We start from the raw sequence: 565,953 nt of genomic DNA, 5'->3' as shown, positions 1-565,953 counted from the left end.
TTTCAGCGCCCCCCAACCTGGATACGGCCCCCCCAGGAGGGAAGAGCCTGAACTCGCGTGTCCCGCTGGGCGCCCCTCTCACGCGGTTAGCCCGGCCCTCTGTCCTAATCCAAAACGCAATTTCATGACCTCACAGTTCCCTGGGCTTATTGGCCAATTTAAATAGCAAAGAGTCAGACGTAATGAGGGTGGGTTGGAGAGGGTCCTGGTGCTGTAGAAGAGAGCACAGGAATTCTTGAAACGCCGACTCCTGGAAGCATCACTCTGGCCTAGGGTCCCTGGACTTACCCGCCGGGCCTGAAGGAAACAGAATTGTGTTTAGGAGTGATCAGAGCAGAAATTCGAGGAGCCAGAAGGCCTCTCGGGGCTCTCCATACACAGAGCTTAAGCAATTACTGTCCCCATCCTCTTGGAACCCAGCCAAGTAGGGTGGGCTCCATGGGTGTGGGACCCCTGCAGATCCACGTTTGGTTTAATGGGCCACTGTGACAGTCTTGAAATTCTTCATAGTTTTTGAACCAGAGACACTGCATTTTTATTCTGCACTGAGCCTTGCCAATTAGGGAGTCAGATCTGTGTCCAGAGGGGTTCTCTGTTCTCCTGCTGCCGGAGTTCCTTCTGCTGAGGGCAGGGAGCGCCTCCCATCACAGCCACCCAACCCCTGGCAGGGAGGGGGAAATCCGGGAACCCTGGAGGTGCAGCTACTTCTTGGGGATGAAACTGAGCTGCCCATTTAGGAGCCAGGGATGTTTGAGCCACAGGAGAGAAGTCCAGGGCTGACAGTTGGGGTGATAGGTGGACGGGGCAGGTAGAGGCGGCCCCATTGCGGGTGGCAGACTTTGAAAACCATGTGAAACAAAGGGGCCTAAAGGAGAACTGCAAGGTCAGGGGCTGCGTTTTCCATTCGGGATCAGGACTATGGAGGCACAGCCTGGAGGCCCAGTCCCTTGCTTGCCCAATGTCCCAAGGCCACTAAGACCCCAGCCCTTTTCAGGTGGCATCCTGGGGGAATCTTCTAAGCCCATGAAGAAGTGGGAGAACTCGGTCTAGGTGCATGAAAATCTGACTACAGTCCTAGGTGTGCCCCAGGGCATTGGGTGACCTTGGACCAATCGCTTCACCCTGGGGCCTGTGTTTCTTCCATCTGGACAATGAGGAATGGAGAATGGATCATCTCCATGACTCCCTGCAACCTAACCCAGTACCACGCCAAGTATAAGAAGGTCATCAGACCAGAAGAAAAAAAATGCCCCAGAAGAGGCTTCACTTTATTTTCCCTTAAAAAAAAAAAGTCTAATTATCGGTAACAGCTACAGTTTCTGTGGACAGTGCCACCTCCTTATCAAGGCCGGAGGTTAGAACTGTTTTCGAGCCCGCTCCTTGTAACATTTGTGTGCTGCAGCTCCCCCAGCATCCGGAACAGGAGGCATACATCTAGTCATATTTTTAACAATTGGACTTTGGAGGTCAGTGACATCTGCCTCAGTCAGCTGAATTAGGGGAAGGGAGGAGAGGAAGAACGGAACTGGGAGAAAGGAGGCTGATTCACAGCCATCACTGTGATGCCCTGGGAATAATTACCTGATTACCCCCACTACTAAACAAACAAGGTGCCGAAGATCGAACTTCGAGAAAAAAAAATGTGAATTTTGAAAGTGTCATAAATGCATCACCGATCATAAGTAGATCTAAGTAGATCATAGAGGTCGATTGGTTCAGGCCTTGCACACTACTTGATTCCTACCCCACCCCCAATGTCTGCGCCAGGTGGTCATCCTGCCCGTGTTTGAATGCCCCCAGTAACAGGGAGCTCACTGCCTTCCATGTGATCCCGTAAAGCCGTTGATAAAGTTAGGGGTCTATTTGGTTGATTCACAGTCTGGATCCTGTATGGGCCAATCCTGAGCCCAGCTCTGCTCTCTGGAGCCACACGGGGAAAATCCAGCCTGTCTCTCCCGTAGTGCCCCTTCTGATATTTGAGGGCACCTTAATCTGCTTTTCCCAGTGACCTGCAAGCTGTAGCTCCTTTCCTTGCCATGGTTTGCAGACTTTTCCCAGGCCTCTGACATTCTGGACTTCATCTCTCTTGAAACTCTTGGCCCAGCCCTGAGCCAGCCAATGCCAGTGGGGAGTCCTGGGCCAGCCAATGCCAGAGGGGCCTGAGCAAACAAAGCAGAGCAGGACCACCCCTTCCCTTGCCCTAAACACTCCGAACAAGCTTTATCAGATGCTGAGTCACCGCACTGATTCATACAGAATGCATCATCTTGGCAGGTGCTGCCGTTTGATCCTGTCGCCCATCAGGACTTACACAGCTGGGTCTGGGGCTTTAGCTTGATTTCTTTTCTTGGAGAGTCGGGGCCATGGGGAGGGGCAGGGAGGGGGTGAGTAAAGATCCTTGTGTGTATCTATTTATCTCTTTCTGCATGATGCACCATCTCTGTCTGCCCAGATGTCTTTGGGGCTGCTTCGCTATGCAGTGTCCTTATTACAGAACCCCAACCAACTTTTGGCTCAGCACCACCAGCAGAGCAGCTCAGCCACCAGTTTGATACAGCAGGAACAAACTAGGAATGGGCAAGAGCATTATCCTGTGGCCTGGGATTAAGAGCCACTCTCGGTTGGGCATGGTGGCTCACATCTGTAATCCCAGCACTTTGGGAGGCTGCAGTGGGAGGATCGCTTGAGCCCAGGAGTTCAAGACCGGCCAGGGCAATGTAGTGAGACCCTGCTTCTACAAAAAAAAAAAAAAAAAAAAAACAAAAAAAACAACCTACTCAAGCATTGTGGTGCATGCCTGCAATCTCAGCTACTCAGGAAGCTGAGATGGAGGATTGCTTGAGCCCAGGAGGTCAAGGCTGCAGTGAGCTATGATCACACCACTGCACTCCAGCCTGGGCAACAAAGAGATCCTGTCTCTCAAAAATAAGAGAATCACTCTCCAAAGAGAGCGGAGAGGGAGAGTGGTGGTGAGAGGTTGGCCAAATGGCACACAGTTAAAGTCAGAAAGGAGGGATAAATTCCGGTGTTGTATTGCACCGTAGAGTTGATGACAGCTAACAATAATGTATTGTGTATTTCTTTTTATTTAGCTTTTATTTTAGGTTCAGGGGTACACGTGCAGGTTGTTATAGAGGTAAACTTGTGTCACGAGGGTGTGTTGTATAGATTATTTCCTCACCCAGCTACTAAGCCTAGTACCCAATAGGTATTTCTTCTGATTCTCCTCCTCCTCCCACTCTCCACCCTTATCTAGACCCAAGTATCTATTGCTCCCCTCCATATGTCCATGTGTTCTCATCATTCGGCTCCCACTTAAAGTGTGAACATACAGAATTTTGTTTTCTGTTCCCATGTTACTTCACTTAGAATAATATCCTCCAGCTCCATCCATGTTCCTGCCAAAGACATTATCTCGTTCTTTTTTATGGCTGCATGGTATTCCCTGGTGTATATGTACCACATTTTCCTTATCCAATCTACCATTGATGGGCATTTAGGTTGATTCCATGTCTTTGCTATTGAGAAGAGCACTGCAATGAACATAAGCGTGCATGTGTCTTTATGGCAGAATGATTTATATTCCCATATATACCCAGTAATGAGGTTGCTGGATCAAATGGTAATTCTGTTTTTAGCTCTTTGAGGAATTACCACACGACTTTCCAAAATGGTTGAACTAATTTACACTCACACCCACAGTGTATAAGCATTCACTTTTATCCACAACCTCACCAGACCTGTTATTTTTTGAATGTATTGTGTATTTCAACATAGGTAAAAGAGAGAACTTACAATGTTTTCACCACAAAGAAATGAGAAATGTTTGATGTGGATTTGCTAATTACCCTAATTTGATTATTACACAATGTGTACATGTATCAAAACATCACATTGTACCCTACAAATATGTACTGTTATCATGTGTCTATTTTAATTTTTTAAAAACTTAGTAAAAAAGAATCACTTTCAGGCAGTAATTATTTAATGAGTATATACCTTTATTTAGTCAATTACAGGCCCATGATAAAATGGTGGCTAATAAAATCATAATAAAAGCAGCCCACAGATGATACAGGGGTATTCTGAGTGATTTTTTCTGGACCTCCATAAAGTTCAGAAGCATTCACTCCATCAGTGGGTGTCACTCATCTTCCCTTTCAGGATCTTCTTGGGGAAAGGCCTGAGGCCAGCCAACCCGGAACTGCTTAGCGCGCGCCTACAAGTAGACAAATGTTGCTTACCATCTTCACTGTCCTTCATGTTACTGACTGGCTATGTGGTCTGTGTTTCGCTCCAGAGTTGCCTCACTGCGACCTTTACCTCCAATTATTAGGTGAATGAGCCCTTTAAAAACGGTGCCAGATCCACCTCAACTCAAACCTAATTTTTCCACAACCACCCAGACAGCAACTAAGAATTATTTTAGGTCAATGGTTCTCAGTGGAACTACACAATGGCTATACGGTGGGATCACCTGGGAGCTTCAAAAATGATCAGTGCTTGAGTCTCACCTCCAGAGGTTATGACTGAATTAATTGGGGGTGCAGCCGGAGCATCAGGATTTTAAAACTCTCCAAGTCATTTTAATGAGGACCTAAAGTCGAGGACCACTTCTGAACATACTCCATCTGCTCCTCACTGCACTTCTGTCATTATTAGAGCATATGTTATTGTTCTCATTTTATACAAAATGGAAGGGGTGCAAAGGAATCTTAGCAGGGTTTGATTTACACTGACCTACAGTCTGCCTCCTTATAATTTCTTTTTTTTTGTTTTGTTTTAATGACATAGCTTTTTAAAAAATATTATTTATTTATTTTTGAGACAGGGTCTCACTCTGTCACCCAGGCTGGAGTGCAGTGGCGTAATCATGGCTCACTGCAGCCTCAACCTCCCTAGCTCAAGCAATCCTTGTATCTCAGCCTTCCAAGTAGCTGAGTCTATAGGTGCATGCCATCATGCCCCATTCATTTAAAAAAATATTTTTATAGCTGGACATGGCGGCGCATGCCTGTCGGCCCAGCTGCTCGGGAGGCTGAGGCAGGAGAATTGCCTGAACCCAGGAGGCGGAGGTTGCGGTGAGCCGAGATCGCGCCATTGCACTCCAGCCTGGGTAACAAGAGCGAAACTCCGTCTCAAAAAAAAAAAAAAAAAGAAACAGGGTGTCAGCGTACCAAGCTGGTCTTGAACTCCTGGCTCAACTGATCCTCCCTCCTCAGTCTCCCAAAGTGCTGGGATTACAGGTGTGAGCCACCACTCCCAGCTGTAATTACATAGCTTAAAAACAATATTTAATATTTAGAAGGTAATCTTCACTCTCCTTTTTCAAATTTTCTTGATTTTTCTTGAACATTAATTCTTCTATATAGACTTTAAATTAATTTTGCCTCATTGAAAACACATGGCATAGGCTTGGTGCATTGGCTCCTGCCTGTAATCATAGCACTTTGGGAGGCTGAGGCAGGAGGATCCCTTGAGGCCAGCAGTTTAAGACCAGCCTGGGCAATGTAGCTATAACCCCATCTCTACAAAAATAAATTAAACAATTAGGCAGGCATGGTGGTGTGTGCCTGTGGTCCTAGCTGCTTATGAAGCTGAGGCAGGAGGATTGCTTGAGACTGAGAATTCGAGCTTGCAGTAAGCTGTGACCGCACCACTGCACTCCAGCACTCCAGCCTGGAAAACAGAGGGCGACTCTGTCCCTAAAACGAAAAAAATAATTAAAAGAGAAAAAAAACCCATGGCATTGTAATTATAATTGCATTAAATTTACATATTAGTTTTGGAGGAATTCATGTTTCTATTCTTTCTTCTTGCATAGGACGATAACGTATGTCTAGAGTTCATTCAAACTATTTTTATTTGTAAATACATTTTAATATAATTTTAAAATATCAGCTTCTACCCTTAATTCAGTAAAACCATTATTATTAAATATTAAAAACATAGATTTTTTTTCATTATGGCATGGCATGCAACTTTTATATAGGTTTTTAAAATAAAATGAAAGTCATCAAAGATATTTTTGCTACTTCTTTTCCATCATTATGGCAATGGAAAAATTGAAGAAATCCTGACTAAGCATATTATACTCAAATTTCTCAAATGATTGTTCACATCTTTTTGTCATTCAGCATTCAGCTCCTGTCTCTGTTTTTTGTTGCTTATAACAGAATATCAAAAACTGGCTAATATATAAAGAACAAGGATTTATTTCTTAGAATTATGGAGGTTGAGAAGTCCAGGGTTGAGGGGCTGCATCTGATGAGGACCTTCTTGCTGGTGGGGACTCTCTGCAGAGTCCCAAGGCAGTGCAGGTCATCACATGGTGAAGGGGCTGAGACGGCCAGCTCAGTTCTCTCTTCCTCTTCTTATAAAGCCATCAGCCCGACTCCCATGATAACTCATTCATCCATTACCCCACTAATCCATGAATGGATTAAGCTGCTTATGAGGGCAGAGACCTCATGACCCAATCACCTGGTAAAAGTCCCACCTCTCAGTACTGCACATGGAGGATTAAGTTTCAATGTGAGTTCTGGAGGGGACAAACTGTAGCAGCTCCCCTTCTTTAAGACACAGTTAGGCATGCAGTCAATGCTTAATACATGCTTATTAAGTTACCTGAATTAACTTTTCCATTAGTGCAATCTAAGATCCTATTTATTTTTGATTCATTTCAAAGCTATAATATCCATGAGGATGGGAAACATATCCCTGGTCCATAGCACCTGGCTGTACAATCAAAATATATTCATTTAATACATGGACAGAAGCCATGCATGGCCAAATATCAACTAGATCTTTCTTCTCTGAAGGACTAAGCTTCATCTTTTACTAGTGAAAATGATGTGACACTAAATGTGGCATTTTAATTTATCTTTCTTGAATTTTATCTTATCAGTGTACTATAGCCCTCTGTCAAGATCGTTCTGAATTTTCTTCTTCCAGTTTTGAATGAGAATCGAACCATCCAGGACATGGGTAGAAATGTCCACCAGCACCCTTCTTATCATGTTAAAAGCCCAACCTGTTGCAGGTCTCCCATAAGGAAATCGCTGTATACTAAATGCCTTGGAAAATACCTTCCCCAAAACAGTCCCATCCCTCCAGCTCCGATCCTTCTATTTTAATATGTCTGATTCCTCAACACCTGATGACAGGGATGTTTCCAGTCCTATTTGCAGTAACCTAAGATCATAGGACTTCCTGCAGGGATCCCTTTTCATTGCCCAGTGGATCATTCAACTAACAGAAGCTTCCCCTTCCCACAGATCCTCAAGCCTCTTTCTTTTTTCATCTACATCCAGCCCCAAATGAAGTCAGCCACTTTCTTGCTGAATTTATAATTGATTCAGATGAAGAACCTTTCTTTGCTAAGACGTTATTGTATTAATCTGGAAGATTTGTATAAGCTCTGAAACATCCTTTGTAATTAAACTACTTTTCTCAGAACTATATCTTTACAGAGTTCATGAAATAAGGTTCACGAACCTAATTAATGAACCGGATTAATACCTAAGGTTCGTAAGTATTAATTTGACCCTATTAAGCCCCCTTTGAAGATTCATCAGGCTAGAAGAGGCCATGTTATATAGCATCACCCAGTGGTTTAAGAGTGGTATTGCCATACACCTCTTGGCTGTGATCATACTCAAACATTCCAGTATTGGTAAATGTACAGTGACGCAAGAATCCATAGACATGAGAGATATCATAGGGGAAGTTCTGGGAGGAAGCAACAAAAGAAAGGAGACCTTGGCTGTTGGATGAAATGAGTATTCAGACACAGGTATGCAGTGTAAGAGCAGCTGGGTGACGGCCTGGCTCTAGTGGCCAGAGAGCACCCCGAGGAGCTGGAGCCGCTTGCTTTTATTCAGTGCAGGCACAATGCTGAAAACTTGGAGCCAGCATGACCTGCAGGTAATTAACATTTATCATTCCCCTTTCAGGGAACGTCAGGCACACAGATGATCAATGGTCAGTTCCTGGTCAACATAAGTAAACGAGCCTGTTGAAGATAAATTCCCCCACACTCCCTTGTACCTACTCCTTGCCCACTGCCTGAGGGTTATAGAACAGCTGCCTTCAGCTATTCTCCCCTGGGGCTCTGCAGAACCTTCCGACCTTTCAGGAGGTTTGCCTCCTTTCCCTATGGTCTTTCCACCACTCTGACTGATCCCCAACACTTAGGGGCCATATGTTATAGATAATGGTATTACAAGATGGAAGAACCCTGGGTCCCTGAGTCACTGTTTGGAAGAGAACTGCCCAGCCCATATGTTATAGATAATGGTATTACAAGATGGAAGAACCCTGGGTCCCTGAGTCACTGTTTGGAAGAGAACTGCCCAGCCCATATTGGATTGCAATATGAGTGAGGAATAAGCTTTCATTGTATTAAGATAATGGGGTATGGGGATGGTTGCTATAGCAGAGATTGTTACTTGCACTGACTAACATAAGGATACGGAATGCCTGTATTTAGAAAATATACCAATAGGAGAAGCTAATAGCAGAACGGAAGTCAAAATTTAGAAGGAGGACCAGAAGTATGTAGGATCAGATAAGCCAGAGAAGGCAGTCAAGAAGGAGCTGTCAATGGAGTTTGTGATGGGTAATTTTATGTGTCAACTTAGGCCACCGTCCTCAGATATTTGGTCAAACACTCTTCTAGATGTTTCTAAGATGAAGGAATTTTTTTAGGTGAGATTAACATTTACATTAGCAAACTGAGTAAAGTGAATTACCTTCCATAATGTGGCGTCTCATCCAATCAGTTGAGGGTCTTAAGAGAAAAAAGATGTGGTCCCCTGAGAAAGAGAGAATCCTGCTTCCAGACTGCCATTAAACTTGAATGGAAGCATCACCTTTCCTGGGTCTCCAGCCTGCCCTGCAAATTTTGGACTTGGTAGCCTCCATAATTGCATGAGCCAATTTCTGAAAGTATTTATTTCTATCCTTATCTACATAATTTTTCTCTGTGCACCTATGTCTATGGATACAGATATATAGAGAGATACATACATATCTATATACATATGTCCTATTGGTTCTGTTACTTCGGAGAACCCTAATAGTGTTAAATGCTGCAAAACAGTGGAAGAAGTTGCAGATTTTTAAAAAGGCTATTATATTTGCCAACTATGAGGAAGAGATCAATTTCCCTGAGCATTTTAAGGATAGTTAATTAGAGCAAGGAATGAGGTGGAAAGAAAAGTGGAAATCCTGCTTAACTCATTTACTGGAGAGGAGTCAAGGATCAGAGGCACAGATGGAGGAAGTGAGCTTTAGGAGAAAGAGGGGTGGCTTTTGCCTAAATTAGAAAAAAGAAAGGGAAACCCACTGCAGCTTTCAGGCAGGGGGCTGGGGTGAGCCAGTTACTCTGAGCAAATGAGACACTGCTCGAGAACGCTGACATGGACTTTCCACCGTCATGAACACAGGGAATGTTGTGCCATCAGTCACTCTATTCTTCCTTCTCTAATGGCTTCTCCTCTTTAGCTATTTCCTTTCACTTTCAACATTGATAGGGCTTCTGTGCAGCCATCAGCCACCCCCACTCATCTCAAGTTAAAAACAAGATTAAGCAGTTTTCCCCTTCCCCAACCCACCCCAGCTGGTGCCAACTGGCCCAGCTTACACCACATCCCAATGGCCATAATCCAGTCTCTCAGGGAGTCACTCCAGATGACCCTGGTCCAGCCCTCTAGTTGTTGATGGAAATTGCCTGAATTGCAGCTGAAATCTTCTCCATAAGCCTAAGGTCACTTCTAGGAAGTCCTCTCTCTTCTTTTCTTATCTGAGATGAGGACTGACTCCTTCTTTAGTCTTCTCTTTCTGCTTTCTTGGTTCTGAGCTATAACCTCTGCTGCCCACCAACTCTTCTGCTCTTTTCTGCCACTCATAAGACGGGGCTTCTTTCCCCAGAGCCCTTTTGGAACGGGAATTCATCCTCAGTACCTCTTCAGGGCTGGGTACACCTCTGCTCACTCAGGGCCCATCTGCAACCATCTCTTTGCTGATGCATTTGTGTTATAGCAACAGCCCAGGATGCCTGCATCCTTTAACACCACAGGGGCAAGGGCTAGGCCATTTTTTCCCACCAACTAAAGAAAGCTGGGGAAAAACGAGGGTCATTTTTTGCTATTTCTTTTTTTTTAATGATGTAAGCTCTAATTTTATTTCTTTTTTTCTTTTGGATGTGTCATACTTGTACATATTTTGGGGATACATGTGATATTTTGATGCATGTATGCAATGTGTAATGGCCGAACCAGGGTAACCGGGACATCCATCACCCCAAACATTTACCTTTTCTTTATGTTGGGAACACTCCGATTTTTCTCTTTCAGCTATTTTTGGAAATTCACAATTAATTGTTGTTAACTCTAATTTCCTACTGTAGTATCGAATACTCGTTCCTTCCATTTAGCCGTATTTCTGTATTCATTAACCAACTTCTCTTCCTCTGCCCACTGCCTTCCTTCCCAGCCTCTGGTAATCATCAGGTCCATCAGGTCCCTTTTCGTAGCTTCCTCGTGTGAATGAAATCATGTAGTATTTGTCTTTCTGTACCTGGCTAATTTCACTTCACATAATAACCTCCAGTTCCATCCATGTTGTTGGAGATGACAGGGTTTCCTTCTTTATATTATGGCTGAATAGTGTTCCACTGTGTATATGTGCCACGTTTTCTTTTTGCATTTATCTGCTGATCTTAGGTGGATTCTATATCTTGGCTGTTCTGAATAGTGCCACAATAAACATGGCCGTGCAGACATCTCCCGGATTTCCGTTCTTCCGTTTGGATATATACCCAGCAGCGGTTGCTGGATCATCCAGTAGTTCTATTTTCAGTTTTTTGAGGAACCTCTGTACTGTTTTCCATAATGGCTGTACTACTTTACATTCCCGTACTTTTTGTACTTTCTGTCAACAAATATTTAAGCATCCTCTATGAGAAGCAGTGTGGTGGACCGTGTCTTAGCACAGCATTGGATTTAGCCTGCCTAGGTTCATAGCCCAAGATCTCCACTTCCTAGCTCCGTGGTGCTAAGCACATTATTTACCCTCTCCATATCTCAGTTTCCTCATCTGAAAAATGAGGACAATAATGCTGCTTCCCTCGTAAAGCAGACATGAGGATTAAATAAGTTAGCGTGCAGGTAACCTCCGAGGTAAACTAGTTAGCATGCAGGTAACCTCCAAGGTGGTTATTTCCCTTGTGTTTACAAAACAGCTCTCCTGATCCCCGCCCTAGTCCTGGGAGACTCAGCTCATACAGGAAGCTCGGAATCCAGATACAGGTGACAGGAGCCCATGACTGTCACCAGGCAGGCAATGTCCTCTCTAAACGTCAGTCACCTCATCTGTAAAATGGGCAGCACAGTCCCTTGGTTCCCGCCCTCAAGGTGGTTGTGAGGTTCTGCTGAGATCATGGAGAGAAGGGACTTTGCAAACTGTAAACTTGCCATGGCAAAGTGGAGATTAGACAGAACACAGCATCACGCATTCTGATTTGCTGGGATCTGCAGACAGGGGTGGCTGTCCTTGTCCCCTTCTTTGCTCCAAGTTTGGGAGAAATTTTCTCTTCCCCTAGGGTCTCACCTATGTCACTCCAGCATTAAATGGGGTAGGCATGTAGGCTTGGGCATGGGGAGATGGTGCCGACTGTGGCATCAGAAAACCAGGCTGGCCTGTGTCACTTTGTGGTCCCGTTTCTTCCTGCACTTTCTTCTCATAACCTTCATCCCACCTCTGCACTGCCGCTTGGTTAATTGCTGGCTTTCTTCACCACTGGCTGTGCAACATGCTCCTCACACTCTCGGAGCCTGGGGCGGGGCCTGGTTCCTCATAGTGAGACCGATTTGGTGCGGTCTGGCTCTGCCGTTTGCTTTTGGTCGCTTCCTTTTTGTTTTTTGGTTGTTTTTGTTGTGTTTCCCTTTTCCCTGAAGCTGAAGGCTACGCTACTGAACACTGAAACTTAACCTGCACTGGCTACTTTATAGGTAGCATTCATAGGTCACCATTCATAGGTGTCTTCGGTTGTTTTTTAGGAATTTGGACCAGCTCCTGTCCGTCTCAAACCAGTGAGACCACTGACCCTTCAACTGGGCAAGTGCCCCAGGAGGTGGCCTTTTGACATTGGAGAACCAAAAGACTTCACCCTTGGATCATGCTAACTCTGCCATTTTCTGTATATATGTCCTATGAAATACCATGAGCTCAGACTACACTGGCGCGGAATGAACCTGTTTCTTTGTTTGTCCCCACTGCCAGTCGCCTCTCCCTAGGGCTTAGACCACTCCACTTGCCTGACCCATAAATATCCTTAAGCTTATCTTCTGGGAAGTGGATTTAAGAGCTGTTCTCCCACCTCCTCCTTAGTGCCCTTGCCAATAAGTTTTTTCTCTTTTCTAAAATCAATTTCACCTGATTGATTTCCTGCAGGTGTGGGTTGGGGCTGGGCAGAGCAGACCTAGACCTGGGCAGCAACTAGGAGCCCAGTCAGTTTTGCTCAATGAAATAAATGAATCAATAAAAAATGACAGGTGAGTATCTGGAGGGGTGCTCTGACCAGAGTCTCAACTACCTGCAATCACTTCCCTTGGGAGTCACTGTTTACCCCAGAGGCCTCTCCACCAACAAAATAGCAGAATATGATGGCTGGGTGCAGTGGCTCAGGCCTGTAATCCCAGCACTTTGGTAGGCTGAGTTGGGTGGACCACCTGAGGTCAGGAGTTCCAGACCAACCTGGCCAAAGTTTTTAGTCTGTACTAAAAATACAAAAAATATTAACTGGGTGCAGTGGTGCGTTTCTGTAATCCCAGCTACTCGGGAGACTGAGGCAGGAGAATCGCTTGAACCCGGGAGGCGGAGGTTGCAGTGAGCCAAGATCACCCCACTGCATTCCATCCTGGGTGGCTAGAGCCTCAAAAAAATAAAAATAAAAAATAAATCGGCGAATCGCTTGAACCGAGGAGGCACAGGTTGCCGAGATCGTGCACTCCTGCCTGGCGGCAGAGCAAGACTCTGTCTCAAATCAATCAATCAATCAATCAATCACAGAATGTGGTGCACTCCAGACCCAGTTCTCCCATGTAGAAAGCAGAAGCTTGGAGATGTGAACTGGATCCCCGAAGTCGCTCAGCTCGGCAGGGGCAGAGCCAGGGTACTAACAGGGTGGCCAGCCTTTCACATCTGCCCGGGATACGGGACTTTCAGCACTAAAATGTGGGGTCCCGGGCGTCCTTCTCCCAGGCCCGCGACCCCATAGATGGGTGAGAAAAACATGCAGGGCTGAAATCTGGGGTCCCCGCCCCTGCCCCAGCCACGTGGCGTCCCGATGGTGAAATCGACTAAGATCAAAGAGCTCTCCAGGTGTGTCCCTCGTTGTAGCCGCAGTGCGGACATGGAGGACGCGGCAGGTCCCGGGTTCGAGGCCCGGCTCTGGGGCTGCGGGAAGGCGTGGGCGGGGCGGGCGGGGCTCGGGGACTCGGCCGCGGCACAAAGAGGCCGGCCGCGGCAGTTTTGAAAATACCAAGGAAGTTGATCTGGGCCGGGGCCCAAGAAGTGACGAGGAGGAAGGGAGGCTTGCAAGCGAGGGAGAGAAGGAGGGAGAGGGAGAGGAGCGGGTGGGAGGGAGGAAGGGAGGGCGCGCGGGGTGAGGGGCGGCGGCAGACCTCGCGGGACCCCAGCGGGACGCGCGGGCGGCGGCGGGATGCGCGCTCTGGGCGGTGGGGCGCGGCGCTAGGCGCCCGGCGGGGCGTCCCCAGGCTGCGACCCCGCGGGACCCTCCCCTCCTCCCGCCGCCTCCGCAGTCCGCGCGCCGGAGCATGAGTCCGGGCAGGAGCCCCACGGCCGCGGGCGGCGCGTAGGACGGCGATACGCGCCCTGGAGGAGCCGCCTGCCGCCCGGCTCCACCGCAGCTCCAGCCGCGGGCAGCGGGGCGCTCCCGAGGCCCCGGAGGAAGGAACCATGAAAGGTAAGCGGGGCCGGTGGGGGGTAGCTCCCAGGGGGCCCGCCCGCACCTCCGCTCCACCCAGGGCCTGGGGGGCGCCCTTCCTGCAGGCGGGGCTGGGAAGAGGGCAGGACGCCTCTGGTTTTGCCCCTGCCTTTTGGGGCATCCTTCGAGACTGGACGGAGCCCTGAAGACCCGGGGAAGCAAAGAGGAGGAGAGGGAGGATGGGGATATTCACACACGCCCCTTGCAGTCCTGTTCTCATCGGCAGTTGCTTTAACCTCACAGATAAAAGTCCAGAGAAGTTTCTGATTCCTTTAACCAGTAGGCGCAGAAAGGTGTCACCAGACAACTTTTCAGCAGTGTAAATTTTGACCCTGGGGACCCATCAGAGAGACCCCTGCAGCCCCCACCGAGCCTTTCAACCGAGGCCGTGCCTAGGATTCTACCCCAGGACCTCCAGCCCTTCCCCAAAAGAGACCTGAGGTGTCAGAGCCCCTCAGCCCAGGCCCTGCCCTTCCAACCGCTGAACCCTGCCTGACCCACCCTCTGACCTCCTTGGGAGGAAGCCGCTGGGGAAGCCCCGTGGGCCAGGCCTGAGCTGTCCCAGGAGTGAGCCAGCACCAGGGCAGCCCTTGCAGCCCGTTCTTGGGATGGCATAACACCCGCAGCAGATGCTTGTGTTCTAGCAGGGAGAGCCTCACCACCTCATCCACTATGGAAAGCAGAAACTGAAAAGGGCCTTTGGGATCATCTACAGGGCTCTCACTCACACTCTCAGGTGCCACAGACAGGTATAGAGGTGGAAGAGGTGGGGCCAGAGCTCTCAGCTTGCTTCAACCAGAGCAGCTCTGTTTGTCTCTTACATATAGAGCGATTTGAGGGTTCACTGGAAGAAAGGGCTCCACCAACAAACTCCTGACCAGATGCAGCCTCCACATTGCATACTTAGGGAAACTGAGGCCCAAGCAGGTAGGGCTGGATTCATGGGTCTGCAACCAGTAACCTCCTACAAGGTCCCACACTTGGTTTAATGCTCTGCTGGTGCTATCTTGAATTTTTTAAAAAATGTATTTTATTTTATTTTATATTATTTTAGAGACAAGGACTCACTCGGTTGCCCAGGCTGGAGTGTAGTGGTATGAGCATAGCTCACTGCAGCCTCGAACTTCTGGGCTCAAGCGACATTCCCACCTTAGCCTCTCATGTAGCTGGGACTACAGGTGTGCGCCACCACTCCTGGATTTTTTTTTTTTTTTTGTAGAGATGGGGTCTTATGATGTTGCCCAGGTTGGCCTCAAACGATCCTCCCACCTCAGCCTCCTAAAGTGCTGGGATTGCAGCTGTGAGCTGCCATACGGCCTGAAATTCTTATTTTTTAACAAGTCACCCCCTCCCACCAACTCACAAACACATACACTTTCATTTTACACTGGGTGCCACAAATTATGTAGCTGGTCCTGTAGACGGGGAAGTGAGTTGTCACGAATCCCATCTAGACGCCTCTCCAAGTCCTGGACTGTCCAGGATGAGCCAAGAAAGTTATAATCAGCCCTAGGGAGCCCCTGGCAGGCAGTGAGGGGAGCCTCGCCCCGAGTCCTACACCTCACCACAGCACCTTTGCAGCTGAATCCTCCACAGTCAGCAGGCCCAGGGCAGGCCATTACCAGAAACCTCCAAAAGGTCTTGGACCACATCTTACACGGGGCCACGCCACCCTGGACCTTGCTGATGGTGGTAAGATGTTGCACATTCTCAGAGTGTCTCCACCCCAATTCTAGACTAGCACTGTAAGAGAAGCAGCCAGGTGTGGTAGGATATCTGTAATCTCAGCTACTCCAGAGCCTGAGGAGGGAGGATCTCTGGAGCCTGGGAGTTTGAAGTGTAATGAGACATGACTGCACTACTGCATTCCAGCCTGGGCAACAGAGTGAGTCCCTGTCTCTAAAAAAGTAAAATTTATTTAAAAAAAGAGGCTGGGTGTGGTGGCTTACACCTGTAATCCCAGTACTTTGGGAGGCCAAGGCAGGTGAATCACAAGGTCAGGAGTTCGAGACCAGCCTGGCCAACATGGTAAAACCCCATCTCTACTAAAAATACAAAAAAGTTAGCAGGGCGTGGTGGTGGGTGCCTGTAATCCCAGCTACTTGGGAGGCTGAGACAGGAGAATCACTTAAACCCGGGAGGTGGAGGTTGCAGTGAGCCAAGATTGCACCACAGCACTCCAGCTTGAGCCACGGTGCAAGACTCCGTCTCAAAAAAAAAGAAAGAAAGAAAAGACGGGGCCAAATCAAGAGCAGGTGTGAGTTAATATTTAGAATGAAATCCCTGAGGAGGACCCGCTGACACCATGTTGCAGGGTTCCAGGCTCTCCTTGTCCAGGGGGCTCCTATGCGGAACCCAAGTCCTGCCTCTCCTCCTTTCCTTCACATCCCACAGCCTCTTCGTGTACGCGGCAGAGGTCCCTCGGGCAGCGGTGGTGTGTTTCTCCTCCAGCCTCCGGAACCCCCTCAGGGATCTCCCATAACATCGCAGGGGCTGCTCGGCTGCAGGGCTGGGGGCTGACTTCCAGCACTTTCCTCCCTGGCAGCCAGGAAGAGCCGCCGCCTCTACCTGAGATGGAAACGGCAGGGCAGACAGCAAATATTTGGCTTTTGGGATCTGTGGGGTATAAAGAACCTGGATTTCTTTCACTCGAATGGAAAAAGTAAAGTGCCCAGCAGAGCAGGGCAGGCGGCCCCTTCCAGTGATCCCTTCCCAGGCTCCTCCAAAGGCTACACCAATCTTCAAATTACAGCTGTTGGCAAAGGATTGTGCCCTGCTCAAAGCAAACACAGTGATGGATGGGATGGGATGGGATGGGATGGGATGGGATGGGATGGGATGGGATGGGATGGGATGGGATGGGATTGATGTGATGTGATGTGATGTGATGTGATGTGATGTGATGTGATGTGATGTGATGTGATGTGATTGATGGGATGGGATGGGATGGGATGGGATTGATGGGATGGGATGGGATGGGATGGGATGGGATGGGATGGGATGGGATGGGATGGGATTGATGTGATGTGATGTGATGTGATGTGATGTGATGTGATGTGATTGATTTGATTGATGGGATGGGATGGGATGGGATGGGATGTTGTGATGTGATGTGGTGATGTGATGTGATGTGTTGTGATGTGATGTGATGATGTGATGTGATGTGATGTGATGTTGTGATGGGATGGGATGGGATGGGATGGGATGGGATGGGATGTGGTGATGTGATGTGATGTGATGTGATGTGATGATGTGATGTGATGTGATTGATGGGATGGGATGGGATGGGATGTGATGTGGTGATGTGATGTGATGTGATGTGATGTGATGTGATGTGATGGGATGTGGTGATGTGATGTGATGTGATGTGATGATGTGATGTGATGTGATTGATGGGATGGGATGGGATGTGATGTGGTGATGTGATGTGATGTGATGTGATGATGTGATGTTATGTGATGTAATGTGATGTTGTGATGGGATGGGATGGGATGGGATGTGATGTTGTGATGTGATGTGGTGATGTGATGTGATGTGATGTGATGTGATGTGATGTGATGATGTGATGTGATGTGATGTGATGTGATGTGATGTGATGTGATGTGATGTGATGTGATGTGGTGATGTGATGGGATGGGATGGGATGGGATGGGATGGGATGGGATGGGATGTGATGTGGTGATGTGATGTGATGTGATGTGATGTGGTGATGTGATGTGATGTGATGTGATGATGTGATGTTATGTGATGTAATGTGATGTTGTGATGGGATGGGATGAGATGGGATGTGATGTCGTATGGGGAACGGGGGATGGTGGGGATGGTGATTAAGAAAACACACCAGTTGGGCTGCCCAGCCCACCCGCGGCCAAGTGCCAGGGCCCACTCTGCCAGTCAAACCATTTCCGCCTGAGGCCCCTCCTGCCCTGTGGCCAGCTGACTGGGCCTCCCAGGCTGCCGCCTCTTTTGATGCAAGCTGGCACCTGGCCCCCTCTCCCACTCCCTAAGGGGACACTCAGGTGCCACCAGCCCTTTGATGACAGGCCCACCTTGGAGCTTCCCACTGGCCTGTCCAAGCCATTTACAGCCACCTGTGGGGTTGTTTCTACACCTCCAGTGAGAGGGACCCACCTCAAGGCACCTGTGACACAGCCTGGCGCACTGCACAGACTGATTTGAGAGCGGAAGACATGGCTCTAGTCCTGGCACGTTGTCTGCCCTCTCCAGCCTGGTTGTCCTCCTGGGTGGTCCCTGAGGCCCAAGAGCTCTGGGCCTGAGTACCACGTGGGGAGCGGAAGTGACTCAGTGCTGAGATGGCTGGAAGTGAGCCCACCGCATGGCCTCTTCTTTGCCCTGAGAGACTTTTGCTTGGCTGTGGTGGCTGTGGGCAGTCCTCTGTTCCTCAGGCGTGGGAGGAACAGCCCCTCCCTGCAGAATCAGAGAGCAGTGCCCACTTCATGCGGGCAAAGGGTGGAAGTAGGAGGAGGAAGGGCTGGGAAAATATAGCGATGTCATCCCAGGAGAGGAGAGGCTCCCCATGCAGGATCAGCCAGACCGGGAGTCCAAGCAAGCCTGATCTCCTTCCCCAGGGGCCCCGGAAGGAGCCGGGGCTTGAAGAAAAGGAGCTGAGTGGCAAAGGTGAAAAGAGCCACCAGATGGCCTGACTAAGGGGTCCAGGGAGCTCAGTGGCTCAAGTTTGGCTCCAAACCCTCAGACATCCCCCAACCCCAGCCCCGGCCAAAACAGTCACCTTGCCCTCTAGCTGGGGTGAACTTACTAACTGAAGACTCATGTTCCAAGACTCGTTTGAGAGCGAGGAAAAAGCCTTCTGCTTCTCCGTAGGCTAGGCTGGTGGAGAGCTTGGCGGTTTCCATGACGGACGGGCGGCTGCTCTGGGCGTTGGAATTGGTGCACAGTGGGGTGTAGCTGGGTGTGCTTCTCATTGATGCACTGCCCCTGTTCAATTATGTTTAATTTAGTGGTGTGTGTGTGTGTGTGTGTGTGTGTGTGTGTAGCGCTGAGTCTCAAGGTCAGGCCCAGCCCTGTCATAGGCCAGCTTTATCACTGGGATGAAGTCCCTGGTCCTCCTGGGCTCAGTTCCCTCATCCAGGTAGACCAGATGATCCCACAGGATGGCATCAGATTGTGAGGTTCACAACAGTGGGGTCTGTGCCTGACATTTAAAAGGTGTCCACTACATCTGTTCAGTGTGCACGTCTGAAGCATGGTATCCTCAGCACCTCACACAGGCATTCCGTACAGATGCAGAAGACGCCTGTATTCAATAGACACCGATAGGGAGATTGCCAGTGCCTGGGTCTGTACGTCTATGTAGGTCTAACAACCAGGGAAACTATGAAGATCTCAGGTGCTGTCCCTTCTCTCAAGGAGCTTACTCTTTACTAGGACACATAGGATTTGTGCCCAAGTCACTCAAAAAAAGACTAACAGTGATAAGCGTCTTAAGGGAGGTCCCAACGAGGGAGTTTTCGGAAGGGCTCCTTTCCTGACTTTTCTCTCTGCTGCTGTTCTTCGAGATACACCCTGGGTTTTAGTCACAGACAGGCTCCTGGTTCTTGCTGGCACCCATTCCCTGAACTGTCTCTCACAGCCTGGAAGATGTGACACCTGAGAGTTGGAAAATCTGACTGCATCAGATTTGCCTCTCTGAGCGTCACGGCCGTATCTCAATCGGTGTCCTCACCATCTCCAGGTGGAGACCTGCAGGCGCCTTCTTCAGGGTTCAGATGAGATGCCTTCCCCTCCACCTGAACCCAGGCTAAAAAATGGGTTATTCTGGGATGTTGCCCCAGCCCACAATTTTCAGTCAGGCAACGTGTATGGAGTTCCTGCTTTCGGGGAGGAAGCACACTAGCTAGAAGGCAAGCCAGGGTGCTTCCTGCCCTCCAGCAGAAACAAGACGTGCACACCTGAGGCAGGAACCGCGTCGTCCAGGCAGATGACACAAAAGAACAAATGCACAGCATATACGGAGATTCGAGGGAATCCCGGGAGAGAAAGGGAGCATTTCAACTTGGACAGTTCAGAAAGGCTTCAGGGAGAAGCTGAAGGGTGGGGAAGATTGGATGGGGTCAGGAAGGCAGGAAGGCCCACTGGGGAAAGCTGGGCATCAGGTCCTGGGGGAAGAGTGTTTGGGGTGGTGGGGAGAGACGGCCCGCAGTAGAGGGAGGAAGGACTCGAGTGCTCCATGAAGGACTTGGATTTGTGTGCGGTTGACATTGGAGATCCCTGAGGGTTTGTCGGGAGAAGGCCTGTTTGCCACTTCCCCCTGGAGATGTTGTCTCATGGTCTTAGCCCGTGTTGGGAAACCTCTACCCTTAGTGGGAGGAGGAAAATGAGCTTGTAAAGGATCCATGAGGAGCGGTCAAGGACACAGGCAGAGAACCATGATGGTGGTAATGTCTTGGAAATTGAGAGGAGAAAGTTCCTAGGGAGAGGAAATGACCCCCCCACTTTGACTGCTGATCAGCAGAGTTAGCTCAGGATTTGTGGATCAGAGAAAGCCAGGTTGCAAGGGCCAGAGGGGCCAGGTAGATTGCTCAGGAGGAGCTGTGTCCCCAGAGTGGACATAGCAGGGCCTGGCTCCAAGGGTTTTCAAGGCAGGAATGGCCTGTGCTCATTGGAAGGTGGAGGGACAGAAGAGGAGGCATGGGGGGACCTGGAGTGGTGGCATTGGGGGAGACTCACTTTGAGAAGAAAGAATCTCTTTATCGGGAGGCAAGGGAAGGAGAAAAGATGGATACAGATGTACACTCCACATTACTATCAGCTGCATTTAATCTTTAAGACACATATTTATAATTTTTTTTAAAAATTCAGAAAAGGAAAAACATTCCCTCCTGTGAACTTCTACCCTTTAGAGATAATAAATGACAAGCTGTAGATGAACATTATTCAGAAATCATTCTGTGTATGTTTTCACAGATTTTTTTTATGTAGATAAGATTATACTATCCATGTTATTTTTGTTTTATTTTATTTTGAGACATAGTCTTACTCTGTGCCAACCTGGAGTGTAGCGGTACCATCGTAGCTCACTGCAGCCGTGACCTCCTGGGCTCAAGGATCCTCCCACCTCAGCCTCCCAAGTAGCTGGGACTACAGTCAGGTGCCACCATGACCAGCTAATTTTTGTAGAGATGAGGTCTCCCTGTGTTGCCCAGGCTGGTCTCAAGCTCCTGACCTCAAGCAGTTCTCCCTCCTCAGCCTCCTGATTACTTAGTGTTTTTGTTGTTGGTGGTGTTTTTTTTGTAGTTGCTTTTGGTTTTGTGTTTGCATGCTTGCTTGCTTGAGATGGGGTCTTGCACTGTTGCCCAGGCTGGAGGGTGGTGGCATTATCATGGCTCACTGAAGCCTCTACCTCTTGGGCTCAAGCAATCGCCCCTCCTAAACCTCCTATGTACCTGGGACTACAGGTGCATGCCACCATGCCCAGCTGACTTTTGTATTTTTTGTAGAGATGAGGTTTCACCCTGTGGCCCAGGCTGATCTCAAACTCTTGGGCTCAAGTGACCCTCCTGCCTCAGCCTCCCAAAATATTGGGATTACAGGCATGAGCCACTATACCTGGCTTGCAGTATTTTTAAAAAATGGTTTCCTAACATCCCATAGTAAGACGCTATGAGAATCAATGTAACCGACCCCCTAGAGATGGGCATTTAGCTATTTGCATTTTCCACCAGGTTGATCATAGCATGCAGTGATCACCTTTACATGTACATCTTGGCCTGGTTGTATAATTATTCTCTTAACATGAAGATCCTAGAAGGAGGATTACTGAGTCAAAGGGCACTCTCCCATGCAGTATTAACAGAGGGTGCCAGGCTACTCAGAATGCATGAGAGGTCCTGTTTCCCCATCCCTTCCCCAGGCTGGGTTTGGGGTGTAGGCATCTGGGTAGAGTCAGTGAATGATAAAGAAAGAAGTTGGAAGTGTGTGGTCTTGATCCTTTCAGAAAAGGAGAAGGTGAGCTCACCTTTGGAGGATGAGATGGGCTGACCCGAGGAGGAACCCAGGAATGGGAAGTGCGAATCCAGATGGCAGGACTTGATTGGAGCCAAACCTGCAGCTCCGGGCTTCCCTGGTGCAGTGTGAAGAAAGCAGGCTGAGGACCGCAGGGACCGTGGCAGCAGAGAGAACTACAGGCTCCAGAGGGCAGAAGGCAACTCTGGGGACTGGGCTGGTCTTGGAGCTCAGGGTGAATAAGAACCTGGAGGAAGGAGAGTGAGGAAAGGCTTAGCGGACTGGAGATGGAGAAGGGAAGGAGCTCGAGATCAAGCAATTGGAACAGCCATAAGCCTTAAGCTCCAGAGGGCAGGCAGGATGCTTAGAGATGAGATGGTAAATCCCATGTCCAGGAGCCCTGAGTTTCAACAAAAAAGCTGCCTCCATTCAAGTTGATGGCAGGAGACAGAATGAAGAAATAATCCGATCCAGGTGATGTCATTATCCAGAACAGTGTGGCCTAAAATAAGAGTCCCTCTGCCTCTGAACAGAGGTCCCGGAATTCATCGATACATTTATTTTTCGAGGTCAGCAGGAAGTTCCGAGGTCAAATGAGTCTGAGAACATGGGATTAAACACAGGTTGAATGGGCTTACTGTTTCTTTTGCAGCACTTCTCACAATGTTTTCTATATGAATGTGACTCTCTAAGACGGCGATGGAGTATGCCACATTTTCCACACTTACTTGATCAAAGAACCCTTTTACACAAAGAATAATTTGGGACTAGTGTCCCATAGGATATGTTTTCAAAAACTGGTTTCTTGAAAGTTGGAAATTGGTCCTGGGAATGATGGGGGTTGGGAGGTGACTATCAAGCATTTACTGTACGTCAGGTACTTTCCATACACATCTTGTTGGATTTTCACAGGAGCTAGGTGGAGCAGATGATCTCACCACCATTTATGCATAAGGAACATGAAGCTGAGAGGAGGGACGTGGGTGCCCATGTGAGAGAGGGTAGGGCTTGGGGGATCACAGGTGACAGCAGGGATCAAGAGAACGGGTGATTCCTGGCCAGGCGTGGTAGCTCACACCTGTAATCCCAACACTTTGGGAGACCCAGAGAGGAGGATCACTCGAGGCCAGGAATTTGAGACCAGCCTGGGCAACATAGTGAGACCTTGTCTCTACAAAAAAATTAACAAGATTAGCTGGGTGTGATGGTGCACACCTGTAGCCCCAGCTACTTGGGAGGCTGAGGTGGGAGGATCGCCTGAACCCGGGAAGTCCAGGCGGCACTGAGCTGTGATCGCACCACTGCACTCCAGCCTGGCCTGTCTAGAAAGACCCTGTTTAGAAAAGAAAAGAAAAGAATGCTGGTGATTCCCACCCCTCCCATCCCTCTGAATTCATGGGATTCAGGGGAGTGGGGGTGTGTTGTGTACACAGAGGAGCCAGTGTGTAAGTAATGGGGGAAGCGCATCTGTTGCATTGAGTGAGTAGCCTGCCTCTTATCTCAACTAGAGGCAGCACCAGCCTGCCAGCAGGTATTTAGAAATGGGTGGGCATTCAGGATTGTCACAATGACCAGGGATTGCCACTGGGCTTTAGCAGACAAGGCCAGGATGCTGAATGTCTGTGCAGAGTGGGTCACGCCTGTCTAATGAAGAATCGCGCCACCTGGAATAGGGTCTCGGTTAGAAAAGTCGAGGGCAGGAAAGGAGAGGAAAGTTGTTTAGGATAAAGAGGGTTTAGAATAAAGCAGGGATTTACCCACAACCTCTGTGGGTAACAGAGTGGGAGGCAACTGAAGGGATTCAGGTGCAGGTGGCAGGAACCGGGAGAGAAGCCTGTCCCAGAGAAGCAGATGTGGCTTTAGGGATGCAGGAGCTTGAGGATGGGGACCAAAAAATGAGGCGAGCGCTGGAGGAGAGAAACTGGCAGAGCGACGGAAGCAGAAAAGGACAGCTCATTAGGCAGAAGGATCTGAAGGAAAAGGACCCACATCTTGAGACCTGAGCCGGCAGGCAGATTCCACCCGGTTACGGACAAACCCACAAAGGAAGCCTGTGGAGAGAGGGTGGTGCAGGAGGGCTGTAATGAAAACAATTTTGCAACCTTAGTTATAGCATTCGTCAACCTTAAACTATAGCTATTCTGCATTTAAATATAGCATTGGCTCTGGAGAAGACTCCAAAGTCTTTATTTTTACTGATCCAATTGACTGTTTTGAAAACCCGCTCTGTGAACCCTGCAGAAGATAATCATCAAAATATGTTCCTGGAAGTGCCCAGAGAAAGACCTTTTATTTAATTCCTCGAATCTCTCCCCCTTGCTGACTCAGATGGAAGAATGCAGTCCCAGAAAGGCGAAAGAGCGAACCAAGGACACATTTTTGGTCAACCAAAAGAAAGCCGGCATCGGCGACCACAGTTGAGTTAGCAGTTGGTTGACAGGTCCGGGCTATTTTTTTTTCTACCCTCAAAGGGAAAGCTGAACAAGCTCAACCCCAGTGGGGTCAGTGGCCGTGCTTAGCAATGCACCAAGGCATGCACCTTCCGTTAAACTTGCTACACGGCTCTGTGGGAGCAGAGGCTTAAAAAAAACACAGGAATTTCTCCTCTTGTGTCTATCCTTCTTTCTGGAGTTTGAGATGGATATTATGACATAGCGGATGGCAGGAAGAGAAGCCTTTTCAAATCTCTGCCGGTAGCCACTATTTTCTGGGTTTGCGCTTGCAACCATGGCCTTGAGCTTCACAGGCTATTTAACTTTTTTCTAAGCACAACGCTTCTTCATTCATACATTCTCTGACCAGAACAATCTTGGTATAATGTCATGAGCTTCTGCTTGCAAAGGGCTCGGCTTCTAAGAGCCTCACAAATGCTTTGGACCATGTTCTCAGTAAGTGAACGAGGCTAAAGTAGCAATTTGCTACAGAATTCCAGACATAGGTGGGTCAGGGGTCCCCATGGTCCAGGGCTTAGTGTTGGAAAACAGGAAATCCAAGGGATTAGACGGAGAAGATTGTTTTGGGGATTGGGGAGGGCTGTGAGTTATGGAGCTGAGATGTCAGTGGAGGGAAAGTGGCCAAACACTGATGGTCCCCTGGTCAGGAGCGATCTGAGATCCTCACTGGCAGCTGCTACTTCCCTTCCCATGGGCCACTACCGGAAAGCTGTCGTTAGGAATTTCCACTGGCTAACAATTGCGAATTGGGGGGATTGTCCACTGGGAGAGTTGGTAATAACAAAGCTCTGTGTTTTTGAGAGGGTGTCTGCTGAAGGCTGGTGTCAGCCTTCCTTGATTTAAATCATCCCAGATTCCCTGCAAAGGCTATAAACAGTGAAGTGATGAAATTGGCCACAGAGCCAGAACAGGGAGGAGGCCCAGTCATAGGGGAGGGCAGAGGAGCTCATCACGGATGGAGAGGAATGAGGATCAGGTTCGAGGAGGCAGCTCTGCTCTAAGGGATGGAAGGAATACCTCCCCATGGGGGCCCGGGGCGGTGGAGAATACAGCCCACAGCATGGTTCTGGCTGGGATCATCTGGGGGTGAGAGGCCGTGGCTAGGAGGGTGAGGTTTTGGTCAGACAGGAACAGAAGGCACCAAGAATTCCCCTGCCTTGCCCCAGGCATTAGTTTATGGGAAGGAGACTGTAATCCTGGTGACCGCCCAGGCCAGGCTTCCTTGTAAACTGTTGGCAGACTGATGATGGGACAGCTGTCCAAGGAGAGCTGAAAGTGATGCTTCTTAGGATACTCATGAAAAGGAACTTCTCATGCTTTCTTCTTCTGCCGCTTTACCGTCCAGAGCGCTTGCCCGCACACTCCCAGCACACACCCACTAGCGCCCCAGAAAGCAGAACCTACCTGGACTCTCCTGTTGCGGAAAGGAAAATCTGGATTTAGGAAGCTCTGCTACCACCTGACTCTATGACTTTAGGCAGGCATTAAAAACCTCACACCATGTATACACAGGCACACACACACACACTCATGGGCAAACATGCATGTGCACACATGTGCAAGCACACACAGGCATGCACACATATACATGTGTACATGCACAGGCACACATACAGGTATGCATACATACTCACGTGTGTACATGCACAAGCACACACAGGCATGCGCACATACGTGTATATGCACAGGCACACAGGTATGCATGCATACTCACACGTGTACATGCACAGGCATGCGCACATACTCACATGCATACATGCAAAGGCACACACCACAGGCATGCACACATACACATGCATACATGCACAGGCACACAGCATAGGCATGCATGCATACTCACACATACACAGTACACACCCTCATGCACACATGCACACACATACCATTCAGTTTCCTCATCTGTCAAATCAGGAGAAAATGTTCTCACTGTCTCTCAGGCTAACTATAGGGATCAAATGGGATAACAGATGTGAGAGCACTTTCAAAATCCTAAACCCCAGGTCTCCTTTGTCCCCCCAGATTTATTCAGTCTCTGGGGTGGAGCTCTGACTGATGTTCTTCCCTTCAAAGTGCCCCAAAGAGCTTCACAGGCAGGCATAGAACTGCTACTGGAAAGCATAATACCAGATCCTTTGTTGTTTCGTTTGAAATTGTGTTTGTTGGGCCTTTCTCTGTGCCAGCCATCATGCTAGGGTCATTGGATAAAGCAGAGAACAAGACAGATGTAGTCCCTGCCCTCAGAACTGAAGCGCTGGGGAAGAGAGCTGCTGCATGAACAGGAGAGGCACATGGCATTCTTCCACAGGAGAGCCCAGAGCCTAAGGCCCTGGTCAACAGGGTCTTACGCTAGTCTGGGAGCTCAAGAAAGACTGCTGGGGAAGTGACGTTTAAGCCATGCATGAAGGCCAAGCAGAGGGCATTCATGGCCATGATGGTGGCATCTATAATTTGGTGTCACCCTCGGTCCCCTCCCTACTGAGTCCACTTGGAGCTGCTTTTGCTTACCCGCGGTGCTTGCTGACTGCATCTCAGCTCCCGTGTTGATCACAATGGCTGTGGTATGGTATTCGGGCCTCAGGTGCTCATGGGTCTAGGATGCAACTTAAGATGCCCATCAGTCATGGTCAGGAGCCCCTGAGACTCCACAGCTCATTCATGCACCACTGTCTTCTTGTCTTCCCACTGACCTTGTAATTGCAGAAGCAAGATTTCTCAGCACTTGGTGGAACCTTTGCTCTTTACCTCAAGTTGGTTGTAGGTATGGTAGAAAAGATTTCTGAGTTCACATCTTGGCTTCACCAGTCCTATTCTGTGTGCTGCTAAGCAAATTCTTCACTTCCCTGAACCTCAGTCTTACCGTCCATAAATGTGATACTTTGGACTGTAAAGTTTATAAGGTGTTGTGAAGATTGCCTTGAGGCAAAACCCAGCACTTTATTGCATTAAAAACAAGAAAGGAGAAGAGCAAAATTTGAAGCTTCTACTTCTAGGATTATCAACTTAAAATATTCTCTGGTTATAAAATGTAGGCATTAAATAAACTACAGACATACAGCTAAGTGCATAGCTAAAGGTGAAAGAAAACAGGGAATCCTTAAGGACCCAAAAAACAAGCAAAGAACGGGGGGAGAGAGAGAGAAAGAAAGAAAGGAGGGAGGGATAGAAAGAAAAAGAAAAGGAGAGGGAGGGGAGAGGAAGGGAGGGAGAGAGAGGGAGAGGGAGGAGAGAAAGAGAGGAAGAGAGAGAAAGGAGGGAAGGAGGGAGAGAAAGGAAGGAAGAAAGGAAAGAAGGAAGGGAGGGAGGGAGGAAGGGAAAAGCCAAGTGTTACAAGGCGTGGGAGTTGAAGGGTGTCTGAGGAACGAGAGCAATCTTCTGAGTGAGGGGTACATCATTTAGGTTTTAGTTACAGACCATATAGTCCCGGGAAATAAGCACTGAGTCAGCCTCTGGCAGGAGACCTTCTTCTCCTAAGGTCCCTTGACATGCTAGCAGGTCCTGGGTGAGACGGTGTGAGGCAGGGATCTGCACCCATCCTGTCTCCTCCCCTCTCTGGCCTTCTCCTCTTCACAGCCTCCCAGCTATGCTGGAGGCAAAGTCTTGATGGGGACTGTGCTGGGGTCAGATTCAGCCTTGTCCCTGGAGAAGAGGAATTCTGCTTGGGTGACCAAGTGTTGGGGAGTAGAAGGATGCTAAGCCAGAGTAAGCAGCCAGCTATTATTTCTCCTTACTCCACTTCCAGGGGGTTGAGTGAGCTGCAGATATAGCAGGACTAGAGCAGGCACTGAGCTGACCCATGTGTCTTTCCCAGCGTGTGGGAAATGGGGATCTCTCCTTATCCAGAGGGTTGAGATATCCCAGCTCCTCAGCCACCTAATGCCTATGTCCACTCCCTTTTCATAGCTTACATCAGGCCACCTGGAGCGCAGTGAAGTGGCTCTGGGATAGAGGTGGGCACAGGATGTGGGGACTGGTAAACAAAAGGAGATGACTGGGATGGCTTTGGGTCTGACGGCACTGGTTTCGTTATAGTGAGGTCGGCCGGCGGTGATGGAGATGCCCTGTGCGTTACAGAAGAGGACCTGGCGGGTGATGACGAGGACATGCCGACCTTCCCATGCGCCCAGGAGGGTAAGGACTCTGGGGCTGTCCCTCATCTCCACTCTGGGCTGAGAGATCCCTGTCTCCATCCCCAGGCCAGTAAGAGACTTGTCTCTTCAGGTGGTTTCAAAAGCCTGGCTGTCCTTTCCCCACTGCTTCCTGGATGTGAAAGGGCAGAGTTCATGGCTCTGGGTGTGCAGTACCAATGAAGTCAAAGGAGTTTTAAAAAACTTTTTAGACAACATGGTTTTGCTGTGTCGCCCAGGCTGATATGAGTGGTGCAACCATAGATCACTGCAGCCTCAAATTCCTGGGCTCAAGTGATCCTCCCACCTCAGCCTCTTAAGCAGCTGTGACCATAGGCACACACCATGCCTGGATACATTTTTTAAAACTTTTTGTAGATACAAGGGTCTTACTATGTTGCCCAGGCTGGTCTCAAACTCCTGGCCTCAAGTGATCTGCCTGCCTCTGCCTCCAAAATTGCTGGCTTTGTAGATGTGAGCCACTGTGCTTGGCCTGAAATCAAAGCTTGGCACAAGTGCTACCTGTCTCCTGGGCTCCTACCAAGATCCATCAAGGACTTCTGCCATCTCCCAGAGCCACATACCCTATCCCTGGGCCTGTCTTCTAGCTGGCTGGGACCGTCCGCTTCATTGTATCCCAGGCCACCCACAGTGCTGTTTGGAATGTGGTCTCTCGGTGGCTTTGGTGTGGATTAGAGCAGTTGTTCTCAACCCTGGCTCTGCATTGCAATCACCCATGGATGCATGAGACCAACCCCTGGAAATTCCGATTTATTTGGCCTGGAGTGTGAACTGGGCATCAGGATTTTTAAACATCCCAGTACTCAGAAAGTGCAGCTAAAGTTGAGTTCACCATAGGAATTCGCAACTGGGCCATCGCTGCATTCCCGTTGCCTGCTGGCCACCTGCCCACGTATCCAGGAACATCTGGCTCCCTCCTTCCTTTTTACCAGCAACTCAACTGGTGGACCGCGATATTTGTTTGGTTTCCAGGAGAATGTCTGGTTCCCTGAAAAGTCTGGGGACTGGACACCGACATTCTGGTTTTCCAGGGACTAAGGGGATCCCCAGGGTGTGGGACTTCCCATTTTCTTTTTTATTTTTTTAAACAGTGATGGGATCTTGCTATGTTGCCCAGGCTGGCCTCAAACTCCTGGACTCAAGTGATCCTCCTGCCTCAGCCTCCTAAAGTGCTGGGATTACAGGCATGAGCCACTGCACCCAATGGACCTTCAGTTTTAAAACCTAGATAATCTTAGCAAACCAGGATGATCTGCGCCATGCTGAGGCGTTCCTATGACAGACTTTCATTGCTAAAACCCAGAAAGTCTTGGGCAAGCCGGGGCAAGTTGGTCACTCAGTGGGGCCTCAGGCTGGCTGCCTATGCTGTGGGTCATCAGTAGGATCAATAGAGAGGGAAGAGGTATTTCCCCTCCCATGGACAGACATAGAAGACACCATAGAGAGAGTATGATGATGGGGGCTGTTCTTTGAAGTCCGGACTCAACTGAGCCTCCTGCATTCCAGAAAGCATCAGCACCTAGAGAAAGGCTGTAGGACAGATAGCGAATGAGGGTCGAGAACAGCTCCCCTTCTGAGCCTGGTTAGAATGTGATGAGACAGGCCAGAGCAGGAACATGGAAGCCTGGTCCACTGGCCTAAGCTATTGTCCTTCTTATGTCCCCCACAGGCCAGCCGGGGCTCCGCTGCAGCCGCTGCCAGAAGAACCTGTCTTTGCACACATCGGTGCGGATTCTTTACCTCTTCCTGGCACTGCTCCTGGTGGCCGTGGCTGTGCTGGCCTCTCTGGGTGAGTCCAGGGCTCGCCCGTCTCAGGCTGCAGAGGGGTTTCTGGTCAGGGATCTGGCACCAAAGCTTCCTTGCAAAGACAAACACTTTGTCTTTCCCCAGCATCTTCCTGGCTAGGGAATCTCTATGCCTAATCCAGACTGCAGAGACTGACAATTGACGAGGTCTGTGCCCTTCAGGAAGGCACCCGCCTCTGGGGACCGCTGCTTTCCCGCTGGTGTAATGAGATGATAAGACTAGGTCAGTGTTTCTCCGTTTCAGCTCCATGTTGGAGCCACCTCCGAGCTTTAAAGAATGTTGATATCTGGGCCCCACCCCAATCATGGAATTAATTCAGTATCTTTTAGCTCTCCTGACGATTCTGTTGTTCACACAGGCTTGAGATCACTGAATTGAGTGACTTCTAAGCCCCCTTTCATGGTCTATGTGAGTGTTTCTCATAGTGAGGCTGGATGCCTACTGCAGCAATTTCACCTTCAGTGTTTGTTAAAATGCAAATTCCTGGGTCTCACCCAGCCAGACCTGCTGAGACCAAGGAATCTGGGGGGTTCTGCAGGTGAGATCCAGGGATCTGAGGTTTGGTTCTTCTCATACACATTAGAGTTTGTAGTGGCTGACCCGAGTCACCGCACATAGCCAGAGACAGGTCACTTCCACCTTCCAGATGCAGACAGACTGTGGTAAACTGGTTACAGCAAATTTGGTGGCATCTCACTGTAATCCCATTCCAATCTTAGCTTCAAACTTTGAAAATCCAGGCTCCAGTAGGTTTGTTTGTTTCAATCTATTGGATTTTAGAAACAAGGCTGGGAGTAGGGAGAGGGAGTCAAGGCTCTGAGGGGGGCTTCCCAGCTCTCATGTGGACCCTGAGCCTGCACATTCCTAAGGGGAGGTGCCTCATCCTGGTCCTGGCTGGAGATATTCAGCAACCAGCCTGCTTAGCTTGAAGGCAAGAGGCCAGCATACTAATGATCTGAATAGACATAAGTTGTCTTCCAGTAATCCAAAGGCATTAATTAATCCAACACAAGCCGAGCGCCTGCACTGTGCCAGGCTCTGGGAATGCTGGGTTGTGTCAATTACATTTCACCATCAAGGGGCGTGGTTCTTAACCCTCATGGGGGGATACTGGAATCCCTTGGAAAACATTTAAAAATACGTGCCAGAGTAACCCCCCCCACTCACTCCAGATGAATTAAATCATAATCTCTGGGTGGGACCCAGGCCTTAGTCATTTATAAATCGCCTCAGGGGATTCCAATGTGCAGCGAGATTTAAGGACCTAGAGTTTCAGACGTTCCCAAGCCCCTCACCACCTGTCTCTGCTAAATCAATTCACAGGGTCTGGCCTTTCAGAAAGTGGCCAAAGTCCTGGGCCAGAGGAGGGAAGGAGCCACGGTCTTCCTATCAGAGGCCACAAACTGGCTGTCGGAGAACTTGTCAAGATTTCTGGCCACTCCTTTTAGGGTTTCAGCTCAGAGCACCCAAGGGACCCGGGGCCATTATCAAAGCTCCAAGAGCCACAGGCTCAGGCCCAGAGAAGAGCATAGGCACCATAGAGTTTCAGAGAGGACGACAGGATGCGAGACACTGTCACATACGTAACGTTCATGAGTCAGCCTGGCAGGCTGGAGTGGGAGGCTGGCCCCACTCCTCAAGGGAGGGAACAGTCCTGGGGAGGAGACATCATTTGTCCTGAGATCCAGCATGAATGCACAGAGGATCAGAAGAACCGGGGTGAGGAGTACATGTTTGTGAACCGTGGGAGACCTTTGGGTGTCCTTTTTTTGTTTTTGCCTCCAGCTTGGGTATCCCAGGTCCCTAGAACAGTGTTGGCACCATCCTGGCCTAAATGGCAGGTGCCCAATAATATCTCTTGAAAGAATGTCTATAGATTTGTAAAGCATGTGTGTGTGTGTGTGTATATGCGTGTGTGTATGTGTGTATGTGTGAGTGTGTGAACAGACCTGCTCAATGTTTTACACCAGGATGGTGACCAAGGTCTGGAGGGTTGGAAAAATCAGTCAGCAGACATTACAAACCAACTCGTTCATTGAACCAAGTACTTTTTTTGTAGTCAAGTGCACACTGGGGTCCAAGAACTATATTCTATACTGGGCAGCATACTGCTTGGGAAAACACAGACCCTGCCTTCATGGAGTTTGTAATCTAGAGCGGAGCTCAGCCATTCATTTCTGTAAAGGGCTACATAGTAAATATTTTAGGCTCTTCAGGTTACATCTGGTCTTTGTCACAACCAAACTCTCATCACAGAGCAAAAACAGCAACAGGTAGTCTGTAAATGAACAGGGGTGGCAGCTCCCATAAAACAGACATCAGGCTGGATTTCACCTGCAGGCCATTGTTTTCCACCCCCCGGTCTAGAGCAGTGATCTCTAAACATTTTTGACTGTGCACACCATCAGTAAAAAATTTGTTTAAAATGCATCCAAAGACCAGGCACAGTGACTCACACCTGTAATCCCAGCACTTTGGGCAGCCGAGGTGGGCAGCTCACTAGGTCGGGAGATCAAGATCACCCTGACCAACGTGGTAAAACCCCATCTCTACTAAAAATACAAAAATTAGTCAGGTGTGGTGGTGCATGCCTGTAATCCCAGCTACTAGGGAGGCTGAGGCAGGAGAATTGCTTGAACCAGGGAGTCAGAGGTTGCAGTGAGCTGAGATTGCACCACCGCACTCCAGCCTGGCAACAGAGTGAGACTTCATCTCAAAAAAAAAAAAAAATTCAAAACTTGACACAGATTGATGAATGGGTGAGAGAGATGGATGAATATAAAATAAATACAGAAAAATGCTACTTGTGGATTCTAGGTGATAGGCATATAGGTCTTCACTATACAAGTCCTTCTATTCTTTTGTTTGAAAAATTTTATAATTAAATGTTAGAAAAGAAAAAGTTGATAGGCTCACACCTCCAAAACATACCTATTTATTTATAAGTGATGTATATGTATTATTTGCCATATTGTCTACATTATAAAACATAGTTTTAAAGGGATGAAAAAACATCTATAATGTTAGGAAAATGGCATAAAAAGCAAATATGTAATTATTAATCCTGAAATACACAATGAAGAAATAAGCAAGGCCAGGTGCAGTGGCTCATGTCTATAACCCCAGCATCTTGGGAGGCCAAGGTGGGAGGATCACTTGAGCCCAGGAATTTGAGGCCAGCCTGGGCAACATAGTGAGACCTCATCTTATTTCAATTAAAAAAAAATGGAAAATTAACCGAGGATGGTAACATGTGCCAGTAGCCCCAGCTACCTAGGGGGCTGAGGTGGGATGATCACTTGAGCCCAGGAGATTGAGGCTGCAGTGAGCCATGATCACACCATTGTACTCCAGCCTGGGTGACAGAGTGTGACTCTATCTCAAAAAAAAAAAATAAAAGAAAGAAAGTGAATGGATGAATGAATTATATGGAATGGAGTGAGCCTTGGCTATTGACTTGGAAGTAGACTTAATGAAGAATAGGAATCAAAGTCACTCAATCTCTCTGTATCTCTTTTCATCTATGCATGGGATCTTAATTATAGGGAGGCTCAAATGGAATAATAACTATTGTAAACTACAAAGTGCTTATCTCCTGTAACAGCATGTGATTATTTCCAAACTCTCTCAACATGTCACTGTCACTAATTAAGTAAATCTCCTGACAGCTCTGAGATGTACAATACTAACTGGAGCCTGGAGATTCCAAATAATTCAAAAGCAGAGTTTTGGAGTCGATGAGAGCCTTCGAGTCATCGAAGTCCACATTTTCATTTTATGTATGATTGCCTTGAGCTCAGGAAAGGGAACTGACTTGCCTAAAGTCACCCAACAGGTGTGAAGTAAACTAGGACCAGAAGCTGTGTTACTCAGTGCTCTTGCTGGGGCTGATTCTTCCCTTTTGTACTTGACCTTAAGAGGATATGTGGGAAACATCTTGCTGAACCTTAGAACAGCCCATGCCTTCCCTCACTAGCAGGCCTATCCGGGTACCTGCTGGAGAAAGCTGGGCATCCTGCTGCTGCCAAGACGTGTTCCAACCACTGACCACACGACCCCCTTATTAGAGTGCGAGGCTGCCCATGGGGTAGAAACTGGTGTAACCTTTTCTGGGCAGCAGTTTGGCAGGTTTTATCAAGGACTTCAACAATGTTAATACCCTTGGCACCCGTAAGTCTACTTTGAGCAATTTATCCCAAGAGAATTATCACAGACACAGCACCATCATATGTAAGGATTATTTCTAGAATTAAGCATTACTTACATATATATACATTTTTTGAGAGGGAGTTTCACTCTTGTTACCCAGGCTAGAGTGCAATAGCATGATCTCGGCTCATGGTAACCTCCGCCTCCCAGGTTCAAGCAATTCTCCTGCCTCAGCCTCCCAAGTAGCTGGAACTACAGGCATGTGCCACCATGCCCAGCTAATTTTTGTATTTTTAGTAGAGACGGGGTTTCACCATGTTGACCAGGATGGTCTCGATCTCTTGACCTCGTGATCCATCTGCCTCGGCCTCCCAAAGTGCTGGGATACATTACTTACATTTATAGAACAAGTTTTATTTATGAGCTCAGAAGAGAAGGGACTTTAAGTGTCCCCAACAATAGGGGATTCTTATATAATTGTTGTATTATTTATATAGAGTGCCATGCCAATACCAAAAGTAATTATTTTAAAGTGATTTAAGCCTGGATGGGAAAGTGTCCATGATATGATACCAACAAAGCAACATAAAAGAAAACAGATGAGTTGTTTGGAGCATCCCAGGTTTGCTTTTCTTTTCTAAGAAAGTACAGTCATCCCCACCTAGCCACAGTTTCAGTTCCCTGAGGTCAATCAGCGACATCATGGCTTGATGATCCCCCTTCTGACATAAGGTAAGGGTCAGTAGTAGCCCAACGCTAAGTCACGATGCCTGTGTCACTCACCTCCCTGTATCCCATCACGTAGGCTTGGCATCATCTCATATCAGCACAAGAAGAAGGGTGAGTACAGTACAATAAGGTATTCTCAGACAGAGACCATACTTACATAACTTTTATTACAGCATATTGTTATAATAGTTCTGTTTTATTATTAGCTGTTGTTACTCTCTTACTAGGCCTAATTTATAAATGAGACTTTATCTTAAGTATGTTCGTACAGGAAAACACATAGTCTATATAGGGGTTCGTACTTTCAGGTTTCAAGCATCCACTGGGGGTCTTGGAATGTATCCCCTGCAGGTAAGGGCGAAACTGCATATATCTGTGTGGCTGAAGAATGGTTATCAATGTAAACAAGACCAGAACAAACACATGAAAACACTGATGGCAGCAATCTTTGGGTGGTAGGAATAAGAATAATTTAAAAAATTTTTTTTTCCTGAATTTTCCCTATTTCATTCTATGATCAGGTCCTATTTCTAAAATGTGGGGTGCGGGGTGAGTAATTATGTTTTCAAGGGGCCTTGTTGCAAACTCTGGCCATGAGAAGTATGTTCTCTGACCACCATGAAGAAGCCTGAGAGGAGGAGGGGGAAAGGTTTTGGTTGCAGAGGAGCTAATAAAGTTGCCGTCTCAAGGAATGACTACTGTTTCTCTGAGCTTAGACCCTGCCCCAGCTCCTCATCTGTTTTCCCTACAGTTTTCAGAAGAGTGGACTCTCTCTCCGAAGACATCTCCTTGACCCAGTCTATTTATGACAAGAAGCTTGTGCTAATGCAGAAAAATCTCCAGGGCCTGGGTAAGTGGTGTGTTGATGATAACTGTGATACAAGGCCAGTGATCATCAGGGTGGGCAAAGTTGCCCTCCTCATGCCACAGTGCCCCAGTGCCAGGTAACCTTTGCCAGCCTTCTAGGCACAGAGGTCATCCCCAGCTCCCTGCTCCCTCCTCAGCCGGATCTCCATCCACTGGAGGAGGGCTGCTACCCTGGGATACTCCTAGGACTGGAGCAGGGAATTCTGGGTGGAGCACAGCTCTAGTCAGAGTCTGCAGGCAGAAAAGGAAGCCAAAGATGGTCTATTCCCAAAATAGCTTCATGCATCTGAAATGATGAGAGTTTCAAGATCTTGCAAAACTCCTGCCAGGTCAACCCTTTCCTCATTATTGCCTTGAGCCATGCCACAATTCTTTTTTTTCTTGTCTTTTTTAAAATATATACGATCTCATCTATAATTTCAATTTTTGTTATAGATTAAGGGATTCATGTGCAGGTTTTTTACATGGGTAACACTGAGGTTTAGGGTAGGAATGATCCCATCACCCAGGTAGTGAGCCTAGGTACTCAATAGGTGGTTTTCAGCCAAGAACCCCCTTCCCCCTCCCTCATAGTGGGCCTTGATGTCTGTTTCTCCCATCTCTATGTCTTCATGTATGCAACCTTGCTCCCACTTACACGTGAGAGCATGTGGTCTTTGGTTTTCTACTCTTCCGTTAATTTGCTTGGGTCATGCCACAATTCTTGATGTTCTTTATCTCCTGCTTTAACCTGGAAAAATCTAAGAGAGAATGAGACAGAAGGAGCAATGATAGAAGGTTTAGTGGGGTCTTCTCTGATGCAAATAAAAGGTACTGGTCTGCTACCGATATGTGTGGCTGTATGCCAAGCCACTTCTCTGCGCCTCATTCCTCATGAGTCAGAAGTCAAAAATCCCTATGCCACCTTCTCTGCAAATTTATTGTTGTAAGATAATTGAATAAGATAACAGATATTAAAATATTGGCATAAATTTTTAAACGAAGTTTAAATGGGAAGTTCCTGGCCACTTAAGACAAATTATGAAGATATATTCTTGAGAATTTGGTGGTGAGAAGAAAAAAACATCCTAAATGCTACATTTCAGATCAGAGTCAAGACAGTTGGTAAAAATGAGATTTCATAGATGTGGCAAGGCTTTTCCAAGAAGAATTTTATACCAGGACTTAGGGAAGAAAGCAGATTTGGGAAGCTACTTACCAGTTCCTTATGCTCTGAAATATTTAGTTTAAAGAGAAAGCATTGTACCATGGCCCTTCAGCAACTCAGACTATTGTCTCTTTCTCCTAAAGATCCAAAAGCCCTGAACAACTGCTCTTTCTGCCATGAAGCTGGGCAGCTGGGGCCCGCGATCCAAAAACTGCAGGAGGAGCTGGAGGGAATTCAGAAGCTGCTTCTGGCCCAGGAGGTGCAGCTAGACCAGACCTTGCAGGCCCAGGAGGTGCTCTCCACCACCAGCAGGCAGATATCGCAGGAGATGGGCAGTTGCTCCTTCTCCATCCACCAGGTTAACCAGTCTCTGGGGCTCTTCCTGGCCCAGGTGAGAGGCTGGCAGGCCACCACAGCTGGCCTGGACCTCTCTCTGAAGGACCTCACCCAGGAATGCTACGATGTCAAGGCTGCAGTGCACCAGATCAATTTCACCGTGGGGCAGACTTCCGAATGGATCCACGGGATCCAGCGGAAGACAGACGAGGAGACCCTGACCCTCCAGAAGATTGTCACCGACTGGCAGAACTACACCCGGCTCTTCAGTGGCCTGCGTACCACCTCCACCAAGACTGGAGAGGCAGTCAAGAACATCCAGGCCACCCTGGGGGCCTCCTCACAGCGCATCAGCCAGAACTCTGAGAGCATGCATGGCCTGGTACTGCAGGTCATGGGCTTGCAGCTGCAGCTGGACAACATCTCTTCCCTCCTGGACGACCATGAGGAGAACATGCATGATCTCCAGTACCACACCCGCTACGCCCAGAACCGCACTGTGGAGAGGTTTGAGTCTCTGGAAGGACGCATGGCTTCTCACGAGATTGAAATTGGTACCATCTTCACCAACATCAATGCCACCGACAACCACGTGCACAGCATGCTCAAGTACCTGGATGACGTGCGGCTCTCCTGCACGCTGGGCTTCCACACCCATGCTGAGGAGCTCTACTACCTGAACAAGTCCGTCTCCCTCATGCTGGGCACCACAGACCTGCTCCGAGAGCGCTTCAGCCTACTCAGCGCCCGGCTGGACCTCAACGTCCGGAACCTCTCCATGATCATGGAGGAGATGAAGGCAGTGGACACACAGCATGGAGAAATCCTTCGCAATGTCACCATCCTACGAGGTAAGAGCTGTGTCCAGGCAGGGCTGCTCCAAAGCGTCCACTGAGCCTTGGTGATCTTGCTGGACACAGAAGTACCTGGTTTTAGGCAAAGTACTAGTGGGCTAACACAATCCTATAGCAAATGCCTAGAGCAATAGGCAGCTTTAAGAAATGTTCTTGCATTATCCAGGCATGGTGGTGTGTACCTGTACTCCCAGCTGCTTGGGCAGAAGGATCACTGGAGCCCAGGAGGTTGAGGCTGCAGTGAGCTATGATTGCATCACTGCACTGCAGCCTGGGAGACAGAGTGAGTCCTTGTCTCAAAAAAAAAAGAGAGAGAGAGAAAAGAAAAAGAACATCTTTGTAAACCTCTTTTGCAAAGGTATTGTGGCTTCTAACTTCACCTGTTATACAAATCTGGACTTTTATATTTAGATTTGTTTAACCATGTCTTTTGAAAACTATCTCCTCTTCTTTTTTCCCTTCCCACACCCCCCATTAATGCTCCCAACCACCCAACCCTCTGCCCCTGGAGGCTGTCGCTCTGACACATTCTTCTCCTCCCACCTCCTTCATGTCCTCCATATCTATCAGGGTTCTACAGAGAAACAGAATCAACAGTGTATGAGATAGATAGATGATAGATAGATAGATAGATAGATAGATAGATAGATAGATAGATGATAGATAGATAATAGATAGATAGATAGATCCAGAGAAACAGAATCAATAGTGTATAGAGATAGGTAGGTATGTAGGTAGGTAAGTAGGTAGACAGATAGATATCAATCCAGAGAAACAGAATCAATAGTGTATAAAGACAGATGATTGATAGATGATAGATAGATAGATCCAGAGAAACAGAATCAATAATGTATAGAGATAGGTAGGTAGGTAGGTAGGTAGGTAGGTAGATAGATAGATAGATAGATTGATTGATCCAGAGAAATAGAATCAATAGTGTATAGAGATACATAGACGATCGATAGATAGAGACGATATAGATAGATATGATAAAGATGAGAGATATAGATGACAGATAGAGATAGATAGATAGATAGATAGATAGATAGATAGATAGATAGATGAATATTATAAGGAATTGGCTCATGTAATTAGAAAGACTGGCAAGTCCAAAATCCACAGAGCTTATGTTCCAGTTTGAAGACAATCAGGCAGGAAGAATTCCTTCTTACTTGGAAGAGGCTCAGGTTTTTGTTCTACTCAGGCCTTCAACTGATTAGATGAGTCCACTCATGCTAGGGAGGGCAACCTGCTTGACGCAGACTACATGTTTAAATGTTAATCTTACCCTAAAATATCCTCACAGAAGGCCCCAGAATTATATTTGACCAAATACCTGACCTAGTCGAGGTGACACATAAAATAACAATCACAAGCCCACACTTTGTCAACTTGGCCCCCGTCCACATCTCCTTAAACCATACTTAATCTCCAAATAAAGACAACAAGCAAGGTCATAATTCCACCTAATGTGATACAACTCTCCTTTGTACAATCGAAGAAAGATGAACACTTTCTCCTGAAGAGGAGTTAAAGTCCTTGAGTGAATTTTATTTTTTTGCTTATACCCTGTAACTTAAATACTAGTAAAGTTAACAATATTTAACTATGCTATAAAGTAGGTACATGTTGTGTTACACAATCAGGAAATAAGAGAAGAAAGAAAACAAAATTGTTGGCTATACACATACACACACACACACACACACACACACAGAGAGAGAGAGAGAGATTCACTAAAAAATAAGGAGGACTGATTACATTCAGAATGTCTGAATGTAGAAATAAAATACGAATAAGGAGGACATACCATAACAATGACAGTCCTTGTTGCAGTCATTAGTCACGTGGTCATAGCTGGTATTCATCACCACCTTCTTCCATTCCCCATTCTGTATTCCGTTTGTCTTCAGCAAGCCCCTCATCTGGTCCTAGCTCTTTACCTGCTGGGGTGATCCAAGCCTTCCCACTGAAGGGTCTGGGCTACCAGTATTTCTGCCTGGGTGGAGTTGATGAACTTTCCATTGACCTTAATCACAGGCATGGTAAAACTATGGGACACCTCGTGGGATCTCCTATATTCCAGACATCCTCTTCCTTATTTCCCTCGTGGAGTAGCAGTCCAGTTTCCCCTTGTCAGTGAGGATCAGTCGCCCGCACCAGCACAGGAACTCTTTTCTTTGCTTGTTGATTCAGAGGCATGAGGAGCACAAAGTGGTCAGGTGGCAGTCTTCACTTCCCGTTCAGTGCAATCCTGGTTGTGTCCTGGTGGAAGCATCCCTCCCTTTGGAACCAGTCCTCTATCCCAGCAGAACACAAGGTCATAGGAACAGGAAGCAAAAATGTTCCAGTGGGTCACCGGTATAAGAATAAGAGTACCACTGTCATTATCTCCCCTTGATTTCTGGACCTGTGAATCTGACTTTGGGAGAACACCAGTATGTATTGGATGCTGATTCAGAGCAAATACTGCCTCCTGGAGAGCCTTTCCAAGCCCCTCAAGGTACTGCCACCTAGCTGGTGCTATAACTCAGTCTTTAAAAGGTCATTCCCTTTGGGAGGCCGAGGCGGGTGGATCACAAGGTCAAGAGATCAAGACCATCCTGGTCGAAATGGTGAAACCCTGTCTCTACTAAAGATACAAAAAATTAGCTGGGCATGGTGGCGCGTGCCTGTAATCCCAGCTACTCAGGAGGCTGAGGTAGGAGAATTGCCTGAACCCAGGAGGCTGAGGTTGAGGTGAGCCGAGATCGCACCATTGCACTGCAGCCTGGGTAACAAGAGTGAAACTCCATCTCAAAAAAAAAAAAAAGGTCATTTCACTGTTTTATCAAGCCAGCTGCCTCAGGATGATGGGAACATAGTAAGACCAGTGAATTCCATGAACACGGCCCCATTGCCACACTTTGTCTGCTGTGACATGAATTTCCCAGTCAGGAGCAATGCCGTGTAAACACCATGACTGTGGATAAGGCATTCTGTGAGTCCGCAGATGGTAGTTTTGACAGAAACATTTTGTGCAGAGAATGCAAATTTATGTTCAGGGCAGGCATCTATTCTGGTAAAAATACTGCCCTTTCCATGATGGAAATGGTCCAGTGTAATCAACCTGCCACCAGGTAGCTGGCAGATTACCCTGGGGAATGGTGCCATGTCAGGGATTCAGTGGCGGGCTCTGCCACAGGCAGAGCCTTCCCCTGTTCTGGGTCCCACTCAAAACAAGAAGCTTTTCAGGTCACTTGGCAAGTAAGTAGGAGTACATACTCTAATGAGGAATATGTTGCCTCTAAAGTTCAAATCAGCCCACTAGGCATTGTGCTTTCTTTTTGGTTTCAGGAAGGTCCTCATACAACTAATTTTTCACCTTAGAAGGGATATCTGTCTCCACATACCCATACCACCCAACCTCTGGAAATTTCACTGAGGTGGAAGGCTCTTGAATTTTCACCAAATTTATTTCCCATCCCCTGACATGGTAACAGAAATCTTCCCACAGTATTTCACCTAAAATATGTATGTGCAAGACCTCTAGGGCACAATGTTCCAGGGAAGGGCATGAGTAAATGGTTCTTATGGTTCAACCCCTGGCAGATGTGTGGTTTTATTGAGTTCCACCTGAGAACAAAGGCAGTTTAAAGCTTTCCTGATCACAACGCCCATGTATCTACTTTGCTTAATTTCAGCCTCACGACAGCCCTTACATGGTAAACAAGGCACATGTTGGCGACTGCATTTATAGAAAAGTAATCTGAGCATGGCGGAGGGAGTTTAAAGGAACAAATAGAGGTCACTCTGATTTAAAATCCTGATCCCTTCCCCATGCTCTGACATGTGCACATCCAGTGCCCACCCAGGAAAGGAGATGCCAAGAGCACGAGTTTGTAGAGACCAACAAGACATTTCTGCTCAGGTCCTTCTAAGGTACACGGTGTGAGGCAGGGAGTGGGGAAGAGGGAGATGGCACCGAAAGTGTTGATAGGAGAACTGTTTTAAGTATAACACAATAGTACTCTTGGGAATTTACATATGCTGCTGTCCTAGTCATGCAGAGAGCAAGACAGGGCATCTGTTTGAGCTACATCTGAGTCTTGGTTCAACGTCTGCACCTTTGTTTAAATTGTGTCTACTGGCCAGCCTCTCTCCTGGCTGTTAAATTCACCACCTGTAACATCTCTCACATTGGAAAGCAAATTTCAAGGACACAATGCACATCCCTTCCTCTGGGGACCTGGTCACTTACTTACTCATCCAGAGACAGGCACTGATAGGCTCTGACACAGGAGCTGGCAATGAGGTCTCCACCTGGCCAGAGCTGAGCGGCTATCTGGAATAAAGGGAGAGGGACTGCAGTGGCCAGAGCTGCATGGAAGGTGCCAAGTCCTGATGGATGGGTTGGAACTCTGAGACTGCACAGGCAAGAAGCCTGGCTTCTGATGTGCTCTGGATCTTTTGGCAGAATCACTTCATCCCTCCAGGGCTTGGCTTCATTCATCTGTAAATGAAGGGGTAAGACTGGCTGATCTCTGAGACCTATTCCAGCTTTAATTAATTCTAAGCCTCTATTTACGCAACAGAAAGCCTGTGGTACTTTCATAATGTTTGTGCCTCTCATAAAACATTTATCTCTTCCTACTCTGTAGGGTAATTTCGGTGTCTGTGCCAGACAGTGTCCGTGCTAGGACTATCATTTGGGAATTGTAGACTAAAACCATCATAATTTATTAGCTAAATGGCCTGGGGAAGGACTCTTGGCTACTTTCTTTTTTTTTTTGCAGAGACAGGGTCTCACTTGGTTGCCCAGATTGGTAACTCTTGGACTCAAGCAGTCTTCCCACATTGCTCCTCCCACAGTGCTGGGATTGCAGGCATGCACCACCACACCCAGCCATACTTTGAACTCAGTTTCTTCATCTGCAAATGGAAATATTAATGCCTTTCCTGCCTATATCCCATGGGGTAATTGTGAGGACCAGTGTTCACGATGGGTGTGAACAAGTTCTTGTAAAGTATAAACGGGTGCCCCACATGAGGGATTATCATGATGCTGAGCTGCTCGGAGACCTGGGCTCCTAGTGTTACTCCTTGAGGACCCAGCAGAGTGCTTGGCTCTTAGAAAGTACAAGAAATGTTTGCTCGGTGAATGAATAAATGAACATGTGAAGAAAAGGTAGAAGCCCAAGACGGGCAAGAGACAAAGAGATTCAGTCTGCAAATGTGTTCTGTAAGCACCACCGCACATCCTGCTTCCACGATGACCTGTTCAGGAGTTTACATGTGAGGGAGGAAAAAGCAGAGACTGTCCTATCATTCTGTTGTTCACAGCCAAGGAGCTACCTGGGAGGTGGCAGTGGAGAGGGTTGGGTGGCCCTGAGCCGGTTTTTGTTCTCTCAGCCCTGAGAGCTGCTGAAAACTCCACTCAGCTTCTCAGCCTAAGAGCTGCAGCCGTGCGTTGGTTTCTAAGCCTCTCTGCCCAAACCAGTTAGGAATCCACAAATGCCTGGAGAGGAAAAGATGTCAGGCCGACTTCAACGAGTCCTCTCTTCTCCGGGATCTTGGCCTTGGTATCCCTCCAACGCCTCCAGAAAGATGTTTTGGTCTTTCTCTAGCAGCTCTGTCTGTTCTCTGTGGGAGGAGGAGTCAGTCATAGACTCATCCACCCTGAGCAGAAGTAGAAGCCCACAGGCATGTTTTTAACGGCCCTCAGTTGGCAGTGAGCAGGGTTGAGAGTCCCTGAGCCAGGCCAGTATTCTCATGGAGCAGAGGGGAGCCTGAGCCCCAGCCACCTGCTTTGCTAATATGAGAGCTGGCACTCAAACACTGGGTGCCCGATGTCCACGCCAGTGTGCCTCCCAGGGTCCCAGGCCTGACCCCCAAGAGGTAACCCTTTGTTTAGTTTTCTTCTGTCCTTGTAAGCCGGCCAGTTGCCTCTGACCATGAGATGCACAGTGGGCTTTTCCTGAGACAGGCACTGGCCCCTCCCATGGGTAGGCAGGGCTGATGCCTGAGACACTGGGCACTCTGCTCACCCCACCCTCCTCCCTATCCCAAGCACAGAGCACAGAGCTGGCCACCCCAGGGTCCCAGACATGAGGTCAGCTGTGGCTGGACCCTAATGGGCCCGGAGAGCCTGATTACAGCCTGTGGCTTCCTGAGTAATCATGACCGCCCTCCACCTCCGCGGGACTCCAAGGCTCCTCTCCCAGCCCCACACCTCAGCCGCTGCTGCCCGTGCCTCCCTCTGGCTGAGGTGCCTTCCTTCAGCTCAGAGCAGCCACTAGCCCTCCTCTCTGCCCCTCACCCCTGCCTTGGTACTGGCAGGGTCAGTGGCACCCTGGCCTGGAGGTGCCCTGGTCAGTCTCTGCCCACATTCCTTGCCCCCACATTAACCACTAAACTATGGCTGTTGACTTCCTGCCTAGCCAGACCAGGTCACGCCTGCTACAGTCCTTTGCCGGCATGACTCATGGCTGGCCCAGAGCTCAGGCGGGCCCTGCTCACCTGAAGAAGGCAGCCTTCTGAGTCCCCTTCTCGCTAAGTGGGGACCCTGAAGCACTCTTTAGAAAAGGGCTCTGGGGTCCTCCACCTCAGAAGGAGTCACAGAGCTGCAGGGCCCTTGGAAGCTGAGTGAGCTTGCAGTCTTGGGATGAAATCTGAGTTTTGGAACGGGGCAGTGTTGCCAGCACTGCCGACAGCCTCGGGGGCCTCTGCCTCTGCATGGCTCTCTGCTTTTCCCAACCTCAGCTGGCCCAGGCGCCAGGAGCAGAGGTAGGGTGAAGACAGACGCTGTGGCGGTGCTGGCTCCCTGCCGGTTCTGCCAGGCTGGGGAGGCGGCTCCTGCACAGGCATCAGCCTGGGCCCGTGGCACTCTAGCTGCCAAGCTGCCAGGGGCTCCTGCAGACCAAGGGCACCTCCTGCCTCCTGGCTTCTCTGCTGCCACTGCTGCTTGCCACCCCTCATGCCTGGCTCACTTGACAATGGAATCTCAGCCTTGCTGCTGGCAGGCCACGTGAGCCATGCAGGGCCACATCCCCATGGCAGGGGTGGGCAAGGGCAGGCGGTGGCAGGGAACTGACTGGAAGGTTTTTATTGGCTCTGGTGGGGCTGGCTCTGTCTGGGCTCTGGTTTCCAGTTTAGGTCATAATAGAGGATGTATTCACTGACGCGGCCCCACTTAGAAACACTCTGGGAAGAAAACAGAGGGGGACAGCAGAGGCCTCAGGTCGCGTCAGCCAGGATGAAGGGGCATGGGCCACAGAAACGGATATGGCAGTGGAGGCTTTCCAGCTCCCAGGATGCAGGAGCCCTTCCCCACAGAGGCCCACTTTCTGCCTTGTGTCCTCAGGGTTGGCACAGCTGTGAGGGGTAGAAACTCTCAGACCCACACAGCCAGATGGACGTGAGCTCATCAGACCCTTGTCCTGGGTGCTAGACTGGGCTCCTTAAGGAAGGGCTGTATCTTCATCCTGGCATCTCCTGCAGGCCCTTATGCAGAGCCCAGCTGGTAGGAGGGTCCACAGCTGCTTGGTGAATCACCCTCCTCAAGCACATGCTGAGTTTTCCTGACCGCATGCCAGGCTCTGCATCCAGGGCTGGGCTGTGAGCCGCGGCTCCTGCCATCTTCCTGGGCTGCACAGTCTAGCAGGCCCACCAGACAGGTACTCAATGTTTGCTTTCACTGTGCTCTGACTTCTCTTTCTGTGCATCAGTGAAAGACCCACAACTTAGTAGCCTTAAGAGCTCAGCAAAGAGGCTGGAGTGATGAGGGTGGGCTTCCGGAGGAACTGACCTTTCTCTGGGCTGTCACTGTGCCCGCTTACTCACACTGGGACACACCTGTTTCTCATGCCCCACTTTCTTGGCTTTCTCCTCAATGTCACCTAACTCCAACGCTGTTCCCAACTGTCTGAGAAGTCACAGTTGGGAACAGAAGTGGGGGTGAATACAGCAGTCAAAGACCACGCGTGAGAAGGTACAGGAGGTCAGACTGGCCTCAGAGCAGGACAGGCAATCCTGGACAACCTTGGCCCCTTCTTGAAGCTGGCCAGCCCCTCGGTCCCTAACCTGAGTGTGTGCAGGGAGAAATGAGTGTCCGCTGGGCTTGTCCAACCATTGGGCTGTCACTGTGGGCGAGCCTCAGGTAGGGAGCCTCTCACAGACTGACCTCTTCCATCTTCTCTCCAACCCCAGGTGCCCCTGGCCCTCCAGGACCAAGAGGACTCAAAGGAGACATGGGCGTGAAAGGGCCTGTTGGTGGCAGAGGCCCGAAGGGAGACCCCGGCGGCTTGGGACCCCCGGGACCCCAGGGTCCTCAGGGGCAAACTGGAGAGACCGGACCTGTGGGAGAAAGGGGCCCCATTGGCCCTCGAGGGTTCCCAGGCCTCAAAGGCTCAAAGGGTAGCTTTGGAACTGGAGGACCGAGAGGACAGCCAGGCCTGAAAGGGGACTTGGGGCCCCCAGGACCAGAAGGGCCCCCGGGGTCTCCAGGGCCCTCAGGGCCTCAGGGAAAACCGGGGATTGCAGGGAAGACAGGGTCACCAGGCCAGCGGGGAGCCATGGGGCCTAAGGGTGAACCGGGGATCCAGGGTCCCCCAGGCCTCCCTGGGCCTCCAGGCCCACCAGGAAGCCAGAGCTTCTACTGAGGAGGGCTCTGGAGCAGACACTGCCTCAAAGAATGCTGGAGGGGCACAGAGCAGATCCAGGCCGCAGAAAGCCACACCTACAGACAGCTGTGGTCCTCTGATTCCAGTGAGGGGGTTCCCCAGGGCTGGCCCTGCAGCTTTGGGCTCCCCCATAGTGACTGTATCATAGGAAAGCAGTCCCTACTCACACACACATGCACACATGCACATACACACTTGTGCACACATGCACACATACACGTGCAGGCACACAGGTGCACACATGCAGATACACATGTGCACACAGACACACACGAAGGCACACACACTCACACATGCACACATACACATGCGGGCAAACATGCATGCATGCACATACATGCAGGCACACATACACAGGCACACACACCTGCACACCTACACACACAAACACACATGCACACATACGTGCAAGCTTACACATGCTGGTACACACATGCATATACACGCATGCGCACACATACACACACATGCACACATATATGCATACAAATATATAGAGACATGCGCACACACAGATTGTTCTGCTGGCCAGGGGGGCCAACTGGGTTTCCCTGGCTGGGCAGGAGGAGAGGGAAGAGGAAGAGCCCCCTTTCCTGTGACTGAGCCTGCCAGGGAGGCGGCTACCTCGGGAGGAAGGTCTCACATCTGTCTCTGGGCACCCATGCTGGCCAGCAATTTCCCAGGGCTCCCTGTGGCTGAAAAGCCCTGAGGAAACCTTTGCGGGTGGGACATTACAGCCAGAACTCCAGAGGCAAAGTGGATCTGGCAACCACAAGACCCTCCCTATCATCAGGGGAACAGGGTATCCAGGAGCTGTCCCAGCCTGTCACAGCACAGTGGAGCCATGAGACCCACCTTCTCTGGCCTTGCACACAGCGGCCCTGGAGACATTCAACAGTCATTTCTTCACATGTCCAGAAAATCCTTGCTTCATCCTTGCCTCTGCCCCTGAGGAGCAGCGCAGAAGGAATCCAAGCAGAAGTTTCATCTGCACGGGGCACTCTGCAGGCCCTGGAGCACTGGGCCTGAGTGGGGTTGGCAGACAGGCAGGCCAGAAGATTCTCTCTGCACAGCTGCCTTCCTTGCTCTCCCTGACGCTGGCCTGTCCCATTCCCCATTCCCTCTGGGGTGATGGGGAGGAACAGGCTGCAGGAGGGCCAACCCTTGTAACCGGGCAGCTCTTGCCTCCTGCACCAGGCTCTCCTGATCACAGCTGCATGCTGACCAGGACCCACCATGGCCTGAGCCCTCTCTGCATGGGAAGCCAGCTGGAGTAGAAGCGGGAAGGGCCTGGGCACGCACAGAGGCCATTCTGTCGTCACTCCTTGGCCCCCACCAACTTCCTGTACACACTGGCAGAGAGGGGCGCTGGGAAGTCACCCTGCAGGGTGGCGGTCTCCTGTTGGCTACACTCGCTCTCAAGCTGCTTTGCCTTTATGTTCAAACAGATTCAGACCCCCCGGGTTGAGGGCACAGAGTTGTCTCATCCCCAGCACGGACCCAGAGACCAGACCCTCCCCCACAAAGCCTTTCCGCACCTTCCCGAGTGTCCCGGCTGTGCAACTGGTTTGCACTGCACACCCCACGGCCATGTAACGCTCCTGTGCACGTATGATGATACCATGCTGCCTAGTATTACCGCATCAGTAAAGAGCTGTTTCCAGGAGTGAGGCGGCTTTGAGTCCTTCCTGCCTGACTTGGGGGGCATGACGCCTTCAGGGCTGCACTCCAGGTCGGCCTCTGAAGGGGAACCAGTGACGAGGGTCCCCTAGAAATTCAGGGCCTAGCCCCATTTTAGAAACACTGAGCTCGGCCCAGAACCAAAAGCGTCTGAGGGAATTTCTCGGAGAGAGCAGAAAATGGGACGCGCAGTGCGTCTTGCAGCCTGGAGCTGGAGCTCTTTGGCTAAAACAAGATTGGAAAACAGGGCAGGCCCAGACATGTGAGTGACACCTCCTGATTCTGGCTTTTGTCTCCAAGACAAGGAGATAGAACAGGAAAGGAGGTAAAGACCAGGCCAGACCTGCCCCGAGGGGCCTGGGCAGGTTACAGTGCAGATTACGGAGGAGGACAGCCAGGTCCCCTGTGAGTTGGCACAGCAACCTCTCTGGCTGGCAAAATGTGACCTAGTGCAAGATTGGGGCCCTGTTTTTTGGTTTTTGGTTTTGAGATGGAGTTTCCCTCTTGTTGCCCAGGATGGAGTGCAGTGGTGCAATCTTAGCTCACCACAACCTCCGCCTCCCAGGTTCAACCGATTCTCCTGCCTCAGCCTCCCGAGTAGCTGGGATTATAGGTGCCTGCCACCACACCCAGCTAATTTTGTATTTTTAGTAGAGACAGGGTTTCTCCATGTTGGTCAGGCTGGTTGTGAACTCCCAACCTCAGGTGATCTGTCGACCTTGGCCTCTCAAAGTGCTGGGATTACAGGCGTGAACCACCACGCCCAGCCCTGTTTTTTTGTTTTTGGGTGTTTTTTAGTGGGTTGGTGCTCATTTGAAATGAGCAAAAGGGCAGGGGAGTGAGGATGGGGCCAAGCACAGCTGCCACACATTGACCTCACCGCTTCCTCTGTGGTGCGTGGCATGAGGTTCCTCCTCCGCACTAACACCTGAGATGTCTACAGCACCTGAGAATGTTCAACACACCATAAACATCAGCCATTGTCACAACGGTCCTCGTGACATGGGTGAAGAGCTTTCTGGGCCACAGTGGGTGTGGCTCCTCTGCAGGTGAGTGGCCAGTTCCCTGCGTGTCTCATTTCACGCTCCCTGACCTGTGAGAGCTGGGAGGGACCTGGGGGATCTGAGGCTCAACTCCTTTATTTCCCAAGGAGCAAACCGAGGACTGAGAGCAGTTGAGAAGTTTGCTGCACATCTGGGACTGGGACTCCTGCCTGGTGTCTCTGGCTAGCGGGAGATCCAGTTCTCAGGCTACTTTTCCTATTGGTGAGGCTCCTCAGGAAGCCTCCTACCACATATTCCTTGGGAGGTGTTCCTGCTCCAATCTCATTCCCTGCCCTGCATCATCAAACTGCTGCTCGTATTAAATGTGGCCCTTCCGAGTATCTGGACAGCCCTAGGTACTGCTTAAACCCCTGGGGCTTAAGGGGACAGACAGAACTGTAAAGCTTGAAGCAAATGCTGGGAATCCCTGTATTCATACATTTTGTGAATGGACGAAACCCACCTCCAAGTGGGCGAGTGGGTGGGATCCGTAATGGAGGACCTCGGTGGCCATGGGAACTGGGCAGCTTGTGCTTCTGCCCTGCTGGCCCTTCATCGCTGTGGGACCTTAGGCCTAGCACTGGCCCTCTCTGACCTTCAGTTTCTTCATCAGAAAGCAGAGGGAGTGGACTGGCCTTGCCACCATTGAGCCTGGCATGTGTTCCTCTGTCTTGCCCTTCTAACCAAGTGCTTCTTCTCCTGCCCTGCTCGATTGCTTTTCTGGAACGTGCCAGGGCCAAGGTGACAAAGTCTGAACCCACATTGAGTGGTAACAAACAGCCGGTGGCATTTCAGTCCCCAGATTGGAAGCCCAGCCTTCAGCATTACGGTGATTTTAATCCCTGCCAGACTTGCAAAGCCCTGAAGTCACTCCTGGGCCTCCTTCTAAGGAGAGCAGGGCTTGCTGGGAGCCACAGACCTGGGACATGTCCTTTGAGTGCTTCTAAAATCCCCAGGCTGGGCCACTCATTTTACCCCGGTGACCTCTCCAACTCGGGGCGGCATGAGGGGCTGGGCAAGCCTCCTGCCCTCCCTCCAACTCGTCCCTAGCCAGGGCTGAGCTGGCAACTTCTGCTGGGTACACCTGTCAAAACAGAGCCACAGGAAAGGAGAGCAGGGAGCTGAAAAACATGGTCTAACCACAGCGAACTTTCCGGCAGGGCTGGGCTAGGCAGGGCTGGCAAGCCATGACCCGTGGGTGGTGCGCTGAGCAGCCTGCTTAGGGATTGCTTGGCCTGCCAGAGCACAGGCCCTTTGCTTTGCTTGTCTTCTCCTGTCTAGCCCTTTTATTTTCTTTTGAACACTTCCAAGGGCAAGACTCTGTGCTTGGTGTGACAGGCAGTGTACACAGGCTGGTGCAGTGCAACCAGGCAGGAGTCCCTCACAATGCAGATTGTGGGGCCGGGTGCCATGGCTCGTGCCTGTAATTCTAGGACTTTGGAAGGCCAAGGTGGGTGGATCACTTAAGGTGAGGAGTTCAAGACCAACCTGGCCAACATGGTGAAAGCCCGTCTCCACTAAAAATACAAGAATTAGCTGGGCAGGGTGGTGCGTACCTGTAATCTCAGCTACTCGGGAGGCTGAGGCAGGAGAATAGCTTGAGCCTGGGAAGCAGAAATTGCAGTGAGCCGAGATTGTACCATGCACTCCATCCTGGGTGACACAGTGAGACTCCATCACTAATACATACATACATACATACATACATACATACATACATACATACATAAATGCAGATTGTGGGCTCTACCCCAGAAGCTCTGATTCAGAATCAGGGATGCGGTGGGATGGGAGGAATGGGGCAGGTCTGGGCCTGGTGGTGGTGGTGGGGGGTGCAGAACATGTACTTTACCCAGTTTCGCAGGGGTTCTGATGCCGTGTATAAAACTTGAGAGCCACAGAGCCACAGGTATAGGAGACAGGAGATAAATGAAAATATTGTTTTTTTATTTATGTACATAATCACAAGTAATCTTCACAGGCAAAGTGTGTTTGAATTTTATAGGTCAGAAAAAAGGCTCAGAAAAGCTAATTCATTCATTCAAGGCCACATAGATGTTAAGTGGTTTTGAACCCAGGATTTTAGAAGCCACTACACTGAGCTACTTCTTACAGAAAGGTAGGATCGGAAATTAGATCAGACCTGTGTTTGCATCTGAGATAGCTGAGATCCACAGAATCAACTTGCTCAAGGTCCCAGAGCCAGCTAGTGACAAAGCTGTGATAAGGCTTCACACGGAGGGCTGCTGGGTTTCCCCGTTCCAGCTACCTGGTCACTAACGCCACTGGTGAGGCAGCACGGGAGGTAGCAGCAGGAGTGTGCTTCTGGCTGGAGAGTTGGCGGCTTCTCAAGGAAGCCAGGTGCCAACCTCAGCCAGACCCCCTGACTTCCCTTTTCCCTAAGCCCAAGTTCTCCAACATAGGTGTCAAACAAAATCTCCTGGCATGAGGCACAAACTATTAAATATTAGAACATCTCAATGTGTTTCATCTATTCTAGGTCACACTTTGTTTTCACATAGTCGGATGTGCTATGAAGCCAGCCATAAAGCTCAGGATGACCAAGAATATAATTTGAAAATGAATTTGTTTACTGTCCTTAATGGTAAGTAAACATCACTCTAAGTGCATATTATTCCTTGAGACACTAGCCAATTATGGTACATGAAAATAATTTATAAATAAATAAATTTACATATATTAGGAAGATGATTTAAATGTTTATTTTACTAATGGGAGATGTGATGAAAACATTTGGACCCCACTGCTCAAACCCAACTCTATTGCTTCCAACACTCTGCCTTCTGATAACACAGCTCCCCGTAGGGAAAGGAGAAAGGGAATCTCCACATGATTTTACCCAGGTTTGTGATGATAGTCCCTTCTCCTTCTGAACTCCTGGATGAAACCGTTCTCCAGGTTACAGCTCGGGACTGGCTTGTTCCTCATCATCCACCATTGTCATCATCTCAGCTCCACAGGCGGCCCTTCTTCCAGCTCTCACGGGTTTTAAAAGCAAGACCTAATGATTCATTGTTTGAAAGAGAATGTGTTTTAAATAAAAACAAAAATTAGGTAAATATTAAAAATAGAATCAATACGCCATATAAATGTTAATCATAAGAAAACTGGAATGGGCATGTAAATATAAGAGAAAGCAGACTCCAAGACGAGGCAGACTATCATGTTTAAAAGAGTCAATTTATTAAGATGATATAAAAGTCTTAAATGTATAAATAGGTAAGAAAGTTTCAAAATACCTGACGTAAGAACTGACAAAACTAAAGGGAGAAAGAGACAGATATTCAGCTGGAGATTTAATAGTACTCTCTTGGCCAGATGCAGTGACTCACACCTGTAATCCCTTCACTCTGGGAGGCCTAGGCAGGAGGATCACTGGAGCCAAGGAGTTCAAGACCAGCCTGGGCATCATGGCAAGACCTCATTGCTACAAAGAATTTTAAAATTAGCTGGGCATGCTGGCATGCACCTGTAGTCCCAACTAATCAGGAGGCTGAGGTGAGAGGATCACCTGAGCCCAAGAGTTCAAGGGTGAGGTGAGCCATGTTTGTACCACTGTACTCTAGCCTGAGCAAGAGAATGAGACCCTGCCTCAACAACAACAACAACAAAAACTCTCTCAGGAAGTGACAGGTCAAGTAGACCAAAAAAATCTGTTAGATTTGAAAAGATATGAATTAGGTCAACTAACTTAACTTTATTGATGTTTGCAGAACACAATGACCAACAACTCCAGAACATATGTTATTTTCAAAGGCACATCAGATATTAACCAAAACAGACCATATGCTGAGCCATAAGGTAAGTCCCAATACATTTCAAAAAGACTTAAATTTCACAGACAATATTCTCTCTACATGGAAGTAAATTAGAAATCAGTAAATGAGAGATACATGTAAAATCCACAAGTACTTTCTACAACAGCACAGAGACTAATATTGAAATAATGCAGAGATTAGCCTGACCCTTGTACAAGGATGACATGCAAATTCGTGAAATCTCCCATTTTCTTAATCCACAGTTCTTAGAAATTAAAAATAAAAACCTCTAAATAACCATAGATCAGAAAGAAAAACAATCACAGAGAAAATTAAAAAATATTTTGAACCGAATAGTATTGCAAACATAACATACCAAAATATGTTGGATGCAGATAAAGAAATGCGTAGGAAATTTAGAGCTTTAAATGAATATATAAGAAAAGAAAGATTTAAAAATTAACTGATATATATTCCCACATTAATGAGATAGAAAAAGAAAAGAAATTTAAACTTCAAATAAATTGAAGGTAGAAAACAAGATTAAAGCCAGAATCAATAAAACAGAAAAAAGAAAATAAGGAAAACCAACATTACCAAGAGTCAGTTCTTCAAAAAGATAAATAAAATTAAGAAACCCCTAGATAAACTGATCAAGACAAACAAGGGAAGAAATAACAGTAATGAAAAAGGAACATTCAACAGACAGTGAAGGATAAAAAAGAAACATTTTGGGGCTGGGCACCGTGGCTCACGCCTATAATCCCAGCACTTTGGGAGGCTGAAGCGGGTGGATCACGAGGTCAAGAGATCGAGACCATCCTGGTCAACAAGGTGAAACCCCGTCTCTACTAAAAATATAAAAATTAGCTGGGCGTGGTGGTGCGCACCTGTAGTCCCAGCTACTTGGGAAGCTGAGGTAGGAGAATTGCCTGAACCCAGGAGGCAGAGGTTGCGGTGAGCCGAGATCGTGCCATTGCACTCCAGCCTGGGTAACAAGAGTGAAACTCCATCTCAAAAAAAAAAAAGAAACATTTTGAACAAGGTTATACCACCAAACTCAATAACGTAGATGAGATGGGCAAATTCTTTGAAAGATAAAAATTACAGAAACTAATACAAAAAGAAAAATCTTCATTAATGTTTTAAAAATTGAATTCATAGTTTAAAACTTTTTCCTAAAGAAAACTCTAAGTCCAGATGGTTTTATTACTGACTTATCTCAAACATTTAAGAAATAATGCCAATATTAAACAAACTCTTTCAAAAGAGTAGGGAACCAGTAAGGTACAAGAAAATAAAATCATGGACAAATAATTCTCATGAATATAAATGCAAAAATTCTTAACAAATTTAATTAGCAGCCAGAGAATGAAATCTAGCCATCATAAAGAAGATAACGTATCATGGCTAAATGGGACATACCACAAGAATGCTAGGTTAGTTTCACATTTTGAAAATCAATCAATATAGCTTATCGTATGTACAGAGTTAAGGAGAAAAATAATTTGATCATCTCCATAACTCAGAAAAAAATAATTGTTAAAATTTAGCACTTTATAATTAAAACTCTCAGCAGACTACAAATGAAAGGAAACTTTAAACTTTGACAAAACCATCTTAAGAAAAACCTTTAATTAACATCACACTTAAAGGTGAAAGACCAAATGCTTCTCTCCAAAATCAAGGACTCTCACCACTTGCAGCCAAGATTGTATTGGAAGTCTGATCCTGTGAAATACAGCAAAGATAATTTATAAAAACTGGAAAAGAAGAAGTAAAATGGTCACTTCTTACAAATGAATATATTCCTAAGGAACTTACAAAAAAAACTCACTTTTAATAAAATATAAACTTTGATCAAAGTCTACAAGGTCAATATATAAAAGTAAATTGTATCTCTATATACTAGCTACAAAAAACCTAAAAATGGAATTCAAGAACTCTCACTTACACGATCAGCAAAGAACATAAAATATTTGGTAAGACATTTGACAACATTTGTTTAAAATCTCTACATGTAGGCTGGGTACAGTGGCTCACTCCCATAATCCCAACATTTTGGAAAGCTGAGGCAGGAGGATCACTTGAGGTCCAGAGTTTAAGACCTGCCAGGGCAACATAGTGAGACTTCATCTCTTAAAAAAAAAAAAAAAAAAATAGCCAGGTGTGGTGGCATGCACCTGTAGCCCCAGCTACTCTGGAGGTTGCTTGAGCTCAGGAGGTCAAGGCTTCAGTAAGCCAAGATCACGCCGCTTCACTCCAGCCTGGGCAATAGGCTGCAATCCTGTCTCAGAAGATAAAACGAACAAAGCTCTACATATAAAGTTTGAAAGCATTGCTGAAAGAAATTTTTGAAAGCCAGACTAAATGGAGCAATATACCATCGTCATGGATGATCTATCTCTATACCCAAATTGATCTATAGTAATGTAATCTCAAACAACATTCCAGCATGTGATGTTTTGATTTTTCGTTTTTTGGTAGAAATTGAGAAGCTGATGATAAAATGTACATGAAAATGCAAAGGACATAAAATAATAATAGAAAAATCAAAAATATCTTGAAAAAAAGAACCAATTTGGAGGACTTACATTGCTGGTTACTATAAAGATATTATAATCAAGACAATGTGGTATTGATGTAAAGATAGCCAGAGAGTCAAATAAAACAGTACAGAGTCAGAAGTGAATTTAATAATAAATAGTCAATTGCATTTTTACAAAGGCACTAGAGAAATGAATAGGAAAAAAATCTAAAAAAAAAATGGCACTGGAACAATTGGATATCTGTATGGGAAAAAAGTGTATCTTGATGCTCACCTCATAATATACACGAAAATTAATTTGAGACAGATCAAGACCTAAATACAAAAGTTAAAACTACAGAGCCTCTAGATGAAGGAAAATACCATCATGAATTTGGAATGGCAAAGATTTCTTAGCTAAAACAAGAAAAACATTAACCATAAAAAATTTATAAGCTGGATTTTATTAGAAGTAAAATCTGCTTATTAATAATAGGTCTATTTAAGTAAATAACATGGTATGTTACACATTAGGAGAAAATATTTGACAAATAATTTATGAAAAGAATATGTAAATATCTCTTACATCTCAGTAATAAGAAGATAGTCCACAAAAACTGGTGAAATGCTTAAACAGATACTTCAGAGAAGAATATGTAGCATGTGAAAAGATGGTCAATATTAGCAACTATCAAGTGATCAAGGAAACACAAATTAAACCATTACCCTCAGCATCATCCAAGTGTCGGCAAGGATGTAAAGCCACTGAAACTCTCATACGCTGTTTTTGGGAAAATAAAATTATGTAACCATTTCGTTTTATTTTTTTTTCTTTGGTTTTCCTCTTTCCTTCTTTTCACAGGTATTGATAGATAACTACTTTGAAAAACAATTTGGTAGTTTCTTAAAAAGTTAAACAAACACCTCTCATATAGTCTGGCTGTTCTACTCCTAGAAATTTACTCAAGAGAAATAAAAACATAGAGCCAAGAAATTATTGTACAAGAATATTCATAGGTTTGCTTATAATTGTCCAGAAACTAAAAAAAAAAAAGTCAATCATCAGAAGAATGAATAAAGAAGTTGTGGCATACCCACAGTCAAAAAGAATAAACTACATTAGACACAAAAATATGGATGAATCTCCAAAAAATTGTGCTGAGAGAAGCCATACAGAAAAAGGATACATCATCTGTAATTCCATTTATGGAAAATTCTGGAACAGGCAAAGCCAATCTAGAGTGGTAGAAATGAGATTGTTACCTAAGGCAGAAGTGGGTGTAATTGACTGTAAAGATGCGTAAGGAAATCTTCTGAGGCGAGAGAAATGCTCTATTATCTTGATTGGGGTGGTGGTTATACACACAGGTGTGTGCATTTGTCGAGACTTGCCAAATTATGTGCAATAATATGTGTGCCTTTTTTCTATGTAAATTGTACATTATAAAATCATAAAACTGATTTAAAAACATCAATATTTTACTCACTAGAATAATTAAAATTAAAAAGGCATAAAGTGTCAAATATTAGGATTTTCCCGCTAGAAGTATAAAATGGTAGAACCTCTTTGGAAAACGGTTTGGCTTCTTATGAAGGCAAAGACCCATTTACCAGATGACTCAGCATTTCCACTCCCAGGTATTTGCCCAAGAGAAAGAAAAACACAGTCTACAGAGACACTCATACAAAAACACTCGCATCAACTTTATTCATATTTGCCCCAAACTGGAAACAGCCCAGATATCCATCAACAGGAGAATGGGTAAGTAAATTGCGGTATTTTCATGAAATGTGACACTGTGAAGAAAGAGGAGGAGGAGAACAAGGAAGAAGAGGAAGAAGAAGAAATAGAGGAAGGAGGAGAGCAACAATAAAATATAAGCAATGACATGAAAAACACTCAAAAACAAAGTAATGAAGAAAAGAAGCTACACACAAAGACAATCGTATAGTATGATTCCATTTACATTAAATTTTATAAAAGACAAAGCTACTCTGTGATGCTAAAAATCAAGAGTCCTTGCCTCAGGTCATGCAGGGAAGGGCAAGAACTGATAGAAAAAAATGTTTTGGCTGTCATGAAAATGGTCTCTATATTAACAGATGTGTGATTTAAACAGGTATCAGCATTTGGCAAAATTTATCAAACAATACCTAAGATCTGTGCATTTCACTGAATATAAAGTAAAATTTAATTTTTTTAAAAGTCAGAAAAAATAGAAATTCAGTTTCAAATGCTTGTGAGCCAAAAAAAGAAGCAATAAAAATTAGTTTAAATAAATATAGAAAACATTTTCAAACTACTTTATAATGAAAATAAGAGGAATGTAGCTGAGGCAGCAGTTGGAGAGAAAATTAATAGTCTTGAACATCTATATTAGAAAAAGAAGTCTAGGCGTGGTGGCCCATGCCTGTAATCCCAGCACTCTGGAAGGCTCAGGCAAGAGGATCACTTGAGGCCAGAGTTCTAGACTAGCCTGGGTAACATAGGGAGATCCTGTCTCTACAAAAAATAATTAATAATAAGAATTAGCTAGGCATGGCAGTACAGACCTATAGTGCCAGCTGCTTGGGAGGCTGAGGGAGGAGGATCTCTTCAGCTCAGGAGTTCAAGGTTACAGTGAACTGTGATTGTGCTACTGCTCTCCAGCCTGGGCAACAAAGCAAGGCTGTGTCTCAAAAAAAAAAAGAAAGAAAGAAAAAGAAGAAAAGCTAAAATAAATGAACTAAGTGTTCAACTTAAGAAGTTTGGCCAGATACAATGTCACCTATAGCCCCAACTACTCAAGAAGCTGAAGCAGGAGTATCTGCTTGAGCCCAGGAATTTGAGGCTGCAGTGAGCTCCGATGGCGTCTGTGAATAGTCACTATACTCCGGCGTGGGCAACATAGTGAGATCCTTTACCTTAAAAATGTTTTTAAATCAGTGTTTAAAAAAAAGTTTGCAGAAGTGTACCAGAACACACACAAAGAAAGAAGAAAGGAAATAATAAAGGGTAGAAATCGGTGAAATGGAAAAAGGGGTTTAGAATAGGGAGGGCCATTAAAGCCGAAAGTTCCTCACCGTCTTCTTCAGGTAACAGCAACAAACACTAAGCAATATCGATGAAGAAAATGATAAAAGGCACAAATACTGAATATTAGCAAGGACATTAAAAGGAAATATTTTGAAAATTTGATCCCAATAATTTTGAAAACTTAGATGGAACAAATTCATAGGAAAACATAAGTCACCAAAACTGACCTAAGAACTAGAAAACCTGAATAGTCTGAAACCATTAAAGAAACTGAATCAGTGGTTTTAAACATTCCCACAAGGAAAACGCGAGGCCCGCATAGAAAGACCTACAGGCAAATTCTACCGAAACACTCAAAAAAGTCAAAATTCCAATCCAACACACACTCTTCCTAAGAACTGAAAAAATAGGGCTCGTCCCCTAACTTAATTTATGAGGACAGAAAGTCCTGTTATCCAAAGCAGAAAAGAAAATACCTAAATGGAAGCAGGGCATTTAGTATATTAAGCATCCATTTACCATTTGTGAAAAGTCTTATGAAACTAGGAACCTTTAGATCTAATAAATAGTGTGTACCCCAAATGCCCACATCTTTCAGAAAGCTGAGTAAGTGAAAGTATTTCATTTAAGAGAACCAGACACGACGTGTCCCCGTTATGGTGCAATGGAAAGGATACAACACCACCTATGAAGTTGACTTGCCAAAAAAAGAAAGAAAACAAAAGAAAATTGACCCTAAGTGTAATCGAGCCTCTAGACCAACCTTCAGTTTACAGGCAAGAGCTCCAAAGAAAGAAACGTTAAATAGCACGATTTTTATGACTGGGGGAGGTGATGGCCAGTCAAACCCAGTTTCTCCAGCAAATAAACACATGGAGCGAGGGGGAGACAAGTGCAGAGAATATTAGAGATTAAAAGAGACTTAAAATTAATCTTGAGATAAAAGTTTATTGCCAAAAGAGGACTTACGAGATACATCAACCAAAGGCAATGTGAGGACAGTGTTTGAATCTTAAACAAACCAACTTATTGATAAAAGCTTTTTTTGAGAAAATGCTAGAATGTGAATGTAGATTTTATTATTAGATCTTAAGAAATTATTGTTTCAGCATGAGAAACACGAGCGTCATGAAGAAAGGGGACACATTCTCTGCAGAATTTCCGAAGGGTTTTCGTCCGTCTCTGCTGCTCTCATTTGCTGGCCATTGCATTGGGGATCTGTAATGGAAGGCATCTGACAACCTCCACCAGCGCCTTTTAGTGAAGAACTGGACTCTGGCTTTGCTCGTTAGTGGGATTACTTCTGAGCTTGCAGCGTGGCTCATTGAAGAGCTGTTAAATCCTTGGGCGGCTGCTGCACTTGTGTTTATTTGTTCTGTAAATGCAAAAAAAAACCTAAGTAAAATATTTTTAAAATTAAAAAATAATTGTTGTTGCTGGGTGCAGTGGCTCATGCCTATAATTCCAGCACTTTGAGAGGCTGAAGTGGGAGGATTCCTTGACTCCAGGAGTTTGATACTAGCCTGGGCAACATAGGGAGACCCCCCCTTCTCAACAAAAGAGGAAAAAAATTAGCCAGGTGTAGCGGCGCACACCTGTAGTAGTCCTAGCTACTTAGGAGACGGAAATGGGAAGACTGCTGGAGCCTGGGAGGTTGAGGCTGTAGTGAGCTATGATTGTGCCACTGCACTCCAGCCTGGGCGACACAGTGAGACTCTGTCTCTTAAAAAAAATACATACATACATATATATGTGTATGTATGTAAACTTCGAAGACAAAAAATTATAATACTATGAACAAATGTTTTAGCAAGAAACAAGGAGGACACAGGCTTCTCTGTTCACCATCATGGGGCCTCCTGGGGGTCCAGGCTGCTGGTTCAACCGTCTACACCACAGCTCCCTGGCTTCTGCAGGTACCATTTATTTCTCCTTTGTTCTTTAGTGCTCCCGGCTTAAATCCTGTCTATCCTGCAAACCCAGCTCAGATGCTGCCAATAGCCAGTAGCGGTTGTGTTAGTTTTCGAGTATCCACACCCTCTTCTTCAGGTAACAACATCCCTATTTTCTGTTTTTCTTCAACTTTTAAGTTCGGGGTACACGTGCAGATGTGCAGGTTTGACACATAGGTAAATGTGTGCCACGGTGGTTTGCTGCACAGATCCACCCGTCGCTAGGGATTAAGCCCGGTATCCATTAGCTGTTCCTCCTGAGGCTCTCCCTCTCCTTGCCCATCTCTCTTCAGGCCTCAGTGTGAACAACAACGCTATTTTCTTTGGAATAAATACCTTTAATAACTTCATATGGTTCAAATGAGGCTGACCTCACCAACCACTTTCCCCGGGGCATAGGTAGGCAGGTGACTCAGGTCTGACCAACGATAATATCACCTTGATTGCAGGGACAGGCTTTTTACCCAGGCTGAACTAATTAGCCAAAGAGTGTCCACTCCCAGACTTTCACTGGCAGTATTAGAAAAGAGGCACTTTCTCTTCTCTGGGTTGCTAATTTAGAAGAATGAAAGCCTGGAGCTGTCGTGGTCATTTGTCTGCATAGGAGAGAAGACCCTACCTCAGAAAGACGCGCCATAAGAAATAGAGACACAGCGCCTGATGCCAACTTTAGAGTCCCTGAATGTGGCCATACTTCCCCGCCTCTAATCAGACTCCTTCCTCAATCTTGCAGGATATTAATTAATGAAAGACCCTGGGTGGAGGGAGAGATGAAAAGAGAGAATAAGAAAGAGAGGGAAGAGAGCAAGAGAAAATGAAAATGGGAAGGGCAGAGAGAAAGAGGGAGGAAGGAAGGCAGGGAGAGAATGCATTGTCTCTAGAATCAAGAACAAGACAGAAGTCTGCCTGCTTTCACCACTTACTCAACATTGGACTGGAGGTCTTGTAAATTTCAGTAAAGAAAAATAAATGGTAAAATGTACAGAGGGACTGACTCTCTGGTGTCTGGCCCAAGAGGGCCAGAGGATGCTTATCTTAGAGAAAGAAAAGCAGGCCAGGTGTGGTGGCCAGTGCCTGTAATCCCAGCACTTTGGGTGGCCGTGGCAGTTGGACCACCTGAGGTCAGGAGTTCAAGACCAGCCTGGCCAACCTGGTGAAACCCCATCTCTACTAAAAATACAAAAATTAGCTGGGTGTGGTGGCGGGTGCTTGTCATCTCAGCTACTCAGGAGGTTGAGGTGAAAGAGTTGGTTGAACCTGGGAGGCAGAGGTTGTAGTGAGCCAGGATCGAGCCACTGCACTCTAGCCTGGGCAACAAGAGTGAAACTCCATCTCAAAAAAAAAAAGAAAAGAAAAGCAAGGAAGGACTAGGAACCTGATGGCTTCTTTAGCCAAGAGGAAGAACATTTTGGACAGGAATAGTAGGAGCTGTTCCAAGAAACTTTCAACTATTCAAAAATATTTCTTAAATGTCTCCTGTATTTTGAGTATTCTAATGAAAAATGATAAACAGAACTGGTTTCTGGAACAAGTCTTTGTCCCTGTAATTAGTAGCCTGTATACAGTTTATACTCTACAATTATTTCCATCTTCAGAAGGGGATGATTTGTTGTATTAATGATAGGTGGTCAGTGGTGACTTATGATGGGGAAGCGGGGGGAAAAGTGGATAGAAAGCAATACATAAAGGAAAAAAACTGCAAGTCCTTGATTAAAACGCTGCCAGGTGCAGTGATTCACACTTGTAATCCCAGCACTTTGGGAAGCTTAGGGTAGAAGGATCACTTGAGCCTAGAAGTTCAAGACCAGCATGGGCAACAGTGAGATTCTGAATGTACAAAAAAATAAAAAAGTTAGCTCCCAAGGAAGAGGAACGAGGAAGGGAAACAGGAGCAGCTGATGAAAAGCGTGATTATCCTGAGCTAGTTCCAAGCTAAGCCAGTGACCCAACGCAACGCCGGGAATGCACTGAGCTGTGACCCACTCGTATCTCATAATCTTCCCACAGCACAGAGGGCAGATCCAGGTGGGAGGACAGGATTACCAACGCCCTGTCTTTGAAAACACAGTGCTCTTCTGTGTGGATGTGGGTAGGCAAGCACGGAGAAAACACCTAATTGCTCTGGAATCTGGGAACTGTGTGTTTGGAGATGGCCCAGCTGGGTCCTCGCAGGGCCCCAGGTCCTCACAGAATTTGGTGGGATGGGAGGTCTGGGTGTTCTCTCAGCTATGCTTCAGCTGGGCCGGAACCAGCAGAAGATCCTGGATCCATCCCAAAGACCAGTGTGGACCAGAAAGGTGGTTATGTATTTATCATGAGCACAACTTACTTCTAGGCTGGGCGCAGTGGCTCAAGCCAATAATCTCAGCACTTTGGAAAGCTGAGCCAGGAGGATTGCTTGAGGCCCGGAGTTCAAGACCAGCTTGGACAACATAGCAAGACCCCATCTCTAACAAAATAAATAAATACAATGAAGATTTAAAAAAAAAAAAAAAAACAGCTTACTTCTATAGACCAAATATCTGTATATGTTATCCAGAGAGGCTACCTTTTCCAGGATTAGAGTACCCAAGAGACTGATGAGAAGTAACAGTGTTACTTTGGAATTTCTAGCCCCTTCTGGTCTTGACTCTCTGGGATAAAATACAGGAATTACTCACCCCCATGCTTCATCATATTGTCGCAAGAACTGAAACAAACAAGCATGTATCTTGGTATCTCTGATGGTTTCTTCCCATCAGTCAAAGTTCACAGGCCAGCCCCACCTAGTCAGCACAAGAGCAGCCTCTATGCATTTTAAGAAGGGGGGCAAACATTCTCCATGTCTCAAAACGCTCGTGCCCCTGACTCTGCATCTTGACGTCTTCTCCCTCTCAGTCTCTGGTTCTGTCTCTCTCTGCCTCTCTGTCTTCCTCTTTCTCTCACACACATGACAAGATGTATGTTCAAGGATGTTTATTGAAGCAGTCTGTAATAGCAAAAGATTGTAAATTAGCCTGAATTTCCATTAAAATGAGGCTGCTTACATTACGGTGCATCTGTAACATAGGAAATTACGTGGCTATTAAAAAGTAGTAAGTTAAGGCAGCTCTCTGTACTGAGAAGATTTGCAACATTTCAAAAATGCATTTAAAAAGTTAGAAGATTTCAAAGACCAGTGTGCAGAAGAGCTATCATTTGTGTAAAAAGTATAAATATATACAGTTAAAAAAAATTTTTTTTTACAAGAGAGTGTCTTGTTCTGTCACCCAGGCTGTAGTGCAATGGCAAAATCATAACTCACTGTGACCTCAAACTCCTGGGCTCAAGGGATCCTTCCACCTCAGCCTGGCTGTAGGCATTACACACCGTGCCTGGCTAGTTTTTTAATTTACTTTGGAGATGAGGTCTCTCTATGTTACCTAGGCTAGTCTCGACCTCCCAGCGTCAAGTGATCCTCCCATTTTAGACTCCCAATGTGCTGAGATTACAGGCATAAGCCACCACGCCAGGCCATATACATAGATGTTTTTAAATGCTGAGACCACCTTTGAAAAGATCCATAAAACCTGGTAATAGCAGCTGCCTTTGAAAAAAGGAACTGAAGATCAGAAGTAGAAAGGAGACTAACTTTTCCCTGTATACTCTTCTGCCCCTCTGGAATTTTGTGCAAGTGTTAAGCAATCATTTATATTTTAAAATATAAAATATATTTTTTTATATTTTATATTTTATATATTTTTTAAATATAAAAAAGTAAACAAGGCAGGCTGCCTTTCCAAAGCAAGGAGTATTTACATTTCATCCAATTTGGGGAAAGCCTAAGAACTCCTCAGTCTTCATTAGAAAGTATGGCTTTCTAGGGCCCACACATCTGGGTCCCACCCCAACCCCCATCTTACTTCCTTGGCCAGAGTGGCAGAATCTTAGAGAGAGTCTTACTTCCTTTTACTTTCTTCTCTTTTTCAAACTGATTCCTTTCTTTTTGTGCTTGTCATGACATCATGTTCGTTTCAATATACTTTCCTAACATACCAATGTTTCCAGCCTGACCACTTGTTTCATCCTGATTATAATTCACGATGGCAGCCCCTGAGGAGCCAGAGGCAGGCTGATTGCACTCACTGAATCGCTGTCTCTTCTGGGAAGTCCCTCCCTCCTCCGCGTTAATCCTACCCCTGGGGATTCCTGTAAATTTCAGCGCACAAATAGCCCTTTTGTCACCTGAGAGTTCTGTTCTTCCTCCTGACTTCATCCTCGATCCCTTTTTCTCCTAGACTTTGGGCCCATTTCCTTGTGGGTCCTATGATTCCCTTTCTGCACTTTTTAATCACTCAAATCTCCAATCCTCTCAACTCCGATCTCCCACCTTTATCATTCACCAGTGCCAGATCACAAAGCCTCCCAGATCACTCAGGTTTCTGGTAGGAGGTTATAAAGGACCTCTAAGATCCAGCACTTCCCACAAGACAATGCCAGACCATGAGTCTACTTCTCTGTATCTCCTCTCCTTCATTCTGTAAAACAAACATAAAATTCCAAACAAAGGGATGGACCCCTCCTCTCAGCCAACGGCATTCCAAAATTCACCTGAAAAACCAGTTTAGCCATGATGGGAAGGGGGAGTTGGACATACCTCATTATACCCTCCTCCCTTTGGAATTCAAGCACAACCACCAGCATTAACATTAAAACAGATCTTAAAACTTATAGAACAGACTGTTCGTAGCAATAAGATACATCATGTGATAGCAGGTCCTGAAATAAATAAACGTATTTTACCCCAAAATATATTTCTGTTATGTATTTTGAAATGGTCCTGAAAGCTGTCTCTTATGGGGAAAAATCTACATTCTATAGAGACTCCTCTTCCCTTTCCAGATATTTCCCTGATCCAGGAGAGAATTAACTAAAAGTCGAATATCTTTTTTAGTCTGGTAAGAAACATTTACAATCTATTCTCTCTGAAGCCTAGTGCCTGGAAGTCTCATCTACATACTAAGGACCTTGGCCTGCACAACCCCTTATCTTAACCCAGATGCTCCTTTGTATTGAATCCAAGTCTTTAGATAATAACTTAAGTCTTTCAATCAGAAAATCTTCATCTAGGCCAGGCATGGTGGCTCATGCCACTGATCCCAACACTTGGAGAGGCCGAGGCCTCTCAGAAATTTCGCATTCACAGTTTGAATCCTTGCTCTGTTGCTTATCAGCTGTGTGGTCTTGAACATGTTTCCTTTGCCTCATTGAGCCTCAGTTTTCTTTCTGAAAAATGAAAGTAAGAATCCTTGCTTCAAAGGGAATAGTGGAGATTGAATCAGATTTCTATGTAAAGAGCATATTTTATGCCTGGACTCAGAGTCAATGCTTACTTAGCAAAGGTAGTTCTCTCCCACTGAGTATCTTCCAGCCTTATTCTTCCAGCTTTATTCTACAGAAAATATGCCACATACACTTACCAGCACATGCGGGAACACCCATACATATTCATATGGCCCAAGAAACAAGAAATTTAAAATTTAAAAAAATTTTTAAAATATAGTAATTACTGTACTTTATTCTATTTTAATCTCCTAGGAAAGAAAGTAAGGCGAGGAAAAGCATGTGTTGAAGAAGAAAAGAATGAGCAGGGAGTTGAGGAAATAGACAGTTGAGAAGCAGAATTGGGGGAGTGTATGGGAGTAAGAAGTACACAGAACTCTGATCAGCAAGGAGCTTACCTCCATGATAGTTTGGTATGTACAGCTGGTTTATGTTCTAATTTGTGAACTTGGCCCATCCAGGATAACAGAGGATATGGAGGAGAAATGGAAGTTGGCCACAGAAAGAGAAAGACTTGTGCCTGTAGATGGCCTACTAGGAGATGACCCTTTGCTGAGCTGGGGAGTCAGAGTGCAGAGTTTGGGGTAGCTGAAGCAACTGGAATCTGAAGGGCAAGGTATTGTGAAGAAGAGAGAGATGTACAGGGAAGGGGTCTACAGTTGTAGGTTTGAATCACCCACGGGGTCTTAGATCAGGGTTTGACTGAATGTGCACAGTAAGACTGTAGGATTACCAGAGAGGTCGATATGGGGTTAGGAATTGAGCACAATATGAGATAAAGAAGCCCTGGGGATATTGGAGATCCAGACCAGCCAGAATGAAGAGATGTCATTAACACCTTGTTGATATCTCAGGCATCAGACTGAGACATCACAGAAGCTATAGTCAGGACTACACCCTAGAGTATAGCCTCATATAGATCCGCCCTAAAAACAAACTAACTAACTAACTAACTAAAGCCAAGCCCTGAAATAAATCTGAGTTTGAAGGTTGAGTGCCATGAAGTTAGAGGGCCTGGGCTTTTCACAGATTTGCCATAACAAATCACAAAATACAGTCAATACAAGTTCAAGAGGATCAGCTGGTGACTGACCGAACTGTATGCTAGACCAAAAATTAATGTTCTTCAGGTGTAAATAATGGATTCCATAATTTCTGTCGCATGTCATTGACACACTTAGAGAATTGACACACAATAGAAAATCAAAAATTAACTAACTATAGGTAAAAAAAAAAAAAAAGAAAAATGTGACCCATTGTCATGAAAAAAATTAGGCAATAGAAATTAATCCAGAGGTGACCTAAATATTAGCAGACAAACACTAAAATATGATATAAAAATATGTTCAAAGAATTTAAAAAAATATGGTCATAATGAGTGACAAAAGAGGGAATCTCAGCAGAGAATTGGGAGTTATAAAAAAAGAACAAATGGAAATTCTAAAATTGAAAATTACAATAGATGGAATAAAATATTTACTAAATAAATTTAATGGCACATTGGAAATGAAAAAATAAGTCAGTAAACTTGAAGACAAATCAAAAGAGTCTATCCAAACTAAAGAATAAAGAAAAAAAAAACAGTAGAAAAATAAATGGAACTTCATGGGCATATTGGAAAATATCAAATGTTCTAACACACGTGAAACTGGTCACTCAAAAAAAACTTTGAGGATAAATACAAACAAAAGTCACACATGTGCACCTCCTACTCAAACTGCTGAAAACCAGGAATAAAGAGAAATTTTTAATTTTTTTTTTCAAGATAGGGTTTTGCTCCGTCGCCCAGGCCAGAGTGCAGTGGCATGCTCATAGCTCACTGCAGACTTGGCTTTCTGGGTTCAAGCAATCCTCCTGCCTCAGCCTCCCAAGTAGCTGGGACTAAAGGGACATGCCACCATGCTTGGCTAATTTTTAATTTTTTTCTAGAGACAAGGTTTTGCTATGTTGCTCAGGCTGGTGTCAAGCTCCTAGCCTCAAGCAATTCTCCCACCTTGGCCTCCCAAAATGCTGGGATTACAAGCATGAGCCATCATGCCTGGCCAAGAGAAAATATTTAAAACAGCCAGAGAATAAAAGCACATACAGAGGAACAGTGTTATTAAAAACTGCTGACTCTTGGCCGGGCACAGTGGCTTATGCCTGTCCCAGCACTTTGGGAGGCCAAGATGGGCAGATCACCTGAGGTCAGGAGTTTGAGACCAGACCGACCAACATGGAGAAACCCCATTTCTACTAAAAATACAAAATTAGCTGGACATGGTGGTTCATGCCTGTGCTCCCAGCTACTCGGGAGGCTGAGGCAGGAGAATCGCTTGAACCCAGGAGGCTGAGATCATGCCATTGCACTCCAGCCTGGGCAACAAAAGTGAAACTCTGTCTCAAAAAAAAAAACAAAACAAAACGCTGAGTCTTATCAGAAAAGGTAGAGATCAGGAACAGTGGAATTAAATCTTTGAATCAATATTTTTTTTTAATTAAAATTTTTTGGAGATACCGGTCTCACTCTTTCATTTAAAAAAAATCGCTTTTTCTTTTTTTCTCTTTCTCTCTTTCTTTTATTTATTTCTTTCCTTTCTTTATCTCTCTTTCTTTCTCTTTCTTTTTTTCTTTCTTCTTTCTGGTGGTAAGGTCTTGCTCTGTTACTCAGGCTGGAGTACACTGTTGCAATCATAGCCGATAGAGGGTGCACAGGCATGGGAGCTCAGGGGAGGCAGAGCTCCCATGCCTGTGCACCCTATTAGACCCCATGTCTGCCGTTGTTTGCAGATCATGAGCTGCTTGAAGAGTGGTGCTAGGTGACCGACCGACCAGCCAAGTATGCCCCAAACCAAGGGGTTTCCTGGGCCTCCTGAGCTAAGGGATGTTCAGTGCTAAGACCAGGAGGCCCAGGCAAACGGGGACAATGGGTCACCTTATCTGAAACCTTGTGCTCCTCATCTCTGAAATCGTTCCTAGACTTAGGCCCCTATTCGGTGGGTGATATATGCTCAGTGAATGTTTCCTGAAAGCCTGGAATATGTGTGAGTAGGAAACTTGAAATTCTCCTTTGGTTTCCCCATGCAAACTGAGGCCTAGAGGGAGAAAGCCAAGGGTAGTGGCAGATGCTGCCCCAGACACGAGGCTCACTTGGGTCCTGCCTAGGGCGCCAGCCTCTCTCCCATGCCTCTGGGTGTTCTGGAAGGCAGATAAACAGCTGACCTCAAGTCCTATTTAAGTTTTATGGGTGGCCAAGGCCTTTCAGGGCTCCATCTCCAGGAAGCCCCCTCCTGCTGCCTGGCACACTCTTCTTCTGGTGAAGTCACCCAACCCCAAGCGGCCCGCAGTTTCCTTTCTCTCCACACCTCCCAAACCTGCTGCCCAGTCTTGGTGCCGCCCGGGATTACTGTTGACCTTTCAGGGGCTGTTTGCTCAGAAAGTGCCTTTATGTCAACACAACCAGCCTTCAGGTTTGCCAGCGCCTGGCTTGTTTTCTCCCTGGGGTCCAGGGTAGAAAAATAAAAACCAGTGGGAAAGAGGGCGAGCCACAGGGGAGTGACCCTGCCTCCCTGGACCTTGGGTCTCTGTCCTCTTAGGCCTGTCCCTCAGGGCCTACTTTGTCAGAACTCAGTTTTGCGGGGAGAGGCCATGGGGGAAGCGGTGGCTTTAAACAATGCCGCAGTGTCTGGCAGGGAGCTGCGTGCTTGACCTGATTAGGCAGGGAGTGAAGGCAGGCTTGGGAAAGTGCTTTCCATCCCCACCCAACAGACTTTGCTTCCTTGTGTCTGTGCCAAGACCTCCTTTTGGGTAGGAAAGGCCGAATCGCCTCATTTCTACAGGGGCCCAGTGGCCTCCCTCCTCTCGGCCTGGGTAAGCGCTTTGACCTGCCTGTCCCCCTCCCTCTTGTCTTTCCTTTCCACCAACCAGCTCCCAAACAGAGAGTGTTTTTCACACTCACAGTTCTCCCTCCTCAGGCCCTGCCAGGCCCGAAGCTGGGCCCAGAGGCCAGCTGGCACCCACATGAAAGGCCTTCCTGTCGAGAACCGGCGTGGAACCCAGAACCTCAAGGCTGCCCACACCGCAGCCCTGGCCCAGGGTCCAGAGCACAGGGCAACAGAAACTTGGCCACGAGGCTCTGGGGGAAAAAAGAGCCTGAGCCGCACAGGAGAGGAACCTCCCATCCTCGCAGCCTCGCTGGGCACATCAAGGGGGAAAGAATCCTTTAAATGCCCAGAATCCTTTAAACATGATGCCGCAGCACCTGCACCTGGCAGAGGACCCGGGACCAGGGAATCGTGCTGGGGGCAGCACTTGGGTTTGTTAGTGCAGGTGGAGAGAAAACAGGAGAGCAGCAATTTCTAACCCATCAGCAGAAAAAGTGAAAGCTGAGAAGTCAGGGTGAGGCCAGAGGGGACAGGAGGGGGTGGCTGGGTGGGCCCAGAATCGAGGTCTGATTTGCAAAATGGTGGCAAAAAGCAACAGGGTGGGGCTTCCTTGAGAGAAAAACCTGGTCTCCCAACCTGTGATGGGTGTGGTTATGGAATGCACAGCCAGGTCTGTTCCCGAAGCACCCACATCCTGGGGAAACCCTGAGACCGGGGTTGGGGGTCATCTGTACAGGGTCACACAGCACACAAGACGGGGCTTGAACTTGAACTAACTGCAAACCCAGTACTCATGACCTAGAAAGAATCTCCTAGTAGGTTCTGAAGGGTTCATTCTTGGACAGAAATCAGGGAGAACCTATAGCAAAATAGCAACAACATGATCGTGGGTAACTTAAAGTTTATGGTTGTGTGTGTGTGTGTGTGTACCTGTGCTTTCTACTTGTTTTTTCAGTGAGAAAAAAATATAATGTAAAGGAAAATAAGAGTTTCGATGAAATGATACACTACACTTAAGGTGTTTAGCAGGATGAGGGGCTGGCATTTAATAATGGATAAATACAGGTTAAAAGTAATTAGCTTAAGGGGAGAGAGGGCAAGGAAGAGGGACAGAAGGATGGTAGAAAGGGGAAAAGGAACATCCAAAGTGAGGAAGGAGTCGAAGCTAAAGGAAACGAGGGAAAGGAGAAAGAATATCTACAGGAAGAGTGAGTACTCTTGGCTAGGAGCACTAGTAACTGAGGCCTGTAATCCCAGTGCTTTGGGAGGCAGAGGCCGGAGGATCAGTTGAGCCCAGGAGTTTGAGACCAGCTTGGGAAACATAAGGAGACTGTTTCTCTACAAAAAAGTGAAAAAATTAACCAGGCTTAGTGGCATGCATCTGTAGTCTCAGCTACTCAGGAGGCTTAGGAGGAAGGATTGCTTGAGCCCAGGAGGTCGAGGCTGCAGTGAGCTATGATCATGCAGCTGCACTCCAGTCTGGGTGACAGAGCAATACCCCACCTCAAAATGTATGATAATAATTTTAAAGAATAAATGTAATTTTTTAAGAAGGGAGTATTTTCACTGATTCTTGGGTCTCAGTGCTGCCTCACAAAGACAAAATAAATATTAGTCAGCAAGTTAGCACTCCCCTCACCTTCCTTCAAGTCCTTGTGAAAGACCCTGGGTTGGGCTGGACTAGAGGGAAGGCTCCTGAGCTAGCTGTGGTTCCAGCTGTTAGACAGATTTTTACTAACAGCATTCACAGAGTGTCTGCAATGGGGGTTGTTTCATATGACTGGTTTCTAGGGTGCCATCACACACACACACACACACACACACACACACACACACACACACACACACAGCTAGAAGACACTGGGCACCTCGTTTCAGAAGTGTCATGGCTGCTGTTTGGAAATGAGTGTTCTACATGTCCTCTCTGGAGGGAGTCTTGGCTGCCAGCACCCTGCAGGGTAATCCAACCATCCTTGGTGACATCATGTTTTCTGAGTGGATGTTGCTTCAGAAGCTGAAAAGTAATCTCAACTTTCAGCCCCAACTTCTTCCCAGGAGGGCAGCATCCTGTGAATTTGGCTAAAATGGAATTCACACCCCAGCTCATTAAGGGGGTGATCAGTGAGAGCCCCAAAACGCTGCCTTCCTCACACTTTCCACCCTGCATCCCCCATCAAAACCCTCAGCCTTTGTCTCTGCAGGAGCCAGAGGTAGAGAAAATGCATGTTCCAGTGGGATACTGAGAAAGGAAGAGGAGAAAGATGGGCAGGTTAAAGGAGCCTGGTGGAGAAAGGGGCTGACCTTACCTGACTCCTTTCAGGGCTGGGGTATTTTGTGATAGGCACCGGGCTGATGGAAACCAGCTGTGGGACCTTGGCAGACCCAGATGGGGTCACCTGGAGATAAAACCTGCCCCTGAGCGCCCTAGGAATTTAATGCCCACTGAGCCAGGGGAGCAAATAACAACAGCTCTGAGCCAGAGGCCAGGAACTAGCAAAGCAAATGCAGCTCCAAGGATGAGGTGCCCCATCACTCTACAGGGGATCATTGGCTGTGAAGCCAGAGGGACCTCAGTTCAGATCCTGCCTGAGTGACCTCGACTAATTTACTTGGCCCTTCCAAACCTCACCTTCGGCACCTGACATGGGGCTCCAGCCATTTCTTCATGTATTAATTTGTTCAACAAGTATTTACTTTGTGCCTACCCTGTGCCACCCACCGTGCACGTGACAGTAATCAAACCATTGTTCCTGTTGTCCCTGCTCGAAAGGAAGTTGCGGCTTAGTGAAGACAAGTGAAAAAAGGTCATTCTAAAACAGAATGAGAATTGCTACCCTAGTGATATACACTGAGCAGGATAGGAGTATAAACTAGTCTTGGGACCAAGAAAATCTTTCCGTAAGAAGGAAAATCTAAGTTGAGACTTGCAGGGTAAGTAGGAGTTCTTGAGAAAAGAGAGAAAAAGCAATGTGTGCGCAGAGCCGATGGTGAGAGAGAGCATGGCTTCGTGGAAGAACGGGAATCGTTCGGCATAACTGGAGCTGGAACAGTCTGGTGAAAAGGAGCCCACGGAGGGTGAGGCTGAAGAGGGAAGTGGAGGCCTGACTGTGGAGGCCTTGTATGCCAGGCTTGAGTTTGTTTGTTTTTGTTTTTGTTGAGATAGAGTCTCGCTTTGCCACCCAAGGGAGATCTTTAGGAAAAACATAGGTTGGTAACATACATGATATGATCGATTATACAATGGATCCTTTGAAGAGAAGTATAGAACATTACTCAGGTAAAAATATGGGCAATTAATAACTCAAGGAAAAACAAAAAGCTACAAAGGAAAGAGAATGTAGTCATAGAATACTACTTGACTGCCACAAACAATTTTTGAGAAGTCTTGATGATGTAAACCCTGATTATTAACTTAAAATAAAAGTGATTCAACTATATTGAGAGGATGGGGTGGGGGAGATAATAAGAGTTACACCGTCTCATAACTCAATCATCACAAGAAGTTTGTCTGAATATGTCTATAAATATCTAAAATGACATATCAAAAAAGGATAAGCATAATTTTTTATTATACTCTAAGTTCTGGGGTACATGTGCAGTTCTTGAAGGATTGTTACATAGGTATACACCAACCATAATATTTTAATATTATAGAGATAACTACCAAAAGAAAGAGTGAAAATAATTGTCTTGATGGCAGGTTGGGGTACAGTTTTGGAATGTGGAGAGATATAAGACAGATAATAACTTTAAAAATAATTTTAATTTTAATTTTACATTCAGGGGTACATATGGAGGTTTGTTACATGGGTATATTGTGTGATGCTGAGGTTTGGGGATAATTTGTTCATTATAGTTGAACTTTTTATGTTAAAAAAATTAAATGTAAATAAAATAGCAAAAAAGAAATGTGGGTTCCTATTCCCACTTTCCCTCCCTTAGAGTGTGTGGAAATCTCAAGAAGAATAGCTTTTTTGTTTCAAAGTCAGAAAAAGGGAGAAAGGCAAGTTGCTGAAACATATCTACAGAATAGTCTGTGACTGTCTGCTGGGTAGGAAGCGCAGAGACGAAGTTGGTAAAGTACCCAGCACAGAATATGTTCTTAAGAAACATTGACTTTCCTTTTCTCTCCACTTGAAGGAGCACTTCTCGTATTTACTTATCTAATTAAATGAACACAGTCTTCAGAGAAAGACAAGGAATCAGGCAGGAACATTCTCCAGAAGCCCAAGTTAAAAGAAGATTTAGTGACCATCTGGTTGGGTGCAGGTTTCTAACCTGTGTGATCATCAGAATCACCACAGGGATTTTTACAAGAAAATATTTCGGGGCCTTACCCAAGTTCTGGGGTAACTTAGGCCCAGGGAGGAGGAGTCCATGACCAGACCAGGAAGAGGCAGGACCAGAACAAAGGCCCTGTCCTCCTGCCCACAGCACTGAAGCCTCCACACACTTACCTGGGCTTCTATACCACCCTGGTTTTCTCTTTAACAGATACCATTGGGCTCTGGATGCTCCAACTATGTACCTCTTTGGATAGTGGTGTTGAGACTCAACACTGAGGCAGGGGTAAGGTTTTGGGAGCTGTCTGTGTGCAAGTCCCAAAGAAAGCCAACTCAGATTCAACTGCTCACCCTCAAATTCCCTAAATCTGAAGGGGCAGTGGTGTTCCTTTGTCCTGCAGGCAGCTGCTGGCTTCCCAAGATACCCAGAAACATAGGATGCTGGTCTGCTGGCTGGGGCTGGAGCCAGGAAATCCAGCTGTGTCTTTTGCCAGACACCACCCAGTGCTGATGCCTGGCTCCAGCCAACTGTGATTCACCTACTTCATCACTTGGCCAGCTGCCACCCACTATCCCCACTTCCTTTCCCTCCCTCCAGATCACCCACTCTGCAGGTGGTTGAAGGCCTGGCTCAGGCAGTTCTGCCTTAAGACTCAAGTGTCAGGATTCCGAGGTCAGCAGATTCAGTGGTATTTGGTTACAGAAAATCAAAGAGAGACTTCTCTTATGCTTGAATAATTCCCCCATGCTCCTTTTCCCAATATCTTTATAGCTTGGGGCCAAGAAAAATCCTATTCCAGAGGAGGAATTGAAAATAAAAACAATATTGCCTTACATTCTCATATTATTTTATACATACAGGCTCTTTTGTATACATTACCTCAGATATGTGACCCTCACAACCACTCCTTAAGTTCGTTATTGAAAAAATTTAAAGCATAACAGGAGTAAAGATCCATGAACCATTAAGTACCAATTAAGCACCTAGATAAAAGAAAACCATCAACGCATGGCCGCACTTCTTTCAACTCACTGCCCACTCCACTTTCTAAAGCAAATGGATTGTTTTGAAGCAAATCCATAATATCAAATGTCCAGTGAGTGTTCAAATTTCCCAAATCTACATATCACCTTTACTTGATGTCTCTCACGTCTCTTTACATTTTTTCTTTTTCCTTGTGAACATTATTGGTTGAAGAAACCAGACCATTTTTTCCTGTAGAGTTTTTCACATTCTGGGTTGTACAAATGGTATGTTTAGAACACCTTCTGCTGTTCCAGATCTTTCCTGTAAACTGAGAGTTAGATCTATAGATGTGAGATATAATTTTCAGCAAGAATCCCTCATAGGTGATGTTGTACCATTAGGAGGAACATACTGTCTACTGGGCTCTCTTTTTATGACGTTAGTAGACATTGATGATCATTGTCTAGCAATCCATTAGCTCGTAAGGGGGTTGCAAAATGGTGACTCTGGTATTGTGTCTTCACTTTCTAGCTGGAGCTCTTTAAGAGAGAAGCATTTCAATCCATTGCACTTATTTTTCTTTTCTTCTTTTTCTTTATTGCATTTTAGGTTTTGGGGTACATGTGCAGAACATGCAAGATAGTTGCATAGGTACACACATGGCAGTGTGATTTGCTGCCTTCCTCCCCTTCACCCACATCTGGCATTTCTCCCCATGCTATCCCTCCCCAGCCCCCGCCACTGTCCCTCCCCTATTCCCCCCAATAGACCCCAGTGTGTAGCGCTCCCCTTCCTGTGTCCATGGGTTCTCATTGTTCATCACCCTCCTATGAGTGAGAACATGCGGTATTTCATTTTCTGTTCTTGTGTCAGTTTGCTGAGAATGATGTTCTCCAGATTCATCCATGTCCCTACAAAGAACACGAACTCATCGTTTTTGATTGCTGCATAATATTCCATGGTGTATATGTACCACATTTTTCCAGTCCAGTCTATCATCGATGGGCATTTGGGTTGGTTCCAGGTCTTTGCTATTGTAAACAGTGCTGCAATGAACATTCGTGTGCTTGTGTCCTTATAGTAGAACGATTTATAGTCCTTTGGATATATACCCAGTAATGGGATCATTGCAATTATTTTTCTTATTGTGCTCAAATAGTCCCATCTTTGGCCTCCTCAAGTTAGTTCCTGAATTCCTCTGAATGAGCCTCAGTAGTCTTCCATAGTTTCCTGGCTTTCAGGAATGATACAATCTTCTTGGCTTATCTTGTATATCTTCTGTCTTAATCTGGAATCCAAAATTCTTTAAAGAATTCGTTTTGGTGGAGAATGGTATTAGAATGTACAATCTAGGAATAGGAAGTACTCACTGCTACTTGTTGATCATTGTTCCTAAGCCTCTTTGATGGACAGAGCTAGGAAAGATGCATTTTTATGTTTATTTATTTAAAATAACAATAAAAACATATCATAATTTAAATTGTCATATATATTTAAAGTAGACTATTTTTTTAGAGCAGTTTTAGATTCAAAGCAAAATGTAGAGGAAAGTACAGAGAGCTGTCATATAGTCCCTACCCCCACCTATGCACAGCTTCCCCTATTATTAACCTCCCCCACCACAGTGGTGTGTTTGCTATAATTGATAAGCCAACACTGACACATCATTATTATCCAAAGTCCGTAGTTCACATTAGGGTTCACCCTTGGTGTTGCGTAGTATGAGTTTGCACAAATGTATAACGATGGGTATCCACCATTATCGTCTTATACAGAGTAGTTTCACTTTCTTTAAAATCCTGTGTTCCACCTCTTCAGCCCTCCCTCCATCCTAACCCCTGGCAACCAGTGACTTTTTTTTTTTTTTTTTTTTTTTGAGATGGAGTCTTGCTCTGTCGCCTAGGCTGGAGTGCAATGGTGCGATCTCAGCTCACTGCAACCTCTGCCTCCTGGGTTCAAGCAATTGTCCTGCCTCAGGCTCTGGAGTTTCTGGGATTACAGGTGCCCACCAGTGTGCCCAGCTAATTTTTGTATATTTAGTAGAGATGGGATTTTGCCATGTTGGCCAGGCTGGTTTCAAACTCTTGACCTCCAGTTTTCCTCCCATCTTGGCCTCCCAAAGTGCTGGGATGAAATGCATGAGCCACTGCGCCCGGCCAGTGATCTTTTAACTATCTTCATAGTTTTGCATTTTTCAGAATGTCATGTGGCTGGAATCATACAGTGTGTATGCTTTTCAGACTGGCTTCTTTCTGTTAGTAATGTGCGTTTAAGATTCTTCCATGTCTTTTCGTGGCTTGACAGGCCTTTCTTTTTAGCACTGAATGGTATCCCATTGTCTGGACGTACCACAGTTTGTCTTTCCATTCACCTCTGAAGAACATCTTGGTGGCTTCCGAGTTTTGGCAATGATTAGTAAAGCTGCTATAAACATCCATGTGTAGGTTTCTGTGTAGACGTAAGTTTTTAATTCCTTTGAGTAAATACCAAGGAGCATGATTGTTGAATCTGATGGTAAAATTATACAAATATAGCATTTGGCTGACTCTCTGGGAGTCAAACAGGCCCCATGAGATGTCAGAAGCTGTCCTCTGTCCGCAGATGCCTGCTTTTCCTGCTGTGTCTCGTTGGATCACAGAGAATGGGATGTTTACGGGCAGTCACAGGTGGCAGCTGACAGCTGTCTTGAAACCTTTTTAAACTGTCACATGAAAGAGGAATTCAACTTGCAGAAAACAGAACAGCAGGTAGAAGCCACTGTAAGTCATGAGCTCCTGCCTCTGGAGGCATTCATGGCCAGGCTTGGGTCTTCTGTTTAGGGATGTCGCAGGAATGACAGAAGAGTCAGGTCAGCTAAGATGACTCTGAAAGTCCCTTCGAACCTCCACAGGCTATGACTCTATGAAAACTGTGCATTATATGCATGAACGAAAGATAGAAGCTGACTACTGGTCAGGCATGGTAGCTCACGCCTGTAATCCCAGCACTTTGGGAACCCATGGCAGGAGGATTACTTGAGCCCAGGAGTTCAAGACCAGTTTGGGTAACACAGCAAGACCCTACATCTATAAAAAAATTTTTTTAATTAGCTGGTGGGGGGGTGGGTGTGCTTCTGCAGTCCCAGCTACTCAAGAGGCTGAGGTGGGAGGATTGTTTGAGCCTGGGAGTTCAAGGCTGCAGTGAGCTGTGATTGGGCCACTGCACTCCAGCCTGGGCAACAGAGCAAGACATTGTCTGTTAAAAACAACAACAATAAAGTGAAAATAGTTTATTCTGAATCGAGAGAGATTTGATTTTAAATATAAGCATTACACTTTGACAGCATTTATTTATTTATTTTTTGAGATGTAGTCTTGCTCTGTCACCCGGGCTGGAGTGCAGTGGCTCAATCTCAGCTCACTTCAACCTCTGCCTCCCAGGTTCAAACAATTCTCCTGCCTCAGCCTTCCGAGTATGTGGGATTACGGGTGTGTGCCACCACACCTGGCTAATTTTTGTGTTAGTAGAAATGGGGTAGCTCCTGACCTCCAGTGATCTGCCCCTCTTGGCCTCCCAAAGTGCTGAGATTACAGGCCTGAGCCACCATATCCAGCTGACAGCATTTATTTTAAAATGAGATGAGCTCTCCCTGTGTTTTCCAGGCTGGTCTCAAACTCCTGGGCTCAAATGATCCTCCTACCTCAGCCTCCTAAGTAGCTGGAATTACAGGTGCGAGCCACAGCAGCTGGCTCAGTTTGCCTTAGATCAACACATAGTATTGGTTTTAGATGATTCAGGCACCTTCCACCCACATTTCTAAGATTCCAAAGGCAAAGAGCTTTCAGACCCCGCTGGAAGCACAGCTTTGTGAAGTGCAGCACATCCTGTGTCCAGCCTCCTCAAGGACCACTGAACCTCCACGGGATGGGTGCTGAGGCCAGGGTTTACTCTCTCCTGCCACCTGCTGGTCCTTCGCTGTCTCTCTTCTTTCTCTAGCACACTGATGATATCCACACAGGATAATACTCTGTCACCCAGAGTTCCTTCCAGTGGCTCATACTAAATCCAGGAAAATGAGAAATTCACAGATGACAAGGACTGAAGGAGACACAGGGCTCTTTCTAAACTGGGCTCAGAGCAAGGGCTCTCCAGAGCCCTTAAAAACTGATAGTTCCTGGGCAATGGACAGCCCACAGGCAAACCTTGTTTGGCTCCTGAAATGTTGAATAATTTTGAGCCAATATATAAAAATTTGGAAAGTTTACCTAAAAAACATAGATTTATAATGTGATGTTACTGGGTATTCATGAAGTTTCAAAGCAGAGAACAAGAAGGGATTCTGGCTGGGTGCTGTGGCACGTGCCTGTAGTCCCAGCTACTCAGGAGGCTGAGGCTGGAGGATTGCTTGAATCCAGGAGTTCTGGGCTGTTGTGCGCTATGCTGACCGGGTATCCACACTAATTTTGGCATTAATACGGTGACCCCCCCGGGAGCGGGGAACCACCAGATTGCCTAAGGAGGGGTGAAACGGTCCAGGTCAGAAATGGAGCAGGTCAAAACTCCCGTGCTGATCAATAGTGGGATTGCACCTGTGAATAGCCACTGTGAATAGCTACTGCATCCAGCCTGGGCAACATAGCGAGACTATTCTCTCAAAAAAAGAAGAAGAAGAAGAAGAAGGAGGAGGGCAGGGGGATTCTGGTTGTAAGACACACACTGCATGATATACGGAAGGAGGGCAAAACCAATCACCCCAACAGCTCCACAAGAAATGACAATTCAAAGGACTGCACCAAAGGGTTAGGGGGCCCAGGAAGGGAGAGCTCCGACTCGTCCAATTCTACTACCCCAATACCCCAAGCCCAATGAGGAGCCTTCCGGAACTTGTAGATGGGTGCGGTGGGGGTGGGTGGGGGGTGATGGACAGATCCTGCTTCTCACCTGGAGAATTCTTTTTTGTTTTTTTTTGAGTCAGAGTCTTGCTCTGTCACCCAGGCTGGAGTGCTGTGGCATCATCTCGGGTCGCTGCAACCTCCACCTTCTGGGTTCAAGCGATTCTCCTGCCTCAGCCTCCCAAGTAGCTGGGACTACAGGTGCATGCCACCACGCCACCTAGCTAATTTTGTGTGTGTGTGTGTTTTTTAGTAGAGATGGGTTTTCACCGTGTTAGCCAGGATGGTCTTGATCTCCTGACCTAATGACCCGCCCACCTTGGCCTCCCAAAGTGCTGGGATTACAGGTGTGAGCTACGGCTGGGTGTGGTAACACATGACTTTAGTCCCTGGTATGTGAGAGCTTGAAGCATGAGGATTTTGAGTCTAGAAGGTTGAGGCTACAGTGAGCTGTGATTGCACCATTGCACTCCAGCCAAGGCAACAGAGCAAGACCCTGCCTTAAAGATATATATAATAACTCCTGTATTGGAAAGTGATCAGGAAATCATGGAATCTGATCTGTTCCTCCAAGATGGCATCTAAGGGCAGAGAAGAGAATTCAGAGCATTGTTGAAGAAAGTGGGAGGCACAAGTGACTTTTGTTTTTCAGTCCTACCAAGTTCCCCTCTTTCAGTACACTTCACTCACTGACTTCCCTTATAAAACCCCATTTCCCCACAACTGAAGCGGCTGCCCTAAAGGAAGGTGTCCTCTGGCTCATCGCAGCCCCCACAGCTCACAGGATGTGAGCCACTTGCCTCGCCTTCCCACAGGTGTTACCTGCCCCTGCAGCAATGAAATGTACAGTCCCTGCTCTAGCTCTATTCCTCATCTTCCAGTGGGCAAATGGAGGCCCAGGGAGGACAGGTCATACATCTAAAGTCACATAGAAAAGGAGCAGAGTCTGGGCATGGTGACAAGCCTGTAATCCCAGCACTTTGGGAGGCCAAGGTGGGCAGATCGCCAGAGCTCAGGAGTTTGAGACCAGCCTGGCCAACATGGTGAAACCCTGTCTGTACTAAAAATACAAAAATTGGCCGGGCATGATGGCAGGCGCCTGTAGTCCCAGCTACTCAGGAGCCTGAGGCAGGAGGATCGCTTGAACTCAGGAGGTGGAGGCTGCAGTGAGCTAAGATCATGACACTGCTCTCCAGCCTGGGCAACAGAGCAAAACTCCATCTCAAAAAAAATTTTTTAATTAAAAATATAAATAAATTAAAGGAGCAGAACTATATCTTAAATCCACACCTCAGAAGATAAAGTCTAGGAATGGAAATGGTCCCTTTCCTTCAATAGACAGTTCATTACATAGCCTCACCCACACAAGAGCATTTCCCCCATCCTTTCTGATGGCGTAAGAAGAGGCTCTAGGGCCCTGGGAAGCTCTGGCAGCAGGCTGGGCGTGGGGAGAGGCTCAAAGGCCCACCCCCTCACACCTGCAGACCCTCCCACTTCTGCCCCACCCTCAAGCACAGGAATGAAAGCAAACGGCTTTTTTCTTTTGTTCATTCTACACAGAGCTCAGCTTTAATTGGAACAGAGGAGCTTGTCAAGAGACGATTCATCCTACCTACAGCAGAGGCCTGCTCAAGGGTTGGGACACCAAGGGGCTCCTAATCCTCGATCTCTTGACCTCGTGATCTGCAAACCTCAGCCTCCCAAAGTACTGGGATTAGGGCGTGAGCCACCATACCTGGCCAAAAGGGCAACATTTATTTCTTATTTATTTATTTAGAGATATAGTCTCTCTCTGTCACCAGGCTGGCGTGCAGTGGCACAATCTCGACTCACTGAAACCTCCACCTTCCAGGTTCAAGTGATTCTCCTGCCTCAGCCTCCCTAGTAGCTGGGATTACGGGTGGCCGCCACCACGACCAGCTAATTTCTTTTCTTTTCTTTTTTGAGACTGATTCTCGCACTGTCATCCGGGGAAGATATCGACTCGAGACAACCTCCACCTCCCGAGTTGAAGTGATTCTGCTGCCTCAGCCTCTGGAGTAGCTGGTATTACAAGCACCTGCCACCAAACCTGACTAATTTTTTTGTATTTTTAGTAGAGATGAGGTTTTAGTATGTTAGCCAGGCTGGTCACAAACTCCTGACCTAGTGATCTGCCCGCCTCAGCCTCCTAAAGTTCTGAGATTACAGGCGTGAGCCACCGTGCCCAGCTAATTTTTGTATTTTTAATAGAGACAGGGTTTCACCATGTTGGCCAGGATGGTCTTGATCTCTTGACCTTGTGAGATGCCCACCTCGGCCTCCCAAAGTGCTAGAACACCAGTGTGAGTCACCTAGACCGGCCTAAAAGGGCAACTTTTAAAGGCTACTGATTGGGCTGGGCACGGTGGCTCATGCCTGTGATTCTAGCCCTTTAGAAGGCTGAGGAGGGAGTACAGCTTGAGCCCAGGAGTTGAAGACCAGCCTGAGCAACAGTGAGACCAAGTCTCTATTAAAATAAATATAATTAAATAAGTAGATACAACAAATAGCCTGGGCATGGTGGCTCATGCCTGTAATCCTAGCACTTTGGGAGGCCGAGGCTAGGTGGGTAGATTGCCTGAGCTCAGGAATTGGAAACTGGCCTGGGCAACACGGTGAAACCCTGTCTCTACTAAAACAGAAAAAATTAATCAGGCATGATGGTAGGCGCCTGTAATCCCGGTTACTCAGGAGGCTGAGGCAGGAGAATTGGTAGAACTGGGAGGTGGAGGTTGCAGTGAGCTGAGATCTTGTGACTGCACTCCAGTCTGGGTGAGAGTGAGACTCTGTGTCTAAAAAATAATAAATAAATAAATACAACAAACAAGCACAAATCCTGTCTGTCCCACAACTGAGAGGGTTTCCAGTTTCAACATTGCCCCTGTTGTCCCTGCTGTCCTAATCACAGACTCCCATCACCGGGGAACCCCAGAATGATCCCAAGTGTTGCCGAGGGTGACGTGCTGGGGGCCTGAGGCAAAGTGTCTTAGTCACACTTTTTATTATCATTATTATGTTGTGATTATTTTTTTAGAGATAGGATCTCGCCATCTTGCCCAGGCTGGTCTGGTAACTCCTGAGTTCACCCGAGCCTCCCGCCTCGGCCTCCCGAGTAGCTGGGACCTACTGAGTTACACTTGTGGCCACATCCTTTTCCTTCCTCCTCCTCCAACCCACAGTTTAATCATGAAAGGCTCTTCCGATTGGCCGCCTCCAGGAACTAGTGCCTCTGCTCTGCTGGCCCTCTAGGAGTCGACAGCAAATAAATAATTCCCGCTGGGAAGCTGGTCTCAGACAGGAGCATGGACTCCCCTGCCACGCCTGCCGCCCGGAGCTAAGCACGCGGGTCTCCAGGAACCGACGGTGCCACGTGGCTCCCCTTCCCTTCTTGCCAGTGCCTCTTGACCAGTTTCAGGGGATACCGTGGGGTAGGCAAGCCAGGGAGAGTGCAGCGAAGGGCAGATTGGGCTGCAGGTGGGAATGTGCGGTCCTTCTGTGCTCTCATCAGAGCTTCCTTCTCCTTTGCCAAGGTCCCCGTGCCGCCTTCAGTGCACCTCCCTATGCACCTCTGCCTCCACCGCAGCGCACGCCTCCCGCAGCCCCAGCGGCCTCCCCGAGGCAGTAGCGGCCTCGGCTGTTTCGCCCCTGCCCGGCACGACCTCCTGATCCCCAGCTACCCAAGAAGCAAGTTGTATTTGCAGACGCAATGGGGCTCTCGCTGGCATCCGTACACTGGTTTGAAGCCGCTGCGGGCAGAGCCTTAAGAGGGCCGGTGTCCAGCTTGCTGCCTCCCCGGCCCGGCCTCCTCCTGCTGCAGAGCCGCCCCCACGCCCCAGGCTGCTGCGCCCCAGGGGAGCTAGCGGGTATCCAGTGATGCCTGCACTCTCCGGGGGGGAGGGGGCCTGCAGCCGTGCGCCCTGCAGGGGCTTCCTGCTGGGCACCCTGCGCGCAGACGGGGTCAGGGGGCGGTGCAGATGCGTACCCCTGGGTGCCTGGGGCTCCCCCTTGGAAGGAGGAGACCAGTGTTGGAATACTGGTCTCCGCGGAGGTGAGAGGGTCAGCTTCGCCTTCCGGGTGTTGCCGCAGAGTCCCCTGGCCACGCGGGCCACCATCCAGTCTACTTCTCTTTAGAGCGTGCTCAATAGCCATCCTTTTCGGGACAGTAATCAAAGGCAAAACTGCAACTGGGTGCTGGGTTCGCGGTCCTACTCATCAGAATAAAGCCGGGCTATGTGAGGGCGCACAGAAAGGCTGAGTGAGCCTGCCTTTTCTGCCTGGGCAAAGCGTGATTTCTTGTCCAGCATGTGCGTGTTTTCTGTGTTGGGGAACTTTGCTCAGTCTGTTTTCTTGCACCTGAATTCATAACGGGGAAACCGGACTGATTCAACCCTTAGCCTCTGCAGAAGGCCTCAAATTCCTTGCATTCTTCTCTCATTTCCTGACTACAAGGGAGGAGGTTTCCTTTAGGAAGATTCCGGGAATGGAGTGGGGAAACGGAAGAAATGTAAATAAAGTACTTATATGTAATTATTGAAAGGTTAGCAGAGAGGGTCTAAGGACTGGGGGTGATGTGTGTGCGCATGCGTGTGTTCGTGTGTTTGTGTGTGTGTATTGCAGAGGTTGGGGAGGGGTTCTTTACATTAAAGACGGGAGAGATGCAGCACAGAACTTTGCCCTTCTACTTTCCTCTCCATCTGGGAAGGGCCGGTTTCCTGGTAACTTGAAATAGTGCGGCTTCTTCAACTTTTGCCAAAAGGAATGTTCATTAAAGCATCTTCAACAGCTGATATAAAAAACACTTTTTCTCCCTCTTCATCATATCAGAGTGTGGGGAGACTCTATCTGTGCATTTCAAAATGTGGAGTACTTATAAAAACACTTATTTTCAGTAGTTTAGTACACTTTAATTTTTTGATTTAAAATTTTTTTTTTTTTTTCTAGACAGAATGTCGCCATGTTGTCCAAGCTGGTCTTGAACTCCTGGACTCAAATCGTCCTCCTGCCTGAGGATCACCCAGAGTGTTGAGATTATAGGCGCAGCCACCGTGCCTGGCTACTACTTTTTTGAGTGCAATTTACCATAACCCAGAAGCCTGACCTTTGCTCCCACGGCCCCCAAAGATACCCATTGTGTATTGATGGCTGGTATTTAAAGTGGCCACTGAAGTGTTTGCTTCCCCCAGGATGGGAGAGAACTAGGACAAGTCAGCCTTGGACACAGCTGGCCCCAGGCTGGCCACTCCCATGGAGCTCAGAGCATATGGGTTAGAATAATACACGAGGATGTGTGCCAAGTGTGCCTCTAGTTTCAGTTTACAGTGTTCTGAGGGCTTTGGATGTTGGGAGGCTTTAACCTCTTTTCGGGGACTTCATTCTTGGATTATTATTCAGAGATGACAAATTTTAAATAAAAGATTTCTTTTGATACATTTTTATCTCCTCTGATGCTCGATTTCTTGGACTACGTGTTTTTGTACCAGTGTCAGGTATTGTGCTTGAGCAAGCAACATTCACCTTATTTTTTTCTTTCTCTCTCTCTTTTTTCTTTTTTTGGAGACAGAGTCTTTCTCTGTTGCCCAGGCTGGAGTGCAGTGGCACTATCTTGGCTCACTGCAACCTCCGCCTCATGGGTTCAAGTGATTCTCCTGCCCCAGCCTCACGTAACTGTGATCACAGGTGCCCGTCACCAAGCCCAGCTAATTTTCATATTTTTAGTAGAGACAGAGTTTCACCGTGTTGAACAAGCTGGTCGTGTGACTCCTGACCTCAAGTGATCCACCTGCCTTGGCCTCCCAAATTGCTGGGATTACAGGCGTGAGCCACTATACCTGGCTGGAGTGCCATGGCGCCATCTTGGCTCACAGCACACCTCCAGGGTTCCAGCAATTCCCCTGCCTCAGCCTCCCGAGTAGCTAGAATTACAGGCGCCCACCGCTACACCTGGCTAATTTTTATATTTTTAGTCTACAAGGTTTCACCATGTTGGCCAGGCTGGTCTTAAACTCTTGACTTCAGGTGATCTGCCCATCTCGGCCTCCCAAAATGCTGGGATTACAGGCATGAGCCACCGCACCTGGCCGAGTGTGTTTATTTCAAACGAAGGCTATGGTATAGATCTGGACTAAAACATCCTGTCTTCTTCATGTTGCTTTTAACTGCAAAGTCTCCATACATCTGACTTTCTTGTATTCATCTGATCTAAAATTTGTACCATTCATATTCTGATAACTCAAATTTGTTTATTTTTAACCTTTTTTTTTTTTTTTGAGACGTGGTTTCACTCCAGTAGCCCAGGCTAGAGTGCAGTGGAGTAATCTCAGCTCACTGCAGCCTTGACCCCTTGGACTCAACTGATCCTCCCACCCCAGACTCCTGAGTAGTTGGGACTATAGGCTTATGCCAGCGAGGCTGGCTTTTTTTTTTTTTTTTTTGAGAGACGGGGTTTCACCATATTACCCAGGCTGGGCTCCAGTGATCCACTGCCTCGGCCTTCCATTTGTTAAAATTACAGGCATAAACCACAGCGCCCAGCCTAATTCTCAAATGTACATCTCTAGCTGGAGCTCTCCTCCCAACTCCGGACTTTAAAAAATTGAAAGTAGCCAGGCTTGCTGGCTCACGCCTGTAATCCCAGCACTTTGGGAGGCTGAGGCAGGTGGATCACTGGACATCAGGAGTTTGAAACTAGCCTGGTCAACATGGTGAAACTCCGTCTCTACTAAAAATACAAAAATTAGCTGGGCCTGGGGGTGGGCACCTGTAATCCCAGCTACACGGGAGGGTGAGGCAGGAGAATCACTTGAACCTTGGAGGCGGAGGTTGCAGTGAGCTGAGAGCGAGCCACTGCACTTCAGCCTGGGCAACAGTGAGACTCTGTCTCAAAAAAAAAAATTAAGGCCGGGCGTGGTGGCTCAAACCTGTAATCCCAGCACTTTGGGAGGCCGAGGCAGGCAGATCATGAAGTCAAGAAATCGAGACCATCCTGGCCAACATGGTGAAACCCGTCTCTACTAAAAATAGAAAAATTAGCTAGGCATGGTGGCGTGCACCTGTAGTCTCAGCTACTCAGGAGGCTGAGGCAGGAGAATTGCTTGAACCCAGGAGGCGGAGGTTGCAGTAAACCGAGATTATGCCACTGCACTCCAGCCTGGCGCCTGGTGACAGAGTGAGACTCTGTCTCAAAAAAAAAAAAAAAAAATTGAAAGTAGAATTGCCATACAATTGAGCAATTCTACTTCAGGGGTAGATACACAAATTGTCTATCAACAGACAAACAGATAAAGAAAATATGGCATATAAATATAATGGGGGCCATTTCGGTGGCCTACTCCTGTAATCCCAGCACTTTGGGAGGCAGAGGAGGGTGGATCATGAGGTCAGGTGTTCAAGACCAGCCTGACCAACACAGTGAAACCCCATTTCTACTAAAAATCCAAAAAATTAGCCAGGCATGGTGGCGGGCTCCTGTAATCCCAGCTACTCAGGAGGCTGGGGCAGAAAAATCACTTGAACCCTGGAAGACAGAGGTTGCAGTGAGCCTAGATCATGCCACGGCACTCCAGCCCAGGCGTCAGTGCAAGACTCCATCTCAAAAAAAAAAATAATAAATAAATAAATACAACAGAGCCGGCCACAGTGGCTCATGCCTGTAATCCCAGCACTTTGGGAGGCTGAAGTGAGTGGATCACTTGAGGTGAGGAGTTCGACACCAGCCTGACCAACATGGTGACTACTCCACCTCTACTAAAAAAATATATATATATATATAAAATTATCTGGCCACAGTGGCTCATGCTTGTAATCCCAGCTATTTGGGAGGCTGAGGCAGGAGGTTTGCTTGAACCTGGGAGGCAGAGGTTGCAGTGAGCCAAGATCATGCCGTTGCACTCAAGCCTGGGCAACAAGAGCAAAAACTTTTTCTCAAAATACATACATACATATATACAATGGAATATTAGCCCTAAAAAAAGAAAATTTTGATGCATGCTACAACATGGATGACTCTGGAGGACGCTGTGTTAAGTGAAAGCCTCAGTCTCCCAAGGATTACAGGCATTAGACATCACCCCCAGCCTTGATGAAAAATTTCTGAAGATTCACAATAATGAGAATATATTTAATACCATTGAACTGTACACTTAGAAATGATTAAGATGGGCCAGGCTCAGTGGCTCGTGTCTGTAATCCCAGCATTTTGGGAGGCCAAGGTGGGTGGATCACCTAAAGTCAGGAATTTGAGAGCAGCCTGGCCAATATGGTGAAATCCCATCTCTATTAAAACTAAAAAAATTAGCCGGGCATGATGGTGCATGCGTATAGTCCCAGCTACTTGGGAGGCTGAGACAGAAGAATTGCTTGAACCCGGGAGACAGAGGTTATAGTGAGCCAAGATGGTGACATTGCACTCCAGCCTGGGTGACAGAGTGAGAATAGGTCTCAAAAAAAAAAAAACTGATTAAGATGGTATAAGACATTTTAGATTGGGCTGAGTGTGGTGGCTCACACCTTTAATCCCAGCACTTTGGGAGGCTGAAGGGGGTGGATCACAAGGTCAGGAGATCCAGACCATCCTGGCCAACATGGTAAAAACCCCGTCTCTACTAAATATACAAAAATTAGCTGCACACAGTGGTGAGCACCTGGAGTTCCAGCTACTTGGGTGGATGAGGCAGTTGAGATCCTGGTGGCCACTTTAAATCCCTATCCCTAGCACTGTGGAGAACACAAAAATGTATAACGTCTGTTTTCTTCTCTCTCTCTCTCTCTTTTTTTTGAGACCAAATCTCGCTCTGTTGCCAGGCACCAGGCTGGAGTGCAGTGGCGTGCTCTCAGCTCACTGCCACCTCTGTCTCCCGGGTTCAAGCAATTCTCCTGCCTCAGCCTCCCGAGTAGCTGGGATTACAGGCATGTGCCACCACACCCAGCTAATTTTTGTATTTTTAGCAGAGATGGGGTTTCACCATGTTGGTCAGGCTGGTCTCGAACTGAACTCATGATCCACCTGCCTTGGCCTCCCAATGTGCTGGGATTACAGGTGTGAGCCACAGTGTCTGGTGGTTTCTTCTTTTATGGAATTTAATAAAGCTGAAGATTAGACGTGGCCATGCATTGCTCAATCTTGAATTGGGATCCCCCAAAAAAGCTGGACAAGTAACAAGGGCTCAATGAATGGATGAGTGATTGAGTTAATGAATATGTGATCAGTTCCAAATGGGTAACATTTAATTATATTTGGTGGAGATAACTAGTCCAGTGTTTTGGAGCAAAGTGGTTATTCTTTTTTTTTTTTTTTTTTTTGCGGTAGGGTCTTGCTCTGTCACCCAGGTTGGAGTACAGTGTTGCAATCTCAGCTCACTGCAACATCTGCCTCCTAGGTTCACAGGATTCTCCTGCCTCAGCCTCTCCGGTAGCTGGGATTACAGGTGCATGCCATCACGCCTGGCTAAGTTTTGTATTTTTAGCAGAAATGGGGTTTTACCATGTTGGCCAGGCTGGTCTCAAACTCCTGGCCTTAAGTGATCCTCCTGCCTCTGCCTCCCAAAGTGCTGTGATTACAGGCATGAGCCACCTGCACCTGGCTCTCCCCCCCCCCCACCTTTTTTTTTTAATAAAATGGGATTATACCATGTTGACCAGGCTGGTCTTGAACTCCCGACCTCAAGTGATCCACCCGCCTTGGCCTCCAAAGTGCTTGGATTACAGGTGTGAGCCATCGCACCTGGCCTTCTTTTTTAATTTTTAAAATTTTTTGTAGAAGTTGGGGTCTCACTGTGTGAGCCCGGGCTAGTCTCAAACTCCTGGCCTCAAGTGATCCTCCTGCCTTGGCCTCCCAAAATGCTGGGATTACCTGCATGAACTACCATGTCCTGCCCATTACTCTTACAGAGGTTTTGAAGTCTAAGAATGTGGACTTTACCCTAACAATTTCATTATCAGATTATGCATTTAACATGGAATGACGCGTGGTGGCTCACGCCTGTAATCCCAGCACTTTGGGAAGCTGAGGCGGGTGGATCACGAGGTCAAGATATCGAGACCATCCTGGTCAATGTGGTGAAACCCTGTCTCTACTAAAAATACAAAAAATTAGCTGGGCTTGGTGGCGCGTGCCTGTAGTCCCAGCTACTCAGGAGGCTGAGGCAGGAGAATTGCCTGAACCCAGGAGGCGGAGGTTGCGATGAGCCGAGATCGCGCCATTGCACTCCAGCCTGGGTAACAAGAGCAAAACTCCGTCTCAAAAAAACAAAAAACAAAAAACATGGAATGGCAATCTGACAGCAGCACAGAGTTAACCAGCCAGCAGGGCTTGGCACTAAAGGCAAACTGTTTTTTTGGTTTTTTTTTTGAGACGGAGTTTCGCTCTTGTTACCCAGGCTGGAGTGCAATGGCGTGATCTCGGCTCACCGCAACCTCCGCCTCCTGGGTTCAGGCAATTCTCCTGCCTCAGCCTCCTGAGTAGCTGGGACTACAGGGTTGATACTGATTTTCATATGACAATGTTAGGCAAAGGCCTCCCTGCATTTGAAGAGCAGGTTTTCATTTATATGTATTTTGGGGATAAAAAGTAAAATTTGTAAATATAAAGAAAACACACACACTATGAAATGTACCTCAAGGCCTCTACTGAGGCAGACAGCCATTGACTGTGATAAGACTGTGCAGTTGAGGTGCATGAATTTCATGTGTATGCAACACGAGAGATATTCCCAGGAAGTTAAGCTTCACATTAGGAAATGTCTGTGTAGGTGTATTTGTTTGTTTTAGATGCTTAGGAGTGATCAGAGACTATGGTGGGGAGGGGAAGCTGTTCTTCCAAAGAGAAATTCGCTCTCATTTTCTAATGAATTCTTCCTCCTTCCTCCGCTTCCCTGCAGTGGAAATGTCGGGGAGACCAAAGCTGCGATTCCAGTCCACATCAGAGACCAGAAAGATTCCCAGGACCCTGGAGATGCCTCCTGAGAGCACCAGGAGCCTGTGGAATGCAGGAAGGATGGTCCTACATGAACCAGGAGGAATAGCAATTGTCTGTAGTAAAAGATGAATGACAAACGCAAGAAGGCAAAAGAAGGCTCCCAGTCAGCCCAGGTGAGATGAGAGGCCCAGTTCTTCTGAAGTTTGTGTGGTGTCCCACAAAAGCCCCCAGGGGTCTGTTGTGGGCGCCACTGTGTCTGAAGTGTGTGTGGTGGTGGGGGGGGTGTCAAGGAAGGGCCTTGAGGCTCACTTCCCTCGAAGCAGCAGGAACATGCGGCTGCTCTGGGAAGCCTCGTCCTCTTTGCAGCAGGCAGGTGGATGGGTGATTGGATGAACAACAGTTGAGAGCTGAGCCCACAGAGTGGAGGAGGAAAGAGAGGTGCATAGATGGAGATGCGGACGCAGTCCACCAGAGCCTGGGAACCCCCACACCTATTCGCTCCTCTTGTTTATCCGGAAAGGAGAGCATCAGGTTTGAGGAGGAATGATATCTAAAACAAACCTCTTCCCTAAATGTGGAATTAATGAGACCTCTTGCCTCTGCTCTCCAGTCCCTGTTCCTCACACAGAGTGCACCTACTGAGCTGGCAGTGGCCCCGATGGCGGGTGATTCCTTATATGCCCAAGCCCAATCATGTAGTCAAGGTGAGACCCACTTCTCAGGCTTAGGGTCCCTGCAAATGAAGTAGAACTTAGGACCCCCATGTTTCTCAGTGATCCTAGCAGGCATCCCTGGGGTCTCTACTCTTGCCAGTTAACCCGATTGACCATATTAGGGAGTGTCAGGGACTGTCACGCCTCCGCAGTGACAATATCATAAAGGAAGAGACTGTAGGCAGAAGATATGCTCTTGAAGTGCACATTCATGAGAACAGACCCAAATAAACTCAGATGGTCTCACTCCCATTGAGGCTATATAGAACGCATGACCAAGATACACATTATTTTCAAGGCCACTTTTCAAGTATTACAGAAATTTATCACATGGTGATTAAACAGTGCAATCTCTAATCCTGAGTTTCTGCTGCCCAAAAGATGTCTAATAGTATAATGAGAACAGTTCCTCCAGGGCTCAAAGCATCTTTCCTATCAGGTACAGGCCAGATATCAGGCCCCAGGGGTCTGGAGTGGTCAGGAGGCGAAGGACAGGACACGGTGTGAAGCAAACGGTATATATAGAGGACATGAGTGAGACCAGAAGAGGCTGCTGAATGCTGGACTTGAGCCAAGCATGTGGTGCTCTCCACTCACAGGAGCTGGACCTCGGATCTTCTCAAGCCACTCCTTGCTTATGGTGGGAGCGCACATGTTCCAAAACCCAGGACAGTGAGGACTGTATTTGGGGCAGAGTAAGAGAAATGGATCAGGGCAACATACTAAAGACAATAAGTAAAGGCTTAATTCTTATTTTGAACATAATTTGTCAAAGTGTTTGTGTTTTTGTGGTTTTGTTACAGCAATCTCCATAATTGGGTAACTCAAAATTGTGTTCCTAATTAAAAAAATGTCATTTGTATTTTCATTTTACTTTTTAGTTTTGTGAATTTCAAAGCTCTATCCCGGGTTGATGAAAGTAGAAAACGTAGGGCGTGGGGAAATTACGAGAACAGAGGAGATTCTGTAATAATCCTTAGGAAACCACCTGAATTCCTGGGAGAATTTTGGACTTTCAAAGGCTATGAAATGGGTGGGCTCAGCCCTAGATCTCTAAGGGGACAAGGGGAACAAGGTGACACTGGTGTCCCAGGGGACAGAATAGAAAATGGACCCAGGCCTGTCTCTGATAGGGTGAGCTGCTGGAGTAGGATCTGGTAGACCCAGTGGGGTGGAGGGACCCGGGGCTGGAGCTAAAGGAGGGGCTGTGCTTCAGCCTCCTCCTCCCACTGCCCCTCCCCTGCACTCAGGAGCCCTTTGTGAGGAGGAGGCCCCAGCTATGTGATGCAGGCCTGGGCCCCAGTCCCTAGTCCCAAAGTGGATGCCCAAGGCTCAGTTGCTTGACGAGACATTGCACTTCAGATGGAAAAAATGCTCTTTCTTCTGAAGAGCCCTAGTGTCACGTGGCTGAGCCCCAGCTCCACTCCCCGGGTGATGGATCTTATCCTCACTGGGGTGCGTGCCTATTACTCCCCGACCACCGCAGTGACCCACCCTCACCCCTATCCTACAGAGAAAGATTCTCTCTTGTTTTCCTCCCCTGGTTTCCACTTTTCCTAAGCAACGAGAGACGCTCCTGTGATGGGAAATCTCATGGTCCCTCAGGGCAGGGCAGGTGGGGTGAGAGTGCACAGAGGATTCCATGCCCAGCTCCCAGACCATCTGTGGGGAGGGCAGGAAGCTTCAGGGCACAAACCAACACCGGGCTTAGGGGCGAGGACAGGCTCAGGAGAGGGCCAGGGTTCTGTGGGAGATAGGCCCCGGCTCTGGCTCATCAGCCCTTCCAGGGGCAGGTGCTGGGGCCCAGTTTCCTCTGTGTGGGGTGATATGGAGCTGTGTGGAGACCCTGCCTGCCAGGAAGGGAAGTGGTAAGGAGCAGCAGCCAGTCAAACCAGGGCACGCATCCTCTCCTGAAATCTGCCTGGAGAGGCCAGGACCACAACGGAGAAGGCGGGCCTGGCTCTAGGCGGCAGAGAGGCACTGAGGCCCTAGGGGAGCCTGGCAGGATCTGGCTAGTCCTGAGCTCTGCTTCCAGCAGGGTCTGGCCCTGTAACCCAGGGGACAAGGCCGGCCAAGACATGGCCACTGGGTGCCAGCCAGCGCCTGGGCCAGGCACCAGGTGGGAAGGGCTCTGGCAGATCAGCCATGCATGCCCCACAGCCCCATGGTGGGGCCCATCCACGGCCACACACCTGCCCCCAGGAGCAGGACATCCGTGGGGCTAGAGTCCAGCTAGACGGGTGGGGAGCCTCGCCCTGTGCCCTTTGACTCAACTTGTAGGTGCTCTTGCTGGGCTCCTGTGCACTGCCCCACACCCTGCTCTGTCACCAGCCCTACTGTGATGTCATAAAAGCCCAGCTGCCCAGTGCCCACTGGCCACAGACTAGCAGGTGTACACTCAGGTCGTAGACTCACGAGTATACTCTCTGTTACTGACATTTACCTTTTGTCTGTGGGAATTTCCCACAATATGGGAAAACGCAGGAGCTTTTTTTTACCAGTTCCACCGCAGGCCCCAGCAGCAGTGGCAACCCCAGTGGTCTCCTCTTGTTCCTTCGAACTTTTCAGCTGGCCGGGTTCACCCTGCAGCTCCTGCGTGTGTGCCTCACCTGGGAACCCGACACCCTGCTCAATTTTTGAGTCATCACCGAGGTCTTCAGCCCCGTTTTGCATCCGGAAGGAATTTCACCCCAACCTCGAGAGCCCTACGGCAGGCCCTGCCTCCTCTGGTGTGGAGGGCCCCCTCAAGGAAGAAAGTCGTGCTGTCTGCAAGCCGCTTCATACACAGGAGCCCCGTGAGGCTGCCTTCGCTACAAGTGCCGGCCCCGATGGAGGTGACAGCAGAAGAACCGGAAAAACCAATGGAGGTGATAGCAGAAGGAGCACAGGAAGAACCAATGGAAGAACCAATGGACGATGAGGTAGAGACCCAGGGGCAGGAGGAGGAGAAAGGGGGCCCTGTAAGAATGAAGGACCAGCATCTAGCTCGAGGCCCCTGGAGACTCAGGGAAACCTCGCTTCCCTCGACTGCAGTCCCAGGGCCTTAAAGGGAAGTGTCCAATCCAAGGCCCATGGAGTGCCCAGAGCACACAGCCCTGCAGGAGGTGTCCTTCCCTTTGGGAAGCCTGACCCAGCTCCAGCAGTGCTTCCTGGCCCAGTTCCCGGCTGCTCCCATTGGCCAGAGAAGGCGGCCTCTCAGGTGCTGGAGAAAGAGCAGCTACCCAGCCTCAGGCTTGCAGATCCGGGGGAAGCAGACCCAGCGCAAGGATCCTGCGGCTCCAGTAGTAAGCAGCTCCCCTCCACCGAGAGCTGCCAGCCAAGCAAAACAGTCAGGGCAACCCCAGCAGCTGCCACTGGTCCCTCCCGAGCAATGGAGGTGGGGCAGAGACGAGGGGCCCTCACCCGCTAAACGTCCCCGCCTATCCTTGGAAGGATTCACAAACAACATGGGGGCGATAGGTAGCAATGCATGGCTGAGGAGACTGAAAAAGCAACGTGGGAGGATAAAGAACATATGGTAAACTGCAGTGCCAGCCAGCCCATCTCCCCACCTCCCCACCCCACCCACCTCCCTGCCCCAGGCCACCTACATGTCACAGGTCCCAGCTCCTCCTCCTACCTCTGACTTGGCCCACGCGGCTGCTGGGCCCCTCATCCTGCCCGTCCCCACCAGCTTCCCCGGCTCTGGCCTCCCAGCTGTCACCAGGCCCGACGACCTCCTCAGAGCCTTTTGGATCACACTCAACCCTGAGTGCCGCCAGGCCACCAGAGCCCTTGCCTCCCCTAAATCACCGTGCACCCCGGACACATGCGTTTGTTCCTCCTTCACCACAGCCCCATGGGCTCGCGGCCTCCTCTCCACCCCCACGTGCCTCCAGCCTGATTGGAATTCCGTGTGGCTCCACAACACGCCCTGGCCCCCACAGCTCCCCTCCACACCAGCAGCAGCCGCCGGCTCCAACCACGGTGATCTCTGGCCTTGGGCGCTCCGACGAGCCCACCGGGGACCTCTCCTGGTGGAAGGAGGCTGCCACCACGTGGGGCCTCTCCACCTGCTCACTCTCCAGAGCAGCCTCCAGGATGAGCCTCCCAGCCCACTAATGAGTGTGGGGTTGGCGTGTCAGGGGTGCCCAGGGCTGCTGCCTGCCCCTCTGGTGGGACTCTGTGGTCAGGAACCAGCAAAGGGGACCTTAGGCCCAGGGTGGGAGGTGGGAGAAGAATCAGGGAAGATGAACATAAGTTTGCAAGTGCAGGACCCACAAGCTGCCCACTTCTGTAACCAGGGTCCTCGCAGGCTGGTGACCGCTACAACCAAAAGTGGCCAGGGCCACTCCCAGGGGAGGGGGAACCTGAGGGCAAGGGCTGGCCTGGGTCACACAGCACATCTGTGGCTCCAGGCCCAGGTGCTGGCAGGGAACACATGGGGCCTCAAAGGATCTGGTCACATGGTTGGCAGGGACAGTCCCCACAGGGCAGGGTCCTGCACCCCCTCTGTCCTGGTGCTGGTCCCTCCTGGGCATCCCCAGGAAAGGCAGGAGCAAGGTCTTAGCAGGCAAGAGCCAGTTCCCAAGGGCTGTGCCCAGGGCCCTTCTGCCCAGGGAGCACTTTATATCTGCAGGGGTGATGGAGGCTGAGGACGAGGGGACAGGCCTGTCCCCAGGCCTGGTGGAACCCATGCAGGGGACCTGTTGGGAACAGGCTCTGGTGTCTCTTTGGGCATCCAGGCTACTGCTGGAGCCAAGTCCTGTCTGGGATGGTGACCTGGGCAGCTCTAGTGTGGGCCCAACATCTATGGGACACAGGGTCCTAAGACCTGCAGCAGAGGAACCCCACAGAGACCCCATGTAGAGCCCCACACTCGAAGATTCCCACAGAGAGCCCCAAAGGGACCCCCATATTCACAGAGACTTTCAGATTCCCCACAGTGACCCCCTGAGGCCCTAACAGAGATTCTGACTGAGACCCCCCATGAAGACCCCCCAGAGAAACTCCCCCTGGCAGAGAAACCCCTGACAGAGACTCACACAGAGACCCTGCAAAACCAACATGGAGATCTCCACAGAGACCACCCACCCCACAGTGACTCTAACAGAGACCTCCAAGAGAAAATATATCAAGGTCAGTTTATCACCCCCTAAAATACCAAGCACTGCACTCACTTGTTTAAAATGAGTGGCATCTAATCATTACCAGCAACGGCTTTCTCCTTGCAGTCCTCTGCCCTCTTCCGGGTAAGATTCCTTGAGACACTGAACAATTGACAAGCCTCCTCTATCAGACAGCATCGAACCTAGCGACAAGCCTCCTCCTTCAGGCAGCGTCTAACTTAGAGAAAAGCCTCCTTCATCAGACAACATCCAACTTAGAGCGACCCCTGACCCGATGACAGACCCTTCCCCAGATCACCCAGTCACAACCCCCCTGCGGATACAAAACTGTAAGCGTTGATGATAGAAACGATGAGGGTTCCTCTGATGCCGTCCTTCTGAGACTGCCCTCAGCTCCTCAGGCCATGCCCTTCCCTCACTGTCAAGGGAATCCCCCACGAAGGGTCTAGGTTGGCCTTGCTCACAGGGCTCCTGCGGGCCTTGCACTGGAGCACATGGAAGAGGAAGAATCTCAGCTTGGGCACAGCTTCCTCAGAAAACCTTCTCCCACTCCCCTTTGAGGCCAGTGGATTCCCCACCCCGGCCTCTGCACCCTGGGCATCTTTCTCCCAGAACCCTGAAAGCTTCTTGTGGGTCCAGTGAGGAGGGAGGCATGCCTGACCACACTCCTGGAACTTACTGTGGCCCTGTTATAAATTGTTTCATAAAATCTTAGTTCCAACGGATTGGGAGGCTGAGTTGGAAGGATCCCTTGAGCCTGGGAGGTGGAGGTTGCAGTGAGCCAAGATCATGCCACTGCACTCCAGCCTGGCAACAAGAGCAAAACTCTGTCTCAAAAAAAAAAAGAAAAAGGTGGTGTAACTGAAGTACAGATATGTGACTTGTTTAAAGTCACACCCCTATTAAGTAATGAAGCAGAAGCTGGACTCCAGCTCTCCAATCAATGATGAAGCGGGGGAGATTGGAAAAGGTGGTTGGTCCCAGAGAAGGGAAGTCTTTAAATCAATAAACTACATAATCGGCACTTGTGTAGAGAAGTTATCTGTGCTTGGACTCAAATCTGTAACACTTAAGGAGTATTAATAAACATCACCGAAAAGCTATTTGGTGCTGAGAATTATGGAAGAATGGGATTGTGCTCAAAGACCGCTGTTCCAGTCGTGTAATGCTACATAACAAACCACTCCAAAACATAGGGCTTAAAGGTACAACAATATTTATTTTGCTCACAAGTCTGCCATTTGGGCAGGGCTCAGCAGGGAAGCTCATCTCTGCTCCCTTCCATCTTAGCTGGGACAGTTTGAAGCCTCAGAGCTAGAATCACCTGAAGGCTCCTTCAACCCAGCATCTGGAGGATGGGACAGCTGGGGTGCTGGGGTTCCTCCAGTATAGCTCCCCATCTCTTCCTGGCATCTTCACATGAACTCTCTTGCACATCAACTGCAGACTAGCCAGACTTCTTCCATGTCAGCCCACAGCTCCCAAGGGACAGGGCTCCAGAAAAGAGAGCCAAGTGGGGGCCAAATTGCTTTTTATGACTTAGTCCGGGAAGCCAGGCCACATCACTTCTGCCAAATTCTCTTGGTCAGAGCAGTAAAAAAGGTCTTTCCTGATTTAAAAGGCAAGACAGGGCCAGGTGCAGTGGCTCACACCTGTAATCCCAGCACTTTGGGAGGCCAAGGTGGGTGGATCACTTGAACCTGAGTTCAAGACAAGCTGAGCAACATGATGAAACCTCATCTCTACCAAAAATACACAAAATTAGCGGGACATGATGGTGTATACCCATAGTCCCAGCTACTCATGAGGGCTGAGATGGGAGGATCACCTGAGCCCAGGGAGGTCAAGGCTGCAGAAAGCTGTGACCACACCACTGCACTGCAGCCTGGGCAACAGAGTGAGACCCTGTCTCTAAATAAATAAATAAAAAGGGGAGAACACAGACCCTACCTCTTGAGGGAGGAGTGTCAATATCACATGGTAAGAAGAATATGTGGGATGAGATCCATATCAGAGCAGCTGCGTTTGGGAAACATACTCTGCCACAACCAAAAACCACTGGATTACCAAACCACTGAAACACAGCGTTGAAACAGACCTCAAAATGACCACCTATTTGCCACTCATAAATTTCATTTTGTAAGACACAGCTCAAATGTCCCTTCCTTTTGGGAGTCCCACACTGATATGCCCCCAGCTTATACAGCCCTTTGTAAAGATGCCCACACTCTTACTCAGCTTATTCTATTCTCATTTTTGTAAGAGGACTGTAATCAGACATATGATCTTCCTATATTAGCCAACCATTTTACTAGTCAATCAATATGACATCATAGAGCAGCTTCACAAAGAGCCTTCAGATTGATAGAGAAGAGACACTTTGAGGGAAGTCAGAAGCAACGCTTCGCACAGAAAACACAGGACAGCAAAGAGAAAAGAATCAGCAACTCAGAGAAGAAAAACTGAATCACACAAAGATGGAAAAAATATATACATATACAAACATGGGGTTTTTTTTGCTTTTCCCCTCCAGAAGCTGAGTTGGAAGCATTGCCCCAAAGCAGTGATTCTCAAACCTCACCTGCGTCAGGGTCACCGGGAGGTGACCAGAAACACCCCCAGAGTTTCTGATTCAGTGGGTCTGGGCGGGGCCCGAGAATCTGCATTTTCGCAGAGTCCTCGGCGATGCTGCTGCTGGTCGTCCGATCCCAGGCTTCAAGAACCACTGGCCACTTTGTGAGGCCAAGGTGGGAGGACCGATTGAGTCCTGGAGTTCGAGACCAGCCTGGTCAACATAGGGAAAACCCTCCCCACTCTCCCCGCCCACGGCTCTATTTAAAAAAAAAAAAATTAAAACAGCTGGGCGTGGTGGTGCTGGCCTGTGGTCCCAGGTACTCGAGAGGTGGAGGTGGGAGGGTTGCTTAGAGCCCGGGAGGCGGACGTTGCAGTGAGCTGTGATGATACCACTGCACTCCAGCCTGGGCACCAGAGAGAGACCCTGTCTCGAGAAAGAAAAAAAGAGATTCTGAAGGCAATGACCATAGTGACCTCAGCTGAAACCCTGCAAAGACGAAGGAACCCAAAGAGCCACGGGAGCTGTGGGTGGAGACGACCCAGGAGGTTGCAGCGGCCTGCTTCCAACAGCGCACTTCTGGGTGGGACCCGCCAGCGCCCCAGGAATTCAGTACCCGGGCGCTGGCACCCTGCTGGCCCTGGGACGGACACCGCCGCTCCTCTCAGCCGCGGTGGCGGGGCGCCCCCTCCCGACGGTCATGGGTAGTGCAGCCAGAACCACACCCGAGCGGCCGGCCCAGTTGGGCGGGACCAGCCTCCCACCGCCTCTTCTACGGGGCTTTCTGGGACCGCGGGCCGCCGCGAAGACAGGCCCCGCCCCTCGAGTGGGCGGGGTCAATGAGACAGCCCCGTTCTTCCCGCTGCTCCGTGATTGGTCAGCGTCGCCCTTGAGCGGTGACGTTGCCTGGGCGGAGAGTTTCCGAGAGCAGCGCGGGAGCTGAGAAGTCGAGTTGGTCCCGGGCAGGCCTCAAGCAGTTTGCTCCTCTGTCTTCGCGATTCCAAGTGCCCCGACTGCGTCCCCACGAACTCCCAGTCCTTACCGCCTGCTGCTCTGGAGTGCCTCGCTGTTTCCCAGGTCCCCGCGTGAGCGTCGAGTGAGACCTCTATGTGGTGAGGCCGGGCCTTTGTGAGTGGCACAGAGAGGGAGGAGGGGAGGGGGATGCTCGCAGTTTCCCTGCGACCCCAGGGACTTTCCTCGTTCCCGCCACCCGCCTCCTTAGGCCTTTGGGGTCATCGACTGGTCTGTGTCGCCGGGCCCTGTGGCTCTGGGAAATTAGCATGAATGAATCCACCTAACAATTTTTATTTTTATAGAGACAGGAACTCCCTATGTTGCCCAAGCTGGTCTCGAACTCCTGGGTTCAAGGTAACTTCCCGCCTCGGCCTCCCAAAGTGTTGGGATTACAGGCGTGAACCGGCCAGCTCCCAACGATGTTAAGTGCTTGATAGGGGTCAAACACTGTGCTGAGCGCTGGGGCTCCCCCCAGGTCATTGCGTCCCCAGTGCTTAGTGCCAGGCACTAAAACGAACCCCGACCCTAAGAAACAAGACCTTTACCAGGAAGTCAAAGAAATGAATAGTGATTGTATGGTGTGATAGGTGCTCAGTTCCTGGCGGACAGTTACAAAGGGAAGGCCCCTTTGAGAAACCGATACCTGACCTAAGCCTTGGAGGAAGAGGCAGACACCGGAACACTACAGCCCCTGCGTTCCCTTGCCACTTGCTAATGGGGCCTCCACAACCCCAGGAAACCGCAATAAATCTTTCCCTTCTCCAGGTAGATGTCTATTCTTGCAAATAAATGGAAAACGCATTGCAGATTAGATGAAGATGATGACAGAAGAACCAGATTTCTTGGGACAGGACTCTGATGGGGTTAGTGAAGAGGTGGCCCTAACTCCTGCAGAGCTCATTGAAAGGCTGGAGCAGGTAAGCATCCCAGATCGAATCCCTTTGCTCCAGTCAGCCTTTTATTTAGTCCACCTGTGAGTATCAGGGATCATAAAATGAGGAAATGGAATTCGGGGCTTATTTCAGGAGAGCAAGGACTGGATCTTACCGTCTACACGGAAACAGGCAGGAAGGACATTCGCTGTTAGAAACTTCATCGTATCAAACACACCATCCCCAAATGGGGTCAGTAAGGGACAGCTTTGGGCACATTCAGTGAACCATTCGCAGAGCGAGGGTCTGCTTGATATTTTCAGGGACTGTAGAGGTATGATGGGACTTCTAACATCTGTACCTTAGTCCCTTCAACATCAGCTGTTTCCCTGGAGAATGCCTATTTAGCAATAAAATGCTGAAATGCCTTTAAGGGAAAACTGGTCATATTCTTCCTTTTTCTCCCATGTTTTTTTCTTCAGTCATCTGCCATATGTCCACTGCTTATCTAAAATCCTTTCTGAATTATTTCTCCTTTTAGTTACAATAGCTGTGACTTATTGCGTATTTCCCATGTGCCAGTAACTGTGTTCTTTACATGTATATCTCAGGAAGCTCTGGTAACAGGAGGTCAGACTATCTGGATTTAAATCTGTCTGTGTCACTCCTCTGTGACGTGTTCTTAAGCAGGTTAGGGAATTTGTCTCAAGCTGTTGCTTAACTTTAAAATGGAGACAATAAGCTTTGCGCAGTGGCAGTATTGTAGCCAGTGAGGTTTATCCAAGGCGCGATTATCGCTAACTGAAAACTTTTCCCAATACCCCGCCATGACAACTTGCAATATAGTCAGCATTGGCAATTTTTGACAGTCTCTATGGAGACTGAATAAAATTAAAATTAATTAATTAATTAATTAATATGGAGACAATAGGGCCCCGAGAAGTGGCTCACGCCTGTAATCCCAGCACTTTGGGAGGCCGAGGTGGGCAGACCACTTGAGGTCTAGGAGTTAAACACCAGCCTAACCAACGTGGCAAAATTCTGTCTCTACTAAAAATACAAAAATTAGCCAGGTGTGGTGGTGGGCCTCTATAATCCCAGCTAGTCGGGAAGCTGAGGCAGGAGAATTGCTTGAATCCGGGAGCTGGAGGTCGCAGTGAGCCAAGATCCCGTTATTGCACTCCTGCCTGGGTGATAAGAGTGAAGCTCCATCTCAAAAAAAATAATACGGTGGAGACAGTACAAGTGTTTACTTCCTGGAGTTTTTGGTTGATTAAATGAGGTAGTGTGTGTAAAGTGCTCAGCATGCTGTCTGATGTGATAAGTACTCACTGAATAGGAGCTGTTCATGGTAATTATCCTTACCCTCTTGCTCTAACTGCCCCTTTCCAGAACTCTCATGTTTGCCTCTTTACTATTCTTCATTCTTTCCTGCCGTGCATGGTATCATGAGTGACAAAACCAAACTAAAATGATTTTTAAATTATACCTTATATGATAATCCCTACTATTTTTTTTAATTGCATTTTAGGTTTTGGGGTACATGTGAAGAACATGCAAGATAGTTGCATAGGTACACACATGGCAGTGTGATGTGCTGCCTTCCTCCCTATTACCTATATCTGGCATTTCTCCCCATGCTATCTCTCCCCAACTCCCCACGGACCCCAGTGTGTGATGCTCCCCTCCCTGTGTCCCTGTGTTCTCATTGTTCAACACCCGCCTATGAGTGAGAATATGCAGTGTTTGATTTTCTGTTCTTGTGTCAGTTTGCGGAGAATGATGGTTTCCAGGTTCATCCGTGTCCCTATAAAGGACACGAACTCATCGTTTTTGATGGCTGTATAATATTCCGTGGTGTATATGTGCCACATTTTCCCTGGCCAGTCTATCATTGATGGGCATTTGGTTTGGTTCCAAGTCTTTGCTGTTGTAAACAGTGCTGCAATGGACATTCGTGTACATGTGTCCTTAGAGTAGAACGATTTATAATCCTTTGGATATATACCCAGTAATGGGATTGCTGGGTCAAATGGAATTTCTATTTTTAGGTCCTTGAGAAATCGCCACACTGTCTTCCACAATGGTTGAACTAATTTACACTCCCACCAACAGTGTAAAAGTGTTCCTATTTCTCCACATCCTCTCCCGTGTCTGTTGTCTCCAGATTTTTTAATGATTGCCATTCTAACTGGTGTGAGATGGTATCTCGATGTACTTTTGACTTGCATTTCTCTAATGACCAGTGATGATGAGCATTTTTTCATATGTTTGTTGGCTTTATATATGTCTTCTTTTGTAAAGTGTCTGTTCATATCCTTTGCCCACTTTTGAATGGGCTTGTTTTTTTCTTGTAAATCTGTTTTAGTTCTTGGTAGATTCTGGATATTAGCCCTTTGTCAGATGGGTAGATCGCAAAAATTTTTTCCCATTGTGTTGGTTGCCAACTCACTCTAATGACTGTTTCTTTTGCCATGCAGAAGCTGTGGAGTTTGATTAGGTCCCATTTGTCTATTTTGGCTTTTGTTGCCAATGCTTTTGGTGTTTTGGTCATGAGTTCTTGCCTATGCCAGTGTCCTGAATGGTTTTGCCTAGATTTTCTTCTAGGGTTTTTCTGGTGTTAGGTCTTATGTTTAAGTCTTTAATCCATCTGAAGTTAATTTTAGTGTAAGGTGTCAGGAAGGGGTCCAGTTTCTGCTTTCTGCACATGGCTAGCCAGTTTTCCCAACACCATTTATTAAACAGGGAATCCCTTCCCCATTGCTTGTTCTTGTCAGGTTTGTCAAAGATCAGATGGTTGTAGATATGTTGTGTTGCCTCCAAGGCCTCTGCTCTGTTCCATTGGTTTATATCTCTGTTTTGGTACCAGTACCATGCTGTTTTGATTACTGTAGCCTTATAGAATAGTTTGAAGTCAGGTAGTATGATGCCTCCAGCTTTGTTCTTTTTGCTTAGAATTGACTTTGCTATGTGGTCTCTTTTGGTTCCATATGAAGTTTAAGGTTAAGGTTTTTCCAGTTCTGTGAAGAAGGTCATTGGTAGCTTGATGGGATAGCATTGAATCTATAAATTACTTTGGGCAGTATGGCCGTTTTCATATTGATTCTTCCTAACCATGAGCATGGAATGTTTCTCCATGTTTGTGTCCCCTCTTATTTCGTTGAGCAGTGGTTTGTAGTTCTCCTTGAAGAGGTCCTTTACATTCTTTGTTAGTTGTATTCCTAGGTATTTTATTCTCTTTTTAGCAATTGTGAATGGCAGTTCGTTCTTGATTTGGCTCTCTTTAAGTCTGTTATTGGTGTATAGAAATGCTTGTGATTTTTGCACATTGATTTTGTATCCTGAGACTTTGCTGGATTTGCTTATCAGTTTCAGGAGATTTTGGGCTGAGACATGGGGTCTTCTAAATATACAATCATGTCATCTGCAAATAGAGACAATTTGACTTCTTCCTTTCCTAATTGAATACCCTTCATTTCTTTTTCTTGCCGGATTGCTGTGGCTAGAACTTCCAATACTAAATGGAATAGGAGTGGTAAGAGAGGGTATTCTTGTCTAGTGCCAGATTTCAAAGGGAATGCTTACAGTTTTTGCCCATTCAGTATGATATTGGCTGTGGGTTTGTCATAAATAGCTTTTATTATTTTGAGATACATTCCATCAATACCTAGTTTATTGTGGGTTTTTAGCATAAAGGGCTGTGGAATGTTGTCAAAGACTTTCCCTGCATCTATTGAGATAATCATGTGGTTTTTGTCTTTGGTTATGTTTATGTGGTGGATTATGTTTACAGACTTGCGTATGTTGAACCAGCCTTGCGTCCCTGGGATGAAGCCTTCTTGATCATGGTGAATAAGCTTTTTGATGTGCTGTTGCAATCAGCTTGCCAGTATTTTATTGAAGATTTTTGCATCTATGTTCATCATGGATATTGGCTTGAAGTTTTCTTTTCTTGTTGAGTCTGCCAGGTTTTGTTATCGGGATGATGTTGGTCTCATAAAATGATTTGGGAAGAAATCTCTCTTTTTGGAATGAGATGATTGTTTGGAATCATTTCAGAAGGAATGGTACGAGTTTGGAATCATTTCAGAAGGAACGGTACCAGTTCCTCTTTGTATGTCTGGGAGAATTCAGCTGTGAACCCATCTGGACCTGGGCTTTTTTTGGTTGGTAGGCTGTTGATTGCTGCCTCAACTTCAGCCCATTATTGGTCTATTCAGGGTTTCAGCTTCTTCCTTGTTTAGGCTTGGGAGGATGCAAGTGTCCAGGAATTTATCAATTTCTTCTAGGTTTACTAAGTTATGTGGATAGAGTTGTTTGTAATAATCTCTGATGATGGTTTGTATTTCTGTGGAATCTGTGATGATGTCCCCTTTATCGTTTTTTATTGCATCTATTTGATTCTTCTCTCTTTTCTTTTTTATTAATCTGGCTAGTGGTCTGCCTATTTTGTTGATCTTTTCAAAAAACCAGCTCCTGGATTTATTGAATTTTTGAAGGTTTTTTTGTGTCTCTATCTCCTTCAGTTCTGCTCTGATCTTAGTTATTTCTTGTCTTCTGCTAGGTTTTGAGTTTTTTATGTTGCTCCTCTAGCTCTTTCAATTTTGACAATAGGGTGTCAATTTTGAATCTTTCCTTGCTTCTCATGTGGGCATTTATTGCTATATATTTTCCTCTAGGCACTGCTTTAAATGTGTCCCAGAGATTCTGGTATGTTGTGTCTTTGTTCTCATTGGTTTCAAAGAACATCTTTATTTCTGCCTTCATTTCATTGTTTATCCAGTCAGCATCCAAGAGCCAGTTGTTCAGTTTCCATGAAACTGTGCAGTTCTGAGTTAGTTTCTGAATTCTGAGTTCTATCTTGATTGCACTGTGGTCTGAGAGACTGTTTGTTATGATTTCAGTTGTTTTGCATTTGCTGAGAGTGATTTACTTCCAATTATGTGGTCAATTTTGGAGTAGATGTGATGGGGTGCTGAGAATAATGTATATTCTGTGGATTTGGGGTGGAGAGTTCTGTAAATGTCCATTAGGTTTGCTTGGTCCAGGTCTGAGTTCAATTCCTGGATGTTTTTGTTAATTTTCTGTCTCATTGATCTAATATTGACAGTGGAGTGTTGAAGTCTCCCACTATTATTGTGTGGGAGTCTAAATATTGTTTTAGGTCATTAAGAGCTTGCTTTATGTATCTGGGTGCTCCTGTGTTGGGGGCATATATATTTAGGATAGTTAGCTCTTCCTGTTGGATTGATCCCTTTACCATTATGTAGTGTCCTTCTTTGTCTCTTTTGGTCTTTGTTGGTTTGAAGTCCATTTTATCAAAGACTAGGATTGCAACCCCTGATTCTTTTTGTTCTCCATTTGCTTGGTAAATCTTCTTCCTTCCCTTTATTTTGAGTCTCTGTGTGTCTTTGTATGTGAGATGGGTTTCCTGAATACAGCACACTGATGGGTTCTTACTTTTTATCCAGTTTGCAAGTCTGCGTCTTTTGATTGGGGTGTTTAGGCCACTTACGTTCAATGTTAATATTGTTATGTGTGGATTTGATTCTGCCATCTTGTTACTGGCTGGTTTTCTTTCCCATTGGTTGACTTATTTTCTTCATTGCATTTTTGGTCTTTGCCAACTGGTTTGCTTTTGCCGTGACTAGAACTTGTTCCTTTCCATGCTTAGTGTTTCTTTCAGGAGCTCTTGTAGGGCAGGTCTGGTGGTGACAAAAGCTCTCAATAATTGCTTGTCTGTAAAGGATTTTATTTCTCCTTCACTTTCAAAGCTTAGTTTGTCTGGATATGAGATTCTGGGCTGAAAGTTCTTTTAAGGATGTTGAATGTTGGCCCCCACCCTCTTCTGGCTTGTAGGGTTTCTGCTGTGAGTCTGATTGGCTTCCCTCTGTGGGTGACCTGGCCTTTCTCTCTGGCTGCCCTTAGCATTTTTTCCTTCATTTCAACCCTGGTGAATCTGATGATTATGTGCCTTGGGGTTGCTTCTTGAGGAAAGTCTTTGTGGAGTTCTCTGTATTTCTTGAATTTGAAATTTGGACTGCCTTGCTAGGCTTGGGAAGTTCTCCTGGATAATATCCTGGAGTGTGTTTTCCAGCTTGGATTCATTCTCCCCATCATATTCAAGTACACCGATCAAGCGTAGATTAGGTCTTTTCACATAATCCCATGTTTCTTGGAGGCTTTGTTCGTTTCTTTTCACTCTTTTTTCTCTTGTCTTGCCTTCTCTTTTTATTTCATTGAGTTGATCTTCAATCTCTGATATCCTTTCTTCTGCTTGATCGATCTGGCTATTAAAACTTGTGTTCGCTTCACGTAGTTCTTGTGCTGTGTTTTTCAACTTCATCAAGTGGTTTATGTTCTTCTCTAAGCTCGTTATTCTAGTTAACGTTTTGTCTAACCTTTTTTAAAGGTTTTTGGTTTCTTTGCATTGAGTTAGAACGTGTTCCTTTAGCTCTGAAAGTTTGTTATTATCCACCTTCTGAAGTCTGTTTCTGTCAATTCATAGCACTCCTCGGTCAAGTTGTGATCCTGTGTTGTTGAGTTGTGATCCGTTGAAGGAGAAGATGTGTTCTGGTTTTTGATGGTTTCATCTTTTTTGCACTGGTTTTTTCCCATCTTTGTGGATTTACTTGGCTGTGGTGTCAGGGAGTTGCTTGATGAGGTCACTTGTCTGCCTGTGGAGGTGCTACTGGGTTTCTAGGGACTCCTTCAGGTTACTAGGGAAGCTTCCTGTGCCTTTTGTTTATACTGGGAGATTAGGCCCTCCTCTTCCACTGATCTGTAGGCATTGCTGGGTTGTCAAGAATGCTGTCCCGTTGCTATGTAGGCTTCCTGTGTTTTTTGTTAAAACATGTGGCCCAGTCCCACCCCTCTAGTGGTGGGTTGTGCCCTTCCTCCACTGGGATGGATCATTCAGGGTTCATCTCAGACTGTGGCACTGGCTGTGCAACCCACTAGAGTCAGAGCTTCAGTCCAATGGCTGGTTTTAAACATGGCAGGTAACTCTCTACCTTGGCAGAAAAGGGCCCTGAGCCCCCTGCCCCCTTCTTGTTGAAAACACAAAACATTTTCTAATCATAGTCACCAGTAAAAGTCTTCTTGGGGCTGGGTGTGGTGGCTCACACCTGCAATCCCAGCACTTTGGGAGGCTGAGGCAGGTAGGTGGATTACCTGAGGTCATGAGTTTGAGACTAGCCTGGCCAACATGGTGAAACCCTGTCTCTACTAAAAACACAAGAATCAGCCAGGCATGTTGGCATGGGCCTGTAATCCCAGCTACTTGGGAGGCTGAGGCAGGAGAATGGCCTGGAAGGCAGAGGTTGCAGTGAGCCAAGATCTCACCATTGCATTCCAGCCTGGGCGACACAGCGAGACTCCGTCTCAAAAAAAAAAAAAAAAAAAAAAGGTTTTTTGGTAAGCTTTGTCTATTTCAGACCTTTCAACCATTTCCAAAGACTCTTCTAAAAGCAATTCTAGTTTTGCAATGTTATGTAAGCCTCACTGATGCAGAGTACATAAAATAAAATACAAACTTCAGAGTTTGGAAGGGATGTTACATGAAGATCAGGGCTTCACAGTGGAAGGCGATTCTGGTAAGGCTGGGCTGGTTCCCAGGCACTGTACGATGCCCCAGATATTTTCTCTTTTTAGACTGTGGTTTTCATCTGTTGACCCTGCACTGTGTCTTCATCAAGGGTCAAAACGCTTCAAGTCTGACACATCAGCCTTTACCACCCTAAAGATCCAAGTTCCCTTCTGAAATCATAAGCAAATATTAGCCTTCTCTATGGAAAGGAAACTGCTAATGCAGAAACCAGAACACCAGCAGGAGTCTAAGCAGCTAAGGCCTCATCCAGACAGGATGTGAAATGTCAGGCTGTTAGTCTTATGTTTTCACTGCAGTGGTTACAAGATGGGATTGATGGAACAAAACACAACATTGACTTTGCAGAATTCTTTTTCAGCTTTAAATATTGACACCCACTCACCAGGCTTGAGAACTAGAGAAGCTGCATGGATTTCTAGAGTGACCAATCATTTCCTCTGGCCACCATTCCTTGGCTATTAAGAAATGCAGAAAATGCCAGGTTGGTGCCACAGAGCACATGCCAAGGGCAGAGACCCGTTTCTTTTTTCATCTGGCTACAAAGTAGACCTATAGTCACACCACTAAGGTAGAAAGCTCACAGTCCCTCCAATAATTGACACAATAATGAAATCAGACAAAACTAAGCAATCAATATAAGACAGAAAAAGAAGTATGTGTAATCTAATGATAAACCCAGGTTAAAAGACAGCATCAGGGAGGTATTTGTATCTTCATTGTACTGCTAAGCCATCTAGTATATACACACATCTCTAAAATTTTCTGTATAAAAATTCTGGCTTCAAACGACATTCTCCATATAGACTAATTTACTTAAATAGTTAAACCCCAGAACTCTAGTAGCTAAGGGAGTTAAAATCAAAGGATGCAGGTATTGCGCTGACTAAAAATGTAACCCAACTGTGCTCTAATAAACCTTTAAGAATTCAATTATGCTTTTATAGCTGGAAGAAAAACTTACATGTTTGTGTGACTCCCTTGACCCTAAGACCTCCCCGCCAGCATTCTCACATTAGTGGAAGTTCTATGCTAAAAAAGATGAAAATCTATCAAAACACAACACAATCCACAGCCATGCATTCATCCATGAAACCATCAGGAAGTCTTCACATTTGCAGGCTTGCCTTGGCCAAAATTTCAGGCAGACTCCCAGGAATTCTGGGAGAGCAGAGGGTCAAGTTGTAAACTCCCAATGCTAGTGTTCAGGTATCGTGGACTTGCAGCTCTGGGTTCTTCAAGCCTCTCCCTGGAATTCTTGAGCAACCTTCCCTTTACTATGATTTGCTCCTGCTGTGTCTGTGTGAATGGCATCATCACATAGGGATGTAAGCTGTGCCCATCTTGCCTAAAATAAGCAGGCACATCCCATCAGTAGACTGGGACTTGCAGGAGAAAAGTAAAAAGTGAAATCTCTCTCACACACACAGAGTTCTACTCAAACTATAAGCTTTTATTATATTTTACAGATCATTCATTCAGGACATGCTGCGTCTGGGGTTGGCATTATTTCCCTTTCGAAATAACAGAGTGCACATGCAAGTCTTGCCCACGCGGAACTCACACGTGCCTGGCAGGAAAGAGCTCTCACGAAGTGCCAGCTGGATGTGAGCTTGCTCCCGCAGCAGCGGTGCCATCCTTGTTTCTGAGCTGCCACCTATTCACTGGAGTTAGGTGAGTCAAAGCTGAAATTTAGCTTGGAATTTAAGTTTCTAATTTTATATTTTTCACTGTAGGCTGGTCCGGTTTTAGTCTGCTTTAAAATCAAAGGTCATGCAGTCACTCTAATATGATCATTTTGAATATAGAAATTTGTTATTCACATGCTGTACTGCAAATGAAAGGCAAAGCGGGCCTCAATATCATGAGTCAGGAAAAACTAGAAAATTGTTCCTTTTCCATTTTGCTACCCTGCTCAGTTTTACCCATAAACAGTTCCAGCTTGGAAAACAAGAGCTTCCCCTCTCAGACAGATGCAATGGTGAGAGGAAGGGATTTGCTATTACACTAGAAGCTGCAGCTAAAACTCTCCCCGTCTCATCCTGCTGGGTATATGGCTCACACCGTCTTTCCTGAGTGGGGGAAAACTGCTGGCATTGAACAGCTCAAAGGCTTACTGAAATCTGTGCTTCAAGAACGAGTTAAAGACAGTACAACAAAACACGTGGACACTGAAGGGTTTCTTAATGTCTATCACCTATTCGGCTAATCTCAATGCCTTCTGATAAACTTCTCAACATTTGTTCCAGCCCAACCACTGTAACAAATCTCTCTTGCCCAAAGATCCCAAGTCTAGACAAAGGAGGATAAGAAATGTGAAGTCTAAAGCTATTAGAATATAATACAGCAGTTAGTGAAGTAAATTAAACGTGAGCCTCGCCTGCATGCTGATCAGTATTGAAACTGAAGACTGTGTTAGCAAAGTGACTCAGACCCACAGCAGAGATTTGATCAAGGACACAGCTCATAAAAATAGCAACAATATATAACTCTCCTATCCAACGTTTAGGAAATAATCCAATAGCAAGAAATGAGAGGAGTTCAATGCCAACAATTTGACCTGTGGGCAATGAACCTATTATGTCCTCCAAAGAAAATGTCCTTGCTTTCCTTGGGACCAACAGAGATGGGGAAAAAATAAAACACAGAGGCTGGGGGTTGGGGGCGTGGGAATCAGCACAGAGGAGGTTGGAGAGCTATGAATTCATCAAGAGAATTCAGCAGAGAGACCTGAACATTTTAAACCAGTGTAAGCTGAGTTAGGAAATGTTTAAAATGTGAGCCCCCAGACCTCTCATACTACAGTAAAAATGTATGTACTCTTCAAAAGTGCTGTCTACATGTATTGCAATGTGGGGCACTGAGGAGTTCTGTAGCAGCTGGACTCTTTGGAAGCACGGAAGGAGCACAGCTACAAATTCACAGTCAATCAAGAGTATGTGTGAGAAAGGGCAACCCTTTGACCCAGTCCGCATCTGGAAGAAAGAGGCATTTAGCAGAGGAGGATAAAGATGATAGCCCCCGACAGAACCCGTCACACTGTGCCTATGATGAATGAGGTTTACAGCAAGATCTCCTTCAAAACCAGCTTGTAGATGGGGGCTACTCTTTTCATAGCAAATTCTAAGAATTCATTTATCACTGTCCTTCCAGATTAAAAAAAAGATAATTTATTATAACTTTTAAAATTGCAGAACATCAAGCTGAATATCATTAGACACATACACAAAACCACTCATCTCTAAAGTAATCTATACCCTCTCAAAATTTGGCCAATGAATTACGCCTCAGGGAATTTTCCAGTTCAGCCCCATACACCAGCGTGGAACAAATAGGAACACTAGCCTTTTGGTTTTGCCCACAGTTCCAAAGTGCTACTACAGGTGGAATACCTGCTACAGGTAATTCTTGCTGCTGTGGGGTGAGTAAAATGTCCATGTGTATGCCTCTAGTCCTACAGGCTTTGTTCTCTCCCTCCTTGTTTTGTCTCATTCTACAGGGGTTGCCTTATATAGTGTCATCAAAAGATGTCTTCTGCTCAGAATCACACAGACAGTGAGTGATTCAAGTGAGAAGTAATGTTACATAGTAAGTTGCTGAATCTACAATAAGAAATTGAACTCTGGGGTTACAACTCAAATATGATTTCTGGGTAAAGAAAATTATTACTTGGTTGGCTAATGAAATGCTTAGTTCCTTCTAAAATCATAATTGCAATATGGATTTCTGCTTCATGCTGCATCCCAAGGCATACATCAGGTCACCTACATCTCCCAAAGGATCAGTAGAGCACTCCTTCCTATTTTACCCCAGTGTGGAGAAATTACTCCTGAGCCCAGAAGCTGTTGCATAGATGGTTTGGCTTACTTGGCGCTCAGGCAATAACTGCCACAGGCCCCACCTTGATGAACAGCATCAATTTCTTTAAATATGATGAGACTAAGATGGAGTTCCCTGCTCAGAGGAAACAAGGACGTAAAAGCCGGGACAGGCTGAGCTGAGAGGGTCACTAAGCTCACAGTCCCAGCTGACACAATGGAACGTGAATACTGAAGCCAACAATCTTCTGAAAATCTCTTTTTCAAAACCTAGACGCCCTTTTTTCTAATCAAGAAGTCAGGGACAGGGAGACATTCGCATAATTACCCACCAACATGTTCTTCTTAACAGAAGTGAAGATTATTTTAAGAATATGAAGTGTTTCAAGACATCTGTTTTCAGGGATGGACCACAGCAACAGAAGTACTTCTCAGAGTTGGTTCATTTTAAAGTCTATCTCAAGAATAAGGGCAGTAAGCTTTCACAAGGTACCAAGACATGTCCTGGCAAAAACATTTTCGCTTTAAGTTATATGCTGTCAAGTTCAACTATTTATACATATCTGATCCTTTTCTGTCAGCTAAAAAGGTACAGTTTTTTTTAAAAGTCCACAATCAATCGTTTCTGGGTAGGATGAAGGTGGAATTTTGGTAGTATTTTATGCTTCAGGACACAGATGAAAGCAAAAGGTCTGCCACTGTCTCTACATTCACTTCTTCAAAGGTCCTTTTCTCCTTTTACATGAATTCATCTGAATCATTGCCGTCCTGTAGGAACAATAAAACAAGACCATCAAAGTCCTGAAAATAACTCAATATTTAGCATTTACAATTATCTTAATTAGCGAGCCACCTTCTCATCTCAGTCGCTGAGTTCAGAAAGTAAAATAACTACATTCACTCATCACTTTTCCATCTTAAATAGTCAGTTTCCTGAGAGCTGAATTAGCAGCTGTATCTGTGAGGTGTCATTACATGGCCTGATTACACAGCAACAAATGACTACTGGTTTCTAAATAATGAAGTAAGTCCCACCTGACCAAGTATAGTGCAAAACAAATGTGACTATCAGAAAACATGACAGATCCTTCAACAAAGGTACCAAGCAAACGCTGCCTCAGTAGCCTCATGCCAACAATTCTGTCAATATGCAAAATATTTCCGGTCCAAGTTCCAGTCATTTAAGCCTCAACATTGTCACAGATGTGTGACTTCACAACATGGCTCTGATCTCTTTTTCTTTTTTAATAGGAAACATAGGCAAGTTTGCCAAGTTAGCTGGTTTGCCACATTTTTTAATTTTAAAAACCTGCGTGATGGTATACAGCACAAAGGGACTGATTTTATTGTGTCCTTCAGCAAGTCCTGAAGGCCACACACAAAGGTAGAGCCCTGACTCCTTTCTGGCCAACATTCACTAAGAATGTGCATTCTGATTTGCTTGCCAGTGTCACAACCTGAACACTGCATTTGTTTTATCTTCTTTCTCTTTCCCATTGCTTGACTCTGGGAGCATTGTTAGACAAGGGTCAGACTAAGGCTTATCTAAATAGCCCTTATTAAAGATGGTAGAGAAATGCGATACTGGTAGAAAACATTGGTTCCAGTGAAGTTTGGTTATAGCTCCAGCTTCACTTAGTGGTTTTCTCTGTGTGTCTCTTCCATTAGCACAATGAACTGAAGCCACAGTAAAAATGCCTTTGACAAGTACACAGAGAACAGACTAATGATTGTGGTATATCCAGGCGCCAAGACGATGATCGCCCTAGAGTCTTAATCTGAAATAAAAGCGGTAGCAATGTTTGGAAGAGTCATTTAGTATCTTCAAATGTCAGTTTTAGATCCCAAACACTGAAGAGGAACAACTCAGTAAGATAGTTTGGGTTGTTGTCAACGAAAGTATGTCATTCCCTATAAAGGCTGTGGGTTAGATTTGCAGAGTTCCCACTTGCCTGGGGCTATGTTTTGGAATTACAGTAATTATTCTTCTTGATGAACCTATATAAGCTAAATTAAAACTTAAGTCCTATATTATATAAACACTTGCCTTTGAAAAAGCAACTGATTGCATTCTAAATTGGATCATAAAACATCTGTATCCCTTATACTTCTACACTGCTGGTGGGAATGTAAACTAGTACAGTCACTATGGAAAACTGTGGAGATTCCTTAAAAAATTAACAGTAGAACTACTATTTGATCCAGCAATCCCACTCCTGGGTTTCTACCCAGAGGAGAAGTCATAATTCAAAAAAAATACTTGCACATACATGTTTATAGTGGCACGATTCACAGTAGCAAAATCATGGAATCAACCCAAATGTCCATCAATCTACAAGTGGACAAAGCAACTGTGGTATATATATATGATGGAATATGCAGCCATAAAAAGGAATGAATTAACAGCATTTGCAGTGACCTGGATGAGATTGGAGTCTATTATTCTAAGTGAAGTAACTCAGGAATGGAAAACTAAACACTGTATGGTCTCACTGATATGTGGGAGTTAAGCTATGAGGATGCAAAGGCATAATGATACGATGAACTCTGGGGACTTGGGGGGAAGAGTGGGCAGGGGGTGAGGGATAAAAGACTACAAATATGGTACAGCGTATACTGTTCAGTGATGGATGCACCAAAATCTCACAAATCACCACTAAAGAACTTATCCATGTAGCCATATATATATATATATATATATATATATATATCACCTTTACCCCAATAACTTATAGAAAACAAAAAAAACCCACAAACATCTGTACCCCTTAATAGAAGATGTTTATAAGGAGAATTAGTCTATTCTTTTAAAGTATGGAGAAAAACTATAAAAAACATTTTCATTGAAAGAGAGAATAAAAACACCCAGTGCAAAACTTCCTTGGAATCTTGAACCTTATTCATACTTGGAACTCAGGAACAGAGGTTGCAAGCAACAGAGGGAGAGGAAGGGTAGAAAGGTTAGCAATCTTTTGGGCTACAAATTCAGTTTCTTAGTCTTGGGACTTTTAACATCTGTCACTGGTCAGATGGTGTTTGAATATGTACGTATGTATGTATGTATGTATATATGTGTGTGTATTTGTTTATTTCTCAACTCTAGAATGATACACAAACTTTAAAAATCCATAATGATGAGAATGAAATAACTAAGGTCATAAAATAACATGCGGGCTAGATTTCTGGTGGACAGTAGCCTTTAAAATACAGAAAACTTCAGTAAGTGAGATAATCACAACAATGACATCTGAGTTGCGGTATATTAGAGACTTCTGTTTAGCTGTTAAATTGTTTCAATAGTTTCAAGAAATCTAAAACTAGCTTCCAGAAAGGATTAAACACATCTCATCTTTTTATACTGACACTCTGGAAAAACAGCAACAAAGACTATATGGATAAGGTATAAAAATATGACTATTTACAGAGTAAGTCAAGGAAGACTTTCACATAGATGTGTCTCTGCTTAAATTCTGAAGCAGTCCTGGGAAGTAATATGTCTCCATTTTACTCCCTCAGAGAGGTTAAATGACTTTTTTAAGGATCTAACCCAACCACTGTGACAAAGCTCCCTTGCCCAAGGGATTTTTAATCCTCCCTGATTAGCAGATAACAGTTAAGTCTCTAAACTTCAAATTCAAAGCTCTATTTCATTTAATAATGTTATTCTGGAATTTTTCAGGAATAAATTATAAAGAAACATCTCTGATTCATAAAGGAGCCTCATAAATTTAGAGATGGGAATAAGAATGTTGTTCTTACAAATTTTTAGAAAGTGATATAGATATAAACAAGACATAAAATCCTATTAATTCTAATTCATGCGCTAAATCTGGGGTTTGACTAGATGATTTATAAGGGATCTTAAATTCTGTTACAGTTGGTCCTTGATTTCCTTATCTGTGAATTCAACCCCTCAGCTCAAAAATACTTAGAGGAAAAAAACAATTTAAAAAATACAATAAAAATAATATAAATTTTAAAAAACAAAGTATGACAACTATTTACATAGTATTTACACTAAGTAGGTATTATAAGTAATCTGTAGAGAACTTGAAGTATATGGAAGGATATGCATAGGTTATATGCAAATACTACTCCATTTTACACAAGGGACTCAAGCATACTAGGATTTGGTAGCTTTAGTGAGTCCTGGAACCAGTCCCCCACAGATACTGAGGGATGACTATATTTTTAAACTATACTATGAAACATGCAAAATCCCAAATATCTCCACCCAGTTTCCATTTTCTGCAGACTATTCAATAGTGTGTAAATTGTGCTATCTTTAGACACCTCAAAATAAATTTTGGGAAAGACAGTCCTCAAGGGCAGTAATTCTCTGACGTGGTTCCAATGAAATAATTAGCTGTGATGTTAAGAAGATCCTTTCAGTACTATGTTACAGGTCACCATCTGTTTTTATCTCAGGTCCTAAGGAATATGAAAACAACCAATTTTGTCACTTACGCTTCACTTAGTCACGTACGATCTTAGGGTAAGTACTTTTATTTTAATTGAAGGTGATAATTATGTTGTCACTCGGTTATACTGACAAAGAAAACTAATAATTAAAGGCACTTTTGCAAGCCTTCCATCAGAAAAGACGGGAAATAAAGAATAAGGTCCTATAAATATAAAATCAATGGACCTGTACTCCACAGTACACAAGCTCTGACAATCTCTTTCCCTGAGATGGCCTAGTTAAACACACGTGAGAACATCCGCAGGGAAGGAGGCACAATGCCTGACAGAATCCAGCCTGAGTGGTGTCCTGTTACCAAATCATGGTCACCTATTTGCAACATGCAAAGCAATAATGGCCAGTAACACAATTATAAAAAACGCTTAGTGAGTTATTTCAGGGCAAACTTATATGCACACCACTTGAACATACCTGATTTGAAGACATATTTTCTACTTTCATTAGTGATGAATAGCTCCTAGAAGGGAAAAAAAACGCATTTAAACTATTGTGATCCAGCCAACAAAGATTTGATGAACATTTCCTGTGTATCCAGCACTGCTCATGGGCTTTAGAAGAAACACAAGAGCTACTAGATATAACCTCTGCACTCCAGGAGATTGTAACATTTAAAGGATAAATATTTATAAACAATCAAAAAGATGTGCACAGCACTTTACAGTTTACAGAGTGCTTTCTCTGCTTGTTTCATGTGACCACCTCCACAATAACTTGGCGAGAGAGCTGGCATTATTCCTACTTTTCACATGGGGAAATTCACCTACAACCAAGATCTGATATGATTTACAAGTGAGGTATACAGCTCAGACTGTAAATGCTACAGGAATTCAAAGGAGCAAACACATCAGTGTGGGCAGGAACTGTCAGGGCACCCTTCACAGACAAGACGGAACCAAACCAAGCCAGTCAAGTGGGCAGGATGAATGAGGGGGCATTTCACATCCAGAGAGTGGGATGAGCAAAGAGACACAGATGGTATCTATAAGGACTTGCTCAAGATCAGCTAATTCAGGTAGGTTCTCAAAGTAAAGTGAAGTCAGGCTGGATGTGGGGACCAATTATGTTGTCCTAATTGCGCAACTGAACACAATGTGTTCAGCAAGAAGCCAGAATACACAACTGAGTAAAGCCATAAGGTTCAATGGGTATTTATTAGATATCCATGATGCATAAGACCCTGTGCAAAGCCTGGGTGAAGGATCAGATTAGAAGAAAACAGAAAACGATGACTAACACAAAGCCTGGACCCACAGAATTTACTAGAAGGGGAAATAAGACGTATTCATCAATAACTACAGTGAAAAGTACTATTAAAAAATATACAAAGAGACGAAGAAAAGTGAGGCTACATAATACCAGTGTTTTGAAAAGAGTAATGTGTAGCAAACAGAGTAGAGAGAGGAGCAAGGCAGTCAAAGCAGAAGGTCCATTCACAGTAACAGTGTTTACCATTGCTAATAATGGTAGAAAGTGCTTTCTACATAAATAACTGCTAATCCCTACAACCACCTAATAGGTCAAGGAGCATTTTAAGACCATTGTACAGAATAAGAAAGCAGAGTCAGGGTGGTTAAGTAAATTGTCCAAGGTCTCAGAGATAAGAAGAGATGCCAGGTTTTGAAGGAGGTCTGACTCCTAAGTTCACACTCTTATCAGGCCACAGCTTACTGCAATACCCCAATCTGAGAGCATGAGTCCCTGGAGTTAACAGCTGTAATGGTAAGAAGGAATAAAACAGGAGAAACAACAATGACATCAACATTTATAGCTTCAGTGATTTGAAAAAAATAGGAGAAATGAAAAAATGTTGCAAAGAAGATGTGCCTGGTTTGAGACATGCTGCATTTGAAGTCATCGTGAGACACCCAAGTAAATATGAACTGTAGAAACTGAAGACCAGTGGGAAGGAGAAATGCCGCAGTCAAAGATAATGAGTTGGGAGACACCCAGAGGGAGAGACCAGCTGAAGCTTCTAAGAGTAAGCAGTGTCTACAAGGAATTAAAAAAACTAAAAAACAGACAAGATGAACAGGTTGCATGAGCAGGAGGAGAAAAACATGTTGTGGAACACAAGTGGTTAGAGCAGAGAATGCCAGTTCTCACTGCATCTGAAAATCACTTGTGAAGATTTAAATGGATCTATCTTCCCAGGCTGAAGAAACACTGGGTCAGAATTCCCATCTGTGTGACAGTGATGCACATATTTACCTTGTGCCGGGCACAGTGGCTCACATCTATAATCCCAGCATTTTGGAAGGCCAAGGCAGGTGGATCACTTGAGGTCAGGAGTTTGAAGCCAGTGAGGCCAACATGGTGAAACCCTGTCTCTACTAAAAATACAAAAATTAGCCAGGCTTGGTGGTGCATGCCTGTACTCTCAGCTACCTGGGAGGCTAAGGCAGGAGAATTGCTTGAACGTGGGAGGTGGAGGTTGCAGTGCACTGAGATCATGCCACCGCACTCCAGCCTGGGCGACAAAGCGAGACTCAGTCACAAAGAAAAAAACAAAGAAACCAAAAAACCCATTCCTCTGAGCCTCATTTCCATTAGTCCCACTAACTCCCTGACATCTTTTTGAGATCTCAAGGGTATTTTCGGGTTCTATGGCCATCTCCAGCTCATGGTCTCCCCTACTAAACCAGTTTAGTTCTTTTCCACTGTTCCCCAGCTCAAAGAATGGCATCACTGTCCATTCCATTTCCAACTGGAAACCTCAAAGCTATTCTTAGTTCCCTTTCCCCTGCCCTTCACCTCAATCCAAACTATCACCAAGTCCTAACATTTTACCTAAAATTCTCTCATGGATCCACTTCTTTCCACCCCATAGTCTAAGCTACCATCATCCATGATGTGGAATGCTCTTAATTGACCTAGCCACACGCACTCTGGTTCCCTTGTGAGGTCAGCAAAGTGACCTTCCCAAAACACAAGCTTCATTGTATTAACCCTTGATTAAAACCTTCTGATGGTTTCACCATGCTCTTAGGATGAGGGCAAACATGGCCAGCAAGGGCCCTCATAGACTGACCCCTTGATCCAAGTGCCCTCTCACCCCTGCTGCTCCAGACACTTACGACTTTAGTCCTGCATTTTGCCTTGCTGCTCCCATACAAGGTTTTTGCATACGTAGCTCCCTCTGCTTAGAGCACTGCTTCCAACTCTTTAGCTATTGGAGTTTTGATCTTGGCTTCAAGACTACCATATCAGGGGCCAAGTGTTGTGGCTCATGACTTTATCCCAGTACTTGGGGAGGTTGAGGCAGGAGGATCACTTGAGCTCAGGAGTTTGAGACCAGCTTGGGTAACATAGCAAGACCCCATCTCTAAAAAAAATAAAGATACTAGCTGGGCATGATGGTATAAGCCTGTAGTCTCAGCTACTCAGGAGGCTGAGGTGGGAGGATCGCTTGAGCCCAGGAATTGGAGGCTGCAGTGAGCTATGATGGCACCCCAGCACTCCAGCCAGGGATATGTTTGGCATGTGTTTAACAGAAACAGACATAGCAATTGTTTTCGGTTTTCTGAATCCATGGAGATTATTTAAAAACACAAGTGGTTAGTGACAGCTTAGAAAGTGGGACTAATTGGGCCGGGCGCGGTGGCTCACACCTATAATCCTAGCACTTTGGGAGGCCAAGGCGGGTGTATCACGAGGTCAAGAGATCGAAACCATCCTGGTCAACATGGCAAAACCCCGTCTCTACTAAAAATACACAAAGTTAGCTGGGTATGGTGGTACGTGCCTGTAATCCCAGCTATTCAGGAGGCTGAGGCAGGAGAATTGCCTGAACCCAGGAGGTGGAGGTTGCAGTGAGCCGAGATCGCGCCATTGCACTCCAGCCTGGGTAACAAGAGCGAAACTCCGTCTCAAAAAAAAAAAGAAAAGAAAGTGGGACTAATTAAACTTTTCAAGCAAAAATTTTATTCAATGAGATTGAGAATTATTTCCTCTCAGTTAATATGACTATTTTGTATGTTGCGGACACTATGGAAGAAAGCCTAGAAGATATAAAAACTATGTTTTGGTTTTTAAGTTTAGTTTGGATTCTTGCAATTTCTGAAACTCATAAAGTCACACTAATGCCCTACATTTTAGTAGCATACAGTTTAATATGAATTATGACATCTATAAGTTACTTGATTTAGATTGAATACAAATTACTTTAAAATTGAAACAAAAAAGGAATCACCATACCAGGGAAGCTAATCTCACTGGATTCATGATGTAGGACTAGTCATTCACTGCACAGACAAAGGGCTCTGTCCCCTCTAAGGGGAGGCAAGGATGCACGAGTACTTCCCAGACAGGAGCTCAGAGATAAGACAAGGAGGCACAGCACACAGAGTATTATTTACAGTATGTTTAAGATAAACAAAAAAAGGTACAAAGAAGTCAGTTCTTCATGAGACTGTCATCCATTTGATTGGTTAATGGTCTCACCATTTCCTCTTAACTGACCTAGACACACCCTCTCTGTTTCCCTTAATCAGATCAGCAAAGTGACTTCATTTGACCTGTAAGTCTACTTTTTCCCAATTTTCTACAAAACGTATAAAGGCTCTTTATCACTTACAACATGAATCCTGGACAAAAGGAAACCTTTTAAGTCACTCTACAATATACCTAATTTTTCATTCTTTCACTTGTGTATGAATGCCCTCAACTCCAGCCTTGCCAGTCTGTTCATTCCTTGCCTCAAAGGAAGCACACTATAGACTCTTGGCTTGAGAATTAGACTTCAGTTTGGATTGCTGCTTTGTCAGTTACGAGCTAAAATCTTTCCACATTATCCTCCACGCTGAGGTAATCTTTGCCTGAAAATCAAGTTCATGTCAATATTCAAACTGAAGATACATTTCCCCATGACTTACCATTTCACCTGGGTCTTATACTTCTCTCATTTCAGTTTCCTGAGCTTTGGGTTCTTATTCTGATCTCCCAGTCTCTATCATAACTTTTTATTTTTTGAGACAGGATCTAGCTCTGTAACTCAGGATGGCGTGCAGTGAGCTCACTGCAGCCTTGGCCAACTGGGCTCAAGCAATCCTCCCACCTCAGCCTCTAGAGTAGCTGGGGCTATAGGCTTGCACCACCATGCCTGGCTAATTATTTATTTATAGAAACAGAGTCTAATTTTGTTGCCCAGGCTGATCTCAAATTCCTGAGCTCACGCTCTCAAAGTACTGGAATTATAGGCATGAACCACTTTGTCCAGCCCCATCTCAACTTTTAAACAGCCCTCTCAGGTAGCCATAGTCCTTACCCTTTGTTTTGACTACCTCAACCTCTCATCTGTTACTCACCCATCCACTATTAATGAGGTTTCCCTGACTATTGCTTATTTCTTCTGGTTTTGACATCTACATGGGTTGACTTAATTTTGATGTAATAAATATTTGGTACAATAACACAAAAAGCCAAATAAAAAATGCAAAATTAAAATAAATCAGGTAATAGGCGTAGATTTCTTTATCTTGGGTAGAAGATTCAAAGACAGAAATGAAAGTGATGCTAGCACTGCAAAGTGTATAAAAACAGATTACAAAACAAGTCAGCAGCTTAGAGCCTATGGCTGAGATTTCACAAAAGCTGCAGAACACAGCAGGCAAACAGCAGCTCTGGATGTGCCAAGCAAACCTTTGCAATGTCACCAAGTCCTGTTCCCAGCACTGTAGCCCTGTGCCACGTTCTTCTATCCTCTGCAGCATGTGACAGAAAGTTGTCTGTGTGGCATATGGTTAATGGAAATAAACATAGCAATTGTTTTTGGTTTTCTGAGATTGATGGAGATTATTAAAAAATACATATGACTAGTGAAACTTAGAAAGTAGGACTGATTAGATAAACTTTTGAAGCAAAAATCTTATTCAATAAGATTGAGTCTTCCCTTCAGTTAATAGGAGTATTTTATATGTTGATGACACTATAGAAAAATGCCCAGAAGATACAAAATCTGTGTTTTGGTTGACACATTTTGTTTAAATGCTTGTAATTTTTGAAACTCATAAAAATCATACTAATGTCCTAAATTTTAGTAGCATGCAGTTTAATTGGGATTATGACATCTATAAATTACTTGACTGATTTATATTGAATAAAAATTACTTTAAAATTGAATAAAGTGAATAAAGGGCAGAAAAGTAGAGTAAGTAATGTATGTAGGTTTGAGAATCAGAATGAGACTAAGTAGTCACATGAGGTTGTGGCAAGTTTCTGACTGCTTCTCAGACTCAGTTTCCTCTTCTATAAGACACAGATAAAAACCTGCCATGGCTATTGCTGGAATTAAATGAGAGAATGAAGTAAAGCACTTTGCAGTGCAGTGTTTGGCAGCTGGAAAATGTTCAGAAGGGTAAGCGATTCTTCCTTATTAAATGTTATAAGTAAATTAGGTGATCTTACATTCCTATTATGATGTTCCATCATGTTCTTAAACAAAATTATGTTAGATCTGTAAAGGCCACTAAAATTTCCACCCACTCAAAACTCAAAACAAAGAAGAATTAACTGCTCTAAATCTTGCATCACCCAGAATGCCATAAATTTTACCACACTGATGGAGTTAATACTGTTTCTTTCACTTCAAACACAAATCAGACTCACAATTCTAGCCGTATCAAATATTTAAACATGTATGTTAGTTGGCCTCATATTACAACTCAGCATAACATTTCTGAAGCTCTCCATTTGAACACTGTATTTTAAATGAGGCTACTAAGCCTGTTTTAGGAGAACCCCAGCCAGAAACGTGTGAATAATAAATAACAGTACATAATCATTACACCTGCATTTTGACCCAACAGTCTTTCTAAGAATCCAGGGCATTCCAAGAAAACTGGGTAGGACATGTCTAAGCAACTTGTTTCTGATTCTACACCATTTCCAAAGGCAATATACGTTATCAGTAACCCTTTTTTCTTTTTGGTATATGTACTGCAAATGAAAAATCATGGAAAAATGTAGGAGTTCTGCGATGAGTATTTGCAGGATTAATTTGCTTTAATTAGAACAACTAGGGGCTCTTAGGGTACAACACTATATGGGAGAACATCTACATTCAGTCTCCAGAACCTATAAATGTGTTATATGGCAAAGTAGACTTTGCAGATGTCATTAGTTGAGGACCTTAAGATGGAAAGATTATCGTGAATTATCTGGATGAGCCAAATCTAATCACACTGAAGCAGAGAAGGCAGTGGTCAGAGAGGGGGCTGTGACTATGGAGAGCTTTGGAGGAGGAGCCAAGAAATGTGGGTGCTTCTCAAAGCTGAAAGGAAAGATTCTCCCCTGGTGCCTCCAGACGCTTTGATTTTAGCCCAGTGAGAACCTTGCTGGACAGTCTACAGAAGTAGAAGACAATAAATCTGTGTTGTTCTAAGCTACTAAATTTGTGGCAATTTGTTTCAATGGAAATAGAAAACTAACATAATCATTATTCCCATGGCCTTCTTCACTAGAATTTCAGGAGCCAAATTGTATTTGAACTATTTAGCTATTTTAAAATGTAGTGCTTTAAAGCAGACCTTGCTATGTTACTTTAGACTTTCAAAATGTAGAAAGTTTTAAAAATAGCTTTGAAGCCAGTGGCTTCACATCTGTAATCCCAGCACTTTATGAGGCCAATGCGGGTGGATCACCTGAGATGAGGAGTTTGAGACCAGGCTGGCCAACATAATGAAACCCTGTCTCTGCTAAAAATATAAAAAATTAGCCAGGCATGGTGGCAAACACTTGTAATCTCAGCTACTTGGGAGGCTGAGGCAGGAGAATTGCGTGAACCTGAGAGGCGGAGGTTGCAGTGAGCCAAGATCATGCCATTACACTCCAGCCTGGGTGACAGAGTGAGACTGTCTCAAAAAAACAAACAAACAAACAAAAAAAACAGCTTTGAGAGTTACTAGCATTGGTTTTTAGAGCCAACACAACTTTATTTAAATAGTACAGCTAGTCAATCGTAAAACCTCCCCTGGCATCTTGTCCTTTCCAGAAGAAATTCACAAAGCAAACTAAAGATAGCTTACGAAGGTTCATCTATGAATAAAATTAGTTATTTTATTTCATCCACTTTCATATCCTGCCCCCATAAACAACAATTCTTTTAACCAACACATTAATATAAATGCCTTTTTTTAAAACCAGTTTACGGTTCTGAGCTAGTTATATGTCCCTCCTTCCACCAGTGTATCATTCTTAATGGCTGATACATGATTAAAATCATCAGGGAATCTTTGAAGTCAGGCTCAATAGCACAGCTCTAACATACCTAAGTTCATCCATTTCCCTCTTCTTCTTCATTTCTTCTTTTTCTCTCCTTTTCATTTCCTGAATCTGGGCTTTTTTCTCATTCCTCTCTTCACGATCTCTGCATTCTTTCTCTGCTGCTAGGTCTGGGAACCGCTCCACTTTGGTCTTTTCTAATCGGTTCAGGATCTCATTTACTTTCTTCTCCACTGTTACAATTTTTACCTTTAAAGGAGATAGGAGAAAAAAATATTGCATCTTTTTGTTTTTTTCTCCCGAGAGGGGTAAGGCTTTCCAGGGGTTTAGCAACCCAGTTTAATTCCCTTTAGAAAACATACATCATGCTCAGCCCTCAACAACAATGGCGTCAGTCAGAAAAGATAGGATACTACATTCAGTATCAGGGCTCCGCCTCCTTCAATGGTACAAAACACTTACATCCTTCTGCCTGTGAAAGCCTATCTGCCCCACATCCATGTCAGCTGTTTTCTTCAGGTTAGACCACGGCGTATATACCACATTAACGTTGTTCATCTTGCAGCCTGCCAAGAGAGACTGTCTTCAACATGCAGGCAGGATGAGACTGAGCAATGTGTTCCCTTACCCACTGGCAAACTGCCATCAGCCGACAAGGGAAACGGCTTAGCATGAACAGGCCACCCGTCGTTTTAAACACCACCACTTTTTCAAAAACCACCCACAAAAGGCAAATGGTAAAGCTGACAAAATTCAAACAGAATATTACTATGGCAAGCAGCAGTCCATGGATTAGCTTCAGGGACTTCTGCGGACTCTCTTAAATTGGATGCAAAATTATCATTGCGGTTATTTCCTCAGATTCTCAAAGGAGTCCTTGACTGTAAAGGTTAAGCAGTAATGGAAAGCCATGGCCTGGGACTCACGACCCCAGACTCTATTTGGGCACTACCATGAGCTAGCTGAGCCTCCGTAAGAAAGTCCCCATGGCTCTCTGAATCTGATAAGAAATACCAGTAAGTTGGACTAGTTAATAGAGTTTTGCTTATTATTTCTTTCAGCAGTGGAACCCTTTTACCAAAGAAAACATAGAAGCCATCAAAGCAGAGGCACTCTGGATGGAAGGGGTACCAGGTACCCCATTCACTCCTCCTGCCCCTTGCACTGCCTCCTCCACCACTCATGCCCTATACCTGCAATATCCTCCCTGGCCACTCTGGAAATTGCAGTTTAATCACTGGTCTCATGCTCGCTCTGGTCCTTCCAAATTAGATGGTGAGCAATTTCAATGCTTATTAAATCCCCATGTACACTGGAGAAAGCTAGAAGACCACTTTATCCAAGTGGTCAAGGTTAATGCCACCAAAAAATGGTGTAAAATGACATCATGTGCTGCCTGACTATAATGTGCGAAACTTCAGTTTATGTAATATTCCTGCCCCAAAGTGTGTAATGGGATTCTAATCCAGAGGAAGCATCAAACACACCCCAACTGTGGGTTAGTAATTCTGTTACTACAACTGATCTGCACTCTTTGAAAGACAAACCCACAAGACTAAAGAGATGTGGCAAGTAGATACAGCACATGGCCCTGGAGCAAAAAAAAATGCTACAAAGAAACAGCAGTGGGACAAGTGGCAAAACTTAAATATGGACTATATATCAGAACATAGTGTTCTATCCGTGTTAAACTTCCTGAATCCTATCACTGTAATGCAGTTATTTAAGACCATGCCCTCGTTCTTCGGAGGAACATGTTTAAAGGTCATGATACCTACAATTTCCCTTCAGATGGTTCAGCTAAAAAAGTTAATGAGTATGCCATAGGGAAAGCAAACAAATATGTAACAATTAAAAAATTGATGGATCTAAGTGAATGGTATATGGTAGCTGTATTCTTGCAAGTTTTCTGTATGTCTGAAAGTTTTTTCAAAATAAAGTTTCTTTAGGAAATCTCCATGTGCAAGGCACTGTGGGGGATACAAACATGAACAGGCAATGAATCCTGTGCTCCACGACTAAAGTGAGGTAAGCACATAAATAACTTTGATTAAAAGGAGAACTCATCAAACGCTGATGGAAGAGTACAGGAAAGTGCTAAGACAGCACAGAGAAAGTGGGGCCCCTCAGAGCTGAAGAAGGAAAAAGCGTTCATCGAAGAGGCTAACAGAGCTCAGGAGTTACGGCAGAAGATGTGAGCCAAATGGGGTGACTTCAAATCCAGTCTCTACTGCACTTGATACCTCTAAGACCTTGAACAAGTTCTTTAATTCTTTTTAAGATTCTTCCTCTACAATATGAAAATAATATATAACTCAACAGGGTGGATAATTTGTGAAGTACTTAGCCCGGGGCCAGGCATGTAATTAACACTCCATCAACATTAGCAATTACTACCATTACTACACCTACTATGTGGACTCTGAACCTTAGCTTGAATCTGGAATCTGATGATGGCAAGGACAAACCTGAGGGCAGAGGGAGCAATATAAGCCAGGTGCAAGGTCGGAAAACAGCAAATAATGGCTTTGGCTATACAGCGTGAAATACGTAAAGGGAGAGAAGTCTGCAGTCAAACCAGAGACGCTTAAATGCCAGCCTCAGAAGTCCGGACTGAACAGTTTAGGCTGAAGGGAGTCAAGAAAGTTTCTCAACTTCTAAAGTTTAATCTGGAAAGATTCATTGGGTGAACTCAGAACAGGCTGACCTAAGATTCTAGACCTATGACCCAGAACAGGGTGATTCTATTGCAACAAACAAGTTTACACCCAATACCCTTGGTTCTGAGCACTACAGGTGGTCAACTTGGGGAAAAACTTTGTCCCTACAAAGTGCCACAAGTGGAGTGTCCTCTGGAACTCTCATAGCAAAGCTCGTTTTCTCCACTCCTTGGCATATCTTCTATTGACTCAGAAGAGCAAGACCCTTGGGCTTAGCTCCTTATTTGCTAGCTGAGCTATCACTGCAGAAGGCTGAAGTGGAGAGAAAGAGAAATCAGTGTCATGACTCTTTACTCTTTGTTTTCTCCAGAACTAATAAACTCTGAAGAGATGAGGAAGAAAGGGTCTGGCCAAGTATAAGACCTCCAAGTCTCTTTTAACAAAGCCAGGAGCATGGGGAGGAATAAGGACATGTGAAGGAATTTGGAACACAGAAGAAAAGAATTCCAATTCTTATTTTAGTAACTGATTATCTTAGCCAAAAATCTCAGAAAATTCTGTTCTACACACAAAAATGGAATGTCCCAAAGTGTATTACAATTTGCTGACTTATGGAGTTGAAAATCAGTGGCTCTGTGAAGTAAGAGTTCTACCTTCTTTGGCTAGATGCTGACTCATCATTCAGGCCGCCTAAGCGAGGGTGTGAGAAGTGGTCCGAGTGACGGGGAAAGGGGAAAGCTGCGCTGCTCTTGTCCTGTAATCGCCAACCCCCGATCCCTGTTATCAGCTGTGGGTCTGCCCCATGTTGATCTTCTACCCAAACCATGATGGCTTTCCAACCCTCTGGAGCATCCCTCCCCTTCATCTCAAGACACAGTAACCTCTACCCCATCTAGACCTGTGTTCTATACCCTAAAATCTGATCTACTGGCCCATTCTTAGCAGAACACCACCTCCTAGTTTCCCTTCTTAGCCTTCACCCTTACCCTAATGATCATCCTTCTTGACCCTTCATGACGATTAGATTAAATCTTGCATAGTAGAAATAAATACCAGGTAAGCACCAACGACAGTATGCCAGGCCCCACCTAAGCCACTTAGGCCAATTGTTCTCAACCCACGTTGCACAGGAGAATAACCCAGGGAGGGATCACCCCAGACCAACTAAATAAGATTCTCTTTGGTGGGGAGGGGAAGTAACAAGATCAATTGACTTCACAGTTTCACAATTTAAGAGGGAAAAAGTATGTAAGAGGAAGGGAGAAAGAAAAAGTAGAAAAGCATGATTTGGGGGCTTTAATTCTAGAATCTAGTGACAAATAATGGAAATACAGATACAAACAGCATTAAAAAATAAAGCCACAAAACACATTATTCTCACTTAGCTATCAAGACTACCAAATTTCCCAGTCTTTTTATAATAACACTAAGTATAGGCAAATCTAGACAACCTTATATTCAAAGTAAGGAAATAGTAAAAAGAGCTGAGGCTCAGATAGGACCATAAAACGACAGGGGTTGGGAGATCAGTTTTTAGTTCTTTGACAGTTAGCAAAATTGCCATCCACCTTAAAGAACAAAACATGGCAAAGGCAGAGAACATGTTATTCCTTTGATGTAGGCATAAGTCAACAGCATGTTCACTAAAGTAATCCATTTCAGACACAGAAAGTCAGTGCAAGTTCTAAAACCACTACTAGAAAGTCAGTGTTATAAAACCACCACTAGGAAAACTGACCTTGAATGCTATTGGCCTTCACAAGGTGAGCACAGTCCATCAGCACTTCCTTTGGGATGTCTTCTATATTTTCTCCCTGAAACACAAAAATAAAACCATTGGTCCACTACCTCATTATTCATTGACACTGGAACATCCAAAGGGTATTTGCTGCCTTATCTACTAGGCATGATTTGATTAAAAACTGAGGTTCTTCAGCTATGTTACAGAACACTGAAAAAGTAAAGTAAATTTACTGTGTGCGTTATGGGAATGTTTGTTTAAAATAAGAGAAAGCTGTAATATGAAAAATACTGACAATAAGTAAAAAAAAAGAAAAACACCAGGAAATTTAAAAAAGACCAGAATTAATTATAATTATGTCTGAGTAATTTATATTCTCTTTCTTCTTATTCTAACTTCTAGAAATTGTGTGGGAAAATGGTGCCTATTTTTGACAACTGCATGTCTTCCTAGCCGAGATCCCTATGACCTTCCTCTCAAAAGAAAAGGTGTAGTTTTAGATCTCAGACATCTGGTAGGTCATCTATCTTCAGCTTTAATCACGAAAAAAGTTTTTGTTAGATTAGATCTCAACCATTCATTGCAAGGAAGAAGTTTCTTTTGTCTCTACAGAAATTTATATCAAAATCAAAGATGAGTAAGTGAGGTGATATGCCTTTTACAGGTGGGGAAACAGGCCAGTTAAGTGTTGCTCAGAGTCACGTGGGAAGTAAGCAGCAGAACCAGAATCCAAAGCCAGCAGTCTGGCCCCTTAATCTGAATGAACCCCTTAGTCTTACTGCATCTCCAACACTTCCTTGGTACCCACTAAGCACAACGGCTGTGCCATTACTGCAGGAAACTAACCAGTTAAAAGTTCCTCAAGGAGCATACACTTTCAAATTGGGCACATTGGGCTGGGTTTAGGAGCTCAGACCTATAATCCCAACACATTGGGAAGCCAAGGCAGGAGGGCAGCTTGAGCCCAGGTGTTCAACACCAGCCTGGGCAACACAGTGTGACCCCATATCTACCAAAAATTATCAAATTGAGCTCATTATGTCCTTCCAAAGAAAAGGAAATTGAACTTCTATTCAAACAATTAATAATTTGTGGTAATGTGAACTTGGGACTACCATTGGTACTTTCCATCTTCTGACACAGCAGACCCCCCCAAAGAAAACATTAATCTGACCCAAAATGGAACTTGGTAACACTTTACTTGATTTTCTCTAAATCTAATAGTTCCAAAATGGCAAGAAGTTGCCTAAAAAAATTCAGAATTTTGCTCCTCCGTAGAGTTCATAATCCTCTTTTCCTTCAACATGCAGTCCTCAAAAACAAATAGTATGAGATGGGGCACAATGTCTAACCTTGCTGCTAAACTAAAAAGTGAATGTTCTTGCTATAGTGAAGTAGCGTCTTCAATTTATCAAAATGGTCAAAGGGTTTTTATTTTTATTTTTAAAGTTATAAAACCCAAAAAGGTTTTGCAAAACCTATAAATAGTAGATAGCATTTTAAATAAGCACAATACTTTCAGAGGACAATCTGGCAAAAAAGCAGTTACCAAAATATGTACATCTTTTGACCCAGGAATTCCATTCTTAAGAATTATTCTAAGAGAATATTTAAAAAAATATATAAAACCAGAAGGTAGTTCACAAAAAGATATTTCTTGGTGATTGATAATGCTGAAAAATTGTAAACAACCTATATTCTGACTAGGGAGTTTCAACATTAATTGCAACATATTATTAATGTAGCCAGTCAAAATAACAAATATGATAGCAATATAAAAAAGTTCATAAAATGTCACATTAAAAAGTAATCCAATCATCGAAATCATCCTGGCCAACATGGTGAAACTCCCTCTCTACTAAAAAAATACAAAAATTAGCTGGACGTGGTAGCGCGTGCTTGTATTCCCAGCTACTTGGGAGAACTGCTTGAATGCGGGAGGCAGAGGTTGCCGTGAGCCGAGATCATGCCACCGCACTCTAGCCTGGCGCCTGGCAAAAGAGCAAAACTCTGTCGTCTCAAAAAAAAAAAAAAGTAATATAATCAATCAGGGGATGTCAAGATGGAATGTGGACAAAAGAATTTAACTGTATTACAAACATAGGACATCTCATCACTGAAAGGGATGGGGGAAAAAAGTAGCTTACAGCCAGCTTTGAAAAATGATGTGTTTTTGTTGTTGTTTTGTTGTTGTTCTTGAGACAGGGTCTTGCTCTGTTGCCCAGGCTGGAGTGCAGTGGTGTGATCATGGCTCACTAAAGCCTCAGTCTCCTGGGCTCAAGCAAGCCTCCTACCTCAGCCTCCCAAGTAGCTGGGACCACAGGCGGGCATCCCACAACCAGCCACTTTTTTTTTTTTTAATTTTAAATAGAGACAGGGTCTCCCTATGTTGCCCAGGCTGGTCTTGAACTCCTAGGCTCAAGCATTCCTCCTGCCTGAGCCTCCCAAAGTGTTAGCATGGAAAACAATGTTTTAAGTAGAGATGGTTTAAGGCAAAAAGACAACCTGTAGCAATGGATGACAGAGCCATCCCCATGAGCTCATATTTAGCTTGATATAAATACAGATGGAGAGACACAGAAATAATTACAGCTGTGTGCATATACATGGATTTGTATACATACATCTCTCTCCTTCTCTGTAAGCTGAGAGGGCCGAAAAGCAATCACACTCCAGTGGTAACAGGCATACCCAGAGCCCAGATCTTTTTAAATTTTTTCACGTCAGATGTGACAAGGTTCAAGGGTGGCACATCTCACACATGCACATGAACAGCCAATCATCACACTCATAAACTACAAAAGGATCTGTCTAGATCTTGATTTTTGAAACACCATTACCAATGAAAGGAACCAGGGTTCCTTGGTGAAATGCCCGATTCTAGAGCTGGGATGGGAAAAATACAAGACGAGCCTGGAACTGTCTGTAGTGCCAAAAAGTAAGGATGTGCTGCTCCAAGAACAAAAGAGTGGGAGCATGTCAGAAGGCAGGGCAGCCAGCTGAAAGAGCTCCAGCTGACGCTGCAACGATAGCAGAGTAAAATAACCCGGTTCCAGAACATCCTCAAAGGATAAAACAAACACAGGAGTCTAGGCTGATGCAAATAAATGACTGAATAAATAAATAGGGGGAAAGAGATAAACATTCCTTCCAGAATCCCAAATAATGTACATAGACACTCCCCTCTCCAGGAAGTAGTGCTTAATTCCATCCTCCACCCACTTGAGTATGGGCTGGATTTAGTGACTTGCTTCCAAATAAGAGTATGGAAAGGGGGAGAAAAGCAACCTTACAGTGGAGAAACCCCCAAACACTACGCTGGCCAGGCAATGGAGGCTCACATCATCAATGATAAGTCATGGTATGCTGTGATGAGAGAGGCACTTTGCCTCCATGTTATTCTTCCCCCTAAACCCATAACCTATCTAGTCATGAGAAAAAAGTCAGATAAATGCAAACTGAGCAATATTCTACAAAACACCTGATCAGTACTTCTCAAACTGTCAAGGTCATTTAAAAAAAACAGAAAGAATGAGAGATTGTCACAGACTAGAGTAGACTAGGCAGGCAGAACTAAATGTAATATGGTACTCTAGACTGACTACTAGAAGAAAAAGAGGGCATTAATAGAAAACTGGTGAATCCAAATAAAGTCCAGAGTTCAGGAGACAGCAAGGTGCCAAGGTTAGTTTCTTCCTCTTGACAAATCTACCATAGTAATGTAACACGTGAATGATGGGAGAAACAAGATGAAGGGTAGATGAGAACTCTATGACTTCTGCCACTTTTCTATAAATCTAACATTTTCCCAAAGTTAAAAGTTTATCTAAAAGAAAGCAGTACACTCACAAGCATATATACCCTATGATTCAACTATATAACACATACAAATAGAGACAGATTGAAAAAATAGTGGTACTGTATTACTGGGGGCCATTCAATCTTTTTTCTTTTATTACTAGTATGTTCTTTTAAACTTCCTAAGGAGTCCATAACTGGAAACACGTGGCCTTCACTGAGGCAGGAGAATCACTTGAGCCATACATAATATTCACTGGAGGAGACAGAAAGTCTGGGAGTATCAACCGAATCGAAAAGGAAGGAAACCAGAGATGACAGACAACACACCTGAAGTGTAGGACCAAGTAGTGCGTCTAGCTGGGAAATATGTCCACTACCTCCTACATCTCAAAAATCACCTAGAATGTTCCAAAGTGATTTTCTGGGTCAGAGGGAAGATATGTCTTCATTTGTTAACTTTTAGATTTGCATATAGACTTATTACTTTAAACAATTTAATTGCAAAAGATAAAGAACAAGATATGACGCATCATCAGGAGAAAAGTCAAGAATCCATGTTTAAATTCAGTTACCTTATGTAATCGAAGGTATACATGAGCCGAAGAGAGTTTGTCCACATGAAACCTACAAGGAATGAAAACCACTTTTAGCAAGAAGTACAAGACAATCATCTCCTCAGGGCACAAGCCATTTAAAGCATTCTATTCTAAAAGGTCTTCACTCCGTGCCTGCCAGGTATGAAGCATCATGAGGAGTACAAAGCACAGTCACCACCTCCAAAGGCCTCACCATCTCCTTGAAGAGGTACGAGAACTACTGAGTAACGCAGCTGAAAGTTGAGTAATTGCCAAGATGAGTAGAGATACTAAATATTTACTGTGCTGAGAAGGGTGATTTTTCAAGATATAAAAAGAACTGTCAGTGACCAAAGGCTTCATGATAAAAAAGGAAGCGGTGAGATGTGGCTGGCTCCTGCCATGATTAAAAGTTCCCTGAAGCAGAGGACTTAAAGCAAAGCCAAGGAAAGGAATTTTCAGGTGGAAGGAGTGGCAACGAAAGAAGTCAGTGAGTCTCCAATGCTGCAAGCCTGGGACATTAGCAGAACCACAGTTTGGGGGAAAAAGATGACAGTTTTATTTGTGACATCCTAAATTTCCAGTGACAGCAAACCAATCTAAAGAGAATGTCAAAGAGAGCCAAAAGAGTTAGGTGAGGCCTAAAGATGCTAAGCAGAACACATTATTAAATGGGTTGCGATTCAATAATGTAACCCGATAAGTCACCAGCCCAACAGTTCATCAGCCCTATGTTCTGACAGTGACACTAATACATGTCTCCTGGGTGAGCACTGCCCTTTATTGATACTGTCTTAAAAACATTCAGAATGTTCCCCACCCCTTAAATTTACCTTTCATTATGGCTCTATCATCTATCAATTTAATTAGACCTTTTAAAATCTATGCAACATTCAGGATATGAGATTTTCATGTTTTCAATTTGCCAGTGAACTTGACTTTCTCTTTTCAATACCTGGAGATGACCCCTCAGAATCCCAGCATCACACAACAAACAAGGTAACACGATTGTCACTCATGGTTCTGTTAACTTTAGTTGATATGGTTTGGATTTGCATCCCCACCAAATCTCAGGCTGAATTGTAATTCCCAATGTTAGAAGTGGAGCCTGGTGGGAGGTGACTGAATCATGGGGGTGGATCCTTCATGAATAGTTTAGCGCTGTCCCCTTGGTGCTGTTCTTGTGATAGAGTGCTCACGAGAGCTGGTTGTTTAAAAGTGTGTAGCCCCACACCCTGCTCCTGCCATGTGAGACGCCTTGCTCCCACTTTGCCTTCTACCAGGATTGAAAGTTCCCTGAGGCCTCCCAGAAACATATGCCACCATGCTTCCTGTACAGCCTGCCAAACCATGAGCCAATTCATCCTCTTGACAAATTAACCAGTCTCAGGTATTTCTTTGCAACAATGCAAGAACAGACTAACACAATAGTCATACTGCTTCCTTGGCCCCTTGGTCCTTTCCTTTCCAGACTGAAGAGTGTTCAGAAAATCCTCAAGAGGCCCCATTACACCCCCTTACATGTTTCTCTAGCCATTTTTTTAAGCACTAATGAACGTTATAGAGGTAAAAATGGTCACAGTCACACCTAGTACAAGTGTAGACTGTATGATTCTAAATAAAAGAGCTCTCTTTAAAGGGGTTAGTCATCTTGCTATTCACTGTGCATACAAAAAAGTTGAGGCTCTTTTGGCACACAGTCTATAACTCTAGGTTTTACTCTTCATCATTACTGATAGCCAGAAATGAACGTAACATTTTATTTGACTTATATTTCTCCATATGGTTCCCTTACTCATTTGCATTCCCATGTGAGAGATTCATATTAATTATCACCTTCAGCTGGGTATTTTCTAGCCAGAAAAACCTGTGCTTTTTGCAAATCTAAAAATTACATCTCATTAGGAAAATGTCGCACTAGTAACCAAGTTAACTGAGAAGTTACTTCTCGCGTTCCAAATTTTATTTGCTTTAAGCCAGTTCTCTATTTACAATATCCCCTTCCCTATGTACCTATAGTATTTTTCTGATTTTTCTGTATTCTAATTTTTCCTAAAGGTCTCTGATGGAGAATTTTGTCAAAAGAAATACCCAAATAATTCAATATATATTCAATGATACTCATATATAAGTAGAGAAAGAACCAAAACACACACAGGAATATCACTGCCAAAATACACCAACTTTACCAATATACACCAATTTTGGGTTTGTACATGATAGATACAACTCTACAAAGGGCGGCAGGGGGAATGGATGAAAGCATAAGAGAAAAAATAAAAATCCAGCTCTATAAACAAACTCTCTTGAGCAAATTTCCTTAAAAAAGAAACAGCTTCTCAAACCTTTCTAAATATTTGCTCGAAGTTTAAATTATAGCCATAGTTTCCTCTTGTCCTTGTTATCTTTCTCACCCTGCTGAATCCGTTACCCTTTTCTGAACACAGAGACCAGAAACTTCACTAAATGAGCATCAACTGTCTGAGGATACAGATTCAGGGCCCTGGAGCTGGGCTGTCCAACTACTTAAAGTGGAGTCTGTGGAAATGTAATCATTAGGAGGTCTGGACACAGTAAATGCACACTATTTCTATTTTCCTTCATTTAAAGATAAATTTTGGGCTGGACATGGTGGCTCACGCCTGTAATCCCAGCACTTTAGGAGGCTGAGGTGGGGAGATCACATGAGGTCAGGAGTTTGAGACCAGCCTGGCCAACATGATGAAACCCCATCTCTACTAAAAATATTAAAAAATTAGCCAGGCATGGTGGTGGGTGCCTGTAGTCCTGGCTACTCAGGAGGCTGAGGCAAGAGAATCACTTGAACCAGGGAAGCAGAGGTTGCAGTGAGCTGAGATTGCGCCACTGCACTCTAGCTTGGGAAACAGAGTGAGATTCTGTCTCAAAAAAAAAAAAAAAATTAGCTGGACATGGTTATGCATGCCTGTAATCCCAGCTACTTGGGAGGCTGAGGCAGGAGAATAGCTTGAACCCAGGAGGTAGAGGTGGCAGTGAGCCAAGATTGTGACACTGCACTCCAGCCTGGGCAACAGAGTGAGACTCTGTCTCAAAAAAAAACACAAAAAGTTAGCCAGCTGTGGTGGCAGGCACCTGTATGTAGTCCCAGCTACTCAGGAAGCTGAGGCAGGAGAATCACTTGAACCCAGGAGGTGGAGGTTGCAATGAGCTGAGATCATGCCATTTCACTCCAGCCTGGGCAACAAGAGCAAAACTCCATCTCAATAAAAAAGAAAAGAAGATACTCCTTTGTTCCTAGCTCTTCTTGGTTCCTGGGTGTGGACTTCAAAGAGGTTAGACAGGCAGGAGATTATTTCCACTGGGGTTATGAACTAGCCCCTTCATAACGGGGTAGGCTGCAGCAACAGAGGCGGCATTTCAGAGAGCTCCTGCAGATATGCCTGGGGATTCTGAACATAGCCACATTTAAGGGTAGCTTGAGTTGCTCTCTGTGCAATATTTCCTCCACTGAATGCTCGATGTTGTATATTTTGTTGAAAATTCAATTAACTCTTATAAAGAGCAGTAGCCTCAACTCTGTCACCGGAGGGAATTAAGTGAAGGGTCTATGTCCACATTTGGAGCAAAGTCCAGAGAGAGCAGCAGCAACAGCCTGGGAGAAGAAAGAAGTTGAAGCCAAAAGAGTAGCATTCTGGAGGAAGAGAGGAGCAGTGACTTAGAACCAGAGCTGGAGCCAGTAACAGACAGAGCAGACCCGTTCAGTTTCTCTTCACCTTAATTTGCTCGTCTGAAAAGATGGGCATAATATTAATACGTATTTCACAGGGTTGTTGTGAAATTGAATAATGGACATAAATACTTAGTGGTATCTGGTATATGGTTAAGCACTTGATAGATGTTCACTATCACTATCTTAATAATGCGAACGGAATCCAGGTGGCTTTCTCTTCAGGGATAGCATTTGGTTGGAGGTATGAGGAGTCAGGAACATGATACCCCACTCCATAGGCAGGACTGAGCTCCAGGAGAGACATTACTAGGGTCAGAGTCAGTGGTGGAAACCGAAGGTAAAAGAAAGTGAACTGGGTGTGGGAGTGTCATAAGACAGAAGTCCTTGTATTCCTAAAAGGCCCCAGGTCTGAATGGCAGAAGTCTATACGATGTTCTAAGACAAAGAAAAGTATTCAGTTTAAATGAAGTATTTTTGTTTGTTTTGTTGCTATTATTTTTTTTTTTTGGACTGGGTTTTGTGAGCAAAATAAATTATCTCAAAGGGAAACTAAGAAAGTATATGTTATTATTTAAGAGAGTTCCCAGAAATTGTTTTAGAAAGAAGGCTTTGGGGTCTGATCAAGTCAGAGCTAAACTCATCAGGGAGTTTAGAAGACAAAGAGGAACAAGTGTGTTTCCCTTAAAGCTGGACTGGTCAGACCCTCCATCTATTCCATCTGCATGGGTGCTTGTATCTAATTTCTTCATTGCTTCTTGTGAAGTCTTCATTTTTCCACAACAGCAGTGGCCTGAATATTTAAGTGAGGTGTTATCTCAATAACTTACTATGGCGTTGAGACAAAAGGAGGAAAAATAAGGCTTGTGTCCTAGGGGCCGTTGCTCTCAAGCCTGAGATCAAATGCAAAAACATCATTTCCAACCTGCAAAGTAACTAGAAATGAAGGGAACTGGCAGTCAGCTGTTTACTCCTGAAGACCCATCAACCACAGTACAAAGCACAATTCCAGTTTAATCACAGGAGTTGGGTGCTCGACCAAGTCTAAGAAAGGAAATGATGATCCACGGAGGGCAGAACCAAAACTGTTACTTACCAGATATCTTCAGGCCAGCCATGCTGGATCAGATCTTCATCTGCAATGAGATACGAGAAAAGAAAGAAAGAAAAATTAGCAAATGAAGATATCCTAGGGTTTATAAGTTAAGAATGGGAGAAATGTCAGCTCTCCCACAAATTTCTTTCCCCTCAATGAAGAAGAGTAATTCAGAGGCCTTCATGCTTGAAAATACAGAAAAATAAAAATAATTTTCACAATTGAACAATACAAACTATAATTTTTATATTTATTGAATGATTCTAATCTAAAGCTCAAAGATGTTATTTCTATATGAAGGTAATAAAACTAACACTGACAAAGCAGCCAAGACATTAGATGTTTTAGAAGATAAATTCACTTAATACTTAAATGTTAAAATGACCTTGCTGAAACTTTAAAACCAATATATATTTTACTTCTTTAAGAAAAAATAACTTGGTTATAAAATTATAGAAAATTTCAAGCAAAACGAACATCAGAAGTATAAAAAGAAATTTAAATCATCTAAAATTCTATCACATATGGAAATAAAATACCAGAAGAAACAGCTAACAGAGTGGAAAGTAATTGGGGAGGTAGGGGTGGGGTGGAACATGGATATTAAGAAGAATCTGGTTTTTAATTCTAAGCATTCTATTACTACTTGACTTTTTAAACTATGTATTTATTAGATGAAAATAAAAATTAAAGTTATTTGGAAACAATGACTAACTAATTGTATCATATGAATAAACTTTTCTATTGTTGGCCCTTGGGTGTTTCTAATTATAAATGCTTCAATAAATTTTATTAAATAAGTTGTTCATATTTCTGATTATTTCCTTAAGGTATATTTCTAAAAGCTAAAGTGTTAGCTCAAAGTGAATGCACATTTTTTAAGGCTAATATATATTACTACAGAAAGGTTATATTAATAAGTATTTCTTATAGCCAAATCAATAATTAGTAATAATTCTATTTAATACATAAGTATTTAACGCCATAAGTATAAAACGCCAATTTAAAAATTGTAAATGAGGCTGGGCACAGTGGCTTACACCTGTAATCCGAGCACTTTGGGAGGCTGAGGTGAGTGGATCACCTGAGGTTAGGAGTTCAAGACCAGCCTGGCCAACATGGCGAAACCCCATCTGTCTCCACTAAAATTACAAAAATTAGCCAGGCATGGTAGCATGCACTAGTAGCCCTAGCTACTCAGGAGGCTGAGGTGGGAGAATTCCTTGAATCCAGGAAGTGGAGGTTGCAGTGAGCTGAAATTGCACCATTGCACTCCAGTCTGGGTGACAGAGTGAGACTCTCTCTCAAAAAAAAAAAAAAGTAAACAATTCGTATGTGATGAGTTAAAATGTATCCAAGAAAGTATGGTCTATATAATTTGAATGGGGTATTTACCGTCCAGAAAAGGAAAAGCAAAAGGAAGACACATCTTGGGTGAGGGCATTCTTAGCAACTGTAGCCACCATCAGTTTTCTGAAAGGCTTTCTAATGGTTTAAGCAGGACTGAGCAAACAGCCAAAAGGTAACCAGAAAAAGGAAAGGGAAATTTAAAAATCTCTTTCCCTCAGTCAGGCAAAGTTTGGCTCCCTGATGACACCTGTTGGCTGACAAAAAGAACAGACCTGAAAACTTTTCAGTGAAAGTAAATCATTCCATTTAAATTGATGGTTCCATCAAGTTCTTGGTCAGAAGTCATCAAGACTATTAGAAATAAGTGCAATGTGCTAGGAATGCCAGACAATGGAGTGATTTAGAAAAGAAACGTCCATTCTTACAAGACAGCCTAGGAAAAGTTGATACGTCCAAATGGCTCTAAGCGTTCCTAGGGAAACAGTGTTCCATACATACATAACAGACATTCATTCATTTATTTAAGACAACAGGCTCTTGCTCTGTCACTCAAGCTGGAATGCAGTGGCATGGTCACGGCTCACTGCAGCCTACCTCCCAGGCTCAAGCGATCTTCCTGCCTCACCCTCTTGAGTAGCTAGGACAACAGGTGTGTGCCACTATGCCCAGCTAATATTTTCTTTTATTATTGTTTCTTGCAGAAGATAGGGTCTCCCTATGTTGCTCAGGCAGGTCTCAAACTCCTGGGCTCAAGTGATCTTCCCACCCCAGCCTGTCAAGTGCTGGGATTAGAGGCCACCATGCCTGGCCCCTTACATTTCTTTCTACATAAGTTTTAGTGACAGCAAAATGCCACTCTAGAGGGCTCTAAAAATATCATCTAAATTTACATCTGTGACATAGATTCTATATCTAGATTTGTATCTATGTATTCCTACGACAAACATTTAAAGGATTCCACTCAATCACATTTACTATCTCTGATCTGTCCACTTTGACAGCATTTACTATTCACATTACTCATTACTTCATATTGATTTTACTTCATTTTGTCTATAATTTTTTTTTTTTCCGAGACAGAGTTTCTCTCTTGTTACCCAGGCTGGAGTGCAATGGCGTGATCTCAGCTCACCGCAACCTCCGCCTCCTGGGTTCAGGCAATTCTCCTGCCTCAGCCTCCTGAGTAGCTGGGATTACAGGCACGCGCCACCGTGCTCAGCTAATTTTGTGTATTTTTAGTAGAGATGGGGTTTCACCATGTTGACCAGGATGGTCTCGATCTCTTGACCTCGTGATCCACCCGCCTCGGCCTCCCAAAGTGCTGGGATTACAGGCTTGAGCCACCGCGCCCGGCCCTTTGTCTGTAATTTTTAAAAATAGACTTTACTTTTTAGAGTAGGTTCACAACAAAATTGAGCCATACTTATTTTTGTGTGTGAGTCCACGTGAAGGCTGTGAAAGCTCAAACTAAATCTTCCTCCTGGGACACCTCACACAGGCTAGAACACAGTCCCAAACAGAGAAGCCCCCCAGCAAACAGTAAATGAACAGAGAAGGACAAGAGACACAGTGGGAATGCCACTGGCACAGCTGCCTGAGGGTGGCACCACTGCTAACCCATCCGTGTGGACCAGAATCAGGGCAGCTCTTCACATGCCCTGCCCGAGCTGCATAGTTCAAGCCTGCACAAGCATATGTGGCAGCTCTGCTAGTGCTTCTCGGTGATCTAAGTCTCAGGGTCCCACTCTTGATATGGTACAAAGAAAAAGATTTGGATTCGTATTGACTATAGATAACCATGACTCCGGCTACTCCGCCTTACTGTTCAACATAACATAGGGAGAGAGCAGCACCTCCTCAGCTACATAAGAAAAATGCTTTAACAATTGATCTTACTTACGATGATTTATGGGTTAGGAAAAATAAAAAACTCAAATATTACTATGCTGCAGACTGCTTCACCATTAACACCCTAAGTTAATGTCATAATTTCATTATCATGAAAAAGTACTCTTCTTTTTTTAAACTTTAGTTCAAATTTATTAGTGGGCCAAAAAAATGTATTTAGCAGATTGAGACTAGCTTTCAAAAATGAAATAAAACAGAAACAGTAAAAAGAGGGAGTAGCAAGAAGTATGAGTAATTTTTGTAGGTTTTTGTTTTAGCAATATGAACATGTACATCAAAATATAATGTCCTTCATACTAAGAAGAGTGGTCAAGAAAGTTTGAAAAAAAACTAGTATTTCTTAGCTCACAAAGAGCATCTTCAGCCTCAAAAACCCCGGTAGATATGTTTTCACTAATTTCACTAATGTAACCATTTAAAAATGGTTGTAAAACATAGATGGGGGGCGGGGTGGCTCAGGCCTATAATTCCAGCACTTCAGGAGGCTGAGGTGAGTGGATCACCTGAGGTCAGGAGATTAAGACCAGCCGGGCCAACATGCAAAACTCCATCTATAGTAAAAATACAAAAGTTAGTCAGGTGTGGTGGAACGTGCCTGTAGTCCCAGCTACTTGGGAGGCTGAGGTGAGAGAATCACTTGAACCCAGGAGGCGGAGGCTGCAGTGAGCGGAGATGGCACCACCGCACTCCAGGCTGGGCGACAGAGCAAGACTCCCTCTCAAAAAAGAAAAAAAAAAATAGATGGACAGAAAATGATCTCTTCAAAGTTCAAACCACAGAGGATTTTTTTATTTGAAGTAAATTAGCAAAGGTTAATCTCTGATTTATATTACCATAAATCAAATAACAACAAAATACTTGTTATAAAGTTTCTAATCAGCAACAGATGAACCAATTAGTTCAAATACTATTTGATATAATGACATTCCAGGAAAGTTAATCCTTTGGAGTTCCTTACACGGGGCGAGCTTGTTTTGTTTCTCAAAAGCTAGTTTATCAAAGTAGGTAAAAACTCAGAACCAACAAACTGGGTAGGGGCATGGAAGGTGGTGAGTGAGAGACGACACTTACCTGCTGAAAATTTCAAAACCAAATGCTTTTGACCACTTACTTTCATATTTATCCTTTCCCATGTAAATAGTGTAGACAGATGAATTCACTAAGATAAAAAAAAAAAAACAATTAGTAACTTCATCACCAACAAAATTGTTTCATGTGAAAAACAAGAGACAATGCTTAGATTAGGGGTTGTCTAACCCACAGCCCATGATCCAAATCCAGCCTCCCACATGTTTTTGGACAGCCCTTGAGCTAAGAATGGTTTTTACGTTTTCAAAGGGTTGAAAAAAAAGCAAAACAAATAATAAGCTACAGAGGTTGTAGGTGACTCACAAAACCTAAAATTACTATCTGGCCCCAAAAGAAGATGTCTACCATCGCTACCAATGACTGTTGACTACTTTCCTGCTTTCTCAGGGTTACAGCTCAATGGGATCCCCAGTCCAGTCCTACACTTTTGCCTTCTTTAAGAGTAAAAAAGAAAGAAAGAAAACAAAACCAAACCCCACAACAAAGTTCCCTTGTTTACCAAAGTTTTATTTTTCATAGTTTTATTAGGCAATATTATACATATTCCAGGTGTGCTGCAAATTTTAATGGGCTCTCTAACACATTCAGGGGTTAGAGTCACTGATTTCGAAGTTGGGTTTTGAATTTTGTTTCTAATAATTTTAATAATATGGGTAAAACAAACCACAGGTACAGAGGCAGAGAAATAGCTTATGGCACACACTGTGGAAGCCTGAACTACTGAGAAAAATAAGGAGATATAAGTGTGACGAAGGAGTAAGGCTGTGGTCTATGAGTTACAACTTCCCTGGGCCTCAATCTTTTTATTTCTAAAGAGAAAGTATCGCCTTATTCAAACCCACACAGACAATGTGGAACTAGTTTCACTTAAATCTCACCTTTTGGCTGGGCATGGTGATTCATGTCTTTAATCCCAGCACTTTGGGAGGCCAAGGTGGGCAGATCACTTGAGGTCAGGAGTTCGACACCAGTCTGCCCAACATAGTGAAACCCAGTCTCTACTAACAAAATACAAAAATTAGCTGGGCATGGTGGCATGTGCCTGTAATCCCAGCTACTTGGGAGACTGAGGCAGGAGAACTGCTTGAACCTAAGAGGTAGAACATGCAGTGAGCTGAGATCATACCACTGTACTCTAGCCTGGATGGCAGAGAGACTTCATCTCAAAAAACAAAACAAAACAAAACAAAAACCAGAAACCACACACGAAAACCTCACTGTTGTAATTCCAGCACTTTGGGAGGTCAAGGTAGGCAGATCACTTAAGCTTAGGAGTTCAAGACCAGCCTGGGCAACATAATGAAACCTTGTCTTTACTAAAAATAAAAAATTAGCCAGGCATGTTGGCTGGCACCTGTAACCCAGCTGAAGCACAACAATCACTTGAACCCAGGAGGCGGAGGTTGCAGTGAGCCGAGATTGTACCACTGCACTCCAGCCTGGGCAACAAAGGAAGGCTCTGTCTCAAAAATAAATAAATAAACTAAACTAACTCTCACCTTTAGGCTGGGTGCAATGGGTCACACCTGTAATCCCAGCACTATGGAATGCCAAGGCGGGCAGATCACCTGCGGTCAGGAGTTCGAGACCAGCCTGACCAACATGGAGAAACCCTGTCTCTACTAAAAAAAAAAAAAAAAAAAAAAAAAAATTAGCCGGGCATGGTAGCCCATACCTATAATTCCAGCTACTTGGGAGGCTAAGGCAGGAGAATCGCTTGAACCCGGGAGGTGGAGGTTACAGTGAGCCGAGATTGCACCATTGCACTACAGCAAACCTCACTTTTAACAAGCAAGCATACAGAGTAGCAATAGACTACAAAGTGCTATGAGTAAGTGAAAAAATGCCATTCATTTGTTCAACAAGCATTTATTGAGAACTATTAGCCAGTCATTAAGTTAGGGAAACAAGTACAGTAGCCCTCCCTTATCTGGGGGGGATGCCTTCCAAGATCTCCAATAGATGCCTGAAAGCAAGAACAGTACTGAATTCCATATATAAAGGTACTTGCCACATAATGATGCTTTGGTCAACAACAAACCATGCGTATGTGGTGGTCCCATTACATTATAAAGGAGCTGAAAATTTTCGATCACTTTCGCCTGATGGCCTGGTAGCCATCATAACACTGTTGTGCAACTCATTGCTTGTTCTGTGTTGAGGCCCATTTAAATACGCAAATACTATTGCTTTACAATTGCCTACAGCATTCAGTACAGCAACGTGCTGGACAGATTTGTAGCCTAGGAGCAACACGGTATACGGCACAGCCTGCATTTGCAGTAGGCGGCACCACAGGTTTAAGTATACAACGATGAAACCACCTAATGAAGCATTTCTCAGAACATATTCCTGTCACTGAGGGATGCATGACTACTAGTTTTTCCTATATACCCATGATAATGTATCAGTTCGGTGGAGTAAGAGATTATTGACAACAACAACGAAACAGAACAATTATAACAATATGATATAAAAGTTACGTGAATCTGCTCTCTCGCTCTCTCAAAATATCTTATTGTACTGTACTCATTCTTTTTCTTCTTGTTATGATATGACTACAGAAAGTGAAACCCAGGACAAGTAGGGAGTACTGTAAAGAGCAGTACTGTAAAGAGATCCTGTCCACGCCCTCAAGGGGATTACACTCTAGCTCAAGCAGACGCCATTTAATACCACCACGTGATAAGTGCAATGCCAAAGGCATACTTGGAACGTTAAGTGGGTCCCAGAAAAGGAATAGCTAAGCACTGTTGGGGTGGGAGCTAGGATCAGGAAAGGCATCTTGGAAATGATGGGCCAAAACTGTCTTAAGGGAATCAGCTGGGGGTTCATTTTAGGAAAGGGCAATAACAGGAACAGAATAAAGCCAAGTCGGGACACCGCAGTTCCCGGGAACGAAAGGCACCCTTTCCTTATTGCCAAAGATTAAGTCAGAAGCATTATCATAGGTCACTTTCGAGATCTGGGACATCAACTGCCCAGAAAGTGGCTGTGTGACATTCCAGAGTCTTTTTATTGCTTTCCTTTGCGTCCCAGACCCTACAACCCCTTCCTGAAAGGGTAAGGCGCACTTCCCTTAAAAAGTTGCTAGCGGGTGTCTCCTTTCTCACGGGGGATAATTGCCAGGGTGCAGCCAGAATAAAAGCCGCAGATGGAAGGTGGGAAGAAGACTTGGGATAAAGTGTGTGGAGAAGCCCACAGGCTCTGCCCAATTCCAGGGAGTGACAAGACGTCCTTCCGACTCGGGGACGAGAACTCCCAGATACAAACATAGCAGTGGCATCGCCCCTCCGCGCCCCCCACGCCGTGACGAGGGGACGCCAGGGGAAGCCCTGCCGCCGTGAGAGGGACAGACGCGCTGAGGGACCGAGCGGCCGCGGGAAGAGGCACTGGCATCGAGGAGGCGTTTTAGGGCGAGGTTCAGGCGCAGCGGCGGACGGGATCCCGGCATCGGAGCCCGCTGTCCAGCAGGGTCCAGGGAGGACGCGGCGCCCACTCACCGCTGCTGCTGGTGAAGTAGAACACCATGATCTCGGCGGCCTTGCGGTGACCCCACCGCGGAGCAGCAGCGCTCAACTCAGGAAGCTCAGGACACCAGTCGCGCGGCGGTCGCCTGGTCCCCGGAACTCCTCTGTGCACTTCCGGAGGACGTCGGGTGGCGTCACAACGCGGGTCGTGGGCGCCACCGTTAATCCTGGCGAGGCGAAGGGTATTTGGCATGGAGTCTGGTTCGGTGATTTGTGGATTGAGGGAAAGAGGCTGGGCATCTTGGGCACGTTGGTTAACTATCTGCGCTTCACTTTCCTTGGCAGTGAAATGAAGATGACTAGAGCAGCTAACTCACAGGATATTTTTTAGGGTTAAATAAGTTAAAGGGGACCAAGAGTTTAGAACACAGCACTCAAGCTTGTTCCTGGTATCCACCAGGACAGTATGCCTCTTGGGGACTGGACTTCTCGATCTGGCTTAAGTCGAAGGCCTACCATCCCAAACCTCTGAACCTCACAGGTTCTCCCGCTGTGAAGTGGGAATAATCATCCTCATGTAAAGCTCCTGCAGCACTTGGCTTTGCCCTGATTATTTCTCTTGAGAAAGCACTTTTATCTGAGGAATGTGAGTCCCTTTAAATTACCAGGTCTTGAGAGGCATTAAAATGAGACCCCATCACGTTCCACTTCCCCCTTGAGCTATGCATTCATCTCCTGAAACTACTTGCTTTTGCCACAAGTAGCTATCTGCTAAACAGTGCCACACAAGACACTGTGACCCACACCCTATAGCTTAACAATGTCTCTCCAAGCACTGATCCATGTAGTTCCTATAAATCAATGAGAATACTCGACAGTTTTGTATCAGCTTCACTTCCTGTCCCCTTTTCGTCTTTAAAAACCTGCTTGTAGCAAAGGCCGGACAGGGCTCTTTTTTTTTTTTTTTTTTTAAAGAGATGTGGTTTCTCCATGTTGGCCGGGCTGGTCTGGAACTCCAAACGTCAGGTGATCCGCCGACCTCCGCCTCCCAAAGTGCTGGGATTACAGGCATAAGCCACCGCGCCTGGCCGGGACAGATCTCTTATCTGAGGCGGGGAGGGGTGGAAACCTTCTGGGCAGTTGTCCCCACTTTAACTCAGGCAAACTCTACATTTTTGCCTCAGCCTTTTCCTTTTAAACTGACACATCACTGTCACTGACTTCATTCTATGAAATTGAATTCTATGAAATTGCATCACTTAACGAAATTTATTTAGGTACTCGCTTCGACAGCACATATACTAAAATTGGAATAATACAGAGAACATTGACATGGCCCCTGCTCAAGAAGACATGCAAATTTGTGAAAATTAAATTTGAAAAAATAAAAGCTTAAATTTATTTGAAACTAAAAATATACCAGAGACACTGTACCAAGGGCTGGTGACACAAATAACAACAGCTAACAATAACTGTTTTGGGAACTTTCTGGTTTTCCAAAGTAAGAATTTAGCTCTGTTCTATAAACAGTAATTGTTTTGAGGCTCTCAGTTGTATTATTTGTAAAAATGGTAATGTCAATGGATATTAATACCTTATAGATTGTGGTGAGGAGTAAATGAAACAAAATAGGTGAAGCATCCAAGAATGCCTGGCACACAGCAGGTGTTGATTTGTATTTTAATTTGAAAAATAAAATAGTGAATAGAAACCTGAAGTTAACTAATTAAAAAAACTGAAACTAGCAATCAAGCTTCAAATGTGAAAAGTAAGTGCATCAAGAATCTTGGAGAGGCCATTTTTTTTTTTTTTTTTTTTGAGGCGGAGTTTCTCTCATGTTACCCAGGCTGGAGTGCAATGGTGCGATCTCGGCTCACCGCAACCTCCACCTCCTGGGTTCAGGCAATTCTCCTGGGAGAGGCCATTTTTACAAAAACTTCTTAGCCCAAGTGATCCCAGAACTACCTCGACTTCAAAGGGGCCGAGAACTACAATTCCCAGAATGCACCTAAAACAAGGCCCCGGGAACGGAGCCCGGCGTTGTTGCGGGGGATTGTGGGAGGCGTGGTTTCCCTCAGAACTTTTCACCTCCCCAAGGCGCGAGAATCTTGGAGACAGCCACCAGGCTGGGCGGGGTAAGAGCTGGTGCTCTACCAATCATCGAGCCAGCCCCTGGAAGCGCTGAGCTGTGGCCAATCGGAACGCAGCGGCTTCCGCCTAGCCTGGCGCGCGATAATTTGAAGACGCTCACAGAGCGGCTGGATCTGTTGAGGAGAGCTCGCTCGGCTCTGAGGTACGGGTGATGTTTCTGGAGTAGGCCGAGGCGAGGCTGTGGAAGGCTGAGGCGGGCGGGAGACCTTGTGGAACGTGGGGGCGAATCTCAAGGGAAAAGAGCTTTTGCTCTGCGCTCGGCAGGTCCGCGGGTCCAAGAGCGAAGAAGCCACTGACGCGTTCTCCGCGCTCACTGGCGCCGCTGTTCCATCTTCCAGCGCCGGCGTTTCCTTGTTTCCGGTTTGCTGTTGTTTTTGCCCTGACAGGGTTCAGGGTCGCGACGCTTTCCTCTCCTACCTTTCCTCGCTTAGCCCCAGAAGGGTCCTCGCTTAAGCCGCAGCTCGACCTGAATTCCCTCAGCCCTGGCCTTTCCGCGTGTTCCTAATAGCTTTGACATAAGGCTTGTGTGCCGCTCTCGGGGGAGTTTCCCTGATCCCAGGGAGGGGGAAGGAATCAGCTCCGACGAGCCGCACAGCCGCCTGCTCGTGCAGTCTTGCATTTGTTTTCAGCAGCCCGTGACGTGAAGAGGTTTTTTTTTTGTTTGTTTGTTTGTTTTGAGACGGAGTTTCGCTCTTGTTCCCCAGGCTGGAGTGCAATGGCGCGATCTCGGCTCACCGCAACCTCCGCCTCCTGGGTTCAGGCAATTCTCCTGCCTCAGCCTCCTGAGTAGCTGGGATTACAGGCATGAACCACCATGCCCAGCTAATTTTTTGTATTTTTAGTAGAGACGGGGTTTCACCATGTTGACCAGGTTGGTCTCGATCTCTTGACCTCGTGATCCACCCGCCTCGGCCTCCCAAAGCGCTGGGATTACAGGCGTGAGCCACCTGAAGAGGTTTTTATAAAAACGCAAGCAGACGGCTTGCTCCCGGCTCCTCAGCTAGGACAATGGAGAGCTTTTCTTGGTGGGCTCTGATGAAAAGTTACAAATGGTCTCTGCCTTCATCGAACGCACAGGCTGTGGAGATGGGGAAACAAGAAGAAAATGCCTTAAGTGGACTATTAGGGAAACAGGGTGCCTTGGAGGCAGAGAACAAGCGCGTGCAACCCGGGAGGGGTGAGGAGAGCGGCGTCGGTTCACTTGGCGTCAATGAGACTCATTAAAGGGGAAAGCCCGCCCTGAAAGGGCACTAACTATTTCCTCCATGCTGGGATGATTTTCCAGCTTGAAACATAGATGTGATCCCTACTTTTATTTTCTGTTATTTGCCCAGTGTTTTCTCTCCCCCTTCTTAAAACATGGTTTAAATTTTTATTAGAGAAAGTTGCTTTTTTAAAAAAACACTTTTCCTGGATCTGTATAGACCATCACCCATCTGGAAATTTTTCAGACTTTCAAAGTGTAATTTTGATAAAGCGATGTTTAATGCTTTGATGAATTTGGTTGTTAAAATTGTTACTTCTTTTAGGAATTCAATAAAGAAGATGGCAGCTCTTACTCCAAGGAAGAGGAAGCAAGATTTTTTGAACTGTGACAGGTGAATGAATCTCAGCCTATGAATAGAAATTCTTAAAGAAAATCCACTTTGTCTCTCTCGTTCTTTGTATTTTCTAAAATTTTCGTTCTTCCGCTAGCTTACCTCTTGTGGCTACAGTGATAACCTATATTCGAATTCTAGTTTGGAAATACATTAAGTTTCATAATGAATTAGTCCTTTTCAAGGGAATAAAAGTTTTTTCTTTTGACAGAAGCGGCACATTTTTGACAGAAGAAAGCTATTTTCTATGGCTAGGAAGTATACCAGATCGGTTATTACCTTGTTCCTTTTTATTCCGCTATAATAGTGTACAGTGTTTTGTATACAGTACATGCTTGTCTGTAAACAATTCTAGAGTCTGCACTCAGATATTACTCTACCCAGGAAAAACCCCAAGAGGTCAGTTTATTACAGACAATTATTGTAGGGGACGTGTGGCTAATAGTGCAAAATATATGAGCTATAATTTATATATGACTAACAGAGAAATAGATTTTGAAACACGCAGCTAGGCGCGGTGCCTCACACCTGTAATCCCAACACTTTGGGAGGCCAAGGTGGGTGGATCACGAGGTCAGGAATTTGAGACCAGCCTGGACTACATAGTGAAATCCCGTCTCTACTAAAAATACAAACATTAACCGGGTGTGGTATCATGTGCCTGTGGTCCCAGCTCCTTGGGAGGCTGAGGGCGAGAGAATCGCTTGAACCTGGGGAGGCAGAGGTTGCAGTGAGCCGAGACCACACCACTGCACTCCAGCGTGAGTGTTGGAGTGAGACTTCCTCTTAAAAAAATTAAAACACATGTGCATATATATGTCTATCAAAGCTTCTTTGTATGTGGTATTTGTTTTCATGAACGTTATTGGGCTCTTTGGGAAGATATTTGAATGTTTTACTTGATAGAATTTGAGAATTCTGTGAAACAGAAAATCATATGTATGTTGGGGGGGTCATGTGTTGTCTTTAATATGATCTGTAAGTATCGTTTATTACTTAGTAGTAAATTTTGATGCAAAATAATCAATGGACTTTCTTTTTATAGCCTTTTGCTCTTCACTGAAAATCTGTTTCCATCACCTAATAAAAAGCACTGTTTTTATCAAAACAGTGATAAAAATGAAGAAAACCTGCATTCCTTTCAACAAGGGGGTTTTGCTTTAAGTGCACTCAAAACATCTGAAATAAATAGACTGCCATCAGCAAATCAAGGCTCACCATTTAAATCTGCTGTGTCCACTGTATCTTTTTACAACCAAAATAAGCGGTACCTCAATCCATTGGAGAGGAAGCTGATAAAAGAGAGTAAAGCTACTTACCTAAAAAATAATGTTGAAGATAAATCTTTTCCCATCATGACAGAAAAAATGCAGGGAAAACCAGTCTGCCCCAAGAAGAACAACAAAAAGCCACAGAAGAGTTTAACTGCTAAGTATCAACAAAGGTATAGACACATCAAGCCTGTATCAAAGAATTCTAAAAATTCCAAGCAAAATCGAGTGGTCTGTAAGCCAGTTGTGGAGAAAGAGAATAATTGTTATTCAGCTGAAAATAATCCCAGTGCTCCTCGAGTTCTAAGCCAAAAAATAAAACCACAAGTTACACTCCAGGGTGGAGCAGCATTTTTTGTTAGTAGAAAAAAATCCTCTCTTAGAAAATGGTCCATGGAAAATGAGCCATCACTGGGACTCACCCAAAAGAATAAATCAGAATTGATTGAAGATTCTGATGTAGAGACTGTCAGTGAAAAAAAAACACTTAAGACAAGGCAAGTGCCAAAGTGCTTATTCGTAGAAGAGAAATTGAACATTGCACTACTGAATGCAAGCAGTAAAAATCAAGAGAAATTAATAAAGGTAAAGATAAATACCTTGTTTTAAAAATGGTTATATAACAAATATTAAAATGTTTTAAAAATGTCATAGTTGAATACAATTTTTCTGAACTGCTTTTATAAAGCCAGATAGCATAGTGTTTAGTTATTGTGGGTAGTTTATTCATTTATTTATTTTCTTTTTTATTGAGACAGGGTCGGTCTTTGTGACCCAGGCACAAACCCTGCTCACTACAGCTTTAACCTTCTGGGCTCAAGGGGTCCTTCTACCTCTGCCTCCCAAGCAGCTGGTACTATAGGTACACACTACCTCGCCTGGCTAATTCTTGTATTTTTTTGTAGAGACTGGGGTTTCACCGTATTGGTCAGGATGATCTGAAACTACTAGGATGTAGTAATTCACCTGCCTCACCCTCCCAAATTGCTGGGATTATGATGTGAGCCACGGCACCTATCCCAGCTGCATTTTAAGTTCCCAGTAGGTATATGCAGCTGGTGGCTACCGTATTAGACCATGCTAGTCTGGAACTTCCGTTGCTGATCTACTGTATAACCTTCATCAAAAAAAAAAAAGTTGGGTTTTGTGGGGCAGCTAGGGGCAGAAAGCCACTGAAGCAACCTTAAGAAAGGTCTCCCAACTCAGAGCTTGCATGTCTATAGTGGCTTGTTTGTATTTATCACGACCCTTGTAGCTGGAGAAATGATAGGCTTTAGTCATTTCTTTCCTAACCCACTTTGATCATTGTCCTCCTCACTAGCTTTTCTCATATTCAACCCCAGTTCATACCTCTGGTAATCACCTAAATTTCAAACCTCAGTGGCAAAGATTATAAACTGGTGACTAGGAAACCAAATCTCGCCCATAAATGTTTTGTTAGGCTTATATAATTTAAAAATCAGAGCCAAAATTTTCTTTAAATACAAGAAAAACATTTCTGGTGTCTCATGAAATATTGAAAGCTGAGCCTTCATTTCTACCTGGCAACAATCAGCTGAATATCAGACTATCATGCCATTTGACAAATATGGACTCTTCATTTCTCTCACTAAGTCAGTGTATGTATATATGTATTTAGATCAGTTTAGTTTTGATAATTTTGCTTACCTGCTGCCCTTGTAAGGCATTTGTTTTTAGTTCTCACTATGTTTTTTGTTTATTTTTTTTCTGTTTATCAAGTATGGCCAAGTATATTAAATGAGGTATGTTCTTGCTGGCTGAGCCATGACAGTCTAATTTTACTAATTTTTTGTTTATATCAAATTACTTCTGTGTCTTGATAAGGGATTTTGATTACAAAAGTAAGGTTTATCAAAATTTATTAAACTATGCTTTATACCTGTACATTTGACTATATGAAAATTAAGGTTTTAGGCCAGGCGCGGTGGCTCACGCCTGCAATCCCAGCACTTTGGGAGGCCGAGGCGGATGGATTACGAGGTCAAGAGATCGAGACCATCCAGGTCAACATGGTGAAACCCTGTCTCTACCTAGGAATGCAAAAAATTAGCTGGGCATTGTGGCGCGTGCCTGTGGTCCCAGCTCCTCTGGAGGCTGAGGCAGGAGAATTGCCTGAACCCAGGAGGCGGAGGTTGCGGTGAGCCGAGATCGCGCCGTTGCACTCCAGCCTGGGTAACGAGCAAAACTCCGTCTCAAAAAAAAAAAAAAAAAAGAAAAGAAAATTAAGGTTTTTTGAAAGTTTGGAGCATAACTCAAGCTAACATTGTCTCAATCCAGCAAAACAAAGGAGTCTGTAGTTTCCCCATGCAGCTCCTGATGATTATTCTTAATATTTAGTATAGCCTTAATATGGTGACCTGATGAATTCTCTGTAACACCCTTTTCTGTCTTCATTTTCTTAGTTTCACTTCACGGGATTGGTATTGAGTTAGTTTTCAGTAATATGGGAAGCTAGGCTTTTGTGCATCTTAAATTTGTAGAACTGGGCTATGCTTTCAGGATTTTGCAAAGTAACCATGTCTAGGTTTCATCTTTGCTGGCTAAAGGTGAATCTGATTTTTATGAGGATACCCTTTCCTCAGCCCGTGGAGCCCTGAAAAGTGTTAAACGGATGGGTTATCCCACCTCTGATGGTGTAGTACTCTGGAGTAGAAGTTCTGCTTTAACCAAGAGTTTTTTCCTTTTTTCCCACACTGTATATTCCCTAGTAATTCCCAAATTGGTATGAGGGAAATCTGTCAAGATTTTTTACTTTGCCTTTCCCACATTCCTGCTACTCTCTAGTGACTCCAGAAAGTTATTCTTTCCTTAACTGCTCATTTTTACTAATGTTTTTTGTTCATTTCATTATGGAAGTGTTGGTCTATAATCATTCTACCATCTTTATCAGGAAGTATACATTTTTGAGAGGATGACAGATTACAGTATTTTTACTCTCACTTTTAAAAGGTGATGTACACTTAGTGAATACAGGGGAAATTTTTGTAAAAATCATTTGAAAATTGATTTAAAATCACATTATGAAATGTTATTTATAATAAACCAAATATTTTGTTTTAGAAACAGATCTGCTGGGATTTAATCACTAGAAAACAGTTAAAATTACAGATTTGTTTACTTTTTTTTTCCTCTTTCAGGACTCATCAGGTGACAGAGTTTCTTCAAAGGAATATGAAGTTGATAAAAATAAGTCTTTTCCTTCAGAGGATTCTCTTGGTGAGAAGACAGGTAAGAGGAAACTTGCTTGAATTTAGCTACTTAAAATAATGCTTATTGTTATACAATAATGTTATACATACGTTACATGTATACATATGTTAATACACATATGTTATACATGCATATACATACATATACATATATGTTATACATATATATAACATGTATAACATATGTTATACAATAATGTATAAATTAAAACATATAATTAATGTATAAATCTAAAATATTTTCTGGGTCTTTTTCTTTTTTCAGTACTGTGCCTGTCATTAGTATCTTTGTGTTTATCTCTATGACACTGTTTTCTGTAGTAAAGCAGTGCATTGTGTTTTGAAAAGCAGAAAACAAGGAGATCCTAGATTAAAATTTTAGACAAAATATTAGGCTTAATTGGTCTATGGCTGTGGCCAAATTACTGAAGCTCTCTAGAGTTGAGTGTTCTCATTGTAAAATCATACCTACTTCGTCACCCAAAATAATAGGAGTTAAAACTATTATGTACATTTTTGATCAAAGCCCAATTGTTAGCAGAACTTCCTAAGTCATAAATTAAGCATCAGAAACCAGATTTTTGTCTAGGCTTACTACTAATTAGCTGTATGATCTAGGAAGAGATCTCTAAGGAGTTAAGAGGTAATTTTTAAATTCCTGTCAGTTCTGAAATCCTATTCCTAATTTATGCTGTCAATGTCAATTAAACAGCTTACTAAATTCGAATACATAAAGTGGTTCACTACCATTTTACTTACCAACCAGATTCTTAATAATGGCAACTCATTGGCTATGTCTACAAATTTGGAAATAAATTAAAATTCTTGGACTAGACCTGCTGACTAGTGAGAAGCTGTAGCTCATAGAAAGAAAATAAAAAGTTAAAAGATCATCTGAAACAGTAATACTTAGAGGATCTAATGATATGTATTCACCATGATTCTCTTTTTTTATCCTTGGAGATTCCTGTTCTGATAATCATGACTAATTTTTTCTATGATTCTGAGATGTGATGTTAATAACTAGTATTTACTGAGGGCTGAATGTATATATCAGGTACTGCTTAGTAGTATGCGTTAGGTTTTCATAGCTTGTACTCAAACAACTGATAAAATAGAACCTGTAACAGAAAAACTGTGGTATCTACTTAACACTAGTTACCAATTTTTCTTTTTTTTTTTTTTTTTTTTTTTTTTTTTTTTTTTTAATTTTTTTTTTGGGTGGGGGAGGAAGGCAGGAAGGAAGGGAAGAAGGACGGTAGGGAGGAAGGAAGGAAGGGAGGAAGCGGGGAGGGAGGGAGGGAGGGAGGGAAGGGAAGAAAGGAAATCAAGCAATGAAAGAGACATTGCCGACCTGGATCTAGAGGTTTACAAGTTGATTTCTTTTTTTTTGAGAGAAGGAAAGAAAAAAAAAAAAAAAAAAAATAAGTAAAGGAGAGGAAGAAAGAGGAAGAGAAAGAGGGAGAGTAAATGGAAATATTGCTTTATTTTGAAAAAAATTGGGTATTAATAATGGCCAATCAATGTTTCATTTAAACTAATGGGTAGGTGTGATGTGGTATTGACAAGAATGTATATTTTGTGTATTTGAAGTGGAGAGCTCTATAAATATTTATTAAGTTTACTTGTTCTGGATCTGAGTTCGAGTCCTTGATATCCTTATTAATTTTCTGTCTCATTGAATCTAAGTCTCCTATCTGGGTGTTAGGATCGTTAGCTCTTGTTCTTGCATTGATCCTTTTACCACTATATCTTTGTTGCTTTAAAATCTATTTTATCCGATACAAGAATTGCAACTCCTGCTTTTTATTTATTTATTATTTATTTTTGCTCTCCATTTGGTTGGTAAATCTTTCTCCATCCCTTTGTTTTGAGTCTTTGTGTATCCTTGCATGTAAAACAGGTCTGGATGTAACATGCCGTTGGGTTTTGGCTGTGTCTTTTGATTGGGAATTTAGTCAATTTAAATTTAGGGTTACTGCCATTTGATGTTGACTGGCTGTTTTATCCATGTGTTGGTGTAAATTCTTCTTTATGTTGGTGCTCTTTACTTTTTGGTGTATTTTTAGAAAGGCTAATACTGGTTGTTTCTTTCTGTGTGTAATGCTTCTTTCAGAAGCTCTTGTAAAGCAGGCCTGGTGGTAATAAAATCTCTGAGTTCTTGCTTGTTCATAAAAGATTTTATTTTTCCTTCAGTTGTGAAGCTTAGTTTGGCTGGATATGAAATTCTGGGCTGAAGGTTCTGTTCTTTGAGGATGTTGAATATTGGCCCCCACTCTCTTCTGGCCTGTAGAGTTTCTGCCGAGAGATCTGCTGTAAGTCTGATAGGCTTGCCTTTGTGGGTTATCCGACCTTTCTCTCTGGCTGCCCTTAGTATCCTCTCCTTCGTTTCAACCCTGGTGAATCTAACGATTATGTGCCTTGGGGTTGCTCTTCTTGAGGAATATCTTTGTGGTGTTCTCTGTATTACCTGTGGTTGAATGTTGACCTGCTTTGCTAGTTTAGGAAAATTTTCCTGAATAATATCCTGAAGGGTATTTTCCAGCTTGGATTCATTCTCTCCGTCGCTTTCAGGTACACCTATCAAACGTAAATTTGGTCTTTTCACATAGTCCCACATTTCTTGGAGACTTTGCTCATTCCTTTTTATCCTTTTTTCTCTAATCTTTTCTTCACGTTTTATTTCATTAAGTTGGACTTTGACCTCTGATATCCCTTCTTCTGCTTGAACAATTCGAGTGTTTAAACCTGTGCATACTTCTCGGAGTTCCTGTATTGTATTCTTCAGTTCCATTAATTCACTCATACTCCGCTCTAAGTTGTCTATTCTCAACAGGATTTCATCAAGCCTTTTGTCAAAGTTCCTAGTTTCTTTACGTTGGGCTACAACATGGTCTTTTAACTCACCGAAGTTTGTTATTATCCATTCCTTGAAGAGTGATTCTGTCATTAGGAGGCGCTCGTTCTCCATCAAGCCTTGTTCCATTGTTGATGTGGAACTGTGATCATCTTTAGAGGGAGAGGCGTTCTGACTTTGAGTATTCTCAGCTTTTTTACGCTGGTTTCTTCCCGTCATTGTAAATTTATCCTCCTCTCGTCTTTGAAATTACCAACTTTCAGATTAGGTCTCTTGAGTGGACGTCCAGGTTGTTAGTTCCCAGGGCCAGAGCAGCGGCGTTAAAACTGATGGTGCTTTTCTGCCCAGGATTCTCCTGTCGGGCTTCCTTCTTGTTTCCGTAGTAGGCGACTCTGCCTTCCCGGGGCTCCAAACCTCGGTCAGAAGGGGAAGCGGTCCCGTTTACTCTGCTCCGAGAGCTGCCCCGCCGAGGTGCCGGCGGAACCGCTGCGCCGACCACGAGAGTCGCGCTGGCGACCCGTGTGTTTCCACCACTGGGGGATCTTCTGCTCCGTGAGCGACCAGACTTTGTCTGAAAGTGTGGCGTCCTCTAGTTCTCCGCGCCTTCCCTGAGAGCTGCAGTCCCGGGATGTTAGCGATCGGCCATCTTGGATCCTATCTCACCAATTTTTCTTTTAAAATAAACCTCAGTACCTTGTTGAAGTAAATATAAAGAAAAATTGTGAATAAAAATAACAAATGATATAAGGATATGGCAGAAATGAAAGTAACATAAAAACGACCAAAATTTTATTGATAACTACAATTCATCATTTAATTATCTCAACTACTTTAGGTTCTGATATGCCCATTTATAGATGAGGAAATGGACTTGCATTAAACAACTTACCCACAGCACTTCAGAGTATCACCTGCCTTAGTCTTGTTTCTACAAGATGAGCTCTAATTATTTTCCAATGCGAAGTTGAAGTTTGTTTTTTTAGCCCACTCTCAACTTACTATTTTCCTCAAATTGCTGTTTTAACTTTGGTCTTTTAATAGCCTGTTTATTTTGCTGTAATTCTAGATTTACAGAAAAGTTAAAGTACGGAGAATAGCAGTGTATCTCTTACCCTGTTTTCTCCATTCTTAACATCTTATGTTTCCGTAATACTTTTGTCAAAATAAGAAACTGGTATTGGTATAGGTGAAGTTTCCTTGTGTTGCCCAGGCTGGAGTACAATGGCACGATCACAACGCACTGCAGCCTGCGCCTCCCTGTTTCAAGCATTTCTCCCGCCTCAGCCCCGCCTCGAGTAGCTGGGATTACAGGTGTCTGCCACCACACCTGGCTACTTTTTGTATTTTTGCCAAAGTAGGATTTCACTATGTTGGCCAGGCTGGTCTCAAAACTCCTGACCTCAAGTGACCAACCTGTCTCAGCCTCCCAGAGTGCTGGATTTACCATTGTGAGCCACTGTGCCCGGCCATAAATACTAGACTTTTTTTGGAGTTCACCAAATATTGATAGTGGTATATTGCTGTTAACTAAACTTTATTAACGTTTTCTTTTTGTTTCAGTATCCAATCCATGGTACTATATTACATTTAATTGTTATGTGTCTTTTGCCTTCTCTAGTCTGTGACATTTTCTGTCTTTTCCTTGTTTCTTTGTTTGCATATCTCAAACACTAATCCTGCACTCCAGGGTTTATTCTAGCCTTTTTTTTCTTTTCTTTTTTTTTTTTTTGAGTGCAGTGGCACGATCTTGACTCACTGCAACCTCCACTGCCAGGTTCAAGCAATTCCCCTGCCTCAGCCTCCCAAGTAGCTGGGACTACAGGCATGTGCCACCACATCCAGCTAATTTTTTTGTGTTTTTTAGTAGAGACAGGGTTTCACCATGTTGGCCAGGATGGTCTTGATCTCCTGACCTCGTGATCCACCCGCCTTGGCCTCCCAAAGTGCTGTTATTACAGGTGTGAGCCACCATGCCCAGCCTGTCCTATCCTTTTTTCATCTGTAACTTCCCTCTCAGACGATGAGAAACTTAGTTCCAACCATTCACTATCCACCTACTTATTTGTTCTGTCCCAGTAAACATGTAAAACAGTTTCATAATTGTTTATTCATACCCACGTAAGAAATAAACCAATGAGAGTGCTTTTTTTTTTTTTTTTTTTTTTTGGAGACAGAGTCCCTCTGTCCACCCAAGCTGGACTGCAGTGGCGTGACCTTGGCTCACTGTAGCCTCCGCCCCCAGGGTTCTAGCAATTCTCCTACCTCAGCCTCCCAAGTAGCTGGTATTACAGGTGCCTGCCACCATGTCTGGCTAATTTTTTTGTATTTTTAGTAGAGATGGGGTTTTGCCATGTTGGCCAGGCTGGTCTCAAACTCCTGACCTCAGGTGAGCCGCCTGCCTCTGCCTCCCAAAGTTCTAGGATTACAGGCTTGAGCTACCATGTCTGGCCTAGAGTGCAATTTTAAGTGCAGTCTTTGTCTTTATGCTTACTTCTATTCAAAAGACCGTTTGCAAAAGTTACTTAGGACAGCTTCTCTTTTTCCCACTATTTTCTTCAGTGTTGTTATGCTATATAGTTCTAATATAGTTAGATTCATTTCTCACTGTCTGCATTCCATCTTAGGATGCCTCAATAGCCTGGTTGATATTTATGCATATTTTTTTCTCATTTGATGTACGTTGAAGTTCATTTTTTTTTTCAGCAAAAATCAAGAAATGAAGTTCATTCTTTGTGATTTTTACAGTTCTGTGGGTTTTATCAAATGTGTAGAGTTATGTATTAGTCATTACAGTACCATACAGAACAGTTCCTTCACCCTAAAATTTCCCTACGCCTATACTTCGTTGTTAATTACTCTTTCCCCAAACCCCCTGGCAGCCATTAATCTGCTTTCTCTTTCTATAGTTTTACCTTTTCCAGAAAAGCATTACACATATAGATCCTTTGGGGTCTGGCTCATTTTACTTAGTAATACATTTAAGGTTCATCTATGTTGTTAGGTGTATCAGTAGTAATTCTCATTTATCACTGAACTATCAATATACCCTAAAATTTCTTTATATATTCTGGACATAAGTTCTTGATCACATGTGTGATTGCAGATATTTTCTCTCCTCAGTCTGCGGCTTGTCTTTTCATTCTCTTAATTTTTTTGTTTTGTAGAGAAAAATATCTAACTTTGATAAAGTCAAAATTTTTAAAAACTGTATTGTGGTTTTGGTGTTGTATGTAAAAACTTATCACCAAATTCCAAGTTCATAATGATTTTTTTCCTATTTTTTTTTAGAATTTTATAGTTTTATGTTTTTACTTTATTATTATTAATTTGTTTGTAGAGACACGGTCTTACTGAGTTGCCCAGGCTGGTCTTTAATTCCTGACCTTAGGCTATCTGCCCACTTTTAGCCTCCTAAAGTGTTGGGATTACAGGCATGAGCCACCAAGCCTGGTCATAGTTTTACATTTAGATCTGTGATCCATTTTGAGTTAATTTTACATAAGATTTGAATAGGTGTAATTTTTTTTTTTTTTTTTTTTTGCATATGGACGTTTAATTGGTCCATTTAAATGGTCCAGCACCATTTGTTGACTGTTTTCTCTCCATGGAATTACCTTTGCCTCTTTGTTAAGTCTTGATTTTGAGTAGTATTTTGTCTTATTAACCTTTGAAACCTTATGAATCAAAGCTTTGATTTTATTTAGTAATACACATTATCACAATTTTTTCCCTACCAGTTTCTCCTAAGTCCACTGTCTATCCAATCTTCAGTGCATCTTCAGGCAATTCAAAAAGGTGAGAAATTGTTATTGTTTTAAAGTCTAAGCCTTATAAATCATAGGTCCTTTGGGTCTCGTTTTTAGTCTCATGCTACTTGATTTGGGGAAGTTTTCTTTCTTCCACACTAAGGGGAAAAGGAGAATAGAGCAATGAAATCAGTCCCTCATAGAGACATCATAAAAACTTGAGATGGAAAACTTCCTCTTAGGCTTGAGTAATGATCATTGCTAACATTATTGTATGATACCTGACCCAAAATAAGTAGTTTTTATATCTATTATCTCAATTATCACAACAACTTAGAAGGTAGATACTGTTATTCTATTTTCAGCCTAAGAAACTGTTAGTAATTGAGCCACAGTTGCACAGCTCTTAGGGGCTAGGACCGGGACTAGAATCTGTATCTGAACCAAATGTCCATTAGGTTATATTGCCTTCCTTGGGTGACAGTATACTAATCATAGCTAAAAGTTAATAAGCATTTACAACTTGATGATGTAGGCACCATTACCTCATTTTGTAGCTGAGGGGTCTGGCTGCAGGAGTAAGTAACTTGCGGTAGCTTAACATTACCTTAAGGTATAGCTGAAGCTACCAGTATCCTATTCAAAGCTAAAGACTGTGATGGGGGAGGCATGGATGGGTAGAGAGCATGAGAGGCGTCAACACTCTGAAAAAGTAGTTTCTTAGAGTCTAAACATCCTCTTCCTAATTAGCTTTGATCTTTCTCTCACCATTTGCTTATAAATAACTTCAGACATTAAGCAAGGAAGGAACTTCCTGGCTATATTGCGTTACTCAGAGAACATCACCTTAAATTGCCTCAGTGATTAGGTTGGGTGGGCAGCTTTTCCTAATCCTGGTTGCAGTGAGCCAGGATTGTGCCACTGTACTCCAGTCTGGGCGACTGAGCATGAATCCATCTCAAAAGACAGTGGGATGCTATTTGTTAAATAAAATGAAATTGCTCTTTTTGTAGACTCAAAAACATCAGGTATCAGCAGTTTCTTGAAATTTAATCTATTCAGGTAGATTACAGATTCTCAAAGTGTTTAGTCTCACATTTGTTTTTTGGTTTTTTTAAAATTCATTCAATGAACATTTAGACAGTATTTATCATGTGCTTTTGAACTATACTGAGCCCTAGAAATGTGAAGATAGTTAATGTGGTCTTGCTATCAAGGAAGTTATGGTTAGAGGAGGGTAGACATTTAAACAAGTATAGTATAATATTACAGTTGCTAAAATGGAAGCAAAGAGATGGCTGTCACATATGCAGGGTCAGGGAGAGCTGAGTTACTTAGCAAAGGCTGCATAAGGTGAAAAGGGTCAGTGACTTGGACAAGTGTTTTTCATAGTGCAGGTAGCAGCCCTTTAGTAGTTTCTCAGATCAGTTTAGGATGTCATATCTAGCATTTATTTTTAATGGAATAGTGTATCTCTCACATAAGTATATTTAGTAAAACTGGTTTTATATCTGTACTAGTCATAACTGAAATGTATTTCTTAGCATAGATTTGTCAAGTCAGTTTGAAAACTACTTTTTAGACAAATGGTAATAAGGCAGCTTGACTTAGCTTAAAAGCTAATGCTCCACTTTATTTTTTTTTCCCCCACTTTATTTTGTCAGGTGTTTTTTTCTGTTTGAACTTTTTACTTTGGGCCCTAGGGTTTTTTTTTCTCTTGTCTAATTGCTTCTACTTTCTAGGGATTTCTACGCCTTCGGTCCCTGGAAAACCAAGGGCTTTTCATTACAAGGCAAGGGTTACAAACTCAGTACCTACAGAACCAGCAGGTTGGGTGAAAACTAGGGCCAGCTGAAGAATTACCCACTTAAAAGGGCATGTGCTATTCCAAGTTCTGACTAGCAGATTTATTGATGGAATAGAGATTTAGTGATCTTACAGTGTCTATTTTATTTTTATCATTATTATTTTTTTTTGAGACAGAGTCTTGCTCTGTCACCAGGCAGAAGTACAGTGGCACGATCATGGCTCACTGTGACCTTCACCTCCCAGGTTCAAGAGATTTTCCTGCCTCAGCCTCCCAAGTAGCTGGGACTACAGGTGCATGCCACCATGCCCGGCTAAGTTTTGTATTTTTAGTAGATTTTGGGTTTTACCATGTTGGCCAAGATGGTCTCGCTCTCTTGACCTTGTGATCCACCCATCTTAGCCTCCCAAAGTGCTGGGATTACAGGTGTGAGCCGTTGTGCCCACCCCTCAGTGTCTCTCTTAATATTGGAAATACACATTTTTAAGTGAAATCTCTAGATTATAAAATATTGGTAGCTAACCCAAAGTTTTTGTTTGTTTGTTTTGTTTTGTTTTTTTGAGACGGAGTTTCGCTCTTGTTACCCAGGCTGGACTGCAATAGCGCGATCTCGGCTCACCACAACCTCCACCTCCTGGGTTCAGGCAATTCTCCTGCCTCAGCCTCCTGAGTAGCTGGGATTACAGGCACGCATCACCATGCCCAGCTGATTTTTTGTGTTTTTAGTAGAGACGGGGTTTCACCATGTTGACCAGGATGGTCTCGATCTCTTGACCTAGTGATCCACCCACCTCGGCCTCCCAAAATGCTCGGTTTACAGGCGTGAGCCACCGAGCCCAGCCTAACCCAAAGTTTTAAATACCATATGGGCCAACCAAAACATGTCTGCTAACTAGATTTGGCCTGAGGGGCTCCAGTTTGCAACCTCTATAAATGAATCTCAACATTCTTTCCTGATAGTTAAAGGTTGTCTCGATTACCTCTATCCAGCCTAAACATGATTTTTTTCCTTTAAGAATTTCAAAGTTGTGAGATGCTGCTTTTGGTGTGAGGAAAGGCAAATTTAATAGCTGCTTTGCTCTGGTTAAAATGTTGGCTAGATTATAATATGGTGACTGATTGCCTGTGGATCTGTGAAGTTCAATATTATACTTATTTCCTCTAGTAGCTCAGGAATTTCTTTATAGCTGTATAGGTATGGTACTAAGATTTGATAAAAGCAAAAAAAAAAAAAAAAACCAAAAATTTTTTCTAAAAGTCAATTTCCAAAATGTACATCTGTGTGCATCTGATACTATAGAAGAAAATCCCTAGGACTTGGAGTCAGAAGACCAGGATTTGAGTATTAACACTGCCATTCACTAGTTACTTTACCTTGAGTAAATTAGTGACCCTCTCTGAGTGGGCCTCAGGTTTCTTGTTGTTCCTGTCCCTATTATCTCATCAAATTAATGTCAGATAGCACTAAAAATTACAAGGTAGTCTGTCAAATGTCATCTTTCTTTCGCTTGTAATTCCGCAAACATTGTAAATTTATATGATATTTTTCAATTTTCTGTGTCAAGATCTTTAGGTGAAGAACAGTCTTCTGTGGGATCTGTCAATTTCTTGAAACAGACCAATATTCAGAAAAATGCTAACACCAGAGATATAAGTAAAAAAACAAAAGACCAGCTCATCATTGTGAGTAAAGTCAAAACAAAGCTTCTCCTATCTAGCCCTTCACAGAAAAAACTTGCCATCTCCTATATTAGACAATTCAGAACTCGGTATTTTCTTTTTTGTTTTTGAGATGAAGTCTCATTCTGTTGCCCAGGCCAGGGTTCAGTGATGCAATCTTGTCTCACTAACTTCTGCCTCCCGGGTTCAAGTGATTCTCCTGCCTCATCCTCTTGAATAGCTGGAACTATAGGCACGTGCCACCACACTGAGCTAATTTTGGTAGAGACGGGATGTCACCATATTGGCCAGGCTGGTCTTGAACTCCTGACCTTGTGATCCACCCTCCTTGGCCTCCAGAAGTGCTGGGATTACAAGCATGAGCCACCACACCTGGCCCAGAACTTGGTATTTTCAGTGGCATTAAGGAATGTTTTATGGGACAGCATGGGAATTGTAGGTGGTGATATTGAATATTCTTGAATTTACCTGTGCTTTTCCTGAACTTTATTTTTTGTCATTTCTTGGGTCAAATAACTTTAACATTCTTTAAGAATTAAAGAATTTAATATTCCTAGCTGCTTAAGGAAAAATATTATAATTAATACAGAAATAAGGCTTTTTGAGGTCTTTGTTTCATTAAAAACTTCCATTTTGCATTTTTGCTGTGATTTAATCTTATTCCTTCTTAGAACCATGGGTCTAGTAAAGAATCTTGTAAAAATAAAAGAATCTGGTCTTTAACACTGTCCATTCCAATAAACAATTGCCTCTCATCAATTTGTTGCATTTTTAGGTATCTTCTCTCTCTATTTTTTCTTCCCCAAAGAGATGGAGTTCCACTATGTTGCCCAGGCTGGTCTTGAACTCCTTGGCTCAAGTGATTCACCCACCTCAGCCTCCCAGAGTGCTGGGATAACAGGCGTGAGCCAGGACACCTGACCTGAACTCTTCTCATTTTATTTTGTCCCGGAGGAGGGAAGGAGGATATAGTAACCAGACTTTCATTTAGTTTTTTACCTGCCAGCAGAAAAAATAAGGTGAAATTTGAATGAATGGTTATAGGAAATTAATTTAGAGCTACCTGTGCTGTATTTAAATGGGCTTTTATTTTTTTACCCCCCAATTTTAGGACGCTGGTCAGAAACATTTTGGGGCTACTGTGTGTAAGTCTTGTGGCATGATATATACTGCTTCCAACCCTGAAGATGAAATGCAACATGTACAGCATCACCACAGATTTCTGGAAGGAATCAAATATGTGGTGAGCCAAAAGATAGTCTTTCAGTTTGTTCTAGAAGTAAAACTACTTTAAAAGAGACATTTCTTTTCCACCCAGCCAGAAGAGTTACCTTTTTTAGTGATGATGTTTCAAGCTTACTATCTCAATATAAGATAAATATTTTGTAAGCTCTGCATTCTGAGAAGAGCCGAGCAGTCAAGAGATACAAACTTTAAAGACCTAAAGAGATCTCATTTTCTAGTATAGTGTCTTCTTTATAGATAGCTTTAGAAAATAGCCTTTCCATGACTTCTCCAGGTTTTTTCTGAGAGGAGAGTTCCTACCCATTTTTTAAACACCTTTCAAGTCCAAACACATCCTATCATTGGCCCTATCTTTATGATTGTACATGTTACTCAGATTCTTTTTCCCTATTTTTATTCACATAGTTAATGAATACCTTCACAATATTTTTAGCCTGTTTATTGAAACAGCTTGCTTTCTAGGTTCCCATAGTGCTACCAGAAATAATGTTTTAAAACAAATCTAGTATGATTCTACTTTTGGAAAGAAAAAGTTCCCGCCAGCGGTTTGGTACTGTTTAATCCGGCCTCAACCTTTCCTACATACGGGCACATAAAATATATACTAGAGAAATTGTATATGTGTATATTTAAATTCTTGCCCTCTCTGATCTGATCACTACATCAGCCAGAAAATTCTTTGTAAAACGTAAGTTCTGACATCTGCTTCAATTTGGACAGCTTTCTTTTGTACTAAGAATAAAACCCAGATCTCCTGTGGCCAGCGGATCTCTTCATATCTGGCTCCTGCCCACCTTGTCATATGACACATTCCCTCTCCAGTGCTAAGTTCCTGCTGCTTGAGTAAGCCACATTCTCTGATGAAGCCAGAGTACTGTCTATACTGCATTGGATTTTCCTTTTTTTTTTTTGAGATGCAGTCTTGCTTTATCGCCCAGGCTGGAGTGCAGTGGCGCTATCTCGGCTCACTGCAGCCTCTGCCTCCCAGGTTCAAGCAATTCTCATGCCTCAGCCTCCCTAGTAGCTGAGATTACAGTCATGAGCTACCACATTCGGCTAATTTTTGTATTTTTAGTAGAGACAGGTTTCACCATGTTGGCCAAGCTGGTCTCAAACTCCTGACCTCATGATCCGCCCACCTCAGCCTCCCAAAATGTCGAGATTACAGGCATGAGCCGTTGTGCCCAGCTGGATTTCTTTCTTTGTGGAAACATACTGAACATGTTATCCTTTATATATTTTGTATATTATTCCTGTGGTACAAATATATTCTCCCTGTCCCTTTTTTAAGTTTTAAATTTATGTTTTTGGTGTAATAATACTTCCACATGTTTCGAAATTTACAGGATGTAAAAGTGTATCCAGTAAAGTGTTTCTTCATATCCCTGCCAGAAACCCCATTAGCCCCTATCTACAGGTATCTGTCATTAACAAGTTCATCTGTATATCTTTCAGAGATATTTTCTGGCTATACAAGCAAATAGTATTACTTGGATTTTTTTTTTAACCTTTTTATGGTGTATATTGCTACAAAGAAAACAAAATATTTAGCTAACTTGTGACTCTGGGTTTAAGTCAGGAACATCATCTCATTTTCAAAATTAGTAAAAAGTTTCTCCTATATTTAAAAAAATAGTTTTATAGCTATAAATTTTATATTTAGATCTTTAATCCATTGGAAATTTTTCAAGACACAGTGTTAGAGAGATGGATCTTTCTATTTTTTCCTAAAGGACTGCAAAGTATGCCAACAGTACTGTTTGACTAGTTCATGTTCCACACTGATTAGCAATGCAACCTTTAAAGCATACCAGATTCTCTCATCTGTGTGTGTTATTGACACTTCCACATCATCCATCTGTTCCTGTGCCAGTGCCATACTTTTACAAATGTAGCTTCATACTGTATTTGGATGTCTAGTTAGGTAAGTTCCCTTTCATCCTTTTCTGTAAAAAAAAGTCTTGACTTCTTGTGCACATTTATTCTTTCAAATAAAAAAAATGAGCCTATCAAGCTCCCCCCCAATAAAAAACTTATTAGAATTTTTATTGAAACTGTAGTCAAACTGTCATTTTCTCTAGGGAAAAATAGTATACCTGAGAAACTTAGTATAGTACATACTATAATATAAACTTAGTATTTACTGTAGTATAAACTTAGTATATTCTTAGAAACTTAGTATGCCTCTGATTGAGTCATATCTTTTATACCCTTCAGTAAAATTTTATAGTTTTGTCATGGATCTTGTTAAATTTATTTCTAATATTCCAATCTCATTTCTTCCAATCTTTAAGTCAATTACACCAGATTTTTTGCCACGGTCTGCACTTGTGCTTATTCAGTTAGTCGCCTTAGGCTGAAGGCAAGTAATCGACTTCCCATTATACTCATTTACATCTTACCAAGGTTTTTAAACCCTTTTCAAGTCCCATAATACTTCAGAATCATTCAAACACTAGGGCCACATGCCCAGACACCTTGCTTGGGATTGAGATTAAAGTAGTTGTAAGACTGAACCCATCTGTGGTCTTGTCAAGCATAAGGGACAAGCATATAAGGACTTTTATGTAGCCTTTTCTTGAAATTTGGCTTCTTATTCGAAACCTCCCCTACCTGCCTGCTGGTCTCGACCTCCTGACCTCAGGTGGATCTGCCCACCTTGGCCTCCCAAAGTGCTGGGATTACAGGCGTGAACCCAGCCCCTTTACCTCATTTTATAATAGATCATATGCATGTCTCCAGATAGGATGTCAGCTTACTGAGGACAAGTACCTTGTCTTAGGCATCTTTTATTTCTCTTTCCACATTACTTTTAATGGATTATATCTTTCCTTCTTTTATATCTGTTATTGTTTAGCCTTTAGTCTTCTCCACACCAAATTATTTAAGGTTGGTTTTTTTTCTCTTCACAAATTAACTGTGACCCTTTTGTTTTCCTTTGGCAGGGTTGGAAGAAAGAACGTGTAGTAGCAGAGTTTTGGGATGGGAAAATCGTGTTGGTTCTGCCACGTGATCCAAGCTTTGCTATCAAAAAGGTATGGAACATTGTCTTTTTAATTCTTGAATTTCCCCACCCCCAAGAAATTAACCTATGTTGAAGTGCAAACTGCCTTTGCTGACAGATAATTTGCTTGGGTACATGCTTAATGATTACTTGGCGTAGAAATTTATACAAAATTTAACTTAGAATTGTAGGAAAAGGAGTAAAGAAGGTAGATAAGGCTCCACAGCTTATCTTTTATGTTCGTATGTTCATCTTTCCCTTGTGAAAGGTAAACTAAGCTTTTCAGTGTTAATAAATTAATGGCTCCCAGGCTCTATTTCTTATGCTAGTGTGGTCTGTGTTTCTGAGGTTGTATGTTTAGCCACCGTGAACAATGGATAAACCTAAAACAAATCTGTTTTAACGCTTCCTATTCCTTATCCTCCCAGGTGTCTGAATTTCTGCTAAAAGTGATCTTTAAAATAGGTTCTTAAAACCTTGTTTCCACAGTAGCAGCTACATGCATCAATAGTGAAATAATTTTGGAGGTGTATAAATTTAAGGAATATAATTTAAGGACTAAAGTAACAGTAATCATACATTTTGTGTATATAAATATGTATAGTTTCTATTGTACTTTTTAAAACATTCACCTGTCTTGGTTTTTAAAATCATTAGGTAGAAGATGTCCAAGAACTTGTTGATAATGAATTGGGCTTCCAGCAAGTTATTCCTAAATGTCCAAACAAAATAAAAACTTTTCTTTTTATATCTGATGAAAAGAGAGTAGTTGGGTGTTTAATTGCAGAACCCATCAAACAGGTATGGTATATTTCATTTAAATTATTGGCATAATTTACAGGTAAAATCAAGAGAAAAGTTAGAAGTCTGTCAGCATTTAAGATTGCTATCATTAATGACATTCTTTTTACTGAAATATCCTTGACCATGTGGATAATTGAAGTTATTTATTTTTAATATTTGGAATTTTGCTTTGTATAAACAAGATAGGTAAGCCAATCTTACATTCATATAGTCATTTCCACAGCTGAACTATAAAGTTTAGTGATTTTAAGTAAGCAGATCTATAGACTTAAGTTTTTAAAAATGTGGCTTAGTGAAGGTTAATATTTTTGGCAAAGTAGTCATTACTTATCCCTTAATTAGATTCTAATTTAGGTACCAATTAGCAATTTTCTAGAAGACATATGGTTTCTCCTTGTGTTACTGGAAGTTGGGTGAGAGAAGCAGCTTGTTTGTATTTTTGCCAGTATAAGTGATCAATTTGGCCTTTTCCTTTCCTGTCAGCTTTATTAAGGTATAACTGACAAAAATTGCAGTTATTTACAGTGTACAATGTGATATTTTGATACAGGTAGACATTGCAAAATGACTAAATCAAGCTAGCATATCTATCACTTCACATATCAACTTATTCTGATGAGAACATTTAGATCTCCCCTAGCAATTTTTAAGTATACATTAGCTGTAGTCATCATGCCGTACAATAGATCTGCAGAATTTATTCATCCTGAATCTTCGTACCCTTTACCAACATTTCCTCTTTCTCTCATCGCCTATATGTGAGATCTTGCACTATTTTTCTTTCTTGCCTAGCTAATTTCACTTAGCATAATGTCCTCCAGGTGCGTTCATGTTGCAATGTCAGAATTTCCTTTTTTTAAAGGCTGAATGGTATTCCATGTGTATATATACCACTTTTTCTTTATTCATCCACTGATGGACACTTAGGTTGATTCTATACCTTGGCTATGAATAATGCTGCCATGAACATGGGAGTACGGATTTCTCTTTGACATACTGATTTCAGTTTCTTTGGATATATACTCAGAAGTGAGATTGCTGCAAATGGTAGTTGTATTTTTATAGTAATCATTCTGACAGATGTGAGGTGCATTTCCCAGATGGATAGTCATGATGAGTGAGCATTTTTTCATATGTCTGTTCCTCATTTTTATGTCTTTTCAGAAATATCTATTCTGTTTCTTTGCCCATTTTTATGAGTATTTGTTTCCTTACTATGGAGTTGTGTATTTTGGATATGTATTCCCTGTTGTATATGCAAATATCTTTTTCCAATCAATCAGTAGGTTGGTTGGTTTTCTTTCCCCACTCTGTGCTATGTAGAAACTTTTCAGTTTGATGTCACTTTTTAAAATTCTTTTATTGCCAATGCTATTGGGATCATAGCCACAACATTATTGGCCCAGACCAATGTCAAGCTTTTTTCTCATTTTTTTCGTTAGTTTTACAGTTTGAGGTCCCTCATTTTAAGTTTTTAATCCATTTTGAGTTGATTTTTCTATGTGTTGTGAGATAAGGCTCCAATTTTATTCTTCTGTTTGTGGATATTCATTTTTCCCAACATCATTTATCAAAGAAACTGCTCTTGCCCCATTGTTTGTTCTTGGCATGTTTGTCAGAGACCAGTTGAGTCTAAATGCCTGGTTTTATTTTATTTGTTTTGTTCCATTGGTTGCTATGTCTGTTTTAATGCCACTAGGAGTGATGACCTTCAGCTTTACTCTTTTTGTCTAGATTGCTTTGGCTATTTGTAATCTTTTATGGTTCCATAGGATATTAGGATTCTTTTTGTATATTTTTGTGAAAAATGCCTTTGGAATTTTGAAAGGGATTATGTTGCATTTGTAGATTGCTTTGGGTAGCAGGGACTTTTTAACAATATAGAATCTTCCAAGCCACGAACACTGGGTATCCTTCCATTTATGTGGATATTCTTCAGCTTCTTTCATCAGTGTTTTCTAGTTTTTCAGTGTATGGATCTTTCACCTCCTTAGTTAAATTTATTCATAAGTGGTTTTTTTTAATGCAATTGTAAATGGATTGTCTCTTGATTTCTTTTTTTAGTTTGTAGTTTGTTGTTCCTATATAGAAATTCTACCGACAAAATAATTGTCACAGGATTTTGTATCCTGCACCTTTTCTGATATTGTTTTTTTCTGATAGTTATTTTGGGAGTATTTAGGATTTAAGTTCATGTCAGTTGCAGACAGACTAACTTTTTCGTTTCAATTTGAACGCCTTTATTTCTTTTTTTCTTCCTAATTGCTCTGGTGAGGAATTCCAGAACTATGTAGAGCAGAAATGAAGAGAGTTAGCACCCTTGTCTTGTTTCTGATCTAAGAGGGAAAGCTTTCAACTTTTCATTGCTTATATGATGTTAGCTGTGAGCTTGTGATATACAACCTTTAGTATATTCAGGTACATTCTGTCTATATCTAATTTATTGAGAGTTTTTATCCTGAAAGGATGTCAAATGCCTTTTCTGTATTAAGATGTTTTGTCCTGGGCCGGGCGCGGTGGCTCAAGCCTGTGATCCCAGCACTTTGGGAGGCCGAGGCGGGTGGATCACGAGGTCAACAGATCGAGACCATCCTGGTCAACATGGGGAAACCCCGTCTCAACTAAAAATTACAAAAAATTAGCTGGGCACGGTGGCGCGTGCCTGTAATCCCAGCTACTCAGGAGGCTGAGGCAGGAGAATTGCCTGAACCCAGCGGGCGGAGGTTGCGGTGAGCCAAGATTGCGCCATTGCACTCCAGCCTGGGTAACAAGAGCGAAACTCCGTCTCAAAAAAAAGATGTTTTGTCCTTCATTCTGTTAATATGATGTAGTACACTGATGTGCATGTGTTGAGCCATCCTTGCATCCAGAGATAAAGTCCATTGGATCATGGTGTACTATCCTTTTAATGTGCCAGTTTGCATCTGTTTATCAGGGATATCGGTAGGTAACTTTTCTTGTAGTTTCCTTTTCTGGTATCAAATTAATTCTAGCCTTGTAAAATGACTTTGAGGGTATTCTTCAGTTTTTTGGAAGAGTTTGAGAAGGATTAGTATTCTTTAAACACCTGGTAGAATTTAGCAGTGACATCACAGATGGGGCTTTCCTCTGATGCAAGTTATTTTTTTAACTGATCTCCTTTTTATTGGTTTGTCGAGATTTTCTCTTTCTTCATGATTTGGTATAGGTAGGTTTTTATTCATCTGTTTCTTAGAATTTATGTATTTCTTATACATTACCTAATTTGTTGGTTTATAATTATTCATGGTCTCTTATGATGCTTTGTACTTCTGTGATATCAGTTGTAATATCTCCTCTTTCATTTGTGATTCTGTTTAGTTGAATCTTTTTTCTTAGTCTCACTAAAGGTTTGTCAATTTTATTATCTTTCAAAAGATAAATTTTGTTGATCTTTTCTATTTTTCAGGTCCCAGTTTATCTCTACTGATCTTTATTTTTTTCCTTTTACTAACTTTGGGCTTTATTCTTTTTCTAATTTTTTGAGTTGTAATGTTAGGTTATTTGAGATCTTTTTTATGTAGAACTGCTTTTGCTGCATCCCATTGGTTTTGGTATGTTGTGTTTCCATTTTCATTTGTCTCAAGAAACTTGTCAATTTCCCTTTTTTTTTGCTCTATTGGTTGTTCAGGGTTGTTCCCTTTTCTTTGCTCTATTGGTTGCTCTATTGGTTGTTCACTGGTAAATTATGTGGTTTAATTTTCACATATTTGTCAGTTTTCCGCTTTTTCTCCTGTCATTGATCTCTAAGTTTATACTGTTGTGAATGTTCTGTGTGCATTAGAAAAGAATGTGCATTCTGCTGCTATGGATGGAATACTGTATGTATGTCTGTTAGGTCCATTAGGTCTGAAGTGTAGTTCAGTGTTTCCTGACTGGATTTCGTGGCTCACACCTGTAATCCCAACACTTGGGAGGCTGAGGCAGGCGGATCACTTGAGGTCGGATTAAAGACCAACCTGACCAACATGACGAAACCCTGTCTCTACTAAAAACAAAGAAATTAGCTGGGTGTGGTGGTGCATGCCTTAATCCCAGCTACTTGGGTGGCTGAGGCAGGAGAATTGCTTGAACCCAGGAAGTGGAGGTTGCAATGAGCTGAGATTGTACCACTGCACTCCAGCCTGGACAACAGAGTGAGACTTTGTCTCTTAAAAAAAAAAACTATATTTACCATATGATCTAGCTGTTGTTCTCCTGGGCACTTAACAAAAACAGATGAAAACTGATGTACACCCAAAAACCTATACAAGAATGCAAGAATGTTAATAGCAGCTTTATTAGTAATAGCCAAAACCTGGTAGCAACCAAAGTGTCCTTAAATGCTTTAGGTGAATGATAAAGTAGCTATGGTACATCCATATGATGGAATATTACTTAGTGGCAAAAAGGAACAAAGAATTGATATATGAGTCTCAAAGGCATTATGCTGAGTGGGAAAAAGACAATCTCAAGAGATCATGTGGTGTATGATTTCATTTGTTTAACATAACATTCTCATTATAGTCATGGAGAATAAATTGGTGGTTGTCAGGGATTGGGGATGGGAGAGGGGGATCGTGTGGATGTGACTAATGAGCAAGAAGATATTTGTGGTGACTCAATAGTTCTGTACTTTAATTGTGATAACAGTTAAATGAATATATAGGTATTATTAAATGTCATGGAATGATACACACATTATACCAATGGTGATTTCATGGTTTTGGTATTATATCAGTTAGGGAAGATGTAATAGGGGATAACTCAGGGAAGGATACATGGTCCTCTGTAGTGTTTTTTAACTTCTTATGAATCTATTTCAAAATAAAAATGTTTAATAAACTCTAAATGCCAACCAGATTTCATAGTTAATAGATATAAATGTTCTTTAGTGTTACTGATTTTTTTTAGGTTGTCATATATACATTTTAGGATGGAGAGAAAGAGGTTTATATACTTTATTAAAAGGAAGTCTAATGCTTACAGTTGTTTAAAGAGGAAAGTTTTATATTGGTATGGGATGCTTTATAATGTGTAATGTCTCAACTATTTTTTTAAAGCATTGTGTGACTAAATGGATAAGAATTTAATAAATATAAAATATTAACATTTTTGGTGCAGATAAAAGTTAAATTTTTGATACTTGTTGAAGGTGTATTTTTTTAAAAGCATTGTGAGCTCATCTGTGTTGTGAGCTGTAGATGCTTCTGTATATCATTGCAGGCCTTTCGTGTCCTGTCTGAACCAACTGGTCTGCAATCACCAAACTCTAAAGAATGTCCTAGGGCTTGGCAATGTTCAGATGTGCCAGAACCTGCTGTCTGTGGGATAAGTAGAATCTGGGTTTTCAGATTGAAGAGAAGAAAGCGCATTGCAAGACGACTGGTTGATACTCTCAGGTAAGAAATAAAATGGATCTAGATCCAGAACCTTAGGTTCATAGCTTTCCCAGAATCTCTTGGCTCCTGAGCTGTAAAGGGAAGGATATTGATATGATACTTCTGTATGAAAACTATCAAAGTCAGGCTAAGGAAGGTATTGGCACTAGAAAAACAACACTAGATGTACTCAGCCTTGGGCGCAACATTCCAAGTCTGAAACATACTGGCCCACTGCTTTTCAAACTACCTGTGCTAAAGGACTAGTTTAATTTGTCACAGACCAACACTAATAAAATAAAAATGGATTGCTAGAAAAAAATGGAAAAACATAGCATAGTTAGAAGTGAAAAAAAAATGGAAAAATAAAACAAAAATATAAGCTCTAATTTTTATTAGGCTTAGCAGATTGAAATTATGCTTGAATAAATATAACCTGTACAAAGTAAAGGTTTGCATAATTACAGAAGCTGTACATGTTCATTGACAGTGACTAGGTAATTAAGACTTGCTATAACTCAAAAACATAACTAAATAAAAAGTGGATTTGTGAGACAATCCATAGAACAAGAGAAAATAGTTGCAAATCTTTTGTCAAAAGAGGGTCTGATACCCATAAACTAATTCTTGGAACACAACAATAAAAAGAACTTAATTTAAATGGACAAAGAATTTCAGTAGACATTTCTCCAAAGATGAATTGCAAATGGTTAATTCAACATAAAAAGATGCTCAACATCTTTAGGTATCAGGAAAATAACAAAACAAAACCACAGTGAGATGCCACTTCATACCCAGTAGGATGACTGTAATCAAAAAACGGACACATGTTGGTGAAGATGTAGAGGAAACTGAAACCCTTGTACATTGCTGGTAGGAATGTAAACTGGTACAGTTGGTGTGGAATACAATCTGACAGTTTTTCAGAGTTAAACTGTTAATGTGACCTAGTAGTTCCACTCCTGGGTATACACTCAAGAAAACACATCCCCACAAAACCTTGTACATGACAGTTCATAGCAGCATTATTTATAAAAGCCAAAGGATAAATAATTCAATCTGTGATTAATGAATAAATGTGGTATATCAATAGAGTAATAACAATGGGATATTATTAAGCCGTAAAGGAAATTCTGGCTCACACTACAACATGGAGGAACCTTGAAAACATTATGTTAATTGAAATAAGACAGTTGGAAAAGATCACACATTGTATGATTACATTTATATAAAATGTTCAGAAGACGCAGGCAAATTCCAGAGGCAGAAAGTAGATGTGTAGTTTCCAGGGACTGAAGAGAGCAACTAATAATCAGTACAGCGTTTGGGATAATAAAAATGTTCTAGAATTAGATAGTGGTGGTGATTGGACAATATTTGTTAACATACACAGGACTACTGAGGGTGAGGCTTATGGTGTATGAGTTATATCTCAACCAAAAACGTTAGTCTTCATTTTTAACTCCAATGTGTACAATTGAACTAACACCATTGCTGTTTAAAGTTTCCAGTGTCACAAATGAGCTTGTTTGCTAATTTACATAATACAGGTTATATGGATGAGTTTCACAAGACTTATTCTCTCAACTTCTACACATATTTCATTGTGGACAGATAATGTACAAACCGATAACCACACTTTGACCAAACCAAAAACCACACTTGGAATAGTGTTATTCAAGCCTCTTGCATTCTGTGCCACTTTTAAAGAATGAATACCAAGACCACTAAGGGAACCCAATCTTGGGCCATAGTCAACCGCACATACTTACCAAGGGGGTATCAGTAGGAAAAAATGGTATCTTAAAAAGATTTTTATTTGACAATTAGTTATGAAACACTTTTTTTTTTTTTTTTTTTCCTGAGACGGAGTTTCACTGTTGTTTCCCAGACTGGAGGGCAATGGCACAATCTTGGCTCACCACAACCTCTGCCTCCCAGGTTCATGTAATTCTCCCACCTCAGCCTCCTGAGTAGCTGGGATTACAGACATGCACCACCATGCCCAGCTAATTTTGTATTTTTAGTAGAGATGAGGTTTCTCCATATTGGTCAGGCTGGTCTTGAACTCCTTACCTCAGGTGATCTGCCCACCTTAGCCTCCCAAAGTATAGGCATTACAGGCATGAGCCACTGTGCCTGGCTAAAATGCTTCTTTTCTATGTTTTATATTAAATAGATATATAAATTTGGTATGAGGAGTACCAGTATGTAACCTAGTTGTACCATATTATGTATTTAATTATAGTTAATATATTAGAAGCTTATGTCTTCTAACTGAATCAAATTCTTCAATTTTTCATTCTGAAATAATTTCAAATTTACAAAAGAGCAGCAAGAATAGTAAGACTTTGTCAAGATCCATTAAGTTCAACATTTACCTCATTTGCTTTACCATTCTGTGTTTAGATAAGCTTCCTGAATTATTTCAAAGTTAGTTACATAGATTACGCCCCTTTACCCCTTCATTCATCAGTGTGTTTTTCTTGAGAACAAGAATATATTATATTTTATACAGTTATCACATTTGGGAAATGTAATATTGATATAATGCTTTTATCTGACAGTCCATATTTCACTTTCGTCTGTTGTCTCAAATGTCCTTCATGGCATTTTTTTTTTTCTGCCCAGTGACTCATACTGCATTTAGTTGTCATATCTCCTTAGTCTTCGTCTTCCCTAATCTGGAAAAGTTTAGGCTTTTGACACTGAAGAATTTAAAGAGCGCAGGCCAGTTATTTTACACAATATCCCTCAATTTTGATTCTCTTTTTTTTTTTTTCTTTCACAAACAAGTTGTGGGAGATGTTAAATTAACTATTTCCTTGTTACTTTTAATCCTAAGGTGGGCAAGATCAAGGAGAGTAGTCAAAATGCAGATTGTTTTTGCCTTCTTAAAGCTCTGAGTGCATGTTTTCTTTGCAAAAAATACAGTTACTGGTTAAAATTGGTGATTTTTTTGTTTGTTCTAATTATTTGTACTTTTAATTAGCAATATGATCTTATATTTACCATGGATAGTTGTTCTTTACCATGGATATCCTAGAGTTAGATGGATGGTTCCCTTTGCCTCTCAGCAGAATTTTTTCTGGACCTTAGTTTTCTCATCTTTGAAATGGTATCATTGGACTTCTTTCTCTAAAATATGAGGCATTTTTTCACTTACTAAAAATAAGATTGCTTTAAGTCAAGAGTATTTACTTAAACTGTGCTCATGTAAATTAGAATGTTAAGTTGCTTCCATTATTAAATCATCTTTTCCTCTTTCAGGAATTGCTTCATGTTTGGCTGTTTTCTCAGCACTGATGAAATAGCATTTTCTGACCCGACACCAGATGGCAAGTTATTTGCGACCAAGTACTGCAACACTCCTAATTTTCTTGTATATAATTTTAATAGTTGAACTGATTTCAGTTATAAAGCAGTTACTGTCTCAATAAGTTCAGAGAGATCTTTATTATAAAATACTATTTAATATCAGAAAAATATCAAGCTCACACTTAGTCACACACACACACGCACACACACATCACAGTTTTGTTCCTTATGAGTTGAAAAGTCAGGAATTAAATTTGTTGAAAATTATCTGGGATTCAAAGGAAGGAAAAATCTTGGGGTGATTTACTGATTGGCACTCTGAATTGTTAATTACAATTACACTGATATTTTGTAGCTATAACTGGAAAATTACTTGACTGTTATGTAAGAACATTGATGAAGGAAAGTGATTTTTGTCTAGAAATGTGACCTGGTCTTCTACAGAATACACTCTTAGACCGGATTATCTAATGCCCCATCAGAAGCAAAGAGGCAAATTTACACTTGGGCAAGTAATTTCTATGCTCAATTTGTAAAGGGAATTCCTGAATTTTTTTTTTTTTTTTTTAATAGAGGCAGGGGTCTGATTGTGTTTTCCGAGCTGGAACTTTTGGGCTCAAGCGATCCTCTGAAAGCACTTATAGTCGTGGGCCATCGTACCCAGCATCATTCCTGACTTTTCTATACCAATTCTTTACTTGGTAGGCACTCATCTGTACTAACTCAGTTTGAATATCTTTAGGAAATGTTTAGAATTTCTTTTTTGTAACAAGATGGTAAGGAATAATATTATCCTATTTGCATTTCTGTAGAGCAGAAATCTATAGCTTAATGTTTAATCTTTTTGAAAATAAAATTAAATGTTCATGTGTCAGATTTAAAATTATACTTAATGATTGCACTATTTCATTACTTTTTTTGTTTGGAAATATTGGTAGTACTGCTTTAGGAACTTATTACTGGCAATTGATGTCATTAACAAAATGCCTAGTTGGAGTTGATGATACATTTGGCTTCATTTTCTAATTTTTTGCTTATTTAAAATGCACCTTACTTGTTCTATGTGGCAAAAGTCTTTACAAAATATATGGTTATAGAACCAAGGTTAGTAAATATACATATGCTGGTGGATCAGAGACCATGACACTGTAAATACAACGAAATGTTCGCACATTTTGCTCGTATAATTCTTGGATGCTTTAAAAAGGAAAACTGTTCAAATTGTTCTGATTCTAAAAAATCATTCAACTGCTAGCAATAAGACTCTAGGCACGTTGTTTTATAGATTGTAATTATACATAGGAACTATTCATCTGCTTTCATTTTATTTGCCTGTAAGTTAACATGGTTCCAAAATTTAAAAGCCTGGATTCCCAAAAGAATGTGGAAGTAATTATGCAAACATTTTAGTGCTGTTTTCTGCACTTCTGTTTATTTTTTTAAATTTTATTTAAAAATTTTAATTAGCATTTTGCTTGCTTAATGATTTTGTGATCAATTAAAATTATTTAATAGTTTAGTTTATACAAGTAAATCTGATTTTTTAAATTATATTTTATCATTAAAAATAATATATGTTAACAAAATTCATATATAGAAATAGAGATTGCCAAAAGAAGAGGCTTCCCATTATCCTGCTTTGGGTGTAGTGTGTAGTACTTTAGATTAACTACATACATATGCAGTTATTTTGCATCTTGCTTCATTTCGGTATGTCTTAGATATGTTGTATTTCAGGAACTTTTTCTATTTTAAATATAATAACATGATTTGCTGTTGATACTGTTGGCTTGATTGGGTGGATTATTTGTTTTTGTTTAATTTAACACATACAAGAAGCAAGTGCACTGAGAAGGTCTCAAAGCAACAATACCCCAATGGCAGTGCGCACACCTACCACCCAGATCTTGGTTGGTTGCTTTCTTTTTTTTCCCCACCCTAGGCTGAAGTGCAGTGGTACAAACATGGCTCACTGCAGCCTTAACCTCCCAGGTACAAGTGATCCTCCCACCTCAGCCCCCCTGAGTAGTTCGGACTACAGAAGCATGTCACCACGCCCAGTTAATTTTTGTATTTTTGGCAGAGACATAGTTTCACCATGGTGCCCAACTGGTCCTTAAGCTCCTGAGCTCAAGCAGTCCTCCCGTGGTGCTGGGATTATAGGTGTGAGCCACCGCACCCAGCCAGATCTTGCTTACTAATACCTTCCTCCACAAAAGGACCTGGGGCTCTTTGGAGAACTGGCTCATTCTAGGGATAGGGCAATGAATGTACAAGATGAGCCTAAATCATCTTGTGCAGCAGTCCCACCTTATCTGCAATTTCATTTCCCACAGTTTGTTACCAAAAATATTACATGGAAATTTCTAGAAGTAAGGAATTCATAAGTTTTAAATTCTCACCATTCAGAGTAGTCACAGTGGGTGATAAGTGCTCAGTTAAGATGGAAAAGGCATTAAATTTGTGGGCAGAAGACATGCACAAAAACATTCCGACTGAGGGCAGTCAAGTACGGTCTGTGGTTTCAGGCATCCTCCTGGGGGTCTTTGTCATAATTTGTGCCCATATATATGTATGTCTATTTCTGCTGTTTATTCTTACCAGTCTTATAGGTTTTATTTATGCCAATACCAGACTCTGTTATTGTAATATTAATGTTTCCTATATTATTAGTACATGGTCCCACCCTTTTTTTTATTCAGGAATGTTTTGTCTTTTCTTGGACTTTGCATTTCCATTTCCATTTTAGAATCAATTTATTCCACAAAAAGCCACTAAAAACAAAAATTCAAATAAGGGATTTTAGTGGAATTCCATCAGATCTATAGATCAATTTGGGAGAACTGATTTTTAGAGTTGGTCATGTATTTGATACTTTTTTTTTGAGGCGGAGTTTGGCTGTTTCTGCCTAGGCTGGAGTGCAGTGGCTTACTGCAACCTCTGCCTCCCAGGTTCAAGTGATTCTCCTGCCTCAGCCTCCCGAGTAGTTGGGATTACAGGCCACCATGCCTAGCTAATTTGGAATTTTACTAGAGACGGGTTTCACAATGTTGGCCAGGCTGGTCTTGAACTCCTGACTTCCAGTAATCCACCCGCCTCAGCCTCCCAAAGTGCTGAGATTATAGGCGTGAGCTACCATGCCCGGCCCATACTTTTTTTTAAGCCTTTGGAAAAAGTGTTTTAAATTACATCTTGTTTGCTGATAAATAAATACAACTTTTATGTTTTGACTTTGCATTCAGCAACCTTTCTAAACTTAATTCTATTTATCTATTTTTATATACGTAATATCTGTGAATGAGTTATATTTCTTTTAGAATCTCACAGCTTTTTCGTTCTTACAGTATTGCATTTCTAAGATTGCCAGTCCAGTACAGTGTTGAATAAAAGCAATGGTAGGGATATTTTTGTTTCATTGCTAATATGTACAGTTTTCAACATTTTACTATTAAATATGAAGTTTACTATAGCTTCATTGTAGATAACTTTCTAATATTAAGGAAGTTCCTCTATTGCTAGGTTTCTAGGAGGCTCTCAAATATCTTGAACAGATACTCAGATTTTATACAAAGTCTTTCTGTGATATTTGGAGATGATTTTTTCTTCATTGTTAATGTGGCAATTAAATTGTTCTTTGAATGTTAAAGCAGTCTAGCCTTCCTGAACTAAATAAACCAAACCTAATTTGGTCTTGATGTTTTTATTTTTTATGTTACTGATTTCAGTTAACTAAATTTTTTTTTTTAGGATTTTTCACGTGTTCATGAATTATATTGGGTATCTATAGGTTGTCTAGTTTTGCTTTTGTTTATATTTTCATTCATGACATGTCTTTTTTCTCCATAGATAAGTTTTGCCAAGGGATTTATCAATTTTGTTAGTATTTTTAAAGATTAGCATTGTTAATTGTATTCTCTGTAAGTTTTGTTTTTTAAATTTCTTTCTCTCCCCTGCTCCCCGAAGGGAGGTACTGTGGTCTGAATGTGTGCCACCAAAATTCATAGGTTGAAACCCTAACCAGCAAGATGATGTAATACCTTCATAAGTGGTGCCTTAGGAAGGTGAATGGGTCATGATGGTGGTCCTTCATGACCACCCACTAACCCTTAAGGATTAGTGCCCTTAATTCAAGGAAATGTAAAGGAAAAAAGAATTAGCACCCTTATAAGAGGGTGGGGGAGCTCCCTTGCTCCTTCCACCATGTGAGGACACAGCCAGAAAGTGCCTTCTGTGAGGATGCCCTCACTAGATACTACCTTGATCTTGGACTTCACAGACTCCAGAACTATGAGAAATAAATTTCTGTGGTTTACGTGGCACCTAGTTTATGGTATTTTTGTTATAGTAGACTAAGATGTGAGTCTTGCCTTGTTTTTCCTAAATTCTTACCTGATGTATATAGCATTTTTTATATAGCATTTGTGTAGTTTAAAATCCTTTCTAATTTTTATTCTAATCAACAGATTGTAGAAGATTAAATAGGTTCCAGGAGACATGAAAGAATGATCAACATTTCTCAAACAGCTGCTGATTATCTCGTTTTATGGAGGCATAATAAGCTCCTGGAGGCCTTCTACCGATTCTAAAGAGAAAGATTTTCTGGGAGGTGAGAAAGCCACTTGAGAGGTGGCTATTTTGATTTACTAATTAATTCAGTGAAAAGGTAGTCCTGGGCATAGTGGCTTACATGAGGCCTGTAACCCCAGCAGTTTAAGAGACCTTAGGCAGAGGGTTGCTCAGGAATTACAAACCAGCCTGAGCAACTTGGTGAAACCATCTCTACAAAGAATACAAAACAAAATTAGGTGTGGTGGCACACACCTATAGTCCCAGCTACTTGAGGTGGGGGCAGAGGTGTGAGGATCACCTGAGCCTGGGAGGTTGAGGCTGCAGTGAGCCATGATTACCCCACTGTACTCCAGCCTGGGTGACAAAGCAAGACCCTGTTGTTTAAAAAAAAAAAAAAAAAAAAAAAGGCAGCCCTCAGCCAAATCACGTTTTCCTTTTGAGAATGAGGCAAATGTCCAAAAAGATAACATCTGAGACTTAAAGAGCAAGTTCTAGAACAAGAATTTAAAAATTTCCATCCACTTGGTAGCAGATTGTCTACAATCTTGTGGTAAGGGTTTCTAGGACCTTAACCAGACTTAAGGGGCAGTGCATGCTGCGTTTATTTTATAACATCTGCCATAGACAAGGACTATGAATTTGCTGGCCTTGTCCTTGTTATTATTTATTCCTATTAGATATCCCAGTTAGCGGAACTAAAACAAATTTCTCAATGAAAAGCAATGGCTTATGTGTTAAAGATCCAATTCCTGCTTTTTATGTCTTAAAAGCAGCAACTGCTATTCCTGCTAAGAAAAGAATGTCCTGGAGAAAGTACTCTGTTGGCTTGACAAAAAAGAATGACTCAATATACATGTCAGAGTGAGGATGAGAGACCCTATTGAGTATCAGGATGCAAAATTATACATACGTTTTTCTCCGGATTAAGGCAACTTCCAATTTGTCACCTTAATATTTTAATGGGAAAATATGCGAATTAATGATCTGTGTACTGTTTCTTAGTACAATCTTACACTAACAGGCCTTCCGTGATCCTAGGCATTTTTTTTTCTTATTTTTAAATTTTATTTCCAAAATATACAATACAGAGAATAACATGAGACCCCTGTGCCTACCATTCAGCTATAACAAATTAGCATTGCACCCTATTTTTCTTGATCAAATGTTGTTATAAAATAAACCATGAAGATACCATTTAAGCCCATTCCCTCCATTCCAGAGTCTCTCCCCCAACTAACCATTATCCTGAATTTTGATATGTCTCCTAAATTCAGGTTTCCTTTTTTTTTTTAATTGCATTTTAGGTTTTGGGGTACATATGAGGAACATGCAAGATTTTTGCATAGGTAGACATATGGCAGTGTGATTTGCCTTCCTCCCCATCACCTGTATCTGGCATTTCTCCCCATGCTCTCTCCCCCCAACTCCCCACGGACCCCAGTGTGTGATGCTCCCCTCCGTGAGTCCATGTGTTCATTGTTCAACACCCACCTATGAGTGAGAACATGCGGTATTTGATTTTCTGTTCTTGTGTCAGTTTGCCGAGAATGATGGTTTCCAGGTTCATCCATGTCCCTACAAAGGACACGAACTCATCGTTTTTGATGGCTGCATAGTGTTCCATGGTATATTTGTGCTACAGTTTCCCCATCCAGTCTATCATCGATGGGCATTTGGGTTGGTTCCAAGTTTTTGCTGTTGTAAACAGTGCTGCAGTGAACATTTGTGTGCGTGTGTCCTTCTAGAACAATTTATAATCCTTTGGATATATACCCAGTAATGGGATTGCTGGGTCAAATGGAATTTCTATTTCTAGGTCCTTGAGGAGTCACCACACTGTCTTCCACAATGGTTGAACTAATTTACACTCCCACCAACAGTGTAAAAGTGTTCCTATTTCTCCACATCCTCTCCCGTGTCTGTTGTCTCCAGATTTTTTAATGATCGCCATTCTAACTGGTATGAGATGGTATCTCGATGTACTTTTGATTTGCATTTCTCTAATGACCAGTGATGATGAGCATTTTTTCATATTTGTTGGCCTCATATGTTGGTTTCATATGTCGTCTTTTGTAAAGTGTCTACATATCCTTTGCCCACTTTTGAATGGGCTTTTTTCTTGTAAATCTGTTTTAGTTCTTTGTGGATTCTGGATATTAGCCCTTTGTCAGATGGGTAGATTGCAAAACTTTTTCCCATTCTGTTGGTTGTCGATTCACTCTAATGACTGTTTCTTTTGCTGTGCAGAAGCTGTGGAGTTTGATTAAGTCCCATTTGTCTATTTTGGCTTTTGTTGCCAATGCTTTTGGTGTTTTGATCATGAAGTCCTTGCCTATGCCAATGTCCTGAATGGTTTTGCCTAGATTTTCTTCTAGGGTTTTTCTGGTGTTAGGTTTTATGTGTAAGTCTTTAGTCCATCTGGAGTTAATTTTAGTGTAAGGTGTCAGGAAGGGGTCGTTTCTGCTTTCTGCACATGGCTGGCGAGTTTTTCCAACACCATTTATTAAACAGGGAATCCTTTCCCCATTGCTTTTGTCAGGTTTGTCAAAGATCAGATGGTTGTAGATGTGTGGTGTTGCCTCCAAGGAAGGCCTCTGTTCTGTTTCATTGGTCTTTATCTCTGTTTGGTACATGCTGTTTTGATTACTGTAGCCTTTACTAGTTTGAAGTCTGGTAGTGTGATGCATCCAGCATTTCTAGGCATTCTTAAAATTCAGAGTGCACTTGTTCCTAATGTTTCTAAGAACCCCGTGTCTGTAATTTTTAAAATTCTGTCTACACCCAAATCTAGGTATACCACATACATTTACAATTCAGTAATTTGGAAAATTCCCAGGGGACTATGGTTCACAGAAACTACTGATCCAAAACCTCGTATTACAGATTAGCAAAATAAGGCCAAGAGAGGGAAGGAAACTTACTCTCATGCAGTCAACAAGTTTAATGACAGTACTCAAATCAATTAAACATAAAATAATGCTGAGACACCTTCTGGTACTCAAAGTGTCCTTTATTCTATATCATCCTATTTGAGTTTTATTGTTTTTACACAACTGGGAAATACTTAAATTTTTAAAAATCTCAGTATAGAAAATACATTTAATAAACTAAAGCAAAAACCAAAGATCTGAGAAGATCCAAGAGATCAAGACAAGGTATAACCAGAGTCTGAAGTAGCCAAGGAGCTACTCTTTTTGAGCCATATTCTCCTCAGCTTCCAGTTATTTGATAAACACATCAGCAAAAGTTTCAAAGTTGTAAAATATAGACAAATACAGACTTTATTTTGTACTGTACAAAGTGCTAATTTCGGTAGATCCATTAAAACTGAATATTTTAAAAATTAATCACTAAAATTAATGTTATACAGTTTACAGCATTTTATTGCTAGTGTTTTAATTCTGCATGAGCAACATCAAAGTACTTACATAGCTAGTTTCTAAAACTTTACAGAAAACCCAGTACAATTCCAAGTGCTTAACAAGTATGAAATATGCCTATATTAGAAATAGTTATCTACACTAACAAGAAACTGTGGTCCTCAAATATGCCAATTTTAGAGAGTCTAATAACTGCTGATAGTAACTATATAAATGTTTTGGGAAAAAGTTACATATAAAAGCCACACTTCAGATGAGGTGATAACTAGACATCAGTTTCCAGAGCTTCAACAATGTGTGCAGCAGCAGGACGATCTTTAGGGTCCTCATTAGTACATACAGAGAAGAGTTCAATTACTTTCTGGTATGATTCATCTAGTTCTTCCATATTAATAGGTGGCCTAGTTCCCAAAGCTGCATAGTATGCTTCATCATCAAAATCACTTTCATCAAAAGTTTTATCTTGAAGGAGTTAGAGATTAAAACAAACAACACAATCAGTTTATATCGTGGAAAAGCTTGAGAGCTCACCCTCCTCCTGAAATAAGAATTTATGGTCCAGTATGGTTTCCATTCAGCCATAGACAGAATGGAGCTGTCTTCAGTTGTCTTACTTTCAAATAGATTGGCTTTAGTTTGGATTTATAGGTTATAGATCCCTACTCCCACCCTTCCTGTGACAGCTTTCCAATCTTTTTCTCAGGTAAGGAGAGTTTTAAGGTCATTTTTTGCTTCTCCGACAGCCTCAATTTTTCTCCCTATTCTTAATGTACATCTCATTTGTGAGAGATTAAACCTTGGTGGTACCAAATCAGTCATGAGTACTAATTAATATACATTTTAGAAATTATGCCACTGAATCATATAACTTGCTCTTTCAAATTTTAAAAGATAAAGAATGATAAAATATGATTATATAAACTAATCTTTAGTATGAAATGAAGAGATTGGGATTTATGTTAGAAATTGTATTCATACCTTCATCATCATCATCATCATCATCATTTGATAGATTAACGTGTGGAATGGATAAAGTCATCATCTCCCATAGAGTAAGGCCAAAGGCAAATATGTCTGCCTTGTCAGTAATAACACCATTCTCCTCCAAAGCTTCTTTGGGTTTCCATGGCTCTGTGCCAATGTAGAAAGCCTCAGGGTCAGTCACTGAAACAAGCAAAACGGTTATGAAGGCAGGCACTAGAAATCAGAAAAAGGCAAGCAACCATGATTTGAACAAGTAGTTCACAGGTTAATCAGTGTAACCAGTAAATGTGAAAACACCCTTGATTACTTTCTACCTTTCAGGTTGGTTAATATTCAAGAAGCTGGTCAGTTGGCAAGTATGTAGAAAAACAGCAATTCTCTTAGTAATAGCAATACAAAATATGGATGTTGAGAATTACAGACTCTGGAGCCAGACTGCCTTGCTTGGGTTCAAGGACATGTGCAAACTGTGTGACTTGGAGCAGATCACTTCTAGACTTGAATTTCTTCATTTTGTGAACAATATTAAGCTGAGAGAAGTATCATTTCTATACTTCCATGATTGCTACATCAGAGAAAAGGGAAAGGGACTAATCACACATTGGCTCTTTTGTAAAGCCCAAGAAAGAAATGAGTCCACTCACATTTCCATTGAAATTTTAGTCAACTTGTCAATTTCAATGAAAAAGTCAGCTAGAATTCTGATTAGGACTGGACTGAATCTCTAGGTCTATTTGGTAAGAATTAATATCTTATTAGTATTGAGTCTTCCAGACCACGGTCATATATTTTTCCACTTAGTTATATCTTACTGAATTTTCTCAGGGATGCTTTATAGTATTCATTACAGAGGACTTAGACATCTTTGGTTATATTATATTCTGAAATATTTTGGGTTTTGGTACTTGTAAAATGGATTTTAAACAATTCCATTTTCAATTATTTACTGCTAACACATAGAAATATCGCTGACTTTGCTTAATCTAATAGTGGTTTTATAGATTCCTTGGGATTTTCTATCTAAATAACATATCAACGGCAAATAGGGGCTGTTGGGATTCCTTTCCAATTTTGCGTTCATTTTCTTTCCTTATTTCAGTGGCTAGGGCTATAGTACTGTTCAGTAACAGTGGTAAGAGAAGGCATCCTGGCTTGTTCCGTACTACGGTATGATACCTGCAGGTTCTTCTGTAGACAGCCTTTCTCAAGGTAAGATCCCCCTTCTATTTCTAGTTAGCTGAGAGATTACCTTTTTTTTTGTTAATCAAAAATGGATGTTGGATTTTGTCAAACACATTTTCTGTATCTATTGAGATGATACATAGTCTTCAAATTTGTTAATATGGTGATATTGACTGTCCCCAGCTTTCAAGTATAACTGACAATTATATATGTTTAAGGTATACAACTTTGTTTCATATTGTGACCTGATGGTCAGTCAAGCTAATTAACATATCACTTCATATAGTTACCGTTTTCTTATTGTGTGTGTGAGAATACTGAAGATCTACTCTCAGCAAATCTCAAGTGTACAGTATTGTTAACAATGGGCACAAAGTTTCCATTATGCAGGATGAGTAAGTTCTGGTGACCTAAAGTACAGCATAATGAGGACATTGATTCTGGAATGTTAAACTTTTCCTTTCTGGACTGAGTCCTAGTTGGTTAAGATGTAGTGTCCTTATGTACTGTTGGACTGAATTGGCTAATATTTTGTTAAGGATTTTGAGATCTGTGTTTGTGAACGATATTGAACTATTATTTTTTAAATTCTGGGTACATAGCAGGTATACATGTTTATGTGTTAATGAGATATTTTGATACAGGCATGCAGTGCACAATAATTGTATCAGGATTGATGGGATGTACCATAATATGTTGGGTTTTCCTATTAGAGTTATGTTTATCTCAGAACAAACTGGGCAGTAGTCCCTATTCCTCTATTTTCTGAGAAAGTCTGTAAAATCGGTGTCATTTCTTCCTTGGATATTTGGTGAAAATCAACAGTAAAATATCTGGGTCTTGAGTTTTCTTTGTGGGGATGTTTTTAATAGACATAGGGCTACTTGGATTTCCTATTCTTATATTAATTTTGGTAAATTGTATTTTTCAAAGAAATTGTCATCTTTTCATCTACGTTGTTGGATTTATAGCCATAACCCTGTTTGTAATAGCCTAATTCTTTAAATGTGAGAATTTACAATGATGACCCTTTTGTCATTCCTGCTATTTGTGACTTCTGTTCTGTTTTTTCTTGATCAATCTAGATAAAGTTTTATACATTTCATTATCTTTTCAGATAACCAGCTTTTGGTTTTATTTCATTTAGAATTTTTCTTTTTTTCCAATATAACTTATAACTATAGATTTCCCTCTAAGCCCTGCTTTCGCTCGCACATTTTGATATGTCGTATTGTCCTTATTATTCAAAACATTTCCCAATTCCCTTGTCATTTTCTTTGACTCATAGGTTATTTAAATTTGTGTTACTGAATTTCTAAACATTTGGGGTTTCCTTGGATATTCTGTTTGTGGTTTCTAAGTTAATTCCATTGTGGTCAACATACATACTGTTTTCTCCCATAGTGTTGTACAGACCTTTATTTCTGCTGTAACTAGAGTAAACTCAAACTCTTACAAACAGAATATTAGACAGTGTTAGAGTATATTATACTAAAAAATGACATTTTTTAGTATTTGATTACTAATAATCTCCATTTTCTCACAAATAAGATAAATCATTTTGAAACAATAAAAGACACAGTGGGGCAGTTTTCTGGGAAACACAGTTCTCCAGAACTGAAGGTGGTAAGTTCTGCCTTGAAAAGCTCAATAAAATTTACAAGGCAAGGAAGGAGAAACTAATATTTAAAAAAGTGAGAATCCAGAAGCCAAAAAATCGAAGATTCCACAGTTAAACACTAATTTGTTCCATTAACATTCTGGGAGGTATGCCTGATGAACAGGCTCTGTTAAGTAACAACAAAAATACCAGACTAGGAGGGTACCCAGTACCAGCAGACAAGGAGAGAGGGGTGATGTCTCTATGGAGCCTTTGTACTTAGTTCTGCTTTGGGTATTAAAGTTTAAAAGCCAGTCATGGACATTATAAGCTCATTAAAGGCTTTCCCCCATACTATACCTTATACCTAAGAGGCACTTCATGGAATTCATGACAAGAGAAAAGCCTACAGACATGGCCCAGGTGGGAATGACTCTGGCAATAAGGGCATTTTTTTCTTGTTTTAAATACGGATTTCCAAACTGTCATCTGAAAGGTTCTACCACAAGGAAAAATTTCTGTCATTTCGGAGCTTGAGCATTTAATTATCACTGCAAGACTTCTCAATGAAAATTTCTATGATGATTAAATGTCCTAAAGCTGCATTGTCCAATGTGGTAACCATTAACTGCATGTAGCTAACTGAGCACTTGAATTGGGGCTAGGGTGGCTGAGAATAATTTCAGTGTTTTAAATAGTAATGTACATAGCCACATGCAGCTCATAACTACTGTACCGAATGCTTTGTCACCCTCCCCATAATGATAGCTGTGTACCATAGGTCCTAAAGGGAGAATGACATACAACATGGCACTAATGGCCATGCAGCTTGAGTAATAAGTCACTGTTGTTTAGGTTCTGCTGTGGTAACATTGACCTCTTCTTACCTCAGTAAAACAGCAGTTAAAACTTCTACTTAATATATGAGAGGACATGTTAACCTACATTGTTGCTCATACTAGCAATCTTGTTATCCCTTCAATAATATATTTAAAAGTCAGGCACTATTCTAGGGGTTGAGGATATTTTAGTGAACAAGATTCCCATCTTAGAGCTTACAAGTCTAATGGAGGAATGGAGTAATGTTTAACAATTTAAAGTGTTGATAGATTAGTTATCTCATTGTTACTTAGCTTTTAAATAATTAGATATTTTCCTAATAAATCGATATTTTTTTCATTTCTCAACAGTTTCTTCATGATAGAGCTTTTATCTTTTTCTCATTGATTGCTAATAACTCTTAATGCATTAGAAAGATTAAGCCTCTGTCTTATACATGTTTACCTCAGTTTGTAATGTCTTAAGCTCCCAGCTCCTCTCCAACCCACTGTGATACAGAACTTTTTTTTAAACGCAGGTAGTCACAGCTTTTTAATGATGGTTTCTAACTTTAGTGTCTTCTTTAAAATTGTCTCCACACCCAACATTAAAGAAATATTTATAATTTTTTCTATTTTCCCCCCAGTTTTCAGAATATGGGGATTAAAGTATAAGGATAGAAAACAGCTGTTTTTTCCCTAAAATGTCCAGATAACATCATTCACTAACTACCTATTTTCTCACTAATACAAAAATTCCACCTTAATCACACAACAAATTCCTCTATTTGGAAACTATTTCCTGACTCTTATGTATCACTGCTTTAATTACTGTAACTTTATAAAACTTTTTATCTAGTCAGGAGATTCCTCTTCCTCATTCTTTCAGGAGACTTTCCCCCACTAAATGTTTGATCATGTATCCTCAAGGAGGAACTTTACATTCATTCTGACATGTTCTAAAATAGATCACATTAAGATTATGTAGAATTTAGGCTTTCAAATTTATGTCTGCTTTCTGTTTTTCAATTTCAGTTGAATACTCAATTTCATAAAATGTTTTTGAGTAGTTCTGACCATATAGTCTCATTATTTTCTAAATACTTTATAAATGGAAACTGATTTCTCTCTTTAGCCAAAAATTAGTCAGAAGTGTTTTAAATTCCTAAAAAGTTGGGAGTTTTTGTTTTCTATTACAAATTTCTAGATTAACAGCACTGATGTTAAGGAATATCACTTATTAGACTTTATACTTTTTATAATCTGAAGTCTAAGAATATGGTCAATTTTAATACATACTATGGTGCTGAGAGAGTTGCCTTGCCATTTACTCACATCTTTAACATCCTTACATTTGTCTGTTTGATCTATTAAGGATTGAGAAAACTATACTTTAAAAACCCTCAGTTTTATTATGTTTGACAATTTATTCTTTTACTTCCTAAAGTTTCTACTTGGTCACAGTTATTTAGAACAACAGTTCTATTTTTATTAATGATTACAGACTTTTATTTATCAAGTCTGTAGCTTCATCCTGCCTCTTGCCTTCAACTTTTATTTCAGCTAGAAATTTAGGCATATATATGTTCTAAACAGCATCTATTAACCATTTGTTTAACTCAGGTTTATATAAAGAGACAAATTTAAGTATTATTTACTAAATAATACGTTGCAAGCAGAGGCTTTCTCTTGAGGCTCTTATTTCTCACCAAGAACAGATCTTAAATTCCCTGAGAAGCCAATGATCAGTATATACAGTAGAGAAGAATGAGCTGGGGTGGGCCAAGGGGCAAAGAGCTGAAGACCAGCCTTCATCAGCACCTCTCTTTCCTGCTTCAGTCTGGTTTCCTCTACCAGGTTCCTAAATGTTGTCGCTTTACTGATGCTGCTTTACAAACCTTTTACTTTCTATTCCCAGATGTTTTACTGCATAAATATCCCAATTCAGTTAGAAATCTTTCCCAAAGTTAACTCCAATTAAAATATACATTAATACTACTACCACTAATATAGTAATTTACAACGTACATGTAGCAAGGGAGAGGACTGCAGGCTTACTGGAAGAGAAAAAACAAGGGCTTTTTTACCATATACTTTAAAAAAAGTTTTTGATTTTTGATCCACGTGGACTTCTATATTTAAAAATGTAAACATTAAAAACAAAATTTTAAAACTTAGAGTACGACTTACCAGTCATATTTTCATCCAGTGGTAGAGAGACTCCTACATCACAGATTTTAATTGTTTCAAAATTGCCTTTAATTACAACATTTGAAGACTTTATGTCTCCATGAAGCAGTTTCTTCTCTTGGTGCAGATACTAAAATAGTAAGAAATTTAACACACATGAGCAGAAACATAAATAAAAAATGTAATAACCTCCAAATCAAAATAACAATTTGAACTCCCTAAAGTTTAAACTTGCATTTCGTTTGTTTTTTGTTTTTTGAGATGGAGTCTCACTGTTGCCCCGGCTAGAGTGCAATGGCACAATTTCGGCTCACTGCAACCTCTGCCTCCTGGGTTCAAGCTGTTTTCCTGCTTAAGCCTGCCTCCTAAGTAGCTGGAACAACAGGTGCATGCCACCACGCCTGGCTCATTTTTGTGTTTTTAGTAAAGACAAGCTTTCACCATGTTGACCAGGCTGGCCTCAAACTCCTGGCCTCAAGTGATCCACCTGCCTCAGCCTCGCAAAGTGCTGGGATTACAGGTGTGAGCCACTGTGCCTGGCCCAGCATTTCAAATTATTTGAAGCAAGAGAAGGGAACATCTCAGGTTATCTCAGTCTGCCACACTGACCAGAAGTCTAAAAGTTTCTTTAGGAATAGATATATATTTAAGCTAACTTTTTATACTTTATTTTTTTTCCAAGACAGAGTCTTGCTATTGTTGCCCATGCTGGAGTGCAATGGCACAATCTGGGCTCACAGCAACCTCCATCTGCCAGTTTCAAGCGATTCTCCTGCCTCAGCCTCCCAAGGAGCTGGGATTACAGGTGCCCATCACCATGCCCAGCTAATTTTTGTATTTTTAGTAGAGACGGGGTTTCGCCATGTTGGCCAGGATGGTCTCAATCGCTTGACCTCGTGATCTGCCCACCTTGGCCTCCCAAAGTGCTGGGATTACAGGCGCGAGCCATTGCGCCCAGCCCTTTTGTATGTTTCAATGTGTTTAGTCACAGTACTTACCACTGTGTTACAATTGCCTATAGTATTCAGTATAGTAACATTCTATACAGGTTTGCAGCATAGGAGAACTGGGCTATACCACATAGTCTAAGTGTGTAGTTGGCTCTACCATCTAAGTGTGTGTAAGTACACTATGATATCCACACGCACAGTGATGAAACTGCCAAATGACACATTGCTCAGAACATACTAAGCTACATACACATAAATGTAATTCGGAAGCAGAAATGTTAAGCCTATAGTTTTACATTAGCCCCTTTTTGGAATTGACTAGTAACAATATTCCACATTCAAAGATGTCCTGCAAAGTGATTATTTGCTCATTTAAAATATAATGACATAGTTACCTTTAACCCTCTTGCCATATTCAAAGCAACTTTTAAAATTATGGCTGCTGGAAAAGGATCTCGGCTGTCTTTATATCTTTCTTCTATTAAGTCATTTAGAGACTTTTCACCTCCATATTCCATAGCAAGACACAGACTGCCATCACTGGCTTCAGTAAAAGCACGATAACCTTAAAGAAAACATGACATTTCTTTGCTAATATACAGAAGAACAATAATATTTTTAAGTCCTTTATAGTAATGCGATTGAAAACATGGACCTGGGCTAACACTAACAAATATACAATGAAACGGCTACTACTTAGAAGACTAACTCAGTAGATCTCATTTAAAATGCCTTCAGTGTTTGCCAGTAGTACCACAAATTAAAATACTTTTGCTTTCCTTTGCTTCCCTAAATATAATGGTTTTGCCAGCCCTACTTGTATTAAAAATGAAATCCAGGAAAATTACCTAAATGGATTTAAATTATCTAAACAAAGATAAATTTTATATTCCTAAAATCTTCATAGAACTAGCAACATAATTATATCTATTCTCTTGAAGTTTAAATATATACTTATGCCTAAAAATTATATGCACAGTTTTATTTTAGGCTGATCACATTAATTTGATTCCCATTAAACATCCAGCCCCATCCTCTTCATTTCTATTAGTGAAACCAGTTAAGAGAGCATATAAGCTGTTTCTGAATAAACAATGATGTACCAGATACTGCCACCAAATTTAAACTTACCAACAATGTTTGGATGATGAAGGCTTTTCAAAATCTTAGCTTCATCAATTAGTCTCTTTTGATACACATTTCGATAATGATCATTACATATAGGATTAATCTTTTTTACAGCCCAAGGAGAATGAGACAAACCTCTTGGAGATCTAAGAAAATTAAAAAGGATAGAAAACAACAAAAGCCACAATACTTTTTTAAAATAATTAACAACTTCCAAATTTGGCAGGGGGGGAACTTGAAGGTAATTTGTTTTAAAAAATAGTATTTGACATATTTTGGACTATGAACACCTCCACTACATTTCCATTTCAATTGGGAGATCTAATATACTGAGAGAAGTCTTAGTATCTTCACAGTGGGGAGGATAAAAACTTGAAGGGTAAAGACGGAATGTTACAAACTTTAAACCTGAAAATTGCTACTTTATAATTTTTCCATTTGAGTATGTTGGAGGACAACTACTTATTAAATATTATATGTATCAGATGAGTTATAGGATGCTAAAGAAAAAACATTAGGAAGGTTAAGGGATACTCCAGAACATTTTGCCCATATATCATCATCTGAAGACTAGCTTGCTGTTCTTTACCAACAATTATTGCTCCCCTACACTGATCAATTCACCTTATGCCTTCTACCACATGCTCAAAGATACGTACTTAAGGAGATGATGATAAGCATACAAATGAGAACAATTTAAACTTTCTATTTTCTAGAAAGATTCTGCCATTTTATAAATATATAAGGCCTAAATGTTTTAAGGCCTAAATAAACTGTTCAAATAAAGTCAGGGAAAGGTTTACCTAAGGTGGTAGGAATTTATGAGTATAGCAAATCACAAAATTCTAAGTATCTGTAGCACAACAGTACACAAACTAGTGAAAGAGCCTCAAAAGTTTAATGGTAAGAACACAAGAAACTGAACCAAAGACCTATTTAGCTTTGCACTCCCTCAGAGTTCTATGGCTGCAGAACCTTTTTTGTAAAAGTATCACAAGATTTCTTAATTCATATACATCTATCCATAAGTTTAAACTATTCTTAAACCTCCAGTTTTAGATAACAGCAGCATTTGAGGATTATGGTGAACATCTGCATATCATTTTATTATGAAAAATGTATTTTTCAAGTTTCAAAGTTGGAAAGTTTAAAATTTAATAAACAAGTTCCATAAAATTTTCTATTCCATAGAATAAGAATGGATTTATGAAACCTGCATAAAATATTTGACCATGCAAAAAGCTGGTTCATTAAAAAGACTAATAGAAAACAGGCAAAGTTCTGATGAGAATACAGAAAAAATAAAGACAATATCGCCAATAAAAAATGGAGACAAAACTACAGATACAAGAGAAAAAATAATAAAACCTTTATGCCAGTCATTTAAGACAAAATAGACAAACACTTAGAAAAATCTAAGAAAACTGATTAATGAAGAAATTTAATCACCAGTTTAAAATGTTCTGTAGGGGGGAAACCCTGCAAGTGCCATGGAAAGGGTCTGAAGCCTCAGCCTGTTCCCATATAAATACTGATTTAGAAAAGAATTAGAAATGTAGACACATGGTTATAATCTCTATATAATCATATATAATCTTTACAGTTACTTATAATCAAAGATATATACTTTATATAATCACATATAATCTTATAGTTACTTATAATCATTAAGCTATATACTCAATATAACTTTTACTAATGACTATCGGGTTATAAAGCATGGAACTGAAGTGACATTGTGAACAAAGTGATCCTAAGGCAAGATACTCTCAACCCTCTGTCACTCCAGCATAAGGGCTGATGGAAGGCGCTTCGGCTGCGCGGCAGCGCCAGTACTGTGAAAGCACCCAGTGTTTAGCCAGCTAGGGGAGGAGATGTCCAAAATGACCAAGACATCTCCTTCCTGGGGAAGTCAGGAGAAAGCTCTGCTGCTCCTGTGGCAAATCCAGGGGCTTAACTGTCTCTGTGATGCTGTGCCTTCAGTGGTCACATTCCATGTCTAGTCTCACACCCTGCTTATGCACCTGGTTTCTCTTTTTCTTAATAGGAATCTTAGTGTCCTTGATATTTCAGACAAATACGCAAAGAACACTGATGCATTAGCTTTTCTCCTCACCTCAGCTACTTGAAAGTATTGGACCCCCACCCCAAGACACATGATTTACCTGAACCTGAACCACCATTACTGCAACCTACCTTCCCCGCACACTGCTTTGTACTCAATAAAAGTCAGAGCGTCTAGGCACTCGGTGCCACTGCAGGTCTCCACACTTTGGTTGGCAGTGGACCCCCAAGCCCAAACTCTCTTTTCTCTAACTCTGTGTCTGTGTCTTTTATTTCTACAGTTTCTCATCTCCGCACCAACAGGGAGAAGGTCCCAGAACCCTATAGGGCTGGAACGTATAATGTTCCTACTAGAAATACAAAGTATAGATGAGTTTATTAAGCTTTCAAAGGATTTACCATTCAGTCCATACAAACTGTTTCCCCAGGGAACAGAAAAGAGGCTATGAGTCTCATATAACTTTAATTTTAAAAAATCAAAAGGGACAGTAGAAAAAGGAAAACACAAGCTGACTTGACTTATAGATACAAAAATTGAAACACACTTTAATATTAGCAAACTGAATCCATCAGTTTATTTAAAAATACTACATCAAAACTATGTTGGATTTAACCTGGGAACGCAAATTTGATTTAACAATTAAAAAAAAAAAAATGGCCAGGCGCAGTGGCTCAAGCCTGTAATCCCAGCACTTTGGGAGGCCGAGGCGGGTAGATCACGAGGTCAAGATATCGAGACCATCCTGGTCAACATGGTGAAACCCCGTCTCTACTAAAGATACAAAAAATTAGCTGGGCATGGTGGCGCGTGCCTGTAATCCCAGCTACTCAGGAGGCTGAGGCAGGAGAATTGCCTGAACCCAGGCGGCGGAGGTTGCGGTGAGCCGAGATCGTGCCATTGCACTCCAGCCTGGGTAACAAGAGCGAAACTCCGTCTCAAAATAAATAAATAGAGACTTCTGGGTTAAAATTGTAGCTTAAACATATACATTGTTTTTATCCTTTCCCAGCCCACTTAAAAAACAGCAAATGGAAATTTTAAGACATAACAGCCAGCAAGAATGGAAGTAACAGCAGAAGAGACAACAGCAACAAAATTTCAGAAGCTGGAAAGCAGATGACAGTAACTGACTTAACAGCCCCAATGAATTGCTTGCAAGTCGCCCTTATTTAAAAAGTAGGTAGGGCCGGAAGGGGTAGCTTACCACTGTAATCACACACTTTGGGAGGCCAGGTTAGGAGCATGACTTGAGGCCAGGAGTTTGAAACCAGCCTGGGCTAACAGTAAGACCCCTTCTCTACAAAAAATTTTTAAAAGCCACATGTGGTGGCCTGCACCTGTAGTCTGAGGCTGGAGGATTGCTCAGACCTAGGAGTTTGAGGCTGCACAGTAAGCTATGATGGTGCCAATGCCAGCCTGGGTGACAAAATGAGACCTTGTCTCTAAATAATAAGAAAGAACAGATGGACGCCTAGATACTCTCCATAATTCTGCACCAATTGGCAGCTGCCCATCTCCCATCCCCAGCTTCTAAAGACTGAGCCTGGCTTTGGAAGGACTAAAGTCTTTAGCCTGAGGTTTACTAGCAGTTGAGAACCTGTAATACAAAAGCAGGGTACTAATCATTATATGCATACTAAATGCTCAATGAGTTTCTACATGTGCATATACCTGTGTCACCAACACCTAGATACGGAACACTTCTGTCACTCCAAAAGACTAAAGATGCTATTTTTAGAAAGGATAATTAAAAACAAGATAAAAACTCAATAGAAATGTTGAAAAATAAAGCTGGGGAAATCTCAGAAAACAGCAAATAAGAAAACCAAGCAAAAAAAGAGGTAGATGACAGATTAGTAAGTTGAACATTCAAATAATAGGATTCCAGATGGAGAACAGAGAAAAACGGGTGAAAATAATCAACAAAGTAATTTTTAAAATAATGTCTGAAAAATTTAAGAACAGAAATTATCATATTCCAAGAGGGCCAAATCCAGGTGTGTCATTGTGAAATTTCAGAATGCTGGCGACAAAGAGAAGACCATACAAGGATCCAGGGCAGTGGGAGGGACAGATAATATAAAACAAATTACATATGAAGAATCAGCAGTCAAAAAGGCTTCATAATTCTCAACAGCAACAGTGTAAGCTAAAAAAACAATGTCAGTGACTGATATTCAGAAAATTCTAGAGGGAAATTGTTTCCAAATGAGAACTGTAACCCAAAAAGCCAAAAAGGGCCATTCAAGTAAGGTGGAAATTTTGCCCAGTATTTTGTCAGCAGCCGTCCCTATTTTTGTTGGTGAGGAAGGAGACCCAGGCATCTGAGATCACCTCCCCCTCTGTCTTCCACATTGCATTTCAACAGAAGAAAAGGCTGGCCAACTGGTGCCTCCTGAATCACCTTCCTGTAAATAACATGCTTGGTATTGGGGAAACTCTCCAGAAGACACTGTTTTCACTTAAACAAGATCAAACCCCCACCCCACTCCATCAGGAGACCAGAACCTTTCACATGTGATTCCTAAAACTGTATAAACCTGAAACCCTTTCATATGTGATTTCTAAAACTAAACCCGAAACCTTTTCACATTTGATTCCTGAAGATGTAAATCCAAAACCCTTTTACTTGTGATTTCTTAGGCTGTAAACCGGAGATTCTTTCACATGTAATATCTAGAGTGTAAGCCTACATAAAGGCAAAACTTTTCTTTGTTAGACGAGCTGGGTTGACAGAAATCATCGCCTGGCTCCCAGCCGTAATAATAAACCCTTTCCTTCCCAGTTTGGTGTTCCAGAGCTCTGTTTCTCCTGGCTTCTCCTGCTACATTAGTAACTGCCTGTTTCTGCTTCTGTACTTCAGGTTATTGCTTACTAACTGGAAAACCTTAAGAGAAACTGTTTTGTCTAAAACCTACTGCATTGTCTAAAGTCCTGAGTTACTTCCCCTGCCCCTTTACCTATAAAAACTGTGTACTTTTCTTAGCCGGGGTCCAGATTTTTTGGATGTGAACCCTTCTGGGCCCACCAACATAATAAAGTGTGTTCCTCCGATCCCCCGAGTGCCGTTTGGGTTTCTTGTCAGGTAAGATTTTCCACAACACAAGTAACATTTTTGAAATTGCAAAATCTCAAAAAAATATATCTTCTGTGCCCCAATTCATGGGGAGCTACCAGATGCCCTACATGAAAACAGGATGTAAACCCAGAAATAATAAGATACAGAAGAACACAGGATCTAATTCAGCAGAGAAGCACAGGAAATTTGCAGGTTATGGATAAAAGAAATCACAGGTTGGCAGGGCTGAATCTGGAGGAGTGGTAGGGTCAGGCAGGCATTGCTGTTTTTCAAGATCAGCTATTTGAAGCTTTTTAACTAAACCACATATAGTGTAACTTTGTTAAAAACACTTTACATTTAAAAACTTTTTTTTAAGAGGGGAAAATAATTAAACTAGTTATAAACCTGTTAATATTTTTCTTTCAAAATAACTTAGCAGTCAACACTAAAAAAAAAAAAAAACAGAAAACAAATTAATACCATGAAAATATACAAAAGAAGTATTTAAACTGCAAAAATGCTTCAGGAATACCCATTGTATACAATTACTAAATTTTTTTTTTTGAGATGGAGTCTCTGTCACCAGGCTGGATCACTGCAACCTCTGCCTCCTGGGTTCAAGTGATTCTCCTGCCTCAGCTTCCCAAGTAGCTGGGACTACAGGCACATGCCACCACACTCAGCTAATTTTTTTGTATTTTTAGTAGGGACAGGGTTTCACCATGTTGGCCAAGATTATCTTGATCTCCTGACTTTGATCTGCCCGCCTTGGCCTCCCAAAGTGCTGGGATTACAGGTGTGAGCCACCATGCCCAGCTCCTAAATTGTTCTTAATTAGCCTCTTATTAAAGAAGGCATTTCTATCTGGAAACAATGTAAACCTAGATGAAGCTAAGATACAGAGGTACAGAGGGTTGGAGTACTCAAGCCGATTCCAAGAATGCATCAAGGAATATATATTGACTTAGTTGTTTACCACTTAATAAACATGAAACTAGGTACAGAGTAATGATTAAAAGAAGTAATTTTGGGCTGGGTATGGTGGCTCACACCTGTAATCTCAGCACTTTGGGAGGCCGAGGCAGGCAGATCACATGAGGCAAAGAGTTCTAGACCACCCTGGCCAACATGGTGAAACCACTGTCTCTCCTAAAAATATAAAAATTAGCTGGGCATGATGGTGCACACCTGTAATCCCAGCTACTCGGGAGCCTGAGGCAGGAGAATCGCTTGAACCTGGGAGGTCTTGCTTGCCACTGCACTTCAGCGTGTGTAACAGACTGAGACATTGAAAAAAATACATCCAAAGAAGTAATTAAAAAAACACACTGTTGACAGCTATATTAGCGACTGGCACCATACTTGTTCAATTATTTCATTTTTCTTTTAACATAATATTCCTACTTTAAAATCATGTATTTACCTTTACTTAATAACAATGTCATAAGAAATAAAAACCTTTTACTTATTTTAGAAAGTATCTTAGGAGGGCAACACTGAGGAAGAGACAGCAGTCACTGACATCACCCAAAACTGGCTTCCTCTTTGAGGTTTTCTCATGAATCTAGTTTAATTACCACAAAGGAACCCTTTCCCCTGCCACTTCCCCTTCCTATGGAAGCCAAGGAAAAATTATAAAGTAAATGACTTCCCCTTTAATAATCCATCAGAAGGAAGCTAGGAGAAAAGCAGAGGCAGAGCTACTAGCAAAGTTATAAAAGGATCTAGGGACTAAATACAGTTGTCAGCCAGGATCAGGAACACATGTCAAATCTCCAAGTACAGTAGAATTATATTTCCATGCAAAAAGGTTAATCTGAAATCTTAGGCTTACCTTTTCATTAGGTAAACATTTACCCCAGTACCAAAGCCAAGCTTCTGCATAAACGGAGAGGCCGGGATATTTATAGTTGGAGTTGAACAAAATACTAAATGTCAGAGAAATAAAAAACAAAATGAGTATTTGAAAAGACCTCTACAAAAGTATCTTACCATTCTCTGTATACCACTGCCAAAACTATTAACTGGCACAGTCTTTCTGGAGAGCAATTTGACATCTACCCTAATTTTAAATGCGTGTACCTGTGGGAATAGATGGCCAGGGCAGACCTGTGTTACTTATAGTTAAATGATTACAAGCTTGCTTTTCTTTTATTCACTGAGATTTGTGCCATGGATCATATCCAAACTATGGTGCAGTTAAATAAAAGCAGAGATCAAGCGTTAACAGGAGGCCTATGGTAAAGACCATCTGAGAGCGTCTGTAACAGCGGAACACTGTGATGTGGCTGCAGAGCAGAAAAAACTGCTTTGATCACCCCGGCGTTTCCCAACATAGAGTTTGTGTGAGGATCTCCTAAAGGGAGCTTATGCAAAACACTCTGGGAAGTAATGCAACTTCTGCTCATAAGACTCAGGAGGTCTTCGCAGATGGGTGCTGGTAGACCAAAAGCCTTACAGGGCACAGACACACCGGAATGCCACAGGCTCTGCCTGTGGTCTCAGAATATGGAGCAATTCCGATTGCTCTGTGTCCACAATGCTGGGGAGATAAAAGCCCCTTGATGCATTCATTGTGTGTGTGGTCGACCTTATGGCACTTTATCCCTATCCTGTTGCCAAAGCACCTTGTTGGACAATGGGTGGTAAAATCTCAGTGTCCTTAGTTTGCTACTGGATGCTGCAGACACATCCTTTTCCCCTCCACCCCATCTTCCTCCTCAACCCCCCTCCCCACAGCCTGCAAGATTAACAAGATAATACACCTAATAAAAGCACTTGGAGCCCAAAGCTCAAGGCCAAGGCTGATCACCCTGCAAGAGTGCACTAGACCCCTGGACCCATGCTTTAAAATTCTATTCTTGTGTCTTTGTTTCTTTTCTCACTCCCTGGTCATGGCCGGGACGCGGGACACCCATGCACAGGGTTGGGCTGGTTCCCAACATATACCCTTTAACCAAGTTTTTGGAGTTTACTCCTACAGTAACACTGAAGCAGAGAGTTGGGAAATGGCCTGTTTTTGTATGGCCTTCAAGCTAAGAACTGCTTTCACATTTTTAAAGCATTGTTAAAAGATAAAGGGGTTGGATGTGGTGGCTCATGCCTATAATCTCAACACTTTTGGAGTCTGGGGCAGGAGGATCACTTGAGCCCAGCAGTTTGAGACCACTTTGGGCAACATAGAGAAACTCCATCTCTACAATTTCTTTTTAATTAGTCAGGCATGGTGGCACACACCTGTGGTCTCAGCTACTTGAGAGAATCGATTGAGCCTAGGAGGTTAAGGGTGTAGTGAGCCATGTTTATGCCATTGTATTCCAGCCGGGGTGACACAGCAAGACCGAGTCTTAAAAAACAAATGGAGTTCTGCTTCTGCACATGAAAAAGTAACTACTCTTGGACAATTAACTGTTCCTGGAGTAACCAACTCACCATGAACTAGAAAACCAGAGAAAATCTAACTGTTTTCAGACATCTAACAACAGGCAGAGCAGCACTGTGATCCCTGAGAGAAGAGAAACAAATGAGATGAGCCCTATCACTACCCTAACTTACTGCTTGAAGGCAGTTTCCAGACTGCAGGACAAAGGTTAACATAATCCAGCAGTCCTGTCACATTAAGGAGACAGAGATCAGAGGTCAAGAAGGACTAGGTGGCTAGAATTTGTGGAGCAGAGAACTAAAGAGAAAAGAGCTCCAAAGAGAGGGCACTCCAAAGATCTGAAAGGTCTCTCTTTCAGTGTTTCACCAAGTACTTATCAGCACGTAACAATGGGTGGATACCGCAAAGCTGGGAAAGCACCTGAGGAAATCAATTGGCTCAACAATTACCAGAGATCATACAGGTCTAGGAACACTTCATGTAACCATCAGCCAGAGGGACAACCCTGTAACACACAGTAAAGTCCTCTAAACGGTCACAACTAGATTGTACGGCTAAATTTTAGCTCAAGATAAAAGTTCCTAACAATGCTTAAAAGCCAGTCTCAAAAGGAACAGGCTAATGTCCAAGTAACTTAACCTCAGACCATAACTAAATCAAACACTCTTTAAAGGAATAACAAAATCCAGTACTAGACAATGCAAAATATCTACCACCCAATCAAAAAGTACTAGGCATGAAAGCAGCAAGAAATATGACCTATACAAAGGGAAAATTAATCAATAGAAACATACCATAAGATGACAGGGGGCCGGGCGTGGTGGCTCACACCTGTATTGGGAGGCCAAGGCAGGCAGATCACTTGAAGCCAGGAATTCGAGATGACCAGCCTGGCCTACATGGTGAAACCCCATCTCTTCTAAAACAACAAAAAGTAGCTGGGCATGGTGGCATGCACTTGTAATCCCAGCTACTCCGGAGGCTGAGGCAGGAGAATTGCTTGAACCTGGGAAGTGGAGGTTACAGTGAGCTGAGATAGCACCATTGCACTCCAGCCTGGATGACAGAGCAAGATTTGTCTCAAGAAAATAATTAAAAAAAAATGACAGGGATGGCAAAATTAGCAGATAAGAACCTTAAGACAAATATTAAAAATATGCTCAATGATACATAGGAAAGTCTGATCATAAGAGAAAAAAGGATAAAATAGAACCTTAGAAATGAAAAATACAATGGATAAGAATAACATCTTTTAAGGCAGAGCAACAAAAACTATCAAAAATGAAGTAAAGAGAGAAAAAGATTAGAAGAAAATCATACATTAGTTATGGGACAAGAGCAAAACAGCAGATTTACATCCAACAACAGACAATTCCATTGGGTATAAATGGTCTAAACAGAGCTTTCCAATATATCATGCTGCCATGTGTAAATCTGTGCTGTCCAGTAAGTTAAATCAGTTGTTACTGAGCACTTTAAATGTGGCTAGTACAACTGAGGAACTCAATTTGTAATTTTATTTAATTCTACTTAATTTGTATCCAAAACCTTAAATAGCCACATGTGGCTAATGGCAAAACAGTCCAATTAAAGGCAATTAAAGTTGTCAGAATGGATAAAAACAAGACATGCCATTTATAATAAACTCAATTTAAATATAAAGACACAAATAGGGCAAGAGTAAAAGGTTGAAATACAACATTAAAACATAAATCAAAATAAATGTGGAGTGGCTCCATTACTATCACATAAAGTGGACTTCAGAACAAAGAGTACCACTGAGGATTAAGAAGGGCATTTCATAATAGTTAAGCTATAAATTCATCAAAAGCAATAACCATCCTAGGCCAGGCACTTGTAATCCCAACACTTGGGAATCTGATTTGAGGTTTATGTATCTTGGTGAATGCTGCACGCATTTTAAAAGGAGGTCAAGGTGGGTGGGTCACTTGAGGCCAGGAGTTTAGACCAGCCTGACCAACATGGGGAAAACTCGTCTCTACAAAAAATACAAAAATTAGCCGGCCGTGGTGATGCATGCCTGTAATCCCAGCTATTTCAAAGACCAAGGCACCAGAATCACTTGAGCCCAGGAGGTAGAAGTTGCAATGACATGAGATCACACTGTTGCAGATATGAAAAAAGACACTAGAAGGTTAATAAGAGTATATCAAGAATAACTTTACACCAGTACATTTGACAGTTTAGAAGTGATGGACATATTCCTTGAAAAACACTAAGAAAATTCACAAAGAAAATAAGAGATCACTTGAATAGCCCTGTATCTATTAACTGTGAAGTCACAGTTAAGATCTTCCTACTAAGAAAACTCGAGGTCAAGATGGTTGTACTGGTGAATTCTACCAGTTCAAGGAGGAATAATACAATTCTACATAAAGTTAAAGAAAAAGATATTTCTGTTAAAGAGAAACATTTCTCAGCTTACTTTATGAATACAGAACAACCTAATACAAAAACTAGACAGCTATCCCAACAAAGACAACTGCAGTCCAATATCCCTCACGAATACAGAAAATACTGGCGAATAGGCCAATATAAAACATGTATCATGACCAAACTGGCTTTACACCAGGAATGAAGGGTCAGTTTAATACTTGAAAATTAAAATAATTTACCACATTAAGAGATTGAAAAAGAAAACAGATTCAGAAAAATCACTCAACAAAATTCAATACCCATTCACAATAATAACTAGAAGTAGAAGGAAAATTCCTCAAACTAATAAAGGGCATTTGTGAAAAATCTACATCTAATATATTGGGAAACAAGGCAAGTATATCCACTAACATGTCTATTCAAAAACATACTGGAGCCAGTGCAATAAAAAAAGTAAAAGAAACAAAGTAACACTGCCTTGATTAATTCACAAATGACCAACTATATACAATATCCTAAGCAATCTATTAAAAAGCTAATGGAATAAATGAGTTTAGGATGGTTGCAGGATACAAGGTCAATAGGAAAAGCTGATCACGAGAAATGGATGACATAATCTTTTCTCAGGTTATTTTCTAGAAATTTAATTTTGGCTATTTTCTATATGATGAGAGTTAAGGGTCAAGGCTCATTTTGTGCACATGGATATCCAGGTGTTTGTTGAGAAGATTTTCCTTTGTCCACTGAGTTGCCTTGGAAAATATCTTTCCCTCACAAGAGCAATGCGTGGATAGGAGGGAGAGAGGTTCCTTAAGGGATCAAGCTAAGTTGATTCTTGAGCAGGGAGAGCCTCCAAACCTGTTAGATTGTCAATAAAATTAGTCCAGAGATGATCAAACTGTGGCCTATAAAATAAGTCTTATTTGTTACGATTTACATCTTAAAGGGGATTTACGATAAAGTTTCTATGTGACAGATAATTAAATGGTCAAACTAAATAATACTAAGACATTTCTAAGAAAAACGATAGTAATAGTAAAAAAAAAAGGTCACATCCGCTAACTTACCAGATTTCTTTTTTTCTGATAATTTGCCTGGTGTCTTGAAATTACTGATCCCTTCCATTGTAGCAACCACTCTAGGTCCTATGATGAATACAAACTGCAAGTTACACAGCAGATAAAAAATACAACTCTCATTCATGAAAAAAAAAACGCCTATAACATCACTCATTTTATCACAAACAAAATTTGAGAACTAAAAAACACCTTGACAAATATTTCATCCAATTTTACTTAAAATGAGAAAACTAAAAGCAAAAGGTACAATACTTATCCTCAGTCATAATATTAGTGATTATTTTTGTTTTAAAGTAATATATGCACTTAACTTAAAAAAAAAAAAAAATCACCTAGTACAAAAAGGTAAACAGTCTGTCTCCCTCTCACACTTCCCAGGAGTAGTTCTTAACAGGTCTCCTATGTCCTTTAAGGAAACTGTGCAAGCAGCATTATTTGTAACAGCCAAGAAGCAAAAACAATAGCACACTCTCTCCATCAGATGATGAATGGATAAACAAAATGTGGCATGTCTATACAATGGAACATTATTCAGTCACAAAAAGGAATAAAGTGCTGATATATACAAGAATGAACCTTGAAAACATTATGCTAATGAAACAAGCCAGATACATAAAGGCTACATATATGATGATCCCATTTTGAGGAAATGTCTAGAATAGGCAAATCATGGAGACAATAGCTGAATAGTTGCTGGGGGCTGAGGAGACAAAGAATATGGAATAACTGCCAGTAGATACAGAGTTTCTCTGGGGTGATGAAAAGGTTCTAAAATCAGAAAATGGTTTAATATATTCATCTCCGAGTATACTAGAACTACTGAGTTTCATACTTTCCAAAGATTGATTTTATGATACATTAATTATATCTCAATAAATGGTTATAAAAATTATCTATGAAAATAAAATGAGGCCGGGCACAGTGGCTCACGTCTGTAATCCCAGCACTTTGGGAGGCTGAGGCAGGTGGATCATGAGGTCAGGAGTTCAAGACCAGCCTTGCCAATATGGTGACACCCTATCTCTACTAAAATAAATACAAAAATTAGCTGGGCGTGGTGGCATGAGCCTATAGTCCCAGCTACTCGGGAGGCTGAGGCAGGAGAATGGCTTGAACCTGGAAGGTGGAGGTTGCAGTGAGCCGATAACTAGCCACTGTATTCCAGCCTGGCAACAGAGCAAGACTCCAACTAAAAATAAATAAATAAATAAAATAAAATAAAATGAGGCTGGGCGCAGTGGCTCACACCTGTAATCCCAGCACTTTGGGAGGCCAAGGCAGGCAGGTCAGTTGAGGTCAGGAGTTTGAGACCAGCCTGGCCAACATGGTAAAACTGTGTCTCTACTAAAAATGCCAAAAGTTTAGCCGGGCGTGGTGGTGTGTACCTATAATCCCAGCTACTCAGGAAGCTGAGGCAGGCAGGAGAATCCCTTGAACCTGGGAGGCAGAGGTTGCAGTGAGCTGAGATTGCACTCCAGCCTGGGCAACAGTGAGTACATCTCAAAAAAAAAAAAAAAAAAAAAAAAAAAGAACAAAAGAAAAGAAAACTTACATATCACATATATAAACAAAGAATCTCAATTTGTTTGTTTCTGCTGTAACATATTTATGAGTTTTATTTTTAAATTTTTGAAAAAAAAATTAGGTTTCCTATTATTATAAAGCAAACTGTTCCAACATGTCAATAAGCTCATTTGTCTATAAAATGTTGGGAGGCAGAGAGATTTGCTTAAATTTTTTATAGAGCCCTTAATTATAGCATCTTTAAAAACTGTGTTCCAAGGGGAAAAAAATCATCTCAAAGGCCCAGTTTTAGTTGTCTATTAATGACAAGTGTGTTCATCTTGTTTAAAATGTAGCTGTAGGGCTGGGTGCGGTGGCTCACTTTGGGAAGCCGAGACGGGTGGATCACGAGGTCAAGAGATCGAGACCATCCTGGTCAACATGGTGAAACCCCGTCTCTACTAAAAATACAAAAAATTAGCTGGACATGGTGGCGCGTGCCTGTAATCCCAGCTACTCAGGAGGCTGAGGCAGGAGAATTGCCTGAACCCAGGAGGCGGAGGTTGCGGTGAGCCGAGATCACACCATTGCACTCCAGCCTGGGTAACAAGAGCAAAACTCCATCTCAAAATAAATAAATAAATAGATAAATAAATAAATAAAATGTAGCTGCAATCACTACTGTCTTCAGATTTCCCTGTTCTGAGAACACTGAGCCCCTTTACATGTATTTGTCAAGAATATAATAATTTTATGAAGTGACCCACTTAACTTAAAGGCAGGAACAGCAGAATTTCTGAAACCAGTTTCAGAACTTTGGGGAAGGATAAACTATTCAGCAGAGTGGCTTGCAGGAGGTGTTTCTACTTGGGAAATAATTACCCCATGTCATTCTGACTCCCTTCTTCTGTTATCTTTCCCCACAGGACGCTGTGATGGAGCACATCGAAGATCTATCTATCTGTGTGAAGCTACTCTTCATCCACTCAACACTGAGCGCATACCATGTGCTCTAACAGCGTACCGTTCTACACTCTGGAAATAGGGCAGCAAACAAGAACCAAACAAGTATGAAGATCAACATATACTATTTCCGGAGAAATATGTATCAGTGAAGGGAGGCAGAAGGCCTTGGGAAGGGGCTTAATATTTGAATTTAAAGTGGTCAAGGAAGGTCTCCTTGAGAACTCATTTGAAGGACATGAGGAGCAGACCCAAGAAAATATCTAGTGGAAGTCTTCCAGAGAGAGGACAAGAAATACAAAGACCCTGAGCAGAAATCTTCAAGAAAGAGGCCAGCTAGCAAAGGGGAGAAGGAGACAGTCAGGGAAGCTGGGGGTAGGGACTGGCAAGTCAAGTAGAGCATCGTACAGGACTGTGACTTCTACTCAGCTGTAGTCACAGTCAAGATTTCAGCTTGCACTGAGAGGCAGAAAGCTGTGAGAGTGTTTTGTGGAGAGGAGCCAAACAGGTAGGTGGATGGGGTCTAGAACGCAAGCTGAAGATGTAAGTTTGTGGGATGGCAGCACGCAGACATCATTAAAGCCAAGAGACTAGGGTAAGATCATCTAGGGAGTAACTGCAGAGAGAAGAGAGGTGAGCCCTAGGGCGTCCAAGCAAGAGAAACTAGGAACAAAGCAACCAAGGAGGGGCCCGCAAAGGAGGATGCAGAAAACCCTGAGGCATAGCGTGTCCTGGAGAGCTGCTGACCTTACAACGCTCACTGCCTTCCCCCTCAGTCTAAGGGGGATTTGATACGCAGACACAGCACGTTTTAAAAAAGAAAACCTACCTCTAAAAACAACTAGGTTTAAACAGAAGTCTTACCATTTCCTTATATTTTCTTAGGACTGAGTCCCACCTCCTACTCTGAACTCCTTGCACCTTAAAGTACCATGTCCTATCCATTTCACAGTTGTCTGAGGGCCACTCCCACCCCTCCCACCCCCCTACCACCCCACCTCCTCATCCCCCCACCACCCCATCGCACTCTCAGGTTTAGGTATTGACTATTGACAGATATGGACAGATGGCTTTTGGCCAGTAGCCCAAACTCTGCCTCAGATTCTGTTACCTATTGTATACACAGTCTTAACATTAACTGTTAAATAAGCATACTAACTCTAAATCACAAGGTTCTCATGAAGACGACAGCAAAAAACACACACACACACAGAAAGAGAGAGAGAGAGAAGACAGTGACTATTTGGATGAATGTCCATTAGAAATGGCAGTAGGATGACCGTGAGCAGAATTTCATACTCTGGAATACGTAAGATCTTTTTCACAATCAAGTACTGTTTAAGAAGCAGCATTCAAGTGCGCAGAGCTCAGCAAGCTTATCTCAAGCTCTACTGAATCAAACGTCAGTGACTTTTGGACCCTAAGCCTGGGACCCTGGGACTCAACAGGATACTACTGACAAAGCTTAAGTGCGGAGGGGCAGCAGAAAAATGGAAAAACAAAAGAATGAGAAAAGAGAAAGTGGATGTAGAAAGTCCAAGGGGAAGTGTGGGCCGCATGACTCCTCAGGTCCTCTGCATCTCACACGCTCCGCACGGTTCGGGGTGAACGTCGGGCTGTTTACCCGATCCTGGGGCTCACACTGGGCGGTTGCCAAAATCCTTCGTCTGGAACCAGACCCTCCCCTGTCACGAAAGCCCCCGCAGAGTCCTCGGCTCCTGTCTCGGCCCCCGCCCAGGCTCGCAAAAAAAAAAAAAAAAGCTCCCCTTACCAGACTCTCACCCCCGAGCAGGAAAGGGCGGAGGTGAAGAGAGGTGGCGGCCAAGTCCCTCTTCAAAACTGGACCCAAGCGGCCCCCAGGGAGACTCTGCAGCTGCGTCCGCGCCTCCGACGCCGCCTACACGTACGACCCGCAGCAGCCGTTGCGATTCGAACCTTCCCGGCTTTCAAAATGTCGCGCGCTGCGCCAGCGTCGCCCTCGAACTACGGGGCGGCATAAAGGACAAGCCCCGCCGACTCGCCGTTCCTCCTCCCTCACCCAGGCCTCCAGGCACCCGCGCGCACGCGCAAGGCAAGAGAAGGAAGGCGAGGCGCGTGGAGAACAAACCATCAGAGGAACCGCCAGCCCTTCTGAGGAGCACAGACCGGTGAATAGAAAACACGTGTCTGTGCTGAAGGCTGAAGCGCTCCCCAAACGCTCACATCTGTGCTGAGTGTGTCGTGATCACGATGTCAATTTTATTACAGGTTTATGACGCCTTGAAACACTATAAGGACAAATGTGTAGCTTAAGGAACAATCATCTTTAACGGAGAAAAAAAAGATATTTAGAAATGTTGCTAACTCATGTAATTGCTACGTTCAGTTCAACATTCTTTTATTTATTAAACGATTATTTAGGAACATCTGCTCCCCAGGAGGGGATGGGCCGAGGGGCAGACCGGGGTCCCAGAGCTTGGGGCAGGGGGTACCCCTTGGGGGCCGTTCCATTCGGTTTTGAGGTACACCGGGGGTTGGAAAAACCACTCCAGGCAAAGAACTTGCATCAAGCTCAGGACTGGAATCCATTAACGTGGGTGACTAAGCCCCTCAAGCCTGATCACCGCCTGGCGAGAACGCTTCTCCCCTGGACACACGGAAGATGTGCCCTGAGACATCACCCGGGGATGGTGCAGGTTCTGAGAGTCGTGCGGATCAAACAATATGAGCCAAGAGGCAAAATCACATGTTGGGGTTTGCCTTCCCCTATGTGACCACAGTTCTAGATGATGAAAAATTTACTCAAGCCATGCTGAGAAAGCCACTGATGTGCAATTGCAAGCCAGTGTGCTCAGACCAGTTTTTCTACCTCTCCTCCCCCAGGAGATTTGTATAAGGTATTGCAAGGCAAAGAAATCAAACCCCTTGGCCATTGATCAAGCCGTAGTCAAGTCCTAGATTGCCTCTTAATATATAGTGCTTTACAGCTCCCAACTCTGTGTTGCAGGGAAAGCCCCAAAACGGGGGCGCAGAGGCCACCTGCCTTGGAACAGGAAGGAATTCAAGAGCAGGCTCATAAAGTGAGAGCAAGTTGATTAGGAAAGTAAAGGAATAAAAGAATGCTACTCCATAGGCAGAGCAGCCTGGAGGGCGGCAGGCTGGCTATTTTTGTGGTTATTTCTTGATCCTATGCTAAATAGAGGGTGGATTATTCATGAGTTTTACAAGAACCCCCCGGGGATTTTCTGGAATTTGAGGGTTCCTCCTCCTTTTAGACCACATAGGGTAATAACTTCCCCGGGTTGCCATAGCATTTGTAAACTGTCAGGGCACTGAGGGGAGTGTCTTTTAACAGCTAAATCATTATAATTAGCCTATAATGAGCAATGAGATTGACCAGAGGTCATCCATTAGTGGATTCATTCTCAATCTTAATTGAGGTTCTTTGCCTGGAGTGGTTTTTCCAACCCTGGTATACCAGGAAAGGGAACAAACACTAAGCAGCCCCCGGGGGGTGCCATCTTGGTTTCTGTGGGTTTGGGCTGCCCTCTTTACTGCACCCTGTTTTATCAGTGGGGGTCTTTGTGAACTCTATCTTGTGAAATCCGTCCTGCCAAACTCCTGTCTCATACAGCCCTAGTTCTTTAAAGAAAAAGGCATCAACTTCTGAGGGAAGAATAATTGTCCCATGACATCAGTGGGCTAGGGGACATCCTCAAATGCCAGTGGGTCCTGGAACCCAGCAGGTGTCCAGGCTCTTGATACTGTCTTGAGAATGAACTCAAGTATGAGTTGGAAAATAGTGAAAGTATGGAAAGTACACCTGCAATCCCTTTTCATAAGTGTGTAGTTTTCCCCTTTTCAATAAAAGGGGAAAACTACACACTTAAGAAAAGGGATTGCAGGAGTACTCAGGAGAGTCACACAGGAAGGTTTGCACTTTCTCTCTGGATGGGTTTCTTTAACCAAGGTGTTGAATATTCATGAAAATTCTTGGAAAAACATGGAGATTTCTTGGAACTGAAAAATGAGTGGTGCCACTCGTTTTTACACCAAATATGGGTGTTCCCAGAACTGTCATTTCACTTGTGGGTGTGATCTAGTGTGCCAATGAGCATATAATGAGGTCCTAGGGGAAACCTAGGTCAAATCCAGCGCCATGTTGGATCTAGTTGGTTTTAGCCAGCTTGGTCCACACCCTGTTTTTCAGGATGGGAAACTGCTGTCTGGAGCTTTTGTTCTCCCGTGGCCACTCTGCATTATTCCTGTCTCACACAGGTTAAATGTTGGTTCAGTTGCTAGCTGACCAAGTATTCACACAGCAGGCACACCACCCCCACAAACCACATCAGTGGCAACTGAAGTAAGGACTCGAATGTCCCTCACAAGGCAAAGGTTTACAGTGCAGATGTCGGCCTCGCATCACCCTGTGAAGCATGAATTCCTGCGACATCAGCAATTCAGAATGTTCTCATTAATCCATCACTAACAGTCCAGTCACATTCTTACTATGTTAATATGGTGTCATCACAAACTACTACCAGTGAAAACATGAAGAAGATAATGGTGATGACTATGATAATTTGTAGTCTGGCTTTGATGCAAGTAACATGTACACTTGATCTTGAATGCACTGTACTGAAATGAATCATGCATGCTGGATGCTTTCAAGTTGTGTTTTCAAAAAGTTAAATAATATTTCATGAGTAAATATAATTACTCTACTTTTCAACTGAAATATCAGATTTCTTTAATAGGATCAGTAATGGCTTTTCATCAGTCTTTAAGTGTAAAATAATGAAGTTGTCCTTCATCAATTTGAAACAGACACACACACACACACACACACACATTTATAGAGCACCTACTTCTACCCTTCAAAGCCCAATTTTTCAGCATCCCTAAGCTTACCCCATCTCAGGAGGAGGCAGGGGAAGGGGAGCTTAGGAAACGTAGCCTAAGCTAATCCTTCCTAAGATAATCAGTTAGTCCACTAGGTTCTGGGGCCACCCCTTCCCTCCCCCACTGCATCCGAATCACTCCTCTCCTCTCCTAAGTCTTTACCTTCATCCACCTAATAGTCATTTTTCTTCAGAAGCAAACAAAAACAACACTGGCACTTATTTCGTATTTATTTATGTCAGTTTTATGTTTTATGTATTAACTCATTTAATGTTCCTAACTCTATGATCTAGGTTACTACAATTGTAAACTCCATTTTTCAAATGAGGAAACTGAGGCACAGAAAGGTTAAGTAATTTGCCTAAAGTCACAGGCCTTAACAACTGGTAGAGCTTCAATTTGAAACCATGTTGCCCTTAAACTTCCTCTTTAACAAATGTGCTCAAAATCTCTTCCACATGACACATGGGTGCACACACACATACACCCCTCCACCTCTGGGGCCTTCCCATTTCCGGTCACCCTCTTCCAAGCATAGCAGCACAGTGTCTCACCTCTCCTTCTCTCGACTCTCATTCTAATTTTTTTGTGTAGGCATTATATTATAGACCTCACCACCTTTTCTTTAAAGATCAATAGTGTTCTACACTTTTTATGAAATCCTACATTTTTACAAGCCTATTTTCTACTCTTACTGGCTATAAAATCCTGCCTAAAGCCAGATCCTGAAAGCTTCATAATTAACCACTGCTAGAGAAAGAAACTCCAGGGAGATGAGGTTATCGACGCAGGTGTAAGATGAGGCCAAAAGCATGCAAGAGAGCGAAGTCCCTGGCGTAAACGCTCACGCATAACCATCCTGTTCCCCATCTTGTAATCATAAAACTACCTCCAGAGGCTAGCCACAGAAACATCTGAACTTCACAAGTTCAGTGTTACCATCTATGAAATGCAACCATGAACTCAAAATCTTGCATTCCAGTCAGTTGTCGTGGAAAACAGCCTGCAAGCGAGATCATTATTTATTTCAGTGTATAAACGGTCTGCTTTCCTTGGTTTAGCAAAAGACCCCAGAACTCTGACTTGCGGCTGCTTGAGCCCAAAGGAACATCAGTACTGTCATCCTTTTACAGCATAAACTCTAACTTCTGCTCCGTGCAGGACCTTTTGACTTTCAAGGAGAAAATCAAAAATGAAAAAGAAAATTAACTCTTTTTCTCTTTTTTACCGTTATTGCATTCTAATTCTCTTCAAAGCAAAGTAGATGCTGCCAATTGTGACATAGGAGTTAGGAAGAAATTATTTAGCCAGATAGTGAGGGTAAGGACGTCCTCAGTAAGGTTTTCTTTTTTTTTGAGACGGAGTTTCGCTCTTGTTACCCAGGCTGGAGTGCAATGGCGTGATCTCGGCTCACCGCAACCTCCGCCTCCTGGGTTCAGGCAATTCTCCTGCCTCAGTGTCCCGAGTAGCTGGGATTACAGGCACGTGCCACAATGCCCAGCTAATTTTTTGTATTTTCAGTAGAGACGGGGTTTCACCATGTTGGCCAGGATGGTCTCGATCTTTTGACCTCGTGATCCACCCACCTCAGCCTCCCAAAGTGCTGGGATTACAGGCCTGAGCCACCATGCCTGGCCAGTAAGGTTTTCTTTTTAATGAAAAGCAGTCCTCAAATCATCTTTTAACAAAGAGCAGCCTGTAAAATCAAGCTGCAGACATAGACAAGCAAGCTGGAAGCATGCATGGGTGAATACCGGCACAGTAAGGAGCAGGCAACATGGCAGTGGCCAAGTAGAAACCCTATTTGCGTAATAAAGGATTAGGGTGGGTGACCAGCTATGTAAACGTACACCTGGTCCAACCAATCTTGGGCCCGATGTAAATCAGATACTGCCTCCTCAAGCCTGTCTCTAAAGCCCTGTGCACTCCTCCACGGCTGGAAGTCCCACTGGGGCACCCCTCTCTCTTGCAGGAGAGAGAGCTGTTCTCCTTTCTCTTTCTTTTGCCTATTAAATCTCCGCTCCTAAAGCCACTTCTTGTGTGTCTCCATACTCTATTTTTGTAAGATGAGGAACCTCAGGTATTTACCCCAGACAGCAATGCCGCTTCAATTGGTTAGGTGGGAACTTTTAGGAAAGAAGAAAAATATCAAAATGTTAAGGTTTTATCTTGTTACATCTGTATATCCAACCAATCAACCTGACACATCCCTAGGGTGCTTCTCAGGTGTCCCAAAGCCATTAGGTCCTCAGATGACACCACCTGAGCATCAGGCTTGGATTAACCTGGAAATGTTCAGCAAAGAAGCTAAATGCAAAAGAATATGCTATTGTGCAATGCTATTCATATAAAGTTCAAAACAGGCCAAACAAAGCCTTGGTGTTTAGGAGTGCATGCTTAACTGACAAACATTACAAGGCAAAACCACCAAAGTGACTACCGTCAAAATCAGGTTCCTGATCACTTGGAGGCAGAAAGTAGGAAGCATCAGGAGGAGAATGAGAGGGGCTCCTGGGGTGCTGACATTCTAGCTCCCGGCCTGGATGCTGCGACACAAGGGTTTGCTTTGATAAATCGCAGTGCTGGACATTTTGTTTTGGGTACTTTTCTGTAGTGTTGTAGTCTGCAGGGGAGCTTTTTTTTTTTTTTTTTTTTTTTTGAGACAGAGTTTTGCTCTTGTTGCCCAGGCTGGAGTATAATGGTGCGATCTTGGCTCACTGCAACCTCCACCTCCCCTGGTTCATGCAATTCTCCTGCCTCAACTTCTGGATCAGCTGGGATTACAGGCTTGTGCCACCAAGCCCGGCTAACTTTGTATTTTTAGTAGAGATGGGTTTCCCCATGTTGGTCAGGCTGGCCTCGAACTCCTGACCTTAGGTGATCCACCCGCCTTGGCCTCCCAAAGTGCTGGGATTACAGGCATGAGCCACCTGCCAGGAAGAGCTTCTAAAAAGCAAAGAGACATGTACTCCATAAACATATACACCTACTGTGTACCCCTAAAAACTTAAAAATTTACATTTAAAAAAATGTAAAGGGAGAAAAACAAAGTGTGGTGGAAAGTGAGCCTGGGAAGGTCTGTCACCACATAGTGACACAGCCAAAGTGTTTCATTTATGAATTTGATCTTGTCAATGAGATGTACCTGGTGCAACCTGGAAGGCAGAAGTGAGATGGAATCCCTTTCCAACCCCTTCACCTGTTTCCCATGGCAAGCACAGTTGGCAGGGGGCACGGGGAGGGGGCTTTGAGGGTTTCAGCAACCACATTCCAGTGTCCAGTGGGTCCTGAAAGACACTTGCAATGGCAATGGTGGTCTCCTGATCCGTAGATCACAGCTACGTGGGTATCCTTGAATCTAACACGAACCCCACACCCCCAGATCCAATCTCCTGCCTGGCAATGGGCAGGTGCATAGTAGAAAATCAGCTTTTCCTTGTAGTCACATTCAACACTTCTGTGACCAGATGTGCACACTTTTCCCCATGCCAGCCACTTCCTCCACACCAGCCCGTATCCTACAATTCAATTCAGTTCTGACAGAGACCAGCGTTAGTGCAGACCTCACAGGTTAAGGCTCAATCCCACGACACCAGCCCCCACTTCAGATGCCAGTCACAGGTAGTAAGTCCCCAGGTCCATCTGATGTGGCTACGAACTGGAGCTTCCCATGAATCCCTCCTCGGGGTCAATAGTTTGCTAGAGCAGCTCCCAGGACCCATGAAGAAGTTTACTTACTATTGTCAATTTATTACTGTGGATATTTCAGCCAGATGAAGAGGCACAGCAGAGGACAAGGTCTAGAAGGGTCCCCAGCACAGGTCCCCGTAAAATCAGCATGAACTACCCTGCTGGCATGTAGGTGCATTCACCAACCTGAAATCTCCCTGAACCCCATCTTTTAGGGATGTTTGTGGAGGTTTCATCACAATGTCATGATTGATTATAAACTCAATCATCAGACCCTCTCCTCTCCCTAAAGAATGAGTGGTGGGGCTGAAAGCGCTAAGCTTCTGATCATGGCTTGGTCCTTCCGATGACAAGTTCCCATTCAGCAGCCCAGCCAAATTCACCTATAGATAGTATACCAGATGCTCCTATCACCCAGGTCATTCCAAGGGATGAGGAGCTCTGAGTCTGGACCCTGACGTCTGGGAGAAATGCAGCCACAGCCCAGAGCGAGGCAGGCGGCTGCGGGCAGGAACCCTGTGTACAGCCACCTTGGGAGGGCTGCACTCCACCAGCAATGTTCATCCTCGATGGCTAAAGGTTTCCACTTGGAGTTTCCTGACTTTTCCTGCCTCCCATTAAGAAGCGAAATTAGCTGGTCCTGGGAATATGGGGCTTGAAAAACAAGAAGTGCTTTGGAAAATGTGCTGGGATCTGAGTGGCCTGTAATTGATGAGTTCCTGCCTCCATTGTGGTCCAGTGAACTGGGAAGATGTGGCAGGGAACCCAAACCCTCCCTAAGGGAAGACGCCTACTTCATGCCTAAGGAAGATGAGTTTTCCATCCTCTGCGATTGTGTAAGGTTTCTGGGCCAGCCCTGACATCTGGCCGCAATCTCAGCACCCAGAGATTGTTTTGTTCCACAGTATTCCTTGCTTTTTAACTCCATCCAAACAAAGAAATTGTCTTGATTCTCAATATGTTAGGGTGAATCAATACAGTGATTGACAGGAAATAATTTTTGGTGGTTTATATTTTAACTACTAAGTACTCAACTAGAATGTATAGAGTGGCCAGGAAGTTAGAGGGAATGGAAATCTTTCCGCACACTGGATGCTGTTTGAAATTATCCTGCCACTAAGGCAACAGCAGCATAAACATACTGAGTGAAGGAAAACAAGCCGGGTGTTCTCAGGACATCTGAAAATCATTGGTCCAGACCCTTCCTCAAGGAAGATAATTAAATAAAGAAGTTGGTCACTTTAGAACCCACGAAGCAGAAGTGGAAGAACCGCCCAGAGCTTTTTCAGCAACATGACACACTCAGTTGTTTGTTTTAATTTTAAATAATAATAATAATAATAATTGGCCAGACAGAGTGGCTCATGACTGTAATCCCAGCAGTTTGGGAGGCTGAGGTGGGAGGATTGCTTGAGGCCAGGAACTAGAGATGAGCCTGGGCAACATAGCCAGACCCTGTCTCTCCAAAAAAAAGGCAGTGGCGGGGGTGGGTTAGTTGAGCATGGTGGCTCATGCCTGCAGTCCTAGAGCCTCGGGAGGCCAAGGTAGGAGGGTCACTTGTGGCCAAAAGTTCAGGATCAGCCTGGGCAGCATGGTGAGACTCCATCTCTACAGAAGAAAATAAAATAATTAGCCAGGTGTGGTGGCGTATGCCTGTAGCCCCAGCTACTTGGGAGGCTGAGGTGGGAGGACTGTTTGGGCCAGGAAGTTTGAGGCTACCATGAGCTAGGATTGTGTCATTGCACTCCAGCTTGGGTGACAGAACAAGACCCTGTGAAAAACAAAAAAAGCAAACCAAAAGAAACCTGTTCCGCAGGCACAGTGAAGGGGTAGGTGGACATCAGAAGGGAACGCCCCTTCATGCACCTGTTAGTACTCTCAGCATAAATTTAGCAGCCCTCACTTGAGAACAGCCCCAAGCTAGGCATACCGTTCATTAGGTAGCTGCTGTGGAAAATAAGACTTATGTGTTTGCTTTTTTGTGTTTTGTGGGTTTTTTTCTTTTTTTTTTTTTGAGATGGAGTCTCGCTCTGTCATCCAGGCCGGAGTGCAGTGACGCAATCTCGGCTCACTACAACCTCTGCCTCCTGGGTTCAAGTGATTCTCCTTCCTCAGTGCCCTGAGTTGCTGGGACTACAGGCACATGCCACCACACCCAGCTAATTATTTGTATTTTTAGTAGTGACGAGGTTTCACCATGTTAGACAAGATGGTCTTGATCTTCTGATCTCATGATCTGCCTGCCTCGGCCTCCCAAAGTGCTGGGTTACAGGCGTGAGCCACTGCGCGTGACCTACATGTTTGTTTTTTACACTGTAAGCCTAAACTAGGAGGACTTCCATGAGCCTCTTCCCTCTGTGTGGGAAGAGACATTCCATTTTAAAGATTGCTCATGAAAACTCCAAAAGTGGGAAAACTCATTCAATTCCCTCCCTCATTCTCTTATTCATTTATTTCTTGAAAAAAATGAACCTGAGCCAGGTGCTAGAAATCATGAAAAGGTTTTTTTAAAAACCTGCTTTCAGGGAGCATTCAGACTACTTAGCAAATAGATGCAATACAATGTGGTAAGGAAATCATGAATGATAGGAAGCCTGACAGTGCTGGAGGTTCCTGCAAGATTTCGTTGGCTTGGGTCCTGAAGTATGAAGGGTTTGCATGATGATCCCGATTCATGGGCACAAGGTCAGGGTGGGACTCACCAGGCAGAGGATAGGATGGGTAGAGGCATGGCAAAAGATGCATAATCTTTGAATAAGAAAGAGCAAGGAATGCTGGGTGTGGGGGCTCACAGCTGCAATCCCAGCACTTTGAGAGGCTGAAATGGGAGGATCACTTGAGCTCAGAAGTTCAAGATCACCCTGGGCAACATGGGGAGACCCCATCTCTATAAAAAATATTTAAGAACTTAGTTGGGTGTGGGGGCACACACCTTTGGTCCCAGGTATTCCTCAGGAGGCTGAGGGGGGAGGATCCGTTGGCTTAGGTTGAGGCTGCAGTGAGCCGTGGCCGTGCACAGCACCCCATCCTGGGTTGCAGAGCAAGAGCCTGCCTCGAGGAAAAATAATAATAATAAGGCAAGAAAAAGTAACTGGGGAAACAGGAAGAGGCCAGAGCGTGGCCTTTTCTGGTGTAGAAATTAGAACTTTGTTTTGTCATGTGTTAGATGGAGGTCTCCCTGGGATTATGGAGGAAGCAGGTAATGGGAAATGGTGATAATCCAGGGGACAGATCAAGAAGGATTACACTGGCCAGTTACAGTGGGCTGTAAAGAACAAAACGATTTCTACCCCAGCATTTATGGGGTAGAGTCCATTGCAGAGCTTGTGGAGTCATGAGAAGCCTCTTGCCAAAACAAAAGGCGTTTGGTCCCTCAAGAAGAATACTGCAAGATGATCAAAAAAGGGGCTGGGCGCGGTGGCTCACGCCTGTAATCCCAGCACTTTGGGAGGCTGAGGCAGGCAGATCACGAGGTCAAGAGATCGAGACCATCCTGGCCAACATGGTGAAACCCCGACTCTACTAAAAATACAAAAATTAGCCAGGCATGGTGGCGCACGCTTGTAGTCCCAGCTACTCAGGGGGCCAAGGCAGGAGAATCGCTTGAACCTGGGAGGCAGAGGTTGCAGTCAGCTGGGATCACGCCACTGCACTTCAGCCTGGCGACAGAGCGGGATTCTGTCTCAAAAAAAAAAAAAAAAAGGAAGGCCAAAGGGCTTTCCTAGATATTGCTCATTTGTGGCAGGAACAGGCAGAGAACCGAAAACAAAGGAAGCTGGGAAGGGTATTTACCAAGCTATACCATGCCTCTGTGTTCGCACTGTGGTTAGGCTAAAACTCTAAGAAAATCATAGAATATAGTTGAAAATTCCAGAGTGGATCAAGACTCAAGGCATATCCTTTTGCACAAAAGGAGTTTGGTCCTTTGCTGTAAGTTGCTTTAAAAAAAATACTATTTTGAAAAATGTAATATATTTGTTTTGAGTCAAAATTTACATGCAATGAAATGCATAGGTTGTATGTGTATGATTGGTAAGTAACATATAACACGTGACTATCGACGTAATTCCTTTGCATGTGAGTGGAAATATTTTTGCCTTTTGATTTTCTTGACATCTTTTGATGAACAGAATTTTGTTGTTGTTGTTGGAGACAGAGTTTCGCTCTGTCACCTGGACTGGAGTTTGGAGTGCAGTGGCACAATCTCAGCTCACTCCAATCTCTACCTCCTAGGTTCATGTGATTCTCTTGCCTCAGCCCCCAGAGTAACTGGGATTACAGGCACATGCCACCACACCCGGCTAGTTTTTATATTTTTAGTAGAGACAGGGTTTTGCCATGTTGACCAGGCTGGTCTTGAACTCCTGACCTCAGTTGCTCTGCCTGCCTCAGCCTCCCAAAGTGCTGGACCACTGCACCACGTCAGAAGATTTAATTTTAATAAAATCCAATTTAACATTTTTAATGGTTAGTTTCTTTTTTATCAGTTTCTTAGAGAAGTTTTAAGTTCACAGCATGTTGAGCAGAAAAGATGGTGTTCCCCTGTACTTTCTGACCCCCACATGCACAGCCCCACCAGAGGAGTGCATTTGTTATAACTGATAAACCTACATTGATGTATCATGTTTTACCCAAAGTCTGTAGTTTACCTTAGGGTGTTGTACATTCCATGCACTTGGATACATGTACAGTAGCATGTATTCAACATTACAGTATCACACAGAGTAGTTTCACTGCCCTAAAAATCCCCTCTGCTCCACGTATTCATCTCTCTCTCCCCAGTAAGCCCTGGAAACTACTGATCTTTTTACTGTCTCCATAGTTTTCCCTTTTCCAGAATGTCATATAGTTCCAGTCACATGGTATGTAGCCTTTTCAGATTGCCTTTTCACTTAGTGCTATACATTTAAAGTCCTTCCATGTCTTTTTAAGGCTCAATAACTCATTTCTTTTTAGCACTGGATAATATCCCAGTGTCTGGATGTAACATTCACCTACTGAAGGATGACTTAGTTGCTTCAAAATTTGGTAGTTATGAATAAAGCTGCTATAAGCATTCGTGTGTTTTAAACATCCTGTGTTGACGTAAGTTTTCAACTCTTTTGGGTAAATATCAAGGACCTAGAAGGTTAATGTTGTATCCAACGCCATCGAAGTTTTCTCCTGCGTGACCTTCTGTGAGTTTGAGTTTACATCTTACACATTTAGGTTGGTGATCTATTTTGAAATAATTTATTCCAGCATCACTTACTAAAAAGACGGTCCTTACTCCATCGTATCACCCTTGCTCCTTTGGAAAAAAAGTTGACTCTGTCTGTGTGGTTCTACATCTGGGCTTTCCATTTTGTCCCATTGATCAATTTGTCTATCATTTCACCAATACACACTGTCTTCATTATTGTAGCTTTATAATAAGTATTAAAGTTAGGTAATGTCGGCCAGGCATGGTGGCGCATGCCTGTAATCCCAGCACTTTGGGAGGCTGAGGCAGGTGGATCACCTGAGGTCAGGAGTTCAAGACCAGCCTGGCCAACATGGCAAAACCCCACCTCTACTAAAAATATAAAAATTAGCCAGGCGTGGTGGCATGTGCCTGTAGTTCCCGCTACTCAGGAGGCTGAGGCAGGAGCATTGCTTGAACCCGGGACGTGGAGATTGTGGTAAGCTGAAATTCTGCCACTGCACTCCAGCCTAGGTGACAGAGTGAGACTCTGTATCAAAAAAAAATTAAAAAGTTAGGTAGTAGTGCCAGTCCTCCAGTTTTGTTCTTTTCAGTCTGTTGTGTAGACTATGCTGGCCGTTCACCTCTCCACGTAAACTTTAGAAGTGGTTTGTTCAGATCTACAAAATAACTTGTAAAATTGTGATTGAGATTGTACTGAATTTATAAAGTTGGGAAGAAATGACATCTTGACAATATTGAGTCTTCCTTTCCATGAACATGGACTATCTCTCCATTTATTTCTTTGATTTATTTCATCAGTGTTGTAGTTTTCCCCATATAGATCTTGTATATATTTTTTAGACTTATATAGAATTTATTTCATTTTGGAGAGTGCTAATGTAAATGCTACTTTGTTTTTAACTTCAAATTCTACTTATTCATTGCTGGTATATAGGAAAGCAATTCATTTTTGTATATTAACCTTGCATTTTGCAGTCCTGCTGCAACTGCTTCCAGGGGTTTGAGGGTTTTTATTTTTTTAAAGATTTTTACAAATTTTCTACATAGACAACTGTGACATGTGCAAGCAAAGATAGTTTTATCTTTATTATTTTCCTCCTTCTAATTGTTTTGCATTTAATTTGCTTCCCCTCCCTCTGCCACCAGCTACTTAATGGTGAACATGTGGATAATTGATTTAAACCTCTTTTCTTTTATAATATGAGCATTTAAGGCTATAGATTCCTTCTAAGTATTGCTTTAGCAGCATTACACAAATATCGGCATATTCCTTTTCCTTAGTGAATGCTTCAATTTTTTCCTTGTATTTACTAGTTTTCAAAATAATGAATCAGTTCCCAAGCATCCTCCAAAGGAAATCACGTAGCTTTAAAAATATATATCATTTTGAATACATCAATTTCAACAGATTTGATGGATTTTAATTCATTGCAACTTTTATCCTCACTGACATTCACTGTAACATCTTTGGCCATGGTAACCTTTCCGAGCTGGCCTCCGATCTTGTTTACATGGTGTTCATAATTTTTCATACCTTCCTCTTTTTTTTTGTTCTTTTCTTTTCTTTTCTTTTCTTTTTTTGAGACAGAGTTTCGCTCTTGTTACCCAGGCTGGAGTGCAATGGCGCGATCTCGGCTCACTGCGACCTCCGCCTCCTGGGTTCAGGCAATTCTCCTGCCTCAGCCTCCTGAGTAGCTGGGATTACAGGCACGCACCACCATGCCCAGCTAATTTTTTGTAATTTTTAGTAGAGACGGGGTTTCACCATGTTGACCGGGATGGTCTCAATCTGTTGACCTCATGATCCACCCGCCTCGGCCTCCCAAAGTGCTGGGATTACAGGCTTGAGCCACCGCGCCCGGCCCTTTGTTCTTTTCAAATGGAGTCTCACTCTGCTGCCAGGCTGGAGTGCAGTGGCGTGATCTTGGCTCACTGCAACCTCCGCCTTCAGGGTTCAATTGATTCTCCTGCCTCAGCCTCCCAAGTAGCTGGGACTATAGGCATGCGCCACCACGCCCAGCTAATTTTTGTATTCTTAGTAGAGACGGGGTTTCACCGTGTTGGCCAGAATGTTCTCCATCTCTTGACCTTATGATCAGCCCACCTCAGCCTCCCAAAGTGCTGGGATTACAGGTGTGAGCCACTGCGCCCAGCCCCATAGCTTCCTTTTTAACTCATATGACATGTTCCACGTGAATTGTGTACACTTTTCACTGCAGACGTGGCATAGCCATCTCATCAAGAAGCCCTCATGTCTTTCTTTTGAAAGTGGAAAACGGACCGGGCGCGGTGGCTCAAGCCTGTAATCCCAGCACTTTGAGAGGCCGAGGTGGGTGGATCACAAGGTCAAGAGATTGAGACCATCCTGGTCAACATGGTGAAACCCCGTCTCTACTAAAAAAAAAAAAAAAAAATACAAAAAATTAGCTGGATATGGTGGCGCGTGCCTGTAATCCCAGCTACTCGGGAGGCTGAGGCAGGAGAATTGCCTGAACCCAGGAGGCGGAGGTTGCGGTGAGCCGAGATCGCGCCGTTGCACTCCAGCCTGGGTAGCAAGAGTGAAACTCCGTCTCAAAAAAAAAAAAAAAAGAAAGTGGAAAAAGGTATTTCAAGAACATAATCTGAGTGGTGGGGATAATCATTGCTTCTTCAGGTGTGGCCACTGTTTCTAGGCCTATTTCTTAAATTGATTTTTAACCAGTTGCCTAGTTTTAACCGCACGTTCACCTCCACTTCCAAAAGTAGCTCCTGCTGCTGATTCCTAAGCTTTTTTTGAATCCTGTGGCCTTCCTGCTTCCTGCTCAACACTCAGCTTGATGGAATCTGACCTCTACTCCCCACTCTAAGTCATTCACTGCTGGGCATCCGCTTTCCAGTTCCAAAAAGCCACCGTGGGGCACGGTGGCTCATGCCTATGATCCCAGAACTTTCAGAGGCCAAGGTGAGAGGCTCAGTTAAGCCCAGAAGTTTGAGACCAGCCTGGGTAACATAACAAGACTCCCTTGCTACAAAAAATTAGAAAATTAACTAGAACTGCTGGCACTGCCTGTAGTCCCAGCTACTCGGGAGGCTGAGGTAGGACGATGGCTTGAGTCTGGGAGGCTAAGGTGACAGTGAGCTATGATCGCACCGCTGCACTCCAGCCTGGGCAACAGAACAAGACCTGGTCTCTAAAAAGGAAAAAAAAAAAGATGTTTACTTTTTTCTCTGCTTCTGATAGCCCATTATTGTAGGTTTATGTTCATAAGAGACAAAATTGCTTTATTCTTGTTTCACAAGGGTCTTAGGAGGGAGTGAAAGAAGGTATTTGTCTAATCTACTATTTTTAGCTTTAAAAGGCTCTCATTTATCTTTGTATTCCTGGTATACTTATTTTTGCTGGTCTATAGTAAACATTTATGGAATATAAAGAGAGTTATCAAGAGAGTTACCCTCTCTTGGCCTTGCTTGTGACAAGATGGGTCAGACCAGGAGATGCTGGGATAAGTCGTTCCAAGACACGTTTCTTTTCACTTCTGACTTTGCCTGGCAATCACTTTGGCACTTGGATCTGAGATCCCAAGGCTGTGCTCCCATGAAGATCTCTAGATTCAACAGGTGTCTGGCTCATCTGGCCTTTCTGGCTCCTTCTTAGTTATTAACCTTGCTACCCCGACTGACTGATTGCTGAAACTACTCCCAGAGCTCTGGTTCCCAGGCAAAGTCACCGGTCAGGTGTCAGCTGCAGCAGAAACCCTCACAGCTGATCAAGCCCTGAACGTGCTGACTGCTGAGGCTGGTGGGCCTTAAACAGGAAAAAAACCTTAGGAAACAACCATTCCCATCCATCTGTGAATATCCGACACGGAATGTCAGCAACCCGGATCTCCTTTTGGCTTGATGGAATCTGACCTCTACTCCCCACTCTCAAGTCCAGAGGAGAAGACTCTGCCAGAATTATAATTTATCAAAACACGTTCTATTCTAAAGGGAAAAGGGACAGGGACATTATTTGTTGGGAAAACATTCTGCTTTGCATCATTGATTCTTCATATTCCAAATAATTTGTGGGATGACTGAGTTACTGGAGTTTTCTTGCAAAGGGAGAAAAATAAAAACTCTTATAGTTCTCTGGAGGAGTAGCATAAATTAAAAGTGGAAAACGAAGCAGCAGTGATACATTCCATTTACCTTCAGCAAACACTGCACAGGGAAAGGTTGGCTGCAGAATCCGCGGTACCAGAAATCAACGCTGACTCTTTTTTCAGATGTGACATATTTTCCACAGAACTTGATTTTCATCTTTGCTATGACTGCCTGTGGCCACTCGGTTCCTGGAAACCTACCATGCCAGTTCTTTACTAAGTGGCTTTGGCAAGGTCTTTGCTAGCATTTAATTACAGTGAGAAAACTCCAGAGACTTTATTAGCTGTATAAAGAATTATAGAGATATTAGCCTAAGTTGGACGAAGTCCAGAGCAGCTGTACTGCTCTTCAAGTACCAGGGAATTTCTAAGAGATATATTATGCGAACAGAAAAGTAACCTGAGATTCTAACCCTCAATTATGTTAATACTGAACATTTTCCTATTTTGTAGAGTAGCTGTGTTCCTGAAACTGGCTGTGCAGATCTGACATCTCATACCCAATCCTCCTTCCCCGTTCACATATTTTGAAAATACTTAATCTCATTTATGGCTAAATGTCAATGTATATATATATATTCTTTTTTGTTTTTTATTTTTATTTTTTAAGACAGGTTCTCGCTCTGTCACCCAGTCTGAAGTGCAGTGGCATAACTGCAGCTCACTGTAGCCTCGAACTCCTGGGCTCAAGCAATCCTCCAACCTTGGCCTCACAAGTACCTAGGACTACAAGCGTGCATGACCATGCCCAGCTTGCCCAGCTAATTATTTTTTTTTTTTTGGTAGAGATGGGGGTCTCACTATGTTGTCCAGGCTGGTCTCAAACTCCCTGGCTCAAGTGATCCTCCCACCTCGGGAAGGATCCTCCCAAAGTGCTGGGATTATAGATGTGAGCTGCTGCACCAAACTTCAATGTGTATAGATTTTTTTTTTTTTTTTAGACAGGGTATCACTCTCTCACCTAGGCTGGAGTGTGGTGGCATGATCACGGCTCACTGCATCCTTGATCACCCAGGCTCAAGCAATTCTTCCACTTCACCTTCCGAAGTAGCTAGGGCTACAGGCACACACCACCATGCCTGGCTAATTTTTACATCTACATATTTTTGGTAGAGATAGGGTTTTGCCGTGTTGCCCAGACTGGTCTCGAACTCCTGGACTCACGTTATCTGCCCTTGTCAGCCTCCCAAAGTGCTGAGATTACAGGTAGGAGCCACCACACCCCACTGACTCAATATACATAGCTTTACTTTCAATTCTACTTCTCCAAATTTTTTTGACAAGTACTTAAATATAAAAAGAGTAAATATACTAAGATAGCTATCTATTCAGAGGAGTGTTTATTAAATATTGTGGTAATGAGTATTTGTTTATTATTTTTATTTTTGTATATTAATAGAATTAAGTCTCAGCTTCACCCAAAATGTGCAGTCTGGCTCACTTCACCTGGCTTAACCTTCCAAAATATATTCGCTTGTAATTCATACATACTGCCACTAGGTGGTGTGGTGCTTTGGCCACTGAAGGAGTTTAGTATGCTCTTTCAAAATTATGTACAGCAGCTAGCGGCTCTAGCCTGTAATCCCAGGACTTTGGGAGGTCGAGGCGGCATATCATCTGAGATCAGGAGTTCGAGACCAGCCTGGCAAACATGGTGAAACCCCCGTCTCTATTAAAAATACAAAATTAGCCAGGCATGGAGGGTGCATGCCTGTAATCCCAGCTACTTGGAAGGCTGAGGCAGGAGAATTGCTTGAACCTGGGAGGTGGAGGTTGCAGTGAGCCAAGATCACGACACTGCACTCCAGCCTGGGAGACAAGAGCAAAAACTCCGTCAAAAACAAAAACAAAATCATATATAAAAATACTTCATTGTTGAAATAAGTACAATCATATTTTCCATTAATCATTCAATATGATCATTTCAACTTAATTTAATTCTCAACTTATTTCAGTGCTGGATTAGCTTACATCAGTGTTTCTTAAAGTAAATTTTGTAGAGCACTAGTTCTCCACACAACAGTTTTCTATGCTTCATAAGAAATTACCACAATCTTAGCAGCTTAAAACAACAAACATTTAGATTTCCACATCCAGAATGTGTACAAGGAGCTCCACAGTCTCCAGCAAAGCCAGGATAACCAGTGAAAAATAGATTTCAAACCCCAGCACTTAAAGTCTCCGGAAATTGTCCTAGGAGTATATAGCAAATAAACATTTACTCAAGAAAACGGAGTAAAACTTGGCAAGAACAGTGGGAGTCCATGGCATTTGAACCATAACTCCTTCCTTACCTGGGGTTGACTGTGCAGAAACTCCAGTCTAGGCGGGTGAAGCCAAGAACACAAAGCTCTGTCTCCCCTCAGCTCCCGCTTTGGGGTATGGTACGTTCCCGGGAGGGGCAGGCCACAGAAATTTTCATCAGCTGTGGGTTGTAGGGACTAAATTCCAGGTGAGTCCACCAAGAGGTCTGATGTTCGCTTCTTCCCCCAGCCCCCACTGGCAGGTGCAGATTCTCCACCAGGTGCATCACACTGAGAACACGGAGGCTGTGCTCATCCTTGTTTGCAGGGTGGAGGCTCCACGCTGAGAGGGGTGGATGACGTCATCCTTTTCTATCAGGAAGTGTAGAGTGGGGGATAACAAAACGGGTCAATGTGGGGGGTGAGAAGGTTTTGCATTTCTGCTATAAGGAGGTCAGTTCTACATTAGTTTTATTGCACACTGGTGTAAGATCCATGAAGTAATGATTGCTTATGCATGTTGAAAGCTTGGTGCAACAGATGGGGTACTAGACTAGAGACTGGATACCTTTCACCTTAATTTTGTCATTTACCAGCTGTGTTAGGTAATTTACCTAACCTCACGTGCCTTCGTTTCTTCATTACATAATGGGGATAATAATGACTGCCTTAATGATCTCACAGGGCAAATATGCAAACCAAATCAGATAACTTGTAAGCTGCCTTAAATTGAATGTAGGGGTTTATTTTTATCGTTGATGATGACAGTGTAGATGGTTAATCACTAATTGACTGAAAATAATTGGCTTAAGGAAGCATAGTTATTCAATTAAGTAATCCTTGATTGATTAAACAGGTTTAAACCCAGTTCTTGTGGTTGTTCATTACCATGGACATAGAACGATCAGTTATACACCAGGATGGTTGTTCTCCACCTTCAGTGTGTTTTAGAATCACCTAAAGAGCTTGTTGAAATGCAGACTTCAGGAACCCCTCCCCAGAGTTTCTGATTCAGAAAGCCTGGATCAGGGTCTGAAATGGTGCATTTCTAGCCACTTCCCAGGAGACACTGATGCTGTTAGTCTAGAGACCACAGTTTGTGAACTACTGTCTTTGGTGAACAGGACATTTTCAGTCTTGTTACAAATTGCCATAAGGACCCTGAAAAAAAAATTCAGGTAATATGAAAAGTTTTTTTAAAAAAAGGCACCTGCCCTAATCTGGGAACTGCTAGAAATCTGCAAGAAGGAAGGAACGTCGGAGCTGAAATCTGGCATAACAGTGGTAGGTAATCAACATAGCAGGGTGGCAAGAGAGAAGAACTGCTGGACCAAAAGAAGAATGTGCCAAAGGCTCTGGGGCTGGATGGAGCGTGATTCTCGAGGCTTCTGAGGAACGGAAGGCCAGCGTGCTTGGGTGAAGGTGAGGGCAGTGGAGGCACCGGAAAGGCAGGTGTGAGAAGCCGGCGACAGCCCCTGCAGACTCGGAATTTCATTCTGAGAGCAATGGGAATTTGCTGAAAGGTTTTCAGCAAAAGAATGCAATGACCTAATTTGTGTTTTTAAAAGTCCTCTCTGGCTGCTACACGGAACATCGGCTGGAAGCAGGCACGGGTAGAAATGGTGAGACTAGCCAGGAAGGTACAGGTCCGAGAGATCTGGTGTCAAGGGCTGACTGAGAAAGCCTCAGTGAGGTGGGGAGCTGCAGTCGGGGACTGAGGCTTTTCCCGGAGAGGCAAGAGAGGCAGATGCCACCTCCCAGCTGGGCAAGGTGCAACGTTCAGTGAGCTGGAGGGTGGAGGACCACAGTGTGATGGAGGGGATGGGTACAGGGACATCCTGATTTCACTGGGGACTTCCTGTGTTTAAATTTTTTAACTCACACTAGAATTCAGGAATTTTTTCTTTTTTTGAGACAGACTCTTGCTCTGTCGCCCAGGTTGGAGTACAGTGATCTCAGCTCATTGCAACCTCTGCCTCCCAGGTGCAAATAATACTTTTGCCTTAGTAACCCAAGTAGCTGGGAGTACAGACATGAGCCTTCCTGGCTGATTTTTGTATTTTTAGTAGAGACGAGGTTTTTCCATGCTGGCCTGGCTGGTCTCGAACGCCTGACCTCAGATGATCCGCCCGCCTCGACCTCCAAAGTGCCAAGATTACAGGCATCAGCCACGACACCCAGCTAGAACTCAGAATTTCTCTTTATTTGGAGAATATACATTTCTAAGAATTTTGAACCACGCATAGATCCACATAATCACCATTACTATGAGGACACAGGACAATTTCATCTCACAGAAAATTCCTGAGGATGTCCTTGGTAGTCAGATCTTGTCCTTACTCCTAAAACCTGGCAACACCAGTATCATCTTGGCCTCTACCCTTACCTTTTCAAGAATGTCCCGATGTGGAATCATACAGTGGGTGATCCTTGGGACCTGGCTTCTTTCACTTAGCACAGCGTATTTGAGATTCATCTGTGCTCCTGCATGTGCCAATAGCTCATTTCTTTTTATTCCTAAGAAGTAGTGTGTTGTCTGAGTGTACCCCTTCATTTTGGCATTTATGAATAACACTGCTACAAAGTGTCATGGGCAGACTTTTATGTGAACCGAGAGTTTCCTTCCTCTAGGGTAAATGCCTAGAGTTGGGGTGATGTCTCATATGAGCTTATGATTAACGATATTTTTAAATTTTGTTATTTATTTATTTTTAATTTTTTTTTTGAGACAGAGTCTCACTCTGTCACCCAGGCTGGAGTGCAGTGGTTAAATCCCAACTCACTGCAACCTCTGCCTCCTGGGTTCAAGCGATTCTCATGTCAGCCTCCCAAGTAGCTGGGAATATAGGTGCACACCACCATGCCTGGCTAATTTTGGTATTTTCAGTAGAGATGGGTTTTCACTATGTTGATCAGCGTGGTCCCGAGCTCTTGGCCTCAAGTAATCTGCCTGCCTTGGCCTCTCAGAGTGCTGGAATTACAGGTGTGAATCACCATGCCAGGCCTGTCTTATTTTTTTAGAGACAGGGTTTCGGTCATCTCACTGAGGTTGGAGTGCAGTGGCGCAGTCATAGCTCACTGCAGTCTTGAACTCCTGGGCTCAAAGGATCCACCTGACTCAGCCTCCCAAGTAGCTGGAGTCCCAGGCGCGTGCCACCACGCCTGGCTAATTTTTATTCCTATTCTTTGTAGAGGCAGGGTTTCACTCTGTTGCCCAGGCTGGTCTCAAACTCCTGGCTTCAAGTGATCCTCCCACCTTGGCTTCCCAAAGTGTGGGGAGGGAATGCAGGTCTGAGCCAACTCACCTGGCTTGTTTATAAAAAACAGCTCAACTATTTTCCAAAATGGCTAAGCCATTTCACATTCCCCACAGAGTACAGAAGTTTCAGTTGCTCTGTATCTGCCTCATAATTGGTATTGCCAGGTTTTGGTTGTGTGTGTGTGTGGAAATTTTGACCATCCCACTGGGTGTGTAGTGGTGTGGTTCTGACAGTGTGGAGTATCTTTTCATGCACTTATTTGATCCATGTGTATCTTCTTTGCTGAACTGTCTTCTCAAACGTTTTGCCTAATTTTTAACTGGGTTGTTCTTTTCCTTACGCGCAAGCTGGCCAGATTGCATTTGAGAGGCCTTTGTGATATCTGGATGATAATGGAGGCCCCTGTAGACACACACTTGGGCTTCAGAGATGTTTCATCTGGCGGTGTTCCCTTGAGCGTCAGTGGCACATAGATGCATGGGATAGTCCAAGGAGTGCTTATAGAGCAGAGCTTTGGGGCATTCCAGCACTGGGTGGCCAGAGAGGAAGGTGAGCCTGTGAAGGATGCTGAGGACAGGCAGCAACAGACGTCAGAGGGAAGCCTTAAACGTGTGGTTCCAGCAAAGCCACAGGTGAGGCTTTGCCTCTTCCTTGTTTTCTCAAATGGAGTCGCACTTTTGTTACCCAGGCTGGAGTGCAGTGGTGTGATCTCTGCTCACTGCAACCTCTGCCTCTTGGGTTCAAGTGATTCACCTGCCTTAGCCTCCTGAGTAGCTGGGATTACAGGCACCCACTCCCTGGCTAATATTTGTATTTTTAGTAGAGACAGAGTTTCACCATATTGGCCAGACTGGTCTCGAACTCCTGACCTTAGCTGATCCGCCCACTTCAGCCTCCCAAAGTACTGGGATTACAGGCTTGAGCCACCGCGCCCAGCTGAGGCTTTGCTTCTTCTACAAACAGAAGAAGGAGGCAGACAGCAGAGTTGAATGCTGATCAGATGTGATAAAAGCTACTAGAAATGTTTGGTGTACCGGTGCAGACGTCATTGGTAGGCCTAGGACGGTTTCAGTGGCCCTAAGTGGGGGATGGATGGGACCATGCTGAGGACGGAGTGGTGGTGAGGAAATGGAGTCAGCAGGTCAACTCTTTTTATTTTCTAATTTTAAAAATTAATTTGTTTTTCAGAGACAGAGTCCTGCTCTAAGGCCCATGCTGGAGGGCAGGGGCGTGATGATAGCTCACTGGTCTAACTCTTGGGCTCAAGTGATGCTCCTGCCTCGGCCTCCCAAAGTGCTGGGATTACAGGCCTGAGTCACGGTGCCCAATCCAGGTCATCTCTTTTGAGATGTGTCTTTAAAGAGGAGACAGATTAGCAAATTTCCGTTTACTAATCGATCTGTCTACTCTTTAAAGAGGATCAAAGAAATTGCATTCTTAGGCTTTGGCAAACTTTGAGAATTTCTACATTAAGACATGACTCTTTTCATTTACTCAAGAACTCAGTGTTTGCGGGCCCGTTATGTGCCAAATACTTTGCTGAGAAAGAAAGATGGTTACAATGGAGGCCCCCGGTGACAGGCACTAACTGTAGACGGCCCTCTCATCTATCAGCTCGAGCAGAGCAAACACTTCTGTTTATGACATTAAGGCACAAGAGTGTTCTTACAGGTAACATCTTTCTGTAGAAATTGTGAATTTTGTCTTTGAGGTTATAAAATACCAGCTCTGCAAGGGAACTGAGAGATCATCTAATTCAAATGTAGGAATTTGCGTCCCAGAGAGGCCAGACAGCTTGCCCAAGGACCCACATCTAAGTGGTGGATTCAGGGACAGAGCCCTTATCTTCTGCTTCCCAGTTCAGGGAATTTTCCACTACCCAGTGCCAGATGATACACCCAAGTGTCAATTTCTGCATTTCTAAATTCACATGGCTTACCCATTTATTTAAGTGGCAATGTTAATGAATTCCATGAGTCCGTGCTTATTTTCCATATTCTGCCAATTAGTTGTGGGTTGGGGGTGATCCATTCCAAGGCCCTGGATTATTAAGTGCAGCATCAGCTGTTTTTTTGGAGGTAATTCATTCCAAAGCTTGGACCAGTTACACCTAACAGAATTAAGGGTTGGTTGAATTTGTCTCTAAATGTCTTTGAATTGAGAATCAATAGTCCTGTCTGCTCTCCCCATAGATGGCTACAGGAGCAGCTGGGGCATGGGGGATGTGGGGTCTCCACACACTGGGAAAGTGGGCATCCTGAGGGGCGCAGGGGTCAGGCTCAAAGCAGCCCCCTGTTACCTGGTGGATGACAGGCTGGAGCGGTCTGTTTTGGGAGTTGGCCTTCTTTTGTGATTCCATCTAGAAACAATAGTAAAAAGAATTTGATTATTTCTAACCTGCCCTCCCTCCGTCACTCTCCCAGCCCTAAGCAATCTGGATTGGGCTCCTACCATCTGGGAAATATCAATTTCACTTGGAAACCAGGAGCATCTCCTACCTCATCTAGAACTAGTTACTTCCCCAGCCAGCAGCACGTAAAGGAGAAACAGAAAAAGTGTATATCATCTATCTATCGTACAAAACAGCCATTGTCATGCCCCCAGATTCTGGAGATCAGATTAATCTCGGGTGGCCTCTGCCATCCAGCCTAATCATTTGAGGAGGCAAAGGTTTGTCCTGCACTGATCTGTCTAGCAGTGTGGCTCTGGTGATGGCATCTTTAAATATCACAGCCCAAAACTGTAGGGGAGGAAAACATCATTTCCCCTCTCTACCCTTCTAAATTCTTGGCTGGGACCCTGTAACAAAAGACAGATTAGTGAGAGAAAAATGAAGAGAAGTTTATTAACATGCATATCTCATATGTGCATGGGAGAAAGCTCAGGGAAAGAGTAACTCTCAAAGAGGTAGCTTACAACTCCTGTTTATATGGCATCTTTAACAAAGAACAATACATTTTTAGAAGAGTGACAAGGGCCAGGTGCAGTGGCTCATGCCTGTAATCCCAGCACTTTGGGAGGCTGAGGCGGGTGGATCACCTGAGGTCAGGAGTTCAAGACCAGCCTGGCCAACATGGTGAAACGCCATCTCTACTAAAAATACAAAGAGTAACTGGGCGTGGTGGTGCCTGCATGTAATCCCAGCTACTCAGGAGGCTGAGGCAGGAGGATCACTTGAACTCAGAAGATGGAGGTTGCAGTAAGCCGAGATCCCACCATTGCACTCCAGCCTGGGTGTCAGAGCAAAACTTTATCTAAAAAAAAGTTACCAGACAAAGAAGGATCCTGAGTCTCTAGGGGTGGCAAGGCTAATATAGATACAGGCTAGTTAGTAAAGTTTGTCATGCGGATTTCCCTTGTGTGACCCAGGCTGTGAAGGGTCAAAAGTCATCTCCAGGGATCAACTTCGTCTTTCCTGGTGGAGCGGGGAGGAGGGACACCTTTGCAAATTTACGTCCTGCTTTTAGGCATAGTGGGGAGGGCAGAGCGCTTTCCTTGTATTTGCTTCTTCTTAATTGCCTTCAGCTCACAGTAATTCTTATGTCAAAGGGGTGTATTTTGGAGTGCTATGTTCTGCTACCCTTTGAAAGCCTTTCCAAACTCACACATTTAGATTATTACCAACAAGGAAACCAGGCCCAGGGAAATGAAATATCTCACATTCTATACATTTGTGGCGGTGCCTGCCTGCTCGCTCTGCTGTTTCACCACCTGCAAAAGGGAGATTGAGTGCTTTTAATATCCTTTCCACCCCCGGCATTCAATGCCCTGAAAGTCTCTTTTAGCCTTGCTATTCAACATGTGGATGTGGACAGCACCCTTGCAGCATCGCTGGGACCCCACCCCAGACTGCATTTCAACAACGTGCACATAAGATTTAGAAGACTCACATAAGCACAACTCTTTTTTTTTTTTTTCTTTTTTTGACACGGAGTTTCGCTCTTGTTACCCAGGCTGGAGTGCAATGGCACAATCTCAGCTCACCGCAACCTCCGCCCCCTGGGTTCAGGCAATTCTCCTGCCTCAGGCTCCTGAGTAGCTGGGATTACAGGCACACACCACCGTGCCCAGCTAATTTTTTGTAATTTTTAGTAGAGACGGGGTTTCACCATGTTGATGGTCTCGATCTGTTGACCTCGTGATCCACCCGCCTCGGCCTCCCAAAGTGCTGGGATTACAGGCTTGAGCCACCACGCCCGGCCAAGCACAACTCTTATAAATCGGCTTTAGAAATCTAGTTGCTCTTGGCCCTAAACATTCTGCATATTTCCCCTAAAGCTTTCAGTTGTCTTTCTCTCATCAGCCTGCAGAGGTCAGGAGAGAGCCGACGGCGGTCTTAATGAAGGAAGGAGGGAAGGCACCGCTTTTTCCCCCTGGCTTAATTTACTCGGTATTCGGCTTAACTTTCTTCCTATTCTACCCTTCCGTCTTCAAGTTCGCTTAAGCTTCCTGGCCTGTTACCCAGTAACACTACAAAGAAATGGGCTGTTGGTGTATTTTGAAGCCGTCCACAGGACACATACTCCAGTGTGTGCCCTTCCAGAAAAAAGCTGGACCCAAGGGTCCGCCTGTCTCACATGCAGACTCCCAGGGCGGGATCAAAAATGCAGAGATCCCACATTTCCTTGCAAATCCAGGTAAATCTGTGGTTACTATTAAACCACTCTAACCCTGTGATGGAATGAAGCGTGCTTTCTTTTGGTTCTACGATCTCTTGTAGATTGTAGAAAATCTACAAAAATCTATTTATCAAGGCATTTCTGTTGTATTTTATTGTTGATCAATTCGCTATAATTTAAAATTCTAATGACCACCTCGCCCATAAACCAAAGGCCAATGTCTTCCATGTTGTTATACAAATGATGTTCTTTGTAAAATGCTTTAGAGTTTGTAAAACCCTTTCTATTTCACTTTTTAAAAAATCTTCATAACAAGATGTATTGAACGCCTCCATTTGTAAAGGTGCTGCTGAGGCAAAGGTTTCTGGTCAGTTGTGGAACTGAGACTTGAATCCAGGTCTTCTAATTGCATTTTCCATAAATCTTTCCATTTTACTAAATGTCCCTCACTAATTATAATAAAGTTTCCGTTCAATGAATGACATCAAGGTGTAGTTATCCAGCACTGAGATGTTTTATTTGGGGATTTAACATTTTTATCTGATAATATTTTGTTCAGCAGTGCAATTTATCAGCAATAACTGATTAGATATTATCATATCTAAAGATTTCCCGGCTGGGAAATCTTTCCCTGCGGTGGCTCATGACTGTAATCCCAGCAATTTGGGAGGCCGAGGTGGGCGGATCACCAGGTCAAGAGATTGAGACCATCCTGGCCAACATAGTAAAACCCCATCTCTACTAAACAAAACAAAAATTAGCTGGGCATGGTGGTGCGTGCCTGTAGTCCCAGCTACTCGGGAGACTGAGGCAGGAGAATTGCTTGAACCTGGGAGGTAGAGTTTGCAGTGAGCCGAGATCATGCCACTGCACTCCAGGCTGGCGCCTGGTGACAGAGTGAGACTCTGTCTCAAAAAAAAAAAAAAAAGAAGAAGAAGATTTCCCTTTGTGATTAGAAAGAAGCTACTTGGAAAAATGAAGTTTAAAAGTAATAATCCCAAACACCACAGGATGGGGATATTCCTTAGAATGCAAAGTTGACACCCCTTTCCTCTGTCCATTCCTGTCACGCTGAGCCCCCACCTCCACCATATAAATTCTCTTTTCCAACTCTCTAGTACAGAAAGGAGAGGATTTTTCTTTCTCCTTTTGGATCTTCCTTCTTTTCTCAAACATTAAATACCTAGCGTCTTGGTCCTTTTGGGCTGCCATAACAAGCTACCAGAGACTGGGTGGTTTAGCAACAATGGAAATTTATTTCTCAAAGGTCTGGAGGCTGGGAAGTCCAAGATCAAGGTGCTGGCAGATTCATTGTCTGGTGAGGGCCACTTCCTGGCTCATAGATTGTGCCTGCTTATTGTGTCCTCACATGGCAGAAGAGGCGAGGGGAATCTCTGAGATCTCTCTTGTGAAGGCGCTAATCCCACTCATGAGGGCTCCACCCCCTCACACAATCACCTCCCAAAGGCCTCAGCATCTAATTCCATATGCCTGGAGGTGAGGATTTCAACATGGGAATTTGGCTGGGGACATAAACATTCAGCTCATAGCACCTACTTTTTTTTTTTTTCCTTGAGACAAAGCCCAGGCTGGAGTGCAGTGGTGCAATCTCAGCTCACTACAACCTCCACCCCCAAGGCTCAAATGATCCTCCTACCTCAGCCTCCCAAGTAGCTGGGACCACAGGTGTACACCACCATGCCCAGCTAATTTTTTTTCTTTTGTATTTTTTGTGGAAATGGTTTCACCATGTTGCCCAGGCTCATTTGGAACTTCTGGGCTCAGGCAATCCACCTGGCTCAGCCTCCTAAATTGTTGGGATAACAGGTGTGAGCCACTGTGCCCGGCCGGGACCTACTATTTATCAAGCGCTCTATCAGGTGCTGATGACACAGTGGAAAAGAAGTGCCAGTTCCTGTCCTCATAGGGATGATAGTCTAATGAGGAAATCTGACACTGGACAAATGGGAATGGGGAAGAGAGAGGACCATGGCAGCTGGGACAAACCCTGGTGTGGGAGTCAGGGATGGATCAGGGAGGGCTCCCCTCAGAAGCAGTGGTATTTAGGCTGAGACTTGAAGGATAGCAATTGTAGCGATTATGAGTGGGCCGGTGGGAGGAGGAAATCTCTCTCTGTGCAGAGAAACAGCATCAGTGCTGAGTATGTCAGGCAGGGTGGAGTCTACGGGCAGGGCAAGGGGGCAGAGGGACCAGCTGCAGTTGGAGAGGTGGTCAAGGGCTCCGTGGCCTGGGGCCAGGTGGTCAAGAGCTCCGTGGACCCAAACACAGGATTTGCTGTTCCAGAATCACTGGCGATGAGTTCATCTATTTGAATATTTCAATGGGAGTATTCTGCTGCTATTCATATCTTTTGAGAGGCTTACACATTAACGCTGGGATATAATTTTTCATTTTTAAAAACTTCCCAATTAAGAGTTCACTTAAAAGTGAGGGACATGCCTGTTGACATCTTTTTTTTTTCTTGAGTAAGAAGAAAAAAACTTGAATAGTGCAGTAACATATAAGGAAATAGACTCTGTCATTAAAAATCTTCCCACAAAGAAAACACTGGGATTGGAAGCTTTAAAAGGTAAGCTCTAGGGTGCATTCAATAAATAGAGCGTCTAAATCTTACACAAATACTTCCAGAATATAGAAAAAGAGAAAACACCTGGTTCATTTCATGAAACTTGAGGAATTTTCAAGATCCCAGTCTCTAAAAAATATGAACAAAATAAAAACATATGGAAAAGGTAGGTTCACTGGTGCATTGAACTCTCATATTCTGGTAATTCGTCCGTAGATTGTTTGGGGTTTTCTGTGTACACAATCATATCATCTGTAAATGCTTCGTTTTGTTTCTTCCTTTCCAATCCTCATAACGTTTTCTTCTCCTTTTTCTTTTCTTACCATGCAGGTCAAGCTCTCAGGCACATTGCTGAAAGGTATTTTCATCTTGTTTCTAATGTTTAAAAGGAATGTTGCTAATATTTACATTTAAGTATGTTTGTTGCAAGTTTTTGATAGATAGCTTTAGGAGATGGTCCTACGTTTCTTTGCAAAGAGGTTTTGTTATTGAAGAATATTCAATCTTCTGTATCTATTGAGATAACTACATAATTTTCTCCTTTAATCTGTTAATGTGATGAATTACATGAATAGCTATCCTAATACTAAACCAAATTTGCATTTCTAGGATAAATACAGCTTGCATGATATATAATGCTTTTTACATTTTGCTACATTTGTTAATGTGTTGTTTATAGTTTTTGCATCTTTGTTGATGGGTGAGATTGGCATATAATCTTTCCTTTTTCCGTATGTTTTTATCTTGTTATGATTTTTTTGTTTTGTCTTAGAGACTGAAGTCTCAGAAGTTCCTCAAGTTTCATAAAATGAATCAGATGAAGTGTTTTCTCTTTTTCTATTCTCTGGAAGTATTTGCATCAGATTTAGATGTTCTATTTATTGAACATACGCTAGAGCTTACCTTTTAAAGCATCTGATCCTACTGTTTTCTTTGTGGGAAGATTTTTAACTACAGAGTCTATTTACTTATATGTTATTGCACTATTCACGTTTTTAAATTTGTGTCTTCTGTTTTTCTTTCTTGATTAGTTTTGCTTCAGGTCTGTCAATATCATTTGTCTTTTTAAAGTTCCAAATTTTGGCTTTGTTCATCCGTGATTCTGCCTGTTGCATGAATATGGCACAATTTGTCTGTCCATTCACCTGCTGGTGGATGTTACGTTGTCCCATTCTTGTTTATTACAGCTTCATCTGAACATTTATATACTTTCAGAGCCAGGCAATCTCGCTGAGGGGAGGGGGCAAGACTGGTGACAGGAGGCCATGGCAGTTATAATTTGCAGGGCACAGTCCCTGAGAGAAGGAAACTACACAGAGAAAGTTCCAGAAGAGTGCATATATTTCCCTTGAGTCTTCGGCTGAAATGGATCTGAACATGTGGAAACCCCAGGGGCACAAGGACAACTGAAGGAAGAACCATGACCAGAGCTCACACAACCTCTCTCCAGGGAGCCACTCAAGTTCCCTGAGCCAGAGAGGAAAAAGTATGCAGGGGACCGAAAGCCCTTCTTCCTGAGAGCTCTTTAGCCTGTTCTAGCTCGGGGAGATGGGGGAGAGGAATAAATAACAAAGCTGCAGTCAGGCAGGATCCCACCTCAGCTCCAAAAAGCTACAACTGGGGGCAAGGAGAAGAAAGGGGTTAAGGCAAGGCATGTCCTCCAGAGGGCTGTAGAAGAGCTATTCTAAGAAGACAAATGTCTTGCACATTTGACATTTTATAGAAACGTTAGAATAACTGTCAGGCCGGGCAAGGTGGCTTACACGTGTAATCCCAGCACTTTGGAAGGCCAAGGCGGGCAGGTCACTTGAGGTCAGGAGTTCAAGACCAGTGTGGCCAACATGACAAAACACCATTTCTACTAAAAATACAAAACTTACTCAGGCATGGTGGCTCACGCCTGTAATCCCAACTACTTGGGAGGCTGAGGCATGTGAATCACTTGAACCCAGGAGGCAGAGGTTGCAGTGAGCTGAGATGGCACCACTGCACTCTAGCCTGGGCGACAGAGGGAGACCCTGTCTCAACAAAGGGGGAAAAAGAAGGCCAGGCACAGTGCCTCATGCCTATAATCCCGGCAGTTTGGGAGGCTGAGGCAGGCGGATAAGGTTTCAACATGGTGAAACCCTGTCCCTATTAAAAATGCAAAAATTAGCCAGGTGTGGTAGTGCGTACCTGTAATCCCAACTGCTTGGGAGGCTGAGGCATGTGAATCACTTGAATCCAGGTGGCAGAGGTTGCCGTGAGCTGAGATTCGGCTACTGCACTCCAGCCTGGGCAATGAGGCAAGACTCTGTCTCAAAAAAAAAAACGACTATCATCACACAATGTTGCTGAAGAAACTCTAGGGTTCCTATGGGTAAAAAAGTGCTATCTATGGGTAAGAAAGCTTAGACGTGTCCAGGGCACGACAGTGGGTGCATTTAACTGTGACACACGTAAGCTCCAAATCAGGCACTCAAGATGAGGTCAGTCATGGTGTCTTTTAGATAGTAAAGAGGGCAGAAAAAAGTATCACTGCACTTCTCCATGGGAACCTGTTTACAGAATGGGAACCACAAAGATTTGGGTGGGTGGGGGCACCACCAGGACTTTTAGAGGAGGAAGAAAGTTGTACTTCCTTTGTGGATTTCCAGAAAGTCAACTTTTCTCTGTAGACTTAGCAAATTATCATGTAGCAATCTCAGCACAGTATTTCCAGAGGTGCCACTTTGAGCGTGTGGCCAGGACTATGCAGTGACCGGGGCCATCCCCACACACTGTTCAGGTCCTGTACCTGGAATTCCTGCCTGTCCTTAGATGAGGGGGCCAGTGACTTCACAGACCTGGTACCTAACTCTGGATGATCTTACCTTGAACGGAACTCTGGAGGCAAACACATCCCCAAGTGAGAACTCTGGGGATGTGGGGCAGAAATAGGCAGGTGTCCTTTTCTCTATTGAATGCAAAAGCAGTTTTCTTGTAAGATGGACCTTGGTGATTGTTCTGTTGCTTGGGACCCACTTCCTTTGGTTATCAGATAAGGTTTGAGCCGTCACTTTCCTTCATGTCCTTGGTCAAGACTGTGTTATTTATCAACCAGAAGTATTAGGGTGGCTTTTCCTGTAAGCTGCTCACACTACCAGTCCCCAGAGAAAAATGATCACATCATCCAATTTCAACAGCCCTCCCGACACTCACCAGGGTTTCAGGAGAAGGAATGTATGTCATGGAAAGCTTGTTAGTGACATGTTTCTTGCTTTATTGAAATTCTTTCTTACAAAAGGTCTGATGTATTTTAGGCCAGGCCTAATTTCCTTCAGTCCCTGAAATGAAGGCACATGGTCATTTCCATGTCCTCTGAAGTAGGTATGTAAACTAGGAGACGTCCATTTTTAAGGTTCAAACACCTTTTGTTTTATCTGATGTAAAACAAGAATTCTGTTTTCCCCAATGAAAAGACCAAGTAAGACAGTTGTGTGTGTCTTCATGGAAGGCATAACCGGATTCTTTGCCAGAACCCGGTTGGGATTTTAATTTGTTCAATGTGGCATCTTTTCACCTTCAGTTTTTCTTTCTTTTTTTAATGCAAACTTTGCAGTGTGCTGAGCCATGCAGTAAAAAGTGCTATGTTTATATATGCATACGTATATTGGCTCTGGAAGAGGATGCATGAGTACATGTGTGCTGCGTAAACATAGCAATTGGTCAGAAGGAGAGTCTCATCATTAGGACGTTAAGGAGTAGCAAGCATATTGGAAACAAGAATGACCTAGGGCCGCACTGGCTTAGTGGTCAGCCAGGAGTCTCGCTGGTCCTACACCTGGAGGGCCCAGGTCTCTCCACAAGCAGGCCAGTGCTCACCTGATATGACAGGTGATTGTGTATCTGAGGCCTATGAGTTTGTGATTCCCCCAAGGTGAGGTGGGTCTGCACTCACTTGCTACCAGGTAGCTCCCCTATCTCTTGAACACGTGTATGGCCCAGTTCTGCTCCTCATGTAAAAAGCAGAACACGATCTCCCCGTCTCTAGAAAGGGGGTGCAGATTGCAGACCTGTGGAGGCCCAAGGCCCCTTATTCCCACTCCCCACCCCCAGAGGTCAGAGGGAATCTTCGCTTCCTTCCACCCCTAGGGGTTCCATTAGGACTTGTGTTTTCCTGACCAGAGAGTCACACCTGGAGAGGCTTCAAAGATGCAATATCATCACCTCCAAATAGCTGAGACACACATGACTTGGCATTAACCCTGAATGCCCAGTAACAGAGCCCTGGACTCAGGTTTAACATGGGCAGCTTCCATGTCACGCTCCAAATCAGCTGTCCTCCTACATGGATGGTTGGCCTGGAAGCCAATCACGTTGGACCTGCACTCACACCCTGTAGGTTCCGGAGCATGCAACTTTCCGGTCACACGGGTCCTGCACCCAAACTTCTTGCTCAGGCCTGCTAAAGACACTAAGTTCAGGCAGAAACACGGTCTCCGTTACTGTCTTCTGACTTGCAGGCTAGGTGAATGGACCAGTTAAGTGCTACCCAGAGGTAAGGTCATACCCAGACTGACAGGCCTTGGGCCAGTGCAGCAAAGTGGATAAATGAATTTAGCACCCAAGATACTATTTAGCATGCCATGGTGATCATTCAATGTTAGTTTCTTTCCCTTCTCCACATCTAGCTGGATTCCTGGAGGTGACTTGCATTTCTCTCTTGTCCCTAGAGCTGGCTTCTCCTCTATGTCACTTCCCCAGACTAGCAAATGGGGAGCAGAGGCAGAGTAAAGGGGGAAATGGATCACTTGGCATTGCCTCTTGCTGGGGAGGAAGATGGAACTCTTGGCCTGATGGAGATTTGGGGATTGTCTGAAGAGTAACTGATCCCATACTCCCACCCATCTCTGCTGCTGCACGTGTCTCTGACACATTCTCAGCGATCACCTGTAACTCAAAGACCAAAGGGAACTGGGATATTGAGGCCTGGTGCTTGGTGCTCAGAAGCTGGGCAAAGTGGTGATCCAGTTGACCAGGGCTCCTCACGCAGGAACCTCGTGGAAGAGAGAGACAGGCAGTAGGTCCCAGAGTTACACTTTGGAGCACATGTTCAATAGGAAAATGATGACCGGCCTCCACGGTCCTGGGATGCAGGTGTGAGGACTGGGAGTGCTGGACCAGGTGTGGCCAAGGGATGGTCAGGGCAGCCCCAAGCCGTGCCCCGCCCCAAGGACACTCTGTGCGGGACCCCGAGATTGAGCTCTGCCCACTTTCAGTGTCTATTGCATGTCACGCTGGCATCTTCGGCATGCCCACAGTTTGTCACCCCCCATTTAGAGAAGCTGCAGCGGAAGATGGTTTCCTCTGTGCCCTTGCAGGCGACATCATCCATCCAGATCCTCCCAGTGCCTGTGGAGACAGGAAACATGACTTCTAAGCACACATGCAGGAGGGCAGAAAGAAGAGAGAGCATGACGCTGCGTCTGCCCTTGACTTAGCTCTGCTGCACACTCAAATGTGGGGGCTTCCAGCTGCCCTCTCCATCCCACCAAGACCTCATACTTATTTTCTGGGATGAGTTTCTCGAGGGCAGAATCACAATATTTGATGGTGATGATGGCAGTAGCTATGAATATCTTCTATGTGTCAGGCAACTTACACATATATGCTTCATTAGTCTTCACCATGGTGCTATGAGGAGGTATTAAACCCATTTTACAGATGAGAAAACTGAGGCTCAAGGAGCCATTCGTACAGAGTCACTCAGCTTGTAAGCAGCAGATTCTTAATAGAAGCCCAAGTCTTACTGCCTCCCAGCCCATGCTTTATACCCAACACTGCTTTTGAAATGCATTATCCTGTGGCCATTGTTGATGGAAAGTCAGGCAGGACCACATGAGCAGGACAGTGTCAGATGAACCTTGCATTGCCCCAGTGCCCCAGAGCCAAGTTTGTCAGTACCAACATTAACTCTAACATTCTGAGGTTTAAAGCAGGTGGTCTCAGTATCTCTGAGCCCCAAACAATGGTTTTGGGATGGCGAGGACCCCAGAGTTTAACATTATCACCAGATATATATTTAAGAATGTGCAGGAATGGCTAGGTACAGTGGCTCATGCCTGTAATAGCACTTTGGGAGGCCAAGGTGGGCAGATCATGAGGTCAGGAGATCGAGATCATCCTGGCTAACACTTTGGGAGGCTGAGGCGGGCAGACCATGAGGTCAGGAGATTGAGACCATTCTGACTAACACGGTGAAACCCTGTCTCTACTAAAAAATACAAAAAATTAGCCAGGTGTGGTGGCACACGCCTGTAGTCCCAGCTACTTGGGAGGCTGCGGCAGGAGAATTGCTCGAACCCAAGAGGCGGAGATTCAAGTGAGCTGAGGTCGTGCCACTGCACTCCAGCCTAGATGACAGAGCGAGACCGTCTCAAAAAAAGAGAATATGCAGGAACAACTTTGAACCACAAGCAATTAGGTCAGTTCTCAAAATACAAGGTCCCTAAGACAATCTGTTTGATAGGTTTACCTATGGCCAGCCCTGTTCACCCAGTTCTTCAGGGCACCACCCTGCAGGCCTGAAGGTGTCAGGCAGCGGGACCCTGGTGCTTTAGTGGGCTCTCCTAGGATTGTACCTGAGCTTAAAAGGTATCAACTTGGCCCCGGGGTTCCTCAATGCACACCAGGGGAGCAGGGCAGCTGGTTAAGCCACTGAGAGTGAATGCAGAGGGCATGTCTAGGGTTGGGGGTGATAGAAAGGGGTGTGGGCTGCACAGAAGTCACTCCCAGCCCCCTATGATGAGCTGGCGGGACTATCACCTGTGGTTCTGATGAGCTGTCTTGGCCGATAGCTGGGCCTGGCCCCAGGTGGTAGGAGCCCACTTGAGAGCCTGTGAAGGGTCACGGGGCTCAGTGCTCCCATGGGAAGTGGCTTGGAGCCTCCCTACTCACAGTGAGGCTCTGGGTCTGCCACATGGGCATCACCAGGAGCCTGTGGGAAATGCAGAACCCCAGGCTGCCCCAGCTCCCACAAGCCAGCTTCTGCATTGTAACAAAGGGGCAAGACACTGCGGCTTGAGACACAGGAGCAGGGCCTGGCAGCAGGACATGGCTCCATCCAAGTCCGGCACCATCTGGGGTGACCACGTCAGTTACTGAGCTGGGAGGGGCTTCCAGGATGTGGGACTTTCACTGATAAAATCAGGTAAGTTCCAGGAAAACCAGGACAGCTGGTGACTCTGGCACCCTCACTTGTTATGTTCTGGTACCAAGAAGCATAGGGGTAAGGGTGATAAACAGGGTTCCAGCACGGCTGTGTACCCTGAGCAAATGAATAGAGGTCATTGCTCCTGCATGGGAAAGAGCTTTGACACCCACCAAAGTGTATTCAAAATGTAGCGCAGGTATTATCGCCTTGCCCCGAGCTTCCCACCGTTTGCTCCGCATCCCATCTCTCAGGAGCCGAGAACCTCTCTTTTTAGTGGAACTGTCAGGAGTGACTCTTAAAGCCTTAAACTCTGTCATTCACTCTTGAAGTACGTGGGTAAAATCCCTTTACAAAGAATGTCAAGAGAACATCTAAACTGCTTCCCTGCTGGCTGACTGTAACACATGAACTAAGTGGCGTGAACATGTTTTTGTTATGTAGACATGTTCAGCCTCTGTTGTCATGGGATTGCCATGCAGTGGATTCTGGGACGGAGCCGGGAGAGGCCCCTTCCGCCACCTCCTTGGATGCTGTTTCTTCTCCGGAGCCTCCTCCTGGCCTGGGTAGCTGTGGCTCTTACACAATCAGCCCTTTGAGGCAGAGCAATGATTTGCAGATTAAATGTCTCCTGGAAGCAGCATCGGTTTACAAATTACCCAGGAAAAGGCTGCAAGCTCCAGGGCTCTGTGGGATTAGTCACACCCAAAGCAAATAAAGAAGACTAACAAATAAAGCACAGTTCCAAGGTGACCCAGCCCAAATGCGTACATAGGATCTCGCAACTCCAGCTGGTGTTTCGCCAGAGCGTTCTGGCTCATGTCCAGTCGCGGGAGGACCAACGCAATGGGTATAGGGTCATCAGGGGAGGAGCAGTGCATATCTGCAGTGATGTCAGCACTGCCAGGCATCATTCAGGGAAAAATTAACCAGCAAACCGTCTCTGCTCCTCACACCACTGGGCAGGGGCTAGAGCTCCGTCGGCTCCAGATACCAGTCATTGCTCGAGCATTAGAACCGATACCTGATTACTCAAGGTGCGGTCTAAGGACCAGGGCTGTCAGTATCACCAGAGAGCTTGTTAGAAAAGCAGACTCTTGGCCAGGTGCCATGGCTCACTCTTGTAATCCCAGCACTTTGGGAGGTTGAGGAGGGAGGATCACAGAGATGAGGAGTTCAAGACCAGCCTGGTCAATATGGCAAAACTTGTCACTGCTAAAAAACACAAAAATTAGCCGGGTGTGGTGGCACATGCCTGTAATCTCAGCTGCATAGGAGGTTAAGGCAGGAGAATCTCTTGAACCCGGGAAGCATAGATTGCAGTGAGCCGAGATTGTGCCACTGCACTCTAGCCTGGGTGACAGAGCAAGACTCAGTCTCTAAAACAAAACAAACAAAACCCAAATTCCTGAGGGCTCTGTATGCTAAGTACCATTCTGGGGATTTGGAAGACATTGATGAACAAAAGAAAGACAAAACAACAGAAGCAAAACCTGTCGGCCTCATGGAGCTAATGTTTGAACTTCCGTGTGTTTATTTAGAGTAATATTCGTAGTAGGAAAATGTTACACTGAATCCTACAGGCTTCTATCTGTGCCACAAACAGAGAAGGCAGGATGGCTATGTAACAGGTATTTGAGTGGAAAACTGAGCCCCCAGAAAGACTGAGCAAAATCTCCAGGCAAGTAACTATTGAGGGAAGAGGCCCTGACTTGGCCTCTCATGTTCAGCCGGGACAGTCTTTTCTCCTTGTTGAGATTTACTCGGGGTGGCTGGCAAAATATTAAGGAAAATATTAGGGAAAAGTTGTAAGATATAGTCTCTAACCTTTTAGAAGGCTGAAAAGGTTTTATTTATTAACTTACAGAACAGGCTAAAAGCAGCCAGCTCTTGTGTTAGAGCATTAAGTCATAAGGTAGATTAAAGATAATAAAAGCTTCCCCAGTTAAGTCCCTTTACCCCACATGCCTTTGTCCCTACTCTAATTTGTTTACTCAGGTAAACTTTGTGCTGGATGGCCCTCTCAGAGGGAGCTTGTAGAAGAATTACCCATTAATAGTGTTTATTCTAGGCCCTAGAACCAAGACTTTTATCATTCTTAAAGCCACTCTTTTAACCGTGTTAATTATCCACAAGCTTGTTGACTTAGAACCTCTGTTATTAAATCTATACCGAGTAAGTGTCAAGCAGAACAAGGAGTTATAGTCAGTTAGCTGCAATCACCCTGCAAAAGCAGCTGATGACCGCCCCTAGCCCACTGGATCCACTGTACTCTGTGTGTGACAGTGTATTTCATTCATCTGTCACTGAGTCAAAGTCTGCAAGACAGATTGCTGCAGGGAGTGATCAACATCTCACCTCCTCATACAACCACAGTTCACAGCACTTAACACTCAGCAAGGGGATGGCAGACCGGGAACCATGTCTGGCCAATGGCTGTGGTTACAAATCCAGTTGTACTGGAATACAGTCCCACCCATTTGATTGCATAGTGGCTACGGGTGTTTTCCTGCTCCAAGCGCAGCACTGAGTAGCTGTGACAGAGACCACCTGGCCCACAAAGCTTGAAATATTTGCTCTCCAGCACTTTATGGAAAATGTTGGCTGACCCTTGCGCTGAAGCTGTCTCTCAGTATTTGAATCTTACCTTAGATAAAAGGATGAAAGGAGGTCATAATGCTATAATTAGAAGTGAACACTCCTAATTCTGTCTGCCTGTCTCCACCTACAAATCTGCCAATGTGCCCCCATCCTTACCTCCTTTTCCCTCTGTCTGTCTCCCTGGGAGATGCTCCCAGCTGTGCTAGGTCACACCCCCTCCCATGGCCTCCCAGGCCTCTCTCCAGTCATCACCCCTCCATCTCTCCACCTGTATCACTCCAACACCTCCTGGACCAATTTAAAATTTAGAACATCTTCAAGCCTCTCCCATTTGGGTCTTTCCTTGGTTGCCTCCATGCAAACAGAAAATCTGATTAGTATGCCCTGTCCAGGAAAATTTTTATGGTGCCAGACCTCTGGGAGAATGGTCAGGGCTTGGAGACAGGGAGGATTCAGGTTTAGCAGGCACTGGAATTCCTTCCTTCCATTCTTTTTACCCGCCCTCCCTCCATTCCTTCCTCCCTCCCTGCCTTTCTTCCTTCCCTTCTTCCTTCCTTCCTTCCCTTCCTTCCTTTCCCTCCTTCCCTCTCTCCTTCCTTCCCTCTCTCCTTCCTTCCTTCCCTTCTTCCCTCTCTCCTTCCTTTCTTCCTTTCCACATTTATCCCACTCCTATATGCCCCAGGTAGTTTGGGTTTTGCAAGTATAAAGGTGAAGTCCTCAAGATGTTTGCATGTATCTCAGGGCTCAGGTGAATATAAGAAGTGGTGTGATTGAGACAAAGGTGACGGGAGCACAGAGGAGGGTCACTTCCATCTTGGGGGCAGGGTAGCATGGAAGGAGCCCGAAAAGCCTCCTTCAGGGCACGATCATTGAGCTGCTTTTAAAACCTGAGTAGGAGTTCCCTAGCTGAAGAGGGAGGAAAAGGCCTTCCAGCAGGAGGCGCAGCACAGGAGAGGCAGGACACGATACGCACCATCTGTGCCCCAATAACCATCAGCAGGTGCAGTGTGGAGAGGTGTGGGGTGGGCAGGAGGTGGACAAAGAAGATCCTTGGGTGCTGAGCTAAGGAAACCCAGCTTGATTCTGAGAGTGATAAAGATCCTCTGAGGACCCAGGCAGGGAGTGAGGGAGTGAGGGATCTCCTTTTAGAGAGATCCTAACAGTCTGAGACCAGCCTGGGCAATATAGTGAGACTCCATTTCTCCAAAATAATAAAATGAAATAATTAGCTTGGCACGCGCCTGTAGTCCCAGCTACTCGGGAGGTTGAGGCAAGAGGATTGCTTGAGCCTGGGCGGTCAAGGCTGCAGCAAGCTACGACTGCACCACTGTATTCCAGAGCGTGGACTCCATGGGTGACAGAGGGAGGCCCCATCTCTTAAACAGAGAGAGAGAGAGAGAGAGAGAGAGAGAGAGAGAGAGAGAGAGAGAGAGAGAGAGAGAGACAGAGGAGATCCCAGCAGCCATGAGAAGCTAGGCAGGCCACAGGAGCTAGCCTGCAGGGGTGGTGGCTGTAAGGAGTGGCTCCTGGAGAATTAGAGCCTCTCTGTCCCCGCTCCACCCCAAGCCTATGGACAAGTGTGCACAGCAGCGCCTGTACATGCTAACTGCTTGACACGCAGCATCTCCTTTAGCATTTACGGTCATTCTTGAACAGTTGAAGAACTGAAGCTTAGCGAGGTTAGGGAATCTGCTCAAGGCTCCAGCTACAAGCAGCAGATCCGGGGTTCTGACATGGGTGGTTTGACTCTAGGGCCGGAGCACTAACCACTGCTTTACCTGCTAATCTCCTAAGGGGAGGAGAGTGAGAATGACAAGGCAGAAATAGGCTCGAGAAACAGCAGAGGAGGGAACACTGGTGGGATCCGTAGGACTCAGGGGCCAACCTGATGTGGGAGAGGGAGTGGTGAAGCCAAGGGGTGGCCCAGGGTTCTGGCTGGGATGGAGTCTGATGGGTAGGATGGTGCTGGTGATGGCGACAAGGGAGGCACAGGATTTGTGGGAAGGAGACGTGTGCAATCATGACAGTGCTGTTGGAGGAGCCCATGGAGCGCCCGAGTGCAGCTGTCAGGAAGGTCACCGGACACTCGGGTCTGGAGCAGCACTGAGCACTGTGACAGAGGGAAGAGCTGGGGGGTGACTGAAGCTTCAGGTGTGGAGGTGGCCTCCAGAGAGAGTGTGCAGAACACAAGGACAATGGAGGCGGGGAGTTGGGGTGCTGGGAAAGGAAACTGTCAGGAAGGAGGGGCGTGAGAAGGCCAGGAGGCAGCGAAAGGGACCTGGGAGGCTCCTTCAGGCTTAACAGTGGGGTAGGGGCACCAGTGGGTAGGATGCTGGCAGGTGGCTCTGCCTGTCACCAGGAGTGGTGGCCTTCCCTCCTCTCGGCCCCATGGCTACAACAGCATTAGAGCCCTCGGCAGGTGGTTTAGAATCCACCTCTCCAGTACCCATGCTGTGGCCAGGGCTGGGCTTGTCAGCTCTGTCCCCCAACCCTGCAGCTGGCCTGGCCCATGGCAGGCAGCTGGAAACTGCTCGTAGAGAGGAGGAGGAGACCATGGGTGCAGCCTGGTCTGGCAGAAACCCTCAGTTATGCCAGCCCGCCCCTGCCCAAGGCCCTATGGCCCTCTGTTTTTTTTTTCCCCCCCTTTTCTTTTTCTTTTTTTGGAGACGAAGTCTCGCTCTGTCACCAGGCTGGAGTACATGACCTCAGCTCACTGCAATCTCTGCCTCCTGGTTTCAAGCAGTTCTCCTGCCTCAGCCTCCCAAATAGCTGGGAGAACAGGCACGAGCCACCATGCCCAGTTAAATTGTTTTGTATTTTTAGTAGAGAAGGGATTTCACCATGTTGGCCAGGATGGTCTCGATCTCTTAACCTCGTGATCCGCCTGCCTTGGCCTCCCAAAGTGCTGGGATTACAGGTGTGAGCCACGGCACCCAGCCAACCCTCTGTACACCTCTAGTGACTCCTGGCCTGCAACCAGCCACGGTCTTCAATAGCACCTGAGACCTGTCAAGGCACCATGATAGGGAAATAACAGTGTAAAAAATGGGGCATTAGTGAAAGCAAGTCCAGCTTCCCATCAACCAGTTTAAAGAATCAAGCGGCAAGCTTAGAGCTCCCCGCCATGTGTGAAGAGGAATAGAGATCAGGGGAACGAAAGAAGCCACAAAGTCTACAGGATCGCTGGCCTGGCACTCGCAGGCCACCTGCTGCCTTTTCGCCAACTGACAGTCAGGTTAACATGACCTGTGACCTTCAAACTAGCTATTCTGGCTTCTTGAAAAGAATTTATATTGAACCAAATTGCTTCTCATAGAGAAAGCAAAAGAATTAATAACCGTTTTTCTGAAAAGATTTTACTGCCACTTTTAGGAAGAAGCCTCCTTTGGAGCTTGAAGTGGGAATTGCGGGACGGTTCCTATTCTCACCAACAATAGCAGTGGTTTTCCTTAGCCGAAACCGGCTGGGATCCTGCCCCAAGCCTGTGGGAGAACAGTATTCTTTCCTGGGGGGCTGCCCTTCATGGTGCTGGACCCCTTCGAACTTGCCCTTCAAACTCTGCCCCTTAAAACTGCACTCCCAGCCAGCTGCTTGGCAGATTTCACCAAGGGTCACTGTAAGGCCTTTTAGGCTGACTGATGACGCCATGGACGCCATGGCAACCCGTGACCCCCACGTACACCTCTGGATGGCCTCCTGGAATTAGAAAAGCTGAAGTAACTGGAAGACCATGAAACAGGGAAGGGTGATCAACCCCTGTGGTGCCAAATTAACTTGAGACATTCTCTACTGTTCCTTATTCCTGCCTCAGCTGATAAGGCCATTGGACTTTGTAATCGACCCTGGTCAACCTTGTGACTCCAGACCCTAGAGCCCCTCCCAGCTTGCAAAAACCACCCTAAACTGTAACTTCTGCGACTTTCCGCTGCCTACCCCAAACCTAGACCACCAACTCCTATCCCACCGCCCTCCACGGACTCTTTGGACTCAGCCTGCCTGCACCCGGGTGAATCAAGAGCCATGTTGCTCACAGAAAGCCTGTTTGGGGGTCTCTTCATTCAGAGCATGTGTTTTAACAGTCACATTCAGTCAATTACCAATGAGATCTATGGGATGAGATTCGGAGCAAGAGCTGCAGCAGCCCCACATGGGGATGAGGAACAAGGGGGCTGGGAGGAGTGGAGGCTTCCACCTCAGGTCTGGATGTGACCTGGTTCTGAGGTCCCCATCTGGAAGGGACATGCCACTCTCTCCCTTCACCCTATGCCATGGGTCCCTGTAGCCATTGAGCACAGCAGGTTGGACAGCAAGAGCCTCAGGCAATTCAGCAGGTACACCCTGCTCTTCATAACATCGGAACTGTGTAGTCAGCGGGCTGCCGTCCATAGGTCACCAGCAGGCCTGGTGACTGGGTGTGAGAGGATCAGCTCCAATCTCTCCCCACACCCACCTGAACTTCTCCACAGGTGAGCAGCAGCATCTTAAATCCCAGGGGGCCCAGGCTGGGAGACCCATTACAGGAGCTGCAGGCTCTTTAGTTGCAGACAGGACACCAAGACCCGGAGCGCAGAAGCGACAGGCCAGGACATGCTGCCAAGGGACAGCTCACTACTGAATGGGTGTGGGGAGTGCTGGGTTTGTGCACGTGGGACCAGTGTTTTAGCTGTGAGTCGACACAAGAGTCTCTGATCCATCAGGAAACAAACACAGTGTTCGAATCAGCCATCTACCTAGGAAGTGTCTGTGCCCCTTCCACAGAGGCTCCTGTGCCATCCGTGGGAAGGTCGATGTGCTTCTGTGTGTCAATAGGAAAGCAGCCAGAATGATAAAGGCTTTCCAGACCTTGTCATATGAGGACAAGGTGAATATCTGGGGATGTTCGCCTAGAGAAGAAGAGGCTCAGAGAGGGAGAGACAGCCCAGCAGAGTGGTTCAAATACAGACTCCTAAGACGCCTGCTTGAGTCTAAACTCCGGGTCTGGCATTTGCTAGCTGTGTGACCTTGGGCAGGTTACTCAACTTCTCTGAACCTTCATTTCCTCATTTGAAAAACAGGGACGGCTGCGCATGGTGGTTCATGTCTGTAATCCCAGCACTTTGGGAAGCCAAGGTGGGTGGACTGCTTGAGCCCAGGAGTTCGAGACCAGTCTGGGCAACAGAGTGAGACTTCATCTCTATTAAAAATAACAAGAAAATTTAGCTGGGCATGGTTAGTAGTCCCAGCTACTCAGGAGGCTGAGGTGGGAGGATCATTGAGCCTGGGTGAACAAGGCTGCAGTGAGCCGTGATTGCACTATTGCACTCCAAACTAGATGACAGAGCAAGATCCTGTCCCCCCACCAAAAAAAAGGAAGGAAAAAGAAAATCAGCGATGATACCTGCATACCGCACAGTGCCGTCAAGATGAAACGGGCGAATATTTGTTACGGGTTGAGAACACAGCCTGGCACATAGTGAGTGTCACACGAGTGTCAAGTAATGATGGAAACATGGTAGAGACAATGAGAGCAAGTCAGGAAGGTGTGAAGAGCTAGCCGCGGGGAGAGGGACGGCAGCCGAGCCTGGAACACCAGACTGCGGAGGACTGATAGGAGAAACCGCCAGGATACAGAACGTAGATCAGGGAAAGGAAGAACGTTCTCATCCTCAGAACTGTCTGATGGCCACCGGAGACAGTTGCCTGGGGCGGGGCAGTGAGTTCTCATTGCAGGAAGCGTTCCGGGAGAGGCTGGGGTCACCACACAGAACTGCCGTGGAAGGGACTTGGGCTTTGGAGGGGTGCCCAGTCCTGGTATGCGCAGGCCCTCTCCCCGCGTCCTTTGCCGTCAGAGGCCTTACCTTGACCGAATCGAGCTGTGCGGTACACCTCCTCCACCCCGCGGAAGCCCAGCATACGGCACACGACATCTCCGTCCTTCTTGTCCCAGCCATCATCACACACGGTGCCCCAGCGCCGGTCGTGGTACACCTCCACGCGGCCCTCATGAGGGCCTGAGCCGTTCACCAGGCGGATCAGCATCGGGGCCTCCACGGCACCTGTGGGAGCAGCCAACTGTCACTACCCGGCTCTGCACACACCAGGACCTGGCCCCAGGGGCCTTTTCTGACTCCTCCCTCCCCTGGGTAGGAGGAAGAGAGGGCTGGGGCCAGTTATACCAAGACTTCAGCCCCCAAATCACTCTGTGCCTCTCCTGCCCTTTGCCAGCCTTCTCTCCACCTTTAAAAACATAGGCTTTTTAACAGCACGGTGCTGGTACAAAAACAGACACAGAAATCAATGGAACAAAATAGAGACCCCAGAAATAAAGCCACACACCTACAGACATTTGATCTTCGACAAAGTCGAAAAAGTAAGCATCGGGGAAACAACTCCCTATTCAGTAAATGGTGCAGGGATAGTTGGCTAGTCATATGCAGAAGAATGAAACCGGACCCCTACCTTTCACCTTACACAAAATTATACAACTCAAGATGGATTAAAGATTAAAATTTAAGACCTCAAACTGTAAGAATCCCAGAAGAAACCCAGGGAAACATTATTCTGAACATTGGTCTTGGGAAAGAATTTATGACTAAGTCCTCAAAAGCAATTGCAACAAAAACCAAAATTGACAAGTAGACGAGAGAGACCTAATTAAACTGAAGAGCTTCTGTACGGGAAAAAAAATCAACAAAGGAAACAGACAACCTACATAACGGGAGAAAATATTAATATGTGCAAACTATGCATCCCACAAAGGTCTAGTATCCAGAACTCATAAGGAACTTAATTCAACAAGCAAAAAACAAATAACCCCATTGGATCTGAAAGTGGGCAAAAGAGGGGCCGGGTGTGGTGGCTTATGCTTGTAATCCCAGAACTTTGGGAGGCCAAGGTAGGAGGATCACTTGAGGCTAGGATTTCAACACCAGCCTGGGCAGCATGGGGAAACCCTGTCTCTGCAAAACAATAATAATAAGTCAGCCAGGCATAGTGGCCCATGTCTGCGGTCCTAGTTACTTGGGAGGCTGAGGTGGGAGGATTATTTAAGCCTGGGAGGTTAAGGCTGCAGTGAGCCATGGTTGAGCAACCACTGATCTTTCTACTATCTCCAAAGTTTTGCCTTTTCCAGAATGTCAAAGTTGGAATCATACAGTACGGAGCCTTTTCAGATTGGCGTCTTTCACTTAGTAATAAGTAAGTGAACCTTCGCATGTAAGGTTCCTTCATGCCTTTTCATGGCTTGATAGCTCTTTTCTTTTAGGACTGACTGATGCTCCGTTGTCTGTGTGCATCATAGTTTATTCATCCATTCACCTACTGAAAAACAACTGGGTTGCTTCAAAGTTTTTGCCTTGATGAATAGAGCTGCTGTAAATATCCACATGCAGGTTTTCACGTGGATGTCAATTTCGGCTCATTTGGGTAAACATCAAGGGGTGTGATTACTGGATTTCTCTCCACTGTTCAAGACCCAGTGACCAGCAGCCTCGCCTGCAAGAGGGGAGGGTGTAAGAGAAACAGGAAGCCAAGGATGGTCAAGGCCTTGTGGCAGGTAGCTTTGCTGTGTCCTGGGAAGTGTCTCAGCCCTGAATCAGTCATTCATGTTCATTTTCCCACTAAGCTGTGAGTGTGAAAGTGCTTTAAGCCAGAGAGAGCCGGTGGTGAATTCTGGTTCTGCCACTTACTATCTGCAACTGTGAGACACAGTGGTTCATCAAATCTGAGGTGTCACCTGTTGTAGCAGGCACCTCACTGTTTTATGTGCCACTAAGAAGAAAAAAACTCTGTCGGGTAGGTGGCACATTATGTCAAGTGCTGGATGCTTCCTGATGCCACAGATGTATAAATGTGTGTCACAGAATCAATGAAATGTGGCAATAGACGTGAAGAGCTCAGAATAGCACCTGGCACATAGTAGGCCCTTTTTGCCGGAATGACCTGAAGGTAGTCTCACAGTCTCTCTAAGAGCATTTCCCCAACTGCAGTCTGGGAACATCTGCATTGCGACTGTCATGCAAACACAATGCAACAAAGCGCAAAGGGTAACGTGGGTTTGCTCCCCTTCTCTCAGGGCTGAGCCCGTCATGTTGATCTCTAAACTCAATGCTTAGCACACAGCCTGGCTGCAGACTATGAAAGTAAATGTTTGCAGAATGGAGCAGAGAGTCATTCCTGAGCATTACAATGCACTGGTTCTCCAAGTGGAAATGTTGGGGACTCAAAGAACACCGGGGCAACTGAAAGAAGCCTTCAGAACATCGCGAAGCCAGGGTTTGGCTGGGGAGTCAGTCTCAGGGCGATACGCACGGTCAGTGCCAGAGCTGGGATCACGGCTTGGGTCTCCTGATGTGTCTTCCCACATCCTTTTCACCATCCTGTCCACCCCACTACTCTTGGGGACGATTTCCCCTGCTGGGACCTGAGTGTCCTCACTTGATAAGACACTGGAGTGGTCAGTGGGTCTTATCAAAATCATCAGGAACACCAGATTCTGGGGCCAGCCTAGATCTATTGAAACAGAATCTGGGTGGCAAGAGTGGGGGATCTGTATTTTTCCAAGTGTCCCAAATGATTCAGAGATTACCAGTCTGTGGACTGTGGACTGCCATTTGGATTAGATAATCCATCAGCAAGCTTCCTTCTAGCTCCAACCCTCAGTAATCTAAGGCCAGAGAAGAAACCAAAGTCATCTTTTTTTTAAAGCCAGAAACCACTGGGGTCATGTGGGGTGGGGGTGGACATTGTACTGGAACCCAGTGACAAGTGGGTGACACAATGCAGGAAAATCCCCACGTGAACCGCCATAGAAAATAGCAAACCTACTGAAGCCCTGCCACCAATAAACGTGGCACTCCTGGACATGTGCTTTGCCTTTTCCTTTTATTTGGCCAAGTAAAGGAGCTGGGCTGGAAGGAGCCTCCTGTTCATGACTCTGATGTGGCAAAGACCGTCACAGGTCCTGAAGGAGATGGCAGAATTGACATCTGTGCCCCAAGAGAAGGGAGAGAACTCAGAACCGGCCACGTGCCTGGGCCAAAAAAACCCCAGAAAATTCTGCAGAGGAACCACAGAAGCCACCAGGAAGCGACCCCCACCCCAGGAAGGATGCTGGAAGACCACAGTGAGAGCACCAGGCATGCCTCCTCTTGATACTGGAGTGTTTGCTGCAGGTCCTTCATCCCCGGCCGGGTGACCACTCTCCCCATGCAGACTGCAAACACAAACTCATGCAGGCTGTCCCCAAACAGTATGAAGCTGTGCAAGAGAACAGAGAGATCCCGGAGAAGAAAAACATGGTGAGGAGCTGGAATTCAGAGGCTGGGTCTGACACCAAGAAGCTCCCCAGGAGCGGTAAGGACAGGCTCATCTGCAGCCAGCAGCACCAAGGAGGACCCAGCTGCTGCGCAGGGGCTTGGCCCTGGGTTGGCTGAGGCCATGGGGCCCTGGTTTCTCACAGACCTGCCTCCCTTCTGGTTGCACCAGGAGGCCTACAACAGAAGCCACAGTGTGGGGTCAGCAAGAAGTGGCAGAAGGATGCTATGAGTCCCCAAGCAGGACAGGCAGAGGTCATGGAGTGGGGTCAAAACAACAGGAAGAGGCTGGGTGTGACTAGGCAATGGGGTGGATGGTCAGAGACTCTCTGACTTAGCTTCTCTGCTCTGGCCAACCTGAACCCACCTTGTGCACCCACTTCTTTAGCCAAGTAAGTGACTGAGAGTCTATTAGACAGCTGTGGATATGCTCATGAACAGAGTCCCTGCCCTCAGGGAGCTGACATTCTAGGCAGAGTCTAGCAATACAGCTAGTAAACAAAAACGGAACCATAACCATGGCCAAGTGGTGATAAGAGCATAGATGAGAACAGAAGCACAGGAAGGGAGTGGAGAGTGAGGCAGGCACCACCTTGGCTGAGTAGAGGAAGGAGGAAATGAGAGTGAAGCAGGCACCACCTTGGCTGAGTGGAGGAGGGAGGAAATGAGAGTGAGGGCAGGCACCATCTTGGATGAGCGGAGGAGGAAGGAAATGAGAGGGTGGGCACCATCTTGGATGAGGGGAGGAGGGGGAAATAAGAGGGCAGGCACCATCTTGGATGAGTGGAGGAGGAAGGAAATGAGAGAGCAGGTGCCATCTTGGATGAGGGGAGGAGGAAGGAAATGAGAGGGCAAGCGATATCTTGGATAAGGGGAGGAGGGAGGAAATGAGAGGGCAGGTGCCATCTTGGATGAGGGGAGGAGGAAGGAAATGAGATGGCAGGCACCATCTTGGATGAGTGGAGGAGGAAGGAAATGAGAGGGCAAGTGCCATCTTGGACAGGTGGACAAAGGAGGGAATGAGAGGGCAGGTACTATCTCAGAGAAGTGAACAAGGAAGAGGGTGGGGAGTGAGGAGAGAGAGGAGGTGCCAACTTGGATGGGTAGAGAAGGAAGGCCTTACGTGGAGACCTGAATGAGCTGAGGAAGGACGTGGACTCCCCCATCTCGGAAAACCCCTTTCTATACTCTGGCCTAAGCTTTCCTTGTCTTTTAGATCTCAGCTGAGATGCCTCTTCTTCCCTGGTCCCCACACCTGACAGGGCCCCTTCTAGGTACATGCTTATAGTTTTGTATCATAACTGCTGTTGCTATTTACTCTCAGGACACTGTGAGCCTTCTGAGGATCCCGTGACCTGGTACAGGGCCTGGTGCACTGAGATGCCCAGCCTGTGCATGAATGGAGGAACTCATTAATATGGTGGGCAGGTGCTCTCTGGAGGGCACAGCTTTCCAGCGTCCAGGGCTTTAGTGGCAGCCTGAATGGAGAATCCACCATCAGGGCATCCAAATCTCCAGCATCCTTTTGATTACAGCACAACCCTTTGAATCACACACTTGCTGCCTTCTCTTTGTGAGGTGTCTCTGGATTCTGGACCGGAGCTCAGGTTATTACAATGACTGTATATCTCAAATGGGAGAATGGGGACGTGGCTGTCAAATGATCATGGTGGGTGCATGAGGAAGTCTGGAAAATGTCATTTGGATGCTGAAATACTGAAGTTCCCAAGAGGTTTCAATGTACATAGACGTGACAGAAGGACATTTGGAAATAAGACACATTCAAAAAATTGAAAACATATGATACACACAATTATGGGACTCATGGCATCAATTTCAAGGATGTCTGTGGCTCATGGCCCATGCTTACTACGTACCAAGCAAAGTCATGGCCTGCAGGGCTCCTCATGGTCTCCCCAGTAGGGACCACATTGATCTCAGGAACCAAAAAGTGCCTGCAAGGGGCAAAAAGAACTACAGAGCACCCGGGCAAGGCTGGACAAGGTTCCACTCCACCCAGACCCTAGTGTCGGTTCATCAGGCATGGAAGCCTGCTCCTCACCACCTGTCCTCAGATCCCCTAGACTCAGGGCTTCCCGGCATGGTGGAGGACTGCCTGCCCTCAGGGTCAATGCTGCATGACCCAGCAGGGTCAACACGAATCTGAAAACCACACCTTCTCCCCTGGACTCACCCAAATCAGATGGCGCGTTTTATTCTAGCTCCACTTCACAGAGCGTGGCTCTAAGCTGTGGATTTTGCATCATTTCCTCCCCACCCAACAACATCTCAGCTCTGTTACCACCTCCCTGGGAAACCACAGGCTTTGACTTGCTTAGGCTTCCCCAATTCAGGAACTTGGAATCTAAATTCAGGAACTTGTGTGTCTCTGGCCTTCTTTGCCCCTGAAGAGGTATAGGGGAGGCTGGCAGGCAGGCAGGAACCCTTCCCAGAGCTGAGCAATGAGGCCACCTCCAGCAACACACTTGGGGAATCACTAAAACCCTCCAACAGCAACTAGCTTCTAGCTGAGAAAGACGTCATGACTTCAGAGGTTTGGGTTTCTGTGGGCAGAGGGTTTAAATTCTGCCTTTTCCCAGCAATTTCTGCCCCAGGTCAAAGCTTTCCCACCAAGCAGCCAATCACCACTGGGAAATGCTCTTACCCCACAATGCATCAGCCCCCGCTTAATCAGACACGATGACTGAGAGACAGCCTCAGCCTGGTCTGTGACTTCCCCAAGACTCTTCCTGTCAGTCCAGGGAGCTTTTTCCTCAGGTGCCCCTCAAGAGGGTCCCTGCAGGAGGAACGAGGCTACTGTTGTCAGGGAGATGCCTCTTTGCACATGGCAGTGGAGGGAAATGCAAGACAGGGATTCTTGACTGTGTAAAACTCAGACACTCCTAGGCTCCAAAGCAAGAACAGATGCTCCATTAGAGGGCAAAGGCAAGAGAGCTGGCAATGAGCAATGGGACCCCAGGCTTTTGAGGTTGCAGCCACGTCCCCTAATAACTGCCCTTCATTGACTGTGAGGCCCCTTCACCTCCTCCTTGGCATTGCACCTCATTGAGCCCTGGAAAATCCTTCCTGAGCAAATGAGGATCAGCAACCTGCCCGTACCGCTCCTGTGTGGATATCTGACTTGCGCCCTTCAGGTGAAGGCTTTAGGTGCAGAGACTATCACACTCTCCCTCTTGTTCTAGATGCCTAACCTGCAGACTGGGGTCTACCTGTCCATGCCTTCACGGTTTGCAAGCTGAGAGGAGGGTACTGACTGCAAGGCTGGTGCCCACCAGCTCTGTACAGGAATGGCACTAGCACGTGGCATCACTTGGCTGGAAAATCCAAGCTTAAGGGAGACACCAAGAGCTGTTCCTCACTAAACACAGGGAGGACGAGGGGAGGCTGTTGTTGAGAGCTTGTTGCAATCCCCATCCCACAAGTCTTGGGCACAGCTTTTCCTTGAAATGCCCACCCCCACCCTCCAGAGACACCCAGATGATGTCTCTATGCCTCTTTTCCCTGCTGCCACAGAACTGGGGACTGGGAGCCTGAGATCGAGCAGGGACCCCTTTTAGGGGCCTGCCAGGCCCCCAAACATGAAAATAAAAAAAAATCTTGAGTTTCTTCGAGGGAAATTCTAGGCACCTAGCTAGCCCCGAGAGGCAAATGAGCAAGTTCATAAGAAAGAAATAGTAGCTTGAAACAACAGTCAAGGAAGTTAGAGTCATCAGATGTTTTGCTCTCTGTAGAAACTAGAGAACATCTTAACATATGTCCCTGAGGTGTTTTTCAGAAACCCAGAACTGAGTGGATTTTCCAGCATGTATACCTCAAATGAGGGGAAACTGAGGCCTGAATGCTGACTGACTGACTGACTTTTTTTTTTCTTTTTTTTTTTTGAGACAAGGTCTGGCTCTGTCACCCAGGCAAAGTGCAGTAGCATGATCTCAGCTCACTACAACCTCTGCCCCCCAGGCTTGAGCCATCCTCCCACCTTGGCCTCCCAAGTAGCTGGGACTACAGGGGACCTGCCACCATGCCCAGCTAATGACTGTGTTCTTTATTCTGTATTCTCCACTGCTGTAAAATAAAGGGGAATTCCAGGCACATAGCTAGCCCTAGGACCTGGAGGAAGTCACGTCCATAGGCTAGACCTTAACACTCCTTTCTGCTGAACCCAACTTGTTACACATTTTTCCTTCCTTAACCAGTTGCAAATCAGAAAGTCTTCGAAGCCACATATGGCCTCAAAGCCCTTGTGTCCAGATTTCCCACCTTTTTAGGCCAAACCAATGCATAACATCCATGTGACAATTGACAAATTTGCATGTAATTTCTGCTCTCCTGAAATTTACCCCTGCCTGTAAATAGCCTTGCTTGTAAGCCATCCAGGAGGTTGAGTCTTAAGCACGAGCTACCACATTCTCTTTGCTTGGTGTTCTGCAAATAAACACCATCCTTCTTCCCACTGGAAAATTTCAGTGTGGATGTCTGGCTTTACCATGCCAGGCAAGAAGATCCCACTTTGGTTTGGTAACAAGCCCCATCAACACCCTTTGATACAGAGCAGCAGAAAGAGAAAAGTGCTGTCACCTCAAAGCCCAGACCAGAGCCTCACTGCCTGGTCTCACTGGGTAAGAGAAAAGCGGCTTGAGGGAACATAGGTGGGAGACTGGGTCCTGGCTAGGCAGCCTCCTTGCTGTCTCCCAGATCAAGGGGCTTATTTTTTCACCCCCCAAGTTTTCTGGAGTGTCAGTTCCAACCTCTTCTGGGAGCTCTCTGCCTTGCTGCAGCCCCAGACCATAGCACCTGCCTCCCCATTCCTTGACCCGTTGTATTGAGCCTGCCCTTCACCCAGGCCACACCTGGGACCAAGCCCATGGTCCTCAGCCACCCTCCTGCTGCAGGCCCCAGATGTCTCAGAGCTTGAGCTTGTTCCCCAGTAAAGAGGGTACAGCCGAGACACAGATGAGGCCAGGGCATGGAGAAGATCAAGGCATGGCTCTGGACAAGGAAACTTAGCATCTTCTCAGGATATCACCAGGAACGACCTCCATTAACTTAGTTGTTGGCAAAAGATGTCCCATTACTTAGTGCCTGGGGTGACTTGTAGGCAATTGTGACACAGACTTTGGGCTTTTCCAATCATCAAAAATGATGGTGAAGCAGAGCATTTGCCAGCTGGTAGAGACTCGTAGATGACGTAGTCCACACTCTTTGCACAGCACATGTGGGAGCAGAGGCCCAAAGAGGTGACTTGCCTGCCTTGCTCAAGTCATCTCACAGCTAGCAGAAGAGCTGGGGCCTGAACTTGAGACTTAACCCTTGGGCCAGTTCTCCATCCACACCCTCCTTTCTTTCCCAGAATCCTTTCTTCAGAAGATCTCTGAGCACGGTCTACCAATTTGCATCACGACTGTTGTAAGATGCCTTTTGATAAAGCAGTTACCTGGAAAACGATCACTTTACCTCTGGAACTGCAATGCCTCTAACAAAAATTCATAGAAACACCTTGGTTTCTCCTGAGTCTTATGGGAGAACCAAGAGGGCAGGGTTGCCCTTTCGAAGCACAGCTATTGCTGAGTTTGTATTTGAAGATGAACATGTCAGCGATTGCAGGCAAAGGAAGGATAAACCAGCCTTAGCTTTTGAGGAAAGTGATCACATTCATTGAAGTCCAGGGTGATTCTTCTTGTGCACAGATTTGCAGCACCAAAAATGCGTCATCTGTTTTAATACTTTATGCATATGTTGTCAATGTCTGTATTTATTTTTTCAATGGCGTATTTATCTACCCATCCAGCTGCAGGTACAGAATTACTACCACATTCCAGGATTGCGCCCAGTACGACAATGCAAGGACAAGTAAGTGTTGTCTTTGTCCCGGACTCACTCAAATGACCCAACAGTTTAAAATAGATGAGAAAGGTCACAGAATGTCAAAGCTGGCAGAGAACTCAGGGGCTCCATCGGCCAAAATCCTCAGTTAAAAATGAGGAAACTGAGGTTCAGAGAGAAGTCACCAGCCATTACTGGGTGCCAGATCCTTCTGTTTTGAGACCACTGCTCTTCCCATTGTGGCCACTTTCAGTAACATACCATATACCAAGAGAAGATGGTTTCAGGTTAAACCAGCAGGGCCCAGGGTGGAGCGGGCTGGCACTCCTAGGACCACATGGCACTGCTCTCCGTCTGTGAGGGTTACAAGCTGATGTCAGTTGTGGTTAGACTGCGGCATCCATAGTGCCACCTGCGGCACTATGGATCCCGGTCCTCCCAAGTCTCCCCACTCATCCTCGTTACTTGAAATGACCTGAACCAGTATCTGATCCTTGGGACTGGAAAAGCCTGAAGAGGGCACCTACGAATCCCATGCACCCATCTGAGAACTGACCAGCTACTTGCCTCCGTGGGTCCTGGGAAAGTAGGAATTTGCATGGCGTCAAATGCTGCCATGGTGATTCCTATGGGGAGACAACTCAAGACGGTGCAAAGAGAAGCCTGGGCCAGGTGCGGTGGCTCACACCTGTAATCCAGCACTTTGGGAGGCCGAGGCAGGTGGACCACCAGGTCAGGAGGTCGAGATCATCCTGGCCAACATGGTGAAAATACAAAGATTAGCTGGGCACGGTGGCGGGCACCTATAATCCCAGCTACTCGGGAATCTGAGGCAGGAGAACCACTTGAACACAGGAGTTGGAGGTTGCAATGAGCCGAGATCGCACCACTGCACTCCAGACTGGTGACAGAGCGAGACTCTGTCTCAGAAAAAAGAGCAATATGAACTTACCAGCAGGGTCAGAATTTGGCTCCACCATGGGCCAGAAGCAACCTCTCCACACCTCAGCTCTTCCTAAAATGGGTATCACAGTGGCAGCTGGGAGCAACAGGACATGTCGAGAACTCGGCACTTAGCGTGAGGTCCCATCACTGTGAGCTCCCACCCTAGCCAGCTGGCAGTCCTTCCAGCAGCGTGTAGGTCAGCTCCAAGGGTCCCCATGTTTGGGATGGCTTGGAGGGCCAGTAACAGAGGAGGGATGTGTCCTTGAAAGTCTCTGTGCACCCGTGGGAAGCAGGAACAAAAAGGCTCATCCCCTGAATTGAATGAGTCTCCTCCTGACTTCCTCTGTTCTCCCCAGGGCTCGATTCCTGGCTCCTTAGCATATTAGGGGAGGCAGGCGGAGACCAGGGTGATCCCGAGGCAGAAGACTGGCTCCTGCTGTCAGCAAATTTCCACATATTGATGCAAACTGGATGTTATTGGTTAAGCAAGGCAGCTCTGGAACGGCCCAGGAATGCGATGCTAGGGCTCGCAGACCTTAGAAATCTCCGATGTGGGGATTCTCCTCTCAAAAACAAACATTTCTTTGCCCTCTTTGCTTTGTAAATATGTATGTCAGACAAGCAGGGTCCCAGGCAAAGCAGGCTGGGTCTTACCCCAGATGGCCCTGAGCCCTGGAGCTGGAAGGGGTCTTAGACTTTGGCCTTGAACCCCTCCCCTCTACTTCAAACACAGAGAGCCTCTCCTCTCTTAGCACAACGGACAGCTGCTCCTCCTGCCTCTGGGAATGGAAAGGAACCTAACAGCATCTCTGGGGGAATGCATTCCAGGACTTTCAAGCCAGCATCTGGTTTCACGAACTCGGCCCTGGCATCTCTGGACGTCCCCAGGGTTTTGCATCCTACAACTCCCTACCTTATTTTACACAATGTGCCTGGGGCTTCATGGCTATCATTGGGGTGTGAGATGAGGAATAGCCTTTCACTTCTTTCAGTGCAACTGAGCAAGTGTTTCATGACTCCCTCCAGCAGGTTTAGGAGGACTGCGTAGTGGCCAATGGCTGCCGTCTCTCAGAACTGGCTTCCAGGGCTCCGGTAACCTCAGAGCTACCTACCGCCAATGGAGCTTGTCCACACCTGGCTCAGAGCCATCCCCAAACCCAGAGACAACACAGCCAAGTTCTGGGCAGTACCCAGGACAGAGTTCAAGTCAAGCATAAAAAGAAAAGAGAACGAACGTCTGTCTGCTGAGGTCCTGTCGTGCACATGCTGGGCACTGTGCAAAGTGCTCAGGGCTGCATTTGCTCATTTCTTCTTCGCAGCCGCTCCATGGGTTAGTTATTACGGCTCATTTAACAAAAGAGAAAATGGGCCCAGAAAAGCCAAGTAAAAATCTGCTCAGCGTCACACAGCTGCCACATGGCCAAGTCACAGAGAAGAGAAGAAAGACTTGTTATTTTCAATCCACAGAGGTGACACTCAGGCTGAATACTTAAGACAAATATTTAATAACCACCCTCTCCAAACATAAAGTGCTTTTCATCCGTCTCACAACAGCCCTCTGGGGTCTGCCAGATCCTCTATTCTCAGGCTTAAGGGAATGAATCATAGACTTACAGCGGTAGCTCCAGTCTTGACTGTATCTAGGAAGCACCTGGGAAACTCTGAAACCCATCAGTGTGGGGGCCAGTTTTGAACCATTCGTAGGTGATCTCAGTGCACAGCCAAGGCTGAGAAGCACCATGAGAGAGCGTGGATCTGGGATCAAGCCCTGGCTACACAACTCCCCCATTGATAGGTCTTGCAAGTAAGGCATAGAAATGTCACCTCCTCTGGGAAGGCTTCCGTGATTGTGGCCCCAGTATGTGCTTCCCACTAATGAGAAATCCTACACTGTGATTCCCTCTTTCATGTCTCTCTGCACTCCCTGCAGGAAGTTGTGAGAAGGCAGCTGACATTCTGCATCTTTGTGGTTCCAAATTGCATTCCTGCAGCAAACAGAGAGCATGGCACATTCCAGTGCTCAACATGGGGTGTGGAATGAATGAATAAGTGGGGGAAGAAATGAGTGGGGGAATGACTGGGGGGATGAATGAGTCGGGGAAGGAATGACTGGGGAAGAAATGAGTGGGAGAAGGAATGAGTGGGAGAAGGAATGACTCGGGGAAGGAATGACTGGGGGAAGGAATGACTGGGGGAAGGAATGAGTGGGAGAAGGAATGACTCGGGGAAGGAATGACTAGGGGAAGGAATGACTGGGGGAAGAAATGAGTGGGAGAAGGAATGAGTGGGGGAAGGGATGACTGAGGGAAGGAATGACTGGGGGAAGGAATGAGTGGGAGAAGGAATGACTCGGGGAAGGAATGACTGGGGGAAGGAATGACTGGGGGAAGAAATGAGTGGGGGCAGGAATGACTGGGGGAAGGAATGACTGGGGGAAGGAATGAGTGGGGGAAGGGATGACTGGGGGAAGGAATGAGTGGGGGAAGGAATGAGTGGGGGAAGGAATGAGTGGGGGAAGGAATGAGTGGGGGAAGGAATGACTGGGGGAAGAAATGAGTGGGGGAAGGAATGACTGGGGAAGGAATGAGTGGGGGAAGGAATGAGTGGGGGAAGGGATGACTGGGGGAAGGAATGACTGGGGGAAGGAATGAGTGGGGGAAGGGATGACTGGGGGAAGGAATGAGTGGGGGAAGGGATGACTCGGGGAAGGAATGACTGGGGGAAGGGATGACTGGGGGAAGGAATGACTGGGGGAAGGAATGACTGGGGGAAGGAATGACTGGGGGAAGAAATGAGTAGGGGAAGGAATGACTGGGGGAAGGAATGAGTGGGGGAAGGGATGACTGGGGGAAGAAATGAGTGGGAGAAGGAATGACTCGGGAAAGGAATGACTGGGGGAAGGAATGACTGGGGGAAGAAATGAGTGGGAGAAGGAATGAGTGGGGGAAGGAATGACTGGGGGAAGGACTGACTTGGGGAAGAAATGAGTGGGAGAAGGAATGAGTGGGGGAAGGGATGGATGAATGGACTCAGCATTGGAGGGGCTCTAAGAATGGAGCTGGTCACTAAATATCCCAGAACCTGCTTGGCTGTGCGTAGGGAACTTTGCCTCTACAGAAAAGAAGAGGGAAGGCCCACTGTCAGCCTGAAAGACTGCAGCTCCTATATGTTTGTTGTCCCTGCCTTCCACTCTCCCGGCCAGAGCACAACAAGGGGAAGGAAAGGAGGTCGTGGAGAACAGAAGTAAACACACAGGGCTGGGAAAATAGGCTCTGATTTTCTGCAGCTGCAGAGTAGAGCCCTGGGGATAATTCGGACCATCTGCCCATTAAGGAAGTTGAACTTTCCTTCTCTTGTAAAGAAAGAACTCTGCGGCACAGGGGCTCTGCTGAGGCGACACTGCTCATGGGAAATGTGATCCACATGGGAAGGAAGGGGCCATCCCGAAAGCAAAAAAAAGGAATTTCTGATCAGGCTCTCCTGGAGGGCATTGCTTTCAAAACGTGGTCTGGCCTGTGGGTGTGCTTTATAAAATGTTATTTCCTAATGGGAATCTGCTCTTAATGCTTCCAGTTATGACTCTTCAAAGCACTTTTATTAGCGAGTCTCGTGGGGTCTTTGCTGCCCTGCCCTAAGCGGGGTGGTGTTAGTCCCATTTTACAGGGGAGAAAGGGGAGACTCTCTCCAGGTCACATGATAAAGCAGCCACACCAGGACCACACCTGGATTTCCAAAGTGCTGTGTCTCCGCTTGGGGTCGCATGGGGGGCCCGGGACTTTGCTGGGTAGAAGGAGCAACAGAAATATCTCCAGCATTGTCACTGCCCTGAGGCTCATACTGGACTTTTAAAAACTGTGGCCTCCCCTCTTTGCCTCCTCAGCTGCTTCCTGAGTTTGCTCTGATTTTGCTATTCCCGGCTACCTGGTGCTAAATAAAAAACATGATCAAATAATAAATGAAGAGCTCTTCCTGCCCAGGCCTGAGCCGGGAGCTCACCCCGTCACAGCGGGAGGAGGCCATTTAGGCCCAGAAGCTCTGCTTAGAGCTGGATTTCAATGGCCTGGGTGGGCGACTGAGTCCTATTCTTTCCTAAGCTCCTGAACCTCTCAGGGGGCAGGGAGAGGTCAGAGTCCACAGGCCTTTAGGACCAGAGAGAAATGCTGGAGAGCCTGGAGAAAACAGCGATGCTGTGTGTTTGTTTCATCAGGCCTGCAGCCCTCCTGCCGACATCCATAAGGCACCCTTCTTGAAGGCTCAGCTTCATGTGCCCAGGGTTAGTGGCCCTTCCTGGAGGGCTCTGCTACCCCCTCTGCCTTTGCCCCCTCCATCCCCTCCTGGCCCATGTTCCCATCCCAGTTCTCTTCTTCCTCTAGGTTACAGGTCTGAATCCCCTTTCTGGGATGCTTCTCCACCCCTGCACTGTAAATCCTCAAAGGTCGGGACTGCCTTGAGAACCAAGTTTACCCCTCTCTAACACTAGGAACTTGGGCGAGGAAGGTAACCTCCCAGCCTGGTTCCATCCTCAGTTAGGTGGGATGACAATATACCTGAGAGTTCTTCCGAAACATGCAGGAGCTCAGAGACCCAGGTGGTCGTCTCTCAATAGTGTTGAACTCCATACGATCCCTGAGGACCATGGCGGGGAACCCACGCATTGTGGCAAGTGACTTTCCAAGCCTCTGAGTTAGCGTGAAAGCCAGCCATGTACCCCTCCTGCCACCGTGGCCCCAGGACCTCCCAGGGAGGTCTACTATGGCTTTACCTGTCTCTTTCTTCCATCTGAATTTGGCAAATGGCTCCCTAAAGAAAAGAGGCTGAAACCCAGCCCCAGGGGAAGTAAGTCCACCAGACAGCTGGCCCCAAGTACCCTCCAAGGATGGCTTCCATGTAAAAGGACAGAGGGTACCTAGGGCTGTACTGTGAAGTTCACACAGTGGCAGTGAGAGTGGATCAGTGACATCAAAGGCTCCCCGGACCTCCCAGACTCAATCCACAGAGCCTGCAGCTGCACTCACTCCCTGCATAACAGGAGCTGGGGTCACCGAGAGTAAGCACAATTCCCAAGTTTGTTTGAAATGCATTCTAAATAAACAGTGCAACCACTCTTGGTTTTCATGTGCGTCTCAACATAAAACTTTTCTTTGTTCAAAACCCACATCAAAGACCCCAGCGTCATTTCTTTCGCTGGGTTTTGTAAATGATTCCGTGTTCACCTTCATCTGAGGTTGGCATTACTAAGACAGTTTCCTTGCAGGGCAAATCCCCTAAACCACTGGATATCTGCCAGGGAATTGGGGATGCCAGTCCCGGCGGGAAAGGAAGGGTGGCACCACGGGCTCGGCTGCCTGTGTCAGCAGAGAAGTGGAAACAGAGCAGGCAACGCACATACAAAGAACAGGGATGAGGCAGCAGGCACAGACTGGCCACCTCAACTGATGCGTGCAGTGCCCCTTCTAGATAACGCATCACAGCAGCCAAGCCTCCCAAGTCCCCCCACACACCTGGCTGCTAACTCTGAACATCAACTCCACACTGCCTTGTTTATTTTTTTCCAACTAGCAGTTCTTCCCGGGCTTTGGCCCTGATTCCGGGCTTCGGTTAGCATATATCCAGAATACAAATATCAGGGGCCCTGTTAATGGCCTTTTAGGATTCCCAAGGGGGAGTTCCATTTCTCCCTGCCTAAGCATTTTTTTCCCTGCCAGGGCACGGGCCCAGCACTTGTCTCTCTCCTTCTGGCCAGGGATGCTGAAAATACCTTTTAAAGAGGTGAATATAATACAGCAAGCTCATCTGTGCCTGACTCGCAGGCACCTCTGCACATCCTTATTTTTTTAATTTATTTTGAGATGGAGTCTTGCTCTGTCTCCTAGGATGGAGTACAATGGTGCAACCTCGGCTCACTGCAACCTCTACCTCCTGGGTTCAAGCAATTCTTCTGCCTCAGCCTCCCAAGTAGCTGGGATTATAGGCACCTGCCACTAAGCCCAACTGATTTTTGTATTTTTAGTAGAGATGGGATTTTGCCGTGTTGGCCAGGCTGGTCTCGAACTCCTGACCTCAGGTGATCCACTTGCCTTGGCCTCCCAAAGTGCTGGGATTACAGGCATGAGCCACCATGCCTGGCCTGCGTATCCTTATTTGACCACCTGACTTCTTAAAGGGGACAGGCCTTTAATTTTTCCAGTTCCTCTTAAATCTGTGTGAAGCCATCAAACCACATACAGCATAGATTAGTCAGAATCAAACTGTTTGCTGCACATGTGGACACTCCCATGGAAGGGATCACTGGGAGCTTTCAGGAAGAGTCACTGGATTTGTTTTTGGAAGGCTTAAGATGGGATCTTGGCAAACCAAAATGCCTGGAAGGCCAGATTCCATCCTCTTTACAAAACAGGGGGAAAAAGAGGGCATTGTGGCCAGAGAGGCTGAGAGACTAGCCTCAGGCCACATAGCCAGTGGGGTCAGAGCAGGACTTAGATTTAAGATTTGCTACTGTGATGCTGGTAGTCTTCATCTCCAGCTCCCAGCCAGAGCTCCTAGAATTCTTGTAACTTCTTAAACAATAAGAGTAACAGGGGTATCTCTTGTGAGAATCTGTTTTTTTTTTTTTTTTTTTTGTCCCTACTCCTGAAATAGCTCTGGAGCATCTTTTTTTTTTTTTTTTTAAATTCGTAATAAGCCCCTTCCAACCATACCTGAGTTTGGGCAGGCCCAAAGGATGGGGGTACTGGTTGTCAGGGAAATGAACCACATGATTAGAAGGTTGGACCATTCGGCCCCACTTAGAAGAGGAGAGGGGCTGAAGATTGAATTCAAGTACCAATGGCCAATGATTTCATCAGCCATGCTTAGGTAATGAAACCCCATAAAAACTCAAAAGGACAGGTTTAGAGAACTTCTGGGTAAGTGCTGAACACATCAAGGTACCTGGAGGGCAGTGTGCCCAGAGAGAACGGGAAGGCTCTATGCTGGTGCCTGGAGGGTGGTGTGCCCAGAGAGGGTGGGAAGGCTCTATGCTGGTGCCTGGAGGGTGGTGTGCCCAGGAAGGGCAGGGAGGCTCTATGCTGGTGCCTGGAGGGTGGTGTGCCCAGGAAGGGCAGGGAGGCTCTATGCTGGTGCCTGGAGGGTGGTGTGCCCAGGAAGGGCAGGGAGGCTCTATGCTGGTGCCTGGAGGGTGGTGTGCCCAGAGAGGGTTGGAAGGCTCTATGCTGGTGCCTGGAGAGCGGTGTGCCCAGGGAGAGCGGTGTGCCCAGGGAGGGCAGGGAGGCTCTGTGCCCCGCCCCCATACCTTGCCCTCTGCATCTCTCCTGTCTCTCTGTTCCTGAGTTGTGTCCTTTGTAATAAGCTGATGAACCTAACTTTTCCTGAGTTTTGTATATTGGGTTCTAGCAAATAATCAAACCCAAGAATTGGGGCTCTAAAGGGATTCTCTGACTTATAGCAAGTTGGTCACAAGTTCTGGAAGCTTGGATTTGAGACTGCATCTCAAGTCGGGGGCAGCCTGTGGGACTGAGCCCTTACCCTTCGGGGTCTTCACTAACTCCAGGTAGATTATGTCAGCATGGAATTGAATGGTGGGACACTCAGCTGGGACTGGGGGATTGGTCCGTGTGCGAAACACCTGCACAGTCGGGATCAGAGGCCTGGGAATGAGCAGAGGAAGTGAGTCTTCCTTTTCCCTGCTCTACAACCAGCACTGCGCCTACAGAACCGCAGAGAGTTGGGGTCGCATGTTCCTAGGAAACGTTTCTGAAAAACAGGACTTGCCGGAAGTGGAAGTGCAGATAAGAGAAGGAGCAGGAGCAGAAGAAGAACTTGGATTTGGAACGTGGCCTTTCCCGGGAAGGTCTGTCTACCACGCACCAGCCACTGGTCATGTGCACAGGGCCTCCAGGGACAGCCGAGGCTCTGCCGTTACCACCCCGTGGATGGCTTCCCCAAGCCCAGAGGCTCAAGCGTAAACTCCTGACCACTGCAAGGCCCTTCGTAATCCCCACATTCCTTTCCAGCCTTAATATTTGTCTCTTAGATCCCAAACCCTTGCCATGCGGTGCTATTCGTTTGGGAGGATCAGACAACAGCATGCTGTTTCACACAAATGGTTCTCTTTACCTGGGATGCCTTCAACTTCCACACCCACCTGGTGGATACCAACTTACTCTTTAAGACTTGGGTCAACCAGGCGTGGTGGCTCATGCCTGCAATGCCAGCACTTTGGGAGGCTGAGGCAGGCAGATCACCTGAGGTCAGGAGTTTGAGACCAGCCTGGCCAATGTGGAGAAACCCCATCTCTACTAAAAATACAAAAATTAGACAGGGTGGAGGCTCATGCATCTGTAATCCCAGCTCCTCTCGAGGCTGAGGCAGGGGAATCACTTAAACCTGGGAGGTGGAGGATGCAGTGAGCCGAGATTACACCACTGCACTCCAGCCTAGGTGACAGAGCCAGATTCTGTCTCCAAAAAAAAAGGTGCAGTGGCTCTGCCTCTTCATGCCTGAGATCAGGCTGGGGTACCTGGTACAGCAAACTGTAGGCACAGGAATCGGGGAAGGGAGTCTAGAGACTCCAAAGGATTCTGCCTCCTTGATTGTAAAACAGAGACAGAAACATCTCAGCAGCTGCAGGGAAACCTGTTTAGAAACATGCTTCCTGATCATTTATTTTGAGCTGACACTGCATGCTGGGGTGCCCACAGCACCCCTCGTCCCCAAACTTACTTCCCTAAATGCTGAAAACACGTACAAAGCGTTTAACATTTTTCAAGTGCTCTGAGCCACGCATGAAAACCATCAGCAAACACTGGCTTGGAACTCACCCGTGTGGCATCTACAGGTTTTTTTTCCATGTGAAACCAAATGGACAAAGGTTTGTTTTAAACAATCCAAACTTATATCCTGCTTTAAATTCATGCTGTGGGACTTAACCAAAACTGAATTCTTGAATTCTTCACCCACCCCTTCGTTGCAAAAATACTATTTATTTTTCCTGCAAATGGACCATCTACAAGGGTAAAACAAACGTATTTCTCTTGAGATCTGTGTATGCAGCATTTTGTCTTTTTTTTTCCTGGTCAAACTTCCAAAAGCCAAACATGTCACGGAGTGACTGATACCGCCCTTGCCGGGAAAAACCTTTATCTCTCATCAAGCAGAAACCGGGAGATCTGGACTCTATACCCAGTTTTGCCATGACGTAGGTGGGGCGATTTTGGGGATACCACCCATCTCTCTGCTGCTGGTTTGTGTTCCAAAAACTGGTGGGGTGGGGTTGGCCGAGAGAGAGGAATGGGTCTGAAACCCATCCAATCCTAAAATCCTATGACTTCAGATCAAAACATGGGTAAACAATGGCAAAATTTTTGTCCTGAAAAATATTTTGACGTGGACTCAGATGGGTCCTGAGAAGCCTTCTGTGGAATTCCCTCCCCCAGGGAAAACCGCCAGCTTCCCCTTCCCGAGTGAGGGGTGACTGTCGTGTTTTCTCACCAGTCCCATCACGCAGTCACACCCCCATCTGCTGAAAGCTCAGGTCTTTGCTGCTGATGGCACTGGCTTGGGAGGTGTCTGGGTTTAAAGGCCTCGGGGTTACCAAAGGCCACCCTGGTTGGCAGCTCTTCCTGCACAACGCCAGCTTGTGGAGGAGGGTGGCTCTCGGGTGCTGCAAACTCTTTTTCCCAGCCCGCAGATCCTCTGGTGGAGCTGCCCAGGGCACAGGGAGTGACCAAGAAACCCTCAGACACGGGTACCACGTCAGTCAGAATTTCCGCACTTTTCTGAAAGCTGAGCCTCAGCTCTCCCGGCAAAGCCCCCGTCTCAGGGATGTGGTTAACGCCTCTGGGACTGGAATTCCCTGGACACATAAGCGGGGGGCTGAATACGGCTTGGTGTTGGTGTGGTCAGAGCAAGCCGGTGGGTGGAGGCCGTGGGAAGACACCCCACACCAGGACAGGCAGACTCGCGATGACTGTTCCCCTTCAGCCCAAGGTCCTTCAATCTACATCTGGAGCTACCAGTGAAAGAGAAGACTGCTTAGGGTTTTAAGGCACCTGGCCCTACGGCCCAAGACCAGGGGCCAAGTCCCAGGGTCAGGAAGTCAGGGGCCAGGGGTCTCATTCAGCCTCAGCCTGGCCTAAGGACATGACAAGTCCATCCTCCTCTCTGGGCCTCTAAAACTGGGAAGATGGAGGCTGGCCTGCCAGTTTCTTTGTTCTGCGATTCCTCTGGTTCTCCCAGGGTCCACCTCGTGTTGTATAGAGCTTTCTGCCCATGGAGCTGCCTCTGCTCAGCCCCTTCACCTCCCAGTTTCACTGCCCATGGAGACCACTGGGGGTGGGGGTCTTGCCAGGGAGCAGGAAAGAAAAGCTTAGTGCTTTGTGCAAGCATAGGCTCTGGGTTCTGTCTGAGTTCTGGGCTGCAGGGAGGGTGTAGCCTCTTCAGAGCAGGAAAGAAAGCCTCAGTCCCTCGGGGCGGCCGTCCAGAGCTGACATCACCTCCTGCCGTGCAGTCAAGAGGCTCCAGAGCCAAGTGGATGGGTGGCTCTGGAGCCTCTTGACTACACGGCAGGAGGTGATGCACCCATCCCCAGGGACCCCCGCACCCCTGTGGCTCTGGCTTCTACCTCCCTGCACCATGCTCCAGCCTCAGGACCCAGTCCTAGTGCAGAGCCCACCAGCCCGGCCCACAGGGGCAAGGAGAATAGAGACCACACGTCCTCTGCAGCACAGAGACGCCCTGCTGGCTGGACCTCCTCACTGTTCCCTCAAGTCTGCTGAAAGAACAGCCACCAGGGAATTCCTGACAAGAGCCCCACTGGCGTGCGGGCAGTGTTTCTGATCTCAAAGGCCATCCTTCCACACAGTTCCTCCCTTCCTGCCCACCCCCATCAGGCATTGTTTATTTCTCAGAACGAAGTGCCACGATCCTTCTCAGCTACCTTGGCAGCCTTGATAGAAACCAGTCAACAAACAGAGCAGGGAAAAACAGCCCCCCAAAGATGACATTCAGGACCCAGCCCTTTAGACCAAAGGATCGGATCAGGTGTGCCAGACGGCCCCATCCAGTCAGACATACACAGACGAGCCCTGGAAAGGGACTCTAGAGAAAGCCAGAAGTACTGTGAGGCTCACAGACAGCCCCCTGGACTGTAGTGTTTCAGGCGAGGTGGGCGTGGTAGGTCTGGGGTCAGCCTGGGAACTTGCTTGTTTTCCCCGGGGAAGTCCGTCACTTTCGAGGACAAGGTGCCGTCACCCACATTGCTCCTATTTGATCCCTAATCGTGCCCCAGGGAGGGGAGGGCAGACAGGAAGCAGGGGCGAGTTTAGTGTTGGGGGGCCTTGGGGAGGCCTCATCAGAAGTGAGGTCTCCTTGCAGTCCTGCACGGCTGGTAGGAAAGTGTCATTTGAAGGACCTACTCTGCCTCACCACCCTCAATGTGCTTGGTTTCATCTGAAGGACTTGCTGAGACCAAGGAATCATGAAAATAGTGTACTGTTCAGCTGGAGTTTACATCTTGGCTGAGATAAGCGACTGAAGAGAAGGCAGCTGAAGCATCTGACGTGTAGTGATGATGGCCGAGAATACAATGATCTGGAGGGTTAGGCAGGCACCAAGAAGTGAGCCGAAGTTGCATCACAGAGGAATGTTAGATGGTGTGGGAAGATCAATGAATGAGTAGTTAATCATTTTGATTATCGATCGTGTTTTGCGGGTATTGGCCACTAGTGTGTGTGTAGTTGAAGTACCACGATGATTTTTCACATCATTAGTCATGGTTATAGTCCATGTGGGAATAATGGCATGTACATTTTTTATTAAGTGTGTCTTTTGGTGATGGGGTTTGTAGGTTTCTCTCTGAAACCTTCTCCTGTTTATGGAGGGCTAGAGCTAATTATTAGCGGTGGTCAGATGTGGCGCTGGGTTAAATTTTGGCGGGGTTGATAGTCTTTCTTATTTGGGTGGCATGAGACCCCTATCTGTGTCCAGCTTGTGACTCTGCAGTGGCCCCTGTCCCTGAGTGTCCAGGGAGGCTATAACACAGGGACTCTTTCCCCAGGCCTGTCCTCCTAGAGCCAAGACTGGAGCCCAGATGCCACAGGCAGCAATATTCCACTTGCACCCTCACACCGGACAGAACCAACTCATACCACACACTGGGGTTGGGATTTTTACTTTTGCTCTTTTTAAAACTTGGCTAAGACACTCTGTTCATTATTTCTCTGGCAAGTCTCCAAGATTCTACACGTAACCCTCTTGGGTGAAAATAAACCCTGGAAGAGTGGCACAATGAAATAAGCCGGTTCCCTTGTCAACATTGGAGCAGGGACCACATCAGAAAGACGCCCACTCCTAACTGGGTGGTCTGCCGGATAGTGAGCTCTCCAGCATCACTCCTCCATCAGCGGCAGATGGGGAAAATGAAGGCGATGCCACTTTGTCTCTGCACCTTTCCCCATGTAGCACTAAGGGAGGGGAGGACTTTCACAAGGTCAGTAGCTGAATTTGTGTAAGCACCTCCGATGATTTTAGAAAGCATGTCTGAGTGGGCACATGACACAGAATAATAATCACGAACAGGTACTGAGTCCTCACCAGGTGTCCAGCACGATCATAAACACATTACACGGATTAACTCATTCAATTCTCACAATGGCCCTACGAGGTAAGGACTCTTGTTATCCCCATTTTATAGATGAGAACACTGAGGCACAGAGATTATACCCAGCTGGGCTAGTGACTGGCCAGGGACAGCTTCCAGATCCATGCACACAACTTCCAGGTTATGGCACCTCTAGAAACGTGGCCAGTGCCCCTGGGGTCTATCAGCATCTCTTGCTAGACTGGCAGAGCCCTAAAAAAGTAGGGAGACTCCTTTGACACTTGAGCCCCAGCCATGGCTCCAGCCTCTGAACCTCCAGACTTATGGGGCTGCTCAGGGGACAGCTAGCCCTGTGCCAACACTGTATCCCACGACCCTAGCAGAATGTCCTTACTGGCATCTCCGGCTCTGTCTCCTTTCTCTCCTTTCTCTCCCTTTGGGCCTCGGTCACCTAAAACAGAGGAGGAAAACTGGCATTAGAAATGGAAACGAATCCTAATTGCGATTAAAATATTACCTGCAGGGGACTGATGAACTTGAGACCAGAGAAACCCTCAGGTGGGAACAGGAGCAGCTGGAGGGTATAGCAGGCAGGAGAAGAGGGCAGCCACCTCTGCCATCTGCCCTGGACACTCCGAGAAGGAGGAGGCACCGATGAGAAAATCCCACCCCTTCATAAAGAACCAAAGAGCAGCCTCTACCAGCATAGCCTGAAGAGCACATGGCAGTTTGCAGGAAGCAGACAAGCCAAAGATAACCCTACTAAACACTCCAGGTTTTAGACGTTCATATTCAAGTTTGTTCTGGGTTTTGTTTTTCTTTCTTTTTTGAGATGGAGTTTTGCTCTTGTTGCCCAGACTGGAACACAGTGGTGTGATCTTGGCTCACTGCAACCTCTGCCTCCTGGGTTCAAGTGATTCTCCTGCCTCAGCCTCCTGAGTAGGTGGGACTACAGGCATGCGCCACCGTGCCCGGCTAATTTTTGTATTTTTAGTTGAGACAGGGTTTCTCTACGTTGGTCAGGCTGGTCTCGAACTCCCAACCTCAGGTGATCTGCCTGCGTTGGCCTCCCAAAGTGCTGGGATTACAGGTGTGAGCCACCATGCCAGCCTCCAAGTTTGTTCTAATGAGACCAGGGGAAAACAAGGGAAAGGGGGCTTTAGTTAAATAGGGAGAGAGGTGGGTTCTGTGTTGATCAGGTTTTCCTGTGGGAGAGACCATAAAACATGAATGTGAGATACCTGGGAATTGTGGTATTTCCTTCCCAGGATATACCTAAAGGAAAAGACCTCTTTGGCCAGCTGGCCTCTCTCTCTACAAAGAAGTTGAAAATCCTAGCACCACTCACTGGGCATTAAAATGACAAGGGACTTCTATTCCAAGGACCTCCAGAAAGACATCTGCAAATCAAAAACCCATGGCATGCTGTTTGGTGAAAAAAGCAAGCCAACAAATTCCAGGGGAGAATGTCCAGGATGATGCAAGATTAAAAAAAAAAAAAGGCAGCCATATATAGGAATGAGCTCAGAAAAAGATCTGGAAGGATATGCTCCAAAGTGTTGATGGTAGTTATTCTAAAGAATAAGAGCTAGGGGAACTGAGAGGTGGAGACTTTTTGCTTTATGCATTTCTGTGTTATCTAATTTGTGTTTCTCTTTCTCTCTCTCTCTCTCTCTCTCTCTCTCTCTCCCCCTCCCTCCCTCCCTCTTTCTTTTTGAGGCAGGGTCTCACTCTGTCACCCAGGCCCAGGGCTGGAGTACAATGGTGCAGTATTGGCTCACTGCAGTCTCCACTTCCCAGGTTCAAGCAATTCTTCTGCTTCAGCTTCCCAACTAGCTGGGATCACAGGTGTGCACAACCATGCCTGGCTAATTTTTGGTAGAGGTAGGGTTTTGCCATATTGGCTAGGCTGGTCTCAAACTCCTGGCCTCCAGAGATCTGCTCTCCTTGGCCTTCCAAAGTGCTGGGATTACAGGAATGAGCCACCTTGCCTAGTCTCTAATTTTATTTTCAACAAACATGTGCTGCTTTTACAACTTGTCTTAAAATCAACTTTTTAAAATGGGATCATAAAAGAAAGGAAAACCTCAGCCTGTTTCATCACTGGCCAGAAAGTAAAATAGAATTTCTCAGTGATCCAAGATCAAGGGATCATCCCAGACACAGGGTGGGAGTGATTAGCAGGACTTTTTTCTTAGTTTTCATTTTAACAAGTGAGGAGTAGAAAGCCTGGAGACAGGGCATCAGGTGTCCTCCGTCTTCCACAGCGGTGCTGGGAGGTTTGGACAATCTTGAAGTGAGCATGAAAAAGCAGACGGACTATAAAGTAGGTTTTCCTACAAATGAACAAGAGGACTACCTACAGGAAGAAGGCAGGTCGGAAGGGATGTTTTTTGGCACTGAAAATTGAGAATCGAATTAAAGTTGTAAATGCTGGGGAATAAGAGTATTTAGAGGGTCAGACGTCTGGCAGGACTGGGGAGGAGGGTTGTCCTGGGCCTGCAGCCTTGGTGTCTGCCCCGCAGGCCACCCTGCTGGCTTTCTCTGGTTAATCTCTGAGCTACAACCTACCGAACTCTTCCTTGCATTTCTACGACGACTTGAGCATTTACACACACATGGTCACTCAGTCCTCCTAACAGCCCTGTGAAATACAGCATCATGAGGGTTTTGAGATTTGTGTGTGTGTGTGTGTGTTTTGTTTTGTTTCACAGATGAGTTCTTGCTCTGTCACCCAGGCTGGAGTGCAGTGGCACAATCAGAGCTCGCCACAGCCTCCAACTCCTGGACTCAAGAGATCAGCCTCCCAAGTAGCTGGGACCGCAGGTACACGCCATCACACTGGGCTGGGACCGCGGGCACACGCCATCACACTGGGCTGGGACTGCGGGCACACGCCATCACACTGGGCTGGGACTGCAGGCACATGCCATCACACTGGGCTGGGACTGCGGGCACACGCCATCACACTGGGCTGGGACTGCTGGTACACGCCATCACACTGGGCTGGGACTGCTGGTACACGCCATCACACTGTGCTAATTATTTTATTTTTTTTGTCAAGATGGGGTCTTGCTGTGTCACCCAGGCTGATCTCAAACTCTTGGGCTCAAGCAATCCTCCTGCCTGGGCCTCTCAAAATGCTGGGACTATAGGCATGAGTCACCACGCCTGGCTGAGGGTTTCTAGTTTTTAGAGGAAAAACTAAAGTATTTAACAAGACGAAGTGACTTGCACAAGGCTGCCCTTCTGGTCCACGCACTGTGATGAGAGTCCTGGTCCCCCACACCAATGCCCACATGCTGCCTGGGGCTGGCAGTGAGGCTCAGGGAAAACCAAGATTGTTATTACCTTTGAACCCACGCATGCCCATTGGTCCTGTGGCCCCCAGCTTCCCATCGTCACCTTTGGGCCCGGGCAATCCTGGGGTACCTCTCTCCCCGGGCAGACCTGGGTAGAAAACAGACAAATGGCAGAGCCTCAGATGCAGAACAGGAAGGGCCCTCAGAGGTCATCATTAGGTTCAAGGCTCAGCCTCCCCACACATCCCCTCTTAGCCTCTGTGTCTGTTTTTTTCTGTTAATCTAAAGATGCCGCCAAAGTGGAGTCAAACAGGTCCACACGGACGCTCCTCATGCGCACCCTGTATCCGTCAGGCTCGGGATCCTCCTGCTAGAAAGATCCAGTGCTGTTGTGAGTGTTGGGAGGGTGCCCATCCCTTTGGAGGGTATCCCTTTGCCCCTGGGTATGCTGGAGATTTAGAAGCAGCAAACTCTGATTTGTTTTTTTTTGTTTTTGAGACAAACTCTCACATTGTCACCCAGGCTGGAGTATAGTGGTGTGATCTCGGCTCACTGCAACCTCTGCCTCCCAGGTTGAAGCAATCCTCCCATCTTACCCTCGAGTAGCTGGGATTACAGGTGCCCACCACCACACCTGGCTAATATTTGTATTTTTAGTAGAGACAGGGTTTCACCATGTTGGCCAGGCTGGTCTCAAACTCCTGACCTAAGTGATCTGCCTACCTCGGCCTCCCAAAGTGTTGGAATTACAGGCGTGAGCCACCGTGCCTGGCCTAGAATCAGCAAACACTTTTTTGAGTGCTTTCTATGTGCCAGACCCTGCTCTGGATGCTTTTCATGAAGTATCTAATTTAATCATCACAACACACCAGGAGGAATTATTCTGCCTGTGTTATGAATGAGGACATAGGAGCTCAGAGAGATTCAGTGAACTGCCCAAGGTCACACAGCAGTGGTGGAGGCAGAATCTGAGCCCTGCTCTTGCTGAAATGGACGGTAAGCCTCACTTTATGCTGGATCAACAAGGCTTACTGGGGACAGGGGTAGGAGGAAGATGAAATCGTTTCTCATTTAAGAAAAAAGAAATCCTTTCCCTTGTATAAATACAGGGAGGTATAGCAAAAGGGATTGGAGGCAGGGTCAATAAACGGACGGCCTGCTGCCGATCAAGTCCCCAGGCTCCTGGCCACAAGGCCCCTTGGTCACCGCCTGTGGTGACAGCGCCACGCAGAGCCAGCATAAACAAGTGCTTGAGTGAGTGAGAGCCCTGGTCCCCATGAGGCCTGGCCTCAGCGCAGTTATCTCTGCAAAGCAGAGCACCCTTAATTAACTGACTAATTGTTCTTTCCTGCTTGGAATGTGAGTTGGTTTGCTTTGGGCTTTTTCTGGGACTTGGAGAAATCTGTCTCCCAGTAATGAATGATTCTCTAGTCCTAAGGTCCAGTGGCTGGAAGGAGACATGTTTCTGGGAGAGGGCTGATTGGGTTTTCTCTTTCCTCCTAACACAACGTATCTGTTCCCAGAGTCCAGTGGCTCCACCACCACAGAATTCCTGATCTAGCATAAGCTGGGCCCCAGGCTCCCCATCTTATGATTCTTTAGGGCAGAAAATGTGGTTCCAGACCCCCATGAGCCCCTGAGCAGCCTCAGTGCTGACTTGAGGGTGGTCCCCTGAGAGGGCAGGGCCAGGAGTGGAGGCTGGGCTGGGAGGTCTCCTTCCTCCACACACTGTCTCCTCGCCTGTGTTTGCAACATCCTAGAGATTTGGGAAGCAGATGGTTTGGAGGCATAATTCCTAAAATAAATAACCAGACACCTTTCTCCCTCTATTTCCTTTTCTTCCTTCACTTAGAAGACCACACTCTCCCAGCAAAACGTTGCATGCAGCACAGGCTCAGGAACGGACAGACTGGCAGGCAAGATAGGACGGGGGAACCCAACAGGAGCTTGGGAGACAGTGAGTCTCGGAAGAACCTTGTCTTTCTAGAAGGCCCAAAGCACCCTCCCCACCAGCCACTGACTCTTCAGGGCTGTCGATATGAGCAGCAGGATGGGGAGGGGAGGGGTCAAAAGGGGAAGAGACAGGTATTCATGACCCATTCGTAGAGCTGGGCAGGGTCAGGAGTCACGGTGGGCAGGGGAGGGCGACAGGTGGCTGGTGATCAGGAAATGCAGATGGGACAGCACCTTTGAAGGGTTGGTCTGGATCTCAAAACATCTCCAACTCCTTCTGCAGGTCCTGCTCACACAGACCCTGGCTCCTGGGCTGGGAAGGGGCTTCAGGGAGCTGCAGGCCTGTCATGTACCTTTTCCTTCAGACTGTGGCACTTCCTAATAAACAGTGTGTGCTGCACCCCACTGTGACACCAGCAATCTCTTAGTCTCTTGCTGGAACCGAGCACTTGAGGCAGAGCTGATTGGGCGCTCCCCTGGGGAGCCAAGTCATTTATAACATTGAGAAGGCAGGGGTCAGAGATGGAGTGGGGGTCTCTCCCAGGCCCCTCCCAGGGGCACACCCATTACCTCGAAGTCCGGGCAATCCAGGGATACCAGGCCTGCCTTCCCTTCCTTCATCCCCCTGATCACCTTTGGGTCCTGGTGGCCCTGGAAAGGCAAAAACAGCACCAAGGTTAGAGGACTGCCTTCTGGGGCAGGACCAGGTCAACTGCAGAGGAAACAAAACGCCCTCTCTGAGGAGAGGAAGGGCAGCATTAGCTCTGGAAACTCACAGGGAACCTCCAGCCCAGTCTCAGGGGCATCAGGAAAGGCTTCCTGGAAGAAGTCATATCCAAAGTGAAATCTCAAAGCGAAATCGGAGTTAGCTGAGTAAACAGAGGGGTGGGTGAGTGTGCTGTGGACTGAATATGTGTGGCCCCTCCCAAAACCATATGTGGAATCCCTAATACCCAATGTCATAGCTTTAGGAGGTGGGGTCTTTGGCAGGTGATTAGGTTTTGATGAAGTCATAGGGGTGAGCCCATATGTTGGGATTAGTAGTTTTATAAGAAAAAACACCAGTTAATTCATTTTCTCTCTCTCTCTCTCTCTCTCTCAAGGACACAGCAAGAAGGCAGCAGTCTGCACACCAGGAGGAGAGTCCTCACCAGAACCTGACCCTGCCACACCCTGATCCTGGACTTTCAGCCTCCGGATCTGTGCCCAGTAAATGCCTGTTGTTGAAGCAGCTCAGTCCACTGTATTTTGTGGTGGCAGCCTGGGCTGAGTAAGAGTAAAAAGGGACAGTTCCAGGTGGAGGGAACAATCCCTACAAAGGCTGAAAGTCAATAGAGAGATGTAAGCCCTGGCGGGGTAAGAGGCGGGGGGCACACTGTGGAGAGAAAGCGGGGCTCTTAGAGACCCAGCACCTCCTGAGGGCACCAGAGGCCACAGAGGGGCCTGAGAGAAGAGCCCAATCAGAGCTACACACGAGGAAGATGGCTCAGGCTGCAATGTGGAAAATGGGCTGGAACAGGAGGGAGGCCGAGGCAGAGCCTTCAGTCCAGCCAGGTGGGAGGTGAGAGCCCTGGACAAGGGTGGAGCCATCAGAGGGATGTCGGGGACACATACAAAAGTTGCTTAAAAGTAGAAGAGACTGACTTTGGTGTAGTTGGGGAGGAAGAGGCCAGCGTCGTGTTCAGATGTCTGACTTCCGTGCTTGGTTGGACGAAGGGTTTCTAACCTCTCCTGAGAGGGCTGCCCTCCAGGATGGGGCTCCTGCGCAGCAGGGATTCTGAGATATGGGATTGGATCCAGTCCCCACGACAATGCCAGGTGCTGCAGTTACACATTTGGACCACACAGCTTTGGGTGCCACAGTGACTGTGTTCTGTCCACGCTGCAACGCCCACAGGGCTAGATGTCTCACCAGTGGCAGGAACTTCTTGCCGCCATTGCTGCACCTGCTGTCCCCAGGCCAGTCAGCCCCTGAGCACCCCTTGCCGACCTCCTCCAGTCACTACCAGCTCTCAGGTGGCCCACTGCCCTTTCCTCTAAAAACCCTCTCTGACTCATCACCCATGCTGAAAGTTGGCATGAGCTGCTTCAATGTGCGCACTTGGAGCCATTTGACCAGTAATCTCACCCTGCCTTGTCCTGTTGCCACAGTGACTGTGTTCTGTCTTTCCTAAAGGAATTGCCAGCTCCCTAAACAGGGCCACACCCTTCACATCCCTGTACATACTGTGAAGACACAGACTGCAAGCTCTCACCTCCTGCTGCTTTTCAAGAGAAAACGAGGACTGTGAAGCCGGGTGTGGCAGCGCATGCCTGTAATCCAGCACTTTGGGAGGTTGAGTCAGGTGGATCACCTGAGGTCAGGAGTTTGAGGCCAGGCTGGCCAACGTGGTGAAACCGCATCTCTATTAAAAATATAAAAATCAGCCGGGTGCGGTAGCTCACGCCTGTAATCCCAGCACTTTGGGAGGCCAAGGCGGGTGGATCACGAGGTCAAGAGATCGAGACCATCCTGGTCAACATGGTAAAACCCCATCTCTACTAAAAATACAAAAAAATTAGCTGGGCACAGTGGCGCGTGCCTGTAATCCCAGCTACTCAAAAGGCTGAGGTAGGAGAATTGCCTGAACCCAGGAGGCGGAGGTTGCAGTGAGCCGAGATCGCGCCATTGCACTGCAGCCTGGGTAACAAGAGCGAAACTCCGTCTCAAAAAAAGAAAATGAAACAAAACAAAAATCATCCAGGTGTAGTGGCGGGCACCTGCAATCCCAGCTACTCCAGAGGCTGAGCAGGAGAATCTCTTCAACCCGGGAGGCGGAGGCTGCAGTGAGCTGAGATTGCATCATTGCACTTTGCCTGGGCGACAAGAGTGAAACTTTGTCTCCAAAGAAAAAAAAAAATGAGGAGTACCATGGAAAATGGCCTTTATAACTTTATAATGTCTCTATCCCCTGTTTACCAGGAACCTCAGAATATGACTTTATTTGGAAATAGGCTCTTTGCAGACATGATGAGTGAAGATGAGGTTACCCTGGAGTAGGGCAGGCCTCAGGCCAATGGCTGGTGTCCTCATGAGAAGAGAAAATAGAGATATGAGAGCATCATGTGGCCACGGAGGTGGCAATGGGAGTGACACATTCCCAAGCCAAGAAACACCAAGGACTAGCCGGCAAGCACCAGCAGCTAGGAAGGGCCAAGGAAGGGTCCCCCTGAGCTTTCAGAGGGAACATGGCCCTGTGGACACCCGGATTTCAGACTTGGAGCCTCCAGAACTGTAAGAAAATAAGCTTCTGTGGAACCGCCGAGTTTATGATGCTTTGTTATGGCAGCCCCAGGAAACCAAACCACACAGACTCACAGCCCGGCAGTAACGTCCTGCACAATAAATATTTGATGAATGAATGAGTATATGAGATCAGAAGGTGTTCACAATACATACAAAACAACCAGCCAGCCAAGGTCGAGATGTACCGATACCTTCCTCACGCTGGCGCTGTCCTCAGACCCTAACCAAACTTGACGGCTATTTAGGAATTCCATGGCACGCAGGCAGGGAAAAAAGTAGTCAACAATTCAATTCACAGGGCGTACAAATCATGTAAGGACTACGTTTTGTGATCCCAGTTTTCAGACCACAGGATTGAGTCAGAGAACCTGTTGGGAACAGACCAAAGATGGCACAGAAACGACGGGTGGAGTCAGGAAGCAAATGGGCTCCAGAACCGCTTCCCACACGTCTCCCGTTAAGGCCAAGGCTGCAGCAAAGGGAACCAGGAGAGGGTGCCTGGATCTCTCCTGCTGGGCTGAAGGCCCACTCCTTTCTCTCTTCCCTGCCTCCACCACCCCACCCCGCTGGGAACCCAGGTGCTCCAGGAACCGAGCTGGTCACAGATGAAAGGAGTGTAATTCCCTGACTGTGAGGTGTGCTGACAATTTCACCTGTCCCTCAGGTGCAGGGGCAACCTGCATGGGGGGAGGGTCTTCCCAGGAGCCAGTCTCGCCAAGGGAGGATGCTACCCAAAGACCCTGATGTGGGGTCTCTGGGTGGTACACATCATCTGGAAGGTGGGTTTTGAGCGTGGATATCGAGTCGGGTTCGAGTCCTGATTCTATTAAATGAAGGTAAAAAAATTCCTTTCTCATATAGTTGTAGTGAGGACTGAGTGGATTCAGGGGCATGATGACTAGAGAAGGGCTTTGCAGTCTTGAGTAGTGGCAGGACATCCTCAGCACCTCACTTTGCATAATGCCTCCTCAGAACCTTTATAGGATGACAACTTCTGGATATTCCCGGCTCACCTGAAATCACCCTGTGGAACTTGGCTGGGTCATCCAGGGAGAGGCAGGTGTCAAGAACATGCTACCGATGGACATATATATATATATGTGGAATCTAGCTCCGTTTCCCAGGCTGGAGTGCAGTGGCACGATCTTGGATCACTGCAACCCCCACCTCTCAGGTTCAAGCGATTCTCCTGCCTCAGCCTCCTGAGTAGCTGGGACTATGGGTGCCACCACCACACCCAGCTAATTTTGTATTTTTAGTAGAGATGGGGTTTTGGCATGCTGGCCAAGCTGGTCTCGAACTCCTGACCTCGTGAGCCGCCCACCTTGGCCTTCCAAAGTGCTGGGATTATAGGCATGAGCCACTGCGCCTGGCCTATTTTTTTAAATAGAACTATGTGGTTAGTGAGGGCCTTTACTAGAGATGAACTGGAAAGGTGAGGTGGACAGTAAAGGTGGGTGCCCATCCCCAAGCCTTCATCACATCCTCAGGTGGTACTGGCCTGGCCGACTCAGAAGGGCTGATGATTTGGATAGAGCTTTGAGGGACCAAGCCGCCAGGTGCTCCGAGGACCATGTGTGCCTTTAAATCACTGCTGCTGCCCGTAGGTGAAGCAATCTCAGGATGTGACTTTTTAGTGTTTTTACTGACGCTATCCTTTTTATCAGAAACCCAGGTTGGAAATCCCGAGCCTGCTTGGATTCCTCTTTCCTGTCCTCCTTTTGTGTCCCTTTCCAGCCACACCCATCTGTAAGTCAAGGGTTCTCATAAAGGAGGGTCCTTCTGATGAGTCCACCTCCTTCCTCACTGCCTCCACCCTCGTGGGGTCCTTACGGCCTGGCTCCAGCCTTTATAAGAACCACCCTGTCTCTGTTTCCAGCCCATGTGTGCCTTGCTGTCTGATCAGTCTCTCTGAAATAACAAAGCAACCATAGGGACTCAGAGTACGGGGGGGTCCCCTGACTGCACCACAGGCGCAGCTTCCCCTGTCAAGGCCCCTGCAGATCACTCACGATCTGACCCCTTCTGCTGCAAACTCACAGCTCAATGCTCACAGTCACCAACTTTCCTCCACCTCTGCACAAATGCTCTCCTCATGGTGTCCCTGAACATTAGCCAGATCCTAAGACTCCAGCTCCTCTTAGTCCTGAGGCTGCCTTCATGCCCACTGATCTGGTTTGGCTGTGTCCCCACCCAAATTTCATCTTGAATTGTAGCTCCCATAATTCCCACATGTTGTGAGAGGAACTCAGCAGGACGTAATTGAATCATGGGGGTGGGTTTTCCCTGTATTGTTCTCATGATAGTAAGTCTCACGAGATCTGATGGTTTTATAAGGGGAGTTCCCCTGCACACACTCTCTTGCCCGCTGCCATGTAAGATGTGCCTTTGCTCCTCCTTTGCCTTCTGCCATGATTGTGAGCCTTCCCCAGCCATGTGGAACTTTGAGTCCATCAAACCTCTTTTTCTTTATAAATTAGCCAGTCCCAGGTATGCTTTTATTAGCAGTGTAAGAACAGACGAATACAGCCACCCTTCTGATTTCTTAGTGTTCCATCAGCAGAGCCTGCAAATCTCAGATCTGGAAGGCAGTGGGGAGATCTCCATGCACAATGCCCCTGTGGGAGCCTCTGCCCACTCCCTGGGCACCATCCTCCACCCCCAACTGTAGTTCCCAAGGAGGCCAGACCCTCCTGTAGGGTACTGTCTGTGACCTGTGCCATACAACCCCCCGGCACACAATCAGGATCTGAAGAGTGACTAATGAGCAGTAGCAGAAGGACCAAGACATCTATTGTTCCAAGAGGTGCCCGGTAAGCTTTTTCATTTCTCAGCTTTCTACACATCCCATTTCTCATCTCTTCTGTCACCAGGGCAGACCAGGGCATGGAGGTGGCTGGAACAAGGAGGAGCAGGGTCCTAGGGTCCCTGCTCAAGCTCTGCCCACCCATCTACCCTGCTCCCTCATGCTGCCCCCAGTGCAGTTGCTCCTGCCGGAAGCATATTCCCAACGGGATAAAAGGTCTGGGACCAGGCATTCAGGACAAGCATCAGAGATTTCTCAGGGATCAGCCAATGGGAGGAAACCCATGTCTTCCGTCTTCCCAGATCCCAGAACACATGATGGGGTAGGGGACCTGCATGGGCTGGAATCTGGGAACTGACTGCCAAGAGCAAATTAGGAGGACAGTTGATGGCGTGGAGCCAGCAGTACAGTCATCGAAATCATAGAGTAACCACCACCCCCGGAACCACGCTCACCACAGGGAGGCTGACAGGGTGGAGTGGCTCAGCAAATAGCTCCACTTCGAGCACCCTCAAGTCACCAGGGCCTGGCCTCTCAGCCACTATCACTTTTACACTTTTGAGGGTTCTCTCTTTTTCATCACTTAAGGCATCTCTCTTGTCTCTGAGAAGTGGACAAGGCAGGGAACACGTGCCCCATTTCACAGCCAAGGAGACTCAGGCCCAGAAAGGTGCTGACACCCCTTGCTGTGGTCCTCTGAGCCCCCAGTGCAAAGAGGGTGGTGGGTGGGGCTGGGGGCAACTCCACCCACTTCCCAGCAGAGTCAGCATAGAAGGAGCTCCAAAGCTTGAAGACAGGAAGGCAGGCAGGCCTGGGAAGGACTGAGATTAAATTTTTAGACCAAGAGAACTGAGTGTAAAACTTAGATTGAGGACCAAAGAAAGACTATGTGGAGGACCCCACTGGAAGTACCCTGCAAAGGAGTGACCCAGGGCAGTTGTGGATTGAGCCAAGGAGACTGGACTTAGAAATGAAAGAACCCGGATGTGAAGTGTCTGGGGAGCCTGGGAGGGTCCATTAGCAGGAAGCATGGTGAGGTATCCAGCTAAGAAAAGGAAAGGATTGGAAAGTGCCCCAGATATAGGGAACTCACTCTCCACTCTCCTCTCTTCACTGCGTAGAGCTGGGAAGCCAAGTGCTTCCATCTCAACAGCCAGGATTTCTGGGCCAGGCAGAGCCATGTTTAGACCTTGGCTTTGCAACTTGCCAGCTGTCTAAGAAACAGGGGGAAGGTTATTCAGGCTTCTCATCTACAAAGCGGGGACAATAAGACCTTTCTGCAGGATGTGAGGATTCTTGGTCTTGAATGTCTATTTGGAGAATTCATGTCTACAAAACGCCCGCCACATTGTAGGTCATAATTCACTGCAATTGCTATTCAATGCTATCGGTTCCTGAACACATTGCTAGGGGCGCGGGAGGTCAAGGAAAAGAGAAGGTAGGAAAAGCTAAGACCCTGGAAGAAGAAATTCTACCTCCTCCCTCCTTTGATTTCTGTGATGTAAAGGCCCAAAGTGACCCAGGACCAGGAAATCCAACTGTGTCAGGGAAGCCAGTGATGGCCCAGTGTCAAGATTTAACAGTTGCTTTTACAAACATGCATTGAGTCCCAGTTATGTGCATTGCACTCTTAATGCTGGGGACAGAGACACAGATCCAGATGGACCATGGGGAACAGAATGACAACTGGGCACTGGGCTTAAAGGTCCTGATCATTGGACTGTACACCTAAAATGGGGGGATTTCACGGCATGTAAATTACACCTTATTACAGCTGGATCATTACCAGCCATGAGGCCTTGAGTAAGGCAGGGACTTCCTCCCTCAGTCTCAGTTGTTTTCCTGCTGAAATCTGACACTGCCCTCTACAACAGCTCCCTTAAATGACCTCACAGTTCATCCTCAGGTCCCATTTAAAAGCAAAACAAGGTACACAAAAGTGCTATGTAAACTGGAAAGGATGCAGAGAGCCCCATCATAGTTTCTCTCTGATAAATACAGAAACTCGAAAGAGGGAGACCTCAGGGAGCTAGAAAGGTTGGGAAGGTTCTTGGAGGAGGTGGGTTTGAGTGAGATCCTGGAGTATCAAGAGGATTTAGATGGGCAAGGAGGAGGGAGAAGAGGGAAAAAAAGGAGGAGGGAGAGGAAAAGGAGGAGGAAAAGGTGGAGGAGGAAGAAAAGAAGGAGGAGATGCAGGAAGAAAAGGAGGAGAAGGAGGAGAAAGAGGAGGAAGAGGAGAAGAAGAGGAGGAGGAGGAAGAGGAAAAGCAGGAGAAGGAGGACAAGGAAGAAGAGGAGGAGGAGGAAGAGGGAAAAAGGAGGACGAGAAGGAAGAAAAGAAGGAGACATTAAAGGAAGAGAAGGAAGAGGAGGAGGAGGAAAGGGAGGAGGAGAATGAGGAAGAAGATGGGAGAAGGAAGAAGAGAAGAGAAAGGGGAAGAGGAGAAGGAAGAGGAAGAGGGAATGGGGAGGAGGATGAGGAGGAGGATGATGCTGTAGGTGGAGGAGTCTGGAGCACAGCTGTGACAGTGGTGAAGGTGAGCTGTGCTTCCAGGGCAGTGACAAGATGCGCCCCATTTCACTGGATGCTTCACCCACGCCAAGACCATGTAGGACCCACTAGTTAAACAATTAAACATTTCCAGAACATCACGCTTTGATTTCTCTTGAAACACAGGCAGACCTTGTCAGCCTGGGCCCACCTTCTAGCCTGGCAAAAATGAACTAGACCTGCCATAATCCCTAATACTCCCCAACACTGCAGTCTCTCCACCCTGAAACTGCAGCCTCTACTCCCCACACACACACACTGCAGCCTCTCCTCCTCCTGACAGTGCAGCCTCTCCTCCTCCCCACACTGCAGCCTCTCCTCCTCCCCCACACTGCAGCCTCTCCTCCTCCCCGACACTGCAGCCTCTCCTCCTCCCGACACTGCAGCCTCTCCTCCTCCCCACACTGCAGCCTCTCCTCCTCCCCTCCTCTACAGCCTGTCCTCTTCACTCACACTACAGCCTCTCCTCCTCCCCACACTGCAGCCTCTCCTCCTCCCCGACGCTGCAGCCTCTCCTCCTCCCTTACGCTGCAGCCTCTCCTCCTCCCCGACGCTGCAGCCTCTGCTCCTCCCCGACGCTGCAGCCTCTCCTCCTCCCCACACTGCAGCCTCTCCTCCTCCCCACACTGCAGCCTCTCCTCCTCCCTCACACTGCAGCCTCTCCTCCTCCCCACACTGCAGCCTCTCCTCCTCCCTCACACTGCAGCCTCTCCTCCTCCCCACACTGCAGCCTCTCCTCCTCCCCACACTGCAGCCTCTCCTCCTCCCCACACTGCAGCCTCTCCTCCTCCCTCACACTGCAGCCTCTCCTCCTCCCCACACTGCAGCCTCTCCTCCTCCCCCACAATGCAGCCTCTCCTCCTCCCCACACTGCAGCCTCTCCTCCTTCCCCACACTGCAGCCTCTCCTCCTCCCCACACTGCAGCCTCTCCTCCTCCCCACACTGCAGCCTCTCCTCCTCCCTCACACTGCAGCCTCTCCTCCTCCCCCACACTGCAGCCTCTGCTCCTCCCCGACACTGCAGCCTCTCCTCCTCCCCCACACTGCGGCCTCTCCTCCTTGCCATTGCTCACTGGTCCCTGCAGCCATTTGCTCTGTGCCCTCTGGCATGGGTGGCAGTGGGAGAGCAGACAGGCAGGACAGGATAGGAAAGCAGTGGGAAGCATACTAGCTCTGGGATCAGAAAGTCTGAGATGGAAATGCTGGTCCATCACCTCCTGGCCCTGTGACTGAGGGCTAGCTATGGAAGCTTCCTAAATCTCAGCGTGCTTGTCAATAAAATAGGGAAAACGTGACTCCCTTGGAGAGCCACTGTTTTCAAAAGATGCCCATATGAGATACACTGGGCACAGTAGGTGACACACAGTAGGTGCTCACAATGGTATTATCAGAGCTGATGGCAGACTAAGGAGGATTTGATGAACCCAGTGGGCCTTGGGGAGCCACTGTGGGCTTTGAGCAGGGGGGCGATGTGGGAGAAGTACATTTCATGAAAGGTGTCTCTGATGGTGTGTGCAGAAGGAAGAGATGGTGGGGGAAGGGGACAAGTTTGTCAGGGGTGAAGAAAGGGAGTTGGGTTTCTAGGTTCTATCATTTGTGGCCCACAGCACAAGCACAATGGAGGCCCACATGTTTTTGCATTTTTGCCATCATAGTTAAGATAGCAAATGGGCTGGCATGCCATAGTCCCAGCACTTTGGGAAAACAAGGCAGGAGGATCATTTGAGTCCAGGAGTTCAAGACCAGCCTAGGCAACATAGCAAGACCTTATCTCTACAAAAATAATAATTTTTTAAAAAACTGGCCAGATGTGGTAGCTCATGACTGTAATCCCAGCACTTGGGGAGGCTGAGGCAGGAGGATCACCTGAGGTCAGGAGTTTGAGACCAACCTAGTCAACATGGTGAAGCCCTGTCTCTACTAAAAATACAAAAAATTAGCTGGGCATGGTGGTGTGTGCCTGAACCCAGGAGGCGGAGGTTGCAGTGAGCCGAGATCGCGTCATTGCACTCCAGCCTGGGTGACAAGAGCGAAACTCTGTCTCAAAAAACAAAAAAACAAAAAAACAAAAATGAGCCAGGCATGGTGGTGTATGCCTGTAATCCCAGCTACTCAGGAGCCTGAGGCAGGAGAATCTCTTGAACCCAGGAGTTGGAGGTTGCAGTGAGCTGAGATCATGCCGCTGAACTCCAGCCTGAATGACAAAGTAAGACTCTGTCACCAAAACAACAACAAAAAAAGCAGTGGGGCATGGTGGTGTGCGCCTGTAGTCTTAACTACTTGAGAGGCTGAGACAGGAGGATAATTTAAGCCCAGGAGTTCAAGGCTGCCATGATCACACCACTGCCCTCCAGCTGGGGCAACAGAGCCAGACCCCAACTTGAAAAAAAAAAGTTACAAATGAAACCAACAGATTGTTCAGTGATACATGTTCTTTTGCCTAAATGAGTAAGTCTTTGTAACAGCCTAAAAGGCTAGGTTCAAGTTTGGAATTTTCTGACTCCAGGACTCCACCATGGGAATGACACCAGAAGAGCCCTTCTCTACTCCCGGCCTGAGCCCCTTGTTCTGCCCCCACCTCAAGCTCTTGCAGGCTCCAGTGCATTCACGTAAGCTGTGACCACCAGGCTCCCATTAGTCACCACTGGGGTGAACTCTCACATCTAGAAGAGTGTCCACTGAGTCTGCCTCTACCCCAGGAGGTTTACCCAGGGAGAGACCTGTGCAGGCCCTGGAAGTGGGTACATGCCACTGGGGCAGAAAATTCCAGACTCCTGTAGGGCAAGACTTAAGAGAGAGTATGAGCTGGGAAAGGCAAGTGCACTTGGGGATATGGGGGATGACTCCTGGGTCCTTGGGGAGGGACGTGCAGGAGGAAGACCCCATCAGGAGGGGTCTTGGGGGGAGGCACATGGGCCTGGCGGTACCTTTGGCGAGGGAGATGTTCCGCAGCGCGATGGAGTGCTCCCAGTCCTTGAGGCGCAGGTCCTCGGTGACTGCGTTGAGCATGGCCAGCTCCTGCTTCAGCTGCAGCTCCATGCCCACGTGCGCCAGGCGCAGGCGACGCGTGTCCTCACTGGCGTTGCTCACCAGCACCCGCAGGTCCTGCAGCCGAGTGCGGTGGAGGGCCACATCGTAGGACAGGCTGTGGTTGAGGCCGCGCAGCACGCCACCCACGTCAGCCAGCTCCTCGCCCAGGACGCCCACCCTGCGCGCCAGCCCGTCCAGCAGGCCCGCGTGGCGCCGCAGCAACAGCTGGCTGCTGTTGCTCTCCACCTGCAACTGGTACAGCTCCAGCTGCGCCGCGTCGCTCTGCTGGCCCGTGCGGTCACGCAGCAGGGCCACCGCCTGCTCCGTCTGCACCGCCTGCGCCTGCAGCCCCCACAGCGCGCCCTCCAGCCGCTGCACCGCGCCCGCCAGCGCCAGCAGCGAGTCCGACTGGTTCTGCAGCGTGTCCTGCACCTTCCACACCTGCTCCGTCAGGTCCGCCTGCAGTGGTGCCTGCAGCAGCCGCAGCTGCAAGTCCCGGAAGCTCTCATTCAGCCGGTTCACGTTGCGGGTCAGGGCCTTCAGGTCATCAGGAGAGCTGCGCGGCCTGGACACTGCGAAGGAGGCGGAGAAGGGGAGACGTGAGCACTGCTGGGGAGGAAGGCCCCGGTAACAAGAAGGGAACCCAGCCAGAGCCTGGCATGCAGGAGGTGCTCCATAAATGACAGGCAAATGAAAAGCAGAGGTGGTGAACCGAGCGCTTCACTAGATCTCAGGCGTCGTGCTAAGCCAGTGGTCCCCAAACCTGCCTGCATATTACATCACCTGGCTAGGTGTCTCATCTGCAGAAATGGTGACTGAACTGCTATGGAGTCACACCCATACCAAGTCTTCATACATAGAAGAAACTGTCATGAAATTATCGAGTGGTTAATTCAGTGGACCCCTATGAACCTGCCAGTTTTGAATGCTGAAAAGCAGCATTATCAGCAGTTTCATGTAGATCAGCTTAAGATGTTGGGTGGTGTTATCCTCTCAACTTTAGGAGGTGGGTACCTGCCACAATCTGAATATGCCCCTCCCCCCCAAAATTCGTATGTGGAAACTTAATCCCCAAAGCCATGGTAAGAGAGGTCTTTAGGAGGCGATTAAGTCACAAGGGCAGAGCCTTCACGTATGAGATTAGTGACTTTATAAAAGAGGTTCAAGGGAGCTGTTCATCCTTCCTGACATGTGGACACATAGAAGGTGCCATCCATGAGAAACAGGCCCTCACGAGACATGAATCTGCGGGCACCTTTATCTTGGACTTCCCAGCCTCCAGAACCATGAGCAATACATTTGTTGTTTATAAATTACCCAGTCTACAGTATTTTGTTCTAGCAGCCTGAACAGACTAAGACAGTACCATTCTTATCCCCCTTTATAGTTAGAGTTATTAGTATTGCCAGTATTGCCAAGGGTAACAATTTACAGCAAGTAAATCCTATCCAAGAGGGCTTGCTCCAGAGCCTGCAGTCTTCCCCCTAAGTCAGCTTTAGGACTATCTAAAGGAAAACCACCTCAGCAGCAGATTCAGTCAGGCTCAGGGCCACCGTGTCTATTTTCTGGCCTCCTGAGTTCAGGATCCCATTTCCTTCTGCCCACGTGCTGTGCCAACAGCCTGTCTGGGTGTTCTCGGAGTGTTCTCATGACTTCTGAAAAGCTGCAGTGTCTCTTGATGCTTCAGGGGCACCATGAAAAGAAACTGACATGAAATTATCAAGCTTTCCATTTTCCAACAGCTGTGTCTCAATACTTGTCACCCAATCAGAGTCCATGATTGGACAGACACAATCCAATGAAGACTGCTTTTATAGTGATATGCTCCTTCTCTGTGTATTCTACTTCTTCTAGGTCCCCTCCTCTTCAGCAAAAAAACCCATCCCAGTGATCCCCCACCCCCTCCTCCTAGAGAAGTTCCCTTTTCTTGGTTATAAGCAGCTATTGTGCCATATTAGGAGGAATGATGTGTGTTTTCATCATTAGAATCTAGCATCCCTGTGTCTCCTGGGAGGTTGTGGACTGCACTGACTCAGGTATGCTACAAACCCTGAGTGGGGCTGTCTAGCGATGCTCATTGTCTGTTAGCTGTGTCTTGTCCACAGCCGCTCCCCACTCTGCTCTGCATACCAGAGAAAGGGAAATTGGGCCTGGTGGTAGGGTAGGTAGGAGGTGGAATAGATGAGACAGAACACATTATGCCTTGAACATCTTGGAGGTAACTGGGGATCTTGGTACACAGCTTGTTCAAACATGTGAAAAGTCAGACAGAATAAAAGTTCTCTTCCAGAACTTCACATTGAGAAGGAGGGATATAGGTGGCAAGGTTTCTCGAGCCATGGGAAGGCCAGCTGTTACAATCTTCCAGTGAGGCTTCTGGAAGCACATAGCATTTATGGTGGCCACCCTGGAGGAGCTAAGTCATTTCAGCTTAGGCTCAGAGGCTCACAGGGCTGAAGGGGTCTTGGAGCCCTGCCTTGCCTTCTCTTCCACCCAGCACTTTAATCTAAGAAGATCACATTGCAAAGGGGTCTCTGCATCCCTGTTTACACTAGTCTCTCTATCTTCAGACAGTGCTGTCAGAACTTTCTCTATTCTGTTCAGACTTGAAATTTGCCTCCCTGCAGTTCTGTCCACTGATACCATTCTTTGTTGCCACATGGAGCTAGTAACATATTTTTTGGTTTCACACAAGATAGCCCTTCAGAATTTCAAAGACAAGTACCATATCCCTGCTATAGGATGACTTTTCCAGCTTAAAATCTGCAGTTCTTTCTTTTACATGCTCATGACAAGGTCCTAAGCCTCTATACATCCTGGCTGTCCTCTTTTGTACAGACTGTTTGTCACATCCCCTTAAAAAGTGATCCTTGAACAAAATGAAGTTTTTCAAGGTATGAACAGACTGGACAAAGTATGAAGGAAGGGGCATCTCTTTCATGCTGGCTATGAGACTTCTAGTAAGAAAGACAGATGAAGAGGCTCCCTGGGCAGCTTCATCAGGGCTTAGCAGACTTGAGCCACTGGGTCTATGCTGTCTTTGGCAAACTGGATCTTGCTCCCATTTTGGAGATGAAAAGACTGAGGCAAGAGGAGCATGAGTGACCTGCCTAATGTCATGCCTCCTGCCCCCTGCCCCCTGCTTCAGGAGTTCACGCCACTGCTCTGCTCCGTAAGGTTAACTGGCTCGTGGTCAAACAAGCAAGAGCTCTGGGGAAATGAATCCACGACCCACAGGAATTGCCCACTGGAGAAAGCAGCAGCAGCCAGGATCTGATTCTAGAACCAGTGTGTCTGTCCATTTGTGGGTGATAAGTATTGAAAGAGGGCTGGAGAATGGACAGCTTGATAAGTTCATGTCAATCTCTCCTCATGATGCCCCTAGAGTTCCAAGAGACACCACAGCTTATCGGAAGTTGTGAGAACACTCCAAGTTTTGTTAAGTTCTGGTTTTCAAAATGGGCTCTTGAGTGACTAAGAGGAACAGTGTAAACTCCCAGATTCAAGCCACATTTGCCCAGGGACAAGACCCTGAAGTGGACAGTTTTCTTCCTTACCTGTCTTCCCAGCTCTCCTAGCCCCTCCTTCCCTCTGTAGGGGTCCTTAAGCCCAGCTGGTCCTCTGCACCCTGGGAGGTCCCCAGCCCTGCCCATCTGCTGCCTTCTCACCTACCAGCTCTGGAGTCTGCTCCTTGAGCAGAAAACTGGACTGAAACTTGGTCCATATGGGGACGGCTGACAATCAACCACCCCTTCCCAGAGTTCATTTGGGTCTCTTACTGCTGTTCATTGCACAACAAATAGTCACAAACCTAAATAAAACAAAGGAAATTCTTCCACTGTCCCACAACAGAGCACACTGTGGCCTTTTCATTCTGTTTTCTAGCTCTGTTCATGTGCGTACCCAATCTTTTATATTTGATTTCTGGGGTTTTTCCTACCCAATAATATTATTATATTGTAATATAAGCATTTTTAATCTTCTGTTTTATAATTATAAGTGCTTTATATAAGCGTTTTTTATTCTCTTTTGTTTTATAATTATAATTTTGATGATTGCCTATGAGTCCCTCAAGGGGACACATTAATTTACCCATTCTCTTACTGTTGAATTATTTTTTTAACTATGGTAAATAAATGCAGAAAGATTCCTCCTACCACTTTGAAATTCTTCCTAATAATACATTTCCAGAAGCTGGATTAGTAGGTTAAAAGGCATGGACATTTTATGACTCTTAAAAATTCCAGCCAGGCCGGGCAAGGTGGCTCAAGCCTGTAATCCCAGCACTTTGGGAGGCTGAGGCGGGTGGGTCACGAGGTCAAGAGATCGAGACCATCCTGGCCAACATGGTGAAACCCCATCTCTACTAAAAATACAAAAAAAATTAGCTGGGCGTGGTGGCATGCATCTGTAGTCCCAGCTTCTCGGGAGGCTGAGGCAGGAGAATTGCTTGAACCCGGGAGGCGGAGGTTGTACTCAGCCAAGATTGTGTCACTGCACTCCAGCCTGGTGCCTGGCGACAGAGTGAGACTCTGTCTCAAAAAAAAAAAAAAAAAAAAAAAAATTTCAGCCAAACTACTTCTCAAAGAAAAGTTATACTAATTTACATTTACATTACAGATGTTAAAATGTGCCGAGTTGAGTGCAACGTCACTGCCGAGTGTTACAATTTTCATGTTGTGAATTTCACAGATATGACATGGTAACTTGTTATTTTCCCTAGTCTATTTGCATTTTAGAAGTGGCCTTTTCAAAGTGATGTATTAACTCATAGGAATAAGATACTCAGGCACCTGGGCTAATCAGAACAGAAATTATTTGCGGATAGATGTTCTTTGGGCATCAACTCGTCTAGGGCAGCCTCCTTTTTGTAGGGTTATTTGTACATCCCAGAAATGAATTCTGTCCTTCCAGCAGTCACGGCATGTTCTCTGCTCACATACCGCCACCAGCCGCCTCGTCTCTCATTTAATTCCTTCCAGATGTTTGCACTTCTCAACGGGGAATAACTCTTAGTTGAGTGCGACTCTCTTAATTCATGTTTATGCAAACAGCTCATTTATCTCCCTGCCTGGCCAATCCACTTTTAATGTGTTTTAATTATTTTTCAACTTTTATACTTTCACAAATGGGAAAACAAATCATAGAAGAGTGTAATATCATCTGCCTTCCCCTACATGCCAAGCACTGTTCTAAGTGCTTCCCATATTAATACACTTAATCCTATTATAACCCTATAAGCATTATTAGGATCCTCATAGTTCAGATGAGGAAACTAAGGCACACAGAGGTTCAGTAACTCATAAGGTTTCATTGACAGTAGATAGTGGTGACTGACCATGGGCTTTGCAGGTTGGTTCCAGAGTCCCCAGCTCTTGCCCCACTTTGCTAAACTGCTGAAAGGGTGGATGTAGAGAACACACTTTATTTATTTATTGAGACAGAGTTTTCCTCCGTCACCCAGGCTGGAGTGCAGTGGTATGATCTCAGCTCACTGCAACCTCCACCATCTGGGTTCAAGCAATTCTCCTGCCTCAGCCTCCTGAGTAGCTGGGACTACAGGCATCCACCACCACTTCCAGCTAATTTTTGTATTGTTAGTAGAGATGGGGTTTTGCCATGTTGGCCAGGCTGGTCTCTAACTCCTGACCTCAGGTGATCTGCCCACCTTGGCCTCCCAAAGTACTGGGATTACAAGTGTGAGCCACCAGGCCTAGCCAAGAACATACTTTTTAATGATTAGAGGTACATTAATATAAAAGAAGCTTTGAAGGTAGTAAGTTCCTCATCATAAACCCAGGCTGGGGTCAGGCTGTGTGGCAGAAACCATGCAGAGGTTCAAACTAAGATTCTGACTCAGTACTGATTACTGAATACTAACGAATGTTATTAGCACAGTGGCATAATCGTCTATAATTAATGTATTAATGTCGCTGCAGATCCCAGCCTGAACTAGGTGGCCTATCCTTGCACATCCCCTGTGACTGTCTCATCTGCACAGCACTGCCTACCCACCCGGCGGAGCCTGCCCAAGTCTGCTCCCTCTTCTCTAATTGTCCTTTATGTCCATGAAAAACACAACATAAGGCCAGGGTGGTCCACATGTGATCCAACCACAGAGGCTGCTTTCCCCCAACACATCAGGAGTCCCTACATTACCAGCTGGGTAGATGCACGAGGGGAGGGAAGAAGGAAACTAAGGGTCCTATTTGAGATTTAGTGCCCTAAACCTTGGGAAATTATGTGAAGCATAACCCTTCAGAGCTTCTGTACAGCAAAAGAAATCATCATTAGAGTGAATCAGCAGCCAACAGAATGGGAAAAAATCTTTACATAGAATTTTGCATCCATTGCCTCACTTAATTTTCAAGCTGATTGACCTGGGTGGTAGGGGAGCAAATATGCTGAGGATGAGAAAAGAGAGTCTCAGAAGTCAGGAGATTGCCTGAAGCACAAAATTGGGGTAAATTTGGGCCACGTGTCCCTTACCCTGTCCTCTAAACCTATTGCTGGGATGGTCAGTCACATGGCAAACTCCAAGCAGGGGGAGCAGGAAAGGAGATGGCATTTATTAAGCACCTACTGTATGCAAAACCTGGCTATAGTCTCATACTAGAAGTTGCTTCCTTTACTCTTCCCAGCAAACTTTCAATGTAGAAATTGTTATGCCTGTTTTCAGATGAAAGAACTCAAGTAGGTGGCAGAGCTCAGGCAGGCTCAGACTGCTCCATCCCCGAAAGCCCTGCTACCTACCACTTTCCTCCCTCACACGAAATAGCATGGATCATCTTCCCTTTCTTCCTGAGAAGCAGTGGCGGAATGCACGCTGCCAAATGCCCTACAATCCCATGGTATGTTCCCCTCAGTCCTGCAGGCAGATGGTATCACCACTTCAGAGATGAAAAACCCCAAACCAGAGCAATTCAGTAACTAGCTTGATATAGTTTGCCTGTGTCTCCACCTAAATCTCATCTTCAATTGTAGCTCCCACAATTCCCACATATTGTAGAAGGGACCTGGTGTAAGGTAATTGAATCATGGGGATGTGTCTTTCCTGTGCTGCTCTCATGATAGTGAATAAGTCTCATGAGATCTGATGGTTTTATAAAGAGGAGTTTCCCTGCACAACCTCTCTTTTCTTGTCTGCCACCATGTAAATAGTGCCTTTCACCATCTGCCATGACTGTGAGGCCTCCCCAGCCAGTCTATGGAACTGTAAGTCTATGAAACCTTTCTTTTGTGAATTGCCCAGTCTTGGATATGTCTTTATCTGCAGCATGAAAATGGACTCATACATAGCTCAAAGCCACTCTGCTAGGAGGAGGTGGCTCCAAGCCCATGTCTCTTCTGCTGCCCCATGATCAAGTCCTGCCTTCTTTTTAAGCCAATGATATGGAAAGAAGGAAGGCAGGCAGGCAAGTATCAGACTTCACAGAGCATCACATCTAGGGCAGAGTGTGGGAAAGGATGGGGCAGAGTGTCACTGCATGGCAAGCATGTCAATGCAAACACCAAGAAAGAGGGAGGTGCCTTTGTTCAGGTGGTGGGCAAAACCAAGTTGCATTTACTGAGGTCTAGATGCATGGGACTTTAATGGAAAATTCATTTTAAAATATTCATTCAGAATCTGCAAGAAAGAAGTGATCAGCAGAGCTCTAGCACTTCAGGTCATGTGCACAGGAAACAGGGCTTCCCTGACCCCAGGATGCAGGATAGCCTGTGCTCAGGGTGTGTGATCAGTGCAGTCACACAGGGCCCTATGCTGGGGGTTTCATTCTCTGCCATCGCCCTCCTGAAACTGGTGATGGATTTGTCTCTGAATTTGTGTTTTCTCAGTGAAGTCCTAAGGCACAGTGGAGGCTGTGCTGAGGATGTGGAGCCAGCCCTGGCTTAGGGGCAGCCCCCACCTCCCACCACCCCCTCACCACCCCAGAATAGGGGTCCCACCACCCACTGCCTCAGCCCTCCTCTCCATCCCCAGTGGTGATGGTCAGGGTCAGGTCTGGTATGTGTGAGGAGTCACAGGGCAAGGCCCCAGGCACCTGTAAGTGTCTTGATGCTGACCCATGAGTGTCCTTGTACCTGAGAGAGATCAACAGTGACCAGTCACAAGAGACCATGGCAGCAAGGAAACAGCTTTTTTTCTGCTTTTTGGACAAAGAACTCCGCATTTTTATTTTTGTTTTTTTATACACAGAGTCTTGCTCTGTCACCCAGGCAGTGCAGTGGTGCGATCTTGGCCCACTATAACCTCCGCCTCCTGGGTTTAGGTGATTCTCCTGCCTCAGCCTCCCGAGCAGCTGGAACTACAGGCATGCCCAACCATGCCCAGCTAATTTTTGTATTTTAGTAGAGATGGGGTTTCATCGTCTCGGACAGGCTGGTCTCAACTTCTAACCTCAAGTGATCCACTGGCCTTGGCCTGCCACAGTGCTGGGATTACAGGTGTCAGCAACCACACCAGGCCAAAGAATCTTGCATTTTTAAATTCTTTTGATTACATTTGTTTTTGAGATGAACTCTCACTCTGTCCCCCAGGCTGGAGGGCAGTGGCATCTTCTCAGCTCAGTGCAACCTGAGCTCCCCTGGCCTCAAGAGATCATCCTACCTCAAACTCCTTAGTAACTGGGACTACATGTGTACACCACCACACCCAGCTAAATTTTCTATTTTTTGTAGAGATGGGGTTTCACCATGTTACTCAGGCTGGTCCAGACTCAAGCAGTCTGCCCACCTTGTCCTCCCAGAGTGCTGAGATTACAGGTGTGAGCCACCACACCCAGCCTGAGAAACCTGCATTTTTGCTCTGCATGGAGCCCTGCGAATTACGAAGCTGGTCCTGAAAAAAAAAACTAACTACTGTCGATCTGTGACTCAGACAGCAGCTCTAAATAAGCAAATGAGCGATTCCAGGCGGAGCCTGTATTCATCCTCTCGGCTGCCGAAACAGGATATCACAGACTGGGTGGCTTAAATAACACAAGGTTACTGGTCTGCAGTTGTGGGGGCTGAGATCAAGGAGCCACCAGGCTGGTGTCTCCTGAGGCCTCTCCTCCATGCTAGCGGGACACCTTCTTGTTGTGTCCTCCCATAACCTTTCTTCTTGGTGTCCCTTCTGATTCGTTTTTTTTTTTTTTGAGACAGAGTTTTGCTCTTTTTTGCCCAGGCTAGAGTGCAGTGGCATGATCTCAGCTTACTGCAACCTCTGCCACCTGGGTTCAAGTGATTCTCCTGCCTCAGCCTCCCCAGTAGCTGGGATTACAGATGCCCACCAGCACGCCCAGCTAGTTTTTAATTTTTAGTAGAGACAGGGTTTCACCATATTGGCCAGGCTGGTCTCAAACTCCTGACTTCAGATGATCTACCCACCTCGGCCTCCCAAAGTGCTGGAATTACAGGCATGAGCCACCACACCCACCATCCCTTCTGATTCTTATAAGGACACCAGTCCTATGGGATCAGGGCCCTCCCTTATGACCTAATTTAACCTTAAAAAAAAAAACCTCCTTAAAGGCCCAGCCTCCAAATACACTCACTTTGGGGGTTAGGGCTTCAACGTGTGAATTTTACTGGGACAAAATTCAGCCCACAGCAGGGTCCTTTAATATCCCTGGTTAGCGGGATGGGTTCCTGCTGTCCTCCCAGGGTGCAAGGGATGATCTTTAGGACTAGCAGATATAATCTATTCTTTGAAAATATTAGGCAGTGACAAGTGGTTAGAGTAGGACAGATTCAGCTGGGCATCGTGGCTCACACCTGGAATCCCTTTGGGAGGCCAAGGTGTGCAAATCACCTGAGGCCAGGAGTTCACGCTAAGCCTGGCCAGCATAATGAAACCCTGCCTCTACAAAAAATACAAAAATTAGCCAGGCGTGGTGGCTCAGACCTGTAGTTCCAGCTACTCAGGAGGCTGAGGCTGGAGAGTCGCTTGAACTTGGGAGACAGAGGTTGCAGTGAGCTGAGACCATACCACGGCACTGCAGCCAGGGTGACAGAGTGAGATGCCATCTTAAAAAATAAAAAAAGAACAGAACAGATTCATAAAATTCATGTGTTGAGGGCACTGTGGGGCACATTTTAAAATGTAGAACATAAACGTATATAACTTTTTTTGGAAGTAATTTGGCTGAAATATTTAAGTCATAAAAATGTCCATGCTTTTTGACCTAATTCAATTCTGGAAATTTATTATTAGGAAAATTTTCAAACGAGGGAAAGCCTTTCTGTGTGTATTTATCATAATCAGAAAAAGATTCAGCAGTAAGAGAATGGGGAAATTAAATGTGTCCCCTTGAGGAACTTGTAGGCAGTCACCAAAGTCATAATTATATAAGACAGGAAGAGGATGGGAAAATCCAGAAAGCAAATTCTAAGGACTTTGCAGCAAAAGACAGACAGAGCTAGCAAAAGAAAGTGGAAAGGAAACCAGTATACTCCGTGTGGGGTGGCGAAAGAATGTTCTCATTTTATTTGGATTTACGTGAATATTGGTTGTGTAACAAACAGCAATAAAATGAACTCTCTGGGAAGGGGTGGCTGATTGTCAGCTGTTCCCATATGGAACTAACTTTTGGTCCAGTTTCCTGCACAGGCAGGAAGCAGGGTCTAGAGCTGGTAGGTGCGGAGGCAGCCACTGATAGGCCAGGCTGGGGACCTCTTAGGGTGCAGAGGACCTACTGGGCATAGGGACCCCTGCAGAGGAAAGGTGAGGCTAGGTGAGCTGGGAAGACAGAGGCAAGGAAGAAGACTGCCCATCTCAGGGTCTTGCCCCAGGCAAATGTGGCCTTGAATCAGCCCTGGGATTTCAATCTGGGAGGCTGCAATGTTTCACTCAAGATCCCAGTTTGAAAACCTGAAGTAACAAAAATCAGAGTGTTCTCATGACTTCTGATAAGCCGTGGTGTCTCTTGGAGTTCCAAGGGGCATCATGAGAAGAGACTGACATGAAATTATCAAGCTTTTTTTTCCAACAGCCCTGTCTCAATATCTGTCATCCAATTGGGTCCATGATTGGACAGATACACTGGCTCTAGAATCAGATCCTGGCTGCTGCTGATTTCTCCAGTGGGCAGTTCCTGTGGTTACCTGGGCTGTGACTGGGTCGTGGATTCATTTCCCAGAGCTCTTGTAGGCAGTCACCTACACTGGTTTGACCACACTTCTGTTAACCTTCCGGAGTGGAGCAGTGGCGTGAATCCCCGGAGCAGGGGGCAGGGGGCAGGAGGCATGACATTAGGCAGATTGCTTATGCTCCTCTGGCCTCAGTCTTTTCATCTCCAAAATGGGAGTGAGATCCAGTTTACCAAAGACTGCATAGACCCAGTGAAGCTGCCTGGGGCCCAGTAGGGCCGTCTGACTTATTAGAAGCCTCAAGGCCAGCATGACGGAGATGACCCTTCCATCATACTTTGTCCAGTCTGTCCTCACCTTGGAAAACTTCGTTTTAATCTAGTGCCACCTCTTAAGGGAATGTTGACAACTGGTCTGTACTGAAAGACTGTCAGCACCCTCCAGGAGCTAGGAGAGAGGTAGGAAATCAATTCTTCCTGGGCCTCCAGAAGCAATTGAGGCTACTGATATCTGAGTTCTGATTTCCAGCCTTCTGAAGTGGGAGAGAGTACAATTCTATTGTTTTTTTTTTTTTGTTTGTTTGTTTGTTTTTTTTTTGAGCTGGAGTCTCGCTCTGTTGCCCAGGCTGGAGTGCAGTGGCATGATCTTGGCTCACTGCAACCTCCGCCTCCTGAGTTCCAGTGATTCTTCTGCCTCAGCCTTCTGAGTAGCTGGGACTACAGGCATGCTCCACCACGCCCAGCGAACTTTTTGTATTTTTAGTAGAGATGGAGTTTCATCATGTTGGCCAGGATGGTCTCGATTTCTTGACCTCATGATTCACCCGCCTTGGCCTCCCAAAGTGCTGGGATTGCAGGCGTGAGCCGCCACGCCAATTCTACTGTTTTAAGCTGTTTCCTTGGTGGTAATTTGTTAGGCAGCCCTGGGAAACTGAGACAGGTATCCAAAGCTTGACAGTTTCTCTTGGCTCAAGGAACAGGACTGGGCAAGGACAGGGTCGTTAAAGAAGTAGTGACGGCGTCGCAACCCCGGCTGCTCAGTGGAGAGAGAGAAACGAGCAATGGGGGCACAGCAAGAGAAGAGAACGGGGTCTCAACGGGTGGACGGAGCACAAGAGTCTTGAGCCAGGGAGATGTCACCCAGGAACACCATCTGTGGAGTGACAAGGTCCCAGCCTCTAGTCTGGCATCTGGGAGCAGGTCTCTCAAGCCTCTCAGAGAAGAGCTGCTAAGAACAAGCAGAGTGACAGCACCAAAGTGAAAAGCCAGTCCTGGGGCCAGAGGCACAAAGGAATGGGAAGGCTGAGACCCAGGCAGCGGGAGAGGGCTCAGGATCCCGGCCCTGCCAGGCAGGCCAGAGGACCCAGGAGCACTCCCAGATCCCTGAGCCAACAATGACACGTCTGGATTCTAGGACCAGGCTGTTGGCCCCACCCATTCCCAGCAGTTAGGGGGAACACAGGGTAAGTGGGTCATTCAAACAAATATTGCCTGCTCTGGGCTGCATGGAGCTACGGGGAAGGGCCAAGGCAGGAGAAATGCAGAGCCAGGAAGGGGAGGTCCTGGTGACGTTCATTAGGACGCAGGGAAGAGGGCAGCGCATTGGTGATTTTTTGATAAGCCCTTTTTTCCTTCTTCTTCTTTTTAAAGAACCACATGCCCTGGTTTCTAGCTCAACAGGAAACACAAGATAAATATTTACAGGCTGCAGGCTGACTTCTCCCGGATGCCTATGCCCTGCCATCCCCTGCCCAGCATTAGGAGGAGCCCAGAGCTTTCAGCTGCAGTTTGCAGCAGGAGGAGACCCCTTTGAAAAAAAGCCAGGAGACTCACACTCTCTGCACAGGTGGCCCATGATGTTCAATGCAAGCGCCATCTGGAGACTCATCTGCTGGGGGCTCTAGGGGCCGCATGGATGCCTGCATAGGTAGGGTATCCTAAATGCCTCCCTGAGCTGGCCCTGGTCACTTCAGAGACCAGTAGGACAAGGAAAGTGGCCAATTCTAGGTCTTACAGGCAGGGTCCAACAATCAAGGCACAGGAGGAAGTGGGCAGGTCACTTGGGGTAAGGCGTTCATGACTAGCCTGGTCAACATGACGAAATCCCGTCTCTACTAAAAATACAAAAATTAGCCAGGCATGGTGGCACATGCCTATAGTCCCAGCGGGAGGCTGAGGCAGGAGAATCACTTGAACCCATGAGGCAGAGGTTGCAGTGAGCTGAGGTGGCGCCACTGCACTCCAGCCCAGGTGACAGAGAGTCTGTCTCCAAAAAAAGGATAGGGATGCTTCACCCTGGAAAGATGAATTGGCTACAACCCAGATGCCCATTTTCTGCAAATGGCAGAACTGGTGTCCCGATCTCTGGCACACTGGTGAACACAAACACACTGGTGAAACCCGGGAGGCACAGAGCACACACCGTGCAGGGCCCAGCTGATGGTCACAGATTTCCATATTGGGATGGCTTGTCAGAATTTCAAAGGAAGATAAAACCCACCAATGATTTTTTTCCTGTGCCCAGAGGCAGGGCTGGCCACTTTGTGCCCTGGCCCTAGCACTCCCTATTGGTGGTCTATGCAGAGTCTCTGACACCTTACTACTGTTTAACGTGCAAATGGGATCCAAGATGAATTCTAAATCAAAAGCCTTTTGTTGATAAAATTCCCGGATTCCCATTTTGGAGGCTAGAGTGTCTGAAATCATTACCAGCAATGCCAGAAAGCCAAGTGTTTCCATGAAACACAGTCTGTGAATGTATAAGTAGCATTCGAGGCTTGCTGTTTGGACTGGCATAGCAGCTAACACAGAACCGCGGACCTGGTGGGTGAGCAGAAAACAGTAGTGAGATACTGTACTAGCATAAGGTGAATGGTTGGGAAGGAAAACCAGGTTCCAGGAGGTGTAAGCCGGCAGCGCTCACCCTGGCTGCACCTCCAACCTCCTGCTTCCCGCCCCCAGCACGCACGGGACTTCTTAGAATCCTGGGACCAACCTGGGACTCGTACGCATGATCTTCACCCTCTCGGAATTTCCGACCCCTGGGGACAGGAGTGGGTGGGTGAGCCCAGACAACTCTGGGCAACTCTCAGCCAACTCTGAGGCCTCTGCTGTATAGGTCCCGGGTCCTGGGGGGATGAGGCCCCGGGCCCCAGTTGCCACAGTGGGGACCACCTCGAGGACATATCCTGGCATCTGCTTTTCCTCCTTCCTGGTTTCACTCTCTCCAAGTCCCTGACTGCTGCTTCTCGGGACCTCGTCTCACCAAGAACTTCCAAGCCCCTGGCTCTGGCTCTGGTTTCCGTAGAAATCCCAGGCTGCCATCACAAAATACCACGAGGGTGCCTTCCACTACAGACATTTATGTTCTTACAGCTCTGGAGGTTGGCAGTCCGAGCTCCAGGGGTCGGCGGGGCTGGCTGCTCCTGAGGCCTCTCTCCTTGGCTCGTAGACGGCTGCCTGGTCTCCTGTGCTCACGTGGTACTTCCTCTGTGTGCAAACACATCCTGGCATTCTCCCATGTGTTCTCATCTCTCCCATGTGTCTTCCTATAAGGACGCTGGTCATATTGGATCAGGGCTCACCCTAATGGCCTCGTTTTCACTTAATTGCCTCTTAAAGTTACTGTCTCCAAACACAGCCACGTGCTGAGGTATAGCGGAATAGGGCTTCATGTGTGAATTTGGAGGAGACACCATTCAGTCCATAACTAGGGGTTAGGGAGGGCTCTTCCTAAAGATGAACTGGAAAGAACTCAGGGTGGACAGCAACGGCGGGTGCCCGCTTCCGAGCTGCAGTTGTGTCATTAGGTGACACTGTCCCCGCGCACTCAGAAGAGCCTGCAATGAGGCCAGGCCACCGGGTGCTTCCAGAACCAAGTGCTTCTTCCAATCACCGATGCCGCCCTTGGTGAACACGTGCAGGGTCTCGTGATTCCGTTTAGAGACGCAGAACATCCTGCGGGGCGCAGCAGTGTGAATACACTTAACACGACCGAACTGTGTACTCACAAATGTTTGATGGTGAATTGAAGGGTGTGCCATTGTGACTATATATTTTTTTCATCTTGTGGGGGATCTTCTCCATACTTTCATGGGGTTACAGAATGCTTTCTGGCAGCAATTTCTAGAAAGGGACCCTCAGAGATTCACTAATCGAATATGTCGAATATGTCTGTGAAGAAATAAAATCCTATCCAACAAGTGTAGACTGTGTTCTCAAGCCTCACATGCCTATTGAGAGAGGAAGGACTTGCCCCATAGGAGATATTCTCTGACTTTCCCAGACCCTCTTCTTGGCATTTAAGTACAGGAAAGCCCCTGCCTGTAATGAATCAGTGCATGGGTTGAGGGATGGGTATGAGGCTGCTCTTTTACAGCCCGGAGTTGACCATATCTCCAGCAGTTATTAATCTATTTGAAAATTAAAGGGAAAACATTCCAGCTTGCTAGATTTCACTTTGTACACACCCTTTTATATAAATGTAGCACCCGCCCATCGTAAACCAGTAACTCCTTTTGGGAACCTCATTTCATCACCAAGCCAGCAAACTGACCATTTATATACATGTATATTACTTAGACACAAACAAGTGGTCTCAACTTTAAGAAACAATATGAGATAGTTCCAACACTTGCAGAGAGATTCTGTTTATGGAATAAGCGGGTCCTGTGTAATTAACAGCAGGGGAGGCTTTCATTCATTCAGCACCTACTGATTGTCAGGCACTATCTTGAACACTTTATACCATATCCAGAATACCTGATACATGCCTGAATGTTTACATTTTTACAGCAGTCTTCAGAGACAGACGTTGTGGGGAAACTTAGGGTTTTGGATCTGCAGGCAAGATAGTTGCATCAACGTGAACACTAAACGTACACGGCAGGCACCTTTTGCACTCCGCCACCCCAAACCCATGCCTCTTCTCCCTCCTCATGAAAGGCTGGGCCCAGGGTCAGGGATATTGGGACATTCACTTGTGGGCTCTAAAGAGACGACCAGTGCAAGTGTTTGGGTCAGTGCTGTTGGCTGTGTTCACGCGGTGTAGACAGCCTGGCTCTCAGTCCAGCATCATGGCTTCAACCTCCAAGTCGGTGAGTGAGCTCTGACTTTTCCGTGTGCCCCACCATGGACTCCTGTCCCTGCTCTTCCAGGCCACAGATGTGGGCTGCTAGTCTCAGGAGGAATTAGACCAGAGAGTGGCAATGTCAGGCCTGCAGGGGGCCCAGGCCACCACTGTGATGCCCCTTCATATTTTATAGCTAAGGAAACAAGGAGCCTCTTGTCCCAGCTCATGCAACTAGACAGAGGCACAGATAGGACCCAATGGCCCATCCACCTAACTGGGTGGAAGAAGAAAGGAAGCTAATATTCATGGGGGTCTCCTCAGTGCCAGGCAATGGGCTTGGGATTGCATGTGTTATATTTCATGGGATCCTCTGAGGTCACTGTCCATATGTTCAGTTTTCAGATGAAGCTGAGAGAGATCGGGTGGCTTCTTCAAGATAATACTACTAGTGAATGATCAAATCCAGAATCTGAGCCTCAGACCATCTGCCTCTTTCAACTCCACCACAATCCATCTGTGTTGCCCTAGCAAGAGCCTCCCCAAGTTGCATTAAAGGCCCCTCCTGTATTTTTCTCCAGTCTGCCTCCTGGCCACAGTCCCATGAGGCTGTAATCTGAAATCAGCAAGGGCAGCAGGCATGCTTCTCTGCTTCTATCTTTCTGGACAATTTGTTCCATAAATTCTTGTTTTCAAACAGCTCAACGTCATTGCCCCGTGGGCTCCACACAGCTTTCAGCTGGGGAGGTGTGAGCTCTCCCCACTGGCGATTTTCCCAGGACCATCTTTCTTCCACTTGTTGAGCCGGTCATAAAGTATTTTAAGGAGGCTGGAAATTATTCTCACGAATGAGCATGTGAGGAATCTGAATCCGACTTGCCAGGAATCCAGGCATTTATTGGGTTTGCTCTCCCAGAACATGAGGTTAGGAGCCCAAGTATCAAATTTCTCACACTGCTATTCTTCAAAAGACAGACACAGTACACTCAGATTGTGGTCACTTTGAGCTGAAAGTGACCTTAATAATAATTTACTTATCATTTCCAGGTGAGGAAACAAAGGCTGGAAAATGTGATGTGAAGTGTCTCAGATCACCTAAATCTGTGGTGGAAAAACCAGGGGTAGTACTCACTCATATTACTCAAAACTAAGTTTGCATCTTTTTCTATTATACCTACTCCATTGCAGAGAAAATCAGAATTAGGTATCCACCCACCCACCAATCCATTCATCCATCCATCCATCCATCCATCCATCCATCCATCCATCCATTCATCCATCCACCTACCCACCCACCTGTCCATCTGTTCATCCATCCATTTGTCCATCCATCTGTCCATCCATCCATCCAATCATCCACTTGCCTATCTGTCCATCCACCTACCACACACCCATCCATCCATCCATCCAAATAATCACTGACAGTAATGCAAAAGGCATTTCACCCAAACAGGGAGGGGTTTCCCAATTAAAAACACTAAGACTGAGAGTAAGAGTTACTTTGAATGATTAGTTGGCCCCTAGAGTGTTTTGCATGATTGGGTTGGTTGGATATCTTCACAATTACAAAAACATTTGGTCTTGCAAAACAGTCATATGAAACTGTGTCAGTGACAATCATCAATCACAATATGATTTTATGGGGATTCAGAGTCTTTTCTACAAAAGAGAAAAATTCTGATGACAGCTTTTAACATCATGTAGTTTAAAAAAAAACCCACAATACATCTTATGTTTACCATGTTTCAAAAGCTGGCGGCTTTGTGTGAAGTGTAGATTATATAGAGGAAGCAGATTTTATAATTCAGAATAGACTCTAAATAGAATGCAATCAATTTAGATTTAGAATGGACTCTGAGAATTGGTTGGGGCCTTAGATACAGTTAGATTAGAAAGGAAGGAATGTTGACCTTGGAATCCAGGGGCCTGAGTTTGAGTCCTGACCACTACCTGCTAAGCTGGTTATATATTCTCGAACACAGGGATTTGTCTGAGTCTCTCACTTTTGACCTTAAAATGGAATTAATAACATCTACCTTGTGGGGTTGTGTGAGGACTCAATGAGTGAACTCTAGCTGAGCCCTTTCTACAGGCCAAGCACTGTGCTTTGTGTTGTGCAGATTTTATCGCATCTGAGAAAATCAAATAGATGGAAAGAAAACCCCACACACACTGCAAAGCCCTATTCAAATTCAGACGCTCGGTGCTGTTATTAATATCCTTTCCACGGACACGCTGCGCTCTGCACCCTCCCTTTCCTACACCCATTCTCGGATTTGTAGGCATTGATATTCATAGTGGAACTCCAAACAGATGTATAGAGCTTTACAGTTCGCAAAGCACTGCCGTGGACGTCATCGCATTTCATACTCTTGACCAACACTTAATCTCCATTTACATCATCATTATTATTACTGTTGTTTTTGGAGACAGAGTCTCACTCTGTCACCCAGGCTAGAGTGCAGTGGTGTGATCTCGGCTCACCACAACCTCTGACCCCCAGGTTCAAGCAATTCCCCTGCCTCAGTCTCCTGAGTAGCTGGAATTACAGGTGTGCACCACCACACCCCACTAATTTTTTTTGTAGTTTTAGTAGAGCCTGTATTCATCCTCTCCGGCTGCCAAAACAGGATGCCACAGACTGGGTGGCTTAAACAACAGATGGTTATTGTTCTGCAGTTATAGAGGCTGGAAGTCTGAGATCGAGGTGCCACCAGGCTGGTGTCCCCTAAGGCCTCTCCTTCTGGCTAGTGGGACAGCTTCTTGTTGGGTCCTCCCATAACCTTTCCTCTTGGTTCCCTTCTGATTCGTTTTTTTTTTTTTTTTTGAGACGGAGTTTTATTGCTCTTGTTGCCCAGGCTGGGGTGCAATAGTGCGATCTCAGCTCACTGTAACCTCCACCTCCTGGGTTCAAGTGATTCTCCTGCCTCAGCCTCCCCAGTAGATGAGATTACAGGCATGCACCACCATGCCTGGCTTTTATTTTTTCTTGTATTTTTAGTAGAAACGAAGTTTCATCATATTGGCCAGGGTGGTCTTGAACTCCTGACCTCAGGTGACCCATACACCTCAGCCTCCCAAAGTGCTGGGATTACAGGTGTGAGCCACCATGCCCGGCCCCCATTCACATGAGATGAAGAACTGAGGCAGGTGAGAAGTAACTTTTCCACCACTAGCCAGTGACAGCCAGGCCTCGAGACTGAGTCTTGCAGCCCAAGTCAGAGTATGTTCCACGTGCCTTTATCCCCACCTCCTCCCCATGTATGTACTTTCTGGCTGCCGGAACACACAGCTCTTCACACCAGTGGCCGCCACTACTGCTTTCCCTAGAACCAGGTAGTTGCTTGATACTTTGCAAAGAGATCCAGAACACTGTCCTCTCACTTTCCAACCACCACCACTAAGCCTGCCAGCTCTCTCACTGTTGGAGAAGCTGCTCATTGCTTCAACCAGCAGGCTGCTCCCAGCACCTTGAGCTTCTCCATCCGTCCTCCTCTGGCCATGTCTGAATCCCTGCCGTGTCTGGATTCAGAGCTGTCTTCTGATGCCCTGGCCTCCGGGGCAGTTTATCAACTTCTGTATTCATCAGTGGTGAACTCTGGCCACCTGTGTCCACTTCCTTCCCCGTTTTAACTCTTGGACTGCACTGTATTGCGGAAGCGTTATGCTGACTTGACCCTTTCTTATGGTGCTCGAACCTCCTGAAGTTGAGCTGCCTTGAGTGGGTTGGTGGGCTGGGGAAAAAAAGCCTTTCACTGCTATCCCAAAGCATCTTCATGCTTCTTAACGCTGAAGCCTGCTTTGCCTCTCCCATTCTTGGAAGTAACTGTATCCACTTTACCAAGAATGTGAAAGCCATCTGGCAAGAACACCATCTGCTCCACACCATCCGGCGTGAATGCCACCCCCTCTGTACCTTGCCCGTAGTTCTGCAAACACACTTCTTCCTCTAGGATGGGGGTGAGAAGCATCCCTCTTCCTGCTCAAGGTGACCTGCATGCTCAGTGTTCCATTCTGTCCCCTGCTGGCTCCTTGATAGGAAGGCAGTGGTGGGCAAGGCGCAGTCCTGTGATACCTTGAAGGATGCAGGCATTACTGGAGCACCAAGGGGGAGGAAGGGTGGGGTGTATTAGGAGGTTACACCCTAACTAATGAGGGTACCCCACAAGATAGCCCTTTTAATATTTGAAGACAGATCCCCTTTCCTTAAGGCTTCCTTTTCCAACATGGCAAAACCCTGTCTCTATTAAAAATACAAAATGTTCCGCATGGTGGTGTGAGCCTGTGGTCCCAACTACTCAGGAGGCTGAGGTGGGAGGATCACCTGAGCTCAGGATATGAAGGCTTCAGTGAGCCATGACTGTGCCCACTGCACTCCACCCTGGGTGACAGGAGTGAGACTCTGACTAAAAACAATAATAAAGTCTTTTTATTGCCAAAGTCATTCTTTCCTGAATGCGTTTCAGCTTAAACGCATCCAGTGGTATGCTGGTACATGTTTAACAACTGGTTCTCCAAGAGGTTGAGGAGAAACCTAAGCTGTGGGGCTTGCCGATGTCTGAGGTGTAAATATCTCACTAGGACTGAATTCCAGCTACCAACGTGACCTCACTGAATACGGAATTAGGAAAAGATGAACGTAATCAGAGCTGACTTCAGCACACCACCGTCTGCAGCCGCCTTACACTGCAGGGGCGAGAGAGGGAAACAGCACTGAGGAGGGATAGAAAAGCCACATTTGGTGACTACTTTTGTAATAACTGACTTGGGCAAGAATTGTAAGTGGATGCTAAAATCACGGAGTGAAGGCTTGCTGGGAATCAGTGTATTTACACAGCCTCAAAGTGCCTCCCACGGATCACTTCTAAATTAGAGGGAATAAAAGATGGCTTTACAGTAATGGTAAATTGACCATTACCAATACAGGAACAAACTGACACGGTCTGCCTCCTCAAAGGATTGACAGTGTTACTGCCAGGAAGGTTTAACCTACATCAATCATGGGGAAACAATCAAAGAAACCCAAGTTACAGAACAGGATTGCAGGCCGGGCACGGTGGCTCATGCCTGAAGTACCAGCACTTTAGGAAACTGAGGCGGGTGGATGACTAAAGCCCAGGAGTTCAAGACCAGCCTCAGCAACATGACAAAACCCTGTCTCTACTAAAAACACAAAAAATTATCCAGGTGTCGTGGTTTGAGCCTGTAGTCCCAGCTACTCAGGAGGCTGAGGTGGGAGGGTTGCCTGAGCTCAGGAAATAGAGGCTGCAGTAAGCTGTGATTGTGCCCACTGCACTCCAGCCTGGGTGACAGGAGTGAGACTCTCACTATAACTAATAATAAATTGAAACAAAAGAAACACAAAGGAGTCATCTAACCTGCATGAAGCCAAACAAGACGGGTGCCTCCCTTATTCTCTACAAACGAAACTGTAATCGCAATAGCTTTTGGGGGCAGGCATGTCACACACTGACTCCTGCCATCCTGCCAACCTCAAACCTTCAACCATGCTTGAAAACCTGATGTCAAACTGTGGCTTCCCCATTTTGTGGGGCACTACGTCATGTGCCCACATATTAATTGACCAGGTCTAGGCCATCTCTCTGGGTTCCTGGCTCATTCTGGATTCTGATTCTTCATTCCTTTGAATTCAGTGAGGATCTCTGAACCACAATGACGACAAACATGTCATCTGGGATTGAACCACATATAACAAAGATTTATGAAGCACACAGGATGTGCAAAGCAGCAGGCTGGGTTCAGAGAAAACAACAACAGATAAATCAGACGTGAGTGTGAATCACAGCCTTCTGGCAGATAAGAACCAGGTCTTACACTTCCTTGATCCCCCTATTGCACCCCATGTAGTGAGCATGTATTAGATACTTTATAAATGCCTGATTTGACCTCACGTAATAACCAGCAAAAGGCTTAAACAGCCAGTCTCCTTAAGAGACGACACAATGAATAATCAAATGTATGGGAAGCTTGATGAGATCATTAGCTATCAAAGAAATTCACATTTTAAAAAACCACATCTCTAAAAGTAATGGGACAGTGCTACATCATGCTGGCGAGGCCACGGTGAACGCCAGTGTGTTTATACATTGCTGATGACGGTGCGAATATTTTTGGAAGGCAATTTGGCAGAAAGTATTAAGAGCCATAAAAATGTTCACATCCTTTGCAAAATAGTCTCACTCCTGGGAATTTAAGAAGGAATCCAAAAGAAGGGAAATGCTATTGCAGTAAGAAATGGATCACCCTCTTATTTGCAGCAGTGAAGACCGAGAGAAGTTGTGGATGAGCAATTAGCAGCAATTCAATGACAGCACAGCAACCAGAGGAACTTCAATGAAGCCTTAAAAATGACCAGCATGGGCCGGGTGCGGTGGCTCAAGCCTGTAACCCCAGCACTTTGAGAGGCCAAGGCAGGTGGATCACGAGGTCAAGAGATCGAGACCATCCTGGTCAACAAGGTGAAACCCCGTCTCTACTAAAAATACAAAAAATTAGCTGGGCATGGTGGTGCATGCCTGTAATCCCAGCTACTTGGGAGGCTGAGGCAGGAGAATTGCCTGAACCCAGGAGGCGGAGGTTGCGGTGAGCCGAGATTGCGCCATTGCACTCCAGCCTGGGTAACAAGAGCGAAACTCCGTCTCAAAAAAAAAAAAAATGACCAGCATGAGGTCTGCTATGTAACAACGTGGGAAATGCACACACTACCACAGGAAGCAAACACACACACACACACACACACACACGGGATTAAAAGAAGAAAAACAGGATTTGTGAAAATAACAACTGACTTTAGAGGCATGGAATTATGAGTGCAGCCTTCTTATCAGAAGGTGATTGGCTCCAGGACCCCCCACAGAAAATCCTCAGATGCTCAAGTCCCTTCACTGGCCCTCCTGTGTTTGCTGGTTTCACATTCTGAAATTCAATCAACCATGGACAGAGAGAGGCCTTGAAGGAAACCAGTGAATGGAATGCCCTCCTTTCTGATTCAGAAATGGGTAGGCCCTGGGAATTTCTAGTAACAGCCCAGCCCTTTCTGATTTCTATTGTAGCAACCTAGCTGAACTGAGATCCTGTAGAATGACTGAATTCATGATCCCCTTAGCTTTTGGTTTTCTTCACTATTCTCCTTCAGTCTCTTCTGTCTCTCCTAGTAAACAGAGATTCCAGGTGGTCAGAATATCCTGCTGGATTTTTTTTTTTTTTTTTTTTGAGAGGAAATCTTGCTCTGTCACCCAGACTGGGGTGCAGTGGTGTGATCTTGACTCACTACAACCTCTGCCTGCTGGGTTCAAGCGATTCTCCCACCTCAGCCTCCCAAGCAGCTGGGACTACAGGTGTGCACCACCACACCCAGCTATTTTTTGTATTTTTAGTAGAGACAGGGTTTCATCATGTTGGCCAGCCTGGTCTCAAACTCCTGACCTCAGGTGATCCACCTGCCTCGGCCCCCCAAAGTGTTGGGATTACAGGTGTGAGCCACTGTGCCTGGCCTCTGTTGGACTTCCAAGGGCAAATTGGCTTAAAAATCCAAAGCACAGGAGATTCCACTTCTGGGTGTATGCCCAAAAGAATTGAAAGCAAGGGCTTGAACAGGTGTTTGAACACTCATTTTCACAGCAGAGCTGTCCACAACAGCTGAAAGATGGGAGCAAGCCCAGTGTCCACTGACGGATGGATGGATAAGCAGAATGGGGTCTGGCGAAGCAATGAAATAGTATTCAGCCTTACAAAGGAAGGAAATTCTAACCCATGCTTCAACCTGCATGAACCTTGAGAACATTATGCTGAGTAAAATAAGCCAGTCACAAAGGCTTATGCCTGTAATCCCAGCTACTTGGGAGGCTGAGGCAGGAGAATCACTTGAACCTGGGAGGCAGAGGTTTTAGTAAGCCAAGATCACACCACTATACTTCAGTCTAGATGACAGAGCAAAAAAATAAATAAATAGATAATAAAGAGACAAACACTGTATGATTCCACTGATATGGGGTCCCCAAGAGAAGCCAGATCCATAGAGACAGAAAGTAGACTGGGGGTTGCCAGGGGCTGGGGAGCTAGTGTCTGTTGGGTGCAGAGTTTCAGCTTGGAGCCATGAAGAGCTCTGGCGGTAGGTGGTGGTCAAGGCTGCAGCAATGTGAACCTGCTTAATGTCACTGAACCTTATACTTAAAAATAGTTAAAATCATAAATTTTATGTTCTGTGTATTTCACCAGAATACAGAAAATTCTACAAGGTAACTGAGGAGGGGAGCTGGGTGGGGTTGGGGGGTGGACGACAGACTTGGCGTCGGGCTGGGTCAGAGGCCTCCTCCCCAGGGTGAGGGTGGTGACTTTGGGGAGGGTCTGGCTGCACCCAGGCAGGCGCTCCAGGCGAGCAATTACTCAGACTCAGCCGGTCCCACCCAAGGCCATAAGATAGATGGGCCCACTGGGAGGGAGGCAGTGAGGCCCCAGCTCAGCTTTCACAACTGAAGTCTCAGGACCTGGCTGGGAGCCTCGGGCTGGAGCCTTCCTTCCCCTCCTCCCACCTTCTCTTCCATCAAATAAAAAGGCAGCAGGGCCTGGGGCTGGCCCTGTTCCACCAGCAGGTCGGGATTGTAGGCCAGCCTTTCTGTCCACTGGTTGGAAGGCCTGGCCTGGTGGGCACCTGTGTTTGGGGTTTGAGCGACTAGGGTAGGGAGGGCTCTTCCAATGGGCCAGTCCCATGGGGCTTGGTGGGTAACATTCCCCAGTCCCTCTCCAAGGAAGAAAAACAAACAGCTGAGAGCAGGCAGCTCCAGCTGTGGGACTCACTCCAAGACCAAAAGGGGAGAAAAAAACGATTCCAGCCCCAAACGCCTAGTTAAATGGAAAGCAATGGACTACAGACGGGAATGGGCACTTCTCCATAAGCCCCAGCTTTATCAAGGAAATGTAAAAATCCATCCTTGAGAGTTCATGTATTTTGCTTTGTAATTTGCAATGCGGTATCGTGGCTGTTTGTGTACATCTGTGTGTATAGTTTACATTGTAAAAGCAGATATGGTAAAAACCCACATGGCCAGGCTGAATGAACTAAGCACAAACGAGTGGAACCCAGAATTGGCTTGGTGCTGGCATTCCTTGTGGGAAGCCACCCTCCTTGTCCCTCACTACCGGGTGCCTCAGTTTCCCTATCTACTTCTTGCTCAGAGGCCGGGGGTGTGATGGATGGAACAGTGAGCTTCGGGGGACCTGAGGCCCAGGCCTATCTTGATCACACATGAGCAGAGTCAGCCTGGCTCAGAGCTCGGCTTTCCAGGTAATCTGTATTCCCTTGGTAGGAGCCAGGTGGGAATCACAGGGGGACAGCGGGGATGAGTGAGACCCAGCTCTTGACGGGGAAACCAGAGTCAGACCAGCTCTGACCTTACCCACCAGTGCCCTTTACATTTCATGAGCACCTACTTATTTTCTCCTATAAGAACTATCAACCTCATTGAACCTCGGTCTTCTCATCTGTGAACGGGGATCATTGTATCTCCCTCAGAGCAGTGGGGTGAGGCTCAAGTAACCTCCTGGATGGGAAAAATGATTACGACTGTAACCGTAAGGGTGGCATTGGGTGACGTTGGCAGCTACCATGTGGAAGCATGGGCACCTTTGGGACACTATGGATAGGGCAGCTCAGGAATCAGGCCACTGTTGCCATGTAACTCAGCCTGGAAGCAGGGCAGGCAGAGCAGGGAGCAGCAGCAGGGCCTGACTCACCTCCCGTCCTCCTTCCACCTCGACTGCATCCCAGCAAGAGGGCTTTTCCCTATGGAAACTCACACCCACGTTGCCTGAAGCCGGGTGGGAAAAGCCCCTCCCTGGCAGCATCTTGGGTCTGGGTCCTCCCCTACAGCCTGCCAGGGCATGTAAGGGGCTGTGGACATGGGTCTGGGTCCATAAGAGGCCGTGGGGGCTGCAGTGTGTGGGGCCTGAGGGGAACCACTGCCGACCCACAGAAAGAAGGGCTGCTGCAGAATGTTCTGGAGCTGGAGTGAGCTGGCCTTGCTAATGGTGCTGTCAAGCGTAAACAAGCAGGCTGGTCTTGGGAAGGTCCACCAAGGCCTCAGCCTGGAAATGCTGGGGCAATGCCACCCACTGGTCGCCTGGGAGTGAGTCCTCATTGCCATTAAACCACGTATGTCTGTGTTTTGATGCAAGCCAGACCTCGGGGTTGCCAGGAATGTGCATGACTACCCAAACCTGGAATGGGGGTCTCCACCTTTTAAGGACACCCCCATTCCACACACACATCCCCAATCTCATCCTTGGCCAGATCCTTACCACAAGGCCTCATGCCCATGCTTGGGGCGCCCCAGCCTGCACAGCCAATTCCAATCCCCACCTACTGCCGGCAAGACGCCCTCCCCTTGTCACCCTCTGGCCAGCACCATGGTTTCCCTCCCCAGGATGGTCCAAAGGCCCTGGAAGAAAGCTGAGACTCTGGGGAAGGGAATTCCAGTCCCAAGTCCCCCGAGCATGACCCTGAAGGAGGGACATGTAAGCCCCAGGTAACATGTTCTTAGCCCTGAAGACGCCTCAGATGGGTTAGGAAGCGGTCAGATGAGGGACAGATTGAGGACCTCTAACACATGGGGACCAGGGCAGGTGTCTTGGTCTCAGGGTGACACTGACTGAGACACTTGGCAACTCCCAGGAACCCAGTGCCGGCGTTTTCCTTGTGTATATTAACAGACAGCACCTCTGCACCCATTCAACCGACTGGAACGAGCTCTGTGACAAAACTCCTATTTCAGCATTCAGCTTTATGAAAAAAAATAGGTCGGTGTGGACTAAGCCATTTATTCCATACACCTCACCAATAACTGCTGTTGATTACCACACACCGGAACTCGCCCCTTCCCAAGAGGCATGGTGGGTACTTAACACATCATCTCATCTAAGCGTTGCCACGTACTCACAGGATGGCTTTAGGATTCCCTACTTGACAGATAAGAAAACTGGTGCTCAAAGAGGTTTAGAAAGTTGCCCAAAGTCATGGAATTTTTAAAAAGAGCAGAACAGGATCAAAACGCAAGCCCATGTAATTCTAAAATGTAGGCTAGTGACTGATACAGAGGGATTCATATATGTGCCCCAGAAAGGTCAGTTTTGTGTGGAGGCAGACACAGAAAACTGGTGTCAATGTAAGAGCAAGACAAGAGCCCAGCTAAGTGGGGCAGCAGAGCACTGTGGGAGCTGGCGTCAGAGCTGTGGTTACTCCCAGGGCCAAGAATTGATCGGCGCTGATGGAGCTCTGAAGGTCCAGCCCAGAAATTCTCAACCAGGAGCCCCTAACAGAACCTCTAAAGTCCTCCAAAGTAGACAGGGGTTTTCTTGGTGGCCAATGAATGACTGGTGACCACTGATGTGTCAAGTGGTCAGGCCCCTGCGGCTCACAGGGGCAAGGCCTCCTGCCAGTGGCAGTGCTGGGGTCAGGAGACCCAGGCTGGATCCCCGGTGCGGAGACCCATCCTGCGCATGCCATTAGCGACTGCCCATGGCCACAGGGTAAGGCAGAAGGCAGAGCCCCACCTAGAATGCAAGTGTGCCCCACACCAGGGAATGCGCCTCCTGTACCCAGCGGAGGAAGCCAGATCCTTCCTCTTCCTCATGCAGGTAAGGTTCCCTGAGACACGGCCGAAAAGAGGAAATCCAGAATGCCTTCTTCAACGTTTTTCACTGGGAATGACTTCCAGTGAACTTTCATTCCCGATACACCAGGGAATTCCAGTCCCAGGCCCTAAGAACATGACCCAGAAGGAGGGACATGTGAGCTCCAGGTGACATGCTCGCTTAGCCCTGAGTGCACAGGTTGTTGCATACAGCCGGTCACTTTTGTAGGGCAAAGTTGATTTCATACTTTAGATGGTTATGTTATTAATTGAAGGGAGAGAGAAGGGAGGCTGTGATGAGAGGGGACAGTGAGTTTGGTTTGGACCCGGGGAATTGGAAGTCCCCAGTGCCCTGCTAATGGAGCTCTCTGGATGACAGTTCCCAGCGCATACAAAAATCGGGACTCAGAGTCGTCAGAACGTGCACAAGATGCGTGGCGAAGCCTGAAGGAGACGTGTGCCGCGACACTCAGATCAAACCCCTGGGCTGTGACAGGGAAAGAGGGTCAGGCCGTCAGGGGAGTCACCTTAGAAAAACATTGTAAGGGGAAATTCGGAGCATCTGAATAAAGAGTTTACACCCAAAGAAAGTTGAAGATGTTTTTAACTGGAAAAGCAAAGCAATAGGCTTTGAAAGCCCATGGGGAGCTCCAGAAAGGCTGGCTTTGTGTCTAAGGAGCAGCTGGGACCCCGGAGGAGGGAGGCAGGCATTCCTGCGGGATTGGAGCCGCTGATGCAGGTCCTGCTCTGCCACCCTGAGCAGGACGTTTCCCTTCCCTGGGCCTCCATCCAATTTACGAAGCTTCGGGCAGAACTCACCGTCCCCAGCTCTGACTGCATCATCACGCTGCCTCTCCTTTGCTTGTGTCCTCGAGGCACTTACCCAGCTTCTGCCCCTGGCTCTTCCCAGACACCAGGACCCTCTGCTGTCAGGGACCCTAACCCTATAAAGGAAAAGAAGGGGCGGGCTGGCCCCTTCACCAGGGCTGTCAATACCGTGCCAGGGGCTGTGCTTTGGGGGCAACAGAAGATCCCAGTGGCTTTTTAAAAGGGTTGTCTTATGAAGAACCCCAACAACATTGAGGAGGTGGAAAGAGAATGTGCACCAGTGAGTCTCCCACCCGCTCGGCCACAGTTTTCATTTCTCCAAATTCCCCTCCATCCTCTGCCCTTCTGTAATACATGTGTGTCTGCACAACAGCATTCAGTGTATACACACCACAGGGTGCTTTTTCCCTTAATGCAGTTTCATAAACGCTCTCATGTACTTCATAGCTATCGTTTGAAATGGCTGCATAATACTCCTTTGTGTTAACTGTCTTTTAAACAATTCTCTAAGACTGCACACTTAGGTTCTTTCCAGCTTTGAGTGATTATGAAGAATGTGGTTGAGTTTTATACATGTGCCATTTTCCTTCTTCGTACTCATTTCCTGGAGACAAATAGAAGAGGATTTCTGAGCCAAAGCATATAAACTACTTTTATAGATCCTGAAAGGTCACTGACTTCCTCAAGGAACTGGCTTGTTTAGATGTGCTAAATGGCCACATCCAATGGTCAGGGGACAAGTGTTAACTGGTAAATAAGCAATGCCTTTCTTTCCTTGACGCCTCCCGGAAAGATGCCATTTTTCCGAAACCCTGGCAGACGTTAGACTGAAAATGTCTCACAGAAGACAGCGGCCAGACCCTGCTGTATTTGACAACAGCAAGAAGGAAAAACGAAGCGTTTTGCAGAAGGACTCCATCCAGCGTGACTCAGCACGGGGGCTCTGCAGGATCCGCCACTTCCCACCTGCAGAGGTGGCACCTTGGCGTCCTACAAGTCACTCCTGACACCACAGCCACTGCCTGTCCCATGTTCATTCAGGGCTCCAGAGACCCCTCTAGAGATAGGGATCCCTATGGCAAGTGTCACTGGCACCCCCATGAGCTGACAGCAGAGCTCAGACTGGGACTCTCTCCAGACAGAAACACAGCGAGGGACCCTGGGAGAGGTTCTCTCATGCTGCCGGAGCTGGTTCTCTTCCAGGGTTTCCCACCAGGGTGAGACGGGAACACAGCAAGGGGCCACCTTACCCCCGGTTCCCTGCATCCCTTGGATTGCTCCAAAATGGGTCCCAGAGAATATGGGGCTCTCCAGAGGAGTGCAGAGAAAGGCGGGCACCAGGAATGCTGCCAGCTGCCGGGCCACGCAGGGCTGCACGTGGGAAGGCCACACTGGCAAAGGAAGACGGGTTTCCCATCTCTGAGCTGGAAGCATGGGGTGAAGCTGAAGGTTATCTTAACAAAACCAAGCACGCCATCTGCCTGGAGGTCCCAGCAAGGGGCCAGCAGGCTCTGATAAAACCAGAGACAGACCAGGGAGGGCCAGTGCCCACCATTCCACCCTCCACCTCCTGAACACTGGAGACCGGACAGGGACGCGAGAGCCCTTCTGCCTCCCCCTCTTCCCTTCTGGCCGCTTCCACCTAGTATTTGGTACCTACTTATACTGGAAAATTATCCAACGCTCATCTAAAATTCAGGTTACTGGGTTCCTGCATTTTAATTGGCTGACCTTGGCAACTCTACGTGTCGACGACTGGAGGGGTCCAAGTCAGGGTGCTGGGGGCTCCTCGGGGCTTCTGATGCATGAACATGGGAGGTAGGTGAGATACAGCTGGAGTACCCCCTGGTTTCAGGAAGATCATGGTGTCATTTACAGAGATGGAAAGGACTTGGGGAGAAGCAGGTTTGGGAAGAGAAAAGTCAAGTCTTCTGATTACACATTGGGTTTGAGATGCTTGTTAAATAACCAAGCGGGGAGGCCACGAGGAGGTGGAATTCAGGCAAAGGCAGAGACGGAATCTGGTGGAACCTGATGGAGGTTACTAGAAAGATCGTTAAAGAGAAGAGGAGGAAGAGGGTAAGGGTTGGAAAACTACCTATTGGGTGCAATGTGCAGTACTTGAGTGATGCTATTTGCAGTAGAAGCCCACATCTCACCAGTACACAATATATCCACGTACAAACCTGCAGACACACACCCGAATCCGTAATAATACATACGTATATGTGAAAGGAGAGAAGAGACACAAGGCCTGAACTCCCAGGTGCTCCAAGATTTATAGGTAAAGCAGGTAGAGATGGGCAGCAAAGGACACCTGTGATTGCTTCCCTGAATTAAACTGGGACTTCTCAGAAACCTCTATTTTGAGATTTCCAGGGAGACATTTATTGAGCCCCTGGTATAAGCCAGGCATTGCGCAAAAGCATTTCACATGTTAACTCCCTGAATCTTCATTGTCCTGATGATGAATCATTACTATCCTCATTTTACTGGTTTTTAAAAATGAGGCCCAGAGAAGCTTAAACCGTTTCTCCAAATCACAGCTCCTAAATGATCAAGCTGATACTTGACAGCAGGTTTTCCTGGTTCCCAAGCTTCTGATCTCCCCATGCTTGATAGCGTATTTTATGCGTATCTGCTCTGCTAGTCAGTACAATCCTCGCAGCAGGGGCCCCTCTTTATTCCTCCTCCCATCTCCCTGTGTCTCATTCCATGCCAGGCTCACTGTTTGTTGTTTGGGATTTGATGGGAGAGGGCCCCAAGCCTTGGGTGAGGTTGGCCAAGGCACAATACTGCAGGACTGTCACAGAAATTCCCAGAACTTATAACTTCTCTCCAAAAGGGTGGAGGACAGGGGCTCACTGGCGGCTCAGCTTCCATCCCAGTCCAAATTCAAAGCCCCTGGTGAATGGCAAAATCTGCCTGGTAGCTCTGGGCACACCCAGCAGAAGATTAGTTCCAGAAAGCAAGAGAAGAGGTGGGTTTAGGAGGCACAGAGGTTGAGCCACGGAGAAGGAGGCTTGAAGCTGCAGAAGGAGGTGAGGGGTGGACTCAAGCCCAGTCCCATTCTCTTTTTGCTTAAATAGAAAAACTCCTTTTCTTAGCAAGGGCTGGGTACTGCACGATGGCTCTCAAGTTTCCTCCAATCCTGGATCCTGGGATAGAAATCAAAGCATTTGACACATTTCTCTTGGTATTTCCATACAGCATGGTGAAACGAGGCTGGATTACTGCACAGTCTGTGGCAGTTACACCCAGTTATAAATCACCTAACAGACACCAGTGATACATCCCGCCTGCCCAGCACTGTTCTAGGTGGTTTACACAGATGAATCAATTTCATCCTCCCCACAACACTTCAAAGCAGGCAGGGTAATCCCTTCTGCTCTGCTCTACAGATGAGGACATTAAGGATCAAGTAGGTGGAAAAACTTGCCCGAGGTCACATAGCAATTGGCAAAGTCACCATTTGTACCTTGGCAGTCTGACTCTGGTGCCATGCACTTCAACACTGGGTGTTAGATTCTGCCTCAGACCAGGAGGCTCGGGTGGGAGAGGTCCTGAATTCACACCATTCCCCAGCTGCAGTCCAGGAGCCCATTCCCCAGGCATAGGGCCGTGGGCCAGAGCAGGCGATGCCTCTAAGTCTGTTTCCTCATGTATAAACTGAACTATTTTCTGGATTCCTTAGGATTGTGATAAGAATTAGATGACACAGCATATGCAAAAATCTTTGAAAACTGTAACTTGCAATCCAGGGAGGAAGGATTAAAGGGCTGAGCGGTGATCAGTGAAGCCTAGCCTAGCACAGGGTTGGCAAATGTTTTCTTATAAAGGGCCCAGTAGTAAATATTTTAGGCTCTGCAGGCACACAGACGACTCAGCCATCCGAAGGCAGTGTGAAAGCAGCCAGACAGTACATACATGGATGAGCACATCTGTGTTCCAGTAAAACTTTATAAAAACAGGCAGTGGCCGGATTTGGCTCTTTGCCTAGAAGGACTGCAGCCGGGCAGAGCTGAGACGGTGCTGTGCAGTGTCCTGAGTACTCTAAGTAGGGCTTTGGCTGAAGCTCCGGAGAACGGGGAGTGCTTGTGAGATTCGCAGGCAGTGTTTCAGCTGTCTGTCCCCAACTTCTACCCAGCTTGGGCGTGGTCAGAGGTATGATCCTGGGCAGTGGAATCTTCCATGGGGAACTCAAGGTATCAAGTGGCTGTTGGTTCTTTCTCCTCTCTGTCCTCCGGGGCCTGAGGTGAGACAGAGATGCCTTCTGCAGCAGAAGCTCTGATGGCCGGGGCAGCCCAACAGAGCCACAGTCGGTGCAGGGGAAGAGCAGTGAGCTGCCCAGGTGCGTGGGATCTGAGTCTAAGAAAGAGGCTCTGGGGACTCCAAATGACCCTGACTCACCTCCCAGGACACAAGGGGGGCGATGTGTGCATGGGCTGGCAAGCCCTTGGTCACGTCCTCTGCGGAACTGCATGCATGGCAGCAGGTGACAGAAGGGGGACTGTAGGGACATGGTTGGGGTACTGCCTCCAACATGACTGATGGCACAGGCTGATGGGTAAAAATAAATGACAGATGTCCAAGTCCAGAGTCAAACAGATCCAAGACCTCAATACCTGGCAGAAACCAGTGTGGTGACATCTAACTGGGATCGCTGACAAGATCTGAATTTAACTTGAAGCAACAACAAGACCAACAAAGCCAGTGGCTCTGACATGGAAGCGGGAGCCCCTGCCAGGCAATGGCTTCCTTTGAAAGAGATCTGGGGTTAGGGTGGGGAGGAGCTCTGACCTGATCCCATCATTTGGATATAGGGTCCTGTGTTACTATGAGTCTCACTAGAAAGTCTCCTGAGAGGCCGGGCATGGTGGCTCATGCCTGCAATCCCAGCACTTTGGGAGACTGAGATGGGCAGATCCTCGAGGCCAGAACTTTGAGCATATTCTGGCTAACATGGTGAAACCCGTCTCTACTAAAAATACAAAAATTAGCCAGGCTTGGTGGTGAGTACCTGTAATCCCAGCTATCAGGAGGCTGAGGCAGGAGAATCACTTGAACCTGGGAGGCAGAGGTTGCAGTGAGCTGAGATTGTGCCACTGCACTTCAGCCTGGGTGATAGAGTGAGACTCTGTCTCAAAAAAAAAAAAAAAAAAGGTAAAAAGTAAGTCTCATGAGAATGTAAGCTAATAACAACAACCATGGTCTTAGCCCGGCATACTACTCGCTTCCCCGCGACCACCCCCAGCTAGGTCACCCCAGGAGTGGTGTCTAATTCTGTTTACTCCTCACACCTGGAGCCTGTTGGGAGGACGGCCATTCTGTTGAGGCATTCAGTTTAGTCCTTCCATTAACTGAGCACCTGCTATATGCAGCACATCACGGTAGGCACTGGGAGGACAGCGGTGAACAAGGTGCGGTGCCCTATCTTGAAAGAGCTCTCCCAGACCAGAAGGGGAGCCAGCACAGAAGCCCATCATTGCAATACAGCATGGCGAGTGTGAAGAGCGGGGGCCCAAAGACACGAAGGCCTCCCAACCCGGTCTAATGAGTGACCACCGAACTGGGTTCACTTTCCTTGGCATTTCCAACTTGCTGATGAGCAGTTGTAGGATAAGAAGAATGCTTTGTTAAGATTTGCTCCTGCAAGAGGAACTAGAAACAACGTGTGGGTTAGTCCAGGAGGACAAGGAAGTGTCTGTCACTCGCGGTTGTTCTTTGGGAAAAGCATGACACCACATCTGTCTGGGAAGTCAGGAGAGAATTGCAGGAGACACCAAGCTAAGTGTCTTGGTGCCGCAGGTGGGGCCATCGCTGGCTCCATCACTCCCTCCTCTAAAGAGCTGCAATCCTGGAAATGCTGTTGCATTCCTGCTGCTTGGCTTACTGAGCCCTGTGCTGTCACGGTGCCTCCAGGACCCCTCCACAATGTCTCCAGGCTTCCCTGTGTGATTATTGGAAACACGTGCATGTGGCCACGGATGGCACTGAGCCCGGTTCTCTCTGTTTACACACAAAGTTATTGGGTGCTCCAGCTAAACAAGGAGGTCTCTAATCCTTTGCTATTTTGAAAGCAAACAGTTTCTGATTGTGAGAATAATAATAATATCAAATATTTCTAAAGTACTTTTTTTTTTTTAAGACAGGATCTTGCTCTGTCACTGAGGCGGGAGTGCAATGATGCGATCATGGCTCATTGCAGCCTTGATCTCCTGGGCTCAAGTGATCCTCCCACCTCAGCCTCCTGAGTAGCTGGGACTACAAGTGCATATTACTATACCTGGCTCATTTTTTAATTATTCATAGAGACAAGGTCTCACTATGTTGCTCAGACTTGTCCCAAACTCCTAGGCTCAAGCAATACTCCTGCCTCAGCCTCCCACAGAGCTGCAATTACAGATATGAGCCACCGTCCCCAGCCAACTGAGTACTTATGTTCCAGGCACTAAAAAAGTTTTAATTTTCACGTATTATTTAATTCAATCCTCACAACAGCCCCATGGATTAGGCAGCATCATCACCCCATTGTATAGATGGAAAAAACCAGGTCTCTTGGAGGTTAAATTATTTGCCTCAAAATGATAGAGACATTCCCTAAAACAGCCTGGATTTGAACCCAGAAGTCTGTCCTCAAAGTCCACATCCTGAAGAGAATATAGCTACTCCCCGAATATTCAGAAGATACAGAGGACAATAGAAGTCTCATTTAGCCTGGCCCAGCACAGTGGCTCACGCCTGTAATCCAAGGACTTTGGGAGGCCAAGATGCGCAGATCACAAGGTCAAGAGATGGAGACCATCCTGGCCAACAGAGTGAAACTCCATCTCTACCAAAAGTACAAAAATTAGCTGGGCATGGTGGCATGCGCCTGTAGTCCCAGCTACTTGGGAGGCTGAGGCTGGAGAATCGCTTGAACCCAGGAGGTGGAGGTTGCAATAAGCAGAGATTGTGCCACTGCACTCCAGCCTGGCAACAGAGCGAGACTCTTGTCTCAAAAGAAAAAAAAGTATTATTTAGCCCTTTTTTTTTCAGACTATGGCTTACATCCTGTCATGAATTATGAAATAAATGAATGGATTGTGATCATTTTTTAAAAAACACATAGAATAGAAAGCCATTACAAATTTAAGTATTATCTCAGCTATGCTCAGAGGTGGGTACCAGTTGTGTAGGTCATGGTATAAAAAAATGTTTGAGACTACCGATCTCGCCCAGCTTGCTCACTTTACAAATGGGTGAACTCCCATTCAGACAGGTGATCTCCTAAGGTTATGGAGGGTTCACAGATATACTATCAAAGTTAAATGACTGCAAGGAAAATGAGGGAAAAGTAAGAGTGATGACGCTAGTAGTAGTGGCAATGCCACCGCTAGCAATAACAATAGCAACAGCTGCTCCCCCAAATCTCGTGTTGAAATCTGACCCCCAGTGTTGGAGGTGGGCCTGGTGGGAGGTCTCTGGACCATGGGGGTGGATTCCTCACGAATGGCTTGCTGTCCTCCTCATGGTAATGAGTTCTTGCTCCAGTAGTTCACATGAGATCTGGTTGTTTAAAGAGGATGGGCCTCCTCCTTCCTCTCTCTCGCCACATGACGTGCTTACTCCCCATTTGTCTTCTGCCATAACTTCAAGCTTCCTGAGGCCTCACCAGAAACTGAGGAGACGCTGGTGCTGTGCTTGAACAGCCTGCAACACTGTGAGCCAGATAAACCTCTTTTCTTTATAAATTCTCCCATCTTAGGCATTCCTTTGGAGCAACGCAAAACAGACCAATACAGGGAGTACATCGATTTTCCCCATTTTCAAAGAAAGAAACTTTCGGCCAAATGTCTCGGTCAATGTCACATAGGTGGTGATGGAGGAGCCAGAGTTCTAGCTCAGACAGCCTGCCTCCAAAGCCCGTACTCATAACCAGCGTGAAGTCTACCTGGTCCTGCCTGTCTTAACATTCTTCCTAAACGTATGATGTCAATGAAGTACATATCATGGTGGACGTGTGGTGATATAGCTCATCACACACCTGCCGCTTCTTCTAGCCAACTGTCCCTGGATGGCAATTCCATATTTATCTCAATTAGGTACTTGGTTAAAACTTAATAATTATCTTTTTTTCTACAAATATTCTCTAGATTTCCTTGCCTCTGTCATTCATTCACATGTTAAAAGCATTATGCACTTGAAGAATCAAACAGAATAGGCAGAAATTTTTGTAAAGATAAAACTGTGCATAACACCCTTTTTTGTTCCATGAAGGATTAAGGCAATTCACAAGGATATATTATATTGACTGCACAAAGATTAAAGCAGATGAGAGCCAGCTAAAGAAGATAAAGCAGAGAGACCCCAAACGAAGCCGGGAATGAGGGTAACACAAAAATGTCCTCTACACTTCCACAGGTGGACCACAATTCTGTCCCCAGGTTTTTGTTTTAATGACCTTCAAATTCACACATCCCCATACAGGGGATGAGAGATGACTCTTAAGTTTGTGTTAATTACTTGAAAGAAATTCTAGAGACTTTGTTTCACAGTCTCCATGAGGTGAAAACGAATTCCTCAAAGAGCGCGTTACTCCTATGACTAAGACAGAAAATAATTTGCGTGTGGGCCCTCTGAGGATGGCATTGTATAAAGCAACAAACAATGTCATCCTTACAAAAAGCACAAGGGATGACATTCCACAGGGTCGTTTCTGACAGTGTCCCAGTAAAGGACGATAGCATTACGCTCCTGTTCCCAAGGCGTGTGATAGAATCAGGAAGCTACAGTACAGATGGACACAGGCTCTGAGCACATTTTTCTTTCCTGCAGAGTCCAGGGACAGACCTGCTTGAAACACGGTGACCTACAAAAGGGATACACAGTTCAAAACCAGGTGGACAGCTCTCCCCAGGCCAAGACCTTCCCCAGCCATTCCAGCCCTCAGGGATTGGGCTCTCCTTTGCATAATTTAGCAATAGCAGAAACCACGTCACATTGCCCGCCGGCAGGTGTATGTGTTTAAGATTTTAAACCCTCCTGTGCAGGGCCTACATCTTGTGACATTTTATTCCTAGGGCTTGTCCCTTTGCCCTGCACCCACCAAACACTCATGCACAGGTTCAGCGCTTGTTGAGGATGATGATGACAATGACCCACTGGTGCTGTTAGAAAAGAATGAAATTAAGGTGCAAGAGGAGCCCACATGCACCCGGGCACTCTCCCTGCAGACCGATGGTCTTGCTACGTTGTTGTGATGCTGCAGCCTCACCCCACATTCGAATCCCAGGTCTTTCCACTTCCCCTATCTGCTGTTTCATTTCCACAGTGAGAATCTGGACTTATCTGCAGAGTTGTCTCAGGAAAGGGGAAGAAGAGATGGTTCCTGAGGACCACACCCTGTCACCACAGTGACTTCCCAGAAAAGTCATGGGTAAGACTAAACTCCCTCCCACCCTTTAACTCCACCACCAAGGACTTCCCGCCTAAAGTGCTGGATTGAGGAACCCCTGACCACAGGACCAGGCAATCTTAATTCTCTAGTTCATGAACTTAAACCTGATGGTCTGTACTGTCAAGAAATGAATCGGGAACAGAATGAAAACATAATAGGGAACCATCGGTCAAGGTAATAATCAAAATGTGTTGAAGAGACAGAAAAACTTAAAGGAATTGGGGGTAGAAGGAGGCCCTTACCATCTCCTTGGGAGCTGATGAAAGGCTGTGAGCTGAGGGAACAGAACCCAGTGCAGGCATGGGATTATCGGGGTAAAGCTCCCAGAAGGAAGCTGGTCACGTTGGATGGTGGGCAGAATCCAGCTGAGAGAATGATTTGGGTGGTGTTTGTATTAACCCTCAAACAGGTAAACTGGGGTGATGCATAAACGTGAGCTACATGCTTGCCTTTTACTTTCAATGTTTGGGCAAGAACATTAATTGACAGAAGTCCTACGTGGGGCTTATAAGAGTCATATTTTGCTGCAATTTGCTTACAAATTGGTCATATCGGGAAACAGTGAGAGTAAGCATTTGCACGCCACTGAGATGTTGCCAATCCAGCATTCAGATATGGTACTGGGTTGCAGAGAATAATTTTGTCATCGAATTGTAGAATCTATGAGATTTGCATTGACAAGGAGGTTTTAAGAATAGTTAAAAGGTATCTCCTGTGCAAGGTGACCTCTCTGGGCACAGACAGTGAGTTCTACCCAAAAAAGGGGAAGCCCTCTCCCATGGCAGGACATCTAAAAAAATGCCAGGCAAGCTCTGCTTCATGCTGGACTGTGGATCTCCCCCCTGCCCGCAAGCTTAGCATGGAGCCAGCTGCAAGGAAGGTACTCGTGTGAGACATGTTGGATTGAAATAAACTGATCGCTGAGAAGTAGCATCACTGAGGTCTTCAATCAGGCAATCTAAAGAAACCTCTCTAAGATCAGATGGAGCCTCCTTAAAGAACCCCGGACTTGTCCACCACCTTGCCAAGTCCCCTACCTGTGCCACCCTCACCAAACCTCCCCCAGAGGCCAACATGATTCTCCAGATAAGAATCTGGAGGTAACAGCGGCCACACACGCAGGGCCAAGAGATCAGGTGGGACGCTGGTGCACCAGCTCTGTTCCAATCCACCCCAAATTTTTGTTCCACATAGGCAGTGTGGTACCCAGAAACTTCAGGTTCAAAGACAATTATAATGATCAGATAAATGCTGGAACAATGAAGGAAACATGGCAACATTTTTATTAGACTGGGAAACCTTGTTCCACCCTCCTTCCTGAAGCTTCCAGGACATCATTATAAACCTTATTCAATCTCCAAGCCAGGAGAAAGCCTTTTTTCATCATACTGGACAGCACTACTTCTTGGAAAACTGTCCTTTATTATGAATGGAAAGCTGTCTCCTAATGATATCCACCCGTTGGTCCTTCTGGGGTCACACAGAGCATGTCTGCCCTTTCCACAGGGCAGCCATCCAGACACCAGAAGAGAACTGTCACTCCGCTGTAAGTCTTCTCTTCCCCAAGAGATGATGCCCTTCCAGGACCTCCAGAGACCTGCCCCAAACCCCCCACCAGCCTGGTCCCTCTCCTCCAGACCCCCATTTGTCACCTAAAAGTTTCTGTTCTGCAGAGCTTTTCTGCATCTGTCACCTCAAAGTCCCTCTTTTGGTTTCCAGTTGGGCTGGAAAGCTTCCTAAACATTCCAGAAATTTGTTACGGTCCTGGCAGCCAAATCCACAAAACCCAGATCCCAAGCTCTCACCAATCAGCCCGAGAACATGTTCAAACCCTCCTCTGGCCCACTCGGCCTGCGAGCAACCCTGCTGGCCCCTGTCCTCCCGTCCCAGGAATGAATCATGAGGTTCTCTCACTGTTGCTGTTGGCCACCCCTCAGGTTGCTCATTGGTGGGACAGACTCCACCCCAATGTCTTTGCCCTGAGCGCGGAAACCTGAAAGCGCAGGCAGCATTGAACACCCCATTACAACACCCAAGTGACTAGTCCCGCTTGACGGAAAGTGGGTCAAGACCGGGGAGGTCCTGGCCATTTGCCTTGAAATTTCCAGCAAAAGGTCATTTATCTGTAGGGGCCAGACCTCCAGATTCCTGCCCGGGGCTTCACCCGAGAGCCCCTCCCTCAATGCTCCAAGTCAGCTCTGCCTGGCCAGCAGCCTCGCTCCCACACACCCCACCTGCTCCATGCAGCAGCCGCACTGACCCCCACCCCACATGTGCCTGCTCTGTGTCACCGTCATATTGGGCTATACCCCATGACACTGCCCACTGCATTCTGCCTGGAGGAAGGGCTATATCTACATGACCCTGCCTTGGTTTCTAAGCTGGGCTCTCCTTGAGAGAAGCCCCTGGATCCTATTTAGCTGTGCCCCCAATCTTATGTCAGGTTGAAATAAACTGATCCCTCAGCCTTACTTGTGTCCAGTACTACCTACCTCCACTGACAAAGGTGGGAACTGAGCAGTCTTTCCTTTGAAAGAAAGTCAGGAGAAGACCACCACCACCACCGGCTTCACCATCTCTGTCTTCACAGGGTCTACCTGCAGATGATGAGCTGGGCTGCTCACAGCCTGTGGCCAGGAGGCTCTTGTTCCATCCCTTCCTGAATCCATGAGCTCTCCTTCTCCCTGGCTGGAGGACATGCTGCAAGCCCTAGCCCATCACCCATCACTTGCCTGTGTCAGCAGATGGAAATTGGTAAGCAGAGTCTGGCTGAATTGGAGCAACAGCATCCTACTTACAGTAACTGCATAGGGCAGCAGGTTTACCAGGAAGCAAAGTGCCTCACCACAATTTTTATGGTACCCCAGGACAGGAGCGAAGACAATTCCCAACCTCCTCAATGCAAGCCACAATCCAGAGGCCCGGGGGCCCAGTGTAATGCGCAATGCCCCACAGTGGAGCAGGAAACGTCAGAAGCCACTCCAAGCAGCTAGGTGTCTCCTGCTGGGCTCTTCCATCCCTCAAGCTCACACAGCCTCTGCCGGCTACGCCCACACAAAACAAGCACTACTACTGAAGAGCTTCTCCCCTCTTCCTCTGTGGTTTCCATGGTGACAAGGGCAGCGTTTGGGCCCATGACAGTGGGAATGAAGAGTGGAAGCTCCAGGTCCTCCTTCCTCACCCCAAAAGGCCAGGACAAAACGGCCTGCTCTTACCTGCTAAGATGAAGATGCCCACTAGAATCAGGAAGACCAGCAGGTAAAGCCCCAGGACAGCATGCTTCAGGGCCGACAGGGACCCCAGCTGGGCACAGCAGCTGCTCGCCCGCCGTTTGTGGCATGGACCTGGACAATGTGGGTAAGAGGAGGAAGGAAAGAAGACACTTAAAAACCCCATCAGCTCTTTTCTTTTTGGGTCTCATCTCTCCCTGATGCGTGCAGGGAGAGATGCATTCTAGACATGCAGAGGTTCATATTGAACTTCTCAAGTCCCTTCTGCATGTCTAGAATGCAGCCACCTGACAGGGAGCTCTCCAGGACCAGCACAAGATGTTCAGCCTCTAGCTCTCCTCCCACTCTCTGTGTTCATGATGGAGCCAGATCACATGACCACAGCTCACATGCTCACACAAACCATCTCTCATTGAGCAGCTCCAAGCAGCAGAAAGACACTGAAATAGGCTTGAATATGTGGCTTTTACAAAGTGTCATTGTCCCACAGGATCCAGGGAGCATGGAGAGAAATTAAAATAAGAGTTGCAAACTCAAACTTCTCCAGTGGCTGGGAAGGTATGGGAGTGAGGGAAACAGGCCCAGCAGGACTGTGGGGAGGCCAACGGCAGGTGCCTGCTCTGGCAGAGGCTACTATGCAGGAATGAGGGGTGGGTGTGGCCAGATCCAGAACTTTCTATATCTATTTTTAAGTGTTGGCAACTAACTCATCAAACACAAAACACTAGGGAGTGTAAACAAAACACATCTGTAAGCCAGCTCTGACCACCAGCCTGCAACCTTGGATTTAGATTTGCTGGAAAACATGGTAACCTTATTCTGTGACTCCTCGGCTTCTGCTTAAAATGGAACAGGAAAATATCATTGCTGAAGTGGCCTTTTGGGCCATGTAATTCAACCCCTTTGGTGTACAGATAAGGAAGGCCAAATGTTGTCAAATGTTGGTTAGCGGCAAATCCTGCCCCAGGACCCAGGTTGATCTTTTAGCTGAACTTGTCCTGAAGGCAGCCTTCTCAGACAGCCTGTGCAGAGGCTTACTGACCTCCACCTGCTCTGTCCACTGAAAGTGGAAAGAAGGAATGCTCTCCCCGATGCCAGCAGGACGTCACTGAGGCATAGCACTGAATCACATAGGAATCACTGGGTGGGGGGCAGGGGGAAGCATTCAAAAAAAAAAAAAGCATAACCCTTTAATGCTTGTTCCTTACCCCCTGTGGGTGAGACCCCTCTCTGGAAGGACTGTCTCCCACTTCAAGAGTATCACTAAGGCCAGGGGCAGTGGCTCACACCTGAAATCCCAACAAGATGTGAGGCCAAGGTGGGCAGATCACTTGAGGTCAGGAGTTCAAGACCAGCCTGGCCAATATGGTGAAACCTCATTTCTACAAAAAATACACAAATTAGCTGGCCGTGGTGGCATGTGCCTGTAATCTCAGCTACTCGAGTAGCTGAGGCAGGAGAAACACTTGAACCCGGGAAGCAGAGTTTGCAGAGGGCAGAGATTGTGCCACTGCACTCCAGCCTGGGTGTCACAGTGAGACTCAGTCTCAAAAAAAGAGAAAAGAAAAGAAGAAGAGTGTCACTAACTGGAGTGGGCAGAAAAAGGCTGTCTGTCAAGAGAGGTGAAAATAATTGATATTTAGAAAACATCTTACAAAATGGTGCCACATTTCCAATTCTTTGTAGGTTTCCATTTGTAGGACGGTACCTCAAGGGTCATATGTCACTTCTCAGGTATCATTACTACCTCCTCAGGAGGTTTTATGACCACAAGAGAAATGGCGGTGACTCTTGGTACCTTAGGATCCACACAGCCCTGGTCCCCCAGAGGTATTGTTACGTAAGGGATATTTTCCCACTCGTTGACTTTGTTTTATTACAAATACTGCCGTCAAACCAGCTAAACAGTTTTACAGGATATTTGCATAAGACACTGGGTGCAGTGTGGAGCAAGTTGTCAAATACAAATCCAATGACCATTCTTACTCACCCTTACATGTTAGCAAGTTTCGAAGAGTTGAGCTGATTTTCCGCTAAGACAAAATAGAGCAGATCTGTCTAACTCCCCCTAAATCTTTTCTGGGATTTTCTATCCCTTACCATGCATTAGGATCTACGATGGGTTTTGCTCCTAAATATCCAGTAATATTTCATCTTTTTTTTTCCTTCTGGTGAGAGCCACTAGCTGTTTGGTTGCAACTTAGCAGAGAAAAGTCTATTTCTCCCAAGAGTCAGAGTGGGAGGTAGAGCACTGAATAATATGATACAAATGCTGGTTTCGTTCTCATGGTGGTAGCTTCATCTCTCCTGCTGAGCCCTGTTTCCTCCTTAGCCTCATGACAGAAGAGGAGGAGGAAAACCGCACACAGCCATGAACACGGCTAACTTGAAGTCTGCCTTTGGCGTCTGCCTGTGTGTTGCTAGTTCACTGTAGGTGGGAGTCAAAGTGTAATGATGTCACTCTATTTCTTTCCCATAAAAAGAATAGTTCCCTTGCCCTCTACCTGAGGCTTCTATTTAATGGCAAGCACCCGCTTGTGACAGGTGCCTTAATCAGCCAACACAGACCTTCCTCTGAGAGAGCTTTGTTCTTTCAGCAAGACTTGGTTACTTTGGGCATTAAACCAAGTCTGTTTTAAATAGCACATAATGAGGGTTACAAAGAGAGGTTTCCCGCAAATGGTTAGACAAGCAGAACATGAATGGTCTGGCAAGACCCTTAGAGAATCTGATTGCAAGGGAAGACGACAATTTAAGACAAGTTAAAAGGCTGCCCCAAAACACATTTGTGAGCTTTTATTTTTTCCAAGCGGCAGCGGCACGTTAGCTGGGTAAAGCCTTCAAATTACTTAAAACTTAGTGGAAGGTTACAAACACTCCAGAATAATTCAATCAGCAAAGCCAAGGCCAAAATGATGCCTACTTTGTTAAAATAATTTAAAGAAACAAATGCACTACCAAGTCATGAGAAGACACGAGGAATCTTAAATGCACAATAACTCAGTGAAATAAGCCACTCTAAAAAGCTACATACTGTATGATTCTAACTATGTGATATTCTGGGAAAAACAAAACTATGAAGACAGTAAAAAGGTCAGTGGTTGCCAGGAATTGGGAGGGACGGAGGGATGAATAGGTGGAGCACGGGGAATTTTTAGGGCAGCAAAACTCCTCTGTATGTTATTGCAGTGATGGATGCATGCCATTAGACATTCGGCCAAACCCACAGAATGTTCAACACCAAGAGTGAACCCTAAAGTAAACGATGGGCTCTGGATGGTAAAGATGTGTCAACGTAGGTTCACTGATTGTGACAAATGCACTACTCTGGTGGGGACATAGGAAAGTTGTGTACTTTCCTTTTGACTTTGCCATTAAAAAACCTGACACTGCCATTAAAAAATCAAAGTCTATTAAAAATAAAAGTAGAGCTTTTGACTTAGGGATCATTGGGGTAAAAACTTTAACAGGCATTTATGGAAGACCCACTGTACAAAGCCCTGCTCTAGTAGCCAGACTTATGGTCCCCATGATCCCAGCCCCCTCTGCCATCAACCCCCTTCCACGTTGTACCAAGGTTCGTCTGTGTGATCAACAGCATAGGGCAGAAGTCATGGTGTATCACTTCTGAACTGAGACAAAAGACACTGCAGCTGCCTTCTGGCTCCCTCTTTCTCTCTTGGAACCTTCGTTTGAGGGGAAGCCAGCTGCTATATCATAAGCACCCACAGAGAGGCTTATGTGATGAGGAACTGAGGGCTTTGGCTGACAGCCATGTAGATGAGTGAGGCTCTAAGCAGATACTCCAACCCAGTCAAGCCTTCGGATGATGGCAGCCTGGCCGATACCTTCACTGCAACGGAGGTAGAAGGTGAGATTCAACTCTAGAGGCGGGGCTCAGACACCAGACCAAACTGAGGACTAGCTAAAAAAGGGACGCAGGAGAAGCAACTTTTCACAATACACACCCACCAAAGAACCATGTTGTTTACCATTGCCATGGGAACACCCAGACATTACCACCCCTTTCTATGGCAACAACCCAATAACCCACAAGTTACCACCTTTTTCTAGAAGTTCCTGAATAAACAGCCCATAGGTTACATATAATTAAAAATGGGCATAACTAGGACTGCAGAACTGCCTCTGAGCTGCTGTCCTGGGCACTCTGCCTATGGGGTAGCCCTTCTCACCAGGGAGCAGCACCTCTGCTACTGCCATGTGCTGGTGCTTCAATAAAAGTTGCTGTCTACGACTACTGGCTCACACTGGAATTCTTTCCTGGGCAAAGTCAAGAACCCTCCCAGGCTAAGCCCCAATTTTGAGGCTTGCTCCTCCTGCATCACTACCTCTTGAGAAAGCCTGAGCCAGGACTACTCTGCTAAAGTGCTCCAGATTATATAGACATATGCGCAAAATTTTTAACCTGAAAAAATTAACAAAATCTTGGCATTTTTTTTAAACACACCCCTGACTTCCTCAGAAACTCTGTGAGGAATAAATTTGTTTTATGCAGCTCAATATTGGGGTAATTTGTTATGCGGCAACAGATAACTAATACACTTATGATAGATGCTGGGAAATACAAAGATGATGCCCTGTGGGAGGTAGGGACTTTGTCAGCATTGTTCACTTCCAACTGCCCAGCTCCCAGCCCAGTGCCTGAACATAGCAGATGCTCAGAGCATATGTTGAGAGATTAAGACGCACCCACTGCCTTTCAGATGCAGCCATGGGAGGAGAAGACAATGCATAAAAGGGTAACTGCAATGCACAGAAGAATGAGGTTAGTGCAGAAGGGGCCCGTGACACAGTAAAGTGCTGTCTGCACAGGTGGCAATGCATTTGGTGTCACAGGAGGTCACAGAGTCAGCATGGAGGAGGTTGCAATTCACCAGTGCATGAAGGACAGCCCTTTCTAGATTGGCTGAACTCTTTCTCTTTACCTCATTGTCCAATGCTCAGCTCTTACAAATTCAAAAACAATGACTTGAAGGAGCAAACGGTCTTCCCTCTCTGTGTGAACCATCTGCAGGAAGTACCAGACAAAGCCGTTCATGATTAGCAGGTTGTCTGCAGACGCAGGCACACACAAGACCAGAGTGCTGGAAAAAACAGTCAACCACTACTGCGATGACAACCGGAAGAAGAAACACTCTCCCAAGCTCAGGCAGAATCACGGGAAAGATTTTTCTACTTCACAGTGGCCCCCAGAAGTCAGGGTGGTATCTGGAGGTCAGGAAGCCAAGAGGTCTGGAGAGGGCATGGCCAGTGGCTCCGAACAAATAATAGAAATGAACGGTGACTTGCCAGAAGAGCCCAGAGTACCAGGCTGGGAGACGTTGTTCATCTCAGTGTGGAGCACGCAGCTGCTTGATAATTGCTGGGAGCAGCAGATAGATGGTTTCCCCGCTGTGGGCATCCTCCCTGCATGCAGCCTGCACAATCCTGCCATAGCTGAGTCCCTGGGCTATTACTTTCTTAATATCACTCCACTTAAATACACTTAAACTTAAATTTACATGGAAGGAAACTTCATCACCTTAAGTGGAAAATTAGTCATTTCCTATTATACATTAAAATAGATACCTGGCTGGGCGCGGTGGCTCACACGTGTAATCCCAGCACTTTGGGAGGCCGAGGTGGGTGGATCACCTGAGGTCAGGAGTTTGAGACCAGCCTGGTCAACATGGTGAAACCCCATCTCTACTAAAAATACAAAAAATTAGTCAGGTGTGATGGCAGGTGCCTGTAATCCCAGATACTCAGGATGCTGAAGCAGGAGAATCACCAACTCAGGAGGCGGAGGCTGCAGTGAGCCAAGATCCCACCACTGCACTCCAGCCTGGGTGACAGAGTGAGCCTCTGTCTCAATAAAAGACAAAAGGTAGATACCTAACTATTAAAATAACAAATTTACACCTGTGGACCACTTGAAGGCATCTTGAACACCACTATGCGTTATATAGACACATCCTAGGAAACACCGATTTTAATGAAAGAGACTAAGTCAATTCAGTGACATGTTGCAAGAAGAAAGTTGATACACACCCAAGGAAATTTCATTTATAGAGAAGCAAAACCATATTTTACATGTTCAAGTTTTAAAATGGTTGAGGCCAGACACCGTGGCTCAAGACTTAATGCCAGCACTTTGGGAAGCTGAGGTGGAGGACTGCTTGAACTCAGGAATCTAAGACCAGCCTGGGCAACATAACGAGGCCCTAGCTGTACAATTTTTTTTTTGTTTTTTGAGATGGAGTTTCACTCTTGTTACCCAGACTGAAGTGCAATGGCACGATCTCAGCTCACCACAACCTCCGCCTCCTGGGTTCAGGCAATTCTCCTGCCTCAGCCTCCCGAGTAGCTGGGACTACAGGCGTGTACCACCATGCCCAGCTAATTTTTGTATTTTTGGTAGAGACGGGGTTTCACCATGTTGACCAGGATGGTCTCGATCTCTTGACCTCGGGATCCACCCGCTTCGGCCTCCCAAAGTGCTGGGATTATAGGTGTGAGCCACCGCGCCCGGCCACATTTTTTTTTTAATTAGCCAGGGATGGTGGTATGTGCCTGTATCCCAGCCATTCAAGAGACTGAAGCAGGAGTATCACTTGAGTCCAGGAGTTCAAGGCTGTAGTGAGTTATGATGGCACCACTGCATTCCAGCCTGGGTGACAGAGCAAGACCCCGACTCCAAAAACAGAAAAAAGAAGTTCCAGCATGTAGTATGCTAAGAATTAAGTACAACTGAAAGAACCATGTCAGAACCATGCAAGCATCTCTCGTGCCATCCTCATTATCAACCATTATCTCCTTACCTCTCTGGGGACCCCACTAGTCTCAGGTTCTCTGAGACAAGGTGTGTTTCCCCATCAGCCAGCAAACACATAGTATTTTTGTGGCAAAGACTGTCTCTTACATTTGCCTTAAGAAAATAATTGACAAATTCTAATTGGCTGGAAAAACACATTTTTGGAGCAAACTTTAGGTCTAAAAAAATAAAAGCTGGGGCCAGGTGTGGAGGTTCATGCTTATAATTTCAGCACTTTGGGAGGCCAAGGTGGGTGGATCACTTGAGATCAGATCGAGACCATCCCGGCCAACACAGTGAAACCCCATCTCTACTAAAAATACAAAAATTAGCCGGGTGTGTTGGTGCAGGCCTGTAACCCCAGCTACTGGGGAGGCTGAGGCAGGAGAATCACTTGAACCCGGGAGGCAGAGAGTGCAGTGAGCTGAGATCATGCCATTGCACTCCAGCCTGGGTGACAGAGCAAGATTCTGTCTAATAAAATAAAAGTTGGACTTTCTTTGCATATCCAGGGCCTCTGATTGCTTCTTTGTGCCCATGCAGGGAAACTGTAGAAGCCAATCACTGGAACAGAATCAATACTTTACTCCTGGCTGAGAGTCCAAATCACCCGTGAAGCTCCTTAGTAACACCAAGGCCTAAGCCCCTCCCCTGGATGCTCACACTCTGATTCAGTGGTGAAATCACAGGTCCAGGGCACGGAGGCCACAGCTCTGCAGCGAGGCATTCGTCATATCAAAAGGGAAGGTGAAGACACATTCTTGGAAAGCAAATAAAGTGTCTTACTATTAAGAGCTTGACTTACGGGGTGAAAAAAATTCCTTGATTTATTTTCAATAGGACACGTTGAAAATGGGGTTGTATCAAATGATTTTATTCCTAGAGGTAAACATTTAGAGGCGTTCCTCCTACACGTGATCTTAGCCAAAAGTCGGAGAAGTGACGTGAAGATGTCCCTCTCCCTGTGTCCATGTGTCCCAGAACTTAAAGTATAATAATAAAAAATAACTTGGAGCAGGAATACCCCCAAAGGGTTTTTGCTGAAATACGGTATCCTGGGGGTAGGGAGGTGTTTGGCAGTGGGGATTAAAGGACTGGAAAGTTTGTGTGAAAACAACTCAACCCTGGCACACGGAGCTGAGGGTGAGTAGGGAAAGGGTCACCCAGTGTCAGGCCACATTGTAAAGAGCACCTTGACCCTCTAGGGCCCCCTTCCCTGTAGTGAGCAGGTAGCATCCCTCCCAGTGCTTCGGGGGAAAAGCATGGGTTTGGGCCTGTGTGGAGGTCAATTCTAAGCCTGCCTCTGTCATGCATTAACTGAGACCATGAGAGAGTGTTCTGGCAGTCCCCTTCATCACAATGTCCTTTCCTTGAAAAAATAATGTTTCAGTTTTTTTAGTCATAATTTTAGAGCAGTTTGGAGTTATCCAAATTTATTTCCCATTTTAAAAGAAACTCACAAATTGGATCTGATAAAAAATGAATGTTTATTTCCAAAGTAACTGGCTCTAAACAACATAACAGAAGGCAATGATTCCATTGTTACCTACTAGAGTTGTAACAGCAGCAAATACTCACTTTCTTCTTGTTCTCTTTGGTGTCCCACAGCTCATAAACAGCAGGTGGAGATAGGGTTTTATTGCTGGGAGGAACGCCAGAGCTCAGCTCATCCAAGGAGCTTCGTGAAACCCACCCAAGTCTGACTTCATGAATCACTCACATTGTTCACTGTAACAGCAGCCCCAAATAACCTCTGTCTTTGAAGCTGTCACCGCTCTCTGGCTTTCATGGGGACTCCATAAGAGAAGGAAGGAAAGTATGAAGCAGGGGCACTGCCTAGAAGAGCCACCACCCAAGTCCTGCCTGCCGTTGCAGCGGACCCAGGGAAATAAGTCTCCCTGGAGCCTGGGAGGGTCCTGAACAATGTAATATTGTGAATTCTGTCTCATCCTGGTCATCATCTTGAATCCTGGCCAAAATAAATAAATAAATCTCCTAAAACTCTTGGAATTTCCAGAGTCATCAGAGTGATTTTTGAATATTCACAAGACGACTGGCTTTGGCGACCCCTAGATCGCCGCAGGATGGGGGCTGGCCACTGGAAAGACCAAGGCAGGATCAGAGTTGGAATTTTCAGCCTTACTCCCCAACCCCCAGGAGAAGAGAGAGGCTGAAGGTTGAGTTGATTGTCAATAGCCAATGATTTAATCAATCATGCTGACATAATGAAGCTTCCATAAAAACCCAGAAGGACTGGGTTTGGAGAGCTGAACGTGCAGAGGCTCCTGGAGGGCAGCACCCCTGCTCCCAGACTCCGCCCTGTGCATCTCTGCCATCTGCCTGTTCTTCTATGTATCCTTTGTAATATCCTTTCCAACAAACCTGTAAATGTGAGTCAAGTGTTTGCCTGACTTCCAGGAGCCACTCTAGCAAATTATTCAAACCCAAGGTGGGGGTCCTGGGAAGCCCAATTTACAGCCAGTCAATCAGAAGCACACGCCACACCAGTGCTGGCTGGCCCAGAAGTGGGTGCAGGTGGGAGCAGTCTCCTGGGATTGACCCCTCACCCTGTGGGATCTCGGGCTACCACTAGGTACATCGCATCAGGATTGAATTGAACCAGAGGACACCCAGCTGCCATGCACTGGAGAATCCACTCCAGAACTGGCTGTTGATGGGGAGAAATCCTCATCCCTTTTGGTGACCTAAAGTAAAGCACTCTGTGTTGTTGAGTGACAAAATAGGAAAAAAAACAGTTTGTTTTTCTCCTCTCTCCAGAACAGCCAACTAGGGTAGAGTAAACACAGTGGCCTCAGCACTACTGCCTCCCAGGTCTGAGTCCTCAGGGCAAACAGCCCAGCCAGGGCACGAGGGGTAGGAGCCTGGTCTTCCGCAGGGCCAGATGTGCCCAAGGCTTTCACACCCACTTCTAAGAGACCAGGGGAAGGAGAGACAGCCAGAGCTAATTCCATGCAGAGATCACTCCATCTTGTCACTTCCACATAATGTTTATTATTTTTCCTCCACCCATCCATGTCCCAAGTCACTCTTCATAAAAATTCTTGAGAACAATCAAGGGCATGTGTTTGTTTTCGGGAAGGGAAGCCCTGTGTGTCTTCTTCTGCAGCTGGGACTGAGGGGTGGCGAGAGGAAGCCAGGGAAGGGGAGGGCAGAGTGGCCAAGGTGAGCTGGTGCACCACGGCAGCCAAGTGGGAGAGCCTGAGAGCCCCCCAGGAAGAACGAGGGGGTCCTGGGGCTGGTGGAAGATGCCACTATTCATGCCCTAAATGCACAGTGCCTGGGTTGGAAGGAATGCGGTGTTAATGCAGTGAGACTCAAGCAAGCAGCAGACTCAGGGTTCTGCCTAACGTGAGGCCAAAAGACCCTTCCACTAGAGAGTGGCCCCAGCTCCTTGTCCAGGAGATTCTCCGTTCCCCTCCTGGCCCTTTGTTAATGGCAACAAGTCACTTAAAGACATCTGCGAGTTGGAAGCCAGGGCTCGGCTATTTCCATTTTTAAATCACGACCCTTTCTAGATTGCTAATTCCACCCACACCTGGTCCACTTTGGTTTGATGAGTTGGTTTCTCCTCTGGGCAGGAACAAATAAGTTGAATACACCTGTCTCACTCCCAAGTCCCACCACCTTTGAGTTGGAAGGGTGTCTGGTTTGGGAGACAAATGCCAAGAGCCTTGCCCCTGATACTTGTAGGGGACTGAGTCAGATGTCCCCTGAAGCCTCCAGCTCTGCTACCTGTGCACAAAAAGCACAGCAGGCCATGCCGGAGGAGGGAGCTCAGCAGATCTGGGCAAAGATGATGGGGATGAGGTGCCCTAGGACTTCGGACGCTCTTTGAAAAACTCCTCCCCACAAAACCTCACAGCCTCACCAGCAGTTTCTGCTGAGGCCAACCAGCAGGATCACCTGAGCCCTCAGTCCTGGCTTAGCAAGCCCCGCTGCCTTAATCCAGGCTGCTACAGCCAAGTACCCTAGCCAGGGTGGCTCATAAATGCAAATATACTGCTCACAGTTCTGGAGGCTGAGGTCCAAAATCAAGGCACCAGCAGATCCGGCGTCTACACAGCTGTCCGCCTCTTTATGGTCTCCTCTCACGGTGGCAAGAGAGGGAGGAAGTGGCTGGGGGTCCCTTTTATAAGGGCACTAATCCCCACCCATGTGGGCTCCACCCCCACGACCTAATCACCTCCCAGAGGCCCCACCTCCTAATCCCATCATTTGGGGGATTAGGTTTTCAACATAGGAATTTGGAGGGGACACAAACATTCAGTCCATTGCACCCACAGAAAACCCAGAGTAACCTCAAGGCCCCCCATCACCCACGGCTGACTCCAAACAGCTGTGTTTACCCTCCTTTCCTGCCCAGACTTCTGAAACCTTCCTCCAGTGGCCTGGGCTCCCCGCTGGTCAGCCGTGAAACCTCCCATTCCCTCCACCTCTGCTCCAGGAGTTTCTTCTACTTTCTTGTTCTAAATGGGACCTGCTTCCTGCCTGCCTAACCTTTCCAGTGAGGACTTTTCTTTTCTTTTCTTTTTTTTTGAGATGGAGGTTCACTCTTGCTGCCTAGGCTGGAGTGGAGTGGAGTGATCTTCGCTCACTGCAATCTCTGCCCCCCAGTTCAAGCGATTCTCCTGCCTCAGCCTCCCAAGTAGCTGGGATTACAGGCATGTACCACTACACCCGGCTAACTTTTTGTATTTTTAGTAGAGGCAGGGTTTCTCCATGTTGGCCAGGCTGGTCTCGAACTCCTGACCTCAGGTGATCCACCTGCCTCGGCCTCCCAAAGTGCCGGGATTACAGGTGTGAGCCACCACACCCAGCCCCAGGACTTTTCTCTTCCCATTCACCTCATACACCAGTCATATGCCAGGGTGGTAGATGTTTCTCTTTGCTTCCTTCTAGAACTTTCTCCTCCCTAAAAACCCCCAGCACTTGTGCTCCCTGTTATAAGACTTGACACTGCACCTCACAGATAAGAACTGCCTGCTCCTCCCCTCCTGGGGTCATTGTCACTTCACTGGCTGTCCTGATCCCCAGGTGTCACTGCTCCCGGCCTCCTCTCCTAATTTCAGCCTCCCCGGCCTGGGCCATTTGCTTCTAGCGCTGAAAACATGGCCGGCCCAAGCAGGGATGGGCTCCAAATGTAAAAGACACGCTGAAGACCCAGCATGAGGGAAAAACACATAAATATCTCAACAAACTTCACAGTAATTACATGTCAAAATGATAATACATTGGATATACTGGATTCACTAACATGCATTACTGTATTTCAATTAGTTTCTTGTATCTTTTTTTTTCTGAGACAGAGTCTTGCTCTGTTGCCCAGGGTGGAGTGCGGTGGCTCAATCTTGGCTCATTGCAACCTCTGCCTCCCTGGTTCAAGCGATTCTCCTGCCTCAGCCTCCCAAGTAGCTGGGACTACAGGTGCCCACCATCACACCTGGCCAACTTTTGTATTTTTTTCTTTCTTTTTTTTTTTTTTTTAGTAGAGAGGGGTTTCACCATGCTGTCTAGGTTGGTCTTGAACTCCTGACCTCCAGTGAGCTGCCGACCTCAGCCTCCCAAAGTGCTGGGATTACAGGTGTGAGTACCACGTCTGGCCAGATTCTTGTGTATTTTCACCTTTTAAGGTGGCTGCTAAGAACTTTAAAATTTCATGTGTGTCTCTCCTTTCATTTCTATTGGATTCTGCTGCCAGTCACTGAAATCTAAATCCCATGTTCAAATGTCCCACTTTATAATCACCATTGCCCATCTTCTCCCTCCCTCCCTCCCTCCCTCCCTCCCTCCCTTCCTTCCTTCCTTCCTTCCTTTCTTCCTTCCTTCCTTCCTTCCCTTTTTCCTTCTTTTGAGACAGGGTCTCTCTCACTCCATCACCCAGGCTGGAATACAGGGTGTAATCACAACTCACTGCAGCCTCAGCCACCTGGACTCAAGAGACCCCCCGGCTCAGCCTCCCAAGTAGCTAGGGCTACAGGCACGCGCCACCACACCTGGCTAATTTTTATAATTTTTGTATAGGGAAGGGGGTCTCTCTGTGTTGCCTAGGCTAGTTTGAACTCCTGGCCTCAAGCAATCCTCTCACCTCAGCCTCCCAAAGCACTGGGATTACAGACATGAGCCGCAGCGCCCATCTCATCTTCTTAGCGTGACCCCTCAGGTCTCTGACTCGGGGTGCCCCGGCCGCCTGCAGACCAGGCATCCCACTGCCTTTCCACCCTCTCAGCCTCCTGTCCCTGCTGGCCCTCTTCTCCGACTCTACTCAGGATCCGTGTTATCTGGTCCCCACGCACTCCCACTCCCTGCTCTTGTCTGCCTTCCTCACACTTGCCTAGGGAGATTCCAACCCTGGTTAGGTCTAACTCCACCCACACGGCCCAGCACAGCTGGAAAAAAACCCATGCCCCATGCCAATGGGCTGATTTAAACTCAGAGCCTAAAGACCCAGGGGCGCTGGCTGTCCAGGGGCTCCCACCTTTCTCATCCTGCCCATCAGCTCTCTCTCCTCTCCCAGACAGAGAATGTGGCAAAGCATTCTATTCGACAGAGAAAACAGAAGCACTGCTCAGAGCGCCATGGGCAGGTTCCAGGGCAGAAGCAGACACACTGAAGGGACGCAAGGGTACTCACCTAGGACCTCACATTTCTGGGGTGCGCCGTGTGTACCGGTGTGGAAGAACTCAATGTGGAATAAGTCCTGTAGCCCTTGCAAAAGCATATGAGCCACGGGCTGATGGTTTCCCATTTCTTGTGGGGCGGCGGGGGGTGGGGCGGCGAAGCTAAGGATAAGAGCTTATTCAAGTTTTCCCAGCAAGCACTCAGCAGAGATGTGGTCTGAGCTTGCCCAGCTGCAGAGCCTGTCTTTTTTTTTTTTGAGATGGAGTCACACTCCATCACCCAGGCCAGAGTGCAATGGCGCAATCTTTGCTCACTGCAACCTCTGCCTCCTGGGTTCAAGTGATTCTCCTGCCTCAGCCTCCCAAGTAGCTGGGATTACAGGTGCACACTGCCATGCGTGGCTGATTTTTTTGTATTTTAGTAGAGACTGAGTTTCACCATGTTGCCCAGGCTGGGCTCAAACTCCTAAGCTCAGGTAATCCACCGGCCTCGGCCTCCCAAAGTGCTAGGATTATAGACGTGAGCCACTGCGCCCGGCCCCAGAGCCTGCCTTTTAAGCACACATAAAGCCATCCCCACAACAGAGACTTCTGAACTTTAGACTCAGGTATCAGAGCCGAGTGAGACTGTGTATGGGTCTGCGCCAGCGACGTGTCCACACCCTGAATTTCCTTCCCTCTGGGTCACATTTGGGCAACCTTGCACTTGAGCCAGCCTTGTGCTGGTCTGCAGTGGGGAGAAAGGAGAGAGGGAAGAACAGACCAGCTTGAGTGACCAGCTTAAACGACAGAAGTCCTGGGTCCCCGTCTCATGCCTCTTTGTGGCCCTTGCTGCACACTGTACCTGTGGGGCCCCTGAATATATTTGCTGAAAGATGAAGATGAAGAAATGAAAGGATGAGCAAGCAGGGAAGTGGAGGCCAGGAGCTACGAGAGGAGGACGGGGGAGGCCATGAGGAATAACCACCCCAGCCACCCATCACCCCCTCTACTCCAGGGATACCAGAAGCCCCCCTGCCCACTCAGGGCTCTATCCTCACTGCAGGCCTCCTTGAAGTCCGTCTACTCCAGACTGTACCAGGCTAGTGGGACAGGCTGGTGGCATCCCCCTCAGACCCTCCTCACTGCCCCCGTCCCCAGAGTGATGCCATGTAGGAGACAGCAGGACCCAGGTCTGGGGCTTTGGGTGAAGACAGGGAGGGAAGGCTCCAGTCCATGCTGGTCTGCATGGGAAGGAGCCCCTGGTGCCTCTGTACCCACTGCCTCCCTCTTCCCAATACCTCCTAGAAACAGCAGCCCTCATACTGGGACAAGGAAACACATCCCTTGGCTCTCTCAGTAGCAAACTTCAGGGGGTCCCTGGGAGCAGAGTGCTTCTGATCAGGATGATGAAGGGATAGACACACACACGCAGGAGAGCCAGAAGCCCTCAGGACCCAGTATGTCTTATAGTTTCTAATATCTGAGAAACAGGACTAAAGGAACTTGCTCAATTTCCTGGAGTACCTAGGCCTCATGTGAAGCCCCCTAGTAACCAGAATGCTGCTTTCTTCAGCAGAAGGCTGGGATCAGCCCAGAAACACTCTCCAGGCCAGGGGTCCCTGAGAAGGGGCACGGGAGTCTCCCAGGAGGCCCTGGGTGGCAGCCGCTCCCTCCACCTCATTGTCTCTCCCTCCCCCTCATTGTCTCTCCCTCCCCTTCTTCACCACCTCTGCAAGCTGTGCAGAGGATTCCCAAAGACCAGGGAGGGAAGTAAATGCGCATTGAGGGGCTACTGTGTACAAAGCGCTTTACCCAGGTTAGATCACATAATCCTCCCACAATGCCTGTGGGGATAGTAACATCATTCTCACTTTGCAGGCAAGGACACTCAAGATTAAAGGGTCAGGGCCCCTGGAGAAACAGAAGGCCTCCTCAGATTAGGACATGTCCCGGGGTTTCACAAAAGGAATGCCTCAAAGGTATGGCCAGGGTGTGACACCCACAAGGACAGAGCAGCATCCGTGGGCTGCCACCACCCTTGGACCCAAAGCATCAGGGATGGGAGCAGTTCCCAGAACCCGGAAGGGGAAAGCCGAGGCAGACAGGGCAGTTTCCGAGGAGCTGTGGTCTCTGGTCGAGGGACAGGAGCTGCCCGAGGCGACCCCATAGCTCAGAAGCTGGCGGAGTAAGTGCTCCAGCTTCCTTGCCTCTCCTCACCCAGCTCCAGCCAGAGCTCCCCAGTGAGGTCAAGAACAGCACATCGCACGTGGGGATGCAGAAGCCCCCTGCACGGGGCCTGAGTTCACGCATACAAGGACACACAGCTAGTGTGTGTGCTATGGGTTCACAACCATCCCTGACACACCACAACATGTGTCACCAAGCTGTCTTATAGAGGGATGGCCCACTGGGCAAGAGAGACCCAGAGCACACCTGGCCACGGGCTCCCCCGGGACCACAGACCTGTCTGCTCTTCGTGGGCTGTAGCTCTGAACTGGGTTAATAGCCCCATCTCCTGCAACCTGGAGAGGGCAGTGACCCTTCCAGAGGCCCCAGCCAGCCCCTCCCAGGAAATCCATTCCCACCTTTGGGCAGCGGCCCAGCAGCCCTCAGCTGCACCAAGTGAACCGGGGAGATCTGACGGATGAGAAGGTAGATGAGGGGTTCCCCCAGGGGGATCACTTCATTTTAGGGGGGAGAAACACAGAAATGGGGAGGCTGGGGGTGAACGCAGGGAGGGACTGGGCTGCGGGTGTCAGCAGCCACCAGGAGCATGTGTAACTCATTACCCCCAGGTCCTGTTTGCGGCCACGGATGACGCCACAAGTGGAGGAGGCTGAGGCCGCAGAGGCAAGTGGGACTGCAGTATTTTTCTGACATTAACACCTCTCTCTGGCCTTCGGAAAGTGCTGCAGAGGAGCCAGGCCCAGCCAGCCCCCACCCACTCCCAGCTCGGCCTCGTCCTCCACCTCCTGGTGCCAGACTGGGAGAGGCCCCGGCTGCATATTGGGGAAACCAAGGTGGGAAGTGGGAAGGTGCGGGGGGGAGAAGAGGGTGGCCAGACACCGGCCCCTGGGGGTTCTGTTCAGAGGGTGGTGTGAGTGAGCATCCATCAGACGCTGTCAGCGGCAGCCTGGCTCCAAAACCTTCCAGGTCCTATTTGGACTTGGCCCTTCCAAGTAGTTCCGGCCCCACAGGATGACCCTCGGCCACTGCCAGGCTCCACGAGGTGAGGAGGACGGGGCCTCCCATCAACAGCACCCTGAGGAGGACAGTGATGACCAAGACACAAGGGAGGGGGCAGATTCCAGAGGTGGCCCTGACCAGGCCTGCAGGGGGGGGGCCACAAAGGCATCAGAGAGCAAGGGGTGTCTGGGGGGCCTTGAAGGGTGCAGAGACAGAATGACCTGGAGGAGCAAGGTGGCTGCTCAGGGAGGGGACAGAGGAGCCAAGGCACCCGACAGTCCCTTCTCTTCCTATCTCACCTGGCAAGTGAAGAAAGGGAAAGGATAAAAGCAGGGAGGGCAGAGAGGTGAGGAGGGGCAAGAAGGAAAGCGAAAAAGCTGCAGGTCCCAGGCAGAAGTGGAATGTTGCCTTCAGGCACTGCTCCTTTCCTCTGCACTAAGAAGCTCCCTGGGCGTCCAGCCCCACCCAGCCCATACTCCAAGGGTGTCCCCTCACCTCCTCTCTTCCTCCCCGGCCTCTGGTGGTGGCTGCAGGGAGCGCCTTTTATCTCTGGACCAACCACCTGCCCAAGCCCGTGAAAGAGGGACTAGCACCTCCACCTCCAGGAAGTGCCGCCTTGTCCAATGGGTGGGCCACCTGTCACCTGCCATTTCTTGCCCCTGTTTCTCTGGTGGGTAGGAGGAGGGCATGCGTGGGTAAACCAGGTGAAGACTGGTGCCTGAACAGGGGCACTCACACTTGCCAGCTGGGTGAGTGTCTGTTGGGGGTGCCAGCAGCCACATAGTGAACTGAGCTTTTCCAGGTTTAAGGCAGATCTGGCACTTGTATTCCTACGTGCCTCCTTGTCTATTTCCCAACTGGTTCCAAATCCAGAGGTGAGGGGAGTCACTCCTTAGCACCCTCAGCCCAACCCCGTGGAATCCCCATCCTGGGAAGGAGCCTGCATCCCAGGTACAGAGACTCAGAGTCGGGTTCCAGCTCCACCACTGATGACTTAAGTGGACTGAGCACATCATTTACCAACAATCACAAAGACTTCCAGGACACCTGCCACCTACAAGGTCCCAAGAGAATTCCAAGAGGAGCAAAACACCATCCTGACCTTGAGGGTCTCAGTGACGATGAGACCTGCACTCCACAGCACACAGGCCACAGGAGCAGGGCAGCTCATCACATGCAGCAGGAACGGCGGGGAGCCTGCCGGGACCAGACCAGGCTCAGCAGGTCCCACTGGCAGGGAAGGCTGTGTCTTACATTCATGTCGGGGATGGACATTTGTGACTTTGTCTCCCCTGATCCCGCTAACCCCATGAGCAGCTCCAACCAGAAGTGCCGTCCCTCCTCCGCTCCTCCCACCACTTGCCCTCCATTGAAGGAGGAAGTCCCATAAGGGACTTGGAGCTTATCCTGGGCCTCACACTTCACCGTCTTCATTTACTAAATAAAGGCTGAAGGGCAGTCCTACTGATTTCAGGGGTGCTGGCTCTCCCTTCTTTTCCCATCTCTTCCCACCCACTCCCTCCTCTCTGCCCAGCCCCATCCTTTCCTCTTCCTCTCCCATTTCACTCTGCAAAGATGAGGATCAAAGAAACAGCAAAGCCCTTCAGAAACAGATCAAACCTGGCTTGAATTTCCCCAAGTCAGCTCATTCTTTTCCTCTCAGAAATGGAAAGAAAATGGGGAAAAATCAAATTGAAAGCAAACAACTCTGACGTCACTGGCTTCATCTCAACACTCTACTCTGCCTGGGTTCCAGTCCCCAACCTGGCAGCCAGGAATGAAGACAGACCCAGAGAAGTCGGCAACCAGGTGTAGAAGGTGAATGCTTTGCCACATTTAGAATTCAAGGATCCCTCTCTTCATCCATCCATCCATCCATCCATTCATCCACCCATCCATCCATTCATTCATCCATCCATTCACTCATCCACCCATTCATCCATCCATCCATCAATTCATCTATTCATCCATCCATCCACTCATTCATCCATTCATCTATTCATCCATCCATTCATCCATCCATCCATTCATCTATCCATCCATCCATTCATTCAAAAAATACCTAGTGAGCACCTACTGCATGCTGGGCTTGGGAGACATCAATAAACAAAACGGAGATGCCTGCTATGGTCCAGCCTATATTCTTGCCATGGGGAACGGATAATGAATGATACATGTAAATGAGACTACAGTGTCAGGAGGAAGTCAGACCACGGAAGAAAGGAAAAAAAGTCAGGAAAAGGGGAATGGAAACTCAGGCCTCAGAGAAGGTGGGAGCTGAGCAAAGTCCTGGGGGAGGGGAAGCATGAACTAAACGGGACCGGGCAGTGATGCACGCTGCGGGATGTCAGGGGAGCACCCTTCTAAGGGCAGAAGCCTCAGGTGAGTGAGCCAGAGGTTCCCTGCCAAAGCTGGGGCAGCACAGAGGGGAGAGGCACGGGACCTCCTGGGTACATCGTCAGCACCCAAGTTTTCACTCCCGCTGAAGTAGAGCCACAGCCATGCTTTGCCCAGCATAGAGTCATATTCTGACTTGGGGTTGAAAAGAGCCACACCCCTAATGCAATGGCCAGGTCTGATTTGACACACAGAATTTTAGAACCAGATAGGACCTCAGAGATACCCACCTACATCCCCAATTGGCAGATGGTACATGGAGGCCCACAGAGGGTCACATGCCCAGGAGGGGAAGGTCAGCTTGGATTCCACACCTCTCAACCTCTGCTGTCTGCTCTGCCCTGGGACCTGGCATCAGGGAACCCTGGGACAGGACATAGCTACTGTGGCTCTCAAAGTGCCCTCTGACGGAGCTCCCACAGCAGAGGGGCCCAGAAGGTGCAGTGGCCAGGACTGCTGTTCCTTTTCAGTTCTCTGGTCCAAATGAGATTTAAAAAAAAAAAATCTGGGGTTCTGAAAAAGGGAGAGTAAGATGAGGTACTGGGAGGAGGGTATGGTGGTCCCAGGGATATCCCACCACTCCCACCCCTGTGGCCCCCCAGGCTGGCCCTGATGGTCCTCTCTAATCACCCCACTGTGCTGTACCCAGTCCTTCCAGCCAAACCAAGTCTCTTTGCTGATGTGCCAGTGGATACGGACACCACCTTCCCCTTTGCTGATAGAGTGATGGGGGCTCTGCGTGGGGCCAGCACCCCAGACCTTCTCCTCTACCTGAGTGGCATGAGCATTCCAGAAAGCCTGACACAGCTTGGTGTCACACAGCTAGGAATACCTTCCCCACCTCTCCTCTTAGACAATCTTATTCAGTCTTCAGCCCTTTTCCAGAAAGCCCTCTGCCAGCTTGACTTCATTATTCACACACATTTTGGCCTACTTCATATTTGAGGTAACTGTTCCCGTGCCAGCCCCTTCTACTGGGATCATAAGCCCTCTGAGGGCAAATACTGGTTTGTCTTTGGAGCACGGCTGGCTGCCCACCCTGGCCTGATGCACCGTGGATCCTCAGAATACGCTTGTTGATTGGAATCCGGAGGAAGAGCCACCCTGGTGGAAGATCCTAGGGTGGGGTGAGCAGCTGCATGGGTCAGAAGCCCGGATCTCCTGTCTCCTCCGCCTGCAGAGACCCTCCCCACTCTCTGCCTCTCTGAGCCACTTTGGTTCTTTCCCTACACTCAGCACCGGGTGGGAGGAATGCAGGATTGGCGGAAGAGAGGAGTGGAGTCATCGCTCTTGATTAATTTCAAGAGGCAGTTGGCAGAGTGGAGCAAAACGAGAGAGAGAAAAGGCCTCTCCTCGGTGGGAACTCTTTGAAGGCTCTTTGGTAAGTTTCATTCTATTTCTCTTTGACATAGGGATGAGTTCTCCTCTCCTGGCACGCGCTGCAGTGAGGACTGTACTTGTTCATGCATCAAGGGTTTATCAGGCACCGGCTGGGTGCACAGGAGCCAGGCTGGTGGAAAAGCGTGCTGGGCTCCTCCAAAAGAAAGTGCGTCACTGGGATCTCCAGGATTTTGGCAAGTAAGCAGCCCCTGAGATGCAGGGCCTTCTGGGTCACTGGTGTGGGGTCCCCTTTCTGTGGCAAGCCCAGGGTCTTGCACCCAGGGGCAGGATGAGCACCTTGGAGGGTCGTGTTTGCCCCTCACAAATGCTTCAGAAAGTGGGTGGGAGGCCCCTCTCCTCACCTGAGAGGGTCTGTGTGACTGGCTCAGAGTCCTTGCCTGACCACAGTCTCTCTCTCAGAGTGAGGAGGCTGGTGCTGGACGCCCTAGGACTGATGAGCTGTGCGATCTGTCCATCTGTTAAATGAGTACTCATCTTGCTGACAGGTTTGTTGAAATTAATGAGAAAACTCGTTGGAAAAGACCTTGGAAAGCATCAAGTTCAATAGATGCACTATTAAATGGGGAGGTCGCCAGCACTCAAAGGCAATGTCAAGGTTGCGTGTGGAGTAGGGTTCCTTCTCCACCCCCAGGCCAGATCTGGTGCCCCAGGACTGAGCCAGCTGCACTCACCGTCCTCACACAGGTTCAGTTTGGACAGGCTCCTGCCATCAAAGGAATCCTCGCAGATGGAGCTGGCGTCGCAGTCGCTGACGGTGTGCAGGTACATGGCTTTGTTCTCCATCGCACCCTGCAACAGCTGCAGAGATGGCAAGAGGGGAGGAGAGGGAGGACGGAAGCAGGGAGAGAGACAGAGAATCAGCTGTAGGTGGAAACAGAAACAAATGGATAGAACAAGGCGCCCACCCCTGGTTCTGAGCCTGAACGCCGGGACCCAGGTGCCATCTTCCAGGTCCTTGGGACCCCAATGCCCCCACCCCCAGCTTCCTCAGAGCTTCGGAAGACCAAGACCTTTGGACCTTTCTGATGGTGGGATGTATCCCTTCCTTTCAACAACTCTCAGTGGGGCTGGAGTCCTGAGCTGGGGCCACAGTGGGTCACACTGCGCGAGCCAGGAGGAAGTAACTCTGCTGAACCAAAAGGTGACCTGCGAGCAGGTTCTGAGCCCTTGAAAGCTCTGGGCATGCCAGAGAGACTTGCTCTGTTCTGTGTTGGAAATGAAGGAAGGAAACTATACACAAAGGCACCTTTCAGAGGGGTACAGAGAACACCTGCAAACACAGCTGCAAAGACCAAGACTGCTCTCAAATCCAATGACACTGGCATGTCAGAAGGAGCACAGCTCAGTGGGACCACAGCAGGGATCCGTCTACTGCGGTGGGGCCGGAAGAGCAGGTAGCCTCTGCGGGGACCCCCACACTAAGCATCTGGGCAGCTTTTGGCCAGGGAAGGGATCCTGTCTGTGTGGCCCCCTGAGCTGACTCACTGGGTCTCTGGGTCTACACCACAGTGTTCCAGGAACATATATTTGACTTAGGAGAATCCTACGCTCTTTGAAAGGAAACAGCCTGTTTACACAACGTGTACAACACGATCCATTTTGGAAGAGATGCACATGTAAGGTGCGTGTGGCTGTCAGACGCTGTGATGGCTCCGGGTGAGAAACGTATTACCAGACCGTGGCTGGAAGGGATTGTGGGATTTCATATTTCTTTTTGCTTTCAGATTGTCTGGGTTTTCGAAGATGCATTTGCATTCCTTATGTAATGAGAAGAATCTGTTTTTTTAAGTCAAATTATGAAGTATTTACATCAATTACTTGATATTGTTTTTGTCACAAACATGCTCAGTGACTTTATAAATTATTCTCTACTTTCATCAAGGTTCCAGCCATAAGTTTATCTAGACCTTTGTTTCTGATGCTCTTTAGCTATCTGGACATTTAACCAAAAAACAGCCATTGTTTATTTAAATAATAAACCCTTTGGAAGATAAAAGTCCCATGAGGATGGGTCCCAGGCCATCCTCAGATGAAATGGAGCAAACTCAACCCTTAAACCCAGAGGAGCCTGGGAGGAGAGGATGCAGGGGCTGGCAGGTGGCAGTGGGGGGACAATGCCTGTTGATTGAGAGATCAGTCAATCAGTTCCTCTTCAGAGGGAGGGTGGGCAAGGAGGCGTGGCAACTTTCAAAAATAGACATAATGAGGGAAGGAGGCTGGTGGGGTTGCTGCGCAGCAGAGCAGAACATGAACCCCTGATTTTCTTTCTTTCTCTTTCTTTCTTTCTTCCTTCCTTCCTTTCTTTCTTTCTTTCTTTCTTTCTTTCTTTCTCTTTCTTTTTCTTTCTTTCTTTCGTTTCTTTCTTTGTTTCTTTTTCTTTCTTTCTTTTTCTTTCTTCTTTCTTTCTTTCTCTTTCTTTTTCTTTCTTTTTCAGACAGGGTCTCACTCTGTCACCCAAGCTGGATGGCAGTGGTGCAATCTCAGCTCACTGCAACCTCCACCTCCCGGTTTCAAGTGATCCTCCCAACTCAGCCTCCAGAGAGTAGCTGGGATTACAGGCACATACCACCACATCCTGCTAATTTTTTGCAGAGATGGGTTTTTATCATGTTGCCCAGGCTTGTCTGAAACTCCTAGACTAAAGTGATCTACTGGCCTCGGCCTCCCAAAGTGCTGGAATTACAGGTCTGAGCCACTGTGCCCGGCTGAACCCCCTATTGTCATGACTTGAGTTTGGTCTCCAGACACCTCTGATATTAGGGCTGAGAGGAGACCAGAACTGACCAGTCACTGTATACAGGTCCTTCCAATGACCCAGGATGGCTGGAGGCCTCTGCTCTTAGCTCTTCTCTACATTCCCCACAACAGGCATGCACACTCACAGCCATGGGGCTCCCAGTCTCTGCGGACCTCTCCACCAGGCTGTGGGAGGGATGGAACAGGGGGTGGTCCACGGCTCTGCCAGGATCTCTCCTCCCTGCTCCAGACACCACCCACTCTGGCTTCCCCTTGCTGCAGTGGTGTCCAGTTCCGGCCCTCCACCCAAGTCCTCCACCCAGGGGAGGCCTCTAGGTGGGGCTCCAGGCAGCTCCAGCACTGCTCTGCTGCAAGGGACCCTCCCTCATTTCATGAGCACTGTGTACGGCACCCCTCCCCCTGGCTTCGCTCCTGGGGAGCTGTGGAGCAGGAGGTCCATGTCTCTTCTGCCTGCAATAACCCTCCCTCTGCCAAAGGCAACAGCCGCTGCTGCCCAGAGGCCACACAGAGCTGGACAGGGAGCTGCCACCGTGCTGAGCCTAGGCAGTGAGGTGAGAGGCCCCACTGCCATTTCCACCTTCCTCCTCTTCTCATCAGCTCCTGGGATGGGGCTGGGATTCACACTTGTTAGCCAGAATGTGTCTGAAGGGCTGCCATCTCCTTCCTCCTCCCCACATTTCAGCCTCAGAGCAGAAGCCCAGGGAAGCTGCTGGGGAGAGGGGCTGGGGCCGAGCGGGGCCAGATGTGAGTGCACAGGGCTTGGAAAAGCTCAGCCAACTCTGCTCACGTTTGTTACTTGGAATGAAACCTACGCATGTTGGGTCTGCCCAGGTTTTCTTGAGAGCTGTTTTTCTTTCTTGGGGAAGGGGCAGGTTTTGGGATGCTCAGATCATGGGTCTGACTGCCTTTGGACCAAGTCTGTGCTCTAGAAGATGAAACTGATGGCAAGTGCGGGGATGGCAGGGCAATCCCTGGCACCTGCACGTGCCCCACGGGATACAGGCCATTTGCCACCTGGGATGCTCCTCCCAGGAGCACTGTGATGGGGGCAGGCTGGTGGCATTTGCATTCCATCACAACCATTTTAAAGATAAGCCAACCCAGACCAAAGAGGCAAGAAGGAATGGCTATCAGAGCAGGAAGAGGCCCCGGGCACGGGTTTCCCACCAGGGCACTGGCTCAGCTGCAGGCTTGCTTTGTCTGGGAATTGCATGTCAACGCCTTTTGGTGGCCACTTTCTGGGTCTCAGATCAGGCAGGGAAGAGAATCCCACCTCAGAGAGCCAGTCAGTATACCCCAGCAGGTGGGGCTCCTGGGACTGAGGCAGGGCTCTGAGAGCTTGGAGCACATGGGCAAGATGTGGAAGCCACATCTTGCTGACCTGTAGGTGAAGCCCAAAGAACCTGGACCTCAACTTGCAAGTGAAAGAAGAAGTCTTGCTCTAATGGGGGTGGGTGGGGGAACGGCCTCGCCACGAACCTCTTGGCAGTCATGATTTACTTCCAGGCAATTAGAAGGGCAGGTTCAGGGCCAGGGATCTGCCTCTGGATTCTGCATTTTTGAGCTGGAAAAGCCCTCAGCCCTCCGTGTCCTGCAGCCCTGGCTCTCTGCAGGAATGCAGGGAGCACAGACGCCAAGGGCTCCCAGCCTACCTCCTCTGCTTACTGGTTTCTTGGGGAACTTGGCTCAGTCAGCTGACCTCATTCGGCCTCAGGTGCATCACCTCTAAGATGGGAAGGTCGGTATCTGCTGGTGACTCAGTGTCACTGTGAGCCTCCCGTGAGATAATACACGTGGCAGGGCCTTACAAAGAAGGTCACTCAGGGGAGCTGGTGGCAAAGCCTGATGAGAATAAGCACCCCCCAGCGTCTTCTGACCCTGCCAGGCAGCCAGGTAGGGAGGTGTCCAGGTTCCCAGGTCCTCCTTCCTACCTAACCAGGCCCAGAAACAAAGCTCTTTGAAGTTCCCTTTGCAAAAGGCAATTGCAAATGCTCTCTAGGGCTGAAATCTGGACCCTGGCTCTCCAATCCTTCTCTGGACATCAGAAGGACTCAATCAATTCTTCCTCTGAGTAGGTGGCACGAGCCTCACTTGCGGCTCCCAAGTCAGTTTCTCTGGGTACCAGCACCTTACTCTGCAGGGCTTACGGCTTTTCTTCGGATTGCCTCACTTGAAACTCCTCAACACCAAGGGAAAAATCACACTGAGTGTGGCCCCTCTCCAGAGAGAGAATCGCTAAGGAGCTTTTAAATGTTGTCCTCCTTTAACTGGGCTTAGTTATGCAAAATCATAACCTAAAGCTGGACAGGGACAGATGCTTTAGAAATAACCTCTCCTGGCATATACCCACTTCTGGCACATGCCCATGCACACACATGCACACACCCACACATGCACACGTACACACATGCACAGGCACACGCACACACTCACACACATCCACCTACCCACACATGCACACACATACACATGCACATGCACAGGCACACACCCACACATGACACGTACACACATGCATATGCACATGCACACACACACACACATACCCACACATGCACACGCACATGCACACACCCACACATGCACATGTACACACATGCACACACACATACAGGTAGACACATGCACACACCCACACGTACACATGTACACACATGCACATGCACGCACACACACATGCACACGTACACACATGCACATGCACACATGCACACACACATACAGGTAGACACATGCACACACCCACACGTACACATGTACACACATGCACATGCACGCACACACACATGCACACGTACACACATGCACATGCACACATGCACACACACATACAGGTAGACACATGCACACACCCACACGTACGCATGTACACACATGCACATGCACACACACTTGCACACACACGAACCCTTGGAGAGGCGCCGTCACCTGAGCTATCTGCACCCTGAGTAGGCTCTTGGGCTGTGACATGAGTCAGGTTGGGTTGCCACCAAGTCAATAGCTTCCCTCTGGCACCCCAAGTGCAGGCTCACACTCTCCAGCCCAAACAGCTGGACGAGGGCCCAGTGGATATCTGTGGGCCCAGACAGCGGGGACCTTCCCACCTGGAGCAGGCACCTCCAGGCTCTGAGTCCTAAAGCTTCCCAAACTCTGTTCTCCACTCCATTTAGCTCATTCCACTCTCCTCCAGCTGCCTTTGAGACAGCATGCCCGGGAGATGGGACAAAGTTAGTACCAAGACTCACCTGAGTGCTCCTGGCTGAGGCTGTGGAGCCTTGTCCCCTCAGATCCCGGCATTCGCCATGGTGGCCGGAGAGCTGGCTGCCACCACGCTGAGACCCAGGCCGCCCCTCCGACCGCGTCCCCACAGCCAGCCAAATCCAGATGGAGTCATAGAAAGGGGCTGCAGGGCTGCCCAGGGACGAGTCTCAGAGCAGGACCACAGGGGCCACTTCTGCAGGAGGACCAGGTCAAGATGCAACCTGTGGCGGAGTGGGGGTCTGCGCCTGGGGGACCCCGAATGCGGGGTCTGCGCCTGGGAGTCCCTGTCCTTAGTGCCTGGCCCTGGGCAGCTATCAGAAGATGTTGTGGGGAGGCAGCGGCAAGCTCCTCCAGGTGCTGCCTGAGATGCGAACTGCAGCTGCTCTCGCCGCCAGTCCGTATAAAACAAAGTTCTTGGAGCAGTTGCGGAGGCTTCCGCAGTGGGGTCTGGAATACGGCCCCCCTCCTGCGGCCAATCATGGCATTACAGCCCCATGTGGGAACGCCCACTCGCCCCAGAGCCGCGCGGTCGGCCTTGGCCTTCGGACTCCAAGGCCTGTTCTAAAGGCCCTGCTCAAAATACTTTTTGGAAAGTTTCTGGGGGAGTGGCGGCTAGACCTGGCTATGAGCCACGCAAGAACACCAGTCTTGTACATTTATTTATAGGACAGAATTGGCATGGCTCAATTCATTCACCAAACTTGGCACAGAGTTCTTTTAGTATTTTCCCGGAGTCACAGTCATCCCCAAAGGACACGATTGGCCACACAATGGGTAGTCGGAAAAATGCCCCAGGGGGTTCCACGGAACTCAGCAGCAAAACCAGCGTTTCTGACTCATTAACACTGTACGGGGGCTGCAGGAGGCAGCATGAAGGCTAGCTGGCTGCCCAGAGGGGAACTGCAATTCAGTATGGGACGGGGACCCAGGCACCAATAACCCTAAACCTCAGCATGATTGCTTACGTTGGAAGAAGGAGATCTAGGCCAGGTGCAGTGACTCACACCTGTGATCCCAACACTGTAGGGCTGAGGTGGGAGGATCACTTGAGCCTACCCACAAGTTCAAGACCAGCCAGGACAACATAGTGAGATCCCCCCCCAGCTATAAAAAAAAAATAAAAAATAAAGAAAAAGGAGAGCTAACCAGATGTGAAGGGAGCTGCTAAATTCAGATTGAGGTGGTAATATCGGGGGCACCAGAGAAATCCCCATAATGGTCCAGGCCAGGGTGGCCTCCAGAGGATTGTGCTCAGAGGTAACGTTCATGAATGCATTCCTGCTTGTTGGTGAAAAGTTCAGCCTCAAGACTCCAGGGTCAGGCCTTGTACATGTGAAGTGTTACTGAGACTCAGCTGTCCCACTGCAGCTGCCCGCCCACAGCTGAGTCAGAAACGCCTTCCTCGTTCTCTGACTTCCCCGCCTGACTGCCTGGCGAGCAGCTCCGACATCAAGCTCCATTTTACACAGATAACAAACGAGAACTGTATGATTATCGTAATAATACCGGGAGAGAAGGAGGAGGAGGAAAAGGAGAAGAAGAAAACGCTTCATAGCATACACCACGTGTTTCTTATATATTCACTCATTGAACCTATTCGACAACCCAGTGAGGCAGGTGCTGCTGTTATGCTCATTTACAGAGACAGAGAGCAAGTGACTGTCCAGGGTGGCAGAGCTAGGCTTCAACCTAGGCAATGTGACTCAAGGGTCTATGCCCTTAACCCCTTCCCTGTACCACTGCCTCTCATGGAAACAAATGATTTTTCCCCATCAACTCCCCTCCCCTGTCGTTTCTGTGTCTTTGAATTTGACTACCCCAGGGACCTTACTATTCCAACATTCTTAGGAATATAATCTTAAAAACAGCCAGAAATGTACTCAAAATGTGATGTCCAACCAGCCTGGGTAACATTACAAAACGCTGTCCCTACCAAAAAATACGAACAATAGCTGGGCGTGGTGATGCACACCTGTAGTCCCAGGTACTTGGGAGGCTGAGACAGGAGAATCAATTGAGCCCAGGCGTCTGAGGCTGCAGTGAGCTGTGATTGCACCACTGCACTCCAGACTGGGTGACAGAACAAGACCCTGTCTTAAAAAAAACAAAGTGATGTCCAGAGATCTTTCCTACAGAGATGTGCATATTAGCAAGAAATGTGGTAGTTAGTGCTATGGTCTGAATGTGTCACACAAAATTCACGCATTGGAAACTTAATCTCCATTGCAACAGTGTTGGGAGGTGGGGCCTTTGGGGGATATTTGCATCATGAATGCATTCAGGATGGCATAAAAAGGGCTGGGAATGCAGGCATGAGCCACCGTGTCTGGCCTGTGGGTAGCATTTTAAAATAGGATCTTTAGGCTCAGCAGTATGAAGAAGGTGACATTTGAGAAAAGATGGGAAGGAAGCAAAGACGTTAGTTGTGCAAACATCTGGGGGGACCACTCCAGGCAGATGAAACAGCCAACTCCAAGCCATAGGGTGGACCTGCTGGTGCAACGGGCCCAGGGTCCAAGTCAACAGTCAGACCTAATGAAATAACTAAAGGTGCTCAACTTCATGAATCATCAGGAAAATGCAAATTCAAATCACAGCATGGGCCAGGTGCGGTGGTTCACGCCTGTAATCCTAGTACTTTGGGAGGCCGAGGCGGGTGGATCACGAGGTCAAGAAATAGAGACCATCCTGGCCATGGTGAAACCCCGTCTCTACTCAAAATACAAAAATTAGCCAGACGTGGTGGCACACACCTGTGGTCCCAGCTGCTTGGGAGGCTGAGGTGGAAGAATCGCTTGAACACAGGCGGACGTTGCAGTGAGCTGAGATTGTGCCACTGCACTCCAGCCTGGCAACAGAGTAAGACTCCATCTTAAAAAAAAAAAAAAAAAACCACAGTATGGCGCCTCTACAACACATCAGAGGAGGGAAAATTAAACGAACATCACTGACACTGACAAGGACAAGAATAACTGTGGTTTTATCCCCTGCTGGATGTCAGCTGATACAACCGCCATGAGAAACTCTTTGGTAATGTCCACCAAAGCTGAACACAGGGCCACTCTACGCCCCAGCGATGCCATGCCCAGCTACATGCCCAAGAGAATGGCATCCCTGTTCCCCAGAAGACATGCACACGATATTCACAGCAGCATCATTCATTCATTCATTCATTCATTCATTCATTCATTGAGACAGAGTCTCACTCTGCCATCCAGGTTGGAGTGCAGTGGTGTGATCTCAGCTCACTGTAACCTCCGCCTCCCAGGCTCAAGCAATTCTCCTGCCTCAGGGTGTGCCACCACGCTAAGCTAATAATTTTTATACTTTTAGTAGAGATGGGGATTTCACCATGTTGGCCAGGCTGGTATCAAACTCAAATGATCCACCTGCCTCAGCCTCCCAAAGTGCTGGAATCACAGGCATGAGCCTCCATGCCCAGCCCTAACTGTTTTTAAATACATAGTTCAGTAGTGTTAAATACACTTGCATGGGTGTTCAACCAAACTCCAGAACTCTTTTCATCTTGCAAACCTGCAGCTCTACTCCAGCCCCAGGAACGCTCGTTCTCCTTTCTGTCTTTTTGAATTGGACTACTGCAGGGACCTTGCTATCTCTATCTGTGGCCTGCTCTACAAAAATATGCCCTAAAAATGTTTACCTTCGGCATATTCTTTCTGGTTAGTTTTTACCTTGGTTTACATGAAATATAAATGTTTTTCAAAAGCAATTTTTGTCCATTGTTTATAAACCAGTGTTTATCTTTTATTGCTGTTCAGCTTTGTAGAAATATCTTGGTGAAAAGTATGTAATCGGCTGGGCATGGTGGCTCACGCCTGTAATCCCAGCACTTTGGGAGGCCGAAGCAGGTGGATCACTTGAAGCCAGGAGTTGGAGACCAGCCATGGCCAACATGGTGAAAACCTGACTCTACCAAAAATACAAAAATTAGCTGGGCATGGTGGCTCATGCCTGTAATCCCAGCTACTGGGGAGGCTGAGGCAGGAGAATCACTTGAACCCAGGAAGCAGAGGTTGCACTGAGCTGAGATTACACCTCCACACTCCGCCTGGGCAATAGAGTGAGATTCTGTCAAAAAAAAAAAAAAGTATGTACTCTTTCAAAACTCAGAATTTGTACTTATCATTTTTAAAAAGTAACATTTAATTGTACAACACATGTGGTCTTGTTTAGAAAAGTTCATTTTGGTAGAAATGATGGTACACGTGAAATAAGAATTTAGTGTTTGCAAAATTGTATTCAATCAATGACATACATATTTTCTGATCTGTCATCTTATTGTTTATCTCAAAGCATCCATCTGGTCTAAACTGAAATCCATTGACCACCCTGAGCCACGAGATCCCTACCCCGAGCCAGCAGTAGCTAAATCTCAGGGAGGAGACACGGAGCTGAGAAAGGCAGCCTCCAAGTCAGAAAGCAGTCCAGCTTTTAACATTTTTATTTGGATTTCCTCCTCTATAATTTTCTGTATTCCCCGCTCAAAATTATGAGCACTTTATTAATTAGAAAAAAATGGTCATTAGAGAAATGCAAATCAAAACCATATTGAGATACCATCTCACGCCAGTTAGAATGGCGATCATTAAAAAATCTGGAGACAACAGATGCTGGAGAGGATGTGGAGAAATAGGAACACTTTTACACTGCTGGTGGGAGTGTAAATTAGTTCAACCATTGTGGAAGACAGTGTGGCAATTCCTCAAGGACCTAGAAATAGAAATTTCATTTGACCCAGCAATCCCATTACTGGGTATATACCCTAAGAACTATAAATCGTTCTACTATAAAGACACATGCACACATATGTTCATTGAGGAGGTGTTTATGATAGCAAAGACCTGGAACCAACCCAAATGCCCACTGATGATAGACCGGACTGGGAAAATGTGGCACATATACACCATGGAATACCATGCAACCATAAAAATCAACGAGTTCCTGTTCTTTGTAGAGACATGGATGAACCTAGAAACCATCATTCTTAGCAAACTGACACAAGAACAAACACTGTATGTTTTCACTCATAGGCGGGTGATGAACAATGAGAACACTTGGGCACAGGGAAGACGGCAACACTCACTGGGCTAGGTGGGGGAGTGGAGGGGAGCAGAGGGGAGGGGAGGGACAGTGGCGGGGGAGGATGGGAAGGGTTAACCTTGGGAGAAATGCCTGATGTAGGTGAGTGGGGACGGAGGGATGGAAACAGCAAACTACCATGGCATGTATGTACCTGTGCAGCAATCCTGCAGGATACAGGACATGCACACGTGCCCCAGAGCCCAAATACAATAAAAGAAAAGAAAAGTAAAAATACAGTACCCTCATGAAAAGATAACTCAGAGATTATTTATCCTCAACACACTAATTTATATGCTTAGCTAGGAAACCAGGCGTGTCAGCAACAGACGCCATTGTCACAAAATGCTGCATTAGGGGTAAATCCCCAGACTCATAGCGTCAAGTCTTGAACTTAAATCTGACCATTCCTAGGTGCACGTCATTGGGCAAATCACTAAGCTTCTTGGTCTTCATGTTGTCAGGGGACATCATGATGATAACTCCGTATCACAGAACAGACAGTGGGGTAAGTGGCTGAGAAGCCACTGAGAACCCTCAGGAGATGTTCCTAGGAATCTCTTCAGAAAGGATTCTCTGATGAAAGCCAAAAGCATATCTTTACTGCAGGACTTATCAGAGCCTTGAAGGTGCTCTTGAGCCTGGTAATCCTCCAAGAGGCGGATGCAGTGTTAAGGTTTTCCATTCCCACTTGAGCCCAGACAGTAAGTCTAGTGTTCCACAGCCGGCACGGAGGGAAATTCTGGGCTGAAATTGGGAGTAGAGATTACTTTCTTAATCATTGAAAATAATTTTAGAGAAATGTTAAGGCTTACTGCTCCAAGTGCCACACAGTGAAAGATGCCTTCACTATTGGAGTGTGAGGAGGAGCCATTGGTCCCAAGAGGACAGGAAGACCACACTGAGGAAGGGGCCACGTCCCATTTGCCACCGTCTCCCATCCCGCAGCCCAGCCCTATAGATGTGAGTGGCCCGAGTGCCTTCCTCCAGGCCAGGGGCCACACCTGCCTGCTCGCCCTTCCGTCCTGTCCTCTGCCACCATGACATCCACATGCATTCTCTCACCCCTGTCATCCCCACACCCACCTATGGAGCCCCTGCTACTGCCTGCCCTTCACCACCACCTCCCAGGCCTCCCAGCACAACTCACCCTTCAAGGCCAGCTCAGACTCTGCCTCTCCTCTGGAGCCTCCTCTGCCAACTGGACCTCAGTTTCCTTAGATAATTCCAGGGCTAGGGGCTGACCACCTGCTCAAGGACCTGAGCAATAGGCCTCTGGTTGCTCTGAGCTCATTGAGGGCTGGGTCCATGTGTGCTACCATCTTCAGCATCTAGCCCAGTGACAGGCCCAGAGCAGATCAGGAGCCCACCCTGACCAGTTGGTGTGGAGGTGGAAGCAACTCCCTCTGGGATGCTGACTTGTCATGTTGATTTCAGATCTACCCCAGTTCCAGGAAAGCCTCTAGGATTTCTACTTTCCAATACTTACCGTGAATCCTGCCCTTCAGTCAAAACGACCTTGACATAAATCCTGCCCTTAGCAAATCCACGTTATACCCCTTCCCTATGGCACAGAAGCCCTGGGCCAGGATGTGTTGGTGTGGGGTTCCACCATCTCATCCTGTGGCCACCTAGGACATGGCAGTAGGCTTGCATAGACCTGCTCGCCACAGAATGGTGACACGGATGGGAGACCTCAGGGAAGCTTTGTGGAGCAAAGACTGAATTCTGAGCCATGAAGCCCAGTCTTCACTCCTGTCTCCACTCTCCTCAGCCCTGTGAGGTGGGCCAAGTCACAGAATCTCTCTGAACCTAAGTTTTCCCATCTGTAGCATTGGGTTACTATTTCCCAGCCTTACCATCCATCTCAAAGATAGTTATAAGAGAAAGGCGCTTTGAAAATGCTGCAGCACTTCTCCAATGTCAGCCTTGCTGTTATTTTTCCAAGTTGGGAGCCCCTGACAAATGGAGTTATTAATCACGATGATGGGGCTCCCTCTCCAGGGTCCAGCTGCTGACAACTGGTGCTGAGTCCAAAACAGCAGGAGCAAGGTTCTCTGCCTCGTGGAGTTCCCTGCGCCATCATGGAATCCACCCAACCATCTGCTTCGTCTCGACGTGCTTGGCTCATTTTCATTCTTTTCCCAGAGTTGTGGGGATGATGGATTCCATGAGACAGGCCAGGTTTTCTGATACTGGTCCAGGGTTGTAGACAGAAAAGTCAATGAGCTTCCTCCGGGTCATGTTCACAGCCCAGAGGCCTAAAAGCCAGCCTTACCTGGGGCTGCTTATTTTGTCAGACTCAATGACCCAGGGTGCCCTTTAAGGGATCTCTCTTGGAGCTGAGATGATGTAAAATTTGAGAATCAGATGATGATATAATTTTAATGGGGTAAAAATTTGTAATTGGTAGCCAAACATGTTTATTCAAGTGAATCATAAGAAACTTATCAAAACAGGGTAAGATTTTGGGCCAAAACTAGTAAGAAGGAATTTAGTGGGATAAGGGCAAAAACAGTCACCCATGTTGGGAAAATGTACCTCTCACATACAGGATGGGGAACACCAGGCTTCCCTGGGCACATAGGAAAAGAATGTCACATTGGAGATTGCTTTGAAGTTGATGGATGTCAGCAACAGTAGCGGTAAACAGCTACCAGTTAAGTAACCTTTATCTGAAATGCTTGGGACCAGAAGTGTTTTGGATTTCAATGTGTTTGTTTGTTTGTTTTTCTGAGACAGGGTCTCGCTCTATTGCCCAGGTTAGAGTACAGAGGCTTGATCACAGTTCCCTGAAGACTTGACCTCCCAGGCTCAAGCGATCCACTCACCTCAGCCCAGACTACAGGCATGCAACACCACACCCGGCCAATTATTTTATCTTTTGTAGAGACAGGGTCTTGCTATGATGCTCGGGCTGGTCTCAGACTCCTGGACTCAAACAGTCCTCCCACCTCTGCCTCCCAAAGTGCTGGGATTGCAGGCTTGAACCACCATGCCTGGCCTGGATTTCAGACTTTTTCAGATTCCAGCTAGCATCCCTAATTTGAAAATTCTAAATCCTACTTGCTGCAATAAGCATTTCTTTTCAGTGTCATGTTGACACTCAAGAAGTGTCCAACTTTGGAGCATTTCAGATTTTGAATTTTCAGATTCAGATACTCAACTTAAGCTGCATTAGTAGAAGCAGGATGAGCAGAAAAATTGAGGCTACGGGGCTCACAGTTGGTGTAGTATGTTCAGTTCCAGGGGCTTCTGAAAGATTTAGTCAAAACTTAGAAAGAGCCCACCAGGGTGACTAGGGTGGTGAAGGGTCCAGAGACTGACAGCAGAGTACAGTGCTTAACCCAGAGAAGAAACCACACAAGGGGGCGTGACTGTGTTTTCAGATCCGTGAAGGGCTGTGATGCAGAGATGTCAGTTTTTCTCTAACCATCCTAGAGGGAGAGGCAGATGCCACCAAACACCCCTGAGCTGTCTGGACCGCAGAACCCTGGCTGATGCCTGGAAATTCCCCACCGAATAGCATTGCTTAATCAGAGCTTAGGTAATCTGTACTGCCTGGAAGTCTTATGGAGGAGTTTTCCACACTGGGTGGCTGCCTGCACCCAGCAACCTCTGATACCTCTTCTAGGTCAAAGAAGGCCTTTAGAAAAAAACTTTTTCCACCTTGATAAAAAGTGGCTTGCAATGGACTTCGTATGGAGTTTGCTCTGGTTGGGGAAAAGAAAGAACTTCCATGCATGCTTTTAATAGGAAGAACTAAAAACAGGAAATACTATATTCAATAAGCATAATAAGTAACACTAACAAATATATTTCCACTGCATACTATGCTAGAAAGAGAGAAAATCAGAAAAAAAAATAAAGATGAAGAGAAGGAAGATGGAGATAAAAGAGAGAAAAATAAGGCAAATAAATGGAAAAAGAGAGAAAGAGGGAGAGAGAGAGGAAAGAGGAAATGGAAGAAAAGAATAAGGAATCAAAATATAAAGTGATATAATTTCTTTCTTTCCTTCTCTTCCTTCCTGAAACATAACATACATCATGGCTAGTGCAAAGTGAAGGTTTTCTTTGCTTAATTTAGATATTATATTTATCAAAGATATGCATGTATTTTTAATAATTTAAAAAATAACCATAGCTGGGTGGGGTGGCTTGTGCCTGTACTCCCAGCTACTAGGAAGGCTGAGGCAGGAGGATCACTTGAGCCCAGGAGTTCGAGGCTATAATGAGCTTTGACTGCACCACTGCACTCCACCAAGACCCCATCTCTAACCATCATCATTATCTCATCATCGTCATCGTCATCATATGCTTCTATAAGGCTTATCACGAAAGCAACACCTCCCCGACCCCTCACACCTATATCCTGTTTCCCATGGGCACCAATTTCCAACCCTTCAAGTCTTACTTTTTATATTTTGCTCAGCACTTCTCCTTCCTGCTGCCTTGTGAGGAAGCTGTCTTGGTTCCTCTTCACTGTCTGCCATAATTGTAAGTTTGCTGAGGCCTCCTCAGCCATGCTGAGCTGTGAGTCAATTAAACCTCTTTTCTTTATAAATTATCCAGTCTCAGGCGGTTCTTTACAGCAGTATGAAAACACACTAATACAGCTTCCATTCATGTTTCCAGCCTGTTGAGATCTTTTGAATTCTGATTGTGCTTTCGTAGTATTAGCTAATCCCAGCTTTGTGTCATTTATAGCTCTGATCGGCTTGCCATCTGCTACAACCAAGCCATTGGCGATATTCTGTAACAGGACTGAAGATCTGGGCAACCTCACCAGCCCCCTCTCCCCAGCTGGACACTGATTCCCTGGGCACTGTGCCCAGCTCTCATAATCCCACTTGTAGCTACTTGGCATTCAGCCTGTATTTCTTCATCATGACCACAGGAATGGCATGAACCTTTTTGCTTCTCAGTGTGTATGGAAATTGTTTAAAAATATAATATATTAATAAAGTGAGCTATGGTAAAGCCAATAGATCAGGAGACAATTTCCATTGAAAAGGTAGTTTGGGCTGGGCACAGTGGCTCATGTTTGTAATCCCAGCACTTTGGGAGGCTGAGGTGGGTGGATCACGAGGTTAGGAGTTCGTGACCAGCTTGGCCAACATAGTGAAATCCGGTGTCTACTAAAAATACAAAAAATTAGCCAGGCATAGTGCCAGGCATCTATAACCCAGCTACTCGGGAGGCTGATGCAGGAGAATCACTTGAACCAAGGAGGTGGAGGCTGCAGTGAGCTGAGATTGCGCCATTGCACTCTTTTTTGAGATTCTGTCTCAAAAAAAAAGAAAGAAAGAAAAAGGTAGTTTGTTAGTGACAGTTCCCTAGAGAAGGAAGCATGTCCTACTACAGGAAACCACATGGGAAGCCCCTGGGGTGATGAGGAAGCAGAAGGGGGTGGGGGAGCTACGGGCAAGAGCCACAAAGAATGGGTGAGGCAAGGTGAGCAGCTTTGGAGTTGGCTGGTATTAAATGAAGTTTAGCCTAACGCTACCTTCTTTTATATTTTAAGTTCAGCCTAAAGGTTTCTCTGTACCAAGCAAACCATAACCTAAATGGAGATGTAAACAGACTGTAACCTACTCTTGTGCCAATCACTGAGTTTTGGCCAATCAAAGAGAGCCAACTGCTCCAATTGTGTCAAATAAGGCAAACACCGAGCTGTCACCAACCCGGCTGTTTCTGAACCTCACTCCCCTTTTCTGTATATCACTTTCATTTTTCTGTCCATAAATCTTCCACTATGTGGTTATGCTGGGGTCTCTTTGAGTGGACTCTGGCTGGAGAGGTTAATTTGCATTTGAAAAACACACCCTTTTTTTGGCTTGAGAGAAAGTTACTTACTATCACTAGGAATTGGCTAGCCCTATCAGGGGCAGTCCTTCCGGGGTTAGCAAGGCCCTAGATGTCAAGGCATCTGAACACATAAGACCATAAGATAAAATACAAGGTTAATGCACAAATACGGCTTACTCATCCTTCAGCTAATGGCGATTCAAGGAGAGACTGTGAGACTCTGAGAGAGTCCAAGCAGGTCTGATCTCTCTCTCGCCCAAAGGAAGAGAAGAACATGTGAGAATAATCTGGCCATGGCCAGGCACGGCGACTCACATCTGTAACTCCAGGACACTGCGAGGCTGAAGTGAAAGGATTGCTTGGACCCAGGAGTTGGAGATCAGCCTGAGCAACATAGAAAAAATATAAACATAAATTAGCTAGGCATGGTGGCACGCACCTGTGGTTTCAGCTACTGGGGAGGCTGAGGTGGGAGGATCATTTGAGCCCAGGAGGTTGAAGCTGCAATGAGCCATGACTGCACCACTATGCTCCAGCCTGGGTAACAGAGTGAGACCCTGTCTCAAAAAAAAAAAAAGGAAAGAAAAGAAAAAGTGTGACTACTATTTCCATAGGCCACTCCTATAAGCCGTCTCTGCTCGTGAGCAGCACCGGAGGTTCCAATGGGGAGGCAGCGGCGGTTCAGCACAGAGGGATGGTGAGCACTAAAGCGCTGCATCCCTCCATCCCTCGGTATGTTCCTTGGGAAGCGTGTGCACGTGTGTATGTATACTTCTCGGGGTAGATCTGTTCCTAGAGCAATAGCTTCCCTAGTCTCTTAATTCCTATCACAACTTCTTATACATGAAAACCTCAAATCAAAGTTCAAGACTGAGCTGGAATGAAGTCCTGCAGGAATTAAGTGTCTGTTTTCTGCAAACCACTGAGATAAGCTAAAAAGGGCCGCTGGCAAGCGTAAGTGGCCGCCCTGCGCTGTAGGTCACATTTCCGTCTCTCTGGATGAGTGCGTTCGGCTGCCTCCTCAGCAGTCACTGGCTCTCTGCCACACACATGCCAACACGTGCCTGACAGAGCAGACTGTGTGCACTGGGACTTTAGCACGTGTCGCGAGCAGGCTCGTGAATCTCAATGTCTCTGCCTAGAAACTGCCAGTTCCTTGAATAAGTACAGGGCAGCTGCCAGGGACCCAGCAACCAAATCTCAGCTGGAGGCAGGAGCTGAGTCCCGAAAACTGCACCTAAGCAACAATGGCCCTTCCACCCTGGTGTCCTCATGTCCGCATGTGACACAAATGCAGCCAGCAGGTGCCATGAGCATGGGAGCATTGCTGAATCTCCAGCCAGTCCCCTTCCTTGGGTGGCCATCCGCTGCCACAGCAGATGAAAAGAGAAAGCCTTACCAGGCTCCACAGCCCTCCACATGTGCTGTGATCCCAGCACGTGCATTCTGGATCAGTAAAAGGAACTCTCTGGTCCCTTCCAACTCTTGTGTCCCTGCCCGCAGGCTGATGGATGGACCCCCCCGCTTTGGAAACCATCCTCCCTGGAAGCAAGACCTGTTTTCCTGTTTTCTTCTCTGAGAGGGTCTCTCCCCACCACATCTCCTAAAATTGGACGTGCACAGAGTCTGTTCCAAGGCGCAGTTGATCTCCAGGCTGGCAGCAGAATCTCAGGAGACCACAGGCCTGCTGCTGAGGGTTGAACCCAAGCATCCAGGTGCCAACATGCCAAGCCCACACCCTTGGCCTCCCTGAGCTCTGCAGGCTTCCCAGGACCCTTTGGAGCTAATGTTGCAGCATTCAGACCACCACACCCAAGCCTCTGGTGTCATGTTACTAAAATAGCTTGGCACACATGCAAAGACTACATGGGGGCTCCCGCGCTTCCCTGTTCAGGCACCAGGCCTTTACGCCTCATGCTTCCTGATGAGGCAGAGAAAACACTTCTCAGGGAGTCAGGGATCCGTCAGTAGCAGGATGTTAAAGGAATATTGAATCCTTCAAGTACACAGCAGTTTTCCTAAGAGTTGTCAATGTATTCTACATGGAAAGGAGCTTTTGCAGTGAGTCAAGAGCTAAAGAAAGGAACAGAGCTCAGAAGATTTGCCTGGTAACCCAGGGACGTGCCATCGCACAAATACGGGGGCGCCACTCACGCTGTATTCACTGGGAACTGCTCCCACTGCGGCTGCACAGTTTTCTACCTGCTCTTTCCTTCCCATTTCTTCATCCAGTCCCGCAGTCATTTGGGACACAGCGCCCTACACTTTTGGCAAAGTTCAAGTTAGGTCTCTTAGAATGTGAGAGCAAGAGGGACTATTGTGTTGATGGCATCCGTTTCTCCACTTTGGAGATAGAAAGGCTGTGGCCTCAACTCGTCCGGGCATCCTCGGTGGAGGCAGGTCCTGGATCTGGCGCTCCTGACTTCCTGTCCCGCAGCACTGCTCTGCATGTGGCTGCTGACCTGGGAGCCTGCTGGAAATGCAGCATCTCCAGCTCCAGCCCCAGACCTGCTGAATCAGAACCAGCCTTTGATCAAGACACCCTGGTGACTGGCACATGCATGTAAAAGTTCTAGAAGGATCGATCCTTAACCACACCCAAGAAGAAAGGATACAGCCCTCTAAGCACGCTCTGGTTTCCAAAATAACATACATTTCCGGCACTCTGGAAGGAAAAGGACGTATGATGTACGGGGAGGAAAGGGAGGGACTAAGGTGTGTTCATTTTGCAGAGCTGCTCGTCTAAAGAACCCTGCCCTCCGGGTGGACGGGCTCAGAAGGAACGTCTGTGGGACTGAAGAAGAAAATTATGTAATAGCAGTAATAGTAAAACAAAACCTTATAATTTGTAGTTGTTATATAATAAATTTTGCTGTGTTGTGTGCTGTTTAATATAATACCTCCCCAGCTCTGTTTAAGGCAAAATATTAAACTGCTTTCCTGCAAACCATTTAACCCTTATCTATCCTCCCCACATTCTTAGCAAAGTTCCCAGGCATCTGGGAACTTTCGCTTTTCACAAAGCAAATAGAAAGTGCGAAATGTGTTTCTCAAAATGTTACTTTTCAAATGCGAAGTGCAAGGGCCACTCACCCTTGCACAAAACATATTCAAATTAACCGTTCTTTGTTCTGGCTTCTGTAAACCTGTTTGCTGCTGCAGTATCCTAAGCGTATAAAAGGTACCCATTTTCTTTGTCCTTTGCTCAGTTTTCAAATGCAAATCCGCTAAGCTGGTGCACCTAAATAGAATCCTCCTGTTCTGCCCATTAGTCTCTCCGGTCTCCTAATATCTGCAACAGGACAGGAGCACGAAAGCCTGGGAAACGTGACTCTGCGGTTCCCCTCTCTGACTTATGCAATTATTTGTTTTGACTCTTGACACACAGACACAGCCTCTTCACTGCTCACCCTCTTGACGTCAAGAACATGACCCTTTGCAGAGAGGGGAGACCTCAGAAGAGTCAGAAGAGTCTTGAAGAGGCCTTGAACTTGAACCCCGCAGAGCCAACAGCTGGACTCGCTCCCTGCCTCTCAGAGGCATCTTTCTGCAGGAAGAGGCTCAGCTCCCAGGCAACCAGACCCTCTCCCTAGGGACGCCCCTTTGCTCTTCATGCCACTCTTGGTTTTGCTTTGGTTGACAGATGTCACTTCCTCATCCCTGCTAGAGTGCAGGCTGCTGCTTCTTCCCGGGGGCCAGCAGTAGAGCCTTGTCCACCTTTGCCCTGGGCTTCCCTTGGTTCTGGGAACACCAAGCAGTTGTTAGGGACTGAATTTTGTATTCCCAAAAGTCATATGCTAAACTTCTTCCCAGTCGGGTGTGGTGGCTCATGCCTGTAATCCCAGCACTTTGGGAGGCCCAGGTGGGCAGATCGCCTGATGTTGGGAGTTTAAGACCAGCCTGACCAACATGGATAAACGCTGTCTCTACTAAAAATACAAAATTAGCCAGGAGTGGTGGCATATGCCTGTAATCTCAGCTACTCAGGAGGCTGAGGCAGGAGAATTGCTTGAAATAGGGAGGCAGAAGTTGCAGTGAGCCGAGATCACGCCATTGCACTCCAGCCTAGGTGACAGGAGCAAAACTATGTCTCAAAAAGCACACAAAAACAAACAAAAAAGTTCTTCCCTCCCAGTTCCTCAGAATGTATTTGGAAACAATGTCTTAAAAGAGGTAATTAGGGTAAAATTAGGCTATGTGGGTAGATCTTAATGAATAAGACTGGTGTTGTTATAAGAAGAGAAGATTAAGACACACAGAAGGTCACCAGGGGCAGACACACACACACATGCACACACATGTGCATGCACACACACACGTACACACATGTGCACGCACACACGCACGCACAGCGGGATGATCATGTGAGGACAGGGAGAAGGCGGTTGTCCACAAGCCAAGGATGGAGGCCTCAAGAGAAACCAACCCCGCAGACACTTTGACCTCAGACTTCAGCCTCCAGAACTGTGAGAAAAGAAATTTCTGTTACTGAAGCCAGCCCATGGCACTGCCACAGCTGCCGAGCTGACTAATGCACGCACGAGCACGTGCGATTGACCCAACTCCAATCTCACAGCAACTCCCTCTCTTGGAGTTCCCCTCTGTTATTCACTTCTGTGAGGAACGAGATGGAAAGACTTCTTTTGATTTATTATAAGCAAGTGATAGAAGGGTGTAGGAGTTTGTGGACAAAACTGAAGTAGTGTCCTCCCCACTGGAAAGGAATCTGCAATGCATCCGATTGTCTTATGGTTGAGATCTTTTTAAATAAGTTTTACTGTAAGTTCTGGGATACCTGTGCAGAATGTGCAGGTTCGTCACCTAGGCATACATGTGCCATGGTGGTTTGCTGCACCCATCAACCCGCCATCTAGGTTTTAAGCTCCTCATGCATTAAGTATTTGTCCTAATGCTGGTGTGTGATTTGTCCCTCCCCTGGTGTCTGATGTTCCCCTCCCTGTGTCCACGTGTTTGGTTGAGGTCTTTGTTAGCATATGTTTCAGTCAGGAGTGTTGCAAACTCAGGCAGAATGAGATTTCCTTTACAGCTAGAGAACCTACAGTTTAGGGTCTGATCTGGTCTGTCGCTCCTCAGCCCACTGCCAATATTTCTAAAGCTCTATGCCCAGGAGAACAGCACTTTTCATACTAAGCAAAAAAAAAAAATGACAGTCATGGTGCCTGCGATCACCGCGTGTGGCTGTGCTCAACCATAAGGGTCTTGTTTGCATCGCCAAGTTATTACTCTGTTTGGCGGCTCCATCTTATTTCTCTGCATGCCCCTCCCTAGTTTTTGTTTTTGTTTTTTAATCATGATCCGTGTTAGTCAAGGAATGGCCTGTCCCTGTCCTGGGCCATCTGCCCTGCTCCCCTGTAGCTGGTGATAATCACATTCATGGCCTCTCCTTAACTATCTCTTTTAGAGGTCAGGTGTGATTCTAAGAAAATGGGGAGGTTACCTTTAGTTTCTTTCCAGTCCCCAGGTTCTAAGTTTTCCCTCTCCTCCTCTCAATGTCCCCAAATGGGGCAGTCTCACACTGAGCCTTGGCTTTTATCAGTCCATCACTGAGGGGTAGAACCCTCACCCGCACACATGGGTAAGCAGGATTAAAACCACTTTTGTGAAATTATGTCAGTGAGAAAATTATGGCAGTGAGGGAAATCTGATCTAGCCAACCCCCTGTCTTGCCTTTAGCTTTCAGGCTGCCTTAATTACTCCTGGGCAGCCAAGCTAACTTTGGAAGATATTTAGGTTATAGTTTAAATAATAGCCCTCCTCCCAAACTCAACAGCCTTTGAGAAGCTAATGAAACACCACCAGGCTAGGGAGAGGAGAGGAGCCTGAATTCTGCCAAGAGGCAGACATAAACGATTGCCAACCATCATTCTGGAGCTGCTACAGATAGAGTCACTCCTGTAGATTAGCCTTTTGAGGCATCTTTTAGGTTATTTACATGTCTGACACTCATGACTATCTGGACCCACCAACCAGTGGCTCCTGTGGCCCCACTCAGGAGCAACTCAGCTCAAGAGGACAGCTTCAACCCCCTATGATTTCATCTGTCTCAATCAATCAGCAGTAAGTACCCATTGCCTAGCCACCCCGCTCCTCCCTCAAACTGCCCTTGAAAAACTCCTAAACTACACACCTTATGAGATGAGATGAGATGAGATGAGACTGATTTGAGTAACTCCATCTCCCGTGTGGCATGCCCCAACTCACGTCAATTAACTCTTTCAGTACTGCAATGCTGTGGCCTTTGTTTGCACAGCAGGCAGGAAGAATGCACGGGGCAGTTACAGGGTGTGTTCCTATACCCCCATGGGGGCTGGACCCACACCCAGCACCCTCCCTCCTATGCCAAATCTCCTGCCTGCCTCCGTTAGCTAAGGAATCAGTCAGTGTCACTGGGGAGCAATAAATCTCACCAGTTATTTTAACAGAATTTAAATTAAAGGTTTGCTGACTAGGTATGAAGTTGGTAACTAGGTAATAGGAAGGGAAAAGAGGAGGCCTCTTGTCAGTGGCCAGTGATGGGGGAGGCATGGGCAGGGACACCAGGGGTACCCCACTTCTCTGAAGGTCTGCAGGGCAGAGCAAAGGCATCCCTCTCCCCTCTCTCTGCTTCCACTTCAACCTCTAAGAAAGCCTGAGCCAGGCCTGGCCTCTACCACCATCATTGAAAACTGCTTCAGGGCTAACCTTTGAGGAGAGATTTTGAATGGTAACCACCCAATGGGTTCACCTTGCCTGCTGCCTAGACAGAACCAATTTATCAAGACAGGGGAACTGCAATAAAGAGTAACTCACTCAGAGTCAGCTGAGACTGAAGTTTTATTATTACTCAAATCAGGCTCCCTGAGCATTCTGACATCAGTGTTTTAAAAGATAATTCGGCAGGTAAGGTACTTGGGAAGTGGGAGTGCTGATTGGTCAGGTGGGGTCAAAATGAGATTTTTTTTTCTCTCTTTGAAATGGAGTCTCGCTCTGTCGCTGCAGCTGGAGCGCAGTGGCGCGATCTCAGCTCACTACATGTTCAAGCGATTCTCCTGCCGCAGCCTCCCGAGTAGCTGGGATTACAGGTGCCCATCACCACCCCCAGCTAATTTTTGTATTTTTAGTGGAGACAGGGTTTCACCATGTTGGCCAGGCTGGTGTCCAACTCCTGACCTCATGATCCACCCACTCGACCTCCCAAAGTGCTGGGATTACAGGCATGAGCCACCGCGCCCGGCCAAAGGGAAGTTTTCTTAATGTCTTCTGTTCCTCAGTGCGATGGCAGAACTGGTTTGGCCAGACTGGTGTTAATTGATCCATTGAGTGCACGGTCTGCAAAATATCTCAAGCACTGATTTTAAGTTTTCAATAGTGATGTTATCCCTAGGAGCAATTTGGGGAGGTTCAGACTCTTGGAGCCAGAGGCTGCATGACCCCTTACACCACAATTTCTAATCTTGTAACAAATTTGTTAGCCCTGCAAAGGCAGACTGGACCCCAGGCAAGAAGAGAGTCTTTTCAGGAAAGGGCTCTTATCAATTTTGTTTCATAATCAAACCATGAACTAAATTCCTTCCCAAAGTCGGTTCGGACTATGCCCAGGAATGAACAAGGGCAGCTTAAGGGTTAGAAGCAAGAAAGAGTTGGTTATGTCTGATTTTTTTCATGGTCGTGATTTCCTGTTATAATTTTGCAAAGGCAGTCTCAGAACAAGTGAAAGGTGAATGCTGGATTAGGGGGGTTTGAGGGAACTTCCCCAGCTGGGTGTTTCTCTTTTGCCCCATCTTCCTTCCTCTCACTTCTCCATTCTCTCTGCTTTTATGCTCCCACCCTGCCTGGGAAGGTTGCCTGTAAGGATGGGAGTGTTCAGGGTCTCTCTGTTCTCAGTGGGCTGTTAAAACGTAGCTGCACATCCCTGATCCACATACACAGTCTGCCACTTACAGAAATTCTCAAGTTTCAGGGTGCTGAATTATAAGGTCTCCAAAGCACAGAACCCATGGAGTTTTAGAACTTGAATTTACGTTACCATAAAGCAGTGATTTTTTTTTTTTTTAAGATGGAGTCTCACTCTGTCAACAGGCTGGAGTATAGTGGCATGATCTCAGCTTACTGTAACCTCCGTCTCCCGGGTTCAAGTGATTCTCCTGCCTCAGCTTGGCACAGTGGCTCACACCTGTAATCCCAGCACTTGGGAGGCCAAGGAATGTGGATAATAAGGTCAAGAGATTGAGACCATCCTGGCCAACATGATGAAACCCTGTCTCTACTAAAAATACAAAAATTAGCTGGGCATGGTGGTGCGCACCTGTTGTATTAAAAATCACTCAGAAAGCAGTGACTGTTTAAAAAAAATAAGTCTGAGCTGTACTCCCAGAGATTCTGATACTGGTGTTTGAACTGGGATCCACTCAAAAAACTTCCCAGCTGCTTTAAAAGTGCAACCAAGGTTGAGAACTGTGCCCTAAGATTCATACAAACACAGCAAATAATGCCATTATCAAAATGATAAGAATGGAGCAGTCTCAGTGAGGTGTGAAGAAACATGTGGCTAAGCACAATCCTCCGCTGTCATCAATCCCCACTTTCTGGTGCTGGCTCCACCCAGCTGGGCTTGAGTCGGGATCTTTAACCCCCCTTGAGCTCTTTTTAAGACACTGGTAGTTCCAGAGTTTTCACATTTCTACCGGGTTTTTACACACCTCTTTCTTTTTGAGGTTTTGATTTCTCTGAGAGAGGGAGAGAGAGAAAGTGAGAGAGGGAGGAAGGGATGGAGAAGGAGAAGAGAAAGAGGGGGAGGGAAGAGAGAGGGCAGAGAGAGACAGAAGGAAAGAGAGGGAGAGAAAGAAAGGATGGGAGAGAGAAGGAAGAAAAGAGAAAGAAAAGGGAGAGGAGGAAGAGAGAGGGAGAGGGAAAGGGAGAGATGGAGAAGAGAGAGGGAGAAAGAGAAAGAGAAGAAGGAAAAGAGGGGGAAGGGAGGGAGCACAGACAGAGGGAAAGAGAGAGACAGGGAGGGAGAGAGGGGGAAGAGAGAGGGCAAAGCAGGAAGAGAGAGGAAGAGATGGGGAGAGAGGAGAGAGAAAGAGAAGGGGAAATGGGGGAAGAGAATGAGCAAAGACAGAGGGAAAGAGAGAGATAGGAAGGGAGAGAGAGCAAGGAGGGAAGAAGAGAGGGAGAAAGAAAGGGAGAGATGACAAAGAGAAGAGGGAGGGAGAATGAGAAGGAAGAAAAAATGGGTGGAGAAAAGGGGCAAGAAGAGAGAGTGAGAGAGAGAGAGAGCATTTGCCTTGGACCCCGAGCCTCAGGCAGCAGCGGCACCTTCCTCCCTACCAGCTGAACAGCCTTTTTCTTGTCTGCTAGCTAGAGGCAACATCTGCCTGTCCTCCCCAGTGGTGCCAAAAGAAAAGCTCATGGCCACATAACCTGACAACCTGTCTGTCCTCTTTCCAGCAGCAAGAATTCACATGTTTCTTCCAGAGGCTAAAAGAAAAGAGCTTTTATAAACACTATGCAGCAAGATTTGAAAACACAGACTTCACATGGTTTTGATCATCGAGGGTATCTAGAACGCAGTCCCATCCAGATTTCAGGCACCATTATCAATTTTCTCTTTGTCCCTAATCAGATTACAGCATGTGGTTGAGCAAAGAGGTGTGGACTGAGTTATGCTGTATTCAGACAGAAGAAAATAAACAGACACGAACTCATCTTATTCTGGGTAATTCAATTGGAATGGAAAGAAGTGGAAAGGCACAAAGAACCCAAGGTCAGTCGACAACACGGCCTGCGCACAGCGCGATGCCTTCAGAGCAAATGAAAACAAGGCTCCCTTTTCCAGTGGTGTCATTGGCATGGAGATGCTGATGCTGCATTTTAATAATATAATAACATGTTACTATTTTGTGCTCCGCAGACAACACATTCCTTTATGTTATCTGGTGTGGAAAAGTGTTTTTCGTTATGACAGTTTGGATGACGTGTCCTCTACAAGGATCCTTTCCCTCCTTTCTTAAGCAGAGCTTACTGGTTATAATTTAACATTGAAAATGAGCAAGAGTCAGCATTTATGATTGTTGGGCACTTGTGCAGGATGAAAGTGGCATCTCCCAAGGGAGAGACCGGGGATCAGAAAGGAGCTACTCTAAGTTGTTATTTAGCTAAGCTGTGCCGCCCCATGGAGATGGAGAAGACAGAGCCCGTCTCCATTTAAGTGGTGGCATTAGTGATACCAACCTGGAACAGGGTGGAGAAGAGGCCCCTTAGCATGATCATGCTGAGAAACAGAGTTGAAGAGCAAGCTCTCCTCATTTGGGACAAGGCAGCCTCGCGTCCTAAATAATAATAATAATAATTGTTTTGGAGAGATGTACTTGCCAACAGACAATCTGCGCAGCCACAGTTCCTGTTGGTGGAGAGGCTGAAGCCATGAGATTAGAATCCGTTTCTCCCCTTATGTCAGAATTGACAAACCCAGGCAGAGGAGGGTCTCCATTGACTTTTGGACAACGCCCGAGCTCTGGAGTTTTCCACTGAGAGGTGGAAAAGGGTGGAGTTCCCAAAGGAAGGGGCATGGGGTTCCTGGGCAGGAGACTGTTAGGGACTCCTAACAGAGGGACTGTTAGGAGCAGAGAGAGGTCGGGAGAAAGGTAGCCTTGGCAGGCTTCAGCCTGGGAGCCTCCTCTCCTTAGCCACAAAGGCCCAGGCTCTTGTCCTCCCCTGCTGTGCCTGGAAACAGCCACCTGGCCCTTCAGTGGTTCAGCCAGACTAGGGAGGCAGAAAAGCTTGAGATGGGAAGGTATTTGCCTCCTGATTGCCACAGGCTGAGAGCAGTTAAGGGTCAACCCCCATGTCTCCCCTCTTCCACCCACACTTAAAAAATACCTTTCCTGTTGCCACCCTGATCCCTCCAAGCCATAAACAGGCGATATCCCAGGCCTAAATGGCTGACAGCCCTGTCACTGATGGTCCTCAATCTCCCTGCCCTGCATACTCACCCCCTGGGTACAAAAGACCACCCCTGAGGGCAGAAAGTGAAGGACCCTTCTCTGCACCTGCACTAGACGGTGTCTGTCTTTAGTTTCTAGTTTCCTTCCTCATTGTCAAACTGTCAGTGGTTTTATTGTTATTATTAAAAAGGGACAGGGGCTTTGATTTGGTTGTTTTAGCCAAAGATGCATATTACACCCCCCTCCTTTTTTTTTTTTTTGAGACTGAGTCTCGCTCTGTTGCCAGGCACCAGGCTGGAGTGCAGTGGCCCAATCTCGGCTCACTGCAACCTCCACCTCCCAGTTTCAAGCAATTCTCCTGCTTCAGCCTCCCGAGTAGCTGGGACCACAGGCATGTATCACCACGCCCAGCTAATTTTTGTATTTTTTAGTAGAGATGGGGTTTCACCATGGTCTTGATCTCTTGACTTCATAATCCACCCACCTTGGCTTCCCAAAGTGCTGGGATTACAGGCGTGAGCCACTGCGCCCAGCCCAAAGATGCATATTCTAAACTCAATCATGAAGAGACATCAGATAAAGCCACATATTATAAAACAGCTGGCCTGTATTTCTCAAAAATGTTCACGATATGAAAGACAAGGAAAGGCTGAGGAACTGTTCCAGATTAAAGGAATCAAAGAGACAGGATAAATACATGTAACACATCGTCCGGGCTGGATTCTCTACTGGAAAATGTTGACATATTGGCTATAACTAGGGAAACTGATGACATTCGAATGCAGATTATAGATAAGATGATAGTATCTTATCCATAATCGACACTGAATTTTCTGAATTTGATCATCGTACTGGGATTATGTAAGAAAGTGTACTTGTTCTTAGGGAATACCCAAAAATGTTAAGGGATAGAGGAACATGATAGATGCAACTACTTTGATCATTCAGAAATAGACACACGTGGACAGGCAAAGAATGAGACAGCAAAGCAAACGCAGCAAAATGTCAACACGTTGATACAGTGTATACGGGAGTTCTTTATACTATCATTGCAACTTTTCGGAAAGTTTGAAATTCTTGCGACAAAAAAAGAAAAATATCAAAAGAAAGTGATGGGGACTCCAAAAGAAAAGATCGTGAAAGGCCCATTTAAACAGAAGCAATTCATATAGAAACTAGAGGAGTTGAAAAAGAAAAAGAAATAATAGAAGCAGTTCAAATAAATATGGAAAAATGTTCAACATCACCAACAACCCAAGCAGTGCAAGGTGGTACTTTTAAAAATCTCATCCCATTAACCTACTGCAGAAAAGGATAACAAGCACTTTGGGGAGGGATCACTGACCCAGGAAATCTCATGTATGGACAGTGTTTTTGAAAAACAACTTGAGACTTGAAAATTCTTTTAGACTCAGACCTTGTAATAGAATTCTTAAAAGAAAAAAAAATCAGAGATAGGGACAGAGATTTATAGTAAGCACACTCTCTATGCTGTTATTTATGATTGCAAAAAACAGCATGATTTAAATGTCCAAAAATAGCAAGATGGTTAAATAAATGATAATACATGTATATAAGAATATACTGTGTCATCATTTAGAGCTATATTTCAAAAAACATTGCTTTCCCTGGCACACCCTTGCCCACCTCCCAACCTTCTCTCACTCTAGCCAGCCTCCTCTTTCCTGGGGAGATGAGCTGGCTGGGACTTCAAGCTCACCACTGAGGTTGCAGCACACTAAGGATCACAACAGAAGACTTTTGCTCATAACTTTAACCTACTGATCCAGCAGCTCTTGTTCCTGAATCTCCTGCTTCTGGTTCCTGAATCTGTTGGGATTCCACTTGGGGTTGCTGGCAAAATATTAGGAAAAGTTAGAAGATTATAGTCTCAAACTTTTTGCAAGGCCAAAAGGTTTTAATGGAATGGGCTGAAGGCAGCCAGTTCTTACATTAGAGTATTAAGTCATAGGGTAAAGATTAGGGACAATAAAATCTTCCCCAGTTAAGCTTGTTTACTCCACATTCCCTTGTTTCTAATTTGTCTGCTCATGTAAACTTTGTGCTGGATGGTCCTCTCAGGGGGAGGTCAAGGGGAATTACTCATGAATGGTGTTTATTCTGGGCCCTGGAACCAAGACCTTTTATCATTCATAAAACCACTCTTTTAACCATGTTAATTATCCACAAGCATGTTGACTTAGAACCTCCATTATTAAATCTGTACTGAATACATGAGAGGAGGTACAGGGAGGCATCATCAGTTAGCTGCAATCGCCCTCTGAAAGCAGTTCACAACCATCTGTAGCCCACTCGAAATCACTGTGCTGGGGGTGGGAGTGCAGTCGTCCATCCAGTCTTTGAGTCAGGGTCTGCAGGACAGACCTCCACAGGTGGTCTCATGAATCCTCTTGATGCTACCCTTGGCTTTTAAGGTTTTTCTTCTTTTATTGCTTCAGTCTGAATTTCTATCCAGAATCTATGTCACTATCAGCCCGAAGCCTCTTACCAGGACTCAAGATGCTGTCCCAAGTTCTTCCCCTTTTGTTCTACTCTGCAGTGCAGCCTTCCTGACTGGATAGCTCTTGGTTGCATTCTTCAGGCAGTTAACACACAGCCCCACCGCCAGTGCCAGCTCTGACTTTCTAAGCTCCGGCTGGAGTTAACTCCTTGGCTTCTGATACCAAGGAGGTAATTTTATTTGAAGACTAAGATTTGGAGCAGAGAGACATAAAGCTAACACAACATTAGTCCACAGCCCTCACTTGTCCCATGGACTATTTAGAAGTGTGTTGTTTGGTTTCCAAATATTTGAAGACTTTTCTGGATTTCTTTTTGTTACTAACTTCTAATTTAATTCCACTGTGGTCAGAGAACACACTCTGTATGAGATACATATTTTAAAATTTATTGAGACCTATTTTATGACTCAAGATATGGTCTATCTTGGGAAAATTCCATGTACACTACAAATTAAAGTGCACTCTGATGTTGATTACAGAGTATTCCATAAATCTCAATTAGGTAAAGTTGATATGATGTTCAAGTCTTTTATATCCTTACTGAGTTTTTCTACTCAATCTATCACTAATCAAGAGGGGGTATTGAGATTTCCAACTATAACTGTGGATTTGGCTATTTCTCCTTTGAATTTTATTAGCTTTTGCTTTGTGTATTTAGAAATTTTGGGGCCAGGCACGGTGGCTCACGCCTATAATCCCAGCACTCTGGGAGGCCGAGGTGGGTGGATCACGAGGTCAAGAGATCAAGACCATCCTGGTCAACGAGGTGAAACCCTGTCTCTACTAAAAATACAAAAATTAGCTGGTCATGGTGGTGCGCGCCTGTAGTCCCAGCTATTCAGGAGGCTGAGGCAGGAGAATTGCTTGAACCCAGAAGGTGGAGGTTGCGGTGAGCCGAGATTGTGCCATTGCACTCCAGTCTGGGTAACAACAGCGAAACTCCATCTCAAAAAAAAAAAAAAAAAAAAAAGAAACTTTGTTATTAGGTGCATAACTATGATTATGTCCTCTTGATGAATTAACTACTTTATCACTATGCAATGATCCTCCCTATCATTAGTAATCATCTTTGCTCTGAAATTTACTTTGTCTAACATTGATATAGAAACCCTGTCTTTAAATTAGCATTTGCAAATATCTATCTTCCATCCTTTTACTATTAACCTATTTATGTCTTTATATTTAAAGTGGGTTTCTCCTAGACAGCATATACAGAGGGCTTTTAAAAAAGAATCTAACTTGGTAACCTCTGCCTTACTTAATTCGTGTTTTAGATCATTTACTTTTAATGTGTTTATTTATATGACTGGGTTTAAATCTACTCTCTGGCTATTTGTTTTCTATTTGTACCTTCTATCACTTATTTCCCATTCTTTTCTTTCCTTTCTTGGATTATTTGAGCATTTTTAATGGTACATTTTATCTCTTTACATTGTTTGCTAAATAGAACTCTCTTGTTTTTCTAGTGATTGCTCTAGGATTTGTAGTATATATCTTTAGCTTATCACAGACTTTATACATTATATAACTGTATATTGTATAAAAATCTTGCAACAACATACTTTCATTTCATACATTTAAATTCTACATGTTGTAAACTCCACAATGCATTCTTATTGGTTTTGTGTTAAACAGTCTTTTAAATAGATTTGAGAAAAATAAGAAAAAGTATTTTATATTTGCCTGCATATTTACTATTTTTGCTACTTACTTAGGTATGTCTGTAAAGTCTATTTCACTTCATTTTTGAAGTGCTTTTTTGCTAGATAGAGAACTCTAGATGAACATTTTTTTCTCTTAATTTTTAAAAGAGGTCACTCCACTGACTTTTGACTTACATTGTTTCTGAGGAAAAGCCTGCTGTCATTCTTGTTTCATTCCTTTATATGTATTATCCATCATTGCCTTTGCAGCCTCCCCTTCACTCCCCATGCACCTAACTAGCTTTAAGATTTTCTCTTCATCACCGATTTTCAGCAATTTGATTATGATGTGTCTTAGTGTGATTTTTCTTATTTTTCTTTTGCTTCATAATCATTGAGCATTTTGGATCTGTGAGTTTAGAGATTTTATCAAGTTTGGAAAAATCTCAAACATCATTCTCTTAAATATTTTTTTCCTATATCCCCACCTCTTTACTGTTATTCTGTGGTTCCAGTCATTCTCGTAACAAATATTTTAGGCTGCTTGATGTTTTATTAATGCACTGTTCATGTTTTTCCTCTGTTTCATTTTGGATAAGTTCTATTGCTCTGTCATCAAGTTCACTTGTCTTTTCATCTACCCTATCTAGTCTGCTGTTAATCCCATGTAGATAATGAGGCTTTCAAAATCTTTACAAGTTCTATTTGAGTCTTAAATTTCTTCCATTTCTCTTCTCATTGGGTTTATGCTTTATTCTATCTTCTTGAGCATCTGGAGTAAATTTATTGTAGCAATTTTAATAATTTTATATACTAATTCTATCCTCTGTGTTATTTCTGGGTCTATTTCTACTAATTTTTTCATTATTGTTCATATTTTACTGCTTCTTTGTATACCTGGATGTTTTTGTTTTGATGCCACACACTGTCAATTTTCCATCGTTGAGTCCTGGGGTTTTTGCTTTTTTTTTTTTTTTTGAGATGGAGTTTCGCTCTTGTTACCCAGACTGGAGTGCAATGGCAGTTGCTGTCCTCATTGTTGCTGTCCGCTCACAGCAACCTCCGCCTCCTGGGTTCAGGCAATTCTCCTGCCTCGGCCTCCTGAGTAGCTGCGATTACAGGCACGCGCCACCATGCCCAGCTAATTCTTTGTATTTTTAATAGAAACGGGGTTTCACCACGTTGACCAGGATGGTCTCGATCTCTTGACCTTGTGATCCACCCGCCTCAACCTCCCAAAGTGCTGGGATTACAGGCGTGAGCTACCGTGCTTGGCCCGAGTGCTAGGGTTTTTATTCCTTAATGTTTTTGTCTTTTGTTCTGGGATGCTGTTAAGTTTCTTGGAAACAGTATGATTCTTCCAAAGCTTTTAAAAAACCTTTATTGGTGGATGCATAACAGCCTTTCATCTAGGACTATTCTGACCCCACTACTAAGGCGATACTCTTCTGATCAGCCTACTTGATGCCTCATGGGTAAGGTCTTCCACTATGGCTCATCTAGCTTGAACTGAGCTTTGGGTTTTTTTCTGCCTGCTTCTTTCCAGGGCTTCTTTCCTCATTTTCAGTAGTTTCCTCACAGGATATGCTAATCAGCACTCAAAGAATCAAAGGAGACCCACTTCACATCTCTGGAGGTCTCTGTCCAGCTCTCTTCTCCCTGGTCATCTTCCCTGTGAATTCTAATCACCTTGGACTCTTCAAACTCTGATCTCTGTCCCCTCAACTCAGGGAGACCACTCAGTTCTTCTGGGACTTCCCCTCCCTGTGCTGTGGCCTGGAAACTCACCCAAGGCAGAAGACAGAGCACTGTGGGCCTCACTTATCTCCTTCCCTCCTTTCAGGGATGACGGTGGTACCCTATTTCCCCATATCTAAAAATTGTTGTTTCGTAATTTTTGTTCACTTGTTGCTGTTGTTGTTTAGCCACAGGGTAAATCTGGTCCTATTACTCCATCAGGGCTGGAGGTGGAGGTCCTCTACATCCCTCCTGCGAAATACGAACAGGAACTATATGAACTGCAACAGAATGCTATGTGTTTAGAAGTTGAATATGATACTGAGGAAAAGAGTACCCATTCCAGAGCAAAAAAAAAAAAAGAAAGAAGTTTCATATGAAAAAAGAACCACTGAGACCTCATACATGGCTAAATCTCTTTTTATCCTATTTAGGCAAAAGATATTATGACAAAAAGAGAAGAATTTAAAATCCTAGATTTCAAAGGAGCATAAGATGTTCTAATCATCCAGTCCATCTCTATCCTTTTGTATATGAGGAAATGAAATCTCAGAGGTGTTAAGGAATTGTCATGTTAGTATTGGTCAGAGCTGAGATCAGAACCCTAGTCCCCCAACAGACAAGCCACCAAACCATGTTATTTCCATTCTGTCCATAAATGATAGTGACCATTTGTCAAGTAACATTAAGTACAACAGGTCCACATTTCGTAAGCATGATCCTAAACTTCCCGACAACCCTAGTAGTATCAGGGTACACACTACCATTGTCACCATTTACAGATAAATCACCTGAATCTCAGAGAGTCTGAACGATTTGTCTAAGACAACTGTCCTTAAAATATGATCCCTGAAACTCTCCTATGGGAGAGCCAAACTATTTTTACAATAATACTAAGATGTTATTTGCCTTGTTTACCACGTTGACACTCGTACTAAAGGTATAAAAGCAAAGGTGGGTAGAACCACTTGCACCTTGGCATGAACCAGAGCAGTGGCGCCAAACTACCTTCAAAGCTCTTGTCTTTTTCGCCATCATGAACTTGCGGGGCTTGTAAAAAGCCAGTTTGACTTAAAAATATTCTTAATGTAACAGTATGTTATTAATTGTATTAATTATTGACACCTAAGTAGATGTCATTTTATTGTTCAGTGGGACAAAATGGGAAACACACGTGAAGCACTTCTGCTGCCTCAAAGAAGAGCATTTCCGTAAGTGTTTGCGTTTCAGGCTGACCTTGACACTTTTTGTGGGACATCCTTTTTATTTGAAATAATTACTGACAAACTATGGTTCATCATATGCAGTTATACGGCAAACGTTTTCCCAGAAATGAAGAAAATGAATCTATTTCTTCAAAGAAAACACCTGACAATATTTGTTGTCAATGATAAGATGAGCGTTTGTGAGGGGAATGGAATTTTGTAAAACTTATATTTTTCACTATGAGCTTGCCAGCTTTTCAATACTTCAAGACTCTCCTGATGACATTGGTGAAGACACTGATAAAATGATTTCATGGTATTGTACAATAAAATGCATCAACATTTGGAATATCTGCTGAACTCACTGAATAAATATTTTCAAGATAAGCAATACCTGATACCACAAAATCATATATTAGTAAAAGTATCCATTCAAAGTACAAAATCAACCAATGCATTTTAATGTAATAGGATTTGAAGAATGTTCACTGATATGCTTTCAGATCCCACATTGCAATTAACTTTTTTTTTTTTTTTTTTTTTTGAGACGGAGTTTTGCTCTTGTTACCCAGGCTGGAGTGCAATGGCGTGATCTCAGCTCACCGCAACCTCTGCCTCCTGGGTTCAGGCAATTCTCCTGCCTCAGCCTCCTGAGTAGCTGGGATTACAGGCACGCGCCACCATGCCCAGCTAATTTTTTGTATTTTTAGTAGAGACGGGGTTTCACCATGTTGACCAGGATGGTCTCGATCTCCTGACCTCGTGATCCACCCGCCTCGTCCTCCCAATGTGCTGGGATTACAGGTTTGAGCCACCGTGCTTGGCCACAATTAACTTTTAAGAAATTGCCATCTGCCTTTGTAGAATCAAAAAATATCCCAAGATTACCTGAAAACCCTATTAAAATACTTCCTGTATTCCAACTGCAGATCTGTGTGAGACTGAGTTTTTCTCAAGTACATCAACCAACACAACACACTGTAACAGAGTGGATGTAGAAACTGACATGAGAGTCCAACTGTATTCTATTAAGCCAGGGAGTAAAGAAATTTGCAAAAGTGGAAAACAGTGTTACTCTTCTCAGTACATTTATTTATTTATTGGGAAAATAGCTTTTTACATAACAATGTGTTATTTTTAATAACACATTTAGCGTTACTTCTAAAAAAGTAAATAATCACTTACATTTTCTCCTATTTAATTTTGAATACCGTCAATATCAACAGCTATAACCCACACAAACAAACGCTCCTTAGGGTCCTTTAAAAGTGAAGGGTGCTGAGATGAAAACATCTAGGAAGTGCTGGTTTTGAATGACACATCTGAGCAGTGCTGAAGCCGGGTCTGTGTTCCTCTGGCTGCCAAACCCATTTTGCTTCCATGACACAATGTTGCCTCCTTCCCCAAAGTCTCATCAGCATTAAAACGAAAAACAGAATTGGGTCCCTAAAAGCTTTATTTTGCAATGTTTTCCATAATACTTAAGTTTTTCAACGTTTAGATATTTTTCTTCATTGAAAGATGAATTTCTTTTTATGGCTTATTTTATATCTTACAATGTTGTTTTCTAAAATATTTAAGTTTTTTGATGTTTAGATTTTTTTTATTTTTTATTTTTGAGATGTAGTCTGGCTCTGTCGCTCAGGTTGAAGTGCAGTGGCACGATCCTGGCTCACTGCAACCTTCGCCTCCCAGGTTCAAGCGAGTCTCCTGCCTCAGCCTACCGAGTAGTTAGGGCTACAGAGGCGTGCCACCACACCCATTTTTAGTAGAGACGGGGTTTCACCGTGTTAGCCAGGATGGTCTCAATCTCCTGGCCTCATAATTTGCCCAACTCAGCTTCCGAAAGTACTCGAATTACAGGCATGAACCACTGCGCCCAGCCTGATGTTTGATATTTTTGAGGAAGCAAAAGTTTTTTGTCCTAATACTTTAGAACTCCATTAGGTATTGAAGATGACTATTTTTTGGCTATAAAATAAAATGCAGTAAACATACTAGTTTTATATTGCATACAAAGTCCAAATAGTTGGGAAATGTCCTCTATTAGATTTTACAAAACAGAAAAAATTCTGAGCCAGGCACGATGTCTTATGCCTGTAATCCCAGTGCTTTGAGAGACTAAGGTAGGAGAACCACTTGAGGCCAGGAGTTTGAGACCAGTGTGGGCAACAGAGCAAGACACCATCTCCACAAACAATTAAAAAATTACCCAGGTGTGGTGGCCTGTACCCGTAGTCCCAACTACTCTGGAGGCTGAGGCTGGAGGATCACTTGAGCCCAGGAGTTCGAGGCTGCAGTGAGCTATGACGGTGCCACTGCACTCCAGCCTAGGCCACAGAGGTAGACCCTGCCTCTTAAGAACAAAAACGTATGGCCAGGCACAGTGACTCAAGCCTGTAATCCCAGCACTTTGGGAGGCTGAGGTGGGCAGATCACTGGTGGTCAGGAGGTCAAGACTAGCCTGGCAAACATGGTGAAATCCCATTTCTACTAAAAATACAAAAAATTAGCTGGTGTGGTGGTGGGCACCTGTAATCCCAGCTACTCGGGAGGCTGAGGCAGGAGAATTGCTTGAACTCGGGAGGTGGAGGTTGCAGTGAGCCAAGATCACACCATTGCACTTCAGCCTGGGTAACAGAGTGAGACTCCAACTCAAAAAAAAAAACAAAGAACAAAAAAAAAGTAATTCTGATTCTCTGGCTCTGAGCTGATTTTTCATCCGTTGGGACTAAGCCCTGGGAATTACACTGACGTTCTGGGGGGGCCAGCCTTGCGGGGGGATGCCCTTAGGAGGAACTCTTGCATGCCCTTCCTCAGCCGGGCATTCTCCGCGGCCTCCCTCAGGCTTCTGTGCAGCTTCTCCATCTCCTTGTATTCACTCCCGACATCTACAGGAGAGCAGAAAGTGCACATCAGGACTTGACGTCCTTTGCAGAAACATCTCCAGAAAGCAAATCCCCCAACAATCCCGTCACTTGTCCCAGAATATGAGATCTGGAGTGGCGCTTACAGATCAGACATCAAAGCAGGTACTCCTCCTCTTACCAGAATGCTGTCTCAGCATGGGAGTCACCCTCAAAAGAAACACAAAACTACCCATAAGAAAACCCTGAGAAGTCACTGGGTCTGGATTAAGCCTTCACAGGCATGTAATAAATACACAAAGCACATTGCACAATAACACCTCCCCTAAGTCTCCTCCAGGTGGCTCCCCCTCTTACCCACCCATCCCTGTCCTCCCAGCACAACCATTCTCAGTGAATGTTCTCTCTTTGGCATCAGGGTTTCATCCCACAATCTGCAATCAAATTATGTTCTCACAATGGTTAGTTTTGTATCAACTCATCTAGGTCACAGGGCCCAGACACTGGGTTAAACGAGAGTCTGGATGCCTCTAGGAGGGTTTTTAGATGAGATTGACATTTAACTCAGTGGACCTCAAGTAAAGCAGATGGCCCTCTCCAGTGTGGATGGACATCAACCAGCCAGCTGAAGGCATGCATGCAGCCAAAGGCCAGCCTCCCCCAAGGAGGAAGGGATTCTCCAGTGACAGCCTGAGGCCTTCGTCTACAACATCGGCTCTTCCTGGATCTGCAGGGATGTCCTCTGGACTCTAACCGCCACTCTTTCTGGAGTCTCCATCCTGCTGGCCTCCCTGCATCAGACTGTGGGCTCACCAAACCTCCACCATCGTGTGAGCCAATTTCTTAAGATAAATCTCTTCCTCTGTCTATCCACACATGCTACTGGTTCTGTTTATCTGGAGGATGAGCCTGATGTGGTCCCCTTTAATGGGACACTTCAGACTGAGCGCCAGATGCCTTTCCAAACCCCCCTGGCTTTCTGTGCCCCAGAGTGTGACTCAGGCTGGTTGGCCCTGAGCCTGGCCAGGGATGGGACTCATGAACAGGAGGGGAGTTAGCATTCTGAGTCTTTTTGTCCTGTCTCATACCTGGAAGGCCTCCCTTCTCTCTGCTGCCTCTGAAATCAACCTAACCTTCGAGGCTTCCCCTCGGACCCAGCTTCAGTGAAGCTTCCCACGTCCCAGCCCTGAATAACCACTGTCTCCTGAACTTCAAGAATGACGATCTGAAGTCTGAGTGGGTGCCCTCCTTCGGGGCCTTGCTTAAGCGTCCCATTCCCAGGGAGATCTCCCTTGACCACCCTGTCCCCTACCCCAGCATCCCTTCTCCTGTGACTCTGCTTCACTTCCCTGCCACATATTTCACTTACTAGTTTTCTTACTGCCTGCCTTCCTCCCACTGGGCTGTGAGCTCCATGAAGGCAGGGGCTCTTGCCTGTATTGGTCACCACTGTGTCCTCAGCACCCAGGAGGTGACAGAATCGCTCGCTGAGTGAATGCAAACTCCCCAGTCTCAAAATGCACATTCTTACACATCTTGTCTTACCAACCAGGTAAGGCCCTATCAACAGGGACTGCCTTTTAGATTTCTTTATGACCTGGGCACCTGCCACAGCCACCCTGATGGGAGGTACATTCTTTGTCGATGATGAAGAGAAGGAAATAGGCTTAAATTACAGCAGGTGCAATTGACATGAAACTGAGGGAAACACGATCTGTCTGTGAGACCTGGTCAAGAGCTCTGGCAAGCAGGAGTTCTTTAAAGGCACACAGTGGAATGACTACCATCTTAAAACTTAGATTCCTTTAAAGGCCTTGAAAGAAGGTCGTGAGAATCCAATACATTATAGTGTGAGGGTGTTGAATCTCCTCCCCTGGAGTTCATTAGGTGAAGGTAAGAGGTCCATCTAACCAGCCATAAATGGGGCAGAAAGATTCCCAGAGAGATGGAGAAGTGCAGAATGATGTTTAGAAGCAGCAATTGCGGCTTTGACTTTGGGAATAGCTCTGTCTACGTTCACCCTGGCAAACTCAGCAGCATCAAATCTATTCATTTCAGCAGGCAACTATAGATGTGGAATAAAGGATAAAAGGCACAGCTGGGTGCAGCGGCTCATGCCTGTAATCCCAGCACTTTGGGAGGCAGAGATGGGCAGATCACCCAAGGTTAGGAGTTCGAGACCAGCCTGACTAACATAGAGAAACCCTTTCTCTACTAAAAATACAAAATTAGCTGGGCATGGTGGCGCATGTCTGTAATCCCAGCTACTCGGGGAGGCTAAGGCAGGGGAATTGCTTGAACACAAGAGACGGAGGTTGTGGTGAGCTGAGATAGCGCCATTGCACTCTAGCCTGGCCAACAAGAGCCAAACTCTGTCTCAAAAAATTATACATATATAAAAGTCACAAAATATACAGGGGCAGAGCAAGTTTCCTCCCCTCCCCTCCAGCCTTCCAGTTCCCCTCCTTAGAGGCAACCAGTACTACCAGTGTTCTGTGTATCCCATGCAGCTTTTTATGCACATACAAACATATACATACGTATTTCCTTCTTTCCCCTCTGACAAATGGGAACATACCATACACATTTACTCACTTTGTAATATATTTTAGAGATCATTTCACACCATTACTTATAAAGCTGCTTTATTTTTCTAACAGTTGCTTAGCCTTCCGCTGGTTGTGTCTCTAATTTAATTTAAGCAGTGCTTTACTTACAGATATTTGAGTTGTCCCAATTTTGGACGTTAGAAACAATGCTACTCTGAATAATGGTGTCTACATGCCATTCTCCCCACATGTGAGGATATCTGTATGGCAGTCTTAGAAGTAGGATGGCTGCACCAAATGACATGTGCATTTTAAATTTGGCTAGAAATTACCCAGTTGCTTTTTGTACCAGTTTACACTCTCCAGTTTATACCGGGGGCCTGGTGGAGCCCACGGCCTGAAAGCGACACGGCTGCCTACCCCAAGGTCCACAGCTGGTGCTGCATCCCCAGGCCCCAGTTGGCTTAAGAGAAGCCTTTCTCCACCATTGCCAGACAATGGAGATTTTCATAAGCAGGCATCAATTTCAAAGAAAGGCTTTATGGAGTCAGCAGGGCAGAGCTGTGGATTTAAATTAGCGGCTTTCCAGTTACAGGGCCTTCGACACATTTCCTAATGTGAGTCTCTATTTCTGCATCTGCAAAATGGAGCAATAACATCTATCCCGGGGAACTAATGTGAGAATTCAGTGAGACCATGAGCACAAGCCCGAGTATAATGCTTGCTCTCAGATGGGTGCTCAGCAAAGAGTGAGGCTGTCGTTTTCATCATCATCATCATCATCATCATCTCCACTCCTGGGCCTGATCATTCTTCCTAACCTAGTACCTTTAAATTCAGGAAGAAGCTGCCACAGCCAGGGCCATCTGCACAATCAGCCTGCATGCAAAGCTTTGGCATACTTACCTGCAAGCTCCTTGTAGAGGCCATCCCCGTGGGACGAGGCGAGGGCCAGCATGGTGGCAATGCTGCCCTTCACTTTCTCCACGATCCCAGCCTACATGACAAGAACATTCATTCTGTTAGGACGGTGCAGCCCAAGGGAAAGTGGATCTTATCAAAGGGACCCCACACAGTCCCCCAGCCACAGAAGGTACAGACTTTCGAGGACACCGAATGGCCCAGGAAGCAGCAAGACAACGTTTCTGTGGGTTCCTACCACCTGTACAGCATCGGCCTCCCCGCCTACAGACTCGTGCGGGGCTGAAGCTCTGGTGTCAGCTGATCAAATCAGAAGCTAATGGGGAAGCACAGAGGCATGGGGGAGAGAGGAGGGGCCATCACAGAGATGGAAAAAGAGGTAATGAGGTGGCCATTCTCCCACTGTCCTCTCCTCTATGCATCTGCTCACTGGGGAAATGTTTGCTGGACACCTGCTCTGTGCCCTCACCTTACGGTACATGTCTGATTCTTCCCAACTGCCTGAGAGGTGTCTTCTTGCTACTGCTAGTCCTTTTATCAACTGAAACCCCTTTCTTCCCTCTTCTGTTTCTTGCCTCCCTTTGAAAAAATGTCAGGCTCCTTCCTCTAGCCTGGCAGAGTCTAATTTGGAAGATGGATCTCCCGGGCTTTTTTGTTAACATTCTAGATTCCAGCATCTCAGCTCTAGCTGTGGGCCTGGAACTTGTAACTCAAGACCTCTAGGTTTCCACCTCCTCATCTCTAAGATCAGGGAATGAGAAATTCACAGCTTTTAAACCAGGAGAGGCAGTCACCTCACTCTATAGTGAGCAGCAAGCCACATTACAGATCAGTATATCAGAGACTAATCTGTATATTCAATGAAATGGTATTCTATTATTTAACTTATAGGACTATTGCAAAGAGGTAATTTTTTTAAAAACAGTAACTCTTCAGACATTACATATAAAAATAAATTTCATCTATTGTATAGAACTAAAATATCTTAAACAATAACTAAAGTGAACTGGCATTCTGTTTTTTTTTTTTTTGAGATGGAGTCTGAGTCTTGCTCTGTCACCCAGCTGGAGTGCAATGGTGTGATCTCAGCTCACTGCAACTTCTGGCTCCCTAATTCAAGTGATTCTCCTGCCTCAGCCTCCTGAGTAGCTGGGATTACAGGCACATGCCACTACACCCGGTTAATTTTCGTATTTTTAGTAGAGACGAGGTTTCACCATGTTGGCCAGGATGTTCTCAATCTCCTGACCTTGTGATCCACCTGCCTCAGCCTCCCAAAGTGCTGGGATTACAGGCATGAGCCACAACGCCTAGCCAACTAGCATTCTTAAAACAAAACAAAAAAGATCACTCTGTGATCTCACCCAGTTTTAACTTCCTACGTTTCTGTAATTTAAGATACATCTGTAATTTAAATTCTATAATTTAAGATACACATTTTTTTTAGTGACATACACACTTTTTTTCAGTGCCATTGTTTCCCAGGAGTCTTAAGATCCAGTATGTATGTATTCAATGGGGAAACGGGAGCCGGCTATGTGGAGTTCAGCCAATTTCTTGCCCATGAATTTGTAGACTGTGATAACATGTGAAGGATTGAAACTGAACTGCTGCTGGTAACAAGATGCCTCTTAGCCTACTCCAAGGGGAAAGGCATGCTTTGAATTGTAAAGAAAGATATTTTCCAAAGCTGCAGTCCTGGTAGAGGAGAGGCAATTGGGCAGAAACAGGTTGGAGATGATTCGAGAAGGCTGGTTCTGAGGTGGACTGAGATAACAATGGGCCAGCTTCCTTGAGGGCCTGGAGACAGGATCAGCCAGCCTGGGTTGAGGCAGAAAATACGGAGCCTCAGATGGCCACGGAGGGAGCCACAGTGGCATGGACTCCAAGATCTCTACTATTTAGGGGAAAGGGAGTGGCAAGCAATGAGGCCCAGAGCAGAGGTAAGGTGGTCCTAGTAGGCTTGGCAGAAGCATTTAGGTCCAAGGAAACCATCGGAAACTGTCTTCTAGGGTAGATAAAACTAAAGCTGAATGTGTGCTGGGTACTGTCACTGGCCTTGAGTACGGTATTGCTATTTACTTATCGACATTTTGCATAGACAAGACATTTCCCTCTTTAAACAATCTGTTTTGAGATCATGCTGCTGTTGGACCTGCTGGAGCCAGGCTCCCTGGTCCCGAATCCCGGCCATGCATCTCCCTGGCTGTGTGGCTGGTCGACACACCTCTCGCTGCTGGAATTTTCTTCTCTATAAAATGGGAACAATGCTAGTACCTGCCTCACAGACTTGCCGGGGATTAAACAAGCCAATGTCTGTAAATGCTGAGCACATGTCTAGCTACCACCGTCGCTGTGCCACTGGTGACTTAGGAGAGAGGAGGACGCAGGAGAGTGAGTGCTGGCAGAGCCGCAGCTCTCAAGTCGAAGCCCCAGAAAGTATCCATTCCATGTGGGTCCAAATGCCTACTACGTCTTCTATCTTCTGCGGCCGCTTCCCCTTCTCCCCCAGGGCCTCTCAGGGTCTAGGATCTGGGCTGTGGGCATAGAGTACCTTCAGCTGCTGAAACTGGTGCTGCATCCTTTCCTGGGCCCTTTCAAACATGCCCTCGGCCACCTGCCGGTCCACTCCTCTTCTGATGACATCTTTCATCCGTTCACACGCTTTTTTCCCCGTGATCTGAGCTGCCTCTGGCAAAAGTGATAGCCACAGTCACACCATGACTAGGACCTGCTTAGAAGTCTTTGGCATCATGGCCAGGCACGGTGGCTCACACCTGTAATCCCAGCACTTTGGGAGGCTGAGGCAGGCGGATGACCAGAGGTCAGGAGTTCGAGACCAGCCTGACCAACATGGTGAAACCCCATCTCTACTAAAAATACAAAAATCAGCTGGGCGTGGCACACACACCCATAATCTCAGCTACTTGGGAGGCTGAGGCATGAAAAATCACTTGAACTCGGGAGGCGGAGGTTGGAGTGAGCTGAGACTGCTGCCACTGCACTCCAGCCTGGGCGACAGAGCGAGGAAGACACCATCTCGAAAAAAGAAAAAAGAAAGAAATCTTTAGTATTAGAAAGAAAAACAAGCAAGCCAAGTAAACAAACAAACAACAACAAAGTATACACACACACACAAACACACATACACACACACATTGATATAAAAACATTTTCAATATTTAGATAATAACCAGCATTCAGAAAACCTAATGACTGAATTAGGCTGAAGCTTGCAAAATCCCTCCCTACCCCTCAAACAATGGAGCCACCAAAACAGGAAGAGTCTAAAAATGAGTTCACAGGTGAGTCCAAGTATTTGCAAATACTTGGAAACAAGAATAAGAGCTGGATGCTGCGTTCTACAGCTAAATCAGCTGGGATGTTGTAGGGTAAAAAGCAGGGTGTCCGGACCAAGGGTGGACAGAAAGAGCTGGAAAACACAGAGAAGGGTCTCCACACCTGCAGCCAAGTGGTTGCGATATGTGGACTGAGAGTACTGCAAAGACTTAGGGTGCCAGCTGGGCACAGTGGCTCACGCCTGTAATCCCAGCACTTTGGGAGGCCGAGGAGAGTGGATCACAAGGTCAGGAGTTCGAGACCAGCCTGGCCAGTATGGTGAAACCCCGTCTCTACTAAAAATACAAAAAATTATCCAGGCGTGGTGGTGCATGCCTGTAATCTCAGCTACTCAGCAGGCTGAGGCAGGAGAATCGCTTGGACACAGGAGGCGGAGGTTGCAGTGAGTGAGCCGAGATCACACCACTGAACTCCAACCTGGGAGACAGAATAAGACTTGATCTCAAAAAAAAAGACTTAGGGTGCAAGGAGACAAGGGGTTTGAGGGAGCCGCACAAAAGGATGCGAAAGGCGCTGACAGAAAGTCCCAGAACAGGCAGAAACGCTGCTCCCTGCTGCCCGCACCTTCATAACAGAGCTTCAGGTCACTCTGGATAGAGGCAGTGAGGGACTCATAGATCCTCCTCTTCCTTCTGAGGATGTGGTCCTCCAGGACCCCAAGGATGGCACTTATCTAGGAAGACATAGCAACAGAGGCCACTGGTGGCAATTCCTTCAACGGAAGCAGGTCAGGTGTCCCAGTGCCTGGCCACATTCCCTCCTGCTTATACAATGCCTGGCTATTTGCCTGTCATCTCTACAACTAGCTGAGAGCTACTCACAGGCAGGAGCTTTGTTCTAGGCATCTCTGTAACCCAAGCGCTTCCCATGGCACCCACAAACTACGCTGTAAGTATTTCCTGAGTTGAACTCAGGCACGGGCAAGGTCCTGGAATGGTCCCTCTCTGGGGGGCAGAGGAGATACAAGCTCTTTCCCTAGCACCGCCATGTAATTTGGGCTGGCACTGGAAGAAAGCGAGTCACAGACAAGAGTCTTGAGGCCTCAAAACTAAAAACTGACCTAAAATTCAACAACAACAAAAATGACTGACTTCTTTAAGCTTCACTGCTTTGGAGGCTACTTTGTAACTGGTGAAAACGGTAGGTTCGTGAACATGTTTCCAGTTGATGCAAAGTTTCATACAACTAAAAGCTTCTTTAAAGATTCTTCCTGGAAACTGAGCAAACCTTGGAAACTGAGCCAACTTTACAAACTCGGTGCGCGCTCTCGGTTGCTTCACAGTGGAACAAAGATCTCAAACCTCCTCCAAGGCAGTCTTAGGCCCACTGCTCTCCCCACATCCCATTGCGTTCTGTATTTCACAGCACCTCCTAGAGGCCCTCCCAGACCCCAGACACTCCAGGGAACAAGGAGGAACCCACCGGCAACCTACAAAACCGGCCTGGGAAGAAAGCCACTCCCAACCTCACTGCGCTCCTCACTGTATAAGGAACTTACCTCTTGGATCAGGAAAGTTTTTTTGCAGCTGTCATATTTCCAGCCACTTCTTATCCCAATTTCCATCATTTTCTCCTGCAGGGAGCACTTAAAAGCATCAAGGTGAGGCATCAGAGCCAAACCAGTGGGCTTCTCCATCCTACAGAAGAAAGTGACAAAGAAGCTTACGAGAATGGTGGCTGCTGTGAGACTGAAACAGACATGAAACTAGCTGTGTCCTTCTGTTCGTTTAAGAGAAGGAGGATGAGATCCAGCAATTATCAAATCCCTATAACGTGCCAGACACTGTGCTGTGCCAGGCCTTTGACATAAAAGCCTATGCAGTTCGTGAGATAATGCCCATTTAACAGGTGAGAAAACTGAGGTTCAGAGAGAATTTGCTGACGTGTCCAAAGTCAGAGAGTTAGTAAGAGGCAGAGCCAGGCTTGGAATACTGCTTTAACTGGAGAACTCACAGTCTTTCCACGGTCAACATGTGTCCATTGAAAGGGTAGAACTTGAACTCTCATACCTAAAAGTTGGGTAAGATCTGAGGAAATGGAAAGAAGAAGTTATTTCCCACGGGACAACGTGGGAAGCACTGTGGTTTCTGAACATCCCAGAAACAGGAAGTGAGAGGCTGCAGAGGAGAGAGCACAAGCTTTAAATCCCAGCTCACTGCTCATGAGTTGGGTGCCACTGGGAAAGCTCCACAATTTTCTGAACCTCAGTTTGTTCAGATGTAAAAAGACAGAAGCCACTGCTTGGAGTTACTGGGAACATCTGAGGAGCTAATGCATGCCAAGTGCTTAGCACTGGTGCCCGGGGCATGTAGCTACTCTCTGTGCCACCTGCTGGGTGGGCTACAGCAGAGGGCTGCTACCAGGCTGGGGCGTAGGCAGAGGTTGGAAAGGCAAGCTGGAGGCAGGTGGAATGTCTTGAATGCATTCTAAGGAATTTGAAGTTTAGCCCGCAGAATTGTAAACAGAGCGGGGGTACAATTGGTGGAATGACATAAACCAAGACGTGCTCAAAGAAAGGTGGAGCAAGGCCCAGCACGGTGGCTCACACCTGTAATCCCAGCACTTCGGCAGGCTGAGGCGGTCGGATCACGAGGTTAGGAGTTCTAGACCATCCTGGCCAGCATGGTAAAACCCCGTTTCTACTGAAAATACAAAAATTAGCCTGGTATTGTGGCAGGCACCTGGAATCCCAGCTACTCAGGAGGCTGAGGTAGGAGAATCGCTTGACCTGGGAGGCAGAGGTTGCAGTGAGCCGAGATTGCGCCACTGTACTCCAGCCTGGGCAACAGGAGACTCCATCTCAGAAACAAAAGAAAAAAAAAAAAAAAAAAAGAAAGGTGGGGCAGGGATGGGGGCTCTGAGTAAGACACAAGCAAAGGCTGGAGAATGGTTCAAGCAGCCACCAGCTGGCAACCATGTGAAATGCCAGCAGGAAGGACAGAGAGGTCAAGGAAGGAGGGAAGGAGGGATCACCAAGGAGGTATACTCCCCAAACCCATGTCATGTACGTGAATGGGCAGCGTCAGAAACAGACAGTGTCTTCAGTGCATTCAGGGAACGCTCTGAGGTTGGGTGCGGTAGCTCATGCCAGTAATCTCAGCACTTTGGGAGGCTGAGGGGGGATGATCACTTAAGGCCAGGGTTTCAAGACTAGCCTGGTCAACATAGCAAGACCCTATCTCTATAAAAAATATGTACATATTTGTTAAAAGCTAGACAGGCATAATGGCATATTCCTGTGGTCCCAGCTACTTAGAAGGCTGAGGCAGGAGCCCTGTCTGAGCTCAGGAGTTGAGGCTGCAGTGAGCTAGGATTGTGTCATCACACTCCAGTCTGAGCAACAGAGCAAGACCCTGTCTCATTGTTTTAAAAAGGAAAGAAAGAAAGTTCTAAGGGGCATGTATGTTTGCTTAATTCCACTCTCTCCAATCAAAATAGCCTGTCCTCCGCTCAGATCCCTGCTGCATGTGTGAGATATCTGAAAAGCAATGGAAATCATAATATTAGTCTGAAGGCAGCATCTCAGTCTGTGTCCAGGTCATCATGGGAAATTTTTAAGTAAACCAGACCAAGAAGGCTTTTGTGTTTTGCCAAAGACTAAGCTTTCCTCCTCTAGTTACAAGCTACTCTTTAAACTTCCAGATCCAAATTTAAATTCTTAAAGACTCTGGCTCAGCGTTCTTCTGTTTCTTCCTAAAGGGGCAAGATGAAAGATTCTTTACCTAAAAATGCTTCCAAAAACAGGGTCGATCTGGTCATGGATGGGCTGAGCGAGGGCTTCGTTTAGATCAATTCTCGCCGAAGTCCTGGAGGCATAGATGCCATTTTTCAGGCAAACAGCTTTCAGGGTCTGATGAAAACCTTGGTTTCCTTTACTCCTCTAGAAAATCAACAATAAATTAGCAGAGTTAGCAGGTATTAACTAGAAGGTCACTGGATTCGAATTGCATTTCCCTCACCAAAGGTCATTACTAAGAATCACAGCAAAGGGTAGAGACATGCTTTTTAAACAGATGATTAAACTGAACAAGGGGGGACAGTGGCCACCCCTCTAGGTTGTCTGGGGGTCCCTGCCATGAGCTTCCTAAGCGCCCTGGGCTCACTTTGAGCGCGATCCTTCTCAAGCGATTCTCTATGTGTTAATTTACTCATTTGCCCAGCTACTGCCATCAGCTCATTGAGAGCAGGCACAGTGTCTCCTCCATCTTTATATCCCCCACATCTGGCAACAACCTAAGTAGTATTTGAGAAATAATTGCTTTTGTTTGTTTGTTTTTTTGTTTTGAGACGGAGTTTTGCTCTTGTTGCCCAGACTGAAGTAAAATGGCACGATCTCGGCTCACCACAACCTCCACCTCCCAGGTTCAAGCAATTCTCCTGCCTCAACCTCCTGAACAGTTGGGATTACAGGCACCCACTACCATGCCTGGCTAATTTTTGTATTTTTAGTAGAGACAGGGTTTCACCATGTTGTCCAGGCTGGTCTCAAACTCTTGACCTTAGGTGATCCACCCACCTCAGCCTCCCAAAGTGCTGGGTTTACAGGCATGAGCCACCATGCCTGGTCAAGAAATATTTGTTAAACAAGCAATTACTGAATAAATGAATGAATGAATGAATGAATGAATGAATGACAGTGTGCTATGACCCAACAGTAAGTATATGTCTTGAATTTTCTAAGGATATTCCTTAGATTTCATAAACTTTTTGTTGAACTTTTAATGAAATACAATTTGATTTGTATGTCTTGGTGATATTTTTTTCCCAAAGAAATAAATACACAAATGACAGGAAAGAAAAATATAAAGCTACAGCTATGAGAGACATTAATCAATTTCAGCCGGATGGCAACCATTTGTAAACTGAATAAAAATGTGTTTGCTAAAATTTTAGTAAAGGGCTCTGTGATTTTTAATCAATGATATGTTTTAAGGGAATGGCCACATAGCATTGTAAATTGGTATAATTCTCTTCTTCTCTGATCTTTTTACTTAGTATTACAACATGAGAATATCCCCAAATCACTGTAAGTATGTTCCAGGCTGGGCACAGTGGCTCACACCTGTAATCCCAGCACTTTGGGAGGCCAAGGCAGGCAGATCATCTGAGGTCGGGAGTTCAAGACCAGCCTGGCCAACATTGAGAAACTCCATCTCTACTAAATATACAAACATTAGCCAGGTGTGGTGGTGCATGCCTGTAATCCCAGCTACTCAGGTGGCTATGGCAGGAGAATCGCTTGAACCTGGGAGGTAGAGATTGCAGTGAGCTGAGATGGCACCACTGCACTCCAGCCTGAATGACAGATTGAAACTCCATCTCAAAAGAAAGTTCCAAAAACTGCACTCATAACTGTTTAACATAGTATCATATGGAAGAAAAATAATTCATTTTACCTCTCTCTTGTTCTTAAACATTTAGGTTATTTTTGTATGTCAAATAATGGTATGATGTTAGTGTATAAATGTCTTCCCAAATTTCTGATCTCAAAGAAACATCAGCTAGGAGCCCCTTGGCCACGCTGGTAGTCACAGAGGAAGAAGTCATTAGAGGGCTGATGGGAGGGGACAGCTGATGGGGCAAAGTCCTGGAGACGCCCTCCAATGTCTGCCGTTGCTTGTTCTGCTCACGGCAAACTCTCAGCGGGGTGGATGAGAAGCCTCACGCCTTCATCCTCCCAGCTCCACTCATTCCTGCCCCTTGTGTGATCTGGGTTCTTCAGTGATGGATAGAAACAGCTCTGTCCAAGGTCACTTCATTACCTATTGCTATGAAACAAATTACCGAACACAGCCGTGTGGTGGCTTAAAACAGTAAATGCCTGTCATCTCTCTGGGATTCTGTGGGTCAGGATTGGGATGGTCGGGCTGGCCACACTGGCTCAGGTTTCTCCTGAGGTTTGGTCAGGTGTGGCCGGGAGCGTAGTCATCTGAGTGAGGCTGGAGGATCTGCTTCCAAGGATATCCAGTTGCACGCTGGTGCTGGCTCCTGGCCCCAGGCAGGGGCCTTTGCTCTCCATGTGACCTCTGCACACAGAGGCTCAACTTCAGCACACAAAGGCGTCCCCCTGAGAAAGTGACCCAAGCTCCTGTGGCCCTTGATGGCCTAGCCTCAGAAGCCACACACTGTCACCTGTCTAGCATTCTCCTGCTCAGAAATCAGCCCTGATTCAATGTGGGGGGAGATTCCATGAGGGCACAAATACCGGGAGGTGAGGACGCCTGGGGCCACCTTGGTCGCTGCCTAGCACAGTCACCAGTGAAACCCACAAGGTCAAATCCAAAGGCCCTGGTTGTTTTTGTTTTGTTTTCCCCTTTCAGGAGCATGTGATGTTCTCCTTCTTAACAAACTCTTTTTTTTCTAAGAGACAGGGCCTCTCTCTGACACTCAGGCTGGAGTGCAGTGGCACAATCATAGCTCACTGCAGCCTCCAACACCTGGGCTCATGAGATCCTCCTGCCTCAGCCTCCTGAGAAGCTGGGACTACAGGGGCATGCCACCAAGTCCCACTTTTTTTTTTTTTTTTGTTAGAGATAGGGTCTTGATATGCTGCCTGGCTGGTCTTGAACTCCTGGCCTCAAGCAATCCTTCTGCCTCAGCCTCCCAAAGTGCTGGGATTATAGGTATGAGCCACTGCTCTCAGCCTTAACAAACTTTATTGCTCCAGTTTTCTGATTGGAAAATAAGAAGTTAAGCATTACACTAAAAACAAGCATGAAGATAAGAAAATAGGCATTACACAATTTCCTTCTCCCAGTACCTCTCAGGCTTTGCCTTCTCTGGCCCTCCCCTGCCCCTCTTTATTCTTTTGCTTCCTTAACGGGGCCTTTGCATGAGGTGATGTCCTATCACTGTCTTCCCTCCACTCCTCCTCAACCCCATTCACTGGTATATGTGCATCAATTCCATGCAAGTGACAGCCACATCTTCCAGCCCCACCTCTCCAAGCTCCAGTTCCACATTTCCATCATTGCATTAGATATTCCACCTCCATAAAATACTAAATACATGATCTTCAGTAGTGAACATATTGCTTCCCCAACCAAGGGATAAGCTCCTCCCTCTCATGCCTCCTTAGATCTTCCTTAAACTGAGGTGATTTGCTTTCTCTTGGATGCAAATCTTCCCCAAAATGTTGCCACCTTGCTTCCCACAGCCCCCATGTCTGAACCATTGACAATCCTGATTGAGATGTCCTTCAGATTTGCTCTCCCAGCCACCCTCTTCCTTCCTATTCCATCTGCCATAACCTTTGTTGAGACCTTGCTGTGTCTTATCTCAATGAAGCACCTACCGTAAGGAAAATGGCTGCGCTTTAGTCAGGAGTAGGCCGAGGCAGTCTTTCAGAGCAGCATGACTCAGCAGGTTTGGAGTGCCTGTGCACAACCCTGCATATTATGTAACCACTCCACATGAGGCACATTGGATGACCCACATGAGTGCATGCTTGGCTTGGAGGCACTACTGGTGGTTCACGAGGTCAGGAGATCAAGACCATCCTGGCCAACATGGTGAAACCCCATCTCTACTAAAAATACAAAAATTAGCTGGGCATGGTGGTGTGTGCCTGTAATCCCAGCTATTCAGAAAGCTGAGGCAGGAGAATGGCTTGAACCAGGGAACTGGTGGTTGCAGTGAGCTGAGATCACACCACTGCACTCCAGCCTGGTGACAGAGCAACACTCTGTCTCAAACAAAAAAAAGGTATAATTACCCTGCTAATCCTGTACATATGAGAGAGTAAAGCCATCTCAAAACTGTCTACAACTCCTCAAGTACTTTTCCAGCTACCTGCCACTTGCCTACCAACTCCCCTCAGACCTCAGTTAGACCCTGACACCTCCTAACCAGGCTCTCTGCCTAGGTTTTCCCCAAGCATTATGCTTCCCAAAGCATTAGTTCTGATGAAGCTATTTTTCTGCTCAAAACTTCACTATGTTCCAACTCTTCAACCTGGTCTAAAGTCTGCAGCAAGCAGTCAGCATCATTCCCCAAAACCCTGCCCTGTGTACCTACACTGCAGTTAGATGGCACCTCCTGGCTCCCACATGGGCTCTGGACTTCCTCCCCTGGAATGCCTTCCTTGCCCCTCCACTCCTCTGCCCAAAGGCATACCACCATCCTCCAGTGCCAGGCTGCAACAACCTCCTCTCTAGGTTTATCAGACTGTCCTCTAACCTGGCCTGGGATTTCTTGTCCAGCATCCATCCCTCCTTCTCCACTGTGGCCTCCCTAGTCCTTCTGTTGTGGAGGAAATGAGCTCTACTCCTGCCCCCAGGATGGGACACACACACGGGCCTAAGCTATTCAACACAAGGCATTCTCTTTTCTCAGGGATCAGTTCAGAAATAGGCATGTGACCCATGTAGAGCCAAAGAAACACCATGAGAGCTTTGCTGAGCTTTCTAAGAAAGGTTCTCCCGTCTTCTGAATGCGGGCCTGGAAACAGCCGTGCCCCTGCTCCTCTAGGCAGCGATTCTCAACCGGGAGTGATTTTGTCACAACTAAAGAGTGGGGCTGCTACCAGCACCTAGCAGGTGCAGTCCAAGAATGAAACAACCTGCAATTCACAGGTCAGCCCCTCACAACAACTATGATCTGGTCCCAGCTGTCAATCACACTGAGGTTAAAAACCCTCCTCCAGAGCTCATGGTGTTCAGATGTGAGTGCAAAAATAGCTACAGCCATTTTGCCCTCATGAGAGAAGCAGCCTGAGAATGGGGCCTACGGAGGCGCTGGAGTCAGTTCATCCCCCAGACCCTCTCTTCCTGTGGCTCTCAGGCACATGGGCCAATATACTTCCTCATGGCTAAGAGTGGCCTCAGTTAAGGACTCTGATTTGCAGCCAAAAGATTCCAGCCAGCCACAGCTCCCAACAGAATGTTATCCCTTCTCTAAACATTTGGAGAACTTTCTGGCTGTCCTGCGGTCCTCACCAGCATGCTACCTTTCATTATAGTTCCCCAAATGCTCTCTTAACTCTTCTGACCAGGAATGTATCTTTCTATCCCTGAAATCTAATAAGAAAAACAGATGGCCAGGCATGGTGGCTCAGGCCTGTAATCCCAGCACTCGGGAGTCGAGGAGGGTGGATCACGAAGTCAGAAGTTTGAGACCAGCCAGACCAACATGGTGAAACCCTGTCTCTACTAAAAATACAAAAAGTAGCCGGGCGTGGTGGTGCGCAGCTGTAATCACAGCTACTCAGGAGGCTGAGGCAGAAGAATCACCTGAAGCCGGGAAGTGAAGGTTGCAGTGAGCCAAGATCATGCCACTGCACTCCAGCCTGGGTGACAGAGTAAGACTCTATCTCAAAAAAAAAAACAGTTGACTTGTCAGACATTCTCTATGCACTGAGTGAATTAGTCAACTCAGCATTATCCCTTTACATGCATTCTTTCAAGTCATCTTTACAGCAACCCGAAGACATAGGTACCATGGTCCTCAATTAACACAGAGGAACCTGAGGCACAGAGAGACTGAATAACTTGTCCCCGGTCACACAGCTGACAGATGGGGAAACTGAGGTCCAAATCAGAGCCCATGTGGGCTATGCTGCCTCTTGGCAACCATGTCCTGTATTCCAAAGTCCTTGTTACTTGCAGAAACAAATGAATGAATGAATAAATGAATGAATGAATGAATGAATGCAGCAAGATTTCCTTGTATGGGGATTTACAGATGTTAAACTATGTAACCGGTTGGCAAGAACAAGTTGCTGCCCTCGTTTGCAGAGAGTTTAGGAGAAGCAGCGGGTGAGTGCAGCAGGAGTTGGGTGTCCAATTATGAATCTAGGCAGGCCTGGGTTAGATGTGGAGTCCATGCAGGGCCACGGAAAAGGTATTTGGCCTCTCCAAGGCTGAAAAATTAAAATGATACTAAGGGCATTTGCCTCACAGAATGGTTGTGAGGATTGGATACTGTGCGGTATCTGGTTTCACAGTCAGCATTCTGCTCATATTTGCCAACTGAGCGCACACACACATACATACTACACGCATGGATACTTGGCTACCCACAGCCAACTGCATGGAACACACTCCAGCTGTCATCCTCCTGTGTCCACACACTGACACTTTCCCCAGTGACCCCAGAATCACCCCGACTCATCTCCTCCTTTACTCCTGGTTCTTCCAGCATTTATTCTTGGTCTTGTGCTAGAGGTATCTCCTCCTTCCCTTTCATCCAGACTGCAGCACATACACCTACTCATGTAGACTTTCTCTTTTTTTGGATGGAGTCTCGCTCTGTCGCCCAGGCTGGAGTGCAATGGTGCGATCTCAGCTCACTGCAACCTCTGCCTCTTGGGTTCAAGCTATTCTCCTGTCTCAGCCTCCCCATTAGCTGCAATTACAGGCACCCACCACCATACCCGGCTAGTTTTTGTATTTTTAATAGAGACTGGATTTCACCATGTTGGCCAGGCTTATCTCGAACTCCTGATCTCAGGTGATCCACCCGCCTCAGCCTCCCAAAGTACAGGCATGAGCTACCAAACCCAGCCTCATCTGTACATTTAAACAAGCTTTTACACAAAGCACACAGATAGCAACACCCAGAAGAGGCCATGTGCTAGAAAGCTGGTACCATCTGTGCACATAGAAAAGCCTCCAGGAAGCTAACCACCCCATCACACTCACCCTTTCACACACTTTCCACTGCTCACATTCCAACTTTCCAAGTCCCATTAAAAACTACAACCACACACCATCCGTGCACTTCTCCCAGCATGGGGGACACCAAGTCATCCTTGCTCCATGAGCAGTGCTGTCCATCACATCTTCCCCTTAATGGGTGCTACGGACTGAAGTGCACCCTTGAGTTCATATGTGAAGCCCTAACCCCCAGGGTGACTGTGTTCGGAGACATGGCTGGTAAGGATGTAATTAAGGTTAAAGGGGTCATAAGGGTGGGGCCCTGATCTGACAGGTGTGGTGTCCCTCTGGGAAGAGAAAGAGATCCCAGGAATGTGTGCACACAGTGAAGAGGCCACGTGAGGATGCAGCAAGAAGGCCGGCTGTCTTCTCCAGAAGAGGAGAGAGGCCTCAGAAGAACTCACCCTGCTGACACCTTGATCTTGGACTTCCAGCCTTCAGAACTCCAGAAAAAACAATGTCTGTGGTTGAGGCCACCTGGTCTGTGGCATTTTGTTATGGCAGCCCAAGCAAACTAACACAATGGGCCTCTTTTTTTAACCCCTTCGTTTTAGATAAATACTGCCTTGCACTTAAATTTTCACCCTTCAGAAACTCTATACAACTAATTAAGAAATAAAATCACAATTTGCATGCCAAAGGAGAGCTTACAAGATATTTCCTTATTGTGTAAACTAATGGATACTGACATCAACGCTACATCCTCATTTTCAGAAGAAAACCAGGAATTAAAAAAAAAAAAAAATGGGTCTAGGATCTTGCCTGGGGCTGCAAGGTGGATGTCTTGTGGAGCTGGTGCTCCAGTCAAGACCCTCAGATCCCAGATTCTCATGCTATCCTTGCTGCACGTGTATCTTCCTTGGTCCTTCCGAGACACAGATGAACAATCATTATGTGCAATTTTCACTCACTCCTACCCTCCTCTAGCTCTTCATCTCTTTTGAAGGGGATGGGACCATGCAAAAGGAGCCTGCAGAGTGGGCAGGCCTCCTGAAATATCCCTGGATTTTCCCTGGAAGGAAAAATCCCTGGTGGTCACTCACCACCAGGCACGCCCTGAGGATGCAGCGGTAGGAGGTCCTGGCAGCTCTGACCCCTTCTTTCAGAGGCCGCTCCATGCAGGCAAAGCACTGTGTGATGGTCTTTTCCAGCAGCTCAATCTTCTCTTCCGTGAATCTCCGCAGGTCACTCACATGCAAGTGTTCATTCTAGGGACAAAGACCAAAAAAGCATCAGGCCACCCACTCCCTCAGAGCAGCTTCTCCTCAAGCTTTGCTTCCTTTAAGCTTGTCACCAGCTCAAGACTCAGCTTATCACTCAGAGCTGACCTCTCTTTATTGTCCCCACAAGGCCTCACTCAGTGCACAGAACCCCCTAGGCTTTGTGGGGTTACAGAACAGAACAAATACCTGCCTGGTGCGACTTGTTTCATTTCTTAAAAATGAAATCTCTGCTCATTCAGCAACTTATTTCAGATGTATAATCCATGAGGCTATTTGGGGAAGGAGCTATCCACACAGAAATCCAATTGTTATTAAAACAGATTTTTCCAATGACATCTGATTCAACAAATATTTTGTGAGCTTCGACTCTGCACCAAGCAGTTTTTATGGATAATACTTCTCAAATTTTAACGTGCATACAAATCAACAGGTGATCTTAAAATCCGAAATCCGAGGCCCTGGGATTCTGCATTTCTAGCTAGTCCCCAGGTAATGCTGGTCTCCCGGGCTTTGGACCACACTTTGCATAGCAAAGCTACACAACCACAAAAATAAATCCATGCTTCCATCTTCAAAGAACACATTCTAATCAGGGAGAAAACATATATTCAAATAATACAAGGAAGTGACCACCAGAGAAAGCCTTGACCCCCAGGGGCCTGATAGGGTCTGCCGCGTGCCTACTCAGATATCATTCTGAATCACAGCTCCTATAATTCCACATGTTGTGGGAGGGATCTGGTGGGAGATAATTGAATTATGGGGTTGGTTTCCCCCATACCATTATCATGGTAGTGAATGAGTCTCACAAGTTCCGATGGTTTTACAGGGGGAAACCCCCTTTGCTTGGCTCTCATTTCTCTCTTGTCTGCCACCATATGAAACATGCCTTTTGCTTTTGACCATAATTGTGAGGCCTCCCCAGCCATGAAGAACTGGGAATCGATTTAAACCTCTTTTCCTTGGTTGCGTGTGATGGCTCACCCCTGTAATCCCAGCACTTTGGGAGGCCGAGGTGGGCAGATCAAAAGGTCAGGAGCTACAGACCAGCCTGGGCAATATGGTGAAACTCCATCTCTACTAAATATACAAAAATTAGGTGGGCATGGTGACAGTCACCTATAGTTCCAGCTACTCAGGAGGCTGAGGCAGGAGAATCACTTGAACCCAGGAGGTGGAGGTTGCAGTGAGCTGAGATCATGCCATTGCACTCCAGCCTGGGCAACAAGAGCAAGACTCCTTCTCAAAAAAAAAAAAACTCTTTTTCTCTGTAAATTACCCAGTCTTGCTTACGTCTATATAAGCAGCATGAAACCGGACGAATACAGTGGCAAACTGGGAACTCGTAGCCTTGTTCCCTGCCTGGGAGCCTTAGTGGACCCTACAGTGTCTGCAGCAGACAGAGCCACACTCCCCAGTTTGGCCCTTAAGGCACTTCATAGCCAGACTCACCCCACCTCTCCAGCACCACCACCTGTTTGCCCAACATGTCTTGCCAAGTAACTACCCCTGGACTTGCTGCCGTTCCCCAAATATGCTGTCCATCTTGTGCCCTCTGGGCCTTGCTGATTTCATCTTTGTTACTTCAGAGACAAAGCTCAAAAGTGCCTCCCGGGAGGCACCTTCCCTGAGTCCCCAGGTAGAGGTGGGGCTCCCTGTCCTGTGGTCCCACCGCACTTCCCACAGTCCTGTGCCACAGGGTGGTCCTGTCGTATGATATCTCTCTCTTGTTCCCTATGTCTCCTTCCCTGGATAGGAACTTGCCAGAGGAACGGGCTGCTAGTCATTCATGCTCCTTTATTCCAGGGCACAGCACAGACAGCAAAACCCATATACACCTGTGGATTGAATGAGTGGTCCAGAGAAACTGCTAGATAATTCAGGCTTTTAAATTCTATTCCAAATCGACAGAAATAGCTCTGAAATTGATGGGTGACCTGATGGAGGTGATTTAACTTCTCTGGTTCTCAACTGTATCATCTTTACAGTAAGTGAATTGGGTTGAATCATCTTGAAAACAACCCCCCACTCTGAAACTCTGTGAATCTTGGAGCAAATAAGTTTTAGAATGTATGGAGACTGTGTAGCATTCGGTGCACCCTGGGAATTTTCCTCATTCTCACCATTAAGAATTCTACAAGGCATATTTTTCCCCAGGGCATCCTTTAGATTCTTTTGAATTTGTGATGTTGCCAATGATGAAAATGAAAGAAGAAAGAAGTCATGGAAAGAAAAGCTATGGGCACGATTCTCACAATGCCTCACTCTCGATAAATCTCTGTTGAATAAACAAAAGAATGGTAAGAAAGGGAAGAGCTGAAAATATAAGAACAATAAGAAACAGAGAAGCTGGCACTTAGTATGAATAAATGCCAACTTCATTTGACATTGAGATGTCACCATCAACTTACTATGGATTCTTAAAAATAATGAGTGCTCATTTAAAATCACTAACTACTGAAACTCTAAATGTTGGGTTTCAGTGACCATCTTTGATAAAAATAATCAGTCTCACACAAAGTAGATTTGATTTTTCAGAATTCAAAGGAACTCACAAATTCTTGCCTTCCAACTTTCTATCAAAGAGCTGAGAGTAAGACCAATATCTAAGGCCAAGGAATTTTGAGCAAAGTTGCCAGCAACTCCCTAACATAGCTGTCGCAGAAGTGCCAGCCAGCCCCTTGTCCTCTGTTCTCCAGTGCTTGAAGTCTGGCTGCAGAGGTGAATCTGAGCCCCTCTCAGTGCTGCACTTCCATATCATCAAAGAAAAGCATGTGGGGCAGGCACTTCCGGCCTTGACGGCAAAATGCCTTGTCCTTATGTCTGTGAAATACACCAACCACACACAGCCCCAAATCAGATTTATTTTCCATCAGCACTTCCAAAAGCAATCTTGTGCTGGGCAGACAGACAAATTTCACCCTGAAGAACTGTTTGGGGAAGTTGGAAGGTCAAACCCTTCCCCAACAATTTCAGCAGATGAAAGTCAGATGAGAAAAATCTCAGATTCCAAGAGTTTTGTTTTGTTTGCTTCTTGTACAACTAGACCAAAACAAGCCACAAGAAACATGATTTTAAAAGACTGAATGTTGCTCTATATGCCCCTTTTATGCAGAAGAAAGGCCCCACACCACTAAAGACTTTATACAACCAAAGGCTCTGGGTGGCACTGCTTACTCCCACCTGGAAGTCAGGTGTCCAGTGTTTGCCTCCCTTGCCACCCCACAGGGTCAGCCTTGGCCCACTTTCCCCATCTTCAGGACCAGCTCCCTGACCACTCACAAAGCCTTATTCATGTACTTCCTCTGTCCCTTCCCTGTTCCAGTATAAGAAGAAGACAAACACTGTGCACATCTGACGGGTGAAGGCAAGTGTAGAAATAAGCAAAGAGCAACCAGATGCCAACAGGCAAAGTCTGGTTGTTCAGAGCTCACTACAGCAAGGGAGTCGGCCACCATCATTTGAATTTAGCAGAGACTCAAAAGCAGGTAGAGGAGTGGAAAAGCTTCACGGTGGACAAAAAAGGGTGCACTAATTGGAGGCTGTTGGCCTGGAGATACTAGAAATGGGCTGGCTAAAAGCAGAGAGGTCAATGTTGTTGTTTAGGCATACCAAACACATTCCCTGATTGAGTAGTAAGTTGGAAGCAGGGACAGAGATTAGGGAAGTTATTCATCAAGTCCTGGCCATCTGGTGCTGATTGCTACAGTTATTCTTCAGCCTCCTGGGTTGTTATTAGAGATAGCAGTTTGACTTCCTGCAAGTCTGACTTACAGATAGAAGGCTTCCTGGGCTGTTTATTGTAGATAAGAGGTTGGTTTCTGGCTGCCTGCTATACGTTGTGGGTCATAGATTTATTTTTACACATGGTCCAGCCATTGTCTTTGTATATTCTGTCTCTCATAAGGAGACAATACACCTGGTGACTGATGACAGTAAGAGGATTTTCTCCAAACCCCCCCTCTGAGTCTCTAATCTAGTAGCTTATCCCTCTGATTTTAGGGTTAAAAAGAAATAATCCATAAAAGAGATAAATGTATCAGTTGCTATGAGAAAAGTAATTGTAACTAGTTTTTCAGAATGCCTGCATTCTTGTCAGGGAAGATAAGTATCAAATCTCTACTGAAAGTCCCTCCAAGCTTCCATCCTCTCACATTATTTTACTGTGCTCCTCTGAGCCTGAGATTCTGACAGTACCAGGGCATGCAGGAAATCCAGAGACAGATGAAACATTCTGGGGCTGTATACATAAACACACCTCTCCAGGAAAACCAAGAAGTATCTGCATTCCACTAGAAGCCAGCCAAATCACACCTGCCACCACTTAAACACATTCCATCTTGTTCAAGTCTCAGGAGGGATGGAAAACACCTAATATTTTGACATTTTCCCCTCCGTCCATCTGTCTCAGGTAAAATAGTATTTGTTTCTCTTTTACCCAAATGTGATGATTTTAGCCCTCTAAATCTTTTCGTCCTCTTAGACTCTCTGAACTTTATATCTTCCTTTAATATGAAAAGAAAAAAAAATATCATAAGTTAATTTTCTAACTTGGTAAAAGGAAATGTTCTGCTCAGGTGGGAGAGAATATGAAAGCCCAGTGCCTTCCATACCGGCAGCTTCTGCGTGGAGTTGAAACCATCCGTGAGGAGCAACAGGCCAAAGGCTTCGGTCACATACTTGGTCACTGTCCTCCTCTTCTTGTCCAAGAGCCTTTTCCTGATGTATTCTCTTAACTTAGGGATTTCTGGAATTCACAGGCGGCACAAACAATTGTAAAAGGCCAGAAGTTTCTGGTCAACAGAATTCATAAAAGTTGAAACATGAAGATGGCAGTCTGAATGAACTAGAGCTGAGATCCCAAGTGGGCTGGACGCCTACAGAACCCACCCCTCTGAAAAGCACTTTTCCCATGTCTAGGATCAGTGACAGTGATGAATGGTAGGTCAGCAATACTGCATATTTGTTTTATTTAGCTGTCTAAAAAAAACTACATGGAAAAGTACAGGCTGGTTGAAAACATAGGCTCTTTCCTTTGGACACCTATCACCTGCAAAGGTAAACCAAAATGTTCACAATTCTAGAATCTCAGTTCTTTGCTCCCCCCAGATTTTTCTTTCTATGGCAACTAACCATTAACACCAGAATAGCCCATGCTTGCTATAGAAAGAAGCAAGAATCTCTGACGTGTGTGTCACATCCTACCCGTTGTCAGTCAGAAGAAAATAGAGGCCACTCTACCATTTTCCCCATTATTCTCATATGTGGCAATTTCTCTATATTATTCCTTTAATATACCAGGCTAATTTTTTTTTTTTTAGATGGAGTCTCACTCTGTCGCCAGGCTGGAGCGCAGTGGCATGATCTCAGCTCCCTGCAACCTCCGCCTCTCAGGTTCAAGCAATTCTCCTGACTCAGCCTCCCAAGTAGCTGGGACTATAGGGGCGCCACCATGCACAGCTAATTTTTGTATTTTTAGTAAAGACAGGGTTTCACCATGTTGGCCAGAATGGTCTCAATCTCTTGACTTCATGATCCACCCATCTTCGCCTCCCGAAATGCTGGGATTACAGGCAGGAGCCACTGCGCCCAGCCAATTTTGTCTTTTATACCCTTAATCAAGCAGTTCCCTCATCTCTGGGAATATTTCACAGCTTCTGCTCCCTAACTTCCATTCACATACCTACACGTCTAGTAAAATGCACGCACGCTGCAAACCATGCCAAGTTCAGATGAGAACGCAGTCCTGACCCTGCCTGCTCACCCACTTTCCGCTGAGCCTCCAGCGCACAGGGAGCTCTAGATTCCTTGGGCTTCTGCTACACTGTGAAGTCAGCAACACTAACTAAGCCTTATTTTCACTTCAGTTTTTGCACTTGAGTTAGTATTAGCTCCTCATCCAAATTTCAACTTCTGTGAAGAAAGAGTCACGCCTTATGCTTTCCCTGCCTTGCAGGCAAAATATGCAATAGTCACTCAGAAAATAATTCTAATGCCTGTAGCTGGGTGGGAGAAGACTAAGGAAATGAGAACTCAATTATTTTGTTTTGTCATTTTGTTTTGTTTTGTTTTTCTGAGACAGAATTTCGCTCTTGTTGCCCAGGCTGGAGTGCAATGGCACAATCTTGGCTCACTACAACCTCTGCTTCATGGATTCAAGCAATTCTCCTGCCTCAGCCTCCCAAATAGCTGAGATTACAGGCGCCCACCAGCATGCCCAGCTAATTTTGTATTTTTAGTAGAGACAGGGTTTTGCCATGTTGATCAGGCTGGTCTCGAACTCCTGACCTCAGGCAATCAACCCCCCTTGGCCTCCCAAAGTGCTGGGATTACAGGCATGAGCCACTGCGCCCAGCAATCCAATTATTTGACCTTTGCCAACCCACAGTAAGATTTGGAGGCAAGAGGAATTGTGGTCTCTGGCACCACAACAATGTAGAGAGGAAAATAATCTTTATTTGCAACTGGTATCAAAACTGAGGCAAGCTAGAAAAAAAAAGTTTGTGAGGCACAAGAAGTTCTAGAGAAGAAAATTCAAAGTGCCAAACTTGATCTTGAGAATTTTAGTGATGGAGATTTAAAAAACATAAATTACCAGTTTCCTCTTCGGTGAGGAGAGCCTGCTGCCAGTACTCCTGGGCGCTGACTGTATACACCAGATCTGAGGCTTCCAGAACCTTGAAGTCAGCCGGCAGTTTTCTCTGAAGTGAGAGAGGCACACAGAAAACAAAATAGCTCAAACCACGGCAAAGGAAATCACACACAAAAGCCTTCAGCCAATTTCAGCTCACTCACTTCCTGTTCTCCACAAGCCCCACTGGGAACAGACAATGCTCTAAATGCCATCTGTCCACTCCTACCAAGGTCAGAGGTTATGAGAAACTGCTGCATAGAAACTATTCTCTTGGGAGTTAATATCAATTTTAGAAGAAAATGTGTGGAGACAGTAGCTGAAAGGTGTATCTCAGTGTTTAGAGGGGGAATAATACCAGGATCCCTTCTCGAAAAAGAAGCACGTCTCTGGAATGGGCAGTGGTGTGCCGCAGCCAGCTGTGCCAGCTCCTGAAAGCCGACAGCACACGTCACTTCCCTACTCTGCATTCAGTGACATCACACTGGTAGCTTGAAATTGACAAGGGTGGGACTGTCTCACCCTGAATCGCAAACCAACAACGCAAATCTATAACCACGTTGTAATCCCCAATCTTCAACCAAATAATTTCAGCCGACATGTGAGCACAGCTTGTCAATACTAAGAGGCACATTTTCCCCCATTTAATATTTCTGAAATTGAGATGCATTTTGCAACTGTGGTAGGCCAGGTGGCAGCCACAAGGTGGTTGTCACCGCTTGCATGTTATGGGCTGCAATGTATCCCTTTCCAAAATTCACATGTTGAGGTCCTAACCACAGGAATTGGCAAATTGTATACATCTGCCTTTTTTTTTTTTTTTTCGTTTTGGGGGATTTTATTTTTCTTTCGACACAGAGTCTAGCTCTGTCACCAGGCTGGAGTGCAATGGCCCGATCTTGGCTGACTGCAACCTCCACCTCCCAGGTTCAAGTGATTCTTCTGCCTCAGCCTCCTGAGTAGCTGGGATTACAGGCACGCACTGCCACACCCAGCGAATTTTTGTATTTTTAGTAGAGTTTCTCTATGTTGGCCAGGATGGTCTCAATCTCCTGACCTCGTGATACATCCACCTCAGCCCCCGAAAGTGCTGGGATTACAGGCAGGAGCCACTGTGCCCAGCCGGGATTTTTTTTTTAAACAAAGAGCTCGTTATTAAACATTTACAAGCACAACACAACACAAACTGGGCTAAGATCCTATAAAAGCGACAGTTGCTCAACCAGGCAGTTAGTGAGTAATCACAAACATTTTAATGCCGACTCATGTCGAAACAAATTATGATATTAAAGGTCAAGCAGTTAAGAATTACTCGACAAAGTCTTTTTTGGTGCTTAGAAATATAGTATCATGGAGAATTGTACTAGCATTATACAGAAATCGTATTCCACATCCATTCATTCTTTTCACTTAGAAAGAAAAAACATTCACATGTAGAATGTGCGTGTGCTTATGTGAGTATTTGAGGGAGGTAGAAAACAGCGGAGAGTTATGAATCTCTTTCTGATGCAAAGATACAAAAGAGCTGAGTGAGCAGAGGCCCTGCAGTCCACTGGGACTGGTGAGAAGCCGTGTCCCTGGCAAGCTATAAGCACCTGTAGTTAAGACTGGAATACGGATATCTGTGCAGGCTGCCAGAAGCCCACCCCTCATGGAGTCAGCTGAAGTTGTATACAGGATCTACTGAGATTTTGCTTAGAGTTTTCACTCTAGGAAAAAGTTGAGGGAAAGCTGAAACTATTTTTCTACTGCAAGATGAAATTAATGTAGAATTAAATTTAAGGAGGGTTTTTAAACAGTTCCAAAAAGAAGGGTGCTTAGCTGCATCTAGAGGTTCGCATTATTTAAAATCTGAACCTAAATCTTGTATAACTTTTCTACAAATTATTGAAGATTAATCAACATTTATGCTGTTTATTGTAGTAAAAACAAATGTTTTTCTAGTGGCAGTGAAGTGACTCTAGCATAACGGGTTCATGTCATTGTGTAAGAGAATTAGAAACAGTTATAGTTGGAGGGTAGGATCCAGATGGCAGTAGGTATTCATCAAATTATGCCACAGAAAGATTAGACACTGTTGTCATTTAAACACGTGGTTTGTCATAATAAAACGTGACACGATATATTCAAGTTTGTAGAAAGATATTGTATATGAAATGATGTGGAAGCTGAAACCAGAAGGGAAGCCAGGTGTGGTGGCTCACACCTGTATTCCCAACACTTTGGGAGGCCAAGGCGGGTGGATCCCCTGAGGTCAGGAGTTCGAGACCAGCTTGGTCAACATGGTGAAACTCCATCTCTACTAAAAATACAAAAAATTAACCAGGCATGGAGGCCACGCCTGGAATCCCAACTACTTGGGAGGCTGAGGCAAGAGAATTGCTTGAACCCCAGAGGCACAGGTTGCAGTGAGCCAAGACCACACCACTGCACTCCAGCCTGAGCAGCAGAGCCAGACTCCATCTCCAGGAAAAAAAAAATCATGACCCAATTTTTAAAAATCTACCTGAAATCAGTAACATAAATCATGACTCATTTTTAAAAATCTACCTTTTCTAGCTTTGTCATGAGCATTATGTTGCAGTGATGTCGCTCTGCCACTGTCTTACTTGCATAAAATAATTTGATCTGTCCCCCTAGCACTCTTTCATCATGGTGGTTATTGTTAGAGACGGGGTCTCTCTCTATCGCCCAGGCTGCTCTTGAACTCCTGGCCTCAAACGATCCTTCCATCTCTGCCTCCCAAAGTGCTGAGATTACAGGTGGGAGTCACCACTTCAGGCCCAATTTTTATTATTTTTAATATTATTCTCACTAAAAGAAACCCCAGGTTCCTGGAGAGTAGTTGGTCCACGTCTTGGGGCAGTGAAAAATAAAGTGGACCTGAATATCTTGTTGTGGCTAGACAGCAAGAACGTTTTTTAAATGCTGACGGGAGTAATGCTAAACAGGGCCAGCTTAAAGGGCTGCCAGTAGCCAAAAAGTGACACACTAAGCATCAGAAGGAACACAGTAGTTCGGTGAAAAGCTACGAGCTCATTATGATCCTTAAACTGTGTACATAAAATAAGGTATGTTAAAGTAAAGGCATTCACCAGCTCAAACAATATGCCTGAGACTGTCAAATTTCCATCTGTAGCCAGGTGCGGTGGCTCACGCCTGATATCCCAGCACTTCGGGAGGCCGAGGAGGGCGGATCATGAGCGTGGGAGTTCAAGACCAGTCTGGCCAATATAGTGAAATCCTGTCTCTACTAAAAATACAAAAATTAGCCAGGCATGGTGGTGTATGCCTGTAGTCCCAGCTACTCAGGAGGCTGAGGCAAGAGAACCGCTTGAAACCAGAAGGCAGAGGTTGCAGTGAGCCGAGAATGCACCATTGCACTGCAACCTGGGCTACAGAGCAAGACACCATTAAAAAAATTAAAAAAGAAATTTTCAGTCTGTAAATTCCACTTGCCCATGTCCTGAAAGTTTACCTAACTTATTAAAAGAATGTTAACAGTCTTTGTAGGGGCACAAAAATCCCATCAGGTTAGGTTAGAATAAAAAGTTGTGTGAGAGTTTATAGTAAAAACTGGGTCAAGGCAAAATTTAAGGGAAAGTCAAGTGAACCATAACATACCAGATGATAAGAAAAGGTGTGGAGCTGGAATGCTGTGTTACTATCGGATGGGGCCCGAATCATGCCTCTCGGAAGGATCTAAGTGCCTGTGTCTCAGCTTTGAATCTCAAACTGATAACCCGAATCCATAACCACATCGGGAGGCCCAGTCTTCAACCAAAGCATTTCAGCTGACGTGTGACCACAGCTTATCAACACTACGAGGTGCGTTGTTTCCCTGTTTCCCGTTTCGGAAATGGAGATGCATCTTGCAACAGCTCTAGGCCAGGTGACAGTCATGAAGTGGGTGTCACTGCCTGCATGTTACGGGCTGAAATGTATCCCCTCCAAAATACACATGTTGAGGTCCTAATCTCCACTACCTCAAAATATGTCCTTTCATGGCAACTAGGTCATTGAGGATGGCATGTATTAAGCTGAAGTCACATTGGAGGAGGGTGGGCCCCAATCTGATATGACTGGTGTCTTTTAAAACGGGAAATTTGGATGCAGAGACACACACATGAGAAGAATGCTGTAGAGACTGGGGTGTGCCTCCACAAGCCAGGGATTCTCAGAAGCAAGGAGAGACCTGGAACAGATCCTTCCACAGCTTTGGAGGGAGCACAGCTCTGCGAACACCTTGACGTTGGACTTCCAGCCTCCAGAACTGGGAAAGAATCATTTTCTGTTGTTCCCGGCTAACTGGCTGTGGTGCTTGGAAGGTTCATACGCTGCACATGGGCAAACTTGGTCACAGCTGTTCACGTTGCCCTTCCTTCTAACGAATCGTGTGCATTGCTTAATTGCCATTTAATATGTCTTTTAAAAGATTATGTTATGATTCAGCACTGAAAATTTAGCGTTTTCCAGGCCTTTACATCAAAAGGCCTGGAAATGGAAACATGGGGCGTGTATTTGATATTAGTGCTCGTGGTTGGTGGATTAGACGGTAGTTCCAGATTATCTTGCAAAGCAACACCTAAGTGCTTCATGGGACCTAGGAACGGCAGACGTCCACGTGTAGATGACGCTGGGCTGTGTTTTGATACTGAAGCACGCGCAGACTGACGCCTATCACATGCCCCACCAACAAAAAGTGCCAAGATGGAAACTCAAAGAATGCCTCATAAGGAACCTGAGTTTCATGTTTTCTGTCATTACAACTAAATTTGCTCCAAGGCCAGGTGCTGTGGCTCACACCTGTAATCTCAGAGCTCAGTGCTTTGGGAGACCCAAGCAGGAGAATTGCTAGAGCCCAGGAATCAGAGACCAGCCTGGGCAACATAACCTGTCGCTACAAAAAAATTAAAACACTAGCTGCATGCCGGTAGTTTTAGCTACTTGGGAGGCTAGGAGGGGGCAGAAGGATCACTTTAGCCTAAGAATTCAAGGTTGCAGTGAGTTATCATTGCACCACTGCACTCCAGCCTGGGTGACAGAGTGAGACGCGTCTCAAAAAAAAAAAAAAATGCTCCAAATGACGGCATGTAGCACAAATAAAGGTTTCATAATAATTCAAACTGAAATAAAGTGAAATAAACCTTGCTGTAGAAGGTGTGGGTTGGAGCCTCAAAGAACTTGCACCAAGCAGTGACGGCTATAGCAAGCTGGTGTATCGCTGCCCAGGCCTTGACTTACACAAACCAATTTGGCACACTTACTGGCAATCAACACAGTTGTGAATTGTGTGTTGCAGTATTCTCTCTTTCCATTTCCAGGGATAATATCATGAGGCACCCACGCAATGCATATTTCTTTAATGCCAACAAGAACAATTCAGGAAACTAAGACCAGCTTGACTAAGTTTTGCTTCATTAAAACTGGCATCCGAGAATTGCCTGGTAGAAGATTTGGCTTAAGTCTGAGGCCTAATGTCACGGCATGGCGCTAGAAACAAAAGCTTTGAAATTTTAAATTCCACATTGTACAACAGATGTTTTCTGTATCAATATTAATGAAGGCAAAATACAGCAATTGCATGTAGAGCTGGACATCAGCCAAATGTTTTTAACATTGAATCCAATACCACAGATCTCATTTCAGCCAAATATATCATCGTCACATTGTTCTTACTCTGATATATCCCTTATGTTGTTTTGTTTATATTTTACCTTAAACTTGGTTTTAGTTTTATAGATGTATACAACTATTATAGGCCGGGCACGGTGGCTCATGCCTGTGATCCCAATACTTCGGGAGGCCAAGGTAGGTGGATCACCCAAGGTCAGGAGATCGAGACCAGCCTGGTCAACATGGTGAAACCCCGTCTCCACTAAAAACACAAAAATTAGCTGCAGTAGTGGCGGGCATCTGTAATCCTAGCTACTCGGGAGGCTGAGGCAGGAGAATAGCTTGAACGAGGCGGGCAGAGGTTGCAGTGAGCTGAGATTGCACCATCGCACTCCAGCCTGGGTGACAGAGCAATATTCTTTCTCAAAAAAAAAAGAGAAAAAAAGGGTCAGCCATGGTGGCTCACACCTTTAATCCCAGCACTTTGGGAGGCTGAGGTAGGAGGTACATGACGTCAGGAGTTCAAGGCCAGCCTGACCAACATGGTAAAACCCCATCTCTATTAAAAATACAAAACTTCACTGGTTGTGGTGGCGAATGCCTGTATTCCCAGCTACTCAGGAGGCTGAGGCAGGAGAATCGCTTGAACCCAGGAGGTGGAGGTTGCAGTGAGCTGAGATCATGCCACTGCACTCCAGCCTGAGCAACAGTGTGAGACTCCATCTCAAAAGAAAAGGGAAAACAAACAGACTATTATGGTAAAGGGTTATATATTTGTACCTATTTTAGTGACAAAATAGTAAAAACAAGAAAACACTCAGGGCAGTTCGGGCCTTCTCCCTGTCCGCGCCCTCTCACACTCCCTCTCTGGGCCTTTCCAAGCAGCTCGCGTGTCATTCACGGAGCACAGCAGCCTATGTCAGTGGTGTTCTTACTTTTGCCTCAAAAGTGGCTTCTCGACTTTTTCACCTTACTAAAGACTACAGGTTCTTTAAATTTCTGATCAGCAGAGCACTGTGGTCCCTGCGACCTGTAGTCCCAGCTACGTGGGAGGCTGAGGCAGAAGGATCACTTCAGCCCATTCTCCTGCCTCAGCCTCCCAAGTAGCCAGGATTACAAGTACCCACCACCAAGCCCAGCTATTTTTTTGTATTTTTAGTGGATATGGGGTTTTGCCATGTTGGTCAGCCCAGGAGTTCAAAACCAGCCTGGGCAACATAGTAAAATCCCTGTCTTTAAAAATAATAATAATAAAATTGACCAGGCGTGGTGGCTCACACCTGTAATCCCAGCACTCTGGGAGGCTGATGCGGGCCAATCACCTGAGGTCAGGAGTTCAAGACCAGCCTGGTCAACATGGTAAAACCCCATCTCTACTAAAAATACAAAAATTAGCTGGGCGTGGTGGCATGTGCTTGTAATCCCAGCTACTCAGGAGGCTGAGGCAGGAGAATTGCTTGAACCCAGAAGACGGAGGCTGCAATGAGCCAAGATTGTGCCACTGCACTCCAGCCTGGGTGACAGAGTGAGATTCAGTCTTAAAAAGTAATAATAATAAAATAAAATTCTGCTCAGAGGCTGAGTTTCCCTTGAACACCTCCCTAGTCCCATCTCCCCTGCCACCAGAATTCCTCACTGTATAGAGACCCCAGACTCTCCTGAGCCTACGCCTCAGTGGCCCACATGCTCCTTCGACCCTTCCGACAAGCACAGGGGATAGGTATTATCATCTCCCCACTTTAAGGATGAGAAAATGGAGCCTTAGAGAGGTAACTGAAGCAGTGGGACTGAGTTAAATCCAAACTGTCTACTCCGGGTCAGTAATCCCAGCACTTTGGAAGGTCAAGGCAGGTGGATCACTTGAGCCCAGGAGTTTGAGACTGCCCTGGACAATATGGGGTAACCCAATCTCTACAAAAAACTATAAAAATTAGCCAGGCGTGGTGGTGCATGCCTATAGTCCCAGCTACTTGAGAGGCTGAGGTGGGAGGATCTCTTGAGCCTGAGAGGCAGAGGTTACAGTGAGCCGAGATCACACCACACCACCGCACTCCAGCCTGGCCAACAGACTGAGACCCCTCATCTCAAAAGCAAAACAAAACAGACAGTCTATTCCAAAGCTTTTGCCCTTGCAACTACACAGGTATATGTTTGTTTCCCAAAATCTGGTTGCTGGCATACAGAAAAACACGTAAGGAAACCTGTTAACTCACCTCCAGTTTTTCCTTGAGAATTCTAGTCCTCTGTAGTTTTAGCATTTCATTTCTTTCTAAAACAGCCTCTCGCTGACTCTGAGTAGCTTGCTAGGTTGTGAAAGGAAACGGAAGCATGCGGAGAGCAGCGTTACCAACAGTGATGAGATGGTAAGATGCACATTTTTTGGCAGATCTTCATTTGGTCCAGACAGCCAAACATGCAGGTACTGTATTTGAATTATACACAGTTGACCCTTGGACAACATGGGTTTGAACTGAGTGAGTCCACTTATACATGGATTCTTTTTCAATAAAGATACTGAAAAAGATTTTGAAGATCTGTAACAATCTGAAAAAACTCACAAACCCTGTAGCCTAGAATTATGAAAAAAAATTAAGAAAAAGGCATATCATGAATGCATAAAATAGATGTAGATCTCCGTTTAGATTTGATCATGTATTACCATGAAATGCACATGATTCTATTACAAAAAGTTAAAATTTATCAAAACTTCTGTAAATACCTACAGACAGTACATGGCACCATTTGCAGTCATGAGAAATATAAACAAACATTAAGATGCAACATTAAGGGCCGGGCACGGTGGCTGAAGCCTGTAATCCCAGCACTTTGGGAGGCCGAGGTGGGTGGATCACGAGGTCAAGAGATGGAGACCATCCTGGTCAACATGGTGAAACCCCATCTCTATTAAAAATACAAAAAAATTAGCTGGGCACGGTGGCACATGCCTGTAATCCCAGCTACTCAGGAGGCTGAGGCAGGAGAATTGCCTAAACCCAGGAGGCGGAGGTTGCGGTGAGCCAAGATCGCACCATTGCACTCCAGCCTGGGTAACAGGAGTGAAACTCCATCTCAAAAAAAAAAAAAAAAAAAAAGATGCAACATTAAATTATAACTGCATAAAATTAACTGTGATACACACTATACTACTGCAACCACTTCAGAGCCATCCCTTTTGAAGTTGTGGTGAGCTCAAGGGTTGCCAATATCCACTTAAAATGCCAAACACCATGTGATGCTAATCATCTCCACGTGAGCGGTTCATTGCTCTGGTGAATTGCATATAAAAAGTGATCTCTTGCAGTTCTCATGTATTTTTCAACCTGCTTAGTGCAATACCCTAAATCTTGAATAACACCGTGGGACCCATGTGAAGTCTAGTGATCCTGGAGGGCTCCTGAGTAGCAGAGAAAAGTCATGACACTCTAAGAAAAAGTTGAATTGCCTCATATGAACTGTAGATTGAGGTCTGCAGCTGTGGTGGCCTGTCATTTCAGATGTACGAGTCATCTTATAAACAGAGAAAGTAAACTTACAGTATTGATAAATACAGTACCATACTGTGAATGTATTTTCTCTTCCTTATGATTTTCTTTTTCTTTTGAGAGGGAGTTTCACTCTTGTTGCCCAGGCTGGAGTGCAATGGCGCGATCCCAGCTCACTGCAAACTCTGCCTCCTGGGTTCAAGTGGTTCTCCTGCCTCAGCCTCCCAAGTAGCCACCACGCCTGGCTAATTTTGTATTTTTAGTAGAGATGGGGTTTCTCCATGTTGGTCAGGCTGGTCTTGAACTCCCGACCTCAGATGATCTGTCTGTCTTGGCCTCCCAAAGTGCTGGGATTACAGGTGTAAGATACCACACCTGGCCTTCCTTATGATTTTCTTAATAACATTTTCTTTTCTCCAGCTTATTTAATTGTAAGAATACAGAACATAATACATATAACATACAGAATATGTATTAATTGACTGTATCGGTAAGACTTTCAATCACGGGTGGGCTATTAGTAGTTAAGTTTTTGGGGAATCAAAAATTACGGGTGGATTTTTGACTGAGCAGGGGGTTGGCACCCTAACCTCTAAGTTGTTCAAGCGTCGACTGTAATATCAGTCATAAAAAGTATTATTTTAAAAAGAAGTACTTCAGGCTAGGCATGGTGGCTGACGCCAGTAATCCCAGCAATACGGGAGGTGGAGATGCGTGGATCATCTGAGGTCAGGAGTTCAAGACCAGCCTGGTCAACATGGTGAAACCCCGTCTCTACTAAAAATACAAAAATTAGCTGGGCGTGGTGGTATGTGCCAGTAATCCCAGCTACTCTGGAGGCTGAGATAGGAGAATCGCTTGAACCTGGGAGGCAGAGGTTGCAGTGAGCCGAGATCGTACCACCACATTCCAGCCTGCCTGACGGAGCAAGACTCTGTCTCAAAAAAATAATAATGATAATAATTTAAAAAGAAAAAGAACGAGTTCATACTTACATTTCCCGCCTTTCTTTCTCTGAAACGTAATTAGAAAAATGTAACAATTACTTAACTTTCACAACATGTCACGGCACTCCTTCGACTTTCCCCAAAAGTAACACATCCTGCCCTGTGTCTGTGCCTTTTCATAAGCTCTTTGACCCAGTGCTCTCTCTTCTGACCCACCTCTGGCATCCACTTGAAAAAGTGCCTTCATTTCTCAACGGCCAGTCAGCGTTTTGTCAACCGTGAATGTTTTCTGTGACCTCACTCCCCGTCCCAGTCAGAAACGCAGCCCTCTCACCCTAGGTTCCGATAGCACCTGGCTCGTCCTTTCACATACAAGCTTTAACCCTCTTACAGAAAATGAGCTCAGAGACTGGGCAATGTGCCTCTGAATCCGCAGCCCCTACCCATGTTCAATAAATGCTTATTATTAATAAATCAGATTTACTTATGTGAATGCCAGCATTGGCATTGGAAAGGGAGGGCCAGAGATATTATTCTGCTCTGGAGTGAGACGGGAAAAAATGCTGGAGGGAAAAAATGAAGCTGCAATTCCAACCCATGAGACTAAGTGAATTCCTGGAGACGGCAGTCAGACCTAAGCTTCAGTGTACAGGAAAGGGTGGAGGGGCCGGTAGAGGAGCTCTTGGAGGTGAGAAGCATCCATGACATCAGGTCCCATGAGCACACACCCCATGGATCCAGGAAAGCCCAGTTTATACCCGCCAATCCCCTCTAAGGACTAATCACTCCCTCTCTCACTCTCGAAAATGTCCCAATATGGAAGGTAAGTTACAGTCTTCCTAGCTGTAAGACCACAGAGTTCTCCATGGAAATCCACATCTGTGAAGCCCAAAAATGCCTACTTTTCACTGTTATTTGTTAGAACACGAGTCTTAGAGAATGCATCTACCTTTGCCTGAAGTTCTAAAACCTTAGGGACCTGTTGCAAGTGAGTTCAAAAGCTCACGAGTCTCTGGCTGGGAATGCTGGGCTTAATACCTAGGCGATGGATTGACGTGTGCAGCAAACCGCCATGGCACATGTTTACCGTGTAACAAGCCTGCACATTCCTGCACATGGACCCTGGAACTTAAAATAAAAACAAAAATAAATGTTTTTAATGATTTTTAGAACGCTCAGGAGTACAAAAACCTGAAACATCAAAGCTGTACCCTGGGCCAGGCACGGTGGCTCATGCCTGCAATCCCAGCACTTTGGGAGGCTGAGGCAGGCAGGGCACCTGAGGTCCGGAGTTCAAGACTACACTGGCCAACATGGCGAAACCCTGTCACTACTAAAAATACAAAAATTAGTGAGGCGTACTAGCTGGTACCTGTAACCCCAGCTATTCGGGAGGCTGAGGCAGGAGAACTGCAACCCGGAAGGCAGAGGTTGCAGTAAACCGAGATCAAACCATTGCACTCCAGCCTGGGCAACAGAGCAAGACTCTGTCTCAAAGAAAAAAGCTGTACCCTGCCAGATAGGATTATGGGCTGTACCTCCTAGTTACAGGGGCATCTATACTTTCTACATCTGGGGGGCAGGTGGGACCATCACATCCCACAGTGCAGGAGGTACCACCTGCATCATATGAGTGGCACCCCTGGGCTATGTAGGGGACACCAGCTTGCCACTAAGCAGTTACGTGGGGAGGTTCAGATTCTCGAGAGAACCCAACCAAGGGTCCTGATGTCCCAGGAAGTCACCAGCCTTTTCTTTCATCCCCAACAGTCACTTCATGAGGCCCAAGGTGCTCACCGCATTATAAGTCAAGCTCCGTGCTACTGTAATCAGGCTCCCTGGCTGGAGCCCCCATCCCCGTGAGCCCAGCACAATACCTTAGGTATTCTGGCAAGTGGAGTTTGTCCGTCTTGGTGACCACCAGGGCCACGTCCCTACAGAAGCCCCGCTGGCAGGCTTTGATGCTCTCATTCAGAAGGTCTTCGTGGGCTCGCCCCCCAGAAACTCGCTCTACGTCACTTATCACCCAGATCACCGAGCACTTGTCAATGGTCTGCAAAACATGACCACATCGTGTGTCAGCACAGGAAAGGAGTCACGGCTCCTGAGGACTGATTCCCTAAGGTACCGCTTCAGCCTCTCCCTCCAGCCCCACCCCTCACTTCTCCCCTCCACACTCTGTGCACCAGCGGGCCAATGAACGTGAAATAACAATGCATTAATGGCATAAATGTTGCTCTATTGAACATGCAACTTTCTCATGACAGTCATGCGTAGCCTTGTGACATTTCTCTAATTGTATTGCTGCTCTTATCTTACCTCCACGGAAATGAAAATCTGGTTCAATTCTGGGATTGAGTTTATTTGTGGTTCCTCAGCACTTTGCATATAAAGGGGTGACAAGTTTGTGACTTGATAATTAAATCATCATTTTGCTTTATACCAGTAGCTTTTAACTAGTAGAGAGCTAGAAACTGAGCTATGAGCCATTTCTCATGTGTGCCTTGTTCTGTTAACTCCCTGGCCACAGCCTCTGCCTAGCCCAACTTGTCCCTCAAGACTGGAGGGCCCCTGGAACATGGGCTAGCCTCTGCGTCCTGTAACATATGGACTTAACCTCCCGCAGCGCCTTTGAGACACGGTGATGCACCGGGTCTGCTCTCTGCCCTCCAGTGGGAAGCAACTCTCTGCACCTTTCCTCTTGGGATCTACTCACCTTAAACCCAGAGCTTACCACACAGGAGAGGCTTCATAGAAGTTTGTGGCCTTAGAGATTGACAGAATTCCATAAATCAGCCCTCCAGTCCCGGTCCCAGACCCATCACTGGCTGGCTTTATCTCAGTTGTCCCCTGGGGGAAATTCTTGTTTCTCCAGACCTAGATTTGGTGGTGCACCTACCCGCAAGCTGTCACCTGGAGGCATCATTTTGATGTTTGACTGCACCTGCATGTTTAGCGTACTGCCACCAGATGGCAGCAAGGAGCCAGAAACCATTTGACGAGTTGCAAAAGCCAATGAACATGAAATAACGCATTAATGGCATAAATGCTGCTCTATTAAATACGCAACTTTCACATGATAGTCATGCTTAGCCTCGTGACATTTCTCTAATTGTATTGTTACTCTTGTCTTACCTCCACATAAATGAAAATCGGGTTCAACTCAGGGATTGAGTTTATTTGTGGTTCCTCAGTGCTTTGCACATAAAGGGGTGACAAGTTTGTGACGTGATAACTAAATCACCATTTTGCTTTATACCCATAGTTTTTAACTAGTATAGATTTTGTGCCCCAGAAGATATAGTGAGTCTCCAATTTGTGATGATTCCGCTTACAATTTTTCTTTACAACTTTACAATGGGTTTACTGAACAATTGGTAAGTCTAAGATAATCAGGATGGTTGGATTTATAATTCCAGCTTACAGTGGGCTTATCAGGATGCAATTCCATGGTACAACAGTGATCATCTGTATTTGGCAATGTCTGGAGACATTTTTAACTGTAACAACTTGGGGGGTACTAGCAGGTAAAGGCTGAGGATGCTGCTGAATATTCTTCAATGCGCAGGAAAGCCCCACCTCCACCCCCATCCCACAAAGAATTATCTGGCAGCCCAAAATGTTAAGAGATTAAGAAACCCTGATCCTGGACAGTGGGTTTCAGCTTGCTTTTAGCAGGGGAGCCTTTTTCAAATGAAATCTTAGAATTCCAACATACAAACTTGATTTTTTTTATATATGGAGTTTTGCTCTTGCTGCCCAGGCTGGAGTGCAATGGGGTGATACCGGCTCACCACAACCTCCACCTCCCAGGTTCAAGCAATTCTCCTGCCTCAGCCTCCAGAGTATCTGGGATTACAGGCATGCATCACCATGCCCTGCTAATTTTTGTTTTGTTTTGTTTGTAGTTTTAGTAGAGATGGGGTTCCTCCATGTTGGTCAGTCTGGTCTCAAACTCCTAACCTCAGGTGATCCATCCACCTCAGTCTCCCAAAAGAAACTTGATTTTTAAAAGCATAACTGCTCTGGTTGAATTGGGAGTGGAGGACCTGGAACCACCATCTGCTCAATGCCCTCTACCCTCTGTCCATGAACCTTTTGGATCCATAAATGTATGCTTAAAAAGCATCAGTTTCTCGAGTTAGACAAACCCCTTGGATTATGGGGAAGTAAATGAGGCCCAAGTGGTAAAGAGACTCATGTAGACTCACACGACTGTGGATCTGGACTCTCCTCTGTACATGAACAGACTTTGATTTAGGCAAGAAAATAAAAACCATTATGGCCCTTCTGCTTCTCAAACTATACTCAACTTAGGAAACCTTTCGGCTCTGGGCCAGATGTGGTGGCTCATGCCCGTTTGAGAAGCTGAAGCAGGCAGATCACTTGAGCTCAGGAGTTCAAGACCAGCCTGAGTAACATGGTAAAATCTCATCTCTACAACACCTATTAGCCAAGCATGGTGGTGTGCACCTGTAGCCCCAGCTACTCGGGAAGCTGGGACAGGAGGATTGCTCAAGTCTGGGAGGTGGAGGTTGCAGTGAGCCACCATTGTGCCACTGTGCTCCAGCCTGGGCAAGAGAGCAAGACCCTGTCTCCAACAAAACAAAACAAAAGCCAGAGCAGCTTCCAGCTCTGTAGTGTCAACAGTGGGCAGAGAACAGTCCAGCAAGTGGAAGGCCTTTAGGATGCCAGGCTGGGCGCTCCTCAGGGGCAGGGCCTCTGTCACCTTCATATTCCCCACAGTCCTTGTAAAGTCTTTTAGGCTGACTGACACCATGGATGCCATGGTAGCCTCTGTGACCTGCACGGACACTCCAGATGAGTTCCTGGAAGATCTGAAGTAACTGGAAGACCATGACAAGGACAGGAAATGATCCACCCCTGCTGCGCCTAATCAACTTTGAGACCTTCTCTATTGTTCCTTATTCCTGATAAGGCCATTGGACTTTGTAACTGACCCTGGTCAACCTCGTGACTCCAGACCCTATGACCCCCTCCCAGCTTGCAAAAACCACCCTAAACTATAACTTCTGTCACTTTCCACTGCCTACCCCAAACCTAGACAACCAACTCCTATCCTACCGCCCTCTGCTGACTCTTTTCGGACTCAGCCCACCGCACCTGGGTGAATAAACAGCCATGCTTGGGGCGGGGGTGGGGGGTCTCTTCATTCGGAGCTCGCATTTCAACACTCCTGGTAAGCTACAGGCGCTTAGTGTTCGCTAACAGGAGAAAAGAACAGCAACGATGAAGGGGGCAGTGGTTAAATTTCAGGCCCCACACGAAGCTCCCCACTGCCAGTTAGTGGTGCAGAAGATACAAACAAGCATTTCTATAAAACCAGAACAGCTGGATTTACGAGCAGATGAGACGGCACCCCACCACCCCCATCTGCATCTCCCTAGGCCCCCTCGAGGAGAATGGGCCTCAGAGGGGTTCTGAGACATGTCTCGAGTCACATGACTTCTAAGTGGCAGATCAGATTCAGGGACATCTGAATTCATACCGGGGTTTAGGGAAGGCAAGGCTGGCAGCCTGAGAGACACAGGGAGGGCCACCGCGCTGTTCTCCCTGCAAAGAGGGGGGTCTTGAGTAACTTCTTGTGGGAGGAGGTCAAAAAACCCACAAGAATGCCGGAGAGCCGGGCCAGGCAGAGCACGCTGGGGACCACCCCTCGCTTCAGCCCGACCTCCTCAGAGCACGTTTTCTGAGCCAGAGCTTCGGCTTTGATGAGCTGCCCAGTGTATCTGAACTGGCTGAGCCGCAGCTCCATCCAGTGAGAGTCCCTGGCCGCCTTCCTGGGCCGTCACTCCCTTGCCTGAGCCTGGAACTAGCCAAGGTTGGAGATTTCTACCCAGGATCTAAGACCCTGCAGAAACTAAGGCTCACAAGGCCAGGCCTGGGCCACGGACGAAGGGGAAGGACACAGGGCCTGCCTTCCTCCTAGAGGAGTGTATAATACAGAGCGTGTCCTGGGGCGGGACGGGTAGGCAGAGCCCCAGCAGGGAAGTTAGGAAACCTGCTCTCCAGTTCAAGGCTGTGTGATCCTGGACAAGTTACTTCCCTTCTCTGAGCCTTCATGTCTTCATCTGTACAATCAGGGCAGAGGCTGGAGCCTGTCCTAGATCCTGACGAGAAGCCGTGGTCACCAAGTTTCCCTGGCACACAGTCATTCATCTAAGCAAACCTGCGGAGCTTCAGGAACTGGATTCCTTGGCAGCTGCTGGGCTGCTCACAACTCACTGACGCTGGTCCCTACTCCCAGTCCTCTTCCAGCTCCAGGGCTCCTGGGTTCCTCCCACCGTGTGGTCCAGAGTGCCTTTGTCAACCACGCCCTTTCTCAATCACAGGCCCCAGGCCCTCTCTTTCTGCAAGTTTTCCCAGGAAGCCAAACTCTGGTGCAGTAGAGCTAAAGACCCCGGAACTTCTCCAGGCCTGTCTTCCATAGCCTCCTTCCTCCACCCACCCCACACTCCTTCCCTTCACCCAGGAAGACGCTCCCTGCCCACTCCAGGCCAGCTTCCTCAGCCCTCCAGCTCTATGCTGACGCTGCTCTCTGGCCAGCAACTGTGCTCAGAAGTTTCAACTGCAACCTCCTGGTTTGCCTGGGGGAGGCTGAGCCTCAGTGTCCTCTCTGAAGCCCCACCCACCTCTATATGGAAATGAATCACTTTGTGCTCTCTTTTTAAAAGTGGTATGGCTTATTGATTACTATGGACTATGAAACTCACACGCACTAGGATTTGGTCCCTACTAAAGCTACTACAAAGTTAAGCAGATAATCAACAGGTGTTTGCTGAAGGAATGAGGTCTCTCCTACCTCTCATCCATCCCTTTCTGCCATGGGGTTTAGCTCTTCTATTAGACGATACTAAGACTCTTGTGGGAAGGCTCTGCTTCTCATTCAACAGTGTTTAATTCGGCCTTCAACATTTTATTTGTAAAAGCAATACATGTGATTACAAAATATGCAAATGTACACAGATGTACATAGTAAAAAGTGTTAATAAACACAGAAACTGCTGTCAACTGTTGGGCATGTAGCCTAGAAGGCAGGGACTTTCTGCCGCTGTGCATTTATGAACGTTACATGCACATGTAAGCTACTTAACGTAACAGGCCACGCTCTGCAACTCCTCATTCACTTTTCATCGAGTTCGCTCTACCGTGTCAAATACAGTAGGGGTTAAGAGCAGAGGCTCCCAAGGCATCTCGGCTGGGATAAAACCCGTGTTACTAGCAGTGACTCACTTCACTACAGTACAGTCATGCGGCAAATGCCTGCTATTATTAGTTACAATTTTTTTGTTGAAACGGGGTCTCTGTCACGCAGGCTGGAGTGCAGTGGCACGATCTTGGCTCCCTGCAGCCTCTGTCTCCCAGGTTCAAGCAATTCTCCCACCTCAACCTCCCAGGTAGCTGGACTATAGGTGCGGACCAGCAAGCCTGCTTAATTTTTGTATTTTTTGGTAGAGACGGGATTTCACCATGTTGGCCAGACTGTTCTTAAGCTCCTGACCTCAAATGATCTGCCTACCTCGGCCTCCCAAAGTGCTGGGATGGCAGGCGTAGCTACAATTTTTGCATCCTCAGTGCTGAGTATAGTGTGTGTGTTTGATACATGAAAAATAAATGAACAAGGAGATGGATTCTTAGAAATAGCTCGACCTCTAGCCACTAGGTGCAGATTTAACTATCCTTCGCTTAACTTTCTTGTGGTGCACACGTCTGGGGAGTGGCTGTTCAGCTCACATGTGGGGGGTGCCTAAGCATTCACTTGCTGCAATTGAACCCCTCCCCAAGCCCTTGACTGATAGGATGAACAAACCTTCATCCAAATGACCACTTCAGCCACAGCTGATCTCACTAGCAATGGGTACCTATTCCAGAGAGCTAATTCATTCACTGGACAGTAACCTCTCAGGTTTTTCTTATTGGGAATTTGAGCTAAAAGACATAAAAACTGGCCAGGTGCGGTGGCTCACACCTGTAATTCCAGCACTTTGGAAGGCCGAGGTCTGGAGATCCAGACCATCCTGGCTGACACAGTAAAACCCTATCTCTACTCAAAATACAAAAAAAATTAGCTGGGCATGGTGGCATGCACCTGTAGTTCCAGCTACTCGGGAGGCTGAACCAGGTTGAACCAGGGAGGCGGAGGTTACAGTGAGCCGAAATTGGGCCACTGCACTCCAGCTTGGGTGACAGAGCAAAACTCCGTCTCAAAAAAGAAAAAAAATAAAGACATAAAGACTATAGTCAGACACTGGGAGGAACATGAACTGCAAGGTCATTTAGAGACAGGGCAAAGTCAGTCATTTAGACATTGTGGATCCCAATGGCTTAGCAGAGAAAGGTGGGAGAGGGGCAGGACTTTGTGGAGCGATGCACAAAAGAAGCATGGGCACAAGAGACCACGCAGAGAATGACAGCGAGCGCAACTGCCTCCATCCCGACACGCCATCCTGAGGCCTGGCTGGTTCTCATGAGGTCCTTTGATAACCTTTTGATGACCCCTCTTAACTTGGGGCTGCTTCAGTGGGTGTTTCTGTTCCTTATAGCCAATACAGTCTGCAGCCTCCTAGTTCTTGGTGACTGGCTGAAGCTTCTGCTTTGTCCCCAACACTTGGCCTCTCCGTTCCACTCTGTCCTTCACTCTGCTGACTCGAGCCACTGTATTGCTGGTCTTTCTCATACATCACACATACTTGTCCCGGATCCAACAATCACATCCTGTGATTCCTCCCTCCCCAGTTTCTCTGGCCGCCCATATACTGCCAGGGCCCTGAGGCTTAGAACATAGAAGAATTTGGCGGAGTGTGGTGGCTCATGCTTGTAATCCCAGCACTTTGGGAGGCCAAGGCAGGAAGATCACAAGATCAGGAGTTCAAGACCAGCCTGGCCAACACAGTGAAACCTCATTTCTACTAAAAATACAAAAATAAGCTGGGTATGGTGGCGGGCGCCTGTAATCCCAGCTACTCGGGAGGCTGAGGCAAGAGAATAGCTTGATCCCAGGAGGCGGAGGTTGCAGTGAGCCAAGATCACAACACTGCACTCCAGCCTGGGTGACAGAGCAAGACTGTCTCAAAAAAATAAATAAATTAGTAGAATTTAATTCCAGTGAACTCATAAAATCCCTGAAGCTGAAAGCAGAGCGTTCTCTGTTGCTTGAGAAAGGATAGAGGTGTTGAGGGAAGAGAGAACTAAGCCAACTAAAGACAGTCACCTTTTTCCACATCTCGTCCCTCTTGCTGTTGAAATCGCCTGTGCCTGGGATGTCCACCAACACGACCCCTTCTGGGATCAGGTCGGATTTGGGAAGAGTCACTTCCACATGTTTGATCAAGGGCCAGATGTGCATCTCAGCGGCCTCTCCATCCCAGTCTCTCCTGTGCATGCGGATGTAGGGGTCCAGCCTGATGGACAGCTCTTCCGCCTGAAGAAGAAGGACAGAGTCACACATACCAGCCATGCTGCTAGCTCTGTTCTCCCGGGTTGGCTGTGATGCAGGTTCATGGTAGGTATGCCGAGGAAGGGTCAGAAGGGTACCCAACAAGGGGCATCAGGAGGCCTGCAATCAGGTCTGCAGGACCTAGAACCTGAGAGCCAGGAAGACCCTGGAGATCAGGACGTTCAAGCTCCTTACCTTGCAGATGAAAAAAAAAAAAACATTAGCTCAAATGGAACCTTAGGGAAGTTATAACATTGCTGGATAATAAGTTTATCTTCTCAACTACACTGAGTCCTAAAATTAACGTCAGTAATATGTAATTGACATTTGCACTACCAGAAAGCCAGCGATGGCTATAGAACATTGACAGTGATGTGGTAACCATATATTCCAAATTGAAAATTGATCTAAAATTAGATCTTAAGAAGAGTTTTTAAAATTAATCTTCCGATTACAAAAAATACTTTGAGATGTAGGCATTTCTAGGATAGTTTAATGATGGTGAATGAGAGAGGAAATAGTTCTTAGACTATGGTTTCTGCTTAAACATGTCTTGGGACAATGACACATCCATGCCAGCAACTACAAGAGTGAATCTCAACTGGGGCACTTCAGGGGACAGAGGTTTTGGGATGTATGGTAGTCATTGTTAAATAAATTTCTATAGAATAGTACTGTAAGAAAGATAAGAATGTCAATTATATATATATATATATAGAGAGAGAGAGAGAGAGAGAGAAAGAGAGAGAGAGAGAGAGAGAGAGTTTCGCTCTTGTTGCCCAGGCTGGAGTGCAATGGTGCAATCTCAATCTCAGCTCAGCATAACCTCTGCCTCCCAGGTTCAAGCGATTCTCCTGCCTCAGCCTCCTGAGTAGCTGGGATTACAGGCACATGCTACCATACCCGGCTAATTTTGTATTTTCAGTAGAGATGGGGTTTCTCCATGTTGGTCAGGCTGGTCTCAAACTCCTGACCTCAGGTGATCCACATGCCTCGGCCTCCCAAAGTGCTGGGATTACAGGCATGAGCCACCGCACCCAGCCTAGAATGTCAATTCTTAAGAGAGTTTAAATTAAATCTCTGGATTTGTTACAATCTGGGTAACAGGTAACAGATTTCATCAATATCAACCGAATGATAAACCATGAAAAAGGAAATAAAAGCTCTTTAAGATGTTGTCATTTTAAAATAGAGCAGATATCATAAGAGAGAAGTCCAGGAAAAGGCATGGGCTTGAAAAGCCCCTTTTTACAAGAGGGCTCAGCCCCATAAACTGGTTCTGGGCAAACATCATTAGAGAAGGCAAACTCAGATTCTAGAATCTCCAGTGGAAACCCTGAATGTGTAAGCTCACTCACTGGGATAGTGATTCTGCTGACCTTGTTTCAGTGGGTAAATTTATAATGCTGGGAAGGAGTATTTCCAAATGCAGAGTTGGCAAAGACATTGATACCCTTGTGTAAGTTGTGTATATTCAGATAACGTAACTAGTCTTGTAATCATTGGGTTTCTTACACATGCTCAGACTATGTTTTAGACACTAGAAGTGTAATCATTTTCATAGTAATATTCATCTTAAAACTGTAAGAAATGGGCACTATATTTGTTTGACTTTCCAGATATATAAGAGATGGCAAAGTGCTTTGAAAAGGTTTCATTCATTCGATTTCTAAGTGTGCCTAGTCAAGTATTTAAAACATTTTGAGACACTCAAATATATTGAACTTTAACTGTCATGCAAAGAGCCTAAAGAAGTGTGATTGATTATGTAAGTAGCATTAAATAGTTACAGGAGATTTGCTTTGTTAATCAAGAGATAATTGAACATTAAACTTTAGCACACGTACAAACATTGTACCCATTTTACCAATAATCACTAGATTTAAAAATAGAATAGCAACATTTTAAAGGTGTATTTAAAGGTGAGAGATACAAGAAAAACTAGGTTTTTAAATGTATAGCTTTCCTAAATTGAATGTCAGTTCCACAAATATTTTGTTTTAATTCAGAAATGAAATCTTAAAATGAAAATTGTTTTAAAAAACAAGATTATTGTTCTACTAGTTGTCTGTCCAATCTCAATCCTGTCCCTCTTTTATGCCAGCAGAATCCTGATTTTCTGTCTGACTGGGAGGCCGTGGAGGGCGACCGGTCTAAGGCAATCATGACAAGTCTGCTTTTCACTTTCTCTGGACTCCCTTTCAGCCCGGAAGGGCCATGTGGCTCAGTTCAGAACGCTGAAATCTACATGGAAATTTGTCAGAGGTATTTCTGGGAAAGCTTTTACTTTCTGATGAAAGGGCAGATGTGGCTGATGCCAACTTTTTATCCACTTTTTCCTTCCAGTAGGCTCGCATGAAGTCTAGCAGTCCGGGAGCCATCTCACGATAGTGGGGGTGGCGGAAGACCAGGGGACCAGAGAGGCTGATCTTGACATTGCTGAGCCACTAGACCAACCTGACCCCTACTGCCCCCAGACCTCTTACATGAGAAAAGGAATCAATCCCTGTTTGTTTAAGCCACTATAAGCCTTCTTAAAAAAATCACCGGTAGGCCAGAGTATCCCTAATTATTCTCAAGTAACTGTAAATAGTCTTTTTTTGGACACAGTAACTCCTCCATTCACATACTAAAAATTCCCACCTGATAGCCATAAATAATAAGGATAACTTGGGCTATGGATACTTCTCATTTGGGTAGGAACTTATTTATTTCATACAAACACTATACCAAGAGCCAGTCCCCTGAGCAGATTCAATGGTTAGACTTGAGACCCAGGATGACACGAAGGAAAGTACGAACTTGACGCTACCTCTTCCGCCTTGAGGGTAATGACTCTGCAGGTGGGGATCTTCCCTTTGGGCTTCGCCTTCAGTAACTCCTCATAGCTCTTCCTTTCCGCCCCATTTCCATAAATCATCTGTAGCTTCCAGGTGGCCTCCTCCACTGCCTCATCCCTGTTCCACGCATCCGCCTCTTCTCCGCCCAGCTCCTCCATCCTGTGCAGGAGTTTAGTCAGGTTCTTCAGCTCCTCCCTCCACTCCTGCCAAGGCAGAGTAGGGCCAAGCCCCTCTTAACACAGAGACAGAGAACACTGACAAACAGAGGGGTCTGTCGCCCCCTGTGGAGGACCAAGGGGCTGCATATTCAGAAAATCTAGGACATCGACTTCGGGGTCTTGAACAGGGAAATGGCTTGCCCAAAGTCTCACAACAATGTAGGACCAGGCCAGACCCCTCCAGCCGCTAGATTAACGTTCTCCTGGAATGGGCTCTTCTCATTCAACAAAGGCATGAGCTGTATTCGCAAGGAATATAATGTCTCCGAGACCGTAAGAAGGAAAGAAAAGAAAGGAAGGAAAAAGGGAAGGGAAAGAAGAAGGAAAGGAGGGAGAGATGGAGGGAAGAGAAAGGATGAAGAGGGGAGGGGAGGGAGAGGAAGGGAGGGGAAGGGAGGGGAGGGGAGGGAAGGGGAGGGAACACTTACCTGGTCGGAGAGAAGATGGATTTTGGCCTCATACTGTACACAGCAGCCGGAGCTCACTTGTACAATGCAGGAAGTACATATGCTTTCTCCAGACACTGGTAGAAACATTGCTTGCTGGATGATGGCATTGATCAGGGAGCTCTTCCCAGCCCCAGTGCTTCCAAATAACCCAATGTAGATTGGGTCCAATGTCGGCTTTTCAATCAAGGCAAGGAGCCTATTTCTGGATGAATTTTAAGATGCACATCGTCATGATCATCAAAGTTTAGACTAAAGAGCATTGAAACAGAATGCAAAGGAACTGAATTCTAATCCTGGGCACGTCACCACAAGCTTCGGAGTCTCTGCTCTCTCCTCTGTCAAAGGAGAGTATCAAACCCTGTTTACTACACAGAGTTGCCTGGGGGTCAAGTGAGATTATGCAAAAATACTTGGTAATAATAATTCCAACAGTCCCTGTAATGTCTACAGAGATGTGAGGCATCTTTATTTGTACTCACTGGAAATTGCATATTCCTTTTTTCGTTTGTTTATGTGTCTGAGACAGGGTCTCACTTTGTCACCCAGTCTAGAGCGCAGTGATGCAATCATGGCTCACTGCAGCCTCAACCTCCTGGGCTCAAGCGACCTTCTCGCCTCAGCCTCTGAAGTAGCTGGGACTACAGGCATGCTCCATGCTGCCTGGCTAATTTTTTTGTATTTTGTGTAGAGACACGATTTTGCCGTATTTGCCAAGTGATCCACTGGCCTTGGCCTCCCAAAGTGCTGAGATTACAGGTGTCAGCCACTGCACCTGTACAGGAATTGGATAGTCTTGACCCTAGAAACACCCTGTGTACAGAGGTGAAGTATTAATAGTGTTGGGAGCAACGGAGTCTTACTGAGCAGGAGAAATTGTACCCTCAGCACCACTCAAGTCCTTCATGTTGGCAGGGCACAAATAATTGGGACATGAGCCCAGAGTCACACAGCATGGGGTGAATTCTGGACCCTCTCACTGACCACCAGTGTGACTTTGTTCAGGTCTGGGCCTCTCTGAGCCACAACTTCAGTAAAATGGAAGTGATCATATAGCTCCTACTTTATAGGAGTGTTGAACGGATTAGGTGATATTTGATATATAAAAAACACTTAGCAGACTACGTAACAGTGACAGTTCAATGAATGGCAACTATCCCATAGCTACAGAAATTTGTATCCTTCTTTGCTTAGTGTCTAATTAAGTACTTCCTTTCCTTGTTGAGGGAAAGCACCTATAATCGCCTAAGGAAAGACATTGACATAAGATTTCAGGGTTGTGGATTTCAGACTCACATGAGATACTTGACTCCATTAGGGACACTGTCATCCAGGAAGACCGACTGAATAAGTTTCTGGTAAGTGTTGCTCAACACCCTTCTGGTCCGTGATTCCAGTTTTTCATCTAGAATGAACAGAGAGATGTCACCTGTAGGTGACAGGTGATAAAGTACTAGATCTCCTGGCAGGGATAGAGTACTAGATCTCCAAAGAAGGTGTCTGCTGAACGTTGCAGAGAAGGAAAAGAAAATAAATGAAAAGCCGATTAAACAAGATGGCAGGTTATCTCACACTAGCTAGAGATGGTGGCTCACAGGAGAGAGCCATCATTGGTTCTGAAAATCTCCAAAGAGCCAGGCTGCTCTGAAACTCTGGTTACAGAGTTATGATATGTTATGACACAGGCTTCAGCCCCTTCTAGATTCCTCCTGCCTGTGGTCATAAAAAGAAAAAAAAATGCAGCCAGGTGAAGTGGCTCATGCCTGTAATCCCAGCACTTTGGGAGGCCGAGGTGCGCAGATCACGAGGAGATCAAAACCATCTTGGCCAACGTGGTGAAACCCTCTCTCTACTAAAAATACAAAAATTGGCTGGGCATGGTGGCATGTAGTCCCAGCCACTCGGGAGGCTGAGGCAGGAGAATCACTTGAACCTGGGAAGTGGAGGTTGCAGTGAGCTGAGATAGCACCATTGCACTCCAGCCTGGCAACAGAGCAAGACTCCATCTCAAAAAAAAAGAAGTCCAAGGACACCATGTTGACACCCACTGAAGCACCAACCTAATCATTTTCACAGGCTGTGTTCCAATCAGGAAGAGGTTATTTTGATAGCAACTCTCCTGCCCAGAGATGTGTGGAGATAAATTGTCTGATTGCAGCCGCTACAGACACTGAGCCCTCTCTTTTCAACAAAGATTCATTTGAAGATGTTTTACCCAGCTTCAGAATTTAACCTTCTCTTCCTTTGAGCGTTTTAACATACTTGGAACGGAACAGAACCATGTTAAAACAACAGTTTCAGGGCACTCACATTCCTTAAGGGAGCTCTGCTCCACGGAGGGAAATGCTCGGAACCACTGGTCTCGATCTGATTTCCTTCTTTTTCTCGTTGGTTCTTTAAATAAATCATCTTCAACTAGAGACAAACAGAGGTTATATAAGATTGCAGGTGTTGGGGCATGGTATTCTTGCCTCACCTCTATCAGCACACAAACCCAAAGAGTCTAACAGATTGGCTGGGAGCAGTGGCTCATGCCTGTAACCAGAAGCGTGAGGGATTACATGCCTGGGAGGCCAAGGTGGAAAGATTGCTTGAGGTCAGGAGTTTGAGACATGCCTGGGCAACACAGCAAGATCCTTGTCTCAAAAAAAGGTGTTGTTTTTTTTTTTTTTTTGGTAGTGACAGGGGTCTTACTGTGTTGCCCAGCAGGCTGGAGTGCTGTGGCATGATCACGACTCACTGTAGCCTCAACCTCCCAGGCTCAAGTGATCCTCCCACCTCAGCCTCCAAAGTAGCTGGGATTACAGGCACACACCATCACACCTGACAAATTTTTGTGGAGACAGTGCTTCACCATGTTGCCCAGGCTGGTCTCAAACTTACCAAAATAAAAAAAAAAATTTTTTTTTAATTAGCCAGGTATGGTGGTGTGCACCTGCAGTCCTAGCTACTCAGGAGGCTGAGGCGGGAGGGTCACTTGAGCCCAGGAGTTATAGGGTGCATGCAGTGGGCTGTGATTTTGCCACTGCACTCCAACCTGGGTGACAGCAAGACCCTGTCTCACAAAAACAATAAACAAAACATAAATAACAACAACAACAAAGAGGAACCGCTTCCCGCTCTGTCAGCCCATAAACTCAATTGGGAAAAAACACTGTTGGATCATTCCAGCTTGGTTTCTAGTTTCAGAGTCACAAGACTGTCTGCATTTAGTTACAAAATGTAGAGTTCAATCTATCTCCCCAGATCAAAAGTCTCTATTTGCAACTCCTCAGAAGCCAAAGTGGCTGGATATTCTTCACCAAATGCCAAGTTTTAGGAAATCAACTGTGTAGAGAGAAGCTCAAGACAGGGTCAAGGGTGTCGTGAGCAAAGGCCTCTGGGAGGTCATTTCAGACTAGGAAAGACATTGACCAGAAACAGAATGCACAGGAAAATAGGGGCCAAGTGACCAGGAAAAATCACTTCTTCCTTGAGCCTCAATTTCTTCATAAAGGAGAGAACTGACCAAAAAGTACACTACAAGAAAAGTACATTACAAGAGTTTGGATGGCTGCCATTCAGATGTCCTTCAAAATTTGGGGGAATTTTCTCCCTTTTTCAGTTGAAGACATCAGCAGCTGCTTCCTTACATAAGCGAGAACAGAAATCACTTAGAAACTGGTTTTTGAAGCTCTGCTGAGATTCATTCACTTAAGCGATTTCCCTGGTTATGAAGTGAAGGGCTGATTGGGCCCACCAGCCTAAGGAAGAGATGTAACCCAAATGCTGTGTTTTAGATGGGTTTTAGAAAACACCCCTTGGGGCTGGGCATGGTGGCTCACACCTATAATCCCAGCATTTTGGGAGTCTGAGGTGGGCAGATCACAAGGTCAGGAGTTCAAGACCAGGCTGGCCAACATGGTGAAACCCCATCTCTACTAAAATATTAGCTACCTGTAATCCCAGCTACTCGGTAAGCCGAGGCAGGAGAATTGCTCAAACCTGGAGGTAGAGGTTGCAGTGAGCCAAGATCGCACCACTGCACTCCAGCCTGGGCAATGGAGCGAGACTCCATTCAAAAATAAAAAAAGAAAGAAAAAAAGAAAACACCCCTTGGTCGTGTTTACCTGGCTAGAAAGGGGCAAGAGGTGGGTCTTTGGGGTGACCGCTGTTGGAACTGGCCCTAACTCAGTGCTCCTGGGGCTGGCCTGTGCCTTACAAAATGGCCATGAGGTGATCCGAAAGAGTTGATCCCCAAGAATCACAGGGATGCCATGAGGTTCCAAAACTCAGTGTGACATTCCGAGGTCATTTCCTGACGAACCACAGAGAAGGAATGTCACACACGCCCCAGGTTGGCAGCCCACACAAAAGGCCCAGTCTCTGCCTGGGGGCGCCAGACACAGATCTCCCAGACAGTCCAGGCTGCCTTCCCTCTCTGTTCAACCTTACATCTTCCAGCACAAATGGAAGCCAACGCACACCCCAAAGAATATTCTAGTATGAGCCATGCTAATTGCCAAGGCCTGAGTCTCTGCCACCTCATGCTCCACACTCCTGCAGCAACTGAGAGCTGAGAGAAGTTACACTTCGACCGACCCCTCTCTCTCAGGCACTGCCACTGATGAGTGAGCTCAAATTGAAGAAATCGCCCTGGGTCAGTTTGAGGACTGCCTTAGAACTAAGTACCAAGTGGGTGCTGGGTCGATGGCTGGAGCTGGAGAGGAAGAGGCAAAGAAAGAAGAGCCTGCTGGTCAGGACCTGAGGCCAGCTACCGGCTGAACAACACTTTCATCTGTGCTCCAAAAAGCCTCTCAGAACTCCGGGATGTGTCCACGGCCTGTCTGTGGAAAGGGTGTAAGGGACGCAGACTTACACTTCAGGAACTCTTTTGGGTAAACAATGTTTGCCTAATTTCTTAGCCACGTGTATGAAGCAAGGACCAAGTCCACACATCCAGGGCCCTTATTTCAACACTGTAAGGACTGACAACGAATCTGATAAGAGATTGGAAGCTTATTTCTCAACTAAAGCAAAGGCTAGGAAGTCCAACACGGATGGGTTGAAAACTTTTTCTTCAATTTCTAAAACGCAAAACTCTCCGGACAGGAGAAAGTGTTCCATCTTGATTTATACCATGGAAGGGTAGTATTTATATTACGTTGTAACCAAAATAAACTAGCGTGAACCTGGATCACAGATCTTATTATTCCTGTTCATCGCTCAAGCACCTCCTTGCCCTTTCCAGAATTCTCCACCGAATTGTCCTGGGAACCAGGCTCTCCGGGTGGATGACAGCAGTCCCCTAGCACACCGCTGCTGTTCCTTCTTGCCACCACAAGGTGTCACTTTTGAAAACTGATCCCCCAACAGCCTGAGCTGAGATGCAGTGTCATTGGTGACTTTTTTTTTTTTTTTTTTTGAGTCGGGGTCTCCACTGTCGCCCAGGCTGGAGTGCAGTGGCAGGGTCACGGCTCACTGCAGCCTCAACCTCCCTGGCTCAAGCAGTCCTCTGACCTCAGCTCCCAAGTAGCTGGGACTACAGGCACTCACCACCATGCCTGGCTAACTTTGTTTTTTTTTAGAGATGGAGTCTTGCTGTGTTGCCCAGGCGTGTCTTGAACTCCTGGACTCAGACGATCCTCCTGCCTTGGCTTCCCAAAATACTGAGATTACAGGCATGATTCAGACCATTGCCAGAGACTGCCAGAAACCTTTCAAGCAAAACAAACCCATTCCTCGGGGTTAAGTTTAACTGAAGGGACCCCGAAGTGGCAGTTCTTCCTAAATGCCTGCTCAGGCTTGCTTCAGATGCTAGCATCACCCCACGACCCAGAAACACTGCTTCACCTTGCCCCTAAGGGAATCTATCCCCTCAGAGTGAGGAAAAGTATCTTCTTCGGTCCTCAAAACACAAAGGACGTGATGCACGGCTGTTTTCTGCACCTGGGGGTTATATCCCTGTCATCGCCTACAGGGAAGCTCCCTCATTGGCTCCAGGGGCCCTGTACCAGCCTTCTGAGGGAGGGAAGCCACCCACACTGACTCCAGTGTGACTCACCCTTCCAGGAGTCGCTCCAGTGACCCACACCTCTCCTTCTAAGGAAAGCCACCTAACATCATTCCAGGGGGCTTGTAAGAGAGGCTACCTTCAGAGAGTCCAAGATGACTTTCTGGAACACTGTGATTCTTATTTTTGAGATGGAGTCTCGATCTGTGGCCCAGGCTGGAGTGCAGTGGTGCAATCTCAGCTCACTGCAACCTCCGCCTCCCGGGTTCAAGCGATTCTCCTGCCTCAGCCTCCCGAGTAGTCAGGACTACAGGTGTGCATCACCACACCCTGCTCATTTTTGTATTTTTGGTGGAAATGAGGTTTCACTGTGTTGGTCAGGCTGGTCACAAACTCCTGACCTCAGGTGATCCACCAGCCTCAGCCTCCCAAATTGCTGGGATTACACATGAGCCACTGTGCCCAGCCTGGAACATTATTATTATTTTTTTTTAAGGAAGAAAGCCCCATTTATTTAACTGCTGGCCAAACAGTTCAGCTCATTATGAATAGACTATTTCAGTTACTGTTGAAATAACTGGTCTTCATTCACTATTTAAACTTGTCATAAGAAAGCACCTTCTGAATAAAGAGTAAGGAACTATGGCAACAGTTAAATATAGTCCCAACCCATTTGCCATTCATCCTGTAACAGGAATCAGTTCCTATGTCCTCCATCAGGAGATGCTGCAGAGATGTTACCTGGATGTGGTTCCTGGCCAAAAACATCCTTTGTTTCTGCCATGCCTTGTTATGTGAGCACCTGCTCTTCTCCCCTTAGAAGAACCAGCCTGTGAAGACAAAGTACAAAGACAGGTAGGACAGCAGAATTCGAAAATACAGAAGGTAAAACCTAAGGATGTGTAAATCTGCTTGTGCGGTGTTTCTGCCCGTTCCAACTTCTCTCTGAATCTCTCACAACAACTAACACACCGCTTAATGGAAACATGACAAAGATCAGTGTTTGAACACTGGTTTCCAGTAATACTTTCCAGTATCTCTAAGAGTCTAGGCCGGGTGCAGTGGCTCACGCCTGTAATCCTAGCACTTTGGGAGGCCAAGGTGGTAGGATCACTTGAGGTCAGGAGTGCAAGACCAGCCTGGCCAACACAGTAAAACCCCATCTCTACTAAAAATACAACATTAGCAGGGTATGGTGGTGGGCACCAGCTACTCGGGAGGCTGAGGCAGGAGAATCACTTGAATCTGAGAGGAGGAGTTTGCAGTGAGCCAGGATGGAACCACTGAACTCCAGCCTGGACAACAAAGCGAGACTCTGTCTTGAGTAAGAAAAAAAAAGAGTCTAAATCAATATTACCTGAGAGCTTTAGGGTAACTCACGCTGAAATGAGAATAAGCCTCTGGTGACCAGAGCTGTGAAGGTGAATTTGTATAGCTTCGCTGCTTTGGGCGGCGTCCGTGCTCCAGTGGGGCAAGCCTTGAACCCTGCGCCAGTGATACTTAGTTCCAGTAAGTCTCAGCAGGAATCTGGGAGGCAGAGGAACATGAGATATTCCTAGAGTTCCCCGGAGTTGCTTTGAGGGGGCTGCTGACTGAGGAGGGAGATGAAGTGACTTGGCTCCCTGGACCTTACTCATCGACCACAACTTCCACTGGGAGGACGTTGCGCCTGGGCTCTACATGCAGCTGGCAGCACGGAGCATCTGCAGGAGGGAGAGGAGAGCCGCCTCCAAAAGAAGGGACAGATCCAGTTGCCCTCCAGTCCACCACAGATAGGACTTGGACGTGGAGGGAAAACTGGACCCCTGGAGGCTCAGAACAGTGGGCACTGCCCAGACAGGGTGGAATCTGCTAGCCTGGAGCTGGTTTGTCTCCACCCATAGAGAAGAACTTGGGGAACATAAGTGGGGAGCACCCAACGTGCTTATTGGCTGTTATCTGATGTTTCTGTTTGGATCACCCAGCTGTGTATTTCAAGAGCAGAGTCACCAGCCCTTCTGAAATATGCAAAAGCCTTCCTGATCTGTCAACCCCCACTAGACCCCACAGGCAGTTATTTAGGGAGACTGGGCCTTATTTACACATTAACCCCAAATTAAAATCACCATTTGTCAGTTACTCTTAGTTTGGTTTGCATATAGTAACTGACTAAACGGCTTGTGTATTGGTGGGTGTTGGGTGAATGTGCTAAGATCCCCTACTAAGCGCAGGATTCCGAGGCTTAGGCGGAGCTCTTTCCCTCTCCCTTCCTCCTCTCTGCAGCCACTCTCAGACCATCCCACTCTCCTTACAGTTCTCTAAAGCCAGGTATCCTATTGAACACCCGAGCATTGTAGCACATGTGGGGTTCCCTTCCCTTCTTCTCCCAGGCGAATTCCTGCTCTTTCTTCAAAATCCTGTTTTGGTGCTTCCTCTGGGAAATGACGTCCTATTCTCAGTCATTCTGCCCCTGTGTCCCCGCCGCTGCATACACACGGTGTTTATGTCTCTGTGCTGTGTCTCTGTACACACTGTGCTGTGTTTCTGTCTCTTCCTCCTGGTTGAACCACTTGAGGTTAGAGGACTGCATGTTTTTTTCGGTGTTGCATTTCTATGGAGAAGGGCAATGACTGACTGTAATGGTCGCTGAACGAATGGATCACACAACGAATGAGAAGCTTTTGATGAGATTCCACACCAAAGGATGTTTAAAAGCTAAATGTGTTGTTTCTGTCTGGTGGTGACAGAGTCTTGTTCTGTCACCTAGACTGGAGTGCAGTGGCATGATCTCAGTTTACTGCCACCTCCACCTCCTGGGTTCAAGTGATTCTCCTGCCTCAGCCTCCCAAGTATCTGGGATTAGAGGCATGCACCATCATGCCTGGCTAATTTTTGTATTTTTAGTAGAGATGGGGTTTCGCCATGTTGGCCAGGCTGGTCTTGAACTCCTGGAATCAAGTCATCCACCTGCCTCAGCCTCCCAAAGTGCTGGGATTATAAGCGTGAGCCACTGCACCTGGCCCTGAATTCATTTTTGATATGTTAGAGTCGTGGCTTGAAGAGTAGAAATAAATAGCAAAGTATGCAAATGAAGCAGCACTCCCAGGGAGGACTCTCCTCAGGGATGAGGAATACTTGAGGTGAGGAAGGGAAGACACAGGTAAAGGCAGACGATGGGGAGGGGGCTTCAGGGTGGTCCTCAAATGTATTACCTTAGAGCTGCAAATAAAAGAGGCGTGCTGCATATTTTCCAGGGTTCCCAGAGGGTAAAACTGGATTCATTGGGTGCAAGGTATAAGAAAGCATTTTGGCTTAACATTCTCAAGTAATCGGAGTTGCCCAGGATGGAATGAGCTCCCTTAGGAAGCAGTGAGTTTTCTGCCTTCAGAGGTGTCTCAACCTGTATTAATATGACCACCTAATAATGACGCCGGGTTAGATAAACTTTAAGCCTTCTTCACATCCCAAGATTCTATGTTCCTACTTGAAATTTTCACCAGGAAAGCTGGTAGTGGAAGTACTCCATGAAGGTACTTAATTCCACAGAAGGCACAAGCAATTTCTGGTTTGGAATACTGAGTCGGAAATGCTGGCACACACCAAAACTTAGGCGAGTTACGAGAAAAAATGGCTAGATGGGCCAGGGCAGTGGATCACGCTTGTAATCCCAGCACTTTGGGAGGCTGAGGTGGGCGGATCATGAGGTCAGAGGTTTGAGACCAGCGTAGCAAACATGGGGAAACCCTGTCTCTACTAAAAATACAAAAAAATTATCCAGGGGTGGTGGCAGGTGTTTATAGTCCCAGCTACTTGGGAGGCTGAGGCAGGAGACTGGCTTGAACCCAGGAGGCAGAGGCTGCAATGAGCGGATAGCACCACTGCACTTCAGCATGGGCAACAGAGTGAGACTCTGTCACAAAAAAAAAAAAAAAGGCTAGATAGGCTACATAATGGGTAAATATACCATAATGTGTGTCAATAATTTTAGGCAGGGTGTGATGGCTCATATGTATCACCCCAGCACTTTGGGAGGCTGAGGCAGGAGGATTCATTGAGCCCAGGAGTTTGAGACCAGCCTAGGCAACCAAGTGAAACCCTGACATTACCAAAAAAAAAAAAAAATCAGCTGGGTGTGGTGATGCACACCTGTAGTACTGGCTATTTGGGAGGCTGAGGTGGGAGGATCCCTTGAGCCCAGGAGTTGAAGGTTGCAGTGAGCTATGATTGCACCACTGCACTCCAGCCTGAGTGACAGCAGGACCCTGTCTCAAAGAAAAAAAGTTAGATACAGAACCAGGATTACCCCTAGGAAAAACATCTGTCATTTTCTAAAGAGAGCAGCTCCAGGAGTCACTCACACAAAATGTTCCACATCATATTGTCACAGTGAGCATTGGAAGCAAAACAAAATGTATGTCCCAACCCATGGACAAATCCAGGGTCGATCTCCAGCACAGCTGGTGTGCTGGAATTCAAATTCTAGGAGGAAACAGTGGAGCCAGATAAAGTGCAAAAGAACTGATAGGCCAAGTTGATAAGAGTCATCATCATACAGACACTGAGGTTAGGGCCTTCAATTGAGAGAGCTGTGGACTAACGGGCACAGAATCAAAGGGCTTTGAGTTTAGAGCAGAAGCAGCTGTAGTCACTGAATTCTGGAACATGGGTAGTGGTTTTGGCTTCTTTCAGAATCACAGGAACTTTAGTTCATTTGACTTTGTTTACCAAATCAACAGTACACAGTGTCCAGCAAGGGCCCTTAGCACCTAACTAGCTGGGGTTGGGTTGGGTTGGGTTTAGCCGCATGCTAAACAGAAAACCACACACCTCCCTCCATAGCAGCATCTGTGGCCTCCGTATACAAGTCATTTGTGAAGTCTAACTGAAATTTGGAATGGTTGGAAATGATGTGGATTTGGTTGTGGTGGATTAGGCTTCAAGTTCCTTCGGCTGGTGTTCAAAGACTGGCGGGAAGGGATCATCGGATGACCATACAGAAACACTGGCAAATGGAAAGGGCTCATTTACAAAAAGCCTCAGAGGACGAAGAAAATAAACATCAAGTCCTTAAAGAGGAAAACCAATAAACAAATCGGGGTGGTTTGGTACAGACACTCAGTACATAGTCATTGGGTTGCACTCAGTGATGAGGTGGGAAGAACAGGCTGGAAATCAGGTGTGGAAGCTTCCAGCTCTGGCTTTGCCACCAATCAGTGAAGCTAGAGGACTTCCAACAAGTCGTTTGGTGACCCTGGGCCTCAGGTTTCCCATGTGTAAGGCAAAGACTGAACTAGTCCTTAAAGTGTGAGTGTTCTCTGATTTAGATTAGTGCTGAAAGGATAACAATTCTCACTCTGAAAATGTCAGGCCAGGCACAGTGCCTCACACCTATCATTCCAGCATTTTGGGAGGCCAAGGCGGGCAAATCACTTGAGGTTAGAAGTTCGAGACCAGCCTGACCAACATGGTGAAATCCTGTCTCTATTAAAAATACAAAAATTAGCTAGGTGTGGTGCTGTGCACCTGTAATCCCAGCTACTCAGGAGGCTGAGGCAAGAGAATCGCTTGAACCCAGGAGGCAGAGGTTGCAGTGAGCCGAGATTGCGCCATTGCACTTCAGCCTAGGCGACAGAGCGAGACTCCATCTCAAAAAAAAAAAAAAAAAAACTTGGGAAAATGTCACTTGTCATTGAAACTGAGACTGTACCAATGATTAGGGCTTCTGTGTGGCCAAGAGCAGAACAACTGAGAGTACTGTGATTTCAAGTGCATCCATTGTAGTAAAGAGAAAATGAGCCACAGGAGTCTAGTCCTGCTCGAAGTCATCCTGCAGTCCACTTCTCCCCAAAGGAAGGAATGGTGGTGTCCATTGTGAACATTTGGTTTCTGTGGAGAAGCAATTGAAAGCTGTCCAAATTTATTGCTCAGACAGGCAAGGTTCTGCCTGTGTGGTTTATTTCACTTAGATTTCAGCGATGCGGTTAGCACTGAAGTCTTGCTTTTAGTACTTATTTACATTCATGTGCACCGAACCTAAGAATAGCATCTTTTAAATAAGACTCTGCACATTCAGCTAGACATAGGAAGGTTGCACAGAACCGGTTTCCTGATAAATCATTATAACTTTCACAGTTATTCTTCCTTCTCTCACTCTCCTTTTCTTCTGTTTGTGTTTGCTTATTATCTTTTTTCTTACAGGAAAATCACAGAAGCAACACAAATGCAGGTCATTCCTTTACTAGAACAGCTGCATATCATGGCATAAATAAAGAATGCAAGCCGGGCACAGTGGTTCATGTCTGTAACCCCAGTACTTTGGGAGGCCGAGGCAGGCAGATCACGGGGTCAGGAGTTTGAGACCAGCCTGACCAACATAGTGAAACCCCGTCTCTACTAAAAATACAAAAATTAGCCGGGCATGGTGGCATGTGCTTCTCAGGAGGTTGAGGCAGGAGAATCACTTGAACTCAAGAGGCGGAGGTTGCAGTGAGCCGAGGTAGCGTCACTACACTCCAGCCTGGGTGACAGAGGAAGACTCCGTCTCAGGAAAAAAAAAAAAAAAAAAGAATGCTAGGGTCCCTTCTTCCTCAAATCCAGACCCTGAGGCCCAAGAAGGGGAAGAAGGTTGTCCAAGGTCACATAGTAAGGTTCCGGCAATGAGGACTGAAACTGAGGTTTCCTGAGTCCAAGTTCAGTGTTCTTTTCATCACATTCAGTAATCTCTACCAGGCACTATTTAAACAAGCCCTCTGGAGCTCAGGCGTAGGGGATGGAGGGAGTAGCGGCCACAAAGGAGGGTTCCCTCAAATGCATGGCAGAGGCATTTCCTGAGAAGGAAGGCTGATGAGTGTGGAGAGAGTTTTTACTCTGTCACCAGACTGAAGTGCAGTGGCACACGAGCTCAGCTCACTGCAACCTCCACCTCCCAGGTTCAAGTGATTCTCCTGCCCCACCCTCCCAAGTGGCTGGGATTACTGGCACCTGCCACCACACCCAGCTAATTTTTGTATCTTTAGTAGAGACGGGGTTTCACCATGTTGGCCAGGCTGGCCTCAAACTCCTGACCTCAGGTGATCAACCTGCCTCAGCCTCCCAAAGTGCTAGGATTACAGGCGTAAGCCACCAGGCCCAGATTTCCTGCCTGGAAACTCAAAGACACCTCAAAAGTAAAACAGGCCAGAGAGAGAAAGAGAGAGTATGAGAGGAGTACATTTCCTCTGTATTTTTTGTGTCCAATGCAAAAATCAATGTGTTTATTACAAAGGACAAACATCCTTTTCTTTTCCCCTAGTTATTCTCCTTGAGTCAGAATCTCATTTTGCCCTGTCTCACCTCACATCATTAACCCTTTCCAACACTATTCCTGTTTTCCTTTCACTTCTACCCCTCCAAAGTAGCATAATATATATAAAAAAATTCAAATTCTTAAATTAGCAAAGTTTCTCAAAGGAGCATTTTGGCCATTAGCATTGGTTTACACTCTACTTTTAATAAATATGGGAAGTGCTTGGTACATAGCAAGCACTAAACAAATTATTTGTTGAATGAATGATGATAGATAGACAGATAGATAGAGGATAGATAGAATCTTTGTGTGTGTGTGTGTGTGTATATATATATATATATATATATATTTTTTTTTTTTTTTTTTTTTGAGATGGAGTCTCACTCTGTCACCCAGGCTGGAGTGCAGTGGCGTGATCTCAGCTCACTGCAACCTCCACCTTCTGGGTTCAAGCAATTCTCCTGTCTCAGCCTCCTGAGTAGCAGGGATTACAGGTGCACACTACGATGCCCAGCTAACTTTTTGTATATATATATATTTTTTTTTTGGTAAAGATGGGGTTTCACCATGTAGGTCAGGCTGATCTCGAACTCCTGACCTCATGATCCACCCACCTCAGCCTCCCAAAGTGCTGAGATTACAGGCGTGAGCCACTGTGCCTGGCCTTTGTATCTATATCTATAGATAAATCTATCTATAATATTAAGAATAGTAGGAAGTATATTTATTATTTTATTTATTCATTCAACAAATATTTGTGAGTATCTATAGTGCACCAGGCACTGTTCTAGATACTGGGGGTGCAGCAGGGAACGATAAGGGCACGGTATCTGCAAACACAGGGCTTCCATATTCCAGACGTGAATGGTAGGGTGAAAATTACTAGGGATTTGGAGTCAGAATGCCTGGATTTTTGCTCCTGCGTTCAAACTTTAATGCAACACAGAGCAAATCACCTGATCTGTCTGAGTGTCCATTTCTCCACATATAGGATAGAAATGATTAAAAAAAAAAACTATATCAAGAGTTCACTGGCTGGGTGCAGTGGCTCACACCTGTAATCCCAGCACTTTGGGAGGCCGAGGTGGGCAGATCACTTGAGGTCAGGAGATTGAGACCATCCTGGCCAACATGGTGAAACTCCGTCTCTACTAAAGATAGAAAATTAGCCAGTGTGGTGCTGCATGCCTGTAATCCCAGCTACTTGGGAGGATGGGGCAGGAGAATCACTTGAATCTGGAAAACAGAGGTTGCAGTGAGTCGAGATCGCACCACTGAACGACAGAGGGAGACTCCATCTCAAAAAAAAAAGAGTTTGTTGTGTGAATTAAATGTGATAATGAATGCAGGATTGCTCTACAGGCACTTATGCATCTGTACAAATGTTACTTTCTGAATATTTTGTGAAGGTCATTAAACTAGAAGTCAGTGTTGTATCATTCAGGCCGTGTCTGTTTAGTCTTGGGGAAACAGATGCCACCTTAGCTGAGATCCTGGCTCCCATTCTTGTCCCTGTTGATCAAGCACACTGAGGATGACCTACCATCTTCCTTAAAGAATCTGGTCAAGTTTTTTCTTGCTCTCACAACAAGGCAAGCTAAAGAATGAAAGAAGGAAGAAGAGGAGACTGTTAATGAAATGACAGAAAGTTGACGAAATTTGGAGTTTATTTCCTTTCTTTGAGTTTGGGTTTAGGTTTCAGTGACTGTGGTGCTCCAGCATTTCCTAAGCACCTCACTGGCCATTGCACTGCTCTTCCAAACGACGGATGTCCCAGAGGAGCAATTTAAACACATTAGCTCAGAAGCAAAAGCCAAACAAAGGCCTCCAAATCTCTAAAGGAAAAGAGATATGTTTTCAGCATAACACACCGGTTAATGCCTTCAGCATTAGAAGTGTGGCCACCGGAAGCAGTCATGGTAGAAGCGAAGCTTTGAGATGATATGTTTCTCTCCATCTTTCTTCCCTAGGTAAAGCGATAAGCAAAATAAGCAGATATTTTCATAATGTACTTCATCAGATTCCAGGGAAACAAAGTTGAATCTTCTCATGTTGCTCTCCCAAGCTTGTTAAAGCTAATGAGGCATAAGATGACATTTCCGTCCTTATGGGGAATTCATGCACCCATCAGCAATTTCTGCAATAGCTGTTTTCTTTTGGGAGGAATGATGAATGACTTGCCTAACATCACACTGCTCAGTAAAATTCAAACTAAAACCTGATTCTCCCAATTTCTAGCCCACTGGCCTTTTTCACAGCCTTAAAATTCACTTAACAGTCTGAGCATGAGAAGTCATGCCAGTAATCCCAGCACTTAGAGAGGTTGAGATGAGAGGATCCCTTGAGCCGAGGAGTTTGAGACCACCAGCCTTGGTAACAAAGTGAGACCCTCATCTCTACAAAAAAAAATTTTTTTTTAATTAGCTGGGCGTGGTAGCATGCATCTATAGTCCCAGCTACTCAGGAGGCTAAGGCAGGAGGATTACCTGAGCTCAGGTGAGGATTACAGTGAGCCATGTTCACACCGCTGCACTCCAGCCTAGGTAACAGAGTGAGGCCTCAGAAACACACAAAAGCCCCAAAATTCACTTAGACAAACAGAAAAGTAAAATTCACTTTCCCTCAAGAAATAACTTGCTTTAAGAAAGTCAAATGAGAGAGAAGAGAGACGAGTGTCCCATACAGAAGAATTCCAAATAATTGGTGTAGCTTCTCCACCCTCAGGGAGGGAGAACAGAACTCCCTGCTCCATAAGTGCATGCTGTGCATAGCAACTACTTTCCAACGAAAACACTGCAGAGACTGGAGCGGGGAAAGGGTCACTTTACAGCAGAGAAACCAGACAAGCACTGCCTCCGCCAGGTGGCCAGCGTCAACACCAACAGTCCTGAATCACGTTGACCATATGGCCCCTTGATAGGATGTGAGAACAGCACTTTAACTCCATGACTCCTTCCCCAAAACCCATTAACTCCAGTCTAATCACAAGAAAAACGTCAAACAGATGTCAATAGAGAACCCTACAAAACACCCAACCAGTACCCCTCAAAAATGTCATATTCCTCAAAAACAAGGAGAGTCTGAGACACAACGTTACAGATAAGAGGAGCCTACATAGTAAATGTAACGTGCTATCCTGAACAGGACTCTACAGTAGAAAACAGACATTAGATAAAAACCAAGAATCTGAATCAAGTACAGCCTTCAGTTTAATAATAACATATCAGTATCGGTTCATCGCTGTAATAAATGTACCACACTAATATCACAGGGCAAGTTGGGTGGGGATTACATAGGAATGCTCTGAACTATCTCGTCAATGTTTCTGTAAACTCAAAAGTGTTCTAAAACTTAAGGTCCATTTTTAAAAAATCAACCACAAGTTACAGTACAAATTACATAAAAGAAACAACTCACCAAACGTCACTGAACAGAAGAAAACAAAGTTCTGCGTTGGTTAGAGAAATCCACAAAGGAGATGATGGCAGCTTCTCCTTGGTTCAGGTATTTCAAACCAGCTGGGTTACGCAGCCCTTTGGGGCCACAGTCGCAAAGCCACATTCACACAGCAGAAGTGAAACTGACTTGCCGTCAGGGGGCTATTTATCATGGTCTCCTCCCAGAGATACTGATTTATGATGTCTTCTCCTTTCACATCAATCTAAATTTGCCAGGCACAGTGGCTCACACCTGTAATCCCAGCACTTTGGGAGGCGGAGGCGGGCAGATGACTTGAGGTCAGGAGTACAAGCGCAGCCTGGCCAGCATGGTGAAACCCTGTTTCTATTAAAAATACGAAACAAATAAAAATTTTAAAAGATTAGCTGGGCGTGGTGGCGCATGCTTCCAGCAGGTGATCCCAGCTGCTCGGGAGGCTGAGGCAGAGAATCACTTGAGCCTGGAAGGTGGAGGTTGCAGTGAGCTGAAATCACACCACTGTACTCCAGCCTGGGTAACAGAGCAGGACTCGGTCTCAAAAGAAAAAACAAAATCTAAATGCTACATGAAACGAGGATCTTGCTTCCTTCTCTGCCATCGCCACATCCCCCTGAAGCATCCTCTCTCTGAGGGTGAACACGGTTCAGATGACCCAGCTCACTGGAGCAGATGGACAAAAATGCCCCAGGTCCAAGAGAGACAAAGCACTGGGTTTGAGATACCCAACTGCAAGACACGACTGGGAGAAAGGGATGCCATGAGATAATAAATACAAACTTATTCTTGACCCTAAGTCTTCAAATTCACCAAAAATAACATTTGGTGAATCCAATGTTGTTTGATTCATCGGATTGTTTGGATGTAGACATGAGTAATATACTGTTTAAATCTCTTTCTGGAATTTACATTTTAAATCCGTATATTTTTATTTTATTTCTTTATTTATTTAGAGACAGGGTCTCGGTCTGTCACCCTGGCTGGAGTGCAGTGGCACAATCATGGCTCACTGCAGCCTCGACCTCCCAGGCTCAAGCCATCCTCCCGCCTCAGCCTCCTGGGTAGCTGGGACCACAGCCATGGGCCATCATGCCCAGCTAATTTTAAATTCATATTTTTAATAAACCCAGAAAATAAAAATGTTAAAGTGCCGTCCAGGAGAGATGAAAATACAACCCACTTCATTTGCTGTGTCTGGAAACCCAAACCATCACATCAAATACAGGGAAAAAGCTGTTCCTTGAACCCTCAGCTTCAGGGTGTCTATTACCATTAAAGGCCAACTCAGTCATCACCAAGACAACCCTTAGTACTCCAGGTGTGTATTTAGTCCAAAGAGGGGATTCAGAAGGTAAAGAGGTCAGAACAGGAAAAGAATTGAAGATAAGTGTTTAGACTGGTCTTAAAAACTGCTTTGAACTTTCGGCAAGATGATGTCCCTTCTCCATAGAAACACCAAGGTAAAGTTCAAAACAAAGTCACCGTGAATCCATCCTGGGTGCTGGGTCTTCTACTGAGCTCTCTAGGCAAAATCACACCTGACGCTTGCATTCACGTCACACGTGCTCAGCTCTCCCTCTACTGGCTATTTCTTAGCTCCAACGATTAACCGCTAATGCTACTAAATTACTTAATAACTGAAATTAATTTTGACCATTTTTAAAGCTTCTTGGGGCCAGACACAGTGGCTCACACCTGTAATCCCAGCACTTTGGGAGGCTGAGGTGGGCAGATCACTTGAGGTCAGGAGTACAAGAGCAGCCTGGCCAACATGGTGAAACCCGTTTCTACTCAAATTACAAAAATTAGCCAGGTGCAGTGGCTTGTGCCTGTAATCCCAGCTACTTAGGAGGCTGAGGTGGAAGAATGGCTTGAACCTCGGAGGCAGAGGTTGCAGTGAGCCAAGATAAAGCCACTGCACTCCAGCTGGATGACAGAGCGAGACTCTGTCTCTGGGCTCTGTTGAATAAAATAAAGCTTCCTGGGTTCCGTTTTTGTTTGTTTGGTTTACATGGGGTCTCACTCTGTCACCCAGGCTATAGTGGTGTGATTATGGCTCATTGCAACCTGGACCTCCTGGGCTTAAGTGATCCTCCCGCCTCAGCCTCCCAAGCAGCTGGGACTACAGGCATGCCACCACACTTGGCATATATATATACCACCACACTTGGCATATCTTTAGTAGAGATGAGGTCTCCTTATGTTATCCAGGCTAGTCTCAAACTCCTGAGCTCAAGTGATCCTCCCACCTCAGCCTCCCAAAGTGTTGGGATTATGGGCATAAGCCACCAGGCCCAGACTCTGGGGTTCTTTATGGTGGTCCTTGGCACCTGCTATTGAATACCTGAATGCTAAGCCTATTCAATGTTTCTCCATTCTCTCAGGCTGAATTTCAATTGAACTCACTGAAAACATTGAAGCAATGAAAATGTCCACAGGGTCTCATTATCACACCCAACCACCTCGGGGTGCTCTTCCCTTCAGCCTGTTACTAATGAACTATCCATGTGCCCATTAAAGGCCAAATCCCTTCTCTGTGCATCAGATTCCATCCCTCTCTCAAACTGAAGGAGCACGTAGACTTCTTCCTCCTCTTCTCTTAATTCAGCAGACTTTTACTCCTCACTGGATTATTCCCATCGGTGAACAGACTTGATGTCATTTATTCCATTTTAACAAACACTTCCCTAGATCTCCATTTCCCTGACAGGTATTAGTACATTTCGCTGCACTTCGTTGTGACAAAACTCCTAGGCCAGGCACGATGTTAGCAGTTTGGGAGGCTGAGACAAGAGGATCACTTGAGCCCAGAAGTTCAAGACTAGCCTCAGCAACATAAGGAGACCCCCATCTCTACAAAAAACAAAAATAAAAATTAGCCAGGCATGGTGGCACATGCCCGTAGTCCCAGCTCCTTGAGGGGCTGAGATGGAAGGATCATTTCAGCCTGGGAGGTGAAGGCTGCAATGAGCTGATTATACCACTGCACTCCAGCCTGGGTGACAGAACAAGATCTTGTCTCCAAACAAACCGACCAACCCCCATAACTCCTCAAAAGAGTTGTCTCAACTTACGGTCTCAAATTCCTTCCCTCTCAAGCTAATATAAACCTATTCCAGTCAAGCCTTCACCCTTCCCATTCCATTAAAACTGCTCTTGTCAAAGTCCACAGTGATCCTGGTCAATTTTCAACCTTTATCTTCCTTGAGCCATTAGGAGCATTTGATCTGACTGATCATTCCGTTCTGTTTGACAAACTTTCTACATTGGCCTTTGAGATATCCACTCCTAGTTTTCCTCCCACCTCCCTGGAAGTGCCCCTGTCTTCTTTGCTGGTTATTCCCTTGCTTTTCAACCTGTTAATAAAACACTCCAAGGCTTTGTCTCTGGTGTCATTCCTTTCCACAGCCACCCTGTTTCACAGTTTTCAATTTCACTCACATGTCAATACCTCTCAACTGACATCCAGTGTCTTTTTCATGTCTTCCTGTTTACTAGTCATTCCAATATACAACAGGTTCAAAGCAACCCCCGCCAGTCCCTTGAGACACCTCTCCACCTAATCTCCATTTCAGCTAATGATCATCCACTGTTCCAGTCCCTCAGTGCAAACACTTTGGTGTCACACTTGATGTTGCCGTCTGCCTTTTATATTCCACATCTGATCTGTGAGGAAGCCTTGTTGAAATTATCAAATTATATTCAGAATCTGAACACTTCTTACCACCTCTGCTGCTGACTACCCTGATTTGAGTCACAATAATCTCTGGCCTCATTCAATGGTTCCTAAACTTTGCTGCCCAGTGGAAGAACCCAGGATCTTTGACAGGTCCTAATGCCTGACTCCCACCCCTTGATATTCTGATGTAATAGGTATGGGATGTGATCTGGGTACTGGGATTTTTCACTGCTCTCCAGCTGACTCCAATTGCAGCAAAGTTTGGGAATCACTGGCCTGCTATAGTAACCGCTACCCACCTGATCTTCCCGCTTCTAAGCCAACTCCCTCTCGGTCTATTCTCAATGTAGCACATAGACATGCTTTTAAATTACAGATCAGATCTAATCATTTCTCTGCTAAAAGCCTCAATGGCTCCCCATCTCACTCATGGTAAAAGCCAAAGGCTTTTCAATGGCCCACAAGGTCTCACATGAGCTGCACTGCCCCGCCCCATGCCCCACTCCTCTGACCCCTTTCACCTTGCCTCACCCACTGCTCCCATGATGTCAGCCTCATCACTCTCCTTGAACATCCTCTCATCTGGGACCCGGGCATCCTCTCACCTAAGACCTTTGCACTAACCGTCACCTCAGCCGGAAATACTCTTTCCCACGTAACTGCACATCAAGTATTAGCTCAAAAATCACATTCTCCATAAGGCCTTCTGTAACCTCTATTTAAAATTACACCTATAACCACCCATCTCCCTCCCTCTCTCTCTGAGGTAAAAGAGGAAAGAGGCAGAGGATGGTGCCCTTAATTAAGGAAGAGCAGATCTGGAGAAATCACAGAGTTCTATTTTGGACGTGTTAAGTTCGAGATGCCTGTTAGACACCAAATCTAACAAGATATCAAACAGTGGAGAAGCTGGGGTTGGACTGGAAACCCAGCAGCAGATACGTGGTGCTCTGAGGGTCACCTTGGAGAGACAAGGCTGAGTGACCCTCGTGGAACACTAGTATTCTGAGGTGAGGCAGAAACAGTCCATTAAAGAAAGAGAAGAAAAATGTCCATAAAAGAAAGAGAAGAAAAACAAGAGAGTGGAGGGCTCTAATAAAAGATTTTCATGGAAATGTTGACAAAAATAGTCAAACGCTGTAAAACACTTGAAGAGATTTATTTATTTATTTATTTATTTATTTTGAGATGGAGTTTCGCTCTTGTCGCCCAGGCTGGAGTGCAACGGCACGTTCTCAACTCACAGCAACCTCTCCCTCCCAGGTTCAAGCAATGCTCCTGCCTCAGCCTCCAGAGTAGCTGGGATTACAGGCATGTGCCACCACACCTTGGTAATTTTGTAATACATTTTTAGTAAAGATGGGGTTTCTCCATGTTGATCAGGCTGCTCTTGAACTCCCGACGTCAGGTGATCTGCCTGCCTCAGCCTCCCAAAGTTCTGGGATTACAGGCATGACATTTTTTCTGAGCCATAATGAGTGACCAATTGATGCAAGATAGGCAAGCCTCAAAAGTGGGGATTTGCCTGGGAGGGTTCTTGGCTTTGCCCAGGAAACCATTCAAGGCTGAGCTGGTGGTGTTAAAAAGCAACTCGCATTGAAGCGGTGGTGCACAGCAGCAGCAGAGGGACTGCTCCTTGCAGAGCGGGGCCACCCCTCAGGGGTATTTATTTAATTTGTATATATTTTACTTATTTTTGTATATATTTTAACTATATACAAATTAAGGGGCGATTTATGCAGAAATGTCAAGAATGAAGGTGGTAACCTCCAGGTCATCAGGTCATTGCCATGAAAGTGGGGGTAAGTTTCAGGTGTTGCCATGGCAATAGTAAACAGACGTGGCATACTGGTGGGCATCCTACGGAAAGCTGCTTCCACCCCTGCCCTATTTCAGCTAGTCCTCAATTTGGTCTAGTGTCCAAACTCTGCCTCCAGAAGAGAGTCCCACCTCCTACCTCACAATGGTCCATGACAGAGCCCCAGGAGATCCTGAGAACATGTGTCCAAGGTGGTCAGGTTACAGCTTGGTTTTATGCATTTTAGGGAGTCATAAGACATTACTACATGTAAGATGTATATGTTTGGTCCAGTGTGGAGGAAAAGTTACCAACATTAATTGGAACTCAATTGAACATGGACACAAACAATGGTCACCAAGTCCTGGAACAGGTTCTGTGAGCCTCTTGAGGTATTCATCCAGCACTGCTTTGTAGATCTATTTCAATCTATTCCTATATGTTAGCTATTGAAAAACAAGAGACAATTGCAAAAACAAGTTGACCTTTTGTGTTCCTTGAGCCCAGTCATGAAGGGCCTTGTAACTGGGCCTCATGCCAAACAACTTGTTACAAAAAGAGCTGAGGTCCCAGACCACACCAAAGCTTCATGAGACCTTTCCTCGACTGTGCATGGATGAGTGACCGACTCTGGAGCCCAGAATGTTGCTTTCTGGTCTGGTGGTGAATCCTCCATAGTCTGGTGAGTGTAGTGTCTGACTCTGGAGCCCTGAAGAGGTATGTGGGCTTCTGGCTTTGCAGCTGTTTAGGAACAGAAGGAAGGCAGTTTTTGTGTGACTCAGTTCCCAAGCTCTTTTTTTTTTTTTTTTTTTTTTTTTTTCTTTTGAGAAGCAGTCTCACTCTGTCACCCAGGCCGGAGTGCAGTGGCACAATCTCGGCTCACTGCAACCTCCATCTCCTGGGTGCAAGCAATCTTCCTACCTCAGCCTCCTAAGTAGTGGTACCACAGGCGCAAGCCATCATGGCTCATGTTTTGTATTTTAGTAGAGACAGGGTTTTACCGTGTTGCCCAGGCTGGTCTCAAACTCCTGAGCTCAGGCAATCCACCCGCCTTGGCCTCTCAAAGTGCTGGGATTACAGGCGTGAGCCACCAGGTCTGGCAACTTTTTTTTTTTTTGAGATGGAGTCTCCCTGTCTTCAAGGGTGATGTGCAGTAGCACGATATCTGCTCACTTCAACCTCCACCTCCAGGTTCAAGAGATTCTCCTGCCTCAGCCTCCTGAGTTGCTGGGATTACAGGCATGCGTCACCACGCTAATTTTTATGTTTTCAGTAGACAGGGTTTCACCATGTTGGCCAGGCTGGTCTTAAAAAATGCCTGACCTCAGGTGATCTGCCGACCTCAGCCTCTCGAGGTGGGCATAGTGCTGGGATTACACGCATGAGCCACTGCGTCTGGTCCCAAGCTTAACTGTTTTCTTGGGCATAGTGAGTTTAGGGTCCCAAGATGATATTTTCCTTTCAGAAAAGGCATTCACGGCTTTCACGATGGTTACTGATCATGTGTGCCACTCATCCTGCACCCCGGATTCTCATTCGACTCCTGCCTGGTCTCTTCCAGGCCCTTAGTTTCCACAACAGGGTAGGGCTCCTCTTCCGTGTTCTCGCCCATTCACGTTCCCACCCGTCATCCCCGGATGTGACAACCCTAGGCTCCCACACCCCCCATGAGAGACCACCCACTTCCACCATTTCACTTAGGCTTCATGCGCAGCCTCTATCAAGGAGCTCTGTCTCATAGCTGTATCGCCCGTACAGCCACTCTGGTCAGACGCTCCTATCCTCCGTCCCTGAGACCCTGTGCCGGATCGCAGCCGAGAAGCCTCCCTCGCCGCCTGCTTCCCGGCGGGTTGCGCCCAGGGGCGGGGCGGGGGTTTGTGCGCGTCGTCTTCCGGGAAGAACTTTACGATTACGATACACTGACCGACGTTTTACGACAGACGGGGTTGCTTTGTGGCTGTCAGCTTTCCCCGTGGTCTTAGTTCGCGGCTGCATTTTTATCCCTGGTGGCTTGCTACCGCGGCGCAGAAATGAAGCAGAAGCGCAAAGGTGCGAAAGGGGAAGGAGGTGTGGAAAAGGGGTAGTCCGAAAGGGGCGAACGCCCAGACAATCGGATGCTGAACCGAACTTTTCCTGCGAGAATCCGCTCCCCAGTCCTGTCAGTCGCGTCTCCCCCTAAGATCAGTCTGTCCATTCCTGACCCCTGCCTTTTTGTCTTTCCTTTTGTGCTTTTTGAGGCACCCTACCCTTCCTCTCTTCCGCTTTAGCAGTCACTTGGTGTCCTTTGCTTGAATGGTAGGGAAACCTTTATTCCAAGATATGCCCTCCGAGGAGTTTACGTTGTGGGACTTTTGATTTGTTAAGATTTGTTTCACGACACATTTGACGTGTCAATTTATTTTAAAGCCTTATGTTAAAATGAAGAAATTATCCTTGGATTCAGTGTAACAGTTGTGCATGCAATTATTCCCGTTTTTATTACCACCTGAGTTGGCATGGAACAGTTCCACCTTTGGTTTTTCAACAGGATGGATTCAAATTTTAAGTATTCTTTCACAGGTTCTGTTCATATTTCTGTACACTCATTTAGCCAGTTGGTCTAATCATGGTAATGGTTGTCAGAATAATAGCTGTCATTTATTGAGTCTGTATTATGAAGTCGGTATCATTTCCATTTTACAGATGAAGAAGCTGAAATTCAAAATGTTAAGTAACTTTCCCAGCCAAAAATTATACTTAGGTGTGGCGCTGGTTGGTTAGGCTATCTGTAAGCTCAAAAAACATAAAATGAAAAATAAATACATCGTTCATCACTATGCGTCTTGACATTAACTGCTGTTTTTCTTTCTTCCGAGGAACAATTCCAGGTGTCCACGTTGCCTTCGATTGGGTCTTGTCACATTTGCAAGCCCTAAATTAATTTGTTAGCTCACTCTAACTTGCTCCTTCTCAATCTGTCAGGCTTCTTTTAGCTGCTTCTCTCACCAAGTGATGTTGGTTCTTATTTAGAAATTGCCTCTTGGAATATTATTCCTCTTCATTCTGGCTGCCAACCTCCTAACCCACCTTCATCACTAATATTTGAATGGTATTTTAGCTTTCATATACATTATTTATTTGCATCTTAGAATGGTTTTGTGAAATTTGGATGTATTATCCGAATTTTACAGACAAGGAAATGGACGCTCAAAAAGTTGTTGATCCCGGCCAGGTGCGGTGGCTCTATGCCGGTAATCCCGGCACTTTGGGAGGCCAGGTGGGTGGATCACTTGAGGTCAGGAATTGGAGACCAGTGTGGCCAACATAGTGAAACCCCATCTCTACTAAACATACAAAAATTAGCCGGGCGTGGTGGCAGGTGCCTGTAATCCCCACTACTTGGAGGCGGAGAGGAGAGAATCCCTTGAACCTGGTGGGAGGTAGAGATTGCAATAAGCCGAGATTGCACCACTGCACTTCAGCCTGGGTGATGGAGCAAGACTCTATCTCAAAAAAAAAAAAAAAAAAAAAAAAAAATTGGTGATCTTTTCCTTTCGCACACAGCCAGTAGGGATTGAGACTGGATCCTGTCTTAGATTTCCTGGGCTTTTAAAACAATGTTGCTTTTCAAGAGCCATTTGCATAGTATCCAGATTATATGTATTCTTTTCACTTTCTGAATCATTACTTTGTGTCAGTACTATTTTTACCTTCTTTAAACATTACTTTCATCTTTTTATTTCCAAAGTTAAGACTATGTCATTCTTTACTGTCAATTGCATTCCATTTCAATGCCTTTGCCAAGTGGCCAGGGTCCCCTGAAATCTATTCTTTACTAAACCCTGTTCGAAAGCTGCAATCTAGTTAGGCTGTGCTCCTTCACACACAGATATTTAATTTCTCTGCCTGACATTATTTCTTCTGGGTTGCCTTCTTTTTTGCATGTCCAAATCTTGCCTATCTTTAAAGATCCCTGTGCCGTTTCCTCCAAGAAGCTTTTGCCTACTCATTTACTCTTCCAGTTCCTGATACACTCAAGAGCGACACAAGTGGTTTTCAAATCTTATCTCCTCTTAACAGCTGATTTGCTTTCACTCTCCCAGTAAATTCTTACACAGAACCTCAATATATAAACAACTGAAAGAGCTGCTGGGGTGGAAATCAAGAGACCCCCTCCTTTTTTTCCCTCCTCCCTTATTTTCCTCTTCCCTTCTCCCTTCCTCAGCCATGACCACCACCCGTCCTACCTCTGTTACATGGCCCCTGAGGCAGCTCTTTAAAACTCTGGAAGTTCTGAGTTACATGGTTTGGAAAGCATTTAGCCTTTGATTATAGACGGACTTCATTTCCCTCAAAAACTGTTGTGTATGTGTTAGCCTTGCCCCATTAAATTAGAGACAATGTGGTGCAGTGAAAAAAGCCTGGAAGTTGTGGTGTAAAGAGTTAGACTTGAGTCTTGGCTGTGCTATTTATGTTGGCTTGTTAACTTGCCTTAGCCTCATTTTTCATGTCCATAAAATGTGATAACAGTACCTACCTTCAGTGTTACTCTCAGTGTTCAAATGGGATACAGTAAATGTGAGGGTTCCGTAACTGCCAGGGCCTCCCATCCACACTTTTCCTTATCTTTTAGCTTTCTGTATAGTATGGGTCCTCAACCCGCTGGACCACAGACCAGTACTGGTTCATGGCCTGTTAGGAACCCAGCTGCACAGCAGAAGGTGAGCAGCAGGTGAGGAAGTGAAGCTTCATCAGTATTTACGGCTACTTCCCATCACTCACGTTACTGCCTAAGCTCCGCCTCCTGTCACTTCAGTAGTGGCATTAGATTCTCCAAGGAGCCCAAACTGTTGTGAACTGTGCTTGCGGTGGATCTAGATTGAGCGCTCCTTATGAGGATCTAATGTCTGATGGTCTGTCACTCTCTCCCATCACCCCCAGATGGGACCGTCTAGTTGCAGAAAAACAAGCTCACTGATTCTACGTTTTGGTGAGTTGTATAATTATTTCATTACATATTACAATGCATTAATAATGGAAATAAAGTACACAATAAATGTAATGCACGTGAATCATCCCAAAACCACCCTGCTCCCCTGGTCTGTGGAAAAATAGTTTTCCACTAAACCAGTCCCCAGTATGAGTAAGGTTGGGAATCACTGCTCTACCGGCAAGAAACTTGCTTGCCAACAGCTTCCAAGCTGATACTCCACAGCTTTCGTCCCTGGAAAAAGACTGGCATTTTTTCGCCTTGAACCAAAAAGCTCCCGTTGGCCTGGCTTAGAGGTATGCTCATCCTTGAACCAGCTCTTGAACTGTGCTTCCGTGGAGTGGGTCATGCAAGAACCTGTCAGCTTCTGCTCTTGCCTTTGGATGAGAGCGGGCACCCCACTTGCCAGGAGAAGTCCATGATGGTGGACAGACAGTATTTTAGAAATGCATTAAGATTCTTAGACAGGTTTGAAACTTTACTTTTGATAGCATTTTTATGTAATAGGTACATATTCTTGTTCTGTCTGCCTGTGAGAATCACCTGAATTCATGCATCTAAATGTCCTTTATGAACTCTAAAGTATTATGCAAATACTAGTAATTACAACCCGGGGTGATAAACGGAAGAGAATTACTTTGGTCCTTTCCTGTATAATTAGGTTCTTTCTCCTCACATTGTTTCTACTCCTCCTTGTATTGTTTCCTGTATTTATCTGTAGTCATCTCATGGTATATGTGCTTCTAAAGGGAGCTTTTTCCATGTATATGTAAAGCCAGGTTTGTTTAAATTAAAGATACAAAAGATATGATCAAATCGTGAACAGTAGAGGTTTAGCGTCTTCTGAACTTGAGCTGTTCATTTGGCATATTTGTGTGGTTTAGGAAGGAAAACTTCTAAATCAGACTTTAAAATCTGGATTGAATGATACAGTTTTTGACATTGTTGAATATTCACTTTCCAGGAGATCTCAGCCCTGCTGAGCTGATGATGCTGACTATAGGAGATGTTATTAAACAGCTGATTGAAGCCCATGAGCAGGGGAAAGACATCGATCTGAATAAGTAAGTGGATCTCAAAATATAATCATGTACAGCTTGGACTTTCCTACAGTCACAAGTAAGAGTCATCTTTCGTCTCTGCATCTACTCTTTTTTAACTACAATATATGTTCACTCTGTTTAGATCTTCCCTAATGAAAGGTTCTCTCCCCAACCCCAGGTCATCACCGCATATAGGAATGACCTTTCCTTAGACTCTATTCTCTGATACTTGAGATGCTTTTCTTAGCTAGCAGATCTCTTTTATGAAATGATCTAGTACTACTTGTTTTCCAGCTCAAGTTTTATTTTAGTTGAGAATTTTAGCTTTCTGCCTTGCCTTGTCATTCATTTCTTAATGGCAAAATTGTCTCAGCTTAAGAATACTAATAGCTTGTAATGTTTATTGGGCACTTACCGTATTCCAGACACTGTTGCTAGTGCATTGTATGTGTTAGCTTAGTTAATCCTCTCAGAATTCTGTGAGATAGGTACGGATAACAGCCTCATTTGACAAGTGGGTAATCTGAGCCAGAGACTGGTTAAATAATTTGTCCAGGGGTAAGTAACTAGCAATTGGCAGAGCTGGGATTTGGAATTAGGTCAGCCGTTTCGGTCAGCCGTCTCCAGAGCCCGTGTTCTGTGCTGCATCACAGCACATCCTACTTTCCTTCCCTTCTGTCTTAGCTAAAGCAGCAGCTTTCTGCCAGGAAAGCCCTCCCTTTGGGGCCCCTGGTCTAATCCAACCCTCCCCTGCTGTAGAACCTCTGACACATTCACCCACTTCCTCCGCATAATCATGTACAGCTTGGACTTTCCTACAGTCACAAGTAAGAGTCGTCTTTCGTCTCTGCATCTACTTTTTTTTAACTACAATATGTTCACTCTGTTTAGATCTTCCCTAATGAAAGGTTCTCTCCCCAACCCCAGGTCATCACCGCATATAGGAATGACCTTTCCTTAGACTCTATTCTCTGATACTTGAGATGCTGCAATATTTTACCCCTTCCTTGAATCCTCATGCTTAGTAAATATTTGCTATAGACATAAATGAGTAAATAATTATCCTCTTTTGACTATAAAGATATAATATTTTACTGATTTTTCTACCACATCTTTAACAGCTTTTCTTTCTGTTTCTGTTGGTTATATCCCTGATTTCTACATCTTACATATGTTTGTCGTTCTCTTTAATTTAGCACATCTAAAGCTAAAGCTGCCATCTTCCTTAAAACTTGCCCCTCCTCAGATGTCACCAGCCTATTATTGGAAGGTCTCTCAGTCTGGCTTCAACCCGCTTTTCCAAGTTTTTAAACTTCTGTACCTTTATATTGAAAATCTTCTGCTTTGACTGTTGGGGTGGGTGTGTGTGTGTGTGTGTGTGTGTGTGTGCGTGTGTATGTGTGTGTGTGTATATGTTATGACATGTTTTAAGCATTTATACATTAATTTTTTTTGGATGCCTGTCTGCAAACATGTAAACATAGAACAAGAAAGGACTGTGCCTTACACCTTCTTCTAAATCTTCTTTTAAATATTAAAAAAGAAAATTAAGTGTCCTGAGTACCAAGCACTCAGGCAGTCTGCTGTCTGTGTTAGATACCCAGTTAACATTTGTGGGCGACAATGTGAGCACCTCACAGATATTAGAAGACTGGGTGAGCAGGCACAAAGAGAAGCTGGTACAAAGAGTTTTTTAAACTTTCGAAAATATATACTTTATTTCCTATTTGGTTCTGTGTAGCCATCCTGGATTTTTTTTTTCTTAATTGTTGTTACTGTTTTGTCTAAGACAGTAGCTTTCAGTGATTTCTTCCTCAGGACATTTGGCAATGTCTAGGGACATTCTTGAGTTTTGCAACAGGAGACAGGAAGAAGGCTGGTCGTGGGTAGAGGCCAAGGATGCTGCTAAACCTCCCTCAGTGCACTGGACACCCGCCACAGCAGATAATGGTCTGGTCCCAAGCATCAGTAGTGCTGAGGTCAAGAAAGGTGCAGTGAGAATAGTCCTTTGAAGCTACAGCGCTGTTCTGACCTAGATTATATTTTGTCTTCATCTGGGGACGCTTCTCCCTCCAGAGCCCTCTGGTTTTCTTTCTGGTACTAGAGAGCAGGAAGTAGTCATTCACTCATGAATTTTATTCTTCTGTTTCCCTGATACTCACAGATTTTTTTTTTTTTTAGACTGAGTTTCACTCTTGTTGCCCAGGCTGGAGTGCAGTGGTGCAATCTCAGCTCATGGCAACCTCTGCCTCCGAGGTTCAAGTGATTCTCCTGCCTCAGTCTTCCGAGTTGCTGGGATTACAGGCATGTACCACGACGCCTGGCTAAGTTTGTATTTTCAGTAGAGATGGGGTTTCTCTGTGTTGGTTAGGCTAGTCTTGAAATCCTAACCTCAAGTGATCCACCCATCTCGGCCTCCCAAAGTGCTGGGATTACAGGCGTGAGCCTGTAAAAAGTTTTGCCACACCCACCAATATTCACAGATCTTAAAGCTACTTTTTTCAGGTGTTGAAGGGTTAGGAGAATGACACTTGTTAATGATAATGCTTATAGATCATCCTTTTGGTAGCTTGTTCTTAAAATACCATGATCTTGGTAATGTGAGATGCTTTACTTTCAGGGTGAAAACTAAGACAGCTGCCAAATACGGCCTTTCGGCCCAGCCCCGCTTGGTGGATATCATCGCTGCCGTCCCTCCTCAGTATCGCAAGGTCTTGGTTCCCAAGTTAAAGGCGAAACCCATCAGAACTGCCAGTGGGGTGAGTGATTCGATTCATGGAGTATCAACACACTGGGAATCTGGCAGAAGTCCTTGCCCCATGTACACCCATGTAGTAAGGTGGAGTGGTGGCTTCTAACAAATGAAGGTCCATATCAGGATCTGTGCTGGAGTGGAGACCTGTGTGGAACACGAGGAGAGCAGAGAGAGGAAAAAAATAAATTGTGAGTAAAGGAGTAGGCGATGTCTTGACGTCTTTAAAAGTATAGATTTAGGCTTGGTGACAGTCACAATAGGATTAATATTGGCCATCTTAAGCTGGTAGCTTTCAATATAATTGATGCTTGTAAAAGGTACTTTTGGTAGGTAGTTAATGGTGCAAAGTCGTTCTATATACGGTCATTGGGAGCACTGTGGAAGTCCAGAGGACAGCAATGTCCTTGCAGCACATGGGGCTGGGAAGGCCCAGTAGAAAGCACAGAGCTTGCTTGACCCATAAGCCAGGAGGAGCAGGCCCAAAGCGTCATGGGAGCAAGGACACAGGAAGCTAAGGCACAGAGGTAGAAATGATGGGAAGGGTGTGGTGTATGCAGGGAAGAGTGGGTATGCCAGACCGAAGGGCACTAACAGTTCATTCAGGAGAGCAGGACTGTGCCTTGAACAGGTAGTTTGGGATCAGCCAGTAAAAATCTTAAATGTCTGGCAAAGCAGCTAAGTAATAGGAAACAAAAGTTTTGCAACAGGAAGTAATATGAACAACGTAGATTTTCAGAAAATTAATATGGATACAACATGCAGGGTGGTTTGGAGACAGAGACTAGATTCGACGCTCTTGGTATGATCTCAGTGTGCAGTGTTAAGGACCTGGGTTAGGATGGGGACTCTAGAATGAGAGAGATGAGTGTGAGATACATCAGGAAAATGGAGAGAATTAAGACCCTCGTAACATGTGGTCCCCAGAACCAAATTCTGTTCCCAAGGTGACCCCACGCGTTCAGTCTGTTACTTGAATTGGGATATTATATTCCAAGGCCACTTTGTTGACTTGGTGACCGTATCTCCTGGATCATGTTACATGTGCGGCTAATTAAACCCTAAAACTTTTACATACAGTGTACCACCAACCCTCGTATCCTCTTCTTTATACTTAAGTGTTTTTGTTTTGTTTGTTTGTATCTAGTGTAAAAAGCTTGTTAAGAAAAACTTGTAGTCCCTGCCCCTCACCTCCCTTTTTCTACCCTCCAGCAACCACTTTTAACTCTAAGCCAATTTCTTTAGCATTAACTTCCACATCCCTAAGTAACATTCTTCAAATAATAGATAAGTCTTGACTTGTTCTGTTCGTTCGTTCGTTCGTTCGTTCGTTCGTTCTTTCTTTCTTTCTTTCTTTCTTTCTTTCTCTCTCTCTCTCTTCTTTCTTTCTTTCTTTCTCTCTCTCTCTCTTTCTTTCTTTCTTTCTTTTTTTTTTTCTGAGACAGAGTCTTGTTCTGTCGCCCAGGCTGGAGTGCGGTGGCATGATCTGGGCTCACTGCAGCCTCTGCCTCCCAGGTTCCAGTGATTCTCCTGCCTCAGCCTCCCAAGTAGCTGGGACTACAGGCATGTGCCACAACGCCTGGCTGATTTTTGTATTTTTAGTAGAGACAGGATTTTACTATGCTGGCCAGGCTGGTCTCGAACTCCTGACCTCAGGTGATCCGCCCACCTCGGCCTCCCAAAGTGCTGGGATTATAGGCATAAGCCACTGCCCAGCCGACTTTTTAGGGTTAAGCATTATGTGTGGGCTTGCCACTAAAGAAGACAAAAGCTTAGCAACTTTTCAGCCTTACTGGTGAACCTAGTCTTCTGTGATACCACCCTCTCTGTTTCTCCTGTGTCTGATCATTTCGGTTCTTTCTCTGAGGGCTACCCTTGTCGTGCTTACCTCAAAAAGTTAGTGTTTTCTGTCGTCCTGGACCCATTGTGTTCAGTACTGTACATGCTTTCTTGGCAGCCTCATCCATTTGATGGTTTTAGCATTGCTGTATGCTGACTCCCAGCATTAACTGTTCCCTGAGCGTCAGACTCATGTCAGATTGTCAGTTAGGCATCTGTCTTTTGACTGCCCAAGAACCTCCTCATGTATAACTTAACCAAAACTAATACCAGACCTGCTTATTCATCTTTCCTGGACGTGTTAGTTCATGATGCCGCCATGCACTCAGTTTCCAAAAGAATGTGAAATGCATTGTCTGTTTCTGCTGCCACTGGTAGGAATGTTTTGGTCTTTATTATTTTTTGTTTAGATTATTTCAGTCATTTCCTTACTCATCTACGTTGTCCCACCTGCATGAAATTTAACAGTGTCGCAAGAGTGATCTATGGAAAGTATCAGAAAGACACAGCTGGTGGCCATTTTCTGTCTACTACCATTCTCACCTCCATGCTTTTATTCTTGCTGTTTCTCTGATGGCGTTTTATTTTATAGAGTAGTTTTAAATTACAGAGAAAAACAATTTTATATACTTCCTCTGGCGCCTTGACCCCATCCCAGTTTGTCTATTATTAATATCTTGCATTGTTTGGTACATTTGTTGTAATTGAGGAACCGATATTGCTGCGTTATTATTAACCAAAGCTTGTAGTTACATTAGAATACACTCTGTGCTCTACATTCTGTAGGTTTTGCCAATATATAATGTCACGTATCCCACTATTAATTACAGTGCTGTATGAAATCGTTTCACTGCCCTAAAATCTCCTATTTGTCCCTCGTCCTCTCCATGCTCCAAATGTAACCTGACTACCACTAATTGTTTTACTGTCTTTATGGTTTGCTTTTTCCAGAGTGTCGTGTACAGTAGGAGGAATCATGCAGCCTTTCCCCTTAGCCATATGCATTTAAGGTTCTGCCATGTTGTTTTGTGGCTTGGCAGCTCGTTCTTTTTTAATTGCTGAATGATATTCCGTTGTATGGATGCACCTCTCTTTGCTTATTCCTTCATCTATTGAAGGACATCTCAATTTTTGGCAGTTAAACAAAATTGTGTGAAGGTTTTAATGTCAACCTTGAGTAACTTTCAAGAAGTGCAGCTGGTAGATCACAGAGTAAGACTATGTTTCACTTTGTAAAAAACGGCAGACTCTTCTAATGTGGCTGCGTCATTTTGCATTCCCGCCAGCAGTGAGTTCGAGCTCCGATGCTCCACGTCCTTGCTAGCATTTGGAGTTGTTAGTGTTTTGGAGTTTATTTTGTTTATTCATTTATTTATTTTGAGACAGGGTTATGCCCTGTCACTGAGGCTGGAGTATAGTAGCGTGATCACAGCTCACTGCAGCCTCAACCTCCCAGGCTCAAGTTTTCCTTCCACCTCAGCCTCCCGAGTAGCTGGGACAACAGGCATGCATCACCACACCAGCTAATTTTTACATTTTTTGTAGAGACAGGGTTTCACCATGTTATCGAGGCTGGTCTTGAACTCCTAGGATCTTTCTACCTTGATCTCCCAAAGTGCTGGGATTACAGGCTTGAGCTGTGGTGCCCAGCTAGTGTTTTGGATGTCAGCCATTCTCACAGTTGAGCCGTGGTATCTCCTTGTTGTTTAGTCTGTAATTCCCCAATGACACGGTGCTGAGCATCTTTCCATATACTTATCTGCCACTGTGTATCTTCTTTAATGAGAGATCTCTTCCCATCTCTTACCCTGTTCTTAACTGGGTGTTTTCTTACTAGGTTTTAAGAGTTCTTTGTATAGTTTAGCTACAAATGGTTTATCAGGTACCTGTTATGCAGGTATTTTCTCCCAGTCTGTGACTGGTCTTTTGATTGGCTTTCTCAGAGCACAGCTTTTAAGTAGAGACAGTGAGGTCTGTAACCCATTTTGAGTTTGTATTCAAGTTGTTTGTGTTTTCCTTGAAACACCATGGTTGTTAATGCTGATACATTACTGTCGTTTAAGCTCAGACCTCATTTAAATTTCACCAGCTGTTTCAATAATGTCCCACAGAACAGAGCTCAGAATCACCTGTGGCATTTAGTGGTCATATCTCTTTAGATATTTCCTTTGTTTTTTTTGCAGTCCATTACCTTAACACTTTTGAAGATTTCAGGCAAGTCATTTTGTAGCACGTGCCTCGGTGCGGGTTCGACTGTTTGCTCATCATGCGGTTCAGTTATACGTCTCTGGCCTCTGCATCACGGAAGCGGCACTGTGTTCTTCTCGTCTCCCATCGGTGGTGCATAGGTGCCATTTGTCCTGTCACTGGGGTTTCTCATTTTGATCAAGGTGCTGTCCACCAGACTTCCTCTCTGTCAAGTTTATTTTTTTCCACTTTGTATTAAGAAGTGTTGTGTGGAGAAATACTTGGGAACTAGGTAAATACCCTGTTTTTCATCACATACCCGGTCGCTCCTTTATTTGTATGAAGGAATTAAAGGTTTCCTATTTTGTGGGTTGTCATCTGTTACTATCACTATTTATTTTGATGCACAAATTGTTGCAAACTTGACCAGCGGGAGCCTTTTGAAGCTGGTTTCTATGTCTTTTTAAAATGTCCTCATCATTCTTTGAGCAGTTTTTAGCTTTCTGGTGCAGCAAAATGTTCCAGGCTCAGCCAGGCATGGTGGCTCATGGCTATAATCTCAGCACTTTGGAAGGTCGAGGCAGGTAGGTCACCTGAGGTCAGGAGTTCGAGACTAGCCTGGCCAATATGGCAAAACCCAGTCTCTACTAAAAAAAAAAAAAATTGAGCATGGTGGCACATGCCTGTAATCCCATCTACTTGGGAGGCTGAGGCAGGAGAATTGCTTAAACCCAGGAAGTGGAGGTTGCAGTGAGCCAAGACCACGCCATAGCACTCCAACAGAGTGAGACTCTGTCTCAAAAAAAAAAGTTCCAGGCTCATCTTAGACTTTCTTTGCTCCAGCCCTGGAATCAGCCATTTCCCCAAGGAGCCCTGATTTCTTTTAGCAGAGAAGTATATTCAGAAACTAAGACCTGTGTACTAGGTGTGCTTACTGCTGCTAGGGTGTTGCCGCCAGACACACTCAGTGGATCACGCGAGGACGTACGTATGTGTAGCTACATACATACATGCACCACATACAGGTAATACATTTCCGTTTTATTTGTCAGTCTGCCATATGTTGAACACTCTAATTCACCACAGTACCTTTAATTCCACCCAGTCTGCAGCATTCATTCTGCTGTTCTCCCTTTCCATGTTTGTAACTGCTTCTCTGAAGCCTGGCTCACATTTGCTTTCATGGATGGCCTGATTTCACCAAGTGCCCCAGATGTAAGCAGTCTCATGTCTGCCACTGCCTCCTCTCCTCACCCCACTGAGACTCTATCAGGACCCTCTGAGGTTATTTACATCAGACTCTGTGAAACATGAAGCTGCCAATTTAGCAGTCCCTGCTGCAAATACTGAGATCTAGTATGTTCACGAGGTGTTTGAGTCATAAAGGTTAGGTTTATATAGAATTGCATAAAGTAATTTTTTTTTCCTTACAGACTATTTAGTAAGACAGAGAAAGACTAAGAATCACTGTGGCTTTAACAATTAATTTGTTATTTTGTACCTAATTGATTGTAAAATGGAATACAAACATACATATAATACATACGGACATTTTAACTATGATTCATACTGAACAGAGATCACCCTTGTACCCAGTGCCCAGCTTAAAAAATACAGCCTCGTCGATACCTTTGAAGCCCCTTCTTGCCACTGGTTGCATTCCTCTCCTTCTGTCTAGGGATAACTGCTCTGTGGAGTTTTGTACTAATGATCCTATAAGAGCTTTTGTATTCATCTTTCTTTTATAGATTGCTGTTGTGGCTGTGATGTGCAAACCCCACAGATGTCCACACATCAGTTTTACAGGAAATATATGTGTGTAAGTATGGTGATTTTGTTAAGTTGTATGTATTTGTGTTTTAATTTAATTATGTCCCTCAAGCCCTTAGTCAGTACATGCTGGTAATATTTAAAACTTTGACTTAATAGATTTATTGATTACTCCTTTCAAAAAAGCAACCATTGATAGATGTTTTAGTGCTTTAAACTTGGAGTATACGAGGCCGGGCGCATTGGCTCACACCTATCATCCCAGCACTTTGGGAGGCCAAAGCAGACAGATTACCTGAGGTCAGGAGTTTAAGACGAGCCTGGCCAATGCTGCTAGGCCTGTCTACTAAAAATACAAAAATTAGTTAGGTGTGGTGGCATGCACCTGTAGTCCCAGCTACTTGGGAGGGTGAGGCTGGAGAATTGCTTGAACCCGGGAGATGGAGGTTACAGTGAGCTGAGATCATGCCACTGCACTCCAGCCTGGGTGACAGAGCGAGACTCCATCTCAAAATAAATAAATAAATAAAATTGAAACATGTATATTTTAATTTGTTGCAATATACAATTTTTAAAATGTAGGTTATGGAATTCAGTACAGTAGACATTGGGATATGGAACTCAAAACGGTACATTCTGTGAAACTCATAAATGAAACATTGGAATATAAGCTGCCTAAATTCCACATCAGAAATTTAAAATAAGTTTGGATCAGAAATATATCAAAGTAAAAAATTATTCTTCTACATAACCTTTAGATTTCTCAAACTCAGTTGTTTGAAAGAATTAGCAGAAGGGTTTGCATGATTCTAGGTAGGAAGATAAAAAGGGGCAAAGCTTTTCTTGAGTGTGGTTCCCAAGAGAACACCGAGGATTGATCCAAACTCAGGAAAACTTCATTCCTGTTGTTTGCCCCAAAAGCTTAAACCTCTGAAATAGCCACAACTGCAGCATTTTGAAAATGGGTATAATATGGTCTATTTACGTGTTTATCTTACTTGTTGGCAGAAAATACATTACAGACACTGCAAAGGTAGATTTTTCTGTTGGGATTTGAAAAGGAAGCTCATTTGATGTCAGGATTTTATGGAGACAGTAGATGCTTGGAACTAGATGGCTGAACTAAATTTTGTATCTGACATTCTGGTTCTTTTGCTGTATTGGCAGATACTGCCCTGGTGGACCTGATTCCGATTTTGAGTATTCGACCCAGTCTTACACTGGCTATGAGGTACAGTAACTTCAGGCTGTCCTGATGAAGTGTTGCATCACTTTACCTGTGGCGTGCTTTTACCAGTACTGGCTTTCTGACAATTTTGTTTTGGTTGTTTTTGGTTATTGTTGTTCTAATTATAAAAGGTGTTCATTCACCAAATATTTGCCAGTGTCTACTAGTGCCCTATATTGTTGTAGCCATGAGAGAAATACTTACATGAGCACTTCTTACTACTGTATCCCAGACACTGTTCAAAGTGCTTTACAACTGTAAACCTTATTGCAATGTTTTGAAGATAAACTCTATCATTATCCCCAGTTTGCCGATCGGGAAACTGTGGCATAGCAGGCTTAAACAGCTGGCCCCGACATACTGTTAGTAAGTGACAAGCAGCTCTGGAACTCTGCTGCTCACTGCTACATTGTACTGTCCGTTTGTCTTCTGGAATTTACATTTTCTTTTTCTTCTTTTTTTTTGAGATGGAGTCTTGCTCTGTCACCCAAGCTGGAGTGCAGTGGCATGACCTCCTTTGCTGCAGCCTCCACCTCCCAGGTTTAAGCGATTCTCCCGCCTCAGCCTCCTGAGTAGCTGGGACTATAGGCAAGCACCGCCACACCCAGCTAATTTTTATATTTTTAGTAGAGTCAAGGTTTTATCATGTTGGTCAGGCTGTTCTCGAACTGCTGACCTTAAGTGATATGCCCGCCTTGGGCTTCCAAAATGCTGGGGTTACAGGCAGAGAAGTCACTAGAAAAAGGCTCAGGGAAGGAGAGATGGGGGTGTTGTGCAGCACAGAGGGTGAGGGGGGTGTGAGGCTGGGTTCGTAGCAAGGTACGGAGTTTGCATTGTTTGCATTTTAGTGTGGGAGTTATGAGAAGCCATTAGGGTTTAAGGCAGGGGAATGCTACCTCTGATTTCGGTTTTTTAAAAGATGATTTTGATGGCCATGTAGTGAAACGGTTAAAGTGGGGACCAGAAAGAAGGCAGGCGGCCAATGAGGTGCTATTGAAGGAGTCACCCTTCTCAGAAGAGCTTAGAAGCCAAGAAACCTTGTGACTTTATTCTCATAGATGTTTTCATTTTTTTCTTGTTTTCTAGGGTTCAAATTTTTTGAAATACAAGAGCAGTGATGTAGTGAAAAGGCCTCTCGTTCCTATCCCCTGGCCACTCTTTTTTGGTCCTCCCACTACCAGTTGGTGTTCTCTATTATTTCCTCCCCATCCTATGGGGATTTTCAAATATAGGATACATGGGTTGCATATCCCTTCTGCGAAATGCTTGGGACCAGAAGTGTTTCAGATTTTGGATTTTTCTGGATTTGGGAATATTTGCGTATACATAATGAGAAAGCTTGAGAGTAGAGCCCAAGTCAACATGAGATTCATTTTCAGTTTATGTACACCTGATACACCTAGCCTGAATTAATTCTATACAATATTTTAAAAATAATTTTGTGCATTAAACAAAGTTTGTGTTAAGTACTTACATGTGGAATTTTCTACTTGTGGCGTCGTGTCGGCACTCAAAAAATTTTGAGTTTTGGGGCATTTTGGAGTTTTGGATTCGAGATGCTCAACCGGACGTATTCTTTATCTGACTTACTGCACGTAAGGTAGCATATCAGAATCCTCCTTCACTGTGCCTTGATTTTACAATATCTTAACATTTTATGTCAGTACATTGTTTCGTGGCTGTAGAGTATTCCACTGTATGATAGTAGCCATTAAAAATTGTGGTATTTAAGAAGCTCATTTAAAAGTTACTTTACTACAAGACTGGAATATGTATGCACATCTGTGTCAGTGAGCAGAACACTTTGGTGACCCTGGGATTCCATAAGTGTTTATACAAAAGAAAGGTATGACCCAGGGCGACGCCCTGCTGTTGACGTGCTTATGGCAGCGTGAGTAGACACCTGCCTGGTGCTATTCAGGACATTATTTCGAACCCGGACAAGACTGAGAAAAGTTAATGGGAGTACACACCATGTTTCATTGTTCAGAACCATGGAGAGTTTTTTTTTTTTAAATACAGTTCTTTTGAAACTACTTTTTATTTTTAATTCAATGTAGGCATAACAGAATATTTTTCTCTTGTAGCCAACCTCCATGAGAGCTATCCGTGCCAGATATGACCCTTTCCTGCAGACAAGACACCGAATAGAACAGGTACATTTTTTAAAGACATTAAAAAAAAAAATTAGTTGTTTATACTTAGTAAGAAGGCAATGTTGCTTGATTCAAATTGAACCTGAAATAAGAATGAAAATGGTGTTTTTCCCTTTTGTAAGTTTTCAATATCTATGTAAGGGAGGGAGAATTTGCCTTGCCTAGCAAGGTCAAAACACTGCTTTCTTTAAAGACTGTATTTATTGTTTAAGGGTTTTATATTATCTAAGTTTTTCTGAATTTGTAGAAAGTCATTTGTATTATGAAGTGTGTGGAATGAAGATGTATGAAAGTTCTTAGACAATAGGTAGACGTGTTGACTTTTAACTTCCAAAGTTCAGATTAAGAAGTATTTTGACTGGCCAGGTGGAATGGCTCATGCCTATAATCCCAACACTTTGGAAGGCTGAGGCAGCAGATTGCTTGCACCCAAGAGTTTGAGACCAGCCTGGGCAGCATGGCAAAGTCCAGTCTACAAAAAATACCAAAATTAGTGTGGCATGGTGGTGTGCATCTGAAGTCTTAGCTACTTGGGAGGCTGCGGCTGAGGTGGGAGGATCCCTTGAGCCCAGAGGGTTAAGGCTGCAGTGAGCCGTGGTCATACCACTGCACTTCAGCCTGAGTAACAGAGCAAGAACCTGTCTCAGAAAGAAGTATTATGACAGATTTGTTGGGTAGAAATGGAAGTTGCCTGCAAAGGGGTACAAGGAATTTGTGGGAGTTATGGCATTGTTCTATATCATGATCATGGTGGTGGTTGGTTACATAACTCTATCAACTCTCATCCATTGTACACTTAAAGTTAGTGGATTTTATTGTATTTAAATTATACCTCAGTATAGCTGACTAAAAACAAGTAGTATGTACATGACCTTGCACTATGCAAGAAATCTGAACATTAATACAGATTTTCTTTATTTACAAGTTTATTTTAAACTTGTCCACATTAAAAAAATGTGAAGCACTGTCCTCATAGTTGTAACAGTAATGTATAGTAGGCACGTCAGGTCTAACGTCGATAGTAATACATACCATCTGGGTAAGTTGTCTTTAGTTTTATTTATTGGCTTGTTGATAAATACTGTTCAGTTTTAATTTCCACTTTGCTGTTTCCCAAGCATATAAGGAGCAGGATTGCCAGTGACAGGAGAGGGCCCCACCTAGGGGAGCCCACATTTTTCCAAAAAGTGGGTTCTAAACTGACCTTTGCTTCAATTTCTTCTTGAGCTATGATATTTAATTTATTTGAAATCTAAAACAATGTTTCAATTGAGCATGAAATGTGTATGTTTACCAAAAAAGGAGCAAAGCTTATAAGATTTAGACACTGACATCGAGCAGTGATTCTTTCCTTAGCTATAAATGCTCTAGAATTACCTGAGTAACTTCTCCAAAACGTGTCAGATCGTCACCTCTTGAGGTTCTGATTCAGTCTGCTTTAAGGCCCTAGCAAGACATTTCAAAAAGCTACCAGGGTAATTTTGATGAGTGTCCCTTGTAAACAACCATAGATCTAGAAATGCAGTATTCTTTTAGTGTTGCTATACACACAGGCATATCTATAGTTTTGCTCTATAAATTATTTGCCATTTTCAGAAGTACTGTTAATTTCAATACCTATTTTTAAAAATTAGAATTTTGGCTTATTGTAGTCAACAAAATGAAAAATTTGTATCATTCTGTCCCCTAGTAGAGGAGACCTAATATTTCTTTTCTTTTTTTTTTGAAACAGAGTTTCATTCTTGTTACTTAGGTTGGCGTGAGGTGGCACAGTCTCGGGTCACTGCAACCTCCGCCTCCCGGTCCTGCTTCTGCCTCTGGAGTAGGTGGGATTATAGGCACCCCCCCACCACACCTGGCTAATTTTTGTATTTTTAGTAGAGATGGGGTTTCATCATGTTGGCCAGGTTGGTCTCAAACTCCTGACCTCAGATGATCCACCCTCCTTGGGCTCCCAGTTGCTGGGATTACAGATCTGAGCCACTGCACGGGCCCTAATATTTCATTTTTAATCAATCAGACTTTCACTTTTTTCGGAAAGCAGACATGAGATGTGTGCCCAGAATCATTTATTTATTTTAGACTGCTGTCTTGGTTTTTCTTTCTATTCTTTTTTCTTCTGTCGTAGCAAGTCTTTATTATGTTACATACTCATTCATGTATCGTTGTTGACCATAAATGCTGCCTTTTTGTCTCCTCGGCTTACCACCAAGTCTGGCACAAAATAAATGATCAATAAATACTTATTATTTTGCATATTGTATTATATTTGTCTTTACTGCTTTCCAGTTTCTATTCTTCATGTTTTAAATTTCCACTTTGTGAGTAATCGAGTTAAGCCTCTTGCTCATTGTTTTATAGTCTCATTAGCTCTCTTTGAGTTATTCTCACCTTTTCTCTTTCAGACTTGAGCCTATTTTTTATCCACAGAACTTGCTAAATGTGTTTCATTGTTTGATTTTTAAACTGTACTGATGAAAACAGTGCAAAATAAGAGATCTGCAATGCCTTCTTAGAGTGGTTGTGTATGCTTATATCATTCTAATGCTAATGAATTTGTCTTTCAGTTAAAACAACTTGGTCACAGTGTGGATAAAGTGGAGTTTATTGTGATGGGTGGAACGTTTATGGCCCTTCCAGAAGAATACAGAGATTATTTTATTCGAAATTTACATGATGCCTTATCAGGACATACTTCCAACAATATTTACGAGGCAGTCAAGTAAGAAATTCTTATTTTATGATAGTCTCCAAAGTGGTTGTCAGTTTACGCTTCTCGCAGCAGCCCGTGAGGATGCCCTCTGCAGCCACATGCTTACTCCTCATGGTCTTTCTCATTTCATGGGAAAGGATTATTTTCACTGAAATAATCCTTTTAAAGAAAAAATGAATATAGTTTGTTGACATAGTAGTGTTCTCAAATAGATTTACCAAAAAGGGGCCGTGAAGGTTTTTTCAGCTCACCCAACAAGGGGACTGGGAGTACTCTTTATTTGAAACATTTAGCTGCTGTAAAATCAGCAAAACAAGGTGCTGTTATTTAAAAACTTAATTTAGAGAAACTATGATTTCATAATTATTAAATAATATCTGTTTGTGTCCAATGTCAAGGTGCTGGCATCTGGCAAAGGCCTTCTTATTACATCATCATGTGGCAAAAGGCAGGGAAGCAAAAAGCAGACACATGTGCCCTTTTATAATTCATGAATCTCACCCACAGGTCAGCGCCCTTATGGCCTGATCGCCTTCAACGGTCTCACCTATTAATACTGTTAAACTGACAATTTCAGCATGAGTTTTGGAGGGGACGAACTCATGTTTGTCAAATCAGGTGCCAGTCAAACCACAACAAGTTTATTTACTCATTCTGAATTCTAGTTGACAAAGTTATGCATTATTTTGACCCGTTGCTTTTAGCAGGAAGAAAACTACAGTTTTGTATGTAGTTCAGTGGTTTAAGAAGTGAAAGTCTTAAAATAGTTTTTGTTTTCAAGAGTTGTAGGAACACCTAGATAGTTATATTTTCCTTATTTACCAAATCCTTCTTGAGGACCTGCTAGATGCTATGTACTGTTTTAGATACTGGAAAGTGGTGATATTCAGGCTGAGACCTGAAGTACAAGGATGGGTTAGGCCAACAGCAGAAAGGATAAGATAAAGGCCCTGAACTGGGAAACAGCTTGGGGTATTCTAGGGACAGAGGAACCAGCATGGTTAGAGCCTATGTTAATCCATTTGTGTCACTATAAAGGAATACCTAAGATTGGGTAATTTAAAAAGAAACAAGGTTTAATTGGCTCCAGTTCTGCAGGCTTCACATGAAGCATAGTGCTGCCATCTGCTTCTGAGGCCTCAGGAAGCTTCCAATCATGGTTAGAAGGTGAAGGAGGAGCCAGTACATCACATGCCAGGTGTGGGGAGGTGCTACACTCTCTTAGACAACCAGATCTCACGTGAAACAACCGAGTAGAACTCACTCATCACCGAGGGCATGGTGGTAAGCCATTTATTTTTGAGGAATCCAGCCCCAGGACCCAAACATCTCCCACCAGGCCACACCTCCAACATTGGGGATGACATTTCAACATGAGATACAGAGACGACAACACCCAAAGTATGTCAGATCCCAGTGAACAAGAGAAAGAATGTCATGCGATGGGGTTGAAGTGTGAGGTAAGGGCCAAGTAACACATGCTTTCGAGGAGTTGAAGTTTTATTTGAAATGCAGTAGGAAGTAGGTGACTGGGAAGTGGCATTTCTGGTTGACAGGAAGGCTCAATCTGGCTACTGTCTGGCTAATGGATTAGAGGAGTATAAGGATAAAAGTGAGAAACCAGATAGGAGGCCATATGATTCTCTCCATCCCTGCTCAGATGAGGGTGGCAGCAATGGTGATGGAGAGGAGATCGAGATAGGGGGTGAGAGAGAGGAAGGCATCAAGCCTAACGCTAAGTTTCTGGCTGTCAGAAATGGTGGGAAGGTAGGGTAGGGCTGTATACTGAGGTAGAAAATTCAGTGGGAACAGCAGAGACAATCTCAGTGGGAGGAAATCAGGAGTTCTGTTTTGGGTGTGTGAAGTTTGAAGTGCCTGTGATACATTCTGGTGGAGATGTCAGTGGCCTTTGAATACAAGAGAAGTCTGAGCTGATGGTAAAAACAGGATTACCAGCTCTCAGGTAAGATTGCCAGCCCTGTAAATGGAGGAGGCCACCTCATGGGAGAGTTTTGGATCTGCAAGGTTTACTAAGTGAAAAGCAGTATTTAGAGAAATTCTTATAGTAGGATCTCATTATTTGTGTGTTCCTGCGCGCGTGCGCGCATGCACACACACACACACACACACACACACATATCTGTATAAATGCATAGAAAAGGTGGTAGAATAATGGTCACCATAGACCTCAGCTGAGGAGGAAGGGACATGGGGAGTGGGAGCGAAGGAGGAGGTTTACATTTGCTCCACATACAGTGGGCCAGGTGTTGTCATGGGTGTTTAATATTCACTTCTTTAATATTCATAGTAAGCCTTGAGTTAAGTGTTCAGATTATCCCTGTTTTACAGGTGAGGAGGCTGAGGCACAGGGAGATGAAGCAATTTGCTCCAAGTTGCCGAGGTGGTTGGTAGTAGAGTGTGATATGAATCCCAGGTGGCTTTGCTTTCAGAGCCTAACTTTGTAATCTGTGTTGGGTATCAAAATATGAGTGTGTCTGCATGTGTGTGCAGATATCAGAGCTTGAAGATATTGGGAGGAATGTGGCCTCTTTTTCCTTGCTTCCCTTCCCTACCACCTTCAGGCCTTTCTCTGGCTTCCCTTTTATATGGGGTGGGGTTTTATATAGCTAATTATAGGGTGGTTCAACTAGTGCCACCTCTTAAGATTTTTTTTGTAGGACCAAATTTTGAGTAGACCTAAGGGTGGTTTTTATTACACTGTAATTAAAGTACTTTTGGTGCATAGTAAGCACAAGTCAATATGTGAATTAATTTTGAATGAATGGTCAGTTAGCTAATGACCTGGGTAGGGCTGCCTCTCCAAATTGGGGACAATCACAGCTTTTTATGCACTCCCTACTCCCCAATCCCCCTAACTTCCTTTGTTCTCCTCGGGTTTGTAAAATTGAAAAGAGGAGCTTTTTCATGAAGTTTGATACCAAGGGTAGCTGAAAGAGCCTATGTGAAAGGTTCGCAGCCGGGAGAGTTTGTGTGGACAGCAACCCTCTTCTGTTTGATTGACTCTGGGGACTGTAACAGGTGAATTCTGTGTCTGTGAACCTGGACTTGTAGCATTGTGGTCTTTCCTCCTGCAGGGGCTTTAGTAGCAGATGAGATGGTGACTGTATTGTTACTGCTCATTCAAAAGTGATCAAGAGGCCAGGTGTAGTGGCTCACGCCTGTAATCCAAGCACTTTGGGAGGCAGAGGCAGGCAATCGCTTGAGGGCAGGAGTTGGAGACCAGCCTGGCCAACATGACGAAACTTCATCTTTACTAAAAATATAAAAATTAGCTGGGCATGGAGGCTGGCACCTGTAGTCCCAGGTGGAGGCTACTTGGGAGGCCGAGGCACAAGAAACACTTGAACCCAGGAGACAGAAGTTGCAGTGAGCCAAGATTGCACTACTGCACTCCAGCCTGGCTGACAGAATGAGACTCTGTCTCAAAAAAAATTGATCATTAATATGAATCATCCTTAGTAAATGCTGAAATCTTCAAACGTTTGAGGAGTAATAATATCATCCAACTAATTACTCTTAATACTGAAAAATCGAACTATCCCTTGGATAAAATGTGATGGAGGAAAAACAGAGGAATGGCAGCAGAACATTCTGTTAGAGGGTTGCTGACCACAATTCATTCAGCTTTAAAAATTCCCTGGTGGGGGCATCTATCAATATAAGTTTTTCTGTGCGAGCTCATATACTTCTATGCTCCTCTCTTGGTGCAGCTATTCTTATGTTGAAGACCTTACATGTTAAGTGGAATTGAGCTGTAAATGTCTTAGACTTCCCTCTCTTCCCCCATTAAAAATTTGCCACAAAGCTTGTCATAGCCTACAGTTTCCTGGGGTATAGGAAGCAGGCCAACTGGGGTCTGCATAGTGAATTTTTAGGGTGTGTCTAGTTTGACATTTTCATCGGTTGAAACTAAAAATTGTGCTCTAATCTTGGTGTAATGTTTTGTTTTTGCAAAAATGTTCTGGTGCCTAGTGGTGTTGGAATGTAAGTTGTCTGTCACTGGGTCGAAAATGGGGTTGTCTAGTACAGCAGATCATGATGTGTTCGTAGAAAACGCCCTGTGCGTGAGAGAGCATCTTTCAGTCAGAGACAAGGCCGGGCCTGTGTTGTTTTGTTTCTGTTCTTGAATTTGCCTCAAGAGGGCAACAAACACCTTATTTTCAGTTAAAATTTATCCGTGATTTGGGTCTTCATTGCAACACATCTCCTGAAGGCTCTTGAGAAGCAGTAAAAGTGCAATCTGGGGGCCACAAAGCCGTCCATAAATTCTGCTGGGTCTGCCCATGCACACTCAAAATGTTTTGTTCTTTTCTCTCAGTCTCTATACTTTTATGAGATCATCTGAAAAAAAGAAAAGACCCAGTTTGTTGCATATTGTTGCTTTGTTGAGGAAAAGTTTTACTACAAACTCCTCATAATAGAGTTGGTATTTGTTTTGAGGGAACCTTTGTATTGGAAGAAATTATAGTCTAGTTTGTGCTACAGAACTAGAGGCAGAAAGTATTTTCAAATGTTGGCATCGTTGTGAAATGAAAAGCAGCCTAGAGAAATTGTGGTTTTGATATAACGTGTCCCTTGGACATGTCTGGACTTTCCCTTGCCCTTCTCTCTCACCTTGCGCGGAGCGTATGTGTGAAAACGGGCTGGTTTGTGCAGCGCAGCCCACCCCTCTTAGATGTAAGGTGACATGTGTATTTTACTTTTGTTTTTGCTTGCGAACTGCATAGGTGTAACTGACTTTCATTAGCTTAGCAGGGATTTTTTTCAAGATTAATTTTAAATAAGGTTAAAAATGATATATTGTGACCCATGAGTCAGCAAGCAGTGTCGAAGGTTAATGGTCTGTTTACGTTATGGTCAAGTTTTACTGCTGTGTTAGCTCAGGTGTCCTACCTGATTAAAGTTTTGCTTCTTAAAAGAGTAGGAGTTAGGGTAAAGAAAAGCCCCAGCAAGCAGAGCCTGGTTATTGTGTGTGACAAGCTAGTAGCAAGCAGTGTGTTATATTCCTGCAGATGGAAAAATTGGAAAGGTAAGTGAACAGAGAGTTCAAGGACAGAGCAGGTAAGGCTTTTGTGAAGGCTCATTACAGCAAGCAAAGTGCTAATCACTCAGTGCTATCAGCTGGACTGGGATTCTTCCATAGTCTCCAGAGGGTAACAATTACGGTGACTGTCATCATGTAACAATCAGGCTTTGCAGATGAAAAGGACCGGTAGTGGGGTCTGAGTCACCCATTCACTAGAATGCAAATGTTGCCAAATAACTCCGAACAACCTTTTACAATAGTTTTATTCCTTTTTAATCAGCTTTGCCCAGAAGCAGTTTTACATTCAATCTTTAATGCTCCTTGGCTGTTTTCACAAGATGCCATATAAAAGAGTAGTTACCCATCAAGAAGTGAGTGAGTCATACTTTCTCCCTGTGGAATTTTAAATTCATTTCCGTTCCTTCCTCTTCCCCCTCCTCCATTAATGACTTTAAATCCTTCAACTATGTTCTTACCTGTCTTAGAAAAGCTGAAGTGCTAGATAATGCTAGGTACCAGGCCCAGAAGACAATTTCCTAGACTTGCAGAGCTTCGAAGTAAGCAAAAGGAACCTCCAGAGGCCTGAGAGTGACTGACCGTTGCCTTGCTGCTCTGGGCCTTGTTTCTGGCAGCCCTCAGGACCTTCTGCAGTTCTGGGCTTTGACTCTGATACTCCCTACCTCTCACTTTTTATATTGATCATTTTACCTTCTCCTCTGGTCACCCAGATTTCCATAGATGGTGACTGTTCTAAGTAGAATTTTCCATGCTGCAAAAGAAGTAGCACTCGAATATAAATTTCCCCAGCAAGGCAATTTACTTCTATAGAAGGGTGTGGCTCACAGATGGAACAATGGTGCACACACACCTGGACAAGCGAGGGAAAAGGGTACTTATGCCTGATGGAGGGTTGCCCCTACTGCTGTGTCATTCCCCTGTTGGATGGGGTTAGACTGCACAGTCTAGACTAATCCTGATTGGCTGTTTTAAAGGGAGCAGGGGTATGAGCTGGAGTGGTGGGGTGGGTAGTTTGGCAGAAAGGATGGCTATGGGCAGGTCAGAGCAGGTAGCCAAGGGTCAGAGCAGGTGACTGGAATGAGTCAGGATGGGGTAGCAGACCGGGAAACAGATGTGAACTACTGATTAGAACTGATAGAAAAGGTTGTTTACTTAAACGAGGAAGTTAAACTTTAAAGTAGAGAATAAGAGCTGAACATATACTGATTCTTTGAAGAGAAACTTGGGGTTCATTGTATCTAACATAATCAGGATCCTTAACATTGGGTGGAGAACCTAGGATACGGTTGTATTCACCTTAAGAGAGTTGATACTGCTTTTCTTTCTGCATTTTATTTGTAAGAAACAGAGATTAAACAGTTTTTAATGACCATCCACATACCCATCACCTGGATTCTACAATACTTGCTTTATCATGTGTCTCTCAGGTCCACTATCCATTCATCAGTCTCTGGCATGTGCTTGCTGTCTTTTTTGGTGCATTTCAAAGTTGTGTGCTTCAGTACACTTCTCCCCAGATGCTTCATCATGCGTATCACTGACTAGTGTTCACTGTTCGCACTGTTTTAGTAAATTTGCATGTAGTACAAAACAACTTGTAGCATAATATATTTATGTGAAACACACGTATCTTAAGTATACCATTTGGTTATTTTTAAAAAAATGCATATACCTGTGCTACAAAGTCCTATTAAGATATAGACTGTCACTGTCATCCCAGAAAGTTCCCACATCCCTCTTCCCAGTAAATCCTCCCCTGTGCCTCCCAGAGGCAGCCATTCTTATTTTTTTCCCCATCACAGATTAGTTTTGTCTATTCTAGAACGTCATATAAATGGAACCATATAGCATGTTCTTTTGCATAAGGCCTCTTTCACTGAGTCTGCTGTTTTGAGGTTGATCCATGTTGTTAGGTGATTCATGAGCTTTTAGCTGTTTAGTGCTGAGTAGTATTCCATTGTATGCAGAGATCACAGTTTCTTTACCATCCTTCTATTGATAGATGCCTGAGCTGTTTTCATTTGTGGCTATTATGAATAAAACTTCAGTGTGCATTCTCGTATAAGTCTTTTTGTGGCTATATGTATTTATTTCCCTTGGGGAATAAATAGACGTAGAATTGCTATATAAGTTTAGTTTTACCAGAAACTGCCAGTCATTTTCCCAGAATGGCTCTACTATTTGTACTCCCACCAATAGTGTGCGAGCGTTTGGCTGCACCACATCCTCACCAACATATGGTGTTGTCAGTCTCTTTAATTTTAGCCATTCTAGTGGGTGTATAATGGCATCTCGTGGTTTTAATTTGCTTTTTCCTGATGACTAATGATGTTGAACACTTTAGTATGTGCTTATGCTATTTGAGTATATTTTCTTTGTGAAGTATCTGTTAAAATCTTTTGCCCATTTCTTCTTGAGCGTTTGTATATCCTAGCTGCCAGTTTTTTGTCAGCTCTATATTTTGTAAATATGAAAACTTAGTCTGCAGTTTTGGGTATTTGTTATATTAACGGTATCTTTTAGCCAAAGTTTTAAATTTTGATAAAGTCTAATTCAGCAATGTTTCTTTCATGGTTATTGCTTTTCCATAGTGTCCCTAATAAACCATTGCACGTTCCCAAGGCACAAAGATACTTCCTTCTTTTTAGGTTTCACATACAGGTTTATGTTCCATCTTGAATTAATTCTTATGTGTAGTATGAGGTGGGAATCCAGGCTCCTTTTTTTCCATATAGACATCTAGTTGCTTTAACATCACCTCTTTAAAGACTTTCCTTGGCCATTTGGATTATATCACACGTGTTAAAAAATCGAAGGACTCTGTAGATGTGGGGCTGGGCTCTTTTTTGTTTCATTGATCTGTTTTTCACTCCTTATGCCAGTACCACATCGTTTTGATTACTGTGGCTTTTTAGTGTATGTATCTTCCAGTCAAGTAGCATGAGTCTTCCAACTTTGTAATTGTTTTTCAAGATTGCTTTAGAAATTCTAGGTCCTTTGCATTTCTATGTAAAATTAGGATCAGCTGGCCAATGTCTATTAAAAAGTGTAACGGATTTGGAATTGTGTTAAGACTATAGAACAAATGGAAAGAATTGACAATTTATTGCGTCTTCCAATTCATGAACGTAATACCTGTCCTTATATACTTATGTTTTTAATTTCTCTTGGCAGCCTTCATTGTAGAGATTTTGTAAGCCTTTTGTAAAAAATATTTCCAAAATATTTGTATATGTTGTGGTGCTATAATAAATGAAATACAAATTTCATTTTTAAATTTTATTATTATATTATCATTTTGAATCAGAGTCTCATACTGTCCAGCCCAGGCTGGACTGCGGTGATGTGATTTCAGCTCACTACAACCTTGACCTCCTGAGTTCAAGCCATTTTCCTGCCTCAGCCTTCCAAGTAGCTAGGATTGCAGGCATCTGCCACCATGCCCAGCCAATTTTCTATTTTTGGTAAAGATGGGGTTTCACCATGATGACCAGGCTGGTCTCAAACTCCCAGCTTCAGGTGATCCACACCCACTTTGACCTCCCAAAACGCTGGGATTACAGGCATGAGCCACCATGCCTGGCTATAAATTTCTGCTAATAAATATACAGTTGTGGTTTTTTTTCTTTTTTTATTTGAGACACAGTCTTGCTCTGTCACCAGTCAGGAGTGCAATGGCATGATCTCAGCTGACTGTAACCTCCACCTCTTGGGTTCAAGCAATTCTTGTACCTCAGCCTCCTGAGTGAGTAGCTGGGATTACAGGCACGTGCCACCACTCCTGGCTGTAAATTTCTGCTAATAAATATACAGTTGTGTTTTTTTTTATTTGAGACACAGTCTTGCTCCGTCACCAGTCAGGAGTGCAGTGGCATGATCTCAGCTGACTGTAACCTCCACCTCCCGGGTTCAAGCAATTCTTGTACCTCAGCCTCCTGAATGAGTAGCTGGGATTACAGGCACGTGCCACCACGCCCAGTTAATTTTTGTCTTTTTAGTAGAGACAAGTTTTCACCACGTTGGCCAGGATGGTCTCTATCTCTTGACCTCATGATCTGCCCGCCCCAGCCTCCCAAAGTGCTGGGATTACCGCCCTAAGCCACCATGCCTAGCCGGTTTTTATATATTAATGTTACATCATAAGACCTTACCACATTCACTATTCTAAAAGTTATTGTTGTAAACCCATTAATATTTACTTCCTAAACAATCACGTTATCTGCATATACAGTGCATTTTATTTTTCCCTTTTGGATCTGTATGCTTTTCTTTCTCTTGCCTTACTGCACTGCCTAGGACCTTCAGTTAAACATAAGTGGTAAGAGTGCGCCTCTTTGTCTTGCTTGCAGTGATACAAGGAAAACATTTTTATTTTCAGTATTAAGTGCAGTGTTGGTTATAGTTTTTTTGTAGATACCTCTATTAGATTGAATCGTTTATTGAGAGGTTTTGTCATTGACTCACTTATCTAATGCTTTCTCTGCATCTATTTAAAGGGTCATATGATTTTCCTCCTTCATTGTGATAATATGGATCATTTGATTGATTTTTCTTAACATTAAGCCTCACATTCCTAGGATTATGACCCTGTTTGGTCATAATGTATCATCATCTTTACTTATTGTTGGATTCAACTTGCTAATACTTCGTAGAGGATTTTTATGTCTGTTCATAAGGGGTGGTGGTCTGTAGTTTTCTTTTTTTGTAATTTTGTTGTCAGGTATTAGTTGTTGGTATTAGTGTAAGCCAGGCTTCACAAAACAAGTAAGGATGTGTTGTTCCCTCCCCTATTTTCTGAAAGAGTTCATGTAAGATGAATGTCATTTCTTCCTTGAATGTTTGCTAGAACTCACCAGTGAAACTATCCAGGGCTAGAATTTTCTTCATGGGAGGGTTTTAGATAATTAATTCAGTTCATTTAATAGATATATTCATATTTTCTGTTTCATCTGTGTCCATTTTAATAAGTTATATTTTCCAAGGAATTTGTCTGTTTTATTCATTTTGTCTAACATTTTGGTATTACGTTGTTCATATATCCTTATTAGGCTTTTAATGTCTGTGGGACCTTAGTGATCACCCCTGTTTCAACTCCGATACTCATCATCTGTGTTCTCTCTTTTTTTCTTGTTTACACTAATTAGGGGTTTATCAATTTTATTGTTCTTTTCAAAGAAGTAGCTTTTGGTTTTATTTCCTCCACTCTGCAGACTTCTGCTTTTATTTTTATTCTACTTTCTTTTGGTTTATATTGCTTGTCTTGTTCTAGTAACTTAAATCAAGTATAAAAGCTTGGCTGGGGCCAGATGCTGTGGCTCACACCTGTCATCCCAGCACTTTGGGAGGCCACATCGGGTGGATCACCTGAGATCAGGAGGTTGAAACCAGCCTGACCAATATTATGGAACCCCGTCTCTACTAAAAATACTAAGATTAGCTGGGCATGGTGGCGCTCACCTGTAATCCCAGCTAGTCAGGAGGCTGAGATAGGAGAATCGCTTGAACCCGGGAGGTAAAGGTTGCAATGAGCCAAGATTGTGCCATTGCTCTCCAGCCTGGGCAATGAGAGCAAAACTCCATCTCAAAAAAAAAAAAAAGTTTGGCTGGGCGTGGTGGCTTATGCCTGTATTCCCTGCCAAAGTGGGTGGATCACCTGAGGTCAAGAGTTTGAGACCAGTCTGACCAACATGGTGAAACCCCATCTCTACTAAAAATACAAAAATTAGCCAGGTGTGGTGGATTACACCTATAATCCCAGCTCCTGGGGAGGCCGAGGCAGGAGAATCACTTGAAACTGGGAGGTGGAGGTTCCAGTGAGCCAAGATCATACCACTGCACTCCAGCCTAGGTGACAGAGTGAGACTCCTTCTTGAAAAAACAAAACAACAAAAAAAAGCTTGGCCATCATTTTAGACCTTTTTTCTTTTCTAATGTAAGTGTATTTCTCAAAGCACTGCTTTAGTTGAATCCCACACATTTTGATATGTTGTGTTTTAATTATTCAATTCAAAATATTTCTCAATACCCTTTATATATATGTATATTTGATCCACGGAATGTATAGGAATGGGGTGTTTAATTTCCAAATTTCCATACAATGAGATTTTTCTTGATATCTAATTTCTAATTTATTTTCATTTTTGCCAAGGAACCGATTCTGTATACTTTCGGTGTTTTCAAATTCATTGAGACTTGTTTTATGGCCCAGCATATGTGGTTCTCTTGGTGAACATGCCATGTGTATTTGTAAAGAATGTGTATTCTTAGTTGCGGGGTGTCATGTTCAGTAAATATCAGTGAAACCAGAGTGGTTGGTAGTGGTGTTCAGTTTTTTCTTTTGTAGTTCTAACAATTGCTAAGAGATTGAAATCTCTAACTATGAGTGAGGAACTCTCCTATGTCTCTCTTCAGTTATATTAATTTTTACTGAAGGTATTTTGAAAATCTGTTACTAGTTGCATGCACATCTATGACTGCTGTGTTGTCCTGGTGTATGAGCTTTTCACCATTATGAAATTACCTCTTTATCGTCATGCGATGTCCTTCTGCATCCCTGGTCTTGCAGCTGACTTGGCGTTAATTGAGCCGTCACAGTCTCACGTGCTTACTGTTTGCCCTTTGTATTATCTTTTTCATCCATTTGCTTTCCACTCATATGTATCTTTATCTTGAAAGTGCATTTCTTTAGACAGAAGTCTACAGAAATTGGGTCTTGTTTTTCTTTGTTTTAATCCAGTTTGATTATGTCTGCCTTTTAATTGGAGTGTTTAGTCTGTTAACAGTTGATGTAATTATTGATACATCAGTTTAAGTTATGGTTGGATTTACATCTCCTGGTTTAATCATCTCCTCACTTTGGTTTTCAGTAGCCAAGAATAATAGTTGTAATGAATACTATTGTGGTCCAATTCTTTATAATGTATTTTTTCTATATCCTTTAATAAGCAATGTCTTCTTAAGAGAAAGGGAGAGGACTCCTTGTATCTAGGACAATGTCTTAAGCATAGAATTCTGGTACTTCGTAAATGCTAAATGAATGTGTTGGAAAGAACTGTCCCTTAAGAATCACCGGATACAGCCTCCAGACTTATTTATATTATCATTTTGCATTATTGCCTGGTTTAATCCACTCACTTTGTGTGTGTCCTTTAGTTTCCTCATCTATAAAAATGAGGAGGTAGGACAAGATTATTTCTAAAATTACACCTTTCTCTGTCATTTATGATTTGAAGCTTCCTAATGGAATAATTTTTGTCTAAAAGATATGTTTGTAGGTTATTCTTCTCTTAGCAGTCACTTTCTGACAAGCATTTTCTATAATGTTTTTATGTATATAGCCCTTAAATTTTGATGTGGATATAATACTAGAAGAATGTAATATCTGTGATTTTTTTTTTCTTTTCTATTAATAACGTGTTGCTGCTGGTTCTTTAACTAGATGAGGGGACTACAGAATGATAGTTTTTGTCAGCCATGAAAAGAATTAACTCCAAACCAAATGTTATAGGTTGTTTTTCTATATCTTAAGCGCTATCAGCTAATGTGACAGGGCACAGGGTCTTTGATTCGTCTGTAAGCTACAGTGCACCAGGCTGGTTTTTCATAGGCAGTACTCATTTGTAAATCACAATTCTGTTCTTTGTTGCTTCACTTTTTGTTGGGCAGTGGTTAATTTGTAGAACCTCGTAACGTAACCACCAGTGTCGAGGAAGCAGACTCGACTACCGTCTCAAAAACAGATTGGGGGAATAGTTGTTTTTAAATCCTGAAACACATCAGACATCCAACTCAAGTCTAGAGTATCAGTAACACAGCATTGGGCAGAACTGAAAGTTTTGTTGAGGTATTTTCAAGATACGGTAGTAGTTCAAAAGAAGAACTTGTTCATGGTGCTGCTGCCAAGGAATTACATTAATAATTCGAGGTGTCATCAACAATTCAAACAAATCTTTGGCTGTTCAAAGAAGTGGGTAATTCCACTGACTTGTTTTCGGACTGTAGATAGAGAAGAGATTGTATGTTGAGACTAGCAAAAATGAGTATTTCATTCCTGTACCGTTATTTACTTTGCAATCTAGTTTAAGCAGGTTGAATATGAGGTTGTGGGATGTCCACACAGGGAACATTCTGTAAGCCTTTCAGGAACTTGAGCCTTGAGCTCTAGTGAGAACTTCAGCAAGACTAGACTCAGGCACATCCAGTTGCAGTAAGGACAGAGTTTTTGAAAGAGGAGCTGCCACGAATTACTAGTAATGAGAGGTGCCCTCTTTGATCCCACAGCTTCTTAGAGTGAAACAAAAGATAGTTTCCAGAAGATAATGAAGAGACTTCAAAATCAGTATTCTTTCTTCCTTCCGTCAGTGTTCCCTGGATGGGCCCTTAGTGCAAGGGGATGGTAATAATAGATAGTGCTTTTGTAAAATGCCACTTTCTTCTTTCCAGAAATAAAACTTGCTTCCCAAGAAATAATCTATTTATATTTCTGCTACTTCTAGCTTTTTGTTCTGTAGTCGTTCCCTTTATTTTTTTTTTCTTTATGTCTTATCCCCCTAGCTAGATTGTTAAGCATGTCCGGGACAAGAACTATTATATTTTTACTTTCTGAAGAATGCCTGGCCTACTGCTAGGCACCTTCTAAGATTAACTTTTTGCAAGAGGAAGGTAACCGGTAGATTTATCTGGAGGCCGCTATGAGAGTGAAGAGAGACCTCCTGTGTCCCCAGTTATGCCTAATTCATTTATTCCTTCTTCAAATTTGTAATTTTTTTTTTAACCAAGGGAGAATTTTTAGTGTTGAAGGCTTTTAGCCTCTAGATGTGTTTGTTTGAGCCTGCCAGGTTTCAGGGGCTTCCTGTCCAGATGGAGAGACAGATACCACAAATAAGGCAGACTACTTATAGTGTGGACAGGGTGCTTTGGGAATGGGAGCACTCAGAGCTTGCTGGGGATGGAGGGATTCTGGGAGGATGTCATGGAGGGAGAAATGTATTTAAGCTGTTTTGAAGGCTGGTAGCATTTGGTTTTTGTTTGCTTTTAAATTCCTGGGTTATTGTCCCATTTCTCTTCACCCCCGCACTGCAATTTTTAAAAGTCTGTCAACATAAGGTTTTTGGCTTAAGCTATGCTTCACAGAGAACATTAGCATATTTTATAGCTGATGTGCCACTCCTATGGCATACAGAAAAGCTTAGGATTCAAGATAGCCCACATCATTGGGCTGTTCAGGCTTAAAATGAACCTGTAATACCACAACAAGAGCAGTGGAATTGGAATCAAAGGATCCCTTTTGAATCTTGGCTTTCTCTCTGAGAAGTTGACAGAGTTCCTGTGTGTGGAAGGACTTGTAGCCCCCAGGAGGTACAGGAGTTGAACCTGGTATTGAAGGAGAGCTGTTCTTTTGGATGGCTAAATGGCACTGTTGAATAGCTATCTAAATGATACGGGGATTATATTAATAGCAGGCCATAAAATGTCAGCTCAGATTAGTTGAACGCCTGTATGTGCATATTTACATATTAAAGAACAGTTATGTTGATATGTTTGCATCTGTGTTAAATGAAAAATCAGATTTAGTGAGATGTAGGATTAGATATAGCGTTAAAAAATCCTCATGAGAATACAGTGAGCTCATGGGGAAAATGACCTTATACTCTGTTGTTTAGGATGCTCCTTAGGATTTCCTTCATTATTTTGTTATTCATATTGATACAAATTTTTGTTTAATTGCTTTTCAATTGAAAAATATAATTCTGGAAAGAGGAAATGTAGTGAAAGCCTTTTTATAAATATAGAATATTGACTTTTCAAAACTTGAGTTGTTTTTTCTTCCTCCATTTTTGTTGCTGCAAAAGGTAATGACTTTTCCTCCCTGAGGAAAGACATTTTTGAAATGGAGTTAAATTATTATTTGAGAATAGCGTTTTCTTCTAAGGCCTGTACTATATTCTGACGACTTAGAAAGAGGCCGTGTGCAGCAGTGCCCTCTCTATGCCCTTGGTGGGGCCCTTGACACTGCGCAATAAAAGACTAGCTAATACATTTTCTCTTTCCTCTGCACAAATTCCCATTTGTGTAATTGCCTACCCTCTAGTTTTTCCCAGTGATGTAAGCTACTATTATGCCCCTACGCTTGCTAACTTAATGGTATCACTTTTAAGAAATACTGCAGGTTTTTAAAAAAAAAAAAATCCCAATTAATAGGAGGGTTTATGATACAATTTTAGAATGCTTCATTCTAGGATATTCTCATTGACTTTTAAAAACATCGTCAATTTAGAGCTTTCTGCTTTCTGGTTGTTTTTTTTTTTTTCAGCCTCTCTATGGTTTGCCTCCTCCACACGCTGGAGGAAGGTATGTGATGTCTCTCGTGCGGTAGCAGGAACCTCCTGTTACTGCATGCCTTGGTACCCACCTGTTGGAAAGGCCAGGACCCGATGATATTGTTGTTGTTTCAGAGAAGCCAAATTAGTTTGAATCCTGTCTTAGGCAGGGTTTGCTAAGACCTGAGCCCTTTTCTGTCTCAGTTCAGCTTTTAGTGGCTTTGGACTAGCTGTTTACCTTTAGTCCTGTGCTCTGGTGATTCTACCGAAAACCTCTTGGAATGCAGAAATAAACAGTGCAGAAGAGTTTGAATGTCCACAATGAAAGCCTTCAGAATTTGTCCTCTAGATCAGTGATTCTTAGTTTTCTTAATAATTACGGTTAGCAACAAGTCAGTCAGTTTTATTGACAAGAATGAAAGAGTGGACCTCATGGAATTAGTTATAAAAATTACAGATATTTTATGATTTTTACTTTTCAATAAAGAGCAATGAACTTCTTCAGAAAGAAGGAAAATAAATGGCAAAATTGTTATTTTAAAAAAGGCTTCTCTCATCCTCCCCAGAGAATTGAGAACATTGTAGAAGGGTGCACTGAGAAGAATGACTGGGTTCTAAGAATTGAGAAATGTTAGCTGGCTGCAGTGGCTCATACCTGTAATCCACACACTTTGGGAGGCCAAGGCAGGTGGATCATTTGAGGTCAGGAGTTCGAGACCAGCCTGGCCAACATGGTGAAACACTGTCCCTACTAAAAATACAAAAAAATTAGCTAGGCCTGCTGGCGTGTGCCTGTAATCCCAGCTACTTCGGAGGCTGAGGCACGAGAATCACTTGAACCCAGCCTGGGCGACACAGTGAGACCCCATATCCAAAACAAAACAACACAAAACAAAACTAGAATTGAGAGACGTTGAAAAGCAGACACGTCTGGAATTCACGCTGAGTTGTCTAAGCAGTGTGGTAACCGGAATACAGAGCAAGGACTTTGAAGTCAGATGGACCCAGCTTCAGATACTGACTCTGATTTTATTAGCTCAGTGCCCTTGAACAAGCTGTTTACTCTCTTTCAACTTCAGCTTCATCACCTGTGAAATGGAGATAATAGGACCCACTTCACAGAGCTGGTGGGAGGATTCAGCACTAGAGTGTGTGACCCAGAGCTAGGCCCACAGCCGCCTCTGCAAATGGCGAGCTCCTATCCCCTCACTTCACCAGTCCTCCTAGCAAGAGACTTATTCTCTGCATCTTTGGCCAGCATTAATGCCACTAACTCAAACAGCTGGAATCTAAAGTGGTGCTCTCTGATACGTGATTTTAGTAAAAGACAAAAATGATACGTAATTTTATAAATCATTGCTAAGTTTAATAGACTCAGTGAAAAGACTTCTGTGTATATAGAAGACCTTTCATCTGAAATATTCCTATAATCATTATACCTACCCTCCCCCTTTTTTCCCTTTCATTTAAAATGACTCAGAAATATGGAGTGGGAAATAAATAATGCAGATGGTTTTCACTTATGTGAAAAATAGTCGCTAGGAATTGAAAAATGGGTTTTTACAGTTGAAATCACTGCTTTCAAGGAGATGATGGCTGCAGCTTACTGCAGGAGAGTAATAGTGATAATGATGGTAATAACAGTATTATGGTAGCTCGGTCACATCAATCCTGTGAGGTGTAGATTCTGTATTATCCTCATTTTGCAGATGAAGGAACCGAAGCACAAAGGTTAATACCATTCCCATTTGCATAGTTAGGAAGTAGCTGAGCCAAGATTTGAACTCAGACAGTCTGGCTCTAGAGCCTACACTCTTTACCACTATCTCATACTAGAAGGACAGAGAGAAGGCAGTCTTTTGAGAGGGAGTAATGTCCTAAAACCTGCATCAGGTTTGTTATTTTAGATTTTCTCTACAGGTATTCCGAGAGAAGCCTCACAAAGTGTATCGGAATTACTATTGAGACCAGACCAGATTATTGCATGAAGCGGCATTTAAGTGACATGTTGACCTATGGCTGCACAAGGCTGGAGATCGGGGTGCAGAGCGTTTATGAAGATGTGGCCAGAGACACCAACAGGTAAGATGGTGGCGGGTGATCTTGCACAGGTCTTCCTCCATCTCCACCAACGTTCTCCACATTCATACCCATCCTTTCTTCCTTCTGACCAGTCTTAGGGAAAGAGGTATGGGAATTCCTCCTTTTCAGAGTTCTTTCTTCTGTCTGTGCTCTTAATTCCATCCCCACTTTCCCTCATTTTCAGTCTTTCCCTATTGACTCTTTTCCAGCAGGCCATAAACATGTTCATCTTTCTTCCTCTTGTCCTAAGCAGCCTTGTCTGTATAGAAAGCAGGAGAGAGGACTTGAGGTCAGTAGTTTAAAGCAGGAGAGAAGGCCAAGGAGAAAAGAACGAAGAAAAGAGTTTGAATGAAAAGGACGTCAGGGTGAGGTTTAAGAGATTCATTTTGTGGAGCAGATACCAGCTGGCAAAAGTTTGGTGATGCCATGGTTGTAAACATTGAGAAATTTGGGAGTGCAGGGAAAGAAGGAAATAAGAGTTGGTAGAACTATAAGAAGTTATGTTCCCTCTAGAAATACATCTTTTAGTTGAAAAGAAAATACCTGTGGAAGGTTAACTGTATAAAGAACTTCACAGTTAATTGCTAAATGAGTGAAGTCGGGGAGACAATTGAGAGTTTATTAGGCAGCTGAGATGATTAACTGAGAATGATAACGGCGGGCTGTGGAGGAGGGATGTGTTGAGTTGGATGTTAAAGGCCCCTTTATTCTGTAGGATTTAGGTACCCATGTTGGTGTTGTGCCAGGAGAGGGAAGCAAAGGGGAACTAGGGAGAGAGGCACTGATCAGCATCTTAGAAACAACCAAGAGGAATGCCAGGCTGAGGAGGATGGAATTTTCCCTTAAGGAGTAGAGATCCATTGAATATTTTTTTAGCAGGGGAAGACTCTAATGGATATTATGCTTAATTAAGAAAGAGTAACCGAATAGGATGCTCTTGTGTGGGAAAAGGCTTCAACAAGGGAAACTGTGGAGTGCTGCAGCCTTCGGGGGCTGTGCTAGAGAGACACCTGTGCAGATGGAGGGGAAGGGAAAGCTTTCTGAAGAATGTGACGTCTGAGTTGAGACTTCACGGAAGAGTCTGAGTTGGTCAGGTACAGTAGAGGAAGATTGTTTCCAGCAAAAAGAAAATATGAACAAACTCCTGGAGAGGGGAGCGCATGGCACATTTGGGGAATTGGGAGTGGCTCGGTTTGGTTAGAATGTGAGGTAGGAGAGTGATAAGTGGTGACGCTGGAAAGCATTCAGAGGGGCTTATTATTAGGGGCCTGACTCTTCAGCGAAGGGAGGCTGGGCATTAATCCAGGGGAGCAAGCCACCAGCAGGCTTACGGCTACAATGTGCTGGAGCATATCTGCAGATTAAAAAGATCGCGTAGTTACAGTGTAAGAGGCAGGTCAGAGAAGAGCAAGCTGGATGGGAGACTGGGTATGAGGCTGTTACAGAAATTAAGAAGGAAGTACTGATGTCCTGGAAAGAAGTGAATGGTGGTGCTTGGTAACTGATTGGAAATGAGGATGGGAGAGAAGCGGAAGTCAAGGAGGCTTGGAGAGAACATAGGTTTCATTTTGGCTACACTAAGTTTAAGAGACCTGTAGAATAGCCAGTTGAAGATTTGCTTTAGAGCAGGGCTAGGCAATAGATGATTCAGCAGTGATCAAAATGTTCTGTGCCTGCACTGAATTTTCCATTTTAATTCTTCTAAATATAAATTTTAATAATCACATGTGCCTAGTGGCTATAATTTTAAACAGTGCTGCTTTAAAGTATTGGTTATTTGGGTTTGGAATTCAGGAGAGAGGACTGACCTCCTCCTAGGAACTGGGAAGTCATTAGCAAAAAGAGATTAGAAATTGAAGCCATGGAAATGGATGGGAGCATTCAGAGAGAGTGAGCTGGAGTCCGTGTTTGTAGGATCCTTCTGCAGAGAATGGGAACATCTTGGTGGCGGGATTGCCACAAGGCTTCAGTCTAGTTGCCCGAAACTATTATTGTGACTTGTTTCTTGCTTGATGTGGCTCTAGATGCCAAGTTAACATGCTTTATCTGTGGCCCCAAATGACTGTGTCTTGTCACTAAGTTATTCATTGACTCTTTCTACAGTTTTTTTAAGGACCCTCCACACCCACCAGTGAAATCTATTTTGTGTCATAGGTTTCACTCTTCCTCTCTGTCTACAAATAATTTCACAAGATATTTAAAGAAAAGAACTTAGCAGCTTGCTGTTTCTGCGCGGTTTTGAGCTCATTCTTGTTTTTAATGTATTTTAATATTTACATTCATAAGCTTATTAAAGATATTATATTAATATTTAATATATTTTAATATTTACATTCATAAGCTTATTTTGACTGGTGATGCTAAACCAAATAATTTCAATACACATTAACCCTTGCTACCCCAGTCCTTTGCTTTCAAGACTTTGAGTAGATGGTGAGGGAATTTCTGAGAAATATCTCAGAAATATCTCAGAAATCGAGTTATTACTTCCAGACCTCCTGAGAGGCAGGGATGTAAAAAATGACTTTCTGAGCTGTCCTTTCCTCCAGCCATGTCATTTGGTTAGGGAACGTGTTACCTGTCTCAGAGATTGTTTCCCCCCTGCTCCTTGTGTTAACTTTGTCACCCATTTATTTGTGTAACAGTGATTTTCTTTCCTTAGGGGCCACACTGTGAAGGCAGTATGTGAGTCATTTCACCTGGCCAAAGATTCCGGTTTCAAAGTGGTGGCCCATATGATGCCTGACCTGCCAAATGTGGGACTAGAAAGAGACATTGAACAGTTCATAGTAAGTGTGGCTTCAGCAGGCACATTCAGAATGCCTCTGTGTGTTTCACATCCCCTGTGTGCTCTTGTTGCTTGTTTAGTGAAGATGTTTTCCATTGTTAAAGAAATACATCCTTATTATAGAATATTAGAAACACAGTAGGGTAAGAGACATCACCCACAGCCCCATCAGACAACACTCTTAACATTTTAATGGATTCTTTCCAAGATTTTTTATACTTAGGCTCTTTGTGGGGTGAAGTTGTTATGCAAATATAACAGACATACAAATATATATGACATCGGAAATTATTTTAATAGCTTTTTCACTTAACATTATAACAAACATTTATCCATGTTGTAGCCTGGTCTCTGTGAACATGTTAACATAACGTCTTTTTTTTTTTTTTTGAGACATTTTCACTTGTTACCCAGGCTGGAGTGCAATGGCGCGATCTCAGCTCACCGCAACCTCTGCCTCCTAGGTTCAGGCAATTCTCCTGCCTCAGTCTCCCAAGTAGCTGAGATTACAGGCACACGCCACCGTGCCCAGCTAATTTTTTATATTTTTAGTAGATACGGGGTTTCACCATGTTGACCAGGATGGTCTCGATCTCTTGACCTCGTGATCCACCCGCCTCGGCCTCCCAAAGTGCTGGGATTACAGGCTTGAGCCACCATGCCCGGCCCATAACGTCTTTTTAATTCAATATGTCATACCGTGCTTAACCCCTTGCAAGATTTTCAAAATTTAAGATATTACTGGTTTTTTTTTAATATTATTTAAAAAACGCTGCAGGCAAATCACTTTATGTGCATAACTTTTTGTAGTCTTTGGGTTTATCTGTTCACAATAAATTCCATGGAGTAGGATTATCAGGTAAAGGTAGAAACATTTTAAGATTCTCACTGTATTACTAAGTTGCTTTGCAGAGAGTTATACCAATGTATACTCATTTCAGCAGAGTTTTTCTCCCCAAATAATTCTCTTCTGTTTTTTTCTATGTATACTTATTCATGCATATGCACATATGTACATGTAATATTTTACTCTTTGCTAGTTTGATCGATAAAAGTGCCATTTTAACTTGCATTTTGAAATTGAAATCGTAGATTTTTCAAATTTGTATTACCTAGTTACATTTCGTTCATCATTTTGGAATTGTGTGTCCTCTGACTCATTACTCTATTGTGATATGAATATTTTTAATATTAGTTTCTATGAACTTTTTAAGTAAGGAAATTATAGACTCATTTTTAAAAAAATATTTGTTTTAAATATTTTCCTTAATCTATGTTGAACTTTAACTTGTGCTTTCATTAAAATGATCTTTTTTTTTTTTTTTTTTCTTCAAATGCTTCTAAGCTTAGAACTGCCTTTCGGCTCTTTGAATTTTAACTGTGGGTTGTTTTATTGTTGTTAACTCTCACAGTTTCTTAATCCATGTGTACTTTGTTGTGGGAAATAAGATCGGTCAGACCTTTTGTTTTTCTTCATTCTCAGATTGGGCAAGTGTGTTCTAGGGAGATCCTTTTAGTGAACATGATGGCAATATTTGTCAAGTTATTTCATCTATAAAAGTACTTTTGTTCTGCTTAGAAAAACACAGTTTATCATGTCTTGTGAAGCTAATAATTCTTTCCTCTCTATTATTTAAGCTTGTGAACTGCACCTGAGGACCTGTTTATAAGATAACATTAGTTCACAGATATCCCTGTTCGTAATTCCCCCGCACTGGCTGTGTAATAGATTGGGAGTCTAGTATCCTTCCCTCAGTAACTAATAGCCAGGTGCTCAGACACCATGCCAAAAAGGCACCTGAAACACACATTTCTTTAGCACAGCTCCTAGGGAGACTAGTGGATAGCCAGAACTCATAGTTTAAGTGCTTTGAAAAACATAGTAGCATGTTTCATAGCAAATAGCTATGTAGTAAGTCATAGCAAATAGCTGAGTCTCACTATGTATTTTCCTCGGTGTACTCAACATAAGGAATAATAGTTCAGTAATAATATTGCAAAGACAACCCTTCTTGTAAACAGATTTATTTGTTTGTTTGTAATCTTTTCAGGGAAACCCACAGGGAATATGAGTGGATCATATTTTGCTAACTGCATCCTAGTAAATGAGTAACAGAAGGGAGCTAAAATGAAAAATCGCAGTTCTCTTTAGAGAAGACTTCTCTACAAATTAAATTGTTTTAAAATAAATAATTTTTAGAACTTGATGAGAAAAGGCAAACAGCTTAGTAGGAAAATGGGCAAAAAGCCTGAACAGACATTTCACAAAAGAGAATATTCAGATAACCAATAAATCTATCAAAAAGTTCTCAAAGTAATTAATCTTCAACGAAGTGAAATTTACCACTACAGTTGGTTTCTTAGTTTTTTAAAGCACCTTGATCTTGTATTGTGGATGTAATTTATCTTATCTCTCTGAAGAAAAGTATTATGGGTATTTTTATACATTTCATTTTTCTTTATGCAATGCCTGTTTCCTCCAAGTGCCTTCTTTGTTTTGGTTGGCCCCTTCATGCTCCAGGCTTTCCCCAAGTTTATGATGATCTTCAGCCAAATGATCAAAAGCAATTTGTTATGCTTTGGAGAGTGAAAAACTAGATGACAAGGCCTGTGTGCCTACCTTGCAAGCATGCCTCACTGAAGGTTGTTCTTTAGCAATAAGCATTCCTTTCTATAGGGGATTCCTAAATGTCAGTATCGTGAACTTTTATGTAGGCCCATTTGATTCATCCAGACATGAACTCTCCAACTTCCTGCTCTGGACTGAGTGGCCCAAGTATATCTCAGGAAGTTGGTTGCTGACATCCAGGGAGTGGGGCAGAGAGTCCACCAGTCAGTGTGCTGGCTTTTCCCAGTTTTCAGCCTTGGTCTTCACCGAGACCCTCCTTTGTACCTGGAATCTCAGAGCCCAGAGGCTTTCCAGTTTCTCCAGGGACTAAACCTTCTCATCTGCCTGTTCAGAAAAGGCTGAGCGTTAATGGATAAATCCCTCTGTGTACACACTTGATCCGGTGCCCGTTTTTTTTTCCATGTCTCTCCTCCATCCTGCACAGTTCTTGGTACCTCTGATCTGTGAGCCTCTCTGGGACTCGCAGTATGATTCAGCAGGCCTTTGGTTACTGTCTCCTTTTGCTGTTTTCTTTACTTGCAAAGTCATTCACAAGCCTTCCTACTTTCTGTCTTTGAAGAATTTGTTGCCATCATGGGTCTCTTGCCTCCTTTCTTGTCCTCTGTGTTCTTCGGGATTTATATTTTCAAAAAAATTCTTTCTTGTTACTTTGGTGTGGTTTTGGAGGGAAAGAAAAGAAACACGTTTTAATTCGCTAGTGTAACTGAAAATCAAGAACCAATTCATTTTCATTCTTTCCAAAGGAATGTATCAGCCCATTTGTCTCCTAAACTTACTATACAAGCACCAGAAGTACTCTCCTGAAATCCCATGTTCAAATGTGGATTCAGACTGGGTGGACAATAGCTTCAATACATGCTTTTTGTAGAATGATGGCAGAATATTTTATTTTTTATTTTTTACAGAGTCTCACTCTGTTGCCCAGGCTGGAGTGCAGTGGCACAGTGTCAGCTCACTGCAACCTCTACCTCCCAGCCTCAAGCAATTCTCCTGCCTCAGCCTCTTGAGTAGTTGGGATTACAGGCACTGCCACCATGCCCAGCTAATTTTTGTATTTTTATTAGAGATGGGGTTTCACCTTGTTGGCCAGGCTGGTCTCGAACTGCTAACCTCAGGTGATCTGCCCACCTGGGCCTCCCAAAGTGCTGGATTACAGGTGTGAGCCACTGCGTCTGATTTGCTGCAGAATATTTATTAAAGATGTAATGATTCTTTAAAATATAAATGTTGTAGGAAAATCACACAATTATAGAAGAAGATATCTGAGACTAAATAGTATATGAAGAATTACAGCATTTAAGAACGTGACAGACATCAATGAGAGATGGAAAAGTCTATCGTTACATTTCTTTGCAAAGTGAGTTAAACAATGAAGAGCTTTGTAAGAATAATGTGGCAAAGATAAAAAATATTTTTACAGTTTACAAGATATAGCCCGGCCAGCTGAGTAGATACTCCCGCCAAGGTAGGAGTGAGAGGGGACTGTGTGAGTCCACTTTCATTTCTCCAAAATATATTATGCAAAACAAGATTAGAGCAAATTATCAGTGCAAAGTCATGGAAAGGAGGAGGATGCCTGGTGTCTCATAGCTACATTCCAAGATAAAGCAGCCAGCTGTGGTGACATAGTATAAGAAATGACCGTACCAAAAGGCGACGAGTTAGATGTATTGCTCAGTGTCCAGATAACAAATGGACAACATGTAGCCAAGATAGGAATGGTGCCAGCTGGCCTTTGGACAAAATAGTCATATCCAGGGATCAGCAAACTATGCCTCTAAAGGGCCCTATATTAAATATTTAAATTTTATAAGCCAGATGATCTGTCACACTTTCGAAATATTTAAACAGTTAAACATATTCCGTTATTAAAGGAAGCTATACTCTAGAGGTGAAAGCAGACATTGAATAGTTTGTCATATGATGTTGAGAAAGAGGTAACACAGGGGTCAATAGAATTTTTTTTTAAGTGGGATAGCTAGTATTTGAAGGTCAGAAGGGCCCTTCTGAAGAAGTGGCGTTCAAACTGAGACTTGCAGATTAGCTACATGGAGAAAAACTGATGAGCTTTCCAAGCAAAGGAAACTGCCTTTGTAGGGGTGGAAAGGCCAGATGGTGAGGGGTGGCATGAGATGAGATTGGGGAGGGGACAGGCTGGAATGGTGAGGGCCTGGTGCAGTCCAATACACACCTACTTGACTCCAGTGAGGCTACAGAAACAAGGAGTTTCTGTTCTGTCTGTATGCCCTACCTGGTCAGATGGTCAGAAGCAAAGGCTGCCCCAGGGCCACCAGGAGTGTCAGAGAAGCTGCCCAAGGGTTGAGATTTCACCCTGGGTGATCTCTGCATAACTAATGGAAAAGTCATTTTCTGTTCTCTATTCACAGGAGTTTTTTGAGAATCCTGCTTTCCGTCCCGATGGTCTGAAACTCTATCCTACCCTGGTGATTCGTGGGACTGGGCTTTATGAGCTTTGGAAATCGGGAAGATATAAGAGTTATTCTCCTAGTGACCTGGTCGAATTGGTGGCTCGGATCCTAGCCCTCGTGCCTCCATGGACTCGGGTTTACCGAGTGCAGAGGTAGTGTGTTATCTTTTATTCCTAAAATAATCAGTAACTAGTCTGTTTACCATTTCTCATGGAAATACTCTGATTTCATATGGAGGGTTTTGAATTTTTTAATGGAAATAAGACACCTGGAATGCTGTCTGTAAATAGAGAGGGATGGAAATCACAGCATGTCTAAGCCACTTTACCAATATCATATTTATTCATCTACCCGTTCATTCATAAGCCTGGAGACAGTCACAGTGGTAAAGAGGTATGATGCTTGCTTCTGAGGAGCTTATGGTCTAGATCAGCATTTCCTCTTCCAGATCTGCTTCCGTCTAGATGCAGTAATGGATGTGAGCATAAGAAGTGTGGCCATGTGTGCCGTCTGTTCCAGAGCTTCTGAAAGAAAAAGTAGGAACAGTCATTCTTTACAGATATTAATGTGAATTTGGAGAAAGGGCAACATATTTCTAATGACATGAAGAAAATAGAATAATCTGAACTGTTTTCTTCCTAGGAAAGAGAAAGTAGATCTCATTTGCAGTCAGGAACCTTATTTACCTATTTATACATGGATACATACATACTACAGACAGACAGACAGACATATATAATAGAAACATAACGTAACATTGAAGAAAACTTTTTGAAGCGATAAAGTTACCTGTAGTATGCAATCCTAACAAAGCCAATCCTGTATTTGCTGATAACTAAGGCACAGTCCCACCACCTTGCCAAAAACTTCTCAGGTTCCAGTATTACAAATGCAAGGCCAGAAGGAGGCTGCAAATGCGTTACAGTCAGCTGCTAGAGCAGGCCTCCACTGGGCACAGAAACTGTGTGACTGATCACGTAAAGCAGTGAACACTGCAAACGGGCAGTATTAACTAGTTAAGGAAAATTATCAAGGATACAAAGTAATGGCCTTGCTTGAAGGTCAAAGGGCATTTACAGGATACGTCTGCTGCACACTAATTTCTCACAGTTTTTAAATCACTGGCCAAACTCCAGGATCCAAATTGCCTGATGCTCTCTATTTTTATAAATACACTTAAGAATACTAAGGAGATTTTAATAGAAAAATCAACTGTGGAGACTGCTTGCATGGCCCTTCCCCTTGTTGTTCAACCCTTCTGAAGCAATTCAGTCCAAAAGACATTAGGTGGTGCTGAGCAGCATAAGTGTCCACGTACAGGAAGCAGGGAACCACAGGGTCCAGAGCAGGGTGGGAACGTGTCACCTGCAGGAGGCAGAGGCATGGTGCAGGCTGTTGAAGTCTGAATGTAGCAAAAAGGGCATTCATTCCCACTGAGGGCAGATCTGGTACAGAATGTCAGAGCTGTACATCCTCTAGGGGTATGCCTCAGATATATGCAGAAGAGGAGACAGTAAGAAAAACTCCATTACTTACATGGAAATAATCTAATCAGCAGATATATTAAGGATAATGGGTGCTAAGTTTTTTGTTATCTTAGAAGTCAGTTACAAATGTTGAAAAAGAAGAAAATTAGTGTGAGTGCTATGGTGTTTTGGAATAGGAGATATTGGTGTGAACTCATAGTTTCCAACATATAGGTAGATGTAGAAATAAGTGTAAATGTAGTGAATAACAACACAGTTGGCCCTCTCTGTCCTCAGATTCTGTATTTTTGAAATTCAACCCACCACAGATGGAAAATATTCAGAAAAAAACAGTGGGTGGTTGTTGCATCTGTGCTGAACATGTGCAGATTTTTCTTCTTGCCATTACTCCCTAAACAATACAGTATAACAACTAGGTATAGTATTTACAGTGTATTTGATATCAATAAGTAATCTAGAGGCCAGACATGGTGGCTCACGCCTGTAATCCTAGCACTTTGGGAGACCGAGGTAGGTGGATCATCTGAGGTCAGGAGTTCGAGACCGGCCCAGCCAACATGTTGAAACCCTGTCTCTACTAAAAATAGAAAAATTAGCTGGTTGTGGTGGCTGGCGCCTGTAATTCCAGCTACTCAGGAGGCTGAGGCTGGAGGATCACTTGAACCTGGGAGGCAGAGGTTGCAGTGAGCTGAGATCATACCATTGCACTCCAGCCTGGACAATAAGAGCAAAACTCCATCTCAGAAAAAAAAAAAAGTGATCTAGAGGTGATTTAAAGTATACAAGAGGATGTGCATAGGTTATATGCAAATACTGTATCATGTTATAGAAGGGACTTGAGCATCCATAGATTTTGGTATCCATGGGAGTCCTGAAACCAATCCCCTTTGGATACCAAGGGACAACTATAAATATAATGTGTGTGTGTGTGTGTGTGTGTGTGTTATAGCAATGAGTACACCTAGTTTCCAGTGAGCACACCTGGTTTCCAGATCTTGGTCTCTAAGTACTCTCCATCACTAAAAGGAACCTCTTGTGCCAGAAAGTAAGAAAGTGTTCAAAGAAGAAAGGGGAAGCTGCCTTAAAGGGCTCCCATTGGCCAAATCTGGGACAATTTGAGCATCAAAATAAATGTTGATATTAACAGAGTATAACCAGCTGAATAAAATAGGAATCCACAAGTTTATACCAATATACATAATTAAATTAATTGTAAGTGTGATTCAGAACTATCATATTTGCAGTCAGTCTTCATCATTCTCAGATTACTTATTTGCAAATTTTCCTACTCACTAAAATTCGTGACTCAAATCCAATACTGGTATTTCCACAGTCATTCTTGGACATGTGGAAAGCAGTGAAAAATTTGAGTTGCCCAGCGTGTCACCAGCTGAGGTCAAACAGGTGGTGCTCTGCCTTCTCGTTTCAGCACTGGGAGCCAGTGTCCTTTTTGCAGTCTGTTTTGTGCCACGTTTTTCAAAGTTTTGTGCAGTTCGTTCAGGTTTTGCAGCTTAGTGTGGCCACCAAGCATAGTGCTGAAGGGCTGGCTGTTGCTTCTAATGCAGGAAGGCTGTGACGTGCCCCTGGAGAAAACACGTGTTCTGTAAGCTTTGTTCAGGCATGAGTGCTGAGCTGTTGACCATGAGTTCTGTGTTCATGAGTCAACAATATATATAAAATAAGATGTGTTTAAACAGAAACACAAATAAAACAAGGTTATGTATTAATAGATTGACAAAAATATTGTGACCAGAGCTTCATAGGAACCTAATCTTGTGTTTCCCCTGGGAGCAACTGTTCAATATTCAATATAAGTGTGTTGGTGGCACTTTGTAGAATGTCACTACCTACTGACTACTTACTGCCTACTAACAGAACTAGAACCAACTTCCGACTGTACATAGTTTCAGAGTATCTCCGCTACCATACTTAACAATCACAGAGTGGAAGAGAATAACTTAACAGTGGGGAAAACCTGGCAGCTGATCAAAGTGAACGGTATCAGTAATAGGACAAATCACAGTTCTAGGCTGCCTGTTAGAGGATATGAGAACATAGCATCACTTCTGTGTTACTGAGCTAGAACTTCACAATCTGAATCCAATAGTCAGGAAACGTTATACAAAACAAAATGGAGGAATATTCTAAAGCATAAATGTCCCGTAATCTTCAAAGTATCAGGATCAAGAAAGGAGTTCCAACTTGCGAGAGACTACAGAGACATGACAAATACAACACAAGGTTCTGAACTGGGTCATTTTGCTGGGAAGGACTTTACTGGGATACTAGGGAAATTCAGGTGGGGTCTAGCAGTTGACACTAGTGAAGTATCCATGTTAACATCCTCATTTTGATTGTTCTATTGTGGTTATGCAAGAGAATAGGGTTGTAGGAAGCATTGAAAGTATTCTCAGGGCGTTGGGACATCTTATTTGCAAATGACTTTCAAATAGCTGAGGAAAATAATTATTTGTGCTGCACTTGGGACTTTTTGTGTGACTTTGTAATTGTTTCAAAATCTAATACATTGGATGACAAAGATGCAGTAAATAGCATTCACAGAGACAAAAGAAAAAGATCATTTGCATGTATTATAACTGACTCAAGAAACCGGAGAGCAGTGAAGATGCGGATTCTCAGCCGCAGAGCATGGCAACAGACAGCACAGAATAGATAGCAATTTCACATCCAGAAATACTGAAAGTAACAAGGCATGGATCACACAGGCAATCAGTTGAAGAATTTGCATTTTCTCCCTGCATTTTCAGCTTGAAATTTCTTTCTGCTGTAACCAGTGAGTCAAAAGTAGCAAAGACATTGCTATAACATTAAAAGCTTAATTTTACAGACTTTATGAAATACCACTATGGGACATTATGCTGGCCTACCACCAGCTGAGAAGATGAGGACTTGAAGAAAACAAGGGCAGCAGATAGTCTCTATAGGAGAAATGTAAAGGAGTGGTGACAGGAAGAGTGGAGAACACGTATATGATACAACCAAAAGACCATATGATAAGAAAGGCATGACATTACGAATAAGCAACTTGAGGCCTGTTAAGGAAACCGAGCTGTTCTCGGTTCTTCTGACATGACCCCTTTACAGTTCTCCTAGGGAGAACTGGCCCATAGGAGAGTCCACAAGCTCTAATTCCAAGAGGCCCAACTGTCGCCTATATTCCTCTATCCGTACATCACTTACGGAGCTTGTGAGTGAGGAGTGGTACATGTACGCTCGAGGATTCACGTGTGTGTGGGTGGATTAAAACAATGGACTACTGTGAGATGAGCAGTGGTGAAATCTCTTTCAAAATGTGGCATTAGTAATGTCCTTGGTGAGTCTGAGGACAGTTTATTGTTTGAAGATAGTGATGACTCAGTTCCTAACACAGTAAATGCCATTGGTGAAGAGAGTCATCCAGACTCTAGCTGTGATGTCAGGTTTTGATTCTTTAGGACTGATAACTTAACTTTGAATATGATCATTTGCTAGATTTTTTAGTACAAAGACTAATATCTTTATAGTATTTTCCATTTTGTTTTATTCTATTTTCGATGTATTTTGGTGTTCTTGATATGTAACTGATACTTGTCGTTATACACGTTTCTATTAGAATTCATTTTTTTAATGTAGATTACTGTGGACTGAGGTTCTTTAAAGCATTTACTTTTTTGTAAGCATGGGGAGAATTCCCTGAGATACATTATGTTACTTTATGTTTTGCATTGAGTCTTACTAAACTGTTACTGTGACTGCCTGCATAAGAACTCATTCATATATTTATTATATTTTGCTACTTCCTTTTTACCCATTCTTATCTCCGCATTTTCTTTATATATACCACACTGAAAAATGATTCAGATTTATTTTATATTGCCACTTGCTTTTTATTCTCAACAGCCACTGAAACCACTGAAATTTTAGACTAGGCTTATGTAGTACTAAGGTGGCGTCTGAGATTTTCTGTTGTAGCCAGTGTCTTATGTTGGTTTTCTGCTGGGTACCACCACTCCATGACCTCATACACTTCTTTTTTGATCATGTGATTTTATACTTTTTCCCCCAACAGTCTGTAGCATATTACTAATTATCCAGAACTTATGTTTTCTTTCTGATTTCTAGCCATAAAATATTCTATTTACATGAGCAAGATAATGTGTTCTCTGTAACACTACTAAACCACTTTCAATGTGTGTATTAGTAACAGGTTAACATTATTCTTCCAAAACTTTCCTTATAAAGTTGGGATACATCTTTACATATTAGTATATTTTATACGCTGGCAAATTTGCTGTTGCCACTTTCTTGTTCCATTTCTTGTTAAGGATTTAGAATAACCTTCATGGTTATGAACTGAATGGCAGCATAGTACTCCGCAATTTTAATTTGTCTTATTCGGAAAACTGCGTCGTTAGACATTTAGGCTGCTTCCAGCTTTTTTTATTTTTTTTCTTCCTGTTTTAAAACTCATTATCCTGGCCTCCACTATAGCTAAAATTCATGTACCTAGAACTTTGTGCTGCTATTGAAGTAATCTCTTACAGTAGTGTAATCTGGGAGAAGGATTACCCATGGTCAAGGATCTAAGCATCTTTTCATTGTTATACTTCTTAAATCCTCTCTGGAACAAGGGGAAAATAAATAAGTGGTACAGTTTTTGCTATGAATATTGATACGGTTTTCCAAAGGGATTCTACCAGTTTAGAGTAAACATTTACTGGTTTTGTCACAACCTCTACAGAACTGGATGCTTTATAGTTTTTTAATTTTATTTAATTAAGGATATTAATTTGCATTTTCCTAGTTTCCCTTGTAACTGGTTATTTGTGTTTCTTCTTACATCAGTTGTCTGTTTATATTTAATTTGCCAGTCATGAAATTTGGATTATAAATATTGTCTTTTTATTGAGAAAGCTCAAAACAAGTTCATACATGTTGCCTCATTTTGAATTCTTTTCTCTCATCCAGACAAATAGGAGACTAGGAAACCAAGAAGCCACATTCATGTTCATATAGGACACTTAGCACATAATCACAATTTGATAGCTGTGTTCTAGTGAAACAGCTTCTTATCTCTATTTAAAAGCCTTAAATTTGGCCAGGCACAGTGGCTCACATATATAATCCGAGCACTTTGGGAGGCCGAGCCAGGTAGATCACTTGAGCCTAGGAGTTCAAGACCAGCTTGGGCAACATGGTGAAACCCCAACTCTACCAAAAAATAAAAACATTAAAAAAATTATCCAGGTGTGGTGGCATATGCCTGTAGTCGCAGCTACTGGGAGGATTAGTAGCTGAGGTGGGAGGACTGCTTGAGCATGGGAGGTCGAGGCTGCAGTAAGATTTGATTACTCCACTGCACTCCAGCCTTGGCAACAGAGACCCTGTCTCCAACAACAATAACAAAAGCAAAACTAAACCTGAAATTCCATTTCAAAGTGTTTTAAAATTTATATTCAGATATAACTAGAATTTGGTATGTCTGGACTTTTAGAAAGAAACTTGTATCAGGCCGGGCACAGTGGGAGGCCAAGGCAGGCAGATCACCTGAGGTCAGGAGTTAAAAAGAATAGCCTGGCCAACATGGTAAAACCCTGTCTCTACTAAAAAGACAAAAAAGTTAGCTGGGCATGGTGGCAGGCACCTGTAATCCCAGCTACTTGGGAGGCTAACGCAGGAAAATTGCTGGGAGGCAGAGGTTGCAGTGAGTCAAGATCGTACCTCTGCACTCTAGCGTAGGTGACAGAGCGAGACTCTGTCTCAAAAAAAAGAAGAAAAAAGAAACCCGTATCAAAAGCTAGATGTAAAATTTTGAAATAAAAGTGCTCAGGAAAATGTTAGTTGGTAACTTAAACATTATAGGCAAATGTGTATGTATAAACACTGAGCGTTTATACAATGTCAAGTGGCTGAGAAACTTTCTGATTTGAGAAGAGAGTCACGAGGTTTTTACTCAGCAATGTTTTTTCCTAGCTTCAGCCTTAAAGTTTTAGAGCAATTCTGAGAATGTGGAAAATTGCTAGTAGGCTCAGACTGCAGGTAAGCACCCTGGCTCTGCTTAATTTGGTATTAATCAGTTATGACTTGCTAGGAAGAAACCACTGGCAAAGGCGAAAAGTCTCCCAGGATATTTAGTCCAGATGATTTTTAATAATTATAGTTTATTTGTTTTGTTTTAAATTATTATAAAGGAAAATCATTTGTGTCTTTCTGTTCTGTGCCTTTAGAAAATCTGCCTACCCTCTATCTATGGAGGTTCACCTAGTGGCAGCTTCCACCAGTTACAGGCAACACAATGTTGACTGGTGAAGCTGAACTTATAAGGTTTATGTGTACAAGGAACTGTTTTTAGGCAGGTATCAGAAGGGAGAACAAAGGAAAGGAAGACAATTTGAGAACGTAACACTTAACACTTTTTAAATTTTACTGTATTTAACTGATAGATTACTTGATGTTTAATTTGGTTATTTTCCCCACCCTGCCCTACCCCTCACCTTTTTCTAAACACTATGTATACTTTTTAGTTATATGACAGTTGAGTCAGTAACATCTTACGGGGTGTTTTTATGGAGCAGCATTCTAATAGAAGATTCTGTGTTTTGGCCCTGAAGGGTGCAGTCAATGATTAAATGTAAAATTCTATTTAGACACATGATGGAGCCACATTAAACTGTTGCTGCCCTCAGGCTATTTGACAGCTGTCTGCCTTGATGTGATATTTAAATCATGGTGAGACATTAGAATAGGAATACCACTTTGCAACCAAAACATGTTTCTGAAGTATGAGCAACTGCAGGCAAAAAAAAAAAAGGTCTAGACATCACTTGAGAGGTTTCTGATGGGCAAATTGCAAATATCAGCACCTCTAAGCTTGAAATATTACCTATTGACATAGAAACAGTGAATATTCTCGTGTGTAATTGGTCTTCTAGCCAAGAAAGTGGAACTAGATTGAATCGAATGGAGAAACCTGAAAATAATCTTAGATTGAATCAAATGGAGAAACCTGAAAATAATCTTAACTCCTTCCTAGATGAATGGAGCAAGCTCAGCTGGTCAGTAATCTCATCTAGGTTTTCAGCTCCTGAAGACGTTAACAATGCCTACTTATGTAGTCCCCATTGCTCACTGCAGTACTTTGTCCATTGAACATGTCAGTATACACAGAATTATCTCTTTTCATTTTCAGTGAAAAAGACTTTGTCACTGAAACTGCCAATTACCACATTTCTGTTCCTTAATGAGGAAAAACTTCCATCTGGTATTCTCCCGGCACGATACTACCAAAGACCATTCAAGCCATGTTGCATTCTCGTAGTGGCAGACGTAAATTTAAGGACATTTGTGAACTGTCAGCATCAGCATAAATCCCTGTGTCGTCAAGTGGTGACTGACTCAACTCATGCTCTCTGGTAATCAGGGCCAGCTTCAAGGGCACGTGACCCATGCCATCTCATAGTGTCTTGCACTTGGTTTAATGCTCTGCTGTCACCATCTTGAAATTATTAGTAATTTTTTCACAAGGACTCTCATGTTCTCATTTTGCACTGGGCCTCACATATTCTGTGAATTTTCTGTCAGATAGTTCTCCTTACCAACAGTGTAAAACCTTCCCTAGAGAGTTTACTTTTATCAAAATGTTCATGTCTTTTAAAAGTACCAGTTTGTTATTAAAATATTTGTAGAGCTCATCTCCCCTTGCCTTCCCATCTTCCCACTGCTTGTGGAGACAGCGCCCCCACAGCATGCCTGGCACCTGACCTGTGCAGAGGTAAGGGGAGGGAGTGCAGAGATGGCAACTGCAGTTGTTGGGAGATTGGTTACAGCGAGCAAAGAAGTTATTTGATTTAGCCAATGAGTAGATGTTCTAAAGATAAGGAGAGCCAGCTTTCTCACTCCCCGAAGGGATTTACAAACACTTAAAAGGTGAAAGCTGAAAAGAATGCCAAGGTACCATGTTAGTATTGAAATTATCAATATGAACTTACGGGTTTAAAAATTTATATTTAGAAATGGTTATAGCATGTATGTTTATATATATATATAAATACATGTCTGGGTGTGTATGTGTGTGTGCATGCATATATTTCTTAGTAGTGTATATTGAGAAGTTGTAGAGGCAGTGACACCCCAGCAGTGATGAAGACAGTGAATCCCCGGATCATAGTTTCTAAGTACTACTCTCCACTAATAGGACTCCAAGCTTGGAAAAATGGCCATTTCCAGGGCTGGGGCAGCAAATATACAGGATAAACATAGAACATCTTGTTCCAGAGAGTAAGTAAATAACCAAAGAATAACAGGGTTCATGTCAGAAGGACCCAGAAACCAGCTTGAATGCATACCCGCTGGCAAAATCTAATGTCAGCCTCAAAATAATGTTAATATTAGATACCTTGTATAATATAGGAATCCATGAGTTTATACTGATACACATAAATGAATAGGTAAGAAAGAAGGGAAAAGTCTTCCTTACATACAAGGTCAATTAGTAAATATAGAAAGGATGGTAGAAATAGTCACTGGCAACCATGATAGGAAAGGTGATAGAGACAGGAGTCATCAGTCGACGTGAGACCAGTAGTTGGAATTTTGTTGAGGAACAGGATGTTGTCATGATATTGACATTTCTCCCCATGAAATATTGCTCAGATGTGAAGGGGGAAATGGTGACCACGGTGGAGATAACTGGCAGACGGCCTTGACCAGGGGATCCTGTAATGCAGCAGGTCAATATAGCATGCCTTTCGATATGATTCACTGACATGGGGCATCGTTTCTGTAGTATTCCTGCCGAGATTTCATGGCCTCACTCTGGTCATGAGGAAACACTGGACACATCGAGTGAGAATAAAGACTTTCTCACTGGATACTATTAAGCATGGTGTTACCAATAGACATTTTTAGACACTCTTTATCAAGTTGAGGAAGTTCCCCTTTATTGCTACTTTACTGAGAGCTTTTATCGTGAGTGGGTGTTGGATTTTGTCAAAAGTGCTTTCTGTATCTACTAATATGATGGTGAGATTTTTCTACTTTAGCTCATTGTTTGATGAATTGTAATAAATCCCACTTGGTTTCAATGTATAGTTCTTTTTATGCATTTGATACATTGGATTTCATTTGCTAATATTTTGTTGAGGATTTTTGCATCTATATTCATGAGAGATGTTGGGCTGTAGTTGCTATGATCTGAATGTTTGTTCCTCCCTCACACACACAAAAATGTGTTGAAATCCTTTTGGGAGGTGATTAATTTATGAAGGCAGAGCCCTCATGAATGGAATTAGTTACTCAATAAAAGAAGCCCCAGAGAGCTGCCTCATTCCTTCCCTCATATGAGACACAGCAAGCAGGCACCATCTGTTAGAAAGTGGGCCCTCACCAGACACCGAATCTGCCAGTACCTTAATCTCAGCCACCAGACCTGGAAGAAATAAATTTCTGTTGTTCATAAGCTAAACAGTTTATGGTATTTTGTTAGAGCAGCTTGAATAGACTCAGACAGTAGTTTTCTTTTTTTTTTCTCTCTCTTTTTTTTTTTTGAGACAGAGTTTCGCTTTTTCGCCAGGCGCCAGGCTGGAGTGCAGTGGTGTGATCTCAGCTCACTGCCACCTCTGCCTCCCAGGTTCAAGCAATTCTCTTGCCTCAGCCTCGAGAGTAGCTGGGACTACAGTCGTGTGCCACCACACCCAGCTAATTTTTGTATTTTTTTAGTAGAGACGGGGTTTCACCATGTTGGCCAGGATTGTCTTGATCTCTTGACCTGTGATCCACCCACCTCGGCCTCCCAAAGTGCTGGGATTACAGGTGTAAGCCACCGTGCCCAGCCAGTAGTTTTCTTATATAAGTTCTTTGTCTGGTTTTGTTATTAAAGATCCTGGCCTCATAGAATGAGTTCAGAATATTAAATAATATTCCCTCTGCTTCTGTCCTCTGAAAGAGATTGTGGAGAATTGGTATAATCTTTCTCAAATGTTTGGTAGAATTCACCAGTGATACAGTCTTAATAAGATTGTATATTTCTTCTTGTGAGTTTTGGCAGATTATTTCTTTCAAGGAATCATCCATTTCATCTGGGGTTATCAAATTTGTGGGGATAGAGTTGTTCATAGTCTTCAGTTGTTATCCTTTTAATGTTCATGGGCTCTGTAGTGATGTATCGTATTTCACTTCTGATATTAGGCATTTCTGTCCTCTTTTTTTTCTTAGCCTGGCTAGTGGCTAATCAGCTTTTCATTGATCTTTTCAAAGAACCAGTTCTTAGTTTCATTGATTGTTTTTTCTCTGTGGATTTTCTGTTTCAATTTCATTAATTTCTGCTCTAATTCTTATTATTTATGTTCTCCTGCTTACTTTGGATTTAATTTTTCTCTTTTTATAGTTTTCTAAGATGGAAATTTATATTTTTTATTTTAGATATTCAGTGCTATAAATTTTCCTCTAAGCACTGCTTTCACTGCCTTTGTTCTTTGTTTCTATTTTTGTTTTCCATTCTTTTTCTACCCTTTGTGGTTTTTAATTAAGCATTATGTACGATTCTATTTTCTCTCTTATCATAATCAGTTACACTTCCTTTTTTACTTCTTTTTCCAGTAGTTGCCCTAGAATTTGCAATGTGCATTTACAACTAATCTAAATTCACTTTCAAATAACACTGTACCACTACACAGGTAATGTGATATAATAACAAAATAATCCTAATTCCTCCCTCCTGTCCCATGTGTCATTGCTGTCATTCATTTCACTTAAATACATGCATAAATAAGCATTTGTATATATGTATGTATATACACACAGATAAGCTATCTATAGCATACATAATTGAATACATTGTTGCTATTATTTTAAACCAACTCAGATCATTTTAAAATAAGAAAAATAAAAGTTTTTATTTTACCTTTATTTTTGTTCATTTTTCTTTATGTAGATCTGAGTTTCTGACATATAATTTCCCTTCTCTCTAAAGAATTTCTTTTAATGTTTCTTTCAAGGCAGGTCTATTAGCAACAAATTCCCTCAATTTTTGTTTGTCTGAGAAAGCCTTTATTACTCTTTTATTATCTTTTTGAAGAATACTTTCATAGGGTACAGAATTCTAGGTAGGTGGTGGTTCTTTTTTTACTAATCAACACTTGAAATATTTCACTGTACTCTCTTCTTGCATGGTTTCTGAAGAGAAGTTGAATGTAATTTTTATCTTTCTCTATACATAAGGTGCTTCCCCCACCCCCCGGCTTCTTTCAGGAATGTTCTTTATCTTTTATTTTCTGTAGTTTGAAAATGAAATGCTTGCGTGTAGGTTTTGGGGGCATTTATCCTGTTTGGTGTTCTCTGAGCTTCCTGGATCAGGGGTTTGGTGTCTGATATTAATTCTGGGAATTTCTCAGTCACTGTTGTTTCAAATATTTCTTATTTTGTTTCTTCTCTTTCTGGTGTTCTTATTACACATATGTTACACCTTTTACTTATTTATTTAATTATAGACAAGGTCTCACTCTTGCCCAGGCTGTCCTCTAGCTCAGCCTCCTGAATAATTGGGACTACAGGCCTGTGCCTCCATACCCAGCTAATCATTTTAATTTTTATGGGGATGTGGTCTCACTGTGTTGCCTAGGCTGGTCACGAACTTCTAGGCTCAAATGATCTTCCTGCCGTGGCCTTCCAGAGTGCTGAGATTATAGGCAGAAGCCACCATAGCCAGCCTGTGTGACACATTTTGTAATTGTTCCACAGCTCTCAGAAATTCTGTACAATTTTTTCAGTCTTTGTTGCCTTTGCTTTTCCATTTTCAGAGTTTCTCTTGATAATATTTCAAGCCTAGAGATTCTTTTCTCAGCCATGTCTATCTACTAATAAGCCCAGCACAGGCATTCTTTATTTCTGTTTAAGCGCTTTTGATATCTAGCATTTCTTTGTAGTTTTTCTTAGGATTTCTTCTTTCTGCTTAAATTCCCTCTGTCCTTAAATGCTAGCTACCTTTTCCATTAGAGCCTCCAGCATGTTAATTATAGTTGTTTTAACTTCCTGGTCTGATCATTCCAACATCCCTGCCATGTCTATTCCTTATGCTTGCTCTGTCTCTTCAAGTTGTGTCTTTTGCCTTTTGGTATGCCTTATAATTTTTTCTCAATAGGCAGACACATTACGTTCTAGGTAAAAGGAATTGCTGTAAATAGGCCCATCGTAATCTGATGGTAAGATATCAGAGGAGGAGAAGTGTTCTCTAGTCCTGTGATGAGGTCTGTTTTTCAGTGACCCTGTGACCCTGGACACAAGTGTTTCTCAGTTTTTCCTACCCCCTTAGATGGGATAGGATAGCTAGAGTGGGCAGGAGTTGAATCTTTCTTTCCCGCAGGTCGTTAGGCTCTGGTTAACTAGTTTCTCCTGTGGGAAGAAGACCTTGTTAAGAAAAATAGTGCTGGGGCATTTTTCAAAATGGTTTCTTTTCTCTTCTCCCAGCCAGAAGCAGAAGAGTTTATATCTCTGATATTTATAATGTGGGCCCTGGCCAAGCTGCTGGAGGTAAATCTCACAATATTGTAGCAGTTGGCCTGTGACTAGGTCCATCCAGAGTTTTAAACTCTCAGACTTGTTAGAGTTCCGGTTTTCTTACCCTAGCGCTGGTTCTCACAGCAGTTTCCACTCGGGAGTCTCTGCTCTGTTAAGCCGCGACTTCCTCTCAGGAGTCTCTGGTCTCTGCTCTGGTAAGCTACAGCCCCCTGCATTCGTCTGTCTGTCTCTCCAGCCGCAGGGCCGGTAGTTTGCCTTCTGTCTTACCCTCTTAGAGGTCCAAGGAGAGGTGCTGACTTTTCAGTCTGTTGACCTTTTACTTGTTCGGGTGGAGTAGCAACATTCAAGTTCCTTAAATGCAGAACCAGAAACTGGAGGTCCCTCCTCTGCCTGTTTTTACCTGGGTTCTTTGTCTTACAACTCTTGAGTTGTAAGAGTTTGTTATATATTCTAGATACAAGTCCCTTATCACACACGTGATTTGCGTATATTTACTCTCATCCTGTGAGCCATTTTGTCACGTTTTTTATTGGTATGCTTTGCAGCACAGATGTCTTTAATTTGTAGGCTATCTTGTCCTTTGTCACTTGTGCTTTGGTGTCGTAAGAAGCTCGGGAGCAATGAAGTTTACTTCTGTGTTTTATTCTAAGAGTTGTGTAGTTTTAGCTCTTACTACATTTAGGTCTGTGAACCATTTTGAGTTAATTTTGTATATGATATGAGGTAGGGGTCCAGTTTCATTCTTTTGCCTATTTGTTCAAATGACTCTTATTTTCTCTTAGAATTGTCTTAGCACCATGAATGATTTTTAATGTGTAGGTCTTATATCCTCATTTTGAAACCATTACTGAACATCCAGGTAGGTCCGACTATGCTCATTTACCAGATTTCATAGCCTGGAAACTCCTTGTGGGATGTAGATGTCATTGGCAAAGTTCATTAGTTTCTGTAATGAGGCAGACTCAGTCTGTCTAACCAAATTGTCATTTGCCAGCAGAAAACTTAAAGTACCAAAGAAGGGCCTGGTGGTTTTCCCTAATGTCAAATTAAAGCTCCAAAGTGCCTCAGCTTTTTATGATTGTAAATTGCAAGTCTGTCTAGGTGAAGCTTTAGTTAATGTTTTCTACCCTTGCCACTCATCACATTAATGAATTCCGTATGTTTAATACCTGTCCACAGTGGTCCCTATCAGGTTTCAAAGTTGGTGTTTAGAAAGTAGGACATTCTTTGACTTCTGTGTGCTAGTGAAAAGAGAAAGTATAAAGCTGTGCACATGTATTAACAATAAATCAATTTCTTCAAAGGTAGGGAGGGAAGTTTAATTTGGATAGGGGGACCGGGCAATAGGATAAGAGCAGGACAACAGAGCATTGTTTACGATTGGGGAGCTAATGGAGGGAAGGAAGTTGCCCTGTTGGTTGAGAGATGGGTTCTGCAGCCCCTTCTGTGGGCTGGGTAGGCTCCGTTGGCAAGTCTCTTACACATTGTTGTCCTGTCTCTTACACATCGTTGTCCTGGATTATCTCTGAGTCCATTCTACAAAGGGGACTCTTTAAAACTGTGTTTTCTACCTATGGTAACAGAGCTGATGGGAGTTTAATAGATGCTTCTTTTAAGGGTTTGAGATTTTGTGGTGCTTTGGATAATTAACTTCTCAGTGATCAGTTTCCTACATACAGTCATCCTTCAACCTACAGAGGCCCTACCTTCAGGCCTCTGCTCTCTTTCCATGTCCAGCCGTCCATGGTATCCTGCACCTCTTCGTTAATTTTCTTCTTAATTAACTAAGGACATAGAGAGGAACACTCCCCCAAGTGTAGTCCTGGGATGCTATCTTGTGTTCCTAAGTGAAAGAAGGCTGTTGTGTGCCTTAGAGAAATTACATGTGTTAGATAAGCTGCTTTGAAGCATGAGTTATAGTGCTTCTATAACTATAAATATAGGCACCTGAGTTAACATATAGCTGATCACTAACATTGAACTCATGTTAGTGAATTAGCTATATGTTAACTAAGGTGCCTTTAAACAGAAACATACATAAAACAAGGTTATGTATTGATCAGTTGAAGAAAATGTTTTAGGGGCTCACAGGAACCGAACTGTATGCCACCTGTGGACAATGCTGTAGTGTTCACTAATTCAGTATTCACAACAGCGTAACTCATGAATAACAAGAATTAACCGTATTTGTCATGTAATGGGCACTAACACTGATTGCCATTGACTGTATCAGATTAATTTTGTGCCGAGTATAATGTTTTAAATTTAAGTTTTACATATTTCTTATAAGTGTATATATATTATGTATAGCCATGTATTGAATAATTCATATATTTGCGAGTTCTTTAAAAATTATTTTAGGGTAAAAAAGGGCATGTAGAAGACTTTACGTTTGGTTTGTACAATCTGAAACAGTAAAATTTAAGAATGTACACATGTTTCTTGACAAAATCAACCACATTTTTTTCTTTAATAGCATTCATGTAATTTCACCTGATTACTAATTTCAAAATATATTTAAGAAAGTTATAGCTCCAAAGATAGAAATTTATTTTACTGAAAACTGCAAGTAAGCCATATATGGTAACTCTGGTCACTCTAATATATATGTTTTATGTCACTCTCCCTTTGAACCCCCCGGTGTGTCTTTGCCTTAAGGAATTTTAACTTATCTTAGATTTATAGCGTTTTTATGGTGACTCTCCTGGCTTCCAAAGCCTAATAGACTTATTTGTGTAGCTTTTAAGGCTAATTGATTGGCTTGTGATGCTTTTGCTGGAGGAATATCTCATTAAAATCAAACGGATGAATTAGCTAATTGTATTTAACATTTGAAGGGATAAGTGAAAAGAGGAGGAAAAGACTCAAGTTGATTCAAAAGCAAAATGAGAAGAAAAGATAATTGGCATATTCTCTGCATCTTTCCTCTGATCAACCAAATAGGAGACAAAACAAATTAGAGACTTGTCTTTGAACAGGAAGCAGATGTGCCAGGCATATTCCTCCAATTTTGTTGACTGTTTTATCTTTAGATACTGATTTTTGTCTGGAGGAGAGTGTTGGAGCAACTGAAATGGAACTCATAACTTCAGCTTTTGATGGAAGTTGATGCCTGGCACTTTATGCTGTATTAATGCCAGGAAATAAATTTTATTTCCTCCTATCTTTAGACAAGCTGTTATTCCTCTACTGTACTGTCACTTTTAACTTAGATTTCTGAGAAACAAGGGAAAAAAGATTGACTCTTTGAGACCAGTTGCTGGCTAAGGCTTTTGAGCATCCCAGTTACTTGTCATTCAGCAGCTGTATGGGAAAGTGTAAGCTATGTTGTTGAACAAATTTTGTAAAGGAAAAAAAAAGTATTTCTTGATTTACTTGGTACAAATGTCTCTTTACTCAAAAAACCTTTACAAATGGTTACTGGGCATTCAGACATTTGTTTAGCACTCTGTCATCTCATAAAGTGATTTCCATCAGGCGCCTTTCACAGAAACCCCGAGAGGTCAGGGAAAATCATAATTTCCTTGATGAGAAAGCTGAGGCCGAGAGGAGCTCCTTGTGGGAAGCTTCACCTCTGATTTCCTGGTCTGCTTCATAGGCTTCTTGCTTTTTTTGTTTTTGTTCTTTTTTTTTTTCCCTTTTTTCTTAACATCCTTGCCTTACTGTTGTGAGAATGATTTCTATTTTGCAATAGCTTATGTTTTTCTCCTGTACAGGGATATTCCAATGCCTTTAGTCAGCTCAGGAGTAGAGCATGGTAACCTGAGAGAGCTGGCACTTGCAAGAATGAAAGACCTCGGAATACAGGTAAGAGTAAATAGGGCTGTCAGGCCGCAGCTTTAGAGAAAAAACGGAACCTGAAATGGAAAAGACTCTTTTACTATCGCACCTAAAACTAGACTTGTGGGTCAGGTCTGAAAGCCCTCTGATGTTGAAGGGCGTGGTCACCGGCCCATGTTGGAGCTAAAGCCAGTGGTGCAGAGGCTGTTCCTGTTCCTTCATTTCCTTCTGCTTCCTTCTGCCTGCTCGGATTGCCAACTGCATGCTCCACTCCAGTTTCTAAAACCAGTTTTTCTTTTGAAGTATTAGGTGTTCAGTTCTTGACTGTAGAAAAAGGAGATGTGATTCCTGAAAAGAAAGTACATTTGAAAAGACAAGGATTATGTGCATGAAATAATTAGCAGGACTCCTGTGGCCCCACATACACCACTCTCCCATCGCTCTGGCCACTGAAGTCCCTTCTTTTGGTCACAGATATTTACTAAGCTCTCTGCTGGCTCAGGATGTACAAAAAACCCAAGAACCTGCAACTTAACAGTCTCTGTGGGACATTCTTAAGTCATAGGAAGGTTTGAAACTCAGTGCTCAGGGACTTCTTAGGGCTGCCGAAGGGATAAACCAGGAGTGGTATTGAGACCAAGGGCTGACTCCTGAGATCTGCCCTCAGAGATTCTGAATCAGTAGCTTGGAATGGGACTGACCTGTTTTTTATCCAGCACTAGGTACGTGGTTCTCATGCCCAGTTCAGACATGGACCCCACTTTGAAAGACATGGTTCCAAGGATTACATATTTATACACAGGTGTTTGTGGACCTAAGACATTTTCTTCTCTCACTCAAATTATTATGGAGAAAATTTTTCAGAAAATTGTTCAAGGGAGAGTTTGTGAACATAATTGGCTTATTCTACCAAAAAAAAAGTGAACAATTTTATGTTCTAGAAAAATAGCAAATGCATTTATGGTAATTAATGGCACCAAATAAGATTGCGTGCCTGTTGTGCCTCCCAGGCTCCAGCTGTCCCTGTTGTCCACCTCCTCTCACCTCCAAGAAGGCCACTGACCTTGAAGAAGGCCAAGGTGACTGACCTGGCCTGCTTATCCCAACAGTCTCATTGTCAATCCATCTTCTTTAACCCTTGCCCCTCAAAGCCTTGTTAGTCACTGTTAAGGTAAGCTGGGATTGAGTCTAAAGGCTGGAATTCAGTCATAGCCAAAAGATACCTAGTTTCTATAGGCAACATCTTTAGCAGAAAATAAGCACACACCAATCTCTGCCTTTAAAAAAGCATGCCAAAAAAAACCCAGCATGCAGGTGTTCATTAAGAACATGGAATAGTAATACAGTCCCATGCTAGCTAATGTCTAGAACTACTAGAGTTCTATCCAGCAGCTACATTAAGTAGATTAATAATTACAGAGATTTCTCATCTTCATCTTCTGTACAATTTTTGTTTACTGGAATTCATGGACTCTACATCAGCAAAGCATTATTTCGAGCTAGTTCCTGGGGCATGGAAGTAGCTTTAGTTTTCTACAACTGAATAATGAGCTCTTATTTTTCTCCTGGAACTCTGTACATGTATAGCAGTCCTTCATAAATATGCTATTAGTAGAAAAGCTTACGTGACATCATCAAATTTCCTACCGTGATCTTTTCTCACTGGAAAAAATGTTTATAGTTTGTTCTCTGGGGGGAAATAACACCATAGAATGTGATGTATAATTGAATAATTACAAGGATTTATAATAATGAAAAGCATTGGTCATTGTAAATGTCTGGTAGCATAGTATGCACTGTGGGTTGTGGAATAGAAGCGAGAGCCACATCACAGATGGTTGGCCATGCAGACCAGGCATTGCATTGGCATCATCTGCAGGTAGCTCTGTGCTGCCTCAGATATTCAAAGAGCCATTTGTGATTGTGCTTCAGAGTACGTAATACATAGCTCTAGGTTCGTTCTTTTCTCTCTGTCTTTCTTTGTCTCTTTCTCTCTTTTTCTTTCTCTCTTTCTTTTCTTTTCCCTTCCCATCCCTACCCCTCCCTTCTCTTCCCGTCATCCTTTCTTCCGCAGTGTCCATCTTGCAAAAAAAAAAAAAAAAGCCATCTTCGACATGTACTTTTTTGATATTCCTAAAATGATACAAATACAGTGATGCTAAAAATGTTCAATTCCACAAAATGGAGAGGGTTTTACAAGTTTAGGAATTGACTGTTTACTCTTCTGTGTGCGCACTTCTGGATTGTACTTTCAGATAGTTATATCCCCCAGGCAAACCTGTTTTTTGCTTTCATGACTTACATTCTTTACTGCTAAGATTATATTATATATTGTTTCTTTGGAATTCTAAATTTATTTTAAAAGCAATACTACTCGATACATTCTCACACTGGTTTCCCCATCCTCAAATTGATTAAAGGTGGCTTTATTTTGAAATTCACATCTTTTACTGTAAGTTATGTGCAAACTTAATTTTGAGCCCGGGGTTTGGCAGAGAGGTTTAAATAAAAATAAAGATTGAATTGGTTACCAGTTTTACATTTGCAGCCCCTCACCACCACCTTTTTTTGACAGTGTCGAGATGTGAGAACCAGGGAAGTTGGAATCCAAGAAATTCATCACAAAGTACGGCCATTCCAGGTCAGTCTCCTCATTTTGTAAGGGACCGGGTCCCGTCCTTATATCATTGCCAAGCCTGGGCCCACATGTTTTTACCAAGGGCGGAGCCCCGGAAGTGAATAACTAAGAGCAGAGACTAACTGAGGATTAGATACCAGTGTCCAAGCCATGAAAGCCAAGTAGGAGAATTCTAGAAGAGCCAGGTTAGGAAAACGAAGTCTGAACCTCATTCCAGCCCAGCACTGTCCGATGGAACTTTCTGCAGTGTTGGGAATGTTCTGTGATCTGAGCTCTGAGCTATACAATATGGCTGAGCGCTTGAAATGTGGCTTGTACAAATGAGGAACTAAATTTTTTATTTAATTTTAATTAATTTAATGTAAATAGTCCCCTGTGACTACAGGCTCCGTTCGGGAAGGGCATAGTATGATCTGCTTCTCTCTTTATGTGTAACTGTTCAACGGTTTTCCAATGGTGATAAGCGAATGAATAGATCAGCCCTTATCTACAGGGGCGCCACAAGAATTAAGTGTCATGCCTTAAGGCATTCGTGGTATACAGTGAATTAACTTCTCTCTGATACTTGTATAATGTCTAACTATATGCCAAATTTTCTGTAGGATTTGATTGTCTTGTAGAACGCCATTTGAGAAAGACTGGAATCAGATGATCTCTGCATTGATGTTTCTGTTCTCAGCATGAATTATTTAGTTGACATTTTTCACATTTAGGACCTTTTGAGGGGAAAAAGTAGACCCAACACAATTTGTGCGGTTCAGCTATTTAGCAAACACTATTGAGAAGGAATGTGTGTTGGTCTGAATTGTTCATCTTGCTGTGGTTACCTTCTGCCCATTTACTGAGTGTTTCTGGGTGCGGCCATGTCCGTGTGTATACCTTTCTCTGTGCACGCATATTGTTACATATGGCTTCTCTTTAGGCAGCGTACAAGAGCCATTTGTACAGTGAGCTGAAGAGCCAAGAGCATGTGCAGACTGCTACCACAAAGCTTCCCCCAGAAGCTACACTCCATGGTTGTATTTTCTTTAATCTGTTAAGCCCGTAATTGTGCATATTTTAAGTGCCCTGTGGGTGCCATACTTCCCGGAAATTTCATCAAGGTGCAGGTGATCAGCATCACATTTTTCTTCCCCAAAGATATATTTCAGTGGAGGTGATAAGGACTAGAAGATGAAACGCAGACCATTCAGCCGCTGACAGTTTTGAGGCAAAGGGGTGATCCTGAGAGCTGCACATGTGACGGGGCGTGAAATTTTACATAGGAGACTCTTCATGGAGAGTCGAATGTGTGGAAGCCTTTACTGAGTTGGATCTCTGTAAGAGTCTCAAGGTTAATGAAGTTCAAGTATTGAAATTATACAGTTGTTTTCCTTTTATAATAGTCCAAGAATAAGGTGTGAACTTTAATCTTGTGCTATTTGAGAGTAGACAAGTAAAAAGAAACATAATTAGGGAGTATTCATTCCTTATCCCTAACTAGATATTAGCCTAAATCAATACATACAATTACAAAAATGAATTTGGTTCTTTAATTCTGAATATTTTTTGTGGCCTTTTACTAAACAGGTTGAATTGGTAAGGAGAGATTATGTTGCAAATGGCGGCTGGGAAACATTCTTGTCGTATGAAGACCCAGATCAAGACATTTTGATTGGACTCCTACGATTACGCAAGTGTTCAGAGGAAACCTTCCGTTTTGAACTGGGGGGAGGTGTCTCCATAGTCCGAGAGCTGCACGTGTATGGAAGTGTGGTCCCTGTGAGCAGCCGGGATCCCACCAAATTTCAGCATCAGGTAGTCTGTATTCCATTTCTATTTGACGTCTAAGAAACTGCCTAAGTAGGAAAATAGAAAAGGCCTGGGGTGAAGAGAGGAGGAAGAGAGGAGAAAGAGAAGCGTAGAAACAGAGGAGCCAGCTCCAAAATGGATGATTTCATAATTGTGTTCGGAGATGTTTTCCTTCCAAATTGTACCCTTTTGGGAGAAAAGGGCGAACTGAGATTCAGTCCTTTGGAATATATCAGATTGAACCACATGGAATTGGTTTTTTTTTGAGAGAGTCTCGCCCTGTCACCCACGCTGGAGTGCAGTGGTGTGATCTCGGCTCACTGCAACCTCTGCCTTGAAGATTCAAGTGATTCTCCTGCCTCAGCATCCCTAGTAGCCAGGATTATAGGCGTGCACCACCACGCACAGCTAATTTTTGTATTTTTAGTAGAGACGAGATTTCACCATGTTGCCAGGCTGGTCTCAAACTCCTGACCTCAGGTGATCCACCCACCTCAGCTTCCCAAAGTGCTGAGATTACAGGCATGAGCCACTGTGCCCAGCCTGCAATTAGAATTTTTGAAAGTAAGAATGTCTAATACTGGCAATCTCATATGGGTCAACTCATTGTGGAGTCCAGCTAGATGGTGATGGGAAAGCACTTACGAAATATTCAAACACTTGCTAAGGTTAAGGCATGTTATACATAAGAACCCTATTCTAATCCTAGACAACCTACCTTAATAATTAACTTTGTAAAATTTCCAGAAAATGAGTTAAAACCTAATGGTGGTTATGATATAAGCTCTAAAATGGATGATTTAATAATTTTGCCTGGTTTCTCAACTTGTTTAGAGAATAGAGCAGTGGCCGGGAGTGGTGGCTCACACCTGTAATCCCAGCATTTTGGGAGGCCGAGGCAAGTGGATCACCTGAGGTCAGGAGTTTGAGTCCAGCCTGTCCAACATGGTGAAATAAACCCCATCTCTACTAAAAATAAAAAAATTAGCTGGGCGCGGTGGCATGTGCCTGTAGTCCCAGCTTGGGACTTGGAGGGCTGAGGCAGGAGAATCACTTGAACCCAGGAGGTGGAGGTTGTATTGAGCTGAGATTGAGCCAGAGTGATCTCACCCAATGCGCTGAGCCACTGCACTCCAGCCTGGGCAACAGAGGGAGATTACATATCAAAGAAAAAAAAAAGTAGAGAGGTTACTAATAAATAAAAGATGTATTGCCTGAGACTTCTATCATTTGGAGATTGCCTAATTTATCTAAAAAGATAAGAGGGAATTACCATCTTCCTGTGTGTAAGGAGGGAATTACTGTCTTCCTGTATGTAGATTACATCATCCACAAAATTCCTTTTGGTAGCTCTTGTTCAAGGGAATTACTGTCTTCCTGTGTGTAGATTACATCATCCACAAAATACCTTTTGGTAGCTCTTGTTTGAAAGTTCCACCTTTTTAAATTGTCTGCTACAGTGTACCTTTGGTTTGATTGGTTTCTTTTTCCTTTCTCCCATAATTGGGCTTCTATCACTCTTATTTTCACAGATTTTAGCAACTACTCAAGTATAGCCTTCTTGTTTTATGGACCCCTCTTAATGAACTTCCTCCCTTTTTAATTCCCACTCCCCTTTGTTGCTGTATGCAGGGATTTGGCATGCTGCTGATGGAGGAAGCAGAAAGAATAGCTAGAGAAGAACATGGATCTGGGAAAATCGCTGTGATATCAGGTAACTTGGGGAGGGTGAAGTGCATGATTCCTTCCCATTTTGAACTTGGCACCACAGTGAAACTATATTGCTATCCTCTTGCCCCTGTTGATGGTTATTATGTTCAAAATTGGGCTGTGCTGACTGGTGAAGGACTTGTGCCCAAACAAAATTCACAAAAGCAGTTTAGTGGAATAGAACTTTCCAGACACTCTAAGAGTCAGGACCTGTGACCCATGTCCCCTTTTCTGCACTCTCTGTCACATGGTCACCTCCTCTCTTGTGCTGTGCCCAGTTACTCTATCGGAAGAAATGGAATTTGATGATAGACAGGAGGAAATCATGGATGTTTTCCACTATTGTGGAGATTATCACTATTGTTCAGAAATTAAAGTAGAAGCTTAGTTGCCAGTACAAGCTGTTTAAAGGCCATACCCTTGCTCTTTCAGTTTCGTTCTCGGTGACTTTGACCATGGAGAACATCTTTCCCGTTTGGGAGTATAGTAGGGAAAAAGTTTTCCGCAGCCCTCTTAGGGTCCCTGTCTGGATCCGAAAATAAACTGACAAAGACAGATTATCATGGGAAAAGCATACACGCTTATTTCATATACATTTTATGAAAAAGGGAAGCCTTTATAAAGAAGTAAAGACCTAGAGAAATGGCTAAACCTGAGTGTTACACAAGCGCAAAGCATGGAAAAATATGACAGAACACAGGAGTAAGAGCCAAGGGTAATAAACAGGGACGTTTAGCAAGGCCTGTTCATTCAGATTCCTCAACGTGCCCCTCCGCCTTCAGAAATGAAGGTGTTCGTTTGCTCCAGGTGGTGTGAGCACATCTCTCTCATGAGCATCTCATGACCTTCAGGAGAGAAGGAAGGGGAAGGTCAGAGGGTCCTTCCTGCATCTGCCATTTTCTGATTCCTTCACCTTAAGATACTCAGTATGCCAAGGCACCATGTTTTGGGGCAGTGTGTTCTGAACCCCATCAGGAGCTTCCCCATTTCTTATCTAGGACAGCAGGTCACTGGGGAAGTGGGCATGAAAAGGAAAACTCGGTGCAGCCTGTGTGGGTGGAGCAAGAAATGACATAGGCCCACCTTCACTTCTGCTGTTTCATACTGTATCCTTACAGACACGGCTGTTCCCAGTGAGAAGCTAACAGGGTCAAAGCCAGACTCAAAGGGGAGGTTATTTTCCATCCAGCATGTTTGGCCTCCCATAAGGCTAGTACATTCCTAAAGCTAAAATATGCCTTCTGAGAAAATCCTCTCTTCTGAAAATGAAAGTTGAAAGGAGATTAAAAAAAAAAAAAAAAAAAATCAGTAAGTTGTTGCCAATCAATAAATCAATACCCATGTTCAGGTTTTAATGATTATAATTATGAAAATGTAATGAGTCAGGCTCACTTATGATCATTTAGTGTGGTTGAGGTTTTTGGCATTCTCCAGGGAGCGACCTAAAGCTTTTTTTATTTTTTTAACATCTAGCTTTATTTTTATTTTTTTTTTTCTGTTATCTTTCAAAGAAGAGGAAACTAAACAAGGGTCACCTGATTGGTACTCTTACCTGTAATAAAGAAGTTTACCTCTCCACTGTTTAACCTGTGGTTGACCCGGAGTACCAGGCAAGGGCCAGACTGACTTGGAACCCCTTCTGCACATACATCTGTGCAGAGTTGAGAACACCTGCAATTTCCCGGGTCCCTTTTGCCGGAGCACTGTCCATGTTCTAGTAAAGTACCTGCCTCCGCATCACCTGGAGATGTTGTGAACATGCAGACTCTGACCCAGTGGGCCTGGGTAGGGCCTGAGAGCCTACTTTTCTTGCCACCTCCCACGTGATACCTATGCTGTCTTCACACCATGCTTTGTACACAAGCAAGGCTTGAGTATTCTCTTCCAAATGTATTCTTTTCAGTCACGGAGATAATGACAACACTCTGATCCTGGCAGTGCTGCACTTAGTCTGATAATAGTCATGTGACTTTGTGGTGTCTGTGGGAACCTAATCAACGTTAAAACTGAAGAGCGTGCACATTCTATCACGCTCTACATTATTCTATCTGCCTTCATGATATCTGTGTCTTTTTAGAATGTTGCATGCAGAGAGGACCCCTGACTTGCCTGAGGTCATATCCAATTGCTCATAAGAGCCTCAGTTTCTGCTTCTTATGAGCGGGGTGATTGCCATTTTCTAAGTGAAATCAGCATCTGTCCTCTTTCTGCCATATCTATCTCCCTAGCTTTTTATCATCATCTAAATAACAGCTCCATTTCAGATCATCTGCATGTAGAGTCTCTCAAATAACAAGAAGAGACTTGCTCAAAGTAACAGGGAAGAACCTTTCTCTGTGTCAGCTGGTACGATAGGTCTACTTCATTTCTACACAAGAGGTTTCTCTTGACCAGTGAGTTTCTGTAGGAACAGCCCTGTAGTGCCTTCTTGGAACTTTAGTGAGTTCAGGAGGGAGGATCCCATAAGCATTACTTCCTGTTACCCTGCCTCGAAGCCCCATCATTGCTCTCTATAGGGGAAACTACGTAGGCCTTGACTTTGTTTGACTTAAGCTCTGGTTACCCTTCAAATGAACTAAGAACCTGTCTGGATGATGCCTTTTTATTTCTCCAATTTAGTAATCTGTTACTCTTCTATGTAAGCTTCTGAATCAGATGCCGGAGAAGTCTATCATTCAGAACCTCGAGGAGGGCAGACATGAAGAGCTTATTACTATGTCATGGTTTTAACATGTTTTTCCGGTTTTTGCGTTTTGACTTTGGTTTTTCTGATGTGAGTACAATTATGCGTGTGCATGTGTTTTTGTTTTTTTGTAAATAGTTTTTCTAAGTTAATCCTTAGCAGGTTGCCCAGACTCCATTCCTGCTCCGCCAGTAGTTCTTCTTGTAATCCAGGATAATTTTACTTGCTGGCCATAGACCTTTATTTCCTTATTGAAAACAAGTGGATGTGGTTATCCTTTCCAGTTCTCACTCTAGAATTCTACCCCTTGGAATCTTCTTTAGTTCTCAACATGACCAATTTCGTTTTGTTGATTAAACTGTAAGTGGGTCCTTTTCTGGTGCCATATTAAGAGACCCTCTAATTTCGTCAATAGGTCTCAGTCTCATTGTAGGTTGGGTGTTAGTTTCCCATAGGTAGTTAATCCTGTGGTCTGTGAATAAGTATTAACTAAGGTCACAACTGTTGACACTGTTTGACCTCAGTGTTCTCCTTTTTTTCTGACCTTGTCCTCAGTTTGTGAATCCGTCCTTGTTCCAGCTTTCAGGCTTCTGTATAAATTGTACACAGTGGTGGCCTAGATAGTCTGTCCTGGCATACCTAGTAAGCCTGAGTAAGGGAAAGACAGAATCATTTATCATTTTGGTTACTCTTATGTAAGAGTAATGCATTTAGGTAGAATTTTTTTAATTGCGTTTTGATTCATTGTGACTTTCCTTCATCTTGCCAGGAGATTTTCTCTATAACTTGGGTTTATCCTGTTGGATTCTGCCTCTAGACAATATTATTAGCCACACAGTAGATCTGATTTGAGTCACTACAGAAAGACTCTGGGTATTCTTTCTTCCATATTTAAAAACAAATTGGTTTCTTATCTGTGTTACTTCACTAGATTTTGTTTGTAAGTATACACTGTGTATTTTATAGCAGATTATCTTTTTTAAAAGACGGCTCCCTTTATGGCTACATGAGAAAATGGAAAACTTTCTGGTATATCAAAATCAAATGAAGCAATTTCTCTTGAAAGAGAAGCCTTTAAGTTTATTCTGTTTTTTCCTTTGAACTGCGTTTGAAAGTGAACCGCCAACTCTGAATGTGAAAATGAAAGCAAAAAATGAAATGTTTCGTTTCGGCATCAAAATCACCGTGTATCAAGGGGTCACATTTGAAATGAAGAGTTGTATGCAGTGTTGCCCTGCCCTGCAGGAATTTTTGTGTTGGGCTGGGAAACTCTCACCTTCCCCTCGTTGATTTTGCCTTTGACTGCAGAGGAAAAGTTTCTTCCTAGTTAGACTCAAGACTAATTATTTCACAGTAAGAAAATATTCTTTTTCTACATATAAAAATGGACAAATCAGTGTTATAAGAACCATCAGTTTATAAAATAATGTGTAGGCAGGAAATAACAGCTAATTGCTGCCAAATATCAAGCAATTAATTAGTCCCTATTAATTCCAAGTGGTATCATTTGCCAGCTTAGCACATATATCTTCTGTCAACACACATCTGTTCAAGGTTGACAAACTGTATTTACTTAAATACCATGTTTATCTACTTGAATGATCAGCATTCTTTCTTTTGAAAATGTTAAGATGAGTGGTTTTTCTCTCTCCTCTCTCACGATGTAAAGTGCAAGGAATTATACTGGAGAAGCTAACCACAACATCTGAAATGCCATCACTAATAATCACCATGGAAACAGAGATCTCTGATGTCACACTGCCCGTACCATTTCCGAAAGGGCAAATACAACCGTGATAGCCACTGTTTAAAAAGCCATTTAACACCCCCAACAGAATGAGTTTTTTCTTCTGGCAATTTTGGCTAGGTATCAGAACCAATGGTGTGACTGTTTCAGTTTGCCGAGCTAATTGCTATGCAGCAAGATATGAACAGCTATTCCCCAAGCTCCTCTGACTACCTTCGTCATAAGCACTATTCTATTTGTGTCCTTTCAAGTAGAAAATTAACATGGCCATTGGCCAAGAATCGTACAAGGCCGATGGATTGCACAGTGATGGTGAGAAATGAGGAAAAGGTCTAAATGGTTGATGACAGAAATCACTGAAGTCAGAGACCGATAGCCATTTTGTTTAAATTTATTAAAAAGCCAGAGAAGGGGAGAGGAGAGAAGAATTTGAATATAGGGTGAGTAAACGAGTCACTGTGGAGATAAGATCATCCTTAATCATGATGATCTTAGTTATGTGACCCCAAAACTACATCACAGTGTCCCCTGGTCAGAAAATAAATGTCCCTGTGCCTTATGTAATCCAGTATGGCTTTCTAGGACTACAGTCGGTGGTCTTGTTTGCCAGAACTGTCGATTAATAAAATCATATGTGGGCAGAAAACAGCACTTGTTTTGTTGAAACATTTAAATGACAAGTGGCTGAGATTGACTTACTGTACCTTCTCCCTGTCTCCCAGGCTACTGCACTCTCCCTCAGTTTCAGGGGAAGGTTTTATTCCTTGGCATTGTAATCTAGTTGAAAAGAGGTACATTTGTAACTAGGTTTGTCTGATAATGGATTCATAATCCTTACCAAAATGTCTGGAAAAGCATTTCTTCATTGTAGCATATCTATTTGCTAATGGATACAGGAAGCCTGCCAAATGCAGACCAGTTTGTGCCACCTGCATGTGTGTTAATCTGAGACTTATCAGAAAGGGAGGGAAAGAGCGTTTGCCCTTTTGTACTCTGCGCTTTAGTCCTTTCCATCATTTATCTTTGTGACAAATTATCCCCTAAATGTTCCCTAATTAAATGTACATTTTCTGGGTTCTCTAGATTCCTCTGTTCCATTTTGGTATTCTAACAGTGATCATATACGTTTCTCTTTGGTACGTGTTCCAGTAGTAGTTTTTAAATCACTATTAATATCTTTTTAAAGACGATACAATATATTTACTACAAGAACGCTATTTTTCAGCCTCATCATTAGTCAGACTAGCATTGATGATATGAAATACTACTTTGCTAGATCATGAATTAGCTGAATGTTTGCTAATTGGCGTCTGTTGCAGCTGCACTGTGGCAGCATCAATGCATAGCTCCTCCCAGGAATCTGTATTCCATGACTTGACATTTACTCTGTAGGTGAATCAGGTACCAGTATGTAGTATACCTCACATCCAAGTGCATTAGACCATGTCTCACTTGGCATCACAGACTGTTAATTAGTACGCATGTTTTGAATATTATTGAATAGGCCATTAATAAGCTTCTACTGTTTGGATCTTGGAGCCAACTGAATTTTTTTTTTTTTTTTTTTTGGAGACGGAGTTTCGCTCTTGTTACCCAGGCTGGAGTGCAATGGCACGATCTCGGCTCACCGCAACCTCCGCCTCCTGGGTTCAGGCAATTCTCCTGCCTCAGCCTCCTGAGTAGCTGGGATTACAGGCACGCGCCACCATGCCCAGCTAATTTTTTGTATATTTAGTAGAGACGGGGTTTCACCATGTTAACCAGGATGGTCTCGATCCCTTGACCTCATGATCCACCTGCCTCGGCCTCCGAAAGTGCTGGGATTACAGGCATGAGCCACCACGCCCAGCCTGAGGCAACTGAATTTTTTGTGAAGTTTCCCAGGCAGAAGCTAGTGATACTGATTTGGAGTGGCTGATTGGCATTTGAACAAGAGCATCTGGCAAATGCTGTTGCTAATCCCAGGTCCATGTAGTCCGGCCTCTTACGTTTCAGAGTGTGCACATTGAGATCTTGAAGTCCAGCCTTGCTAATGTAGACACACAGCACATTTATAGACTTTTTTCCCCATTCTTGTTCCTCTTAGTTTATGGATATAGGGAATGATGGTCTTACGCTTTTGCTTAGGAGGAATAGGATTATATCATGTGATTTCTGGTAACATTCCTGAAAGGTCTGGGAGCTTTGAGCTGAATGACTACCTTTATTTAAAATTAGACACTTCACAACACTTGACAGGCTTTTTGTCTGAGGAAGGAAGCTCTCTCCAAAAGCAACATACCCTACGCTGGTCACCACCAGCTGTCTATCAGAAAGTCTGTTTTCATAGTTTGTTGCAACATTGACTCTTTATCAATGTCGCTTTAATATGAATAGTACTGTTCTTGTCTCTAAATATTTGACATTGCCTTAATTCATTCAGTTTGATAAAGCTTTTCTATTTTCGATCTGTTAGAGGCAGGGATTTGGCAACTTCTCCTTTGCTGAACAGGTATTACTGAATAATGCTGGAAAATATTGGTCCTGCCTTCCTTAGTAGCAACCAAGATACTAGTTTTGTAAAGCCTTTTAGTTTAGAGATTTCTGATTCCAACAGAACACATGCAGGGAATTTCTTATTCTTCCGTTGGCCTGGCTTAAGCTGTTATCTCTGAGCAACAGCTCCCATTTCTAAGACAGTGCCTGCTGGACTTAGAATTGGAGATAGATTGTGACCATGGGATAATTTCTTTATGCACCCCATCCTCTACGCCCTAAGCAGGTCACTGTCCGCTTGGCCACCATGAATGAATGAATTGCTGGGGTTCGGTAGAGCAGTCCCCATGCCCCAGATCTCTACGACGTATGATCTGTTGCCTCACTGCAAATCCTAATAATTAGTGGTTGTTCTGGTTATTTATTATTATGTAACATGCCACCCAAATTTTAGTGCTTAAACCACAACCATTTTATATGCTTAATGATTCTGTGGGTGAGAAGTTCAGCAGGCCATAGAAGGGATAGTTCCTCTCTGTTCCATGATGTCAAGGGCCTCAGCTGGGGTGGCTGAAATGGCGGTCATTCAGCTGGAATGGCGTGTCTGGAATTTCTGTTCTGATTGGGGCTATCAACATGAGCAGCTTGGTTCTTGTGCATGTGTCTGCTCCACGTGGCTTGGGCTTCTTAATAACATGATGGCTGGGTTCTAAGGGGAAGGATCAAAGGCCTGGTCTTAGAAGTCCTAGAATGTCTATGTTAGTTATCTGTCATTGTATAATAAATTACCCCAAAACTTAGTGGCTGAGATAATAAGCATGTATTGTCTCATGGTTTCTATAGCAGGAATCTGAGAGTGACTGAACTGGGTGCCTCTGGCTCAGCATCTCTCACCAGGCTGTAGTCAAGGTGTCGGCCGGGGCTGAGGGCTCTGATCATCTCAAGAGTCCATTGGAGTTGAAGGATCCCCTTCCATGTTCACTGTGCAGCTTTTACAGGCATTGGTCACAAGTTGTTGGTCTTGGGGCTGTGGTTCCTCACCATGCCTCGTGGGTCCCTTTACGTGGCTGCTTGTCATATCATGTGACAGCTTGCCCTCTCAGTGGGAGTGGTCAGAGAGAGAGTACCCATTCAAGAGGGCAACCATAGTATTTTTATAACCTAATCTCAGAAGAGTGTTAATGAGTCCACCTCACCCTCAGGGGTAAGGGATGACACAAGGCTGTGAATACCCTAGGCAGTGAACTCTGGAGGTCATTTTTAGAGGCTGCCTACCACAATGTATCTTCTGCCCAGTTCTTTTGGTTGGAGTTGCTGGGTCAGGCTAGATTTCTTTAAAGGGAGAGGAAGTAAATTCCATCTCTGTAAGGGAGAAGGCAGCCATCTTTGGATGCTGTCAACTGCAGTGGTAGAAAACATCTCCATTGCTTTGTGATTAGTGAGCATCCAGTACCTCTAATGCCTTCTCCAAAGATAGACCGTTTGGGCAGATCTAAATTCAAGAGTTTTTGACCCAACCCTAATATCAGATTTTCATAAGGTCAGTCATGGCAACACAGTCACACCTCACACTTTCCTAGGCAGAGCTTGGCAGGCCCAACAAAACTCAGCCTGCACCTGACCCTTTGGGTGCCATCTCTCTTCCACAAAGACACGCTCTCTGTTTCCCCTTGCAAGCCTGTTTTATACCTGATGCTTTAGGTGCATGTGCCAGCCATTTATTTTTCTTCTAGGTGATGGAACGTAGAAGCCTGTCTTTGGGCTGAGACTACATGGTTTCCCTCTGGAAGCTTCCTAACCTTAGCTACTTATTCTCCCACACAAACACTTGGAGAAATTTTATGCACTGTAAAAATTTTTTTTTTTTTTTTCATTTGGGGAGTTGATAAGTTGTAACATAGAATTTGCCATTTTAACCATTTTTAAGTATATAAATCCATGGCATTATTTACATTTACATTTACAAATAATGACCATCATTATTTCTAGAATTTTTAACACCGTAAACAAACTGTGAACCCGTTAAGCAGTAACTCCTAGCTCCCTCCGCAGTGCTCCACAGTGCTCTAATCTACTTTCTGTCTCTGTGAAGTGGAATTGTACAATATCTATTCTTTTGTGTCTGGATTGTTTCACTTACCATAATGTCTTCAGTGCTCATCCGAGCTGTAGCATGTCTCAGAATTTGCTTCCTTGTTAACGGTGTAATAATATTACATTACATGTATATACTACATTTGGCTTATCTTCCATCAGTCCCACAGACATTTCGGTTGTTTCTGCCTTTAGGCTGTTGTCAATAGTATTGCAGGGTGTACAAGTACCTGTTTGAGTTCTGCTTTCATTTCTTTTGCATATATACCCAGAAGTGTAATTGCTGAGTCAAACTCTAACTCTTACGTCTAACTTTTTGAGGAACCACCAAACTCTTTTCCACAGTAACTGTACCATTTTTCATTCCCACCCACAGTGCACAAGGATTTCAATTTCTCTACATCTTTGCCAACACTTAAGATTTTTCTTTTTAATAGCCATCCTAGTGGTATCAAACGGTATTCTGTGGGAGTGGAGTTGACTTATATTTCCATAATGATTAATGATGTTGAACGTCTTTGTCATTTTTATCTTCTTTAGATGTCTATTCAGGTCTGTCGCCCATTTTTTAACTGGATCGTCTCTTTGTTGTTGAGTTATAGGAGTTCTTTGTATTCGCTGGATATTAGACTACAATAGGTGATTTGCAATGTTTTCTTCCACACCGTGGGTTGCCTTTTCACTTTCTGAATACTTTCCTTTGATGCACAGAAGTTTGTGATTTTAATGAAGTTCAGTTTATCTGTTGTACTGTTGTTATTTGTGCTTTTAGTGTTATATTTAAGAAACCATTGCCAAGGCCAAAGACATGAAGATTTTTCTCTGTTTTCTTCCAAGGGCTTTATATAAAGTTATAACTCTTAAATTTAGATCTTTGATCTATTTTGAGTTCATTTTTGTATATGACGTAAGAGTCTAATTCTTTTGCATGTGGATATCCAGTTTTTCTAGCACCACTTGTGAGAGAGACTTTTCTTTCCCCATTGCATGCTCTTGGTATCCTTGTCAGAAATCAGTTGAAAAGAGAAGTGAAAGTTTATTTCTGGGCTCTTTGTTCTATTTTGTTGGCCTATATATCTATCTTTACATCAGTACCATACTGTTTTAATTACTGTAGCTTTGTAGTAGTCAGGAAGTATGTGTCTCCAACTTTGTGCTTCTTTTTCGAGATTGTTTCTGGCAATCCTGGGTTTTGTGAAATTCCATATGATTTTTCACATGGCTCTTTTTATTTCAGCAAAAATCACCATTGGGTACTATCATCATCTTAACAATGTTAAGTCTTCCAGTCCATGAACACAGGATATCCTTCAATTTATTTAGTCTTCTTTAATTTCTTTTAGCAGTGTGCCAGAAAGAAATTTCTTTTAGTAGTGTGCCAGTCTTGCACCTCCTTGCTTAAATTTATTCCAAGATATATTATTCTTTTGTTGCTATTGTAAATGAGATTTTTTAAAATTTTGTTTTTGGATTGTTCATTAGCATATAGAAGTAAAACTGATTTTTCTTCTATATTGATTTTGTATCATGCAATTTTGCTAAATTTATTAGTTCCAATAATTTTGGGTATGTATGGATTCTTTAGCATTTTCTACATATAAGATCATGTCATCTTAAATAGAGATAGTGTTAGTTATTCCTATCCAATTTGGGTGCCTTTTATTTTTCATTCTTGCCTAATTCACCTGGCCAGAACTTTTAGTACTGTGGTGAAAATGGGCAACCTTATATGGCATCTGATCTTAGGAGGACAAGTTTCTGTTTTTCACTATTGAGCATGATATTATCTGTGAGTTTTTCACGTATGGCCTTAACAGTGTTAAGGAAGTTCCCTTCTATGCTAATTTAATGGGTGTTTTTATCATGAATGGGTTTCATCAAATGCTTTTTTGCATTTGAGCTGATTGTATGATTTTTTTTACCCTTTAATTATGTTGTGGTCTATTACATTGATTTTTATGTGTTGAACTCTCCTTGCATTCCAAGAGTAAATAACACTTGGTTGTGGTGTGTAATCCTTTTAATATGCTGCTGAATTCAGTTTGCTAATACTTTGTTGAGGAGTTTGGCATCTATATTCTTAAGGGATGATGGTCTGTAGTTTTCTTTGTAGTGTCTTTATCTGGCTTCAGTAACAGGGTAATGCTGGCTTTATAAAATGAATTATGAGGTGTGCTTCCTCTTCAGTTTTTTGCAAGTATTTGAGAAGGATTGGTATTAACTCTTCTTTGTTTGGTATAATTTACCATTAAAACCATCTGCCTGGGCTTGTTCTTTTTGGGACCTTTTTTATTACTGATTCAGTTTCTTATTATAGATTTATGTAGACTTTGTTTCTTTTTGAGTCAATTTTTATATGTTTCTCGAAATTTCTTTCATCTAGGTTATCCAACATGTTGGTGTACAGTTGGTATTCTCTTATAGAATCCTTTTTATTTCTGTACAGTAGTTATGCCCCCTCTTTTCTGTGTGTGTGTGTGTGTGTGTGTGTGTGTGTGATTTGAGGCTTCTCTTCTTTTAACCCAATATAAAGTAAACATTGCTAGTTTTCTTGATCTTTTCAAAGGATGAACTTTTGGTTTTGATTTTTTTTTTCTACTCTCTATCTTCACTCTAATCTACTATTTCCTTCCTTCTGCTAGCTTTGGGTGTTGTTTGCTCTTCTTCCCCCGCCCCCACCAACCCCCCAGTTCCTTAAAGTGTAGAGCAGGTTATTGATTTCAGATATATCTACTTTCTAAATCCCAAATGTGAGCATATATATCTGCTTTTTTAATGTGAGCATTCACAGCTGTAAGTTTCCCTCTGAGCACTGTTTTTGCTGCATCCCATAAGTTTTGGAATGTTGCCTTTTCTGTAATTTTCCTTGTGATTTCTTCTTTAGCCCATTGGTTAAGAATGTGTTGTTTAATTTCTGCATATTTATGAGTTTTCCAGTTTCCATCTATTATTCTAGTTTCATTTCTTTGTGATCAGAAAAGGCATTTTATATAATTTCAGTCTTTTTAAATTTATAAAGACATGTTTTCTTGACCTGACATATGATCTGTCCTGGAGAATGTTCTGTATGCAGTTGTGGAAAATGTACATTCTGTTAGTGGTAGCATGTTCTGTATATGTCTGTTAGATTTAAGTGGTTTGAAGTGTTCTAGTTCACTCTTTCCTTATTGATCATTTGTCTTAATTTTTCTATGTATTGTTGAAAGTAGATATTGAAGTATCCAACTCTTTATGTAGAACTATTTATTTCTCCCTTAAGTCCTGTCAAGTTTTGCTTCATATATTTTGGGGCTCTGCTGTTAGGTGCATTTATGTGTTTATAATTATATAAATCTTCTGGATAATTGAACATTTATTTTACATATCTCTGACCCTCCCCCTTCATATTGTTATTGTCACAGATTACATCTTCATCCCTGTATATCCATTAACTTAGACTTAAAATTATTGTTTAATGAATTTGCCTTTTAAATAATAGAGGAAGAACAGAAGAGTTACAAACCAAAAGTGCAATAATAGTGGCTTTTCTGTTTACCTGTGTAATTATCTGTGTTATTTTTTCATATAGTTCCAAGTTACTGCCTATTCTTTCATTTCAGGTTGAATGACTTCCTTTAACATTTCTTGTAGGGCAGGTCTAGTAGTAATAGGCTTACTTAGCTTCTCTTAATCTGGGAATGTCCTAATTTCTCTTTTATCCTTAAAGGATAGTTTTGTTGGATATAGAATTCTTGGTTGGCAGTTTTTTTTTTTCTTTCAGCATTTTAAATGTGCCACCCCATTGCCTTCTGACCTCCATAGTTTCTAATATCAATTGTTAGTCTCATTGAGGATTCCTTGTATGTGATAATTCATTTCCCTTTTACTGCTTTTAAGATTCTCTCAGGTTTTCAACAGTTTGATTCATATTGTGATCATCATGTGTCTCTTTGAATCTGCCCCGCTGGGAATTTGCTGAGCTTCTTGACTATATTGATTCATGTCTTTCATCAAATTTGGGGAGTATTCAGCCATTTCTTTAGATGTTTTTTTCTACTCTTTGTCTCTCCTCTCCCTCTGAGACTCCAGCAATGCTTATATTGGTATGCTTGATGGTATCCCACAGGTCTTTTATTTTCCTACATTATTTATTCTTTCTGCTCCTCAGACTAGATAAATTAAATTGCATTTTCTTAAAGTTCACTAATTCTGTTTACTGCCTCTTGATAACTGCCATTGAACACCTCTAGTGAATTTTTTAACTATTATACATCTCTGTGCCAGATTTCTATTTTTTTAATTTCTATTGATATGTCTTCTTTTTTAATAGTATTCCCATGATATTTTTTGTCCATGGTTTCTTATAACTCCTTAGGCATATTTAATGCAGTTGATTTAATGTCTTTGAGTAGTAATTCCAGTGTCTAGACTTCCTCAGGAATAATTTCTGTCAAATTCTTTTTTCCTGTGAATGAGCCATTCTTCCCTGTTCTTTGTATACTTTATAATTATATTAAGAACTACTGAGAGCTACACAATTAGTATAATGTGGTAACTCTGGAAATCATATTCTTCTTCTACGGGATTGCTTTTGAGTTCTGTAATCATGCATTTGTCCAGTGACTTTTCTGCTTTTTATTTATTTATTTATTTATTTTAGATGGAGTCGGTCTTGCTCTCTGACCCAGGCTGGAGTGCAGTGGCACAATCTCATCTCACTACAACCTTTATCTCCTGGGTTCAAGTGATTTTCCCACCTCAGCCTCCCTAGTAGCTGGGATTACAGGCACGTGCCACCACGCCTGGCTAATTTTTTTGAATTTTTAGTAGAGACAGGGTTTTGCTATGTTGGCCAGACTAGTCTTGATCTACTGACCTCAAGTGATCCACCCACCTCGGCCTCCCAAAGTGCTAGGATTACAGGTCTGAGCCACTGCGCCTGACCCTGTCTAGTGACTTTTTCAAACTATTTTTGCAAAGTCTGTGTTCTTCACTGTGTGTGTAGTCACTGAAATTTTTGTTCTTATTTCTGTGATCAGCCTGTGACCTGAGAGGAATTTTCTTAAATGTCTGGTTCAAAAAAAGAAAGGATGTGTATCTCTTCAAATCTTGATACACTCCACCAGGTTAGTGAGACAGGGTCAAAACAAAGACAAGTATCTGCACTGGTCCTTTCAGGAACCTCCAAAGTGAAAATAATGCACAGCTCCCAATATTTGGAGGCCTGGGTCTTTATTGCTTACTCTAATTCCAGCCAGCTGCTCCAGGAAAACAGGTCACTGTCCCTGTGGGGATGGTTGGTGGCTTGAGCATGCTGTTCCCTGGGTGAAGTTTGACAGCCTCTTCCACATCAAACACTCCCCTAGTTGCTATAAGTATCTTATTAGGTTCCAGCATTCCAAAACAGTTGGTTCCAATTATTTTTTCCAGCTTAATCATCGTTGTAAGCAGAAGAATGAATCTCTGAAGATTCCTACCTTGCCATTTTCCCTCTTGAAGTCTGTATTTAAAGAGACTGTAAATAGAAGGGGCCCCCTTCCTACTAAGTTCTAAGATGGCACAGTCTAACTTCTGCGAGACACACTGATGATTTTTGACCTGAGTTAAGCAGTGAGAATGATGTGTTACACAGCAGACATCCTGCACTGACAGACACTATATTTCTGAATCAGATGATTGTGGGCCATCTTATGTCACATCATGGGTTGACTCCCTATTAAGAAAAAAACTTTCTAAGAGCTGTAAGATAACCCACCAGCATCAAATTACCATGGTAGTGTCTATTTAGATTGTGTATACCTGCTTTGTAAATTATACCTATTTTTATTTTTTGTTCTTGGTAGACTTTTCAAAATGTACAGAACCACCTTTTGGTTGTTGGGTAGGAGACTCTCCTGAGATACTCTATTTCCACAGTGTTGGGGAATAATTGTACTGTGTTAGTTGTAATAACCAACTAACTTGAAAAACTAAGATTATACATGGGTAACCTTCATTAGCTTTGTGTGATTTTTTTTAATAGAATGGGGAAAAATTCTTAAAGATTTAGGGTTGAATAGTTAGTAGGTTCATTTTCAAACATTCAGGATAAAAACTTTTTCCCAACTTTTATATCAGTGTGCATTGTTGAAGAGTACAATATTGCTATCCTGCCATAAGATCAATGAGAAATAGTAAAATCTCATTTCAGTAGCAAATGAAACTAATGAATATATTTCCTTGTATTAATGTTGGTAGACATATATCAAGTAGTCAATAGTTGATTAATTCAACCCAAAAGCAATTAAAACAGTTTCTTTAATTTGTTTTTATTTCACTGATTTCTTTTAAACAATTATAAATTATCTCAGTGTTTTACATCTAATCAAAAAATCAGAAATTTAAGCTTTAAAGGATAGATTCACAAGTTTGGCGGTGAGAGTGTGACGTGGCCCCAATTTTAATTCAGTCTAATAACACGTTACTAGCAATGAAGGGTAGCCTATGTCCTAACAAGTAAGCATCAAAGAACAAGAATGCACCTGTTAATATAGCTAATTCCTTTTCCTGCTTCTGACATGAAAACATTTAAATTATTAAGCCAAGGTTTTTCTTAAAGAATTCCAAGAAATAAAACTCTTCAATTTCCAGGATTCTAGTACATACTGAGCAAATACTTGATCAATTAAACTGACTTCATCATTTCTTCCTCTGTTAAATCACATTAGTAATTCCATGGTCTTTGTCCAGCTGGAATCACAACCCTGGTTCACTTGTTAGTCCATAGACATGAAGAACTGATTTCATTCCCCATTTAAGCAGTCACAGCGTTGAGATTATTTAATCTTGCCTTTTTTCATTTTAAAAGTTTACTGTAAGCTGTAACAAATAGGAGAGTTCATAAAATGTTAAGGAATGAATTGTTTAATCAACACCTGTGTGTCCTAGTTCACTCGGGCTGCTATAACAAATAACTTAGACTGGGTAATTTATAAATGAGAAATTTCTCATAGTTCTAGAGGCTTCATGACCTACTTGTCACCCAAAGACTTCACCTCTTAACACTGTTGCATTGGGGATTCAGTTTCAACATACAAATTTTGTGGGGGATACACATTCAGACCATCACACTCTGTAATCCCCACTCAGGTCAATAACCAGCATCCAAGAAGTGCCTCTGTTGGTCCTTCCCGGCCGTAATCCCTTTCCTCTTTCTTTCCAGCATCCTGACTTTTTTGGTATTTTCTTTCTTGTTTTTCTACCTACGTATGTAACCTTTAACTACATAATCTAGTTTTGTTGCATGTTTTTGTTCTGGCTACTTTAGCTCAACACTGCTGCGAGGTTGTAGTAGCTGTAGTTCATTTCTTCTCATTGATACATGGGCTTCCATTATGCAGATAGTTAACAGTTTATCTGGTTTAACTCTTGCAGGGTATCTGGCTAGTTTCCAGGTTAGGCTTATGAATATTGTGTATGTATTTTGGGACACATCAAAACATATTTCTGTAGAATGCATACATAAGAGTGGAATTGCTGGGTTGTAGAGAGTATGTAGATTTAGCTGAGGATTCTCCCAAGTGGCTTTCTAAAATGCTTCTACAGCATTTTTCACTATTACAGGAAATGTATGAGTTTTCCATTTTTCCATTCTGATAAGTATGAGTGGCAATTTCTTTGTGGTTTTAATTTGCGTTCCCTGATAACTGATGATGTTGACTACCTTTTCATGTGTTTATTGGCCATTTGGAGATCCTCTTTGTGAAGTTGCTCTGTGTGTGTGTATGTGTGTACAGGTTTCCCTGAAATCCACAATTTTTTTTTTTCTGAGACAGAGTTTTGCTCTTGTTGCCCAGGCTGGAGTGCAATGGTGTGATACTGGCTCACTGCAACCTCTGCCTCCTGGGTTCAAGTAATTCTCCTGCCTCAGCCTCCTGAGTAGCTGGGATTACAGGCATGCGCCACTATGCCTGGCTAATTTTGTATTTTTAGTAGAGATGGGGTTTCTCCGTGTTGGTCAGGCTGGTCTCAAACTCCCAACATAAGGTGATCCACCTGCCTCAGCCCTTCAAAGTGCTGGGATTACAGGCATGAGCCACCGCTCCCGGCCAAGATTTTTTTTGACACAGAATCTCACTCTTTCGCCAGGCTGGAGTGCAGGCACCATCTCAGCTCCCTGCAACCTCAGTTTCCCAAGGAGCTGGGACTACAGGCACACGCCACCACACACAGCTAATTTTTGGACATTTTGTAGAGATGGGGTTTCACCATGTTGGCCGGGATGGATGGTGTCAATCTCTTGACCTCATGATCTGCCCACCTTGACCTCCCAAAGTGCTGGGATTACAGGCGGAGCCGCCACACCCAGCCAAGATATCATTATTATATAGTTAGTATTCATTTAGATTATACAGTTAGAATTCATTTAGATTTATGGATACAATTGACCCTTAAATGCAGGTCCACTTACACTCAGATTTCTTTCAACCAAACACAGTTTGAAAACAGTATTTGTGGGCTGTGAAACCTGCATATACAGAAGGCTGACTTTTCCTATATGTAGGTTCTCTGTGGCCAACTGCAAGACTTGAGTATGTGCAGATTTGGGTATATAAAGGTGGTCCTGGAACCAGCCCCCGCACATACCAAGGACAACTGTGTATTTACCACTTTCTTTGCTCTTCTATGTTTGCTATGTCTTTAAAGTATTTTCTTCATTTTTACTGACATGTAGGACTCCATCATGATGCACTACAGTTTATCTGTTGTACTGTGGATGGATATTTGGGTGGTTTGCACACATTGTTTTCTTTACACCGTTCTTCTTTATTATGAATTTATTTTCTATTGGTAGGAAGTTGTTCCAGTTATTATTGTATATAAATGCCTTTATTTTACATTATTCTTAAAGCAGTGGGCCCCAGCCTTTTTGGTACCAAGGACTGGTTTTGTGGAAGACAGTTTTTCCGCAGACGGTGAAGGGCTTGGGGGGGGATGGTTTCATGATGATTCAAGTGCATTACATTTATTGTGCACTTTATTTCTATTACATTGTAATATATAATGAAATAATCTGACAACTCATTATAAAGGAGAATCAGTAGGAGCCCTGAGCTTATTTCCTGCAACTAAACAGTCCCATCTGGGGACGATGGGAAGCAGTGGCACATCATCAGGTATTAGATTCTTAAGATGAGCGCAGTGCAACCTAGGTCCCTTGCATGTGCAGTTTGCAATAGGATTTGTGCTCCTATGACAATCTGATGCCACTGCTGATCCGACAGGAATTGGTTACCTCCTCAGGCAGTAATGTGAGCAGTAATGTGAGAGTGGCTATAAATGCTGTGTGTCCTGGGGGTTGGAGGCCCTTGTCTTAAAGGATGTCTTCACTATGTATAGAATTCTGGGTTTGCAGATATTTTCTTTCAGTGCTTTTGCATCTGTCTTTCCCTTATTTTCTTCCTTTTAACATTGCAGGTAACAAATCAGCTGTCTTTGAGACTATTCCCTCAGGCTACTTCTGTGATTTTTTAAAAAGTACATTTTTGTTCATTCAGACTGTCTTTACTGTCTTGGTTTTTCTCTAGTTTTACTAGGATGTTTCTAGGTATGGATTTGCCATTTGGGCTTCCTCGATCAGTGAAGTGGTTTTTAAAATCAGTTCTGTGTGATTTGCAGCCTCTAACACGTGTATATTGACTCTGTCCCATGCTCCCTCATCTCTTTTCCTAGGACCCCAGGGAAACATCTGTTAGACCTATTTATTGTATCCACTGTGTTTCATACCCTCTTCCCCACCAATCTTATTTCTCCAGGCTGTGTTGTCCATAATGGTTTCTTCTGACTTCGTCTTTCAGGTTACTAATTCAGTTGTGTCCAATCTGCTAGGCCCATCCATTGATACATTGGTCCCACAGGAATTCCTTTCCTGTATTTCTGGTATCTTTTTCCATTCCATAATGTCATGTTTTAATGTTTCCAGTTGTTTTTAGACACTGAACCTAGTAAGCACACCTGTTTGTGGTCTGTGTCAAATGTCACATCTGGAGTCCCTGCATTCTGCTGTTTCTTGTCATGTGCTGCCTCTCAGTGTACCTCATCATTGTTTATCATTTGCTGAGCATTGTATATGATAATTTGTTTTCAGGAATACTTCAAGACCCAGCTTCCTCCAAGGAAGATCTCTGTTTCCTTTAGCCAGGCATCTCAGAGTCACAGTTGTCTAGGGCCAAGGCTGTGGTTATCTAGAAGATTCCTTTCCCCACTGCACCAGTCCCTCCTCCCACTTCAGAGCGCTTCAGAATACAGTCCAGAAGACGGGGTGCTGTGCTGGGGTCCCTATTTCTACCAGGCTCTGAATTCAGACCCATGTTCCTTCCCCTTGAGCCTTTCAAGCACCTCTGCCTCTCAGTTGCTTCCACACCTCCTAGAGGGTAAACAGCGGGGCGCTGAGGGAGTGATGCTGCTTCTCTGCTTCTGGTGGCCGCAAGACACGCCCGGCATCTCAGCTGCCCTTCCTAGATCAAAGACCCCAAGACACAAAAGCCTCTACTCCCCTCTGGAAGCTCACACTTTCTCCTTATTCTTAGCCTGACAATTGATAGCCGTTAACAGTCTCTGATACCTTTCTAGCAGAAACATTTTAAATTCTGTCCACATATTTTCCTTCTTTGGCCAGAGTATTAATGATTTTGTCTGCTATAATCAAGCCTCAGGTTATCTGCTGTCTAAGGTTAAATATTCCCAACTCTTCTGCCCTGTCTCCGCGATCTAGCTTCCATCATCCAGCCTTCTTTGTCACTTTTTTCCTCCAAACTCTGTATTGTCGTTCCTGTCATTTTAGAAACGGTGGCCACAATTTATCAAGTTGTTACTGAAAATTATCCCCCTTCCCAGTCATTCTCACATGTATGCGTAAGCTGAATCTGTTTGCAAAGTTTCTTGTTACCTGCCTGTTATCAGACCCTTCCCTGTGGTTTATTCTTCTGTTTCTTACTAAACCGTATTATTAAAGTGGAAAGCACCACCATGTTTCAGTTTCATCAAAGGACATTGAAACACTGGACACAGATACAGGAGATGAGGTGATCAAGACAAATGCCAAGTCCTTTCTGTACCAGAAAAGGAGGGATGTGCTTTCCCACTCACACTCAGCGTCCAGGACCAGAGTCGGCGGGCACACCCCTCACACAGGGCCAGCGCATTAGAAATGCTCTGGGCCATGGGTTCTCAATTACTTTTTTTGGAGACAGAGTTGCACTCTTGTTGCTGAGGCTGGAGTGCAATGGCACAATCTTGGCTCACTACCACCTCTGCCTCCCAGATTCAATGGATTCTTCTGCCTCACCTCCCAACTGGGATTACAGGCCTGTGTCACCACGCCAGCTAATTTTTGTATTTTTAGTAGATACGGGGTTTCTCCATGTTGATCAGGCTTATCTTGAACTCCCAACATCAGGTGATCTACCCATCTCTGCCTCCCAAAGTGCTGGGATTATAGGCGTGAGCCTCTAGCAATGCAATGCCTGGCTGGTGTTTAAATCTCCCTCTACCCTTATAGTCACTCAGCTATCAAGTAGTTTTGTTTTTTTTTTTTTTTGAGATGGAGTTAGAATCACAAGCTAGGTAGCACTTAAGTTCATTTCCTGCTCTTGATTTGCGATTTATTTTCCCTTTTAGAGGAAAGGTGCACGTATTTTTAGTGTCCTAAGGCTTTTCTCTGGTATTGCATCTAAGGCTGCGCTAACTTGGAGGAGCAAAGATTTGGTTTTCAACCAACTCGGGCGCCACGCGGACTGGCTTACTCCATCCCCCACTCTTTCCCCTACTATTTCTCTCTAAAATAGAATCACAGTAGAATTTAAGTAAACATCTGGGTTTGTTCCTTTTTTTTTTTTTTTTTTTTTTTGGTCTTTGGTTAGTCTTTCTAAGGTTTTGTGGTTTGATTTCCCATTTTTACTAAAGAGCATTAAGCAACCCCGGATGAGCACGCTCCCGCAGCCAGGGGCCCAGGCTTTGATAAATGCATTGCCTGGAATTTCCTGCCTTTCCTGAATCCTTGGAGTTAGCAGAGTAAGCTAAATAGTGTGTATCTTTCGGAGAGGGACATGGAAGCAGAAAGCAGAGGATTTCTTTCCCATCATGAGGAACTTGAGGACATTCGGTTTAGAAAAGGATGAGAGAGAGACACTGTTGCCCCTGCTCTCCTCTGGGCTGGAGATTCACAAGGAGGCCGGGGCTTTTGGCAGCCAGCCTTGGAGCAGCAGCCAGAGGTCATCCTTGGGAAAGGGCTTTCCCATGAGTGCTGAATACCTCTCCTCTCAGCCCAGCCCAGACCAAGCAGGGTCCTCTGCCCTTAATGTAACCCCTTTCCATGGGTCTGTAGTTGAAGTGCGCAGCGGAGGTCACTTTAATAACTGGTGTACAGTGAAGTTCGTGTACGGATAAACAGCCTTGTTTTCTTCTTGTTCGCTCTAGGCATTTTGCAAGGCATTCTTTTTTCACCAAACTCATATCATCATCATTGCTAGTGGAGTGGGGAAAATAGAAGCATTTATCCTGCCTACACTCACCCAACTCCTGCCGTTTTTTTGTTTTTTTTGAGACAGAGTCTTGCACTGTCCCCCAGGCTGGAGTGCAGTGGCACAATCTCAGCTCACTGCAACCTCCGCCTCTCTGGTTCAAGCGATTCTCATGCCTCAGCCTCCTGAGTAGCTGGGATTATAGGCAGTCACCACCACGCCCAGCTAATTTTTTGTATTTTTAGTAGACAGGGTTTTGCCATGCTGCCCAGGCTGGTCTTGACCTCCTGAGCTCAGGTGATCCACCCGCCTCAGACGTCCAAAGTGCTACAAAACAAAGCCAGTGTTTGGACTCTCCCCACTCCCACCATTCTTAATGCTGGCTCTGTAGCAGGGCACCCTGAAGTGAGTTCCTGCTCATTCCCCATTGCAGGGATTTGGCAGAACCATACACAGGCCATCAGGTGGAGCGCTTGGCTCCTCCTACAGCCTGTGGGAGCCTCTCCTCTACGGGAGGCAGAGCAGTTAGGCTGAGCGCTCAGACAACCCAGGCAGCCTGCACATGTCAGTCCAGGAGGCTGGCTGACGTCAGCTCTGAAGGGTGATTGCTTTTTCTTGGCTAACTAAAGGAAAGTTACTGTGACAGAGGACTTTCTGGGAACCCTGCTGAGCATGGAGGGGGCAGAGAAGAGCGAGGCCTTCACCCAGCCCTGGTAGCTAAGTGCAGGGGTTATGCCTTTCCCAACCTGTTCTGCAGGTTGTGGAAACAGGAGGAAATTTTTCTTTCAAGAAACAAGAGGCAGAAATAAATGGAGCTCTTTAAGTGAGCAGAGGTTAGAGTCCCAGACTGGCTAGAGGTGAAGCTCCCGCCCTGGATGGTAACACTTCTCAGAGGGCGCGGAGACTGTCCCATCTCAGGGCTGCCGCATCCTATTGAAAATCAGGACAAAAGGCCCACCGTGAGGCCTGAGTGCCCCTGCCCAAGGTGGTAATGGTTTCTAGGGCACAGCCCCTGTGAAAAAGGAAAAAGTAGAAGGCCCAAGGAGCCTGTAGCTCTGTGGGAATTATAAGAAATGCTTAGATGTGCCCAGTAAAGCAGCTCTTTTAACCTGCACGCCTAAGAAATCAGGGCACTCTTGATTGTTGAACTTTCTGGTTATCCAAGGCCTGTCTGGCCCTGTGTTAGATCTAAGGAACTCTCCTCTCTCACCTCTGCAGCCATTCAGGGTGGACAGATATAGGCTGATGCATATTTTTGGAAGTGAAGCACTTTGACCAACAATTACACATCTTCCATCCGAAAATTAGGCCATCATTTTCATTTGACAGAGGACGTATAAAAGAGCAGAACTAAACATGTCTCCAGGAACTGAGCTGAGCAGAACCAAAAGACAATGGTAGAGATGTTTTCTGAGTTCACGTGAGTAGAAAGCTGGAAGCTTTACAAGTCTCTTGGGTGAACCGCCCCACGGAAGCTGAGGGACGGTGCGGGAGGCTCAGTGCCCGTCTTCTGCACTGTCGTGTTTTTGACATTCTCCAGGACAGTTTGAAGTCCACGGAAAACACTGTCTTTTGTAAAAGTAAAATTGAAATATCAAAAGCCAGAAATGTTTCTGAAAGATTTGGGGCAGGTTTTATTAGATAGAGAGAATAGCGTAAGTCAGGAAGCTGCCTCCTAATCTCTCAGCTGGCAAGGTAGGAAATGTGTACCAAGGTTAAGAAGTCCTGCCCTTCAGCTCCTGTATATTCAGTCACTCCCATTACCCAACACCCAACGTACAGCCAACTTTTTTTCACATTTCTTTGTATATGTTCAACATAAGAGTAGCTGGATAGCATAGGAGAGCTCCGTCAACATTTATTGCATCTTGATTATATGCCAGACACTGATGATAGAACCAATTGACTTTAAAGAGCTTGCATCCCAGGGAGGGAGACCGACATGCACAGTATGATTACTAACACAATGGAACTCTAATTAAGGTACACAGCCAGCCTGGGGAGAGGGCGCCGTGAATTCTGGCAGCTTTGTAGACAGATCGGGGAAGCATCTGCAAAGGTCTCCAGGCGGGACCTTGAGGATGAAAGAGAGGGTGACCGGGAATACCCTCTCAGGCCAAGCCCGCGTGGTGACGCCGGGCCTGGTGTGCTGATCATGGAGCTGGTCAATGTGGCAGGAACGAAAGTTGAAGAGTCTGGCCAGGAAAGACTTGGTGGATCGGGCTAAGGAATGGGGACTTTATCTTGGGACTCAGCATCAGTGATTCTAAGCGGGCGAGCAGTGTTCTCAGGATTAATCACTCCGGATTCTGATCTTAAATGGTGGCTTGACCTCATTGGTTTTCTCTTTCTGTCCTCAAGCTTACTTGTCAGTTATGATATTTTTAGTGACAAGTAATAGAAAACTCAACTCCAAATGGCTTAAACTCAACATGGATGAACCTTGAAGACATTGTGCAAGGTGAAATGGGCCAGTTATAAAAGGACAAATGCTGTATGATTCCACTTACACGTGGTATCTACAGAGTCAAATTCATGGAGACAGAGTAGAATGGGGGTTGTCGGGGGCTGGGGGAGGGGAAGTAGAGTTGGTGTTTAGTGGGTAGAGTTTCAGCTTTACAAGATGGAAGAGTTCTAGAGCTGGATGATGGTAATGGTTGTACCACGGTGTCAGTGTGTTTAGCCACACTGAGCTGTATAGATATAATCAAAAATATCCCGAAATGGCTTAGACCAAATGGAAAATATTTCATAACATACAAGCTTTGGGACTGGTTAATTCGGGCTTCAGTTTCAAAAAGCAGCCAGGTGGCTTGGCCTTCTCACTGTACATGGACCACACAGCCCCTTCAGCCCCTTGCAAGGTGACTGCCCCAGTCCGAAATGACCCTGCAACATCCAAGGAGAGAGACCGTCCCTCCCTGTCTAAATCCATTTTCGGTTGCTTCTAACAGAATACATGAAAAGGAATTTCTTTCTTACAGTTTTGGAGGCTGAGAAGTCCCAAGGGCTGGAGCTAGTGAGGGCCTTTTTGCAGGTGGGAACTTTCTGTAGAATCTTGCAGTGGCACAGGGTATCATGCAGTGGCAGGGCTGCATGTGCCGGCTCGGGACCTCTTCCTCTTCCTGTAAAACCACCCGAACTCATTATGTCATGAATCCAGGAATAGATTCATTCTTCAAGAGAGCAGAGCCCTCACTCTAGCCACCTTTTCAAAAAGTGCCCAACTCTCAGTAATCGTGTTTCAGCATGAGTTTCAGAGGGACAAATACATAACCCATAGCAGTCCAGGTGTCTCTTTAAGAGCAAGAAAAGCTTTCAAAGTCAGAGTCCTGGCCGGGAGCGGTGGCTTTGCCTGTAATCGCAGCACTTTGAGAGGCTGAGGCGGGCCAATCACCTGAGGTTTGGAGTTTGAGAACAACCTGACCAACATGGAGAAACCCCAACTAAAAATACAAAATTAGCTGGGCATGGTGGCACATGCCTGTAGTCCCTGCTACTCAGGAGGCTGAGGCAGGAGAATCACTTGAACCCAGGAGGCAGAGGTTGTAGTGAGCCGAGATCGAGCCATTGCACTCCAGCCTGGGCAACAAGAGCCAAACTCTGTCTCAAAAAAAAAAAAAAAAAAAAAAAAAAAAAGTCCTCAGCATGTTGGCACAGATGTCTAGCAGCCATTCCATGTGCAGCCTGACCAGAGCCCCACTCCTGATTCTCCTGGCAGCTTCTTCCCACAGTCTCCTCACTCCCAGGCCACAGTGGCTCCTGTTTTTCCAGACTCTTCCTTTATTCAGGCTGAGTACCTCGGAGTCGCTTGGCCCCTCCCTCTCTGTCATACCCACACCCGTCGGCAGATTCTTTTGGCTCTGCCTTCCACACATGCCCAGATGCCGGCTACTTTTCACCACTGTGACTCAGCCCAAGCCACCACCATCTCCCACCTAGATTATTGCCATCACTTCCTACCTGGTCTCCTTGTTTCTGCCCTTGGTCACATATCCATTCAGTGAGCAGATATTTACCACGTACCTCACATGTGCCAGTCATTGCTCTGGGTCCTGGCAGCTCTACAGTAAACAAAACTCGTGCCCTCCTGGAGCCTTCATTCTGTTCAACAACAGTCAGATCATGTCCCTCCTCTGACCAGCATCCTCTCGTTCTTCCATCTCAGAATATAAGCCAGATTCCTACGAGCCCTGCGCAATGGTTCCTCCTTGTTCCTTGAGTAAGTCAAGTGCACGCCTATCTCAGGGCTTTCGAATTTCTTTTTCCTGCTCCCTAGAATCCTGTCCCCCTACATAGCCTCAGACCTTCCTCTTTCATTTTTTTCTAGTCTCTTGATTTGGGAATTGACAGAAAGGAATCAGTTGGCCTGAGCAACTGGCAGTGAAGTGGCAATTTACAGAAAGGGAGCTTCCTGGAGGGAGCTTGGGAGGCAGGGCACCAGGCGTTGGGTTTTTAACCTACACCTGCCATGCCAATTTCGACACTTAGGTGGGTCGTGCAGCAGCTGTGGATGAATCTGAGGCTCAGGGAGAGCTGTGAGTGAGACAGATTTAGGGGTCACCTGTGTATACGCAGGTTTATGCTCAGCGTCACAGGAAGCACGTGCACAAAAGAGCTGCATATTGCGGTGATTTCGGTTAGGGATACGAGGAGGAACCAGCAAAGGAGACTGAGGAAGGGCAGCCAGCGAGCTAGAGGAGACTCAGGAGAGGCACTTCTTGGAATCCCAGCGCAGGGATATGGCAGAGAACAAGGGAGTGCCCACAGCAGGTGCTGCGGACAGCTCTCTCCACCCAGCCTCAGCCGCCTCACTCCCAGATACAGACAGCCGGGCTCTTTGCGGAACGCTCCCAGTGTAAAGGGGTAACCGACTCCAGCTAGTTCACGCTCCTTGAATGTTGAGACATCGTAAAAAACATAATTCGGTCTCTGTTCCTGGTTCCTGACGTAGAGCTCCTAAAAGCCTTGTCATTTCCTGAGCTGCAGGGGTTCAAGGGGCATCTTTAGTTCTAATGTGGCGACTCTTGGTGGGCTTCTGGGTGGGGACTTGTCACCGGAAGGATCAAGCCATGATGAGAGGGTTGAGCTTTCAGCCCCGCCCTCCATCCTCCGGGGAGAAGGGGGCTGGAAATGAAGTTAATAATCGATCGTGCCTATGTGATGAAACCTCCATACAGATCCCTACGAGATGGGGCTCAGAACTTTTCGTTTTGGCAAACACAGCCACTTGCCAGGAGCGTGGTGCAGCCCAGCTTTGTGGGGACGGACACACCTGTGCCCAGGGCCCTCCCAGACCTCCCCATGTGCTTCTTCACCTGGTCATTCACTTGTATCTTTTATCATATCCTGTAATAAAGTGGTCAGCATAAGTAAATGTTTCCCTGAGCTCTGTGAGCCATTATGACAAATTACCAAATCTGAGGGGGGCGCTTGTAGGAACCCTCCATTTGTAGCCAAGTCGGACAGAAGTTGTAGGCAACCTGCAGGCCCTCTGCTTGCAATTGGTGTCTAAAGTTGGGGTCAGGCTGTGGACTGAGCTCCGAACTGGGGGGCCTTGCACTCAACAGAGTAGGTAGAGTCCAAATTGAGTTAGATTGTAGAACATGCATTTGGTGTCAACAGAACTGGACAGTGGCTTGGTGTGGAAAACCTGCACTTCTCCCCACAAACCACACTTCATGAGCTAGGGCCATTCCAGCAAGCCTGCTTCTTTCACACCAACCAGCTAACAAGGAAAACGCTTCTTCCTATCAATCCTTGTATACTCCCAACGCTTCTGGCACGAGTCACAAGTGTACCTGCGCTACTAGGGCTGCATGGAGAGCCCATGTTTTCCCTACTGTTCCCTCTAAAACTTCTGGGAGACCATTTGTCACCTGGCCTTATCTGGAGCATAGGCAGCTCAGACCGTAAGCCCCTCTTCTCATTCACCAGTAACACCTAAGGTAGCGCTCGGTGCTGCCAGTAGGATAGTGAATAGGCAGGCTCGGATGTTTGCCCGTGAAGGTGTGTGCCACATACCTTGAGCTTAAGTTTGCAATCAGGGAGAGAGACTGACTTCTCTCCACTTAGCAGCTTCTGTATTTTAATGCAGATTGAATTCAAAGTAATAGCAATGTTCCCAGCTTACTAAACTGAGATTTTATGTGAGAGAGAACTTGGTCTCTGGAGGAGTGGGAGAGGGTGTAAGGCAGAGGGAAGCCCATACTAATTTGAGAATTACTCAAGTGAACACTCCTTTTTTTAACTTCAATTTTTCTACAGGGGTCGGCACCAGGAATTATTATAGAAAGATTGGCTACAGATTACAAGGCCCGTACATGGTGAAGATGCTGAAATAATGGCCACGCCAGTCCACCTTTCTGCAATACCCTCCCTGCAGAACATGGAGAATCAGGATTTCTTGACTACTCAACAGAGAGAGGCTGAGCAGAGCAAACAGGCCTAACTGTCCCCCTGTTGGGGGCTTCACCGTTATCCCACAGCTGCAGAGACTGGAAACTGCCTTCAGGGTTCTGGCTGGTCACCTGCTGACCACATCCCAGATCCACCCTCTCCTGCGTGTACCCAAAAAATCTCTTCCGTTTGTGAGGCTTAAATTATCCATCCAGTTTCTAAATTTTGCATGAGGCCTGCAGGTGGCCTGTTTTGACTCAGACGGTGACAAAAGCAAATCAATCAACTCATTTGGATGCGGTAACTCACAAAACAAAACTGATTGTCATTCGAGGAGCAAACTTAGGAGTAGGTTATTTATATACCCTAGGGACAGAGGAAAACCGCCAGACTGATCTGGGGCCTTTAACAACATAGGCATTGGAGCGCAAGTTAGGAAAATGAGCTTTTGTTTTCATGGAAATCATTCTGATTGCAGTGCGCCGATTAGAAATAGCAGTGTGACGGGGAAGGAGGAATTGCGGTTGTGGGGGTGTGAACCTGGCAGCAGCCGGCCCCAGCCTTCCCCGGGCGGGCAGGAGTCCACCACGAAGGCGGGGATGACAAAGAGCTCTGCTCGTGCTGTTTGTTGTCTCCACTTCCCACCCTCTTGGCAACTGCAGAGCAGCGTGGGCAGCCACAGGCATGGAGCCCAGAGAGTGCCTGGCTTTCCTGTTCATCTCTCCCGAGCCGGTGGATTCTGAGGTTTTGAGACCCTAAATCAAGATTTGCTTACACGGAAGCCATTCCCTGCATTTTAATTTTTTGAGACAGAGTCTCACTTTGTCCCCCAGACTGGAATGCAGTAGTGCAGTCTCGCCTCACTGCATCCTCCACCTCAGCCTCCTGAGTAGCTGGGATCACAGGCGCCCACCACCGCACCCAGCTAATTTGTGCATTTTTAGGAAAGATGGGGTTCTGCCATGTTAGGCTGGTCTCGAACTCCTGACCTCAGGTGATCCACCTGCCTCGGCCTCCCAAAACGATGGGAATACAGGATAAAGGCTATGCCTGGCCTTTAATTTCTTAAGGTAAATTTTGGTTGTTATAAATGGAAAAAGGTCAGAGTTGAAGTTCAACTCATGTGTGCAAGCAAAACAATGGAAAACAGGATTGGCTTCTTCAAAGGCTCCTCTTGTAGAACTGCCTCTTTGAAATTTCCAGGTAATCTACTTTGGAGACTCTGCCTGGAGAGGGTCAGTTCCTAAGTTAAGAGCATCGCTTAACCTTGGCTTCTGTGGCATTTTACAAAGGTTTAAAGGAATTGATTTCTCTGAAAGGGCCTGAAAATAAAACATCTTTAACATACAAAGAAGAGTCATGTGGGTTTTTTTTTTCTCTCCCTGTAAATGCAGTGACATTTGCCACGGATGTGCAGGTTTCAGTTTCCAACTGATGGCACTGTTCATTTCCTCCTGGGTGCTGTTTGCCATTTCATTAAACTGCCACGAGGCAAATGGCAGTGGCTTTGTGATGGGCGCACTGTGGAACTACCATGGCTTTCCATGAGTGTCGGTGAGGGATTTAGCTACTTCTCAATTATGCTTTATCCATAAAAATAACACTAATAAAGCGTACTCCCCTGGCTGGAGACAGAACCACCCGCGCGGCCCTGGAGCACACAGCCTCTGGGC

The 565,953-nt window shown here is 44.9% G+C and overlaps 7 protein-coding genes, 2 long non-coding RNA genes, 2 other non-coding genes and 2 pseudogenes across 27 annotated transcripts; 8 read left to right on the top strand and 5 right to left on the bottom strand.

The window, feature by feature from the left end:
- Nucleotides 1-13,684: 13,684 nt before the first annotated feature.
- Nucleotides 13,685-48,806, top strand: SCARA3 (scavenger receptor class A member 3). The gene is made up of 6 exons (XM_035269921.3): nt 13,685-13,990; nt 28,477-28,575; nt 30,262-30,381; nt 36,028-36,126; nt 37,434-38,477; nt 46,668-48,806. The coding sequence occupies exons 1-6, from the start codon at nt 13,984-13,986 to the stop codon at nt 47,117-47,119; spliced, it is 1,821 nt and encodes a 606-aa protein (XP_035125812.3). The 5' UTR covers nt 13,685-13,983; the 3' UTR covers nt 47,120-48,806.
- A 3,550-nt stretch (nt 48,807-52,356) lies between these two features.
- On the top strand, nt 52,357-60,609 carry LOC108587990 (uncharacterized). Its single transcript, XR_001906784.4, has 3 exons — nt 52,357-52,468; nt 53,598-53,685; nt 60,295-60,609. It is a non-coding gene; the product is annotated as an uncharacterized LOC108587990 (long non-coding RNA).
- Nucleotides 53,793-53,896, top strand: LOC118147034 (U6 spliceosomal RNA). The gene has a single exon (XR_004733214.1). It is a non-coding gene; the product is annotated as a U6 spliceosomal RNA (small nuclear RNA).
- Nucleotides 60,610-100,663: 40,054 nt separating the features above from the next.
- LOC118146740 (uncharacterized) lies at nt 100,664-115,928 on the top strand. Its single transcript, XR_004732649.3, has 3 exons — nt 100,664-100,876; nt 101,528-101,679; nt 110,710-115,928. It is a non-coding gene; the product is annotated as an uncharacterized LOC118146740 (long non-coding RNA).
- LOC118146956 (U4 spliceosomal RNA) lies at nt 102,375-102,515 on the top strand. The gene has a single exon (XR_004733142.2). It is a non-coding gene; the product is annotated as a U4 spliceosomal RNA (small nuclear RNA).
- CCDC25 (coiled-coil domain containing 25) lies at nt 110,673-147,434 on the bottom strand. Of its 6 annotated transcripts, none has more exons than XM_002756809.8 (9): nt 147,188-147,434; nt 143,707-143,754; nt 139,338-139,377; nt 134,533-134,584; nt 130,157-130,232; nt 126,221-126,324; nt 125,805-126,007; nt 117,953-117,998; nt 110,673-113,826 (listed from the first exon to the last, which is right to left on the bottom strand). In XM_002756809.8, the coding sequence occupies exons 1-9, from the start codon at nt 147,405-147,407 to the stop codon at nt 113,797-113,799; spliced, it is 819 nt and encodes a 272-aa protein (XP_002756855.4). In that variant the 5' UTR covers nt 147,408-147,434; the 3' UTR covers nt 110,673-113,796. The 6 variants fall into 6 exon arrangements, with proteins under 6 accessions (XP_002756855.4, XP_035125807.2, XP_078203307.1 ...); XM_035269916.3 differs by having other exon boundaries at nt 143,667-143,754; nt 147,188-147,322; XM_078347181.1 differs by lacking the exon at nt 134,533-134,584 and having other exon boundaries at nt 143,667-143,754; nt 147,188-147,322.
- LOC118147083 (small nucleolar RNA U13) lies at nt 132,881-132,966 on the bottom strand (annotated as a pseudogene).
- A 997-nt stretch (nt 147,435-148,431) lies between the features above and the next one.
- Nucleotides 148,432-148,532, top strand: LOC118147028 (U6 spliceosomal RNA; annotated as a pseudogene).
- Nucleotides 148,533-149,209: 677 nt separating this feature from the next.
- On the top strand, nt 149,210-210,597 carry ESCO2 (establishment of sister chromatid cohesion N-acetyltransferase 2). Of its 6 annotated transcripts, none has more exons than XR_013525488.1 (13): nt 149,210-149,447; nt 150,835-150,903; nt 151,949-152,759; nt 155,333-155,423; nt 161,999-162,056; nt 165,380-165,497; nt 166,606-166,737; nt 169,685-169,774; nt 170,401-170,544; nt 175,771-175,946; nt 179,196-179,263; nt 183,707-183,849; nt 210,458-210,597. XR_013525488.1 is itself a non-coding variant. In XM_078347178.1 (12 exons), exons 2-12 carry the CDS (start codon nt 150,851-150,853, stop codon nt 183,739-183,741), a joined length of 1,776 nt encoding a protein of 591 aa, XP_078203304.1. In that variant the 5' UTR covers nt 149,210-149,447; nt 150,835-150,850; the 3' UTR covers nt 183,742-183,870. The 6 variants fall into 6 exon arrangements, 3 of the variants coding, with proteins under 3 accessions (XP_078203304.1, XP_035125801.3, XP_078203305.1); XR_013525487.1 differs by lacking the exon at nt 210,458-210,597 and adding an exon at nt 189,276-190,479; XR_013525489.1 differs by lacking the exon at nt 210,458-210,597 and adding an exon at nt 189,276-190,479 and having other exon boundaries at nt 179,196-179,282.
- Nucleotides 186,805-230,910, bottom strand: PBK (PDZ binding kinase). 2 transcript variants are annotated; one of them, XM_054243717.2, is made up of 8 exons: nt 230,669-230,910; nt 208,017-208,094; nt 203,005-203,098; nt 196,048-196,190; nt 195,312-195,481; nt 193,967-194,096; nt 188,171-188,356; nt 186,805-187,654 (listed from the first exon to the last, which is right to left on the bottom strand). In XM_054243717.2, the coding sequence occupies exons 2-8, from the start codon at nt 208,072-208,074 to the stop codon at nt 187,458-187,460; spliced, it is 978 nt and encodes a 325-aa protein (XP_054099692.1). In that variant the 5' UTR covers nt 208,075-208,094; nt 230,669-230,910; the 3' UTR covers nt 186,805-187,457. The 2 variants fall into 2 exon arrangements, with proteins under 2 accessions (XP_054099692.1, XP_002756853.2); XM_002756807.6 differs by lacking the exon at nt 230,669-230,910 and adding an exon at nt 212,266-212,420.
- Nucleotides 230,911-244,303: 13,393 nt separating this feature from the next.
- Nucleotides 244,304-364,584, bottom strand: SCARA5 (scavenger receptor class A member 5). Of its 4 annotated transcripts, XM_002756806.5 has the most exons (9): nt 364,162-364,584; nt 358,831-358,957; nt 337,727-337,855; nt 296,357-297,031; nt 285,358-285,438; nt 282,884-282,982; nt 279,927-279,983; nt 256,693-256,890; nt 244,304-246,456 (listed from the first exon to the last, which is right to left on the bottom strand). In XM_002756806.5, exons 2-9 carry the CDS (start codon nt 358,940-358,942, stop codon nt 246,320-246,322), a joined length of 1,488 nt encoding a protein of 495 aa, XP_002756852.1. In that variant the 5' UTR covers nt 358,943-358,957; nt 364,162-364,584; the 3' UTR covers nt 244,304-246,319. The 4 variants fall into 4 exon arrangements, with proteins under 4 accessions (XP_002756852.1, XP_035125800.1, XP_054099688.1 ...); XM_035269909.3 differs by lacking the exon at nt 337,727-337,855; XM_054243713.2 differs by lacking the exons at nt 358,831-358,957; nt 364,162-364,584 and adding an exon at nt 348,584-348,681.
- A 29,633-nt stretch (nt 364,585-394,217) lies between these two features.
- On the bottom strand, nt 394,218-451,839 carry NUGGC (nuclear GTPase, germinal center associated). Its single transcript, XM_035269908.3, has 19 exons — nt 451,720-451,839; nt 451,081-451,169; nt 446,658-446,762; nt 445,644-445,752; nt 444,330-444,552; nt 443,656-443,886; nt 440,619-440,828; nt 433,264-433,439; nt 431,435-431,453; nt 429,171-429,260; nt 421,306-421,411; nt 419,324-419,457; nt 414,531-414,695; nt 406,555-406,712; nt 404,331-404,469; nt 403,397-403,505; nt 402,027-402,163; nt 399,458-399,548; nt 394,218-396,026 (listed from the first exon to the last, which is right to left on the bottom strand). Exons 2-19 carry the CDS (start codon nt 451,121-451,123, stop codon nt 395,881-395,883), a joined length of 2,391 nt encoding a protein of 796 aa, XP_035125799.1. The 5' UTR covers nt 451,124-451,169; nt 451,720-451,839; the 3' UTR covers nt 394,218-395,880.
- A 16,656-nt stretch (nt 451,840-468,495) lies between these two features.
- On the top strand, nt 468,496-565,631 carry ELP3 (elongator acetyltransferase complex subunit 3). Of its 3 annotated transcripts, XM_078347175.1 has the most exons (16): nt 468,496-468,564; nt 471,436-471,484; nt 472,449-472,548; nt 475,148-475,286; nt 481,054-481,124; nt 482,243-482,306; nt 484,391-484,459; nt 487,027-487,181; nt 504,477-504,638; nt 507,301-507,427; nt 512,443-512,636; nt 530,201-530,291; nt 532,840-532,905; nt 534,472-534,699; nt 536,326-536,407; nt 564,149-565,631. In XM_078347175.1, the coding sequence occupies exons 2-16, from the start codon at nt 471,436-471,438 to the stop codon at nt 564,223-564,225; spliced, it is 1,674 nt and encodes a 557-aa protein (XP_078203301.1). In that variant the 5' UTR covers nt 468,496-468,564; the 3' UTR covers nt 564,226-565,631. The 3 variants fall into 3 exon arrangements, with proteins under 3 accessions (XP_078203301.1, XP_017819151.1, XP_078203302.1); XM_017963662.4 differs by lacking the exon at nt 471,436-471,484; XM_078347176.1 differs by lacking the exons at nt 471,436-471,484; nt 472,449-472,548.
- The last annotated feature ends 322 nt before the right edge of the window (nt 565,632-565,953 follow it).

The sequence above is a fragment of the Callithrix jacchus genome, chromosome 13 (assembly GCF_049354715.1).
Source record: "Callithrix jacchus isolate 240 chromosome 13, calJac240_pri, whole genome shotgun sequence".
Classification (NCBI taxonomy): domain Eukaryota; kingdom Metazoa; phylum Chordata; class Mammalia; order Primates; family Cebidae; genus Callithrix; species Callithrix jacchus.
The sequence above is the reverse complement of the archived record's forward strand: the minus strand, read 5'-3'. Positions and strand labels throughout refer to the sequence as shown.

What these genes read in the sequence shown, in the direction of transcription:
- SCARA3 (XM_035269921.3), top strand. An exon ending in GGCTGTGCTGGCCTCTCTGG is followed by an intron (nt 30,382 to 36,027) that starts GTGAGTCCAGGG and finishes TTTTCCCTACAG; the next exon opens with TTTTCAGAAGAGTGGACTCT. An exon ending in CAATGTCACCATCCTACGAG is followed by an intron (nt 38,478 to 46,667) that starts GTAAGAGCTGTG and finishes CTCCAACCCCAG; the next exon opens with GTGCCCCTGGCCCTCCAGGA.
- CCDC25 (XM_002756809.8), bottom strand. Translation starts at nt 147,407, where the DNA reads ATGCCAAATACCCTTCGCCTCGCCAGGATTAACGGTGGCGCCCACGAC. An exon ending in GGCTGGCCTGAAGATATCTG is followed by an intron (nt 134,585 to 139,337) that starts GTAAGTAACAGT and finishes CATTCCTTGTAG; the next exon opens with GTTTCATGTGGACAAACTCT. An exon ending in AGGGAAATGGATGAACTTAG is followed by an intron (nt 117,999 to 125,804) that starts GTATGTTAGAGC and finishes TTTCCCTTCTAG; the next exon opens with GAGCTATTCATCACTAATGA.
- ESCO2 (XM_035269910.3), top strand. Translation starts at nt 150,851, where the DNA reads ATGGCAGCTCTTACTCCAAGGAAGAGGAAGCAAGATTTTTTGAACTGT. An exon ending in GATTTTTTGAACTGTGACAG is followed by an intron (nt 150,904 to 151,948) that starts GTGAATGAATCT and finishes TTCTTTTTATAG; the next exon opens with CCTTTTGCTCTTCACTGAAA. An exon ending in CAAGCTTTGCTATCAAAAAG is followed by an intron (nt 169,775 to 170,400) that starts GTATGGAACATT and finishes TAAAATCATTAG; the next exon opens with GTAGAAGATGTCCAAGAACT.
- PBK (XM_054243717.2), bottom strand. Translation starts at nt 208,074, where the DNA reads ATGGAAGGGATCAGTAATTTCAAGACACCAGGCAAATTATCAGAAAAA. An exon ending in AATGTTTACCTAATGAAAAG is followed by an intron (nt 196,191 to 203,004) that starts GTAAGCCTAAGA and finishes TAATTTTCTTAG; the next exon opens with ATCTCCAAGAGGTTTGTCTC. An exon ending in ACTGGATGAAAATATGACTG is followed by an intron (nt 188,357 to 193,966) that starts GTAAGTCGTACT and finishes TGCTTGTTTCAG; the next exon opens with TGACTGACCCTGAGGCTTTC.
- SCARA5 (XM_002756806.5), bottom strand. Translation starts at nt 358,942, where the DNA reads ATGGAGAACAAAGCCATGTACCTGCACACCGTCAGCGACTGCGACGCC. An exon ending in GGGCATGCGTGGGTTCAAAG is followed by an intron (nt 279,984 to 282,883) that starts GTAATAACAATC and finishes CCTCTGTTTTAG; the next exon opens with GTGACCGAGGCCCAAAGGGA. An exon ending in CACAGCTCGATTCGGTCAAG is followed by an intron (nt 246,457 to 256,692) that starts GTAAGGCCTCTG and finishes CTGTCTCCACAG; the next exon opens with GCACTGGGAGGATCTGGATG.
- NUGGC (XM_035269908.3), bottom strand. Translation starts at nt 451,123, where the DNA reads ATGGCAGAAACAAAGGATGTTTTTGGCCAGGAACCACATCCAG. An exon ending in TCCATCTTCTCTCCGACCAG is followed by an intron (nt 443,887 to 444,329) that starts GTAAGTGTTCCC and finishes CTGCCTTGGCAG; the next exon opens with GAGTGGAGGGAGGAGCTGAA. An exon ending in CCTCTACAAGGAGCTTGCAG is followed by an intron (nt 396,027 to 399,457) that starts GTAAGTATGCCA and finishes GCTCTCCTGTAG; the next exon opens with ATGTCGGGAGTGAATACAAG.
- ELP3 (XM_078347175.1), top strand. Translation starts at nt 471,436, where the DNA reads ATGGGACCGTCTAGTTGCAGAAAAACAAGCTCACTGATTCTACGTTTT. An exon ending in CTCACTGATTCTACGTTTTG is followed by an intron (nt 471,485 to 472,448) that starts GTGAGTTGTATA and finishes TTCACTTTCCAG; the next exon opens with GAGATCTCAGCCCTGCTGAG. An exon ending in GAAAATCGCTGTGATATCAG is followed by an intron (nt 536,408 to 564,148) that starts GTAACTTGGGGA and finishes ATTTTTCTACAG; the next exon opens with GGGTCGGCACCAGGAATTAT.